The following is a 487,587-nucleotide window of genomic DNA, read 5'->3' as shown; positions in this document are numbered from 1 at the left end:
GTAAATTCTGTGGTGTATGAATTTTATTTCTAATAAAGCTACTTCAAAAAAAAAAACTCTTCCAAGGAGATGATCTTGGATACAAATTAGGGCCAGATCAAGAAGACATGAACCATTACTATTTTTTTATATCTTTTTTTAAAACCAATGTCCTAAACTACCTGAAATCCTCAATTTTACCCTTTGAGTTTTCTGCACAGTTATCATTATGTGATTGTGAAAATCAATCAGGGAAGCACTAGGAAAATGCTAGCTTTATCTTTCAAGGTTAGCAATAATTTGGAAACCTCAGGAATCTCATCTTTTAGTTGTGAACAATTTATTTTGAAGGGTGGGTCGCAATTATTCTTTTAACTCATGGGTGAAAAATATGTCATTACAGGTAATCTATTTTGATTTTACCAAGTGAAGAGCAGTAATTTGGGGACCCACCAATAGAGTTCTAAAATTTCATCACAGAGAGTAGCTCATAAAGGATTATGTAGGCTTTGCTTTTGTTGAGTGTTGGCCTTTGCTGATTACTTATTTATATAACTGAGTTTTTATAGGCACACTGGAGCTCTAAAAAATGGGACTCATTGCTTTTTGGTGCCAAAGACCTGTGATTCGGATGTGTGGGTCCGTCCCACAGTACCCTCTTCATATTTTGACGAAGACAGAGAACCAACTAAGGGACAGGTCCTAGGCCTAAGGTCCTGATTGACGGATCGCCATAGAAATTGTGTTCTCCAAACGTATGGACACCAAGGGGGAAAGCCGTGGGGGGGTGGTGGTGGTGTGATGAATTGGTCGATTGGGATTGACATGTATACGCTGATGTGTAGAAAATTGATGACTAATAAGAACCTGCTGTATAAAAAAATAAAATTCAAAAACTCAAAAAAAAAAAAATTGTGTTCTCAAAGTAGGGTTGAAATGATCCAAGGGGCAGGTTCGGCAGTTTTTCTGCTAAGCCACAGCAGCAACGCTCCAACGGCGTCTCTCACCTTCTTCGGAGCTTGAGAGCCGCCCTCCCTCCCTGCGCACGTGGCGAGGTGGGGACAGAGAGCCATGTGCGACCAACGTGAGCCACTTTCTGCTGCACGCTGTTTAAATTCCAGGTATTGGAAATGAATTCTCAGCTGCAAGATACCGCGGGGCAGACCAGAAGGACTACCAATCAGCGGTTTAGAAATAAAACCACAACGAACTGAAATGAGAGTCTTCGCCTCCTCTTCCGACACACACTTCCCTTTTCCTCTCTCACTCCGCCTCCTTCACCTTCGCTTACTCTCTGCCCACCGGCTCCGCCCCGTCCCGCGACCCGGCGGAGTCTAAGAGGCGGACGAGACCAGGGAAGAGCGAATCCATCCTGCTGCTTCGTCTGGGAGGGCAAAAGGGCGTGGCCTTATGACGACAGAGGGGGAGGGGCGAGGGGCCAACTCTGGAGCCCGGGACCTCCCGACAGAGGGGGCGGAGGGAGAATGGGTCGGCCCTTTCCACGCCCTATGGAAACTCCATACTGTACAAGAGGGGAGTGTCTATTCTCAAACTTCCCTTTGAGGCGGGAATGTTAACTAAGAAGCTTAAGCTCAAAGAGTCACTCTTTTAAAAGCTTGCTTACACCCTCTGCTCCAGCTCTTCTTTCCTCCCTCCTTTGACAACCATGTAAACCTTCCCCCTTCCAGTTTTTTCTCCTTCTTCGCTTCTGCGCAGATGGTGGCGGCCCGCGGGGTGCGCAGCCGCAGAGAGTTCGGGGCGGTGCCGGTGAGAGGCGGGTGACGCAGCGGCCGTCGCTGCCATTTTAAGTTGTTTGTTCTCGCTTCTCTTCTCAAACGCGACTCTGCCCCGGACCCGGGAGGCGCTGAAGTCGCTGCCGCCGCTTCCGCAGCCACCGGTGGGGGGGAACCGACCTGTGCCACCGCGGAAGCCCACCCTCCGCTTCAGCATCTCCCCCCTCCTGGTCTCCTCGACCTTCTTTCCGAGAGCCGGAACTCGACCCGTGCGGAGAAGAAAGACTCCAGAGCAGATGCTTGAACTGAAATAACTTTATTTTGGGGGGTTTACTTCGCTGACAGACCCCCCCCTTAGCGCAGGGCTCCCCTCCCCTTCCTCCCTTCCCCCTCCGCCGCCAGTACAAATCCGACCCCCCTCTTCCTCCTCGTTTCTCCTCCTCTCTTTCTCTCGCCGTCGCCGCCGTACCCGCGTCCTTCCAGTCCGCCGCCGCCCGGGGCGCCGAGCCAGACTATGGGTCCCAGGTGGGGGCTGAGCGGCGGCAGCAGCGCGGGCGGCCCGGTCACAGTGCGCACTGCAGTGGGGATGGAGGGGCTCAGTTGGCTGGTGGTTTTCTCTTGACATGGCTCCTGCCCGTGCTGCGAGCAGCGCCCCCGCCGCCGCCTCCTCTTCCGCCGCCGCCACCGCTCCGCCCGCGGGCTGCGGCTAGAGGGCCCGAACCCCGCCCGAGAGTCGGTCAGTGAGTCCCGGTCTCCGCGGGGACAGGGAGGGGACTTCCCCGTCACCCACCCCCGCCCCAGCTGCCTCGAGTCCACCCTCTACCCCTTTGGGAAACCAACTAACGACCCCGCCCTAAGCAATTCAAGCTCGGGAAACATGGTCTGTTCAACGTGAGAGCGGAATCCGGGAACTTAATTTTTTTTTTCTTGGGGGGGGTGGGGTGGGCATACTTTAAAAAGTAATTAATATTAACGCAACTATTTTCTTTTCTTCTCACTGATCCTTTCCATTTACCCTCTCCCGCCTCCTCTACCCGGGCGGGGATTGTTTCCACGATGAAATGAGTGAAAACCCGAGTGATCCAGTGTCTCCCGTGGTGCGAGTGAGTCGCTGCCGCTGAAGGCAAAGGGTGGGGGTGGGACCTGGGGGGTGGAAGGCCGGTGGTCCCCGGGCACTGCCTGGGATTTGGGAGAAGAGCCCGCCACCTTTGCCTCAGCAATGCTCACAAGAAGATAAGTCGCACTCCCCACGGTCTTGCACAGGGGCAGATTCATAGGGAAGGCTCCCTTGGGGAATGTAGGACTCATTGCAGGACTGGGGGTGTTGGGATCCCGGGCATTAATCAGGTCTAACCACAGAGCCGGAGTCATTACTGTATCGTATTCTGTACCCCCTTTCCCTGTGCCATCATGATTCTCCTTGGCAGCAGCATTAGCAGCCGCCTGAGGGTGAAAATGTGGGTGATGGGGAAGTTGGTAATGACTCCGCTGTTTTTTCTTATGGCTCCTTTGGGCAACAGCTGCCCGCCCCCGGTATACACTGTAGTTGATTGCAGGGAAACCCTGTACCTCTCCCCTTCCTTCTCTACCGATTTTGCACTTTTCTCTTTGCTCACCACCAAGTGTAATCAATAACACGCACTGACAATACATAGCAATAGTGAAATCTGAAATAACTAAGAATTAATTAGGTACTACAGCCATGGATCTGGCTGGGTAAAATCCAATTGGGTATTTCAGTTTCATTCACCTACCCTGTTTTGGGGGGGTTATTTTGGTGGCTTTGTTTTTTCCTTTCCTTTCCTTTTTTTTTTTTTTTTGACATTCAGAAAGCAAGGATCACAGTCCCCCTCCCCATTCCTTTTCATTATCCCTTCTCTGAAAAGAGGGAAAAAAATCCGGATGGATTTTAAGGATTGGACTGATGTCAGCTGTGTTTTATTGCACACCTAAATCCTATTAATAGGCTTTTCCGTTCCCCCACCTTTATTTTGGCAGTTAAGCCAAATGTGTTTTCCAAAAAGTTAGTTCAAGTATTTTCTCCTCTTTCTTTCCTTCCTTCCCTTCCTTTTTCCCATCTGACCCCAAACGTTATTGTCCAAACATGACTGGACAGCAGCTTTTGTTTCTTGACCCTGTAATATGACAGTCTGCTAATATTGCCAGAAGGTGCAGTTTTTGGGTTACAGTCGTGATTTTAGCTATTCAATCATATTAGCAGGAAAAAAATGACTTGTTTCTGTTGTACTTGAGTCTTAAGAAAAAGTGCCCATAGTTTAGTGACAATTTCCAAAGGCTTTGGTACCACCTGTATTTCAAAATGGGGGACCCAAACTCCCGGAAGAAACAAGCTCTGAACAGACTACGTGCTCAGCTTAGAAAGAAAAAAGAATCTCTAGCTGACCAGTTTGACTTCAAGATGTATATTGCCTTTGTATTCAAGGAGAAGGTAATTTAAAGTTCTTAATGTGAATTAGCACAAGTGATTTTTGTAAGTGTATATTAGGTTAAAGAGTGGTTGACCAAAGTCTACATTTGCGTGCTTTAACTTTGACCCTTGTGGGTAATTATCTCAATCAAAGGAGTTGCAGTATAACTATGAATGGAAGGCTTGAGTGCTCATTGGTTTGGTATTACTTAATTCTAAAGCTTCTTAGGATCCACTTTTAGTTAACACGGGGTGGGGTAGCATTGTAAAACTCATTTATGTTTTATAGTGAATTTCATTTATGTGGAGTTACATAGAGAACTTTGATAACTGAATTTAAAGATTGTTTAAAGTATACAGAATGTTTGAAAGTAGTAAATTAGAATCAGAATGTTTATATGCTGAAAGCGATGTGGTTCATCAACTGTTAACCTTTTCTCATGGTACATTTAATGAAATAGAATGCACTTTAATTCTTAGGAGCAATTGATTACTGTAAAGGTTTGATTTGTGTTTAGAAGTGCAGTTGATTAAAATTCAAAATGACCAAGTTTAAATTTTTTTTGTCTTAATCAGAATTAATTCCACAGTTAAATAGCAAATAATGAGTTGTGAGTAGTCAAGGAGAACATGATAAAAGCAGTATTTTTTTGCAACTTAAAATAATTGACAGTTTCTTAGATAATCGATCTCTCTTTGACATGAGGTCAGGTTATGAACATTAAGGAAATACTACTTTGATTTTGTGCTTAAATTATGAGGTAATTTCACCTCAGAAACATCATCTTAGCGTGGCAGCTCTTTAATATTTGAAAGTTTCCCACGTTTTTACCCCACTATTAAAGATTCAATATTTAAGAATGCTTTTAGCTGCTAGAGTATAGCATTTTAAAGTGGTTTCAAAAGTGGTTTGTTTTGAAATGATATCACGGATTTACTTCTTTTTTTTTCCTTTTTTTGTTAATTGCAGAATTGATAAGATGAGATTTTAGTTGAAGCCATTATAATGTAGGTTCACTAGAAATAAATACAAGATATAAGTAGTGAGACTAGATCTTTGAATTTAACGTGTGAGATGCCCCAGATTATACCATCTAGCTCTCCTAACACCTATGAAAACCTGCTTTCATTCTTTGAGTGGACAGTATCCAGGCAGTTTGTCTGAGCAGTTGATAAATTTTATAACCTAAATTGATGATGAGCCCTTGATCTTAACTACGTTTGAAGATTTGGTAGACATTTTTTTTACCTCCTCTTGAATGTTGATGCTTGTAGTTACGTAATATCCAGAAGGAGTAATGGAAATTGACCCTTTTAAGGAGTGAAGCAGTTAATTTGTCTGAAAAACTTTGATTTTAAACTGCTGAGATTTTAATTTGGCTGTATGTAGGACCAGTTAAGTGAATTTACATCAAGAGTAAATCACTGTTTTGTTTTTTTAACCTTAGGGGTATCTGGTGTTTGTTTCTCACAGCATTTAAGAAATATTTTCTAAAATAAGTACTTGCTGTGGTTACCATAATGCTATAAAACATGCAGTTAAACATTCTGCTAACAGCCTGTTTGTGTGTGGTAGAGGAGTAAGGGGGCTGGGGGAAGAACAGAAGGATCCACCTATTTGAAAATCTGTGTTTTCAGTACAAAAATTACATCAGTTAAGAATTTTGCTGAGTTAGAATAAAGGTACATGACATTGTAATATGAACTCTGGGTATTAAGACAGTGTGCTACCTGTGGGTTAATACACCTTTTTTTTTCTTTTAGAAGAAAAAATCAGCACTCTTTGAAGTGTCTGAGGTTATACCAGTCATGACAAATAATTATGAAGAAAATATCCTGAAAGGTGTGCGAGATTCCAGCTATTCCTTGGAAAGTTCCATAGAGCTTTTACAGAAGGATGTGGTACAGCTCCATGCTCCTCGATACCAGTCTATGAGAAGGGTAAATTCTGTTTTTGTCTTGGTTTTGGTAGGTTTTTGTGAGTTTAACTTGGGTTTTTCTTCCTCCTAAGAATGGGTAGTTAACTATGGTCATAAATCTCTTTAAAAGTGGAATTTAAATAAAGCATGGATAACTTATGTGTTATTATGTTGGTAATTGTGTTATGTTGTTGCTGTGATTCGTGGTTTATATTACTGTTCATTGGGATTTCCTTTTTCAGGGGAGAACATCATGCCCCTTATAAGTAAGGAATTTTGCTAAACTTCTGCAGCTCATTGAAAGAAAGTTAGTCTGGGCAAACTTGAACAAGAGGTCCCCAGGATTAGTGGGCTTGTTGGGGAGGCTGGAGATAACCATATACTGGTCTGGAAGAGGTTAGTTGGCCTCAATAATCAGCATACAACAAAAATAGCATTTCACCTGTGATTAGAAGATAGTGATTCATATTAGAAGTTCTGATTTTGAAGAGTGGAAATAATGGTACAAGGACTTAAAAAAAAAGAAAAGACAAAAAATTAGAGCTTCAGTTGGAGTTTTCACCGTGCACTGAGTTAAGATCTTAATGTGAAAAACATTGGATTGAGAGATTATATGTGGACTCTATAAGAAAAATTAGAATTACGTCATGAGCTGTTCAGATTGTATACAGACTTCTTTAAAGACATAAAATGATACATGGTTGACCCTTGAACAACACAGATTTGCACCGACTGCCAGGATCCACTTATAAGCAGATTTTTTCAATAAATACATATACAATACTACTCAATCCACAGTTGGTTGAATTCACAGATGCAGGACTGTAGATGTATGGGGGGCTGGCTATAAAGTTGTATGCTGAAATTTCGACTCTGGTCAGTGCCCTTCATGCCCAAGCTGTTCAAGGGTCAGCTGTATAGTGGACCTTTTGCACTTGTAAAATGTTTCTGTAGTCAAACCCTGTAAGTTGTGACATTGCTTGTTACGGCTTTGTTTCTTTGAAAGTAATTTTTTTTTTTTTTTTTTTTTGGCGTTTTATAGGATGTAATTGGCTGTACTCAGGAGATGGATTTCATTCTTTGGCCTCGGAATGATATTGAAAAAATTGTCTGTCTCCTGTTCTCTCGGTGGAAAGAATCTGATGAGCCTTTTAGGCCTGTTCAGGTATTTTATTCTAAAATAAGTGTGGTGAACATGTAAACAAGTTGAAAACTCAGAATAGGGTCCAATTTAAGAAATTCTTTGGGAATACGCTCTCTAATTTACTTCATGAGTCCCTCCTCGCCTTTTGACTGTTGTAATGCAAGAATAGAAAGCGTTTGGATTATAGAATCTCTTGAGAATGAGGTGGTTCTAACTATCTACTGTGTCCTTGAAATTATGGTCAGAGAAAATCTTTTAAGGTAGACATTTGTTTATTTATAGAGGAGCCCATAGATGAACTTCAGAAAATCTCTTCCCCTGCACCACACACTCTCCTAAAATACTTTATACTTAACCCTGGTTGTCAAAGGAATCTAAGAAATGAATTAAGAAACCCTTTTCTAGGAGTTGATTTGCATATAAAACTTTATAGGAGAAAAGTAAATGTAATAGTGGTTCTTAATTAACTTTCCTTGACATCTTGCTATGTTTTGACTTGTCGTTTGATGTGCTTGACAATTTCTAGTGCTTTATTTCAGGGCATTTACCTGGGTGTTGATGATTTTAATTTTATTTATAGTATATATATATATGAATGGAAGGAAATAGAACAAGATCCACCAAAGTGTTAATCATGGTTAGTTTTAGGTCAGATATAGCTAACTTTTCCTTTTTTACTTAAATATATGTATGTGTTTCAGTAAATTTCTATATGAGCATACTTATTTAACAATCAGAAAAACAAAGAAATAATTACATTTATTTAAAGACTCGACTTTATATACTAAGCTAAATATTAGAAGGCTTACTTTAAGCTAATTGCTTAGGAATATGAAAATTGTCATTGAAAAAATTTTGCATTTATCCATTACTATGAAGTATCTTTATAGTGCTTTCGGGTGTGATAGGCAAATTGGTATACTCCTCCTGTCCCCATGGTAATGTTGCTACACATTAGCTCAAATTAGCATTCCTTTTTCTAAGATTCATTTGACGGTAGTAAGTTTTAAAGATAATGCATAGGCGGCTAAATAGAGGTGAACGCATCATATATTTGTGTCTTTTTTTTTTTTTTTTTTTATTTGTGTCTTTTAATAGATGACATCTGACTAACATGAATGTACTGGAGAATTTAAGTTGAATATAAAAGGCAGGAAGACGGGAATGGAAAAGGCATGTTTACATTGCTATCAGGGCATGTCTTAACACCTGAACCGTAACTGCTCTCCAGAAGCACTACTAGGATTTTTTTTTTTTTTTTAGTTCAGAATTTCCCATTGGAAAAATTTAGGTCCATTTATCACAGTATATTTTTGAATTTCTAGTACCCTGTCTTTTCCTCTGAGACCTTTTTAAAAAAATCATTGTATGAAAATAGTCTTGTCTCAAGTAACTTTTCTTTAAAATCATGGCTGTTATATTGAGTGTTGACTGTGCTAGGCTGTCTCTTAAATATATACATTGAATCTTAGTGGTTACAATAAACTAGGTAGATAGGGACCTCCTTTTGCAAAGAAACGTGAGTCAGAGATAAGGTAAATAATCCAAGGTCATGCAGTTAAGTGGCAGTCAAGACCTTAAGTCTGGACTGACTATAAAGCTTACGCTCTTAATTTGCTACCCTGTACTGTGGAAAGCCCTCCGAATGATAAAACCTTAACTTACGGACTGAATATAAGCAGTAGGATATAGGTAATAGCTTTATAATTTTAGAATTCTACTGCAGTAAATAAGGTAACAATGTAAAAACAAATACACTTCTCTGAAGTAATTTAATATACATAAATATCCTGAATGAGAAGCTTTAAATAAAAATAACAGTTTTTTCTCTCAAGATACATGAGAAAAGGAAAAGTAAACTTTAACTCACACACTTTTTTTTTTTTTTTTTGACTCGAAACAGTTTAAAATCTGAATACTTCAGTCATGAGATTTAATAGGAACCAGAGTAAAGATTGTTTTAAAATATCCAGTTCTACTGTATTCATAGTGCTGTGAAGTACAGAGAAGTACTAGTGAAGTAGATCTCTGCTTTCCTCTTCATCCCTCATGCTGTTGCTTTAGGTTAGCTCTTCATCACACTATTAAAACATTCATTACTTTTCTTCCGGGAATTATTTCTTACATGGTACCTATGAGAGTTTTCTTTTGTGGACCATTTGGACCACAAATGGACCAAAAGTGTGGACCATTTCTTCCCAAATCTTTGGATATTCAAATAGGATAGAATTGAAGTGCCATAGAAATACAGGCAAGGCCTTTTCCAGTCTCACTCAAATCTCTCTTCAGTGTGATACTCTACTGGCCTCTTCCATCCACCCTGATATTTGCCATATTGAAACACTTGAGGCTTTCTTTCTTGAGCAGTGTCTTGATTTTGACACTTGTGTTTGTGTAGGTTCTGTTTCCTAAAACGGCATTTTCCAAATTACTTACCATTACTATTTTCCCCAAGGAAAATTACTGTCATCTTTCAAGGCCCAATCCAAAATCACCTCCTAATATTGCACTCATTGTCTACTCTGTTAATTATTTCTTCTTTCTTCCCATAGCACTTTAACAGTAAGAACCCATTTTAGGTTTTTTACAACTAACCACATCTTATTGTGGGAAAGGTTTGAAGCATGTTAGGTTTTATATTTGTATGTGCTTTTCCTCTTCAGCAGTATGTGAGTCCCTTAAGGTTGAGATAGTCTTATTCATATTTTTCAGTATCTAATAACATGCTTTTTGTATTCTGAGTTCAATAAATATTTGAATTGTGCAGAGGTACAACTCAGTATTATATTTTACATACAATAGTACATAGGGGATACCATATCATCTTTTGAGTTATGGTTTATGAGAAAAACTACTGGGTAGTAAAATCCTAGATAGCAGGAACTGATGTTTTTTCCACGTTAGTATTTTCTGCTGTCTTTGACATAATAGGATAAAGATTGTTTGAACTGAATGGACTAATAATCATTTTTACAGTTCACTATCTAAGTATCAGATTAAGGTTTCCAGGTTTCTTGAATTCCCCGTTAGCCTGGTGTTTTCACCTAGCATTTGGCCTCTTCACAGACATTTTGTGGGAGGATTGTGTTAATCTTCCTCATATTAAAAGATTAAAAAAAAAAAAAAATTAAAAGAATATTATGACTGACTTGATAACTGTTCTTCATAACATTAAAAAAAAGTCTTTTAATCATCTGAAAAAATACATGTAAAAACGTTTTTTAAAAATTTGAGGGGTTCCTGTATCCTCAGGTGCTCATCCTTGGGAGGATTGGAAGCATATTTCAGGTGTGGGCTTTACATTTCGTTTACTCCTCCTAACTGATGGGTTAGAGCCCTGTTTTAAGTCTAAAAAAGTTAAGGGATTTGCACAGGCTGTATAAGTAGTGAGATGTGCATCTGGGATTGGAATATAAACATTTCTTTCCAAGAACCATCTACAGTGTTCCTTATATGTTATAATAGGAAGAAGGGATGTGTCATTGGGCTTAAAATACTAAGGTAGGAGTCTTGAGCTGAGTGGGTTTGAAAATCTGATTTTATGATATTTGGCTTAAAATCGTTGAGTATTAGGATTTAGTCAGTTTGGTGTAGTTTTTCTTGAAGGTCAAATTATGAAGTGCTATCCAATAGAACTTTCTGTGATGAAGGAAATCTGTATCTCAAGAGACTAGAATGGAGGCCACAAGCCACATGTGACTATTGATCATATTGATATGTGGCTAGTACTAAAGAACTGAATTTTAAATTGCATTTAATTAATATAAATTTAAGTAGCCTCTGTTGGTTACCATACTGAACAGCACAACTCTGTGCATGAGTGCAGGTGATGTTTCAGGTGGTATAACATGTTTGTGGTTACACGTAAACATTTATATTTCTTAATTAGGCCAAATTTGAGTTTCATCACGGTGACTATGAAAAACAGTTTCTGCACGTACTGAGCCGAAAGGACAAGACTGGAATTGTTGTCAACAATCCTAACCAGTCAGTGTTTCTCTTCATTGACAGACAGCACTTGCAGGTAAGCTGTTTTTTACTTTTCCTTTTTTTTTAAAAACCACATAAGGGCTCATATTAAAAGCTTATTGGTTAGCAAACTGTTTTCTATATGTTACTTAATTCTGTTTTGCTCCTTCAACATGGCATTAATTTTGAAGTTACTTAAAAACCAAGAAACAGACGTCCTGACCTTAACCTAGAACAATGGTTCCCAAACTTTGCTGCATATTAGAACTACCTGGGGAGCTTTTTTTTTTTTTTAATAAATTTATTTATTTATTTTTGCTGTGTTGGGTCTTCGTTTCTGTGCAAGGGCTTTCTCTTCATCGCGGTGCGCGGGCCTCTCACTGTTGCGGCCTCTCTTGTTGCGGAGCACAGGCTCCAGATGCGCAGGCTCAGTAGTTGTGGCTCACGGGCCCAGTTGCTCCGCGGCACGTGGGATCTTCCCAGACCAGGGCTCAAACCCATGTCCCCTGCATTGGCAGGCAGATTCTCAACCACTGCGCCACCAGGGAAGTCCTGGGGAGCTTTTAAAAGTCATGATTCCAGTGTGCAATAATCAGAATCTTTACTTTGAATAAAATCCTCAAGTGATTGATAACACATTATGTTTTGAGAAGCACTGGCCTAGACCTTTTAAATAAATATCTGAAAGGATGAGGCACATCTGTTTTTAAAAGGTCCACAAGTGTTTTAAATAAGTACTTCCAATTTAAGTAGCAATCCAAGTATTCCAAATTGATTTTTATTCTCTAAAATGTGGTTTATTCTTACCAATCTAAGCCTAAATATCATTACTTAGAATTTATAGTAGATAATAGATACTTTGTTATTAACCTTTAAAAATGGCATCATTTTAATTTATTTAACATTCATTCAACAAATGAGCGCTAAGTGCCAGGCACTGTATGGCAATGAACAAGTTAGAAATTCCTTTTGGGTTGACATTCCATTGTGGGAGACCTAGAAGTAGATAAGTAAAATATATAGTTAGATAGTGATAAGTGCTAAGAGAAAAGGGGGAATTACATAAACTGTTGGGTGTGAATTGTTAGGTGCTGTCACCAGAGAAGGCCTCATTGAGAAGGTGATTTAAGACTTACTTTAAAAGTACACTATTAATTGCATTGTAGAACATTTTTGTTTTTATTTAAGAGCGAGTTTATGCAAGGTACTAGAAAAATACAAATGGGAATCATACTGCTACCTTCAAGGAGCTGATAGACTACTTGGGAAGATTGTACATCTTCCATCTTGTAAAAAGTTAAGTAATTATGGTGTAGGTACAAATAAAAAACCGGGAATTAAGAAGAAGATTAATTTCACTGGAAGCATCTGGTAAAACTGATAGAAGAACCATACAATTTAGGTGGGGTGTTTTTGGTTTTGGCCTTTTTTTTTTTGTTTGTTCTCAGTTTCTTTACCTCAGCTCTCCTTTGGTGAATACTTTGTAGTTGACTCGTTTTTCCTTTTTAATTGCCTGTAGTGTACTTTCATTTGAGTTACTTGTTGAGAAAATACTGTATAGCAGGGTATGTGGAATCCACAACAGAGATTTTTAGTCATAGAAGATTTAATAATAACATACACTAGTGTAGCAACTTCATTTTCACGTGAATATATATGAGGTCAGTGATACTGTATAGAAATGACTAGTGAATTGAAGGAGTTTCTTGGCTAAATTAGTTAACAAATCATCTCTTTTTATGTATCGAGGTCAGGTGTTCTTAATGCTTTATGAAGCAAACAGCTTGAATCCTTTTAATGAAAAGAAAATTATAAGCTCATAAGCTAAATTTGGGTTGTAGGTAGGGTGTGACCAGTAGTCTCAGTTTGTCTGGAATGTCCTGGTTTTAATACTGGAAAGTCCCAAGTCCTGGAAACCCCTCTGTCAGTCCTGGACACACTGGGATCACTGGTGCCCCCTAGTTGTAGATGAATTTGTTCTTCAGCGCTCTTAGTCCCCTTCTTCCACTCAGGCTCTGTTCTCAATCTTCATAAGCTGGAGGTGTGTTGCTGTATTTGCATTATATGGAAGAATCAACCTCCACTAGTTCATGAGGGAATTGATATTAATAGTGGTGGCCACCACCTGTAGTATACAGTTGATGCTTGAACAATTCGGGGGTTAAGGGTGCCAACCCCTGTACAGTTTGCATATGACTTTTGACTCCTCATAAACTTAACTAGTCTCCTGTTGACTGGAAGCCTTACTAATAATGTAAATGGTCGATTAACACGTATTTTGTATGTTATGTGTGTTATATAGTCTTACAATAAAGCTGAACAGAAGATGTTAAAATCATAAGAGAAAATACACTTACAGTACTGTACTGTATTTATTGATACCTAAGTTTATGTATTTTATTTACAAGATGAATTGTCAGTAACTACAATGTTCTTTTACACAATACAAAACACTAGGTGTTATATTAGTAACATCTACTAATTATATTAGTAACATTAGACATCAAAAAGGATAATGTGAAAAAAATTCATATTTATTTACAGGTATAATGATCCATATATTGATAATGAAGTGCAGTATGGTTGCTTTGTGGCAGCCTAGTGTAATCGATACGATTGCTTCTTGGTAGCCTAGCTGTCCACTAACGAATGCTAATGAATGAATCGTTATGAAAGTTTTATGGCATACAGTATTACAGTCATATTCATAATACAGTATTAGAAACATTGTAACATTTTTTTAAAAGCCACTTACCTGTGATGACAGGCTATGTCATTTCTCCAGTTGTGAGAGAGGCGTACTGTATGGTAATGTAATGCTTTGAAAAGCAAAGCAATAAAACAGGTAGAAAACTAACACATTAATTATATATTAAATGTCACTCACCTTATGCCTGTGTAAGGATAGACTAGGGTCTGCAGTTGACCCTTGAATGACACAGGTTAGAGCTGTGCTGGTCCACTTAATACACGAAATTTTTTCAATAAATACATACTACAGTACTGCACGATCCGCAGTTGGTTGAATTCGTGGTTGGTTGAATCTGCTGATCTGGAACCGTGTATATGGAGGGAAGACTGTAAACTATATGCAGATTTTTAACTGCAGGTAGGGTCGGTGCCCCAACCCCTGTGTTGTTCAAGGGTCATCTGTACATATATTTTACGCATTCATGACACACTTAACTTTTTTTGATATTTCTAGACTACATGGTCTATTTTTTCAAATTACCACAAATCTCCAAAATTTTTCCAATATATTTATTGGAAAAAATTTGCGTATAAGTGTACCTGAGCAGCCCAAACCCATGTTGTTCAAGAGTCAACTGTATTATGTACCAGACTCTATACTAAGAGCTTTTACGTGTATGAGCTCATTTAATCCTCACAACAGTCTTCTGAGGTGTAGATCTTACTACTCCCATTTTATAGCTAAGGAAATCAAGAAATTAAGAAATTTGGTAAAAATCATCTAGCAGAGATCTTCTGCCCTTTATATCCTAATATAATATATATGATAAGGGCTAGAGCAAAAAAGAATTTTGAATGCGCAGTGGTATAGAGGCACATGCCTAGATTCTGAATAGTCATAGGTAGCTAGTCTGCTTCAGACATTGGCAAAGGCAGTCTTTCGCCTTTTTTTTTTTTTTAAGAGGTGCTATAGTGAAAAGATGCAAAACTTTGAAGGCAGTTCTGGGTTCAGATTTCGTCTTCCACTTACTAGCAGTGGTTATTTGTGAAAGCACCTAGCACTTGTTTATCAAATGTTAGATGTTAAAATAGTAACTGCTTTTTAAAAAATACTTAGAGTTTGATTTAACTGTTAATACTTTGGCCTTCTAGTCCTTTCCCCCAGGATACGCTTAAATCTTTTTTACCTATTTCTAATCTCTCTACCGTCTACTCTCACCACATCTGCTGTCTTTCTGTATACAGATGTGATTGCAAACCTCTATTCAAATCTGTCTCCATGAAATGCCTTTAATTTCTTTTAGCAAGTAGACTGTGTTTGACTTTCCCAACTTTCAATTTTTTATTCTGCATAAACTCTGTAAACATTTAGTTTATAATCATGTTTACTCTGTTTTCTCTATATTTTGTATGGCAAGGTTCTGTCCTAACTAGGCTAAGGTCCCTATGGATGAGAACCATAATTTCTTCCCTTACTCTATATGCTTTGTTACTCTGTCCATAAGTGCTTAATAAATTGTGGGGGATGGACTTCATGTGATAATCGGTCATTTATGTTAAAGTCTTTATTAAGAATATTAAAAAATGTTTTCCCCTTCCAGACTCCAAAAAACAAAGCTACAATCTTCAAGTTATGCAGCATCTGCCTCTACCTGCCACAGGAGCAGCTTACCCACTGGGCAGTTGGCACCATAGAGGATCACCTCCATCCTTATATGCCAGAATAGAGTGCTGACCAGCAAAATGGAGAAGATCAGAGAGTGCAGCAGCAGTTTTTTTTCTTTTTTTCTTACCACTTTATTCTTTCAGAGTTTAAAGAAAATGGACTCATGCACAGAACACTATGCATTTTGAAACTTGTTCATCCTGGATTTTTTTTTTTTATCATTTGTTATCTCAGAACTTAAATTAGATGTCTTCTGCACAGACTGTGTGAAAGAAGATGCTTTGCATATTTGCTGCACTGCATCAACATCTTACTAAAAATGTGAAATGAAAGGACTATTGTACACTGAAATGCTTAAATGTATCTGAAAGCACAAGGTGATACTCATTTTTGATAGTCTTTCCATTTGTGCTGGTTTTTGCCTCTTTGACATCTGTCATCAGTATTTGGAGGGTGAGAAGTGAATGTAACAGGTATAAATAACATTTTAAAAGCTTACAGCTTTGCTATAATCACATTGTTCCAGAGCACTGTCAGATTCATTCTAATGACCAGAAGTGGTTGTTTAAAAACAAAAAAAGAAAAAGAAAATACAACCATGGGAAAGAAATCTTAAATGAAAAAAGCATCTCATTGTAGGCATTCTTGCCTCATATATTACTGGGCCATGTTTGTTTCCTGGTACTCATAAATATATGTATTTTGTTTCCAGATCTCTTTCCCCAAGTTGCTGTTACGAAAGAGCATTCTGCTGAGTGTGGATACAGTTATACACATTATTAAAGCAGATCTGGAGTCTGAAGTAGCTAAGCAGCTATAAAACTGAGAAATACATTCATAGCTGCAGAAACCATAATAGGTAGAGGACTTTCCTTTTGGTTTTGTTTTTGTTTTTTTGGTTTTAAAAAGAGATTTTTATTATAAAGGAAAAAATTCCAGTGAATTGTGCAGAAATACTGGTTTTTACACCACCCTAAAGGAAAACTTAGGGTTTTTTGAAGTAGAAAAGTTACTAAAGTTGGGATCTTAAATTGTGAAAACATACAAAAACACCATTGAGTGTCAAAGTTCTAAAAGGAGAACTCATTTTGTGCAATGAACATAAGGAAAGACTACTGTATAGTTTTGTTTTTTGGTTTTATTTTTCTTTTAAATGAAGAAAAGCTTTGCTTAAGGGTTGCATACTTTTATCGGAGTAAATCTGAATGATCCTACTCCTTTGGAGTAAAACTTAGTGCTTACCAGTTTCCAATTGTATTTAGCTTCTGGTTGGAATTTGAATAAATGAAAACCTAAATAAAATAGGTGAAAGTTCCCTGACTATTCAGGTGAATACACAAAACTCGAAGTGGTAACTTTTCTTCTAAGTCGCTTGGGTACCCGTTATTGATGACCTTAGGAAGGTTTATAAACATGGCTAAACAGTAAACTCAGAAGAGAAGTTGGGTTTATAATTTCAACAGGTATGGGAATCAAGGACATTTTGTCAGCTTTTTTTTTTTTTTTTTTAAATAATTTTTTGGGCTGTGTTGGGTCTTCGTTTCTGTGAGGGCTTTCTCCAGTTGCGGCAAGCGGTGGCCACTCTTCATCGCGGTGCGTGGGCCTCTCACTATCGCGGCCTCTCTTGTTGCGGAGCACAGGCTCCAGACGCGCAGGCTCAGCAGTTGTGGCTCACGGGCCCAGTTGCTCCGCGGCATGTGGGATCCTCCCAGACCAGGGCCCGAACCCGTGTGCCCTGCATTAGCAGGCAGATTCTCAACCACTGCGCCACCAGGGAAGCCCCATTTTGTCAGCTTTTAACAATTATCATCCTGGCCTTAGGCCTGGCTTCATGGAAAAGAAAAAAATATTCTTAATTTCAGAATAATTGTTCACATGTTTTCTGATCAGTTGAAAATTAGAATCTATTTGAAATTAACACTTTCTCATGGCTGGGTACTGTTCTAAGCTCTTATCTTAACCTAACAACCCTGAGGGGATCTAGATGCAGAGGTTTAGGAACTTGCCCACACTCATTGTGAGTAGGGGAGGATTTAAAACCTGGCTGTCTGGCTCTGTAGAGTTAAAAGTTTTTATTTTAGAATAATTTTAATTGGGAAAGTTCTAAGTAATACAGAAAGCTCCTGTATAAACTTCACCCACAAAATAACTCTTGACATTTTGACATTCTGTCTTTCTCCATATATTTATATATATTTTCTGAATCGTTTGGGAGTTTGATCCCTTCCCCCTCGGTATTCCATATATCCCAAGTACAAGGATATTCTTATTACCGCAGTAAAATTATCAAACTCAAATGTAACAATGATATACTTTAATTTACCATCCATATTTCAGTTTTGTTGATTGTCCTATCTTCGATTATGTGGTTTTTTTTTTAATCTCCCTATAGTTAGTACAGGATCATTGCATTCAGTTGTCATGTTTCTAGTCTCCTTTAATCTTGAACAGTTCCTCAGCTTTTGTTTAATGACCTTGACAGTTTTGAAGAGTACAGGCCAATTTTTTAAAACACAGAGTGTCCTTATTTTACATTTTCGTGATGTTCCTTCATGGTTAGATTTGGATTAGGTATCCTGGCCAATACCCAATGTAAGTACCTTATGCCCCCTAAAGTTAACATCCAGAAACACGCTGTCAGTGTACACTGTTGATTTTCATTTTAATTGGTCAACGTGATGTCCTATTTCCCTATTTTACAGTTATTATTTTATATCTACCCCTCCACATTTACCAGCGTTCTGTTACAAGGAAGAGCTCTCCTGTCTCTGCTGTTTATTCAATATTATTACCTAAACAGTATGGACTCCCTTCCTTTTCAATGCTGTATAATTATCATGCCTCTCGTCATTTTCCTGAGCACTTCTTTACTTTCAAAGCACAAGATATGTTCATCTTGTAATTTCCCTATCTCAGCCCCCAGCTCTGAAATCAGGTATTTCTCCAAGGAGCCCAAGTTACTTTTAGTGGGAAATACTAGATCTGGGTTTCCTGTGTGCTCACTGCTACTATCAAGTCTGCTTCTGTCCTTTCAGCAGACAGATCAGCATGTATTCTAATACAACCAAAGGATAATAAACCTTTAACTGTTGACTGTGTTTCCAGTTTCCAAAGTTGCTTTGGAACTTTATGATCTTCAGTCATGAAATGTTAACTAAGACCCCCTGATGGCAGAAACCAACTATTATGAATGCCATAGTCAGTAGAACTTCGAGAAATGGACTAAACAATTTGTGAACTTGGTCTTTCCAGTACTGCAGATTGGGAGATTCAAGATCTGCATGGTTTTATCCTAGGTACTAGAAAAGGGGCTAATAGTATGCTCCCCCCACCACTATAAAATATGCCAATCCTGTAATAAATTCTCAATCAGAGAAAAGCAGTGCACCCACTGGACTATTTATCACTAATGTGCTTTGCCTTAAACTTTGTTGAGGACTACAGTCTATTTTCCAATGTGGCCTATGGTTCACCTATTTTGAAGTTCCATAATCTTCAAATTGGGTTAAAAAAATGTAACATTTTAGAGCTGAGAAGGACCTACAATTTGTTAAGGATTAATCGTTAATTTGTATTTCTCCTTTATCTTAATATGAATTTTAGTTTCAAGGTAATCTTACCTCAAAATGGCCCTGCTAGCTTTGCTTTACCTGTTTTCAAAACAGTCTGAGCTAAGAATGTTTTCATCCAAGTATCATGTATGATTACAAACTAAAAGAGGCTTAGAATATATCCTATATTCCACTTGATCTCTATGGCATTTTCCCCAAAGAAAATATTTCTTAGCCACTTCTGGTTGTGCTAATTTATTTTGAAAATTATATTTGTTCAAGTCAGATTTACTCTGGACATTCATTGTTGAGTTTCTTTAGGTCACCCTGCTGTTCTCAGTTTCCCAGGTGTTTTGTGTGTCTGCCTTGTGCTATTAATTTTCCCGTGGCCTTGTTCATCAGATCCACAGAAACAAATGCAAGTGTTTTTCCTTGCTTCAGAACATGTGCTGTAATCACTATATCTTCTCCCATTTTAGCAGGTGACATGTACCTTGAAAAGAAACATTTAAATTTAGTTAACAGCAGATAGTTTTTAAAAGAGAAAGTTGTATGCATCTCATAACAGCCTTATGTTACTTATTTACTCCTAAATAGTTTAAGAATAATATCCTTTCTAATTTGAATGGCTGGTCCTGACCGAGTTATATCTTACTGATTCCTTATGCACACAAATTTCTTTTCCCAAAAATATAGGAAGGGGTTTTCAACTGCCCCCGCCCCCCCCACCGCCCTTTTTTTTTTTTTTTAGTTTCCCACTTCATATTTATTCGGGGCTAGAGATTTCCTTGAGCTTTCACTTAATTGGCTTAACTTCCTAGGTGAAGTAACACTTGGTGTTAATATCTTGTCATATCAATATGCAGAATTTACTCAACTCTAAAATGACTTAATAAGAACTATAAGGAATTAATATGAGGCCCTTTTGAATCTCAGGCAGCTCTTGATGGTGGCCAATACTTTGGCAACACATACTTTGAAAGGCCAAAATTACGTTTGGCTTATTAAAAATCCTTTAGGATTGTAGCAGCAGTATCTTAGAAGATCATGAAATGCAGTGCTAGGTTGGAAGATCTCTCTGCTCGTAATAGAGGGTCTTAAGGCAAAGCAGAGTCATCAAGTGGTCTTACCCTTATCATGTGGAATAAGGTAAGGACTGCTGAATAGGCTCACCAGTGCCTGAGCAGATCCTTCTTTTTGTATGTCTTAATTTCAAAACACCATTTGCATCTTGTCCTGTGATTTGCTTACTGCACTCTCAATTTATTTCCATAGTAGAGAGGGACTGAAAGTTAGCCTAAGAAAAGGTTTAGATTGTTTAAAAACCTGATAACTGACATTATTTCCATTGCCCTAGTGATATATCACATTGGCTTTCCCACCATAACCCCTGCCTCCCCTTCCAACAAAAATCTTTCTTCTCTTGCTTAGGTGGAAAAATCAATTGTCTTGAAACTAAATCCCCGGGCCCTGCACTCTTTAGTGAGCGGGACACTGGCAACAGTACTAGTTAATGTGGGAATTTAATTTTTTGCATCTGGAAGTGTTTGACCCCTGCGGGCATTTTCACAACAGTGAGTGACAAACCTGACATCTGGGGTTCTGCTTCCTTATCATGAGAGCATGTCTGTGCAGTTGCAGGAAAACATGAAGTATTGCAAAACTGGACATTTGTGTTCACCTTGTTACAAGGCAATGGCAATGTATACGTGAAGGTTTCCTCAACTTTTCTTTGATTTTTATTCTAGCTTTTCTCTATAGGTACTCAGTACAACCTTCATGAGACATTTGTACAAGTGGCACTTTTAAGGATTGTATGAAAAACAGTTACAAACCGTGAGTTTGTGATGATTGTTTTCCCTACCAGTATGCATATTAGAAGCTGAATGTTTGCCTTTTTGAGTGTTTAGATCATTCCCTATTTATTACTGGTTATATTACTGATTACTTATTATTACTGATATATATTGTACTTGGAAATTAATTCCTCTAGTTCTAGATTCTAAAACCATGGAATATTTTAAGGTAAATCTATAGCTGCATTTAAGGATGACCAGCTAAGGGCACCTCATGTTTTATTTATGTTACAAATGTGTTTAGTCTCGGTTGTTTGAAATGAGTTACCACATTGGAAAAAGTTATTTGGGGTACAGTTTGTATACATACGTTATGTTCATGTCGACACTGACTCCAGGTGCTCCCCTTTCTGTGCACAGCAGAGCATATGTTGATACGACATCCACTAAGGTGGCTGTCATGCCACCATGGAGGGTGCCCATTTTATTGGTATGCTGCTCTTCTACTTTCACTTCACAAATCACTTTCCCAGGGACAGCAGAAACAACGGTCACCTAAGTGTAAAAAAAAAAAGAATTTTGAATATTTGGTGGTATTAGAAAAGCCCAAACAGCCTAACAAGAACTATCATCGGATTAAACCAAGTCACCCCCAAAAAGTTGATTCAGAAATTGAAAATAAAGTTACCAATCTCTCTCTGATAGAAATTAACTCTGAGGTAAACTGTTTTGAAATAAAAAGGAATATTTAGGGAAAAACAGGAGTAGTTCTTCTTAATCTCCACTCCTCTGCAGAAATCAAACATTCTGTCTGAGCTTTTCAGCCTTATGTACAACAACCTGGCATCTCTTAATGTCTCCTTAGAAATTTTGCACCAACAAAGCCAGCTGGTCCTTGTGATCTGTTAACCCATTATAGTTTTAATTTGGATGTTCCCTAGTTTTTGCACAAAGTAATTTTTTAGAATGACTTCATAATGAATGGTTTAAAACCATTTACTGGAAGAAACTGAGTAATTCAATGCATTACTAGAATTAATAAGCTTATACCACAAACCTATTTTAATATAAAAAATGTTTGATAGAATCCAGCAAAGTTAAATTGCTGCTTTTAAGGTCCTGCCCCATTTATAGTATCATAATGAAAAAATTATATGAAAGATGAAATGTGGAACAATGAATTTAAAATGTTATATCAAACATCTTTAGAAAGGAAACTTAAAGAAAAATAATAGAAATATGTTTCTTATATCCTATCTAAATTACTAGGAAAAAACATCATAGATAACATTTAGAAGCTGGAACTAAACTGTGAATGGAATGTGCTGCATCCAGCAACGTAATTCTCACTGTCACTAGAAGTGTTCAGGCAGAATATGGATGAATATTTGATGTGTCTGTTTGTAGATACAGGAAAGCATGTCTCAAGCATTAAATGGTTTAATTCTAGATAACTACCATTTATTGAGCACTTTCATGTCAGGCACTGTGCCAAAGTCTTTCCATATACTATATAACAAGGAAGGGGTTATTTCCAGTTTGTGTTAACTTAAATTCAGAGTGGTTTACTCTCAAGGTCACCCAGGATGTGACAGAACTGAGATTCAGATCTAGGTCTGTCCACCTCCAAGTCTCCCTAGTTGCTAACTATAGAATCTCTAGGTATTCAGCGGCCTTTATGCTCCCACTAGGAAGACATTTCGGCATTTCACAAACTATGACTTTAGTTGTTTGCTGTTGTTTATCCCCTAGAAGGCCCTGATGTAAAACAGAAACAGAACTATAAAATATGAACCATCCTAAATAATATGTCATGTTTTGCTTAATGGGTAAATCAATGGAAAAGTAAACGTTAGAACAGGATCAAGTCTATTTATACAATAAATGACCTAGCCACAAGATGTCCTCATAAACTAATAATACACACCAAACAAGCCCAAGGTGTAAACTCACCTTATTGGGGGCATTTACCTGAGTCTATCAAGCACTGCAATCTAAATATGAACGAGATCAAATCCCTGCTTTTAAGGGGTTCCCAGTCTAAAGGAATAGACACACATGCACACTGCAGTAGAGCGAATTACTGCAGATAGGATAAATACAGGTTGCTGGAAGTAAGGATCTTACTTATCAAAGTATGTTTTCAGGGCAGAGACATTAGGAAAGGCATCCTGGGGAATTATTTGTGGATTGAAGGATGGGCAGGAGTTAGGCAAGTGAAGACAGGAAAAAGCCAGGCAGTTCAAGAAATAGAATCGAATAGGAAAGCATCATAGTCACCAAAGGTAGTTTAGTGTAATTTTAAGGTATGGTGTGTTTAGTAGAGGTCAGTTCTTAAAGTTCCATTTTATTATCTAACTTTGGCTGGGATGACAAAAGGTAAAGCAAATGTCAACTGGATTTTCTACTGCAGACTACTGATTTTGTTTTTTGTTTTGGCTGTATCAGGTCTTAATTGCCGCATGCGGGATCTTCGTTGCAGCGTGTGGGCTCAGTAGTTGCAGCACACGGGCTTAGGTGCCCCACAGCATGTGCGATCTTAGTTCCCTGACCAGGGATCAAACCCATGTCCCCTGCGTTGGAAGGCGGATTCTTAACCACTGGACCACCAAGGAAGTCCCCCAAAATATTGATTTTAATTTTTATCTTTTTCCACAACTTGAAAGGACAAAGGACATACTAAGATACAAAACATTGAAAATGTACATTGGAATAGAGATACTTTTGTACTGGTCAGCCAGATATGGCAGAGAAATGCTTTTATGTGTTGCCAATTCTTTTTGCTTTTTTTTGGCTGGGCTGCATGGCTTGTGGGATCCTAGATCCCTGACCAGGGACCGAACCTGGGGCCCTCAGCAGTGAAAGTGTGGAGTCCTAACCACTGGACTGCCAGGGAATTCCCTGTGTTGCCAATTCTTGTCTCCCTCAGTAAAAATACGTAAACCAGTGGAAGACAACAATGAAGGGATGTCCTACCCAACCTCCCAGAACTAAGAAACAGTCTTGGGGTGGAAGAAACCAATGGAGAGCTACCTGTCTGATGAAGAATGGGGCTGGGGGGAGGACACTATTTAAAAAAAAAAAAAATAGCTCTCAGTCAAGACATAGGCTGTAGACAGCACACGTGTTTATTTGGTTATTAACTATGGCTAACTTTGTGTGACAGACCGTGCTCAGAAATGTACATGCATTGTCTTACAGGCATTGAGACCCTGTCTCGATCCTCACAAATCTTTGAAGTAGATAGTGTTTTTATCTCCATTGGACCCAGGTGTCTCTGGCTTAACCACTATGCAAAACTGCCTCCCCTCACATCTCACCTGGACTGCTGCAGACAACTAGGACCTCATGCATCGGGAGGAAGATGGGTGTGTAGCCTTTTACGATGCCATGGGATCAGAAATATAGCTGCCATGGCCCCAGTAATCCTGCAGGTTGGATGACTGCAGTAGATCGGCAAGAACTTCTACGGCTCAGCCCGGTCTGACACAGCAGACTCCTCAGTTCAGCATAAAAATGGTCTTAAATGGACATGCGCTCATATAATCATCTGCCCCTTTTCTGTATGGCCTGCAGTGTACTGTCTCTGCCCTGCACCTCAGGCATTCACATGAGTTTATATGACTCATGCTACCACAGCATCCCCGCCCCCCGCACCCCCTGACCTAAAGGCTCAAATTCCATCACAGAGAGATATGCTTCAGGTGACAAACACAGTCTCTCCTTTCCTCACTTAGCTTTTCAGTACAGACATTGAGAAGGGATTCCCTAATAGTCAACAGCAATGAAGGAGACAGTCCCTAATAGGAAGCTCTGCCCAGAACCCAGAATTATTCTTAGGCCTTGAGGTTTCCAGTCTTTCTGGTCTTTAAGAGTCACTGCCTCACTGGGACTGCTGCTGATTGCTGAGCAGCACACACAGGGCCTCTGCTAATGGATAAAGAAACATATGTCTGGCTCTGTAAGGGTGTCTGCAACGGGCCTCAAGGAGTGTGGCACATGGCATGAGAAAACCTGCATGTATGTAAAAACGTGAGTCAACCAAGGAGACGGAATGCGAAAGACCGTATGTATGCACAAAAGCACAGAGAACATAATATTAGTGGATGAGAATTTTGTGTATTTGTAAAGGAGGCTGTTTTCAAAGCAATTTGCCCTTATGATGGACACAGCTGATTTCATATGTGGAACAGTGCAGATACCAGAGGAAGTGTGTCTGAGGATGATGTAAAAATGCACCTGCATATAAGCAGGAAAAGAGGTAAAGAGTAAGATAGAAGGTGGCAGTGTGATGGAGTGGCAACGGCAAGAAAAATAGTTGGAAATTATGTTAAGGGGCCATAAAAGGGCATAAGCTATTCAAGAATTGTGGTTCAGCCATGCTGCTGTATCAGCCCAACATTTCAGTTTTATAATAAATGTATGTTTTAGTAGCTTAATTACACAGGTGACTAGACCAATAGTTAAGAGTACTAGCTCTGGAGCCAGACTTAGGCAAGACTTTTTTTTTTTTTTTTTTAATTATTTTTGGCTGCATTGGGTCTTTGTTGCTGCGCGGGCTTTCTCTAGTTGCAGGGAGCGTGAGCTACTCTTCCTTTGAGGTGCGCGGGCTTCTCATAGCAGTGGCTTCTCTTGTTGCGGAGCACGGGCTGTAGATGTGTGGGCTCAGTAGTTGTGGCTCACGGGCTCTAGAGCACAGGCTCAGTAGTTGTGGCGCATGGGCTTAGTCACACGGGCTTAGTTGCTCCGTGGCATGTGGATCTTCCGGGACCAAGGCTCAAACCCGTGTCCCCGGCATTAGCAGACAGATTCTTAACCACTGCGGCCACCAGGGAAGCCCCTTAGGCAAGATCCTTAACTGAGGTTTCCTAAGCTGTAAAGTGGAGATGATAGCACTACCCTCCTAGAGTTTTATAAAGATTAAGATAAAACTCAAATTAAGTTAGAACGGGGCCTGGCATATCATAGGTGATTAAAACATTATAATTCTCATCCTTATCAAAGTTGTGACTCCAACACAACCATCAAACTGAAAGTTGGTTTGGATAGTTGCACACGGATTTGCTTAAAACTGCCCGGTTGGAACTGTTTCTGGTGCCAAGATCAAGGATGACTTAATTACTAAATTCAGTGGATGCTCTTCAGCCTGTCCCTCACTTGACCTCTCAGCATTCTGCAACATCCACACTGTTTTCTGGCCTTTCCTGAACTCCCACGTTCACACCTCCGGATTCTTTTCCTCCTCCACTAGCCACTCCACATCCCCTTTGCTGGCTCGTATTCTGCAATGCCCGCCAGGAGTCAGAGGGTCAACTAATCATTCAGACTCACAAGCCCACCAAAGGCTACGCTTGGTGCCAGTTTCACTCAGGATACAGGACAGTTTCTCTAAGGTTAGGTACTGTAATACAATGTTAACACACAGGCAGGGAGCGGACAGCTTGGGTTTAGATCCCCCTTACTAGCTGTGAGGCCTTAGAAAAGTTAAGCTTCTATTTTCCCATGTGTAACATGGGGATAATAATAGTACCTGCCTCATCGGGTTGTCGTGAGGATTAAGCGAAATAATGCAGGTAAAATGTTTAGTGCAGCATCTGGCTCACAGTGCTCAATAAATGTTAGTTATTACTGAAAATGCCAGAACTATGAAGATGACTCCAGCCCGCTTGCTTCTCAGAACTTTCACTCGGCTTATTTTTAGAGGCCTGAACAACCCTGAAGGTGCTTTTCTGAAGGTGAATATGATCCTATCAGATGCCCTGCCTTCTACTCTGCAGTTCAGTTCCTTTCTGAGCATGCCCCAATGGACCTGACTGACTGTAAAAGTCCCAGCTACCAGATAAACGGCAAAGTCCCCTGATATGAGTGCTCAAGATGTATGTAGCAACTCTACAGGAGGGGAACAGTGATAAATCTAATGAGTGATGTAAGCCATGACCAATTTAAGGTAGTTAGATAAAAGGCCTTCTCAGGGCAAATACCCCAGTATATAGAACTGCCCCAAACCCTGGAGTCATCACTCCTCTTTCCCTCCTATCTCACTATCCAACTCATCAGCAAAGCCTGTCAGCTCTAGCTTCAAACAAATCCAGAATGCCAAGCACCTTCCCAGCCCCCATCACCTACTCATACTTCCACTTGAATCCAAGCCGTCATTTCTCTCCAGTTGTTACAGAAGCCTCCCAAATGATCTCCCTACTCCTGCCCTCGCCCGCCTTTTGTCCAGTCTCAGTCTTAGCCACAGGAGTGCTCCTTGTAAAATGCAAGTCAGCTTATATGACTCTTCTGTTCAAAACTCTCTAATGGAACTCCATTCCACTCAGAGTAAAAACCAAAGTCCTTGCACAGTGAAGCCATACATGGTTAGCTCATCTCCAAATCGTCCCTTCCTAGTCTCCTTGGGAATCCTCTTGAAACACTGCAAGCAGACAGTGTGGTAAAGTCCCAGGGCCTTTATATCTGCTGTTCCCCTGCCTGGATCAATCTTCCCCTTGGAGTATCTATTACGTGCTCAGATCTTTACTATTTCAGTGACATCTTCCAAGATGACAGTATTTAAAACTGAACTTCCAAAAAAATAATTCCACAGGAATACATATTTCAGGGAAAAATACTCTCCTGTCCCAATATTGCCTATCATTGCTCTCTGCTTTATTTTCTTTTATAGCACTTATTACCATCTAACATACTATATGTTTTATTTACTTATTTTGTTCAGTGTTTGATTTACCACAATACAACATAAGTTTCACGAGTGGTAGGGTTTTTGTCAGTTTTGTTCACTGGTATATCCCTGGTGCCGAGAATGGTGCCTGGCTCATAGTAGATACTCAAATGTTTGTTGAATGAATCAATACATTCAAATCTGAAGGTCAACTAAGAGCATTCTACAACAATATGCCCAACATTTAGTAGCTTCAGCAACTGATTGAACAAACCATAGGGAGTATCTTCTATGTGAAAGACATTCTTACTAGGCACTGACAAATGCTTATTAAGCATCTGCTATGGACTTGCTCCCAAAGAGCTCTCAGTGAGGAGAGGGAAGACAGAAAAAGCAACAGATATTTTCAATAATGAATAGTAACTCCTATGATAAAAGTTATCATAGGAAGGTTCTGGAGATGGATGGTGGTGATGGTTGTAAACCATGTGAATGCAATAATTACTATTGAATTGAATACTTTAATATGGTTAAGATGGTGAACTTTATGTGTATTTTACTACAATTTTAAAAAGGGGGTATACAACATCAATGTTTTCTGAAATTATTTATTCATAGGACTCTTTTTTCTCAGGGCACATCTGATGGGGCTGTTCCTTGGAACCCACTTTTTCTCCTCTCCCAGATGATAAACTCCTAGAGGGGGAGGAATTGTGATTGGCATTTCTTTATAACCTAGAGTGCTTAGTTTGTTGACTGATTTAAAAGTGATCTTATAGCAAGAACAGGACACTTTCTTTTTTTGGCTTAAAACAAAGTCATTTATTAGATTTTGATTCTGTCAGTTGGCAATTTAGGCTGGGCTCAGCCAGCCAGTTCTCCTGTCGGGCTTGCCTGGACTCACTCTTGTTTCTACAGGCAGCTGGCAGATTGCTAGGAGCTGGTTGACTTAGATGGCGTAATTCACATGTATGGTGCTTGGTGCTGGCAGTTGGCTGGAGTGATGGGAGTGACAGACCACATGTAGGACATTTATTTTGCGTGTTGGTTTTTCTGTATCAGTGTTTTATAAAAGATAGGTTTTGTGGGTATTTATAAACACTGATAAAACAGAGGTTTTAAAAAAGAGAACAGGCTTAAATAAACAAGTTCTAATGTATGATCTCATGCACTGACTTGACATCTGTACCAGGACTAATTTTGCAATTTGCCTTTTTCAACAGATCATTTTTAGAGGAACAGAAAGTCACCATCATTTATCAGCTTCTATATGCCAGGTCAAAACATCTGTCCAAAAAACAAAATCCCCACTGGAATATTATCAGTCAAATTTTCAAGTGTTATTCTACTTGATTCATTGACTTTGTGGGAGTGGGTGATGGAGCAAACGTGACACAATAGTACTGTACATCTCACTTGCTTCTTACACCCAGAAACATTATTCCTTCTCACCTTTGCAAAAGCAATGAGGTATAGAGGACAAGTGTGTCTGAGAGGCCTTATACATCTTTACTCCAATTTAGTTTTAACAATATTCTTACATTTTAAAATCCTGCACTTAAAAGTGAGCATTTCTTGCCTTGAAAAATCTCTGGTGTCATATTTAAATCACCAAAGGGACAATTCTTTGACATAAAATAATTTTGTCAGTCAAGGTCCAGTGAGGCACAAAAACCATACTAGTTATATTAAGAGACTTTAAAGAATTGTTGGGACTTCCCTGGTGGCGCAGTGGTTAAGAATCCGCCTGCCAAAGCAGGGGACAAGGGTTCGAGCCCTGGTCCAGGAAGATCCCACATGCCGCGGAGCAACTAAGCCCATGCGCCACAATTACTGAGCCTGCGAGCCACAACTACTGAGCCCGCGTGCCACAACTACTGAAGCCCGCGCGCCTAGAGCCCGTGCTCTGCAACAAGAGAAGCCACTGCAATGAGAAACCCGTGCACCGCAAAACGAAGAGTAGCCCCCACTCGCCGCAACTAGAGACCCAGTGCAGCCAAAAAATAAACTAATTAAAAAAGAAGAATTATTAACCAGAGATTTAGAGAAAGACCACATTCTGTTCCATGCCAACACATGTAGAAATCGCATGATTTGAACAACCAGCTCAAACTTCAGTGCAAAGACATGGTTTATATATTCTTATAAAGAACAAGAAAGTAGCAATTTATCTAGTTTTGACCTAGGACAAAATGAATGATAAGAGGATGGTTTAAGTCAAGTGTTCAAAACCTCAGCACTGCTGACGTTTGGAGTGGGTGATTCGCTGTCTTGGGGACGAGGGAGGGAACCTGTGCAGTGTGGGATGTTCAGCAGCATCCCTGGCCTCTAGCCACTAGATGCCAGTCCCACCCCTCCCACCACACTCCAGCTGTGATGATCAAAAATGTCTCCAGACACTGTCAAATGTCCCATGGGAAGCAAAACCACCCTCAAATGAGAACCACTGGTCTAGATCACGTTACCTTAAAATTTACGGTAAAAGAAACGATGTTCACGACTGGATTTATAGATCACTAAGCATAAACCTGTACTTTAGCCTGAGCAACTCTTCCCACACGAAAAGTAGCCAACTACAAAATCCATTTTTGATAAAATTAACAAATACAGAGCACCTACTATGATACTGACCTGTGCAGTTAACATGGTAGCCACTAGTCACCTGTCAGTATTGAGCACTTGAAACATGGCTAGTATGAATTGAGATGTGCTGTAAGTGTAAAATTCACACGGGATTTCAAAGATTAAGTACAAAAAGTCAGTACTCTTTTCTACTGATTACATGTTAAATATTTTGGATATAATGAGTTACTTAAAATATTTTACTAAAATTTCACTTCTTTTTAAAATGTTTATAATATTGTAATAACAACTATATAATGTTACGATTATAAAATTATTATTATAAGATACCTCATTCAAAATGGAGTTGGGAAGCCCTGAAGGGGGAACTTTCCCCCACTTACCACTCCTCCTAGCTTACTTTATAAACCCCAGCGGGAAAAAGGAAGATTTTCTCCCCGTCCAGCAACAACCCAGCTGCTGAGAAACCTCCGCAACTCAACCAATGAGACGACCACAGCCCCGGCTCTCCTCTCCTCCAGCGAACTTGTTCAAGACGGCTCCTCTCCTCGCTATAAAAGAACAGTTGAGGACTTGCCTATGGTTGGCCACAGTTTGCATGTCCCAAAGTGCAATTCCTCTGCTATTTTTGCTGGCTAAGCCACTTACGTTTTCGTTTTAAAGACAGATCAATGTAGGCACACCTAGCACATAACTGTGCTCCATTAAAGTAGTAATTATTATTACTAAGGTGAATTTAGGGACGCAGTCCAACAGAATCTAGCCAGAGACAATTTATTCAGCGCTCACCACGAGCCAAGCATGGTGCTTTCTTTCCCCCCATTAGAAACCGCGCCTTCGCCTCTAATACCTTTTCCAAACTTCTGTCAAAACCGAGAGCCTTGCCTGAGAACTTTATCGCCTCCAGCAGGCTCTTTGCCTTATAGCTCATCGTGGACCGTTCGCCGGCTCCCAGGCCCCACTCAAGAATGATTCTTGGAAGAGCAGGGAAGCCCGGAAGTTCGCAAAAGAACAAGGACAGAAAGGGCGAACGGTTTGCAGCCTTCTGGGCCCGCGACGCGCTCCAAGTCCGCACTCGCGCGCACCCGCGGCCACGGTGCCACCGCAGCTCGCGCACTGACGTTCCGCGCCTCGTTGTGACCTCGCGCGCACGCGCTGTTTAGCCTTCGCCAGCCCGGGCCCGCTTTCCTGCTGCGCAGGCGCGCTATCGTCCTCCGAAAGCGGAGCGCGTTTCCGCAAGAGGCGGTTGATGCGCGAGCGCTGGGGCGCTGGGCGCCTGCGCAGAGCTCCAGGCGTCTCCCTGGAAGGCCCGGGTTAGAGGGAGGTGAGCTGGCGGCGGTCTCATGGAGCGGAAGGGTGGTCCGGACGGTGCCCCGGAGGCTGAGCGGGAGGAGGGAGAGCCCGAGGTGAAGAAGCGGAGACTTTTGTGTGTGGAGTTTGCCTCGGTCGCGAGTTGCGACGCCGCCGTGGCTCAGTGCTACCTGGCCGAGAACGACTGGGAGATAGAAGTACGCTTTCGCTGCTTCTCTCTTTCCCGCCCTTTACTTTGGTCCGTGCAGCGCACACGTTCCATCTCTGTGTCTTTGTTTTGCAGAGAGCGCTGGACTCCTACTTCGAGCCGGCCGTGGAGGAGAGCGCTTTAAAAAGCCATCTTGAGACCACCTGGGAGCCCGAGTTCTGGTGAGTGATGACGGGGCGGGGACCACTCCGGGCGGAGTCAGTTTGTACCGGGTTGCGTTGGGCATCCTGGGACCTGCAGTCGAGTTGGACGGGCGGGTTTGAGTAGAGGCAAGTCTCGCCTCTGAATAGCCGGAGGCGGAGGGTTTTTGTTGGTGCGTGGGATGGAGACGCGTCCCAGCAGCGGGGCTGACGCTTCTCTCCCGAAGTCCAGGCTGTCACTTCGAAGGTACTTTGGAGTCGGGGGGTGGGGGGTGGGGGAATATCTGAAATGTAATTTTTTAACTACAATTTTAGGCAATATGTAAGCAAGGGTTTCGAAACAAATGAATGAGGCAAAATCCTCTACTGAGGAATGGTAACTTGGAAGTCTTCTTGCTGCTTATATTGTTGTTGTTTATTCTCTGCCGCCCGGCCAGGATAATAGTTTTTATAAACTGCACATCCGCCCCTATTATTCCAGTGCTCCTTCCCCAATTCATGCACTTCTGCTCTTAAAGTCCAAGTGCCTTACAGGTCCCTCCACGGTTTGACCATATTTCTGGGTTCGTTTCTTTTCACACTCTCTTTCCTACCCTACAAAACTTCCAGGCATACCAAACTTTCCCTTTCTCCAGTGGGCCATTTTTTCTTGCCTTTCAACCTTTGTAAAGATATTTATCATCTCTGCCTAGAACCCTTTTCTTCCTCCTTCCTTGCTAAGTAACATTTATCTTAAAAGTCCAGCTTAGACATGACTTGTCTTCAAGAAGCTTTCCCTGATTTCCCAAGTCTGGGTAAGGTTTTCCTCTTGAGTAATTCTATATAGTAGCATCATGCATGACAACTTAGTTCATATTATAATCGCTATTTAGTATTTTATATCTCCCACTAGACTACTACATTTGGTGAAGACAGTGTCTGTTTCATACATTGTTGATTTCCCAAAGTCTCAAACAATATTTGGCATGTAATAAGCTCTCAATAAGTATGAATTGAATATATAAAGTTCTCCCAGCTGTATGGGCAGCCTCTACAGTTAACTGTTCATAGTAGATACTTCTTTCTCCCTGTGAACTTTTCAGCTGCACTGTCTTATAGATGTGATAAGATCATTTCATTAGGCTCCTTCCTCCGTCTGCCTGGCCTGTTGTTGAGGAATTGTCTACCCATCCACAGTGACATATCTCTAGCTCCCATGTTGTATTAGCTAGAGCCAGTTAGATTAGTAGGTGTTCATCTAGCCCGCGCTGGCCAGTCAGATCCTGTCTCCTGGGATTAGGACCATGAGTGTTTAGTGAATCTTCCTGTCAAGCTGGGACTGTACATGTTAACTCAGTACCTGTGGGGGACCTATAACCATACTCTTGTGCATGGGGAAGCTGAGAATGCTAGTCTGCAGAGAGACAGTGAAACCGAGGGAAGTTGAGTAAGATTGAGAGAGAGCCTTGATCGAACTTCCGTAGGCATAGCTGTGTTCCTGTAGTTGGCTCTGGGACATGATTCTGTTTCCTTGTGAATCCTTTTGTTTTACTCAGACTAGCCTGTGTTAGTGTCTGTTAGTTGTATCCTAAATTGTAGTCAGTAAAGAAGTTGGAACAAAGGAGGTGGAGTCCCTGAAATCGTCCCTCAAAAAAAATGTGGGTGGAGCTGAGTAATGGTGGGGTAGAGGACCATTAGGAGTCCCCTAGCCCAGAATCACAAATTGGCAGAAAACAAGCAAAGTGATTGATGAGGCTGTGGTCTGTTGTCTCTTGGAACTCAGATCAGATGCCAGTGAGAGTGAGGCTTTATCTATAGAATAGAATAAGAATCCACACTGATATAAATACATTTGTCCAGGAGTGAAGGGAACACTTTCCCTCACAGTAGAATTCCAACTACTAAATGTTGAAGGCATGTTAGAGTTAGAAAAAAAATCACCATTTGGGAACTATCTTGATAGTAATTATCTCAGACAGGAATCATCAATGGACACTAAAACTAAGGGACTTCCCTGGTGGCGCAGTGGTTAAGAATCCGCGTGCCAATGCAGGGGACACGGGTTTGATCCCTGGTCCGGGAAGATGCCACATCCCACCGAGCAACTAATCCCATGCGCCGCAACTACTGAACCTGCTTGCTGCAACTACTGAGCCCGTGTGCTGCAACTACTGAAGCCCGCACACCTAGAGCCCATGCTCCACAACAAGAGAAGCCATTGCAATGAGAAGCCTGCGCACCACAACAAAGAGTAGCCCCCGCTCGCTGCAACTAGAGAAAGCCTGCGCGCAGCAATGAAGACCCAACGCAGCCAAAAATAAAAATAAATTTTAAAAAAACCAAACTAATAGGTAAAAGTTGATGAGAAACAAGACATTTACATAGTCTCAAAGTACCTACCTGCAAAATACTTATTACTTGGGGGGAAATCATAACTGTGCAGTGCAGAAACCAAGGCATCAAAGTTAACGTGACCAGTACTGGGGACAAATCCAATACTGTTGGATCAGGCCTCCTGACGTGATGCACTGAGGAGGACACCCTATCACTTCTGTGTCATTCCTGCCAAAAAATACACATTCTCAGAAAACATCAGACAAACCCAACCTGAAGGACATTCTACAAAATAAATGGGCTGTATTCTTCAAAAACATCAAGGTCAGGAGAGACAAAGACTGAAGAACTATTCTGGATCAAAGGAGCTTGAAAGAGACATGCCACCTCAATGCAACATGTGATCCTGGATTAGGACATTACTGGCACAATTGGCAAAGTTTGAATAGATCTTTAAATTATATAATAACATTGTATCAATGATAATTTTCTGATTTTTGATAATTGTACTAAGGTATGTATGTCCTTATTTTTAGGAAATGCATTCAAAAGTATTTATGCAAATGTTTCAGAATAAAAAGAGTAAAGCAAGTAAATGTTAAATAAGTAAAATGTTAACATTTATCTGTATGAGTGGTGAGTAGAATTCTTTTTATTGTTTTTCGAGAGTCTGAAATTATTTCATAAGAAGTTTAAAAATTAACTAGACTTATCATGGTGATCATTTTGCAATGTATACAAATATTGAATCATTATATTGTGTACCTGAAACTAGTATAACATTATCTGTTAATTATACCTCAATAAAAAAAATTTTCCAGGAGTTCCCTGGCAGGCCAGTGGTTAGGACTTGGTGCTTTCACTGCTGTGGCCCAGGTTCATTTCCTGGTTAGGGAACTAAGATCCCAAAAGCTGCGTGGTGTGGCCAAAAAAAATTTTTTTAATTAAAAAAATTTTTTTAAAGAAGTTAAAATATTGGCATTACATTTATTAAAATTATAAATGTAAAATCCTAGTTCTTAAATTTATGTATATTTTATAAATGCTTAGCAGTTGCGTTTTAATAATGTTTGTCCCTCCACTCAGGTGTCTGGGCCTTGGTGGGAAAGGTGGGGTCAGGCAGACTTTTGGGCTGGAGCCCATACACATGGTCTCTCCAGCATGGCAGTCTCAGAGTAGTCAGATTTCTCATGTAGCAGCTCAGGGTTCTTGTTGGACAGAGTGTTCCAAAAGGCTTGAGTGAAAGCTACAAGGCTTCTTATGGCCAAGCCTCAGAAATCCCAGAATAATCCTTTTCACTATATTCTATTGGTCAAGCAAGTCACTAAGGTCCAGATTCAAGGGGAAGGGTATTAGTTGGACTTCACCTCTCAGTGAGGGGAATAACAAAGAATTGCAGCCATTATTTATGTGGCACAATGAGATCTTATTTCAAATGTGATTTAAAATGAATCCAGATAAATGTGGAAATCTTACATTACTCAGTCTGATTTGGGGTCATAGTTTATCAGATCATTTTAGTGACCTATGTCATTGAAGGATATTGAGTTGGTTCTAAGTAAGCAGACATTTGGATAACACAGTAAGAATCTATTTTTCCTCACTCATCAGACTTTTGCTGTTCTATAGGCAGATACTTTTAGGACTCTTAAAATTTATTTACCTGTAAAATGAGGGCTACAGAGACTCACAAAATAATTTTAAATTAATCAGTTTATAGATTATTTGCAAAGTTGTGTTTCATTCTTATCTTGCCAGTGTTGACCTAACCAAGGAAGAAACAAGTGATTCCATTAGTTCTAAAACCAGCACATCTGAAAATGTTCAGCAAGAAGATGGCAGCATGTTCTCTTTCATTACCTGGAATATTGATGGATTGGACGTAAACAGTCTGCCAGAGAGGGCTCGAGGGGTGTGTTCCTATTTAACTTTGTAAGTATTATTACATCTGTTTCATGGTAACGTGATAATGTGTCTTACCTGCCTACAAGGAGGGTAACAGTTCAAGGTTATGGGCTTTGGAATCGGTCCTGACTTCAGAGTCCAGCTCTCAGAGGAAACATGTGAAAGAATTGGGAGTGACTGGCTCTGGGAGCAGGATTGTGGCTTGGGGTGCAGAGGGAACACTAATTTTTGTTCACAGCCTTCTAGTACTATTTTATTTACTAAACTTTGTGTATAATTATTGCTATGAAAAGAAAATTACCAAAGTGATCCGTATCTGCCACACACTAGCTCTGTGACCTTGTGGAACCACTTGTAAGCCACTTCAGTTCTCCAGAGCTCAGTTTTCTTCATCATGGATAATAACTGTTTCAAGAGGATTGAAGAAGACAATAACACTTAAGGCATCCGTTAAGAGTGAGGACCATTGTAGGCTCTTAATATTATTGGTTTCTAGTGTCAGTGATTCCTGTTCTTCTAACTTTGAAAGGTTGTCATGTATATGTTTTTTTTTTTAATTTTATCTTTACAGTGTTATGTGTTAAATAGCACAGGTCTTTCTCATTTTATAGTTATCAAAGGTCAGCATAAATATTGAATATTAGGTGTCCTAGAGGACTATAATTTTGTGTTTCTTTTATGCTGTGGCATTTTCCTAATCTAGGTAGCTGCAAATGAAATGGTATACCTCATATTTTTCATAAATTGATGTGTTTAATTAGGTACAGCCCAGATGTGGTATTTCTACAGGAAGTTATTCCCCCATATTCTGCCTACCTAAAGAAGAAAGCAAGTAGTTACGAGATAATTACAGGTAACAGTTTTCCTGTTATTTAACTTGTCTTTTTCTTTGAAAAACAAGGTGAGAGATAAACCAAAGTTAGACAGTTGGAACATAGACAGGAAAAAGCACAAATAAAGTAAGTTTGAGAAAAAGAAGTCAGAGACAGGATGTGGTGGCCCCCAAGCTGTAGGCTTATTCAGCTTTCTGCTTTCCGGAGAACTGCTTGTCTCTTTCTTGGTATGCGCTCCTGACGCTGCGGTATTGAGTGTAAAAAAGGAAGATGGCTTGCGGCCAGTTTCGTTCTAGGTGCCTGCTCTGCATCTAAGAGCCCCTGGTTGTTCCCCAGAAGAAGGAAGTGCTGCCCTGAGGGGGAAGTCTGTATCTCCAAAGAATGGCCCATAAGGCATGCTGACGCATAGATAGTGGCGCATAGATAGTGGCGACAGAATTATGTGGAAATACAAGGTTTACTGATTTATTGTCTGATATTCATACAAGGTTTACTGATTTATTGTCTGATATTCGTTCCGTTCTAAACCTATATATACATTCATGCTCTTTGAATAAACTTGCCTTGCAACCATCAGTTGTCTTGGCCCTTCTGATCCCATACTGGTGCTTTTCAGTTCCTTACCCCTCACCGCCAGGAACTTCTAGCTTTCTGCAGCCGGTCTGCGGCAACAGGATACTAAAAAAATCATAGGAGAATATGTTACATATGTGGAAAAATGGTTGAAATGGATGATTTTTCAGGAAAATATAAATTGCCAAAATTTGAGGCACTAAGTAACTTTTTGGTGAAATCAAATTGTTAGAAAATGTTTAAGTGTGGTGATTGCATTGTGGTTATGCTTTTTCAAAAAGTCTTTATTTCTTTTTATTTATTTTGTTATTTTTCTACCTTTTTGCCCTGAATATTTTAGTTTTTGATTTTTCATCTATTTTGTTTTTACTAAGTGCATTTAATATACCACTTTGGCTTCATTTCATGACTTTTGGCTAAATCTCATGTTTTCTTTGACTTTCACTTTTACCTAGTGTATGATTTTAATTTTGATTTACTTTTTAATCCAAAATTGCTGAAGAGAGAGTTCTCTCTATCTGCCTTTCTCTCTCTCTCTCTCTCTGCGGGACAACTTTTCTGCATTCTCTTGGGGATTCCTTTTGCCTGTCTTCTGTTTTGGTTATCTTGTTTTCTGAATCCCATGCTTTCTTCCTTGGTTTACTTCCTCATTTTATTGGAGCACATTCTCTAGTCACTTTCTAAGAAGTAGCACATGGGGAGTGAAGTTTTTGAATCCCAGCCTATTTGGAAATGCCAATGTTTTATTCTCATAGTTCCTTGATAGTTTGGCTGGACAAAGATTTCTAGGTAGAAAGTCATTTTCCCACAGAATTTTGAAGGCATGATTTCAGTGTTTTCTAGTTTCCATTATTGATGATTAGAAGTCTGATGCCATTCTAATTCTTGATCTTTCTTCCCCCCCTTCCCCCTCTGAAAGCTTTGAGGCTCTTCTTTTTAACTCCAGTGTTTTGGGGGTCTTTTTTTCATTTATTATGCCAAACACTTGGTAGGACCTTTCAATCTGGAGGTTTGTGACCTTCAGTTCTGGAAAATTCTTTTTTCTGTCTCTCCTTTCCTCCCTCCCTCTCCGCCTCCTTTCCTCCTGCTGGACTCCCCACCTGCCATCTTTCTAGTCTGCTGCCCTCCTCCCTGCCCCTCCGTTTCTTCCTCCCTTCTCTTCCTGTTCCTCTTTTCCTGGTTCCCCTCCGTTCTGATAAACCAGTTACCACTTCTCCACCTACTTTGTTCTCTTAAAAACTTGGAAGCTTTCATTCATTGCCCCTCCATTTCTGTTCTCTTTTCTTCTTGCAAGTGTATACCTTTCTAAATTTTTTATTCACTTACTGTGATTTTTCTGGTGCTTCCCGAGTGAAAAGTAACTGCATGTCAAGTTGCCTCAGTTTAAGTCTCATCTACTCTGCCTTTCAGAAATTTTTCAAATTTTTATGTTTGGTATTAGCACTGTTAACTGTTTTGGGCACTTATGTAAATTCATTATTATTTTTGTATTTCTTCCATACTTCCAGTTACACTTTTATATTTCTTCCATGCTTACAGTTACAGAGGGACTTGGTTGACCATCTTGAACTATTTTGAAATAATAGTTTACTTTTAAGATTTATATCCATTTAAATATCTATACCTGCTTGTTATAAAATTTTCAGTAGGGGAGCTTGGGATAAACTGCAGATACCCCTGATCTCTCAGCCTAAATTCTTTTCCGCAAACATTTGAAGGTCATGAAAAAGGATATTTCACAGCTATAATGTTGAAGAAATCGAGATTGAAATTTAAAAGCCAAGAGATTATTCCTTTTCCAGATACAAAAATGATGAGAAACCTTTTGTGTGTGCATGTAAGTAATTTTTTTAAATTGTTTTTTTAAAAAAAAGAACTATTTTTTTCATAGTTCCATGATGGTGTCCTTTTTAAAAAAGCATTGTCTTTAGAAAAATATTTACTCGTCACTTATAGGTTCTTTTAAATAGTCTTAAAGAACTTTATAAATTAAATTTTTACATACATTTCAAATATAGACAAATTGTAAAAATAAAATCCTTGATTCATTAGATGTTTTCTTAATATATAAGAGTTTGCTAACATTCCACAGTTGCTTCCTAAAGTAGTTTTTTTTTTCTTATTAAATGCACTATACTTGGTACTTTATTGTACTCTGTGAGTCTTACAAAAATGAGTCGAATAGATCTTGGTCTCATAGAGCTCGTAGATTAGCAGGGGAGAGATTGTATGTATAGTACCTAAAATAAACGAAGGGCATAAATGCCATGGGAGAGGTATAATGATATGCCATGGAAGTTTAGAGAAAGGAAAGATGATTTTCAGCTACATTGTTTAGTGAAAGTTTCATGATGGAAGTTGTGTTTGAATTGGGCCCTGAAAAATATGCAAAATGTAGACATTAAGAACAGTGCAGGTGGCAGAACCACCCTGAGCAAACTTTTGCAAATTGCAAATAGCAGGGTATGTATATATGAAAGAGAGCATGTATAGCTATAAACGAGCCTTCTATTCAGTTGGATGTAGAGGGCACAAAGGGGGTAGTGTGACGACAGGTTTGGTAAAGTAGGTTGGATCCAGATTATAGGAGATCATGAATGCCCAATGTGAAAGAATTTGAACTGGACGCTGCAGGCAATTAGTTTAAATAATGACAGATCTTACATTGCTGGTATCTTAATTGCAAATGGTAAGTGATTCTCATTCATTCATTTAACTGACATTATTTTGAGTTACCTATGTGCCAGGCTCTCGGTAACAGTAATAAATAAAAGAGCCATCTTTGCTTTCAAATGACTCAGGGCTTTGTAGGAGAGAGATAATTGTGCTGCATTTCGATCTAGGGGACTTTATAAACAGTCTACACGGCGCTGTAGGAGGATAGGGGAGGGAGCCACTGATGCCTGGGATGCTGGGGAAGGGCTCACAGTGGAGTTGACATTCGAGGGAGGTTTTGAAGTATTAGTGGGTACTTGCTCAGTATTCTTTGGGAGTATTCTTTGACCTTTAAGGATAAGCACGGTGCTGATTATATAGTTTCACTTTAGTAAATATTGATATATACCCATCAGTTGAATAGTTACTGATTGTGTGAACAAAGTTCAGTGTTAATTGTTAGTGGATCATTTTAACAACTCTATTTATCTTGTTGCAGGTGAGTGTGTCAGGAAATGAACTTTGCCTTATGACTTCTCATTTGGAGAGCACCAGAGGGCATGCTAAGGAACGAATGAATCAGTTGAAAATAGTTTTAAAGAAAATGCAAGAGGTTCCAGAGTCAGCTACAGTTATATTTGCAGGAGATACAAATTTAAGGGATCAAGAAGTGAGTGATGAAGTCATTTCATTGTTTATGGGCAGATTAATGCTGTGGAAACTAATTTAGGTTTCTTTTGACTAAAGCTATTAAAACTAGGACTTTCATCTGTTCATAATGTATAAGTGACCTTGCACATGCAATTTAGCAAATGATTATTTAGCCTGTGCTACTTGCCTAGCACAGGGGAAACAGAGGCAGAAGGGGCTGTTACATTATTGGGTGAAAACATATATATGGTATATGAAACAGACAACACAAAACAATATATATTGATTAACAAGAGGGGTATAGAGAAAATAATGATTAGAAGAATTTAGAAAAGGTCGTTTATTTGCAGTTTCTTAGTTGTAAGGTAAGAAGAACAGAAAGATTTGACCAACATAGTTGTCCCTAACTCTTTTCCTTCTGGATTTTCTTTTTTCAACCTTTTTTACCTTCATGACATTGGTTTTGGCAGTGATTTCTTGGATATGACACCAAAAGCACAGACAACAAAAGAAAAAATAGATAAGGTAGACTGCATCAAAATTAAAAACTTGTGCATCAAAGGGTATTATCAATGGAGTGAAAAGGCAACCCATGGAATGGTAGAAAATATTCACAAATCATATATCTGATGAGATATTCAGAATATTCAAAATATACAAAGACCTCCTACAATTAAAAAAAAAAACACACAGAAAAAAAAAAAAACCTCATTAAAAACTGGGCACGGGACTTCCCTGGTGGTCCAGTGGTTAAGAATCTGCCTTCCAATGCAGGGGACACAGGTTCCATCCCTGGTCGGGGAACTAAGATCCCACATGCAGCAGGGCAACTAAGCCCACACGCCGCAACTACTGAGCCCACGTGCTGTGGAGCCCACACACCACAACTAGAGAGCCCGTACGCCACAACTAGAGTGCCCACGTGCCGCAGCTTTGGTGCCCACATGCTCTGGAGCCCATGCACCACAACTAGAGAGAAGCCAGCACACCGCAATGAAGGATCCCATGTGCCACAACTAAGACTCGACGCAGCCAAAAATAAATAAATACAATTAAAAAAAAATGGGCAAAAGATTTAGACATTTCTTGAAAGAAGATATACAAATGGCCAGTTAGTTCCTGAAAAGATGTTAAACATCATTGGTCATGAGAGAAATGCAAATCAAAACCATGATGAGATACCACTTCACATCCATTAGTATGACTATTACAAAAAAACAAAACAACAGAAAATAACAAGTGTTGCAAGGATATGGAGAAATTGGAACCCCTGTGCACTGCTTCTGGGAATGTAAAATGGTGCAGCTGCTGTGGAACATGGTGTAAGGATTCCTCCAGAAATTAAACAGACTTTCCATATGATCCAGCAAGTCCACTTCTGGGTGAATACAAGCAAGCAAAAGCAGAGCCTCAAAGAGATAGGTGTACACTTGGGTTGGTAGCATTATTCTCAGTAGCTAAAATATGGAAGCAACCTAAGTGTAAGTGTCCATTGACAGATGAATAAACAAAATGCATATATTGATACATGAAATGGAATTTTTTTTTTTTTTAACTTATGGCTGTGTTGGGTCTTCGTTTCTGTGCGAGGGCTTCCTCTAGTTGCGGCACGTGAGGGCCACTCTTCATCGCGATGCGCAGGCCTCTCACTATCGCGGCTTCTCTTGTTGCGGAGCACAGGCTCCAGACGCGCAGGCTCAGTAATTGTGGCTCACGGGCCTAGTTGCTCCAAGGCATGTGGGATCTTCCCAGACCAGGGCTCGTAACCCATGTTCCCTGCATTGGCAGGCAGACTCTCAACCACTGCGCCACCAGGGAAGCCCTGAAATAGAATATTATTCAGCCTTAAAAACGAAGGCAGTATTGACACATGCTATAACGTGAATGAACCCTGAAGACGTTATGATAAGTGAAATAAGCCAGTAACAAAACTGTTCATGATTCCTCTTACATGAGTTTCCTAAAGTAGTCAAATTCATACAGACAGGAAGGAGAGTGGTGGTTGCCAGGGGCTGGGGGGAGGGTGGAATGGGGAGTTCGTGTTTAATGGGTGGAGTTTCAGTTTGGGACATTGAAAAGGTTCTGGAGGTGGATGGTGGTGATGGTTGCACAATCATGTGAATGTACTTAATGCCACAGAACTGTAATGTTAAAGTCGAAGTTTTATGTGTACTTTACCACGATAAAAAAATTTTTTAATCCTAGAGTGTGAATGGGAGGAAAAGTTAATGTTGTTAGTAAATTTCAAATAAAACTGAAGGCATTTGACATTATTGGATCATATGAATGGTATACTTCTAAATTTATAGATTAGAGTAACAGTTTTGCCTCCTTTACACTTAATGTTCATTTTTTTAAACTACTAATAGCAATAACTGAGACCATGGATTTTCAGTCTTCTGAGTTTCATCTGACTCCCAAAGTTAGGAAGCTACTTGTGGCAGAAGCGAAGGGGCAAATTTCAGACCTCTCTGTCTCTCTTGATATTTTTATATTACCTACTTATTACCATGCAGTAAAATAATTTTATAATATATCTAATTGTATCTAGTTTTGCATTTGTGCATTAATAAATAATCTGTGGCATTCTGATTTGAAAAGTTGCACCTAGTTGTGGTAATGGTAAAGACCTTTTTAATAAAAGGGAAAAAAGACTGAAAAGAGTTTTCTTTCTTTTTCTTTGTAGGTTACCAAATGTGGTGGTTTACCCAACAACATTGTGGATGTCTGGGAGTTTTTGGGCAAACCTAAGCATTGCCAGTATACATGGGATACACAAGTGAATTCTAATCTTGGAATAGCTGCTATTTGTAAGCTTCGTTTTGATCGAATATTTTTTAGAGCAGCAGCAGAAGGCGGCCACATCGTTCCCCGAAGTTTGGACCTCCTTGGGTTGGAAAAGCTGCACTGTGGTAGATTTCCTAGTGATCACTGGGGGCTTCTGTGCAACTTAGATGTAATATTGTGAACTGCTTTTCAAATACGAGTTTTAAATGTTCGGAGCAATTTTGTTCTGTGTTTTTGCAAATGTAATTGCTACCTGTGTGGCAAGGTAGTTTAATATGGAGGAATTAATATACTGGATCATTGTAACAAAAGAAAAAACGCCTGTGATTTTATTTTGTGAATTGTGTCCTCAGATTTCAGAACTAAATCTTAATGTTTATTTCAATGAAAGCATACCTGTGTTCAGAACATGAGGCCTCTTAATGAAAGGTCACAAAGGCTATCAGCTATTACAAGCTCTGGTTCCTAAGAGTGCTCACAGCTGCTGGCTGGATCTGCATTTAAATAGATTGCAGCTGTCCTACATCAGACTTTTTGTCAGTTAACAGTGCCTAATTGGTAAGCTAGAAATGAACTCATGATTTAAAATCCCTTAATTTTTAAAAATTCATGTTTGTAGTTATGTCACCAACAGAGGCAAAGTTAGGCTTGATAATGATTAAAGTCACTTTTATAGAGGCATTGGGCTTTTTTTCTAAGAAAAGTAAATGTGTAAAAAGAATTAGCCTTTTAGTTTTGCTACTTGTAAAACTGAATTTTTTTCAAGACGTGAATGAGGAGCACTTCTACATGTGCTTTAAGGAAAGATTTTTTTCCCATAAGAGAATGTACTTTAAATAAAGAATTCTGCTTGCTCATAGTTTGTTTTAGTATGTTTTTGTGCTCATGATGGGATTGAAGTTTTTACCTGCTTCCTGTTTCTGGCTCCACTGCTACTGTTTCACCTTTGTGTGGAGAAAACAGCTTTCCACGTTGCTTCTCACTCTGCCAAGTATTGCCAAGAATATATTGACTTCCTCAGTATACAAAAATGAAAGCTGGCGGTAATAATTAGAATGAGAAGTGGCAGAAACTTATTTTCATCAGGGGTGTCAAAATTAACAACTAAAACACCTAAAAAAAGACAAGCTGTATTTATATATAACATATGCTTTGTCATAATGGAAAAGTTTTATATGTTAATCATAATTTTAATCATTAAAAATTAGTATTAATGCTAATATTTTAGCATGTATTACGGAAGCAATAGTTCATTTTTGTGGGAAAAGGATGTTTTCGGCATAAATTGCTTATTCACTTGGAAGCATAATTAAGTTAGAACTCTACCACACTTCAAATTACAAAAAAAAAAAAAATCTAGATGAGTAAAAGGCTAAATATAAAAAAATATGTAGTAGTGTGTATTAGATTAAATAATTATCAAATTGTTTTAAAACTGGAAGGAGTATCGTTTTCTTTTTATGACTCAGAGCATCCAAGTGAAATACCTTACCATTTACTCCTCATAGTGACAAAATCTAAGAAACAAGTTATAAGTGAAGTGAATAGGAACAAAACTACTTTTGGTCTGCTTTCGATGGGCAATAGTTCTCAAATAGTGCAAGAATTAAGAAACTACTAATATGCAGTATCTTGAACTTTTTACTTTGAATCTCAAGTTGTCTCAGTATAGTAGCTTTGTGTACCTTACCCCCCTTCTTGGTGAAATTCCAACTCAGAATGTTATATATCAATATGCTAAGTACCATCTTTGCCACTGATAGGGAATGTACTTGAATCTTGCTAGGCCTGTTTCTCCCACCTTCAAAAAAAAGATAGTTCCTTGTCTTTTATCGTGCGGTTTAGTAAGAACAAATGTCCCAACCAACAACATATAAAAAGCAGACGAGGGCTTCCCTGGTGGAGCAGTGGTTGAGAGTCTGCCTGCCAATGCAGGGGACACGGGTTCGAGCCCTGGTCTGGGAAGATCCCACATGCCACAGGGCAGCTAGGCCCGTGAGCCACAATTACTGAGCCTGTGCGTCTGGAGCTTGTGCTCCACAACAAGAGAGGCCGCGATAGTGAGAGGCCCACGCGCCGCGATGAAGAGTGGCCCCCGCTTGCCACAACTAGAGAAAGCCCTCGCACAGAAACAAAGACCCAACACACCCATAAATAAATAAATAAGTAAATAAATGGATCATCACGTTTTAAAAAAAAAACAGACGAAGTCAGAAAAGCTGTACTAAAAATACACCATTTTATCCTTAGTATTTACTATAGTGTCTGGCATGTAGCAGGAGCTCAATAAATGCTGAAATGAAATGAAAGACAGTGCCTTCACATTTGTGTCCTAGGGAGGCAGACTAACATTTTCATAAGTCAGTACTAAAATAGATATTATATGTATTATATATATCAAAATAGATATTCATTGTAATGGCTCTGAGTTTAGAAGTCTAGGCTAAGCTTATATATATGTAAGTATGTATATATGTAAAGACTTTAAGCCCATATATTAATGACTTAATTTTTATTTAAAGACTGCTGGGAATGGGCTTGTTGTCTGAGTACATCAGATTTATTGATGTGGTGAGAAAGGTCACTCTGGGGGTACAGTGGAATGCCACTGTGAGAAGAGAAAGGATGGAAGTGTCTTGTAAGGTTTGGGTTCCCTTTGAAGGAGGGTCTTGGAATCAGATTGGTACTGTTGCTTACTCTTTCAGAGGCAGGTTAGGAGAAGCAGGGACTAACTATGGACTGGGTGCTGTCATGAGGCAAGGAGAATTCAGCAATGGGGTATCACCAGTTACGGATGGAAATAGCAAAGCAAAGGGGGCGTCTGTGGTAGGAAAGCAGTAGTCATTCAAAGAGGGGGTTGTTACGTCATTTTACAGCAGCTGCATGACTTTGGGGGAAATATTTCCTGTTAATTTTGCTTCCGGCTTAATCTGTGCCTGTCCTCCCAGGCCGATAATTGGCAGGGTTGCCTTTTTCTTTTTAGTCCAAACTGATTTTGACTCTTTCAGTCCCAAGCAGTTTTTATTCTTTAAACGTGCATTTTCTTTTAATCCCCACAATCATCCTAAAGGAATGCTATTACCATCTCTATTTTATAACTGACAGAACAGGTTTAGCAAGTAACTCATCCAAGGCCCAGCCATAGCCAGGGAGTAGCCTAGTAGGGGCTTGTTCATCAGGTCTAAGCACCGTACTGTAGTCATGGGGATGTGCAAGGAATGCTTCAGGAATGCCCTGGCTTCCTTTTGTGCCCTATGTTACCATACCTAGATGCATGAATCGTTCTTACAAGAAAACAGTATAAATACAAGGAAGAGTCTTCCACAGGAGTTTTCTATTGTTCAGATGATCACCTTCCCATAGATGCAAATGTAATCTAAATACTTTGGACACCTGGTTAACCTATAAAGCGTGGGGTTGATCTGGGCCCCTCCTAATACCTGTTTTCACCCTCATTCAGAAAGCAACACGTGCTCAAAACATAGTAGGGCCTAAAGAGGCTCCCGCTGGAGGAGTGGGACTTGTGCATGTGGGGTGACTTTGCTTCGGGGGAGACATTTGCAAAGGGTTTTTGACCCAAGTAATGTGCTCGCGCCTCCCTAGAGCCACCCTGGCCCGCGGCATTTGGAAAAGGCTCTCATCCCCCAGGCCGTTTAGGACCACGGTGTCCGTCAAAGTGTTGGTGAAGGAAAGGAGGTGGGGCATGCAGGCCGCCCCGCTGCCCGAAAGCCTTCTGCTTGGTCGCCTGCGGGGTGGGAGTCCGTCGCCTGGGTACCCATCTTTAGAGCCCGAGCTGGGAGTTGGGAACTAGGCAAGGACTGCTGCCCGCCCATCCCTGGGGGCGCGTGTGCGCGTGCGCGCGCGTCGCCGTGGTAACGGCGCAGCGGAAAGGCGCTGAATCACGGGCGCGCGCTTTCCCAGCTCTAGAAGAAGCTGATGCGGGGGGCGGGCTGGGGTGCCCTCCTGGTTGCATCCTGACTAGACCGGGGCTGACCCCGGCGGGCCTGGCTGGCCTGGCGCAGAGGAGCGGTGGCCAGGATCTCTGTCACTATTGGAGGTAAGAGCGCAGCAGTAGCCTGCCTCATCCTGTCTCCGGTTTGGGCAAGAGTCTCTCCTCGGGGGCTATATCCTGGGGAAGAGAAAGCGAGGGTTTGGCTTGGATGGGGCGGTACCTCCTCCCTGACAACAGATGCGCGTGCCAGTGTGTAAAAGTGTGTGTGTGTGTGTAGGGCCGGGAGACGAAGAAGAAGAGGAGCAGGTGGGACGGCAGGTGATGCTCTTAGCCAGCTGCACCGAATAGGGCTAGCTTTAGTGCGGCCAGCAGCGCCTCGATGCAGTATCCCACTTCCCAAGCCGTCTGGCGATTGATGGGAAGGGAGGGCAGCAAGTAGGCAGGTTATGCCAAAGAAAAATAAAATCAAGAGGCCCTGAGTTAGGAGGTGACTTTCTTAAGGTTCTTCTGAACATCTAGGAAAGGGCTTTTCTTGATTGCTGCACCGATTGATTGTTTCTTAGTAGGGTGGAGTCGAGGAAATTTGCATCTTTTCCCAGTCTCATGAATTGCATTTCTTAGACCTGTAGAATCGGTTTTCTTTAAACTTCGTTTGGTAATAGATATGTGATCTTTGCTATTATTTGCTAAATTCATTTTGTCTCTGTATCTTACCATAATCTGAAGCTTGAAACCTTTGAATGGCTTTTTTTCTCTTTCCCTTTGAACTTCCTCCACAGAATGGATATGAATCACGATATTATTAATCAAGAGCATAAACCTAAGATTATGAAAGTCATCATTCTTTCGATCATTCATTCTCTTAAGTATATGGAGAGAAAAAAGAATATGATATACCCACTCATATCCATTTTTATTGTTAGATTTCTCATCTAAACATTTTTTGTTTATGGGTTAAATGTTAGTCGTTTTTCCAGTGCTTAAATAGAAAAATTGAATGATATTTTTGATGATAATAATAGAAAAAGTAAATTTTAGACAACCCCCCCAAAAAGAACAAGAATTTTTGTTAGTGTTTATTTCTTTATTCCTGAAATGCATGTTCAATGTCCATATGTTTCAAATTGTTTATTATAAGAAGACCACAATCATTGAGACTCCCGAGATTATGCCAAATGTAAAATTTTATTTTGTGCTTATCATTTTACATAACTTTTCGTACAGATGAGGAAATCTGGAAATATCAGTTCAGCTATAGACTTAGGCGTCATACAGAAAGCTGAATTCCTCTGTAATTTGAAAAAGAAAAATATAATTATATATCAAGACTTTTTAGAACCACAGGTGATAGAAAGGTTCATCACGCCTTTGCCATATAAAATGCCAAGTCAGGGAATTAATTTCCTTTCAGAATAACAAAAATAATTCAGCCAAACTCTTTATGTATTAAAAATATTCAAAAGAGAGCTTCAGTAATTTATCAATGTACAAGAATGGATTTGCTGTTAAATTTTCTTGACTTAATTTTTTTTCTAGCCAAACAGATAAGCAGCATTCTCTTTAAATAAATCTGTAGGACCAGGCATGACTGTTTCTGGGGCCGTGATGTATTAATAGATTGCCAGGTCAGATGGCCTGGGTTTGGTCATGGCTCTGCCACTTAGTGGCTGTGTCACATTTGGCAAATTCCTTAATTCCTCTTAGCCTCAGTTTTTTCATCTGTAAAATAGGGATAATAATAGGACCAACTTAATGAAATTCCTATAAGAACTGAATAAAATAATATGTATAAGAGCTCTTTACTCATTGCCTGGTATGCAACTAACTTCAATAAAAGTTAGTTGTTATTGTTACTCTTTTTTTAATAAATTTATTTATTTATTGGCTGCATTTGGTCTTCATTGCTGCAGGGGCTACTCTTCGTTCCCGTGGGCAGGCTTCTCATTGCAGTGGCTTCTCTTATTGAGGAGCACGGGCTCTAGGCGCGTGCACTTCAGTAGTTGTGGCACACGGGCTCAGTAGTTGTGTCTCGTGGGCTCTAGAGCACAGGCTCGGTAGTTGTGGTGCACGGGCTTAGTTGCTCCACAGCATGTGGGATCTTCCTTGACCAGGGATGGAACCCGTGTCCTCTGAATTGGCAGGCAGATTCTTAACCACTGTGCCACCAGATAAGTCCCATTATTGTTATTCTTGACATAAGTTTTCTTTTCAGGAAATATTTTCTATGTCTTCAAAATAATTTCTCACTAAAAATACAATTATTTTGATGTGACCAAAACTTGTTCTGGTTTATAATGTCAAATCATCATAAAATGCATAAATTTTTCCTTGCAGCACCTTTGCAACAACAATAATAAATATAATTACAATCTTAGAGGCACGTCAATTCCAGGTAATTATATTTGATACCCTAAGGAAGGAGCTTTGCTTTAGTAGGCCTGGAATAATTGCTGGGTTATATTGTTTCATTTGTTTTTTAAAATCTGTATTTTTAGATACTATTTATGTGAATTCCATAGTGAGAAACTTTCTTATTTATTAAGTGGTAAATATGGTTGGACCAAAATAACATCTATTTTTGCATCATTTGACAGAGTCTTTTAACCAGAGGTGTTTGAATTTTAAAGTAAGTCTTTTTTTTTTTTTTTTTAAAGGAATTCCTTTATTTTAAATTTATTTATTTATTTATTTTTATTTTTGGCCGCGTTGGGTTTTCGTTTCTGCGCAAGGGCTTTTCTCTAGTTGTGGCAAGCGGGGGCCACTCCTCATCGCGGTGCGCGGGCTTCTCACCATCGCGGCCTCTCTCGTTGAGGAGCACGAGCTCCAGACGCGCAGGCTCAGTAATTGTGGCTCACGGGCCTAGCCGTTCCGCGGCATGTGGGATCCTCCCAGACCAGGGCTTGAACCCGTGTGCCCTGCATCGGCAGGCGGACTCTCAACCACTGCGCCACTAGGGAAGCCCCAAAGTAAGTCTTCTTAAATGACGCACAGGTAGATAAAGATATGGTATTGGAGTTTTAACTCTAATCCCTTCCAAATAACCTTGGAAGAATATGTTACCTGTTGGAAAGTGTTACTATGTCCAACCTGCTGTGCATTCTTTTCCTTAAGTTCAAATAAGCAAGGGAGTCTAGTAAACATCTGTTTAAGCAATGTAGCTAGAGTAACAGGATAACTCCAACCTCAAAGTGAATTTTCAAAGTTGGTTTTATTGCATGCTATAATGTAAAGCACCAGAATTATTAAGTATCGAGGGCAAATTAACTCCAGTGTTGCCACCTACAAATTTTACCACTTTTTTTTTTTATATAAATTTATTTATTTATTTTTGGTTGTGTTGGGTCTTCATTGCTGTGTGCGGGCTTTCTCTAGTTGCGGCGAGCGGGGGCTACTCTTTGTTGTGGTGCACGGGCTTCTCATTGCGGTGGCTTCTCTTGTTGCGGAGCACGGGCTCTAGGCACACGGGCTTCAGTAGTTGTGGCGCACAGGCTCTCTAGAGCGCAGGCTCAGTAGTTGTGGCGCACGGGCTTAGTTGCTCCGCGGCATGTGGGATCTTCCCGGACCAGGGCTCGAGCCTGTGTCCCCTGCATTGGCAGGCAGATTCTCAACCACTGCGCCACCAGGGAAGTCCCGCCACATACAAATTTTAAATGTTACAGTGTGTAGAATGTTTTTTCATGTGGTAGTGGGGAAGTAGGGCTTGCTCCTCTCTAGGATAACAATCCTGTTATTCTAACATTGTGATTATCAGCATATCTTACCATTTTTTTTTTTCTATTCTCCTCATTAAAATGAAGTGTAGAATGTCTTCTGGTCAATATAACATAGTTGCCTGTCTTCAAAATTTTTTCAAAAGAATCTCTTAAGATGACTTATCTTCAATAAAATTATTGGCTTTACCATCTCTCTCGGTATATTTGTACTTATCAGGAGGTTGAAATATTTTATTAATTTAGTATCTTCAGCCTCCTTGTCTTAAAGCTTCAAGACATTCAAATTCTAGGTGCCAAATGCTCAACACTTTATTGTTGCGTGGGAAAAGCTTCTTTGCAGACACATATGTGTTTAGGAGTATGCTACTAGCAGCTAACTAGTCTTCACTCGTTTATATCAGGCTTTCCTAACTACTCCTATGCCGCAACTGCTCCTCCCCAAATCAGGAGAAACTTTTTCTGACCTCATTGTACTAGACCTCTTCCACCCAGTTGACCATTCTCACTTTCTTGAAACAAGAACCTCTCTTGGTTCACAAATTCCATCCTTCAGTCCCCTCCTAGGGTTACTCTCTAAAGCAGATATATGAACATGTCACACCTCTGCTTCAAAATCTTCAATGTCATGTCCATCAGTGGATGAATGGATAAACAAAATGTGGTCCTTACATGCAATGGAATATTATTCAGTCTGGAAAAGGAAGGACATTGTAACACATGCTACAACATGAATGAATCTTGAAGATGTTATGCTAAGTGACATAAGCCAAATACAAAAGGACAGTATTGTATGACTCCACTTATATGAAGCATCTATAATAGTCAAATTCATAAAGATAGAAAGTAGAATAGTGATTACCAGGAACTGCCAGAGCAGGTAATGTCATGGTTCAATGGGTACAGAGTTTCAGTTTGTAATGATGAAAAGTTCTGGAGATAAACAGTGGTGGTGATGGTTGCACAAGAATGAATGTACTGAATGCCACTGAATTATACCCTTAAACATGGTTAAAGTGGCAGATTTTATGTTATATATATTTTATCACAATAACAAAAAAAATTTTTTTAATCTTCAATGTCTCCCCACTGCCTACTAAATGAAGTGCCGACCTCTTAGTGTGACCTGGACAGTATTTACTTTTTCTTCTTGGTTTACGTTTTCATCCTCTTATCACATCATTTCCTGCACATATTCTACATTCCAGCCATATGGAGCCACTCAAAATATGCCATCCCTTGCAGGATCCCACGCTTTCTCTGTGTAGTCAGTCCCTACAGCCTAGAATGCCTTTCTTTCTTCGAGAAGCAACCACTCATCCCTCAGGATAGAGCTTACATGTAACGTTTCTGAAGTCTTCCCTCGAGTCCTCAGTTCCTCTTGCTTTGATGGTAGTCTAGCTCGTGGCTGTGCCTCCACAATGTCCCTTATCCCATTACTGTATCCTATGAGCTTCTATAGAGCAGGGACGTTTTATTTTAAAAATGCATATTTTCTTTAAAAAATAAAAAACTGAAGTTAATGTTTCCATTCTTCTCCAGAACTACATAAGACCCTAGTATACTTTAATCTGCCCCTCATCTTTCACTTCACTATTGTTTAGCACTTTTTTTGGATAATATTTTTATTATTATTTCCAACACTGTTAGTCAGTTTCTACCTTACTGATGCTTCTTCTGTCCATCTGTGCAGTTTTCCTTTCATAGCTCTTTTAGTGAGGGTCTATAGGTAGGTATACTCTGTGTTTATGTAAAAAACGAACAAACAAAGAAAAACCCTTATTTTATTGTTACTCTTGAATGACAGTTTAGTGAGTATAAAGTTCTAGGTTGGCAGTTTTTGTCCTTCAGGACTTTTGAAGATGCTATTTCTATTATCTTCTGGCATCTACTTTTTGCTGATAAATCATGTTGTCAGTCTAATTCTTGCCCCTGTTAAGATAATCTGTCTCTTGTCTCTGGTTCTTTATAAAATGTAATCTTTGTCTTTGGAATTCTGCAGTTTCATTTCAGTGAGAATAGGAATAGAATTATTTTAACCTCAGTACTTCTTGTACTTCCTGGATATGAAGATTTTTGTCTTTCATTGGTTCTGGAAATTTCTTGGCCATTATCTCTTTACATTTTGTCTCTTCCCAGTTCTTTTTATTCTTTCCTTTTGGAGGCATCAGAAGATGTATATTGGACCAGTTTTTAATTCAGGACTCTTATTCTTGCCTTTGTATTTTCAATTTTTTATTTCTTTGAATTGCATTTTGGGTTACTTCCTCATACAATATAGCTTTCATTTCAGTTCATTGAATTTTTTTTTTTCAAGTTCATTGAATTTTAAAATCCAGTGGCTTTATGTCTAACTACACAACTTCTGATTTGGATCTTTTAAACTATGCCCTTAAAAAAAAATCTTACTAGGGCTTCCCTGGTGGTGCAGTGGTTAAGGATCCACCTGCCAATGCAGGGGACACAGGTTCGAGCCCTGGTCCGGGAAGATCTCACATGCCGCAGAGCAACTAAGCCCATGAGCCACAACTGCTGAGCCTGCGCTCTAGAGCTTGCGAGCCACAACTACTGAGCCCACGTGCCACAACTACTGAAGCCCGTGCGCCTAGAGCCCGTGCTTCGCAACAAGAGCAGCCACCGCAATGAGAAGCCCACGCACTGCAACAAAGAGTAGCCCCTGCTCGCCGCAACTAGAGAAAGCCCGCATGCAGCAACGAAGACCCAACACAGCCATAAATAAATAAACAAACAAATAAATAAATAGCTTACTGTACTGTTACTTTATTATGATTTTTGTCTCCTCTCTTCACCTTAATGTGTTTCACCACTTCAAACATACTTATTTTGTAATGTCTCTTAGGTGTACTTTTACTTCTTTTTCTTGCTCCAATTTGTTACATCTGCCACCTCTCCTTTGTACTGGTTTGCTCCCTAGCTTGTATTACTTTTGTTTTTAGGGTGGTTCATCTTCAGTGGGGATTGTTTTTCTGATGGAGTTCTATGTGCTCTGTGTTGAGGACTGTTCTAGACAGATTTTGCATTGCTTCTGCATAGGAGCTTAGCTATGTGTTAATAAAAAAAAGTTTTGTTGTTGTTGTTATGTATACATATGCTCCATTTAGCCTGGAAATGAAAGTTATAAATTAGTTCTATAAGGGTTGTTAAAAGAAAGTCCCCGTAAAGAGGCACATCTTGGCAGTCCTTCCTCTTTTTGCTTTCAGTCTCATCATGACATGCCTCTGGTTTCTTCTAGCCCCTATCTAGGATGCGTTAGTCCTTCTAGGCTGCAGTGGTCTTTGTGAGGCTCCTCATAATATTTTATAATGTCAATAGATGTTCAGCTACTTTCCTGCTGCATTAGTCTTTGATAATATCTAATTCCTTAATTGACCCAAATTATTTTTGTCCCTGCGTTTGAAACTAATATTGTATTTTCCCTCCTTCTCTTTCTTTTTCATAACTATTCCCATTTGGTTTGTGTTTGTCTTTTGAACTTTCAAGTAGATTTTCCTTCTAGTTAGGAATATATAGTTATCATAGTGGCTTTTCTTAAAAAGTAATTCCCATCCCTTTGTTTTGTTACTCCTAGTTTGTTACAGAGTAAGTCCTAATAAAAAGTCAATTTGTTACCGAGTCCAAGCTCACTCTGCTGTTCGTGGCAAGACAGGCCAATAAATCGGAGACAAGATGCTGAAGCAAGGAATACGACTTTATTCGGAAAGTGGGCAGACCCAGAAATGGCTGACTAAAGTCTCAAAATAGCCATCTTATCGGGGTTTGGATGCCAGTTACTTTTATAGCACAGAGATGGGGAGGAGATGAGGAAGTAAAGTAAAAAGGCCGTGAGTTTTGCAGATACCTCCTGGAATGGCCAGGCTCCTGGAGGGGATGTGTTAATTTCTTCTTTCTTGTAGCCATCCACAGGTGGACAGGGTCCGGATATTTCCCTGAACAAAGGCACTTTGGTTTAACCTTCAGGCAGAGGGGCGGGGTTCCCCGAGGCAGGCCATTATGTACAGACAGTATGCTTTCAGTGAACAAAAGCAGCGGAAAGCAAGTTAAAGTAAAGAAACAGATCCAACATGTAGTCAGATTTAGTTCTTCCCTGTTACAATTTTAGTTTATATATTTTAGATGATTTTTGCTTTATAATGAGTATGAGAATCTACCATTGTCTTTTCTTCTCATTCCCCAATTATCCTTGCATATTTTTGCCTGTTTATTTTTTGCAAATGGATTTTGTTAAGTACTTTAAAGCATTCTGTTGAGTTTTAATTCATTTTGTTTCTTTGTTAACCTAATATATTGTGATCTTTAATACCTATTGTCTTTCCAGGTTTTACAAGGTTTCCCTCCCCAATTATTGATATCTCCCATTATCTCTCCCAGTACAGTTTTATTATTGTATTTAAAGATATTCTCTGTCACACTGTAAGTCTTTTTGCATTTTTGTAATGCTTCTGGCCATGCCTAGGAATGGGATCTCTCTCATTAGTGCTTTCTATCTGTATATTTGTTTTATACAGAAATGCTGTTGCTTCAAAGAACTTTGCTGATCTTCACCAGCCTGCTTGTATTAATCCTAGTGCTGATGTTTCTTTCATTAATTTGATGAGTTTAATGATAAGGAAACATCTTGTGTTACTCTTTCCACCATCTCCTTAATAATCTGATTATTTTATTTTATTTTATTTATTTTTTGGCTGCGCCATGCAACATGTGGGATCTTAGTTCCCTGACCAAGGATCGAACCCATGCTCCCTGCATTGGAAGCGCGGAGTCTTAACCACTGGACCGCAAGGGAAGTCCGATATAATCTGATTCTTAGAACATTATTAAAGGAGGGATTTGACACTTTTTTTTTTTCTTTTTTTTTTGGCTTGTATTTTCTCCTATTTGTTCCCTGGTCCGCCCTTTGGAGCTTCACAGAATCTGTTCACTCCCCATTCCATATGAATGCCCTTCCTGTGTTTAAAAACCAATGCTGGATCATGTTTCCCTTAATTCTGCTTGATCTCCTAATAGGAAGTCATCTTATACTGTAATTGTAAAGCATTATCTCTGTTGCCAGTAAATTCCTGGGTAATCCTCTGTGTTGATTAGCACAGGTTTTCTAGAACTTTATCAGCTTTCAGTGGAGAAATTCAGAGCACAGATTTCACTACTGAAAAATTGCCAAGTTTTTACCTTCTTGGCAAGGCACCTAACTACATGTATTGTCTGAGTTTCCTCTGCCTTACCTCCTTGTTTTGTTGGTGAGGATTTGGGGGCTTGAGAGCCCCTTGTAGATGCAGGAGCAGTGGGTCTACACCTCTCCTACAGGTACTTTCTGAGCTGCTTTCTTTTCAAGACTACTCTCCAGGCTCAGGCAGGTCAGGGGTGAAGGAGTGTGACTCAGGAAGAGTTTATCAATTGCCTTGGCAAGGGAAAGTGCTGAAAGTGAGAAAGATCAGGAGGAAGCAATCCTGACTCAGTTTCATCCTTTATATTCCTTACCCACTGAAACTTAGAGGCTTGTTTTGGAGAAACCGGAAACTAACTTCGGATTAGTGAGCCGCAGAATTTCAACTGATTCAACCAGAATATTCTATGTACCTGTTGGGGATGACACACATCTATCTTACCTATCTCAGATTCTTTTTTTTTTTTTTTTTTCATATAATGGATTCAATTAGCTTGTTTTTTTTGTTGTTGTTGTTTTTTATGAAAGCTTATTTATTTATTTATTTTTGGCTGTGTTGGGTCTCCATTTCTGTGCGAGGGCTTTCTCTAGCTGCGGCGAGCGGGGGCCACTCTTCATCGCGGTGCGCGGGCCTCTCACTGTCGCGGCCTCTCTTGTTGCGGAGCACAGGCTCCAGACGCGCAGGCTCAGTAGTTGTGGCTCACGGGCCTAGTGGGATCTTCCCAGACCAGGGCGCGAACCCGTGTCCCCTGCATTAGCAGGCAGATTCTCAACCACTGCGCCACCAGGGAAGCCCTCTCTCAGATTCTTAATGGGAGCTTCAGATAATATGAAGTATGTAAAATTGCCTTGTGAATAAAAGGACTATTATAAATGGCTATTATGTTGTTGATAGTGATGATGATTATTACAAAGCATTTTTAAAATGTTCTTGTTACTAATAGGATAGATTATTAACTGACAATATTTACCTTCTTTCGTTTTGTCCCTTTTCTTTCATAGGGAATAAGTGAATAATTATTTCCTTAATGCCAGAAAGTTAAATTCTAAAGGCGAACTTTTTTTTTTTAATTGAAGTATAGTTGATTTACAATATTGTGTTAGTTTAAGGTGTACAGCAAAGTGGTTCAGATCTTTTTTTTTTTCAGTTCTTTTCCATTATAGTTTAATACAAGATATTGAATATAGTTCTCTGTGCTATACAGTAAATCTTTGTTGTTTAAAGGAGAACTCTTTGACTAGCTAATCATAGGCCTGCTGATAAATGGAATTGAAAGACTGAACAGTCTCAGAATTGATGAACAGTTTGCCTGATTCAGAAGTTTGGTAATCACCAGCTGTCTTCAGAATTTGATGCAAAGCAGATTCACTGTCATTGACACACAGGACATCTGGCATCTGAACTTGGACATCACAGAGCACAAACTGGGTTTTCCCCCAAAGTCTCTGGCAGACGGTGTCTGCACTCTCTCTGGCCTTTCCCTGTGCATGTTTTCTAAAGGTGATGATTTAGTTATTAGAGCACAGGGCAAAGCATTTATTTAGGTAGCAGTGTTGACCCCATTAGTAAGAATTAAATTTAAGGAGAAGGATAAGTGCTGAGCCAATTGAAAGCTAAGCTATTCCCATAATTAGGGAGACTGTTTAAAACCCCATGATGTACACTTAGGTTTCACCTTCTGACATTTTTCCTCTTAGTTTAGGAACGGTATCTCCAGGAATATAAAACTCTGGTGTTATTTATAATACAAGGACCGTGAGACAGTGTGTTCATTTGCAGCAGTTTAGAAAAGATGGTAAAATGTATACCCTAGGAATCAGTACATAAAGAAAATAAATATAAATGTCTCTTAGCTTTTCTTCCTCCTCACATACGACCTTTCACTGAATGGTCCACCCGACCTTGAGTTGTTCTCTTACCTGTTTCATCCGGTTACTTCCAGGAAATCACCACTTCCTTTCTAACATTGCTTTGACTCTCGTTGAGTGCAGGATGCTCAGATGGTAACCCATGGCCTGCCGTCACCCCTGCGGTTAAAGGCTGCCTCGGCAAAGACAGTTTTTGTCACAGTGGTGGCTGATAAAGCAAGGAATGAAGAATAATAAAAGACAAGAGAACATCTCCGGCAGCCCCCAGGGGCTAAGCTGAAATAGCACGATACAGCTCACCTTGTTTGAGTTCACTGGCTCTGAAAAGCAGGAGTTTACCAACCAAGTTTTTTTAGCCAGTAAACCACAAACAGGACAAATTATAAACACAGTCTGTTCTGAGTAGCCTGCAGGAAAATGCTGTCCAGAAGATCCATTGGGATCTTTGAAATTAGGCCCCCTTTGAGCTGGTTTCATTTACCTCAGACAGGCAAGCTGCAACTTGCTTTTTTTTCTGAGCCTGTAGAAGCATTTCACTGCAGCATTATTGATAAAAGCCAAATATCAGAAACAACCTAACGGCCTAGCAATTAGGAAATGGTGCAGTCAGTTATAATAATCACCTCAATGGGATGTTGCAAAATAACAAGAAAGAATAATGAACAAGAAAGTATCAATAGCAATGAAGGATACTTTTGTGATAAAATGTTAAATGAAAATGAGACCGTGTCTCTCTAAGAGTGTAGCTTTGCTGAAGTATACTGGCTGGTTTACTGGCTAACAAAACTTGGTTGGTGAACTCCTGCTTTTCAGAGCCAGTGAACATGCTTTATAGCATGTTCCCACTAGCTATCGAGTATGATTTGATCATAATGTTTTTAGTGTACATTTTTGTCATTCTAGTTAAAGAACAAGTTATTTCATTCACTCAACCTCCATCCGGCCAGTGTGCCAGAGCTTGGGGCACAGACAGCAACCAATAAAAGGCAGTTCTTCTGGGGTTTTGCACTATATCATTTTAAAAATCATACTTTTCCCCTTGATCAGAAATGTTACCACAGAAATAATGCAGCACCTGAGGAACAGCAGAGTTTCACCACGAAGTTCATCTTTCATAGCTCATTCTGGCTTTTCATTTCAAAAACTAGCAGCAGCCACAATAAACCATCACCATTCAACGTCTATAACCTCTGGCTACAACGTACCTTGTTCTGGATTGGAGGTTTCAAATATTCTGAAGTCCTTTGTCACTAATTCTACCTTGGTTCTGGCTTGGCTGGTTTCCTTTGGACAGAGATGAAAGAAAATCCCCAGTGTCTGAAGACCTGAGTTATTCTTTCTTCTCACTGTAAAATGGTTGGCTTTTTTTTTTTTTTTTTTTTATCCTTAAACTTTGAGAATGCTCTCTGTTTTAGGTACTCCAAGGAGTCAATAATGGGACAAGGCGGGAAAATTTCAGAAAGCCCTTCTGTTGAAAAATATAAAGGATGGTGTTATTGGTTGCATGTGTCCTCCCCAAAAGATATGGTGAAGTCCTAGCTCCTGGTACCAGTGAATGGGACATTATTTGGAAATAGGGTCTTTGCAGGTGTAATTGAGTTAAGCTGAGGCCTTTAATCCGATATGACCAGTGTCCTCATAAGAAGAGGGAAATTCGGACACAGAGGCAGCCAGGGAGAATGTCATGTGACAACAGAGGCAGAGATCGGAGTGATGCAGCTGCAAGCCAAGGAATGCCAATGACCGAGGCAAAGAAGGATTCTACCCGGAGTTTCAAGGGGGAGCCTAGCCCTGCTGACACCTTGACTTCAGACATCTATCCTCTAGAACTGGGAGAGAATATATTTCTAATGTTTTAAGCCACCCAGTTTGTTGTGCTTTGTTATAGCAGCCCTAGGAAACTAACACAGATGGTAAAAGCAAGGATTATATTCCATATTTTTTTAAATTTATTTTTATTTTTTAAGCTATTTCTATTTATTTATTTGGCTGCATCGGGTCTTAGTTGCAGCATGCAGGCTCTTCGTTGTGGTGCACAGGCTTCTCTCTCGTCATGCGGCTCGGGCTCCAGAACGCGTGGGCTCTTTAGTTTGCAGCACACAGGCACAGTAGTTGTGGCGTGCGGGCTTAGTTGCCCAGCGGCATGTGGGATCTTAGTTCCCCGACCAGGGATCAAACCCACGTCCTCTGCATTGGAAGGCGGATTCTTCACCCCTGGACCACCAGGGAAGTCCCAGGATTATATTCAGTAGGAAAGCACTTTGATGAGCACCCGAGGGAGCGTAGAAATGGATACGGCATCGTGGACCTGTTCAGGCTTTTAAGACCCTAGAGGACAGTGATATTTCAGAGCTTTTGTATGAGTCAGACACAACATATTAAAATTAAAACAATTTAAAGAAGAGAACTTACAGGCTAGCACATAGGAACACATAAGGTTACTTAGAAAACTTTTTGCATTGAAAGCAAAAGAATTTAAAAGTGGGAAAATTCAGAAAAGATTTGATGATTAAGTATGTTTGTACATTTTTTTTAAAGTATTTGTTTATTTATTTATTTTTGGCTGTGTTGGGTCTTCGTTTCTGTGCGAGGGCTTTCTCTAGTTGCGGCGAGCGGGGGCCACTCTTCATCGCGGTGCGCGGGCCTCTCAGTATCGCGGCCTCTCTTGTTGCGGAGCACAGGCTCCAGACGCGCAGGCTCAGCAGTTGTGGCTCACGGGCCCAGCCGCTCCGCGGCATGCGGGATCTTCCCAGGCCAGGGCTCGAACCCGTGTCCCCTGCATTGGCAGGCAGATTCTCAACCACTGCGCCACCAGGGAAGTTCTGTTTGTACATTTTAAGTGCTAAGAACAACCTGGGCCTGGCACATAGGAAGCACTCAATATATATTACCTGCTAGTATCATCAGCTGTTATTTCACCTGTTCATTCAGTTTTTATTTTAGCAATCCTATCTGAACTTCCAAGAACTTTCTCTTTTCTGATTTTTTTTCTCCTCTTTTGTAGCAACTATTTTTATTTTATGGAGGATGTACTCTCTCAAATCTTTCTGAGGATATTACTTACCGTGTTTAAAGTTTTTCTTTGTCCTTTTCACTGACCTCCTGTTTGTTTATCATGGTCCTTCTCTTCAATGCATTGTTCTTCTGCTTCTCAAATGTAGGGCATTGTTTGATTGCCTGGTCTTGTTGATTTCTGAAGACTCTACTGGGGAGGATGTGGCTGCTCTCCTCCGCAGCTGTCCATTCACCGCCTGAGTGGGGGGTTAACTATGGTGTCCGAGTCTGTGTGTAGGCAGGGTCCGGGCAGGTTTCCCTCTGGTGTGGGTGGGTAGGGACGCCCCAGGTGGCCACAGGGAGGAGAGCTCTGCTCTAGAGGTGCAGTGCTTTGGAATGCAGTATGTTTCCTTCCAGGACAGTCTTCAGATGCTCCTGGCGCTCCTTTTTTTCAGAGGCCCGCTGCTGCCACTGAAGCCCCATGAGGACAAATCTCTATCTCTTGAGAGAGAAGTTGTCCGGCACAAGCTTGAGATCTGTCTTTTAGTGCATCACCCAAAGTGCTGTACGTTGGCCCCTCCTGTTTCTACATTCCTGGGCTGAGGGCTTAGAGCTTCTCCAGTGTCCCCTGAAGGTCCTGTGCTTTCTCAGTTTCTAGGGAGTGGGTTTCCTCTCTCTCCATCAGTTCCATGCCCTCTGTTTTCTATCTTCCAGGGAGATTTTTGGAATTTCTGGTCTCTCAGTAGTTTTCATTCTTATTTTTCTGCCGTTGTGTTGTATTTTCTTCCATCTGTTCATATGTCCTGCCTACCTTTCTCCTTTATTTATTTATTTAATTTATTTATTTTTAATATTTATTTATTTATTTATTCGGTTGCACCAGGTCTTAGTTGAGGCACGTGGGCTCTTTAGTTGTGGCAAGCAAACTCTTAGTTGCGGCATGCATGTGGGATCTAGTTCCCTGACCAGGGATCGAACCCAGGCCCCCTGAATTGGGAGCATGGAGTCTTATCCGCTGCACCAGCAGGAAAGTCCCTCCCCTTTATTTTTATTTTTTATTTTTCAGTGGGAACATAGGCAAAAGGGGAAATAGATATATGGATATGTCCAGTCTGTCATCTTGAACTAGAAAGTTTTCTTTTTATTCTCAGCTTGCCAAAGTCCTATTAATGAAGCTCATTTCCCCCCAGGAAGATTAATGTGAATATATTTGCTGTGCAGGCTGGGTCTCTGGACAGTCCTTGGAATAATGGTGACCCTTGTCTCCAGGATCTGCCTGATCAGAGAACTCAACCACTTCGAACAGCAAGGGTGGAACCATCCCTCTTTAAGGAACACCTAGGGACTTGGTCTATTACTATAGCATCCTGCTTGTCTCAGCTTTGAGGATAAAGTAGGTGTGTTAAGTAGCTATGATTAGAGAACCATAAGACAAGCACCTACCCCAAAATATCTCCTATACTGCCATCTGTCAAAAGTACCTAAAATAGCCTTTGGTCATCAGGAATCTCTGTGTGACAATGCTAGCATCCTCATAAAGAATACGAACTTAAGGCTTAAACAAGTAATAACAGCCAACATCTTTGCCTGGAAGCTTGGGTTTATAGAAACCTGAAGGGAGGGGACTGATGGACGGGAAGGGGAGAACCCAACCAAGACTCCCTAAAAGGGGAGAGAGGCATAATTATGTGCTTCTTCGTTGTCCTGTGTGCCCACGCTGGCTGATATCATGTTGCTTCTGTTTCTTGCTTTGAAATGAAATACTAAAGAGAATTGGCAGCAGGAAGGTAAGGCCTTTGCCTGCACAGGCACAAGGGATAGCAGTTCTTTAGGGATAGGTTGAGGATAGAAAAACACAATTATAGATTGTCAGCATTCCCTTCAGGGCAAAAACCGAAGAGGCCCTCATGTTTGGAATCTTCCTAGCTAAGATTAAAGCCAAGCTCTGAAGGGCTGCAAGCCTTGCTTACAAAAATTGACTTTTAAAAAATTTCTGAAGTAAAATTGCATATTTTTTCGTGTCTCCATGTCAAGTTCAAGAAGCCTGATTCTCCTACTCCCCTCCAATGTTGATAAAATATATTGAAAATAAATTTCTAATTTTTTCCCCCAGTGGTAAATTATTAACCAAGGATATACAGAACAGGATTTTAAATCAATTAATCTGGTAGTGTTCGAATTAGCAGCAATCAGAATCCACTTAATTACAGTTTTTGTCAGTTGAGCGTTTTAATCAGCCCAGAGCTATATTTGGTTTGCCCTGGCTGAAGCAGCCAGGGAGTTGCTACCTTGTGATTTGCACCCCTGCTGACAGCAAAATGTGGCACTGTCAAGATCAGAAGGCCTCCCTGTGGGTCCATCTGACTAGATGAGAGCTGTTGTTTATGGAACCGTTTGAAGATGGGCCAGTCCCTTCACATACACACGTCTCCCTTCTCCTACTCAAGTTCACCACTCAGGCAGTTCTTCCGCCTCTTCTCTTTCCTTTCCTTTCCTTTATACTTCCTCCCTTGGTGTTTAAGCAGTTCTGTGGCTTTCAATACCAACTCCATGGCTCCCCATTTATACCTCCAGCTCCTCTCTCCTCTGAACTCCAGACATGTTTATCTGGTGCCCTGTTCAACACTCCACTTGGATGTCTTGGGTTGGTGCCCATTTCAGGTCATGGCAACCCCATTCTTCCGGTTGCTCAGTCATCCTGATCACTTGTCTTTGTCTCATACCCTACATCCCATCCAACAGCAAATCCTCAGGCTCTCCCTGCAAAATAAATCAGGAATCTGACTCCTTCTCAAGACCCTCACTGTTACCACCTCGGGGCAAGACGCCATGCCCCCACCCAGATAACTGCACGGGCTTCTAACTTAGCTCTCTGCCTTCTACACGCTCTTCAACATAGAAGCCAGCAGCTGAGGGAGCTAATCCTGCAACACTTCCCATCTCAGAGGCAAAGCCAAAGATCCCTTGTATTGACCTACAAACCAGCGTGGCCTCCATTGCCTCCATTACATTGCCTCCTGGTGCCTTCCCATTTTCTAGCCATGCTAGTCTTGCTGTTACTGGAATACAGGGCACGTTCCCTCCTCCAAGCCTTTGCATTTTGTGTCCCCTCTGCCTGGAACTCTTCTTTCAGACATCCACATGTTTCATTCTCTCATCTCTTTTAAGACTTGGCTCAAACAGGACCTTCTAAGCTCATGAATTCTTCAGCAGTGTCTCATCTGCTCTTTAACACATCTGTTGAGCTTTTGATAAGCAAAAAATGTTATCTTGTTAGTTTTACACCTGTGCTTGGTTATTTTTCAAATCTGCCAGGGTCTTTGTGTGTGTGTGTGTGTGTGTGTGTGTGTGTGTGCAAATCTTATACATTACTTTTTCTTTTCTTTCTTTAAATATTTTAAGCATCTTATTTTATATTTGTATGCCATGATTTCATTATTTGAAAAGCTCGGGGACCTGATTCTCTTGTCTTTCTTTTCTATTACCTTTCTTCATGCTGCCTGTGTATTTTGTAATTTGGAATTCTAAGCTCATGTTTGTCTGGGTTCTCTCCAGGGGTTGAGGAGAGTTCTTCCAGAAAGGATTTATCATTGCCTCTGCCAGGTATGTGTGGGAATTACCAACCCAGGACCACTTAAAGGTAATTTCTCCCCTTGGGATTAATTGGACTAAACTTGTAATGAAAAATGGAGCAAATCTGTGGTTGTCAATTCTCAAAGGAGAATTATTTCTTTCCACAGAGCACAGTGGCCAGATTTTTTTTTTTTTCTAGTTCATCCTTTCACCCACAAGGACGCATCTCTTAAAGGTTCCTGGTTTTATGAGGCACCTTAGTTCCAACACCTCATCTCGAATGCACCCAAGGCTCTAACTTCTGTCTGTGTTGTAGCCATGAAACTCACGTCTCTAGGTTCTAGAGATCAGCAGATATCTCATGCAGCTGCTGCTTCAGCATCAGCTTTCCAGCTTTCTGTTTGTTTTCAGCCTTGGGGGATTTCGCTTATATTCTTGTGAATGCAGTTATATATTTATAAGGTGTTTGTTATATTTTCCCCAGTAATTTCAATATTTTGCTGTGTTGCCATTTTGCTAGACACAGAAATCCAGACTTTCCCCATGCATGTGTAATACTGTTTTCTTTTTAAAATCTGCATCTTTCATGTAGTACTGGACCATAGACTTCATAGTAATAATACATGGATGTTATACATCCACGGGATATACAATAATATTTAATTACACCCTAATATTGGATATTATTGCTTTTATAAATTAGAAGAAAACCCAATTAGCTTTTTTTTTTTTCTTTTAATGGAGAGAGACACATAAGGCAGTACAGAATAGTGGAAAGAACATGTTCTCTGGTGTCAGACGTACCTGGATTGGGTTCCAGTTCTTGGACATTTTAGCTTTTCTGAGCCTCAGTTTCATAATTTATAAAATGGGATAATAATATGCAATTGGAGGGGTTACAGAGGATTAAAATGAGTGCATGTAAAGTGCCAGGGACATTATGAAATAAATGGAATTTTTACAAATGTTAATGTACTTTTCATACAATGTTATATTTGTGGTGATAATGTAGCCTTGGGATGTGTCCCGAGGGGACGGAGCAATGACTGAAGCTTGGAGGTTATGTTCGGGAAGCTGAGGAAGGCTTCTTAGAACTGGCTTTTGAGCTGGCTATAGGCAGGGTAGGGGAGGCTGGTCGATGCTGGAAAGAAGACTGGGAAGAGGGGGACATGGAGAGTCGCGTGATGAGTTTGCTCTCCTTTCTCAAGGTGTCTGTTCTGGCATATTTCAGGGATTTGTAATACTGTCTCCAGTCGTCATCTGAACCGTCTGTGTAAGATGCACGCAGTCACCGTAGTCCCAGGAGGCCTGCCTGGGGCCACGGGATGCTTCCTACTTGGTTGACCTGAGTTTATTGGTCACAGCTACTACAGTGACTTTTTCTTTTTCTTTTTTTTTTAATAAATTTATTTTTTTATTTTTGGCTGCATTGGCTCTTTGTTGCTGTGCACGGGCTTTCTCTAGCTGCGGTGAGCAGGGGCTACTCTTCGTTGTGGTGCGCAGCTTTCTCATTGCGGTGGCTTCTCTTGTTGTGGAGCACGGGCTCTAGGCGCGCGGGCTCAGTAATTGTGGCTCACGGGCTCTAGAGCACAGGCTCAGCAGCTATGGCGCACAGGCTTAGTCGCTCCTCAGCATGTGGGATCTTCCCGAACTTAACCACATGACCCCACTATGCTGCAGGGGGTGTTGGGAAATGTAGTCTTTTAGCTAAGTACACTGGTGCCCCAAATAATTATCTGAATCTTATTACTAAGGAATAAGGGGAGGACACGCACTGAATAGACACCAGCAGTCTTTGAGCCTCACTTTTCCTGCATCCTTGACCCTCATCCCTTTCTTGTCCAGGACAAGATTTGCGCCATCATTCCTTGTTGAATACATTCTGTGCTTTGCTCTTCTCGGAGCTCAGCCCATTCTTAGGGCTCATTCGCTCTCTAACACCATCCCTGAGCCTTACGTCATCTCTGAGTCAGTGATGTCATCACCATCATCCAAAGAGAAAGACCAGTTGGGGTGAGGCTTCCAGGATGGTCACGGATGACAGGAAGCTCAGAGATGGGGTGATGTTCAAGAACAAGATTAGGCCAGAAATATCAGCAGTTTGGCTGTGTTGGGTCTTCGTTTCTGTGCGAGGGCTTTCTCTGGTTGCAGCGAGCGGGGGCCACCCTTCATCGCGGTGCACGGGCCTCTCACTGTCGCGGCCTCTCTCCAGACGCGCAGGCTCAGTAGTTGTGGCTCACGGGCCCAGTTGCTCCGCGGCATGTGGGATCTTCCCAGACCAGGGCTTGAACCCGTGTCCCCTGTATTGGCAGGCAGGTTCTCAACCACTGCGCCACCAGGGAAGCCCTAGTAATTTTTTTTTTTTTAAATGCTATGTTAGAACAACCATGGCAGAATACCTAAGCCTTCTTTAAAAATGAAAATATAATTGTATTTTATTAATACAAAGGTAAGATGTATTCATTGTATTAAAAAAATAGAAAATACAGATAAGAGAGGAAGGAAAAAAGGAAGAGAAAAAAAATCATCAGAAGGGAGAAAAAAATTACTTTCACCTTGGGAGGGGCATTTCTTTCAGATCTTCACGTGTATAAAGTTGATCCATGAAGAGTTTATGTAAGGATCTATGCATCTGTACTATTTATAACGTTTTGAACTTGTTAAGCCTTATTTTAAAAGCCCTATTTTACCGCTCAGATTCAGCTCTATCTTTGATTGAAATTTTTAGGAAGCTAGTGAGGCTTTCTATGTGAATTCTTTAATATTCTTCTTTCCCTTTAATGAGAACATGAAACAACGGGAAGGTGGGCAGAGGCAAGCAGCAGGAGAGGGCATGATTCTGTCAAGAGAATCAGGCAATTCAGAGATTGAATAATAAGGAAAGAGGGGAGGTCTTCTTAAGTAACCCAGAGCAGAATGCTCTTACTTCCAAGAACCATAGAGGAGGACTGGGGCAGCTACAGGGCAAGTCTGAGGTCCAGAGTCTCAAGACTGACTCTAAAACTCCGTTTCCTTTCGTGTAAAAGGGGAATAATAAGAACTCCTACCTCAGAGAGAGTTATTATCAGGATCAGAAGGGAAAATATATGTCAAAACGTGATTTAACTCATGAGGTACTCTATATCAGCGATCCCCAACCTTTTCGGCACCAGGGACTGGTTTTGTGGAAGGCGGTTTTTCCATGGATGGGGGGGAGGGTGGTGGATGGTTCAGGTGGTAATGTGAGCGATGGGGAGTGATGGGCAGTGGCAGATGAAGCTTCCCTCGCTCGCCCACCGCTCACCTCCTGCTGTGCGGCCTGGTACCTAACAGGCTGTGGACCTGTACCAGTCCACGGCCTGGGGTTTGGGGACCCCTGTTCTATATGTATTTAAAAAAAAACAAAACCTAGGGACTTCCCTGGCGGTCCTGTGGCTGGGACTTTGCCTTCCAATGCGGGGGGTGTGGGTTCGACCCCTGGTTGGGGAGCTGGAATCCCACATGCCTCACGGCCAAAGAGCCAAAACATAAAGCAGAGGCAATGTTGTGACAAATTCGATAAACACTCGAAACATAGTCCACATCAAAAAAATCTTTAAAAAAAAAAAGCCCCTGTAAACTTAGAGCTAAAAAGATTTTTGATAACATGAAGTCCGTACGCCTTTTAATGTTGAGGAAATGGAGATCCATTGTTTGCTTATATTAATGTACTGAATAAAGGAACCTTACAGATGATGTTGAGAATAGGAAATGCTTTTGTTGCTGAGCACTGTAAGTTTGCACTAAGATAACTGCTTTCCAGAGCTTTCCAGGTACAATATGTTTGTGAAGGTACATTGCACAAGGGCGTCTGCCAAAGGGTCAAGGGTTTGTAAACCTGGCCCACAGCCCATTTACCGGGCTGTGTGCCTTTGGAGCAGTGTCTGCCCAGAGGTGCACCTTTTCTTAATTCGGCTGAAGGTACCCTGTGGTATGGCATGGGCCCAGTCTTTATCCGTGGGGTTCCTGACCAACTGCCCCCGACTGACAGCACCTTTGCTACTGTGGGCAGTGTCTTGGCAGCTGGCTGAAAGCCATCACAGGAGGGCCAGTTGCTCTTCTCCTGCCTTTTAGGTAGGGCGTGGTCAATTACTGCAGACAGGAGATGGCCAATCTTTTCTTCTATCCACTTCCCATCCCAAACCACACTTCCTTGCTGCAGGGCAAGGAAGTTATTAGTGGCAAACTGTTTGCACCAGCAGGTGGTCCCTCTCTGGGTTGTTAGGCATGAAGCTTATGGGACGCTTACTGAACGTTCACATTCTCCCCTTTACCTTATTGGAAACTCATGTTCTGATGGCCCCTGTTATCCTGACACAGAGAAATGTTATACCCGCCTCCTGAATTTACCTTCGGTCACCTTCACTCTGGTTCCTTTCCAGTCTCTTGACCTAACTCGGCTCAATAACACAGACCCCCTGGAGGCCTCTTTTGACCTCCCCCCGGGCACTGATGCTTGCAGGCTGGGCGGCAACCTTGTTCCAAGTGGTCAGCCACAGAGCCACCAGTGCAGTTCAGTGGGAGGCCTTCTTGGGATTTGAGTTGTTTCTTGAGGAAGACTCAAAGCAAGGTCCAGCGGTTCCCAAGCCCTCCTCACAGGATGCTGGGTTTGACTGTTTTAATAGGCTCCTTGTTCTTTCTGGTTGCCTCTGATAAAGCTAATTCACCTATCAGGACCTACAAAGTGGAAGCTGCCCCCGTGACCCGGTCCACATCACACATCTAAACCACGGTCAGCCTGATCTCAGGCGGCCGTGGCCAGCAGCGGCTTGAAGCAGGATCTCAGTTCCCCGACCAGAGACTGAAGCCAGGCCACGGCAGTGAGAGCGCTGAATCCTCACCACTAGACCGTGAGGGCCAGTGACCAGTGACAAGGCCCTGGCTTGTCTACTTTGTAGAAATGAATTTCAACAAAGGGATGGAAAGTAGTGAAACAAGTAAAGTGTTTATTAGGAGGAAAAAAAAAAGTACATGTGAATAGACACACATGGGCGGGCTCAGAGAGACAGTTGTGCCTTCGTGGTAGTTTAAATCACTTATATAGGGCATTTCTTCTGGGTTTCCTCTGGCCAGTCATCTTGCTTTGCCTGGCTCTGAGTCCGTATTTGGTTATAACTCAGGGTCCTCCCCTGTGTGCGTCTGCATCTCTTAGCCAAGATGGATTCCAGCTCAGAGGCCTGTGGAAAGGTTGACATCACCTATTATGGGGTGGCGACCCCTCCCTTTTGGCCCCCCGAGGAGCCTTTCTGCACATGTGTAGTCAGGAAGGTCTCCTTGACCTCCAGAATGAGGAATATGTGGTCTCTTTATCTCTTATCTGGGCAGGACTCAGCTCCTCTTCCGATCCTGCTATCATCTCCAGCTGCTCAGCCTGGGGCCCATCTATCTCCTGCCTCAAGCTGCACTTATGGGAAACGCCTGTCAAGGAACCCTCAGATACACCAATCGCAATCCTGCAGCTCCGCTTAGCTAGCTCACCTTACCCTAGAAAGTAGGACCTGCTTGCCTTGTAAGGAAATCCCCGACCTCCTAGCCAGTCATGCCCTGTTTCCACGTTGCCACTTCTAATGTTCTGTAAAACTCACTCTTGCCCAAAATCCCTCAGGAGGAGTGGTCCACTGCTTATGACATCCTGTACTCTCCCAATCCGTGGATGGTTTTCCCTTGAATAAAGGACAGCCAACTCATCACTAAATTGTTTGTTTTGTCATTTGATACCCCTCACCTCCCCTAGATTACCACATCATTTCCCCCCCCCCCAATTTTGTGTACTTTAATAACATATATATGGAAAAATACACAATATATTGGTAAAGAGGAAAAAAAATCACCCGAACTTCAATGTATGAACCTAAGTACTGTTCAGTGTGTGAACCCAAGACTGAGTCCCTTCCAGTCTTTCTCCAGTGATCATAGTTTTTCTGGTTGTAACCATAGCAAAATGGAAATTTGTGTCTCTGGTGGATCTTTGTCATTGTGTTTGAACACAGGGTATCCAAAAAAAAAAAAAAAACTCTGGCTAATTTCTGCAATATAAGGAATTTATTTAAACAACATTAGTTTCTGGGGAACTGGGAAAACAAGGCTGGAAACTACACAGCCAGGAATGGGACAGACCTAGTCCAAGGAAGATGCTACGCTGTTGTCACTGGGCACCGACATCTCACCTGCAGGGCCGGCGGTGCTAATGCTGGGGTCTCAGCACAAGCCTGGAATCACTTCTGCTGCTCCTCTGGAAATTAAATGTTACTGTATGACACTTCCACCACCACGACACTGGGTGGAATCTTGCACTCCCTGTAACCTCAAGTCACCAGTTTCTGAGGGCGTCTGGTTGTTCCAGGACAGCACTTTGGGTGCAGAGGATGTCATGAAAGCGAGGATGTGGCATTTTCAGCTACTATAACGGGAGGAAGACCCTGTCTGTTAAGGAATTCTCCACGTCATTCTTAAATGACTAGCTGGGAGGCCTCTGCTGGGGTGTCCCACTCCTTGTCATCCCTAGTTCACGTGTGAATTCCTAAATGTACTGAGGTGCTTCTGGAAAGGGGGCGGGAAGAGGGAAGGTGATGAGTCTTGTTCTCTCCTAAAAGAACAAGTGTAAGCTGTGTGGGTGGGGAGGGAACAAGGAATGGGCGGGGAGAGAGTGGTGTGCACTGGGACTAAACTCTAGTTCACCGTAACATACCAACTTGTAACTCACAGCAAGGCTCTGGCACACTCACTAGGAAGCCCTTATCTAGGTGTGCTTACTCCTGGAAGCCTTGTTACGTATCTGAAATAACAAATACTTGGAGTCCAGACCTCCTCGTACTGGTTCTTCTTCAGCCTTGAGCAAATCAGTGAACTTTTTTGAGTGTCAATTTCATCATCTTCATGCTATCGAAAGCATAGATTATAATATTTTGCCTGGGTTGTTGTGAAGATCACATTGAAGAAGGTGCCAGGCAAAAATAAAATGCTAATATTACTCAAGTTCATTGAATCTAAGATGCTAATGATTGGAAGAGCCATCATTATTTTAAACACCATGAAGGAAGAAAGAAATCCTGTCAGTTATACCATAGCACATCACTTTCTTATCCTGTAAACTATTTCTACACATTGAAAGAGATTTTTGGGGGTTGCTTCGGCAGATTTTTATCCTGAGTCTTTCTTGTGCATATATAAAAAGGAAATATAAGTGAATATACATTAAGGTATGTTTAAATTTCCTGACAATATTTGTCCATTTCTGCTGAATCACTTGTCAAGACATTTAGTGAGGTCTGTGTATTTTCTGCACAATTTTGCCTCTGTGTCGTCATGAGCACTGGGGATGCAGCAGTTCTGAAAGGAGTGCTTCACATCGCCTTCTTTCAAGCCTCTGACACCAGTTCTGCATAGTCCACATGTGTGTACAAGCAATGGCATTATCTTCTGCCCAGTGTTTGGCCAACTTAAGACATCCCAATTTCAGAGATGGTAAAGCATGAAAATATTTACATGTTAGAATTGATGAAATATAGTAGTATGATTGATTCTATTTCATTCCCTAGGTTTGGCTTATAAAGGGAGAAAGCATGAGAAACCCTTTGCCCCTTCTTAGGAACTGTACTTGCTATTTGAACAAACTTCAGTGGATGGTTTGCCTGAGATATGGTTGTCAGGGTGGGGGAAATTTCCCCCTTCCCCTCTTGGTCCTTTTGGCTGGTCAAATAATTAAAATGACATAAGGCAGATTAACAAGAGAAAACCAAATTTAATTGCTTATGTACAAGAAATCCACATAATGTGAGAGATTCCAGGTAAAATGAGAGTCAGTAAAATGAGGTATATATGTCATCCTGGACCAAGGAGAAGGGGATAGGGGTCTGGGACTTCAAAGGGAAGGAAGGCAATTCATAGGAAGATGAAAAAGAGCACATGTTTGGTAAACAAATGTTTGCTGCATCATACAGAGACAGAAGAACGCAGAGAGGAATTTTAACAAACAGACTTTGCTAGGTTCCTCCCTGTCTACCACACCCAGTTCACATTATACTGTATTTATTTATGGTGAGAGGTCCCTTCCTGGAACAGGTCTTCTATCTAAATCCTTTTGGGCAGTTAGGGGGAAGGTCAAAGATTCTTCCTGAATCCTTTAGACCTTGACTGGTTCCAGCTTGAAATAATCCACATGCCAAAGTGGCACATCTTGGCGTGACCCGCCCTGAACCCCACTATGGCCCTGGGATGTAAACAAGACAGGCTTCCCATTGCCATGAATAGATAATAGAAATAACTTTGTATGTTTCTGCATTTACCTGTTCTTTTCTTCCTTCCTGTCTCTTTTCTGTTTTTCCTTTGAAGTTCTTGAGGCCGAATCTGGCTCCTAAGAAACATCAAAGGAAGCCTGCACCAAAGACCTCTCAGGGCCATCTCAGAAGCCTGCTTCTACCCACCGTGTGAGGCAAAATGGCTCCCCCCACAGGTGCGCTCTCTTCATTGCTGCTGCTGGTGACCCTTACAGGTAGGAAACCGTTACCCTGGAGACACCACCGGACATCACACTTGGACTTCCTCTCTTTGGCTTAAGTAACTCAGATCAACCTGAGGAGATGAAGGTGCTGTGTGCTTGCTTTCCAATAGACTTATTTCACGTATGAAAAGGCAGACCTCATGCATAAGTGGTTTCTGGAAACAGGCATTTAAATTTTTTATCATGACTATTTTGGGGAAAATAAAATCACATTTCATATATACTAGGAAAACTTCATGTATTTATTTAAAAGAATTGCATAGTAGATCTTTCTTGGAAAGCAAATGACAGACTTTTTTTCTTATCGTAAATCTTTATTTTCATATAGTCTGTTTGCTTATTGTGGACACACCATGGCATAAAATCATTGGTGAGCATCAATTCTGATGATTCATGCCCCAACTACGCCAGCCAAGCCAGCCAAGCCCCTTTGAACTTACCAAAGATTGAGGATGGCGATATGGCCAAGGAAACTGGTTTTATATCCGGGGTTTGTCCAAGTATGGTAAAACCATGCTGAGGCTTCCCTGAGAGTGACCCTTGTTAAAATGTGGTTTCCTGGGCCCCGTCCAGACCTACTGAATCAGAACTTCTAGTGCGTGTGACTCAGGAGTCTGAAGCATCTAAATTTTTATAAGCACAGTTTTAGATCATACAATGGCCACTTCAGGAAATAACTACAATCGGGAAAGCCCTATCATTTCCCGCAGATTACTCTCCCCACGCCATCCGTCCATCTATTAAACTCACCACTGCTTAGCATGCAAGGCAAGATGTTCCTTTATTCCACACTTAGTGTACTCTATACTCTGGAAACTGCTGTTGTTAATGTTTGAGCCCTCTTTTCTCTCTCTCTGTCTCTCAAATCCCCACTTTTTCACTGCTTTTTGTCTTTTTCTTATGAGGTGTTTTTCATTAATTCAAAGTTCCTGAGTTACTGAGCGCAAATAATGTTATTTAGGGTTTGTCTGTCTTTTCTCTCTATCCTCTTTACCTTTGACAAGATGCTAACCGATGATTTTATTGATTTGTCAACAATCATGGAGTGCCTACTGTGTTCATGGATTGGGCTGGCAATTTGTAGAGGGGACAAACATGTGAGTGTTTCCGGTCTCTTCAAGAACGTTCTTTAGTGAGTCTAATAGATTCTAAAGTAATTATGGCAACTTGGCCCAAAGGGAGAATGGTTTAGTTGTTGGGAAACCCACCTTTTCAAACTTCTTTATTTAGTGTTCAGATCTCTGCTTATGGTATGTATATCTAAACAGCCCATTCAGGTGATTTTTATTTTTTTAATAAATTTATTTATTTATTTATTTATTTATTTATTTTTGGCTGCGTTGGGTCTTTGTTGCTGTGTGCGGGCTTTTCTCTAGTTGCAGCGAGCGGGGGCTACTCATCGTTGCGGTGCACGGGCTTCTCGTTGCGGTGGCTTCTCTTGTTGCAGAGCACAGGCTCTAGGCACACGGGCTTCTGTAGTTGTGGCACATGTGCTCAGTAGTTGTGGCTCACAGGCTCTAGAGCACAGGCTCAGTAGTTGTGGCGCATGGGCTTAGTTGCTCCGCGGCATGTGGGATCTTCCCAGACCAGGGCTCGAACCCGTGTCCCCTGCATTGGCAGGCAGATTCTTAACCACTGCGCCACCAGGGAAGTCCTCAGGTGATTTTTTGCAGAACAAAATGATGATCTGTCCCAGAGGTATTGGGTTGGCCAAAAAGTTCCTTTGGGTTTTAAGTAAAAATAAAAGACACATTTTTCATTTTCACCAAGAACTTTATTGAACAACGTATTCACCATTTTGTTCCACTACCTTTTGCCATTTTTCAGGCAACTTCATAATTCCATCTTCCCAAAACTTTTTATTTTTTTGAGCAAAGAACTGTTCCAGGTGCCTTTTACAGTCTTCCAGGGAATTGAAATTTTTTCTGTTAAGAGAATTTTGTAAAGAATGAAATAAATGGAAATCCGAAGTTGCAATGTCTGGTGAATATGGTGGATGAATCAGAACTTCCCAGGTAAGCTGTAACAGTTTTTGCCTGGTCATCCAAGAAACATGCGGTCTTGCGTTATCCTCATGGAAGATTATGCGTTTTCTGTTGACTAATTCCAGACTCTTTCATGGAGTGCTGCTTTCAGTTGGTCTAATTGGGAGCAGTACTTGTTGGAATTAATCGTTTGGTTTTCTGGAAGGAGCTCATAATAGAGGACTCCCTTCCAATCCCACCATATACACAACATCACCTACTTTGGATGAAGACCAGCATTTGGTGGGGTTGGCGGTGGTTCATTTCGCTTGCCCCACGATCTCTTCTGTTCCACATTATTGTACAGTATCCACTTCTCATCGTCCGTCACAATTTGTTTTAAAAAATGGAATGTTTTCGTTACGTTTTAGTAGAGAATCACCTGCAGAAATACGGTCAAGAAGGTTTCTTTCACTTAACTTCTGTGGAACCCAAACATCAAAGCAATGAGCATAACCAAGCTGGTACAAATGATTTTCAACGCTTGATTTGGATATTTTGAGTATGTCAGCTATCTCCTGCGTGGTATAACATTGATTGTTCTCAATTAATGTCTTAATTTGACTGCTATCAACTTCAACTGGTCTACCCGACTGTGGAGCAACATCCAGTGAGAAATCTCCAGCACGAAACTTAGCAAACCACTTTTGACACGTTCAGTCAGTCACAGCACCTTCTCCATGCACTGCACAAATCTTTTTATGTGTTTCAGTTGCATTTTTACCTTTCTTGAAATAATAAAGCATAATATGCCAAAAATGTTGCTTTTTTCTTCCATCTTCAATATTAAAATGGCTACACAAAAATTCACCAATTTTGATAAGATTTTTTAAAATGCACGCTGATATGACAGCTGTCACAACTGAATCTAACAAAATTGTTTCAAATGAAGTTAAAGACAACTAAGTGCTACTACAGCCATCTTATGGAAAAAAACCAAACGAACTTTTTGGCCAACCCAATAAGTGGCGATCTCCACCTTCAACCTGATGGAAAACTGCTTTAAGCTTTGTGTTGAAGGTTCCTGCCATGCTTCTCACCCACATGTAACAATTTGCTTATTCCAGGATCACAGCCTTTTCCTTGTATAATGGTTTCTGTGACACAGTTTTATAAGTTGGCTTTTAAGCTTCTGGTGGCCAGAGCCAGAAATGAAACATGATAGTTCTTATGAATCATATTGCCCAAAAGGAGAGGACCCAACAGTTGTTCAAGGGAAATAAAATATATCCTGCCATTTGTGTTTGAAAGAAATTTCTAGTTTGAGTCTTCATTTAAAGTCCCCTTCATTTAAAGGAATGTAGTGATAGCTTTACAAATAAGGACACTATTTTTGAGAGTAGAGCTGGGAGTTGGAGATTACCTGCCTATTTTATACGCTTCATCGTCTCTTGGCCTCAATTAGAAATGCTATTTTGTTATGTTCAGCAGAATTATTTTTTTTCCCCCTCTCCGTATCTGAGACTAAGCGTTTCTTTAGAAAATAAAAGGCTAAAACTATTAAGGTGATTTTTTTAAAAAGTAGATTTGGTTTGAGAAAATGTCATTTCAATTGAATTAAAGTGGTTTGTTGCTAGCTTATTCATTGGGAAAGATGTATATTTATTATATCTAATTCTTATTGAATTGGACCAATTAGACTTTCCTGTAGAGTCAGTGTTAGTTATTGAATGATTCTTAAAAATTTATAACAATGATGATATGTATACAGGTAAAAAAAAAATAAGATGATTCTTATACTGTATTTAACCATTTCTCTTACCTCCAGTTAGAAGTAATCTCTGACTGTCATTATGAAAAATGTAACAGTTATTAAGAGAATGATCAGTGATGAGCCCTCACTAGAAAACAGATCCTTTGCTGTTCTGAGTTCTGCAGCACAACAGTGCTCATCAAACTATATGTGAAGAGGGACCGATTTGTTTTTATTTCCAGTCTACCACCGACAGATTCTTTGGTAAAAAATCAACAAACAATTTCTACTGAAAGCAAAATGCACAGTGTAAAAGTTGTGGGTTTCAGTTTTATTCAGGGACCTTCCTGAAGACTATAGCCCAGGAAACAGTCTCTCAGTAGCTCTAAGGGAACTGTTCTGAAGAGATAGGAGGAGAAGCCCATATATATATGATTTGGGGCTACAGAATACGTGCAGTCAAGCACACATTTTAGTAAACAATTACTGCTAGTCACAAGGAACAGATATCTCAGCTGATGATTTTAGTGTTTCTCTGTGTATGGGAAGATACAAGAATCTGGGCTCATTAAAATTCTTCCTAAGATATGCATCTAACTATCTATGGGGCCTGTCTTTCCAAAGCACAGAGCGCCTTATCCTGTTTCTCATCCTGCATTCATTTCTGGGTGTACTGTCAGTGACTGCGGGGGGGTAATGACTTCATCCTTGTAGAACTGGACGGTGGGCCGCATTCTTTGTTTTACAAAATAAACAAAAAAGCAGAAAAGTGATTTTTGTCCTTGGATGTCAGGGAGTGACACGTTGCTACAGAGGTTTCTAAGAGCCCCAGGTGCCCTTATTCTTTATGGACTGGTCCCAGAGTTTGCGGCCTGCTCCACTGTGTCTGCAGATCACACTTACGTAGCACTACTCTCCCGCCTGCTGTATTTGCCAATGGGCAACATTTGTAGTTCATGGTTCAGAATGTGCTTAAAGCTAGTTGTTATAGACCTATATTTAGGACAAGTTTTTCTCTCCTTTGATATGTCATCAGAATTGATCTATCATCAGAATAACCTAAGATGTTTAAAAATTCAATTAACAACAACATGACATTGTTCCTAAAGTAAACCTTTATAGCTGGGTTTTGGGTGAGGAGCAAAATATTATAGTGTAAAAGCAATACACACGTAGGAAAGAATGCCTCTCTTCGCTAAGTGGAGTAACATTATATAAAGAGAGAGGATGGACGGTTAGTTGGACGGGTGGAAGAATCTATGGATGGATGGATGGGGGTGAAAGGATGGGAGGACAGATGTATGGATGGGGCTGTTGATGGATGGGCTCTAAAGCAGTGGACTTTCTATAGGAGATGCTGGTGGTTTATTTGCTTGCCAGAAGTGATATGCCTCGCTTCCTCATTGGAGACTGCGTGTTTGTAGGTTGTGCCTGTACGCAGTGCAGTGAGGGGAGGACGTATTCCAATGCCATCATTTCTCCTAACTTGGAAACTAGCAAAATCATGCCAGTGCCTCAAACCACCCCCGTGGTAGACTGCACATCCGCCTGCTGTGACCTGTACAGCTGTGACCTGGCCTGGTGGTTTGAGGGCCGCTGCTACCTGGTGAGCTGCCCTCACAAAGAGAACTGCGAGCCCAAAAAGATGGGCTCCATCAGGTCTTACCTGACCTTTGTGCTCAGGCCTGCCCAGAGGCCCGCACAGCTGCTGGACTACGGGGAGGTGATGCTGAACAGGGGTTCCCCGTCAGGAATCTGGGGGGACTCACCCGAGGATATCAGAAAGGACTTGGCCTTCCTGGGCAAAGATCGGGGTCTGGAGGAGACGTCTGAGTACTCAGATGACTACAGAGAACTGGAGCAGAGCCTCTTGCAGCCCATCAGCAAGCAGGAGCCCCGAGGGAGCGCCGAGTACACGGATTGGGGCTTGCCGGCCGGTGGCAAGGGAGGTTTCAACTCCTCTGCTGGAGACAGCCCAGCAACACCAGCGGAGAAGCAGCAGGAGGGCCCAGAGCTCCACAGGCTGAATGAGTCGGCATGGACCCCGGCCCCCAAACCCTCCCCCGGGGGAAGGTTTTTGCTTCCCTTGGTCACTACTCCACCTTCAGGAAAGGAACTGGAGAAAGAGACTTTTCAGCTCCAGGAGCAATCCAGCAACAGCTCTGGAAAAGAGGTGGGTGTGGCTGGTGTGTGTAGGAGAGGGTGGGAGGGGCTGAGTTCACTTTCAGAGCCCGGCCCTCATTAGGACACACATCACACGAAGCTTCCTTTTGGGGGCACCTGTTAAGGTATCGTCTAAAAAGATGACTCTCAGAACCTTCCAAACCAAACACCCTCTTCCTCTGTTGTGCGCTCATGACCAGACTGTTTAAAAGAGCAACTATTTCTTCTGCCTTCGCAAGTCAGCCACCTAATGATGATTTAGTGCTTCTCCTTAGAGATGCCTCTACCGGTATCTCAGATGCATGAGGTTTTATAGAAGTTTCTGGAGCCAGCCCATATACACAGCGCGTGTAGCCAGAGGCTTTGCAAATCTCTCGTGGTAGGTTTTATAGGAGCAGAAAAAAATTTTCTCCTTTCCTTCTAAGTTTTTTGGTTGGGGTAATAACTAAATTGACCTAACATAGATTAACAGGAGAAAAACAAATTTACTTTTGTATGTATTGGAGACCCCATAAAAATATGAGAGGTGACCAAAGCAGGAAGGCTTTGTTATCTTTTAAACAAAGAAACAGTCTGTGAAGAATTGACAAGCCAAAGAGGATTAGGCTTGGGGTAATAAACTGGTGACAAAGTATCTGTTACAGATAAGTATCTGTTAAAGATAAGTATCTGTTAAAAAATAACTGAAGCATATTAACATTTTTAAGAGTTTGAGCAAAAAGGCATTCAAATCAGGCAGCATTCAATATCGCAGATATAAAGGAACTCCAAGGAGCTGTACAAAATGAAAAACCTTTTTAGGCAGGAGTGGAAACAAGGAATATAAGGCAAAAAAGTGGGTTGGTTATTACAAGGTTACTTTCCTTTAAGGAGTAGTAGGGGTTTATCAAGCAGATTACCTCAAATTTATTCCTGATTGACTGGTTTCAGATTCCATTTTTGGGAGAGCTGAAACTGTAATTAAGTCTTGGTTTGGGGGCTTAACATAAACGACTCTATTTGGGGCCTGTTGCTTTAACACGAGGTTTGTTTCGACAGCCTTCTCAGCCCTAAATTTCCTCTCTACGGTGATAAGGATACCTTCTATCCTCCTGGTACAGTGTTTTATTTTCCACGAAAGTACATATTTTCCCCTATAGTCACAATTAAATTTCTTTGAGTTGCATTAAGTTGTAGATAATCCTTGAAAGGAAGGGTACCTTTTGCATGGGAGATTTGTCTCTTGCTTTCAGGGGGGACAAAGGAGGGTCAGAGTGTCCTTCTTGCACTGGCTGTTTCTCAAGTACCTTTCATTCAGAATAATCAGCATGCCGAAGTGCTATATTTTAGAGTGACATTCTGACCCCCTACAGTTTCCTCAAGACCCAACAGTTTCTGAGGTTGCTAGAAAGTCACCAGTGATGAGAATCAGTTGGATAGGAGGAGCAAGATACTAAGAAGAGAACATAAGCTGTACAGAACTTTCCATGAAAAACACAGGTGAAAAGAATGGGCACCTTTGGGAGAGCAGACACACCCAAAACAGAGGGAAGGTTCAAGTGCTAACAGCAGAAGGTCAGGGAGATAGAGAAGGAGGCTGAGCTGTGGGGAGAGTAGTTGGGAGCTCAGGGACTGCTCATCTGGGAAACACCAGGACGAGGTGAGGATGTAGTGAGTGTGTTGATCAGGAGAAGCCGAATGCAGGTGGCAGTAAAGTGACAAAAGGACAGGTCATGGGAGAATTTAATGTATTTCAAGATACAAGAGAGCAAATCAGAATGTAAAGGGACATAAACCAATTAAGATTTTTTTTTAAAAAAAAGGAAAATATTATTAAAGATATCAGTGCTTAGGTTAGAATAAGTGAAGAAAGCGGGATTGAATTGACTAGACATTATAATCTCAACCATTAAAGCTTGCTAAACATTCTTTTAAGCAGTGAGATTATCAGCTTTTTTCCTGCTTTGATGTATTCTTCGTTTCAAAGTTTTCATATTTTTCTGTCCTTGTAATTGTCTTAAACATTTTTAAGACTTTCAATTAAAAAATAAAGTATCAAAGATTAACGGTGTTCTTTTCCCCCATCCCTGAGTATTAACACATTTTACCTTCTTTTATGTGGCTAAGTGAACTGCAAGAAAGAGTAGCTGTGTTTTCAGTAAATACCAACGCCCCCCTCTCTAGTTAACATTTGAGTTACAGCTTTTCTTTCTGTGGATTTCACACTTCAACTTCCCCTTTGGGTCTCCTATCTTCTTAGCCTGAGGTTTACTTATCTGGCTTCAACTCCAGTCACTGGCAGTTGAAGCTCAGAAGAGCATTTTATTATCATGTTGTGAGATTTCCCCCTGGCACATAATATTTAATTTAAAACTTTAAGTTGGATAACCCTATAACCATAATCTTAAATTATAAATTATATACAGTGGATAATATGAATAGAGATCATTTACTCTAGAAACCTGTTCATTGTTGAATTATCTGATTGTCTTCAATTATTGCTACTCTAAGTATTTTCTCTTTTTATCTTGAATGTTTTCTGTATGTGTATGTTTGCCTATAATGATTCTCCAACCCAGAGTTGCCTTACATTTTTAGCAGGTAGCAGAGAATATTTAAAAGAGATGGTCTAGAGTTCCAGTGGTTTGCAATGTTAGACATGGTATTTCAAATGCTACTGAATCTAATTTTTGAAAAAGTCAATGACATGGTGTTGTCTTGAAGAGTTCAACCTTTGTTTTTCCCCCATAACAACTTATCCTTGTAATTGATCTCCTAGGTCCTAATGCCTTCCCATAATCCTTCTGCAACCAGCCTGGAGTTCAGCCCAGCCACCGTGGAGAAAAGCCCAGCTCTCACAGTCACCCCATGGAGCACAGAGCATAGCATTTCAACCCTTCCCACTAGCACCCTCCCCACTGAGTCCACCCCATCTCAGCAACCGGTATCTGCGCCTACTCTTCCCAGGACAGGTAATTAAAAAAATATAACTGGAAGACATGTGCTGAAGACACGTCATAGAATATAGTAGTGACAACTTCGAAAGTTTACTCATTCCCTCCGGGCACTTTATTTTGTTTGTTTGTTTGTTTGTTTTAATTTATTTATTTTGGCTGTGTTGAGTCTTCGTTTCTGCGCGAGGGCTTTCTCTAGTTGTGGCAACCGGGGGCCACTCTTCATCGCAGTGCGCGGGCCTCTCACTATCGCGGCCTCTCTTGTTACGGAGCACAGGCTCCAGATGCGCAGGCTCAGTAGTTGTGGCTCACGGGCCTAGTTGCTCCGCGGCACGTGGGATCTTCCCAGACCAGGGCTCGAATCCGTGTCCCCTGCATTGGCAGGCAGATTCTCAACCACTGCGCCACCAGGGAAGCCCCGGGCACATTTTTGAGCATCTATCGTGTGCCAGAAATGATGCTAGGCGCTGGGAATAAAAAGATGAATAGATATTGTCTTTTCCCTCCTTGACTCTATAGTCTAGAGGATGAGGCTGACAGACAGATGGTTTGATACAGTACAGTAAGTGCTTTGAGAGGCTGCTATGGGAGCAGAAAAGGAGCAGCCCGGCTGACCGGCTCAGAGGGGCCACAGAAGCCTTTCCAGAGGTGGTAATGCTAGGACAGATGAGCCAGCAAAAATGGAGTCAGCATGCTGTTCGGGTTGAGGGAGCGACATGTGTAATAACAGTCATGAGAATTACATTTACTGAGCACTTACCCAGGGCCAGGCACCGCGCTCGGCACTTCCCGCCCGTCTTCTCATTCACTGCCAGTGCCGGGGAACAGAGGGACAAGAGCTCAAGTGGCATTTTGGGAAGAACGATAAGGAGTTCAGTATGGCTACCACTGATCATGTAAACGGAGTGGAAATGGCAAGGTCTGAGTCTAGAGTGGTGAGCAGGGCAGTATTTTGAAGGATCCTGAGTTCTGTGCTAAGGAATTTGTGCTTTACTGGATGAGTAGAGAGAATCCCTGAATGATTTGAAGCAGGAAAGTGAAATGATCAGATTGATATCAAGAAAATAGTATGGGGTTGACCTGAGGCAAGAGGATTCATTAAAACTGTAGTGAGTGGTTGCAGGGATGGAGGGAAGGAACCAGATTCAAGCGATATTAGAAGGGCAGAATTATTAGAATTTGGTAAGCGGTTGAAGGTCACGATGAAGGTAAAAGGACTCTAAGATATATGAACACATGGAACTGAAAATTAGATGAGTTGGGCTGAAGATAAAGGACTAGGTGTCATCGGTGTAGAGGTGATAGTTGAAGGCCCTCCAGGGAGAGCCGTGGGGTGGGCTGGGGAGAGGCCTGAGGGGTGGAACTTTGGAGCTGTCATTGTATTAGGAGCCAGGAGAGCTGAAGGAGCCTGTAGAGCTGACTGAGTGGCTGTGACAGAGAGGTAGAGAAGGAGGAGAGCGCGGACTGAGAGGAGGAGAGAGGAGAGGGTTCCACGTTGGAAGAAGTGATGAAGGGGCCGTGTGTTACAGGAGGATTGAAAAGCTCCCATTAGGTTTAATCCTAAAGAAGTTACTAGAGACTTTTGTCATGTTTCCTGAGCCTTTCTGTGGGTAATGTACTTTGAGGATTACCCTCTCTTCTTTGGTTATTTACTTTGATCCTGAGCCTCAGTAGAGAGAAGGACAATGGTGGAGGAGCTGTATAGTATATGGAAAAGGAAACTGGCCTGGGAATTAGCATCCTTGAGTTCTAGTAGCACCTATTGCATAAAGTAGTTAGAGGATGAAATGAATTGATAATCTTCAAGTCCTTGGAACAGAGCCTATCAGAGGTTAGTCTTGTAGATAAGTGGCTGTTGAAATAAATACATTTAAATTAGTTAGATATTGGTGGATCTATTACTAATGATCCACATAGCCTCAAGCAACTTATATTGCCTCTCCAGGGCTCAATTTCTTTATCTGTAAAATGATGGGTTTGGACCAATATCCCTTTTAGGTCCACAATTGCTGATTTTTCTTGAAAAGAGTCAGTGAAAGTGACAGGGAAGAAGAGCCAGAGAGGGCAGCCAAGCCTCTGCAGCCGGTCTAGGAAGGCACTCGAGGGACTGAGTACAGACTGAGAGAAGTAGATTTAAATGAGCCACATCTCCATCTAACATCTCCAAGCAGCTGGGACCTCTAGAGAGCACTCAGGTTTTTTTTAAATCTTTGCTTTTCTCTATGTGATATCTTGACGTATCTCAACTGTATTTTACAAGGGAGACTAACGTCCAGTTGAGTCAAGCCAGTTGAACGTATCAATATAATCCTGGTTATAGAGCAAGGAAGCAAGCATTGTTCTGAATGCTGATTTAGTGACTAGGTGCTTCTGATGAGACTGGATGTGCCTGCTGCTTGAGTTAAAATAGCCTTTTTATATTGAGGTTGACTGGCTTTTCTCTTGGAAAGGTTCCAAGAGCAAGACCATTGCAGTAATTCATGGGGTTACTATCAGAACTGAGTGGCGTGTGATTAATGATACAGAAACACTTATGATTACACTCCATCTTTTTAAGACTAAAAATAGCACATACCAGGGGGTCAAGCAAAGCTGGAAGCATGAGAGAAAATAGACCCAATCCGCAGTACACTACCTGTTTTCACGCAACTCTTGTCACCGACACCTTGCTCAGTGAAGCATTATTTTCTCCACAGTGCCTACTCACGTTGACAGTTTTAAATTTATGAAATCTACCCTGCAACATAATATAGGGCACAGTTCAGTTACTAGCCAGAGGGAAGAAAGTGTCTTAGATAAAACCGCATGAAGAACTATTACAAAAATATGTGTTATTTTATTTTATGGATACTAAAAACAAATCTATCATAGGGCAGTAACTTAACATCATTGAACTGTATGATGAAATGTACTATTTCTAATTAACTTTTAGTGAAAGAACTCATGGTGTCTGCTGGTGATAACCTAATAATAACTTTGCCGGAAAATGAAGTTGAACTGAAGGCATCTGTTGTGCCAGCGCCACCTGCAGGTGAGAGTTTGACTTTCCTCTGGGACCAGTAGGGGCCCATTAGCTGGTGTGTCCTTAAGATGTCTTTACTGGTTATTTACAACTTGGATTCATTTTCACAACATAGTGAATGTCGCTCTCGAGTGGATGACAGGGCTTTGATGATCATAAGCTTTAAAGTTTATTGAAATAGTTTAAAATGGAGTGAGAGGATAGGAATTAAATACAGAACATCTCCTTTAATTGGTCAGGATAAAAAGTCATACATTTCTGATGATGCAAAGCAGAGTGATATCTTAGAACAGGAGAGGTTTCCATATACCAGCTTTTGACTTGTAATAACCCACAGAGCCTGGGAAAATTCCACTGCCAGGTGAGGGAGGTGGCACGTGCACAAAGGTTTGTTTGCAGATATTGTGGTGGCAACACGTCTCTCGGGTTCTCAGGATTCTCACACCAGTTGTTCAAAAAATGTTGTTTCAAATGCTCTTTCTTCTGCTCATCCAGCGCTCTGCTCTTCAGCAAACATTTGACCTCTTCCTGTGACCTGTCAAATGCATTCTTTCTTAAAGTATATTCATTTTTAAGGTGTTTGAATATTTCTCATTCAGGTTAGTTCCTTTATTCATTTTTCCCTATCACACATGGATCAACATTTAAGCATAGATGATAATAATTGGCATTTGTCATTTACTCCTTTCAGCTGAGGTAACTCGTGCTTTAACTCTTACTAGACTCACAAGGTGGAAGACAGCTTCATCTTAATATAAAGAGACTTAATCCGTTCTTATGGGCTTATATAAACCCCTACGACAGATGGAATGAATTTAAATCTCCTTGCCTTTTATTAAAAGGAGAAAAGTACAGTGGATTATACTGTGTTAAAATTTATATGTATAGTCAGGTGTAGCAGTCTGGAAGGAAAGTCATCAAATGCTAACAATGAAATTAGGGCAATTTTTTTTAAACTTTCTATATTTTCTGAATTTTTATAAGTTGTATGTTCTTATAATAACAAAGAAATTTTACATTAAAAAGATATAGATACCTTATTGTTCCTTACTTGGATGATAGTTGAAAGTTGAGTGCAGTATATCTAAATTAATTTCTGCTAGTAGATTGAAGACTGTCATTTTCCTCCCTCTGCCCAGATTATAGGGACTACTAAGAGTTTATAACTACTCATATTTTTCTTTGCTCTCAGAAACAACCTACAACTATGAATGGAGTTTAATAAGCCACCCTGAAGACTACCAAGGTGAAATAAAACAAAGACACACACAAACTCTTAATGTCTCTCAGGTAAGTAACTGGTAACCGGTAGTAACTGACAGCATACCTTAGAATTCAGGTAACACCTTCTTAGCTGTTGAACCTAGAAGTCTCTCTTACGATTAAGATTAAAAGAAGAATATAAATGAATCAAGTTTCAAGCATGTAGGTAGACAGGTAGATTTAAATAAAGGGGCTTTCGGGATCTTTTCTTTATTTGACTTACTTGGCATAGCAGCCCAGGGAAGAGAGGCTGGCCCAGGCTGGTATGGGTCTCTGTAGTGAGGTTAAAGCCTGTGTTCCAACTCTTGCTCCCTTTGCAGTGTTAGAGACGTTCTGGTCATCTCTGATTCTTAGTCAGGCACATTTCTAGGATTGCCAAAAATTCCATTCCAGTTCACATACGGTTTGACTACCAAATATTGCTCCAAGATATAAGCCCTCACAAGAAGAAATGTTCCCTCTTCTTGGCCCATAGATGATTATGTTCTCTTCATTTCTGATACTGCACAGCTACTGGTGCAACATGAATTAGCATCACCCCTATGCCACTGAGCGCTGTTTCTCAAAGTCTGGTACCCAGACCATTGACAGCTGACCCACCAGAGCTACTTGGTAAAAATGCATGATTCCCATACACTCAAGTTTGAGAACTGCCGCCCTCGGTTGGTCCATGTCACATATGCCTCTGTAAGCCCCGTGAACATCTGTAACTAAGCTGAAGGCCTTCCTGGGTGATCTTCAGTGTTCCAGAGTATAGGCTTCAGACATGTGGCAGTGTGTCCACAGGTCCCGAGCCCCTTCTCTATGCTGATTCCAGGAGAACGGCTTCTGGAATATTTAAGGATTTTCTAGGCAGTGGACCCATCCTGTTGTTTGCATGTTTATCAGTATAACTTTTCTTTATCTTGCAGTTGTCAGTAGGACTTTATGCCTTCAAAGTAGCAGTTTCTAGTGAAAATGCCTTTGGAGAGGGATTTGTAAATGTCACCGTTAAGCCAGGTAAGCCTGTGTAAGAGGACAGCCTCCTGTTGTACAGGTTTATCTCAATTTTTGGTGCCTGAATAGCATGGTAATATATTTTTTTAGTTTTACATTAGGCTCCATTGTAGAGAAAACATGCAAAGAGTATATGGTTTTTGTCTTTCTTCTTTCTGTATAATTCTTAGTACTTGCGTGACACTGCTGTGTAAGGTTGCAAGGTTATTGCCTGCTGTCCTTAGGTGTGCCAGTGGCCTCCTCCGTCTGACATTTGCTGCGTTCACCCTGCCACCTCCATTCCCCGGACTCAGCTTGTCCTTAGGTGAAGGGAGCAACTCAGGGCTCAGGGGAAATGTATGCCATGGGCTTTCAAGCCCCCTGGTCCTTTCAGGCCACCGCCAGTCCACAGGTCGGTGCACTGGTGTGAATTAGAAATAGTGGCCCTTTGTCTGGGTGGGCACAGCCCTGGCTCAGTGCATGGAGCATGGGCCTTGAGCCTCTGCCACCCCCTCCTCTGGGCACAAGGGATGTGGGCCAGCTCAGTGCCAACCTCACCTCCAGCCTCTTCCCCAGGGGCTGACAGCTCCCCGTTTTGCACATTCTGCCTGGTTATTCTTAGAGCTAAACGTGGTTGGCGGGGGCGGGGCTTCAAAGAGTCAAGAGCCAGCTAATCGTAGGAGCTGGAACCATACTCCGTTGCTCCTCTTTCGCAGTTGCTGCTCAGGTTCTGGGACCAACCCCTTGCTTGTTATTACATGTGTTCATTGAGCCTGGTCTTTCATACAAAAATCTAAACCTGCAGACATGCTCCTAAAGTGTATAGGGAGGTTCCAAAACATTAAAAGTACTTTCCATAGTTGAGGCCTGCAGGATAAACACCTTCTGGACAGGATATTTATAACCAATTTTTGAAAATCAGATGGTTTATTTGGGTGGTGACAACTTGGGCTCAGCCCGTGTCCTTTTTTCTGTCACACAGCCGGAAGAGTCAACCTGCCTCCCGTGGCAGTTGTTTCTCCCGAGAGACAGGAGCTCACTCTGCCTCTGACGTCGGCCCTCATCGATGGCAGCCGTGGGTATCCTGCCATACTTCAGGGGGTTTTGCCCTCTGCACTATGAGACGTAATGGGAGGTCTCTATTGAGGCTGTGAGGACTTATGGGCTAACTCACCAATAGATGAGCATCTATCTGTATCTTCAAGTCCTTCAGCTCCTTTAGCACAACTTCTGTCTTAGGCTGAATTTCCCTTCAGTTATGTCTCATTTGTCTATGAAAAAATTCTTTAGGGTCTAGCTATTTGATCTGAATTAAAGCAATTATTAAAGAATCTCCTTTTGATGTAGTACATGTGATGAGCAGTTGGAAATCACTTTTTAAAAAAATTATTATTTATTTTATCTATTTATTTATTTTGGCTGGGTTGGGTCTTTGTTGCTGTGCATGGAGTTTCTCTAGTTGTGGCGAGCGGGGGCTACTCTTCGTTGCAGTGCGCGGGCTTCTCATTGAGTTGGCTTCTCTTGTTGTGGAGCCTGGGCTCCAGGCGCGCAGGCTTCAGTAGTTGTGGCATGAGGGCTCAGTAGTTGTGGCTCACAGGCTCTAGAGCGCAGGCTCAGTAGTTGTGGCGCACGGGCTTAGTTACTCTGCGGCATGTGGGATCTTCCTGGACCATGTCTCCTGCACTGACAGGCGGATTCTTAACCACTGCACCACCGGGAAAGTGCCTAAAGCATGTTTTAAATGAAAATATTTACATGAGAAAATACATTACATTTTGATTCCTCTAATTCAGTGTGGTTTAGTTACAGGAAACTGTTCAGGATTATTAATCTGTTGCATGAACTTTTCTTTCCTTAAATGAATTAGATGAAACTGGCTCCCTTCCAGGTCTAAACTTCTGTGATTCTACTTAGTACATTTCATTTGCTGTCTTTTAAAGTAGAAATAGGAGGTTTTCATGTAGGGTACTACCTTTCTCTGGATTTACACTTAACGATTAGGGTAGTAAAAGGTGTTTTGTAATTATATAGAAACATCTCAATTCTTTATGAATCTGTCAGTTCAGATACCTATTTGAATTATCAGTAAGATATCGTGTGCTATAGTTGAAGGGAGTTAAAAAAAAAAAAACAGTAGTGTCTGTCACTTTGCTTTTTAAATTCACAACTGAGTGGAAACACCCTCACTCAAATGGAAATCCAGGAGAAAAATCATGATGATAATTTAGAGAGAAGAAGTAATCCTCCTTCTAACACATAATATATGGCCATTGAAATCTGTGCAATTATATAATTTCATATAAAATCAAATGTAAACCCCAATAATATAAATTACAAAATTTATGTTTTAATATTCTTGTATTTGATTCTAGTTTTCATTTATTTGTCAATCTTTCTAGACAGTACAGATGATACTAAAATAGTGAGTTATCACTGGGAAGAAGTTAATGGGCCCTTCCAAGAAGAGAAGACCTCAGCTGATACCCCCATCTTACATCTGTCTAACCTTGTTCCTGGAAACTATACTTTCAGGCAAGTGGGTTCGCTTTCCAGCACTGATAATTTGACTATTTCCGATAGATGCCAATAGAGCATTGTGCTTCTTTTCATTTTGATCAGGAGGCAGATTTGGCTTCCTCTGGGGTTTTGGTTGTCAGCCACTTTATACTCTGATACCATCATCAATAATATAAATTACAAGTGTGTATTTATTGGAAACCTTTGGATTTGGTTGTCAGGAATAGTATGGGACGGCATCTATTTTGCTGTGTTGAGATATGTGAAAGAAAGTTTCTATCTTCAGAGTCAAAGTGAGGTAGATTTATATGATTTACCTGTTTATCTTTTTACAACTTTTAAAGATATAACTGAAATATAATAAACTGAACATATTTAAGGTATAAAATTTGATGAGTTTTGACATTTGCATACACCTGTCAGACCATTGTCACAATCAAGATAATAAACATTTCCATCATCCCCAAAAGTTTTCTCATGCCCCTTTGCAATCCATCCCTCTCTCCATTCCTGTCCTTGGGCAACCACTGACCTGCTTTCCGCCACTTTAAATTATCTTGCACTTTCTAGAATTTCATATAAATGGAATTGTACAGTATGTGCTCCTTCGTGCCTGGCTTCTTTCACTCAGCAAATGATTTTTGAGATTCATTCATGGTGTTGTCTCTGTTGATAGTGTGTTCCTTTTTGTTGCTGAGTACCATTCCAATGTATGGATATACCACAATTTATCCTTTCATCTAGTATGGACATTGGGTTGTTTACAACTTTGAACTATTACAAATAAAGCTGCCATGAACATTTGTGTACAAGTCTGTGTGGACATGTATTTTCATTTTTGTGGAGTAAATACCCAAGAGTGGAAAAGTCTAGGTTCTACGGTGAGCTTATGTTTAACATTTTAGGAAATTGCCAAACTCTTTCGCAAAGTGGGTGAATTATTTTATTTTCCCACCTGTAGTGGATGAGAGTTCCAGAATCCACATCCTCACCAACACTTGGTGTAATCAGTCTTTTTAATTGTATCTAATTTGATGGGTGGTTGTATCTCATTATGGTTTTAACTTGCATTTTTCTGTTGACTAATGATATTAAGCATATTTTAGGTGTTTACTGGCCATTCATATAACTTCTTTTGTGAAGTCTCCATTCAGATCTTTTTCCTGTTTTAAAAATTACGTCTTAGCTGTAAGATTTTTATACATTCTGAAACAAGTTCTTTATTTTATATATGTGTTGTGGATATTTCCCAGTGTATGACGTTTTGTTCTCTTAATGGTATCTTTTTTTTTAAAAGTATTTGTTTTATTTATTTATTTATGGCTGTGTTGGGTCTTTGTTTCTGTGTGAGGGCTTTCTCTAGCTGTGTAAAGAGCAGAAGGTTTACATTTTGATTGTCTAATTTATCAATTGTTTCTTTTATGTTTTATGCTTTTTGTGTTCTATCTAAGTAACCTTTGTTTAATCCCAAGATTGCAAAGATCCTGTTTTTTTCTCTAAGTTTTATAGGTCTAGGTTTTATTTTTAGATCTGTGATCTATTTTGAGTTATTTTTATGTATTGTGTGAGATTTTTGAACGTTAAATCAACCTTGCATTCATGGGATAAACCCTATTTGATCATGATATTCTTTTTATGTAGCATGGGATTCAACTTGATAATATTTTTGTAAGGATTTTTATGTCTGTCTTTATGAAAGAGTTGGCCTGTGCCTTCTTCTCTCTTTCTGTCTCTCTGTCTCTCTCTCTGCGTTGTCACAAGGTTTTGATATGAGGATTATACTGGCCTAATAAAACAAGTTGACCAGTGATCCATCCTCCTTTATTTTCTGAAATACTTATGAACAACTGGTGGTATTTCTTCCTTGAAAGTTTTATAGAATTCACCAGTAAAATCATCTGGGCCTGGAATTTTCTTTTGGGGAAAGTTTTGATAACAAATTCCATTTCTTTAATAGATGTAAGCCTATTTAGATTTTCTGGGTTTTTAAAAAATCTTTTCTTTTTTATTTTATTTTATTTTTTTTTATTTTTATTTTATATTGGAGTATAGTTGATTAACAATGATGTGTTATCTGTTTTTTTCTTGTGTCAGTTTTTAGTAAGTTGTATTTTTCAAGAAATTTCATCCATTCCTTCTAAATTATCATATTTTTTGGCATAAAGTTGTTCATAGTATTTTCATATTATCCTTTCATGTCTGTAGAATCTGTACTGATAACCTCTTTTTCATTTCCAATATTGGTGATTTGTGTTCTTTTTCTCTTGATAAGTATAATTAAGGGGTTTGTTAATTTTGTTTATCTTCTCAGGGAACACTAACTAGAACTGTTTTAATTATATTTGCCTGTTTTCTAATTTGTTCTTTTCTGCTCTTTACTATTTCCTTACTTCTGTTTGCTTTTGATTTACTTTGTTCTTTTTCTTCTAACTTCTTAGAGTAGCATCTTGGTTCATTCATATTAGAGCTTCCTTAAAAGCTTATAAATCTTTCACAGGTATAATTTTCCTCTAAGTGCTGCTTAGCTGCACCCCACACATTTTAGCTTATTATATTTTTAAGACCTCATATACTGCTTTAAGAATCTGATGATTTCAGAGAAGGAGCCCATACATATGTATTATGAATCCTCAGAAGTCTAGCCAGGTTAAGAAACTCAAGCATCTGACTGGATTCATCTTTGACTAAAAAGTCCACAGAGGTGCTCTAAAGTGCTTTAGATTTTACACATGTTGTAAAAACTCCTGTTTTGGTTTATTGGAAATCTCAGCTTAAGAAGCAGTTTACTCCATTAGGATAGTTATTTTAAAAATGGAAAATAACAAGTGTTGGTGAGGCTGTAGAGAAATGGGAATCCTTGTGCATTGCTGGTAGGGATGGAAAATGGTAGAGCTGCTGTGGAAAACAATTTGGCAATTCCTCAAAAAGTTAAACATAGAATTGCCGTATCTGCAATCTCACTTTAGATATATATACCTTAAAGAACTGAGAGCAGAGACTCAAATAGATGCTCGTACACTATCTTCATCCATTCAGGCTACTATAACAAAAATAACCATAGACTGGGTGGCTTTTAAATGACAGAAATTTATTTCTCATACTTCTGGAAGCTGGGAAGTCCAAGACCAAGGTGCTGGTCGATTTGGTGTCTGGTGAAGGCCCTCTTCACATGGTTTATAGACAGCCGTCTTTTCACTGTGTCCTCACATGGCAGAAGGGGTAAGGGAGCTCTCTGAGGTCTCTTTTGTAAGAGTACTAATCCCATTCAGGAGGCCTCTGCCCTCATGACCTAATCACCGGCGGAAGGCCCCACCTCCAAATACCAGTTGCATTAGGGATTAGGTTTCAACATATGAGTTTTGGGGGAACAGAAAACATTCAGTCTATAGCATACTCCAATGTTAATAGAACAACACAAATGTCCATCAACCGATGAATGAGTAAACAAAATGAGGTATGTACATACAGAGAAATATTATTCAGCCTTAAAAAAATGAACTTCTGAGGCATGCTACAGCATGGATGAACTTTGAAGACATTTGGTTAATTGAATGAAGCCACTCACAAAAGGTCAAATATTGTATGATTCCACTTCGTTAAGGTGCCTAGAGTAGTCAAATTCATAGAGATAGAAAGCAGAATAGTGATTGCCATGGGGTGGTGGTAGGGGAGAAATGGGGAGTTAGTGTTTAATGGGTACAAAGTTTCCGTTTGGGATGAAGAAAAAGTTCTGGAGATGGATAGTGGTAATGGTTATACAATAATGTGAATGTACTTAATGCCACTGAATTGTGCACTTAAAAATGGTTAAAATGGTAAGTTATATATACTTTACCCCAATAAAAAAAAAAGAAATTTACCCAGCTCTGAAAGCGTATTTTATTATTGAGTGGATTTCCGGGAATCGATAGGCCTTGTAGGGGTAGAGTGGTCAACCACATGGGGCATCCAGTGCTCGTGTGTGGGTTTTTCTTTCTAAACTTTATTTTTTTAAGAGCAGTTTTAGGTTTACAATAAAATTGAAAGATACAGAAATTTCCCATATATCCCCAGCTCTCCACGTGCTCAGCCTCCCTGTTATCAACATCACTCACCAGAAAGGTTCATTTTTTACCAAGGATTAACCTACCTTGACACATCATAACCACCAAAAGTCTATAGTTTACCTTAGGGTTCATTCTTGGTGTACATTCTATATGTTTGGGGAAATGTATCCCGGCAGATATCTATCATTATAGTATCATACAGAGTATTTTCACTGCCCTAAAAATCCTCTGTGCTCTGCCTATTCATTCTTCTCCTTTTCCCCCTCCTCTGGTAACAACTGACCTTTTTACTGTCTTCATAGTTTTGCCTCTTTCAGAGTATCATACAGTTGGAAGTATATAGTAAGTGGCCTTCTCAGATTGGCTTCTTTCATGTAGTAATATGCATTTAAGATTTTTCCGTGTCTTTTTATGGCTTGATAGCTCATTTCTTTATAGTGGTGAGTAATATTTCATTGTCTGGATGCACCACAGTTTATTTATTCATTCATCTACTGAGAGACATCTTGCTTGCTTCCAAGTTTTGGCAATTGTCAATAAAGCTGCCATAAACATTCATGTGCAGATTTTTGTGGGGACAGAAGTTTTCAACCCCTTTGGGTAAATACCAAGAAGCATGATTGTATGGTAAGAGTATGCTTGGTTTTGTTTTTTTTTTTGGTGGCCTGTTTTGTGGCTTAGTAAACATACATTGTACATTTGGTTTGGCCATTGAGGAGGAGAATGCATTTAAAAGTCAAAATAAAGTAGCTTTTGTTTGTTTATCCAAGGTAAAACTAGGTGGCCATTGTGGACGTGATTTCAGACATGTTTGTGTATTGCTGAGAACTTGAATTTTCTGAACTGTTTGGGATTTAAGGACACCACCAGTCATTCTCAAAACAATATCTGCTAGTAGCTTCCAGCTGCAACCTTATTGTCTGAAAATCACCTCTTATAGAGTATGTTTAGTTTTGTAAGAAATTGCCAAACTGTCTTCCAAAGTGGCTGTACCATTTTGCATTCCCACCAGTAATGAATGAGAGTTCCTGTTGTTCCACATCCTCACCAGCATTTGCTGTTGCCAGAGTTTCAGATTTTGGCCATAGTATAGGTGTGTAGTGGTATCTCATTGTTGTTTTTATTTGCATTTCCCTGATACTATATGATGTGGAGCATCTTTTCATATGCTTATCTGCCATATTCTTTGCTGAGTTGTCATGTATTTATTTTTAGTTTACCACACTGGCCGCCACAGCTTGATCCAGAAGAAATATAGGTTTCAAGAGACAAGTAACAATGCAGGTGTTTAAAAAAATGATATTTTCTTCTTATAATAAGAATAATGCATGTTTGCTATAAAAATAAAAAACAGAATGTATCTAGAAGCAGAAAGAAGGAAATTAAATACCTCCCATAATTCCACTACCTAGGAATAAACATCCTTAAGAGTATAGTACTTATATTTATGGTCCTTTTTCTATACACATAAACTTAAAACTTTTTTCTTACTTGGATCAAAATGTATAAGATGTTTTACAAGCTACCTTCTATATTTTCTTCTAAAATTTAAAAATTTTGTCTTTCATGTTTAAATTTTATCCATCTAGAATTGATTGCATGTCTACCGTGGTTAGATCCAATTTTATTTGTTCCCACATGGATAATCAGCCTATTGTCCCATTACTATTTATTGTCTAGTCTGTCCTTTCCCAATCTGCAAGACCACATCTCTTCTATATCAAATTGTCATGTATGAGTGGATCTGACTTTGGATTCCCATTAATTATGGATATCTGTGTCATTAAATATTCTTCAACATCATGTTTGATGCTGTGCTGATACATTTTAGAAAATTAATTTAGCCCCATTATTCAATGTTTGGGGGAACATTCTTATAGTTAAATTTTGGAGTGCAAGTAAAATTTCTGGGTCAGAGGCCTGTATGTTTTTAAGGAGTTTGATATATGTTGCCAAATTATTGTCTACTTCTTATCTGAGGGTTTTGCTAAGGTAAACTTGTGGAAACTTTATGACATAAAAGGAGACACAAGGAGACTTCAGAAAAGTTATTTTTAAAAGTCTTTCTATAGCACTTTACTTATTTATTGGAGTAAAATTTATATACAGTGAAATGCCACTTTATGAGATTCTTTTGATTAATTTTAACTTAATGACTCTTTACCCGTCTCATTGAGACAGGCCTACTTTGTTTTTTGTCATTGTTTGTTTGTTTTTTTAGTTCCCCTACCAGAGATCAAACCCGTGCCCCCTGCACTGAGAGCATGGAATCTTAACCACTGGACCGCCAGGGAAGTCCCAAGGCAGGCCTACTGCTAACCCCATTTTACTAGGAAGAAATTCCCTTGGAGGCCCAGAATGTGTCCTGACTCAGCCTCGTTGAGGAGGAAGGACCTTAGGTGTTTGGTTTGCTGTCACAGCGAGAACTGGAGTTTGGACCTTAGTTGTATGGAGTATGTGGGATAGAGGCCCAGAATACGGGGGTCCCCTGTACAGGTACCTTGCCTACAAATAAGGCCTGTGTTCTTTCCAGAGCTTCATTCTCATATTCCTATTTACACCTGTTACACATGCATTGCTGCTCCAAACTAAATCTTGGCCCCAGAAGAATGAAGTGACCTTATTTCACTGATCCAGTTGCCACATCACCAATGAGTTTACTACAGGAGGGTCAGTGCAGCTCTCTGTGTTGTTTGTGTAGGCAGAGTATCGTTTGTATTTCAAAGTGCTTAATCCTAAAATTGCTTTGCAAGGAGTGTCCTGAAAACACTTAACATTAAGTCCTCTAGAAAAGAATGAGAAAATTAAAAAGCTTTGTAGCTGAAAATTCAGGAGTGATTTGCTGTCTCTACATCCTCAGGCCTGAAGGCAGGACTTAAAGCTGATACATTTTGAGTCTCAGGTGGTAGAGAGAGGCTTCTGTGTTGGCTGAGGATGGTTTCTTCATCCAGCATCTCAAAGAATAATGAGAAACCCATATAAAATAAAACTCTATCATGTGCATATATTACTAGCTAAAAATAAAGAAAATCAACAGCAACAAAGAAAAAATATAGCCTCAGGTCTCTGTTCTTTCCTCAGCTTCATCCTCAAATTTCTATTTACACCTGCTCTCAGTTGTTCTGAGAGATGTACCATAGGCAGACTAAATTGACCACTTGCCTTGAGATTTGGCATATTCATGCAGTGTAATAGCTTCCTCTCCTTTTCATAGATTGACTGTTACAGACTCAGATGGAGCCATTAGCTCCACGACAGCAGCCCTAATAGTCAACAGTGCTGTGGACCATCCACCAGTTGCCAATGCGGGACCAAATCAGACCATAACTTTGCCCCAAAACTCCATCACTTTGAATGGAAACCAGAGCAGTGATGATCACCAGATTGTCCTCTATGAGTGGTCCCTGGGGCCCGGGAGTGAGAACAAAGAGGTGGCCATGCAGGTGAGTTCTCCATCCTGCCTTCAGACTTTTATTTGTCTATCTATGTGTTCATCTGTCCATCCATCCATCCAACTCTCTATCTATCTATCTATCTATCTATCTAAAATATTGGTACAAGGGGACAACTAAATTCAGAAAATATGTTTTATAAAGTTGTCTGATATATTACAACTATTAGAAGAACAGCTAAACTCACAAATCTTCCAAATTTATGTCACTTTCCTTCACCCACTCTATATAAGCCCAGGATAGCAACTAAGCAGCTCCTATACAGACAACTTGACCTTGAGGTTAGTTTGGGAAAAGTCTGACCCAACATTTGCTACAGAAATATTATTTTAGTATTAGGATAAACCTTAGGAATAATCTAATCTAAACCTCATTATCAGAAAATTCCTTTTTATTTTGTTTCTCCTATTTTTAGAAACTGCATGTTACCTTTTCTGGATCCAGTGGTCTCTTGTTAAGATCTTTTTGTATTTACCTTTTGATTTGTTCAGATTGCGAATATATTTGTCTAAAGGCATAATAACCTTGAAACATTGCTGTATTTGTATGCGTGAGTATCTGTGAGCTGTTTGCTTATTCTACTTCTGGTGATGGCCAGAACTAACCAGCTTGGTATTTTTGAAGTTATGTTATTATTTAAGAGTTGAATGGAAGAAAGATAGTACCTTACATTACCACCTTCCTCTTCTCCTTCAAACTCCGTCTCACCAGTCCAAGACAAATTTCTCATTAGTGTTTATGGTGAAGTCAGACATTCCATGAAAACTGACCTACTTTACTTTTCGATATTTCTGGAAAGTGCTTTGTGATTATGATGAATTAAAAATGACTGGTTGGATGCATGGGTCTTGAAAGAGCCGTGAGTCCCCTAGATACCCTTGGAGAGCACTTGGTATAGAGTTCATCTCTACTTAAGAGCTGTGGCAAATGCTATGTTTGCTTCTGTTGGGTTAAGAATTCGCATTTGGTGGGGTTTGGATACAAACAGGAAGATGGGTATTTTGTATTTTCTCAGTTAAAAAATATTCCAAATTTTCTTTCCCTAATTACTGGGAAGTATGTGCCCAGAGCTAATGCCCTAGTACATCCAAGTCTAATGGACATGTATCCAAAAGAAGTCACTAGTGCTGGGCTGCAGACCTAGCCTCGCTGCTCTGAACACCTGCCCATCTGCTGCAGACACTCTCAGATTATCCACAGTAACAATGTCCCTGCCTTGTGATTGATTGATAAGATGTCAAAAGGGGTGATGCTTTTTATGAATTGGGGCAATCGCAAAGATCAGCTCTTAAACCAGCCTCTCTTACACTAGTCTAAAAATCATCAAGACAAGCTGCAGAGGCTCTGCTCTGTGCTGGGGAGGTCACTGAAGGTCACTGAAGCCTGTGCAGCTACCTGAATCATATGGCTGCTTTGAGGCTGTCAGTGAATTAATCTGCTCAGTTCGCATTAGCCACAAGATTCCTTTTTATTGTGTGCATAAGCATTCATGTAACCATATTAATTTTGAGGCACATATTACTAGGAAATTATACTTTATAGAGCTCTTCAGAAAAAAAGTACTTTGCTCTATTGAGTCATAGTAGGGAAAAGCCCTTTTCTTAAGTTCTTAAAAGAATGCATTTCAAATTTCAGACGTTACCTTTGTGATAACACACTTGATTTTCTATCCATTTTTTTTTCAATTTTTCCACTAAAACTCTAAAACACACACCCACAGGGACTTCCCAGGTGACACAGTGGTTAAGAGTCCGCCTGCCGGGCTTCCCTGGTGGCGCAGTGGTTGAGAGTCTGCCTGCCAGTGCGGGGGACGCGGGTTCGAGCCCTGGTCTGGGAGGATCCCACATGCCGCAGAGCAACTAGGCCCGTGAGCCACAACTACTGAGCCTGTGCTCTGGAGCCCACATGCCACAGCTACTGAGCCCACATGCCACAACTAAGCCTGCGCGCCTAGAGCCCGTGCTCCGCAACAAGAGAAGCCACCGCAATGAGAAGCCCGCGCACGGCAACGAAGAGTAGCCCCCGCTCACCACAACTAGAGAAAGCCTGCACGTAGCAACGAAGACCCAACGCAGCCAAAAATAAATAAATAAATAAATAAAACACAGATACATTTATCTTTAGACAATCTTGGGATCTGTGAAAGTAAATAAATTATAATAGGACTTAAAGTTAAAAATCCTTTTCAGGATGCCATGAACTTCAAACATAAGCAATAACTGGAAATATTACCAACAACAGAGCAGCAACAAAATGAAAGGGTATTAACCTGTAGGCAATAAGTAGCTAACTACTATATACTCAACTGAAAAAATGCCTTATTGAAAAGTTTTGTTGTCCTAGCATTTAAAAAATTTATTTTTACAACAAGGACTTACTGTATAGCACAGGGAACTAGATTCAATATCTTGTAATAACCTATAATGGAAAAGAATCTGAAAAAGAAGATATATATATATATATATATATATATATATATATACACACACACGTATATATATAACTTAATCACTTTGCTATACACCTGAAACATTTTAAATCAACTATATTTCAGTAAAAATTTTAAAAAAAGAAATACATGCAAAAAATTCAATTCAAAAGATAACAATAAATGGAGAAAAATAACAAAATATATTTTTGATTATAAAAGTAATACATTAATTACTTCCTGTGGTTAAAAACAAACAAACTCAAATTCTGATAAAGTGAAAATACACCTTGACCTCATCCAAGTCCCTTTACTCAAGATAATTACTTTTCTGAGTTTAATGTGTGTGCATACAGAATCTCCTCTATGTGTTTGCATAAGTGTATATGTGCAGGTAGCAAATATCTATCATGCTGTATCCATTGTTTCACAGATTTCTTTTTTTGCTTCATAATATGTCTTTGACATCTTTCCACTTTATTCTTTATAAATCTACTTTATTCTTTTAAACTTCTTTTTTTTTCAGCTAGCATCCCACTGTGTATTGTGGTAGGTTTGGCCATTCCCCTGTTGATGATTGTTTAGATTGTTTCCATTTTTTTTTGGTGTCATAGGCAATGCCTCAGTCAGCACCTATGGGCGAATCTACACAATTACACACGTGGGCATTTCTCTAGTGTAGATACTCAATAGAAATGCTGGGTTGAAGAGCATGTTCTTTTAACATTTGAATGGATGCTGCCACATTGGCTTCCAAAAAGGCCATATTCATTTATATTCTTTCAAGAGCATCTGAGGATATACAATGGACTTTAGATCCCATTTTCCTGGGACATGCACATTTTTTTTTAAAGCAGGATCTCCACATTTAGTAAAATCACTGGTTTTTTGTTATGTCATGCTAATTACTTGTGCTTCTTTAATATTATTTTTTCTTTTTCATTTTTGTATTTGCTGTTACTTAGGGAGTAGAGACACCGTACCTTCATTTGTCTGCAATGAAGGAAGGAGATTATACATTTCAGCTGATGGTAACAGATTCTTCAAGGCAGCAATCCACAGCTGTGGTCACTGTGATTGTCCAGCCTGGTAGGTGAGATGGGAAAGGGATTTAGCCCCAGAGATTAAAACAGAAATGACATCTGGGCTTCTGGGCTTCAGGCCAGCCAAATTTGGTACAAATTCTCTAAATCTTTGAACTATCAAGAAATCAGGGCTGAAGGAGCTGAATCTTAATATCAAGGCAATTTGCTTTTGTGGTTCTGAATTATGTCCTGGCTGTGTCTCCAAACCATGGCATGAGGGACAAAATGAGAGCTATCTCCAGAGTCACTTTGGGCTCTGATGCCATGCCCCACTCTGCTGCAAAGCTCTAGGGCATTCTTGAAGAGGCTGATAGTTATGTGTGGCTTGATACTCAGATGGCTTGTGGCCAGACATTGGGGAATTAACTACAGTTCCACTCCATGACTTTTAAGGTCTTTTAAAGAAACCAAAGGTGTACATATTAGGGAATAGTATTTCTTGCTGCCTGTAACCCCCATCTCAAACTTAGAATTTTTAACTCCTGGGTCAGCCAGGAGACTGCAGCGTTTCACCCCAGGATTCCCAAAGGACAGGGCATGCTCTGGTAGCTGCCTGAGCTGAATATGAGTAATTGGCTTAAATCAAGAAATCAGGGGATGGCAGACTGAATGCAAAGAGATAATATTTCTTCACACCATTCTATAATTCTAGAAAACAACAGGCCTCCGATGGCTGTCGCCGGCCCGGATCAGGAGCTGGTCTTCCCAGTGGAAAGCACCACCCTGGATGGGAGCAGGAGCAGTGATGACCATGGCATTGTTTTCTACCACTGGGAGCATGTCAGGTAGTGAGCCCATCTCATCACTGAGTGCTGGGTTCACACCCTGGATGAGTGCTAGTATTACCCCTGCTCTGGAGGGTCTACAGTAAACAATCAGCTTGAGATTGTTGAGGAGTCAGTATTTAAGCACATCTCTAGAAGTGGCCAGGGAACTATTGATTGGATTCTGTATCAGGTGTGGATGGACAAGATGGATGTTTCTTGACAGTGGAGAGGGGTGGAGCTGGGGCAGGTGGGCAGGGCCGTCTTGGTGTGAGGTGAGCTTCATGACAGAAGAGGTGCAGGGGAACCTGGGTGGGGTCCTCACGAGGCCCCCCAGTCTACACTCACTCAAACCACGTGCAGTGACTGTAGACAACAGAAGTGCAGAGTTCAAGGGGATTCCTTTATCCTCCAACATTTTCTGTGCTATACATGCTTAATCTCATGGAATCCTAGGTCAGTTCTTAAGAGGTAAATGATAATATTATACCCATTTTAAAGGTGAAGAAACTGAGGCTTGCAGAGATGAGTGAGTCACAGGTGTCCGGTTGCCCAGAGCTGAGGCTCAATCCTGGGTCTTCCTGACTACAAAGCCCACGATCTTCACGACTCCGCTGTATTGAATAATTCCTCTTTTAGGAGATCAATTACCTGGCTCATTCTCTCCTCCTCCACACTCTCTCGAAAGATAACTAAAGATTTCAGTTGATTTTATTCAAAGGAGAAACAGGAATAGTTTATAAGGCTCCATTCTGATCATTTCACTGACAGTTCAATTTTAAAAAACCGAAGACTCCAAAATCCTCTTCCCAGGAATCCAGCAGCCTCTGTCTGAAATAGGCTTTAACTTGTGACTCTTACATAGAACTAGAGAATCTAAATGAATAAAAAATTATCTTAGAATTCTCTAGATGGTATATATTATTGCTGTGAAAAGAAGCATATATAAGGACACAAACAACATACCTGCCGTCGTCAGAATCCCATGCCCCCTGCCTTTTGTTAATGACTGTCCTGTTTCATAGAGGCCCCAGCGCAGTGGAGATGGAAAACATCGACAAAGCTATAGCCAAAGTAAGCGGTCTTCAGGTGGGTACCTACCACTTCCGTTTAGCGGTGAAAGACCAGCAGGGACTAAGCAGCACGACCACCCTCAGCGTGACCGTGAGGAAGGGTGAGTCAAGGCAGAGGACAGGTGGATCTGCCGGTGGAGGAGGTTGGGCCCCTTCTGCTTCTCAGTCTCAAACAGACCCTAAGCCAGGCCATGGTTATCCGGAAACGTTAGTGTTTGCTTATTGGCTATAGCAGAACTATACCGAACTCTGCTTGGCCAAGCAAAGGTCACTCTTCTTCCGTCCACGTCCATAGCATTTCCTTTCGTTTGTGGAGTGTGTGTCCTAATAGCTTCATTCTCCTTCTGCGACTACTGGCAACTAAAGCCCCATGTCCTAGTGACCACGTGATGCTTTGCTTTCTCTCTTCCTTGGAAATCTAAGAGCAGAGATGGTTTCAAATTCCATGCTGTTTCTTAATATGAAATGTGTGGTCCAGTCTTATGACATGCTGCTTTATGTACTTGTCTCTTTTTTCTTTTCCATTTGACCGTGAGCTGGTTAAAGACCTTTGTTTCAGATATTTCTGTCTCTTGCATTGGCACAGTGCTAGACTCATGGCAAATCAAAGATGTTGGTTACTTCAGTGAATGAATAAATGATTATGATACATTGAAGATCAGTGGTGTAAAAGAGCATGGCTGGATGGGAAAATCCATTCCTCAGTATTACGGACCAGCAGGAGTGTCAGTTCATTGGGGAGGGTGGCTGAGACAAAGGCAGAAGCTCAGCCTTGAGGGATTGTATGTGTCATGTGTCATGCCGAGGAGTTTGGACTTTATTTGCTGGGCAGTTGGGAAAGGATGAAACAATTTTATCAGCACAGTGACATCGATTTGAGTTTTTTTCAAACATTTTATTATGGAAGTTTTCAGCCATATATAATAGTAGAGAGAGTATGGGGACACGTGCATAAAAGGGGGTGGTTGTCGTAAGTTCCAGTTTTGAAGCTTGATAGGGTCTAGATATTGTTTTTTATAGAAGGATTTTTGGGCTTACTCAATTTACTGCCAGTCTATTTCTATTCTTTCTAGCCTTTCCCTGTATCGACAATGGAATTAAGCCTCCTCAGTGCCAGATTCTCCCCACTGCCCTGAATCTCCCTTCTTCAATTTACTTAGACAAGCAAGATTTGGCACTGTTAGAAACAAAAATATTTCTGTGGCCAGATAGTGTGGACCAGTACAAAATAATCCATAACATATTCTAAACCAAAATATTTTCATTTTCCAGACCCTGAACGTAAGTAAGATCATGATTTCTCTTTTTTAAAAAGAGAAAAAACTGTAATGATAATAGAAAACTGTCCAGCATATAGGCTGCCAAATTACAACTAGCTAAGTGCAAAAAGAACTTTAAGAAAGTCTGTATATTATCTAATGGGTATTTGGGGCAGGAAATGATGCTTTCTGGATATTTTAAATCTACATATCTGCAAGATGGAATAGTCATGGATAGTTTGTGATACACTTCTATAACAAGTGTTTTAAATCAATTTCTTTGCTTTCATTTCTGCTATATTTGACTTAGAAAATAATAGTCCTCCCAGAGCCAAGGCTGGTGGCAGACATGTTCTTGTGCTTCCCAATAACTCCATTACTTTGGATGGTTCAAGGTCTACTGATGACCAAGGAATTGTGTCCTATCTGTGGGTCCGGGATGGCCAGAGTCCAGCAGCTGGAGTGAGTACTTGAAGAGAATTGCCCCTGGACCACTAATCATTACATCTGTATTAGTTTGCTAGGGCTGCATAGCAAAATAGCATAGACAGGGTGGCTTAAACAACAGATATTTGTGTTCTTCCAGTTCTGGAGGCTGCGAAGTCCAAGATCAAGGTGCTAGCCAGTTTGGTTCCAGATGAGAGCTCTCTTCCTGGTTCTCAGACAGCTGCCTTCTTGCTGTGTCCTCACAGGGGTGGGGCAGAGAGAGAGAGGAGAGAGGGGAGGGGAGGGGAGGGGGAGAGAGAGGGCTCTTGAGTGTTTCTTCTTATAAGGACACTAATCCTATGGGATCAGGACCCCACCCTATGACCTCATTTAACCTTAATTACCTCTTTTTTTTTTTTTTTTAAATTACCTCTTAATAGACCTTATCTCAAATAGAGACACATTGGGGGATTAGGGCTTCAACAGGTGAGGGAACACAGCTAACTTCATAGCAATATCTCTGTTATGACCTCATCTCCCTTTCCATGGTCCCCACTAAGGTGTTTATGCTTCTAGGTTTCTTCTGAGGGCTGGAGGCAGCAGGCTGCTCTTCAGTTTAAACAAATCTGAAGTCCCTTCCGACTTTTTCCTTGCCCAGACTTTGCATAGGGTCAGAAACCATAGCCTGGAGGAACTTTGAAGCCACGTCTTCTCATGGGACTCATTCTGCTCCTTAGCTCCCCCGTTGTTCCTATTTTGGTCCAAATGGATTCTTTCCTTTTCCTCAACATTGTACCAGATAGGTCAATAGATCGAGGATTGCTCTTCCCATCTCCTAAGTACAGAGAATGAGATGCAGGGATGGAAAGTGACTTGGCCAAGGTCAACTAACTCATCCTTAGTCAAACCAGATAGACCTAGGTTTTTAGCTCCTGGCAGGCCTTTTTCCCCATTAGATCACTCTCCCTCTTAGGCTGTAAATTTAGGTACATCTTCATTCCTGCTGTTGCTAAGGACTTGAGAGATGCAAATTTACTCTTGGAGATGTACTGAAGGAGTGGTCCCAGGGAAAGAACTGAAAATGCTTTATAATTTCTAAAGTAACTCTGGAATGAATACTGTTCAGCCAGATGGTGGGTTAGCTTCTAAGTGTAATTATAACAGCTCTCTGATCAGAGCCCTTGTTATCATTTGTTACCACCCTCTTCTGTTAGCAAGTTCAGAGAGAGGGTCTGGGAGATTCTTCTCGAATTCTTTGAGCAGAGATGTTGCTACTCAGGCTCTTGGGTCATTTGAGAAGGTGAACCTGATACACCATGAGGAAACCCAAGATGAGAGCATTGTAAAACTATCTTTGAAAATAAGACCCAGAAAACTCTTCAAAGAGAGCTCTTCACCCTCCGGGTCTCTGCCCTAATTTCAGTGGTTTCCCCCTCTTGTCGGGTGGAATTTGGTAATTCCTAGAGAGCCCTTGGGAAGCAGCTCAGCTCACAAAGTCCTGTCTGAGGATTGTGCCTCCTGGTGCTTTAAAAGTGGAAGAGACGCTGAGGATTACCCGGACCTTCACTAACCCACCACCTTGCTTCCTCTTCAGCCTGCCCCTTAGAATCATGCATGTGTGACAAAGACGGGACCCCGAGGTTTGGGATCAACAGAGGCCCAGGTTGGGAGCTGACTACTGAATCATGAACTGGGTTATTTCTCAGGATGTCATGGATGGCTCTGACCACAGCACGGCCCTGCAGCTCACCAACCTGGTGGAAGGGGTCTACACTTTCCACCTGCGAGTCGCTGACAGTCAGGGCGCCTCGGACATGGACACTGCCACCGTGGAAGTGCGGCCAGGTGCGCTCACAGGCTTCCGGGCCTGGGTTTGTGGGGCTGGTCTCTGAGCGGGGGTGGGGGGGAGAGGTCAGCCTTTGGGGCTCCTTGCAGGTGACAGTGGAACCCGGTGTGGGAAGCCCACTTTGAGGTTTTCTCTGCCTGTGGTTATCGATCCCCAAACAGATCCAGCCTCCTAACTCATTAGGGAGAATTGGATCTGGCAGCAGGACTCCCTGGTCACTTTGGTTTTCCTGCCAGAAGACAAAGACCTAATGTGAGGTGGACACGAGGCCTTCATTCCTGGGAGCGCGAAGAGGGCAGCTCCAGCAAGGTGGCCACACCGACCCCCGGCATAAACTGGGCCGAGCCCGCAGCGCTCGGAGACTTAGTTCTCTTACCAGGCCCGAGGAGGTGTGTGAGGTTCCAGAATTTCACGTGAGCCCGGAGGCAGATTAGGCACACCTCCTTATCATCTGGAGAAAAATTAATAGACAGCAAGCTGATATAAAAGAAGGAAGAAGTACTCTCGGATAGTGGCCCCTGTGGTACTTGGAAGAATTGACCTGAGCCCTAGAACCTAAGCGTAGAAATTACACAGGGGTCATCTAAAGCTCTTTAACTATTGTGCAGGCCTTGCTCCTCCTATTATCAAGCCTGGGGTTTCCAGGTGGAAAGCCCATGTCTTCTCATTTCCCCAGACCCGAAGAAGAGCGGCCTGGTGGAGCTGATCCTGCAGGTTGGCGTTGGGCAGCTGACGGAACAGCAGAAGGACACCCTTGTGAGGCAGCTGGCGGTGCTGCTGAATGTGCTGGACTCCGACGTCAAGGTTCAGAAGATTCAGGCCCACTCGGATCTCAGGTAAGAACCGCACAGTCCAGCCTGAAGCTCGTCATTTCCTCTCTTGTTCTGTGTCTTTGCACGCATGTTTAGCCCATTCATATTCTTTTTTTTTCTCCAAGGGAAGCAGTAAGGACAACATCATTATAGGTCCTTCCCACACGTCTCGGTAAATGTTTGTTGATTGAGAATGTTCAGAATGAAGGCATAGGGCACATCAGAGAGAGCTGGGTTTTAGTTCTGGTATCATCAGAGGGCGTGCGCATGGTCTGGGGCACGCACGGGGGATGCCTCGCAGCCAGACTTCATCCCTGCCCCGTGTTTAGGGGCTGAGACTTCTCTCAGTGTGAGAGGATTATGGGTTACCATTGCTGTCTTCTGAGGGTCTATAAGGTTCAGCCTCTTCCTTGCTTTCTTATAAGGTTTACAATTTTAATTGAGTTTTTAAAAGACTCTCATCCAACCTATGAACAGTGAAGTGGGATGAGGAGAGAGAGAGAGACAGAGAGACAGAATATGGGAATAAAAACCTACTATTCACAGTAAATCCACCTGCCCCTTATTGTCAGCTATTCTGTTTAGGTTTGCTTTTCAGATAACTGAAATTTACTTAGAAAAATAATAAATTAAAAATACTAGTTATGTTTTTATGGAACTCTTTCTAAAATGGATCATACATTGCCCTTTCTTATATCAAACACTGAACCAAACACATCTGAAAATCAATAAAACCAAAAGTTGTTTCTTTGAAAGATCCACAAAATCGATAAAGCTTTAGCTAGAATGACCAAGAAAAAGAGAGAAGACTCAAACTGCTGACATCTGGAATGAAAAGGGATATCACTACCAGCCTTATAGAAATGAAAAGGCTTATACTATGAACAATTATATGTCAACAAATTAGTTAACCTAAATTAAGTGGACAAAGTTCTAGAAAGTCACAACTATAAAAACTGACTCAAGAAGAAATAATACATTTTAATAGACCTATATAATAAGTGAAGAGATTGAATCAAAAAACCTCCCACAAAAACTAGGACCAGATGACTTCACTAGTGAATTCTACAAAATGTTTAAAGATTTAGAACCACGGTCACAAACTCTTCCAAAACATAGAAGAGGAGGGAACACTTCCCAACTCATTCTATGAGGCCAGTTTTACTCTGATAGCAAAACTAGACAAAGATCTCTCTCTCACTCTCTCTCTCCCTCTCCCACACACACACACACACACACACACACACACACAATTACAGACCAATATGCCTTATGAATATAGAAGCAAAAAAATACAACAAAATATTATCTGCATCCAGCAACATATTATTTTATTTATTTATTTTACTGAGCTATAATTGACATATAACATTGTGTAAATTTAAGGTGTACAACATGTTGATTTTGTACATTTATATATTGCAATTGATTACCACCTAGAGTTAGCTAACACCTCATCATGTCACAAAATTATCATTTCTTTTTTGTGGTGGGATCTAGTGCGTGTGCAAGAGATCTAGTCTCTTAGCAACTTTGACTTTATAATACAGTATTGTTGTCTGTAATCACTATGCTGTGCATTAGATCTCCAGGACTTATTTATCTATTGGTTGCAAGTTTCTACCCTTAAACATCTCCCCAATTCCTCACCCCCTACCCTCAGCCCTGGTAACCACCATTCTACTCTCTGTTTTTATGAGCTCGGCTTATTTAGATTCCACATATAACTGATATATAGTGTTTGTCTTTCTCTGTCTGGCTTATCTCACTTAGCATAATGCCCTCAAGGTCCATTCATGTTGTTGCAAATGGCAGGATTTCCTTCTTTCTCATGGCTGAATGAATAATATTCCATTATGTATATATGCCACATTTTCCTTATCCATTCATCCACTGATGGACACTTAGGATATTTCCATATCTTGACTATTGTGAATAATGCTGCACTAAACATGGGAGTGCATATATCTCTTCGATATCCTGTTTTCATTTCCTTTGGACATATGCCCAGGAGTGGAATTGCTGGATCCATCCAGAAATATTTAAAAGGATTATACACTATGGCCAAGTGGGATTTATCCCAGCAATGCAAGGGTGAGTAAACACATGAAAATCAGTACATATAGTAAACCATATGGACAAAAACCGTATGATCATCCTAATACACATGAAAAAGCATTTGACAAATTCTTTTTTGATAAAAACCCTTGTAGGTTGAATGGTGTCTCCCCAAAAGATATGTTCTGCCCTAACCCCTAGGACCTGTGAATGTGTCCTTATTTGAAATAGTCGTTGCAGATGGAATTAGTTAAGATGAGGTCATACTGGAGTAGGGTGGACCCTTAATCCAACGTGACTGTGTCCTTATAAGAAAAGAGACACAGAGACAGACACACAGGGAGCCTGCCATGTGATACTGGAGGTAGAGATTGCAGTGATGTGTCTACAAGCCACAGAACGCCAAGGATTGCCGGCAACAGCAGAAGCTAAGAGAAAGGCATGGAGCAGATTCTCCCCTGGAGCCTTCAGAGAGGATGGTCCTACCAACCTTGATTTTGGAATTCTAGCCTCTAACACTGTGGGAGAATAAATTTCTGTTGTGTTAAGCCACCCAGTTTGTGGTACATTTTTATGGCAACATTTGGAAACTCATACAGATTTGGATAAAATCTCTCCAAAGAAAATATACAAATGCCAATAAGCACATGAAAAGATGCTCAGCATCACTAGCTATTAGGGAAATGCAAAATCACATTGAGATACCACTTCACACCCACCAGGATGGCTGTAATCCAGAAGACAGACCATAACAAATGTTGACAAGTATATGGAAAAACTGGAACACTCATACGTAGCTGGTGGGAATGTAAATGGTGTAGCCACTGGGGAAAACAGTTTGTCAGTTCCTCAAAATGCTAAACGTAGAGCTACCATACGACCCAGTAATTCTGCTCCTGGGTATATAACCAAGAGAAATGATAAACATATGTCCATACGAAATCTGGCACGTGGGAGACTCAAGAGGGAGGAGATATGGGGATATATGTATATGTATAGCTGATTCACTTTGGTATAAAGCAGAAACTAACACACCATTGTAAAGCAATTATACTCCAATAAAGATGTTAAAAAAAAAAAAAAAATCTGGCACGTGAACATTCACAGTGGCATTATTCATATAGCCAAAAAGTAGATACAATCCAAATGTCATCGACTGATGAGTGAATAAATAAAATGAGATATAGTCATACAATGGAATAATATTTGGCAATTCAAAGGAGGGGGAAATACTGATATATGCTACAACTTGGATGAGCTTTGAAAACATTATGCTAAGTGAAAGAAGCCAGATGCAAAATGCCTCGTATATATTCCATTTATATCAAAAGCCCAGAATAATTAAACCTACAGAGACAGAAAGTAGATTAGTGGTTGGCAGGAGCTGGGGGGCGGTATGGGGGTGACTGTTAATGGGTGTGGAGTTTCTGTGATGATGGAAATGTTCTGGAATTAGATGGTGGTGATGGTTGCACAAATTTGTGAATATACTAAAGGCCACTGAATTGTACACTACAGAAGGGTGACTTTTGGGAGTTCCCTGGTGGCCTAGTGGTTAGGATTCTGGGCTTTCACTGCCTTGGCCCCAGGTTCAATCACTGGTCTGGGAACTGAGATCCTGCAAGCTGCACAGCACTGCCAAAAAAAAAAAAAAAAAAAAAAAAAGGGTGACTTTTTATTGTAGGTGTATTATATCTCAACAAAAAGGTAAAAATGAAGATGTGTCTGAAAGTTCTCATTCTGTGTGTGGTTATGTCTGTTTGCGCACACATATACATTGCTCCTTTTATCCAAAGGTCTATCTATCATCCGCTGAACTCTGGGACCAAAGAGCCTTTATTTGTGAATGGAAACCGAGCAATCCCTTGGCCCTCAGAATACACCCCTATGTCCTTGCCAAGCGGCAGAGCTGTGGCCGTCTGTCTTCTCAGCCCCACAGGTCAGACGGCTGGAGTGGGTGTGTCACATTGGTCACTGAGTAACCGTGTGGCTGGCCTCTCTCTCTGTCTCCTCTGCAGCACCGTGATTGTGTTTTATGTACAGACTGGGCCACCTTTCAAGATCCTCAAAGCTGCGGAAGTGGCCCGAAATCTGCACAGGCGGCTCTCAAAGGAAAAGGCTGATTTCTTGCTTTTCAAAGTCTTGAGGATTGACACAGCAGGTATGTCCCCTATCAGAAATATTCTTTTTTATTTTTATTTTTAAAGTTCAAGTAATGTAAATACCTAATTGTTGTATATTCAGAATTGGATTCCACTGGACTAGACATCCCATCCCATTAAATGCAATGGGAGTCTTATAGAAACATAAGTAACTACCCAGGTTAAAGGAAAAGATTTTTCAGAGGAAGTGAAATATGATTTGGTTCCTATATGGCGGGACAGTAGCCAGGTCTCATAGTCTTTTTTGACTTAAGTAGGAATGACGTTCAATATTTCATTATCTTTCCAATTTCTCCATGTCAACCCCTACGGGAATATTCTAAAAGAATCAGATTTGCTGATCGTGGCTATGTTTTACTGGCACAGAAAGAGGACATGTGGACATCTTTGCTTTAGCATCCAGGGATTTGTTTTGCATTTATTTCTCCAGCTGGTTTCCTGCAACATATGCTTTGTCTTTGAGAGAAACTGGAGAAAAACAACAGTTATGGTCTGTTTTTAAAACCATATTCTTTCATACTGGTCATTGTCAGAGATTTCATACTTAGATGGTCAGAACAGTATTAAAAGATAAGTGTTATTGGTTGGAAAAGCCATGTTTATATAATTTATTGACCTGGGACATCGTGCCTTAGGTTGTGAACATGGTGTTATGTAGACTCTTGGAAATTTAAGATAGCTTTTAAGTGCCCTCCAGTGGCACCGCTTTTCTTAGTGGCTTGCCTGCCGCCTCTTCCTGGCACCAAACTCATTCATATGTGTGGAAGGAAATGTGGTCTTTATCCCAGGTCTCTGTCCCCACCTTCCAAGGAACATGAATCCCTTATTATGTTAAAGGGGTCATTTCAATAGACACTGGGGCCTGTGATACCATTTGGGGAGTAAAATTTAATTTGTTTCACATGTATACCTATCCACAATTGACTTTCTTTGTAATATGGAGTAAATTAATTTTTTAAGAACTCCTTCTTTTCTAGCTGCAAAAGTAATATTTATTTATTGTAGGAAATTTGGAATATCCAAGAAGACAAAAAAATTAGAATAATCCTTTAGATGCTAGAGTCTAGAATTCCCACCATCCGAAGATAACTTTTGTTAATATTTTGATGTTTTTCCTTCTAGTTCCCCCGTCTCTAGAAACACGTAATACAATCAGGATAATTTGATATATAATTTTTTAATCTGGTATTTAACTTCAAATCATATTATGATCATTTTCTCGAATCTTTTAAAATTCATCCCTCAATAACATATTCATGACCTCACAGTACTCCATCCTAGATATGTTCCACAACTCATACAACCAATCCTCTACTCACAGACCGTCAGGTTGATTTTAAATAATGCTGCAATGTAGATAAATCTTTGTGCGCATCCCCAGTCGTTTTCACTGGATAAATTCTTAGAATTTCTCTTTCTTAAGCCAAAGGGTGCTACGTTTCTGCTACATGATTAAGGCTTTTGTTTCACAGTGCAGGTGTTGGCATATTTCTGCCATTTGCTTCCAGATGAGATTGTCGATTCGAGAGACTTTCCCTGGGACCCCTGTTCATAGTGTAGGAGTCTCTTGATTCAACGAGATGCCTCTGTTCAGGGTCTATGCTATGAAAAGACACAGCTGAAGCCAGGGAGCCCCTTTTCTCCATGGTGACCTCTGCCCCACTCGCCTCCTTGCAGGGTGCCTCCTGAAGTGTTCTGGCCATGGTCACTGTGACCCCATCACAAAGCGCTGCATTTGCTCGCAGTTGTGGATGGAGAACCTGATCCAGCGTTATATCCAGGATGGGGAAAGCAACTGTGGTGAGTCCTGGTGTGGTGGTGGCTTTGGGTGAGGAGCCTTCAGACAAATCATTCTGAACTGTCAGAAAGATCTGCCTAGCTTTGCAGCTGTAAATTCAACCCTTTTCTCACCCGAAGGCAAGCGAACGAGCTCACGTGGTGATGGGTTAAGATCCCCCCACAGTTCACCGTGGTGGTGTGTTTAAGGCTTTTCGTAAAACTTCCCGATGAGGAGATTCACCTTGGCAGAGCAGATTTGGCTAACCATCGCTGGCATTGCTGAGAAGGTTGCTTTGGGCTACCTGGTCCCCATTTCCAGATTGCACCTGCCTTGGCTTGAGCTGAGTGTGACCTTCTGGTGAAGTGGTCCCTGGTGTGGACCTGGCTGGAATCAGATGAACAAGAAAACTGGCCCATTCTTCCAGGCTGTCTGCCCAAGCAGGCACCAGAAATTGGAACCACCTCCTCAGCTGGCCAAGCTGGTGCCCTTAAGTCTCTTCTGAGGAGGGAACTGTATTTCAATGCCAGTCTATTCCTAAGAGTAATTTTGTTTTCTTGGGGATGTAGATGGACATAATTGGCCGAAAAATTAGGACGAGCTGACTGCCAAATTATGTTCCCACTCTCTACTACATAAAAATTTGAAAATAGCCAGCCCTTGGATTGTTATTCCAAGGAGCATGTATAACATTTAATAGAGGTAAACCTTTTGTCTTTGCTCCATTGGTTTCTCTCTTCCTGAGTTGCTGGTGCAGAACTTTTTACCTTGGATTTCCACAAGGTGTGGGGGAAGTGAAGATCAGGTAGCTTCTGAGCGGCTGTCTGGCTCTGTGAAAAGCATCTTCATGTCATAGGCGACCATACAAATACTTTACTTGCTTTATTCAAACCAGGCCAGAGCTAGTTTTGAGGTTCTGTGATTCTGGAATGAATATTTTGATGTGACTTTCATGGGTGTTTAAGAGGCCTTACTTCTTAACTGATGAATTTATTTTTTCAGATTATTCTGTTCTCAGGTCAGTGTGAAATATGTGCTCCATGAGGTCCCTGAACCAGTTGGATGAAAGTCGGGTGGTTTTAAGTTGTTCTTGATTTATTTGTATTTCACCCTGCTTAAGCTCTCGACCAGCCTGGCGAGGTGGTAGCAGCATCACAGATGGCTTTGCTTGTAAGGACTCAGAAATATTCATTGTGAGTCATTGAAATAAAGCTGTTTTGCAAATGGTATGTAACATGTCCACTCTGGTTTTCTTGTTTTTCAGAGTGGAGTGTATTCTATGTGACAACATTGGCTCTAACTCTTGTCGTGCTAACAGGGGGTTTAACTTGGCTTTGCATCTGCTGCTGCAAGAGGTACCTGGCACACTTACTTATGTCTTTGAAATAAAGACGCAACATTGAAGGTGATATGACAGTTTTAGCGGCTTTTGCTCGGGTTTGTGAAGCTGCTGAACTGTTTGACAGTCACTCTTTTTATGAAGAGAAACTCGACTTTAAAAGTACTTTATCATGCATTCTCCCCCACGAGGCTTATGTGCCTAGTTAAATAGAATAATACTAGAGAGAGCTTTTTTTCATTGCAGCTCTCATATTTTCTAGAAAATTCAGTGATTCTGTATCAAATCTAATGCTCTTTTCTATCAGTGTCGCATTATGTTCACTAGAACAGTACCTAAGTGGCCTGACTAATCCGCCCTCGGTAGAGAAAGGAGTTGTAGAAGTAGACTGATCCAAATGGTAGATTTACATTATTTTACGTATGTGAAGCAACAATCTAATCTACCTGAATTCTATTTCATAAATGCAAAACTTTAAGCGAAGTGAATACTATCACCAAAGAGAGGTTTTGCTTTAGATTTTTCCTTCTTCTTTTTTCCCATGGAGCTGACTGCTGAGAAGCCCCAGAGCTGCCTAGTTGTCCGAACCTTCCATAACCACATGCTTGACCCTCTATAAGGAGATTTGTAGGAACAGTGATTACTCAAGTCCTTAGAAGACAGCATTGGGTCCACTTTTCCTATATGGAACTCTATAAATGCTCTCCAAAGAAGACATGATAAAAAGAAATAATGGTTATACCACAATAATAGTTATTTTTCAGAGATCACTTATCAGTTTTTTTAGTTTTATTTGCGGTTATTTTCCCAAAGGTAGGCCTGGTGAAAGAGAGCACAGACATTTAGAGGCCTCCATCCCATTAAGTTTTCCCAGAACCATCTGGGCTGATGGTCACCCTGCTGTGCTTGGCTTTAAAAATTCTGCAGCTTTGTGACATTTGTATCAAGTAGATGAGGATGATGATGATGAGAGTGATTGACTGTGAGCATTTATTAAGTATCTGCCATTGTGATGAATGGTTCTAAGTGCTTTCTGTGTATTATCTTATTTAGTCCTCCTATCTACCATATGAGAAAGGGACTGTTCTTACTCCCATTTTACAGGTGGGAACATGGAATCACAGAGGTAACAAAAAAATGATCTCAAAGTCACCCCGATAGTAAACCCAGGGTTAGAGGCCCATGCTGTTAATCACCAAGCTATCAGAAAATTGCCTTTGTTTGTTCTCTACATATCTTACCATAGTGTTGATATGTATTTTCAAATTATCCCCTGAAGCATAGGATGAGGTACATAGGATCAGCCCAGTTGTTTTTATGTGTTGACTGAGTTATTGCTTATTCCTTTGGGGGAATTTATTATAATTTCTGTTGGGTTTTTTTTCTGATTGCCAGTTACATCATCTTTTCATTCCTGCCTCTTTGGACATCTCAGGATAGTATAGGTTCAGGGGAAAACTTGCTAATCCAGGTTTTTATGAGGAAGGAATGACTCATGGAGAAAAGCTTGCTAGGCCAACACACAGGTATTGAGAGTTTCTGGGAAGGTCCCTGGCACCTCAGCCTGAGGATTAGGTGAGAGCCTGAAGTTAGGAGGGTGATAGCAGTAGGGCCGTTCTTACTCTGACATGTGTTTCTTCAAGATGCACGATGTACCCCAGACTCACCAAACTCAGATCTGGCTGTGTATGCATATCCTTAATAAAAGATGCCAATTAATAGAACGTAATAAATTCTAAAGGCAAAACATTTCCTTTGGTGTCCTCCACATGTTTTAAATCCTGGATCCTAGTTACCCTTTCTGAGAATCTGAGCTGACCTTTTCTTTGTTCTTTTCAGACGAAAAAGGACTAAAATAAGGAAAAAAACAAAGTACACAATCCTGGATAACATGGATGACCAGGAAAGAATGGAGCTGAGGCCCAAATATGGTAAGGCAGCCTCCAAGATGATTTCCTGGTGCCTTTCCATTATTTGATCCAGGTGTCTGAGAGTCACCGTAGGTGAAGGGAGAACAGCAGGCTGGAGTGGGCACTTTAACCGGGGAGGAAGAGCGAGGCTGGGATTCTGTGAAGAAAATCAACCTACTTCGATCCCGGGGATCTGCTACCTGGGAGGCGATAGTTGTATCATACATGCAATGAAATCTTGGCAAAGTGCTTTGAGGCATGAATGGGTGAGGGATAGGAAATGCCTATTATTGGTCAAACCAAATGACCCCAGGAATAAGACTGCTTTTCAAACAGGTGTCCCCAGTGCCTGGCTTTTCTCTACTCATGGTTGGAGGGTGGGGCCTGTGATGCTGTTTCACCCTGGCTCGTCTCTGACCGCTGTTCCCTTTAGGTCTGCCACACACAAAATGCCGCAAAATAACATTTGGACTTCAAAACCAAACATTTTTCAGCATCTGCATTAGCTAATCAGCCATGGGTATAGATGGACACAAAAGCTTTTACAAAAAATTGACTTTGTTCACAGCATGAATTGATCCCCATGCTGAGAGCTACCTCTTGCCCACCTCAGTTAACTCTCTGATTCTCACTTATTAACTCTTGGAGACTAAAGGAACCTTCTCTGGCCCTCTGAGGCTGCTTAGCACTGATTCTATGGGCTTGTCATAATTCTGGATTGATGACTAAACTGATTCTTACAGAGGGCCGTAACCACTTTCGAAGTTGTGAGATGCAGAACGTTGTCCACGGCAAATGTCACATATCTACCCTCTGCACAGACCCTGAGTTAGGCCCTGGAGATGGGGAGGAGAATGAAGCACAGGGCCTGCCTTGGGGCGCTCAGAGCCCAGGGGAGGATAATTACACCAGAGTCAGGGTCCTACAGAAGCCGGACGATGCCCTGTAGGAACATAGGGGCCAGAATGACTGAGCATGTATGGAGAGTGTGGTTCGGGCCTTTGGCAGGGGAAGCTTCTCAGGAAATCCACATAATAGCGTGCATTTATCAAGTGCTCACCATCTGTATTACATAATTAATATCAGAGGTGTTATAAAGAGACTTTGTACCTAAGAGCTCAAAGTGCTTTTGGGTGCATTGTCTCACCCACCTGCCTCCTAAAATACACTCCCCGCTTCTGACAGTCTTGTTTCTACTCACAGTGCCCCCGTGCTCCTCATTACCAGGCTCTAAACCTCAGACACTGGTGCTTGGTCCAGGATGCCTTGTCCCCACTCCAGCCACTCCGTCTTGCCTAATCTCTTGCCGTCTTTCCTCATCGTTCTCACCACCACCCTAGTTCAGACCCTTGTGATCTCACCTGTGGACTAATAGTAACAACAGTAATAGTTAGCAGGTACTTAATGTTTACTATGTAGGAGGTACCATTCTATGCACTTTACCACTGAATTCCGATCCTGCCAACAGCTCTATGATTATACCCATTTTACAGAAAGGGAAACTGAGGCACAGAAAAGTTTAGCAACTTGCCCAAGTAACAGAGCTAGTAGGCGCCAAAGGCAGGTGGGACAGGCCGTCTGCTCCAGAGCCTGGGCTCCCTTCCTCCGTGCTGTGCTGCTCCGTGTGTGGGGCTGGCTCTCCAGTTACTCCTCTTTCTTCCTTCTGTCCTGCCACTGGGTTTTAGTAATATCTTAAAACAACATTTTAATCGTGTCACTCTTTTGCTAGTAGGACAAAATCCAAACTTCATGGCTTCCCTTGGATTCATGTGCTTTTCTATGAGGTCCCAGCCTCTTTGGTTTTTTTTTGCATTTCCTACGTGAATCATTTGCTGCAGACTGCTTTCTGCAAATACTTCTGGATGCCTCCGCATACTCCATGCTCCTCCACTGTCCTCCTGTCCAAACCCTTCACTCTCTTCAAATCCCATCCTGTGTGAACCATCCCTGAAGCTTATAAGTATGCGCTTATCTCTTCTTGATTCATGTAAAATTTATTTTTAAAACTTTCTTGCCTGTCATGAACCCTCATCTCGTCTTTGTCTTACATCCTTAGCTAGACACTATAAATTCTTTGAGAGCAGGGGTCACATACCTATCTCTTCTCTTATTTTAACCCCCAGCAATCAAATATTCTACTAAAAATATTTGATGGGAACAAGTGGTAAAATCATAATGGTTTTCATTTACTGAGTGCTTACTAAGTGGTAAATGCCGGCAAGAGCTTTACATGCAGGAGTTCACTTAACCCTCACCATAAACCCGTGGAGTAGACGCTTTGTTATCTCCTAATTTAATAGATGAGGAGACTGAAAGCCCAGAGAGGTTAGGTACCTTGCCCAGGGTCACACAGCTGGTGAGTGACAAAGCTTGGGCTCAAGCTCAGCAGTGATTCCAAAGCCCCTGTTAATACTCACTAGGAAACCCCAACCGCCTGCTGCGTTGTGAGTGATCGTTTTGCATGTGCAGTGCGCATGGCTCCGTACATGGGACCAGAATGATGGACAGCTGAGAGGGAAAATGCCCTTCCCCCCAAGATGCGTCTGTCTGCTTCTCCCTAGGTATTAAGCACCGAAGCACAGAACACAACTCCAGCCTGATGGTGTCTGAGTCTGAGTTTGACAGTGATCAGGACACAATCTTCAGCCGCGAGAGGATGGAGCGAGGGAATCCAAAGGTTTGCATGAATGGATCCATCAGAAACGGAGCTTGCTTCAGCTATTGCTCGAAGGACAGATAATGGAGCGGTTGTGAAATGGAAGGACGCCCACAGGAATCCTTTAATCCAGGACAGTCAGTGGGAGTTAAAAACAAAACTAACTCTTGTTAGAATAGCGTGTTCCCATCCTTTCACACTGGGCTGGAGGTGTGTCCCCGTATTTTAAAAGACCTGTCTTCCTGGGGTTTTTGAGACACAAACCAAAACAAAAACATTGCTCTTTTAATTGAGATGCTTGTCAATGGGAATAAAGGTTGGGTAAGATGCTAAGGTATATACTTAAAAGAGTTTTGTGTTTTTGTAGCTGGCACAGTGTTATGTTCCTATGTTAAGAGAAGGATTAACCTGTTTCTGCAGACCCTTGTGGAGGATGAGTTCAACATGATGTAAAGAGGGCCAGTTTCTCTTAGGAGCTGTGATTGCCTTTAAAGACGACTTTCCAAGTGTGGTTTCTGTCGTAGGACCCTTGGAGTCCGAGGGCTGTGTGTCTATATATATATATATATATATATATATATATATATATATGAGATACTTTATCTGAGGAATGGCTTGTCCTCTGTCCAGCAAGTTTTCTGTGCTGAAGAGACACCCATACAGAGCCCAGCTCTCCTGTTTTCGCTCCTTCGCTACGGCCAGCCGCCATTTCTGTGCTCTCTCTAGAGAGCAGCTCTTGGAAGTTCGAGAGCTAAATAAGAATTGTATTCTGAGGACTGGAGGCAACAGAGAGGGAGGTGGGGTTTGCTGACTTGTAGGTTGAAGGTTGAAGGTAGCATTTTAGCATGTTTCACCTTTTCTTTCTCTGAGAAAAACGAGCCACACCGAGGCCTCTCTCAGCCCCAGTTTACATGAAACACAGGAAAAATGATTATTAGTTCCTTAGACATTTACTGAGTGTGTGCTATAGGCCATGCATTTGGACCTCTATCAGTAGGAATAAAGACTCAGCAACTTTGTAATATATACAGTCGGGCCTCCGTGTCCACGGATGCAGGACCCGTAGGGATGTGGGCCCCATGGATGCAGAGGTGGGAGGGTGGGGGAGGGCCGACTGTATTCCCAGACTCTGAAATACCATCAGTCTTAATGAGGATGGTGTGCTTATGATACTCGGCCCCTACAGGTACTTTCCCGAATAACTTGACATAGATATCCACTTCATCTGTTTAAAAATATATTTATTAAACCATTTTCTACTAAATATCTTATTTTAAATATGTGAAAAAAAAATTAAAGCATCCCCAACTACAGAGCAGCACCCCAGAGCAAGGACTTGGAGTTAATTGTAGCCTGACAAGTTGGTTAGCTGATGATCGTTCCCCAGACGCCCATGGTCCTGAGGCTGGGGGCCTGGGTGGTACCCTTGGCATTCTTTGTGGAGAGATTAGAATCAGAGGTGGGGCCCGTCACAGACAAGCGTGACCACACCTAAGCAATATTCTGTTGCACAAGCTTCTGTCACACGAGGGGAAAACTAGGATTGCTTTGCTATGACTAAGTGGAGAAGCAAAGTGATTAAACTGTCAGGTTTAAATCATCGGGACAGGACAATAGAGAAAACAGTTCCCATGGGCCTTTGAAAAAAATTAAGCTTTCCGGTGCTTTTGTTCTTGCTGCTAATATTCATCCTCATGAGACCGTCTTATTTTTAATTATTCTACTTTATAGGGAATGGCAAAAAAAAAGTAAAAAGCACAGGAGTGTGATTTTATTTTTAAAATAATTTCTCTGCTTATGTCTACACTATCTGTATAGCCAGCCGGTTCAATACTATCGATGGTGTTAGAAGGAAAATGTGATGCTTTTTACATGAATATTTAGCTTCATACACTTAAAATCTGCCCTACCCAGTGGCCAGGGTTATTTTATTTTTGTGCACAACTGGAAATTTCTGGCACAGAGGATGGCAGCCTCAATATGAGGTCAGTAGAGCACAGTGATGGAGAAGGGAGTGATCATCTGTTACGTGCTATGTACATTATACACGTTATTTTACATACTCCATTGATCCTTACAGTTATCCTGGAAAAGTAGATATTATTCTCATGTTGCACATAATGAAGGCCCAGAGAGTTCAGTAACTTGCTCAAGGTCACGGCCAATTAGTGGTGGATCTAGGAATCGGATGCAAATTTTGTAAGCTGCAAAGTCCGTGCTTTCCACCCTCCTCCCCTACACAAAGAACTCCCACCTCCAAGTGTTGGAGGGCAAATTCTGGTGGACCTTTTGGACCACTTGGAAGTTCTGTTCCTAGGACCAAGGATTCCCTTTGTGAAGAAAGCAAAAGACAAAGGGAGACAAGCCTGCCTCAACTCTTCTGTTGGATCACCTCCAGGGCCACCCCTCCAGGTCACTCCTCCTTTTCTGTCTCCAGCCCAGCTGGTCTGATCTTTCCACCACAGATGGATCTTGAATCTATGGTGGAGCAGAAATAAAGACCACACCAGTGATCAGAAAGTGGGTCCTCTCTTGTCATCAGAGGAGCAGAGCGCGAGGTGGAATGGCAGCCAACATTCTTCTCCTGTGCACTTTGCATTAAGGGCCTTGGGAAGATGAAGCTCACTAGGAGCTCAGGATAGATGAGAAAAGCGGGGCCCGAGAATGTGGGAGAGGGCGTTGGTAGGGCTCACAGGCTGACAAGATTCTTAGCTGCTTTGGCTGAAGTCTTGGTTTTAGTTTTTTTAATGTTATCTTTTCCCCATGTATTGACAACGTATCATTTCCAATATAACACTATTAAACATATATGCTAATCTGAACAAAGGTGTCTGTATTCTCTATAACGCCTCCTTGTTGTTGTGGAGGATGGGAATACTTATTCTTTACGCTTCTGTGTGGAGGGATTTCCCTGGAGTAGGAGGCAGCAGGCTGGCCCACGACCTGTTTTTGTGCAGCCGGTGAGCTAAGAATGGTGTTTACATTTTCAAATGGTTGAAAAAAAATATATTCTGTGACACGTGAAACTCACATGGAATTCAGATGTCAGTGTCCATAAATAAAGTCTTACTGGAACACAGGCACACTCATTCATTCCTTTGTGCTACAACAATAGAGGTGAGTAGTTTCAACAGAGACTGTGTCCCAAGCCTAAAATATCTACTCTCTGAACCCTTACAGAAAAAATTTGCTGGAGCCTAGAGTAGCACCCCTGGCTCCCTCCTCCCCATGGGGGGCAGGATTTGGGGAGGCACTGAGAGTGCTCAGTGCTGCCTGTCTTCGCTCCCCTGCTTAGATTCGGCTGCCTGCCGGCTGCCAAAACAGTACATTCCCCTGGTTTCTCTGACATTAATGGGTAGTCTACCCTTTGCTGGAAAATGCCTTCAGCTGGGGGAGGTGCAAGTTAGATTAAGGGGTGTGTGTGCTTAAACTACAGCCCCTGATCTAGTTTCCATCATCCGTGTGACTCTTGCATGGAAAAATTGGTGAAATTGGTATAAAGATCATATGAACGGTATGTACTTCCTGGTTTTGATATTGTGTTAGTTATGTAAGATGTTAAGCTCTGGGGGAAGCTAGGTGAAGGGTACACAGGAATCTATTACTTTTGCAACTTCCTGTGAACTTATAATTACACTGTGCCCTCTGTATCCGCAGATGCAGAACCGCAGATTCAAAGGGCCGACTGTACAGTGCTATTTTACATCAGGGACTTGAGCATGGGTGGATTTTGGGACCCATGGGGGTACTGGAACCAATCTCCCACGGATACTGAGGGACAACTGTATTTAAAAATAAAAAGTCAAAAGATTTTGAGGGGAAACATACAGATTCATGATTAATCGCGAAACACTAGAAGCGTTTCCATTAGTCAGGAACAAGTTTTTTAAAAAGGCAAAACCATCATTTCTCCCACTAAATGGTCCATAGAGCCTCCCTTTTTGAGATGAGCTTAGCGAACAGCCAAGCTTCCTTTATTTGAAGGCTACACGGTGAGAGTTACTACCTCTGTTCTGAAGATGAGCCCAGAGTTGCAGTGCTGAGTCTTAGCACAACAGGAAAAAGCACATAGCCTTATATAATCTGACAGAACATCTGAAAAACGTCCTTGTCCACTAAACCACCGGGACAGTGGTGTTGTCTGTGGTCTAAATTGTGGCTACTCCTTCCTGGTTAGCTGATAAAATGGATGGATTATAGGTAAATTTACAGACCACCAATTTCCAAATCCATTTCCACTCATTTATAAGTAGCGCACAAATAGAATATCCCTGTAGCCTTTCAACACTCAGACCATGCAGGACCTGTTCTTTTTCCAGACAGGTTTCCCACACTTGATTAATGAAAACCACACTAATTTGCTTTTTAAATTTGTTGCAAGCTAAATCAGAGATAAAGCAGCTGTAACAGGTGAAAATTTCCTGTTAGAAATAGTAGGAAGATGAAAATACACTTGCTTCTAAGCAGAGGCCTAGGCCAAGCACTGAACAAACCCACAAATTGAGAGTATAAAAAATGAACAGACTTCAATTAAATAGAGTCGGGCGACCAGAAGGGGGAGTTCTCACACCCTGTGATGATAGTAAAGCCCAACAGGAAGAAGGAAGACTTCTCTTTCCTGGTAAGGACTCAGCCAATGAAAAGTCACGAAGTTTTTAATTATAACCCTCCCAACTTCCCTTTCCTCCCTATAAAAGTCTTCTCCTTCCCTTGCTTGGGGGGGGGGCTTGCAAGTGGCTTGCCATGGCTGCAGGCACTGTTTTGCAGTTCTCTGCCGATACCAAATAAACCCATTTTGCTGGAGAAATATTTGGGAGTCTGTTTGTTTCAGGTCAACAAGAGGTAAGTGGATCGTTTCTCCTGGTAACAAAGTAATTTTAAAAATCAAAAGCAGGTTAAGAGAAATGCATGCAATAAGTGGAATGACAAAGGGAGATGTGTATTCTTTCTTCCAGAGAAAACCTTACCTTTGTTGAAGGCTTACTGATACAATTTGGATTCAATGAGGCCACGTGAAACTTCTTAGAATATAAATGAATACTGGATGAAAATATAAGATATGCTGTTTAAATAATTAACAGTGATTATATCTGAATGGCAGGGTTTCAGAAATGTCTTCCTCATACATTTCTGTATCCAAAAAAAGCCAGCCTTTGAAAAAAGTACATAATGGATAACAGTAGCACATGTAGAGGAGAGAAGCTGGTGAATTTGAGAAAGCTGGAGGCTACTCCTTTCTTAGGCAACCACACCTGCAAACCAGGTAAATTCTCAATTTAGTTCAGTAAACATTTAATGAGCGCGAACCATACGACAGGCCTGTTACCAAGTCTAAGCTTGTACTGCTCACTGCACAACAGGCCAATAATTAAGAGACAAGGAATAACGACTTTATTCGGAAAGCCAGCAAACCGAGAAGAACATGCCCCAAAGAACCATCTTGCCTGAGTTAGAATGCAGGCTTCTTTTATACTAAAAGGGGAGGGAGTAAAGTCAAACATTTCCTGGTTCGGGTCAGCCTCTGTAGGGGATATGTTAATTTCTTCCTCCTTGCAGTCATTCACAGGTGGGCCTGGTCAGGATGTTTCCTGTGAGCTAAACAAAGGTATTTTAGCTTAATGCTCATTACCTGGGAAGCAGGGTTCCCAGAGATGGGCCGTTATGTATAGTTTAAGCTCATAGGCAACATCCCTTTAGTGATTAACTTGTAATAGAATGCAAAACGTTCTTCCCTGTTACAGGCCGTCCTGTAGGAAGGTGCTAGGGTACCAAATTTCACAGGCAGGTTCCCTGCCCAAGAGATTCACAGACTAGTAAAGGGAGCACCATTTATACATGTAGGAGAGGAAAAATAATTTTCCCTCTACCTTTCTGAGTTCTTGGCTGAGACCACTGCAATGAAAGATTAACAAGAGAAAAACAAGTTTATTAACATGTATATCTCATGTAAACATGGGACACACTCAGGGAGAAATGAGTAACTCGAAGAGGTGGCTTAAAACTTCAGCTGACAGAGCATTTCAACAAAGAACAATAAATCTCTGGAGAAATGACAGGACAGAGGAAAGCAGCTGTAGGCTTTCAAGGGCGGAGATAAAGGCTAGTTAGTAAAATTTGTTATTTAGATTCCAGGCTGATTGGGCCTGAAGTTGTCTCTGGGAATTAACCTTTGTCCTTCCCTCCTGATGCGGGGAGGGGAGCACCTTTATAAATCTGTATCCTGCTTTTAGGCAAATGGAGGGGGAAGGAAAGAGAGAGGGCTTTTCTTGTATCTGCTTCTTAATTGCCTTCAGCTCACAAAAAACCTATGCCAAAGTGGCATCTTTTGGGGTGGCATGTCCTGAACTCCTACAGTCATATTTTGGGGTGGCATACATATCCAAACTGGTCTAATAATCTCCAAAGTAAACTCAAATGATGAACTGGCAAGAAAAACCCCCACAAACCAGAAACCTTGACATAAAAAGAGGAAATTCTGTTAATTCAACCTTTATTAATTACACACGCACAACTCTGCTGACAAGACATTGACACACACATGCAATTATCAAAAACTGGAAAAATGAATTATGTGCACGTTTAAAAAACAAAATATTTCCACACTTCCAACTACACTTATTCCCAAGTTTTATCCCATAAAATACAGCACGAAAAAAATCACAGCATAAATATCATTCAAGTAAAACGCTATCTACCATAGCTGCTCGAGAACAGTTAAAACCCTGGGCTCCAGCCTTCCGAGAAGGCAGTCATGTGGCACAGTTTAAAGTTAATGATACAAGTTTACAATAAAATAGAGTTATTTGCATCTGATCTTTACTTTCACTGAGTCTTTCCATAAAAATAAAGGTAGATGAACCAGCGCTTGACATAAAATTGTATTTAAAAGCTACTCAAATGGATAAAGATAATAGGTACAGAGGAGCTTTTTAAATGAGAATCCCTGCATAGCTGGGGAAAGTAAATTGAGAAGTGTTTTTTCAAGGCCAATAGACTCCCATTCTCTGGGTAATTTCATATGAGTTATGTGAAAATTGCTGGGAAGTTCTTGGTGAGAATTCACTGGAGCAAGGCCCAGAAAAGTACTTTTTACACAGTAGGTGTTCAGTAAAATGATATAATGCCTCATAAACAGGGGAAGGTCAATATCTCCCTCTTGGTTTAGATCAGGGGTTGGCAAATTATTTCTGTAAAAAGCCAAAGAGTAAATACTTTAGGCTTTGTGGGCAATACTGTCTGTGTTGCAGATACTCAACTTTGCCAAGAAAGTAGCCATAGATTATATGGTAAATGAATGGATGTGGCTGGGTTCCGATAAAATTTTATTTCTGGACACTGAAATCTGAATTTCACAAAATTTTCACGTGTCATGAAATACTATTCTTTTGATTTTTTTCCCCAACCACTCCTTTGGGAATATAAAAACCATACTTAGCTCTGGGTTGTACAGAAGCAGATGGCAGGCCAGATATGGGCTGTGAGCCAAACCCTGGTTTAATGGTCCTTTTCTATTTCATGTTATAACATACATTTTTTAAAAAATCCATCACATTTGGTTACCTTATTGAAAAATAACCCCCAAAATGTTCATTTAAAAATACTTCTCCGTTTTCCCCACAACCCAGAACAATTTTACTGAACAGTAAGCTATTTCCTTTTCAAATTATTTTAATTCCAAAATTAATCAAAGATATTGGAATGAGTGTCTGGCCCTCAATTTATGTACCTGGTGAGCCAAATATACTAGAAAACTCAAAATCTGTCACCCAGCCAAGACATTCACTGATTTACTAAGTTACAAATGTATTTGAATGTATTCCTCCAAACATTTCAAGCACCAGTATTCCAGACTTCTAAAAACTAGTGTTAGAGCATTTTTATCGTTAATAGAAAACAGATGGGCACACCCAAATATTAAGTAATTAGGGTGTTACATAAAACAACCCTAAAACTAAAAAGTAGAAATTCACTGTCAATACGATGCGTACGTGATTCTGGACAGGGTCTGAGCAATGCATGTTACCAGGAGGTGGATTTCAGCTCATTCCTTATTGGGCCTTAGGGGAGATGGCTGATGTAACCCAGGGCAAACACAAGGCAGCTCCAGGACTAGCCGTGGTACTTTTGTGCACAGGGACATCTCAGACCTTTAGCTATTCAGCTCCCCATGGCTCAGTGAGGGACGCTACATCCCAGCTGGGTCCAGGAGTGACTGCCTCTAGCACTACTTTCATTCATGTTTTCCTTCTCCTCCCCAGAATATCCACAGAATGTCAGTGGAGTGTGCACACAGAGAGAGTGGAAAAGGAGGTGCTTCATCCTTGTCTATTCCACCAGGAACAGCTTTTATTCCTTTTCCTTGTATATCAGGACAGACGGAGACATGATACAGAAAAGCCTAGTGTGTTTTTAATCAGAGTTTTCCTTTCAGAGTGACAGGAAACAGTGGTCATAGGGTTTTTTTGTTTTTGTTTTTTTTTCAATGATGAACTATAAAAACTCTTATTGGATAAAAGGTGCCTGAAGGGCAAAACCTCATGCGTCTTCCAATTGGCAATTATGGAAATTCTTTTTCCTTTTGGGATTACTGTCGTGAAAGTGCTTTCGCTCTTTTGCAGGTGAAGGAGCAGCACTTCCTAAGAACAGAAATAGCAGAGGCTGCAGGTGACAAGCCCTCACTCAGGCTCAGGTGCTGGGCAGGTGGGTACCAACCTCCGCTCACCTTGGCAAACACTGCCGGACACCCAAGCGGGGCTGGGAGGTGCCGCTCATAATAATGACGACTCCTGCACTTACACTGAATTTTTACTTTTTGGCAAAGACTTTCACTTTCTCTGAGGCTCACAATAGCCCATGGAGCTAAATAAAGAATGTATAGAATCTCCACTCTCCTGAGGGATGGGGGGGGGAGGTGTTGAATGGCACATCCATGGGGACAAAGCCAGGCCAGGCCATTACTTGTGGGCCATCCATCCCACCAAGCTGCTGCTGCTGTGCTTTACTTTATGCTTAGGCTCATTTCCTAACGGAAACAACATGACATGGAAAACAGCACAGAAATGAAAACAGAATCTTTAAGCAGTTAATTTAGGACAATGGAGACTTCAATTTAAAAAATGGTCGAAAAAGGGAGAGGGGTTCCTTCATGTCAAAGAAACACAGGCAATTCCGTGCTATTTCTGAAGTCTTAAAAAATGAATGGTTCAGCCTCTGCAGCAACACCTCGGAATACCCAGCAAGTGTCTTTAGTGCTGAGCTGGCAGGTTGCCAGGGGTGCTTCACCACCCCAACTGGCCCGTCAGTCACACTCAGGGGGCTCCCCTGCAGCCCTCCGGGTCTAAGCTCCGGAGCCATGTGGGTGCTGGCTGCGGCATCGCCCAGGCAGTGATCCAGCCGTGACCATGGGGCTGCGGGGGCCGGCTGGCCTCACGCTGCACTTTGCTCTGAGGCAGACGGGGTCGTGGTGGGGTCCAGGGCTTCATTCTATAAACACTACGCTGGTTCTCGGGGAGTCTGCGGCCTCAGGCGCATGGCATATACTGGTCCCTAGTCAGGTAAGGGGAGGGGTAGGATTTGCATCTGCTTAGGATTATGAGGATTGGATTAACTTTAAAAAATTCCTAAGTCAGATACCCTATGGGCTTATTTAAAATAATGGATGGCATGTCCCCATACATGTAGGGAAGCTTCCTTTTTTATTTTTTAAAGAACTAAAGGATCCTATAAGCCTCCAAAGCACACGTACTTGAGCTCCAGATACTCATCAATGCCATACTTGGAGCCCTCTCGCCCAAGGCCGGACTGCTTCACCCCACCGAAAGGGCACTCCACGGAGGAGATCAATCCTTCGTTAACGCCAACCATGCCGACTTCTAGCCGCTCCGCCACCCTCCAGATCTGGGCTGGGTCTTGAGAGTAAAAATAACCTGTCATGGGGATAAAGGACATGGATGTAGAACAGTCATTAAAGACAGCAGTCCCCAACCTTCTTGGCACCAGGGACTGGTTTCATGGAAGACAATTTCTCCATGGACAGCAGGGGGAGATGGTTCAGGCAGTAATGCAAGCGATGGGGAGCGACGGGAACCGGCAGATGAAGCTGCGCTCGCTTGCCCGCCGCTCACCTCCTGCTGTGTGGCCCGGTTCCTAATGGGCCGCGGACCGGTACCGGTCTGCGGCCCTAGGGGTTGGGGACCCCTGATTAAAGACATCATGTCCACAGCTGAAGATGCCATGGATGACCATCTGCCTAGTCATGCGGGCCTGGAACCCTCCCTGCTCCCACGCGGAGCCCCGAGTTGGTCCTGTGCATGTCTTCATCTCAAAACCTTTGGAAATCATCTTTCTGCTTCTATTCCACTGTCACTAATGCTCTCACCATCTCCTATCAGGACTGTTAACAATAATGAACGCCGCTCCTGTGGCCTCCTGTTCAATGCATCCTGCACACGTCTGTTAGATTATCCTTGTGATATTTTTACCCAAACTTTCCAGGGACTCCTTGTTACCTATAAATAAGGTTAAATTTCTGGTGGGTATGTGAACTCTCCCTAATGTGGTTTCAATCAACATTTTCAGCTTTATCTTCCATTATTCCAGCCATTGTCACCAAACTTGTCCACCCAATCCTCTCTGTCCTATCTTACTTCACTTCTTAACTCCCTTGGTCCCCCTCTGCCCAGAATCTCTCCCCTCCGATCTCTGCACGACCAGAATGCTGCCCATCTTTGATGACCTGGTTCGGAGCGTGGCTTCCTCCACCATCCATCCCATCGAGAAGGGACGAAAGGAATACCAAACTCGGCGTTATGGAGGCACTTGTGCACACCTTACTCCAGCTTTAGGCTCTTTGAGTAGGGGCAGACTCAGTCTCAGCAGCAGAGTAAGGGACCCTACGGTGTGGACGTCCTTCCTCTGGTTATCAACAGTTCTCCTCCACCCAGAGGGGAAGCTCCAGTAGAGCACAGCTGTATCTCGTATCTTCGTCAGCACTTCATTCACTCTGGACGCTAAATACAGATTGGTTGAGTGCATTTTTTTAATGCCTTATTTTTTTTAATAGTCATTTATTTATTTATTTATTTATTTATGGCTGTGTTGGGTCTTCATTGCTGCGCGTGGGCTTTCTCTAGTTGTGGCGAGCGGGGGCTACTCTTCGTTGCAGTGCGTGGGCTTCTCATTGCGGTGGCTTCTCGTTGCGGAGCACAGGCTCTAGGTGCGCGGGCTTCAGTAGTTGTGGCACACGGGCTCAGCAGTTGTGGCTCGCGGGCTCAGTAGTTGTGGCACACAGGCTTAGTTGCTCTGCAGCATGTGGGATCTTCCTGGACCAGGGCTCGAACCCGTGTCCCCTGCATTGGCAGGCGGACTCTTAACCAGTGTGCCACCAGGGAAGCCCTTGTTGAGTGCATTTATGCACATATAATTTTGTCAGGGTCACAGGGTACATTCTGTGGCCACCTTGTCCATGTCCAAACTGAAAGATACTCTGTGAGGCTTCCTTCATTGCCCCTGATGCTCTCTGTGAGGTCGGGCGCTATCTCTTTTGTTCAGGCTTCCAGGAGCCACACAAAATGGGAGGAAAAGCCCTTGGAATTTCCAGGCATCGAGTCTCTGGGAACATGGGACTTACAGGGTGCGTGTGATTCTCCACCTGAAACACGGCACTGCTTCTTCTCCCACCACCATACCCAGCTCCAACCAGGGAGCCCCCATCCTGCATCCGGGAATGAGGCGAACGAACACGGACTTACACAAGCCCATGCTCGCCCCTGGGAAAGCAACGAAACACATGCTCCAGTGAAGTTGCCTTCTCAAAACCCAGGGTGACGTTTAAAAGGCCACCCTGGCATCAGCTGGAGAAGTGATTATGACAGCTACCGAGCGAGGACGGACGCCTACCTGCCAGCCCGACGTCGGCCACGTTAGCGATCGCCACCGCCTCCTCCTCTGTATCAAACCTGCCAAGTCAAGATGGGTCATCAGCAAAATCCCTAAGGGGAGAGTAAGGAAAACCAGCTGATTTCCTCCTGATTTGTTTCCCAAATAAGGGCGAGGGGTTAATCAGAGCTTTGCAGAGAGTACAGAGGAAAACACCATCACTCACTGCAACCCAGCAGAGTTCAAGGCTAGCGAGCTCGGATCAACACCAGTTCATCTCCTCTAGGAGATCGGGAGACACACAGGGAACTGCGGAGTATTCAGAATGTCGAACAAAACGCCTTAAGAAAAGGATTACGGTTCTTGCTACCTACTAAGAAGAAGAATATGTACCGATTGGACCTCCCTCGTGGTCCAGTGGTTGGGACTCCACGCTTTCACTGCTGTGGCCCCGGGTTCAATCCCTGGTTGGGGAACTGGGATCCCGCTAGCCACAAGGTGGGGCCAAAAAAGAAAGAAAGAAAGAAATGTACCGATCATAACAACTACTTTAGAAGCAGCCATAATGTAGGAGAAGGAAAACATCTAGAGGCCACTGGGGCCCAGGGCTCTAGTGTCGGCCCCACCACTTATGCTCTGAACAGTGTGACGGTGCTGGGGTCTGTTCCCCTTGGAAATGAGACTGCTAGTGTGGAAGCCTTATGCAGCCTCTTCCAGCTTTATCATCGTATTTCTGGAACAACATTTCAGAGGCCTTTTTCTGTTGCCCCAGAACTGTAACTGGGGGCGAAACATTGTCCGCTTCACAGTTCCTCAATCCCGGGGTCCAGCAGCAGTGGCAGCCAGCCAGCCGGCCCTCTGAAGGCACCGGGCAGAGCTGGCGGACCCCAGTCAACGCAAGAGGACGACTGGGAGAGAAGAGAGCGCTCTGGGGGAGGGCAGGTCAAGGAGGGTGACCCCAGGAGAATTATTTGTTCCGAGGATGACCAGCTGTGTCTCCCAGGGCTTGGCTCTCCACCTGTAGAGAGCAAGCCATTCTACCCGCCAGAGAACAGAAAACAGGGCATCACCCATGTCCTCACTGCCCACCTGCCCCTCGAAAATGCAGTCATCGGGACTTCCCTGCTGGCACAGTGGATAAGACTCTGAGCTCCCAATGCAGGGGGCCCGGGTTCGAGCCCTGGTCAGGGAACAAGATCCCACATGCGTGCCACAACTAAGGAGCCTGCCTGCTGCAACTAAGGAGCCCACATGCCGCAACTAAGGAGCCCTGGAGCCACTAAGACCCAGTGCAACCAGATAAATAAATAAAAAGAAAATGCAGTCATCACATCATCAGTTGTGACATCCTTGAGGATTTTCACCTTTCTGTGCTAACGTGGGTGGTGCTCCCACCACCCTGTGTCCCAGAAGAAGTGTGAAACCAGAGACCCCTAGTAACAACTGTGTCCCCCTCCCTGACCTAATGCTTTATTTACACAAGAACAACCATAATGATATCAGGCAATGTGCTAAGTGCTTTACGTACATTATGTCATTTAAACCTTACAACTGTCCTGTGAGGCAGGTACTAGTTTTTACTCCTTTTCCCATCAAGGACCCTGAGGCTCAGAGAAGTTAACCTGTTCAAGGGGACACAGGTATGAAGTAGCAAAGCCTGAATCTACACCCAACTCAGCTCCAAAGCCTGCATTCCTAACCACTGCATCCTTTCGGAAAATGTCAAGTTCATACTCCAGGTTAAAAAAAAAATTATTAAAACAAAGAAGATGAAAGTTCTCCAAGTGGTTCATTTCCCCAATGTCAGATTAATCTATAAATTTCATTAGCAATAGAAGAGAGAGAAATATTTGGAGAAATAATGACCAAGAATTTCCCAGGTCTAAACAAACACTTTAGACATTAAAGAAAGACATTAGGACCTCAGACTGAAAAAGCTCACAGTGTGCCATACCCAAGCTACCATGGTAAAATTTAAGAACGTCAAAGGTCGTGAGAAATTTTAAAAGTCTCTCAAGAGAAAAAGCATATCCCTTCACAGGAGTAAGAACCAGGTATCAGCTTTCTCAGTGACAACCCTCGAAATAAGTAGACCAAGGTGTGACATCTTCAAAGTGTTGAAGCTAGAATTTTATGCAGGTAAATTATTATTTACTTGTGACTGTGAGATAAAAGGTCACATAAGAACACACAGTTCATTTCTCACAGACGCCCTTGAAAGAACTCTTAAAGGATGTACTTCGTTACAAAGAAAAATGAGTTCAGCAGAAAGCAAGAGAGCAAAGTAGAGAATTTGGTAAATTTTGTGGTCTAAAGAGGCAATAATAGAAAAAATTTTTTAAATGTTACATTGAACTTAGTGTTTCCACTGATACAACCCTGCTCTCTACTTCAGCCCATCCCCCACCCAGGCCTCAAACGACACATGAACTGGATTTCTCTCCAGGTTTCCTTTTCCTTTCCTACCCTTTCTCCTGTCTTCCAACCCGCTAGATGACCTTACTTGATAACGGGTGCCACAGGCCCAAAAGTCTCTTCCTGAGAGCAGAGCATGTCTCGGGTGACATTGCTGAGCAGGGTGGGCTCGAAGAAATTTTTTCCAACTTGATGTCGCTTCCCGCCTGTCACAACGGTGGCCCCTTTGGAAATGGCATCACTCACATGTTTCTCTACCTGTGTGAAGAGAAAAAGAAGAGCCCTTGGGAAAGGTGGTCGAGGATACTTGGGAAACGTTTAAACTGCAGAAAACTGTAACTGGGTTTCTTTCTTTTTCAAATAGGTTAATGTACCCTGGTCCCTTCTGGGTAGAAAGAACCAAATACACAGAGGTACAGAGGCAAGAGGGCACATGGTGTGTACCATGCTGTCTCCTCCCAGCTCTGTGATTTTCTGGCTGTTTGCTCTTACAGTTTGTCGAACGGTCCAATATACATATGCCCATGTCTCTGCAGGCCTGATGCTCAGCTGTCTCCCTGGGATTTGTTCTCATCTCCTTCCTGGGTTAGTTCCAGGCTCTTGGATCCCATGTTGTTCTCCTCCCTGGATTTCACTTTCATTTTGTTCTAATACATGCTCCTCGAGTAGTTGTTTCAAAAAAGGTGCACTGAAAATGGTTTACCTTCAGAGTTTTCTGACACTGCATGTCTGGTGTTTTACCTTGCATTGGTTGGTGATGGAATTTGGACCCAAAGTAATTTTCCTTCAGAACGCTGAGTGCAGGTTCGATCCCTGATCAGGGAACTAAGATCCCACATGCCAGCAGCGTAGCCAAAAAAAAAAAAAAAGTCCTCACTCCTTTGTGGGTTTGTGGGTAGCTTTTCCCGCCTCTGGAAGCTTCTTGAATATTCTGGTATGTTCCTGACATTCTAAAATTTTAATGAAACATATCTGGGTTTTTCTTTTTATTATTCTACTTGGCAATTGACGAAGTCTTTCAATTTTGAAGAATTGTTATTTTCCCCTAGCTCTGATAAGTTTTCCTCTAGTATTTGATAATCCTATTTCTTCCATCTCAGGTCTTTCTTTCTAGAGTTCCTATTACTAAAATGGATACACCCCTCACCTCAGATCGATTTCTTTGTGCATTCCTGCCATATTTTTCATTTCTTTGTCTTTTGCTTTAAATTCTAAGAGCTCTCCTCGATTTTGTCTTCCATCTTCATTACTGAGTTTTAAAAAGATTTTGACCACCATGTTTTTAATTTCTAAAAACATTCCTTCTAGGAGTTCCCTGGTTGCCTAGTGGTTAGGATTCCAGGCCTTCACTGCTGTGGCCCGGGTTCGATCCCTGGTCAGAGAACTGAGATCCCACAAGCTGCGCGGCACAGCCAAATAAATAAAAACGTTCTTTCTTGTTCTCATTGCTTCATTTTCATAGAACCTGCTTCTGTTTTATAGATGTACTATCTTCTCAGAACTCTTGGAGAATACTATTAGATTCCTAGAAAAAATCCTGTCTGTTCACAGAGTCATCTGCTTCCTTGAGGGCCAACTGTTCTGTTTGTTCTTCTTGACCCTCCTCTGATGTGCTATGGGTTTTCCTCTAGGGCTGTCGTGATTCTTGGTTGTTCATCTTTCTAATGAAGGATGGGGTTGGTTAATTTCAATGGGTGACATGGGTGACCTCTGCTGTTTCCAGTCTCTTCCCCGAATAAGAGGGACAACGCCAAGCTTGGGTTTATCTCACTGGGCAGGCTTCACTTTAGGGGTGGCCCCACCCGAGCAAAGGGCAAAGGCAGGGGAGCTCCCCTCTGGCGTGCCTACCCTCACTCTTCAAGCTGTACTCCTCCTAGGCTGGCTGCTCTATTTCTTCAGAGGCATTTTCCTGCCCAGAGCAAATGCCTCTGTTACGTTGTATGTATTGGTGGTGGGTGGAGGGAAATGACCCAGAAAACTGTGCAGAAGTAGAACCAATGAGCACTATTTCTCCCCTCCTCCCATTGCTACCCGCTACCCCAGCCACTTCTAGAAAAGCTCCATCCTAGAAATGACACCCATTTCCTCTGCAGGCTTCCCCTGGGCCTGCCTCATCTGCTTTGACTTTGTTAACACGATCCCTGCTGCCTTCCAGAAGTTCATCACAATCCATGGTCCACTGGAGCCTCGCCCCGCCTCCCATTCTCAGCGGAATATGCTGTAGGATTTCAGAAGAGAGAAGTACAGGCTTGGGCACGGTCTGCCGTCCAGATTCACCCTTTCGAAACCCTCACCCCTTCTAATGCTCTCATAGTCCGCTGTCCGCAGCAAATCGCCATTAGCCAGCCTGGCTTACTTTCTATGATTAATATCTCTAAAAGCACCTGTAGTTAACATACTTAACAAGGCCCCATTCTATTTGACCTCAAATAGAATATGCTCTGTCCTCCTCTTGTCACATTAAATGTGATGTGCACTTTTTTCCCCCAGGTATTTACCCTGTGACTGTATGTGCACTAAAGCCAGCAAAATGGATTGTTTTCAGACAAGATGTTTTCTACTAAACTCTCAGAGGAAAAAAAAACAAAACCAAAAAAACCCTTCAACTGTAGTTGCTTGATGTCCTAGGAAACAGCGTCCTCTAGAGAGCAATGTCTATACAATCACTTTGGCAAGAATAACAACAAAATCTCCAGACGGGTTTCCCAGTCTGTAAACTAGCAATAACTGGGGCACTAAATGCCTAGGCCCTACTCCAGACAAATTCACCCCCAATCTCCTCAAGTAGGACCGAGGCATCTGTAGTTGTTAAAGGTACTGGGTGGGTTAAGAACCACCCCTCTGGGACTTGAACCACAGCTGGTACAGAGCCAAATTTTCTTCACTGGCTGAGTGCCCAGGGTCCAAAGTCATCTCAAAAATGCAGGTGGTACTGATGTAAACTTTAATGTATGTTCTTTATCTAGAGATAGAGAATCCCAAGGCAATAACTAGAAATGTTATTAGAGCTCCACAAAACCCCAGTACTTCCTTGGTGTCTACTGGGGAAGGCACCAGGCATGATCTTCAGCCAACCAGACTGCCCACTGGGTCAGGGGAGCCATGCCAGCGCTTGGTCCTCAGGCCCTCAGGAGGCCGACGAACAGCGATTGGGCTGTGCTTCCCACCTGGGTGCTGACCTGGCTCTAACTTGATTTTGGTTCCTCAGCTGACCCAGGAGGCTGGCTGTGCCCCCTTTTTTCCCCACACACAACCTCCAGCCTCCATTTTCTACTAAAATTCTATTGAAATCCTTTCTACCAGTAAGGACTTATCTAGGGAGCATACCGGATGTTTGGTATTATAAGAAACCTCCTTGTAAACAACTCTAAAGAGGATTATTTTTTTAAAACAGTAGAACAAGAAGAGAAAACTCACCTCGCTAGTAGTCAAGATTGTGACATTATTTGAACAAACAAATCCTTGCTTAAGGAGTCTCCCTTTCTCGCCATCTCTAAATCTTAAACATGATTTCTGTGGCTCTACATCTCCTGCCAGGATGTTTTCGCCAAGGATTCTTCTGCAAGGGCATTTTGTTTTCAATGCCAGCCAGCAGTTCAGCTGAAACATAAATGATCTCAAAAACAAAGCCTTTTTCCTTTCCTTTTAGGTGTTCCAAAAATTAAAGAACTTTGTATTTCAGGATCTTAATTCCTGAGGCAGCAGGAGACAGAATTATCACCACTGTAAAAGAAAATTTAGGGAGGGCAGTAGGAGAACAGAAGTGACAGATGTCATGGGCACTCAGTGAAATGACGGAGCTGGAAAAGCTTATAACCACATGGTGCCACTCAGTTTATACAAATTGGCAGAAACTCAGTTGTTTTCCCGATTTCTCCATCGTTTCCAAAACCGCCTTGCTGGCCACCTTACCAGAGTGGTTTTGCTAGTTAAGCTTCTGATACTGAAACCATGACATTGAACAGATAATAAAACGAACTTACCTTTTCTACAGCTTTCTCATTAATTAACGGGCCTTGAGTAGTTCTCTCCTCAAATCCATTACCCACATGCAGGTTTGTTTTAATTGCCTCGGCAAATTTTTTCACAAAGGAATCATGGATACCCCTTTGCACCAAGAAACGGTTTGAGCAAACACAAGTCTAGACAAAAAGAAACAAACTCACACTGACAGTCTGTTGGAAGCTATTGACCCAACCAATAACCGTGTGACTGCTGCTACCTCTGAATGTGAATGCACTTTCCCAGGTGATTCCCGTCCTGTGTTCTACCTGCTATGTTCCTCCCCACGTGGGCTTGGCCCTAAAGACAAACGTGCTGAGCGCATGTACTTCTCCAAGCCCCTCTACAGCCACCACATCTCTGTGGTTAAACAGGTAAGCGAGGATAAATATCTGTGCACAAAAAACCAAAAAGCCACCTAACCCAAGTTTTTTTGAATGGCTCCTATTGGAAAGAATAAAACCAACACAAGAAACTGTAACTCCCTGAGACAGTGATGCTGCAGTGACAGCAGAGCTAGAAGGAAAGGGATTCAGAGGCTAACTTACATCCACTAGCTTATTAAACCTTTCAAGTGCTTGGCGGAATCCGAGATTTTTGAAAATGGACGCAAGACCATTCTTCCATGTCAGCCTAAATTATTGAAAAGCTCTTTGCTTATTATTTTTTATAATTAGACCTAATATTTAAAAATTATGTAATACAAACACATTACAGGAAATGTAGTTACCCTTGATACATTTTCTTCTTGGCTTTTTTCTTAATCATGTATTTTTCTAATAGAAACAAGCCTATAGATAATTTTGTATCCTATGCATCTTTATTGGCTTAAAGCAATACACCCCAAAGTTGTAGCTTTATAAGTGTAACTCTGAAGGTTACTCACCTTGACATTTTGTGTTTCTAAAAGGAAACATACCAGTTTCTGAAACAACCAAGCTTAATAGGTTATGTGAAAGGAGAAAAATTAATTACCAAAGGCCAAAACAAAGATGAAAACTATTTAATATGGAATATTATACAACATTTCACCTTTTTTTCCCCCAGATAACCTTTCAGGAGTTATCATTCCATTTCTGGAATGCATTTAAAACTGCTTAGTGATGGTACTCCAAGACAAAGTGCTTAAGAATATTGCATAAGAAGCCAGGATCCTGGCAACAGCTTGCATAGAAGTTGGGAGACCGGGCCCTAGGTTCACAGTCCCAGATCCTGAACCCAAGGATGTATGACTTCAAGTCAGTTAGTCTTTCTAGAGTTTCATGTCTTCAGCTGTAAAATGCAAGTTTTGTGTCAGATAACTGGGAAGGTCCCTGCTAGATCTAATGCTCCAGGATTCCCTACAAGGTGTGAGCTCAGGCCACCACTCTCCCAAGGACAACCTGGACCCTCCTTGGGCCACTGTAGTGTGTGCAGCCCTGTAGTGGGTGCCTGTCATGCCCCCTCCATCTCGGGAAAAATGAGATCCAGGCAGCAGGGCTTTGAGTTTTTCAAGGCACCATCTCAACATTTTCCTCCCTTCTTTTCCTTAAGACTGTAGGCCTCAGACCCTAGGTGTTCAGGCTATTTTGTGTCTGAGGAGATGTTTAAACCTGTTCAGCAGAGAAAAGCCCAGCGAGGTAAAACTATGAAAATAACCAGATTCAAAGAGGAGATGAAAGATGAGAAGAGAGAACAATTTGATTAAAAGGCATCTGCTGTTCAGGAAATGCCTTGAAGCCAGGGATGATGACTTATGTCTCTTTGGACCCTCTGAGCCTAGCAGAGTCCCAGGCAAAGAGAGGGCACTTACTAAACACCTGATGAAAGAGGACGTGGACAAAGAATGAGGGAAGTGTCCTCCCAGGAGGTGAGGAAGGGGGTAGGATCTGTAAAACAACCCAGAAAAATGCCCTGGGACTCACCTGTCCAGAGTTCCTAAATTTGGATGCCATGGCCCCAGCGACAGCCTGGTCAACATTGGCACTGTCGAACACGATGAATGGGGCATGGCCGCCCAGCTCCATGGACACCCTTTTCACAGAGTTTGCCGCATGGTGCAACAGGACCTGGGAGCAGATGAGAGGATGCTGTGGGCACCGAATCAACTATATGGACCGGTAAGCCTTTGTTTCAAAAAATTACCCAGTAGTGGAAAAAGCCAGGTGCACAGTAGTGTATACGAGATGACAGTTTGCATAAGAAAAGGGGAAAATAAGAATCTATATGTATTCATATTTGCTTGTATTTGGTAAAGAAACACGAGGAAGATAAAGTAAAAATTACTTATAAAAGGGAGGAAATCGGGGATGGGGGTGAGGGTGAACCTTCTGAATATAAACATGTTTATATTGTCCCGATTTTTGAACCATGTCAATGTATAACCTATTTAAAAATTATGATAAATTTATGATAAGCATAAAAAATTATGATAAAAATTATGATAAAATTATCATATTATAGAGATACGCTAATAAAATCACCCATAACCCCATAACCCATAGCTTACCACTGATAAAACCTTAAGGTATATCCATCCAGAATTTGGCCACACACACCAGGGACATGTGCCTTTTTTTTTTTTTTTTTTAAAGAAAACAGGATGGTAGAGTTACGCAGCTTTATAACCTGCTTTATCTTCCCAATTAGTCATATATCTGGAACATCGTAGCATGCTCACAACACTTTAAACACACCCATATCAGCGTGTGTTTCTAGAACATCCTTTAGCTGCTTGCCTAGTATTCCATTGCAGAGCTATTCATTCATTTATTTATTCAGCCCCCATCTGTTGTAAATTTAAGTTGCTTCCAATTCCTTGCTATTAAAACAACACTGCAATTATTCCCTCAGTATAAATATGTAGAAGTAGAATCACTATAACAACAACAACAAAAAGTATAATCACTAGCTCAATGCACAGCTGTAAGGCTTTTTGATACATATAACTATTAGGCTTTAAATATCCAGGAAGAGATTCTTATGGCCTAGGAAAGCTGCCCAGGGATGTTTGCTTTATTACACAATAGTAGGTCTTTGTCCAGTCACAGCTACGAGAACGATGGACCCGCTTGGATGGTTCAAGTGAAACGAACAGTGGTCAAAAGCCCAAGGTCACTCCAGGACTGGTCCCTGTGATACACAGCTGTGGGTTTTATGATAGGTCTCTTAGTCAAAATTCAGAAAAGCTGGAAAATTGCTTCAGTGCTGGTACTTCTCTATATGCCCAGATGTTAATATTCCAGCAATGAACTAGTAAAAACGGTCTTCTGAATGAAATGTTACTATTCAACAAAGTAGTATAAGTTTTAAGATTAAACCTATTTCTTTTTTTAAAATTTATTTTATTGATGTATAGTTGATTTACAGTGTTGTTAGTTTCTGCTGTACGGCAAAGTGATCCAGTTATATATACATATATATGTATATGTGTGTGTTTATACTTTTTCATATTCTTTTCCATCATGGTTTATCACAGGATACTGAATATAGTTCCCTGTGCTATGCAGTAGGACCTTGTTGTTTATCCAGTCTATATATAATAGTTTGCATCTGCTAATCCCAAACTCCCACTCCATCCCTCCCTCACCCCCCTCCCCCTTGGCAACCACAAGTCTGTTCTCTATGTCTGTGTGTCTGTTTCTGTTTCGTAGATAAGTTCATATTTTAGATTCCACATATAAGCAATATCATATGGTATTTGTCTTTCTCTTTCTGACTTCACTTAGTATGATGATCTCTAGGTCCAACCATATTGCTGCAAATGGCATTATTTCATTCTTTTTTATGGCTGAGTAGTATTCCACTGTATATACATACCACACCTTCTTTATCCATTTATCTGTTGATGGACATTTAGGTTACTTCCATGTCTTGGCTATTGTAAATAGTGCTGCTATGAACATAGGGGTGCATGTTATCTTTTCGAATTATAGTTTTGTCTGGATATATGCCCAGGAGTGAGATTGTTGGATCATATGGCAACTCTAGCATATGGCAACTCTATCGGATCATAGTTTTTTGAGGAACCTTCATACTGTTTTCCATAGTGGCTGCACCAATTTACACTCCTACCAACAGTGTAGGAGGGATCCCTTTTCTCCATACCCTTTTCAGCATTTATTTGTATACTTTTTAATGATGGCCATTCTGACTGGTGTGAGTAAACCTATTTCTTTATTTTCTTTTGAATTTTTAAGAAATGCTCTCTGCCAGGCCATTGATTTTTCTGATTCTGCTCACTCTTGGGTCGCTTGCCTCCACCTGTGTCCTCTGACTGCGTCTTCTTGCTACTCAGTGCCCATGATGAGGGCTTGAACCTGGCTCTGGCCTTCATGACCCCTGTGGCACTGCCTGCAGTCCTGCTACGTCTTAAGGAATCCTTTCTGCTCCAGTTCCCCCTGCTGACCTTCTCAGGATCTCAGCTTCCAAAGCCCTAGAAAGGGACCGTGAGTGCCCAGCTCATCTCTCTATGGCCAGGTCACTCGTCCGAGGTCACTGGCCAGCCTATGAATCTGTTTTCCTCGGGTCAAATGACCACTCTCTTTTGAACATTTTAATTCTCTGCGGGGGAACAGATGCGGTATTATGTGCTATAAAGCATGGCTGCTGTCCAGGCGGCAGACCCCGGGAGGGGTGGTCCCCCTGGAAGCAGTGAGGGCAGGGCAGCATCTCCAGAACAGGCTGACCGAATGGGGTTCAGTAGAGGCAAGATTCTACGGTCCAAGATCAGGAGCTCAGCCACTGATCCTCTGCAAAGATCAGCTCAGAAGAGGCCCTTGGCTATTCCTTTATCAGTGATTCCTATCACTCTTCCCTTTAAACCACTTGAAGTGAATCACTGTCCTGTGTAAATAATTTAAGAGGCACAGTTGGACTTGGCAGGAACATGGTCGACATTTTCCTTTGGGGTCTATCCAATGGGGATAGTTCGCTGAGCAAAGCGAGGTTGAGCAATGAGTGGCTGGCCTCTGCCCAGCATCTGAGAATTTCTCTGGCTTCAACGGCAAAGGTTTACAACCCTTTTTCCCAGGCCTCTCTCTTTTTCTCTAACTATTGGTATCTTGAAACCCTCTGAGAGTAAGTTTGCTCTGCAAGATCCATTGATCAGGGTGGTAGCAGTTTATGGATCTAAAAATTCCTGCTTCTGGAATGAACGGCAGGCTTCCCAAGTGTGAGTTTATGGCGTGACAAATGCGGTTATGGTTGGGAGCTACTAAAAGTGCTTTATTCTCTCCTGCTTCTCATGGTGTCAAAAAATGACCAGTTTCACCAAAACTTTCAGATTAGATTTATATTATTTTTATCTGATATATGTTTATGTACGTCTCTAGCATGAGTGTGTGTGTGTGTGTCTGTGTGTGTATATAAATACCAGCAGAAGAAAGTATACTATCTGGAGAGAAACACCATAAATAAGAACTTTTGTTCTCCTCTGCTTTTTTTCTCTTTTGAACATTTTAAAGGATAAGTAAAAATGCACTCACAGGCACACAAATGAAGTTTTCGGGAAAGAAGTTTTCAACATATGAGGGGGGAAAAAAAACGAAAAAAAAAAAAAGACCTTTCTGTTTCTGTTAGCACCTTTATACTAAACACAATTTTTGTTCAATTCTAAGACATCCATTTCTTTAATTCTAGATTATGAAAGAAACATGCATTCCAGAGTTATGGGAATTCCAAAGTTATGGACCACTTTCAGCTACTTCACATGCAACAAATAATGGGAACCTTGTCTACCCCTAAACTTTCAGTTTTGTCAAATAGAAACCTAGGTCATGTCACAATAAGGAACAGCATCCAAATATCTCCAGAAAATGATTGGTTGTTACGTTATGGGACAGAGCTTTTAACACTCTGCCAGAAATCTTCCTACAAATGGTGATCGAGATGAAATAGTATTTTGATACTCTATAAAGACAAGATATTAGAATGCCATTTGTTTTTTTGAGACTTGAGTCACATACCTTTCCGGTGGCTGTTGAACCAGTAAAGGAAATTTTAGACACTAGGGGATCCGTGCAAAGTGCTTCCCCTACTTCCTTGGCCTTCTTTTGAGAGCAGGGAATAACGTTGTATACACCCGGAGGAATTCCAGCCTGGTCTGCAAGCTGTAAAGAGAAACAACAAACATGTGCCAGCAAATGATCAAACTGGAAAAACAGAAAAGAGAAATAAATAGATGTTTTAATCTAAAAAGTAATGGCAAAAAAAAAAAACTAGGCTGACTTTAGGGACAGAATATATTTGGAAATGAAATAAGATTCTTAATAGTGCTAATGGGATATTAATATGAATGTGTTGTTGGAAGTTTCTGTATGAATTTAAGCACTACTTTATTGTGTGAGAGAATACATATATGTATATTTCCTAGCCCTGACACTAAAAGGCCTAGAAACAATGACCAACTAGTAGCAATGACCATCCCTAGTGCCCCAAATGTAGTCTTAAAATATAATTTCCTACCAGAAGAAATAAGGGCTTTCTGCAAAAATGGTTAATCCCAGGTCTGGGGCAAGAAATATATATAATAAGTCTAAAATATCTTGTCATACTAGCAAGGAAGGTCTCAAAAACTGTTAGAGTTATGTTAAAAGATAAAAAAGCCAACTCGAAGAGGCTGCCATTGGCCAAAAATGGGGGCAATCTGAGCTTCATCAAGGATAATAACCGCAGCAAACTGAAACTCATCAAATACGTTAAAATCTACTAGCACATAATGCTACTGACAAACTAATTGGGAACCTTAGGCAGATGACAGGAATAGATGCATTAATTTGAAAAACTGTAAATAAAAAGAAAGAATCAAACATACTGTCTTTCCTATGGGAATTTACCACTGGGTAACCACACAGGAGATGATGGGTAGCTTTGATTTATAGACGTGGTCTGGTGAATAAATGAAAGAAAAAGGAAAGAATTCAAATATCACCATTTTTGCACTCCTAATGAATTAACAGACTGAGCAGCATTGCACAGCAATGGCTGCAAATATGAAAACAGAGACACCCAGACATTACTCGCCTCCTGACAAAAGGACACAAAATGGGATCGAACCCAAGTCTGAGGAAGCGTCTGGATGCAGCTGCAATCTGTGGAAAGTGCAGCAGACAGGGGAACACGGTGCATGGTGTGCCGTCTGCAAAGCCCAGACTATGGGGAGTGCTACCGGTCAAATGTCTCGCTTCTTCAAAAGATAAATTGTAAGGGACAGAAAAGGATGAAGGGGAATGTGCAGAATAGAAGAAACTCATCAAACATTCCCAATTTTAAAAAAGTGAAGGCCACTGCAGGAAGCCTGAATCTTACTCTGAGAGACATGAGAAGCTATTAGAGGGTTTTAAACAGAAGAACAAGATCTGACTGATGCAGATTGAGCTGGAGAAGGGAACGGTAGATTAAGAGGTGCCCTGAATCTGAGAAATGCCCACATTTTAGTCACATTACTATGACTTAATAAAAATGATGGCTAGATATCATTTTTAGGGTAGCCTAAACAATACATTGCCTACAGATGACAGAAAACTCCCCCATCTGTTATTTTTTTCTAAAAAGAACATCATCTAGGTTAAAATAATGGCTAGTGAATTAAAACACAACACCATCAAACAGGAGACGCAGGCAAAGAAGGTTTCCAAAGTCTTTCCTTCTGTCCCAGGTAACATCCTTTTTTTGGACTCTGTGCAGAGAGGCTCACCGCGGCCAAGGCCAGGGCAGAGAAGGGCGTGTCCTCGGCAGGTTTCACCACCACCGTGCAGCCTGCTGCCAGGGCGGCCCCCACCTTCCTCGTGATCATGGCGCTGGGGAAATTCCACTGGATCAGAAGAGAGAGGAGGTAAGTGAGAGGAAGGACTGCCCCCTGGTCCAAAGGCAGGCAGGTTGGGAAGTCAGCAAGCAAATCCCAGTGCACAACTGCCTGGCAGAGCTCTTCTTGCACAGGTGAGCTCTTAGAACACCTGGTACCTGCTGACTGCAGGGACTGGGGAGACAAAGGCTCATAGAGACAGGAAACATCTTCAGAGTTTAAAACAGTACAAAATCATCTACGCTGGGGACAGCCAACTTTCTCTGTAAGGGGCCGCGTAGTAAAAATTTTAGGCGTTGTGCGATGTCCAGTTTCTGTCACGAGGACTCAAGATCACAGACAATACAGTATGTATATGAATGGGCGTGGCTCTGTCTCAATAAAACTTTATTTACAAACACAGGCAGCAGGCTGGATTTGGCCTGAGGGCCGTAGTTTGCTGACCCTGTGGGGGAAAATATTAGCAAAGGTGATTTTGAAAATGGTAGATGATATATTACTTTCCTCTCTCTATATATTTATAGATAGCTCTCTGTACACAACTGTGTATCTATAGTAACAATGTTTTATTTCAGCAAAAACTCATATAGTGCTTATTCTGTCCCAGGCACTGTTCTAAGCACTTTTAAACTATAATTAATTAAATCCTCATCACAACCCAATGAGGTTGGTATTTTTCTCCTCATTTGCAGGTTTGGACAAAGTGAGACAGAGCAGTTAAGTAATTTGCTCAAGGTCACACAGCTAGTGGAGAGTCGGTTCTGAGTCAAACCTGGTCAGTCTAGGCCTTGAGGGGGGCAGTTCTCTGTAACTATGGTGAGCAGGGAAAGATAAGCAGTCTTGAGACCAGCTGGCAGACACTGTAGAGAAGTTAATAGCGGATCTAGAAGGTGGACCCAAGAAAGGCAGTTCATGTAGAGAAAGCTGGGTGCCCCACAAGTATACTGCAGCCCTATCCAGGCAGACACAATATCTTATTTTTTAGCCTTTTTACTTTCAGAACCTGGCCCAGTGCCTGCTGGTAGATACATAAATACTTTGCTGTTGATGATAACCATAAATTAAGCATAAAATTTTCTCAAAACTGTAGCACATTTAAAATTTGTCAAATCTTAAGTCTTTTTAAAAAATGATAAATACCAGAAGATCTTTGCGGATGTACTAGGCAATGCCAAGAAGAAGCCTTTATGCGAAGTCAGAGGAGCCCCTAGGTCCTCCAGTGGGTCATCCCCCTTCTGCAGGCATTAGAAATGCCCCCTGGCCACCACCACACCTCTCACACCTATCACAGAGGACCAGGAAACACACCTCCACATGCAGCAATGGCATCAGGAAGCCAAGAACAGGTGACAGAGCTAACAGGATGAGCACACCTGCTCAAAGCCCACTCAACCTCCTCCCCTAGGATCTTGCAGATCCTGCCACATACTGGGGTGATGACTGCGGCCACACCGAGGGGCTGCTTGAGGACCAGGCCCCGTTTTTCTTTTGCTGGGGTGTAGATAATGTCTCCGTAAACGCGGCGGGCTTCCTCTGAAAACCACTCCAGGAAATTTGCAGAATAGAGAATTTCTCCCTGTGCCTCCTTTAGTGGCTTTCCCTAAATTAAATCGGAAAAGGACACACTCATTACCTTCTAATAACGAAAGCATGATTCTGAGTTTCTAAATTCTTCAAGGATGCAAGCACAGCAGAAAAGTCTCCCATTACAAAACCCACAGGGTAGTTGAGAAATTTCTAATGAGGAATGGAATATTTCCTGCCACATCAGTAAACAAAGGATGTCACAGTCATCAGCGATTTGCAGCCCTCCAATGTGAGCTGGTGGGCCCTGAGTGAACTCAGGATGTGAAAACACAGGATACTGGCCCCAAGAGAGCTGAGGTGCATATCAAAGAAATGATTTCAGTGAGCCCAGACTCTTGCATCTTCCCATACAAAGAAAAGCCCTAAATTCCTAACTTGGGATCTGGTTTTCTTTACAATAATCTTTTGACATTCAGACTACCTGCTGTTTGTTGCAAAACTTCTGTATAACCTGGCTCTGCACTTCACCTCCTCAGAGCAGTTCTCTCAGGGTTACTTGAGATGCTGCCTCCCGGGCTTGAAGTCCTAAAAATTCCCGCCAAATAAAACTCTCAACTTTTAGGTTGTGAATATATTTTAAGTCAACACTAACCTCAGTGTGTCTTAGAAAGCAGAATCACAAATGGTGATGGAAGGAAGCCTGCCAGGCTGATAGGCATTGAGTAGGATAATCAATAGTCAGCTTAGAAACCCCATTAGGGGACTGTAGATAGAGAGGGATTTTTAGGGGGCTTTGGGAGACCACAGTAAGGTTAATGATCACTCAAGAAAGTAATGGGAAAATCCTGAAACAATGTGGGCTTGCTTGACTCATAAAGCCGAACAAGTCGCTTAGCATTAAAGCCAGATTGGCTTGCTTAACAACAAAATCAAGCTAACTTGATTAGCAACAAAATTATACAACAGAAGCATGAGACATGCCCCAATACAATAAAACAGTGGTGGCATGAGACCTACAAGCTGCCCGGTGGTGTCATCAAGTTAATGACCCCCAGCACATGCTCTGTGCACACACAAAAATCATTTATGGAAAGGACATTTCAAAGTGAAAGACCCTCATTGTAGTGAGACCTGAAATAATTTTTCCAAAGTGCCATGACAGTCCTGGCCTGACCATGTAGGGACAAAAAGCCCAAAGTGGAGGCGGAGCCGATGACAGAAGCGTGATACCTACTCAAGAAAGACAAAGAAGGTCTTCTCCCCCTCCCCTCTCTTCCTTTGATTATAAAAATGTAATCCACTAAGTACTTGGGGCAGCGCAATGCTTGCCTGCCCGCTTGTAAGCCTCACAAGCAACCTATTCTAATAAATCACTTTAAAAAAGAAATAAATTTATATATTTATTTATTTATGGTTGTGTTGGGTCTTTGTTGCTGCACACGGGCTTTCTCTAGTTGAGGCGAGCGGGGGCTACTCTTCGTTGCAGTGCATGGGCTTCTCATTGTGGTGGCTTCTCTTGCTGCAGAGCACGGGCTCTAGGCACACGGGCTTCAGCAGTTGTGGCACGTGGGCTCAGTAGTTGTGGTTCGTGGGCTCTAGAGCGCAGGCTCAGTAGTTGTGGCACATGGGGTTAGTTGCTCCGTGGCATGTGGGATCTTCCCGGACCAGGGTTCGAACCCGTGTCCCCTGCATTGGCAGGCGGATTCTTAACCACTGCGCCACCAGGGAAGTCCTAAATCACTTCTCATCTATCACTTTGCCTCTCGTTGAATTGTTTCTGTGCTAAGACATAAAGGACCAGGCTTCTTGGAGCCCCCCGAAATGACACCTAACGATTTCAAGACCACCCTGAGCCACAATCCTCATTTGCATTCTCAGTATGTTTACAATTAGGAGGGGGCACCTAGAACTGCCTCTTCAATTTTTTTTCCTTCTAATATCTTCTAAATGTTGTGAACAGTGGAAAGTAATTTATTAGAGCAACCAAAAAACTGGTACCTTTGAAAATGTACAAAAACAACATGAAAAAATCAATCAAAGCAGTCACACGCTAAAAACCTGGATAGTGGAAAAGCAGTATTCACATAGTTCCACTCAAAATCTATTTCTTGCATATTATTAAATAGGCGTGCCTGACTTAATTTTGTGCCCAAAATAAGAATTAGCTGATATCTGATCATTAGGCAAAGAATTCACGTTTTCTTTAGCTACAGCACTGAAGTTAGAGGCTTCCCCATGCTTCAGTCTAAGAACTCCTGGACAATTTCTTCAGGTAGTAAGTTAGGGTCCTGAACTTACACTTTCAGCTGTGATTATCTTGGCAAGGTCATCCTTATTTTGTATCATTAAGTCGTACCATTTCCGAAGTAAAGAACTCCTCTCCTGAAAAAGAATTAAAAAATAAATAGCAAAATGCCAAGTGTAAGAGAGACTATTAAATAATCTTCAGTTTCCTAAAATATTTGCTGTGTGGTCTCATTCTTGGGGAGACATACATTGACCTTTCCTTTTTTCTTTAATTGAGGTATAATTGACATACATTATATTTGTTTCAGGTGTACAGATCTTTCTTTGATAAGTGATAACAAAGATCCAATTTCAAGTTGCATCTAACAAGGTGTGCGGAGTCATAAATTGTAAGAGAGAAAAAAGTTCTGTGGAACAGCTGTTATTATTTATGGTAAATATGAATAACTTGAATTTCACCACACTAAGGTATAGTTCCTTACTTTAAAAAAAAGTTATGTTCAATTGCAGTGAAATACACATAACATAAAATTTGCCATCTTAATCATTTTTAAGTATGCAGTTCAGTGGCATTAAGCACATTCACAGTGCTGTGCAACAATCACCACCATCCATCTCCAGAATGCTTTTCATCTTGCAGAACGGAGACTCTGTACCTGTTAAACAATAACTCTCCACTCCCCGCAGCCTCTGACAACCACCATTCTACTTTCTGTCTCTATGAATTTGACTACCCTAGGTATCTTATATAGGTAGAATCATACAGCCTTTGTCCCGTGACTGGCTTATTTCACTCAACACAATGTCCTCGAGTATAGTTCTTTATTTTAACGACTCACTGGCTAGTTAAATTTGTCCCACAGACTGGGGTGGAGGTTGCAGGGTGTGTAAGGCATCTGAAGGGGTTTTGCACACTTAAGAAGAGGGCCCAGGCACAACACCGTGGATGTACTTGATGCCACCGAATAGTACACTTGCAAATGGCTAAAATGGTAAATTTTATGTTATGTACATTTTATCACAATTTTTAAAAATTTCCAAAGATAAAAGGATGAACGAATACATTGGATTATTAAGTATATTATGGAAGAAATGGTTTCTTAAAAAAAATTTTTTAAAGGAACTCATGTAAAACCATAAAAAAAAGAGGGCCCAGAGAATCCAGGTCAACCAGGCCACACAGAGGTGCCCCGAACGAAGATGTGCCCCCGAGCTCTGGCTTCCAGCATCCGAACAGGTGTATCCGAAGCAAAGGAGAATCTTTGGTTTATTCCTACCTGCCTGAAAGGTTGCCCACAGCAACGAGCAAACCTGGTTTGTCATTCTGTCACCCCAATCCATCCAGCAGGTGTTAAGATTTAAATTATTTTCTCATTCCACTCATGAGCAGGGAGCCTGAGACTGTAAACACCACTAACCGTCTTTCTCTGGGTTCTTTCCCTTCCCTATTTTGGATAAGCTAATAAGCTTTGTTATCTTAGCTCTCAAGGGTGTTGTTGAGATGAAGTCTTCTGAATCTCAAACCCCCAGAGAACAGGCATTGACAGCTCTTAAAACAGTATTACTACAGTAATTTCACCCTCACTCTGTGCAATACTGGTTAAGAATCTGATGACTGTGGGCCTGTGTGCTGTGACTTATTCTGGGTAAGAAAGGAAAGACTAAAATCTAGGAGGCCCGGCTTAGAGAAAAAAATGAAATATGAGTAAATGGCCCGCAAGGAATAGAGCACCACACATAGTCTGAGAGAGAATGGGAGAAGAACATGGAACAGCATGAGAATGGTAAGAATAAAAAGCAGATTCTGCTTGCTGGCAGAAAACCCAAGGTCCAGCCTGAACACAGAAACCAGCAGAGGCCACAAACTGCCCTCAGCGTGCGTGGCCCGTGTTATGGGTTAGTTGCGCCTGCCCAAAAAAGGTGTGTTGGAGTCCCAATTCCCAGCACCTCAGAGATGGGGAGATGGGGGTCTTGACAGAGGTCATCAAGTTAAGACAAGGTCATCAGGATGGGCCCTAACGCACTATGACTGATGTCCTTATAAAAAGGGGAAATTTGGACAAGAGAGAAGCACGCACAGAGGGAAGATGTCACAGAGAGACACAGGGAGAAGACGGCCATCTATAAGCCAAGGAGAGAGGCCTGGAACCGTTCCTTCCCTCAGAGCCCTCAGAAGAAACCAACCCTGCCGACACCTTGATTTCAGGCTTCTTGCCTCCAGAACTGAGATGACACATTTCTGTGGTTTAAACCACCAAGTTTGTGGCACTCCGTGACGCCAGCCCCAGGAAACTACTCCAGCCTTTGTAAGGAGCTGAGTAAGTGTGCAAGACTCAGACAGGGGCCTGGGGAGGCTGGTGGTGGATGGAGTAACGTGGGGCTCAAATCCCAGACCCTCCACTTGAGCAAGAGTGAAGTTACAGAACTAGGAGCCTCTGTAAGCCAGTTTCCTCATGAACAGCATGGCTCAACTATCTACCTCACAGGGCCATTAAAAGGACTAAATAAAACACACGTGAAACACCAAGAACAGTACTCAGCTGTGTAAGGCACAATAACGGCCCTCAAAGAGGTCCTCATCCTAATCCCTGGAACCTGTGAACATATTACTTTACAAGGCAAAAGATTCTGCCGACGTGATTAAGGACCCTGTGGTAAGGAGATGATCCTGAATTACCCAGGTGGGCCCAATGTAACCACAAGGATGACTATAAGAGGGAGAGAGGCGGGTCAGAGGCAGAGTAGGAGATGTGATACAGAGGTGGAGGTTGGAGTGCTCTGGGGCCACAGACCACAGACTGCGGGCGGCTTCTAGAAGCTTGAAAAGGCAAGGAAAGCCCTAGAGTTCCTGAAGGAATGCAGGCCTGCAAACCCATTTTGGACTTCTGACCTCCAGAACTGTAAGAGTAAGTTTGTGTTGTTGTGTTTTGTTAAGTCCCTGAGTGTGGGGTGATTCGTTACAGCAGGCCACAAGAAAGTAATGCATCAGCTTATAAGGCGGTCAGTAAACGCGTCAGTAACCATCTTTCCCTGAACTCCTCCAGGAGTTCACAAGGTTGAGAAAGGAGGTCATAAAACGCGTGAAAAGAAAGACGTGAAGTAATGCAAAAGATGTCAAGGGGAAGGGTGAGACAAGGGTACGGGCCACGCTACAGGTTCAGGGGAGAGTGATGGAAGGCTGTGTGGTCCAACGGGTGCCGTGGCAGAAATAATACACGAGCCAGACCCCAGGAATGGCGGGACGTGAGTGGGCCTAGAGAGGGAAGCGGAAACTAGCTGGGGGCAGCGGGGCGAGCAGCAGAGGCCTCGGGGCAAGAAAGCTGCTTTACAAGCTGCGTTTGTGCCCCACTGTCCAAGCTGGAGGTGGACCCAGCTTCCTTAGAAAGCCGGTCCCACCACTTCCTTAGTAAGATGCTCCAAGGTCCTTTCAAGAAGCCCCAGGGAAGACCACCTGACTGCACCTGGAAGAGCTCCAGGGCGCATGTAACACCCCTGCACGGCAGGCTTGAGGCTGCGGGACCTGGTGGGACTCCAAAACAACGGCAGAGGGCCCAGGGCTCAGCCTCGATGCCCACCCTTCCTGTAAGCTCGCCGTTCCCACAGCTGTAAGTGCACATGTGTGTTGTATCTAGTTCAGGCCTCCCTCTCCTGACTCACGTAGCCAATCCTACTTAACACCCTCACTTGGTGACTAACGGACATCTCAGACTCAATGTGTCCAAAGCTGAGCTCCGATGTCTCGCCCCAATGCTGCTCCTCTCACCCCCTTCCTGTCTCAGTGGATAGTTACTCCTTCCTTCCAGTGGCTCTGGCCAAAAGCCCTGGGGTCATCATTTCATCCTGTCTTTCTCTCACACCTCGTCTGTAATCATCTGTCAGGGAATCCAGTTGCCTCTACCTTCAAAATATATCCTTTATCAGAACGCTCCTCACCGCCTGAACGGCTCCCACCCTAGTGCAGGCCCATCAGCATCTCCCACATGAATCACTGCCACAGCCTCCTAGCCCTCTGGGCTTCCACCATTGCCCCCCCACCTTCAGTCTATTCTCGGCACTGTGAATAGACTGAAACCCTTTGAAATGGAGCCCCGCCTCACACGCAGTAAAACCCCACTTAGTCCTTAAAATAGCTCCGTAGCCCACTGGATCCAGCACCCTCCTCCTAAGACTCTCAGCACACGGGCCTCCTTGCTGATCTACACCTGTGTCAGGCATGCCCCTGACTCAGGATTTTTGCTCCAGCTGAATTCCCTCGCCTCCTTTGGTCTTTGCATCTCATGTCCTCAATGAGGCCTACCCTGATGTTATAGGGTCCCCCCCCAATTCATATAACCCCCCCAGTACCCTAGAATGTGACTGCATTTGGAGATATGGTCCTGAAAGAGATTATTAAGGTTAAATGAGGTCATTAGGGTGGATCCTAACCCAATATAACTAGTGTCTTCACAAGAAGAGACTAGGACACTGACAAGTTCAGAGGGAGGAGCATGTGGAGATGGGGGAAGACGGCCATCTACAAGCCAGAGAGAGAGAGGCCTCAGAGGAAACCAACCCTGCCCACACCTGGATAGCAGATTTCTGGCTTCCAGAACTTTAAGACCAGAAATTCCTATTGTTTAAGCCACCTAGACCTCTGTGATACTCTCTTATGGCGGCCCTAGCAAACCAGTACACCGGCCCACACTACTTATTTTGCATCTTTGCCCCTTTTCTCTGGCCTCTGATCCTCTTAGCCTTCCTTCTCTACCTTTTTCTCCCTCATAGCATCCATCACTTCTAACATATTTGTTTAGCTATGTTTTGTTTACAGGTTAGAACTCCCCTCCCACCCCTCACCCCCAGGTGAACTCCAAGAGGGCAGGAATCTTTCTTTTGTTGATTTCTGTATCGCAAGCACCTCCCACAGTGCCTGGCATAGCAGTTGCCCAGACAATCTCTAATGGATGAGTGAAAGCTATGACTCCCTCGGGTACTTGGACCTTATTGCTGGATTTGTATCTTCCTTCAGAGGGAGGATGCCGAAGGACAGGGTGAAGAGTCACTTCACTGGGCTGACTCCAGGTGTCACATGATAAATGCTCTAACAGCCCCCATCCCGCACCCCCCATTCTCCACTGTTCTCTATGTCAGTTAATAGATGGAGCTCTCTAATCAGGCCCCAAACCTGGAGACTGGTCCTGGACTGGTCCCTTCCCCTGCCCGATTCTTCTCCCCAGTTCTCTCCACTGCCGAGTTCGTGACTCGAGCCCGGGGCGCTCACTACCAGCCTCCTCGTGGACCACGGAAGCAGCCGGGGAGGTGCTTCAGATGCTCTGAAGTCACTCGTGCTCTCACCTTCCCTGACCCTTCCCGCCCTCCACCCCCAACACACATACACGCACGCACCGGCCTGCTCGCTTGTAATTGCACGTTGGTGTTCTGCCTCACCTACTGGATACTTTATGAGGCTTGAGGCCGGGGCTATGCCCCCTCACGCCCGCACAGGGCTTGGCACAAAGCCGACGCTCCAAACCGACTTGTTGACCATCTCTTTTCTTGTTACCATGACTTTCCGCGTGGTGTTTCCCGGAGCACTGGGGAGGGGGAGGTGACACGGCTGGTTTCACTAGAGGGCAAAGCCCGATCGCCCCCTGGACCCGGCGCGCACTCACCTTGGCCGAGACGCCCCTCCAGCTGCAGAAGGCCTCGTAGGCGGCACGCACGGCGGCGCGGGCCTCGGGTACCCCGCAGTCGGCCACCAAGCCCAGCTCGGCGCCGCTGGCCGGGTCGTGCACGGGGAAGGTGGCGGCGGCCGAGAGCCAGCTGCCGCCCACGAAGCCGTCGGTGCGCAGCAGGGCCGAGGAAAGGCCCGCCGGGCCCCGGGCGTAGCCGCGAATCCGGGCCACCGGGTAGTCGGCGCGGGGGCGGAGGACCCGGCTGGGAGGCGTCCGCGGGAGGTGCAGGGCCAGGCAGCTCCGCAGCCGAAAACAAGTCGCCATGGCCCAGGCGGCGGCGGCGGCAGGAAGCAGGCAAGCGAGCGTGCGCACCCGAGTGCAGGGATCCAGGCGGCGGCGGCGGCGGGGACGCGCCGGGTGGCGGCGGACGCGGGCTGAGGGTGGCCGAGACGCGGAGCAGCGCCCTCTCCCCGCGCTCTTCGCTCTGCATCGCGCACTCGGGACCTTAACCCTGAGCGCCGGGCGGCTTGGCTTCCTGCGCGACCTGGGAAGGGTCGCTGGGAGAGGCACCTGAGGACCGCCTTTGTCACCTTTGGACCGTCACCTTTGTCCCTCTCGTTTGTCTGTAACTTTTCCTTAGCCCCTCAACCGCTGCAAGAGAACCGCTCCCTCTCCCCACCACTTCCCCAAACTGGCAGTCCCCCGCCACCGGAATTGGTGCTTGGCCCATGGATATGCTGGTATCTGCCCCAGCTTCTAAGGACATGATCACGATTCTTTATTGCCATAGCTCCTGTGCACTTAGGATTTGGGGCGAGGGTTCTCCGAGGGGGTGCAGTGTGGTCCACCGTTCTGCTGCCTGGATGGTTTTCTGGGTGTGTGTCTAAGTGTTCTCTCCATTAACTGGTAGCAGGGGTGCCCATGATATAAGCGCCTTTGGAGACGAACAGACTTGGATCTAAGCTCAGAATCTGTTGTTGGCAAGCTGTGTGACCTTCTACAAGTTATTTAACCTCCTTCCTTTCCTTTGTAGACTGGCACAATACCTACCCCATAGGTTTGTTGTGATTTAACGTATAATGCTCAGCACAGCATTACTCAGTACATTAAATTCAGCAGTGTTCAAAGCCATGCTAGCTGCCCTGGTTCAAACAACTAGTAAGACTAAAGTTAGGCCACCTACTAGTCAGTGGGACCATTTTGTCAAAATCAGTCAACCAAGGTGTAATCACAATTCGACTTGGCCTAAAACCCCAGAAGTAGCAAGGAAACCTCAACTACAATGAGGATAAAAATAAAAATAGCAGGCCTATACTCGGAATTTGTGGGTTCAAATGAAGCCTAACTCTGTGTTGATTGGCTCACTAGTCTCAAAAAACTCCCCTTCTGTATCTCTCCTGAGTGGAGAGTCTCTTGCTGGCTTTTGCAGAGCCTGTGGGCTCTTCACCTTTTCTAGATTTTTATTTGCAAAAGGCTGAGGCGGTACTTTATATTTTGACTTTGGTTTTTGCTGAGTCACTGTCACTCAGTCTTGAGTCAGTCACATTTGGCAGAAATGGGAGTAGCACTTAATTAAATAGAGTTTAATCTTTTGTGTGAGTGGGTTCACTTTTTGGTTCTGTATTCTATTGAAGGAATTGGGAGGTGAGAGGCAGTCCTGATGGAGACCACGGCTGGTTGGGTATCACATTCGGGACTGGGGAGCTGGTGTGCTTCCACCTACTGCCTGCAGAGGGAGCTCTACGGATAGTTGATTTCTAAGAGTTGGGGAAATCCATTCTGCTGAGCAAAAACTAAGTCCCAGAAAAGTGAAGTCCGCTGTGGCTGCCTCTCTCGATCCAAAATTACTCTGCTTATTTTTTCAAGGTTCCATTTCAAACGGTGCCCACTCTGCCTAGGGCCCATAGGACTTTTAGGGGAACACAAAAATGTTGACCTTCTTATAAAATCAGAATAAAAAAAGCTTTTACATTCAGTATTAATATAACACCTTTATACCAATGCAGATGTAAAATGTGATTTTTTAAAAATTTGTTTATTTTTATGAAGGAAGGGACCCTCCCCCCCACGCCAACCAAGGCAGAAGGGCCCAGGGCCTAGGAAATTCACCATGTCCCCTGCCCTTCTCCCCAACTCACTGTTCTGTGCTCTTTGCTAGTTCCCATTTAGAGTGGGAAAAATTCCCTCCTGGTTCCGGGCTTGCTTCTAGGCTGCCCTGATGCCTCCCCGCCCAGAGCTGGCCAGTTGCGTTCACCAGGGCTTAAAAGGATAAGACCACCAGCTGACAGGGACCCTTCTTCCTTTCCCCTTGGCTTTCCCCTGTCCTGAGCACCTCCACATCTAATTCTCACTTTCTCCATCCTCTCTCCCATTCACTATAAGGGCACTATGATGACAGCAACATATTAGACTGTGCAGAAGCGAGCTGAAATTGTCTGCTTTATCTCAAAAGTTTCTGGACCTCAAAATTGTATCTCATTTAACTGCACAAGGAGACCCACCTTCACTTCAAAAGCCCTACCCTGTGTTGGCTTCATACACAAATCTAAATTGTTATAAAAGGTATATTACTGTATATCTGAGTGTAAAGTTTTTATTTTTAAATTCAATATGGAATATAGTTACTCAATAGAAGTCTAAGGTGCATCTTTTAGAAAGGGAACATTTCTTTTGAATGATAATAGTTAACATTCATTAAACACTTACTGTATACCGGTCTCTTTTAAACATGTTACCTATATACTCATCTGATCTTCATGGCAACCCTATATGGTAGGCATTATTATTACCCCCATTTTTATGGATAATTTTATAAGTAAGGAAACTGAGGCAAAGAAACTTTTAGTAACTTGCCCAAGGTCACCCCAATAGAAGGTAGCAGAACAGGGACCCAAATGAAACCCAAGGCCTTGTGGCTCTCAAGCCTGTATCTCCCCACTCATTCCTTAATATACCTGCATGTTTACTTCTCAGCTTGTGTCTCTACTTCCAGAAAAGCTCTAAATGGTAGACTCATGATGTCTATTTTATAACAAAGCCACCTGTATTAGGAAAAGAGGGCGTGGGGTGGAAAGAAAAACAATTCCATACACCTTTGTCAGGTAGTTTTCTTAATATTGCCAGCTCTATTTTAACTTTCCTTTAAAAGTCATATCTTTGTTACAAGCAGCATTGTCCTACAAAGACCCTATCTCATAACCATCACACTGTACTGCCTAAGAAAATAATTCCCTCCCTTTCTATTACATACCTAAAATTAAGTCATTAATTTTAAACACAAAAAATATATGTAATGAGAAATTTGGCATTAATATGGCTTAGTTACTGAACCCTGAACCCATTTCTTTCTCTGGTGCTTTTTGGATAGGTTTGTTTTATTAAATCTGATTAGATATTGTCTTCAGGCAGTGTTACATTTTCCCTGTCGACCCTTTGCAACCTTTTACTGTTGTCATTCATTGAATACTCCTGGGTCTTCTGGGCTTACCAGAGCCCTAAGTTATAATTGCCTCCCCCTCACTTGCAGGCTTTGGAAAGCCCGGAGTGAGAGGGGAGCAAACTCCATGGCCTCTGATGGCCAGAGGGGCATGGCAACCTGTACACGTTGTGTGTGTGGTGAGGGCTGGAGGACGTGGGGAGGGCACCCTCTGTGTCTGTGGAGGGGAGACTGCTGGCTCTTCAGCTCCAGCTGATGGTCACATCACATGGGAATGTCAGTTCATGTAGACAGTTTTTTGTTTTGTTCTTTTAAAGAGAGGTAGAAATCTAGGTTTCTATGTGGATTTTCCCCATTAAAAAAAAGTTGGCCTAAATTTATAAAACACCCTATTTGCCAACCAAAACACATCAGCTTATGGCCTCTGACCTACAAACAGTCAGGAGCAGCGGGGCCTCATGCCGTCAGGGTTGAGGGAGAGCTCTAGGATTCCTTTCCTTGGGGCTTTGCAGATGCAGAGTTAGGGTTACAGACGAAACTTGGCAGACACCTAAGGGTCTCAAATCATCCCATCTTCTATTCTTCTCTTCTGTTTGGCTAACCTGAGAAGGAATACCGTGTCCTCTCACTCTTAAAATCTCCTTTCTTGTTTTTAAGGTATAATATGCATAATTCGAGCTTTAAGATCACCATCATTTCTGTGAAGAGTTAAACCTAATGTTTCCCATGGGTTAAGTGCTATAGATTGGATACTTTGTCAGGTGTATTCTGAACCTAGCATTTTCTGAATCCTTCTTTCTTGGTCCTAAATTTGTCTCTCCCCACTTGCTCCTCCACTCCCCACCCACCGACAGTGGTATCGGCATCTTTGTTTGGGCTGCAGGAATCTGACCAGGCAGCAGGCTCTGGATAAGCCCTATAAGAATAGCCAGAGATAAAAAGACCAGGAGTGGTTGCAGCTGTGTAATCTCACACAAGTGTCATAATTTGTCACCAGATACTGAAAGAGAAGCTGGTTCCAGCTGACCATCATAAAAGCTTCCCCAGCATTTGTGGCTTCAGAGGCTAAGGAAACAGGGTAACCAGATGTACGTGTGGAAAGATGCAAGAGAAATCAGCTCTTGTAAGGTGAGGTGGTCCAATATACTGATTATCAATAGAGACAGGTGAGTCTTTTTTTTTTTTTTTTTTAAAGAAAGCAAAGAATATTTGGAGACAACTTTGCTTGTGTCTCCGTCCAGATTTCATGTTAAAAAGAAATCCAGGGGAATCCGGGGTCAGAAGATGGGAATGCACCACCTGGAGGCATGTAGATTTCAGTTTATCGCTTTTTTCTTTCCCAGGTGGAGTTTGTTTGCTGTTCTGGTGAAGTTAAACAGTAGTTAAACAGTTGACTTCACTAGAAAATGATATTATTTTGAAATGAGGCTGGGTTTCCCGTGTCAGTGACCTGCTTAGCGGGAGAGCAGTGTGGGTCTGGGCCAGGATTTCAGACTCCGTGCTGCCGCAGCTCTGAGCATTTCTCGTCACCATAGGAGCAGGGAGTAATGAGAGCATGTCTACTTTCAGATTCTGGTCAGGAGTGCTGATTGCACTGGGCTCCCTCTGCCCTAGAAGTTCACCGTGTGGCATTTCAACACACATAGAAATAGGTAAGTGCCAACCCCTTGTCATGGTATTAAGGACAGTATATCTGTCAGAAATGTTAAGGAAGGGATTTAAAGTCTAACCCGTGTATTGATAATGAGTTTCCCTGCTGCACTGAGCCGTGGGGCAGTGAAGAAAAAGCCAGAGATGGAGTGATCCAGGATTGGGGACTGACTATTGGGGTGAGGTTCGTGGAGGAGCAGGAAGCCTCTTTGGTCACTTGGTCCCTGGCTGTTTCTCCGCGTGGGGAAATAGGAACTGGATAAACTCGGGGTTCCCATGAAGCAGAAGAACTGACAGTGGGAGAGGAGAAAGACGGGTAGAATATGGTAGGAGTGAGGAATTTATGCTTGTTTTTACGTTTCTAAGTATGTGTAAAGGACCATGTGTGGCCACGGGAGTGGGTCCCCTAAGTCAAGTGGCTTTAAAGATGGTTGGCTTTAGGGAGGGCAAGGAATGGTCCCTGGCACTAGAAATGCCCAGAATGATGGCAGGATTTGGGGAACACGGGTACAGCAAGCTAGTGCCTATGAGCTCAGGGGTGAAGGCTGAGTTACCTGGATATAGGTAAATGGTAACACAAAAAGTTGTTTCTTGGACAAAATGTATTTGTAATGTTTTTTAACTCTTTAGATAAAAACAGTAACAATATTTTATAGTTATGCTACTTCCAGAAGATTCAAAGCAGAACAAGATTACAAATAAAATATGAAAATTTATCAATGCAAAACAGACTTAGAATATTGAGCTCAGCTGGGCAAGAACTATATTATCACAGAATTCTATGATTTGAAAGGACACTAAAGGTCACTGAGTCCAGTTCCTTTATTTTACAGCAGAGGAAACTGATCCCAGGGAGTTTTCACAGCTCACTTGTTAGTGACCTGGTCAAGAATTACATATCCTGACAGCTGGTCCAGTGTTCTTTCCATTAAACATCTATTGCTGGGCTTCCCTGGTGGCGCAGTGGTTAAGAATCTGCCTGCCATTGCAGGGCACACAGGTTCGAGCCCTGGTCTGGGAAGATCTCACATGCCGCGGAGCAACTAAGCCTGTGCACCACAACTACTGAGCCTGCGCTCTAGAGCCCGCGAGCCACAACTACTGAAGCCCGCGCGCCTAGAGCCTGTGCTCCGCAACAAGAGAAGCCAACGCGATGAGAAGCCCGCGCACCGCAACGAAGAGTAGCCTCCGCTCACGGCAACTAGAGAAAAGCCCGTGCACAGCAACGAAGACCCAATGCAGCCAAAAATAAATAAACAAAATAAATTTATTTTAAAAAACAAACATCTATTGCTAAAAGGGAGTCAGGAGACAGTGGAAAAGGAAATTGGACCTAGGTTCTAGTACCAGCTCTAATGTAAACTACATGGGTGACTCTGAACAATTCACTTTCTCTCTCTCTTCCTCTTCTGCAAAATGAGGGGGCTGAACTTCTTAATGAATTCTAAACTATTTTGCACATCTAAGTTCTCTGAAAATGAAATTGTTGAAATTATAGCAGTGGGCTAAAGAGGAACAAATATAAGTGGGAATATTCAAGTTTTTAATCTTTATATTTTAAAAATTAGACATGAAATCTAAAAATTTTTAAAAATCAGATAATTCCTTATGTTTATTCAGTAGTTGCAAAACAAAGGTGCTAATAATATGTTAATATATATTAATCTAATTATGCTCAATATAAAACATGTAATAAAAAATAATAAACGTTTATGTGGACATAATTGAAGGCAACTCCTAATCTGCACACTGAATATTTTTATAGAAAAGGCGATTAAAACAACACTTATTTACTAATAGCTTAGATTTCATAAATATCTTGGTTCTTGTTTTCACCTCTTATGTAGGGCCTGTGTGGATGGTTGACATTTATGTGAGCTAATTTATTAGAATTGGCCTCACTCAGTGATTTGGGTTTATAAATCACTGGAATCCTATATACAGGTTATTTGTGTGGGCTGTGACCTTGTCTCTCTTATGGTATAAATGCTTATAATATGGTAGTGGCTATATTTTTGTAGTATGAATTAAAAAAAAATTGGATGTGACTTCCAGTAGAAATAAGGTATCACCTTTGAATGTCTCTTCATAATTAGTGTTCGTCTTCCTATTGATTCTAAGGGGATTCAGGGTGCGGGTGTGCGTATCTTATGGGTGTGGGCGTGTGGCTGGAGCAGGCGGCTTTTTGAGACTTTTTTTGTCCTTCTAAAGTAGTCCAGTGATGAGGAAACACTTGAGGGACACTGATTCAGTCCATGGTTTAGGCCCTGTGTTGTATTTCCTACTTGGGTTTATCTACCCCAGTGGGCTGTTGAAGCAAAATATGACGATGACAACTTCTGTTTATTGAGTTCCTGCCGTGTGTCCGCCATGAGCTCCTCACTTAGCATTTATTTTCTGCGATTCTCTTAACAAACCTGTAAGGTGGATGTTATTTACTTAATTTTACATAGGTGGGAACTGAGGCCTGGAGAGGTTAAGTAACTTACCCAAGGTCATACGAGCTAGTTAAGTAGAAACTTTAAATCATCATGCAATTTTGATTTGTATTATAACAATATTAATATTGTTTGAATCTAATTATAGCTAATGAAAATTACTAGTACAAAGTTAACTTTCATTTCCCACTTCCTTGACAGTTACAACCACAAAATTATATATTTTCCTTTTAAAATGATCTCTAGGAAGTTCTGTTTTCAGTTATAGTTGAATTTAATTGATTTATGTATTTATTTCTCTCAGGTCACAGAGCTCTGGAGTTTCTCCACCTTCAGGATAGGACTGTTAACTACAAAGAGGTAAGAAGTTAGATTTTTTTTTCTTCCTTGGGCATTAACTTTCTCTCGTAGGTGAAAAACAAAGGTCCTAACAGATATTGAAATAGTAATTTTAAGAGTCATTTATATGTCTTTATAAAACATTAATATTTGGGGTTAAATGTGTATGTCTCCTCTAGCACAACTTGAACATATATAATAATTTAAATAATATCATTGAAATATTTTAATTATATGAATGATAGTTTGAAAAATATTTGAGAGCATTTAAACTTAAATCTTATTTGTTCTTATAAAGAAAGGTTATACCTAAGATGAGCCATTTATTTTCCACTTCTTATCTCTGTGTGCTGTATAAAAATTGCATCACCGTGAGAAGAAGGAAGTATTTATTGAGAAGTATGCCTTGAGATAATCCTTCCAATTTTTCTGCCTACTGTATTCACGGTAGGACTAGCTGATGACTCACCTTTACCCATCCTCAAATTAGTTGAATCCATTCTGGCCCTATACACTATTTCTAGTTCCATAGCTAAATAAAACTTTGTGACAAAGATGATTCTTAAATATTACCTTTGAGAGAAGTGGTTAAATTCCCTCACGACATCAGAATTGGGACTTCCCTGGTGGTCCAGTGAGTAAGAATGCAAGCTCCCAGTGCAGGGGGCCTGGGTTCGATCCCTGGTCGGGGAACTAGATCCCGCATGCACGCCACAACTAAGACCTGGTGCAGCCTAAATAAATAAATAAATATTAAAAAAAAACAAAAACAAAAACAAAACCCAGAATTGGATCAAATTATTTACCCGTGAGTCTTGACAATCCAGTATGGAAATCAGTATGGTTAAAAACAACAACAGAACTGAAATCTAGCATCATCCATAAATCACTTTTAGTCATTAATTTCAACTTCCTTATTCACCAATTTAACAGGCCCTCTAGAAAAAAAAACAGCATTTATATTTGATTGTCATCTTCCTTGACCCCTGATAGAAAGTCGACAGGAAAGAGGAGAAACAAGAATCTAATTCATGTTGTGAACAATCAATCCTGAGCAGAGTGATTTTCTAGTAGAGGCATTCAAGCTCCTATCACTAACTTAAGCATGATAAATGGACACACATACTTCCCCTCAGCATTGGTCTTAATCCAAAGACTGATGTCATCGTTGGAAATGCCCTGAGGACACACACCTCCCCCTTTTAACTTTTTTTTTTTTTAAACATCTTTATTGGAGTATAATTGCTTTACAATGGTGTGTTAGTTTCTGCTTTATAACAAAGTGAATCAGTTATACATATACATATGTTCCCTCTTGCATCTCCCTCCCTCCCACCCTCCCTATCCCACCCCTCTAGGTGGTCACAAAGCACCGAGCTGATCTCCCTGTGCTATGCGGCTGCTTCCCACTAGCTATCTATTTTACATTTGGTAGTGTATATATGTCCATGACACTCTCTCACCCTGTCACATCTCACCCCTCCCCCTCCCCATATCCTCAAGTCCATTCTCTAGTAGGTCTGTGTCTTTATTCCCATCTTGCCACTAGGTTCTTCATGACCTTTTTTTTTTTTTTCTTAGATTCCATATATGTGTGTTAGCATACTGTATTTGTTTTTCTCTTTCTGACTTACTTCACTCTGTATGACACACTCTAACTCCATCCACCTCATTACAAATACCTCCATTTCATTTCTTTCTATGGCTGAGTAATATTCCATTGTATATATGTGCCACATCTTCTTTATCCATTCATCCGATGATGGACACTTAGGTTGGTTCCATGTCCTGGCTATTGTAAATAGAGCTGCAATGAACATTTTGGTACATGACTCTTTTTGAGCTATGGTTTTCTCAGGGTATATGCCCAGTAGTGGGATTGCTGGGTCATAGGGTAGTTCTATTTTTAGTTTTTTAAGGAACCTCCATACTGTTCTCCATAGTGGCTGTATCAATTTACATTCCCAGCAACAGTGCAAGAGTGTTCCCTTTTCTCCACACCCTCTCCAGCATTTATTGTTTCTAGATTTTTTGATGATGGCTCTTCTGACCGGTGTGAGATGATACCTCATTGTAGTTTTGATTTGCATTTCTCTAATGATTAATGATGTTGAGCATTCTTTCATGTGTCTGTTGGCCATCTGTATATCTTCTTTGGAGAAATGTCTATTAAGGTCTTCTGCCCATTTTTGGATTGGGTTGTTTGTTTTTTTGTTATTGAGCTGCATGAGCTGCTTGTAAATCTTGGAGATTAATCCTTTGTCAGTTGCTTCATTTGCAAATATTTTCTCCCATTCTGAGGGTTGTCTTTTGGTCTTGTTTATGGTTTCCTTTGCTGTGCAAAAGCTTTTAAGTTTCATTAGGTCCCATTTGTTTATTTGTGTTTTTATTTCCATTTCTCTAGGGGCTGGGTCAAAAAGGATCTTGCTGTGATTTATGTCATAGAGTGTTCTGCCTATGTTTTCCTCTAAGAGTTTGATAGTGTCTGGCCTTACACTTAGGTCTTTAATTCATTTTGAGTTTATTTTTGTGTATGGTGTCAGGGAGTGTTCTAATTTCATACTTTTACATGTACCTGTCCAATTTTCCCAGCACCACTTATTGAAGAGGCTGTCTTTTCTCCACTGTATATGCTTGCCTCCTTTATCGAAGATAAGGTGACCATATGTGCATGGGTTTATCTCTGGGCTTTCTATCCTGTTCCATTGATCTATATTTCTGTTTTTGTGCCGGTACCAAACTGTCTTGATTACTGTAGCTTTGTAATATAGTCTGAAGTCAGGGAGCCTGATTCCTCCAGCTCCATTTTTCGTTCTCAAGATTGCTTTGGCTATTCGGGGTCTTTTGTGTCTCCATACAAATTGTGAAATTTTTTGTTCTAGTTCTGTGAAAAATGCCAGTGGTAGTTTGATAGGGATTGCATTGAATCTGTAGATTGCTTTGGGTAGTATAGTCATTTTCACAATGTTGATTCTTCCAATCCAAGAACATGGTATATCTCTCCATCTATTTGTATCATCTTTAATTTCTTTCATCAGTGTCCTATAATTTTCTGCATACAGGTCTTTTGTCTCCTTAGGTAGGTTTATTCCTAGATATTTTATTCTTTTTGTTGCAATGGTAAACGGGAGTGTTTTCTTAATTTCACTTTCAGATTTTTCATCATTAGTGTATAGGAATGCAAGAGATTTCTGTGCATTAATTTTGTATCCTGCTACTTTACCAAATTCATTGATTAGTTCTAGTAGTTTTCTGGTAGCATCTTTAGGATTCTCTATGTATAGTATCATGTCATCTGCAGACAGTGACAGCTTTACTTCTTCTTTTCCGATTTGGATTCCTTTTATTTCTTTTTCTTCTCTGATTGCTGTGGCTAACACTTCCAAAGCTATGTTGAATAATAGTGGTGAGAGTGGGCAACCTTGTCTTGTTCCTGATCTTAGTGGAAATGTTTTCAGTTTTTCACCATTGAGGACAATGTTGGCTGTGGGTTTGTCGTATATGGCCTTTATTATGTTGAGGAAAGTTCCCTCTATGCCTACTTTCTGCAGGGCTTTTATCATAAATGGGTGTTGAATTTTGTCGAAAGCTTTCTCTGCGTCTATTGAGATGATCATATTTTTTTTTCCTTCAGTTTGTTAATATGATGTATCACGTTGATTGATTTGCATATATTGAAGAATCCTTGCATTCCTGGAATAAACCCCACTTGATCATGGTGTATAATCCTTTTAATGTGCTGTTGGATTCTGTTTGCTAGTATTTTGTTGAGGATTTTTGCATCTATGTTCATCAGTGATATTGGCCTGTAGTTTTCTTTCTTTGTGACATCTTTGTCTGGTTTTGGTATCAGGGTGATGGTGGCCTCGTAGAATGAGTTGGGGAGTGTTCCTCCCTCTGCAATATTTTGGAAGAGTTTGAGAAGGATAGGTGTTAGCTCTTCTCTAAATGTTTGATAGAATTCGCCTGTGAAGCCATCTGGTCCTGGGCTTTTGTTTGTTGGAAGATTTTTAATCACAGTTTCAATTTCAGTGCTTGTGATTGATCTGTTCATATTTTCTATTTCTTCCTGGTTCAGTCTCGGCAGGTTGTGCATTTCTAAGAATCTGTCCATTTCTTCCAGGTTGTCCATTTTATTGGCATAGAGTTGCTTGTAGTAATCTCTCATGATCGTTTGTATTTCTGCAGTGTCAGTGGTTACTTCTCCTTTTTCATTTCTAATTCTATTGATTTGAGTCTTCTCCCTTTTTCTCTTGATGAGTCTGGCTAATGGTTTATCAATTTTGTTTATCTTCTCGAAGAACCAGCTTTTAGTTTCATTGATTTTTGCTATTGTTTCCTTCATTTCTTTTTCATTTATTTCTGATCTGATCTTTATGATTTCTTTCCTTCTGCTAGCTTTGGGGTTTTTTTGCTCTTCTTTCTCTAATTGCTTTAGGTGCAAGGTTAGGTTGTTTATTCAAGATGTTTCCTTTTTCTTGATGTAGGCTTGTATTGCTATAAACTTCCCTCTTAGCACTGCTTTTGCTGCATCCCATAGGTTTTGGGTCGTCGTGTCTCCATTGTCATTTGTTTCTAGGTATTTTTTGATTTCCCCTTTGATTTCTTCAGTGATCACTTCGTTATTAAGTAGTGTATTGTGTAGCCTCCATGTGTTTGTATTTTTTACAGATCTTTTCCTGTAATTGATATCTAGTCTCATAGCGTTGTGGTCGGAAAAGATACTTGATACGATTTCAATTTTCTTAAATTTACCAAGGCTTGATTTGTGACCCAAGATATGATCTATCCTGGAGAATGTTCCATGAGCACTTGAGAAAAATGTGTATTCTGTTGTTTTTGGGTGGAATGTCCTATAAATATCAATTAAGTCCATATTGTTTAATGTATCATTTAAAGCTTGTGTTCCCTTATTTATTTTCATTTTGGATGATCTGTCCATTGGTGAAAGTGGGGTGTTAAAGTCCCTTACTATGATTGTGTTACTGTCGATTTCCCCTTTTATGGCTGTTAGTATTTGCCTTATGTATTGAGGTGCGCCTATGTTGGGTGCATAAATATTTACAATTGTTATACCTTCCTCTTGGATCGATCCCTTGATCATTATATAGTGTCCTTCTTTGTCTCTTGTAATAGTCTTTATTTTAAAGTCTATTTTGTCTGATATGAGAATTGCTACTCCAGCTTTCTTTTGATTTCCATTTGCATGGAATATCTTTTTCCATCCCCTCACTTTCAGTCTGTATGTGTCTCTAAGTCTGAAGTGGGTCTCTTGTACACAGCATATATATGGGTCTTGTTTTTGTATCCATTCAGCCAGTCTGTGTCTTTTGGTGGGAGCATTTAATCCATTTACATTTAAGGTAATTATCGATATGTATGTACCTATTCCCATTTTCTTAAATATTTTGGATTTGTTATTGTAGGTGTTTTCCTTCTCTTGTGTTTCTTGCCTAGAGAAGTTCCTTTAGCATTTGTTGTAAAGCTGGTTTGGTGGTGCTGAACTCTCTCAGCTTTTGCTTGTCTGTAAAGGTTTTAATTTCTCCATCAAATCTGAATGAGATCCTTGCTGGGTAGAGTAACCTTGGTTGTAGGTTTTTCTCCTTCATCACTTTAAGTATATCCTGCCACTCCCTTCTGGCTTGCAGAGTTTCTGCTGAAAGATCAGCTGTTAACCTTATGGGGATTCCCTTGTGTGTTATTTGTTGTTTTTCCCTTGCTGCTTTTAGTATGTTTTCTTTATATTTAATTTTTGATAGTTTGATTAGTATGTGTCTTGGCGTGTTTCTCCTTGGTTTTATCCTGTATGGGACTCTCTGTGCTTCCAGGACTTGATTAACTATTTCCTTTCCCATATTAGGGAAGTTTTCTACTATAATCTCTTCAAATATCTTCTCAGTCCCTTTCTTTTTCTCTTCTTCTTCTGGGACCCCTATAGTTCGAATATTGGTGCATTTAATGTTGTCCCAGAGGTCTCTGAGACTGTCCTCAGTTCTTTTCATTCTTTTTTCTTTATTCTGTTCTGTAGTAGTTATTTCCACTATTTTATCTTCCAGGTCACTTATCCGTTCTTCTGCCTCAGTTATTCTGCTATTGATCCCATCTAGAGCATTTTTAATTTCATTTATTGTGTTTTTCATCGTTGCTTGGTTCCTCTTTAGTTCTTCTACGTCCTTGTTAAATGTTTCTTGCATTTTGTCTATTCTATTTCCAAGATTTTGGATCATCTTTACTATCATTATTCTGAACTCTTTTTCAGGTAGACTGCCTATTTCCTCTTCATTTGTTAGGTCTGGTGTGTTTTGACCCTGCTCCTTCACCTGCTGTGTGTTTTTTTGTCTTCTCATTTTGCTTATCTTACTGTGTTTGGGGTCTCCTTTTCACAGGCTGCAGGTTCGTAGTTCCCGTTGTTTTTGGTATCTGTCCCCAGTGGCTAAGGTTGGTTCAGTGGGTTGTGTAGGCTTCCTCGTGGAGGGGACTAGTGCCTGTGTTCTGGTGGATGAGGTTGGATCTTGTCTTTCTGGTGGGCACGTCCACGTCTGGTGGTGTGTTTTGGGGTGTCTGTGGCCTTATTATGATTTTAGGCAGCCTCTCTGCTAATGGATGGGGCTGTGTTCCTGTCTTGCTAGTTGTTTGGCATAGGGTGTCTAGCACTGTAGTTTGCTGGTCGTTGAATGAAGCTGGGTCTTGATGTTGAGATGGAGATCTCTGAGAGATTTTCGCCGTTTGGTATTACGTGGGGCTGGGAGGTCTCTTGTGGACCAGTGTCCTGAAGTTGGCTCTCCTACCTCAGAGGCACAGCCCTGATGCCTGGCTGGAGCACCAAGAGCCTTTCATCCACATGGCTCAGAATAAAAGGGAGAAAAAAATAGAAAGAAAGAAAGAGGATAAAATAAAATAAAATAAAGCTTTTGGGAGGTCTGACGTCTTCTGCCAGCATTCAGTGGGTGTTCTGTAGGAGCAGTTCCACGTGTAGATGTATTTCTACTGTATCTGTGGGAAGGAAGGTGATCTCCACGTCTTACTCTTCCGCCATCTTGCCCCCCTCCCCCCTTTTAACTTATGAAGACAGATAGGGATTACTTTACTTTTTATCATGCTGTCAAAAAATCCATTTTCAAGGATTGGTGATCTATTTTATATCTCCATATGTGGGAATCTTAGGAGTTTCTCTTTCTCCCTACTAAAACCTGCTCTTTGGTGACTGCTGGATGCATCGGTCCAGTTTGGTGAAAGGATACAGAGGGAGGTTACCCGAAGGATGCTAGACAGACCCCCACAGGCTGGTGGTATCTCAGCAAGCCCTGCACACTCGGGGTCTGAGTTTTGTTGGTTCTGGGATTATCATTTGCTGATACATCCAGAGGTGACTACATTTTAATGACTTTGACCTACCCTAATCAAGTTAATAAGAGACTAATGCATAAAGCTGAGAAAGTTATAAGCTTATTAAGTTATAAGAACTGTAAGAACCAAGTGTACCTCACGTTGGTGGTCATTATGGCCCTGATTTTATTCTCTTTCTACAACAATAAACAGAATGTGGTACGTTAACCAGGAAATCAAAACAAGGGTATTTGGTTGGTTGCTGTCCTCTCTTTGCTCTGCTCCTCCCTCACTGCCCATAGACTAGATTTCGTCATTTCTGATTATAAAACTAATAGAAACTCATTGTAAAAACAAAAACAAAAACAAAAAAATCTTAGAAATAACCAACGTTAACATTTTGCTTTAAATCATGCCAGGCATTTTCTCTGCATTTATTAGCACTTTCTCTCTTTTTTTAAGTTACGTGTTATTTTGTAAACTTGCCTTTTTTGTCATTTACCATATCAGAGATATAGTCATATATCTGTTCATGTCCATATCAGTAGACATCTTCAGAATAATTTTAAACCATTACATACTTTTCTGTACCATAATTTATTTAACCAGTTCCTTATTTTAACTTTTTATTTTGAAACAATTTAAAACTGATAGAAAAGTTGAAAAAATTAGATAAATAATTCCTGTATGCCTTTTACCCTATTTCCCCAGTTGTCGATAACTTATCCTATTTGCCTTTTGAGCCTCTGTATACGTATTGATTTTCCCCTGAGCCATTTGAGAGTTAGTTGCTGACGTGGTAATCATTACCCTTCAACACACCCTTGTGTACAGTAGTTCCAAACCCTCATCCTTGGGGGATACATCCCAAGACTTTCAGTGGATGCCTGAAACCATGGATAGTACCGAACCTCATATATACTGTATTTTCCTATACATATGTTCATACTTATGATAAAGCTTAATTTATGAATTAGGCACAGTAAGAGAAACAACAATGACTAATAATAAAGTAGAACAATTATAACAATATACTGTAATAAAATGATGTGAATATGGTCTTTCTATCAAAATATTGTACAAATTTAATGTCTTTTCCATTTTATCTAAGCACTTAATCACACACTGTGGCTGTAGCTTTTACAGTTTGAGGTGCAGCAGCAAAATTAGCACAAATATCCTTTTCCTTCTTCACAATTTCATGACTAGAAGGTTTGTTCTTACTGTACAGTAGTTCTTACTGTATATCTTGCAAACTCATCATACACTTTCTTCCCTTATTAAGTCTACAGTGTTCACCTTTTCACTTAAAGGAAGCACTTTACAGCTTCTCTTCAGCATGTCCAAATTGCCAGCATCATTATTCTTGTGCTTTGGGACCATTATTGAGCAAGATAAGAGCTACTTTAACCCAAGCACTGTGCTACCTTGATAGTAGATCTAATAGTAGAGACTAATGGGCAGGATATACTGGACAAAGGGATGATTCATGTTCCAGGCAGACAGAGCAGGATGGCTCGAGATTTCATCATGATATTCAGAATAGCACCCAATTTAAAAACTATGAATTGTTTATTTCTGGAATTTTCCATTTAATATTTTTGAACCATGGGTAACTGAAACCAAGGAAAGCAAAACCATGGATAAGGAGGGATATATTTCCTAAAAACAAGGACACCATATATATACATATACATATATATAACTACTATATGTATCTATATAACTACAGTATAATAATCACAATCAGGAAATCAACATTGAAATAACACTATCACCCAATTCTCAGGCTCTTACAAATTTCACCAGTTGTCTCAATATACTTTATGGTTCCAGGAGCATGTGTTTAGTTGTCTGATCTCCTCCAACCTGTAACAGTTCCTCAGGCCTACCTTGTCTTTATTGTCCTCAATAGTTTGAAAAAGTACAGTCCAGTAACTCTGTAGAATGCAACTTCATTTGGTTTTGTCTGATGGCTCCTCATGATTAGATTCTCCTGCAGGTTATTTTTGGGCAAAAATATTATAGACCATTGAAGTGATGCTGTATTCTTCTCATTGCCTTTTACCAGAAGGCACATGATGTCAACTTGTACCATTTCTGAACTTTTATTTCAGCTATTGTATTTTTCAGTTCTGTAATTTCCATTCAGTTCTTCTTTATATCTTCTATTTCTTTGACTCTGTTTTTTGGTTTCAACTGTGTTCGTAATTGTTCACTGAAGCATTTTTATGATGGCTGCTTTAAAATATTTGTCAGATAATTCAAAAAATTCTGCCATCTCAATGCTGGCATCTACTGATTATCTCTTTTCATTCCTTTTGACATCTTTCTAGTTCTTGGTATGATGAGGGATCTTTGATTGAAACCTGGACATTTTAGGTATTAGGTTATGAGACTCTGGATCTTATTTAAACTTCCTGTTTTAGTTGTCTTCTTCTGATACCACTCAGGTCGGGGAAGGGGTCAGGGGACACTGCCTCCTAACTGCCAGCTGGGGTTAGAATTCAAGGTTCCCCACTGGGCGGCCTGCCCTGATGCCTCTCTGGCCAGGAGGGGTAGGAGTGCCTAATTGCTGCTCCTCACCATGGCCTCTACTGATGTCAGAAGGCAGAGGTGACCTCTTATTGCTGACTGGAGGTGGATGTCCTGACCTCCCCTGGGCTTCTTCTGACACTGCCCCCCTCCCCAGTGGGGATGGGGAGAGAGTCCTTGTTACTGCCAGTTGGGATTGGATGCCTAGGCTCTCTTCATGGTCTCACTGACATCAAAGGGTAGGGGTAGGGGGCAGGATGGCAGGGATGAAAGTCCTGGCTTCCTCCTTAGCCTTTTCTGATACCACTGTAGTTGGGGCGCTGGGGCACCTTACTGCAGCCTCATGAGGGGACAAGTCTAGGCTCCCCACTAGACCTTAGCTGGTGGTGAGGAACGGTGGGGCCACAGGTTTTTCTGTGTTTACCTGGAGTAGAGAGGTTATTGTGTAGAAGTCCTCTGTCTTGCTAGGCTGTCCGTTTCCTGGTTCTGTGGCTAGAGAGAGCAGGCTTTTGCTGTGGCATTGTTTTGTTTTGTCTATACCCATTGGAGTTTCTTGGTGGCTGGCTTTTCCATTATCCAGTTTGGGATACATGAAGTAAAAAGAAAATCCACAGAACTCACCACAGTGTTATTCTTCAGGTCCTGAGTTTCTTAGCCAATCTGCATACTTATCTCCACCTTTGAGTCATCTTATATTCGTTCTGTATACAATGCCCAGGGTTTCAGTTGTATTTAGCAAGAAGAATAGGGAAAAGTACACCCACTTCTGGAAGCAGAAGTCCTATTGATGTTAATTTTATCACTTGGTTAAGATGGTGTCTGCCACATTTTTATATTGGAAAGTTAATAAATATTTTCTACTTTTTAAATTAATTAGTAAGTAAATATTTTGTGAGGAGATATATTGAAGTAATGTAAATATCCTGTTTCTCATCAAACTTTTTAGCATCTATTGATTATTCTTGCCTGAAATAATTTTGATGGTTGCCAAATTGTTTATCTGATTCCATCATTCCTTCTACATTTATTAGTTAGCATTCTGCTGTAAGGTAGAGCTTTCCCTTATTCCCCATTTATCTCTTTCTTTATATTAGTATACAGTCATGGATTCCTATTTTATTCAGTGGTTTATATCACATTACTAACATTATTTATCTTGATGCTCAAACTGTTCCAGATTTCACTTGAAGTTGGCTTTTGTGTCTGTCTCTTTACCTATTTAAAACCCTGAGTTCACACAAAAACATCTCCAGTTCCAACCCATCAGCACAGGATTTATTCTAGCTTTCTCCATGTGTGTATCTGTAGCTCCTTTCTCCAACAGTGAGAAACCTGGCCTCCATCATCCTCAATATATATTCTTACATGCTAGATCTCCTTGTATGTGATCCATTACCTGGCAAATCCCTTCAGCCCTGGCCCTGCTAGTCAAATCCCCTTGGCCCAGAAACAAATAAAAAAAAAGAAAGAAAGAAAGAAAGAAAACACAGGGAAGACATACATGACCAAGAAAGGGTTAATATCCTTAATTGTTCATGTATTTCATTGAAACTTCTTTATGTTCAGATTTGGAAATGGATTCACTTTTATGGTCTATTTTTTTAAATTATTTTTTCATTTTTGCCAATTTTATATGTGAAAATGGTATTTTGTTACTGGTTTAACAGACATTTAAATTATTGATTTACTATTAATGAGGTTAAATATACTTCAAGTGTCTATTGACTATTTCTATTGCCTCTTCTGTGAATTGCCTATGTCTTTTTTTTTTTTTTATAAATTTATTTTATTTTTGGCTGCTTTGGGTCTTAGTTGCTGCACGCGAGCTTTCTCTAATTGGGGCGAGCGGGGGCTACTCTTCATGGCGGTGTGCGGGCTTCGCATCGCGGTGGCTTCTCTTTGTTTCGGAGCATGGGCTCTAGGCCTGTGGGCTTCAGTAGTTATGGCGCATGGGCTTAGTTTGCTCCACAGTATGTGGGATCTTCCTGGACTAGGGCTCGAACCCATGTCCCCTGCATTGGCAGGAGGATTCTTAACCACTGCGCCACCAGGGAAGCCCTTGCCTATGTCTTTTGCTCATTTTTCTATTACAATACTAATCTTGATGTGAAGAATGGCTTATTTATTGAAGATAGTAGCCTGTCATGTGTCAAGTGATTCTTGTGGTTATTTATTTTTCTCTTAAATTTGTTTCTGATGCTTTTAACCATGCAGAAACATTTAAATTTTTGTGTAGTTAAGTGCATCATCTATCATGGTTTCTGCCTGTATGTTTTCCTTAGAAATATCATTCCCACTCTGAGATTATACAATTATTCACTTAAAATGTGTCTTGTCAATTTCATGGATCTATTTTTGACATTTAACTCCCTAATTCATCTTGTATCATTTTGACATAAAGCATGATAGGGATCCAGTGACTTGTTATTGGTAATGTCAACTTCAAGTCAGCGTCACCTAGGCTAAGTATGGATTCCCTGCAAAAATGGAATACTCATTGCCGTGGGATTGTGCTAACACAATTGTTACTCCGTCCTTTATTCATTTCTATCATGCATTAAATTATTATCTATGCTTGAGTCTGTTTCTTTACTCTTTATTCTGTTTCATTGATCTGTCTCTTTTGGTTCTGATATCATACTGTTTTAATTTCTGTAGCTTAAAAATACATTTTTATATCTGAAGGATACCTCCTCCCTCTGTACTTTTTTTCCCCCTAGCAGTTTCTTGACTATTTTTCTGACACCTTTACTTTTAAAAATTTACTTTAGAATTATTTTTCCCTGTTAAATAACACTGCCTCACTAGGAGATGCAGATTCAACAAGTCTTAATGCATATACAGTGAAAAACAGTGGCTGGAAGGTAAATATTCAATAAGGTTAATTATTACTTTTAAGTGGCAAAAGTCCAACTCCAGCTATCTTTAGAAAAGAAGGAGACTTTATGGGTTCATGCAACTGATAGCCCTGGGAAAGAGCTGGACCAAGAGGTCTAGATGGTGCTCTCTCTCCCAGTGGAAGACACTGGCCGTCCAGGACTCAACCTCTAAGTTTAAAATCCCTGATGTGAGGAAGGCATCTTCCCCACAGCTCTAGCTGAGAAGTCTTGGGGAAAGTTCTAGCTGAACTAGCTTCCATCAAATGTGCAGCTCTGAGCCAAGCACTGTAGTGGGAGTGGATATGCTGGCCTTGTACCCCTATGGTCAGCCTCACCGATCAGTATGGAAGAGATACTGTCTTGGGAAGACTGGGGATGAGACACTGCTTGAAAAAGCAAAAACAAAAAGTAGATGATACTATATTTCCTTATGTTTTAAGTTCTTTGAGCTACTTCTTTGTTGCTTTCATATATAGCCTATGTTATTAGTAAGTCCCTACTGAAAAATTAAAAAGTTGGAGTGCCAGACTTCTACTTTGCCCATGGTGTCAGAGTTCATTTGCAGACCATGGAAACCCCTCTGGCTAGCATATGCTGAGAGGGGCATAAGACCATGTATTAGGGGATTCAGTGCTGATAAACTGTGAGAAATGGAGGAGCGAGCTCTAAGCTGAGTGTCCAGAATGGATTCCCAGGAAAACACGCAGAACTGGCCTGCCAGGGCCACCATGCAATCAGACAGCCACTGTCCCATTCACTAGCTCCACGTCCAGCTGTCTCCTGTGTGGTTTGGAAAGGAAGAAGCCGCCACCTTGACTGTTGGCTCTGGGGGCTCATCACCTCAGCCACCCTCCGTACGAGCAAAATAGATGCCCTGCACTCTGCCTGTGATCACCTGGGCCCCCTTCACCTTTGCTGCGGAAAGGCCAAGCACTTCCGTGCTGGCTGAAGGAGCAAAAGAGGGAGAAGTGGGCTCCTCGATAGAGGCTGGGAAATGTAGTCTTCATTTTCTAGATTCTGGCGTGCATCTGGGCACAGCCATAAGGAGGTCGGAATGGGATGGAGTGAGCCAGGCCACCAAGGAAGAATGCTGAAAAGAACACCTCTACCACTGACTTGTATGTCATTTTAAAGGGGGAAAGGATATTTTTTAACCCTCCAAAAGGTTGTAATCTTAACTTTTAACTTATAAAGGATATAATCTTACTCTAAAGCACAGGTAGCAACTCTAAACATATGTGTGTGTATATATATATACACACATATATATGTATATATGTCTGTATTTTTCTCATTTCACTGATTGTCACTAGATCATTGAAAATTTTACCACAAACCGGTTCTGGGTCAGTGAAATAGCCTTGGGGAAATCCTGCTCTACTGGGTGGACAGAAAAAGTGAAAGGAGATAAAATTCAAACAGGTGATTTTTGCTACTACCTAATCAGCCTGTCTGCTTTTGGTAGGAAAGAACTTGAAGTTATATGTGGTAGGGTGCTGTTTGGATTATACATGAATTTTTATAATTTCTTTTTTTACGCCTTCCTTCCTTCACTCCTTCCTTCCATCACCCCCCTCCCCGCCATCACATTGTTCTAACTTCCCATACCTGGAGATTGACTGGGCCTGCTTTTCCCAGACTGTTGACGCTTGCCCTCTAATCTCTATATTTTCCTGCTCCCCAGCTGTTACTTGAACACCAGGATGCATATCAGGCTGGAACCGTGTTTCCTGACGCCTTTTACCCCAGAATCTGCGAAAGAGGTAAGCTGAAGATTTATAGACCAAATGATGTCGCTTTTCCTTGGTTGATAGGAATAGCTAGGACTCAAGAAAATATAAAATAACACATTATATTTTCCACTATTGTTGATCAATGACTTAGGTGCATTTTCCATTTAACCAAAACTTACCTGCTTAAGCATAGAAATTCTGAAAGCTTTATTCTAAGCATCCTGACTTGCTTTCCTGCTTCATGGCAGTACGAGAAAACATTTTGAAAGAAATCAAAAGGTCTGAGTTTTTGTTCCTTCTATGTTGTCTGTTAGCATGTGACCTTGAAAAAGTCACTTCCATGCTGAGTCTCAGTTTCCACATCTATAACACAGTAATATCTAATTAATTACTATTTAATTAATAGTAATTAATGCCTGCTTTGCAGCTTTACTGAATTGCTGTTGGCATTAATGCATGTTATTTTGTCAAGTCTTATGCAAATCCAAGGTAGTGTTATTAGTGAACTGGGCTTATGAGTTGTTTCAGTCAAGGCCCCCGGAGGCATAGAAGATATACTCAAACTGAATAATTTGAGGGAAGGGGACAGTTTACAAAGGTGTGGACAGGATACAAGAAAATTGCAGGGCATAGTGCAGGGGAGGGGGCAGACAGAGCTGCGGGGAGAGGGTCGCTTGATGGGGCCAGACCTTGAGTCAGGGACGCAGCCAGCCCACTGTGACCCCACAGAAGGGGGAGCTGGGAGAGTGAATACCCCACCCTCTCTCTCCTCCTTTTCTCTGATCTCCTGTCAGTTCTCCCCATTGGCCAAACCCAGCCCACCCCAAGCCAGAGGACAAAGTATTCAGTTGAAGCCGGTCACCTCAGAGGAAACAGTGCAGGAGAGAGAAGGATGGAAAGTGAGTCTGGGGGGGACCAATGAAAGACATCCAGTACATAGGGTTGCCACATAAACCATTTTTGGAGTCTTAGGGTCATCAGCCATTATCTCATTTTTTTCCAATACAGTGATACCTTTAAAGTCAATGAAATGTTTAGAGCTACTCACGCCTTTAGTTACGATCCCAGATAACTCAGCTTTTGTGTTTCTCTGTTTGTACGGTCTTTTTTTCCTGTTTCCCTCTTAGTCTGTTCACTGTCCTTTCTCTATCCTATTATTATATTTTGCCTGCTTGTTGTAGTTCTTTCTAATAATAGAATAACCTATAACTTCTAATTTAGCATTTACCAAACTGTATTTAGGAGGCTTTAATGTCTCTTGATATTTTTAACGTCTCCTTGATATCTTACACAAAAAAAGAAAGAAGTAAAAATGATTTTTTTGTCAATTAAATTTGAGATACTTTTGCTTAACATATGCCCTTTTTAGAGACCAAAAAAACCCAACACAATAATAAAGGTTCTGAGAAGAGTGTAAGAGGAATGCAAACTCCAGCATTTTCTCTCTCTCTTTTTTTTTTTTTTAAATCATTTATTTATTTATTTATGGCTGTGTTGGGTCTTCGTTTCTGTGCGAGGGCTTTCTCTAGTTGTGGCAAGCGGGGGCCACTCTTCATCGCGGTGCGCGGGTCTCTCACTATCACGGACTCTCTCGTTGCGGAGCACAGGCTCCAGACGCGCAGGCTCAGTAATTGTGGCTCACGGGCTTAGTTGCTCCGTGGCATGTGGGATCTTCCCAGACCAGGGCTCGAACCCGTGTCCCCTGCATTGGCAGGCAGACCCTCAACCGCTGCGCCACCAGGGAAGTCCTTTTTTTTTTTTAAATACATCAGTAGATAAGATATACCCTCTTATCTCTTATAAAGATTGGGACCAGTATGTGACTGAAGTGAAAAGGTCAATTAGGATTATAAAACATGTACCAATTACATGGAATTTCACGCAGACTCCTGCTAGATTTTCCCAGTTTTTCTAAATCTTACCTTTCTCTCATACATATCTACTTCAACAGTTTTTTCTTCTTTGGTGATTCACTTTTATTGCATCTTTCGAGAGGACTTAAATTTCTTAGATACTTAGTTGCCAAAGAAGCCACTTTTTGAACTCATATTTCATCAGTTTACCTACTTAAATTCATTCATCACAGTAACAAGGACAATTGGCTTAATAAACAGGATTAGAAACAGACATGGCTGACCTACCATAAACTATAGCAGAGCCACGGGGACCGAGATGCTTGGGCCTGTGCACAGTGGCCCGCTAGTTGCCAACATCCAGCAGTCCTGGGATGTGGCTTTCTTTTGCTTTCAGTCCATACGATTTACAGAGGGAACAAGGAGCTTCAGTTAATCTGGCAATTTGGTTAAATGAAGTTTTGTCAAAAGAGCTACTGCTATACTTAATTCTGGATTTTTGCTGTATTCTGTAGAACAGGAATGGTAAAGTTTATCTCTAGGAAAACTGCTGGAGAAAATCAGATTGCTTAGTTACAACTTCTTGAAAATCATTTTCAGAGGAACCAATGACTTAAAACTGGTTAGTAGGTCCTTGTTGTTTATATTTATATATATATATATATATATATATATATATATATGTATGTATGTGTGTGTGTATATATATATATATATATATATATATATATATATATAAAATAGTGTATATCTGTTCATCCCAAACTCCTAAATTATCCCCCTCCCTCCCTTTTCCTTTTGTAACCATAAGTTTGTTTTCTATGTCTGTGGGTCTATTTCTGTTTTGTAAATAAGTTCATTTGTATCAAGCACAGGGAACTATATAACCTATAATGGAAAAGAATCTGAAAAAGATGTATATGTATAACTGAATTACTTTGCTGTATACCTGAAACTGACACAACATTGTAAATCAACTATACTTCAATTAAACAAAAACCGATTAGGTTATTTTTAGTTTAACAACAGTATAAAAAAGTTGACCTGAGAGATCTGACTCTGGAGTTTTGCTTTTGAGTGCCCCTGTGACATGTGACACTCTATGAAGAATCTGGCACTTGAAGGTTTTGAGTAGATGTCAGTTCCTGTCTTTTTCACCCCTCCTGCGGGAATAAAGAGGCATATGGGACACCCCATTTAAAAATATTATAAACTCAAATGCTTGAAAGCCTTTGGAGTATCTACTTTTGTCTTTTGTGCTGTTAGGGAGACTGACTGTGACGGAAAAGAAGATTGAAAAAGAAACCCCAAAACCAAAAAAAAAAAAAAAAAAAAAAGGACAACTTATCTCCTTAGCTTTAGGGCAGAGAACTTAAACACTTCCAGCTTCTCTTGCAGCCCAGCTGTTTCCAGATGCTATGAGCAGTTAAGGCTCCTTTTTCTTTTGACTGGCCCTTCTGTTCTAGAGGCTTCCTTGGAACACTGACTCAGGAAAATAAGAGGCTTGGAGGGAAGGCGAAGGGACGCAGCAACACATCAGGTGGTGGTGGAAGATTTGATTGAGAATGTCCAACTTTTTAAGGAGGAATTCTGAGGGTTGCTTTTGTTTTGTCAGGACAATTCCATGAAGTGTCAGAGAGCACTCACTGGACTCCATTTCTTAATGCAAGCGTTCATTATATCCGGGAGAACTATCCCCTTCCCTGGGATAAGGTAGGCACAGCCTCTAACCCTAAAGGTATTCAGTTCCTGCCAAGTACTCTTTCTGCTCCTACATTAACCCCATTTGTGACCCGCAGCCCCAGCCCAGACTCTGTGAGGGCTGCTCACCGTTGTGCCTGCGGTGCCAAACACAGCATGTGGGACATAGTAGATGGCTAGTTAATACCTGAATAAGTGACGGTTTTGTGTTTGTGTTTTGAAATTTACACCTTCAATTTTATCTGCAGTAAATGATGTTTTTTAAAGTTTGGGCTATGTCACTTGGTCGTTTTGTTCTAATAGTAAATGAATCTGAAAGCAGTTCCAAGGCACTCGAAAACATTTCAAAAAGTCCTTTGTGTTTTTTGGGAAACTACAATATACCTGTCTCCGATTTTTTTGTTAAGTCTCAATGATGGAAATGAATTCATCTGTATTAATCCTTTAATAAGATTGTTATAAAATAACACCCCCCCCACACACACACAACTCTAATTTGCTTATTTGGCAGGACACAGAGAAATTGGTAGCTTTCTTGTTTGGAATTACGTCTCACATGGTGGCAGATGTCAGCTGGCATAGCCTGGGTATTGAACAAGGATTCCTTAGGACAATGGGAGCCGTGAGTACATATCTTCAGGTTAATGGCTTTATGGGAGTGATACTGTCATACCCAAGATCCAAAACTGACCCTCTTAGGAAAAGGAAAACTTTAGGTTATTCAGATTCACATGGAAACAAGACTTTGCCCAACGCGGTATTTGTTAGATTTCCATCTTTCCTGTTCATTCCTCTTACTCTTCTTGCTTCCCGGGTAAATTCATCCACGTGGGCAGAATGACTAATGTGCACTGAAAACAGCGATGGATGTGATATTCTGTTTTAGTCACAAACAGTATTTGAGAAATTGTATGTTTTATTCAAGCTGTACCTCTTAACAAAGGTATAAATACCTACTACTTGGTTCTACCGTATTTAAAAGTAAGTTCACATGTTTTTGTTTTCTTTCCTTCTTACTTTTCTATATGAGGATGCCATATCACCACTAAAAATTGTGATCTTACCTGGTGACTTAGCTTCTGAAAGTCCCCTCTGGTCATTCATTGATATTAATACTGTTCTGTACCAACTTTAAACTTGCACTTTGTAGAGATTTTCCATGCATCCTGTTCGATGCAAATGTCTGCAGTAGCTTTATCGTAGATATTAAGTATACAACTCAGCTGCCAATATCATTAAGTATACAACTCAGCTGCCAATATCATTTTTTAACAAATAAAGCAATAAAATTAAATGTTTCTTTGAAAAGTGAGTCCATCCACTAGGCATTCCCAACAATCATTGGGTTAGGCTATCATCTCCTCACTACTCACTTCATTGTGGGCTTTAATTTGTGAGATATACCAGGTGGGTCTCTTTTTTTTTTCCTCAGATTGATTTTCACGGCTCCTATTCTGAGGCACATCCGGCTGGTGATTTCGGTACTGTTTATTTACATTTACCAGATTTTCTTTTGCGCTAGTTATATTTCACTTGCAGTCACTATTGTACCTTAAATGTGTATTTTTTTAATCTCTTGCCACTAGCTTTCTATTTTAATATTGCAGTTTGTTTGGAGTACGGGAGCACCTCATTTCACATAGAGATGTACTTCTGTAAAGTTGCATATGTTTTTTTTTTGGTAAAAAAACCCATTACATTTTATCATTTACTTGTGTCATTATTTTAGAAAAGCATTGCTTTTTAAATCAGATTTAAATTCATTGCCTAGTGTCTCCTAATACTTTAGCTTTAAATTGGTAAACTCCATCTTTTTTTTCTATAGTAAATTACCTTTAAATATACAAAGTATTGGTGAGTGGTGTTTATTTACAAGAACCCTTATGGTCCTTCTTAAAGTAAAAAACCTTTTGGTTATATGGGTGACTTTCTTAATTCATGTGTTTCACTAAAATTTTAAAAGATCACTTTTTCTTAAAGACGTGCTTATACCTAAAACAATGAATGGAAACCTATAACAATGTGAAGAACTAATAATCAGGATTGTGCAAATTTGTGTTCAAAGAAGCATGCTATGTATTGTCATTAACTCACCAGATGCAAATATTTTTCTCTTATCATAGGAGGAGACGTGTTGAGCCAGTTTGAGTTTAATTTTAATTACCTCTCACGGCACTGGTAAGAGCAATGTACCTTTAAATGTGGGATACCCAAATGGCAGTTAGGAGCTTGACTATTTTTTCCTTAGGAAATATAACTTGCAATGTAATTAGGAGCCTTCTGCATTCGTAAATTTTGAAAAGTAAAACTAAAGATTAGAATAGCCTAAGTAGATTCTTTTAAAAATTTGTGAATTATGCCAAACATATAAAATACTTTTTTATTTATAAAAATACATTAAGATGATGCACATTGCACGGCTGCCACCTAGCTTAGGAAGTAGAACATTGCTGGTACCGAGAAGCTCCAAGTCCTCCCTGCTCTATCACATCACCTTTTCTCCCACCTGATGTAATCACTACCCTAGGTTTTCTTAATCGTTTAGTTGCTTTTCTCTATAGTTTTACTCCATGTAGCTATATCCATATGCAAAATATTATATGGGTTTTCACTTTAGATAAATAGAATTACACAGCATGTATTTTGCTTAAAATTAACTTGAAATTAAATTAGAATTTAATTAAACTTAAATGTTTTTGCTTAAAATTATTTCTCTGACATTTAATCACATTGATATGTTCGGCTGTAGTTCCTTGATTTTCACCACTATATGGTCCTCCATTGAGTGGATATACCAAAATGACTTGACTTCATTCTAATATTGATGGATATGTAAGTAGTGTAAAGTGTTTTTGCTTTACACATAGTGTTGCTATGTACTTTTTTCCACATGTATTTTTGCACTAAAGGGGAATGTCTTTCAAGCAAGTGGCACCAAAAGTGGAATTGCTGGGCTGTAGGGCTTACGCATGTTTATCTTAAGTAAATAATCCCAGACTGTCATTCAAAATGGTCTTCCCAATTTGTACTCCCATCAGCTTTGTTCTGCTTCTTCTGTGTTCTCCAATACTTGGTATGGTCCAGCTTTAAAATTGTTCTAACCTATTTGGTGTGTAATGGTATCTCCTTAAAGTTTTAATTTGCATTTCCCAGACTACTAATGAAGTTGAATATTCTTTCGTATTTTATCGATTGTTTGTGTTTCATTTTAAGTGAAAACCTTTTGTTTGGTTTTTAGCCTATTTTTCTGTTGGGTTGTCCTTTTTATTTCTGAGTATTCTCTGTATATTCTGGCTTCTTATCTTTGTCCATTTATCATTTATTTGTTATAAATATCTTTTTATAGTTTGTGGCATGTCTTTTTACTTACGGTGTATCTTGATAAACAGAATTTGTTAATTTTAATGTAGTTGAATATATCAGTGCTTTCTTTTGTAATTTGTACTTTTGATGTCTAATTTAAGAAATCCTTCCCTACCTTGAGGGCATGAGGTTATTCTCCTACCTAGCCTTCTAAATCATTTATAGTTTCATTTCTTAACTTTATATCTTTAATTTACCTGGAGTTAATTTTTTGTAGATTCTGTGATAGAAATTTTACTTTTTTCCTGTAGAAATAACCGATTGTCTCAGAACCATTTATCAATAGTCTGCCCTTCCTCACTGATCCGTAATGCCCTCTGTGACATAAATTAAAATTCCGTACATATGCGAGTCAGTTTCTGGGCTTTCTATCATGTTCTGTTGGTCTAATTGACTTTCCCTGAGCAATAGTGATTTTTAAAATTACAACAGCTTTAATACATTTTGACATCTATTAGGGCTGATTTCTCAACCTGTCCTTTTTCTTCAAATGTACCTTGTCCATTCTCTTGCCTTGGCTCTTGGTAGGATCAAGCTGCCATGTTCCAAGAAAAATCTTGTTGGAATTTTGTTTAGAATTCTATTGACTCTAGAGATCAATCGGAAGAGAATTAACAATTTTGCAGTATTGAGTCTTCTTATCCAAAAATATGCTATATGTTTTATTTAAGTTGTCTTTAATGACTCTAAAATTTTATAAGTTTTTCCATTGAGGTCTTACACATTTTATTAGACTTAGTACCATAAATGGTAACTTTTGGAAACAATTATATTTTCTAATTGATTGCTGGTGTATAGAAATGTAAGTGACTTTCTAATTTTGATTTTTTTTTTTTTAAATTTATGGCTGTGTTGGATCTTCGTTTCTGTGTGAGGGCTTTCTCTAGTTGTGGCAAGTGGGGGCCACTCTTCATTGTGGTGCGCAGGCCTCTCACTGTCGCGGCCTCTCTTGTTGCGGAGCACAGGCTCCAGACACGCAGGCTCAGTAATTGTGGCTCACGGGCCCAGTTGCTCCGCGACATGTGGGATCTTCCCAGACCAGGGCTCGAACCTGTGTCCCCTGCATTGGCAGGCAGATTCTCAACCACTGCGCCACCAGGGAAGCCCCTCTAATTTTGAGTTTTTATCTAGCAACATTTCTTAGCTATCTTATTCTAATTATCAGGAGATTCTTTTGAATTGACTCACAATTCATAATCTACAAATTGTAACAATTTTTTGAAATTCATTTATTTATTTTTTGTTGTGTTGGGTCTTCATTGCTTTTGCTTTTCCTTTTCAGCCTTTATACCCATAATTTCCTTCTTGCTGTATCATATTGGCTAGTATTTCCAGTACAATAGAAGTGGTGATATTGAGCATGCTTTTCTTGTTCTTTATTGTAAAGAAAATGCTTTCAGTGTTTCATCAAGTTTGCTGTAGATATTTGGGAGTATCCTTTATCAAATTAAGGAAGTTTCCTTCTATTTCTAGTTTGTTAGTAGTTTTTATTATAAATTAATTTCATGTGTATTGAACTCTTATTCTTCATCTGTTGAGATAGTTATTTGTTTCTTAATCTGTTAATATAGTGAATTATACTAATCTATTTGCAAATATTAAATCAACTTTACCTCCTGGCACAAAGCCAATTTTGCAAAGCTATATCATCTTTTTTTATATTTGTTTCATCTCTTCTCGCTGTTTAGGGTTTTTTGCATCTATTTTTATGAGTTAGTTTGTACTGTAATTTTCCTTTCTTCTATCCATGTTTGGTTTTGGTATTAAAGTTATCCTGGCTTCATGAAATCAGGTGGGGAGTATGCCTTTCTTTGCTATTTTCTGGAAGTCTGTGTAAGATTATAACTTTGATTTCCTGAATGTTTGGTAGAACTTGTCTGTAAAGCTATCTAGGCCTGATGTTTTAAAAAGTAGGAACTTTTTAAAAACTTTTTAAATGGTTTTAGGACTGTACAGTTTTTCAGTTTCTTCTTAAAGAGTTTTATATTTTTCTAGGACTTTTCCATTTTGTCTAAGTGTTTAAACATTTTGGCATAAGGTAGTTCATAATGTCTTATGTTTTTTCTTGTTTTATTTGTACCTATGTTCCTTTGTTACCCATAATGTTTTTTATCCTGCCTTCTCTTATATTTTTAAACAATCATGTCTAATATTTTTCAGTTTTATTATTAAAAAGATAAACTTTTGGCTTTGTTGATACTCTTTACTATATGTTCTTTTTCTCTTTCATTATTTTTTCTCATATTTATTTTCTTCCTTCTACTTTTCTTCAGTTCCTGTGAAATTTGAGTCTTGATTTTAAGGTCTAGCATATGATTATTTTTATCAATTTTCTATCTGTACTTGAAAAGAATGTTAATCTCCAATTTTTGGTGTAATGTTATATATATACTTATTAGCTCAAGCTTATTAAATGTACTGCTCAAATCAGAAGATTTGTAAGCTATAAGTAAGATAGTCTTACTATTTTTATCCGGTTGGTCTAACAATTACTGAGAAATTTGTTTAAAAATCTCCCCCTGTGATGGTTGAATTTTTCAGTTTCTCCTTGTAGTTAGTTTGCCATAGATGTGTTTGAAGATATGTTGTTAAGTATATTTGAGTTTTAAAGTCTTATATTTTTCTAGTGAATTGAACTTTTTATCTGGTGACTCTTTATATCTCACAATGCTTATTGCCTTCAAGTCCGCTTTACCAGATATTACTGTAATTACTTTTTGTTGTTTGTTTTTTCTTCAAATGTTTACTAAGCAGTCAAGTGACATAACTCTATACCTCAGTCCCAGCCTCAGCCCCTGAGCATGGAGAGCTGAGAGTTGGGAGGAGTGCTTACAGAACAAAGAGGAAGTAGAGCTGGGGGCTTGGCAAGTTGCCCATTCCCATCCCTGGTCCATCTGCCTTAGAGCTAAGGGAGGCCCAGAACCAACAGGTCACTCCCAGATCAGATGAGGCCAGCTGGCCTTTGGATGTCCCAGGAAGAGGTGGTGGTAGCAGTGATATGAGGTTTCCCCCTAACTCTCCACACAAGGTCATCTGCATTGGATTAGACGTCCATTTCAAATTGTGCATCATTGGGGATCTTGTCTTCTTTTGGTTATATTCACTGGTGCTTGAATTACTCGAGGTTTGCATTAGAGTTGCATTTCTCCAGAGAAGGTTTGTCTTGCCTTCTGCATGCTACCTCAAGGCACAACCTGGGACCACATTAAGTTACTTTCAACCCTTGAAGTTGTTCTGACTACACAGCTGGCATGAATGAAAGACAAAACATTTGTGGGGCTGGGTAGTTGTTACCAGTTCTCAGGGGAGATATTTTTCCCTCTCTCTATCCTTTGCCAAGATGAAGACAGGCAGGATTCTTTGCTGTCCTTGTTGGTATGTTGAGTTTATTTCTAACTAATATTCATGCAGACGGTATAGCCTTTAATGAGGAGTTTCCTCTGAGATGGCCCACTTTTGGTATTTGGTGGTTCCTATACTTTATCTCCTGTCTCCTGCATACCACACAGCTATCAAACAAACAAACAAAACAAAACAAAACAAAAAACTCCTAGGTTCCCAGGTTTAGCAGATGTCTCCAGGGCAAAAGCTGGCTTTCTCACACACTTACCTCCCAAAGTTTCCAGTTTCAATTTGTTTTTGGCTTTTGGAAAAATTTCACTTTCTTGATAGCTTGGTGATTCATCTAAAAAAATATTTTTGTTATTTTGTCTAGCTATGTTTATGGGGAGGACCATTCTGGTGCACTTGTGAAGTAAAAAATGGACATCTCAATAGATTCCTTCTTATAAATATACTAAAATCAGGTTTTATTGGTTGTGATTTCTGTCTGTCTATTCTAAGGTTTTTTTAAGTAAAGATAAAAGATAACAGTATAAATCTAATTTTTAAAATGCTGCTCTTCTTCCAACTGAAATAACTAATATCTGTGAACCAAAAGATTGACTTAGAATTCTTTTTTACTACCTTCCACTATGTACTCTGAAAGTAGGATGTTGGGGTAAGGAGCCATTTTTGGTGTTTTTAAAACAATGATTTTTGAGAGTAATTCAACTCAAAAGAATAAAAATACTTTATATAGCTCCTTGAACTCTGAATTCACAAAACTAAACATTCTTTTTATATTTTATAGTTACTTATCTTTGTATAAATATTTGATTAGGGTACCAGTTTGCTCTTCAGCATTGGGCAAATTACTGAACTTTTCTGTGCCTTAGTTTCCTGTATGTGAAGTAGGACTATGATAGCACCAACCACTCGGGGTTGTTGGTAGGATTAAATAAATAATGAATGTAAAGCCCTTTGCATGGTGTCTGGCACATAATAATCCTGGAATAACTGGTAGCTGCTACTGCCGCTGTTATTATCTTCAACTTCAGAATCAAAACAACTCTTATTCTAATGCTTTTCTCAGGTATGTGCCTGTTGAAGATCTCCTGGAAATTTATAAGAAACTCTATGGCCGAGCAGTCATCACCAAAAATGCCATTGTTGACTGTTCATACCTTCAGTTCTTGGAAATGTAAGTGTAACTAGAGGAATATTTGCAGTCGATTTTATTGTGACTTCCTTAACACACTTTCCAATGTTTTAGTTTTCTGAGAGTGGGTATTGGATTTATGGATTTTGCTTGTTCAAAGGCAGTTGCTTGATAGTGGATACGTGTTGCTGGAATCTCTTCTTCATTAATTTGCCTCATTTCTTTGTGGAAACCACAGCTCACAGTCAAAATTATTGCTTATGTTGCAGGTATGGCGAGATGTTAGCTATTTCCAAGGTAAAGGCATTTATTCTTCAAAATCTTAAAGTGTTATAAAGATACCTTGAGAAGCACTTGATTCATTTATTTATTGACTTATTTTTCTTTCTCTTTGCCATAGCTTTATCCCACTTATTCTAGAAAGTCCCCGTTTTTGGTGGAACAATTTCAAGAATACTTTCTAGGAGGACTGGATGATATGGCATTTTGGTCCACTAATATTTACCGTCTAACAAGTTTCATGTTAAAGAATGGGACCAGGTGAATTCTTACTCTATTTCTCCTTCCAATCACTCCCTGCTTTGCTACCCTGTCCCCAACATAACTCTCAGGTTTTTCAATTGATCAAATGAAGAACAAGAAAGTCTCATGAAGTGCTATCCTATCCTAATCAAGAAGGAAAAGAATGGGACTTCCCTGGTGGTCCAGTGGTTAAGACTCTGTGCTTCCAATGCAGGGGGCATGGGTTCGATCCCTGGTTGGGGAAGTTCTGCATGCCACGTGGTGTGGCCAAAAAAAAAGAAGGAAAAGAATGCAAACTGTTTTCTCAAAACTCCAACTAGCTCCCATCTGTTTAGGTTTGCTGATGTCTCTCCTGTCTTAGGGATGAAGAGGTAGATATTGCAAGGTTTGTGGTCTGGTAGAAATGGCTCAGGTGGGAAGGAATCTGCTTCCACAGCTGCACTGCATCTGTTTCTTTTGGGAGACCCCATGCTGTGGGCTGGGGTGTCCGCCTCCCCAAGCTCCAGCAATGAATGTGGCCATCCTCCTCTCCACCCGATCGAGCTCTCAGGGCTCCAGGGTTTAAAAGGTTACTTCACCTAACCCCCGCACTCCAAAATGAAATCGGAAATGAATGCATTTGTAAAGCTCAGCCTTCTGTTGGAATTTGACATGTAGCGCAGATGGGACAGTTGCTCAACCTCCAGCTCCTTTTCTGTTCCTCCCCAGCACACCTAGGACGAGTGTCCATCAGAGACTCGGATGGCGTGTAGACCAGGGTAGACTGGTCTTGTCCCCAGTTCCAGCTGTAGTAGACATTTCGGCTCTCACAGAATCTGTTCATGGTCTGAGGGAGCCAAGGTTCTCTCAGAACCCATGTCCGACCATACCACTGAGGATGCAGCCCCTCCCTCCCACGCTGTTGAACTGAGCAGGGTAGGGATGGGTCTGGATAGGGACCCCTGGAGGCAGCACCTGCTGCAGGGAAAGAGCAGGGTGGGAAACTTAAGCAGCAGGGGGCAGGGAGAGGGTTCTGTGGCAGGAGCTGCACTGGGGTGGCTATTCTGGGGGAGGATCATAGGAGGGTTGGGCTTTATAAGTTCAGGGGCCTGTATAAGCACAGCTCCAGAATACTATACACTGGATGATGTTCCTTTGCCCTTAAAACATTTGCTAGTATTCAAAGAATGTTAACCATAATTATATATTATGTTTTATATTATATACACAACATATATATATATATGTGTATATGTATATACAACACATTTATATATATTGTGTTGATTTGAAACAAAATTCCCTTTGATAAATTCGACCTTAGCCTTGCTTTTAAGACTCGGCAAGTAACAGTGTGGCAGATGGAAACCATCCAATATAAATAGCATTTTTAATAGTGAAAATTAACCTTCATTAAAATCCCCAAGCTCTTTTATGGCTGTGGGTGTTTCAGTCCACGTGAGTTGTGGAGAGGATGAACTTTGGAATTTAAGAGACGTGTCACTCTCTATTGAGCTATCCCAAGCAAATTGTTAAATCTCCCTAAGTCTTAGTTTCCTCATGCATGACGGTAGGCAGTAATAATTCTATCTTTCTCATAGGGCTATTGTGAGGAGTAAATGAGATCACTCATGTAAAGGGTTTAGCCTACAGTAAGCACTTGAGAAATGTGGGCTACTAGTAGTAGTGTTAGAAAAAAGTTAAGTTTATATTTATAGGAGGGATTCATAACACATGGCCATGTTAGAGTGAATGACCTACATTTATTTGTTTTATAAAGTCCAAGTGTATTGATCCTTAAATTGGAAAAACAATTTTGGTGTTTGTCTTTGGCTCAGTTGTCCAACATAGCTAAGGAAAGTTATGTAGCTGGACCTTATTCTTTAATTAGGAGGAGATAACTGAGAAAGAACAGATTTCTTGTCTCTTGATCTGTCTTAATTTATCAAGGCAGAAAATTCCATGAATTGATTGTATCTTTACAGACATTTGCACAGAAAGATTCATCAGAATTTATGCAACTTTATGGGAAATTTGGAGAATGCTCCAAAGAAAGAACACAAACTCATGACAGAAAGAAAAGCATACGTATTTTCACATTATAACCATTTCTTAACTTACTAATACGTGATCTTCCAAAGCAAATTTGTGTTACTTGAAACGCATAGTATATTTTCCTAAAGAAACAGTGAAATAATGGTAGTTACGTTCCCAGCCAGAACTCTACTTAACTCAAAAAGTATTTGAAACTGTAGTGCTAATCTTGTAAGGCTGCCGTCTAAATCCCGGTGGTTCAGAAAAGAGAATTTGAGGGAAAACCTTTTCCTCAGCTTAAAGCTGGCCCTAAGAAAGATTTTGATGGGAAAAGTTTGCCTTCAGCTTCTTTCACCTCTTTTCTGAATTCCTTTTCTAGCAACCAGTCCTTTTGCCCCAGGTTCATACTTCCTTCATACTGCCCTGAAACTCCCTCAGTGACCTCCAAAGCTTCCTCTCCTTCAGAATAGTCTTCATTCTGGAAGAGACTCTTACAATGTAATACCCACTCCCTTAGTGCTTCTGTTCACTGTTAGGGAGAAAGTTCACCTCTTACATTCTATCAGCAGCCTTTTCACTTGTAGAAAGGGATACTTAGTTACCTATTTAATTATTAGTTTATAAATTTTTGTTTTTAAAGGAATGAGAATGAGAAATTAAAACATTGAGCATAGATGGGCAAAAGGTGGCAGAGTTGGGAATCAGTTTCTTTCAGTCTCTAACCCTGAGATGGTTCATGTCAGCAGGGAGAACTCAGCAGGTGGAATCGGGAGGGAAGGGGGAAGGCTGTGAGTCTAGGGTGACCAGCCGTGTGGTGCTGCCTGTGTTACTGTAATAGCACCTGCTTATCCACCCTCATCAAGTAGGACTCAGTCCCTTTACCAGTCCTGCCTGGCTAAGTCATAAAACCTCTGCATGAAGACTTTTGGAGGTGGTTTGAAATGTTACACTGATTCTCAGAAAATTTCATGCTTGAAAAGAAGGTAGAAAACTGCCTAACTCATTTGACTATTTCCCCAGTAACTGCAACCTACCTGAGAACCCTCTGTTTATCGCGTGTGGCAGCCAGCAAAACAATACCCACGGGTAAGTGGATTCCGAAATGGCTCATAGAAAAAGAACATCTCACTCACTCAGAGGGCTGCTCAGTAGACTCTGAAAGTGTGGGCTTTGTAGACAGAGGTTCAGATTTCCAGGTTCAAATTCCATTTACAGCTGTGTGATTTTTAAACAAGTTGCCTAATTATTTTTTGAGCTGCAGCTTTCTCCTTTGGCAAACTGGAATAAATACATATCCATACTCCCAGAATTATGGTATGGATTATGTGCAAGAATGGATGTAAAGCAATTAGCACATTAGTAAGTTGCTCATTAACTGGTAAATGATAGTTAATAGTATTATTATTGTTATTATTGTCACCACCATTATTGTTATTATTCATAAAGTTTGGCCAAATTCCACCCTGAAAAAGTAATTATCAACAAGACAGGGTGGGGAGAAGTCCTCTCGGTTAGTTTCTGAGGAAGAGGGCCAGAGGATCTACTTTGTATTCTAAGGAGTGGTATTCCCTGATGGACTCAGGTACCAACCACCAACCATTCATTCATGCATTTAATAACTATATTAATCCTAATAAATATTACTAATAATACAATTACAATAAAATAGTACAAATTATAAAATAATATTTCCTCATCATTATGTGCCAGGAACTAGTTCAGACATTTAGAGACCTCACTGGGAACAAGACAGAAACAGTTTCTGCTCTCAGAGGATGGCGGGTGGATGGGCGCTGAACAAGAACTTGTAAATACCCTCGAGTATTAGGAAGGACAAGTGTTGGGTGCTCAGGATGTACCACAGAGTGTCCTCAGTCACAGGAGACTTCCTGTGAGGAACTGATGCTTCAACCAAGATATTTAGGGTGAGCAAGTGTCTGATACTCAAAAAGAGGGCATTGCAATAAAAGATGCTAAGGTGAGAGAGAGTTCGGAGCTTCCAAAGGATTGAAAATGTGCAAAAAGTGTTCAGGTAAGCCCTCACTTTTTAATTTATGTGAATTAGGTAAGTTTTGTTTTGTTTTAATTAAATTGAACGCCTTTAGGTTGGGTTTGCAAGCTCTAGATTGTCAGGATCCCTATACTGGCTGGTATCTTATGCGGCCCCCCTTTGTTCATTTGTTGCCCAGCTTCCACTGTAAGCATTTCTGAAACCTGTCTGCCTTTTTTAGGCGTCTGATTGGTAGACTGGTTAAAACATATGAATTTGAAAGTGTATTTTTATTGTATAATTAATTCTTGCATGTCTTTAAGGATAAATCAGTCCACCTGCATACTGGTTTCCCGAACAGCTATGACCTTTTCTTGGCCATTTGTATGAAATGTTGACCTTTGATTTTTTTTTTTTTTTTTTTGTATCTGGAAGGAATTCAAACTTATACGCTTATAGATCTTATTTTTGTAAGGACAGGCTTTTTCAACCTTGGAAATGTGTTTATTAAAAGATGTTGTTGAATCTCCTATACAAGTTTTTCTAAAATTTTGTTTTTTGTGTTGCTGTTCCTTCAACTTGCAGATGTTAAAATTTTATGACCTTTTAACCTGTGATTAACTTGACTATAGTTTTCAACTCAGTTATTCAGGGGGAGTTGCTATTTCCTCAGTCTTAACCAGTTTATTCCTCTCTCTTTCCAGCAGCTCAAAAGTACAGAAAAATGATTTTCATAGAAACGTGACTGCAGCCCTAACTAAAGATATTGGAAAAAATATAAACTATACCAAACGAGGAGTGTTATTTAGTGTGGATTCCTGGACCATGGTAAGAATTTTCAGCTTTTAATGGAGAGACAGGCACCTGCCGCTTCCTGTGATACCGCGTTTTGTAGAGTCGCTGGCTGTTTAATCGTTCATTGAAAGTCACCTGGGCGTGAGCCAGGCTCGCAAGTATCCTTGGCCTCCAAGTCTGGCTTGTTCCGGAAACATCCTATGACGAGAGTCTGGACCCCAGTGGCCTTTGGCAAGCCAGGTGGAGCCCAAGGTGGCCGTGGGGCCAGTCCTGCTCTGTCCTTAGGCAAAGTGTGTCAGCAATATTGTAGGCTCACTGTGCAAGGCCCGACACCAGGGGGACACCACTGCATATGAAGTTCCTCCATGAGATCATCTTAAGTGTCATTCCACCAGGGAGATAGAAGATGAAAGGGAAATAGCCTCTGACATTTAGAAAATTTCAGTCTAATAGGGGTGATAAATACAAAAATAACCATTTGTGAGTAGGATGCAACAAATCCTATGGTTGGGGTTGGGGATGGGTACATAGCCTCTCATGAGGATAAAAAATTATATCCCTACTATCAGAGAAGGCTTCATGGAGGAGGTGGCATTTGAGTTAGGCCTTGAATACTAGATGGTTTTTCATCAGTGAGCATGTATTTCTGGTAGTGGGTTGGGAAAGTTTCACGATGTTTGGAAATCTGCGTAGTTTTGTTTGCCTGGAACACAAGACAAGGGATACAGGGTACTTGCGAGAGTTGGGGAGGGAGAAGGGTTTAGACAACATTGTGAGCTGGGCGAGGGCCCGGGCAGGGCCTGCTTCACAGGTCTGCAGCCTGCATGGTCACACAGAAGGCCGCCTCACTTGGTTTAATGCTCTGCTGTCATTGCCTTAAAACTCTTAATAACTTGGGAACAAAGAACTTTGCTGAGTTCTACAAATTATGTACCCACACCTACACCTGGGAAGCTCTGTCAAAGCAACTCTCATTTGGTCTTGCAATTATGTGGATCAGTCTCCTTTGCAAAGGGAAAACTGTGTAAGAGAAGGACTTTATATTCCCAAGGCCTGGGTGGTACCTGACATGCTTCTTCCTGCATGAATGAGGATGCCAGAGCTGGGCATCAGATGAGCAATCTGCGGATGGCAGTCCAGAGGTGTTAGACTGGAGAAACGGAAGGCACGGTCCCTTCCTGCAGCACCCTTATAACCTGCACTTCTCTGGAGCCTGAGCTGTCCAGGGCTGTCCCGTGGCTCTGAGCTGATTCTGCTCTGGGGCAGGCCCGGGAATTCTTGTTTGGTCTTATGTTACCCCTGGGTGGATTTCGGGTTGTGTTCCCTGAACTTGCATGGATCTAGTGCCTGGCCAGGTTGTTCAGGGCGACTGCAGTCTGTATTTGTGTCTCTGCAGTAACCACGCTAAGAACAATTCAGCATCCCAAGCTGAGGGGCTTGCTGTCCCCTCATTTCTCTCGCATACAGCTTCCAGCACTCCGCACGTGACCCCTCGTGCCTGCCCGGTTTCTTGGGACTCAGAGCAAATCCAGCAGCCTCTCAATTTGAGTGTGGTTGGGAGGGTTTCTAGCATTCCTGGTGGTATTTCAGTTCATTTGTTTTGGGGGGGGGGAAAGAAGGATATATATATATATATATATATATATATATATATATATATACAAATATAATTACAGTTCTAGATTTGAATGGACTTATCTTTAAAAAAAACTTTAGTTCGTAACAATTATTTTGTTCAGTTACATTCTGCAAATTAATAGACCATCCTGACTTGGTTTAGGTTAATCCCAGCTGACTCTTTCTTTCCGTGATGGCCCTGACCTCTAGGGCTATAACTGTCATCTGTGAGCACACACTGGGGGTGGATTTCACTCTCCTAATTGCCAGTCTTAAGTCGTCTTACTTGTTGATAGGAATCGATAAGTTATTTTTCAGCACTTGTAATAACTTGTTTCCTAAAGCCTAATGCTTTTGGCAGGAAACGGTAGCTTTGTTGATTATGCCATGTCTTTTTCTGTCTGTAATCATTTTATTTCAGGATTCCTTATCTTTCATGTACCAGTCTTTGGAGAGGAGCATACAGGAAATGTTTACTGGCAGCTCTCAGCCACAGAAGCATGTTTCTAGCCCCTCAGCATCTTACTACTTGTCATTTCCCTACACAAGGCTTGGTTGGTACGTATGAGTTTATCTAATTCCTGAACGTTTTCATCAGTATTAATTTCAAGCAGTCATTCACAAATGTTTAAAATGGTGCCTGTTAGCACTTTATTTTCCAATCAATTCATCATCAACAAAAACAGTAATTTTGTGGTTAAGTTCTGGTAAAGATAAAATTATCTCCTTAAAATTGGTCAAAAATATGTTTAAATACAAACAACTTTTACTTTATTAAATAACCACAACAATAAACTATTACTTTATAGAATATTTGTAAAGCTTCAACGTTTTCGGAGATAGATTATTACAGATATCTTGGCACCTAATGACATTAGAAGGATAAAAGCAGGTAGCTATTATGGTGACTGGACTATTTATAACTTCATAAGGCAAAAGCCTAGCACACCACAACAATTTTATAAAGAGAATGTTAGGGATTCCTCTGATTTTAAAGATCAACTGTTACCAAACTGAACTCGGGTCCCCTCGCCCAAGGCACAGCAAAGCCAATCTACTGATACCAAGCTGCGGTGAAGGAAAGTACAGCATTTATTGCAGGGCCCCAAGCAAGGGAGTTGGAGATAAGCCTCAGGTCCACTCCAATTCGGTCTTTGAGTTGAGGGTGTTTAAAGGGGGAGACCAATGAAGCTGGGATCAGTCATCGTCTTGTGACATTTCTGTGACATTTCTTAATCATACTCTCAGGGGTCAGGATGTTTCGGTTTATGATTCTCTGGCCAGGTGGTCCATGGCTCGGGGATCTGATAGCTCGTCTTGGCCTGGAGAAACAACCTGAGTTTGTACGTTAATGATATCTACAACAGCCATTTTAGTACATTAACGATGTTATCGACAACAGCAGTTTTAGTCATCTGACTCTGGTTGAGGTAGTGTTCAGTTAGCACAGGATTTGAGGTTGGAGGGGACAAGAAAGGGAATAAAGTTTTGGATAGAAAGATTAATCATAAACTCGGTAAGGGAACTTGGTTTTACAACCAAACTGAGCCCAAGGATATAAAAGTGACTATTTTTTGGAGGTTTTTGTAAAACCTCTTTTTTTAAACCACACTTTTTAAATCCAAATAACATTGTATTTCCCTTGGAACAATATACGACAGCCCTTCCTCTTCAGGCCGCTAATGCATTCAGCTCCAGCACAAGGAATGGGGGGCGAATGCTGTCTTTACTGGCCATTCATTTGTGAATAATGAATAGCTCTTCTTGGCTGCCTTCCTGAAAATCCAAATGAGGGCCTCCTGCTGGGCTCTCTGCCACATGGTGGGGGGAGTGGGGTGGGGGGCAGCACAGAGGTCCTTCCTGGGGGCCATTACTGGCCAGAGTCCAGCCTCGGGAGTGCAGAGACCAGCAGTGTCTCCACGGTGTGCATCTGACCCAGTTCACCAGGCATCACACCCGTTAGAAACTGCTCTTCTCTTTTCCTCTGTTCTGCTATTTATTCTTATGTGGTCATCAGAACCAGAATAAATAAATGACTTTTGGTCATTCCAGCCCCGCCAGAGACATTTGAACTATTGACTCAGTTTGTCCAGCTCTGTAACTGGTAGGTCATGGACTCTCATTTAGAAACATCCTCTAAACCTGTTAGGCATTGAATTTTTTCCGATATAAGCCACGCTATGTAGCTATGGTAGAAATAAAATGGTCTACTTACCACAAACTTGTCTTTGATCAGGTAACAAATTGAAATGAGTTGAGCCGATTGTAAAGTAACCTGTGCCATTGGCTGATGGCGAATTTCCTCTCTGTTCTCAGGTGGAGCCTGGGATTGTGCTTTGGCTGCTCTGGGTTTTGCATGTAGGACAAGGTGCTTTTGTGAGGATGCTTTTTATGTGTTCAGGTTATATGGTCCAGAAATGCCTGGAGGCCTTGATTTGTCCAGTTTTGTTGTTATTTTTTCTGCCGGAGAACAAGGCTGAATCACACAAACAATATAACCTCAGAGGTGAATATTCACAACAGTCATACAGGATGGAAAAATCCATGAGAAGGAAGTTAAATTCTAGAATCCAGAAAGGAATGGAGCAGGAGACAGTTTTACTCATAGCTCTCAGTTGACACTGCAGTGGGTTCCCTCTTCTTCCTTACAGGGCGATGACCTCGGCTGACCTCAACCAGGATGGGCACGGTGACCTGGTGATGGGCGCCCCGGGCTACAGCCGCCCCGGCCACATCCACGTGGGGCGCGTGTACCTCATCTATGGCAACGACCTGGGCTTGCCCCTCGTCGACCTGGACCTAGACAAGGAGGCCCATGGGATCCTGGAGGGTTTCCAGGTGAGGCCCCCATCTCATATTTTCCCTTTTAGTGTCAATAAGCCACTGCCCGCATTTCCCGGCAAACTCTTCCAGGATGAATGACTAATAGCAAGAATAATGATAGTAACAAACAGCTGGTGGCCAGCATTTGTATAGTACTTTTCATGTTTAAAAGCATGTTCACATCATTAATCTCATTCTATCATTAACTTTGAGTGTGTAGTCCAATACCTTCCAGAAACAGCCATACTATTTAGTGGCTTTGAGTAGCCAATCAGAATGTGATATCTTGATAATATAAAACCTCGTTTGGTGTGTTTCTTTTAATATAAATATTTTATCTTGTAAGAATTTTAGATTCACAGAAAAGTTGTAAAGACAGTACAGAGAGTTCCCATGTACCCTTGACCCAGTTTCCCCTATGTTAACATCTTACGTAATTATGGCATACTTGTCAAAGTTAAGAGACCGACACTGATAAATTGCTATTTTTTAAAAAACATTATTTATTTATTTTTGGCTGCATTGGGTCTTCACTGCTGCGCACGGGCTTTCTCTAGTTGCAGCGAGCAGGGGCTACTCTTTGTTGCGGTATGCAGGCTTCTCATTGCAGTGGCTTCTCTTGTTGCGGAGCACAGGCTCTAGTTGCGCGGGCTTCAGCAGTTGTGGTATGCGGGCTCAGTAGTCGTGGCACATGGGCTTAGTTGCTCCGCGGCATGTGGGATCTTCCCAGACCAGGGCTTGAACCCATGTCCTCTGCACTGGCAGGCGGATTCTTAACCACTCTGCCACCAGGGAAGCCCAACACTAGTAAACTGCTATTAACTAAACTCCAGACTGTTCAGGTTTCATTCTGTTGAGTGGTTATTCACCACCAGAGGAGTCCCGCAGTGACTGTACAGATGTTCCGCACGGAGGCAGCATGAATTCCTCGTGGGAGCACTAGAGACCGGGAGAGGGTTTTCCTCCCTGACGTCTTTGGTAATAGTCCTTACGTGAGCAATAAACAAGGAGGGGCCGACAGCGCCCTGCTACCAGCCACAGATGAGTATGCGGGCTTTGGTGGCACTGCAAGCTCCAAATATCAAGCACCAGGGGAATTTGGGGTCAGATGGTTTCTTGTCCCAGACATACCGTTAAAACGTTCGCTGTGGAGTTAATGCTGTGAAAAAAATAAGATGGCGCACCTGAACATACTTTAAATAATGAAAAGTCCAATGGTTTATAATCTAGGTTTTAAAAAAATAAATTTATTCTTGGCTGCGTTGGGTCTTTGTTGCTGCGAGCGGGCTTTCTCTAGTTGCGGCGAGCGGGGGCTACTCTTCGTTGCGGTGCGCGGGCTTCTCATTGCGGTGGTTTCTCTCGTTGCGGAGCACAGGCTCTAGGCACGTGGGCTTCAGTAGTTGTGGCACACGGGCTCAGTAGTTGTGGTGCACGGGCTTAGTTGCTCTGCGGCATGTGGGATCTTCCCGGACCAGGGCTCAAACCCATGTCCCCTGCATTGGCAGGCGGATTCTTAACCACTGCGCCACCAGGGAAGTCCATATAATCTAGTTTAAGCTCTGATGGAAGGAGCCTCTGAGTCCGAAAGGTGTTAAGTTGATGGCCAGTGTAGGAGGTCACACAGTCCCAGAGGCACAGCATTTTCTGGAACCTTCTGACACCACATGAGAAAGTTCCGAAATAAATCAACTCATTCTTGTTACTTCTTTCTTCACCAAGCCATTCCCCTGTCAGACTGTGGTGTAAAGTGTAATCCTTTGGTCTCCTGTAGACAAGGAATAAGAAAGGCAGCTGCTTCCTGTGGATGAGAAATTCTCTCAAAGACACTTGGGGTGAGGAAGGAGGTAGCTCCATGCTCTCTTGTCCCAGTGACCTTTGATAATTTGGAAGATGGCCAGATTAAGGCATGTGCTAGGGATGGGAATCCGGTACTCATCCCTGGTCTGCAGTTAACCTTTCTGGTCCTTGTCTATAAAGTGGAAGATTAGGATAGATAAGCATTTGCCTACTTTAGAATGCTGTGCTTTTCCTGGAATGATGGTTACCCTGCAGGAGGGCTTGATAGTAAAGCTGGTGGTGATGAAACAAACCCATCTTCAGTTGGCAGGGACCTCTGTTCATTGGTCCCCATCCTGCCCCAATGTGCTTGTGTCCCGGGGCAGTCCTCTCTCGTTTATCAAGTTCCTGCCTTGTAGAAAGGGGCTGTGTTCTCAAATGCCATTGCACACAGGTATAGAGAGATCAGTCAACAAATAACAGATGTGGGTTCTGGGGCATGTGTGTTATGTGGCAAGCATCACTTGTGCAAGACTTTTCATAATAGGAGAACCTCATGAGTTATTTTTAGGTCTAGGCTCATTCTAGACAGTAGGAGATGAAAGATCTAGAAAATCCACCTTGGAAGAAAATTGTCCCTGAATGGAGTGAATTTTCCAGCTGTAAACCACAAAAGTAGGAGTAATAAAAGTATGTACGTTAATCCATGTGAAATGCTTAGTGTCTACAGCACTGTCATCAATAGAACTTTCCGTGATGATGGAGATCCTTTAAAGCTGTGCTGTTCAGTGTGGGAGCTTCTAAGTGCTTTGGCTTTTGAGCATTTGAATGTGGCCAGTGCAACTGAAAAACTGTTTTGGTTTAATGTTAGGTAATTTAAATGTAAAAGTAATAGCCACATTTAGCTAGTGGCTACCGCACTGGACAGCATGGCTCTAGAACATCCTGAGTATTCGACAGATGTTAGCTACTGTTATGTGATTATTATCTTGGATACTTTCCAAGAGGAGTCTGGTCCTTAACGTGGGGCATGATACACACCAGACCATTTTCTGAAAACCTAGAACTTTTAAGAACCGACCTTCTTCTCTCCGGCACCTCATCTTCCCCTCGGGGCAGACAGATGAGCCAAACACATCCTTAGGGCAGAGCTACCCACCTGGCGGGTCATGGCTGTGTTACAGGCGGCTGCAGTTCTGTTCCTCAGTCCTGGCGTGCTGGGTGGGGTCCCCCAGGGAGTCAGGTGTGCTCTTCTGGAGGTTGTGGCTCAGCCAGGGGAAGTAACTGGTGCCTCTTCAGCCCTCAGGTCGGTTCGGCTCTGCCGTGGCCGTGCTGGACTTTAACAAGGACGGCGTGCCTGACCTGGCCGTGGGAGCCCCCTCAGTGGGCTCCGAGAAGCTCATGTACACGGTAAGGAGGCTGCGGGGGGTGATGGTGGCGGATGGGGCGGCAGGGGAGGAGACACTGAGCGGAGGCTCCGGAGGAAAGCAGGCAGCAGGGGCGCCGGGCAGAGCTTTTGTGGGGAGATGATCCCAGCCCCCCATTCAGGTGCTTGATGGGACTCCGGTTACCTGGCAGCTCCTGTTCCTGCCTCCCTGGCCTTAGCTGGGCTTCAAGGGTGGCACTCCACCAGGTACTGTACTCTTCCTCCCCCCTCCCCCGGATGCTGAATGATAGGGAACGCAGAAATTCCAGCTAATCCATAGCTTCCTGTCGTCACAGCAGGGAGGTGACTTCCTGGATCTTTCCTCTCATGCAAGGAACCCAACGGGTTCCCTCTTTCCTTACCGAGAGCAGAGATCCTGGGTCCTGGCCCACAGGGCTTTCCTCCCACAAGTCCTCCACACCGTAGCCCGGCACCGCGAGTGACAGTGGAGTCAAAGGGCCTTCGTCTCCCTCTCCCACTGCAGGCTCACCTCTTCCTCTCCCTCCTCACCCTGTTTCTAGTCCTGTGAACAATTTGTCATCCAGACGCATCAGGTGCCCTCACGTTAGGACTGGTGCTCATCCAGCTCCCTCCACCTGGAAAGCCCTTTCTCCCCTTTTTTCTGTAGGGGTGAAATGTCACTTCTTGCAGGAAGTGTGATCTAATCCCTGGCTCAGGAGACACTTTGTTGTCCTGTGCTCGCTGCAGCTTTGTAGCTCTCCACGCTGTGATGTCACAGTTGCCAATTGGCCAGCTTTTGGGGCGGAGAGAGGTTGGTCTTATCCATCACTGTGTACTCAGTCCTTGGCTCACTATGGAAAATAAATGCATGTAGAAGGAGTAGGGATGGAGACAGGCAAGTTATAAGATGAGAAGTGAGAACTAGTTCGTAACACAATAACAGCACAGCCTGCATCCCAAGGCAAGTAAGCAGTACTGACACGACGTGTTAGTGTTCAGAGAAATAATGGGCTGGGCTGGGGGAGGGCTTCGTTGAAAAGCCAGAAACTGAGCTCAGCCTTGAAGGGGTGGGGAGTTGAGCAGGTCATTCTGCAAATACACTGAACAGTTGTGGATGGCAGATCCGGAGCAAGACGCTGGGGAGGCAAAGATAAAAATGACAGTTTCTGCTTTGGGGCTCTAATACTCTGATGGAAGTGGCCAGCACACAGGACTGGACACTGACTTCTGGCAGTAACTAAGCTCCTGACCCTACAGGGCTCTGACGGTGATTTATTTCATCATCAGTCACCTTTGTCTTGCTATTATTTAAGGTTCTCGGGTCACCACCAAGTCTTAACGATCGCCCTGTGGTTTGCCCTTGTCTAGGGTGCAGTGTACATCTACTTCGGTTCCAAACAAGGAAGACTATCTTCTTCCCCCAACATCACCATCTCTTGCCCGGTATGTTGAGCACCTTTGAGAGGTACAGAAAACTAGAACTCGCCATATCCTACTTGCCTCAAGGGCTGAGTAAGACGTGTTTTCCTGTTTCCTCTTCAGGACACCTACTGTAACTTGGGCTGGACACTCTTGGCCGCAGATGTGAATGGAGACAGTGAACCTGACCTGGTGATTGGCTCCCCTTTTGCTCCAGGTGGAGGGAGACAGAAGGGAATTGTGGCTGCGTTTTATTCTGGCTCCAGCCACAGCGACAAAGGTAGTGCTTGCTGGGGCTGGGGGTGGAATGGGCGGAGACCTCCGCTGCTCTAGTCTGTGGTGCCTTCTCTTGCATATGGGTTTTTGTCCTATTTTCCTCATTGCATAGCATTTCACCTAAATTTTCTAACACTCTTATTCTTTTTTTTTTTTTTTTTTTTTTTTTTACATTTATTGTAAATTTTACTGATGTAAAGGATGTGTGACAATTTACAAATAATCACAAAATATCCATATTCATTAGTATAAATTCCATATAGCCAATATATAGCCAGCATGCGTTTGTTAATTTTTGCTGTGGTCAACCTATGCTTGATGATGTTTTTTTTTTTTTTTTTTTTTTTTTAATTTTTTTTTTTTTCGATTTGGGAAGTAGTGAAATTTTAATAAGATTATCTTCCAGTCCATGAATCCAGCATGTCTTTCTTTTTTTTTTTTTTTTTTTCACACACACACACTCTAACACTCTTATTCTTGCAGATGTTCTGGCAAATGATATGGATAGATTCACTGAATAAACAAAGAGGGATCCAGCGTGTAGATCCAGATCCAAAGGAGGGGGCGATAGTTATTCTTATAGTGTCTCAGTGGAATGGAAGAGTAGAAACACTCAGGCATCCCAGGGATGCTCTAACTGTCCAACAGGCCCTTTTTGCTGTGCGGCTTGTGGGATCTTAGTTCCCCGACCAGGGATTGAACTCGGGCCCTTGGCAGTGAGAGCACGGAGTCCTAACCACTGGACCACCAGGAAACTCCTAACAGGCCCTCTTTTTAAATAGCATCCTCCACTCCACAGAAGTGAGCCCTAGAAATGCATTGCTTATATGAAGCGTGAGTTCCATTTCTGACGTTGGGGCCCTGGGGACAGCGTGGGGGCACATAAGAGTTGTGGCAAAAACTCAGCCCAGTGAACCCATTTCTCATTGTCCTACAAAAGGGGCTCACTCTTTCCATTCTGGTAGTCTTTCCACATAAAGTAAAAGGCACTGGTTGTCTTGTGTAGAAGAGCTGAATGTGGAGGCGGCCAACTGGATGGTGAGAGGCGAGGAGGACTTCGCCTGGTTAGGATACTCCCTTCATGCTGTCAGTGTCAACAATAGGACTTTGCTGTTGGCTGGGAGCCCGACCTGGAAGAACGCCAGTAGGTGAGCACTGATGTTGGGGCCCAGGGACCAGTGAGCATGAGGGCAGGTGCCTGCAGCCGTGGGAGCCCACTGAGTGTGGGGTTCAGAGGAAGCAGCTAAGGAATTCTTACCCTTCAAGGAAATGCTAAGGCTCTGGGGCCAGGTTGCAAATGTTCCTTTTTAGACGTTTAAAAGAGAGATGGGTGTGTTAGTTTGCCAGGGCTGCCATACAAAGTACCATAGCCTGTGTGGTTTAAGCAGCACGAATTGATGGTCTCATAGTTTTGGAGGTTAGAGATCTGAGGTCAAGGTGTCAGCAGGGTTGGTTTCTTCTAGGGCGCCTCTCCTTCGCTTACAGACGACCACCTTCTCCCTGTGTGCACACAGCCTCTTTTCTGTGCACCCATCCCTGGTGTCTTTCCCTCTTCTTACAAGGACACTAGTCATATTGGTCAGGGCCCCACCCTAATGACCTCATTTTAGCATGATTACTTCTTTAAAAACCTTATCTCCAAATGCTGTCACATTCTGAGGTACTGGCAGTTAGGATTTCAACATATAAATTTTGGGGGAACACAATTCAGCCCATAACAGTAGGCATCCCTCTATTTTGTCAGTCGGGAAGTAGAATGGTCAACCTCACATCTGGAGAGCCTTGATATTGGGATTCATTCTGAAAGCACCCCACGCTCATGCCTAGGATCACAGGGACCAGGAGCATACAGGGAGGGGGGCATGGGTGGGGAAGATGTGGGTTGTCTTTCCTTGGACCTCAATACCTGGCCAGCATTGAATCCTGTGCCCCATCAGCTAAGACCAGTGTGCTTCATTCCAGTCTGGGCCATTTGTTCCGCACTCGTGATGAGAAACAGAGCCCTGGACGGGTATCTGGCTATTTCCCGCCAAATTGTCAAAGCTGGTTTACCATTTCTGGAGACAAGGTATGACAGCCCCTCCCTCCCCAGGAAAGTGGACACCACAGAGAAAGTTTTCTTAGCTGTACTATATTGACTTACTGCTATTTCACAGGCAATGGGGAAACTGGGTACCTCCCTGTCCAGCGGCCATGTGATGATGAATGGGACCCGTACACAAGTACTGCTGGTTGGGGCCCCGACTCAAGGTAGGTCGCCCGCCATGAAATTTGCTTCTTTTTAGTCATGTGGCTCCTTGACCAAGTCATATTGGGGGAAAGTTAGGAGATATGGGGGCAGACAGACCTGCGTTTGAATATTTCCTTTTCTCATTAATAGCAAGCTGGGTCACCTTGGGGAAGTTAAACTCCCTGAACGCAAAACACAGCTTATAATATCTGCTTCAAAGATTTGCTGAAAATCACATGTGAAAGTAACTTGATGTGTTTTTTTTTTTTTTTAAAAGGAAAGCCCTTTAATTAATTAATTAATTTATTTTATTTTTAGCTGTGTTGGGTCTTCGTTTCTGTGCGAGGGCTTTCTCTAGTTGCGGCAAGCGGGGGCCACTCTTCATCGCGGTGTGCGGGCCTCTCACTATCACGGCCACGCGCAGGCTCAGTAGTTGTGGCTCACGGGCCTAGTTGCTCCGCGGCATGTGGGATCTTCCCACACCAGGGCTCAAACCCGTGTCCCCTGCATTGGCAGGCAGATTCTCAACCACTGCACCACCAGGGAAGCCCCGACCTGGTGTGTTTTTAAAGCTCCTATCCCATTGAGCTTGGAGACGGAGCAAATTTTATAAACCAGTTCACCAGGAATAGGTCCACTCTGAGGGTATATGTTAATAAAACATTATTTTGTTTAATTTATGGGTGAGTTAAAAGAACAAAAATATCTACTCCCTCCAAGAGTATAAAAGTAAATTATGCTTATTGTAGAAATTTGTGAAAATATAAAGAAGTATATAGAAAAAAAACATCACCCCTTATCCAGATATTTTAAAGCTTAAACGCATACATGTTTTTTCACACCTAATATTTTATATCTTAAGCATGTTCTCATGTTAAATATTCTTCTAAAACATTACTTTTGATACCTGTATCACATTATTTCCATATGCACATGCCAACATTTACTACCATCATCCTACTGCTAGAGGGTCTAATCTTAAGACTCTTACTACATATTGTGAAATTATTTTTCAGAAAGATTTTCGTTTCATACGATATATTTGAATAATACGTAGAAGTGGATTGGGCAAAGGAACGGTTAAATCTTTCCTTGCATGAGTAAGGACACAGCATTACAATAGAAAGTTGCTGACTTAGCTTTGGAATCGTTTTTTTGTTTTTCTCCTTTACAGAGTCTAGGTAGTGATTTCTAAACTCTTGCAACACACATTACTAATTCTGTCTCACCACTCTTGCTCCCAGAGTGATGTGAATTAGAGCTTCCCAAATTTTCTCAGTTTTAGTCCCTTTACTGCCTTAATAATTTTCTCCATTATCAAATATTGTATAAAATACAGAATAAAAAGGTTAATTATATATATCATGATATATATGATATATAACTGATGCTTTTTGAGATAAATTCACATGCAGTTGTAAGAAATAATAGAGGTCATGTTACATTTTATCCAGTTTTCCCCAATGATGATAATCTGCACACCATAACCAGTGTCACAACTGGGTTATCAACAGATATAATCCACCACTCTTGCTCAGATTTTCCTATTTTTACTTGTATTTTGATTGTATTTCACCCACCTAATTTGAGGGGCCCAGACAAAATTAAAATTTGTTAAGAAAAATTATCCAGAATTTCAGGTAACAGGAGAGCATAAAGCCAAGCACAGGGCCTTTCTCAGTGTGGGGCCCCGTGTGACTCAATAGGTTGCGGACGCTGTGTTTATGTCCTAACAGCTTAGCTCCTTTGGGGTACTGTACCACTTCTCAAACCCTGGAATCAGATTAGACACCGCTATCCTCATTTTGATCCACACTGATTTTCTAGTGGTACCTGCATTTTACCGTAACAACCCATTATGATAAAATCCCAGTTTTGCAAAGATGTGACATCATTGAAAGGAACATAGGGATCTAATGTTGAAACTGTGACCCACCCCCAGCATGTAGCTCATGTGGCGTCAGACAGACGTCAGTTACCAGCAAAAATTCAAGACACCTGCAGTATCCCCGTGAGTTCGCCGAAGCGTTTCAGTGTATAGTTGGGGAATCGCAGCTCTATGGACAGATTAAGTTAAATGTGAAAAATCTGATCTACTTTCAGGGAAAGTTTGAGTAGGACAGTTAGGCTTGTTCCTCTCGCCCTGTCCCCTGCCTCGGCAGGATCTCTGGGTCAGACTGGCCACTATACACAAGTTTGAATATTCAGTGAGGAGTTTAGGGTGCTGATTAAAAACTAAGAAGCACTTTCAGTATGAAAAAGAATACTCAATGATGGCAAGGTTGAAGTGAGATGGGAACTCATAACACTGCTTGTGAAATGTAAATCGATATACCTTTTCTAGAAAGAGGTTTGGCAAAATGGCAAGAGCCATTCCCCAAATCCAGTGCTATATGGGCCCCTTCTAAGAATCTGTTCTCAGAAAATACTCAGAACTATAGGGAAGGCTATTTATCATAGTATTAATTATAAAAGCAAAAAGTTTAAAATGGCCTGAGCGTAAAAAAGAATTTTATAATCTGCAAAAACCCCCATTAAAATGTGTGTATGTATATATAAGTATATATCATCGTCCAGAAAGAAATATATGCTTTATATGTTTTCTTCTTTATACTTTTTTGGGGTGTTTCCCACACCTTTTGTAATGATCATATATAAAAAGAAACCTTGGCATTCACAAATTGAATAGTTTTGACTATCTCACAGTAATCCTGAAAGTCAATGACACAAAGTAACCTATAATTTCTATGTCCTATCTTCGTCCTTGTGATGGCAGCAGTTACCATACTGTGGTTTATTTCAGATGTCTTGGCTAAGATGGCATTCCTGACCACGACCTTGCACCAAGGTGGAAGCACTCGGATGTATGAACTGCCACCTGACTCGCAGCCTTCTCTGCTTAGCACCTTCAATGGAGACCGCCGCTTCTCCCGATTTGGTGGCGTTCTGCACTTGAGTGACCTGGATAACGATGGCTTAGGTAGGAAGGAACGGTGTCTCGGGCCAATAAGAAAGTCCTTTGCTTAATTGATGAGTCCCCCTAATTGGATCACCTAGGCTCTACCCTCATAATGAATCAAGACCAGAGCCGGATGTGCAAGAGTAGTACTTTTTGAACATGGTGACACGAGAGCCACCCCCATCAACTATTATTAATTATAACAGAAAACAAAAGCCTCTGACTACGTTGGAATGAAATCAGGACAGACCTAGTAAAAGATGTACTAATATTATTTGTGGAAGGTTGGGTCAGGATCCAGCAGTGGAACAATGAGAGCAAGGAGTAGATACTTCCTGCTGCTGGTTTTGTTTACAGATGAAATCATCATGGCAGCCCCACTAAGGATCACAGATGTAACCTCTGGACTGATGGGGGGAGAAGATGGCCGTGTCTATGTGTATAATGGCAAACAGATCACCTTGGGCGACATGACAGGCAAATGCAAATCATGGGTAGCTCCATGTCCAGAAGAAAAGGTAACTGTTCTTGTACACAATTCCATACCATCCTGGGAAAGGATGGCTACTTGCTGATGCCTTAGTAAATTATGTCCACTATAGAACTCTTACTAGAGTTTCTGCCTGAACTCAGGTAACCTGCCCCTTACCTGGGGTCAGGACACAATCCCTTGCTTGTGTTTGTAGGCCCAGGCTGCCTGCTTGCCAGCAGTTCTGCAGTGTTCACCCCCCACAGCTGCAGTTGGATGTGGTGTCATATTGGTTCTTGGTCATAGCCGGCCAGTGCTTGGTTAGGAGCCCAGGGCAGAAGAAAACAGGCCATGGCCATTGGAGTTTCATGAAGACTCCCAATCTTTTTATTTCATCTTTCATTGCTTTATTCCTTTTCTCAGGTGGGTTTCCTTAAGTTTCCTGGGTCTAAAACACTTGGCTGTTATTTTTAAACTTAGAAATTACTTTTTAAATGGCAAAAAATGAAAGTTTATTGTAAAAATATTAAAAAATACACAGTACAAAGAAGAAAATTAAAATCTACCTAGAATTCTACTCTACAGAGATAATGTCTATTAACCTTTTGGTGTATCCTTCTAGTTTTTTTTTTGCTATGAACTTAACTGCTACCATTTATTGTGCATTCACTCTGTGCCTAGCACTATGCTATACATAAAAAAATCTAATCCACATCAAAGCTATTAATTTGGTATTTAATACCCATAATAAAGAAATTGAAGATTGGAGAAGGAAGTTGTTACAGGTCACACTGCTAGGAAATAGCAGAACAGAGACTTGAACCAAGAGCTGATTCTCAAGTGCACTCTTAACCACTACACTGTGCGTGTGTATCTTATTAACGGTAGTGACCATATTGTACATGATTTTGTATACAACTTTGTTTTCTATGCCTTCCTATTGTCTTATACAATATATCTACCAGATACCTGTAGAGTGGAACTCCTGTAAGTGGAATTTCTGGTGACAAAGGGCTTCTCTAAAATGAAGAAATGTGAGTGTAAGGGTGTAATTAAAATTGGTTTAAAAAAACCCCCATGAACAGTAATAACATTAATAGTCTCCCTTTCTCCTCACTTTCTTTCAGGCCCAATACGTATTGATTTCTCCTGAAGTAAGTACCTTCTGAAAAAAATGAAACACTACCAAAAAAAAAAAAAGCAGCCCTTCCCCTTATTTCAAGTTGATAAAATAACATGGTGCTTTTCTTTATAAATTATTTTTATTTTTGGCTGTGTTGGGTCTTCGTTGCTGTGCGCGGGCTTTCTCTAGTTGCGGCGAGCGGGGGCTACTCTTCATTGCAGTGAGCGGGCTTCTCATCGCGGTGGCTTCTCTTGTTGCAGAGCACAAGCTCTAGGCACGCGGGGTCAGTAGTTATGGCTCACAGACTCTAGAGCACAGGCTTAGTTGCTCCGCGGCATGCGGGATCCTCCAGGGTCAGGGCTCGAACTTGTGTCCCCTGCATTGGCAGGCGGATTCTTAACCACTGCACCACCAGGGAAGCCCCATGGTGCGTTTTCAAAGGCTACTAACAGACAGTGTGTTTTCCAGGCAGGCTCAAGGTTTGGGAGCTCTGTGATCACTGTGAGGTCAAAGAAAAAGGTGAGTACCAAGACTGTACCACTTTGATATCTGCATTTGTTCTAAGGCTGGGATTTGGGGATGATCTCATTTTGTATGTAGATTTTTTTATTTGAAAAATAGAGGGACACACACAAAAAAACACTCACACGTAATCCCATCATTTTTTGGTGAAAAGATTCCCTCACTACCCCTCCAATTTCATCCTCTACAGCAGGGGTTAGCAAATTACAGCCTGTGGGCCAACTCTAGCTGGCTGCCTGTTTTTGTATAGCCCATGAACTAAAAATGATTGACATGTTTGCAGTGATCAAAAAATATATTTTGTGACACATGAAATTTACATGAAGTTCAACTTGCAGTGTCTCTAAAGTTTTAGTGGAATATAGCCACTCCTTTCTTTACAGCTGCTACTATACCATTGATCAGTTGCCTCAGACTGACGTCCCACAAAGCCTAACATATTATCCTGGCCCTTCACTGGAAAAGTCTGCCGACCCTTGCCATATTGGCTAAGCACTGTTAATATTTTGGTTCTTTTTCTACAAGACTGTTTTTGTATGACTTTAGAAACATACACATGCCAACTGTGTTTTAATGCCTCCTTCCAGACAAGTACATAGGGAACTGATTCTTTTCAATGACTGAATAGTAATTTATTGTCTGGATGCACCATATTTTATTTTCTCATAGACATTTAGTTATTTCTTGTAGTTATTTCCATTTTTTTCCCTATTACAGACAATGCTCTAGTGAGCATTCTTGTATCTGTAACTTTATATCTTTATAATTGTGCAAATTTCTCTGCTGATAAGATTCCTAGAAGACTGCTAGGTCAAGGGGTATGCACATTTTGAATTTGTAATAGATACAACAGATTAAATGGGTTTTATCTTAAAATATACAGCTAAACCACTGATTCCACTCATTTATTTTAGGATATGACACTGTATGGAATTATGCTAGGCTATGAGAGACAGAAAGAGAAGACCAAGTCCCTGCTCTTGAGGAAAATTATACACATGGGAAGTTAAATAAAATGCAAATCAGTATAGGATTAAATGGTAAAGAGTAAGTGAACTATGGGATGAAAGGCTAGGGAAGCCTTCAAAGATTTTCGAGTACAGAACCAGGTTTGTAGGGCCTGGTAGGTAGGTGCTGTGGCCCTGGCTTGTGAGAATTGTGGTGAAACTGCCCTCTACAGGCCAACAGTTCAAGTAGCCCTTGCTGTGACTCATTTATAGGCAAGCTCGAAAGCAAATACTCAACGATTATACCAACTGAAGGGGGGTGGTATAGATCATCTAAAAGTATATTTGATTCCTTTCTGTATAACAATGCAAATTCATCTTCCTAATTACATTTCACAAGTCAATAGTAAAATTACTCCACTTTCCCAACACATACCTGAGACTGGGGGCCCCTAAAGCACTCTGAGTGTAAAGATAAATCAAAGGTTATATTTTAAAAATGGACACAGACAATCTGAGGATGATCAGAGTGGGTGGCCTTTTACTTGAGTAAAAGTTATGACTTTGAAGACTCCTTTCTCTATGTGAGCGTTAAATATTGAACTAGTAACCAACTAGAACCAGGAGGACTCGGCCCTTACCTGAGTGGTACTGCCGAAACCTCCTGTGGGGCTGCCTTCAGTCAGCCTGAGGGCCCTGGCGGAGCAGTGTTACATTGGGTACCAGAGAGGCAGACAAACCTGAGACCTGGTCCCTGCCCCCAGGTTCTTAGAGTCTAAGTGGAAAAATAAAACAGCCGTAAGACCAGCAGGTCCATTTAGGACGACCAAAGGCAGTCAGAGATCAATGGAAGTCTATGCTGGTGGAGTCAGGGAAGGCCTTGCAGGGCCCCTCGGGCCTGAGTGGATCTGGAAATATAGGAGTAGGCTGACTGGGCAGAGAGGGCAAGAAGCAGGGGAAGACTTGATTTTAGGAATGAAGGTGGCTTAACCAGGAAATGGAGAGGAAACTTAGCTCACAGCCACACTACACACAAATCCAGTAAACGAGTAATTCCATAAATGAGAGTTGAGATTTTTTTCCCTCTTATCTGACACTAGTGTATTTAAAAAGATACAAGCAAAGGGTTAAGCATAGTATCTGACATATGGTAAAGGCTCAATATGTTAGCCTTTATTTCTGGATTCCATTGGTAGTTTTCAAAGTTAAGTCAATGAGCAACGTCACAGAAGGGTTGGTCATTTTATGGTCACACCCTGCTCTACCACAACCTTATCAGCCAGTTTGATCAGCCACATCTCATTTATCAGCCATGGTCCAGAAAAACTCTTAGTAGTTTCCAGAACTAAAATCCACCTCAAAAAATGTTTAAAAACTTGTACAAGCTTAGACAATTTTGAAAGACAGTTCCTAAAATATTTCAAGCAGCAGGGGCAGAGTAGATGGTGTGAACACACTGACAAAGGCCAGCCTGTTTGTGGAAGTCTTATTACTCCAGATATGCCGTCTACACTGCACCACAGCTCGGATGCTGAATAAACATGCGTGGACGCACTTTTCCTTTATGTACCAGAGAAGGGACTAGAGAGAACTTCCTCAGCTGTGGTTTTCTGAACCTACAGATCTGCCAAAGGGGTATTTCAGCTCAAGCCCTGGGGCCTGGCCAATGTCTTACTCATCTTTGTATTTCCAGAGCATAACACGATGCCTGGACTACAGCAGGAACTTACTTAATAGACGTTATGAACGGAAAATGAATTGTTTTGTGTCCCCTGCAGAACCAAGTTGTCATTGCTGCCGGAAAGAGTTCTCTGGGAGCCCGACTTTCTGGGGCGCTTCATATCTATAGCCTCGGCCAAGATTAAAGGTTTCACTCCACTTTCTTAACCTGCCCCTCCCTCTCATGCCAAGTCATCCAGGGTGAGCGTTCTGGTGGACAGAGGGGCACATTCAGTGGAGCCTTGTAGATCCTACCACAGGTGGGGCTCCTGGGGGTGGACACATACACACTAACAGCCAAACTATCTGGAAATATAGGATACAGTAAATGGGGACAACATCAGAAGCATGTGAAACAGCAAATACTCTGGTTATTCATGTCCCCTTCCAAAGTTTACTTGTTTCCTTTGTACCTAATAAACTTATTCCTAACTTGTTTCCTGTGCTCAGACCTGCTGTACAACCTATTTCCTTTTCCACATGAGTACCTGTGTCTTTCTGATGACTGGAAAGGCCTCTCTCTGGTTATCTCTTAGGAAAACCTCTGTAACACAATTCTTCCTAAAAATGTCCTTTTAAAGTTGGTGACCTATTCCAATCAAACTGAAATAGAAAGCACAGTATACAGGAAAAACGCACAAGGAGGAGAAACAGAGGCATAACCTCACAACTCCAAAATCATGTTGCAAATGATGTGGTCCTTTCTTATGAGGATGATTGTATTTTCAATGTTTCGTATAGTGAAAGACAAATATAAAAAGTAAAACATCATCTTACTGTGCCCTCAGATGCTTTCGGAGAAATGACTGTTCTAATAGCAGATGAGCCTAGTGAACTAGCCTGAAGTCATCCCACGAAGCCTTGGGTGCATTAGGCTGCCACAAGCTGTGCCAACAGAACTAGAGGAGAAAGAAGAGAGATCTGTCCTGAGCCGGAGGCTACTGCAAGGGACCAAGGGGAGTGAAGCAGGCCTTGGCCGCCCTTGTTTCTGGGCTGGTTTTAGCAGAGTAGATCTCATCTGCCAGTCCTGCAGGGTGGCATATTTAAGGGAAAAGAAACGTACCATAGCATTTCAGCTTCACTAAAAATCTGCAGGCATTGTTATCCATAAACAGTAACTAGTTGATTCTCTTATCAGTCAGGGTAGAACCTCTTTCTTCTGACACTAGTGAAATACTAAAAAGCAGGAGAAATTAAAAATGACCAGAGCCCTTCTCTTAGCTTCTCTAGAGGCAGTACAGAGACTGGTCAAAGGAGACAGGAATTCAGCTGAAGAGTAAGCTAAATCAGAAATCAAGGAGAAGCTAGTAGAATTACAACTGTGAGCATAAGGTGAGTATGTATATAGGAAAACAGCATAAACAGGCACATACCTAGATAGGACCTCTGGATCACTCCTGGGACTGTCTCATCTTTCTTAAAGAGGTATACTAGCTGCATGGTTCCCCTAAGGCACAGCAAAAAGCACATAGAAACACCATGTGGTTTTTGGTTAACAATTATTGGCAGCTCAACCTATCTGAAGAATTATTTTTAATTAAAAGGAAGTTTATTTTTAGGGGACCAGACATTAGTTGTAAGTATGAGTTTTTATGAATTGAGAAGTCTGAGTGTAGAACAAGCTAATGACACTGCATTTCAGTAAAGGCATGCTTTCACTATTGGATTAGAAGGATGCATACCTTCATATTGCCCTTATTATAGAAAGTGTTATGCTTTACCAAATGATAGGGCCTATGTTTAAACATGATTATTCTTTACCTGAGGATTTTTATTTTCTCAATGCCTAAACATACCACATAGCAAGCAGCAGGAGCAGAAGGTTAAAATTTACAAAGTTAGAAGCAGGTTTTCATATAGGACATTAAACCATACTAACCCCATATTCAAAATTATATAAATTGTACTTCTACTGTGTATATGGAAAATATGTGAAAACGCAGCATACAGGAAAAAAGTCTAATACCTGACAGTCTAATGTATTATCCTAATAGGTGGATTAAGTTTTCACTCTACTAAGTATTAACTGTAGTTCTAAGCATTGATTCTGAAATACTTAACAAAAATACCTTAGGGATTTAATCTCTCCTGAACACAAATCTGAACTTATACAATTTAACTCAAAATTACCTTTATTTTAAGATATCAGAACATATTTACATATTTGCAATTTTTATCTATTACCTGTATATGCAAAAACGTTCATCAAGGCTTCAAGATTGGAATTGTTCTATGCCTTTGTATCACAGACCTAAAGAGATTTGAAGTGAGTTTGGGAATAAACTCAGGTCTCTGAATTCCTTATTCCATGCTCCATCTGCATAGCTATTACTAAGGTAATGACAATAAATCCTGAATTTAAAGTGAGTTTAATATTGCAATTCCAAAACATAAAGCTTGTACAACTCTTGGAATAACTCACCAAAAATAAACGGCTTTTTAATATGACTATTTAGTGGTTATCAGTCTTTATCAAGGATGAAGCAAGTGTTAATAGCATCTTAAAATGACGTCTATTCTTGCCACACTTTCTTAAAGGCCTTACAAAGGCAATCTGTTAAGAATATCATTCCTTGTACTTATACATGTTAGAATACGGCTGCCTGCTTACTCATAACTGAATGTTTGGTATTCTTTCACCTTACTTACAAATAGTTTATGTACTCCGTCTATTTAAATTCAAAATTTAAAACTGCTGAACATTTTTTTTTTTTTTTTTAGCATAAGCTGTTATTATTTGAGGGCTCTTTAATATAAGAAGCATCCTGCTACCTATCACCAAAGCAGAGCTAGCTGACATCTGGAAATCATACTTGATTTAACCACCTTCAGGAAATTTATAAACCATTAGTACCTTCCCCTTTATCAGACTTATGAGGTAGGTGCATTTATTTTCCCATTTATTGATGCGACATGACTCATCAAAAATTATGTAAGCCCACAAACTAAGCAACATCAGAAAGAAAGAAAGACCAAAATTCTATGCTATGCCTGATCTTAACCAAATCAAATTTGCCCTCTGGACTTCCAATTCTTCATATGTCACAGTTAAGTGATATTTATTACCTTATTTTACAGTGATGACCTAAGATCAAAAATAGCAGCAGAGTGCTCTGAGGTGTACCAAAGAAGACTGCCCTGTGAAATCTAAACATTGTCAAAGATACTTTGTCTTGGAAATCATCAAACAGATGTATGATGCTATTCGCATTCCAACAACCACACCATAAATGTGCTCCAAGACAAGCCCAGCCTGTTTCATGCTATTCTAATGTCCTCTCATAACCAGACATGGGAGCAGGGAAAACTTAATACTTGTAACTTTGTTTTCTTTCAAATCAGCTACTAGAAGAGTATTTTTTCCTAGCACTAAACCACCTGGTAAATGGACCCCTAAACTCCTTCATATGACATATTAGGGTATCAGGTATCCTCCAACATCATCAGGGTATGCATATTTATAACTAAATTTGTAGTGCAAGAGCTGAATACTCTAGAATCTTCTATGCATCTTTTGGAGGCAAATGTAACTGTCATGTTCTATTGCATAACTGTACTTAACCTCCAGAAAATAATTTGGGTTGGCCAAAAAGTTTGCTCGGGTTTATAAACCCAATATTAAAAGAGGCAGAAGATGTTAAGTAGGATAGGAGCTTTGAGACATACAAATATCAGTCATTTGTTTTAAACCCAAATCTGATTGTGAAAACAAAAAGGTATCACAATTTTAAAGTTTATCTACCCTCTTGTTTTGGGAAGCGCATCTGTCAACCTCCCAGGTATAGGCAAATAGATTAACTAGGCTACATATATTTTCCTTTTTGGGGTGACACGTCTATCTGTTCTAAAAACAAGGCAATGACCAAAACAGCTATAAAGCAGTAATAGAATGGAAATTCTTTCTTTCAGCTCAATTTCCAAAGGCTTTAATTATAGTCAAGCAAAGAAAAATAGTTCCAATGGTTGAGGAAGTAAAATTCTGATTAACTGGAATCTATATAAAGCTGACATTAAACTCATTTCCTTTTTTTTTATTCCTCATATAAAAAGGGGGCAAATACAAGAAAATAAGGTTATGTCAAAGACTGGTTTAAAGCACAAACTCCCAGAGTTTGTTTTAAGGTTAATATATATTCTGCTAGCTTTTCAGTCACCTGAGAGTGAGAAATTCACAAGAATGTGATTCCTTGTACTAAGAACTATGGCTACCTGGTCTCATAACTGTGGGCTTGTCAAGTTTCCAGGCTTCATTTGGCATGAGGTTGCACTTTTGTTGACATGTATAAATTAAATAAAATTGATACCACAATCTATTCTTGTGTTAAGTTAATCTCTCTGTGCCTTACATGTCTATAAAAACAGCTTCTTAAGTTTGTAGGAAATAGAACTTTGGCCTTTTACAAAGCAAGTGCTTTGTTTCTTTACTCAGAATCCTGAAAATGCAATTAAGTTCTAGTATTGTGACTGCCATAATATTTTTAACATCAGACACTATAATTTAAATGTCAGTGATTTTTTTCCCCAAGTCTCTGACTCTTACAAACGAAAATAATAGAAGAATATCAGAATTTTCCTGTGACTACCATAAAAAAATAATTCAGTTTCCACCGGGTTGTGCCTAACGGTTTGTTAGGACACTCCTGCTTGATTCAAGTCCATCCGGCCTGAAGCTGTGTTTCATTTCCGTCCTTCTATCTGCCTGCAGTGTCTTTTTAGGTAAAGAGGCCACCTAAATGAAGCAGAAAAATTCGTAATTTTAGTTGTGTCTGTTTAAAAGAAAAGCTACCAGTAAAACGATACGTTAACCACTAAACGAGGAAAGGACTGCAAGCCATGTATCAGTGTCTTGAGTACTTGCTCCAGGGGTATAAACTATAAGTAGAAACGTAAGAAAAAGAGGTAACCTGTGTATCTTTTCCTATACACGATAAATGTTCTCTACATTTCAATTTTGGTTATGACAAAAGCTGCACCAGAAAGTTACTAACATCTGTCTAAATATACAATGCTTGTCACAGTGTCCCACACAGAATAAATTTCTAACTTATTTACTGTGCCAGGCCCTGTGCTCATAAGTGCATTACACACATTATCTAATTCTCCCTTTAACTACATGAAGCAGGTGGCAGATGGGGAAACTGAGCGAGGCTTAAGAGAAATTAAGTAACCTGCTCAGGGTCACAAAGCCTGTGACAGCTTAAGCCCAGGCCACAGGACTTCAGAGCCCAGGACTGTAGCCCCTCTGCGGTACTGCTGTGAACCAGACCCTTCATACCAGAGGAGGCAAAGGAGCTTCTAGCTGTCGTCCAAGGAATGACAGCAAGCGCCTCCAGATGAGGCCACTTCCCATAAACATAATTCCTGTGATCAGCCAAAACACTCTATGGTCCTAAAAGAGAACACACAGTTAATTTCAATCACAAAAGGTTAGTTTCCTTAGTGATAAAATTTCCTGAACTTATCGGTGCCCCAGAGTTTAAAAGAAACCTTCTGTTATTTGTACTGCTCTTTCCTATAGAAACTAAGAACAAATAGCACCCAGAGACCAAGCGTCAGAAAATAAATCAGAAGGAAAACATGATTTAAGACTATTTTATGATCATCAATGAACCCACATTAACTGCTTTTACTTTGTGTTTCCTTCCAGTCTGTTTACATTCACACAAATTTTAATAGTTATAATAGTTATAATCACATAGGACATACAACTTAATTTAAATTTTTTGCTTGTAGCCACATTTGCCAAACTGTGAGCTGAGGTGTCCTGGCATTACAGCACCGCAGAATACTTTAAATTCTGAAGGAAATCACAGTGCCATCTGTGGAATACCATGAGAACTGCTACTTTTAAATTGTTTTGACCTACCTTCTTCATAAAAGAAACTGTAAGGTAACATGACAGAAACTCTAACATAATAAAAGAAACTTTTGGTCTTAGGGATGCTGCAAAAAAATTACTAAGACACTAAAAGCATCATGAATCAAGAAAGTTTGGGAACTTCTGACTTACAGTGAACATTTTCCCTCACTGTCATTTTCTTTTCTTTCTTTTTTTTTGTGGCCACGCTGCGTGGCTTGCAGGATCTTAGTTCCCTGACCAGGGATCAAATCCAGGCCCCCAGAGTCCTAACCACTGGACCGCCAGGAAATTCCCCTGTCATTTTCAGAATTGTATTATTTTTTGCAGTGTGATGCTTCTGAGTGCATGTGTTAATGTACAGAATTCACAGAATTTATATTAATCTCCCACATGGAAGGAGTCTCAGCTACAGAAATGCCATTCGTTATTATCAACAACGGCTTGGTCTCCAGTGATTGGGAGCTCAATTTCCTCCAAAATGATCAGTAACCACTGATGGAAATTCAAGCTATGTATGAAAAAGAAATCTGCCTCCTTTTAAACATGAAGTTAGATGTTAGACATAATTTATCAAGAAGACAAGTGCTAATGTGAGTTAACGGTTTGGATGAACACATTTCCAGTTATCCTAAATGAAGGCCCTAATTTATTAAGTAAAAATTATGTTTAAATGAGATTTAGCATACCCAGATTACCGTTGTTTTTTGCTATAGACTGGTTCTGTAATGCCCTATAAATCAAAAGTCTGGGAATGCTAAAATGTGATAAACTTGAGAGGTAAGAAATCCAAAATTCTATGTGTCATTAAAATACACACACAGCACAGTGTGAGACCTCTAGGAGATTAAGGGAAGGGACAAGTGTCTAAGAGTTGGATTTTTAATGCCCCCTCTGCTCTGGGCGTGCCCTGCAGTACTGTATGTTTAAGTACCTACCTTTCAAACTCTTCATCTCTGCCACTGTTCAGTCTATCTACTCCTTAGAAATAAGATGCCTAGAACATCTTGATGTGCCAGAGGCTAAACAAGCACTAAAACTGATGGGGACATGTCAAAAGTACTCAGACGTCAGCATGAAAGGAACAATTTGAACACCAAGATAAATAATGACAGTAGTGACAGATTATAACTCATTGACTAAAGTAAGACCCCATGAGTCCATACTGATACAAATGAATAAATAACTGGGAGAGAAGGAAGGCTCTATTTTATAAAGAATAAAAGTAGGAGGAGTGATGGAATTAGAAATCACCATGTGATAATCATCACTGCAGTATTTGATTCAGGCATGAATCAGTTTTGGATCAATTAGTGGATGCTAAAACTAGAGGGTGCAAATTATTAGAGAAATGCAAATCAAAACTACAATGAGGTACCACCTCACACAGGTCAGAATGGCTATCATTAAAAAGTCTACAAATAACAAATGCTAGAAAGGGTGTGGAGAAAAGGGAACCCTCCTACACTGTTGGTGAGAAATGTAAGTTGGTGCAGCCACTATGAAAAACAGTACAGAGGTTCCTCAGAAAACTAAAAATAGAATTATCATATGATCCAGCTCTCCCACTCCTGGGCATATATCCAGACAAAACTATAATTCAAAAAGATATATGCACCCCTATGTTCACAGCAGCACTATTCACAACAGCCAAGACATGAAACAAACTAAATGTCCATCGAGAGAGGAATGGATAAAGAAGATGTGGTATATGTATATGATAGAATACTACTCAGCCATCAGAAGGAATGAAATAATGCCATTTGCAGCAACATGGATGAAACTAGAGATTATCATACTAAATGAGTCAGAATGAGAAAGACAAATAACATATGATATCACTTATATGTGGAATCTAAAATGCAGCACAAATGAACCTATCTACAAAACAGGAACAGACTCACAGACATAGAGGACAGACTTGTGGTTGCCAAGGGGACGGGGTTGGGGGAGGGATGGAGTGGGAGGTTGGGGTGAGCAGATGTCAGCTTTTATATATAGAATGGATAAACAACAAGGGCCTACTGTATAACACAGAGGACTATATTCAATATCTTATGATAAACCATAATGGAAAAGAATATTAAAAAATGTATGTATATGTATAACTGAATCACTTTGCTGTACAGCAGAAACTAACACAACATTGTAAATCAACTATACTTGAATTAAAAAAAAACAAAAAAAAACTAGAGGGAACAAATTTGATGAATAGCAGAGTTCTTACAAGATACTTAATTCCACAGAGAAAAAGAGTAACTTCACAGGACAGAAAGTTGGCAGATACCACCTTAACCAAATGATCATAGTTAGTATCACCAGTAATGAGACAAACTGACATCAAGGGTCTCCTGATGGGATTCAATGTGAGGAACACACTGACACAATGTGTAACCAGAATCTAATAATGAAGAAAGAGTATCAAGGGCCAAACAACTGACCTACATTCTTTGTGAATGTCAAGGCCATGAAAGACAAAGACCGAAAAACTCGCCTAGATTAAAGAAGCCTAAGGAGACATGACAACTATATAACAACACACGATCCAAGGTTTTCTATGAGGCAAAGGGCTCTACTGAGCTGAGTGGTGAAACCTGACCAGGGTCCACAGATTAGAAAATAGTGTTGTTTCAATGTTAATTTTCTGGAGCTGTGGTTATGTAAGAGAACACATGTTTTTAGGAAATATATACTGAAATATCTAGGTGTAAAGGAGCATCATTTTTTGTTTACTCTCAAATGATTTAGAAAAAAAGTATGTATATATTGATAGAATGATAGAGTAAATATGATAAAATGTTGCTGTTTGAAGAATCTGGGTAAAGGCTGTATGGGAATTCTTTGACTATTCTTGAGACAGTCTGGTATTATTTTAAAAAAGAAAAATGTTTTTCCTATCTTGGATTCACCGTTGTAAATATTAACCCCAACTATACAAGGACAGGGAAACCTCTGATATTCCTAGATTTAATGAACATCTTTCAACTCTTCTCCAGGAAACCTGGAGATGTCATTTGCGACTCTGGTGAGACACTGATCTGAATCTTGCTCTGGGGGCAAGCCTAGCTCACTACTTTCTACTCAGATCTCATTACAACCAGAATTATTGCATACGCTGAAACTATCAGAAAGGAATTTCTAAAAATTCTTTTTTTAAATAGGCATTTAGAGAAAAATATTAGAGTGAGCATTAAGATAGCTTGTAGAGTGAGTATATGTACATAAAAATAGTTCTTAACAAAAATAATTTGGGAGAATGACAGGAACTTAGAGTTCTGCAGTCACAAATCGGGGAATTTGCAAAGGTCTTTGGGAGTACCTTCTGAGAATGTCCAGGGTTGGTCTATGTCACACAAGATATTTTGGCGACTACTGGACTTTTTACTACATTTGGGCTCAAAAGCCTCCAAGAGATTCCTATCACACTTAGAATAAGCCCAAACGCTTAGCATGCTCCACAAAAGCAACATGCCCTCCCCCTCTGTCCTTCTGACATTCTCCCTGCCTCTCTCCACTTGACACACCTCCCCTACCACTCTGGCCTTCTTGCTGTTCCTTCAACAAGCTCAGTGCATCCCTGCCTCAGTCTCACATGCGTGGTTCCCTCTGCTTAGATCACCTTCCCCCCAGGCCTTCCCACTTTCTTTTCATTCAGGTCTCTGCTCTAGGGTCACCTCCTCAGAAAGACCTTCCTCGACCACCCTATCTCTAGGATGCCCCTCGTCTCACCTCCTAACAGTCTCTATCCCTTTACCTGGCTTTATTTTTCTTTATGGCACTTACCACCTAATATACCATGGATCTGTTTATTCTCTCCTACCTCACTGTAATGGAATCTCCACAAGGGCAGGGACTCACTGCTATATCCCCACGGCTAAAAGCAGTGTTTAGTGTGCAACAGGCACCAAAAACCGTATCTGTAAGATGAATGAATGAAGGGTGTTGCATTAATTTTTCTTTCACATCTTATAAGGAGCATTAAAATGACTAATGCTGACTTTGCTTCAGGGAGCTATGATCTTTTGCAGACTTTAAACAGCAACTGCAAATTTGAGGAACATGGCAAATGGGAAATGTGGGATTATTTGGGCACGTATAACCGGGGGAGTAATTTTACTTGGCTGGGTTGGGGGTGCAGTCAGGGGAGAGTCTCCTTGGAAGTAACACATAAGTTGAGACCTGAGAGAGAAACAGATGTTAACTAGGCAAAAACAGGTGGACGCCAAGGAGAGACGTGTGGAGGCCCCGTGAGTAAGAACAGTGATGGATCAACCGACGGTGATGGCAAGGTGTCTGGAGACAAGATGGGGATGTGGGTGCAGCAGACCGGGAAAAGCCCTACAGGCCGAGGAATCTGGATTTTTATCTTAATGACAATCAAAACCCCCTGAATAATTTTACACAGAAGAGTGACCATCAAATTTGCTTCTTTTAAAGACCACTTTTTAAAAGTGAATAGTGGTCCTGATGAGATGACGTGGGTTGGACTTCAGCGACAGCCAGAGACAGAGAATAGATCTGTTAACTAGGACACAGAATCCAGTGCCAGAGTGTGCCTGCCGAACGCGCATGCAGATTCATTTCTAGAAATCTCACAATAAGACATCTTCTGAAAGTAAAAGCCTACAATGATATGAAAAACCCTGCGAGGGACTTCCCTGGTGGTCCAGTGGTTAAGAATCTGCCTTCCAATACAGGGGACGCAGGTACCATCCCTGGGCAGGGAACTAAGATCCCACCTGCCACAGGGCAACTAAGCCTGCACACCGCAACTACTGAGGCCTTGCACTCTGGAGCCTGCATGCCTTAACTATTAAGCCTGTACCACAACTAGAGAGTCTGCACACCACAACTAGAGAAGACCACATGCTGCAACTAGAGAAGCCTGCATGCCACGACGAAAGATCCTGCATGCTGCAACAAAGATCCCATGTGCAGACAGTCAGCTCTACTCACCACCAGAGCCTCCCATCAAGCCTCTTAGATAGCCTCAACCACCAGAGGGCAGATAGCAAAAGCAAGAAAAACTACAATCTTGCAGCCTGTGGAACAAAAAACACATTCACAGAAAGATAGACAAGATGAAAAGGCAGGGGGCTATATACCAGATGAAGGACCAAGATAAAACCCCAGAAAAACAACTAAATGAAGTGGAGATAGGCAACCTTCCAGAAAAAGAATTCAGAATCATGATAGTGAAGATGATCCAGGACCTTGGAATAAGAACAGAGACAAAGATTGAGAAGATGCAAGAAATGTTTAACAAAGACCTAGAAGAATTAAAGAACAAACAGAGATGAACAATACAATAACTGAAACGAAAACTACACTAGAAGGAATCAATGGCAGAATAACTGAGGCAGAAGAACGGGTAAGTGACCTGGAAGACAGAATGGTGGAATTCACTGCTGCGGAACAGACTAAAGAAAAAAGAATGAAAAGAAATGAAGACAGCCTAAGAGACCTCTGGGACAACATTAAACGCAAAAACATTCGCATTATACGGGTCCCAGAAGGAGAAGAGAGAGAGAAAGGACCAGAGAAAATATATGAAGAGATTATAGTCGAAAACTTCCCTAACATGGGAAAGGAAATAGCCACCCAAGTCCAGGAAGCGCAGAGAATCCCATACAGGATAAACCCAAGGAGAAACACGCCAAGACACATAGTAATCAAATTGGTAAAAATTAAAGACAAAGAAAAATTATTGAAAGCAGCAAGGGAAAAATGACAAATAACACACAAGGGAACTCCCATAAGGTTAACAGCTGATTTCTCAACAGAAACTCTACAAGCCAGAAGGGAGTGGCATGATATACTTAAAGTGATGAAAGGGAAGAACCTACAACCAAGATTACTCTACCCAGCAAGGATCTCATTTAGATTTGAAGGAGAAATCAAAAGCTTTACAGACAAGCAAAAGCTAAGAGAATTCAGCGCCACCAAACCAGCTCTACAACAAATGCTAAAGGAACTTCTCTAAGTGGGAAACACAAGAGAAGAAAAGGACCTACAAAAACAAACCCAAAACAATTAAGAAAATGGTCAAAGGAACATACATATCGATAATTACCTTAAACGTGAATGGATTAAATGCTCCAACCAAAAGACACTGGCTTGCTGAACGGATACAAAAACAAGACCCATATATATGTTGTCTACAAGAGACCCACTTCAGACCTAGGGACACATACAGGCTGAAAGTGAGGGGATGGAAAAAGATATTCCATGCAAATGGAAATCAAAAGAAAGCTGGTGTAGCTATACTCATTCAGATAAAATAGACTTTAAAATAAAGAATGTTACAAGAGACAAGGAAGGACACTACATAATGATCAAGGGATCAATCCAAGAAGAAGATATAACAATTATAAATATATATGCACCCAACATAGGAGCACCTCAATACATAACGCAACTGCTAACAGCTATAAAAAAGGAAATCGACAGTAACACAATAATAGTGGGGGACTTTAACAACTCACTTACACCAATGGACAGATCATCCAAAATGAAAATAAATAAGGAAACAGAAGCTTTAAATGACACAATAGACCAGATAGATTTAACTGATATTTATAGGACATTCCATCCAAAAACAGCAGATTACACTTTCTTCTCAAGTGCGCACGGAACATTCTCCAGGATAGATCACATCTTGGGTCACAAATCAAGCCTCAGTAAATTTAAGAAAATTGAAATCATATCAAGCATCTTTTCTGACCACAATGCTATGAGATTAGAAATGAATTACAGGGAAAAAAACGTAAAAAAGACAAACACATGGAGGCTAAACAACACATTACTAAATAACCAAGAGATCACTGAAGAAATCAAAGAGGAAATCAAAAAATACCTAGAGACAAATGACAATGAAAACACGACGACCCAAAACCTATGGGATGCAGCAAAAGCAGTTCTAAGAGGGAAGTTTATAGCTATACAAGCCTACCTAAAGAAACAAGAAAAATCTCAAGTAACCAATCTAACCTTACACCTAAAGAAACTAGAGAAGGAACAAACAAAACCCAAGGTTAGCAGAAGGAAAGAAATAAAGATCAGAGCAGAAATAAATGAAAGAGAAAAAAAGAAAACAATAGCAAAGATCAATAAAACTAAAAGTTGGTTCTTTGAGGAGATAAATAAAATTGATAAGCCATTAGCCAGACTCATCAAGAAAAAGAGGGAGAGGACTCAAATCAATAAAATTAGAAATGAAAAAGAAGAAGTTACAACAGACACCGCAGAAATCAAAGCATTCTAAGAGACTACTACAAGCAACTCTATGCCAATAAAATGGACAACCTGGAAGAAATGGACAAATTCTTAGAAAGGTATAACCTTCCAAGACTGAACCAGGAAGAAATAGAAAATATGAACAGACCAATCACAAGTAATGAAATTGAAACTGTGATTAAAAATCTTCCAACAAACAGAAGTCCAGGACCAGATGGCTTCACAGGTGAATTCTATCAAACATTTAGAGAAGAGCTAACACCTATCCTTCTCAAACTCTTCCAAAAAATTGCAGAGGAAGGAACACTCCCAAACTCATTCTATGAGGCCACCATCACCCTGATACCAAAACCAGACAAAGATACTACAAAAAAAGAAAATTACAGACCAATATCACTGATGAATATAGATGCAAAAATCCTCAACAAAATACTAGCAAACAGAATCCAACAACACATTAAAAGGATCACACACCACGATCAAGTGGGATTTATCCCAGGGATGCAAGGATTCTTCAATATACGCAAATCAATCAATGTGATACACCATATTAACAAATTGAAGAATAAAAACCATATGATCATCTCAATAGATGCAGAAAAAGCTTTTGAAAAATTCAACACCCATTTATGATAAAAACTCTCCAGAAAGTGGGCATAGAGGGAACCTACCTCAACATAATAAAGGCCATATATGACACACCCACAGCAAACATCATTCTCAACGGTGAAAAACTGAAAGCATTTCCTCTAAGATCAGGAACAAGACAAGGATGTCCACTCTCACCACTATTATTCAACATAGTTTTGGAAGTCCTAGCCACGGCAATCAGAGAAGAAAAAGAAATAAAAGGAATACAAATTGGAAAAGAAGAAGTAAAACTGTCACTGTTTGCAGATGACATGATACTATGCATAGAGAATCCTAAAACTGCCACCAGAAAACTACTAGAGCTAATCAATGAATTTGGGAAAGTTGCAGGATACAAAATTAATGCACAGAAATCTCTTGCATTCCTATACACCAATGATGAAAAATCTGAAAGGGAAATTATGGAAACACTCCCATTTACCATTGCAACAAAAAGAATAAAATACCTAGGAATAAACCTACCTAGTGAGACAAAAGACCTGTATGCAGAAAACTATAAGACACTGATGAAAGGAATTAAAGATGATACCAACAGATGGCGAGATATACCATGTTCTTGGATTGGAAGAATCAATATTGTGAAAATGACTATACTACCCAAAGCAATCTACAGATTCAATGCAATCCCTTTCAAATTACCAATGGCATTTTTTTACAGAACTAGAACAAATCATCTTAAAATTTGTATGGAGACACAAAAGACCCCGAATAGCCAAAGCAGTCTTGAGGGAAAAAAACGGAGCTGGAGGAATCAGACTCCCTGACTTCAGACTATACTACAAAGCTACAGTAATCAAGACAATATGGTACTGGCACAAAAACAAAAATATAGATCAATGGAAAAAGATAGAAAGCCCAGAGATAAACCCATGCATCTATGGTCAACTAATCTATGACAAAGGAGGCAAAGATATAGAATGGAGAAAACACAGTCTCTTCAATAAGTGGTGCTGGGAAAACTGGACAGCTACATGTAAAAGAATGAAATTAGAATACTCCCTAACACCATACACAAAAATAAACTCAAAATGGATTTGAGACCTAAATGTAAGACCAGACACTGTAAAACTCTTAGAGGAAAACATAGGAAGAACACTCTTTGACATAAATCACAGCAAGATCTTTTTTGATCCACCTCCTAGAGTAATGGAAATAAAAACAAACATAAACAAATGGGACCTAATGAAACTTCAAAGCTTTTGCACAGCAAAGGAAATCATAAACAAGACGAAAAGACAACCCTCAGAATGGGAGAAAATATTTGCAAATGAATCAACGGACAAAGGATTAATCTCCAAAATATATAAACAGCTCATTCAGCTCAATATTAAAGAAACAAACAACCCAATCCAAAAATGGGCAGAAGACCTAAATAGACTTTCTCCAAAGAAGACATACAGATGGCCAAGAAGCACATGAAAAGATGCTCAACATCACTAATTATTAGAGAAATGCAAATCAAAACTACAATGAGGTATCACCTCACACCAGTTAGAATGGGCATCATCAGAAAATCTACAAACAACAAATGCTGGAGAGGGTATGGAGAAAAGGGAACCCTCTTGCACTGTTGGTGGGAATGTAAATTGATACAGCCACTATGGAGAACAATATGGAGGTTCCTTAAAAAACTAAAAACAGAATTAGCATATGATCCAGCAATCCCACTACTGGGCATATACCCAGAGAAAACCATAATTCAAAAAGACACGTGCAGAGGATTAACCAAGATGGCGGAGTAGAAGGACGTACTCTCACTCCCTCTTGCGAGAACACCAGAATCACAACTGGCTGCTGGACAATCATCGACAGGAAGACAGACCCTGGACTTCACCAAGGAGGATACCCCACGTCCAAGGACAGAGGAGAAGCCACAGTGAGACGGCAGGAGGGGCACAATCAGAGTAAAATCAAATCCCATAACTGCTGGGTGGGTGACTCACAGACTGGAGAACACTTATACCACAGAAGTCCACCCACTGGAGTGAAGGTTCAGAGCCCCACATCAGGCTTTCCAACCTGGGGGTCCGGCAATGCGAGGAGGAATTCCTAGAGAATCAGGCTTTGAAGCCTCGTGGGAATTGACTGCAGGACTTCTACAGGACTGGGGGAAACAGAGACCCCACTCTTGGAGGGCACACACAGTAGTGTGTACATCGGGACCCAGGGGAAGGAGCAGTGACCCTGGGGGAGACTGAACCAGACCTACCTGCTGGTGTTGGGGGGGTCTCCTGCAGAGGTGGGGGGTGGCTCTGTTTCACCATGGGGACAAGGACACTGGCAGCGGAGGTTCTGGAAAGTGCTCCTTGGCGTGAGCCCTCCCAGAGTCTGCCATTAGCCCCACCAAAGAGCCCAGGTAGGCTCCAGTGTTGGGTTGACTCAGGCAAAACAACCAACAGGGAGGGAACCCAGCCCCACCCATCAACAGTCAAGTGGATTAAAGTTTTACAGAGCTCTGACCACCACAGCAACAGTCAGCTCTACCCACCACCAGAGCCTCCCATCAAGCCTCTTAGATAGCCTCAATCACCAGAGGGCAGACAGCAGAAGCAAGAAAAACTACAATCCTGCAGCCTGTGGACCAAAAACCACAGAAAGATAGACAAGATGAAAAGGCAGAGGGCTATATACCAGATGAAGGAACAAGAAAAAACCCCAGAAAAACAACTAAATGAAGTGGAGATAGGCAACCTTCCAGAAAAAGAATTCAGAATAATGATAGTGAAGATGATCCAGGACCTCGGAAAAAGACACATGCGCCCCAATGTTCATTGCAGCACTATTTACAATAGCCAGGTCATGGAAGCAACCTAAATGCCCATCGACAGATGAGTGGATAAAGAAGTTGTGGTACATACATACAATGGAATATTACTCAGCCATAAAAAGAAACGAAATTGAGTCATTTGTTGAGACATGGATGGATCTAGAGACTGTCATACAGAGTGAAGTAAGTCAGAAAGAGAAAAACAAATATCGTATATTAATGCATGTATGTGGAACCTAGAAAAATGGTACAGATGAACCGGTTTGCAGGGCATAAGTTGAGACACAGATATAGAGAACAAATGTATGGACACCAAGGGGGGAAAACCGCGGTGGGGTGGGGATGGTGGTGTGCTGAATTGGGTGATTGGGATTGACATGTATACACTGAGGTGTATAAAACTGATGACTGATTAAAAAAAAAAAGATCCCACGTGCCACAACTAAGACCTGACACAGCCTAATAAATAAATAATTTAATTTAAAAAAAACCTCTGCGAGTTCAGTGTTGTATTAAAATGGAGCAAAGTGGGAAGTGCAAGTCTTGGGGACTAAATCTTAGTTCTGTTATTTCCTAGCTCTGTGCCCGTGGGCAAGTTACTAACATTTTCTGAGCCTCAGTTTTCCTACCTATAAAGCAGGGAAAATACATTCATTTTCAGAGTTTTGATAACTGAGTCAAATAAAGCATGCAACTGCCCAGAATACTGCCTGACACACAAGAATTTAAAAAAAAGAAAAAAAGAATCCCTCATTAACACTGCCTCACAGTGTACTACTGTTTTGTCAAACCTTTCCCATGTGTAATTACATGTTTTGGGAATCATAAGGTAACCTAGGCTATCTACGTTATAACAGAGTCTAACAATACGGCATGAATTTTAAATGACTTAGAGTATATATTTAATTTCACTAGGAGTGTATACATGTTAAAACTTTCTTTTTAAAATCCATTAAAGGGACTTCCCTGGTGGCACAGTGGTTAAGAATCCACCTGCCTACAAGCAGCTCATGCAGCTCGATATCAAAAAAACAAACAACCCAATCCAAAAATGGGCATAAGACCTCAATAGACGTTTCCCCTAAGAAGATATACAGATTGCCAACAAACACATGAAAGGATGCTCAACATCACTAATCATTAGAGAAATGCAAATCAAAACCACAATGAGGTATCACCTCACATCAGTCAGAATGGCCATTGTCAAAAAATCTACAAACAATAAATGCTGGAGAGGGTGTGGAGAAAAGGGAACCCTCTGGCACTGTTGGTGAGAATGTAAATTGATACAGACACTATGGAGAATAGTATGGAGGTTCCTTAAAAAACTAAAAATAGAACTACCATATGAACCAGCAATCCCACTACTGGGCATATACCCAGAGAAAACCATAATTCAAAAAGAGTCAAGTATCACAATGTTCACTGCAGCTCTATTTACAATAGCCAGGACATGGAAGCAACCTAAGTGTCCAGCGACAGATGAATGGATAAAGAAAATGTGACACATATATACAATGGAATATTACTCAGCCATAAAAAGAAACAAAACTGAGTTATCTGTAGTGAGGTGGATGGACCTAGAGTCTGTCATACAGAGTGAAGTAAGTCAGAAAGAGAAAAACAAACACTGTATGCTAACACATATATATGGAATCTTTAAAAAAAAAAAAAGGTTCTGAAGAACCTAGGGGCAGGACAGGAATAAAGATGCAGATGTAGAGAACGGACTTGAGGACACAGGGAGGGGGAAGGGTAAGCTGGGACGAAGTGAGAGAGTGGCATGGACATATATACACTACCAAATGTAAAACAGACAGCTAGTGGGAAGCAGCCGCATAGCACAGGGAGAACAGCTCGGTGCTTTGTGACCACCTAGAGGGGTGGGATAGGGAGGGTGGGAGGGAGACACAAGAGGGAGGAGATATGGGGATATATGTATACCTATAGCTTATTCACTGTTATACAGCAGAAACTAACACAACACTGTAAAGCAATTATACTCCAATAAAGATGTTAAAAAAAAAAGAATCCACCTGCCAATGCAGGGGACACGGGTTCGAGCCCTGGTCTGGGAAGATCCCACATGCCGCAGAGCAACTAAGCCCATGTACCACAACTACTGAGCCTGTGCTCTAGAGCCCACGAGCAACAACTACTGAAGCCTGCGCACCTAGAGCCCGTGTTCCGCAACAAGAGAAGCCACCGCAATGAGAAGCCCACACACCACAACGAAGAGTAGCCCCTGCTCGCCGCAACTAGAGAAAACCAGCGCACACATAGCAATGAAGACTCAACACAGCCAAAAATAAATAAAGTTCTCTTTTAAAAAAAATCCATTAAAAAAATTATCTTCAAAACATTATAAACAACCTCTAGATTACTGAAATAATACATTCTCACCTCCTCAAGGGAAGATTCCAAATTCATTCCAAAAGCAACTCCCATTAGTCCAAAGAGCGAAAGAGAGAAGGTTCCCATGGTCAACTGTAGGTTCAACCTCATCATCACATTACGGTGGCTGGGGAGGAGAACAACTGCTTAGTTCAGAAGATCTTACCAACTACACGCAGCAAATTCACTAAATAGTCTACTAAAGACTACATGGATTAAACATACACCTTAAAAAAAAGACACTTCCATGTAGTAATTACAAACGATAATGATGGTATAATTCTTTCCAAAATGGAAAAACAAAGCTATCCTTAAAAGCTTTATTACTGTGTATTATTTTATAAAGAAAATACTTACTGATTGTTTTATACGATGCCTTCTTACCTGTCCAAATTGATAAATATGATACTCTGTGAATCATCAATCAGTGCCCTAAGTTCCCGAGCTGCATTGGAAAGATCCTCAGCTAATCGGTAGTAGTTTTCCAACAGCAACTCCATCTCTTCTGCATGGTCAATCCCAGCACTGCTCTTTTCACTTTAATTAAAAGAGTTAACATAATTAATATGCCCCCAATACATGCATTATACATTTAGTACCATAGAACTTCCTGGATTAGTACAAAATATTCAGCTACCAGTGAAAAAACTTCCCTTTGCCTTTACTATTATTGTGATTGAGGCCAGTCTGGAGTGGCTTTGCCAACTGATCCTAAACATGACACAGGTAGTCGAGGACACGGGTTCCATCCCTACAGAGGCCTCACTGTATTCCATGGCCTTGATCCCAGGGACACTCATGCAATGCTACCAGTTACAGGAAAATGCAGACGTGTGAATGCTGATAAATTAGTGCAAATCCCAAATCACTATCAGGTAAAACAAAACCAAAAATTAAAAATGAACATAAAGAGCATTTCCTTTCCAAGGTAAATATATAACATCATTTTCATATATGAAGTAAACTGTTTTTAAAAAATGTCAGTACAGTCAGAGGGCTCAAGATGGCAGAGGAGTAGGACGGGGAGCTCACCTTCTCCCACAAGTACATCAACATGTGGAATGACTCTCACAGAACACCTACTGAACACTGGCAGAAGACCTCAGACTTCCAAAAGGGCAAGAAAATCTCCACATAACTGGGTAGGACAAAAGAAAAAAAAAAGAGAGAGAGAGAGAAAGGAATCAAGAAGGGACCTGCTCCCAGGAGGGAGCTGTGAAAGAGGAAAGGTGTCCGAACACTGGGAAGTCCCCTCACTGGTGGGGAGATCAGCTGGGACAAGGAGGGAGCTTCAGAGCCTCGGAGGAGAGCACAACCAACAGTTTGTGGAGGGCAAAGCGGAGAGAGCCCCGCAGAGTCAGTTGGTGCCGCTGCCTGGCACTCCCCAGCCTGAGACGGTCCTCCACTGGGGTGGGTGTGGGCTGGGTGCTGAGGCTCAGGCTTCGGAGGTCAGAACAGGGGAGAAGACTGGGGGTGGCTGCCTGAGGGGGCTAGGGTGTGGTGCGCCACCACTGAGGGAAGAAGCCTGGGACCCCCAGAGAGGTAGGGCACCACTGTTGGGGTGGGGGGGCATGAGGAGAGGGGTGGGACCTCCACAGGAGCTTATTTCTCAGGCAGCAGGGCACCGCTTCCATGAGCTTTGGGTGCGGGCACGAGCCACCACTGCCATCTCAGGCTCCAGAGGTGGGAGCAGCCTGCCAATGCCGAGGGTCTTGTGACCAGGCACCAACTGCTGCCCCTGACCTCCTGGGAGCTTGCGTGGGGCACGCACCTGCTCACCCTCTGACAAGGGGATAATGGCCAGCACACGCTGAGGAAACAGATGGCAAGCATCCAAACCAAAAACAGCCCTCAAGCCAAAAAAATATTAAACCCACAAAAGCTAAGCAGGAATGCTCCCGCATATAAATAGCCCTCCAAGCCTACAGTAGATAATTGTTTCTCCTAAACTCACAGAGTAAGAGACATATACGCAAAATGAAGAAGCAGAGGAACCACTCCCAGTTAATAGACCAAGAGAATTGCCCTGAAGGAGCAAACAATGAAACAGACCTCTTCAGTCTAAAGACACCGAGTTCAAAGAGGAGGTAATGAAAATACTGAAGGAATTAAGAAAGGCTATCAACAGAAATGCAGATTACTGTAAAAAGGAACTAGAAACTATAAGGAGGAGCCAAGAAAAATTAGAAAATTCATTTGCTGAAACGAAAGCTAAGCCAAAGGCAATGAATAATGCAGAAAAATAAGTGATCTGGAAGACAGAATAATGGAAATTACCCAATCAAAACAGTAGACAGAAAACCAAATGAAAAAAAATGAAAGCAATGTAAGAGACCTATGGGATAATATAAAGCGTGCCAATCTATGTATAATAGGGATTCCAGAAGGAGAAAAGGGGATTGAAAATGTATTCGAAGAAATTATGGCTGAAAACTTCCCACATCTAAAGAAGGAAACAGATATCCAGATACAAGAAGCACAGAGGGTCCCAAACAAAATGAACCCAAACAAACCTACACCAAGACATACTATAATAAAAATGGCAAAAGTTAAAGATAAAGAGAGGATTCCAAAGGCAGCAAGAGAAAAACAAAGAGTTAATTACAAGGGAATCCCCTTAAGGCTATCAGCTGATTTCTCCACAGAAACACTGCAAGCCAGAAGGGAGGGGCAAAATATATTCAGTTTTGAGAGGGAAAAATCTGCAAACTAAAATACTCTATCCAGCAAGATTATCATTTAGAATAGGAGGGGAAATAAAGAAGTTCTCAGACAAGCAAAAACTAAAAGAATACAGCAATACCAAACCTATCCTAAAAGAAATATTGAAAGGTCTTCTCTAAATACAAAAGAAGAAGATATAGGAAAGGGGAAATCACAGTTGAAAAGTAAATCACTGAAGTTAGCCAGTATACAGATCAAAAAGAAAAAAAACCCTACTGTGAAAGGATGATAAACACAAGAAACAGCAAAAGGATAAATACGAAGCTGTAAAAAAGGACATCAAAATCATAAAACGTGGGGAAGGAGAGTAAGAAAAGGTAGATTCCTGTTTTTTAGAATGTGTTTGAGCTTATATGACTATCAGTCTAAAGCAAGCAGATATAGGAAGGGGTTAACATACTTGAAAAACAGGGCAACCACAAATCAAAAACATACACTAGATCCACAAAAACCAAAAAGAAGAGAACACAAGCATAAAATAAAAGGAAATCATCAAACCACAAAAAAGAAAAGGAACAACAACAAAAATCCATAGAATCAACTGGAAAACAAGGTTTAAAATGGCAATGGATACATATGTATCAATAATTACCTTAAATGTCAGTGGACTGAATGCTCAAATCAAGACAGAGTGGCAGACTGGATAAAAAAACAAGAGCCTACAATATGCTGCTTACAAGAGACCCATCTTAGGGCAAAGGACACACACAGATTGAAAGTGAGGGGATGGAAAAAGATATCTCATGCAAATGGAAATGACAAGAAAGCAGGAGTTGCAAAACTCATATCAGACTATAAAATACACTTTAAAACAAAGGCCATAAAGGAAAAGAACACTATATAATGGTAAAAGGATCAGTACAGGAAGAGGATTTTACAATCGTCAACATATATGCACCTAACATAGGAGCACCAAATCCATAAAACACTAACAGACATAAAGGAAGAAATTGACTGGAATACAATAGGAGATTTTAACACCCCACTCACATCAATGGACAGATCTTCTAGATAATCAATAAGGCAAGAGAGATCCTAAATGATGGAATAGGACAGTTAGACTTAATTGATATTTTCAAGACATTACATCAAAAAAACCAAAAAACAAAAAACAGAATACACATCTTTTCAAGTGCACGTGGAACATTCTCTAGGATTGACCACATACTAGGGCACAAAACTAATAACCTCAACAAATTTAAGAGTATAGAAATCATTTCAAGCATCTTCTCTGACCACAACAGCATGAAACTAGAAATCAACCACAGGAAAAGAAATGAGAAAAAAATGATTATATGAAGACTAAACCATATGCTACTAAAAACTAATAGGTCAATGAGGAAATAAAAAAGAAAATTAAAAGGTACCTTGAGACAAACAACAATGAAAACACAACCACACAAAATCTATGGGATACAGCAAAAGCGCTTCTTAGAGGGAAGTTCATAGCGATACACGCCTTCCTCAAAAAAACAAGAAAACATCTCAACAACCTAACATACCACCTAACATACCAACCTAACATACCAGCTAAAGAATTAGAAAAAGAAGAAAAACCAAAACCTAAAGTCAGCAGAAGGAAGGAAATAATAAATATCAGGGAGGAAATAAACTGAGATTAAAAAAAAATAGAAAAAAAAATCAATAAAACCAAGAGCTGGTTCTTTGAAGGGGTAAACAAAATTGACAAACCTCTGGCCAGGCTCACCAAGAAAAAAGAGAGAACCCAAATAAGCAAATTAAGAAATGAAAAAGGAAAAATCTCAACCGATACCACAGAAATACAAAAACCCATAAGAGAATACTATGAACAATTATATGCAAACAAATTTGACAACTTAGAAGAAACGGACAACTTTCTAGAAACATATAGCCCACCAAAACTGAATCAAGAAGAACTAGATAATTTGAACAGACTGATTCACTAGAAGTGAAATAGAATCTGTAAAAAAACAAAACAAAACAAGACTCCCTACAAACAAAAGTCTAGGACCAGATGGCTTCACAGGTGAATTCTACAAAACATACAAAGAAGAACTTATACCCATCCTTCTCAAACTCTTCCAAAAGACTGAAGAGGAGGGAACACTCCCAAAGACATTCTATGAAGCCACCATCACCCTGATACCAAAGCCAAAGATACCACCAAAAAAGAAAATCACAGGCCAATATCTTTGATGAACATAGATGCAAAAATTCTCAACAAAACATTAGCAAACTGAATCCAACAACACATAAAAAAGATCATACTCCACAACCAAGCAGGATTCATCCCAAGTTCACAAGGATGGTTCAACATATGCACATCAATCAGTGTAATACACCACATAAAAGCAGAAAACCACATGATCATCAAAAGATGCAGAAAAAGCCTTTAACAAAATTCAAAATCCATTCATGATAAAAACATAGTAAAAGCCATTTATGACAAACCCAAAGACAGTATACTCAATGGTGAAAAGTTGAAAGCCTTTCCACTAAAATCTGGAACAAGACAAGGATGCCCACCCTCACCACTTCTATTCAACATAGTATTGGAAGTCCTAGCCACAGCCATCAGACAAGAAATAAAAGGTATTCAAATTGGAAGGGAAGAGGTAAAACTGTCACTATATGCAGATGACATGATACCATATACATAGAAAACCCTAAGGACTCCACACAAAAACTACTAGATCTAATAAGTGAATTCAGCAAAGTAGCAGGATATAAGATTAACATTCAGAAATTGGTTGCATTTCTTTACACTAACAATGAAATATCAGAAAGGGAATGTAAAAAACAATACCTTTTAAAATCACACCAACAAACAAAAAAACCCTAGGAATAAACCTGAGCAAGGAGGTGAAAGACTTACATGCTGAGAACTATAAAACATTAATAAAGGAAATTAAAGAGGATTCAAAGAAATGGAAAGATATCCCATGCTCTTGGATTAGAAGAATGTTGCTAAAATGGCAATACTACCCAAAGCAATCTACAAATTTAAAGAGATCCCTATCAAATTACCCATGACATTTTTCACAGAATTAGAAAAATAATCCAAAATTTATATGGAACCATAAAAGACCCAGAATTGCCAAAGCAATCCTGAGGAAACAAAAACAGAGCAGGAGGCATAACTCTTCCAGACTTCAGACAATACTACAAAGCTACAGTAAGCAAAACAATGGATCAATGGAACAGAATTGACAGCCCAGAAATAAACCCACACACCTACGGTCAGTTAATCGTCTACAAAGGAGGCAAGAATATAAACAGAAAAAAGTCTCTTCAGTAAGTAGTGCTGGGAAAGTTGGACAGCTGCATGGTAAGTCAATGAAGTTAGAACAAACCCTCACACCATGCAGAAAAATAAACTCAAAATGGCTTAAAGACTTAAACATAAGACACGACACCATAAAACTCCTAGAACAGAGCAGAGGCAAAACAGTATTTGACATAAATTGTACCAGTGTTTTCTTAGGTCAGTCTCCCAAGGTAATAGACATAAAACCAAGAATAAACAAATGGGACCTAATCAAACTTACAAGCTTTTTGCACAGCAAAAGGAAACCATAAAAAAAACAAAAAGACAACCTATGGACTGGGAGAAAGTATTTCCAAATGATGAGACTGACAAGGACCTAATTCCCCAAATAAACAAACTGCTCATGCAACTCAACAAAAACACAACCCAATCGAAAAATGCGCAGAAGACCTACATAGACATTTCTCCAAAGAAGACATACAGATGGCCAGTAGGCACATGAAAACCTGCTCAACATCACTAATCATTAGAGAAATGCAAATCAAAACTACAATGAGGTACCACCTCACATCAGTCAGAATGGCCATCATTAAAAACTTTACAAATAACAAATGCTGGAGAGGGTGTGGAGAAAAGGGAACCCTCCTACACTATTGGTGGGAATGTAAATTGGTGCAGCCACTATGGAAAACAGTACGGAGTTTCCTCAGAAAACTAAAAATAGAACTACCATACGATCCAGCAATCCCAGTCCTGGGCATATACACCTGGACAAAACTATAATTCAAGAAGATACATGCACCTCTATGTTCATAGCAGCACTATACACAATACCCAAGACATGGAAACAACCTAAATGTCCATCAACAGATGAATGGATAAAGATGTGGTGTGTCTGTGTGTGTATATATACATATACATATATATATATATATATATATGCGCGCACGCGTGCGCACACACACACAATGGACTACTACTCAGCCATAAAAAAGAATGAAATAATGCCATTTGCAGCAACATGGATGGACCTAAAGATTATACTAAGTGAAGTCAGAAAGAAAAAGACAAATACCATGATATCACTTATAAGTGGAATCTAAAATATGGCACAAATGAACCTATCTACAAAACAGAAACAGACTCACAGACATAGAGAACAGACTTGTAGTTGCCAAGGGGGAAGGGGGAAGGGGGGAGGGAGAGGGATGGACTGGGAATTTGGGGTTAGCAGATGCAAACTATTACATACAGAATGATAATAACAAGGTCCTACTGTATAGCACAGGGAACTATATCCATCCAATCTCCTGGGATAAACCACAATGGAAAAAAATATACAAAAAGAATGTATATATGTGTATAACTGAGTCACTTTGCTGTATAGCAGAAATAAGCACACATTGTAAATTATCCTCCTTACCAAGGAGGATAAGTGGGAATGAAGCACTCTGTAAAAGACACTTATAAAGCATATTAGAGATAAATTGGCCTAAGAAGCAAAGCAAGCAAGAGTTACAAGAGTGATCAAGTTTCTGCTACTATATCTAGCTGCTATAATATCAAGCGTTATACAGCCCTTTTTATCTTAATCGTTCATTAGAATATAGATAACTAATTTCTCAAAATGTTGAAAAATCTGTACACACTACAGAAACTATGCACATTACAAAGGTGTATTAATCTCTGATACTGATCTGCAAAGTACAACAATGAAATATTTGGGGTATTTAAAAAGTCAACATTTAAACTTGGGTGTGCACAAGAAGCGTAAATGATTCCTGAATTCATAAGAGATAAAAGGTTTGTAAGATGAGAGCGTTTTTATATTAACCAGACTTAAGAATCTGTGCCAGTGTCTCTACTCGCCTCCCTGCACCCCACCCTTTCCCTCCTCTCTCCCGCTGAACTCTCCAGGTAAGTTATCTGGGTAGATGTGTATGTCATTTTGGTGGCCAGTCCTCTGAAGATAAAGGTAATGGTGCGTGTATAGTCAAAGCCCAGCATATTGTTGTGTACACAGTGTGCACTTAATATCTCCTCATTAAATTCAATCAGATGCAATATGGTACAGGAAATAGTGAAACAACTGGGGATGCAAAGTGCCTACATCCTCTATCCCAGAAAAATGTTGTGTCCTCCCTAAAAAGTCATCCTGAAAAAGACAAACAACTGATCCTAAGAGAGAAACTAACAAAGCATGACTGTCTGCTTACAAGACTTGTGGGTCACTCCACTTTGTCAGACAGAGCTCTTCCAGCAACTCTTCTTCATCCAAGATCTCCAAAATGGACTCTTTGAAGATTTTAATATCTGTTTCTAACTCTGACAGGCTGTAAGAGTAGTTGCATAGAAATGATCAATAACATAAACCTATAAAAATATTTCCCTACAAGAATAGTGCCTTTTTAGTGTCTTATCAAGTAGATCCACTTACAAATTCATGGTAAACACTGATTTGTAAAAAAAATTTTTTTTATATTTATGCACTCTGAGAATCAATTCCCAATCCCAAAACTACATTAAGTGGTAAAATTAACCAATGATATAATTTTCAGCATGTATTATTTATCTCAGAAACATATAATCACTGTGATTTAAGCTCTGGGCTCAGAAATTTATCTTTACTCTTAATAAGTATGGCAGTGATGAACAGACTATTTACTTTTAATTCATAAAAACATCCTAATATTTTCAGACAAAGAACTACTGATTCAGGAATTTTAACTGTTAACTCCTGAATGGATTTTTAGGGGGTACAAATCCTAAGGGCATGTTCATTCAGTCTGTAATATAAATTAAAATATTATCCTTAAATTCTGGAATGCATTATGATAAACAAAAAAACCCATGGACCTTGGAGGCAAAGAAAATTGGATTTGAGTCTAGATTTGCTATTTAGTAGCTGTTAAAGTTTAGACAAGTTACTTAGACCTCAGTTTTCTTATCTTCAAAATGAGGACCATGTCAACAGGATTGCTGACAGGATGAGATGACATCACACACATAAAAGAGACTGATACAGCATTTCATGCAAAATAGCTTTTCAATAAACATTAGTTTGTGTGCCCCCTTTAGCTCAACTTCCCACCTAGGCTACTTTCTTACTTTAAAGTTATGAAAGACAGTGAAAACTAAATATGGAAATGAAGGTACTGAGAGTAAGTCACAAAGTAAAAAAATGTCATTACCACTAGCAAGACTAGTTGGTATTTTTAAAACAGCTAAGAATTACACTAATTTTGGACCTGAATTTACGTTAAACATTTCACTGTTAAGGCTACTGAAAGAGAAGTTTAAGACATTTGTGTCTAACTCCCAACTTGGTAAATCACCCTTATTTACCTTTTGCCATTTTGTAGTAAGATGTGCAGTTTGCTTCTGTCTATGGAAGAATGTTTGGGATCCACTAAAGCTTCCAATGTCTCAAGGATCAGTGGTTGCAAAATGCTAAGTTTCCCCTGAAGAGTGTTGATCTAGATAACAACATGACCTTTCATAAGAATTAAAACAATCTTTTTAGAATACTCAGGGTCAGTGAATCCTCTGATTAAATACAGAAATCTGTAATAGCTAGGAAGGCTGGTAACATTTCAGAACATGGTCACTGCTGGAATGCCCATCCCAGATGATTAAAAACTAGACGTCCTAGGTTAAAAGATAACCATGCATAATGTTGTTAGTAAGCTCCCATTTGGTTGCTAGGGAATTAAGTCCCATAAGACTCTTCCCCCTACAGACACCAGACACTTATTATGAAAGGAATGGAGGACTGATTAAAAGAAAAGCTGCCGTTCTTTGGTTAAAACATAAACTTTACATCTGGTAAACAATACATATGTTCTTTGTAAACAGGATACAGTTCAAAACTCCTATGAACAAGGCTCTTTTGAAAACCAAAACATACCTTAAACTTTACAAAATAAACTTGAAAAGTCAAAAGTGTATTTATTATTCGGGTTAATATAGGCACAGCAGGAATCAATCAGCAGGTATACATTGATACAGCTATACTAGTTCTTAAAATATTAAAAGTCTTCCATACCTGTTGGTAAACAGCATAAGAGCAGCTGAATTAAGCAGTAAGATTAATTAATAATGTAAATTCCAACATATACTATCCATCCCAGCATTAGCTCCTGAGAGCTTAGTCAGTCTGTGTAGCTTGCCACTGACCATTGTTTATACCTTCGTTTCTTTCCATTTTTTCCCTGCTTAGTAACTGGGCTTCAACTAGACACCATCTCATTGGCTGGCACTAGCTGGTGCTATTGCCTCATTAACCTGAGTAAGGAACAGAGCCATCTCCTACTCCCTCAGTAGAGCAAGGCAGACAAAGAAGGGTGCCAGGTTCCACCAACCCCCCCCCCCCGCCGCCACCTCATGTCCCCTTTACTCTCCCCTCTTCTTCTCCCACTCTGGCTAGCATGCTCATGGCACTGACTCTTGCATGTAGCCAGGTCCTGAACAGTACTATCCTGACTAATAGGGGGAAGAAAAGATGATGAAAGATTTGTTGGGGCCAGGAAAGCAGTGACCGTCCTTGTTCAGAGCCTGACAGGATCCTCAGACACTCAATGATGATCAACTTAAAGGAGGAATCGTAAGAATTGTACACGGTTTCTATGTCAAACTAGGTCTCAGACACAGGCGTCATTTAGCTAGCTCAAACAAAGGATTACACAAACAAATCAAAGAATGATCTGGAAACTATCAGAATGATTTGATGAAAGGTTCGTGCTATAATATTGTGCAAGCAGTTACACAACAAGTTAGAGAATAAAATGGAGTACAATTAAAACCTTTTGGTATGTTCATTTATATCATATTTAGGGTAAGTATTTTGAATTAGCATCCCTGAATACACTTATTAAAATTGAACAACGGATAGACAACCTGAAATGTGCTTCACCGAATGTCATACATGACTGTCAAAGAGACTCTATGTATACCGTACCTAGAGACTTTAGATCTATTTGTTTGGGTCATAAAGTTTAAGAATTAAGTACTTTCTGCATATAAGACCCTTAGAAATGTTTTTATTTGGGGGGAGGGTGTGGTTAGGGAAAGTGCTATTAAAACAATACCAATGTGTCTTCCTCCTCAATAGCACTGTAAAACCAGAAAACATTCAAGAAGCTAAATAAAAACAGGCTTACCCGATATTGCAGGAGTGCTTCTATAGCTCTAAATTCAAAAGGTAAAGGGTATGTGACAAGTTGACCCTCTCCAGCCAACTGTGAAGGGAGTTCCCGGAACAGCCACTGCTCTAAATTTAAATTACGATAATCTAGTATCAGAAGACACTCTGGAGTTATCACAGCTTTCAAATACTGGGGGGAGAAAAAACAAAAAACATATATATATACATATATATATATATATATACACACACACACACACACACATATATATATATGTACACACACACATGCACATGTAAGTTGTAGGGAAAAAATAACCTTCATAAAATAGGATTTAATACTCTATTAATTTTGGACTAAGCCTAAACCAAATCACTGTTCATTTGGTTTTTCAAAAAAAGTCAAGACTTTTTTTTTTAAAGAGAGGAAGCCTAAAATAAATCCAAGTCTTGATACCTCTAACTCAGTCTCAACAGAACTAGAATTAAACAAATTATGTATTTATTAGGACTTCCAGGGTGATCATGAGAAATATAGAGAACAAAGGAAACAAGATAAGGTCTTCTTAAAAGTCAGGTATTCAGCAGACTTTTAGAAAAGATTTAGCTTAATCATGATTAGTTTGGCTGAAATGGGAAAGTTTCCTTTTTAAAGTATCACCAAAACACATTAAGCTAATTCAAAATGATAAAGATAAAATGTATCCTTAGTGCTCTAATTTAGAACACTATGAAATTAAAAATTTATTCTGAAAAGAAAGACTGATGTCTTTTATGTTAGAAGAGTAACACAGAAGAGTAGTAGCCTGTGGCCACTGTATTAGTGACATAAAAATCACAAATTTTTCTTTCCCATTTTCCCCATTTTACAGCTGACCCTTGAACAACACTGGCGTGAACCATGCGGGTCCACTTACGTGCAGATTGTTTTCAGTAGTAAATACCGCAGTACTACACTACCTGTGGTTGATTGAATCTGAGGATGTGCAACAGCAGATATGGAGGAACCGTGACTATAAGTTACATGTGGATTTTTGACCGTGTGGAGGTTCAGCGCCCCCAACCCCCATGTGGCTCAAGGGTCAACTACAATATGAACATGTTTATTCAGAAAAGTTGAAAAATTACACAGTGAATACCTATACACATACCAATTCAATGATACGATTAACATTCTGCTGAATTTGCTTTATCACATACTTCTCTATCTCTTCATTAAAGAGGTACTGTTTTGAAGGGTGCTAGCTATTGATAATAAAAGTGAAGAATGTGTTTTGGAGAAAAATCACTTGGGAAAAGACTGCTTCCCTTTTTAATGTTTTAAAAAGTTAATTCTGGATAAATTGACAAAAACCTGCCATCAAAGACTTTTTGAAGAAAGCAAGTCTCATGTCCACTGCAGGGCCGATACCATTGACACCTGCGTCCCCTCATCTACGTCCAAACCTTAAACGTTAGCCCACCAAAATAACTTAAAGCTTTCCATAAAAATAAAAAATTAAATTAAGATGATAAACTTTAAAGGATATTCTTAGGCTATTCGGAAAACCAGAATATATTCTTAGTAGCTGAAGCTACGCTACAATTACACATAACTGTATACGACTGAAAATGTCTATTATAAATCAAGATTCTTTCTCTTATTTCAGAAACTAGAGACTAAATTCAAACAGTGAGAATGGAGACCGAAGTCAGATCTTTTCCATCATAAACAGAGCAGTGCTATGCCTGCTGAGCATATGTATATAATCCACGTAAAATGAGTTTTACTCTTAACAACATGTTACATTATAAAATATTCTATGTTTCACATAGCTATTTTTATTACGAAATTACTTTTAACCTAGTTATTGATCAAGATAGTTAGGAAGTAACTTTTATAAGACTGCAGTGGAGAAATGTATATGGAATAAAATCCTTTACCTCCATTCTCATGATAATCCTATTGTTTCTGGTTGTGATACTCATTAAATGCTGAAACCTCAAATCTCTGGCTTGAAGACCTAATTCTTGATATAAATCAGTTTTCTTCCTTTCTATAAAAGAAACATGTTCAATAAAAAGAGTGGGTAAACCAATATACCGAAAAGTTTAGATTTTTATATCAGAGTACCCCGCCCACCACCAAGATAATCTTCTATTACTACCAGAAACGAGAGCTAAAATGGGTCTTTTTAATACCCATTTCTACCTCAAAAACATACTCAGGCTAAATCTGGTCAAACTAATTTTTCTTTTCTCCTTTTAACCACACTTCATAAAATTTCTCTGTACTTAGAAAAGCCCTTTGGGACCAATATAAAAACCATAGCTATACATCATTGGAATTTACAGTATCAATCTCTAGCTCTAGATTCATGGATTTTTAAATATGAACTGTATAGAACTACAGTTCTATTTTCTATTTTTTCCTTACTACATTATCAACTTCAGCATTTTAAATCTATGAACAGACAAGTTCAATTTTCTTTGTTCTTGGACTAATACAAAACGAGAAAATAAAGTCAGTTCTCACACTAGATTCTCCTACCTGAAAACTAAATTTATTACCTAAGAGAAAGCAAAACAGATGAAGAAACTCAAGAAATGATGCTGGTAATACTAGCATCTATTCTTGTAATATCAAGCCACACCTGTGATAGAGCTCTAAGTAGAACCACCTTTTAAAGTAGATGCCGAGCCAAAAAACGCCCAAAATACTCCACTAGGATCTTAGCAACAGCAGGAACAGGACCACGGGGTGGGAAGGATATGGGAGACCTCAAACCTGCACCTGAAGTCAGATAGTAAAGTAATGCTTGGTTTCATTTAAAAAAGTAACCGTCCATGAGAGCCATCACTGGCAGAGTTCCATCTGACTGCCATCCAGTGCCCTGTCCCTTCTGTCTGCTGTCACCCACTGCTACTGCAATAACAGTGGTATTATGTGATTCTCTGCCTTCAACATGGTACAGGAGGAGAGGGACATGAGGACCGGGGCAGTGAAAGGGAGACTCAGGAAGAGAAACAAAAGGGAGAAGAGTGTTTCTCTCTGAGCTGCACACCAGCCTACGCTCTTCCTTTAACATCCTGTTAGAGTGAAAGTGGCTCCTGAAACAACAACACAGGTCAGGTGTTGCCAGTTCCAATTAGGACAGATGGGCAAGTGCTGAAAAAGATCTCCTTCAACACATCCATATATGCAAAGAATATTCTACTCAAAATATTATAATTTCTTGACTTCCAGTGGGTTCACTCATTCATTGATGAGTGATTTAAAAGAAAATTACAAATACTTACCAAAAGAAGTAACCTTTCCCCGTTTGTCAAATTTTGTCTGGAGAGAGATAATAAAATATTATTTTCTCCCAAATCAGTACATTATTTATGGTATCATATCATATGGTATTATAATCCTCCCAAATACTGAAATACAGACAAAAACTATAACTGCCCTTAAGTTAAATTCAGTTATGAGTTAAGGGTCAAAAAAAAAAAAATTCCCTTTCCCTTTGCTAGGACAAATCTGACCTTGGATTAACTTTCTAACTGGGTTCCCTGGGAGATCTGATAAAGGAGTGTCAGTTGTGTTAATAGGCAACAACGCTTATGGTAAAAGTGCCCAATGACTGGTAGACAGACTGCTCTGGACTGGAAAGACTAAGAACAGACTACAGACACCTGTTGGGAAGCCATGGTTCTGCCTTTCCCGAGTGTAGTGGTTCTTGTAACTGACTATGCTCCTTGTGGGAGCCCTGGATGTGTCTCTGGGATGGTTACAAGATACTGGCACTAGAGGGCCTTGGGATCCTAAGCCAAGGTGGATCTCACACCCACATTTGAGAATATCCTCTCCTCTTACCTGAGCTGTCACACAGGGGGCCACAGGAGCCCCTGAATGGCTGTAAGGACTTCTTTTGAAGAGAAAACACCTAATGCTGCCCTTCTGCACGTCCTATCCTTTATCCTTTTGAACAGACTGGGACCAAGTGTGGCTTATCTTGTGAATCTAAGTATCTATGGGAGGCTATGAAGTCTCTCTGGTGGGTGTTGCAGAATCAATAAATGTTTACAAAAAGACCTCTTCTGAGGTCTGAGAGTTTAAAAAGAGGACACAAGGCAGAAACTGTACTTATTTCCTATAAAGCAGAGGGAAGGTTTTCCTGTAATACTTGTCCATAGTCAAGTTTGAAGATGTCAAATAATATTTAATGAACCACTAGGTACTGGGCTGTATTAATTACTATTAAATATGCATTTTCAGGAAGACACACTCTAAGATACAGTTGTAGGTCCAAGTCCTGGGTTATTACCATGGAAAATACACATGCTGTGTTAATAATAACACAATAAAACCTCACAATATATATTTCAGCTTGCTTCTCATGAGCAAAGATAAGATCAACAGGATTACATGAGTATCATAAAACATCAGAGTTCAAGGGAAATTTACATCAAGGGAAGCTTTATGTTTTGTGTAATACACACTAGCTTTCCTCCTTACACTTATTTCACAAATATATACATCTGCTGCAGAAAATTTGAAAATAAAGATAAATAAAACTATTTGGTCACAAATTTTTAGAGAAAATCATGCTAATATTTTACTGAATGTCCTTCCAGACTTTTTCCTATTAAATATATTCATGTTACACACACTTCTTTGCAGTCTTCCCTCCACTTTCAACTTAACAATGTATGGTGAATATTTTTGCATCTCAGTATTTATATTTTTTCCTTAATGGGATTTTTTTGATTTAAAAAAAAAACATGAGATCATACAAACTGATTTTTTTAAAAAATGTTTACCTTGTAATGTAACTCACATTATTTCAAATAGCATCAACTGATTTTAAGTGCTCCTGGTAGACAATGATTTCACCTGCAAAGAACCTTCTTTCAATATTTAACATCTGATTTTGTACTGTTAATTAAACTGGCTAACTCTTCCAGAACAGTGAATAACAGTGATAACCCCCAGAACTACGTGTAAAAGTTATCTTGTTCTGTATAGTTGATAAAGAAAAGTTCTTATGTTAGTAAGCCTAAATAATAAGGATGATATATAATGGCTAATATACACTGAATGCTTACCATGCATGAGGTATTATTTTTAAGGGTTTTACATACGTGAGTTAATTTAAATCTCACAATTCTATAAGGTGGGTACTTTTACCCCCAAGTATACAGATGAGAAAACTAGGGCACAAAGATGTTATCATAACTTGTCCAAGTCCATCCAGTTAGTAAGAGACAGAGTTGAGATCTGAATTTAGAAACTCTGGCTCGGAGCAAGCACTTTATTTTTCTCTCTCTAAATATGTGTGTGTGAGAGACACACCATTTGTGTTATTTTATTCAGTTTTTTTTCCTGAAAAAAAGAGAAAGCTGCAGAGATCATGACCCTTCAAAGCATGCACTCTCAGCTAATACACTGTGCTGCCCTCAAAATGCTTCTGCATATATTACGTTGCATAGCACAGGTTCAAGCCATTTTATAATTAACAGCCTTCAAGGACTTCTAAATAGATTTCTGGAGAAATCTTGAGTATTCAAATAGGAATCTCTGAATTGTGATTTGAGCCACCTGTTCTAGTATTAAAAGATGAGCTCTACAGTCATTAGCAAAGTTTCAAGAGTGCTGTGAAGCAAACCTAGCTGGTACTCAGGTCACTGGCTAAGCAAAAGACAATGACTTATAAGTATAAGGATTCATTATAAAACAAAGTAAGTAATATCACCAAACGGACCACACATACTCACCACAGTAAACACCGGGGCTACACTGGCTAAAGTGGCTTGAGAGACATCAGAAGTTCTAAACCGGTGAATTTCACCTGAAAAACGAAGCAGAGAATTCCTTGTGATCATATGATTGATTTTCACATTCTCACAGTATGTGGAGGTCTTCAGACTATTTTACTATGTTTTGAATCTTTTTCCTAGAGGGAAAATAAGAAACACTCTTGTTAATATTTGTAGGTGATAATGTTAGGTTTGCCAATGAATGAGTAGCTTACTTAGGTGAGGCATTAGAATAATCTATGGAATCCAATCACCGCTTTTCCTAAGTATTATTGATATCTTATAGTTGGATGAACAAGTGTATAACAATGTTCTGAGATTAAAATAAAATGTCCATTCTTTTTTGCCTAGTTTAGAAAGGCTCTTCATGCAAGTTACATTGGTACAGTTTAGAAAACATACATTCCAAGAACCACCTGACCTTTCAGCATTCCAATATCAGGATTATTTGACCTATAAATTATGAAATCTATTGATTTTACTTCTATGTATTAACTTCTTTTTCACAGATACACTTTAGAGTGAACATACTTATGAAATAACCTACTGCACTGGACTGGAGACCCCAGTGAACTGGAATAAAGACAAATCTCTTTTTGAAAATAAACCTATTTAAAACATGTGATTTAAACTGAGCTAAAGTGAGCTCTCAAGTAGAACCAAGTAAATTTAATGCCTGATAAAGGACACTGTTCAAAATACTAAACATAAGACGAATGAACAGAATTCCTATCTACAGAACGTGTAGATATATTCTCATTTCTGATCTTATTCCTTCCTATTACATACATTTAAAGACATGTAATTTGTTACCACCTGAGGTTTGTTGGTTCCCTTCTACAAAATACAAACTATGTTATGAGGGTCAGCTGAATAAAGGTTAAAGAGCTACACATCAGCATTTGCTAATCAGTCACCAGTTAGATAAAATGTTACCATCTAATGTTTTGTCCTAAAACATTAGATGGGCTGAACCTGGGTTCCCAGGCATTTACCAAACAAAGAAGGGAATATGAAATGTAACCCAATTTGGAAAGAGTCTCCTAATGGGTATGGGGAAGAAGGTGGAGATGGTGAGTTACTTCGGGAGCATTTTGAGAGTACAACTGAGAAACTTGAGGACATTTTTTGCGAAGACATATATTTTAATGCCTTTTGTTTCTCAGCAGTATTAGCACCCACACTGTCACATTTGTGAAAACGTCAACGTATTACCGTCATGCTCCATCATTCAGGGGAAAAAAAAATAACTCAAATTTCAACCCCTCTCCCCCCCATCCCCTGACTCCTTCTGGCTGTCTGGTTACACAGTACTTGGAAAAAAAGTCAGATCTTTCTCAGAAGCAACTCTTCCCATTAAGTTTCAAAGTCTTCAGCCTCACTTCTAGGTGCATCCCCACCCCTTACCTGAGCAACTGGACAAAGGTATAAATGTGTCAGTCCATAAGGAAGAGACAGAAGACAGGGAAGATACTTAAAAAAATATTTCAGGTAGATAAGCCTAAACTTAGCTTCAGCACTATGATGACAGATAAGAGTGAAACTCTTTAAAAAGTCTTTTCACAAGCGCACTTAAGCCTGGAGATTTGCAGCTGGGGCGGTGGGAAAGACAGAGGCCTGTCGGGTCGGGCTCTAGCTGGTCACAAGGCGCAGTGCTCAGTCGCGTTCGGAGCTGGTGGGACGCAGCTCGGCCCACGGACCTGTGCAAGGGGACAAGAGCCGGGCGCCCAAGGGCGGACCTGGAGGCCGAGGCCAGAGAAGCCACAGCCACGTGGGCTCAGGCGGGCGGGTCGGGGCCCTGGGTTCACGGCAAGCCCGGCGTCCCGCGGCTGCGGGGCGGAGAGGGGAGTACCTGCCGTGGGGAGCCGGCGGGGCCCGTACAGCGGCGCGGCCCACCTCCTTCCGAGCAGTTCGGCGGCGCGGCCGCAGGCGGCAACGGAGCGAGTCCCGGGGGTCAAGCCCAAAGCCAGAGCGCACAGGGTGCGCCGGGGCAACCTCACCGCGCGGGGCAGGAGCTGGGCCAACCTCCGCAGGCATTCCATGGCGCTGGAGCGAGGAGGAAGCAGCTGCAAAACCCCAGCCCTTCATACCTGACGGCAGCGAAGCAGCCGGCTCTTCGCGACCTCGCGCGAGCGCCCAAGCTGCGGCCGCTGCCTACCGGGCATGCGCGGAGCGCGCCTGCGTCTAATTTCCCGCGCATGCTCGGAAGGTGCCTTTGGGTGGGCATCTCGTATCCCTCGGCCAATCGGAGTTTGTCTCCTACACCTGACTCTGTACCTGTAAAGCGTGTAGGGACCGGCTGGGGGGGGCGGGGCGCGTTTACCTGCGTGAGTCGAACTCTCTCACCTAGATTCGACCCATAGGACCTTGGAGCGGTCAGGTCGGCGCGTAGAGTGTCGATTATTTCTATTAACTAGTAATCGTTAAATGTGAAAAAATACCCAGCATGTATATAATGCTTTGCGGTCTCTGGAGCATTTTCATACGTATGATGCAGTCTGCAATCTGGAAGTGAAGAAATTATGCCCATTGCCAACTCAATTTATATTTAAGTTTAATGTAGCAAAAATAATTAAGCGTCATATGGAATGATATATTAAATTTTGCTAGTGAAGACTGAGGAACATAAACGCGTAGGATTTATAGCCCGTATTTAATCAAATGTAAGATAGTATCAATTTCAAGGTGCCATTTTATATACCACCAAGAAAGAAAAATCGCTGATAAACTTTGCTCTCTAATTATATAATTTAAGAGTCATCCCAATTTCAGTCTGTAAAATAAAAAAAAAGTGAGGCTTAGAATTGATGAAATATAGTATACATACATCTTTTTAAAGTGTGAGTTAATAGACTTGTCCCTTACAAGGTAGAAATGCAAGGCAGACACAAGTTTCACAGATTACCATTCAATCACTATGTATGAATACAGAGCTGAGGAAGCACGAGAGAACTTTTTCCCCCCCTGTAGGCTATTGAGACTGAGGATGGATTAGGAGGCAGTAGACAGAGAGAAGGCTTACAAAACAGGGGACATCTGACTTGAGCATTGAGGGCAAAGGAGGACTTCAAACAGTGCTTCCTTGGCAGTGGGATGGGGTGGGGTTTAGAAAGTCTGGAAAAGAGCCCTGGGTATATAGTACATGGCTGGTAGATTTTTCATGTAAGTAAGGGCAACAAGGATGATATACATCTTTCAAGAACATTGCGTGCCTTCAGAGACATTTCTTGGAAACAATATGTGATAACTTTTTAAAAACTTAGTCCCCAGCATGAAGAGACAACTCTGTTTAAGATGACCCTTACAGAGCCTTAGAAAAACTCTGGGACATGGCCAGACACATGGCCTTAAAACTCATGTCAAGGATTTAGAATTTCATCTGAGAAGGGTGGGAGCTATTGCGGGGACTTTGAGCAGAGAAGTAAATCTGATTTATGTTTAAATGGATTGTTCAGGCTGTGTGGGGGAGAGATTACAGAAAGGTAAGTGTGGAAGCAGAGAGATGGTGATGATGGTTTGGGTTAAGGTGGAAGTGGTGGAGAAGGGGAGACTGGATGGGTTTGGTGCTATAAACTGAAGGCTGAGTTGACAAGATTTGCAGATGGGATGTAAATAAAGAGGCATAGAAGCTGACTCCAAATTTTTTGGCCTAAACAACTGGGCAATCATGGTGCCATTTACTGAGCTAGGGAATTTTGGAGAGGAGCAAGTTTAGATGGAGAGCAGATGATGGCTTGGCGTTTGGTTCCGGGCATGTTAAATTTGAGAGCTCTACTAGACGGATATCTAAGCATAGATATCAAGTGAGCAGTGTGGAGTCTGGGGAGATTTTGGAGCTAGATATATACCTTTGGGACTATATAGAAATATTTAAAGCCATATGATTGGGTAAAATCTCTTAGGAGGTGAGACAGGAAAGAGAAAAGTTCCTGTGATTCAGCTCTAGGTCCTCCAACATTTAATGGTTAAGAATCGAAGATGGATCCAGCACAATATGAGAAGGCATGGCCAGGAAGGAGGAGTAAAATTAGAGAGGGTGGGATCCTTGAAGCTAAGTGGAGAAAGTGTGTCAGGAATGAGGAAGTGATCAGTTATGTCAAATACAACTGTTTGGTAAGTGAGAAATGAGACTTGTCTATAGTGGGTGTGATACTGTGGAGCTTACTGGTGATCTTGACAGGAACAGTTTTCAGAGAGTGGTAGGGAATGGGATCTGGATCATCACCTTCCTTTTTCTTAAATTTTTTTTTAATTGAGGTATAGTTGTGTTACAATGTTGTGTTAGTTTCTACTGTTCATCACCTTCTTTTTCATCTCAAGCCATGACAGAATCCCAAAAGATTCTGCACCTATAATAACAATTTGGCTTTAACATTCCTTAATCTCTTTCCTTACCTCTTGAGCTTCAAAGCACGTCGGTGACCTAATCCCCCAGGATCACACTCTGGATTGTGTTCTTACCCAGAATTGTTTCATCTCAGAAATGTTGCACCAGTTATGCACACCATAGCCTCCTGGAGGCTCTACACCCACAGTGATTATATTCTCCCATCAGACCCTTCCTGGATGCTCTTCCTTCTCTACCCAGCCCAGATTATGTAACTGATCACTGAAACCACTAAGACTTGTACCTGGAGCATGTTGCACTCATGGGATGTAATCATAGAAGCCACTTTATTTTTGTCTCTTTAATCCTGCTGAGTTGGGCTAGTCTTTCTCTTGCCTCTTGAAAACTTGAGCCGGTTCCATGACTTCTCTGGTCTTTCAGTCTTATGTTCATTTTAGTCTCAATTCAGCAATTTAAAATATCCACTCCCTATTATGTTTAGTGAAATAAGTCAGAAAAAGACAAATACTGCGTGTTATCACTTACATGTGGAATCTAAAAAATAAAACAAATGAATGACTATAACAAAACAGAAACAGACTCACAGATACAGAGAACAAATCAGTGGTTACCGGTGGGGAGAGGGATGTGGGGAGGGGCAAGATAGGGGTAGGGGATTAAGAGGTACAAACAACTATGTATAAAATAAATAAGCTACCCGGATACAGCACTGGGAATAGACCAAATATTTTATAATAACTATAAATGGAGTATAATCTATAAAAATTTTGAATCACTATGTTGTGCACCTGAAACTAATATACTGTAAATCCACTATACATCAATAAAATAAAACAACCACTCCGTATACTTCAATTCAGTAATTTGCAGTGTCAGACCCAGTATAATAATCGCTGTTTCAATCTTCATTCAAAGGAAAGACTTGGTTCCTCTTTCCTTGTTAGGCCTGGGGGCAAATAAGAATTTGGGGTGTGGGTAGAGATTCTGGGCAGCTCCTCCTACCCCTTTCCCACTGCCTTTCTTATTCCATGGCTGCTGTTTCTGACTTTGCTGGGGCAGTGAAGCAAAGTTAAGAGTGAACCAGGGCTTCCCTGGTGGTGCAGTGGTTAAGAATCTGCCTGCCAATGCAGGGAACACGGGTTCAAGCCCTGGTCCGGGAAGTTCCCACATGCTGTGGAGCAACTAAGCCCGTGTACCACAGCTACTGAGCCTGCGCTCTAGAGCCCATGCACCACAACTACTGAAGCCCACGTGCCTAGAGCCCGTGCTCCGCAACAAGAGAAGCCACCGCAATGAGAAGCACCACGACCAAGAGTAGCTCCTGCTCGCCGCAACTAGAGAAAGCCCGGGCACAGCAACGAATACCCAACGCAGCCAAAAATAAATTAAAAAAAAAAAAAGTTAAAAAGAAAGAAAGAAAGAATTAAAAAAAAAAAGTGAACCAAATGTGTTTATTGAAAGATGGCCCCGTGTTCTTTCCAGGCAGGGCAGATTTTAAGCTGAATTCATCATGGGCATATTCACGTGGTCTCCAGAGGACCACCTCCCTCCCTCTCCCACCCCACCCCCCAACCCAGGGCCATCTGATTGCCATTGCTTTGATGTGGGCAGTGACCGTCCTCATCACTTTCAGATTCTGCCCCTTCTTGCCTCAAATGACCAGGTTCCTCTCTTCCTGACATGCTGCTCTTTGGGGCAGGATCCTTTTAAAAACAACCCCAGATTGATATTCCTGTTGTCAGGTCTGCATCTAGGATTTCATGCACCTTTAGAGGGAGTGCAGTCACTTCCCTGCAGAGCTGGTCTCCCTTGCCCAGGTGTGAGTCTAGGATCTCTTCCAGCTCTTGGAGTGTTCTTAAGTTCCTCTCACTAGACTTGAAGTGAGTGGGCAACACTTCCCCTACCCCTTTCTCTTGATGGTCGTGGCAGGGGTGGGATTCCCAAGCACAGCTTTTTTCCCCAAATCTTCCATATAATATCTGCCCCTACGTCTTCAGGCTTTCAATCTTTCTATATTGTGAGAGGTGAGAGGTCGAAGAGCTCTGTGATGGCTGCTCAGATTGTTCCCTGGGGAATTTGCATCTGGCAATCCGTCTGGTAACTCACTTTGGTGCTGATACCCTATCTTGGCATCTCCGTGGAAGCACCTACATGCCTCAGCACCTCTGATTCTGTGGCACCTCCTTTATTTATTTATTTATGCAGTCATTTATTTCACAAATATTTATTGAGCATAAACTTCATGCCAAGTATTATTTTAAGTTCTAGGGGTAGAGGAGTGAATGAAACAAGTCCCTGTTTATACTGAGTTGAATAGCGGCCCCCCCAAATTTATGTTCACCCAGAACCTCAGGATGTGACCTTACTTGTTTTTTGTTTTGTTCTGTTTTGGCTGCGTGGCATGTGGGATCTTAGTTCCCCGGCCAGAGATATGGAACCCACACCCCCTGCAGTGGAAGCACAGAGTCTTAACCACTGGACCACCAGGGAAGTCCCAGGATGTGACCTTATTTGGAAGTAGAGTCTACAGATTTAATTAGTTAAGGATCTCAAGATGAAATCATCCTGGATTTAGCGTGTGCCCTACAATGACTAGTGTCTTTGTCAGAGAAAGGAGGGAGATTTGGACACACAGACCCAGATAGAAGACCACCATGTGAAGATGGAGGCAGAAACTGGAGTGATGCTGCCACAAGCCAAGGAACACCAGAAACTACCAGAAGCCAAAAGAGACAAGGAAGGATTCTTCCCTAGAGACCTCAGAGGGAACATGGTCTTGCTGACCCGATTTTGGTCATCTAGCCTCCAGAACTGTGAAAGACTAGTGTTCCGTTGTTTTAATCCACCTAGTTTGTGGTCCTTTGTTACGGCAGCCCTGGGAAATTCATAAGCTACATGTTTTCATGTAGCTTAAATTCTAGTTCATTGGGGCCCATAAAATTTGCAGTCCCAGCTCTGCCCTCAGTGCTGCCTGCCAATTATTTTGCCCTCTCTCAGTCCCTTCTCTTTTTCCCCTAACACATCCTTTGAATATTTACTGGTATCCTCAAACCTCTTATTCCAGCCAAGCTCTACTCTCTCTTAGCAGATGGAGTACTCTGCAGTCATTTAAGGTACAAAATAATTTTACAGTGTCAGGAAATACAGTGATATAGACCAAAAGCAAGTAAGACCTGTTATAATGTTATGTTTTCCTCTGGCTTAACTTGCCATAAGTTCTGGCTTTTATGGCTCTTTAATATTTGGCTTTGGAATTCAAATCAAAGCCTTCTCCCAAAATGTTTTGGGCCTTTAGGAGAAGTACATTCATTTCCTTTGGAGCCTCAGATGCATTTCTTGAAAGTAATTATATATTCTGGTCATTCTTCATCCCTTCAACCAATATTTCCAGGCGCTGTGTTTAGCTCTGGAAATATAAAAAAAGAGAGATGTGATACTTAGCCTCAAGGAGCTTACATATCAGAGACAGACATTAAACACATGATTTTACAGATAATTGTTTAATTTCACTTGTGAAGAGTACTATGAAAGAAGAGTACAGAGTTCTATGAGGACTTATAAGAGGTGGGCCAACATGCGAGGCCAAGGAAAGCCCTTCTTAGGAAGTGACAATTTGGCTGAGACCAGAAGGATGCATAAGCATTAGCCAAATGAAGAGGAGGGGCTAAGAAAAATTTCCAACAAGGGGAAAAATTGTGTGGGAAGATTAGTGTTCTTTGGCCATTGGAAGACCTATCAGAAGTGGCTGTGTCTGGAGCTCAAGTGATTCTAGATGAGGCCAGAGGGGAAGGCAGGGGCATATCATGCCAGGCTTTGCCAGCCAATTGAAAGAGTTTTGATTTCATTCTTTGAGAAACGGGGACACTATTGAAGGGTTTTAAACTAGGGGAATGGATTTGGTTTTCATTTCTATTTCTTAATTTTTTAAAATTGTTATTTTTTGGCCATGCCACACGGCATGTGGGATCTTAGTTCCCCAACAGGGACTGAACCCTTGCCCCCTGCAGTGGAAGCACGGAGTCTTAACCACTGGACCGCCAGGGAAGTCCCTCGATTTTCATTTTTAAATGGTCACTCTGGCTTCCCTTGGAGACTGGGTTATGGGGGCTGAGAGGGGAAGCAGGAAGAGCATTGGGAGGCTGCTGCAGGCATCCGTAAAAGATTTGATGGGGGCTTGGATGAGGACAGGTGAAACGGATATGGAGGGGATAGACTGAAGAGTTATTTAGGAAGTAGGGTGGGTAGGACTTGGTGACTGGGGAGAGGGAGAGGGCATGTTAGTTTGATCAGGCTGCCATAACAAAATTCCACAGACTGTATGGCTTAAACAACATAAATTTATTTTCTCACTATTTTGGAGGCTGGGAGCCCAAGATCAAGCTGTCGGCAGGTGTGGTTTCTCCTGAGGCCTCTTTCCTTGGCTTGCAGACGGCTGCCTACTTGCTGTGTCCTCACATGGTCTTTTTTCTGCACACACACATCCCTGGCGTTTCTCTGTAAGTCCTAATTTCCTCTTCTAATAAGGACATCTGTTAGATTGGAGTAGGGCCCACCCTAATGGCCTCATTTTAAACTTAATTACCTCTTTAAAGGCCTTATCTCCAAATATAGTCATATTCTGAGGTCCTGGGGGTTAGGGCTTCAAAATATGAATATGGGGACACAATTCATTCAATGATAGAAGGTAAAGGTGAAATCCATGACTCTGGGAGAAGTAAAATACTGAATTATGGTACTGTTGACTGAGTTAGGAAAACCTGGAGGAAAAGATAGTTCAGAGGAAAGATTGGGAATTCTATATTGGACCTGCTGTGTTTGAGACTGCCTAGTAAATAATCCAACTGAATAAACAGATCATTGGTCTGGAGCTAAGAATATGAGTTTATCTAGGCTAGATGGATAAATGTGGGGGGCTTGGCATGTAGATAATCAGTGAGGCTATAGACATGCAGGAGATTGCCTGGGGGCAGGGGGTGTATAATAAGGAGGGGAGAAAAGGCTCCAGATCACAGTCTCCAAGGCACACCAACCAAAACCAAAACCGGAGAGACAGAGGAAGAGCCAGCAAGGGAGACTGAGGAGTGTGGGTACTTTGTCTGTTGTTAGCATGTACTGGCCTAAACAGTAGTGACCCCCAAATAAAATAGTGGAGTTACCCTGAAAGAACACTGCTTTTGACTATGGTGGCAGAGTAGTTATGGTGAGGGCCTAGAAGTTACTATAGCTCTAAATTTCACTAAGATCCATAAGGAAACAACCCATGGGTCTCCTTGATAAAAACAAATGCAGATCCCCAGGGTTGATGTGAGAGGAGGGTTCTCTGTGATGGGTTTAGGAGTCTGGCCCATCGTCCCTCTATTGTTTCCCTTGTGGCTTTCTTACTGTCGTCACTACCATTCTGAAGTTGAGGCGGTTCTACTCCTTTTTAAAGTCCTGGGTTAAGCCAGAATATTTGAGTTTATCATTATATACCAAGCACTGTGCTTAAGCACTGCAAGTAGTAAACTAGAGGAAAAAAGTTGGCGCAATATTGTAGTATCATGATTACACTTTTCCACACTTATCTCAACTGCTAGGTTTCCTTAGGGCAGTAGTTTCTAACTTTTCATTTAATCACAAAAGACTCCTTGTATTATTTTGTCCCAAAGGATCTATAAATTCCTACAGTATTGCATCAGATGAAATGAACTTGTATGTAGTAAGTGTCTACACACCGAGATTTTTATTTTAGTTAGTCTAAGAAATTTTCTTGTAGATAAATGTACAGTTGTTATTGGAGCATTTTTAAAATGTTGAAAATAGCTTTCATACTCCTCTTATTTTCACAGAGCCTGAGGATTCAGAGATCCCAGGCTGGGGCTCCAGGTCCTAAAAGAATTGCTTTTCCTGGGTTGCCAGAGGGATGACTATGTCACAGTCAATCTTTTCTCTTTTCTCCCGCTCTCAATGCACCTGTCGCTAGCAGGCATGTTTTCCTAATGAAAACATTTCAGATCCACCTGGAGTTAATTTTAAAACTTCACTCTCCTAGTATTTCGCTAAGAGAGAAGAATAACTGAATCACGGTAGCTAGCAACCAAAACATCCAAATATATTTTCTATTTTGAAGAACAATGGTTAAACATTGTAAATATATTACTTTATAAGGCAAAATATATAATCCAAAAGTATGTAGTCAGACATGAGACTGAGTTCAAAAGAATCATCCTTCCTGAATTTTTAACTTTATTGCTGGAATTCTAACAGAATGTATTTGGCTTTGCAGTTAATAACTACTACTTTTTTTTTTTTGAAATTTTAACATTGAATGTTTATTTGAAGAGACTAAGAAATCTCCCTTGCATTTAAGGTGTGATAGAAGTATTGTGGTTAAGTCGAAAAATACACAAGAGATGAATAACTACTACTTGTAAGTTGAAGGTTTATATATTACAAATGAATGAAAAGGATTAAAGAATTCTTATATCAGGGTTTTTTTTAACCTCAGCTCTACTGACATTTTGAACCAGATAATCTGGGGGTGAGGGCTGTCCTGTATGTTGTAGGATGTTTAGCAGCAACCCTGTCCTCTGCCCCCTAGGTCCCAGTAGCACCCCTTCCCCGAGTTGTGACAATGTCTCCAGACATCACCACTGATCATTGATCACATCATCACAGATCACATCACCACAAAATCACTCCTGATTGAGAACTACTGTATTTTATAACAAGGAGAAGAATCCACAAAACCCCAAGACCATTTTTGCCTTTAGAAGATATATCCCTTTCGATGTTTCTAGACATATTCTTCACACGTGGTAGACATTAAAAAGTGAAACTCTAATGTTACCAGACTCCAGTAAAATATTATTTTTCCTGATTTTATGACTTAAATGTGTGTGCTTATTTATTTGTGTCTGTTATCCCAAACCCAAATGCCAGCTTTTAAAATCATGTTCCTGTTTACATACAGCACCTACAATGGTAAGTGGGCTTCTCTGGGGTCTGGGTCCATGACACACCTGGTGTCTGCAAGAGATAGGTTTCCCTTGTTGGAAATTTTTCAAGGAATTTGGCCACAAGAGGGAGCACTATTCCTATGCTTGCTTATTTATTTATTAACTATTTTAATACACGCTTGTCCCACAGAGTTCAATGATGCAGGGAATTCCTAATACAGAAATCAGAAACACTGCTAGTATACTAGTCAGGATTTTCCAGGGAACTCGAGCCAAGAGGATAAAAGGAGATTTATTACGAGGAATTGTTCCACATGATGAAGGCTGAGAAGTCTCATGATCTGCCATCTGCAAGCTGGAGGCCCAGCAAAGTGGGGGAGTAGTTCAGTCTGAGTCTGAGGCCTGAGAACCAAGGGAGCTAATGGTGTAAATGCCAGTCTGAGGGCAGAAGAAGATGAGGCATGCCCGCTCAAACAGGAAGGCAGGAAAAATAAAAAAGGTGGAGAATTCCTCTGCCTTTTTGTCTCATCAGGCCCTCAGTGGATTGGATGACACCCACCCACACTGGGGAGAACAATTTACTGAATTCATTGATTCAAATGCTAATTTCATCTGGAAGTACCTTCATGGACGCCCAGAAATAATGTTTAACCTGCGCTGCCCAGTCAAGTTGACACATAAAATCAACCATAACAACTAGTTTACACATCGAGAATCTAACCACATCTCCATTTTTATAATCTGAACACTTGCCACTACATTTATTTTTTTCAGTTACATTTTTTGAAACCAGTAGTGTAAGATAGCACCTTGTTGGGCTGTGCCCCATAGGCCTACAAGGCCTGTGCTTGCCCAGCTTCAAGATGGAAGAAAGAGCCTGGAGTGAGCAATCAGAAACATCAATGGCTTAATGGATAGGGGAGCTTACACTTCTGAAGCCAGGTCCTGGAGCGACATGCCACCAGGCGGGCAGGAGCTGGAGGTTGTCTTGCTCCTGGCGGGTGGGGGGGGGGGGGGCGTGGAGGGAAGGTTACCAGTTATAGGGGAACTGATGTCAGGTGGGCTCATTAGTTACCAGGGAAACCAGCAGAAGGGAACGCCCCTCACCGCCCCTTTGATAAGCTCTCAACAGCTGGGGCAAGTATGTAGGAAGGTCAGTCTTGTGAGTAGGGTGTAGGTGAAGCAGGCCCTGGTCGGGCAGGGGGGTTAGAGAGAGCAAGAAAGCAGCCATCTTGAGTGGCCTGACCATACATACCTGTAGATGAAAGATTGCTGCACCATATAGACGGTTTAAAGAATTTCTCAGAATAAAAGTATTAGAACTAATATCCTCTCCTTTGGAGAAAACACAGGGTATATGGTGACATCTGATAACTGGTGCAGTCTCCACCTTTATGTACCAAATACAGGTGTATTGAGAAGGTGTTTAATATAAAGCAGCATTTTAGAAATTTTTATAAAAATTTAGCAGCTGTCAAAATGTGTGTGTGAAGATTTTGGTGTGTGAAGATAATAGACCCTAATAGAAGTACATCTGTATGCTTTAAAAAATAAATGTACATGTACTTCATACTGTAATGTGCTTGAATTGGCTACAGGCAACAGCCAAGAATGATATGGCAAATTTGGTGAAAAATTACTTTCAAGAAATTTAGAGTGGGCGAGATAGAGTTAAATAAATAGAATAAAACCTTGTATGACATGGTGTGTAATTTATTAAATTTTACCATTTTACTCTTTTAAAAACCGAGCTTATCATATGGATATGCCACTGTACTTTTTACACCCTCTGCCAACACAAAGGGAAGCCGTATTCAGATATGATCATCTAGGAAGATGTTAGAAAAATTTAAGTTCACTTTTTCAGGAAGTTTGGAAATGTTCTAGACCTTCCCCAGTTTACCAGACCTGGAAGTGAAGTTTTGAAACTGATAGAGGTACATCAACACATGTTTTTTGTTTTTTTTTTTATCCATACTTTTTTTTTTTTAAACAACTAGGTGAGGCAAGTGTGACTATAGCCTCCACTTTTTTTTTTTTTCTTTTTTATTTCTTTTTATTTTTTGGCTGTGTTGGGTCTTCGTTTCTGTGCAAAGGGCTTTCTCTAGTTGTGGCGAGCGGGGGCCACTCTTCATCGCGGTGTGCGGGCCTCTCACTATCGCGGCCTCTCTTGTAGCGGAGCACAGGCTCCAGATGCGCAGGCTCAGTAGTTGTGGCTCACGGGCCTAGTTGCTCCGTGGCATGTGGGATCTTCCCAGACCAGGGCTCGAACCCGTGTCCCCTGCATTGGCAGGCAGATTCTCAACCACTGCACCACCAGGGAAGCCCCCATACATTTTTAATATAACCCTAATGCCTAAGGGAAGTTCTCATAGGATCCTGATTATAATACAGAATGGCATAATTTGACCAGAAAGTGAAGATTTAGCTGATGGTGAGTTAGCTAAACCTCATTTTTTTTTTTTTAATTTCTTAATGTAAATGGAAATGCCTTTTGCAAACTGATCTTCACCTGCACTTTTTTTAAAAAAATTAATTAATTAATTTAGTTTTGGCTGTGTTGGGTCTTCGTTTCTGTGCGAGGGCTTTCTCTAGTTGCGGCGAGCGGGGGCCACTTTTCATCGCGGTGCGTGGGCCTCTCACTATCGCGGCCTCTCTTGTAGCGGAGCACAGGCTCCAGACGCGCAGGCTCAGTAGTTGTGGCTCACGGGCCCAGTTGCTCTAGGGCATGTGGGATCTTCCCAGACCAGAGCTCTAACGCATGTGCCCTGAATTGGCAGGCAGATTCTTAACGACTGCGCCACCAGGGAAGTCCCTACATTAGCATTTTAATGACACACCTACTGGCAGCCAAGACAGGAAGGACCATAGAAGGAAGAAACAGAGGTGGCAGTCCAGTTCCAGGAAGAACCCCACCCATTCCCAGAAAACCAATACACAGGCCTCCGCCTCATTAACCTTACCTTTAAAAATCTTGCCCTGATCCTCCCCGAGGAGAAGTTGACTTGTGAACTAAGTTTCCACTTCCATTCTCAGCCATTGAACGGCCATTCAACAAAGCTTGTGCTGTTTCAGTCTCAGCATCAGTTTCATTATTGGCTGTGTGAATCTGAATAGGAAAAGAAACAGGAGGCCTTGGCTGGGCTAGGGCCCAAGTCAGGGTCCATAAGACCAATTCAGTAACATGATTGCAAGATGCACCGTTATTTTATGTACCCCTAACAAAGAAAAATATTAAATTCAGTTAAATGATGATACAATGCTTTCTTATAACATAGATTTAAAAAATTATATACTTATTGAAAGTCCTCTTTTAGACTTATTTAGACATAGCTCTTTATCACATGACATTCTTGTATATAAATGGGAAAATGTAAGCAAAATATTATGGCATTTCTAAAACTTTTTTGTTTCAATGCTAAATCATGGTATGATCTTAAAAAAAATTAATCTTAAAAAAATCTTTAAAAAATTCATTTTAAAAGTCAGTTAAACCTAACATATGAAGTACCAACCATGAACATATCTCAAGTGGTGACACTGTGAACAGTATGGCCAGGTTCTTACCTGCTCACACAATATACCACCTGGTCAAGGACAAGTGTAGGACTTTGTAAGGCACATCCCGATTTCAGAGATGTAAAGGTGGTGGGAAAAAATGTGCATCTTAAATAAATGTAATGTAGTTATTTGTTTCTTTTTTTCGTCTCTTCTTCCTTCTGGCTTGAGTAAGTTTCTGATATTGTTTTGTCATTTGTCGCTTTCAGATTAAATTTGAGTTAATCATGGGAAAAAGTCAGTTAGGCAGGGTTCAGGGTGTGCTGGGTTCTTTTCTTTTCTTTTTTTTTTTTTGGCTGCGCCACATGGCTTGTTGGATCTTAGTTCCCCGACCAGGGATTGAACCCGGGCCCTTAGCAGTAAGAGCGCAGAGTCCTAACCACTGGATCGCCAGGGAATTCCCTGGGTTCTTATCAGGAAAGGTTTTACTGCATTTTAACTTATATGGTATTTAAACCTTGTCATCCACTCACATAGATGTTTTAAGAAGTGCTTTTCAAATCTGCACTCAGTATGGTTTTGCTGCACTATCTGAACATGTCATTGGGAAGTGATCAAATAGGTCATAAAACAGAGGGTTGAAAAAATGTTATATTGTGCAATCACTGAAACTTCTGTAGTTTATAATTAAGTTAGAAATCAATATATGTGAGGAGCAAACATTAGGGTGTCTAGCCTTAATAATACTATCTCCTATGCTGGTCGTGGTCTTATTGACTGATAAAAATTTTTTAAATTAGAATTCCCAAACTTTAAATAACATCAGAACATCATAGTTCCCTAAAGCAGCTCCCTCCATTAATCCAGAAACTGGACTGCAGTTAACCAATAACTTCTGTATTAGTGACATAATTTCCTGCAAAATTGTTACTCTGTAATGGTTAACTTCTCTCTTGGTTTGTTCACAGCAGGGGGTAGTTTTCTTTCATGGAAGTCTTCTATTTATTATAAATTCACTGTGGCTTACCACATTGGACCCGAAAACAAAACCAAACCCTCCCAGGTCCTAAGAGATAATACTGTTTTACCTCAATAATTATCAGTGACCTAAAGAAAATCCTTTAAAACACTAACTCAAAAATTGTTAGTCCAAAGTGGACATCTAAGGTTTTCACAGAAGTAACCTTTTAATGACGGTAGAGGCAGAGAATTAGCCATCGAAGCATACTTGTTGGTGTTAAAGGATAGTGATTTTCATTCTGGAATTAAAAAAAGGAAAGAAAAGAAAAACTCTCTTCTGAGGTTGTGTAGAATTAAGGTCTGTGGAGAAATGTAGCCTGTTAGTAGTGTGAAAATATGAAAGAAGCCCCTGGAATGTTGGAGACAGGCCCAATCCACATTCATTGTGTGGTTCTATTGCTCCAAATCTGAATTACAAAAGGATTAGCACAGTTTACCAACAACAACAAAAAATCAACCTCAGATATGCATTACTCTAATTTTCACTTTAATGAAATCTGATAACAACCTGGAGAGGCAGCGAGCCCATCAGAGACCAGAGGACCTTAAATTCTTTGGGCTGTGGGGTCCGGGGGAAGGTATCAACTGACTACTAAGCTTTGGCTTTATTTCTTTTTAATTTATTTCCTTATATTTAAAGATAAGTATATTCATTTTATAAACATCACTCCTGACTTAACGTAAATAAGATAGTTATACCTACTTACTTAATGATTATGCATATAAACAGAGAACTGGGATGTAGAAAAACAGAACTTAGTTTGGCATAGTGAAGCCATTCCAAAAGTATTGGCCAGTTTGTAGAGTCAAGCTGAAGAAGATGAGTTAATTTTATTAACTCAGCATTGAAGAAAGTCTTGCTCCTGTTGAGGGTGACACAAATAATTTTTTTTTTGGCTAGGAAGGGACTTTTCTTTTTTTTAACATCTTTATTGGAGTATAATTGCTTTACAATGGTGTGTTAGCTTCTGCTTTATAACAAAGTGAATCAGCTATACATATACATATATCCCCATATCTCCTCCCTCTTGCATCTCCCTCCCTCCCACCCTCCCTATCCCACCCCTCTAGGTGGTCACAAAGCACCGAGCTGATCTCCCTGTGCTATGCGGCTGCTTCCCACTAGCTATCTATTTTACATTTGGTAGTGTATATATGTCCATGCCACTCTCTCACTTCGTCCCAGCTTACCCTTCCCCCTCCCTGTGTCCTTAAGTCCATTCTCTATGTCTGCGTCTTTATTCCTGTCCTGCCCCTAGGTTCTTCAGAACCATATATATATATATATTTTTAGATTCCATATATGTGTGTTAGCATACGGTATTTGTTTTTCTCTTTCTGACCTACTTCACTCTGTATGACAGACTCTAGGTCCATCCACCTCACTACAAATAACTCAATTTCATTTCTTTTTATGGCTGAGTAATATTCCATTGTATATATGTGCCACACCCTCTTTATCCATTCATCTGTTGATGGACACTTAGGTTGCTTCCATGTCCTGGCTATTGTAAATAGAGCTGCAATGAACATTGTGGTACATGACTCTTTTTGAATTATGGTTTTCTCAGGGTATATGCCCAGTAGTGGGATTGCTGGGTCATAGGGTAGTTCTATTTTTAGTTTTTTAAGGAACCTCCATACTGTTCTTCATAGTGGCTGTATCAATTTACATTCCCACCAAGGGTGCAAGAGGGTTCCCTTTTCTCCACACCCTCTCCAGCGTTTATTGTTTGTAGGTTTTTTGATGATGGCCACTCTGACTGATGTGAGGTGATACCTCATTGTGGTTTTGATTTGCATTTCTCTAATGATTAGTGATGTTGAGCATCCTTTTATGTGTTTGTTGGTAATCTGTATATCTTCTTTGGAGAAATGTCTACTTAGGTCTTCTGCCCATTTTTGGATTGGGTTGTTTGTTTTTTTGATATTGAGCTGCATGAGCTGCTTGTAAATTTTGGAGATTAATCCTTTGTCAGTTGCTTCATTTGCAAATATTTTCTCCCATTCTGAGGGTTGTCTTTTTGTCTTGTTTATGGTTTCATTTGCTGTGCAAAAGCTTTTAAGTTTCATTAGGTCCCATTTGTTTATTTTTGTTTTTATTTCCATTTCTGTAGGAGGTGGGTCAAAAAGGATTTTGCTGTGATTTATGTCATAGAGTGTTCTGCCTTTGTTTTCCTCTAAGAGTTTTATAGTGTCTGGCCTTTTATAGTGCCTAGTCTTTAATCCATTTTGAGTTTATTTTTGTGACACAAATAATTTAATTTAAGTGAAGGGAATGGAGAATTGCATGAAGTGTTGAAAGGATTTTGAGCTTAGGTTGCCTAGTTTTGTGAAAGTTTTTTTTTTTCCCCCTCCCTATAGTTGGACTGTTAAATCACCATGGAGGAGAAATTGCTTTGTTTAAATAGCTTTTCTGTTTAAAGAATCAAAGTGTCACAACAAACTCCTTGTAGGATAGAGTAAATTGTGTTGTAAGGGGAATTACTCAAAGAAAAGTATCAACATTACATCAGCTTCCAGCAGTCCTGCAGGCAAGCAAAGTCAGCCTAGCAGCTTCCTACACCTCCCAAACTGAGGCAGAAACCCTTTAAAAAGCGAAGCTCTTTGTTCTAGTCCTCAGTTGTCATAAATGATCAAGTCTCAAGGGGGTTCTGGTTTCCTGTAAAATAATGTAATACTTTGTTCTTCGGTTTCCGGAAACTATAGTGTATAAGAACAAAACAAATCGATGATACAAATGATGTATATTGCCAACAGATACATTGAAACAAATCAAAGAGTAAGTCAATTGGTAATGACTTGACTGAAAGAATTGAAAATCGCTATAGTCCCAGGTCTGCTGTATCCTTTACTGGTACCTCATGCCACTGAGCTAGCATTTATAGGTTCGTTGAGACATTTGATGGTTAGTGTTTTTCATTCACCACCAGCTTTAAACTCAGCTTGGGTTCACTCTAAGACCTATGGGTCTATCCACTTTCCCAAAAAGGAAGTAAATGGGTATAACTAACATATAAACTAGACGTTCTTTAGAACAAATAATATGTAAAATAAAGAGAGTGGTGATCTGATAGAATTGGCACTACTCGAATTACAAATAATGGATGTTATGAGGTGAATTGTGTACCCCTCAAAAATTCATATGCTGAAGTCCTAAGCCCCATTCCCTCAGAATGTGCCTGTATTTGGAGTTCTTTAAAGAGGTAATTATCATTAGGGTAAGTTCTAATACAATATGACAGGAATCCTTTTAAGAAGATGAAATTAGGGCACAGAAGGTGGAGAAAGGGCAGAATATTTACTATAGTCTATAAATGAGAAATAGTGCTTTGCCCAGAGTAGGTTCTGAGCTAGTATTTGGTAATGAATGAATGAATGAATGAATGAATGTGTGCATGCATTAGGTAGGCAGCTAAGGTCCAGGACTGGAGGTTAGAGAGTCAGAAGGGGTAGGGTCATAGGTTTGTATATAGTGACGTATTACGGAAGTGCATTTAAAGGAATTGGTAAGAAGCCAGGTTAGGGCGTGATTTCAGGCGATATCCCACTGAGGGCCACTTCAACGTGATTCCACAGGGGAGCTCTGAAGTATACTTTATGCCTTAGAATTAACCCAACCTAAAGCAAGGGAGGAGGGCTTTCAGACTCTTGCACTGGTTGGTCACAGGGTAAGGGACAGTGGGTAGGTGTGGGTGGAGGTAGGGGTGGGGAAAGATAAACTCTCCAGCACACTCTGCTCTCAGACAGTTCAGATGCTGCTGCTACAGTAGCCTGAGGCTGCCTGTGAAGAAGAGTCACAGGCATGGAACGTAGAAGCCAGAGGTGGGACACACAGGGTCTCAGGGATCTGAGAGGATCTGGGCTGAGCGCTGGCACTGCCCATCTTGGGGTAGTAAGGCAAGTGGCCTCAAGACTAAACCCCAAGCAGGATTGTTGCTCTCTGCTCTGTTATATTCTACTGAGCCTGGCCAAATGTCGTATATGTAATAACTAAAACTGACCACACTCATCTACACAAGAGAAGAAGAAAAAAAATTATCTCTTAAAAAATGAGATAATATTTATTTGGTGCATACTGTAAACACTATACATTTGTCATTATCTCTTTTAATCCTATATGGGTAGGGTTTTGTTGCTCATTTTATAGATGAGGAAACTAAGACTTAGAAAAGTGAAGCCACAGACCCCTGGTGACAGAGCTATTAAGTGATGGAGCCAAGATTCAAAACCAGGTTACAAGTATTATGTATAAATAAAACAACACAACCAATCTACTTTGAAGTACATTAACATTTTCAGTGAAGCAAGTTAGAATCAATTATGAGATCATCCCTGTGAAATAGATGCAAATCTTTCCTAAATTAAGAGATTTAAATGATTTGATGACCGCATTGCAATGTGTATGCCTTTTAAAACATAAAACATCCCTAGTTAGCAATTTTCTTCATTCTCTCTTATAATAAAATTCTATCATTACCAATACATTTTGAGGAGGTCAGTTACAGAGGTCAGACCCTCTGATATCTAGAATATATGACTTTTGGTCACATCTGTCTGCTTTCTAGTATAGAAAAAGAGCAATCTTTCAAGAGTAAAGTTTTGTGTGTAACCATCGTGTGGCAGCCACAGGGACCATCTGAAATGTTTATTGACTCCAGTGAATTTGACTGTGGTTGGAAACCTCAGGCAATTTTTTTCTTCCTTGCCGTGAAATAATTGTCTAGAGACAAGGGAATCCTTCAGGTGGCTAGTTAAATGCCTCCAGAAGGCATAGGGCATTGATGAATCCCTCTGAGGATTTCTGTAGTTTACAAGTGGCCTTATTGGCCGAAGAATCTCATTAATCATACCTCTTACAATGGGATCTACAGAAGTGGCATGTCTGTGAAGCAATCGTGAAGCAGATGTGATGCTGCATTTCAGAATCTCTGGATGAAACTCTCTAATACAGAGGCGTTTCTTATCTTTAAAAAACCCACACTGATATTTAAAATAGTTACTCTCTTGTCTTTTTCAACATCACTAGGTTCTATTAATTTTTTTGCGTATACCTCTCTCACTTTCAACATCTCAAACCCCTATATTTTCTCAGGTCGTATCAGGCCAGTGGGTAAAACTGGTCAAAATTATTAAGGCACAGCTTGGCAGGTTCTTGCTTCCTACGAAACATACATGTGCATCCCATAACTGTCCCCCTGAAACTTCCCCCAGTTACTTCGAAGAGTTCCCAGGGAGTGAGCTCTTAAGTCTGCCCAGCTTCTGCATGTTCCTCATTCCCTGCTCTAGCTCCTTTCGGTGCTATTTCCTACTGAGGCCTCTACTGCTTGTGAAGCCGGGTACTGCCCCCTGTGTACCGTTGCCTGTGAGGTGATGCTGGCTCTTGCCAGGTCCCAGCGCCACGGATGCTGCGTTACAGTCCACAGGGTCCAGGGAGGCACCGCCAAGGGGACTCTGCTCCCTGCGCCAGAAAGCCTCTCTTCTCCATCTCGCTTCCACATTACATTTTACACACAGTATAAAAGAAGAGCTGTTTGTGTTCAGTGCTTTATAGAATTTATAGTGAAATATTTACTTCACATTTTGCTGACAGCCACATCCAATTCCCCGTAATGAGTACATGGGGATTGAGTACCTGACAGGTGAGATGCTAAACTTCAGATTGCCCCTCTCCCATGATCTAGCCTTTGTTACTGGGTTTACTTCTCTTACAGCTTTTTACTTTAGGATGAATTTTTTTTTTTTCCAGTGATGCTTTAGTTTTTCATAAAAACACATTCCTGGTGGGTCTATCTAACAGTCTGGCAGACACGCTCAGACATACATGAATACTGTAGGGGACATAGTGGAGACCTGAGCTAGGACAGCTTCCTTCCTTTGCCCTTTTCCTCCTTCCCTCCCTCCCTTCCTTCCTTCCCTCCTTCTTCTCTCCTACTCCCTTTTCTCCCTTTTTACACACACACACAATATCCATTTGCTAGACTCTATGCCAAGCACTGTTCTAAGTACTTCATATAGAGCAGTGACAGATCAGACAATGTCCCACTCTCCTGGACATTCTACAGAGTGGCAAGTGCCACAAACAAGAAACGGAACAGGGCGTTGTGACCTACAGTGACTAGGGGACACTTTACATAAGGTTATTAGGGAAGGCCTTTCTGATGAGGTAAACATTCAGCTGAGAGCTGAATGACAAGAAAGACTCAACCGTACTTAAAAACCTGGTACTTAAGCATTCCATTCAGAGAAAATGGCAGTACTTACACCTTTGTTTATATTATATGTTATACTCTGCCTTAGAGAGCATTCATTCCTTGCCCCTAAAGATGTACGAAGTGGGATTTTACACTGAACCCACCCCTGGTTGACTTGTTCCACTTGCCCAGGTATCATGTTAGGGTCTGTCTTGATGTTGGGGTCACCCACATGAGTGGCCCTGTCTCACAGGGCCCTCAGCTGGAGGGATCCTCCGTAGATCCCTCTCGGGGTACAGCCATATTCCCAACTCACCACACACTCTAATGCGGCCTCTGGGCATATGGTTTTCAGGGTTTCTAACCTCATTCCACAGGGAGGGGACCTTCAGGGAAATCCCAGCCCAGGTGCAGGATCACAGTGAGGAGAAGGCAGTGGAAGCCCGCATCCTCCTTATTCTCAGGGAATTCCAGATTCCACATAGTTAAGCCCTAGAAGATGAAGAGTAGGGATTTCTCCAATCACCGTGGGGCATTTCTGATAAAACCTGGATTCCTCAAGATGGCTAAGCGACTCAGGAGGCTCTCGCATGCCCAAGGGGGTCAGGTTCTCCCTTTCAACTCCTCAGAGGGGAGGGACATTGGTCACCACAGGCTGGGCCTCCTCAGGCAGCCTCTGATTTTACCTGGCTTCCAGGGCCCTCTCTGCTGGGGCTCCGCCATCCAGCCTTCACTGTCCTTCACCACAGGCTCCCCCAGCAGACACAGGCCTCCCATCGTCTCCTGAGCCAGGCCTGGGTCAGAGACGACTATTTGCCTTTTGGGTTCTTCCCAGGCTTATTCCTCCATATTGTCTTTGCTCATCATCCTTCCCTCATGAAGCCTCCTTTAATTTCTCCTCCATCTCTTCACTGTATGACATCCAATCAATTCTACAAGGCCCACCTCAAGACTCACCTCTGGGTGGCCCTACCCCATTGCTATTGCTCCCATTAATCTCTTCTTTGCTGAATGCCTACAAGCATCCCAATTCTTCCTCTCCCTCCCTCCCCACTTCCTCTCCCTTCTCTTACTTCCCTCTCTCTCCCCTCTCCCTTTCTTCCTTCTCCTCCTTCCTTCTAAATAAGAATTAGCTTATTTATCCCAACTCTTTTTTGGGAAAAGAACCTAAATTTTGAATATATAACAAAATATTTATAAGGTATATGAGGGATAAAAAATATTAATAATAATACAAAGACATTTGTGCACCACACCCTCACCCCCACCAGTCCAAGAGTGAGATATTACCATTTTCCTACAATAGATCGTAATGCTCCTGCCAGATCCCATCCCCTATATTCCCCCCACCCCAGCCCCCATGCCAACAGGTAACCACTATCCTGAGTGTTGTGTCTATCACTCTCCCTTACTTTTCTTTATAGTTTTACCATCTTGGATCCTTCAACAGTGAATTCTTTAGTTCTGCATGCGTTTGAATTTTATACTAGTGAAATTATACTATATTTATTCTTCTGTGCCTTGCTTTTCTGACTCAGCATTATGTTTGTGGCTAGTCTTCCATGTTGGTTCATGTTGGTGTATGCTGTTGAGTTCATCTTCACTGCTGTATATGGTGTTCTATTGTCTGTTATCTATTTATTTATCCATTCTATTGTTCTTCCACATTTGGATTGTCTCTTTTCTTAATATGAGAAATACTTCTACACACTTTCTTGTAGATGTCTCCTGATGTACCATGTGCAGGAGTTTTTCTAGGGTATTTAGAAAGTAGAAGAAATGCTGGCTCTAAGTGATTGTTCTAGGTTATAGTCTCACCAGTGGTGGATGAGAGTTCCTGTTGCTTTCCATTCTCGATGACTTTGGTTTGTCATATCTTAATTTTTGCCAATCTGGGGGCAAAATATTGGAGGTTTTAATTAAAATTTCTCTGATTTCTAATGAAGCTAAACATCTTTTCATATGTTTATTGGTAATTTAGATTTCCTCCTTTGTTAAGAGGCTGTCTGAATCTTTTGCCCATTTAAAAAGTTGAGTTAGGGTTTTTTTCTTGATCTTTTTGGATACTGGATAGTTCATATATTCTCAGTAGTAGTCCTTTATTGGTTATATATTTTATAAATATCACCTCCTAGTTTGTGGCTTTTTTCTCTGTTTTTGGTTTCTTTCTTTGAACATAAATTCTTAATTTTAATCCATATTTATTTATTTATTTATGTTTTATTTTTGGCTGTGCTGTGCAGCATGCAGGATCTTAGTTCCCTGACCAGGGATCAAACCCACGCCCCCTGCAGTGGAAGCACAGAGTCTCAACCACTGAACGGCCAGGGAAGTCCCCTTAATCCACATTAAATCCAAAATCATAATCATCTGATTTTCTCCCTTAATCTATAACATGCAGAATTAAATTAATGGCTCTTTCTAATGTCAAACCAACTTTGCATTCCTGGCATAAACCCAATTTAGTTATGGTATATCTTCATGGTTATTGTTTCCTAGTATTTAGCTTAGAATTTTTGCCTTTATGTAATTTTCATTTTATATTGTTCTTGCAAGATTTTGGTATAAAAGTTATGCTAGCTTCTGAAAGATTTGGCATTAGACTGAAATTATAGTTCCTTAAATGTTTGGCTGAAGTCACCAGTGAAATTGCCAGTGAAGTCATTTGGGTCCTGTTAGTTGTTTTTGTTTTAATCAGATTTGGGAAGTTATTTATGTTTAAGACTATGTCCATTTCATTCTTTTTTAAGTTTATTGGCATAAAGTTGATCATGGTATCAATCTTATTATCTTTTAAAGGTCTGTGGCATATACAGTACGTCCCACCTTTTCCTTTTTTACCATTGTTCTTTATGCTATCATTCTTTTAATTAATCTCACCAGAGTTGTGTTGATTTTATAAATCTTTTCAAAGAACCAACATTTAGCTTTGTTGATCATCTTTTCTTAATCCAGCTGACTGTTGATGGACACTTGGGTTGCTTCTATAGCGTGGTTATTGTATACAATGCTGCTGTGAACATTGGGGTGCATGTATTTTTTCGAATTAGTGTTTTTTTTTAGTGTTTTGAGAAATCTCCATACTGTTTTCTCCAGTGGCTGCACCAATTTACTTTCCCACCAGCAATGCACAAGGGTTCCCTCTTCTCCACATCCTCACCAACATTTGTTATTTGTGGTCTTTTTGATGATAACCATGATCAGCGTTTATCTAACTTTTCTGGCTTCTGAAATCCTTCTCCCTTTGCTGTGTTGGGATTCTGTATAACAGAGAAGAACTCTAACACAAATTCAGCAAGCAAAAGGAGCAGAGAGAAAGACTGCAAATATATGACTATTTCTGTTGTTGTTTCTCCGCCATAGTTAAATATAGTTAAGCCTGGTGCGCGGGCTTCTCATTGTGGTGGCTTCTCTTGTGGAGCACAGGCTCTAGGTGCGAGGGTTTCAGTAGTTGTGGCACACAGGCTCAGTAGTTGTGGCTCGTGGGCTTAGCTGCTCCACGGCATGTGGGATCCTCCCAGACCAGGGCTTGAACCTTGTCCCCTGCATTGGCAGGCAGATTCTTAACCACTGCGCCACCAGAGAAGCCCCAACTCATTTGCTAAATTTCCAGGAATTTTAAACATGGTCATTGCATAAATATACAATTAAATAAATTACATTAAAAATAAAGATAGTAACTACTCAAAACTCATCACCACCTCCATTTTACTATTATCTCTCAGGTTATATGTCTATTGTATCAGAATGGTGGAAATACCATACATGCTACTGCACATCTCATGCTTTCAGTGATGTCAGATTGGAGCTGGAAATTGGCTTTGTTTGCACTATTTAAACTACAAAAGTTGGCAAGTGCTGTGAATCAAGGCTTTCCCCACCCTGCAAACCAGCAGTTAAACATTTATCACCATATCACTGTCTAAGAGGCAAATGGATAAATGAGTCTGAGCTCAGGAGACAAATCTGGACTGGAGATAGTGTTGGGGGAGGCATCAGAATACAGATGTGGGGCTGCTTCATGGGCTGATGACAAGGCTGCACACTCAGAAGACCCTCGAGCTTAGTTTATTGTTCTGTGGCCACCATCTTGAAATTCGTAATTTTTGAACAAGAGGCCACATGTTTTTATTTTGCTCTGGGCTGGTATGGGTATGGATGGTAGGGAGGTTTAGGTGGTCTGGGGGTGGCTTGATTTACTGCCTTTCGTCCCTCAAAACAGGTTTTCTCTCCTATTCACCTACCTGGTAGCACATCCCCACAGATATTTTCCCCATCCATTCCCTCGACCTGTGTATTCTTCACAACCAGCTCACAAAATTTCCTTCTTCTACCTTCCCTCTGTATTGTTCTCTTCTCTTTAGTCTTCTTTTGAAAACTGTTAACTTTCAAGGCATTGATGTATTAAGTAACTTTAATAATAACATTTCTGCCCCAGATTGCAATGTATATTCATCTCTCAGATTGGTATGACATGGTGGTTAAGGTGGTCCTGGAATCACAGAAAACTGGGTTTGAATTTTCCCACACGACCTGAGGTGAATTTCTTCTGTTTCTCTACGCCTCAGTTTCCTCATCTGAGGAGAGAATATTTACCTCTGAAGGCTGTGAACATTAAATTAGATAATCTAATTAAATTAGATAATCTAAAGTGCTTAACACAACGCACATGGTAAGTGTTCAATTAATGGTAGTTATTAACTACCATTATGGTAGTTAACTACCATAATGGTAGTTATTATTAACATTATTTTTATTCATAGATGAAGAATTAGGAACAGCCAGTAATGCAATTCGCACATGACACATAGTAGGGACGTCTTAGGAGGAACAAAGGGAACACTGGGAGAGATGAGCTGGAAGATTTCAACTTTTTAAAGAGAATTTTCCTGCTTCCACAATATGTGTCCCAGAGTAGCTTGGACAAAGCACCTCTTCACTGAAGTTCTCAAAGCTCCTCTCCCCCATCTTACGGTACACCGATCCAATCTATACAAACAGCATGGATGTGGGCTCTTGCTCACCGAGAGCCACTTAGCCTTCTTGAGGCAACCTTTTCTCGGCATAAAGCTACGCATATAGTAGGCACTTCAAAATATTAGATTTTTTTCTATGCCGCTGTGTCCCCCAACTTCTAACACAGCGCCTGGCACCCAGTAGGCGTCCATTTATAGAGTGACTGCATGATAATGACTCCCAGGCTTCCCCTTCTTACCCCCAAAACACTCACTTCTCGAGTCTCTGCCGGAGGCTGCGGGCAAAGCCCGAGGGATCCAGGAGCGCGCCAGGCCTAGTTCACTGATTCCGCTCCCTGCACGTGGCTGCAGTTGCTATGGAAACGGCGAGAAATAACAACTCCGTTCCCCCCCCCCATCCCCCGCGCCCCGGGTGAGGGAGGCCCGCAGAGGAAACGGCAGCTGGAGGAACAGCGGCAGCGACGCGCGGCCGCCGCCGAGTTTACCGCGGCATCCCTGCCCCCGACCCCGCCCTGCCCCGCCCGGCCCGAGCCGCCCCTCCCCCCACTGGGCCTCGGGTGTCGGTAGGTACTCCGGCCGCGGGCGCCTCCCGGGACCCCACCCACTACCCCCCGCCTTGGGACTCGATTGCCTGCCTCTGCCCTATGTGTTCAAACGATGCCCATAGGAGCTTCGCCGCGGGGCGGTGCAGGTCATCTGGGGAGGGGTGAGGGGTCTGGGAAACTCTCTCAGTGCACTTTAGGCATTTATTTCTCGGCAAAGAAAAATCTGGGCAATTCCAGCCAGAACCCTAATTACTTTGGGAACAAACAAAAGATTGAGAGGGGAGAGAGCCAGGCGAGGAAAGAAGTTTCATCACATTTATAATTTTATAATTCGTGTGTGTGTGTGTATGTGTGTGTGTGTGTGTGTGTGTGTGTGTGTATTCCCACCTCCCTCCCGGGGGCACGAAGTTTGCCTGTTTCAAGCCCCCCCGCGCGGCTCCTGTGCAGAGGTGGTTACGCCTTGATTCTGCCGGTAGCGAGTGAAACAGGTGTCGTGCGCGCAGCGCGATTGCTGATTGGCTGTGCAGACCCCGGTGAACTACTTGAACGTGTCCTGCAGCTGCAGGGTCTTCGCGGGGTGAACGCCGGACATACGCAGTTGCTTCGCCTTTACCCGTGAGCTTGTCTGTTGCCCATTCGTTTCAGGACGCGACCCCGCGCCGCGTGCGCCGTGAGGCCGCTGGGGCAGCGGAGGTGCCTCCCCGCTGAGAAGCGAGCCGGAGCGGCGTGCCGTGGGGAAGATGAGCGGCACCAGCGCCAGGTCCAGCCACCTGTCTCAGCCGGTCGTGAAGAGCGTGCTGGTGTACCGCAACGGGGACCCCTTCTTCGCGGGGCGCCGCTTCGTCTTCCACGAGAAGAAGGTGTCCAGCTTCGACGTCTTCCTCAAGGAGGTGACGGGCGGCGTTCAGGCGCCCTTTGGGGCCGTCAGGAACATCTACACCCCGCGGGCCGGGCACCGCATCCGGAAGCTAGACCAGATCCAGAGCGGGGGCAACTACGTGGCTGGGGGCCAGGAAGCCTTCAAGAAACTCAAGTGAGTCCTTCTATCCCCACCGCCCGTCATTTCGGAGGGTTCTAAGGTGGAATGGAATAACCCCCGCCTCACCCCACACCTCGGTGCGCTCAGGGGCTGTGACTGTGCGGGTTGATGCCACTCAAGGCTCCCGCTGCAGCTGGGGTCAGAGGTTGAAAGTGTGATTGGAAAAGAAAGTTCACGTACGGAGCAGTAGGAACAGACTTTAAATGTGTGTATAAGGAGTGGCAATCAAAAAAAAAAAAAGTATTCCGTGACTAGCTATTTGGAAAGAGTAACACAAACGTCATGTTAGATATTTGGCATTTTCTGTTCTGCTTTTTCTCTTTCCACTTTTGCTTGGAACCTATCATTTTAATTTTTGTTGGAGTATAGTTGATTTACAATGTTGGAACCTATCATTTTAGTTTAAATAAAGACTTCTTAAAAATCACTTGGAAGTATTGTCACCCGTGAAGAAAAGTGCTTTCAACCTTTCAATTCCAAGTAGAACTGACCACACCCCACTTTGTGACCCTCCTCCCACCTCCTGCACGTTTATGTTATTTCCTTAATGCTTGGAAAAGTTTACTGGCTTACTGTATTTGTCTACATGTCTGTCACCAGGTACTTGATGGTTAAACCTTCAAGGACAGGGGTCGTTAGTGGTGCTTATCCCCAGTTCCTGGCAGGGCGCTCACTTATTGTGGGCATTCAGTGAATCAGCAAACTGTGCTTAGTTCTCTGAAGGGAACAGAGATAAGACAGGACTCCTTGTCTTTTGGAGTTCACAATCTAACAGGAGACAGACTACATGCACACCAGTAATTTTAATGCAAAGTACAAAAGAATGAGTGCAATTAGAAAAATAAAGTTATATGGGAGTTGAGAGAAATTATTCCTCGTGGGGGTGGGTACTGTAGGACAGGTAGAATTTAATATTCCATAGGGTTTTTTTTTTTTATAGCTTTACTGAGATATATTTCACATAACATAAACCACAGTGGTTTTTAGTATATTCATAGAGTTTTGCCACCATCACCACAAACTAATATTAGAACATTTCCATCACTCCAAAAAGAAACCCTGTACCTTCCCAGTTTCCCCTTCTCCCCATCCTCTAGTAACCACTAATCAGTAGTGGTTAGTTTCTCTGTCTCTATGGATTTGTCTATTCTGGACATTTTATATACAGGCGTACCTCGGAGATATTGCAAGTTGTGTTCCAGACCAATGCAATAAAGTGAATATTGCAATAAAGCAAGTCACAGGAGTTTTTTGGTTTCCCAGTGTATATAAAAGTTATGTTTACACTATGCTGTAGTCTATTATGTGTGCAATAATAACATTATGTCTAAAAAAAGTACATGCCTTATTTAAAAAATACTTTATTGCTAAAAAATGCTAATCATCATTTGAACCCTTAGCAAGTCATAGTAGTAACATCAAAGATCACTGATCACAGATTACCATAACAAATATAATATAATGAACAAGTGTGAAATATTGCAAGAATTACCAAAATGTGACACAGAGACACGAAGTGAGCAAATGCCGTTGGAAAAAATGGCGCTGATAGATTTGCTCCATGCAGGGTGGCCACAAACCTGATTCAATTTGTAAAAAAATGCAATATCTCTTAAGTGCAATAAAATGAGGTATGCCTGTAAAAGGAACCATACAATATATGACCTTTTGTGTTTCTGTCTTCTTTCACTTAGCATAATGTTTTCAAGGCTTATCATGTTATAGTATGTATCAGTACTTCATTCTTTTTATTGTTGAATAATATTCCATGATATGGCTATACCACATTGTGTTTATCCGTTAATCAGTTGATGGATATTTGGATTGCTTCACTTTTGGCTAATATGAATAATGCTGCTATGAACATTTTCATTTCTCTTTGGGTATATACAAGTTTTCATTATTTGGGTATGTATAAGTTTTCATTTCTCTTTGGGTATATACCTAGGAGTGGAATTGCTGGATTGTATGGTAAGTCTATATTCCATAGGTTTTTTTCCCCCCATAGTTTTTAATATAATATTTTAATTAAAATTCAGCTTGGGCCTCAGGATGGCAAAAAACATACCTTTACCATAAAATCTATGCTTGTGAGTTCTGATTTTAACTGTGTAGAACTATTTTCCCAAGTATCACTAAAGTTATCTAATATCATCCTAGCTTGTGTAAGTTTGTTTAAATTGAGTTCTAGGTGTTCTGCTTTTTTGTTATGCCAGATGTTCTTTTTATGGGAGGTGAGGGATACATTTGGATTTAGTTTCCCTTCCCTGAAACCTCCTTTAGTATGCTTTGTCTAACTTCCTTAGAGAAGAGCCAAATGAAACTGTACTTCAAAATAACTTAGAACTTAAAGCTGAGAGTCAGGAGACTTGTGTTTGAGCTGTTTATTAGCTCTGCATCCTTGTGCAATTCACTTGACACAGCTAGTCAGTTTCCTAACGCAGAAAAGGAACATAACCATTCCTACCTCACAGTCTTGTTGTAGAAAGTAAATGGTATGGATGTGAATGTGTTTTGTAAACAACGAAGTGTTATAAATGCAAAGCATCTCTGTGTCCAGTTCCTTTCATCATATACTTTGTTAATTTTTTAAATTAAATAATTTTCATATGAAGCAATTTCATGGGAATGTAAATCTGCAATTCCAGACTCACTTTAATAATTTGTATTCTCTTTTGTTTATTTGTGCTACCAACTCAAAAGATAAAAACAGGTACAGTTCCAAACCAAATAGAAAGTGCACTTCAGATCACTCTTTATATATATATGTATATATAAGAGATTTGCATGGTTATTTTTGCTTTTAACTCACAAAAACCCTGAGTTTGTTATAACGTGTCCATGGTTAATTTTCCATGCTGACAGATGAATATTTATTTGTGTTAAAGTGGTAATATCTATGGTTATAATGATAGAAGCCAAGAAGATTTAAATGCTGAATATATTTGAAGCTTTGCAGTTTTAAATTTACATAACAAATGAAGAAACTGGCAGAACAAAAGAAAGCCCAAAAGATATTGAGGGTAATTCATGCCATGTAGACTCTAATTGATGTTGGGGAAGACAGCAATGGTGGAAAAATATTTTTCAAATGAAAATGATCAACTTTGTTCTTGCATATCTTTTACTCATATTTCTTCTAATATTTTTGAAATGGTGATTAAACTTCAGGTAGCTATTAAACCTTTATTTTATAGCAGAGAATTCTAGAGATTGTTATTTTCCCCAGAGTTTTCCTTATGCATTTTGGGACGTTGACTCTACTACATGTGGATCTGAAATCACTTTCCTGCACATGACAGTTAGAATGTTTTATTGTTATGTTGGAAATCAGTCCCTGAAGATTTCCGAAAGACCCATTTTATTGTTAAGCAGAGGGAGAATTTTCACTGTCTTGTATAATACTGTTTATGTAAGAGAAATACATGATAATTTCCAGAGGTATGGATTAACTAAAGCATTCTATCCAAAACACAACAAAATAAAACATAGCCAAAATTAATTCTAATATAAAATTTTTGGCAACTCAGCAGTTATGGTAGTTGAGGTAGAGAATGTATCTATCTTTCTATCTATGGTTATAAATTAAATCCTAGATTTATATTTATTTTTAATATTAAAACGTTTATTTAGCACCTTCTATGTATGAAGCACAGTGGAACGAGATCACAGTGATGGACAGATAGCTTGAAGTGGACAAAGGTATAAAGTTTTTAGGTTGTGCTTATGCTATAGCTAAAGAATGATCACTAGTTAATATATGTAGCAAATAGTAATGGAATAATAGGGGTCTCCAGAGGTTAACTAGTTTACCCATCTGTATTTTAGCTGAACCAATGCCTAAACCATCCCACATGGCTGAGCATTTCTGCATCATTAAAGTGCTCTCCTAGGAAAAAAGATTTCCCAGCTTTTCACAGTTGTTACTCTAATGCATGGGATCAGTACTACTTTCTTTGGCCTAAAGTCTGTGATTAATAGAACTAACTGTTAAGCAGCTTTACACACAAACCACTCTTTATATCAAAATTGATATAAAGATAAGAAATACCATATATATAGTAAGTAGCTGACCATTGTGGGGAAAAATGTTCCCCAATGGAAGTATGTATTTCTAAGACTTCAATTTCATTGAAGTTTAGCATGGACATGTGTCAGCCCTGAAAGCAGTTCCTGTTATTATAATGGCTTTTAATTAGTAGCCATTGATTTTTGCTTTAGGCTTAAGTATTTCCTATGGCTAGCTTTACTTTTCAATAATTTTTAAAAAGACATTTACATAGCTGATTCAAAAGTAATAAAAGAAGCCCTTATTGTTTTTTTTCCCCCCAGTTACTTGGACATAGGAGAAATCAAGAAAAGACCAATGGAAGTTGTGAATACAGAGGTAATGCAAATAATAGTAACAGTGCTACTTTGTGTTTCTTATGGTTTGTCTTAGAGATTTGGATGACATTCTAATCGAGATAAATTGTCTAATGTATATAAAGAGGACATTAGATGTTTTAAGGCAAAGATAACCCTTTCTGTGGATCATTATCAGAAACAAACAGACCGAGTAGGTGTCCTCAGATGTGTAGGACTAGACACAACATGCTCTTATTCTCCCATTTTCTAGCTGTGTGTTCTCTGGTTGAAACCCACAGGGATTTTCCCTGTCAGGTGAGAAGAGATTCTGAGCACCGTGATACCAACCTTTGCCAAAACTACATCCCCTGTCCTGACTTGCTTCTGACAGTCCAGTGTCTGAAATGGCCAGGATCACTCTGACTGGCCCTGAGGCTTTCAAAGGAGCCTGTTAAGACTTCCTGTGATATCAGGAAAACACCTCCATGTTAACTTGCATTAAAGTTCACTTGAGCGTGCTCACCAGAAGCTTGCATGAAGACTGGCAATGAGCCTTGTGACATAGATATTCATTCCACTGTGTTCCACATAGCATCTGGATCCCTAGTGGAATCATCTCTAGTGGGTATTCTGTAGGATGTATTCCTTAGTCTATGGATGAAAAAATAGATTAAAAACAAAATTAAGGCAACAGCCTTAAACGTCCCAGTGAGGCAGGGAAAATGATAGTTAAACCCAGATTGGGATTCTGTTCACCAGCCAGACTTGCCCTCCTCCCATTTGGACCCCACAGAGTCAAGTGCTCCCAGTGGGTGTGTCCTGCCAGTGAAGAAATGACTAACAGGAAAAGGAGTTTTTCCTCATTTGTAGTGCAGAGCCCCAGGGAGACTCCTCGGCTCTGGCCATTTCCTCCCATGCTGGGTTTATGCCCAACAGGACCAAATTTGTCCCTCTAGGAAAAAAAAAAAAAAAACTACGTAAGAAAAAATTTTAATTGTGCAGTATTTTTAATAACGCAGGATTAAATTCATGATTCAAATAATTTGTGGGAAAACGTGGTAATCCCAGACATTATTTAAAATAATATTGTTTGTATTTTTGATTTTCAATGTATGAAAAGTTGATTATTTATGAAAGTGATACGATTTATAGCTTAACGTAGACAAAAATATAAATTTTTCAGGTGGTGCTTATGTTACAGGTAAAGAATGACTGCTAGTTAATATCTGTAGCAAGTAGTAAGAAAAGACATTAGTGTATTAGTTCTGGATATAATATTGTTTGAAGGACACACAACCGCTTGAGGTAAGCTATCAATACCTTGCTTGAAGTTAGTGACTGAAGCCGAATTTCTGCAGTAGGATTTGTAATGTGTGAATTCCAAAAAAATTATGAGCGTATATTTACTCTGGATTCCAGTGTCTTTGATGAAGACATTGGGTCTGGCAAATTGCAAGAGGTGTGCAAAAAATTTTTGGAATATACTTAAAAAAAAAAAGATTATCCTTAACAAAAGAAGCATTCACAAGGACTCTAGTGAATTTAATTTGCTAATTGTTCTTCCGCTTTGGAGCAGTAACTATTGATTTCTCTTTACTTGGGGCCTGTGCACGGGCCACACAGACAAGGTTCTGATTTATGAATGCAAGTCTTACATGTGACAAATCCACCCCTTATCTCCAACTGGAAGACAGCATCTCTCCCTCTTCTAGAACACTGTATCTCTCCCACTTTTCTTCTTACTGGTGATTCCTGCCCCTTCTCATTTGCTCTAACTGCATGGATCCTGCTGTAGCCTTTCATTTCTTCTCAGTCCTTCCCCTCGCAGTCTTCCAGAGGGGGTCATTTTGGGGATGCAGAGCAGGTGGGAAGAGGTGGTGAGAAACTGTTCTGTTTGTCCGTGACCTTCAGCATTTTCCCTCACCCACCCAAGCCCCACTCTCCCACTTTTGTCCCCCTCAACCTTCCCTCCCAGTCTAGATAGCAGTGTATTTACTTCCCTCACTTTGCATTTCCAGTCTTTTTTTTTTTTGGCTGCCACGCGGCAGAATCTTAGTTCCCCCACCAGGCATCAAACCCGTGCCCCTTGCAGTGGAAGTGAGGAGTCCTAACCACTGGACCAGGGAAGTCCCTTGCATTTCCAGTCTTGATCTTCAACACAGACACCCTCCTCCCCAAAGTCCACACCATGACCACACACATAGCCTGCTTTGAGCAAGGGGACCCCTGTTTTCATTGCCAGAAAGGGAGAGTTCTGGGTTCCGGGCATCCAAAATAGGAACTCTGAATGCATTTTCCCATAGAGATATCACTTTCACTGTTGGTTCTGCAGTCTTATTGCTGCTGTTTTAGGTGGAGCACAAGTCAGAAAGGCTTTTGTAGGCTGAGCTGAGAACCTCACTTTTGTGTGTGTAATTCTTACTGGGCAGAAATACCTCTCTCTTTTTCACAAGTGATTAACCATCAGACTTTTAGAATTCCACAAGTTTATAAGTTAGAGGACAATCTATGTTCAAAATTTGAGAACAAACTTGACAGACACTGGCCTTTCACAATATTATAGATTCTATTTTCTTGATCTAAGGTGGTGATTTCCTTTCAACATTTGTGTCTACTGAGAAAAGAGTACACACCTGGTAAAATACTGTTGATGACTGCTATTCTTTGAGGAAGATAACATATCTTTCTCCCAATCACAGGGAGGGATTCACAGAAATAATTTTGAAGTGGGAACATGAATACATAGAATTGGAGAGTTTAGAGTTGTTTCAGAGAAGAAGTTTCAATGCAGTAGTAGCACAAACAATGTCTATTCAAAGACGTTTCAATATGAAGAGTTAGTAAAATTACCTATTCATCAAAACTGGGGACATTTCCCTCAAATCTGACGTATTTCATATTGTTTAAGTTTTCAGTGTTGGGGTTACCTAATAAAAGCCACCACATTGAGGTAGATGCTTCAATTTTTCTAATTGCTTGAAGCATATTAATTCTGATTATTCACAGTGCACGTTATAACAGAAGGACTTTTGCCGTTTGTTGGGGTTTTGTAGGACGTGTGGCGTTGGGTCCCACAGCTGTGGCTAGGTTTTCGCGTGTGGTAGGAAACCCAGCCAGTGGGTGCTGGGGTCAGCAGCATTCCTTTCCTCCTCCCGGAGCACCCCCTGCCCAAGTCCATAATACAGTTTGCTTGTTCTTTAGACAGTTAATAGTTTAGACACAGTGGTATCCACTTGCTGACTGCAGGTCATGTAATGAGAATGGGCATGTCATCTGGACGTTCCACGTTCTGCTGTGGTTTCTGTCATTGCCCTTCTGTGCCATGAAACTCATCTTTGAAGAGACACTGAAAGGACAGCTAGTCCTATTCCTCTTCTTCTTTGTAGCCATGTCATCAGGACAGACAAAGGCAGAACTCTAATGCACCTGTTCCACTAACCTGAAAGAAGTACGTGGTCTTATGTGGCCAACACTTTTTGCAGCAGGAGGAAGGGCGAGGGGAAGTGGAGGAAAGACAGCGAAGAAAAAGGAGATGGGAGAAAGAAAAGCAAAATGGTGACTGGTGGTTTGCACCTGCTCCAAAGTTGGGCTGCGCTGTGGGCTCTGAGCCCTCCCTTACCTCTTGACACCAGGTCTTGCTTTTAATAACATCCAGATAAAGAGACCTTCTAGGCCCCCCTTGGACTCCTGCGTCTATTCCCCAGTCATTGTGTTGAGCTATATTTTCATCTTTCTTTCCGCTTTGCCTGCATTGGTGGTGGTTTTAATAAAGACACTGTTCTCATCTTCTGACCTTGGTAGTTCATCTCCTTATTTATGTCTTCCCAGTCCTCTCTCTGCTTCTTTTCCCCCCTCCTCTCTGCCCAGTTTCAGATCTCGTTCTATGTTTCCATGTTCCAAGTCCACTCACCAGCTTCTTCCTTTCCTCTCTCAGGGAAGCCGTCTATGGAGCCCTCTGTCCTCATGCACTGGGAGCCTCTGATCCGCATGTGGGATACCTTTCCTCTTGCTTACCAGCCCGCATGGTGCTTTTACCCTTTCCCTTTAACTGAAGGAGGGTCTTCTTATTTTCCTGCTTTATCCACTTTGCTTTCACATGATTGAACACCCGTACTGTGCAGCATGGTAGGCAGAGAGCAGGGGAGCAAAATGAACAAGACACGTATAACCTCTCACCTCCAGGAATTTACAGTCTTGCTGAAAAGACAGATACACGAAAATCTCCAGTACTGCATAATAAGCGATTCAGTTTGGTAGGGGTTCAACTCCATTTGCGCTGAGCTGTGTATTTCAAGTGCTTTTGACTTTATCAGGCGGCAACAAGGCCATCGGTGAACTCTTCAAAGGGAAGCTTCCTTCTTCTTCAACCTAGAGTTGTAGATGTTGCTGATTGGCTGATCAGCTCTCCCCTGTCTCATCCATGTAGTGAATCCTTTAGATTATGACATTCTTTAATACTTATTTAGAGAGCAAAATCTGTTTCACTGTGTAAGAGGCGCTGGATAGGGCCATTCTGGACAGAGGAGACAAGCAGACAGCTTGGCTACATAGCACTTAGGATGCGCTGGGAGCTGTGAGTCACCAGGTATAAAATGAGTACTTCCCCGCTCTTCCTTTTTAGGAGTTTGGAGTCCAGGGGAGAAGACAACTATTATTATCCAGGGCACATGTGCTGGGCTAGAGGGATGCTTGGAGGACTGAAGAAGGGTAGATGGGATTAGGTTTATGGGTCAGCCAGTTTTGAAAAGATTTTAAATATAACAGAATCTCTTATTTTTGGCCCATTTCTCTTAGATTAAGGTTTTGAGAATGTCCCTTTCTACTCCTTGATTAAGGAGGATTATTTAATACTTGTATCTGTGTAAAGATCAAAGCCTGTCTCCGACAGAGTGAAAATCAGCTGGGTGGAGAAGCAACAAAGGCAGCCTTGCCACTAGTCAGGCTTGGAGGACAGACACATAGCAGGCCAGCTGCAAAGTTATCATAGAACACTGCTTCTCCCAGTTATGCAGCAACTGTAAGATGCCATAAGGGCCTCCCTTTCAGTGATTAATGCTTACTTGCGGCTGACACTCCAGACCTGCTTTGCTGTTCTCATATTTTATTGGTCATCTTTATTTTTTATTTTTATTTTTTGGCCGTGCCGCGCAGCTTGCGGGATCTTAGTTCCCCGACCAGGGATTGAACCCGGGCCACAGCAGTGAAAGCGTGGAATCCTAACCACTGGACCACCAGGGAATTCCCTACTGGGCATCTTTAGTTGCTAAATCGCCATCACCTCATAACAACCCCTAGTTAATCCCCACATCTAATTTCACCTCAAAACTGCAGTCACTCCAGAACTGAATCGGCTTCCCTTAGACCCTCCTTGGAATCCTTCAACGAGAACCCAAACCTTACAAAAGATGATTCCCTTCTCCGTCTTTCTCAGCGTCATTTTGTGCTTTCTCTGAGTGCCATCCCTCGCTGCACCAAATCAATAAATCTGATTTTGTCTGACTACAGATTTGTTCCTGTTGCTGGTAGTCATCAACTGATGAGGCTTTAACACATGTGTCAGAGCTGCCTGTTAGATTGTACGTCCCTAGGAGGTCTGCTAATTCTGTATAGTACCTAACATTAATAGGCTGGTAGTCGTTTTAATTCTCTATAGTGTTGAATGTTCCTTATCATAGTTAAGGGAGACATCTGTTTGCCTCAAGCATGCCTGGTGATTCTGCATTTCACATATGGGTGGGATGTCTCAAATAACTTAAAAGTCTTCATGGCCACTATCTATCTAGCTTTTGTTTCAGGGATAAAATTAGTTTAGTTAAACCTTTGTGTGATTCATTTATTGTCTCTAGTATAATTTGGAGCTATATTAAATGAATGTTATTCATTTAACATGGATTTATTGTGTGACTGCTATGTGCCAGGCATTGTGCTTGTCACCTGAGAACCAAATAACATGGCCCCTGTCCTCATGGAGTTGACTACTCTTTAGCCTTCCTTGCCTGCCATGCCTTAATTTTAACTCTACCAACATTGATCTTTGTTGTAGAACTTGTAGATTTCTTTGGCTCAAAAGCCCACATTTTAAGGGCTAAACAGTTTTCGAACTTTATCGATAATGGGTCAGGAAATAATGGGACTAATTTTTGAGGAGCAATAAACTCCTAATTTCTGGAAAATTTGTTCCATTTTCCTGGAGTTATAAACACCTAAGCTGCTAGTTGTAACCTGAATAATGGCTGGAGTTGTCCATCTCCTGTGGTCGAGATAAAATTGGCTTGAACCTCCATTACTTAGCCTTTGGAATGTCCTACATTCTTCCCAAGACTTCTGTGAATTCCTGCAGGGATTATTACCTCATGCTCACCTCTTTGCCTGAGCTTCTGCTTCCAAAGTATTAGCTGAGTTCATGGACTGTCTTGTTCCTCTACAGGTTGTATTTGTTTAAGGCCCCACCACCTCAGAGGTGAAATCCTCTCATTGATGTCCACACAAATACCCCGTTCCCACAAGTTTGTGTGTGGTGAAATTTACCAATGGTTTGTAGAAATGGAGTGGGTTTTATAGGTAATCTAGAAGTGCCAACAACTCAAAACTTAATATCAGACTTCCTCATTCTTAAAAATAGCTTGGTCTTATATGCCAGTTCAGGTTCTAGTCTTTGACCTTGCTTCTTGACCTCCTCTTTCTTTTTTTTCCCTCTGCCGTTCTCTTCTCTGTTCTACTCCCACTCCAGTTGCTTTTCTTTCTGTCTTTTTTTTTCCTTTTTCATAAATTTATTTATTTATTTATTTATGGCTGTGTTGGGTCTTCATTGCTGTGCGCAGGCTTTCTCTAGTTGTGGTGAGAGGGGGCTACTCTTCGTTACGGTGTGCGGGCTTCTCTTTGCAGTGGCTTCTCTTGTTGTGGAGCACAGGCTCTAGGCACACGGGCTTCAGTAGTTGTGGCACGCAGGCTCAGTAGTTGTTGTGCACGGGCTTAGTTGCTCCGCGGCATGTGGGATCTTCCTGGACCAGGGATTGAACCCATGTCCCCTGCATTGGCAGGCGGATTCTTAACCACTGCGCCACCAAGGAAGTCCCGAACTGCTGTCTTAAAAAGAAATCTTCAAATTAAAATCCAAAGACACCAGTGAATGTCTTCCCAAGAAGTGGAAGCTTCCTCGTTGGATAAACATCATATTGGATCCTCTTGAATACACCTCTCTCAGTTTAGATTTTCATTTATGGAGAATTTGGATAACCGTTGTTTCTTCTTAATGGGGTAGAGTATTGCAGGAGTACCTTGGAGAGGAGGAAAGAAAGGAAGTGAGTTTTTGAAACCTCAGAACTTGGCCTGGTCTGAAAAGGTTGTGGGAACATGGGTTGTACTTCTGGTCAGTCACTCCAGTGAATGTCTTTAAGATTTTGAATATCATTATCAAAACTTCACATTTCAGTTTAATTATTAGGCATCATCTCCAGTGAAACATACTATGAGATTTGCTACTTAAAGGCTTTGGGTTGGGAATGGATTTCTAGACATTAAATTGGGTGTAATTATTAACCTTACTGCAGGAAGGCATGGGGCTCTGTGGTTTCACTAACTAATCTTTAGCCTGGGAATTCTGAGTTCAAAGGGGGAACTACAAAATAGTTAAACTCCTAAATATTTCTTTCTTTAACTTGGGGAAAGATTTCCAGATTATGTTAGTCAAGTTTACTAATTTATCGAAGAATCAAAGAAAATGAAACCCACTTTTGTGAGTTCTTCCAACAATAACTGAAGCCCCTTTCCAATCTTTTATTTTACACCTTTCCCCCATCTCTCTAATGTATCTGCTAAGTGAGAAGCATTCTTTTAAGGACAGCCAGTTCACATCAGTGGTCAGGGTGATTCCAAGGTGTCTATGACCTTGCCAAGGCTCTAGGAAGACAGAGTTTTCTGTTGAAGAACAAAACTGACCATATTTCATTTCTCTTTCTTCTTTTTAAAGAATATTTATTTATTTATTTTTGGCTGTGTCGGGTCTTACTTGCAGCACATGGGATCTTCGTTGCGGCATGCAGGATCCTCTGCTGTGGTGCAAGGGCTTCTGTCTAGTTGTGGTGTGAGGGCTCTGTAGTTGCGGCACGCGGGCTTAGTTGCCCCGCGGCATGTGGGATCTTAGTTCCCTGACCAGGGATTGAACTCACGTCCCCTGCATTGGAAGGCGGATTCTTAACCACTGGACCACCAGGGAAGTCCCTCATTTTTCTTTCACACTTTCTTGTCTGTTCGCTTTTCTCAGTATTGAACTGTGTGTGTGTCTGGGTGCGTGTGTGTGTGTGTGTGTGTGTGTGTGTGTATGTGTGTGAACAAGAGGAAGAAAGAGAGAAGTGTTTATGTCAACCTGGAAAATATTGGTCTAATGAAAAATATCCATTAATAACCCTGTTCAGCTCTGATCAAAAGCTAAAAGACTGGTGATTTTAGTTTGTCCATTAACATGTGCCATGGCATTTGTTCCAGATATCTTGCATTTTCTTTGGCATTTAGACATGATTTTAGAATGTCTGTGAAATTGGAAGATGTGCAAATTAGAGTATGTATATCTTTTTTATTTATAGTAATAAGCTGTTCTAAGCAAAGACAGACATTTAATAAACAGTTATAAAATAATTATCAACCTTTTAAGAAAAAATAGAAAAAGTACCTAATAAAAGAAATGGCTAGCTAATTGTGTGTGTTTAAAAATATCACTTAATCTAAGTATTGAACTATTCTCAGTAGGACATTTCATTGGCCCCACTAAAACAAAGTCCTTTTGGCAACACCAACAGAACTTCGTGTTCTTATAGTGCATGAGATTTGGAAACACAGAAGATGAAATTTTAGGCATATTCAGTATGATTTGAAGTTCTGCTAAGGTATACCAAACTTTTCATTGATGGATACTGTGCATCTACTAGAAAGTCAATACTTAGGTTCACATTTTAGGATAATTTTTAGAATGAGCTTATTGCATTTTCTTGTGAGTCAAAGGGACAATTCATGATGGAAATATGATTATTTCCACATAGTAGGAATAATAGGAAAATGTGACCAAATAGCAAAGTATAGTCAAGGAAGACAAATTATGCTCAACCATTTATTGAATGCTGCTCATGTACGATTTCACAGTTTCTTGAGAATGTTTATCCAGAGCCTGCTGAATGCCAGGCAGTGGGCTAGATTCTAGCCACACAGATATAAAAAGACACTGAGTATGTGCCAATCAGAAATTACAACAAGGTAATTGTTGTCAGAGGACGCTGAAAAGAGTTTTCAAAGAAAAGCTGTGTGAAAAAGTATAAAAGATGGGAAAAATAATACCACAGATTGTTAATCCAAGGGGAGAGAATTTTTTATTTAGACCTAATTAATAATTGGCTTCAATGCTTATGAAGAATATGGTGACTAGGTCTTCTCCATCATAGCTGGGTACCGAAAAGGGGAAAAAAAATTAAGCTGTGGTGTGAAGTTTGAAGAATTTCAGTCAGATTGAAAGAAAGCTTTAAAAAACTTGGTTAAGACTACTAAGCATTTATTGAAAGAAAGTGTCATATCTTCTTTTCATCTGTTTTAAACTATAAATCCATTCCTTTGACTTGCATATTTCAGTTGCATACCAAAATGGCAGAGGTGAACTAAGGTCTCCCTCTAACCTAAGGTTTCGTGGGTTAAGTTGCTGTCAGAGTCTTCCTGGAAAAGCCCAGAAGGACCACTGCCCAGGCTGTCATCACGGTCCCTCATGGAGGCAGCAGTGTGTGGGAGGGACCTGCCCAGGTGACTGGCAGCGATCCGTGCTGGTACCTTCTGCTGTGATTTCTCAAGTTTCAGAGAGTTCTTCTGTGTAAATAAGCAGGCGGTGCTGTGATGTGCTGCTACTTCCAGTCAGAATTTTTCAAAAGCAACAAAATTTGAAGGCACACCATGAAAGTAAAGGGTTTGGAGAATATTCCTGTTTTGGAATGTGGTTTTTGTATTTGGAACTGTAGCATAGCCTCCTTGACAGATACAGCAACCATCTAAAGAGATGTTTCAGTTTTTCTTCCCCACACATTGTACATTCAGAAAAGAAAACCCAAGAGAGTGAGGTGTTAAAGGAATAAGGGAAGTGAAACTCAAAGGAGTCAGTAATAATAAACAAGCATATAAGGTCATCTATGATGATGCATTCATTTTTTATTAGGATATAGAAACAGTTTAAATTATGTTTCTCTTTAAGAACAGATTTGTGTGTGTGTGTGTGTGTGTGTGTGTGTGTGTGTGTGCGTGCACGCGTGGGGTAATCTTTTTTTTTTTCTGAAAAAAGGAAAGATATTTAATATATATTCAATATATATTGTTATAAAATGTAACATAATTATATATCACATAGCATACCAATTATATATTACATAATGTATGATGATGATATGAATTGCAATAATAATACATTATACTTTTATAACTCCTTACATTTAAAAATCTTTCACATATGCCATCTTTGAAATAATCACATGGGACGAGTAATTATTTATATTTTACAGATGAGAAAACTGAGGCACAAGCGTGTTAAGTCATTTGCCAGTGTTCACAGCCAGGTCCTGAACCCAGGTCTCAGATCCCAAGCTCCGGGGGCCACTGCTCAACTGTCACGACCTTTTAGGACCCTCCTCAAAGGTCTGGTGCCGCCCCCAGGCCAATGCCCTTGACATGCCAGCTGTTATTTTTGGCCAGGCGGCTCTCCCACCTCCATCCTAGGCGTGGGGTAATCTTAAATGCCTAACTTGTGGAAACTTTGTTTCAGAGATCCAGAGTAGCACAGAGCAGCAATAAACCCTTAGACTGTTCCTCATGGAACAGCATGGTGAGAACACCATGCTAATGAAGCCAGGGACTTGGGCTGGGACCCCATGGGACTCTCAGTTCTACTAGGTCCCTGGCCCCAGACTGTCCCCCAAACATCTAGCTGTCCTCTCAGGTGTGGCATTGTTTAAGGCATAGGTGAGAATGTATGTGAAATTCAGCTTACATCTATCACCATATTGGAGAACAACTAAAAAGGTCTGTGTCCCACAGGTAGTAGGCTAATAATCTTATCTTTGTGTACAAAATAAAACATATTTCTGTGTACTTCAAAATGGATGCATGGAGGCACTTTTTAAAGGTAGGGCGATTTATTTACATTTGGTTTATTTCAGCCTGAAGTATAAAGGTGGTGTGCTTTAGTATCTAGCTTGGTCAACAATGAAAATTCCCATTTATTATTGTGAAAGACTCCTTTTTAAGCAGCCAGCCAGATCAAGCTCAGATGTCATCCCATGATTACATAGTTTGGATGTTTGGTTTGTTGAAATAAGGTTGATTTCAGCCCACCTGTTAGCTGGGGACAAAACTAAGTGGTAAGGGACTGTGGGAGAGTGAAAACTAAATGGACTTGGTATATTTGCAATGTCTAATGTTTAACCTGGGACATTTCTCTCTAGGAAATTTCTAGTGGCAGTCAGTCCATGCTCCTTTGTGTTTTTTTCCTCACCTTCTGACAGTATTTTTGAGTTTCAAAGATTTATGAACCTCCGTGGCCATCTTGCTATTTCAAATTATACAACCTAATGTAACTGGGCTGCCGACTTCTGGCAATATTTATGAAAGAAGTCATCTGATATTACCCAGGTTCCGTTTTGTAACTTATATGGTGATTGATAAAACTCCGTAGTCACAGCTTGTTTTTCTAGAAGTGAACAGATAACTCAATTTCCAGTACTATGAGTTTTGCATTAGCTTGTGTGCTGTGGGATCTCCCACAGCTGGTTTTTAAAAGCTGGATTAAAGGGACTTCCCTGGTGGTGCAGTGGTTAAGAATCCGCCTGCCAATGCAGGGGACACGGGTTCGAGCCCTGGTCTGGGAAGATCCCACATGCCGCGGAGCAACTAGGCCCGTGAGCCACAACTACTGAGCCTGCGCGTCTGGAGCCTGTGCTACGCAACAAGAGAGGCCGCGACAGTGAGAGGTCCGCACACCGCGATGAAGAGTGGCCCCCACTCGCCGCAACTAGAGAAAGCCCACGCACAGAAACAAAGACCCAACACAGCCAAAAATAAATAAATAAATAAAGTGTAAAATTAAAAAAAAAAAAAAAAAAAAAAGCTGGATTAAAGGGACTTCCCTGGTGGCGCAGTGGTTAAGAATCCACCTGCCAATGCAGGGGACACGGGTTTGAGCCCTGGTCTGGGAGGATCCCACATGCTGCGGAGCAACTAAGCCTGTGCACCACAGCTGCTGAGCCTGTGCTCTAGAGCCTGTGAGCCACAACTACTGAGCCCACGTGCCACAGTCACTGAAGCTCACATGCCTAGAGCCTGTGCTCCGCAACAAGAGAAGCTACTGCAATGAGAAGCCCGCGCACCACAACAAGGAGTAGCCCCCGCTTGCTGCAACTAGAGAAAGCCCACACGCAGCAATGAAGACCCAATGCAGCCAAAAATAAATTAAAAAAAAAAAAAAGCTGGATTGAAAAAGTGATTTGAGGACTTCCCTGGTGGTCCAGTGGTTAGGACTCCACGCTTCCACTGCAGGGGCACGGGTTCGATCCCTGGTCCGGGAACTAAGATCCCATATGCTGCGAGGCGTGGCCAAAACAACAACAAAACCAAAAAAACCCCAAAGCAAAAACAACAACAAAAGATTTGAAATATCAATTAAAAAATTACAAATATATATATTTACTATAGCATAGAGATTCTTTTAGTATGGCTTTTGCAATGTAGCTGTTTCTCATGAACTCTCAATTGGCTAATATTTAAATTAGTCAAATAGTATATGGAAGTTGGATTGAATTAACTTTCCTCTAGCTGGTACTTCTTCTAATCAGGTTGCTATTCCCTTGTGTTATTCCTGTTTCAATTATTTTATCAATAATATTGATTAACTTTGTCTGACTCTTCTTACCTGTTATCTAAACATGTATACATGGATATGTATATAATGAAGTATAGGCATAGGCAATATGATTTGTCATTGGGATATTTCAGCATTTTTACTTAGTGACTCTTATTTATTCCTAAACTCTCTTCCTCTCTTCCACTTCCCTAATTCACTTGCTTATATAGAACCATATTCAAATTGTAATTCTCTGTTTATGAATTCCCTTTGCTCTAGCTTATGGTGTCAAGTTAGTGGAGTTGTGTGCATCAGATTTGGTGCCAAGAGAACCTGTCCAATGCTTATTATAAATGAAATTATCCTAGAAAGACAATCTTGATTAGATATCTGCATTTTAATCTGTAGCAATGTCAGTTTAGCTTGTGTCCCAGACACCATGGGATTACTCTGAGTATATAGGCAGAATTATAGAATCATAATGACAGTCTTCCAGGACTCCATCTAAGCGATCCTAAACGATTATAGAAGAAGGCTTTGTTGTGGAGTGTGGAGAAGGGGAGTCTGGCAGTGAGGTGCTCTGTGTTTCTGTTATTATTTTAGACCTTCTTGCGGGTGGGAGGGTTTGGAGCTTAACGGAATGGCACACACTAAACTTCCAGCGCTGTGCTGATAGTTAGAGCTCAATTAATGGAAAATATGCCACATTGCTGCTGATGTTAACAAGAGCCCTGTGGTAAGTGAAATAAGAGATGGATCACAGACATCGTATTGGCTGCATTTACTGGCTATGTCCAAAAGGAGAAAATGTAAATGTAAATGCTCGATGGAGTACAAAACCCTCTACGGATGCTAGGTGATACTTATCACTCCTTCTGACTGCGGTGACCATAGGTTAGATGTTTAATAAATGGTTAAGATTATTATTATATAAATACATGAAAGAGGAAATACATTAGTAAATCAAGTAGCATACAGTAAACTTGGGTGTGACACTGAATCTTGGAGTTGTTCTTCAAATATTGAGGCTTTACATAATTTCACAAAGACTGAGATATATAGAGAGTGAAAAATATACACTTGACTTAGTCAGGATATTGTCAGGAAGGAAAAGAAAATGTCTGTGTCTTATTTTAGTGGAAAAGGAGTTTAAAAAAATATACTGGATATCCTTTAAAACTTCTGATAGAGCTGCAGAACTGAGCTCAGAGAATGAGCAGTCACAAGGGAACTGAAGCAGCTAGAATCCAGACCACATTATGCCACAGGACCAGGCCATTAAGGATGATACTGCCACCACCATTGATCAATGGAGACATTCAGCTTCTCAGGCCACTGCCGCAAACTTTTCACAGTAGGTGTGGTAAACACTACCCCCAGAAACTGGGCTTCATTGCTACTGATGGTAGCACTTTTACCTTCTCTGCTTTGTTGTGTCACTGGAACTGGTGTTAAAGCCCTGGATGGGACTCCTGGGCCAAGCAAAGGTCATGTTCTGATGGTTTAGCTTACAGTAGGGCTGATAAAGTGGACATCGGCCTTTTTAACCTTCTGTGGCTAGTGGTAGGATCTGCTTCTCCCCAAGCTTCATGTGATGGGAACTCTATTCTTATGGAAGATGCATTCAGATGCTGGAAAGCCAAATCTGACAAATATTTATTACACATCTTTCTGCCCAAATCAATGCTAACGTTTCTGCTACCTCTGAAGTCATACTCATCCTCTTCCTCAGAAGGAGGTTACCCATTGTCACCTTAGTTATTGTATCTTGTTCCACGTCAGGATCTCTGGGTGAGGTCTATTCTTCTTCTAGTTCTGCTGCTATCCCAACTCAATATTTTGGTATAAATGTAATTATTATTACCTCATATAAGTCAATGAGATAAGGGAGGGGAAGGATATTAGTTATAGACAATATCCAAGATATACAAGACATCTCAAGAAAGGAAATAGGGTATTTCTTCAGAGAATCATGAGACTAGAGATAGTATTTATGATTTCCTTTTCTACCCTCCTTCCTACCTTTAATTAACCTTGGGCTGGCCAAAAAGTTCATTCAGGTTTTTCTGTAACATCTTATGGAAAAACCCGAACGAACTTTTTGACCAACCCATACTTCATCTACTTAGGATTCCTAATTGGTTGGGTGGCCCAAATGTTTGTTCTGGAGGGATCTGAGCTCTTGGTAGTGTTGTCTATATGGGGTTGCTGCTGTTTTCCATTAACATCATTGTTTTTAAGAAACTATGAATTATATATAACATACAAAAGAGAAACCATAGCTACAGTTTGTAGAACAATAAAATTAACATCTGTGTACCACATTCAGCTTATGAAACAGAGCAGAACAAGTATAGTTAAAGCTCCTTATGTCCCTCCTTAGTCCCATTTCTTGCTTCTTCCCAAAATGTAAACACTATCTTGAATTTTATACTTATCATCTCATTGCCTTTTGTTTTTCTTAATAGTTGTGCTACATATATATGTAATCCTAAACAATATGTAGTTAAGTTTGGAACTTATGTAAATGGAATCATACTCTATGCGTTCTTTTGCAACCTGCTTATTTTGCTCAACGTTATTTGTGGTATTCATCCATGTTGTGGGGAGTTGTATCTCTTTCATTCATCTTGCAGCACTGTATTCCATTTTATAAATATAATACTATTTATTCATTCTCCAATGGATAACATTTGGATTATTTCTAATCGTTCCTCCTTCTTTCTTTTTTATATTACTATTGAAAATATTTTGGGCATATCTCAGTTCATAAACACAAGAGTTTCTCCCTAAGAGATATATTGAGAGTTTGTGCCCAAGAGCCAATGTCTCTTCATTCCTCAATGGGCTGAGTATTTTACTGCCCCCCCAAGGCATACTTCTCTGGTGAATGGTTTCAGGTATCATTGAAAGGACTTTGAGGAAGACTCAAAAAGTTTTTATTTGTGATATTGTAGGATCGTTTGGCAAGGGCCAGGTCTCAGGTATCAGGATACCTTCAGGGGCTGTGAGATCTGATAATTGACTGTGGGCTATGACAACTGGAAGTTTGAGTCAGGCTTCTGTTTACAAGATCTGGAGATTTTTGTTATAGAAATCAAGTAGTGAGTCGCACAACTCTTTTAATCTTAGAAGTCCCAAGATCATTCAGGCTGCATTATAGGGCCTTACAGGTCAGTTTATTTTGGTTACAACATTGACTCTGCTGCCTCTTATGGTTACTCTGCCCGCTTTGTCTCTGGAGATGAAGTGCTGCTTTCTCCTTCTGCCACCCCACAATCCTGATACCCCGCTGGAACCAGAGAGCCCATTTCAAATGCAGCATCTTCCATGCATGCGTGGTCTAGAGAGAACAAGCACCAGCGCACTTTTAGAGTGGCTGGAGCAATGTTCCTCACCATGGGTTTCTCAAGGCCTTGTTGAAGGGAGGGTGTTTGGGATCCTTCTTTGAGTCACATAGGTAAGAGATTAGTGGCTGAAGCGCTCATGAAATTCTACTCCAAGATTTCTGTCTCCTGAAGTCTTTGGCTGCTCCCTTCCTTGGAGTCACTTAACTAATTTCTGTAAAGGGCAGGCAGTAAATATCGTAGGCTTTTGGGTCATATAGTCTCTGCTGTAAGTACTCAGCTCTGCTGTTGTAGAATGAAAGCAGCTCTTGGCGGCTCGTGAGTGGCGGCTGTGCCCCAGAGAACAAGCAGAATGTGACCCATGGGCAATAATTTGCCGACCTTGGCTCTGAATTATATGGAAGAAAATTTGGCATCTTAACTTCTTTATTGAGGACCACCACTAAGTCCCAGTTTTAATAAACTAGTTAAGCAAAAATTCAGGGCTATTTCTAGCTGCTCAAGATAGTATATTGTGTCCAGTCTTTGGCAAGTACACCCACGGTGATAAAAGGTGATACCTCATCCAGTGTTAGTCTCAACTATTCTTCAATGAACACATTATCTGGGACTGTGAAGTTATTTAAAATTTTTTTTTTCACTAAATGTGCTTCAAAATTACTGTACCCCAATGAGCAATCACCATAAACTAGAAGTCAGCTTTGTTTGCAAGAGCTGTCTTCCCTGCTCTATACTTGGTTTCTTCCTTTGTTTCTTCAGAGAATGGTACTACTTACCCATCTTGTTTTGAGAGTCGAAAACCTCACTCATCCTCAGTGTGTAGTTAATCACTCCCATCAGTTTTAACTCTCAAGTATCTGAAATTCATCCATTTCTCTCCACCTCTACCCCCACTATCATCATAATTCAAGCTACTATCATATCTTGCCCAGTTTTCCTTGGTAGTGTCCCACCTCGTCTTATACTCGTTCTGTTTCTTCTGCATTCTGTTTTCTCTTGTATTTCAACCAGAGTATGGAAACACAGATTTGATTATGTTACCATGGGGTTTAAAACTCTTCAGTGACTTCCCATTACTCCTAGCATAGAGATAAATTCCTTAACTTACCCTCTTAGGCCTTATGCCAGTGTGCTTTTCAAACTTCAGGTTGTGACCCTTTAGTACATTGAAAATCAATTTAGTTGTGACAAATACATACAAAGATAGAATAGACAATAGTAGATTGCATGATAAGTAGTGAAGGTAACTCCTGTTTTGTGAAACTGATTTTGATTGAGTGTGTGTGCATGTGAATTAAGTTGCAGTATAAGATGTATTCCTTTCTTTGAGTGGTGGTCAATAAAAGTCTGAAGGATATTGTCTTACGTGTTCTTGTACCTTCATATACTTCCAGATCCACTCTTTCCAACACTTTCTTTTGCTCTTTTCTCTTTACCTTGCCACTCTCCATCAAGAGGTAGAGTCTAATTTTTCTTCCCGTGAACCTGGATGGGACTTTGGCTTGCCTGGGAGAATAGGATGCAACAGAAGTGATGTTGCATGACTACTGGCCTTCCTTCAGTCCATGGTGTACCCATGCTACCTCTTGTCTCAGGACCTTTGCACATCGCTGTTCTCTGAGTCTGGAACATTCTCCCCTGTTCCTCTCTTTGCCTCTTTTGCTCATACTTACCCCAACTCAAGTGTCATTTTTTCAGGGAAGCCCTCTCTGACCTTCCTAACTAGATCAAAGTCCCCCACTATTGGTGCATATTGGGCCTTTCTCCTTGTTACAGTTGCATTTACCTTTGTGTAGCTGAATAGTTGATTGAAGTCCTTTCTCCCCCTAGATTATAAACTCCAAGAGGTTAGTCATTATATCTGTTTACACTCATCTTTGTACCACCCCAGCATTAAACACAGTATCTGGCACACAGAATTTTTTTTTTTTTGAATGAATAGTAATCATGCTACTTTCCTGGTATATGAAAATGGCTGTAATCAGTTTTTGCTTTAAATACTACTATTTCCTTCATATTTAAAAATTTTTAGATTTTTTTTGAAAATGAAGTGTTCCAGTTTTTAAGGCTGCGACATAAATTACCCCACAATTTAGAAGCATAAGACAATGATTTATTTTGCCTATGGGTCCTGTGTGTCAGGCATTCAGGGATGCACAGCAGAGATGGTTTTTCTCTGCTCCATGAAGTCTGGAGCCCTAGCTGAAGACTTGCAGGCTGACTGCTGGAATCATGGGAAGGCTGTTCACCCACATGAATGGTGGCGAATGTTGGCTGTCAGCTGGACCTTACTTCCTCTTCACCTGCCCGTTTCCACGTGGTATCTCCTTGTGGGCTAGATTGGGCTTCTTCACAGAATGGTGGGGTTCTAAGGGCAAGTGTTGAAAGAGAATCTGACAGACAGGCAGATAGACAGACTCAGAAGTCATGCAACATCACTTCCCTTACATTCTATTCTTGCAGGCAGTCCAAAGTCCTGTCCAGGTTTGCGGGGAGGGGAAACAGACTCCACCTCTTAGTGGGGAGTGGCAAGATCCTGGAAAAGGAAATGGGCCAGAAATATCACTGTGGCCATTTTTGGAACACACCCTCTGCCACACTGGGAATTTGTTTCTGTTACAGCATTTAGATACGGTCCTTGCATACCTTCAGATGTCAATATTTTGATGATTACTTTGTGAATTAGTACAAAGGCTCTCCACCTTTTCATATCTCTTATTTTTGAGTATCCTGAAACAAACTGATTTTTCACTTAATTGCTTATAGAATTAACTACACAGTATATATATGATTTATCCCAATATAAACAACTTCTCCTTAGTTTTCTGGTTGCTCAGGAAGCACCACTCTGTTCTGGGAAATTTTTCCTGTAGAGTATTGACAACACAGAAAACAGAACATGAAGGAGCCATTTAATTTGATCTTCTGAAATATAATTTGTCAGTAGAACTGAGTAGACACATTCTATTAACATGTAGAATTTAATCTGATAAATTTGAACATTCACATGCAGATAATCTAAAAAAGTGACTTCATGTAATTATGACGAAATATTTGAAAGAATTTAGATATTTCTAACTATATCAAATATTTTAATTGTAATCAAATATATATACTTAGATATAAGTAATAGAGAGAAGTTAATTCTAAATATAATTATTTAATAACTTTTGTGCTTAATTTTTAAAAATTAGGTCACATTTACGTTTTTTCCAAATATTTTTTTTTTCTCTTCTTTCTAAGTGACTTATATTTAGCATTTTGGATATCCTCATCCTTACTCTCTTAATTTTTTTCATTTCTTTATCTTCTTACTTTATTCACTATTCTTTAAACGCTTCCCACGTTCAGCTTCTAGCCTTTACTGTGCTTATTAAACATGATTAAAAAAAAACTTCAGCTGCCAGCTTCTCAGTTCATCTCTTGCCAGTGTGTTCATGTCTTATTTTCAAAGTTAAAAAGTATATATGCTGTGATGTCTTGATTAAGTGAAGATATTTTTGATCAAGTGCATGCATCGTTGGCTACCACCTCCCCTCCCCACACCAATTGACTTTTATTTCTTTCTTAAAAAATTTATTTATTTTATTTATTTATTTTTGGCTGTGTTGGGTCTTCCTTGCTGCGCATGGGCTTTCTCTAGTTGTGGCGAGCAGGGGCTACTCTTCATTGCGGTGCGCGGGCTTCTCATTGCAGTGGCTTCTCTTGTTGCGGAGCACGAGCTCTAGGTGTGCGGGCTTCAGTAGTTGTGGCTCGCGGGCTCTAGAGCACAGGCTCAGTAGTTGTGGCTCACAGGCTTAGTTGCTCCGTGGCATGTGGGGCATTCCAGGACCAGGGCTCGAACCCGTGTCCCCTGCATTGGCAGGCGGATTCTTAACCACTGCGCCACCAGGGCAGTCCCGACTTTTATTTCTTGATAACATTTTTATTAACATGTTAATTTTGGTGAAAAATACTCCAGATCATTTCTGCAATTGGTATTTGCGGTTGACTTGGCTTAATGATTAGCATAGGAGAGGGATTGAAATACCAGGGAGTCAAAGCTATAGGTAAGATAAAAACAAATTATGATTAGCAAAATTTAATAAATGAAAGAGCTGCTTAAGGAATGAGTGAATGAGTGATGAGGTAACTCCTTCTAATACCAGTCTGAGCTGTCATCTGAATGTCACTGAGTCTGCACCATGTTTAGATAATTTTAGTGACTGTTGTCAAATAAAGGATCGGGTTTAAAATATTACCATTTTATATATAATGTATCATCCATTCTCATTAGAGGAAATAGAGTTTTCTGTTGCGAAGTTTTGAAGACTGTTTTGCTAAAAATGTTTGAAGTCAGGTAGAATATGATACGGAATCTTTCCTGTCTAACCCGAAGACTTAGAGAATTTACTAGGAATTTGGCAAAAGTAATAACTGTTTCTTTCAGAGAGGATAAATGATGTATATGATTTAGAAGTTAATCAAAATTAAAGGGCCTCATGTATTTAGTAGAAGTGTAACTGCCAACAAGCATGTGTCAGTTTTGTTTGTTCTTTAAACCACATAAGGGTTTTTTTTCCTTAATTGATCTGAGGTACATTTTCTTTTTCAGAAGCAAATACCTGTCAACTTTGTGATTTCTTTGTTATTTAAAGAAATTTAAAAAGACTTCACATAGAATTAGAAAATAAAGCGGTTCATATTAAACTATTTGCACTGCATGAGGGTGAATCTGCTGCTTTCTTTTGATGTTACCAAGTCATCAAGCTACCGAGCCAGGCAGCTTACCAAAAAAGAGAGGGTGGCAGTCATTTAGGAGCTTGTAATACAAGACAGGTAGTGCTGACAAAGGTATAGGACAACTTAAGAAACATTGAACTAGGACTTAGATTGATTTATTAACACTGTGTATAAGCAATGGCTCAAGGCATATTATAGGACTGTGAGTGAAAGGAGAGCTGGGGGAAGTATATGTCACCAGGGAGAATTCTCTGCCCATCTCCAGTTAGATAGGAGAGATTTTATAGAACGGGTGAGGTTTCAGTAGCTGTTTGAGTGAAAGAAGGGAGACATCTGGAAGAGCTGGGGGTACAAGACGGCAAGCTGACGCATAACAGTGTGTGTCCTTGTCATGCCGGAAAGGACAAGGAAAAGGCGTTCAATTTTTGCCTTCCTTTTATTTCAGTCTTCCTTTTCTCCCCCAATGTTGTGTTTTTAGAGTAGAGAAAATGCTCCAGCTGCGTTTCATTCTAATTCATTTTAATGATGAAAATACTCAAGTTTTTAAAATTGCAATTCAAGCCTTTTGGGAGCACAAACAGGCACCCCTGTGTTAGGGAAAGATTCATCACAAAGTTGAAAAATATGATTAAACCACAGCCTAACCCCCTCTTATTCAGACAAATAGTGTCCATTTAAAACATCATTCCTCTGGGATCCTGTTTTCCTGCCCCTCAGTGGCTGTGGCTCTTTCCTCTCCAAATTCTCTCTGTCCTTCTTGAGTTGTGGGATCCTACCTGCCCCCAGCAATCTAGAAAGAGATGGACCAATGTTGAATCAAGAAGACAGCCTGCCTTACATGCCCACAAAGCAAATTTACAAGATAAAAATTCCTAAGTGTTCTTTGTGGTGGTCCCTTTTAAAAGGCCAAGTTCTCAGATAGTTTGGGAGGCTAAATTCCTCCTCTTTTGAAGCTAGACAGAATGACTTTACTGCAAGGTTGCCCAACCAATACTGTTTGTACAGGGTGACCCTTTACTTTGATTTATTATTCTACTCCCCGCGGGTGTGAAGATTGCAATTTATCTTTGAATGCATATGGCAGGTTTCAGAATCTCTGGAACAGTATGTCTAGAAGTTGCATTTAGTCCAGGGTTGTTTGGTAACTGGTAACCTGGAAACCTAATTGCAACAACAAGCCATCCAAACACAGTTATTCTTCTGAGTGCGCATAATGAAAGTAACACCGGGAGGGATCAGCCAGGAATGGACCAGACAGCCCTTGCAGACAAAACTGGCTTCTAGTTTATGGTTATTGCTAATTGGGGTACAGTAATTCTGAAGCATGTTTAGTGGAATTTAAAAAAAAGAAAAATTCCACAGTTCCTGGTAATGTGTTCACTGAAGACTTACTGGATGAAGTATCATTGTTTCTCATTTGCAGGTTAAAATAGCTGTCTTTTCCTCCATACCAAGCAAGTGTAAGAGATTTGCTTTCTTAAATAAATGTGCTTTTTTTTCCCCTTCAGTATTTCACATTATATAAACACTACAACAAAATGGAAAGGAACAAAGCGTGGAAATTTGAACACCCCTCTGACCATTTTATTCATTCACGCCTTCATTTTGACACTATAAATATAAACGCAGGTGGAATAGAAGATAGCCCAGGGAAGACTCAATGTTTCATGTGGAAATGATTTTGTGTCATCACTTGGATTTCTTGAGTTGTTTGTATTGAATGTAATTAGGCACAAAGTAAGCTAGGCCTCTTCTTGTAAAACCTAGATTAATCACAGAAATAGATTGGTTCCAATTTTGGGATGATAGAAGGAATCCCTCTCAGACTTCCCATTCTGTTTGGGACATTAGGTGGCTAATGTTGCTTGTCTGTCTCCACTGTATCCTTAGTTCCAAGCTATCACCATTCTCCCTTACCTTACCTTTATAATTTTGGGATTGCAGGGTAGAAATGAGGAGTTGAAGTGAAGCAAAAATGCAGTGATATTTTTTCAAACTAATCTTTCAACAAACCTGAGTTGATAAAAGATTTCATTGAACTTGTTTTTCTTCTTAATATGACAGTTTATGCTCAGGAAAACAAAGAAACAAACAAACAAACATGGTAAAGGCTTTCCAAGAAGTCTATCTTACATGGAAAGGGAATGAGGGTAAACACTTTCCTTCAGTTGTGTTATTTATTATTTTGTACATGTCTCCCTGCTCACTACACATCTACCTGCATTTTGGGTAACCAAACTTATTGAGCCTGAATTATCTCTCCAAACTTTAATTTATACGCTTCCGTCAGTAGGTGAGTGCCCATCCATTTTTATCTGAATGCTTCAGTTTAGCATCGTTTATCATTGAGAGAGGGCAGGGCTTAGTGGAAAGAGCATGGATTTTGGAACTAAATAGGCCTGAGTTTCAACCCTGATCCTGGGACCTAAAGTACTGTTTTCTCATTGGAAACTGGAAAAAGTTATCTCTGTCTTGAAGTTGTAGTTATCAAGAAATATTAAGTGTGCGCTTCCCTGGTGGCGCAGTGGTTAAGAATCCGCCTGCCAATGCAGGGGACACGGGTTCGAACCCTGGTCTGGGAAGATCCCACATGCTGCGGAGCAACTAAGCCCGTGCACCACAACTACTGAGCCTGCGCTCTAGAGCCCGTGAGCCACAACTAATGCAGCCCGCGTGCCACAACTACTGAAGCCTACGTGTCTAGAGCCCATGCTCCACAGCAAGAGAAGCCACCGCAATGAGAAGCCTGCGCACTGCAACAAAGAGTAGCCCCTGCTCGCTGCAACTAGAGAAAGCCTGCGCGCAGCAACGAAAACCCAATGCAGCCAAAAATAAATAAATAAAATAAATAAATTTATATTAAAAAAAAGAAATATTAAGTGAATATCTACCATGTGTCAGATGCTAAACCAGATGATTGGGGTGAAAAATGAGAAAACGTGACCCCTATTTTCCAGGGAAGAGCTTTTTGTCTCACAGGAATGATAGATGTGCAAGCAGATAACAGTAGTAAAGTGTGATAAATGCACACAGTGTGTAAGCCTGATGTGAATGAACATACCAAGGGGAATGCAATTTATATTGCGTGGCAAGTGGGGTCAGAGAAGGGACACTTCAGAGAGGAGCTGGGTCTTGAAAAATCAGTAGTTCAGTAGACATATTGAGGGTGAGGTAAGCAGGCCATGAGCAAGGACATAGACACATAAAATTTCGTAGCTGTGTTGGCCAATAGTTTGAGCAATGACCTCTGGGGTATGCTAGGCCATGGGCCTCACACTTGACAGAAATGTGCTTTGGCTATATCAAGTCCCCAAAGCAGTGATTCTCAACTCTTGGGTTATTCTAGCTATACAGGTTACCCCTCTGCCTGAAGATAATTCAGATACACAAGTTGTGGCCTCAATTAGTTGAATTCATAAGCATCACATATTCAGATGTCCAAAGCACAGCTAGTTTAATATCCCTGGTAGTGAACTTTACAGGAATCTAAACTCTTTATTACCTTGAGATCTAATAACTGTAAAGGTAAGTCTACACAGGGGAATCCACTTTAAAATCCTCAGTTGTCAACAACTCAGTGCCAATAGGCAGGGGATTTAGAATTACTCTGTGACTGAGCAGGAGAGCTTATCAAGTTTCTGTATATGTGGAGGAGATATATGCGCTTAGAGAAAGTATTCCTCTTTGCTTCCTAAACAAATACTATTTATTGACATCTTCTGATGTGCTAACTATTCTTGTTCATTGTCAGGGAATTTATACTACACTCAGAAGGCATTCTGTATTTTCTTCCTTGAAAATGGAGGGACGTTAATTTAGACCTCATTTCCTTGTGCTTGCCGTCTTAGCCATCTGTTGGAGAGTAACAAATGTGGGGCATTAAAGTGTAAATCAAGCTAAATATATATTAAGCAGAGACAAATAAATGCAAGGGGAAAGTCATATTAGTACATTCACTGGACTATAAAACTTTGTTGTTTAAAGAATATTCATTTTGTTTGCTTGTAACATCTCATGTCTTCATTATAAGTTTATAATGTTAAGAGATTGATTAAAAGTGGATCTCTGCAATGAAAACCAATGATATGTGTGAAATTCACACACATCACATGCTAAAAGACACTGAAGATATTAGAAGAGATTAGTTTTAAGTAAGTAGGGTTCACAGAGAAAGTGTCAATAGAAATGAAAACAAAATGCTTGTTATGTAAAACAGGGAGATCTCAGGAGTTAAGAGTTGAAAGTCCTGGCTCGGTTGCTTTATGGCCTCAGTTTCCTCAGCTGTGAGTTGTTGATGACAACAGTAACTGTTCTAACCTAGGTTTCCTTGTAATTCAATTCAACTCAACTCAACAAACACATACTGTCGCGTTAATGGTAAGCCCTGATAGTCTAGGAACCCTGACTGGCTGGTTCATGGTCACGTGGAGGGCTCCACAGATGTTTGCTGTTGTGCCAGGCCCTGGGCTGTGCTGGAGGAATTAGAAATATGAAAAAAACAGAGTCCCTGGGCTCACAGAGTGAACCATCTATCTGAGGAGACAGCAGGCAACAAATCCTGTAATCAGAACACAGGATGGGTTAAAGAAGAATGTAAGTGAAAGTTCTTCATACATTCATGTTTATTTTTAATAAATTTATTTTATTTTTGTCTGCGTTGGGTCTTCGTTGCTGCGTGTGGGCTTTCTCTAGTTTCGGCGAGTGGGGGCTACTCTTCGTTGCGGTGCATGGGCTTCTCATTGCGGTGGCTTCTCTTGTTGCTGAGCACGGGTTCTAGGCGCGCAGGCTTCAGTAGTTGTGGCTCACAGGCTCAGTAGTTGTGGCTTGCAGGCTCTAGAGCGCAGGCTCAGCAGTTGTGGCTTGAGGTCTCTAGAGCACAGGCTTAGCAGTTGTGGTGCATGGGCTTAGTTGCTCCGCAGCATGTGGGATCTTCCCAGACCAGGGCTCGAACCCGTGTCCCCTGCATTGGCAGGCAGATTCTCAACCACTGCACCACCAGGGAAGCCCCATTCTTGGTTTTTATTGATATGAATGATGGTGTTTTTTTCCCCTGGCTAAACTGGTTTTTTTTCTACATCTGTTCTCTTTATCGCTAAGATATGTGTCAGTCCTTTTAACAGCTCTTAATCTTTGTGTGATTTTTGATTTTATGGATCATCTACAGTAAATTTTAAAATTTGGACTGGTTTTTCTACTATCCGGGAGCTATGAGGGGATGTCTTTTTGCTGGTTGATGTGTTCTAAGAATAAAGATTCATTTAGACATTAGTTTGAGTCAGAAAAGGAGATAATTAATATATTGGCAAAATGAAAAAGGCTGATTGAATAAATTTTAATTTTAAATGACTCTTGGATTAGCTAGTGCTTTGATTATCTGTATCTCTTCTCTATCAACAGGGAGAATTGGAAGTTTTGTGTAGGTGTGCTTACTAACAAAATTGCAAATTATACACAGGTACATATTCTTCATCCATTACCTCAGTTGTTGACCAGAACAGAAATTTTCTCTTCTTTCTTTCCTTTTTTTTCCTTTTTTTTTGGCTTTGGAACTTTGCATGAAACTTGATCAACAATTCAAATTCCATATTCCCATGTATGATGGTAATAAAGAGAAATTATACTAGTTTGTGGCCTGGGATTCACCATGGCAGTGGGGAAGGGAGACCTGAAATAATAGCAAGTTAATATTATGGTATTAAGAATAGGGAGGTCAGAGCTTCCCTGGTGGTGCAGTGGTTGAGAATCTGCCTGCCAATGCAGGGGACACAGGTTCGAGCCCTGGTCTGGGAAGATCCCACATGCTGTGGAGCAACTAAGCCCGTGCGCCACAACTACTGAGCCTGCGCGTCTGGAGCCTGTGCTCCGCAACAAGAGAGGCCGCGATAGTGAGAGACCCGCGCACCGCGATGAAGAGTGGCCCCCGCTCGCCGCAACTAGAGAAAGCCCTCGCACAGAAACGAAGACCCAACACAGCCAAAAATTAAAAAAAAAAAAAAAAAAAAAAAGAATAGGGAGGTTGTGAGACTGACAGTTTTCAGTCTTTTAAATTTTATTATTTAAAAATCAGGGATGTGGTAAAATAAATGTGACTCATCTCCCGCTTACGTGTATAGTATTTGTTTTATGTAAACAGGCCTTGATATTATGCTAAGGACTAAGCCCTGCTGTAGGCTGAGACGTGAGTGTGGTGACAAAGAAGAGAGAGACATAGTGACAAAAATGTTTTGGATTTTCTCTAGTAACTTATTTTAAAAAATAATAAAAATCCACTCTATCTGCTAAATGTTACTTGGAATGATGGAAAATTTTGTGGAACACATTTGTTCAAAATTTCTGGACTAGAAGTGCTAATGTAACTGAAATCTTTGATTCATTCTTTGCGATTCCAGGACTCCTCTGTGATGTCTTCAGGATGTGAGGGACATCTAGCCTCTCAGGGTAGAGGACAAAACCCCCTCTGTCTTTGCAGGTGGGAGCCAAGGTCTAAGTTTTCCTTCCAAGGTGGATAGTTTGAGGCTTCAGTGCTTTCAGAGTTCCCCACAGGGCATAAGAACCTACATTCCATGCTGCTTTTCCAACCACCAGGAGGACTTTATGGTTTCTTATTTACAATAATGCAAAAGCTGTTCATGGAATAATTAAAGATGGTGGCCTGTGAGTGAATGCCTTTACCTGGGAAGGAAGGAGGCAGTAAATGAGGAAGTGGATGTCTTGTTCCCTTACTCTAAATGGAGTGTTTGAGTTTGAACCAGGTGGGTTCTCTGAAGATTTTGGTTTTGGATTATTCCAATTCAGTTCACTTCAAGGACCTCCTGATTCCAAGGCTTTCCCTGCAATAGTCAGACTGGGAGTAGAATGAACTTGGCCTTACTTAATTGCCTTGATGTGAAGCCCTTTCTTCTATCTCTTGTGTTGCAGCCCAAATAGTTTAGATACCAAAATGACCCAAATGCTCTTGAATGGGTGACCCTCATCCAAGCAATCCGGATAGAGAAGGAAATGAAGTATGGAAAAGATGGGACAAAGAGGGAATAGACTTTGATTTTCTTGCTAACAGTGATTTACACGCGAGATACAAAGTAATCATAAACTGTTGGTTTTTTTTGAAGGTCTTAGGTCCTAATGCAGGGTCTGGGCCAAATACAGATTTTACTTCTTTGTGTGTTTTACTTAAAAGAGTTGTGCTGTCATTCGTCTTTGGTTCTCAGGTGAAGGTATTTGTTTGCGGGGCTTGGGGGGGTGGGGTGGGAAGGGCTGGAGATAAGCTTACAGGAGGGAGAGCTACTTACAGAAGGGAGGGTCGCTGTGCCATAGAGAGTCTTGAACTGTTGCTTTTTGAGGAATAAAACCTCACTGAACCTTGAACATTCTTTTTTATCTACATCATGTGCTTTGACCTCCTGGATGGTGCAACTTTGATGTGGAGGTGAGTTTCTTTTGACCTAGTTCTCCCCTAAGGGATTGCAGATATTTTCCCAATTAAGCTAGGTTCACTGGTTAACAACAAATCATTGTTTCTTATTGTTCTGAGCTAGTAGGCCTGGTATGTGAAAAAAATCTCCCCCACCACTTTTTGTGTATTCGTGACAAAACTCATGACTGATCTTTGGGAGATAACTGTGCTTCTCTGTTTTAGCGGTGCAAGAAATTATTAATTTAGTGTCGAATTTAGGATGACTATTTTTTTGTTCTTTCCAAGTTGTCTCTCGGCTTAACAAAGTAATAGAAGGTCAAGTTTCTTTGAAACTACACCAAAACCCAAATGTAATCACATGACAGAAGTGCTTAAGTTTATTCTAGTTACAGGTGGAAACTATTGTTGGTTATCTCAGGAAGTTGTTGTTTTTTTTTTTTTAATTACATTTTAAGTGCAGAGTTGTGCATGATTATTGAGAGAAGAGGGTGAGGGAGGTGAAGACAGGGCAAGGGATGCCTCCTATGTATCAGATCTTTAGTTATGGTAAGGGGTGTTAAAGATTATATTTGTTTAGCTTTTTATTTTGAAATAACTTTAGACAAAAGTTGTCAAAGAGTACAGAGAATTTATGTACACCTTCCTTCGCCCAGCTTCCTCTTTTAACATCTTACATAACGTTAGTGTCATTACTGAAAGCCGGAAATTAAAACTGATACAATGACTTAATTTATAAATCTTATACAAATTTTGCCAGTTTTCATGCTCATGTCTTTTTTTCAGGTCCCGGGTTCAATCCAGAGTGCCACACTGCATTTAGTTTATCATGTTACCTTAGTTTCCACTAACCTGTTACTGCTCCTCAGTTTCTCATGACCTTCACAACTCTGAAGGTCAGTTATTTTGTAGGATGTCCTTTAGTTTGGGTTTGCCTGATGTTTTCTTGTGATTGGGTTTGAGGTTATTTTTTTTTTGGCAAGGATACCAGGAGATGATCTTGTGCCCTGTTCAATGCATCATGTCAGAAGGTACTGTTGGGGAAATATAATTAAAAACAAAATCCCTCAATCCAGAAATTTAAAACAAAATCTCTCAATCCTGAAATCCTCTCCTCAAAGGTAGTAGAGAAAGAAAGCACTTTTATTACTGAATATGCATTAAATCAGAATATGATGTGAATCACAGGCAATCTACTAAGAAATTGCAATGACAGAAAGAAATTTTACTCTTTTATATAGTCAAGCAGGTGCCACCCACAACATACATACATGTTTTCAAGATAAACAATAACTAGCCCTGAAGTGTGAGGACTTGAGGGTACCATTTGTCACACACAGTTCATCATCAGTTCACCTGGTAATTGGGGTGACCATCTGTGTTAGCTAGTTGGCTTTATCCAGAAGAGAAACAAACTATAGTATTCATATCTTTATGAAAGGAGGTAGTTTTGCCACTTGGAGCAAGGTGTCCATTGAAATTAGGCTTCTGTCCTCCAACAGAAAGTGGGAAATAGGGGTGCTATCTCCCTTGATGTTTACATCCTAGGTCTTTGAGAAAGACATTACCAGGTGATAAAGTTGACAAAGGCCTATCTTAATCTTCAAAGAGATTATACATGCCTTTCAAAGAGAGGAGAAAGTGCTTACAGTTGCAAGTTTTCTAAAGTAAATGCTCTGAGAAAAAGTTGGGAAGGGAAATCTCTTGATTTCATCAGGGAGAATTAATCCTCTTTCAATTGGTATTTGTCCTTGGAGTAAATAATGCTGATATGTCTTCTTCTTATGTCTTCTTCTGTCTTCTACTGGTGATACTAGCTAGCTTCGATCTCTTGGTTAAGGTGGAATCTAACAGCTTTCTCCACTGTAAAGTTACTGTGTTTCCTTTGTAATTAGCAAGTATCTTGAGGGGAGATACTTTGAACCTATGCAAATATACTTTTTCTCATCATTCAGGATATCACTCACACATTTTATTATCCATGGATGGTTCTTGCCTGCAACAGTTATTACAGTGGTGTTTACCTAATGATAGTTTCCTGTTTCCATTGTGCCTTCTACATTTATTAGTTGGAATTATACTGTATGGGAGAGTTGTCCTTTCTCTCACATTTATTTATTTGTTCATTCATTCATTCAGTTATTTCTTTATATCAGTATGGACTCATGGATATTTATTTTATTCTCTGGGTTAAAATCCAGTACCATCATTATTCATTTTGTTACTTAAATTATTCCTGCTTTGCCCATTGGGGACTCTTTGCAGATGGCTTCTGTGTCGTTTTGACATGGTCCTAACATTTTTTTGAGCACTTCATTACTTTCTAGCACTACAAGATGTTCCAGGCTCATTTTGTATTTTTCCTTCTCTGGCCCTTAGAGTCAACTGCTTCTCCAGAGAACACTAGTTCATTTTAGTGGAGAATGGTATTTAGAAACCAATATCTGACATTAGGAGTGCTCCTTGCTACTGAGATGTCATGGCTTTTAGGGCCTCTCAATAGACAGAGCTAGAAAATATATGTATATATGCAAATACACACATCTACATTTATTTCTGTATCTATCCATCTGTGTATATATGCAGGTATATATTTAAAAAACTGAGTTCATACTGATACCTCCAATTCCACATCAGCAGCACAGGGTTCATTCTGTCCTTTCCCATTCCTTATATGAAACTTACTTCTCTAAACTGGGAAACCCCACTCTCATTATCCACAATATATTCATGTATTTGTTCAGTTTTAATGTACCTACAAAATAGTTTTAAAATTGCTAACTCATACTCCTATGAGAAACATTTAATTGACTAGAGTCAGTATTTGTGTAGTTTTTTGTCTTTAGCTTTCCAGTATACAGTAAGGACACTATTGTCCCAAGTTACTTAAGTTAGTTTTTTTCTTCCTCATCCCTTTTGTTATGGAACCAGGTTCGTTTGCCCGATGCACAGCAAGCCAAACACTGAGACACTGAGGTCTGCAGCAGAGAAAAGTTTTACTCACAAGGCAGCCAAGGGGGGAGATCCAAGAACAAATCTCAAATCCACTTCCCTGAAGGCAAGGGGCTTGGGATATTGATGGGATAAGGGAGCAGGGTGGTCTGAGGTGTGGGGAAAGATGATTGGAGGAAAGAAAAAGGTGAAATAATCTGTGTTCTGCAGAGGCTGAGCATGCTTTTTCATGGGATGTATGTTCAGAAAATGGCAGTGTTAACATGATCTGAGGGTGGAGTTTTTGGCTCTCTGATGTCAAAAGGTCATCCATCGGACACTTGTACAGGCCCCATTGAATGGTCGGTGGTCTTGACAGGTTTGAGCTGGGCAAGACTAGCTCCATGTTCCTGAAAAACATTTTAAGCAATAGTTATTATATGTCAGAAGTATTATCTATAGGGGGAGGTCAAAGAAGTCTTGTGATGTATGTCTAAGCTATGCGAAACTTGGAAGGTATGCAGTTTGCAAGAACAATTATAGCAAGCTTGGTTAGTGAAGGCAGGTTACAGGATATTATTTATTAAGAAAGTTATAGTTTAAGGGATCTAACTGATGACTCCCCTCTTTTAACTTTCAGTGTGGTTGTGTTATTTATTATAATACAGTTAGGTTCATTTGTTACTGTTTATGTTCTATTTTGGGTATACAACATTGTGGTTGATTTTAATTATTTACCATGTCCTGAAAGTCATAAGCTGTACACACCCCCTGCCCGACTCCCATTCCTACTTAGTTCCTAGTCCTGCATTCTTTATACCTGGTTCTTGTCCATTCCTCATAAGAAACCATTCTCCTTAGTTTCTGGTGTATTTATCCTGTCTTTATCCTATCCTTTTCCACAAATGAGCAGATATGTATCTCTGCCTCTGTCTCTGTCTCTATATCTATATTCCTTTCTTTTCTATATGAAGGGTCCACGCTATAGATATCCTTTGGCACTTTGCTGTTTTTCACTTAACAATATATCCTGGGAATCTATGTATAGGTCATTCTCATTCTTAATTGCAACTTCAGAGCTCTTCATTGTATGGATGTACCATACTTTTCTCAACCATTCTCCTATGTGTGGGCATTTAGATTGTTTCTAATATTTTATAATTACAAAAAATATTCCTAACGATCTGATTCCAGTTACAACGTGTGGTTTTTTTTCCCCCCCACACCAAGCAGTTCTCTGACACCAGCTGAGTGTCCTACAATTCAACTCAATTCTGACACTATCTACCTGGAGATAGGTAGACCGTCCCTCTGCCCCCACTTGCTAATCTCAAATCCAGGTTGTTACCTGTGCTTCTGAAGACCCAGCTATAGATCAGAGGTTCCAGTGACCCCCTCTTTTTGTTTGCTACAGTGGCTTTCAGAACTCAGAGAGACATTTTACCTAGTAGATTACTGGTTTGTTATAAAAGGAGAACCAGATGGAAGAGATGCATAGGGCAAGATGCCTAGAGAAGGGCACCGAGTTTCCATGCCTCTGAGCTGGCCACTCTCCCGGAATCTCCATGTGTTCACCAATCCAGAAGCTCTCAGAACCCTGTCCTTTGGGTTTTTTTTTTTTTTTTTTTTTTTTTTAATTTTTGCTTGTGGCTTTTTTTCAAGTTTATTTATTTATTTATTTATTTTTGGCTGTGTTGTGTCTTCGTTTCTGTGCGAGGGCTTTCTCTAGTTGTGGCAATCGGGGGCCACTCTTCATCGCGGTGTGCGGGCCTCTCACTATCGCGGCCTCTCTTGATGCGGAGCACAGGCTCCAGACGCGCAGGCTCAGTAATTGTGGCTCACGGGCCTAGTTGCTCCGTGGCATGTGGGATCCTCCCAGACCAGGGCTTGAACCCGTGTGCCCTGCATTGGCAGGCAGACTCTCAACCACTGCGCCACCAGGGAAGCCCTGGTTTTTTTTTATTACATAGCCATGGTTGGTTATATCATTGGCCATTGGTGATTGATTCAACCTACAGTTCTTTTTCCCTTCCTATTGGTTCGGGAAGTAAGACTGAAAGTTCCAACCTTCTAATCACATGGTTCTCTCACTCCTGCATCCCACCCTATGCAGAAGCTCAGTCACTGAGAATGGAGGCACTCTCTGCCCTTCGTGCACAGTTCTGAATCCTCCACACAGAGCACTGAGTGCATTGTGGGTGAACCACTAATAGTTGCTAAATATGTTAGTGTACCTTCTCTTGCCATCCGTTGACATGTTAATAGCTTTCTTAGTATTTATGAAAGACAGCATTTAGATCCTGTACAGTTGGCACATTCTTCAGTGGGAATCCTGGGGACCAAATGACTTATTTAAATGCAGGTGGAGGCTGTACTCTGCCCCCGCATGCTCGGCATTGCTAACCTTTCATCTTGCATTGTTATGTACACACTTCCAGCTGCTCTGCATTCTTAGTGGAAATTTTACATTCCACTGCCTAGATTGGTTCGGTAACCAGAATCCCATTTGGGAAGACAAACCAAACAAATATGACAATGGTGAAATAGAAAGCAAGTTGTAGTAAGTGAAGAAGAATAATTAAAGAAAAGACAAACAATCCAAAAAATTTTTTTCTTTTCAATGCTTTGTTAGTAGTGGTTTCCGTAAATTACTCCTCAGAGTTCTCTTGGGTTAATTGGTTATTTTTTAACTTTATGAGGGTCATGGTATTCTCTTCAGCATAGCATTAGGGAAACCCATGCAGACTTACGAATGCCTTAAAAATGACTCAAGTCCTGTTTAGTTTTGCTATAAGATAGAGTGTCCATTGCAAATAATTATTTTAGAATAAAGTTAATAAATGTGAGGTTTAACATTATATATTCAGAATGCTTGGGATTATCTGATCTTTCAAAATATTCCACAAAGTGCAAGAGAGAGAAAATTAAACCAGAAAGCCAATAGTTTAAAAATTTGTGGTATGCTGGGAAATTGATTTGACAGTTCAAAATTTGATGAAAATTAGTGGGCATTTTGTTTTTTAAGACAAAAAGATTTAGCAGTATGGACACATTTAAATATATGCTTACACTTAAGAATTTTTCAAGGAAGGTATTACTAATGATGGGTATATTGTCTTTTGGGTTACTTTTTTAAAAGTTAAAAAATATTTTTTTAGACATTACGTTTTAAAGCTGTTTTAGGTTCACAGCAAAATTGAGGGGAAGGTACAGAGATCTCCCATATAGCCCTTGCCCCCAGACATGCATAGTCTCACAAGAGCGGTAAATTTGTTACAGTTAATGAACCTACACTGACACATCCTAATCACCCACAGTCCATAGTTTACATTAGGGTTCACTTGTGGTGTTATATATTCTATGGGTTTAGACAAATGTATAATGACATGTAACTTTTGGGTCACTTTTAAGCTAAAAAGAAATCTTTTACCTTGCTGTTTTGAATAGCCATGTCATTTTGTGAATTTGTTTTGACTTGTTTTCCTGCTTCAGTGAAGGGGGAGACATTCATTTAGAGAACAGTTCAAAAGCCAAATATGCAAACTGTTGCTAAGATATCCATTATTGTCAGAAAAATGACCCTCTGAATAAGAGATGATAATTCACACCTGATAGATGAATCCTAACCCTTACTTTGGGTATCAGCCCCTGGACTGGGTAGAACAACACAGGGACCTGTAGAGGACCCAGATAGAGATGAGTGGTTGCATCAGCTCATAGAAACTAACTGGACCCTTCTGGGAATGTTCTAAACAGCTGGTTCATTATAATTAGAGACATCTCCTATAACTAGGTTGTCGCTGAAGTTAGAGTGGTTGGAATTTTTTATTATTATATAACAATGCTGATGAAAATATTTCAGTGGCTGGGCTGATTTTGCCACCATGCCTTTCTGGAATTTCTAAAATTTCAGGGGGTTAACAGATTTCAATTTTCATTCCATAAATTATACTGATATGATCATGTAAAGAATAGTTGGCAGGTAGCAGTGAAGGGGAGAGAAACTTGGGTGGTCTTGAGAAGATACTGGAACCACTGAATAAGGGTGGTCTAGATATGCCAATATATATAAATGTTTACAGATATTCAGTTGTATATAATTCAAGAAAGCTCTTATTTAAATGGGTAGAAATACGTGTCTACTATTTCTGCTAGTGGCCAATTTCTGTCTTGGGCAACGTTAGCAGTAGGAATGAACCCTGCACTGGGAATCAGAAGTGGACCCATATGACTGCTTCTTTGCTTACTGTGTGACCTTGAGGGGTGAAGAGGCTCATCTTTTCCGTACAACTGGAATAATACTAACCTCATAATATTATTTTGAGGAATAAACATCACTATAAGTGTGAAAGCATTTTATAAATTCTGTTGTGTTTTACAATTGTAAACTTATTTGAAAATAACTAACATAAAGGTATTACAAAAAGTCAAGGTAACATGTGGAAAGTGTTTGATACAATTCTGGGCATGGTATGTGCTCCAAAAAATTGGTCCTGATTTTGTTTAATTAAAGTATTTACTGAAGATGTATACACACACACACATATACACACACAATGGAATATTACTCAGCCATAAAAAAGAATGAAATAATGCCATTTGCAGCAACATGGATGGACCTAGAGATTATCATATTAAGTGGTTATCATATTAAGTCAGAGAAAGATGAATATCATATGATATAACTTATATGTGAAATCTAAAAAAATGATACAAATGAACATATTTACAAAACAGAAATAGACTCACAGACATAGAAAACAAACTTATGGTTACCAAAGAGGAGAGGAGGGTAAACAAATTAGGAGTTTGGGATTAACATACACACACTACTATATGTCAAATAGATAAACAACAAGGACCTACTGTATAGCACAAGGAGCTATACTCAATATTTTATAATAACCTGTAATGGAAAGGAATCTGAAAAAGTATCTATCTATCTATCTATCTATGAATCACTTTGCTGTACACTTGAAACTAACACAGCATTGTAAATTAACTATACTTCAATTAAAAAAAAGTATTTACTGAGTGAATTCTATGTCCAAAGTGCCATGAATGGATCTTTGAGTTATAGATGAGGCTCGTTACTAAAAAAAATAAAAGAGAGATGCAGTCCATGAAAATATTGATAACATAAGGGGAATATGTTATACCTATGAAAAATGTTGTATGGAGATTCAGACAAAATGATATGGAATTTCTGAGGAGAGAATTATATCCACATGAGTGAAGGGTAGGCGGTAGAATAGTGAGAAATGAGGTTAGAGTGTGAAAAGATGGGGCCAGCTCAGATGTGATCTCAAATACCCAAGTCCAGGACATGTGGACTTCATCTGAAGGCAGTGAAGGAAAATAGAGTTGAAGCCTCTTTGTGTAGGTTGGGCTATATTTTGCAAATAAATAGCTTCAGTGTGTTTTTTTTCCTAAATGCCTAAGTCTATCATATGGACAGTTACAAAAACGTGATTTTTAAAAAAAAATTTATTTATTTTATTTATTTATTTTTGGCTGCATTGGGTCTTCATTGCTGCGTGCGGGCTTTCTCTAGTTGCGGCGAGCAGGGAGCTACTCTTTGCTGCGGTGTGCGGGTTTCTCATTGCGGTGGCTTCTCTTGTTGTGGAGCACGGGCTCTAGGCGCCCGGGCTTTGGTAGTTGTGGCTCGCGGGCTCAGTAGTTGTGACGCATGGGCTTAGTTGCTCCGCGGCATGTGGGATCTTCCCGGACCAGGGCTCAAACCCAAGTCCCCTGCATTGGCAGGCGGATTCTTAACCACTGCGCCACCAGGGAAGCCCATGTGATTTTTTTAAAAAAGCAATTTAAAATTGAATTTTAAAATTGTATCAGGAGTTTTTACAAGAGATCAGCGGTCATTAGATTTTCATGATGGTGTCGTTTAATGGCATCATTTCCTCAGGTCCTTAGACCGACTTTGGTTTACTTGGCCTAGGGTTTCAAGAGGTGGTGAGTGCTGAGATTTGAGGCAGGTGGATCTGAAGCATTCAACCTAGTGGCCCCAGGGAATGGTATTGCCACTTCATTAATTAGTTCATGGAGCATCCCTCTGGGCTTGTTTAGCAGGATTATCCCTATTTTTACGGAGCAAGAAAATGAGGTGTGAGGTGTTGAATTGGCAATCTGTCCTGGAGTTCAGAATTTCAGACCTTTAGTCAGTTCCTCAGTTTGTAGATCTTGTTCTTATTAATCCAAATATGCATGTTCACAACAATTTTAGTTTCATTGAGTTTATTTTTTTTTTAATAAAAATTCATATTTTTAAGTCATGCAGGTTTTAACTTGAATTTGACCAGTTGTGATATTGTCCAAGTGTCATGTGGAATTTGTGAGCTTGAGTTAAATTATATACTTAGACTTGTCAAATTCACATAATGTTTTTTTTCTGTTTGTTGTTGGGTTTTGTTTGTTTGTTTGTTTTTGGTACAGCCATCTGTGACATAAACACAATATAAATGAGATACCAGAGGCAGAGTGATATATTGAAAGGTGCATGTGATTTATATTCAAAGACCTGGCTCATCCCATTCTAGCAGAGTGAATGTGCTTAAGTCACTTTTGCCATCTTTGACTTTGAAATATTTCCAAGAAAAATGTTAGCCAAATATTTAATCTATCTATCCATCCATCCAACTATCTAATTTCTACTCAGGGAGTGACTCCTCTCTGATTCACCAGGCTAACCTACTTCTCAATATCCAAATAAACTGGGTTTTCCAAGACAACGTTGAACCCAGTTCAGAATCAAGGTAAGAGGTCAGCTATAAGCATGTTCTGCTCTTGCCTGGTGGTGGTTCCCTCACTAACTGACAAAGCCAACCGGGAGTATGATCTCTGCTGAGTCCAAAATGAATGTCCGAGTTTTGCATTGATGCCTTTTCAGTTGATTTGGTTCCATAGTCACAGATTACACCTAACACTGGTCAGGATGCCCACCAGCAAGACATTCCTGGTACACGGGGGTCTCAGTGGGAGTACTTCGTACTCAATCCTTTGGGGTCCATCCCTCCATAACCAGGTGTGTTGATACTTAACATTATTCTCATATTTCAAACATTATTTATTTTCAAAGGGCAAGGGAAAGTGTACAGCCTAATAAGAAAATGTTCGTGTTTTAAAAATATATTCTAATTGATTATTATATTTCCCATATCTAAGCCACGGTGTCTTTAGGTTAGCACCAAGTGACCAAGTGACCAACACTTAATCTCTGATAAGGGCTTTGGGAAAGCTCCCCTTATATGTAGTTGATTTGCTTAATTCTTTTGTGATTTAAGTTATTATTTAAAATGCCAATTAGAAAAATGCATTTTTAATGAAAAATGGTATTTTTTCCCCTCAAAAGTCCTAATTGTTTTATACAATGGTCTTACATTTTTTTTTCAATTCAAACATATTACTTGGATTATTTTTTCAAATTCTTTTATTAGTATATCTGGAAACAGACTGATTTAGTTATTTTAACTAAAATGACTCAAAGAAATATATATTTAAGATTAATCTTCAGTTCAGCTGGTTAAATCATGAACATTTGGAGAGTATTTTTGTCATACTGAATGAGGAAAACAACTTATTCAAGACAGATGGTTTAATTTAATTCAAGCAACAACTTACAGACTCAGAATAAAGTTGTATAATTATTTAAAAAATCATCTATTTGTGAATTTCTGTATATAATAACTATAGACATGTATGCGCTAAAGAAAAATAGCATATATCAGGCAGCTCAACAGGAGTTTCCAAGTTATTTGTTTATCTAATGTATTCACCTTCATCTTTAATTCAACAGTCTAACAGGGTATTAAGCAATCAAGTTTGGACGGAAAGACATTTGAAAAAATAACAATTGGTATGACGTATGTGCTCAGTACATTACTAGTTAATATTGAGGGTAACTACAAAGTAACAGTAGGGACAATAAATTAAAAACCAGGTAAATAAAATGTACAGTATGTTAGATGATGGTAAGTGCTATTAAAAAAAACAAAAAGGCAGGGAAGGGCAATAGAGAACCAGGGATGTGGCAGAAGCTTTAAGTTCAGTGGCCAGGGAGTCAGTATTAAGAGGTGGGGAGGATTTCACGAGGCAGGTACTATCAGCATAGACGCAGAATGAGAAAGGCCTGTCCTTCACACAGGCAAAGACTCATTTGCAGTTAAACAAGCTAAGCCTTAAGAGGAAGCAAATCTGCTGGGAGAGGGATTTGTAGTCATCCAAGGTGCTGTAAACTACAACCCTGGCCAAAGAACTTTATTCCTTGTAAATCAAATCTATTTTCTTATGCTATAGTATGAACTAAATAAATCAAGGGACCCTTGGGATCAATCAAGAGTAAGCTTGCAATACATTCCATTAAACTGAAAAAACTGCCTCTTCTTTATTTCAGCAAATTCTCAATTCTAATAATTTATTCTACAGAAATGCTTACATATTTATGCAGATAAATATTTATGAGGAAATCTATCATGGCATTATTTGCAACAGCAAAATTTAGAAACAACCAACAGGATTGTCATTGAGGGACAGGTTAAATAAATTATGGCACATCCATGGTGTGGAATATACACAGCTATTACAAAGAATGAAGCAACCCTTACTGTAACTACCAGTATGGAACAACCGCCATGGTAATTGTTAAATGAAAAAAGCAAGGTGCAGAAGAATGGGTTATAGCAAGTTATCCCTAGGTTTAAAAATTACATGTATAAAATGTCCACGTAAGACAATATATATATGTAGGTATAGGCTGCCTTTGAATGAATATTGCTAATTCTGGTTGCAACTTTGTGGTTGGGGGACAGGAATGGGAAAGATTCTTCCTTTTCACTGTATGCCCCATTTTACCACTTGAATTTTGGTCAGGTGCATACATTATCTGTTAAACTTTTTTTAAAAAAAGTCGACATCACTGCAAATATTAGCTTAGGGCCAAGAATCTCTGGGTTTAAAATGCAAAATAAAATTATTGTGATTGATTAAAAATTTTTTACTCTAAATTAGAGTCTCTTTTAATTAAATTTCAATAAACATTTATTGTTCAACTAGCAGGCATTGCCAAGTGTTGTTTTAGGCACTGGAGAGTCAAGAAGAATTCTACCCCTTGTTCTTCTCAAAATGGCATAATTTGACTGAAGAGACAGTCCCATAAATTATTTAGGGTTAATACTTATCTCTAAAATAACTACCAAAGTGCAAAGCAAATAGTGGTTCACTTGTATGGACAGACCTGCCCCTTAGTATGTGTGATTTTAGGCAAATTAATTAATTAAGCTCCAGTTTCTTCGTTTGTAAAATGGAGTTAAATAGTAAGTACTTATTCAGGGCATAGTTTTGATGATTAAATGATATATAAGGCATTTAAATTGCTCAGTACAGTGCTTGTCATTAAATATAGTGAAATAAATGTTGGCTGTTTTTATTAATCAGTTCCCTTTGCTATTTTTATTAATCAGCTCCGTTTCAAATCAGGAAGGAAAAAAAAAAGCCCTAAAAACAAAAGTGGGATCATCAATACTATAGTAGCCGTAGCAGTTTGAGACAGAAAAGTAAAGAAGGGTGAACAGGGAAGGACTGGTGATGACTGGGCTGGGCGTTGATTAGCAAATGGAATTTCAGCAGGTGGAGGAAGGGGGAGGGCGTTTTGGGCAGAGGGGCTTGATGAGCAAAGGCCTGGAAGAGGATTCAGGGTGTGTTTTGGGAAGGGAAGAGGGTAGGCTGGTTTGACCTAAGTCACAACTAGAGGCTGGGGAGGAAGGAGTGTTGGTGGGAGATGAGGGAACCAAGGAAGCAGTGGTTGGTCATGGGGGTCCTTGTAGGCCAAGCTTAAGAGTTGGGATATATCTTTCTTTCAGTGGAAACCAGATAGCAGAGGACTGAGGAGAGGATAGGGTGGGAGGAATTAGGGAGAGGAATGATGAAGAGGAGAGAGAGGGCCAAAGGGTCAAGGGAGAAATTGAAGACACCAGATGGGGGTGAAGGGTCCTAGCTATTTAATGGAACAAGCAGAGGCAGCAGGAGATAAAATCAAGATGGGGGCTTAGCTTTGTAAAGGGGTAAGGATGCTTCTCCTGAGACAGGCAGCAAAGGAGAAAAGTGGTGAAGATGTAGAAGAAGTGGGTTATGGAGGGAAGGGAGGTTGAAAGCCTTCATGCCTGTTGGCCTTTATTTTCTTGAAGTTTGGAGGGAAATGATGTGCTGAGAGTGAGTGTGCCTGGAGTGTGATTTTAGGATTTAGGATGAAAGGTAGGGATTTGGACAGTTCACTGTGGGAAATGTAAGAAGTAGTTGATTTGGGAGGAGAACAGGGTTGGCCGATGCCAAAGCCTTGTCTCAGGCCAAGGTGCCCGAGGAGCCATGTGGTTCTCGGTACAGTAGCCTGGACCCTGGAAGCAAAAGGAGTGGGAAAGATGACCAGACCTACCCAGATGCAAGGGATTCGGGAATGGAGGGTGGTGATCAGTGTCTGGCTGGTGGATAGAGGAAGAAGTGAAGTCGAGAAAAGCTGATGAAGTCAGTCTCAAGAGAATAGGATGGGGTCAAGTGCCTGGTGGGGACCCAGAAACTCTAGGCAGCAGGCGGGTGAGGAGAGATGACCAAACACTATGTTGTGGCTGGAGGGGGAGGACACTTGGGAGTCCAAGATTTTATAGGATTATTTTATTTTATTATTTTATTTTTGTTTTACAGAAAGTAATTGCTTAAAAAAGTTGCCTTAAAATTCTCATAATAGCTCAACAGTTTCTGTTGTTGGCACAGATCATGAGCAGTATGCCCAGCGCTTAAGTGAAATTTTTCTTGAGAGCTCTGTTAAGGCAACATACCATCGATAGAGGGTGAGCCCAGAGTGTTTATGTAAGTGGAGAAAAAAGCAAGGTTTTAACAAAGGCAACACAGGTCTCAGCCAGTTCCCTGGAAACCTGTAATTTTTCCTCATAGGGGGAAAAAAAAAGCACTCGGTGCTTTGTATTTCATAAGCTCGGTGATTTGTATTTCTTTGCTTTTGAAGGTAAAACCAGTAATCCACAGCAGGATCAATGTGTCAGCTCGCTTTAGAAAACCGCTTCTGGAACCCTGCGCTATCTTGTAAGTTGGAGCCCTTTACATTTTGAGTTAAAATTGATGTGGTGGTTTCCTTTTGGGTTGGGATTTATTTTGTAGTTTTAAAGGCATAACTGTGTCAAATGGTTTGGCTCACTGGCTTTGCTTTTTTTCCAGCTTGATTGCAAATGGAGACCTTATAAACCCAGCTTCTCGACTCCTCATCCCTAGAAAAGCCTTGAATCAGTGGGATCATGTACTACAAATGGTCACGGAAAAAATAACTCTGAGGAGTGGGGCTGTCCACAGGTATGTCAAAGTAATCTTGCAAGTGGATGGGTTTCAGAATTGCTGAGGATATTCCCAAGAGGCTCTGTAGTCACTGGTCCCTAGATTTGAATTTCATCTCACCAGTTAGGCTCTATATGCCTCAGTTTCTCTATCTGTAAAATGGGTATATAATTGTTCGTACCTTGTAGGGTTGTTTTAGGAAGGAGTTAATCCACATAAAGAGCTTAGAACAGTACTTGGCACATAGTAACTTCTCAACAAATATTAACTGTTTATATTCTTTGGCACATAGAGCACATCAACAAATATTAACTATTTTTTTCTTTTGATTTACAGCAAATAGGCAAGCATCAGCATTGTTTTATTTGAGGAGGACTTTTTTTTTTTTTTTTTTGAGTGAGTCAGCTTCTTGACTCTTAATTAACTGTCCTTTTCTTTAGGAGATATTTATAATTATCTGATGGTCCAAATTATTTGCCTCAGGAAAAAAAATCAGACATCAGGAGGTATTAGTGGGTTTAGGAAGGAGGCAAGTTAGAGAGGATAATTAAGTGGGGTTGCCTAAACTTGAGAAATCACAAACATTTTTCTCAAATTCTAATATTTAAGTGAAGATTAAAATCATGGCTTTTAAGTTGTGAAGCCTATGAAACTATACCTTGATGGAGTCTCACTTATTTATTATCTCATAGGTGGGAGGGTTACAAATAATATAGACATATACAGAGATTATATATAATATGTGACACACAAATATTTGAAATCCAATAAAGAGTTTTCTGGTAGTTATTCTTGAATATTATCCTCACCCAGTCTCTCTAACATACTCCACTGGTAGAGAACATTATAGACATAGAGGGTAAAATAAGCTCTCAGATGGTTGTATGTTTTTCAGTTAAATGTGGGTACAGATTAATGTATGCATATTTACATATATTAGTATATATAGTTTCACAACCATTGTGATTTTAAATATAATTGTTTTAATTGAAAATATAATACTTCACATGCAGTAAAAAATGCAAATAGGACAAAAATATAAATAAAAACTATTTCTCCCACCTCAGGTTCCCCAGTCTTTCTTTCCAGTACTTTTCTGCATCATTGCAGGATGGAAACTGGAATTCATAGAAACACAAGTGGGAACACACACACATGAATAAATATGTAAATACACCTTACTTTTTTCCCTGTAACAACAAATCTTGGACAGTTTTCTTATCAGCACAAATTGCTCTATCTTATCATGTTTAACGACTACAAAATATTCCATTTTATGGGTGTACCTTAATCTACTTAACAGTCTCCTCTTGATGGAAATTTCGGTCATTTTCAACCTTTTGCTATTACAGTACGTGTTTTTGTATCTAAGCAGAGTTTATTAAGAGATGAAAGTGTAGAAGTTGAATTGCTGTATCAAGTGGTGAATGCTATTAAATTTTGATAGATACTGCCAACTGTCTTCCAAAGAGTCTGTACCAATTTACCAAAAGTGCATGAGAGGGCCTGTTTTTCATGCTCTCATCTATACTATAAAACTAACAAACATCTTGTCTTGGTAAAAGTAGTATTTCATTGTTTCTTGAATTTTATTTATTTAATATACTACAACAACAACATCACTGATCATTTCTTGTGTGCGAGTCATTATTCCAAGTGTTTTACATTTTTAACTTAATTAACTCAGCAACCCTATGAGGTGACTAATTCTATTAGTCTCTTTTAATAGACATGAAACATGAGACATAGAGGGGGTAATTTACTTGCCCAAGATTATTCAGGTAATGAGTAGAAGGGCTGGAATTCAAACCTAGTAGGCAGTCTGCTCCAGAGCCTGTGCTGTTAACTGCCAAGCTAGTCTGTAAATAAATGCCATACATTTATCTCCCATTATATATGAATGAACATATTCATTACATATGAATATGAATATATATCTCTCATGGCCTTTGCACATTTATTTTATTAATTTATAGGGACTCTTTATATATTACAGGAATTAGCCCTTTCTCATATATGAGTTTTAAATATGTTTCCATATTTAAATATGTTTATGTTTCCAATTTGTATTTTTATAACTCTTTATGTTTCTTTTTGCACGCAGATATGATGAATTTTGATGCAGTCAAATTTTCAATCTTTCATTATGATCATTAGGTTCTATGATTAGCTTAGGTCTTCTTCACTCTGAGATTATAAAAATATTCTCCCATGTTTTCGTCTTTCAACTTTTAAATTTCATTTAAATCTTTGATCCTTTTGGATTTCATTTTGGCATCAGGAGTAAAGGCAGATCTCAACAGTTATACACTGATTTTTTTTTAAAAGATATATAGTTTTGTCTTTTGACACATACATAGATGTAAACCCACTCAATAAATAATATGAAGCACACAAAGATACATACACACAATTGCATGCCCAGATATACCTATTCATACATATATTGATATGAACAAATTAATACATAGAAATAAAATATATTCCAGAACAAATACAGAAATGAGAATATAGTTATATGTCCCCTGAACACCTGAATACTTGGAGAGGCTTAATTCTTACTGTAATGCCAGACATGAATGAGGTTTGGTTGCTGCTCACTTGGGACACACCTACCCTCCCTTAACAGAACAGAACAGGGAGGGTTCCCTGTGCATCAGTATATATATCAAAAGCATCCCACACAAATTGGTTCAACTCCTTGTTTTTTTTTTGTTTTTTTTTGTTTTTTTTTGTTTTTTCAACTCCTTGTTTATGATTCTTGCGTTTTGTAGCAAAGTAAGAAAGCAGGTCAACAAGAGTCATATAAAAGAAGGCTAAAATCACAGGCTAGAATTTATTCAGTATCTTTTACCTACCTGTAGAGGAAACCAGTCAAATTTTGGCTGTTTCCAGAGTCACAGCTTTGCTGCCTTTTAATTTCTAGCTATAAAAGTTAACTACTGATTCAGATCTTCCCATTTTGAAGGAAAATGAAAGAAGAAGAATATCTGGATCTAGGCCAGTGGTTCTCAACCAGGGCAATTTTGCCACTAGGGGATGCTTGCACTAGGGGATGTCCGGAGTCACAGGGAATAGGGGCAGCTACCATCTGCCATCTAGTAGGTAGAGGCCAAAGGTGCTGTTGACATCTTACAATTCCCAGGACAGCCTCCCCACCTCTCCTACAATTATCAGGTCCAAAATGTCAATAATGTTCAGCAACCCTGGTGTAGGTCAAGGCAGAAAATCCAGATATCTGGGTTAAGTGTTGGTATTTAGACTTTGAGGGATAGAATTACATTATAAAGAAAGACTTTAGCATCTTTATACTAACTCAGTACTAACACATTTTAGGGGGTTTGGTGGCTGTTTTTGTTTTACTTCTTGACTCCATATGATATGGCCATTTACATAATCAGTAAACAAGTAGACAGGTCAATGGCAACTATCACTGCCCTTAATTATATAATATAAGAAGTCTGAGAATCTTAAAAGTTATTATCTTAAAACCCTTCCAGTTACTAACTCTTTTGTTTATCACCTTCAAAAACATGCATTGTCTTTGTGGTGTAGTTTTCTAATAGTCTGTTTTTTCTTGTTCTTTAAACAAGTTCTGTGGACACTTTAAATCGTCTAGCAAAGTTATCACTGTTCTTTTAATAAGTAACATATTGTGGTTTGCAGCAGCAGTTTTACAGTAAAGGGAAGTTCTTGTGAAATCCCTTGATTCTGGGAAGATGAGGGAAGGCAAAAGAAAAAAGAAAGGAAGCATGAACGCTATGCAGTTCTGCATCATTAATACTAGCAATGGGTTCTTTTACCTCCTGCCCTCTCACCTCTTGTTTTCTGACCCAGTTCTGTGTGCTTGGATGTAAAATTTTGGCTGAGGGCTGCTCTTGCATGGAATGCAGTAAGTGGCTTGTCAACCTGACCAATGCATTAAGAAAATGAATTTTAAAGGTGCTCACAGAATATAAGTAGAAGAATCAAACTTCAGTGGAAGCCGAGCTTCATTTAAAGCACGACGTTCTCTACAAGTTAATTCTTTCCCTCTAAAATATAAATAGGGCAGCAATAGGGGATCATTATGTTAGATTGTCAGGTTCCTTGGGATGAAACACTGTACAGCTAGAGAGTAACTGCATCTGCATTATAGCAATGGCATTTAGCTGAGTCTAATGACTTTGAAGCATTTATAATTCAGTAATTAGCATCGTAACGAATGAGCCAACTTAAGAACAGAGTTTTTAATTGACTCTGTGATTTTAAGCAGTTCTTGCAATGCTTGTTAAAATTTTAATCGCTGGCATTCATATTTTGGCAGACTTTATACTTTAGAAGGAAAACTGGTTGAGAGTGGGGCAGAGTTGGAGAATGGGCAGTTTTACGTGGCTGTCGGCAGAGATAAGTTTAAGAAATTGCCTTACAGTGAATTACTTTTTGACAAGTCAACGATGAGAAGGTCTTACGGGTAAGTTTGCATCCTCATTCACTTCTCACATTTTAATTATCACTTGAAATAGCATTGAGTCTTATGCTGACCACTGGTCTATTTTATAGAATCTTGTTTATCAGTTAAAATGGAAAGCATGCATGAAATAAATTGATCGGTGTTTATTTTGCCGTGATTGGAGATTGAGAACTATTGCATGAAAATATAATTTTGAGGAATCCATGATAGACTATATAGTATTTTTGTTACCATTCACTTACGAATTTATAATAAAGACTTATTCTTGTGAAAAAGATACAGGGCGGGCAGTGAGCTTCTATACAGCATACGTTATTAGAAGTTTTAATAGCATCTTAACTGGTTAGCTAGACCGAATAACTTTTCAGTCGATGCACAGAGAAACTTCTAAAGGTGATTAAAAATGAATATTTTCTACTTTAAAAAATAAAAACAGTAAAATATAAAAATGATATAGTTCCTTTTGTACAAAGAAGTAGAGTGGCTGGGTGTGTAGTTATTACATGCAGAATTTTAAAGATTACACTTTTAACTACACATAGTACACAGTGGACCATTTTCCTGTATGAGATGTCATATATTTGTGAAGAATGACTTATTTCAGCCCAGTGGATGGATGCCGAGGCATGCGTTTTCATGAAGAGCCCCAGCCCTGGATGCAGGGACCCTTTGGCTTGCTCATGGTGCCCTGCAATCCATCTCTGCTGCTTTTCTGTGTCCACTTTGCTAGAAAACTGACTTTTTGTAGTTGTCCTCTGCTAGGGTGGGTGATTTGTGGCAGAGATAGAGCAGAATGTCACCAATTTGTTTTCCATTAATTTGCAATCTGTGTAGCTGGATGGAGAGGCTAGCCAAGGGTTTCATAAGTAATAGATGAAATGGAATTTCAGGGGTGGTGTTTGAAGTATGCAAGCAGACTTACTGCTAACCATCCTTACCCATCCATGAAATCAAATCCTTCACAACCTTTGCTAAACAATACTGGGTTAGGCTGCTGGGCGTTGCAGTACACACTGCAGTAAGAGCTTGTACTTGATGGCAGTGAGAAAACTAGCTCATGGTGGCCTTTCTCAGACAGATTAGTAAGATTTACCCTTATCTCTGTGGCCTCCTTATTGTCAGAGAGGATTAGGTTTCAAGGTGGGTTGGGTTTCAAGATAGATCTTTTCCTATAATAGAAACATCTGGGAAATAACTTACTCTTAGAGCTGAAGAGAATTTTTTACTTTTTGGTGAGAATGACTGGTTTAGAAACTCCCTGAATAGACATGCCAGTGTTTTACTATTCTATGCTTCTATCAGAGGTAGACATTATAGACATGATAAAAACTGTGGAAATTTATAGTTTTAAATGCCATCTGGCAAAATCATCACTCGGCTTGGGAAATGATTTTTTGAAATGCAAATAGAAAATTTAGAGATCTGATTTAAAATGCTATGAAAAAATTTAAGACAGTACTAAATTTATTTGTAAGCATCAATTAAAATACTATACAAGAGGGACTTCCCTGGTGGTGCAGTGGTTAAGAATCCGCCTGCCAAGACAGGGGACACGGGTTCAAGCCCTCGTCCGGGAAGATCCCACATGCCTTGGAGCAACTAAGCCCGTGTACCACAACTACTGAGTCTGCACTCTAGAGCCCGCGAGCCACAATTACTGAGCCCATGTGCCACAACTACTGAAGCCCGTGTGCCTAGAGCCGGTGCTCTGCAACAAGAGAAGCCACCACAATGAGAGGCCCTCGCACCGCAACAAAGAGTAGCCCCTGCTCACTGCAGCTAGAGAAAACCCGTGCGCAGCAACGAAGACCCAACACAGCCAAAAATAAATAAATTTATATGAAAAAATACTCTACAAAAAAACATTAAAGGTCTTTTGGAATGGAATTTGGAAATGTTATGGTGGTCTTTGTGAAATTGGGAAAGTCTATGGGACTTTTTGTGAAATACTGATGTCAGTAAGTAGTTGAGTTCCGTGTCAGGATGACAAATTGAGATGACAATTATCTTGCCTTATATATTATTTGTGAATAATGCTCAGATTTCTAAATTGCGATTTGTTTCCGCAGTCAGAAAGCCTCTTCACTACCTCCTATTGTAGGATCCAGAAAGTCTAAAGGGAGTGTAAGTATCAGATGCTTTACTCATTAATGTTCTATATTTCTGTATGATACAGAGAGACTGTCCTTTGGGTTTCAATTAAATTAGAAGAAATGAAACTTAGCCACCTTGTGGTATATAAGCAATTATGTGAAACAACACTAGAACATTAATGTTACAACTAAGTTTCTAAAGGAGAGCTAACATTTTAAAAATATGGATTTCAAAATATCTTTTTCCTAATATACAGACCTGATAAAGTTTATACCATGGTTGAAATCTAGGCAGTGGTACACAAATGAGAAGAAATGCTGTATTAGGTCACACCAGTGGTCTGCCCAGTCTTGTTTTCTGTCACTGACCAAGACTGAAAAGAAAGTTTTTGTAACAGAATAGTAATCCTCAGTTATGTTCCTTTATAAGATTGAGAATCATTCCAAATATTTAGCTCCTTATCAGAATCTTTTCCATCCATCATTCATTCATTTGTTAATTCAGCAAATGTCTACTAAATACCCATTATATGGGAACTGTGACAAGTATTTAGTAGGTAACTTCTTAACCTATTTGTATTTTTTGTCTGTACCCCCTTATGGAGATGAGTTTCATGTCATGCTGGAGTATTGCTTTGACAGGTCTTCTTGGCTGAAACTTCTCTTTCTACTCTTTTGGTTGAACTTCCTGACCTGTAGTGGTCAGAATTGATCTGACATTTCCCCTTTCTGAATTAAATAAGCAAAATGCTTATACTGGTGTTTTGTAAAATAAGTGGCTGCTGGGCAATGATACTGTCTCCTAATGATGATTTAGATATTTCTTCCCCTCCCCACTTTCTGTAATATCATGTGAAATTCTTGAAAAAGAAAAATAATTTTGTGTGAAGAAATAGTGCTGATCTCAGTATAACAAACAACAGACATACCCACTCATTCGCTGTAACTATTGTACTATTTATGACAAAGCTCTTGCCCTCAAGAAACTTACAGTCTAATTGAAATAGAGAAAATAGTTTGAAAAGGTAACTAACAAGCTAAAGCTAAATATAAAAAATGTGCTGAGATAGCTATACAGAGGGAATGAGACAAAAGGAATCAATGTGCATTGGCCAAAGTACATGGAGGACGTTGAATTTGAGCTGTGCCTTTGAGGACTGTTTAAGATTCAGGTGAAGGTTAGTGAGAGGAAAGGGAGATAGAAAGGACAGTGTGAAGAAAGGAGCAGAGATGAGCACACGGAGAAACAGTAATTTTGGCTGATATTCAGTGAACACTCGAGGGTTCAACACCATGCCAAGGTCTTTACAGATGTGATTTATTTAACCCCAACCCCATGAGGCAGGTACTGTTGTTATTGCATTTAAAAATGAGAAAAGGAAAGACAGAGAGTAGAAGTAGCATATCCAAAGGCTCCATTGAGTAAATGGAGGGGAAGGATTGAGTCTAGATGGCCCGCTTGGAGGGAGCTAATGCTTCTGACCCCAGGCGGACAATGAGTCCCTCAGGCCAACTGGAACAGAGGGTCCCTCATGGTGCGGAGGCTGACGTGCCTCACTTGGCAGGTGGTGGCAGTTTTAGATGACCTCGAATGTCAGAATGTAGAGTTTAGTCTTTAGCCTTGAGTTAAGGGAAGCTCATGAAGGCTTCAGAGAAGTGAGAATGTTGATCCAAGTCCAGTCTAGAAAGGCCAGATCTTTTATGTGGAGAAAACCTTAACATGGTGAGAGGCCATAGATGAGGTGTCAGTTACAAAGCAAGTTCCATAACCTTGGTATAAAGTTGTAAGAGCCTAGACTAGGTAGGTGGTGAGGGAGCAGCGGTAGGTGATTATTGCTCATGAAGAAACAAAGGACTTGCTAGGTGATTGGATACAGGGGATTAATGGAGCAGTTGGAGCCAAAGATAACTGCAAGCTTCTGAGCTTGGATGCCTGAGAAAATGGTGGTACTATGGCTAAGAAGAGGGCAACTAGAGGAAAGAGTGACCTGCTTACTTTCCAATGCATTGAGTTGTGTCATCACGGAATCTAGTTGAAAAATGTTCAGCTAGTAGTTGTAAATGGCAGAGGCTGAGGACATCAGATGTTGATTTGCAAGTTCATCCACATGATGGTCATCGTCGAAGAGCAGAGACGTGTCATGGTGGTGTTCTTTCCTCACACCCAGCACAGCCTGGCAGGGAGCAGGGTTCTTCACGCTGTTGAGTGAGAGGATGGGGGAGTGGGAGCCGAGAGAGAGAGAGAGAGAGACAGACAGACAGACAGACAGAGAGACAGACAGACAGAGCAGTGAGAACCACAGAGGACCCAAAACTTCATGCGTATGGAGAGCAAGGGGAGAGAGAGAATTCTAGTAACTGAAAAATATATTTTAGCCACTATAAAGCTAAATAAAAACCAGGAACTTAGGGTTTGGAAATTTTGTCCTCTTGCTCTTCTTCAGGACTTTGGAGTGGAATCTCTTCCACGTACCATGCACATATGAGCTCATTAACTCTCACAGTACAGCTGGAAAGGTGATGGTTAAACAGAGACCAAGTGTAGGTGAATAACCGACCTAGGTCATAGGGAAAGTTCATGTCAGAACCAAGATCAAGACTCAGCTCCTTACATTCACAATTACTGAACTTCGGGATTAGGTGCTTACTCTTCTGAAATTTAGAATGTCTGATTTTTTAAAAAAAATGTGTAATGTGTTTCCCGTTTTAAAATTCATACACAGGAGGCACATACATGCCTCTTTCTTGCCCATTTGTTTGGAAGATCTGTGCTGTGAATACTGGGTCATCTAATGATGATTGGTGAAGTCTTCTGTGTGTCTGGCATGGAACTAAGCACCAGGGAGATGGTATTGAGCAAAAAGACACAACACTCTCTCTTAGCCCTGGCCTACTCAGGGAGACAAGGGTTACGTAGGCGATGCCACAAAGCAATATGTAATTACAAAGTGTGACTAAAATGAAGGAAAAGTATAAAACAATATGCAAGAAGATAAAAGGAGAACTTAGGTATGTGTGTCAGGAAAAGACCTCTTTGAGGAAGTGGCCTTTGAAGACTCCAAGTTATATTTTGAGATGAATTTCCATCTCATACACAGCAATGACTCAAAATTATATTGCCATACTATGACTTAGAAAAATACATTGACAGCAGAGTCTACCTCTCTTTCCATAATGCTCCCTAAGCATTCTATAGATTCATCCATCCATTCATCTGCTCATCTAGCCATCCATCCAACGTGTGTTTAGTGAGCACTTACTGAGTGCCAGGAATTGCTCCAAGCAACTGGCATAGATTAATGAACAGACAGACAAGGTTTCAGACCTCAAGGAACTTTTGTTCTAGTGCCTGTATCTGTGTGGGAGTAGGGAGGGTGGAAGAATGGGGGTAGACAGACTATCAATCTCTAAACAAATATAGGGACTTCCCTGGTGGTCCAGTGGTAAAGAATCCGCCTTCCAATGCAGGGGACGTGGGTTCGATCCCTGATCAGGGAACTAGGATCCCGCATGCCGTGGGGCAACCAAGACGGCGCGCCACAACTACTGAGCTCGCGTGCCTCAACTAGAGCCCGTGTGCCACAAACTATGTGCCCTGGGGCCCGGGCGCCACAACTAGAGAAGAGAAAACCCGCATGCCACAACTAGAGAGAAGCCTGCAGGCCGCAACAAAGAACCCATGCGCCTCAACAAAAGATCCCACGTGCCTCAACGAAGATCCTGTGAGCTGCAACTAAGACCCGACACAGCCAAAAATAAATAAAATAAATAAATAATAAATATATAAACAATTTCAGATGGTGATAAGTGCTATGAGGACAATAAAATGTGGGCACTAATTAGGACACTAATTGATATAAGATTCTCTGAGAGTGGGACCTTAATGATGTAGAGGAGCCAGTCATACGAGGTGGGCGCAGGAGAAACAGTCACAGGGGCCCTTGGTAAAGAGCTTGGCGTAAAGGAGTGGGGCAGAAAGAAGGCTGGAGTGGTCTGCGATTAAATTGGAGGGGCGGGCAGGGCCCGATCGTGTAGGCCATGCATGGAGTTTGGATTTTATCCCTTACCAGGACACCGTTTGAGGGATACAAGTAGAGAGTGGTATCATTTGATTTGCAGTTTTAAGGGATCATTCTGGCTGTGTTGTCTACAGAGAAGGGGGGCGGGGCAAGAACAGAAGCAGGAGGCAGTGGGAAGGCTGGCGTCCAGGTGAGTGATGCAGGTGACTTAGACAGGAGGCAGCAGGGCAGATGGACATCTCTCCTACTTCTTCTTGGAGCATATTGTAACTGCTGTCACTGATTGACCCGTTCATCCAATAGCCGTTTATTGAGTTCATATTATGTCCCGAGCACTGTTTTAGCGCTTGTGGGGAAGGGGAGGCAGAGATTCCAGAGAGAACTAAATGTATGAAGCTTCCATTCTGGAGGAGGAAAAAGACAAACAAATACACGTGTGATATTAATCAGGGATAAGCTTGAAGAGAAATGCGTGAGGATATGGAAAGAGAAAGTGAGAGAGGGTGCAGTATCCTTTGGGTGGCCAGGGTGGGCCTCCTTTAGGAGGTTATATTCAGCTGAGGGGAGTAACCCGCGGGGCACACAGTAGATTCTCAGGAAACCCGTCTAGTGGATGTGTGAGTGAGTGCTGTGAGCCGCACAGAGAGAATATTCTATGCCAGGAGTTCTAAAAGCACAAACTTGTTTTTTAATAGAAGGATCAGTTTGCTCCTTTCCTTTAATTAATTGGTTCCCTGGAGAATGCATGTGTTTTTAAGATCGTTAACCGCTTGGCACTGAGTGGGGCTGTGAGTGAATGGGACTATGGGCGAGCAGGCTTCAGACTTTCGGAACTACTGTCCAATCAAAGGGAAGGCATCCCCGAATTCGTGATGCAAATCAAAGGGGACACAGAGCTGGATTTTTAGGAAATCATTTCTCCACACTGCCTTCTAGGAATGGCTGTATTGCAGCATGAAGGAGAGTGTGGGTGGGGGCCTGACAGAACTTCAAAAAAAAAAAGAGAGAGAGAGAAAGCTGCCATATTGCATAGAGGACCCTGCTGTGCAGGGGTGACGTGTCCGCGAGGCCCCACCCTTGTGGTAGGGAGTGTGGGTAACGGGGGCTGGGGGTTCTGGGGGTCCACCAGACCCTTTCAAAACAGCCAGGGAATGCCAGAAGTTACCCCTGTTCAGACTGGGGAGTCACAGAAATGAGCACCTTGAGAATAATTTTACCTTGTGATTCTAGCCTTGAAAACAAAAGGAAGATATAAGGGAATCCTCTGAAGTCCTGTTAAGTTTGAAAAATTAACCCACTGGCGGGAGGCTGTTCTCTAGCTGCGAGGTCTCACCACACGGAATCCAAGCACCCTCTAGTGGAAGAGATGTAAAATCAGGGACGTAGTTGAAAGAGCCAAAGACGACGTTAAGTTGTCTTTAGTTGTCCTTATTACCATGTGGCTGATGTATCTTGTGATCAGCAATTTACAGGTTCAAATATTGTAATTGCTAAGGTTTTGGTAAGAAAATGGCATGATCAAAGTCACGGTGAAGCAAGGTCAATTCCAAATGCTTCCCAAATTCCATTTTGCCTTTTGGGAAATGGAGTCCAATTTGGATAAAAGGGTTTCTCACACTTCCCATCACTAGATGCACAGTGAGAGAAATGCCAGCCTAAGTCTGGGTCTGGTCCCCTGCTCAGAAGGTCTCCTGGGTGCATCGCTGAAATACACACACTGTGAAGGCTGCTGTGTGCGGCAAATCTCTAACAAAATTATTTTAAACTTGATGCCTTATGGCCCGTATGTCTTTGACACATGTTCATGGGGGCTGAAAATGAGTCTACCTTGTTAATGAAAGAAACCTGAGTTGATTGGATCTTGTTGGAAAGAGCCTAGGGAATTACTGAAAAAAATCCCAGTTTCAGTAGAGTGAGGGGTGATTGAAGGGCTCTTTTCAGTGTTTTGTTTGTTTGGGCCAGAGGTTTGCTATTCCTATCAGATATTTTGGTATGTGTGTGAGGCAAAGGCAGGACAGTGGTTGAAGTGTCACATGGGGTCTAGTTTTTGCATGGGACACGCTGTAAAATTTGGCTGCTTCTTGATTTCTTCCACTTCGGGAAAAAGCCGTAATCTATTACTTCCAGGTAGTTTTTTAAGGGAACCATTCTATATAATAGCTGTTTCTAGTGTCTTGGGTATTAGGAAGGTTCAGTGTAGCAGAAAAATCAGACCTGGGTAACCCTGAGAAAGTTAATTCCTTTATCTGTAAAATAGTGATAATAATACCTATCTATACATTTGGTAAATATTTGTGGTTATGAGTATTTAGCACACAAGAGGTACTTAGTAATACTGTTTTATCAACTAGCATAGCTCTTATGAGATGGCAAAACTCCCCTATTCCCTATGCCCCACAAATAGCAATGACTATCGATGTATCCAAGTTATGAGTCACATGCAGAAGTCTCAGAAAAGAAAGGAAAATCCATCTCTCCATTCCTTTGCCCTTCCCTTTCTCTATAATTTATTTACATATTATCTATAATTTATATAATTAACTATGTAAATAAATGAGTATATATAATTTATATTATATAATTTATTTATATCTTTGTATTTATTATATATCTATTTTTTTAGATGAATCAATATTTTCTTTTTCTAATTTTTATTTTATATTGCAGTATAGTTGATTTATAATGTTGTATTAGCTTCACGTGTACAGCAAAGTGATTCAGTTATACATATACATATGTCTATTCTTTTTCAGATTCTTTTCCCATTTAGGTTATTACAGAATATTGAGTAGAGTTCCCTGTGCTATACGACATGTTTTCTTTTTTAAAAAGAAAAGCATTTAAATTCTTTCCCATCTTCTAATTACAAAACAGTTCTTCCTTTTTTCTCAGTTTAATTTAGTTCTTACTCACCAAGTGCCTGGCGGTTAGTCATTAATCAATATTTGAACGCATGAGTGTCAATTACCAAAGCCATGCCTCATATAGTTATTGGAATCAACTAGTCTTTCTTGATGCTTCCAAATTGCCCTTTTGAGTGTCCCTGACAGAGGTGTAGTAAATCAGAACTTCCTGTATATTCAACAACAGAGTTGATTTTTAAAATTATATGAATCCCCAGACACTCCAGGATGGGGCATCTGCTTCTCCCTTGTTTTACCCCTTTGTGAATAAGAGTTTTCCCAGAGAGCGGTAAAAAACTATTATGATGAGATCCAGAGTTTCTCATTCTTTAAGTTTCATTTCAGTCCTTGAAAGTTCAACAGCATCTCTGAACATTCCAGTAGGCTTACTAGAAGGGTTACTCCTCTCATTCAAGGCTTTTAAAGTTTTAGAATCTTGGGACGAATAGACTTGTTTGAAAATAGACTAGAATGTGAGACCTGGCGGATGGTTTCTTCTCACATGATGGTTTTGGAATCTCTACTATAATCACATTAGCCATTTTTCCTGCCTGGCAGTTTACGGCCTTGTGAGGAAGAATCATTAAAGAAAAGGAAAGAAAAAAACCCAACTCTGGTTGCAGTTAATGCAATAATTAAATGGAAACTGTATGTTTAAATTGCAGTTGGAATAGGAAATTAAATTATGCAAAAAAGTGTTATAGGTTTGGACAAGTTTTCATAATGTTAATAAATTTATGCATAATTCATTTTCTTGTAGGCTATGACAAAATAGCATAAATAACTTCATTTGTAAGGCTGTGAATTTTTCTATTCTTAATTGGGTGATAGCTAAATCTATTTAAATGCTTCTGGTTGACTGAATATATAAATGTTTAAAATGGGCAGTTATAGTAGGTTTCTAGGCAGATTTGTTTGTTTAATATTACTACACTTATTTTCAGATACTAGCATAGTACAGATGTTGCATAAAGATTGCACCCAATATGATATGAGTTTGGTGTGGTTTTTAAGAAAAAGATATTAACTCTCTGCTCTTGAAGGAAGCACTCGGATAGTCTTTGAACAAAACTACATGCCAGGCACTGTACTCATTACTTTATAAACGTTACCATTTCATCCTAATGATAGACGTAATGGCAGGCACATCAACCCCATTCAATTGATAAGGATCCAGGCTCAAAGAAGGTAGCAGTTAGTTACCCCAAGGTCCCATAGGTGGTTAGTGGCAGTGCAGTGGCTCTGAGACAGGTATTTTGGGTCTCTAAAACGTGCATTCTTTCTACTACCTGCAGCCTCACACCTTACACACTCAGGTAAGTGTAGCACCTGAGCGTCTGAAGGCCAAGGCTGTCTTGTTAAGAGGGTGTTTCTCGCAATGGCCAAGCAGTGGCTGAGTATCGGCACAGCTGTTCCTTGGGTACAGTAGCCACCACTGTAGGGATTCTTATGCGGCTCCCCAGGAGCTGTATGTGGGCCAGTGACAGGAGCCACTGAACTCAACCTCACCTTCATGCTGAGAAGCTCACTTCGCAGATGCAAGGTCTTCGTTTCGAGAGGCACATGGGAATCAGAGGCAACCACCAAAGGTGTGATCATTGGGGGCTGCCTTGCAGGAATGAAGGACATGTGGTCTTGAGCTGCTTGTGTCTGTGTTGCTCTGGATTTGTGATTCATAGAGACCATGGCAGTCACCAACAGATGAGTCAATATCAGGGGATTTCTACAAGCACAGTGCTTGTATGATGATACCGATACACTCACAGTGACGACCAGTTAAGAAGATATTTCTAGATTAACTGATCAAACGGGTTTGTCATTATTCCTGATCCAATAGCTGGCTGCTGATTCTTCTGAAGGGTGCAGGAGGGAGAGGAAGGTTAAGACAGCGGACCCACTCTGCTCCTTGCTGGCTGTCTGGCCTTGGGCAGGCTTAACCACTAAGCCTCATTTGCTTGTCTATATAATGGGGTGATAACAGTACCTGTCTCTCAGGTTATGAGGATTGAGTGAGACAATTTCATAGAACACCTGGTACAGTTAAGTACTCAACAATTGTCAAGTGCTGTTATTTTTATTCTCCTTCCTCTGGTAGACCCTTCCTGTGTCACCAAGAAGAGTTAATGTAGGTAGTGGACAGCAGCAGAATCAGTACAATACCCCCATCTCCCGCCCTTGCCCTTTTTACCACTAGTGAGTGACTTGTACTGAGTAGTAATCGCTTAGGGAGTTCATCAGCTGATAGTAAGGGTCTAATCTTTTGCCACGTAGGGAAATGATCGCCAATCTAAGTCAACAGTCGGATCCAGCGACAACTCATCTCCTCAGCCCCCAAAGAGGAAAGGGAAAAAAGAAGATGTGAATTCAGAAAAACCCACGAAAGGGAAACAGAATGTAAAGTTAAAGAGTTCGCCGCAGACAATTCCAAACAGTGGTAAGTTTGTTGTTATTATATTGTTATTATTGATTATCCTTATCTTAAGGCTGTGATACAATTTTAATTTGTAAATAGATCCATTTGTTTTCCTGGGCCTACAGAAAAGACTCCTTATTGTCCTATATGAGAGTTTGCAAAGAAGACTTTCTGTGTGTGAGAGATCCTGCTGTTTTTCATGCTTAATTTCTATTTGTAATTAGAGATTCTGCTACGAGGACACGTGTTTTTTAAATTTTTTATCAAAAAATATATTTTTTGGCTACTTTGTGTCTTTGTTGCTGCGCATGGACTTTCTCTAGTTGTGGCGAGCGGGGGCTACTCTTCATTGTGGTGCGTGGGCTTCTCATTGCAGTGGCTTCTCTTGTTGTAGAGCGTGGGCTCTAGGTGCGCAGGCTTCAGTAGTCGTGGCACACGGGCTCAGTAGTTGTGGCTTGTGGGCTCTAGAACGCAGGCTCAGTAGTTGTGGCGCATGGGTTTAGTTGCTCCGGGGCATGTGGGATCTTCCTGGATCAGGGATCGAACCCGAGTCCCCTGCATTGGCAGGCGGATTCTTAACCACTGCGCCACCAGGGAAGTCCCAAGGACATGTGTTTTGAGGTAAAATATGTCTTGAGTGGTCGTATTGGAAAAGGTAACTTTTACCATCCTGTGTTCCAGCTAAAAGGGCTCGATTAACATTTTTGCCAACCGCTGTTGATCTCTCTTATTTGTGTGTCTACAACCCTTGTTCACATTCATTACGAATTGCTTTTAGTCACAGATCACTTTTTCCAAAAAGATGTTTCACCGATTTTACTGATACCCAAGAGAACACACACACACACAACTTTACCAATAAACAATATGTACCAAGTTAGTTATGTGTCTTGCATGACCAGGCGAGAGACGGTATAAAATAATTTAAAACATTTTGCATTAGTACAAGATTTCAAGATAAAAGTGATAAACTAAGGATGAGTGCCGTCAGAATTGTGAATTTTTCATGTTAGTTTTTTGTGAAGACAAGCTCTTTTTGGCTTCACTCGGAGCGTGGTCTCAGTGGGGCGAGCGCACGAGGGTGGAGTGATGCTGTGGGCGGGGGGGGGCTGGCTGGGACAAGGCTGGAGGAGTGACGGCTTCTCCCTCCCCCTGGGATCCACTTACCCCCACTGGAAGACATGCCAGGCTGCCCTGGAAAAGGATGAATGGGATCAAGTTTCAGATTCATGGCCAGAGCTTGGCTTCCAGCTGGGAGCTCCAGCTCACTTCAAAGTCCATATGAAGTGTCACATTAGAATTACAGCTCAAGTGGGCTTCACAGCTGAGGAGACAGCATGAACTTGTGTGAGTGTTTAGAAGACGCTGCTCAGATGATTAAAGTTTCAGAAGAAAGATGTGTGAGACTAAGTTAAAAGAACAGGTGAAATGAAAGGAGCCAATTCCATAGAGAAGAAAGTGGAGGGGTTTTAAAATCTTCAGAGATTTAAATGGTGGAGATTAGCTGGAAGTTGAGAGTCCTAGATTCTTGTCCCAGTTCTGCTCTTGACTTCCGGCAAGTCACTTAACTTCTTTTAGCCCCATTAACATTCTGCAACATGTGGGCTCATATTAAGATTTATCTTCAAAGTTTTGCTTTTATCTTTAAGTTTGTGCAATCCTTTCCGGTGACTCTGAAACAGGGAGGCCAGTAAAGTGCAGTCAAAGGATGTTTATTGAATGCTTGTTGTATGGTAGGCACCAAAGGAAAAAGCTAGCCTGGAAAAGCATGCCATGCCATGAACATTAAAAATAATAGAGGGTTGGGACTAACCTGGTGGTCCAGTGGTTAAGACTCAGCGTTCCCAATGCAGGAGACCTGGGTTTGATCCCTGGTCAGGGAACTAGGTCCTGCATGCCACAACGAAGACCCAGTGCAGCCAAATAAATAAATAAATATTAAAAAAAAATAATAGAGGGTTTATTTTAATCAGTATATACTAGATTCTGAAATTCCCAAGGCCGTGAGCTATGTCTTACTGGGTTTTTTTTTTCAGTCCCCAACAATTAGCACAGGTCTGACAGATGAGACGCTTAATAAATATTGATGGATGAATGATGGAAGTTACAAAATAGATAAGTCTCTGTAATACTTTAAAACCCACTAAGAAACAGGACTCATGTTAAACTCTTCCTGAATTATTTTTGATTAAAGGCTTTTATAAAATGCTACTTTTTTATTTTCTGCGAGGCTCTTATTAGCTTATGAAAATACCAGCTCCTACTTCCAATATTTTTTTTTTTAAATTAATTTATTTATTTGTTTATTTATTTTTGGCTGTGTTGGGTCTTCATTTCTGTGCGAGGGCTTTCTCTAGTTGTGGCAAGTGGGGGCCACTCTTCATCGCGGTGCACAGGCCTCTCACTGTCGCGGCCTCTCTTGTTGTGGAGCTCAGGCTCCAGATGTGCAGGCTCAGTAATTGGGGCTCACGGGCCCAGTTGCTCCGCAGCATGTGGGATCTTCCCAGACCAGGGCTCGAACCCGTGTCCTCTGCATTAGCAGGCAGATTCTCAACCACTGCGTCACCAGGGAAGCCCCCAATATATTTTTTGAAAGTCTTTAGATTCAGTAGTTGTTCCTCAAAAGAAAGGGGACCATCATCTCTTCAGGTTATTTCATTCGTGGAAACTTGGGAACACAAGAGGCTGAATCAGCATTTCCATGTTTCACAGGAAAGTAAACTTTATTAAAAAGTCGAATTATCAGTGTTTTTTAAAAAATTTTTATTAGAGTATAGTTGATTTACAATGTTGCATTAGTTTCTGCTGTACAGCAAAGTTTATCAGTTATACATATACATATATCCACTCTTTTTACTTACTTTTTTTTTTCTCTCTTTTTGAATTTTATTTTATTTTATTTTTTATACAGCAGGTTCTTATTGGTTATCTATATTATACATATTAGTGTATGTATGTCAATCCCAATCTCCCAATTCATCCCACCACCACCCCCCCATCAGCGTTTTTGTTTTTATAGAAATTCACAAATAATTTTCAACAATAGTTGTATCTGTGGGGGTCAAAGTAACAAGAACATGTTGACCACGGAAACAAGTCACATTTTTAAAGTGCTAAGAAAAGGTAGAAGCCCTCAGCTGTTCTTACTGTGTCTTTAGAGAATCCTGCAGTTTTAATTGCCCATGTTAAGTGTACATTTTGCAATCTGGTTTTATAATGTGCAGATGATAGGTTTTTCACTGCTGTATCTCAGTGTTAACATAGAACTACGGCTGCTGTCTTTCACATGAAGGTTTAGGGAATTTTTTTTTTTTCCCAATAAGAGGCTTATACCACAGATCTAGAAGCATATATGAGTTTAGACGAAGCATTTTGTATCTTTTCATCTTGATGGAGAGAACATATGACCTGGAAAATGAATCTTGGCTTCCAAAAACAATTTTCCCAGGGAAAATGAAAAAAAGATTTTGTGTAGTTTATGAGATTAAATCATCACTTGATAAGTTTAAGGATATTAGCTTAAATCCCTACTTTTGAAAATTGAGCTATTTCTCCTTATCAGATCTGCCTCCAGATGTCTTTGGCTATAGAAATTTTCTATGTTATGTTATCAAAGGTATCTGTCTTTATCTCTCTCTCTTTTTTATTACTCCTTTAGCCTCCATATTCATTTATTATTGCAGTTGCTTTTTGCTTTAATGACATCTGTTTTAGTAATTAGAACCAAGTGCGCGATTTTGGACATTCATGCCTCCAGAGGGCTCTTATTCCTTAGAAAGGGAAAAGCAATAAGGACTTGAAGCAAAATGAAAGGGAAGGTGTTGGTGAGTCAGTGAGTCAAAAGTGCAAGAATTTAATACTGTATTGCACATTTGAAAGTTGTTGAGAGTAGAGCTTAAAAGTTATTACAAGAAAAAGCTTTTTGTAACCATGTGTGGGGACAGATGTTGACTAGACTTACTGTGGTGATCATTTCTCAGTATATACAAATATGGCATAAAAAATGCAAGAATTTGATTATAGAGATGAAACAATTTTTGCTGCTTAAATATATTTTAAATTTGGCATTAAGTAATCTATTCAATTTTATTTCTAAGTTAAATTTTAAGAGTTAGGATGCATATCGCTGATTTCTTTCTAGCATATGTTAAATTATGCAAATTTTTGATCAGTGTTCTTTAGTGTTCTCATGTTAAGTAGGAAAAAGGAGACTTTGTAGGCTGTCTTGATTTTTATCATTACGATTGTAGTCATACATTTATCCTTTTATTTTACTGCTGATATTTACTGATACTCTGATGTCTAATGCTTCATGAGGGAGCAGTGCTGATAACAGTCTGTAGATGGCAACCTGGGTCTAATTTTATTTCTTTTTCTTGTTTCTTCTTTTTTTCCGACTCAGTTTCTCTCTGTAATAATAAAGCTTAATAATTCAAGCAGAGCAGTGACATATTTCTTCAGGGAAACAAATCCCATTTTCTTTTGGTAGCCAAGATGCAAAGTAAGATTGGTTGGTGATTGATGAAGTTGGGCGTGAAATGCATTTTTAGTGCTGCATTTAAATGCCAGCTTAACTGACCAGCGTATGTTTTCCGTGCACTTTCGACCTGAGTGGTGCCTTGAGATAGGTTTTAGAGGCTGTTACCTAGCTATTCTCTCCTCTCTGAGCAAAGTTGTAATGATGATTGCTTTGAAATATTGTATAGTATTTTGGGATTGATTGTATTTGTTGATATTTTTAATAATATTTTACATGAAAAAAAATTAGTGTTTTTTAGACCCCTTGGAACACAGGAAGTATAGTGGGTTTAGGGCTCCTTAGAATATTGGGAAAACTGTAGAGAAAATATCCTGGTCTGTTATCGCTATGGTTTATGTGGTATTGATCATTAAAAATACTTTTTAAAAGCAGAGTATTAAAATGTAAGCAAAAACAAGACCTGTTTTCTTTTCAAACCCGTGCCCCCTGCAGTGAAAGGGCAGAGTCCTAACCACTGGACCGCCAGTGAATTCCCAAGACTTGTTTTATTTTGAAGGATGTGATTCTCTTTCTGTTTCCACGTGTGGGCGTGCACGTGTGCACACACGGATTAGTACCCTTGATGCAGTTCCTAGCTTGCTCCCAGTATCGTTCACTGATTGTTTCCAAGGAACGTGTGATGTTTAGACTCCTGATGAATGGTACAGAGCAGGTGCAGTGCCGGGAAAGGCTGTCTGAATAATATGACCTTGCTGGGTGACTTGAATTTTTTTCTTGAATTTTTCTAATAGCTACAAACTGCACATGGTTTGCTGCGTCGCCCCAAGCATGAAGCATTACTGCGGCCCATCCTCAGAGTCAGATCAGGGGACATGGAAACTTGAGCTTCTTTGGTTCAGCTGATGAACCAGCTCAGGCACTTGCATGGTTCGCAGTCACAAGAGACTCAAGATAAAAACAGGAAGCATGTTTTCCAAATGTGCTCTCCCAAGTCTCACCCACTAAGGATGTCATGTACCGGAGGAAAGTATGTAAGAAGGCACCAAGATGACTTCACAAAGCAGGGCACTGGGTTTTTTTGATAAGCTGAGGAAAGATTTATGATTCCTTGGTGTCTGTTTCCGCCATACTCACCACATAACGGGGAAATACAGGTTTTCTATTCCTTCCTTGATCTTAACTTCCCATCTCAGTGGCTATGTGTATTGTGGAATATGGGTCCAATTTGACTATGACGAGTACCAGTATGATAAAAATTTGCAAAATAAGCACTTTCCCATGCCTCAATAACCCTTTTTATTTTTTAATTTTTTTTTTTAATTTTTTTAAATTTTATTTATTTATTTATTTATGGCTGTGTTGGGTCTTCGTTTCTGTGCGAGGGCTTTCTCTAGTTGCGGCAAGTGGGGGCCACTCTTCATCGCGGTTCGTGGGCCTCTCACTATTGAGGCCTCTCTTGTTGCGGAGTACAGGCTCCAGACACGCAGGCTCAGTAGTTATGGCTCACGTGCCTAGTTGCTCCGCGGCATGTGGGATCTTCCCAGACCAGGGCTCGAACCCGTGTCCCCTGCATTGGCAGGCAGATTCTCAACCACTGCGCCACCAGGGAAGCCCAATAACCCTTTTTAGAATGACATATTATACACAAAATCTAGTACAGCAAGGGGTCTTAGTAATCCCTTGAAGTTTTATTGTGCTATTAAAATTCTAGTAATACAAATTAGTTTAGGAATACAGGCATACTTTGGAGCAATTGTGGGTTTTGTTCCAGACTACCACAGTGAAGCAAATAACACAATAAAGCAAGTCACACAAATATTTTGATTTCTCAGTGCATATAAAAGTTATGTTTACATTATACTGTAGTCTACTAAAGGTGCAATACCATTATGTCTAAAAAAATCCAATGTATATGCCTTAATTAAAAAATACTTTATTGTCGAAAAAATGCTAACCATCATCTGACAACGCAGGGTTGCCACTAACCTTCAGTTTGTAAAAAGTGCAATATCTGCAAAGCGCAATAAAATGAGGTATGCCTGTATATACTCTCACTTTCAGCTGAGATATTGAAAAATTAGAGGCTGGCTGAATACCAGTAAGATGTTTATCTCAGTCTGAGAGGAGTAAGATCCTAGCCCTTTTTAGAAAAGATTCTTTTCATATCCTGCCCTCTTACACACTTTGTACATTGGATGGAGCAGCATTGTGAGAAAGGCATTCTTTCCCAGCTGATGTCAGGTTGAGCCCGTAAACTTCTTTTGGGGGCTATTTTTCATTTGGCTGAGGGTTGGGATGTGAAGATACTCTGTTTTCAAAAGGAGAAGTTTGTGAGCTGTTGAATTGTGTAGATATTTCCAAACCTTTGGAAGATTTTATTGCAGAAATTTGTTTTAAGTAGGTATTTCGGTAATTGCATCACATTTTCCGTACAAGTAGCCCGTACAGTTCTATGTAAGCCATAATGCGTCTTAATTCTCACATTGTACTCGTGGTGCCATGGAGGTAGCTGCAGCGTACCGTAATGTTTCTGGTGGGAAAAGAAATAGAAGTTCCATATTGAATGCCAGGAACTCGAGTTACCCTGCTGCCCAGGGATGCAGAACTGCCCCAGGTCAAATTCTTGGTGTCGGCCAGAGCCTTGAGGTTGGGGATCCCATGGGGTTTGGGTCTGAGGAGAAAGGCAGAGGTTGAGGGTCGGACCTGGAATTATAGGGGTGGGGACACTGAGCTCCAGACTGAGGTTCTTGTAGCAGTTGATCCTCTGGAAGAGGGTGATGTGTGGAGTGTCTCATCTTGATTTTTCTCCCTGGCTTCAGTCTTTGGCTTGACAGACTCCCTTTTCATAGATGCCACCTATTACTTCTAAGTAGGTCCTCTCTCCTTCCGTGCCCATCAAGGACCCAGACAAATTTCACAGCATTCCCTTGATTCCGCTGCCTCTGAAGTTAGCTCTGAACTTCTCTATACCTTATCATAGAGGAATGTAGATCCATACCAATGGTGGGTTTCTGAAGTGTAGCTCTTCTACTTTTCAGGAAGAAACTAAAATTGGGTTACCCCGGCCGGGTGTTTCATCATGGGTTCTGAAGTAGGGCCCAGACCTAGGCTTGGTTCGGGAGGGGTCTGATATCAGGAATGTCTGTGAGATGCTGATGGTGGGAGGTGACAGTGTGACAGGAAGAAGTAGCCGTGGAATTTATTACCCTTCCCCCCTCCCCAACTTCCTCTTCCTATTGCCAGCCCTGTGGTGAAATAAAACCAGGATGGGGACTTGGTCCATTAGACTATCAGCAGCTCCTCGGCCATTATTCACATGTGATACACAGATAAGCACCCAGCAGAGTAGCCTGCTCAGAGTAGCACTCAGTGTTGAGTGTGTGTGTGTGTGTGTGTGTGTGTGTGTGTGTGTATGTGTAGGTCCATTATGCCTACATTTGTGGTGACAACTGAAATTAAGGGTGACAAATTCCAAACACTGAGTAATGGTACGATTCTGATACCCATGCTTTAGAACATCTCAACTGTGGATTTTAATCTGATATTTTATAAGCTTCATCTACAAATCCTCAGAATTAGGTAAACAGCATTTCCCTAGTTTTACAAAAGGGGGGAAAAGAGGAGAAACCAGTTTTCCCAGAGTCAAAGGGTATATCAATGGCTAATGATTTCTAGAAATTGCCATGCTGACCTACACTGGCTAAGAGGTGACACCCTCATGCGATTGTTTGTAGGGCACTGATGCCAGGAGTCCAGGGGGAGGGAGGCTTTCGTGTGTAAGTGCTTCGACCTGTCTTCCTTTAGTGAAGGGTGTTGACATATCACAGTCAACGCTGAAGCTTATCTGAGAGATTTTGAGGAGTTCCGTTTTTCCCTCTTCCATTTTTCAGGATTTCATATTCTCTTTGTAAATGAGAATGGTTGATTTGAGCTCTTTTTGTTTTGTAGGTGGTAGGAGTTATTATTACTAGCAAGGAGATTTTCCTCTTCCGCAATGTGGTATAATAATGAGTCTTTAGTATATACCAGGCTGGGATGAGTCTTCAGCAACCAAACCTACTTTTTTCAGGGTTTGGGAACCTTGAAGAAGGTGGATATTTTTGAGGTTGACCTTTAGTTTATTTATCAAATGGCCAAATCCCATTTTTTAATAGTTATTTGAATATCCTAGGACTTAAGCTCTTGCATCCCAAGCCCGTCACTGCGTCTGAATTTCCTTCCCCAAGTTTCATGAATCCTTAGACTTATGAACCCACCCCCTTTTCTAGAACACCACTTTCATTTCTTCAATGAACATTTACTGAGCACTTACTATGTACCACACTTTGCTAATCGGTGGGGCAACTCCATTTTCTCTCTTGTATACTAATAGCTTAGCACTTACACATTTTCTTCGGGTAATTGTAATTATATCTTTATCAAGGCATTTTCCTCGAGGAAGCAGAAAAATTTACTTCTCCATTTCCATGACCAAACTCTGTTTACTGCACATAAATGCCAAATGTGTTTATGTTGTGAGCATTGACAATTTGTTCCGCCTTGGTACTAAGTCATCTCCCAGGGCTCCGTGTCAATTTTGCTGATTTAGAAAGTAGCAGCACAGTAGCCGAGAACAAGGCCATTTCTGCTTAAATGTGTTTAATACGGTGTCTGGAAGAATTACTAATACTACTTGGTACTACCAGACAGGGGAGAGATATTTCTCCACTCATATAATATGCTGTGACTCCTTTGTACACTGTGGCTATTTTCTATATGAACTCTAATTTTATTCTTCTCAGTTATCCTAGTTGTTCTTGAAAGAAGATATCATCTTTATTGCAAATCACCATGCATCATGCTATCACAATGGGGATAACGGTAAAGAGAAAACATGTATAGAGTACTTTTGAGCTTTGTTGGTTTAAAGCTGTCCATTTATTCTTAATTTATACAAGTAGATGATAATACCAAATTGTTTCTGTGAAGTTGGGCAAGGTTTCATTTCCTTTAAAATGCCATAATAAAAACCACTTTTCACTGAGTACTCTGGCCTGTCCCACACTCAGGCTGAACAAGCTTCTGTGGCCAGAGAAAGGCCTAGGGCAGAGACTCAGGAACTTGAGGCAGGAAGGCCTGGGAGTGTATGGGAGCTGTCCAGCGAAGCCGCCCTAGGCCTCTGGGTTGGGCTACAAGGTTATGGGCAGGACATCAGAGGAGGATTTCTTGGAAGTAGAGGAATCTAGAAGGTCTGCTGTAGACAAGGAGAGAAATGATGGTGGATTTGGTAGCCTTTGGCAGTGGGATAGAGAGGAGAGGACAAATTTGAGAACTACGTAGGAGATAGGCAATATGACCTGAGACTATCTGGGAAGGTGGGAGAGAGTCAGTGGGATCCAAGGGGACACTGAGTATTTGGCCTGGGTAACAAGGGGGATGGTTGGTGTCAGTAACTCTCAGGGAATGTGCTCAGGAGGAGAGAAAGGCTGTACCCGGTGAGTTAGAGGGACCTACCTGGCATTTGGTGGAGGTGTGTATGGATCAGCTGGAAAGGGAAAGACTCCCCTTGCAGATGGAGATCCGGGGGTCATCAGCCAATAGGTGAGAGCTGAAGCCAAGGTAAAGGAGAAGATGCCCAGGGAGGACCCACAGATTGAGAAGAGAAGGGCCAAACCTGACTCTTAAGGAGCAAGTACAGGAAGAGGACATGAAGAAGTAGAAATGAGAAACCTTTGGTTAGCACCTGTACCTCTAATTTCCTCACTTGTTTCATGGAACAAACACTGAGGAGTAGGTATTATTTGTAAGTGGAAATCATATTATTCATAAATGGAAATCATAATTTCCATTTTACAGAGCCAAAGACCAAAGTGCAGAAAGGTTTAGTGTCTTGCAGTCTTCAGCAAGCCAGAAGGCATTTAATAAATGACAGCGATTTCTTTCCAAGGTATCACAGCCTGTGAACAAGGTCCTTTGCCCCCAAGTTTAGAGTCTTCCCCATGATTATAGTTTTCCCTAATCAGACTTTACAGTTGCCTACAGCCTAAATGTGTTGGAGTGATTCTGTGTCTATTTTATATAAACCTAAGGCCATATTAACACATATATGTGGAATCTAGAAAAATGGTACAGACGAACCAGTTTGTGAGGCGGAAATAGAGACACAGATGTAGAGAACAAACATATGGACACCACGGGGGGAAAGCAGGGGAGGGGGTGGTGGTGGTGGTGGGATGAATTGGGAGATTGGGATTGACATGTATACACTAATATGTATAAAATAGATAACTAATAAGAAAAAAAAGCTACCTACAGGGCCGCAATGTTATATAAATTTAAGAAATAAATTCATTTATAAAACAAAAAAGCCACCACCACCAACAACAAAAAGCTAAGGCCAAACGCAAGGCACTGAACTCACATCAGCGCGATGATCTTCCCCCAGACGTTGTCCCTAGCGCAGTGTTATAAACCTTGTGTGCACAGCAGCAGGAAAGGTAAAAATGCATTAACATCTCAGATCAAAAACAGAGGCAGAGTCATTCTGTAGAGAAATTGAACACCAAAAAATCATAGCAAGAAAATTGATTTAAACTGTACTTAGTGAGGGATTCGAAGGAAATGATAGTTCAGAATTCTAAAATTGTTTTTCGTATGAGGTGAAAATTTTGCAGTCTGAAAATGAATGACTATTCCTCTGTAACTGTAAAACTACCAAAAAGATCCAATTGAATGCATAGACAGTTCCCATGTCAGACTAGCCCAGGAATGTATTAGGAGCAAAAGGGAACAATGACTGTTTTTCTTAATTAAATAAAAGAATACCATCTTTTACCCCTCACTGGCACCAAAGTTCTCATCTATGAGAATGATTTAAATGATTTTAAATGATTTAAATGAAATTAAATGATTTCATCTAATTTGGGAATGAATGGGGTAGGCTGTCATTGTTCTAGGAGACAAGAAGATTAGCCACCCAGGACAAAAACTTAAAAGGAACCAATAAGCACCATTACTAACAAACGGTCTCCATGTTTTCTCTGGTGCTTTCCATCCTCGCATGTTTGAGATTTATTACATTTTCAATTTGGTAACGTTTGCTAACTAAAACAGAGTTCCAGATCTAATTACGACAGCACTCGATAGCATTTAGATGGATGAGTTCACCCCTCAGGAGTTTTTATTTTCTGAGCAAGCCTCAGACAGAAGGGACAAAGGAATAAAAAGTTTCTGTAGTAGGTAGCTGGATGTAAGGCAATTTTTCATTTGTGAGGCAGGTTGGCTGTTTAATTTTTAGAAATTAGTTGAGAGAATCATCAAATTCTCTTTAGACTTTATTCCCAGGTTCACCCTTAGGTTATAATTTAAAAGCACGATTATGGTTGTTTAGCATTTTCATCATAATGGAACATTAATGAAAATGAATGTGAAAACACTTTTATAAAGTACAAAGTGCCTGAAGAGGCTGGTGGTTAATAGCAATATCTATGTAAGGAGATAGGAATTAGTTTGAGACGATCTCCAAGTCAGAAATGAGGAACTTTATTTAGTACCTGGAATTAGGGAGCCTGGAGGTGGGGAAGTGAGGAGGGTACCCATTATTTTTAAAAATTTTAAAATTTTATTGAAGTATAGTTGATTTACAATGTTGTGTTAATTTCTGCTGTACAGCAAAGTGATTCAGTTATACAAATATATATATTCTTTTTCATATTCTTTTCCATTTTGGTTTATCACAGGATATTGACTATAGTTCCCTGTGCTATACAGTAGGGCCTTTTTGTTTATCCATCCCATATATTGAATATAATAGTTTGTATCTGCTAATCCCAAACTCCCAATCCTTCCCTCCTCCACACCCCTCCCCCTTGGCAACCACAAGTCTGTTCTCTATATCTGTGAGTTTGTTTCTGTTTTGTACATATGTTCATTTGCATCCTACTTTAGATTCCACATATAAGTGATATATGGTATTTGTCTTTCTCTTTCTGACTTACTTTGCTTAGTATGATAACCTCTAGGTCCATCCATGTTGCTGCACATGGCGTTATTTCATTCCTTTTTATGGCTGAGTAATATTCCATTATATATACATAATACCACATCTTCTTTATCCATTCATCTGTCAATGGACATTTACATTGTTTCCATGCCTTCGCTATTGTGAATAGCACTGCTATGAACCTAGGGGTACATGTATCTTTTCGATTATAGTTTGGTCTGGATATATGCCCAGGAGTGGGATTGCTGGATCATATGGCAACTCTATTTTTAGTTTTTTGAGGAGCCTCCATATGTTTTCCATAGTGGCTGCACCAATTTGCATTCGGGAGGGTTCCATGATTAATTCATGTTGCCCCAGGTAGCTGCCTTCTTTCTGCTGCCCTTCTTCTCCCTTCCAAGACTCAGTTGCCACCCTAGTCTGAAGCTCAAAGCTGACAAAGTCTTTGCAGAATGACAAAAAAGTTAAAGAAAGTCAGTAGAAGGAAGGAGTAGAAGGAAAGAGAAGAAGAAAAAGGTCAGCTGGGTGGACAAAATCTTTCCTTCTAAAAACATTTAAAGAAACTAAAAATAACCTTACACAGTCATTCTCTTTCACTCCAGTTAGTTTCTAGGTTAATCTCCTTACTCTACCTTGCTCCATTGCACTTTATTGTCTGCATGGTGAGTCCTCTCCTTGGAGGAGAGGCATAAAAATGGGCAAAAGACATGGTTTTCTTCTCATGAAGATTAAAATTGAGTTGGAGACTCAAAAGCACCTCTAGGTCAAGGTCGGATATGGCAAGTAGCAGAATAGAGTTCATGGAAAAGGCTTTGAGAGCAGGGGAGGGAGGTTAAATCTGACTGCTGAGATTGGGAATTGATATCTATTTGCGAGAGAAAGTTCTGGGCATAGAATTGTTGTGTGTTGGGGGGGCAGGGCGGAAGGAAAACCAGGACTGAGCTCAGCATTTAGATCTTGGATGCGTTTTAAACCCAGAGTAGTTAAATGTTAATTAATCCTCCAAATTAGAATAGATGGTTTAATCTTATAGTGTTATTTTTATATCCTTTCTCAGATTAACTCAGAAGTTCCTGTGTACTCTTCTTAAAAATCATAATGGTGACAGTGACCATCACAGTTTACACGAAAGGCCATTGCCCATAAAAACAACAAAAATTGTGATTTTTCCTTAAAGTGACCGAAGGACTTTCATTTTTCATTATTATGCTAGGAAATGCCCTTAACGCATCCTTACAGACAGGACATTGGAATGTGTTTCCAGGTTCAACCACTTTTCTTAGACTAAGGGTCCTATTTCTGACTACTTGCAATTTCTACCTTGATTTCTCACAGGCACCCTACATGCACATGTTAAAAAAAATTCCCCAAACTCTGAATTGCCTCTGTATACTTAGTTTTCCTCCCTCCTTTCTTGTGTCAGTGTCCCATGGAGCCAGGAACCCAGGAGTGGTGCGTGATGGTGGTTGGGGGTCAGAGGAGGAGTCTGAGGCTTCTGCCAGCTGGCGGGGAAGTTCGGGACGCGACCCGTCCCTGCCCCATTCCTTTCTAATCTCCTCCACATTACCTCTTCCATCATTTTAATCCTGTTAACATTAGAGTCAGCCTAGACTTTTCCATGTCCCTCATTCTCCACACTCAATCAGGGCTAATTTGCACAGATTTGACCTTCTTAGAGTCTCTTGAATCTGGTCCTCCTCGCCTGGTCATTCCTGATTTAAGCTCCATATGTTTCACGCAGAGACCCCTGCAGCCTTCTAGATTAGGTCTCCTGAGCGCCCTCCCAGTCTGCCCTTCGTAACTCTGCCAGCAATGTCCTGAAACCGCAAAACTGTTTCTAATGAAATTCCCTCAGGAGTGTCTCACTTTCATGGCCTTTCTTTCCAACTTCATCTTCCACCAGCCTCCTGCATGCATGTCGGGCGTACAGAACTTTTTAGAGATTTTTTGATGGCATGAGCTGTTGCCACGTCATTTGTATGTGCCTAGAATACCCTCCCGGCTCCCATCAACTTTATTCTCTTTAAGACTCACAGTGGCATCATCCCTTCTGTCAAATTGGTCCTGACACTCTCAGCGTTGAGCCTTCCCTCTCTCGGGCTGCAATAGCAGTACGTGACTTTGCCATAGTGCGTGTTACATCACGCTTCTCCGCTGGTCCCTGAACAATTTGCGAGCCAGGCCTCCTCCTTATCATTGCCTTATTCATCTTCATGACTCCGGCATGTGGCTCAGTTTCTTACACGTAGTTAGCTCCCTGTAAAGTGTGATGAGAGAATGACGGAATTTTTCCAATCACTGTACGACTCTTTTTTTTTTTTTTTGCTGTGCTTTTATTTGAATTTAGGCATTGCAATTATTTATGATGATATTTCTTAATCAAAGTTAGCTTGATGAAAACAGATTTTCTAACCAAACATCTCCCAGTGGCATAGAGATTAACAAGGTCTCTGCCTGCTACAGTGCCCAGGCAAAGGAGATATACATCCATGTAAATGGAGACATTTTGTTTAAATTCAAGGAGAGGTAATAGGTTAGGGAAAAGACTGCTTACTTGACTTAAGAAATCAGTATTAAAGCCAAGGTGCAATATATGGCTCTATGTGGGGAAAACTGAAAAATTAATCTTGTTATAATTTAATTAAAAAATTCAGCGTGGTCGGATGGCCCCTGAATTGGTGCACTGTGCTGCTAAGATAACAGCCTTACGAAGATACCACTAAAAAATGGAGGCTCTTAAAACCAAACTGAGTTGATGAATTTTCCTCAGTTTATAATGCGAAATTATTCTTTGTGTAGTGCTGTCTGCATGATATTGGATTTTCCATTAATAGAGGATTTAAAAGACACTCTGGATTAGAGATTATTTACATTTCTAATTTCTCACGTTAAATGGTGGGGCATAACTCTCAGTTGAGTCCCCCCTTACCCTCCCACCAAACGAAATTTTACAAAGGCTCAGTCAGCCTCCTGACGAATCCCTCTCTTGTTCATACACAGACCCAGGCTACTCATTCTATTCTCTTAAGCTCCAAGCAGCAGAAATGTCTGAATTTTTGGAAATCCTTTTCTTCCCTTGAGCATCCCAGTGTCTCCCAGAAGAGTGAGTGGCTACATAGACACACACACTGGTATACACTGGGCACATTTAAAAAAAACTTTTTATGGACACATAGCATATATATTAGAAGAGTGCTCAAATCATAAGTTGACATCTTGATGAATCTTACAAATTGAGTAGACCCACGTAATCAGCAGCCAGATCGAGAAATAGAACATTATCTGTGGGAGGTTTTTTGTTTTTTGTTTTTTCCCCTGACACCAAATACGTGGTGTCTCTTCCACACCATCTCTCCAACTCACCAACACCAACTAGGTGCCCTACGGTTCAATTCAGTTCTGACCCTGAGTGCCTGCAGTCAGCATCAGACTCCATAGGTTTAAGGGATAAGTCCCGCAAGGCAGATCTTATTTCAGGTGACAACTGCAAGTATCAGGTCCCCAGGTTACCCTCACTTCTGTCTGACCTTGCTACAAAGTCGGGGATTTCTACACCACACCCCTACACCCCCTTCCAGAACTCAGGAAAGTGCTTTTACTTACTATTACTGGTTTATTATAAAGGATGTAACTCAAGAATAATCAGGTGGAAGAGACGCACAGGGCAAGGTAGAGGGGGAGGAGCACGGAGCCTCCATGCCTTCTCCAAGTGCGCCACCCTCCCAGCATCATGATGTGTCCACCATCCCTGAGGCTCTCCATACCTGGTCATTTAGGGTTGCGTTATGTAGGTATGATTGATGAAATCACTGGCCATTCATGATAAACTCAGTTTTCAGCCCCTCTCCCCTCCCTGGAGGCTGGAAGGAGGGGAGCTTAAAGTTCCAAATTTTTAATCGAGGTTTGGTTTTTCTGTCACCCAGCTCCTTCAGGTTGGAGCTATCCAGGTGCCCGCCAAGAGTCACCTCATTAGAACAAAAGACCCTCCTGTCACCCTCGTCACTCAGGAAATTCCAAGGGTTTTAGGAGGAGCTCTGTGTCAGGAACCTAGGACCTGGGGACAAAGACCTAGTGTAGATTATACCATGACCAGCAACTCAGAAGACCCGCCCCCTCTACTTCCAGATATCACCCCCTGAAGAAAACCATTGTCCTGACTTCTATCATCATAGATTAGTTTTTCTTAGTTTTGAACTTTTAAAAATAGAATTATACACTATATTGCAACCTATTTATGTTTGGCTTTCATTGAAAATTATGTTCGTGGGATTCATTCATTCTGTTGCACATAACAGTAGTTTGTTATTCTCACTGCAGTATAGTATTCCATTGTGTTACTCTAGCATTATTTATGCATTCCACGGTTGGTGGACTTTTGTGTTGTTCCCAGTTTGGGGCTTTAGTGAGTAGTGCTGCTACAAACATTTTGCTATGTATCTGTTGGTGAACATGTGCAAGTACTTCAGTTGAATTGTTGGGTCATATGAGATATGTATTTCATCTTTAATAGATATTGCCAAATAATGTTCCAAAATGGTTGTGCCACTTCACATTCTCACCAATGATGTATGAAAATTCCAGTTGCTACAAGCCTCCCCAACATGCATTCTTGTCAGTTTAAAGAATTTTAGCCATTCCAGTAGGTAATGGTATTTCACTGCAATTTTAATTTGCATTTTCCTGATGACTGATGAAGTTGAGTGCCTTTTCTTATGTCTTTCAGCCATTTTGATATGTTTTTTAGTAAAGTTCCTATTGCAAGTCTTGTGTCCATTTTTCTGTTGGATTGTCTGCCTTTTTTCATATGGATTTGTAGTTCTTTATAAATGACTCATTTGTTGAATATCAGAATATCTTCTCTTATTTTGTGGCTTGTCTTGTCACTCTCTTAAAGATTTCTTTTGAATTATAGAAGTCTGTAATCTTCAAGTCCAATTTATTAACTTTTTTCTTTAGCGTTAGTATTTTCTGTGTCCTGTTTAAAAAATATCTTTGTCTCTCCCGAGGACTCATGTTTTCTTTTGGAAGCTTCGTTGTTTTATTTTCTGCTATTAAAGCTACAATCTGTCTGTAATTGATTTTTGTGTATGGTATGAGGTAGGAGTCAAGATTAGTTTTTCTCCATGTGGGTATCTAGTTGATGCTGTATCATTTCTTGAAAATTTCATCATTTTCCTCTGTCTTAAATTTGATGTTTATCTATGTGTGAATCCAGTTAATGCCTGCTCTATTCTGTTCCATTGGTCTATTATCCTTGTGAAACACTGTATTTTAGTTTTATCATAAGTCTTGACATCAGTTAAGATAAAGCTTTCAGCTTATTTTGTTCTTCTTTAAGACTGTCTGTACATTTTAGAATCCACTTCCCTATTTCCACAAAAACACCTGCTGGGATTTTAATTGGGATCGAATTGAATCAATAGACCAATCTTTAAAATATTGAGTCAAGTACATAAGCATGGTATGTCCCTCCATTTATTTGTCTTTCTTAATTTTTCTCACTTATGTTTTATATATATTATGTTTTGCATATCTCTTATTAGATTTATTCATAGGTATTCTATGCTTTTTTGGTGATGTTATAAATACTGTTGTTTTCAATTTAAATTTTATAATTATTTGTTGCTGATTTATTAGAAATACAATTGATTTTTATATATTTGACATTGTTTTCTGTAACATTATCAAATTTAACTGTTACTTATGTTGCAGGAAGGGGGATCCCTTCCAGGGCCTGAGAGTGGGCTCTTGTCTAACACTTGGAAATGAATTGTCTGAGGAGACATATGTGCTTACAAAGCAAGAGTCTTTATTAGGAAGGGGCACCCGGGTGGAGAGCAGGAGGGTAAGGGAACCCAGGAGGACTGCTCTGCCACGTGGCTCGCAGTCTCAAGTTTTATGGTGATGGGATTAGTTTCCGGGTTGTCTCTGGCCAATCATTCTGACTCAGGGTCCTTTCTGGTGGCGAGCGGAACCGCTCAGCCAAGATGGATTCCAGCAAGGAGGATTCTGGGAGTTTGGTAGGACATGTGGACTGGTGTCTCCTCTCTTCTTTTGACCTTTCCCATATTCTTCCGCTCTACGGTGGCTTGTTAGTTCCATGTTCTTTACCAGGATCTCCTGTCATAAAATAACTCATGCAAATTGTTACTGTCTTTGCCTGGCCAGGGTGGGTGGTTTTGGTCAGTGGTTCCCCTACCACTTAAAATAGTTTTTGTGATTTCTTTTGGATTTTCTAAATACAGTGTCATTTTGCTTGCAAATAATGACAGTTTTCTTTCTTTCTTTTCACTCTTACAGCCCTTTTCCTTACTTTTTTGTACTTCTGGTACAAAATAGAATAGAATTAGTGATAGCAGACAACTTTATTCCATTCTTAATCCCAAGGGGAATGCCTTCAGCATTTCACCATTAAGAATGATGTTTAGTCTAAGTTTTCATACATTTTATCAGATTTAGGAGGTTCTATTTATTAGAGAAGTTTCCTTTTTTGTTTGCTGAGATTTTTTAAAAATTGGAATGGGTTTTGAATCATATTAAGTGCTTTTCTGTTGAAATGATATTTATGCTTTTTTCCCCCTTTATTCTTCTAATGTGGTGAATTATATTGATTTTTGGATATCAAACTAACTGTATTTTTGGAATAAAAAAATTGTCTATGATGTTTTGTCCTTTTTATATCTCGTTGCTATAATTACTTAGACCTGGAATTTTCTTTATGTGAATTTTAAAATTCTTTAATAGCTATAGGGATATTTATGCTTCTTAACCTTTTCTAGTATTAGTTTTGGTAAGTTACATTTTAAAAGTTAATTTCACTTAAATTTTAAAATTTATTGGTATAAAGTTATTTCTTATATCGTCTTTAAAAAATGTCTATAGGATCTGCAGTCATGTACTATTTATCACTCCCCCATGTTGGTAAATTTTGTTCATAATCAATCTTGCTAATGGTCCTTCATGTTTACTATTCTTTTAAAATAACTAATTTTGACTCTGTTGATTTTTCTCTATTATATATTGTTTATTTTTCATTTAATTTCTGCCCTCATATTTGTTATTTCCTTTCTTCACCTTTCTTTGAGTTTAACTTACTCTTTTACTAAGTTCTTGAGATGACTATTTAGAACATTTATTTTCAGTCCTTTTTCTAATATATACATGTAAAATCATAAATTTCCCTCTAAGCAGAGCTTTAGCTGTATCCAACATGTTTTACTTTGTCTTATTTTCATTATTTATAGAAAATATTAAAAATTTCCATGGTCATTTTGTCTTTGACCCAGGGTTATTTAAAATGGTATTACTTAATTTCAAAACAGTAAATTTTTGGATTTTCTAGTATCTTTTTTGATTTCTAGCTTAATTCCACTATGGTCAAAGAACATACTTAAATAATTTCAATCTCTTTAAATTGTTGAGACTTAGTGACTCAGCATAGGACCAAACTTGGTAACAATTCCCGAGGTCCTTGAAAAATGTTTCTGTGCTGTCACTGCTGAGAGCCATGTCCTGTATTTGTCAGGTAGGTGACGTTTCTTAATTTTGTACTTTGGCTTTGGAATGGCTCCAGGTTCATCCTACTCTTACCATCTGCTTTCTATTTTCTTGCTCATTAAATTTTTTTTTTATTGAGATATAATTGACAGTTAATATTGTATCAGTTTCAGGTGTACAATATACTGATTCAGTGCTTGTATACACTGCAAAATGGTCACCGCTCTACTACTTTCTTGCCCATTAAACCCTCTTGCTCTCTTGTTTGCTTTTACCATGGCTTCCTCTTTTGGTCTAGCTGTGTTTGAATTTGTATATGTTTCCACGTGGTTTCATTCCGCTCTGTCTTATCCTCCACTTAAAATTCTGGTTCCACTCCTTGTCCCTTATCCCTTTGGTTCTGTGGCTTTGCTCCGTAGGCCAACATGGCATTCTCCCTTTCCTTTGGATTCTACTTGTTAAAGAAGTTGATCAGACAGCTCTTGCCAGCAGGCATTCATTGAGCATAGGTTATGGGATTCTGGAAACATTTGATATAGTCCATGCCCTTGGGGGCTTGTGATCTGGTTGGAATCAGGACGCCCCACTTACAGAGACTGGACAGTATAAGGAAGGATATAATACAAACTGCATGAGTGCAGTAGGGAGAAGAAGACAGTCATTATGGGCTGGGATGGTTTTGCAGAGAACCTGGAATTTGATCTGAAATTTTAAAAAATGGGAAACAAGGATGTGAGTTCACAGGGAACTTGCCTGAGTGAAAATCCAGAGACAAGAAAGCTTAACTACTCTGTGTTTGTATTTCACAGATCACACTAGCTAGAGGGAACAATATTAGTTAGCAAAGTGATGGTAGCCTGGTCCATAGAGGTAGGCTGAGGTCAGATCGTAAAGGGCCTTACATGTCAAGCTAATGCATTTAGAAATTATTCTGCAGCTACAGAGGCAAAGCATTGGAGAGTATCAGTATGCACACAGTGTTCCAATGTGGTGAAAGTAGTGTTTTAGGGAGAATGATCTGATGTCTGTGTACAGGATGGGATTGGAAGGAGTCTGGAAAGGCCCTGGAAAAAATTACGTGATTTGAGATGATAATGTGCATAGCAAGGTGGTAACAGATTAATCAGGAGTCTTAGAGGATGGGTTAAGGTGGATTCAATGATAATTCAACAAATCCAGCCTAGCTTTTTAAGAGACTAGCGGTGCTATTGACAGAAATAGAGATGTAAGGATGTGGGGCAGAATTTAGACACAAGGTGTCAGAATGGTGCCCAAGGCCAGAGAGTTGGAAGCAATGCTGTACAGGTGTGGATTAGATTAGACAGACTCTAATAGTGAAAAGGGTGTGGGTGTTGACATAGGTTTTGGGAGGCAATGGAGTTGGTGGACCGAAGGAGCTCACGTAGAATTCTCTTGAAGATAGCAGAGTTTCATGAGATTTCTGATGACTTCTGTTTGCCACACAAGCTATGGAAGCCAGCATAACCTAACATTGCTGCCCCAATTCCATAATCTCTAAAGTAACAGACTGAAATCAATGAACAGTAATAGTAGCCCTAGTAGTAACAAGGGAAAAGCACGGCCCTGCTAAACCACAAGTGAAATTCATTTGTGACCATTTCGGTTTCAGTTTTAAAGGAATAATCTGTTCTGTACATACGCTCCTGTTCGTTCTGAAAGTTCCCCTGCAACCATCCAGTTTCGCCTTAACAAAGACAATTTGCTGAGGAAACAGGGCAAAATCCTAAACCCCAATTAGCCAGTGCTATATCAGAGATTAATAACACTTTAGACCTGCTGGAAGCGGCTTCTCATTTGAGCCTCTTCCTACTGTGTCATGGCAACGACTTACAAATTTTAATAATAGATGTCCTCTTTGAGAGATTGCCTTTCCTTATGCTATGGGAGTTTTTATGATTAGAACTATGCCTCTTCCCTTGCCGTTGTTTTTGAGGCATTTATGTTACCATTTTTGCTTATCAGTAATGGTTCAAACATTTTCTAACACAGAGCAATTAATATCTGTCAGTAGAAATAAATTACATTTTTCATCACTTGTGACACACTCTCAAATGCTGTTTGAAAGTGCCATAATTATGCATCATCATGCTGTGTAATTTTGATGTCTGGTATAGTAGGACTTTAAGGGTATGATTTATATTTTCTGTTTTTTTTTTTTTTAGTGCTGAATTAATAGGATAGGTGTAAGGATTGGAATGTAAGTTGGAAAATGACATTTTGCAGAATAACTTGTATTATTTCCATTCTAAAGCAGTCTTTTTAAAGAATTGTTCACATATTTTATATATATCTGTGTCTGCATATTGTGTATGTTATAATTGTACCACCAATAACTTTTGCCTTGTAGCACTAGAAGGCACAACATGCCTTTAAAAATTTAATGCATAGAATATATGTATATTCAGAACATATTTTTTGTTGCCATAAGGAGGGAGTGTATAATATTTGCAAACCTGTTACCTCTGTGGGGTTCATTTGGTCTTTGTCTTTTAAGCACAGTGGGGCCACTTATACCTTAGTCAGCCATCCATACTGGCAGCAGACAAGGGCCTGTGATTCAGTCTACCCTATGTTGACCTTTGGCCTTGTTCTCTTTTCCTTTGGCCCTGTAACCTGGACTTGACAATCTGATATTTGCCTCTTTCCTCTTGGTTACCTGTTTACACTCACCTCTAGCTCAGTGGATTCCAACTTGCCTGGAGGTTCTTTTTGCCAGTTGGTATCTTTCACCACTCATCGCACCCCCCCACCCCTTACTCCCTCAGGTGAGACATTATCAGATGAAGTCAAGAGGATGGGAGAGGGAGGCTGCCAGGAACTGGGGTCAAAACCTAGCGAATCACAAAGGACTTGATCCTACTACTTAAGCCTCCCAAATGACACTTGTGCTTAAAGCACAGACCAGTGGCTAATGAATGAACCCACTACTATCTTCACTTATTGCTACACGGTTGTTCTGAAAGTGAGTGTGCTGCCCCAATATATGCCATTTTGGCATAAGACTTATTTTGAGCTGAAGACCATCGGGAAACAGCAGACATCGGAGGAACTCTCCTTCCTCTCCTTTTCTGCCTAAAAGCAGAGCATAAATTTTCATTTATAAAGTTGTCTCCCCCTCCCATACCAGGAAGAGAACAACTCTTAATCACCGGGGGAGGCTCTTACCCCTGGAGATGGCACTGACTTAAGACTGTATAAACAAACCTCACCAAAATAACCCTTATCTTCCATTAGTTTCGCCCACATATTTACCATCCAGCAATTTACCACCCCTAGAAGCCCCAACTCCTCCCCTTAGTCTACTCACTTTTCTACAGTTTATCACCCTTTGTTAAAATGGTATATAAGCCCCCAGTCCTAGCCACTTTTTTGGGTTTTCGCTTCTTTTCTGTGAAGCCTCCATGTGCATGTGAATAAACCTTTTCCCCTGTTAATTTTTTGTCAGTTTAATTCACAAACCCCAGTCACTAAACATGAGAGGTGTTGACTGAAATAAAAAAAGCACAGTGTGAGAGTTGTGAGTTAAGTTTTTTTGGGGGCAAAATGAGGACTGTAGCCTGGGAGATGGCCTCCCAGATAGCTCTGAGGAACTGTTCTGAAGAGGTAGGGGGGAAGGTCAGTATTCCATCGATTTTAGTGAAGGGAGTACGTGTAGTCAAGCACACATTTTGGCAGAGGCTTGCACCTAGTCCCAAGGAGCAGATGTCTCTGTTAATGATTTTAGTGCTTTTCTAGATATAAGGAGATGCAAGAAATTGGGCTCATAAGTCTTCTCCTGAAAATATCTAACTATCTGAAGGCCTCTTGTGCCAGTTTTTCCCAGAGCACAGAGTGCCTTATTCCTCATCTCCACCCTGAACTCCTTTCAGGGTGTGTTGAAGGTCGGTGACTGCAGTGGCTAGTGACTTCATTCCTCTGGAACCAGATGGCAAGTGACAATTTTTTAGTTGGCAGAGGGCAGAGTAAAAGTAATTTTTCCTCCCTATGTAACATATTTCATCCTGTTAGACCATTATTAGTGATCTCATTCAGAAACAGAAAAAAAAAAGAGCTTTAACTCTTAAAATTACAATTCAAATAATATTGCAGCTTAAATGTAATATTGAGGGGAAACGGGATCAGGGAGGGACCAGAATCACTCACTCAGCAAGTCTAAGTCTATCTCCAAGCACTGGGCTAAGTGCGCAATATTCCTGAGGAATGTGGTTCTCCAAATAACTGGCAGTCCTTTCAATGAAGTCTCTCCTCACTCTCCATCCCTTAACATTTTTGTTTTTTAATTGAACACTTTTGGTTGGGTTTATTTAGGTTTGGATAAAATACGCACAGGGTAATGGAGACGGATACCTAAAATACAGGCATTTTGCAACTCACACATCCACTCCTTATCTTGAAACTTCTGAACTTATTCATTCAGGAAAGACTCTATTACTGTATATCATAGCAGCACAGCTGTGAGCAAAGCTAGGGCTTTACTAGTTGAAAATTTTAGAAGAGAAGCTGTATTGAACTTCTCAATGGAATAAATTTTAAAAAAGGTACCGTAGTGAATAGAGAATTGTCTTCCTCCACGGAACTCAAACCATAAGATCCCTAAGGAGAATTTTAGTAATTTATAGTAGTTAAATAGGTTTCAGCAAGTCTAACCCATCTCCAAGAAGCTATGATTGTAGTATATTTTTAATTACGGAGGCATTGAAAGCAATCAGCTCACATTAACCTTCTTTTAAATAGAATCATAAAGCAGAGCCTTTCACTCTGCTAATTCCTTTGTTTAGGGAATCACCCAGTATTCTTAAGTGAGTCACTTCAGAATGAATGGTCTATTGTAGGATTGAGTTTTAATATATTGAATGAGAATAACAGAAATCAAAGTAGAAGGAACCTTCGAGATTACGGTCACCTCATTTTACACCTTTCTATTTAATTTCTGAAAACAAATACCTAAAATGATTAAACGCAAAAAAGAAACTAAAGCTTTTCACTGGATGGCACATTGGTCATTGGCAGTTACAGTTTTAAAGGAGTAAGGGCATTAGGTTAATTGGCATAATGTGAAGACAGATGCTTTATATTTTCAAACATCTTACTAGCTATTCCCTATTGAGCTCCCATTTTAATTTAACACCTATGCAGAGGTTCATATTTTGAAAATGTTTATAGTCTTTTAATTTGTTGTGTTTTTTACGTGAGGTGGATGAGCACATCTTGTTGTATGGGCTAGCCATCAATATGTGGAGTATCAGGCATATAGTAGACAGATGTTTCTGCCCTCAAGGGAATTACAGATTAAAATTTGCCTCTTACTGTCTTAATATTCCAAAGGTCATATAGTGACCTTTGCTTAATCACACATCCCCTGCCACTTAAACTGGTTTTAGCAAATTGTGCCTACCACTGATTAAGGACTTGTATGTGCCAGGCACTATGCTAAATTCTCTATGCATGCGGTATAATTTAATTTTCGTAACAGTGCCACAAGGCAGCGACTATCTCAGTTTTATGGATAAGGAACCCGAGACTTGAAGAGGTTCAAACCATGTAACTTGTGTGTGAAGTCCTGGATCTGGTAAGTGAAGGGGTCCAGGTTTGCATCCAAAGCCCGGCTCCCTGGAACTACATCATGCCATGTCTTGCAGTAACAAGGATGGCTAAATTTTTTGAGCAGCTACTTAGTGCTGGTGTTCTACTAAGTGCTTTTCAACACATTTTCATGGAATACCCACAACAACTGTGAAGGCATTTCATTTCCAACTTGCCAGTGCAGAAACTCAGCTGAAGAAAGGTTGAAGAACAGACTGAAGATCGCACAGCTATTAAGGGACATAGCTGAGTTTCAAAACAGGTCACTCTGGCTTCAGAGCCCATTGCTGTACCTACGTCCCAAACAGCACTCCTTTAAACCACTTTCCTTTTGTGTGTGATAATGATCTATAACCAGTCCTTACTTGAATTAAAGAGAGCCCAGCGTGTATTTAGAGAGACTGAATGGAGCTTTATTTGGAAAGTTTGGAGCGTTCTCCTTCCTCTCTTTCAGTATCTGTTTCCCTTCTTTAGCACATCCATCTTTAGTTTAGAGTACCTCATCTTTAGATGACTAGAGCCCTCCAGCCATCTCTTGTTTCTCCCCCTTCCCAATAAAATTACCTGTTGAAAAGACTACAAGAAGCTCAGTTGCACCAAGTTAAAAATAATAATGTCTTGTTGTTTGGCATTTGCCGAGATTATTTTAGTGGAATCCCAGGTAGTAGGTACTGGCTGGAAAAGATTTTTCTTGGGATTCTTCAAAACATGACTGTAGTTGACTCCCTTTATGTATATTAAGACCAACCTGATCCTCAATAAGCTGTTTTACAGGATGTTTTAATCTCTTTTGGGGTTCCCTTTTCCTACAGATATACACTTCTGATTTTATAATGAAAATTAGTGAGAAAGTGGGACTCATTTCACAACAATTTCTCTTCATTATATGTGCTCTATGAAGCAAAGCAACAGGAAGCATATATATGCATATAGGAAAGACAAGAGTTACTTAAAAACAAACCAACCAACCAAAAAACCAAAAACTGGCTCTCTTCCATTTACCAACTTGAAACTTTTCATCATTAACTAAGACATCTTACACTAAGGTTCATCAAGTAAATACCTGTGAGATGGCACATAATTGGTTAGGGAATTAATATTCTCTAAATTTTTACTGCTAAAAATCTAGTCAGTTGGAACAATAAATTTTTAAAAGAAATATAAATAATCCTTTGAGAGTAAACATTACATAATTTCATGATTTATAACCATTTTATGGAAAAATATTCAACTTGCTTTGTTAGAATTTGGTTAGATGGAATTTGATCTCTCATGATTTTTACTCTTTGTGTTGCATTGTGGTGATTTCCTTAGCTCTATCTGCCAGATCACAAATACTCTCTTCAACTGGGATAATCTGTTTAATCTATTTGGTATTTAATCTTGTCCATTGAGTTTTGAACTTAAATGACAATGTTTTTCATTGCTAGAAGTTTTACTTGACCCTTTTCCAAACCTGCTAGTTTTTATTTGTACTGTTCCTTTCCTTCAGCGTTGTTTCTATTCTCTTTTATTTCTCTAATCATTTGAATGCACTTTTCAGTGATCACTTTTAAAATTGTTCTATTATCTCCTGCCCTTGGGAGTGCTAATTCTCTTTGTTGTGTTGACTGACTCTCCCTCATGGTGGTTACTCTCTGCACTTCATCTGCAAATTTTGACAGTGAGCTAATCTTCCACAGGAAGCTTGTTTGTTTTGCTGAGACAGTCCTGTGTGCCTAGGATTGAGGCAGCATCCCTTCAGAGTGCATGTGCTTCTGCTAAGACCATGGGAATTTTCCTGATTTTGGACTAGTTTTATGGTTAGTTTCTTGGCTGGAGGTTTCTTCAGTACTTGGATAGTACAACTTTAGATCTTAACAGCCTTTTGCATAGTATGTGGTTGGAATTTTGATTTCTCAAGGACCCCAGGGAGATGCCAAGCTTTCTTGCTGCTTTCTAGTCTAGTGCCTGGTTTTAAAGTCCACTTGTCAGAGATTTGGAACCCCTGAAATGGTTCCAGGTTTATGCTGTGGTCTTGGTTCCAGCCCTCCACCATGTGGACACTACCAAATATAAAGCCGATAGCTAGTGGGAAGCAGCCGCATAGCACAGGGAGATCAGCTCGGTGCTTTGTGACCACCTAGAGGGGTGGGATAGGGAGGGTGGGAGGGAGGCGCTAGAGGGAGGACATATGGGGATATATGTATATGTATAGCTGATTCACTTTGTTATAAAGCAGAAACTAACACACCATTGTAAAGCAATTATACTCCAATAAAGATGTTAAAAAAAAAAAAAAATCCTAGCTCCCAGACCCTAGAGCCTAAATCCTCTCCATCTCCCCTTGAATCCCTGAGGCACCCTTCTTTATGTACAGTAGCTGGGGACTGCCCTTTCTTTAGAGCTCAGCAATGAATGAAACTTTTGTGTTCACATTTTATCTGTCATTTTATGTATTTGTAGCAGGAGAGAACCTGGGTCACCTCAGTCCATCATGTTGCTTTAAGTTTCTGGTACATGAGTTTGCCTTGAGGGGTTTTGCTGGGGTTTGCAGGTGGAGGAAAGAATGATTTGGGACACAGAGCATTGCCAAGAAAGGTCGGGCTTTGAGCACCCTGAGGGGACTAACAGGAGCCAGAGAAGGAGGACACGGAGCATTGGTCTCCAGGTAGAGACTAGACCGGAAGTGTAGGCAAGGACACAGAACGGGAGACGGGCAGGTGAGGAGACCAGCTTCATACTCTGCTTAAGGGTGATTCTGCCCTTGAGATAAAGAATTTGTTGCTCTCATTGAACTTGGTGACATTTACTTGGCCAGATCAAACGAAGGAGAGTCTAAGGTGTCAGAGGCATCCATGTGATGAAAGGTCAGGGTGATTACAACTCATCTCATGTAACTTTACAGTGGGTAAGTTTTCTGTCTTTTCCCCACCACCCTTGATTTACTCTTAAGCCCATCTCACATACTTACTTTTAAGGAAAATCTTTTGATTAGGCTTCTTGGTTCCAAATCATTTTGCAGTTACTTGTATTTTTATCTGGACTGTTAGAAGCAAACACAGACGGTCACCATTTCTGGATTTTCCTTTAGGGATTCTAGGAACAGAATTAAATTTTCATTGTTAGCAGCAACACGATCCCTTTTGAAGTCTTCTGGATTTTACTTTCTAGGTTGAAAATGCTCTGTTTATGGCAACTATTTGCTTCTAAAGCAGAAACTTTGGTTGTCTGTTCAGAGGTCTTTTGGATGATACTTATATATGTTGATGAGAAGATGAGTTCTCCTTAGCAGGAAGCTGCATTATAAGCCTTATTAGTGATTCTTATAGGTGTAAGTTCTGAAATGAAGAACAGGCATTGCGATAGGAAGTAAATATTAACTCAAATTGTGAAACAGGTGGTGAGGACATACTGAGTTTTATCTCTAGACCTTTGTCTGTCTCTCTGCTCTGTCTCTCTCCTGACCTCTCTTCACTCCCACTCTACTCCCACTCCCACTCCTCAGTTTTTTGGGATGCCTCTATCTGCTTTCAGGAGTCTAGGCTTCCTGCCCCGTAAGGTCTCCAACTCATGGCAGAATCAGTCATGGATCCAGTGACAACTCGGTCCAGCTTCTGGCCGCAGGCCATGCCTGCATCTTCTTACAAACTAGTCCTCAGCCCCACATAAGCTGTAGCAATAGGCAAGTGGAATTTGTCATTCTCTTGACAATGATAATGATAATAATAAAAATAATAGTAGTACTAATAATATTCAATACTTGTAAAGTGCCAGGTATTGTTCTGAGCACTTTAAACACATTAACTTATTTAGTCCTAATAGCCCCATGAGGTAGGACTCTTATTAGCCTCATCTTACAAATAAGGAAAGTGAGGTACAGGTAGGTTTGGTAACTTGCCCAGAGTAACACAGCTAGCAGGTGGAAGAGCCTGGATTAAATGTAGTCTGTCTGAGTCTGCAGAGGTGGGTAGCCTCTCACCAGGCCTAGCTTTGGTTCCTATCACAAGTGGGATCAGACTTGGTTACCCTGCAGGTGTGGAGTTTCCCGCACTAATTCTTTTTTCTAGAAGAGGAATTCATAAGCCCAGGGTTTCGGCCCTACTTACCAGTTTAATTCTCTGTTCTGTTTTTGATTACCAAGAGCCTTTGCTTATTTCTGAGTCTGGCAATCTTTAAAATTTTTCTCCTCTATTTTCTCTTTCATTGCTATGTGTTTAGACAAAGGAGATAACTCAGAGGATAGACTCCAAGGCTGTCTTGACTGGAAATCTCCAGTCCCTTCTCAATGGAATACATTTATTCATTCAGTCATTCACTCACTCATTCATTCATCTCGTGATTGCCTGCCTCATCATGCTCTGTGCTGGGTGGACAAAGGGCAGTGTCTGTCCTCAGGGAGCTGAGGGTCCCCTAGGAGGAATCAGCTGTGGCTTCTGTACTGTGGTCAGTGCTGTCACAGAGGCTTGGCTCTGACTGGGGGATGGGTGAGGACGAGGATAGGTCAGGGAAGACTCTAGAACTGAGGCTGGTAGAAAAACAGAAGGAAGATATTCCAGGCAGAGAACCAGCATGTGCCCAGGCTCTGCGACGCAGGTGAATACAGTGGGTTAGGGGCTGATCAGTAGAGTGATGGGAGGGGGTGGAAGGACGTGAAGCTGGAAAAGGAGACCACGCGTAGAACTCAAAGGGCCCTGGGGACCTGGATAAGGAGTTGGGATTTTATTTTGCAGGTGATACAGGAGCCATTAAATAATAACAAAATATTAATTCACAAAATTGGGCCTTTTTTTGGAGAAAATTGTATTTTCCATTTGTAAAGCCAGTGAAATACAAAGCATACGCATATCCAACGATCTTTTAGGAATAAGGCATTAAAATATAGAAAGACATACAGTAAATAATCACAGGTTGGAAGAACTTCGGGGAGGGTGGACTATTTAAATATGCTCTCTTGAGATTATGCTCTGAGTGCTTTGTAAGTCTTTAGAAACACTGCCAAAAGATATTTAAATATTCTCCCTAGTGAACTTTTCATGAATATGGAAAAGTAGTGGGTTTTTTTGTTTTTGCCGTAGAGTTTTTGTAGTTAGGGCATATTTTAGAAATTATTTTAAAATTCCAGAGGACATATGGTATTTAAAAATATGATTCACTGCATACTTTTTCTGCAGATCTTTTAATTTTCACTTCTTCATTGAAACCTTCCCATCAAAATATGAAGAAAGCTGGTGATTGTACCTTTTATTGTGACCTGTGAGACGTGATTTGAGATACAGTCAAGCTTTAGTGTAAAATGACATGAAATATATTTTAAGTAAAATGTCCTGCCATCCTGGAAGCTCCATGTAGAAAATGCTAGCATTGTACAAGCTTAAGACTCAGTTCTTTCTATCATTTTTGGTCATAGTCTTGGAAAGGCCTCCTGTACGAGAACTACAAAGTAAAATACAAGAGCAATTTTTTTCCCCCTTTAAATGTTTATGTTCCCTATGCATAGCTATCATGGGTCATCAAACTGCTTCCTGTCCAACCCCAGCTGGCTGAAGGTCACAGGTCTTCTAAACTGATGGTGAAACTTCAGCCTGTATTCTGTTACTGAGATTGAAAAGTACTTGCATCCCACAACTAGGGAAAAAGAATTTCACCTGAGGAAGCGTGTACAAATGACGTTCATTGTTCCTGGTTGTCTCGATACCAGTAACAAGCACTTTGTCAGCAGACATTCTGACTTCATACATGTAGTTCTGCACAAGCAGGAGCCCATTATCTTGTTATAATATTCAATTTCCTTCCCATTCTCTTAATGGAAATGAAGTTGCCCCTGCTGCTTTTGGGTAGTGGAAGCTTTATGAATATCCTAAACTCTCAGCTGCTAAGGGATTGGTTCTTTGTCTTCCCATCTTTATCACGTACTTCCCTGTGTGGGCTATCTCTTACTTCTGCCCCCAGCGTGATGCTATTAAACATGTTCTATCAATCCAGCCCATATGTGATGGCAGAGTGCTGATTAGCCTCTTTGGATTACTTTGATTTTGAAATTGACTAGGCCTCTAGTCTTTAAGTCATTTATTTCAAAATACCTAGTAATCAGAATAATAACATTAATGATTTTCCACCACCGAGGCCCACAGTGTAAATTAGCTCATGGAAAGAGCTTGAAAAGCATACAACTGAACAGGCCTTTTCTTATCTTGTTGACCAAAGGAGTTTATAAAAGTCCACCCATTTCAAATGTAGCCCAAAACCCCCATGGAAAAACCTTTACAGTTCAATTAGCAGGAGATAAATTGCATGATGCCTGTAATCAGAAAAACTGGCATGAACTCAATGTTCAGTTACTACCTCTAACCTCTTCCTACTTTCTGATGTATCCCCTTAAAGCCACTGAGGAGTTATGGAGGATAATTAATTTTTAGGGTGAATTAAAAGAAGTAATCTGACGATAATAAGAGCTGATTTTCAGCTTGTACTTGTTACTATGGCCAATAGCCACACTAGTTGTTTATGATTTCTAACTGGTCAGTGCTGCTGTTCATTGGTTCTCAAATATTTTGACTTTTTAACCTGCGAATTATGCCATGTATGATCTTTATGCATATTTTAACTATTACATTACATCTACACCCAAATCTGTATGCACTTACATTGTCCATACCTGTACCGACTGGTTTGCATATCTGTTTTCTCTGTCTCCAGCACCTACACATCACCTGCCACATTGTTAGTGCTCAGAAATGTTCTTGTTGAAAAATGGAAATACATATTGTTTCTATTTTTGTGCATCTCACACCCGTTTGGGTTGGTGTGTTATTCCCTAAGTTTTGTTTTATAGAATAATCTCATTACATGTAATTTTTATTGAAAGTGACTTTGAATACTGAAATAGATAATTTGCAGAATTGAAAAAAGAATTTTAAAGTCCAGGGCAAAGCCAGGGACCTCAGAACCTGGAACCAGGGATACAAAAATCCACAATATTCTCTCTGTATCTTTCAGCTCTGATTCTTCTAGCCCCTCGGCTTCATTCTCCCGTACTGCACACAAACTTTCCTCCTGTGAGGGGAATGTGGCTGTAGACAGCTCCTGGATTATATCCTTTTAACCCAGGAACATGAGAGTAAAGAGAACTTTCAACTTCAGATTGGGGGGAAAAAAAAAAATCACAGGGAAGGATTCTGATTGGCCCAGCTTACAAGCATGTGTCCACCCCTGGGGCCTATCAGGGCTGGGGAATAATGATTTATGATGAGCTGGGTCACATGACCACCTCAGTGTTTAGAGGAGTAGTGCTGTTATAAGAAAGAAAAAGGGTTGTCTGTGAACCAGGCGGTCATCCCAATTGGTGCCTACAATAGTTGGGTGAAGCAGACTTACCAAATAAAGTGAGAAAAGACTTTGCATGAGGTGGTCCACCTGTTATTGAAAATAAGATAGTGGTGCTGGGGAGAAATGTGTTTCTAAAAGGGACTTGAGTCTAGCAGGAGGCTAGTATCCTGTCCTTTCGTTTGACGTGAAGGGAATGCCATTCATGTTACTCCTTCTCCAGGTGGGTTTCATAGCTTTTCCTTACCGCAGTTGTACTTACCACAGGCACCTGCAATAATTTCTTGACAAATCTGCCTCTTGCACTGGACTGTGAGCTACTTGTGGGCCGGGATCACATCTAATTCATGTTTGAAAATATTCGTGTTTCCAGTGAATGCTTGGTACTGGCAGAAAGAATGAATATGGGAAGTATAGCAGTCTACTGCAGAGTTGAGGCATCGAATGAAAATATAGTTGGATTACACATGTCTTTTATTCTAGAATTGCAAGACAGTAGCTGTTAAAGCTAATAATGGTTCCTCCAGCCGATAGCATTGCCTGCATATATTCAGGGAGCTCTTGTCCTCACAGGGCAACCGTTTCTCTTACTCTAAATGTAAATCCTTTTCTGTGTTGGCCCATAATCTACTTGCTTGTAATCTCCACTCTGCTCCCGGCGAAGCCATCAGAAGGACGGCGTGGAGAATATGACTCTTCCAGTTGGTAGCCCTTTAGAAATTTGGAGACAGGTGCTGATGTTCATTTCAGTCTTTCTCCAGACGTTTCTCTAAAACATCCCGAATTCTTTCAGCCACTCCTCAGTGAGAAGGATTGCTTCATCTTCCCATCCCGGTTACGTTCTACCTGCAAACTTTGGAGTGTTTCAGTGACCACCTTAATATGAGATACCTGGAACCGAACACAAACATCCAAGATGTGGTCTGACTTGTGCAGAATTTACTATGGGTTGATTACACCCTAGGATCACAGTCAGTGGTTTGGGAAGTGGAACCCTTTCGTTAGAGGAAATTTTACAAAAAGTCCCCTTTGTGTAATACATAAACGGAGATCTTTTCTGGTTGCAGGGAGTTTTCTGGATAGTTTGGGAGGCCCACCTGCTCATGATTTTCCTTCTCATGTACTGTGGTGGCCGCTGAAACATTTTTATGGCACTCAGGATTTTGTGACCCACCTCAATCTGAAAAATGTATTATTAAAATGTATTACATATTTCTATGAATGGAGTCCAAGTTTTCAGACTCAGTATAGGTTATATTAAGTTTAAGTGCTACTAAAATTTCCATTTATACTCACACGGAGAGCTGTCAAGTTACATCCTCCCATCCTATAATGCAGGATTTTTCATGTTTTCTTATTAAATTTAATCTTGTTGGTATATATTTCAGCCTGTTCACCTAATTTTGGGTCTTGATTTTGTAACTTGTTATCTTTTCCATCTTACCATAATCTGTATATTTGGCAGTGTGCTATCTACATGGTATCCAACTATTTTTATAAGTTTTTTGAAGCAAATAGGGTCCATGAGAGAGACTCTTCTTCAGATTGACACCTGGATGCTGATGAGCATTTTTCGTCGTTCAAAGACTTTGTACCCAACATTCCTAAAATTACACTAACCATCTCCCACCGCAACACCTTCTATCTCGATCAATGTCATCACTATTTATTTGTGCCTAAAATTTATGTACAATCTGGACTTCTTTCTTCTCCTTACCTCATATTCCCAACTGTTCACCACATCCTGCTGACTTTACTTGCTAAATATTAGGACAGTTTCCCAATTTTCATCTCTCTACCACAGCCCTTGTTTAGGCTCGCCTTTGCTCTCAACAGGCAACAGTAACTTCCTAACAGGTGTCCTTTTCTTCTGGTCTTTCCCCCTGAGTTTTGTTCTGTCCTCATTTCCAATGTCACCTGTCTGGACCAAAATTTGGCTATGTGTGGTTCACGTGCTTAAAACCCTCCAGTTGCTCCCCATCACCCACAGAAAAAGCTGAAAGTCTTCAAGTTCATGGCTGTTTCGCATCGTATTCCTATACCCCCTAAACTGGGCTTGATGCTCTTACAACATTAAATGGCTTGGGATTTCCTCCATGCCCTATACTCCTTCTTGGTTTTTACTGGCTTCTTTATCTGAAATTCTCCCCATTCATACTGCTACCCAAACTTTTTTTGGTCAAAACTTACTTGTTTTTAAGATTCAGCCTAGGTGTGCTCCTTCGTGAGTTCTGCATCCGCGTATTCAACCAACTGTGGATCGAAAATATGTGAAAAAAATTTTCCAGAAAGTTCCATAAAGCAAAATTTGAATTTGTGCACACTGGCAACTATTTACATAGCATTTACATTGTATTAGGTACTGTAAGTAATCTAGGGTAAGTTATATGCAAATACTATGTCATTTTATATAAGGGATGTGAGATTTACAGGGGTCTTGGAGGTATTCCCCTGTGGATACTGAAGGAAGGGTGACCATAATTTGCATTTAATCTGGTCTTTAGTAGATACTTAGTAAATATTTGTTAAGTAAAATAATGGATGAATCAACCCACTTACATACACATACTCATGTTATTTTCCAACTCAAATTTTACCATCATATACACAAAGATATGTGGACTAGTGAGTCCATTAACTGTTATGTTGAAATACAAATATTCTATGTTTGATGCTTTCTTCATCTATCAAACTAGCAGCCCTGTAAAAAAGAAAGAAGGAAATTTCCTCATTAATGACATGCTAAGTGAACTTATTTTGGACTTCTTTCCATTATTGCCTCCTTTCCTAAATGCACACAAACAGTTCTGGAAGGAGTAGATTTCTAATTAAACTGCCTGATTGGAGATCACTTTTTACATGGTTCTTTCTTTCCAGTAGCTTCAAACAATTAACCTGCAGGTGAAATAACACGAATTTATTGACTATTCCCTGTGATATTGTAAATGTGCCTTTTGACACTAAGCAGTTTATAATTTCATTGGCAGAAGGAGACATACGCATGAAATAGGTAACAGTGAATTCAGCAAGTGGTCCAGTCTCAAAAAGAATGGCACCGATGATAAGTGTTTGGCATTTTTGGAAACAGTGGCGATTTAAACAAACAAAAAGCAAACAACCAGCTGCACCACATTTGAATGGGAAGAGACTTAATTTACAAAAAATATAAATTATTTAGGAAGGGAATCAGGTGAAGGTCCGGGAAACAGGACCTCCTGTGATTTTATGTTGAGCGAATGTGAGGCTACTAGGGTTATTCTAGAAATGAGCACGTTAGTACACCTAAATTGAAAAATTGTGTAATGTTTGGAATAGGGGCTGTTTTATCAGAACTTTCTTATGAAGTCTGATACCACTGTAATCAGATAAGAACCTCTTGCCTACTGAGCTTACATCCACTTGAAAACACATTAGAAACAGGAAAAAAAATGAATTAAACATAGAGAAAACCATCAATTGCTACCTGGGATAGTCATGCTCTAATGTCTTCAGACTGGGGAAAGCTGTTTCCCAGGCTGCTTCTAGGCAAATGCAGAAAGGAAAGTTTGCCAGGTTTTCCCGTGGCCAGAAGGAAGTATACTTTGAAGCAAATATACTTTTTCCAAGAACTCCATCCATTCATTCACATTTAGCAACTATTTACTGACTCTCCAAAAGGCACTGTGTTAAGCTCTAGAGAGAATTCCATGGTTGCTAGAGCAACACCATGAATTGATTTCCCATGTTTAACACCCTTCTCCCCCGCAATAATATTTTGTCTATCAACCAGATATAGCCTCCTGTAAATTAAAGAGCATTGCCTGTGTTAAGTGAGAAATATAGGTCTAGTCATGCCTTGGGCAAATTATCCAACAATTCTGTTCTCAATTGGAAAATGAAAGGGTTGAACCATTTGCTTTCTTGAGTCCTTTGGGGCTCTAAAATATAATGATCTAATTAATTTTGATGGCCTTCTGGCTTACACTTTAGTATTTGTGAGTGTGTTTAGTACCTGAACATGCTGATTGAGTTAACTTTGTGAACTTGCACAGAAGACAAAGTTCTGAAATACAACGGCAACGGTGTGTTCATTTAAACGGGAAAACATCCTTCCGTTCGCAGGGCAGGTATAAACTTCCATTGCTTAGGTATTTGAAAACTTAATGAGTTAATATTTATTATGCTATATGAGAATAGTTAAAATATTTCTGTGCCTGGTTAACTGAGATGTGGTGCTTTGATTTTATGGCATTTTATATGAACAAATTTTTAAATGCACTGCTTGACTTTATGGATATTACTGATGTTTCAGACGTGGCAGAGACATAGATCTTTTTATGTCTGTTACAGTGGATGAAATTGCTGTATAAAGTTTAAACTGCTCCATCAACAAAATTGAGCATTTTAGTAAAAGAAACTTATACGTGTGTGGTGTGTATAAAATTACCAAAGTCACATAGCAAATATTATCTTGAAGTCATTTCTGAAAGGGAGTATTTTCATGTTCTCAGTGAATAATTTCTTTCTGCCTGAGAGCTACTGTTGTACCCTGGGAAATATTCAGAGGAGAAGATAAAATTATTTAGATTTGCAGCTTCTTGTCGTGGGAGATGAAGACCTTTTTATTATTATTATAAATGTGATGGGAATATTTCCATCACATGGTGTCTCTGTACAGCACAACCTTTTCATCACGTAAATAATTACAGTTCTGATTGTTTTAATGCCTCCTGCCATTACTTGCTTCCCCATCTCAGTTGCTTTCCATCTGAGCAAGGAGAATGTGTCTCTTCTCAGATAAAGGTCTCGCCAAGTACTGACACTTGGTGGGAGTGGTAGGGGTGAGGAGAAGGGTCGTTTCTCTGCCTCAACACGACCCAGGTCTGAGCTGGCTGGAAGGGAGTGTACCAGGAAACAGGAGCTTGTTCTTTTCAAACTAAACTTTTCTTGCATGTAGTAATTGCAGTATTTTTCCAGAGGAAGATTCAGCTTCCGGCCTGGTATCTTTTCCTTTCACTCGGGGCTGCTTCCATAACCAGGGCTCCTGGCCTGGTCTCAGAATGGACAGCCCACGTATCCTGCTACTGAGGGCTAGACTGGGCCAGAGTCCCCTTGGTGATCAAGGGTGTCAGGCACCATCCCTGCTCTTGGGCAGCGAATATTCTCACCTTCTCATGAGGGAGAGAGACGACGAACCAGGAAACAGAGAAGTAAAGCAGGTCCGAGAGCAGGGATGCTGTCGAGGTCATGGGGGTGGAGGTGCCCTGAGCGCACATCTCCTCACGGCTCCATTTCTGCATCTGCAGAGCAAGTCGCAGGTCAGGCAAGTGTGTCTTCCACAAACCCCCCTTTTCTGTATCATTTTTGCCCCTCAGCGATGACTTCTTCCAGTTTCTCTTAGGTCCTTGGTTGGGCCCTGCCATTACTGAATGGAAAATGGGAAAATATTTGGTGGTTAAAAGAATAGACAGTCTTCAGATAAAAAAATTGAAGACAGTTGTAGAGGAGAATTTTTAAAAAAATCGGATCTAGTCTTTTTGCATTCAAATGAACTTTAGCTTTTGTTGTGAAAAATCTATACCCTCCTAATACTTGGTGATCTCAGGACCTTTGACCCAGCCATTCCCTCTCCCTGGAGCATTCCCCCTCAGATATCCATTCCTCATGCTTTTAAAGTCTTTGTTTATATGGTGTTTTTAAAATGAGGCCTGCCCTTACTGCTTGAACATTGCTCCCTCTCTCTAGCACTCCATAGCACTTACATGACGTAATATTCATGATTATTGTGTCTATTGAATCTCCACTGTCCCTCCTGCTCCCAGCCTCCACAAGGCCATTAGATTTCTGCTTATGTGAATTCCTAGTTCTTAGAACAAGGCCTGGCACATAGTAGGTGCTCAATAAATATTGTTGAATTACAAAAGTTTTTTTTTTTAACAACTTATAATCAACTTTCAAAAGTTTGATTTAAGCATCTGCAATGGTGACTTCAGCCTCCACCGGGGCTCCATGCTGATAGAAGTCACCTTAACAGTCTCGGAAGGACCATGTGTGTCAGTGAGTCACTGGTGGGTCCTCCTCTGAAAATGACCCCAAGGCTTAGAACCTTCACTACAAGGATTTTTTTTGAGTAGCGATTCTCAGAGTCTTGGTAGGCATCCGAACTGGTCCTTTCACTTTGAGATTCTTTCCCTTCACGCCTTTGATCAAATCATCACACACTTTCTCCAAAGATTTTATGTTGCTGCTGTAATTCGGTGAATTGCCACCTCTGGTTCCACACGTGTCCTTCCGGTATCTTTCAAAGACATGCGATGAGGCAGGGGCAGGTGCAGGCAGACCTGCGCTCCGCTACACCTCTTCCTCAAAGAGACGAAAGATTAAAAAACCCAAAACACGACAACAACAACAGCAACCTGTAAAATCCCTTAGGAAAATCTCACAAGGTCTGTCTGTTTGTTTTGGGGACTTAGGGGTTGGAAGCAAGTGCTAACCCTGTTCTGGCCCAGGTAGGAGAGGGGTCATTATCCAAGCAGGGGGTGGGGTATGGGTGGAGGTAGGGGGGCAGGGACGCCAGCAGCCCAACCCCAGGCATCTCAAAGGGAAAATGGCAGGAGTGGGAGCTGGCCATTTGCTGGGCTTGCGACCCTCTGACTTCTCCTCCCATCCTGAGAGTACTCAGGTCTAAGTGCGGACAGAGGGACTCATCCCTCTGTAGTTTGGTTCTGAAGGACATGAGTGTAAAATAGTGGAACTGAGACACATTAACAATTTACCTTCATTTAACAAGTTGTATGAAGACATGGTCATAAGTGTTTGGGTTTTTTTTTTTTTTTTTTATCATATTAGAATGTGTTCTGAAGAGACTGCTCCCACAGACTAAACCAACCTTTCTATTTGACCAGCTGACTTTCTTTAAAAGTGTCTTGAAAACCTTTTGTGCTCCTTTGCTGAAAGATTTAGTGAGAATGTGATAGGCAGAATAATGGCCCTCCAAAACCCATGTCCTAATCCCTGGCATCTGTGAATACGTTATGTTCCAGGGCAACAGGGGAGTTAAGGTTGCTAATGAGCTGACCTTAAAACAGGGAGATGGTCCTCACTTACCTTGGTGGGTCCAATGGACTCCAAAGGGTCCTTTAAATGTGGAAGAGGGAGGCAGAAGAGTCAAAACCAGAGAGTTGATGCCTTAAGAAGGACTCAATGATGGGCCATTGCTGGCTTTGAAGATGGAAGGAGGCCACGAGCCAAGGAATGAAGGTGGCTCCAGGAAGCTGGAAATGGCAAAAAGATGGATTCTCCCCTAGAGCCTGCAGAAAGGAACACAGCCCTGCTAACACCTTGATTTTTTAGCGTGGTGAGACACATTTCAGACTCTGACCTCCAGAACTGTAGGATAACAAACTTGTGTAGTTTTTTTTTTTTTTTAAATTATTTATTTATTTATTTATGGCAGTGTTGGGTCTTCGTTTCTGTGCGAGGGCTTTCTCTAGTTGTGGCAAGTGGGGGCCACTCTTCATCGCGGTGCGCGGGCCTCTCATTATCGCGGCCTCTCTTATTGCGAAGCACAGGCTCCAGACGCGCAGGCTCAGTAATTGTGGCTCACGGGCCTAGTTGCTCCGCGGCATGTGGGATCCTCCCAGACCAGGGCTCGAACCCGTGTCCCCTGCATTGGCAGGCAGATTCTCAACCACTGCGCCACCAGGGAAGCCCCAAACTTGTGTAGTTTTAAGCCATCAAGTTTGTGGTAATTTGTTACAGCAGCAATTGGAAACCAATACAGAAAGAGTAAGGGGAAACCTGTCTTTGTGTTTTTGCCACATGCCTCCTTCCCAATGCTATGGTATTTTCAGTATTCTTCCGGGGAAAATTAAAAGACAGAGACAGAACCACAAAGCACTTTAGGAGACTGTGATGGCCAAACCTGGCAGTGGCCACTATGAACCTCCCTCAGGGGACTGGAGTCACACCCTCGCTTCAGGACAGTGAGCAGAAGCTCACAAAAAGAGACCCACGCTGGCAAGGCCTCAAGCCATGATTCCTCCACATGGCCCGGGTTAGGGAAGGAGATGTATATGGGGAAATATTGAAAGTTAGTGCACAGTGCTACTCTTGGAATTCTTCATTGGCAGATGTTTAAAAGTCAGCTCTCTTGGGCTTCCCTGGTGGCGCAGTGGTTGAGAATCTGCCTGCCAATGCAGGGGACACGGGTTCGAGCCCTGGTCTGGGAAGATCCCACATGCCACGGAGCAACTAGGCCCGTGAGCCACAACTACTGAGCCTGCGCTTCTGGAGCCTGTGCTCCGCAACAAGAGAGGCCGCGATGGTGAGAGGCCCGCGCACCGTGATGAAGAGTGGCCCCCGCTCGCCGCAACTAGAGAAAGCCCTCGCACAGAAACGAAGACCCAACACAGTCAAAAAAAAAAAAAAAGCGCTCTAAAATTACTTGCAGAAGCTTATAAATATGAATTTCCTGTAATTCACATTTTATAAGAACTCCTATCAGCTGTATCACAGCTTGAAAAATACCAAAAATGCATTAGAAAAACCTTTGTGTTTAAAACTCTATTGATCTCATGTTTACATGGCAAAAGAAGGCCATTACGCGGCAGGCAGTAAAAGCTTCATTTCAGAGAGCTTGAGAAAAAACTCAAAATAATTCACTGTTAGACTTTTCCTTACAAAATAAAATGAAATACCACCACCTGCTGCTTAAAATCTCCAATTAATGCTATAAAAAGTGCCTTCATTTAAAAAGCCAATGTGTAAATTTCTCCAAGCTGGGTGCAGACATTTCTTCAAATTTACTGTAACCTTTTGCTCCTGTCTGCAGTAGAAAGAGGCTTCCAGATTCCAAAGAGAAGCCAGACCTGATTTTCACCTAATTACTTAAGAGTGTAACCCCTTTCTGTTCATCGGGTTCAGTTATTTAAGATACTGATAATTCACATATAATCTGCTGCTATGTGTGTTTAGTAGAAATTGTGAAAGAAGATTATCGAAGCTTGCCAACATTCCACCTAGGAATTAAAATAAGGGTGTTTTTGCACGAACCACAGAAGAGAAGGAAGAGGCTGGAAAAAAAAATGAACAGTGATCTTCCTCGTCTCACAAGGCTCTTTAAAGACCAAATCAGCAGGTGTGAAAATCACCACCTTTGAGCAGTTTTTAAGCAATGAGAAAGTGCAGGCCTTTTATCTCTCTCTCCCACCCTGATAGTCAGGCTAATGAGAATTTCCGAGGGGTGAGCCACTGGACATCTTTGAAATGCCCCCTTCTGTTTACCAGATGAATCAAGGGACAGTCAGCTGTGAACACTGGGCAGGCAGGGTCAGCTGAAAAATGGGCAGGAGGGGTCATTTGCAGCCTGTGAGCAAAACCAGCAGGCCGTTTCTGTCATTCTGTTTTCTTGCCCAGCCAGTTATCAGGGCAGAAGCTAGTATGGAAAGAGTTGCCAAAAATCATTCGGGGCTGTTGTGGTCAGTTACTAGTACAGAGCAGGGAGTTCCTGGCAGACAAGACTGAAGACAGATCTATGGCTTAACCTAGGATGGCCCAGCGTCTCTGCTTGCCCCTCAAGGCTCTCCACGATAGCCCACTCGACTGGTACCACTCATCTCCCACCGCCCCTCACCATGAATCCAGGAGGACTGGTCTCTTTAATTAGGTCCCTTGATGATCCCTGCCCCTCCAATGCTCTGTTCTTATTTTTAATTCTTGCCTGGTGTGTCCTGCCCCACCATATCTCTTTTGCATAGCCTACATTCTCTGAAAGTCCAGAAGAAGTGGTACAGCTCCCCCCAGGGAAGACTTTATAATCCTCGCTCACACTGATCTTAACCTTTCACGTCTGTGACCTTACTGAGTCACAAAACTGGCATCTTAGACAGAGGTTTGTTCGCTAAAAGGTATCCGTGTTATTTATCGCTTAATTAAATCAGTAGATCAAGCTGATGTTTTGTGGGCACCCTGCTATCTTCTCCACTGCTCTTCCCTTGGTTTTGTGAAAATCCTGTCTGTTGCTTTTCCCTTTCCCTTTCTGTTCCTTCTCAGTCCGAGAAGAAAGGTAACCCCTTTGTCTACCTATCTATTTTCAAGTGTAGTGTCCCTCAGAGTTAGGTCACAGGCTCTCTCTTCTTCTGTATCCACATCTCCCTGGAACACGAGTCCTGCATCCCAGCTACCTCCTGCATGCCTTCACTGATATTACAGAATTTTCAAACTTAAATTAGATTCTAAATTAAACCCGTTCTTCGTGGATCCCCTCCAGTTATGTCTTCCTCATGTATTCTCCTCAGATGCCTAAGTGAGAAACCTCAGAGTCATCTGTCAGCTGTGTTCCTCCCTTGCTGCATCCCACAGGCTGCTGTTTGGTCTATTTCTGACATCTCTGGAATGAGTTTTTGCCTTTAGACCCCACTGCCGTTCCCTGGGTCATATCCTCTCTACCTATGAGCAGTCCGACCTGAGCAGAACCTGAGGGGTTCTCAGACTCCAGTCTTGTTCATTTTTAATCTATTCTTGACAGTCACAAGTTATCATCTGAAATGCAGACAGGATCAGGACTCTATCTTAGAAACTTTGGTGGCTTCTTGCTCACCAGAGCCCAGCCTGTCTCTTTCACATGCTTGTAAGTCCTGTCGAGTCTGCTCTAGTCTTCATGGCTCGTGCTCAGACAGGGATGGTCCAGCCACTGGGCTCCTGAAAGCCTTGCGAGAGTCTGCTCAGATTTCATCGTCTCTGTCAAACTGTCACTGAGCCCTCAGTCAAAAATAAGCACTCTTTTTTTTTAGGGTACCATTTGCCCTTTGCACAGACCTTCATTAGGGTACCTATTATATAAAATGTTATTTATCGTGAACATGATCTATTCTAGGGCAAGGACCGTGCCTTTGTTCATCCTTGTATCCTGAATGCTGGCATAATACCTGGATCATAGGGGGTGGGGGGCAGGTATCAACGAAAGTTTGTCAATCAATGGATGTTCACTTCCAATTAGAATACAAATCCACTACTGGGCAAATATTATGTGTTAAACTTTTTTTATCCTTATACAGTTATGAACACACAGGTGACAAAGAATAAATACTTGTTGGCTAATTTGTGATTAAAGCTGTAAGCAAGTGAAAGTGGAACTGTAGGACCTAGGCATGTGGCTGAAATATTGGATATAAATGTTTCACAGTGATGTGTGAGAGTGTATGGAGATTTGCTGCATTATGCTTTAGTGTGATGTACTGTTTTACTGCTCTGGTATGAATGGGAGCACATGATCTTAAAGCAAGAGACCAGTTGCCAGGATTTAGGGGGAATATTTATTTAGGTGAAATTAGTCAAAAAAGAAAAGGGAGTTTCAGACCCACCAAAGAGCTGTAGTCTCAGAATATGCATATTAGTGTGTGTATGTGTGTAATGGTATAGGCAAAACTTCCTGTTTAAGGCTCTCTTTATGTAATGTGTCAAATATAAGTAAATCAAAGGCTTGCTAACATTAGAAGTTCTATATCATTTACATAAAGAAGTAAGCAATGACTGAATGACTGGAGTTGCGGACTGGTTGTGAAGGGAAGCAGGCTAGAATATTCATTGTGGTTGACTGATTTCATAGTCAGGTTACTACTTCATTTTTTCATGTTCCTTTGTGAACTTTCCATCCATCTTCCTATGAATATGTCTATATACATATGTATATATGTGTATATATTATAATGTATATATGCACACTCATTTGTGTGTGTGTGTATGTCTATCCAGTTAAGCTTCATGCTTGTCCAGGTCAGGGACAAACTTGCTCATTTACTTGTCTACTGCCTACTCTAGATTGATTACACCTAATAAGTTGTCCAACATGTAGCAGATACTCAACAGTTACTTACTGACAACCTAATTTTCTTTGTATATCTAACAGAAATGATGCAAACATTTAGTTCCATTTCAAAATTTTTGAAAAGCACGCAGAGTCCCACAGCAGCTCTGCATTTCCAAATTTTTGTTGGAGCACGGACACAGCAACCATTTATAAAAATCCCCCCTCCCTTGCCCCGCCAAATTGGAGGAGACCTAAGAGCAGAGAAGGTGTTTAAAAGAAATGTCTTCACTCCGATGTTCTCTATGCCATCATCTACATGGCTCCAAGAGGAATATTTCAAAGCACATAATCTGGCAGAAACACTTATCCACACATTTCTTTTTTTATTGATCGATGTCATAACTCTGTTAGAGGCTAAGGATACGAAGATGAACAAGACATGGGCCCCTCCCTTGAGGCATTCACAGTCAGATGAGTTCGTCTTCACAGTCCAGGAGTGGAGGTGGGTGCCACCCATGACAGGAGCAGGGCCAGGGTACTGGGGGATCACAGAAGAGGGACAGCCAAAACCGGACTGAGAGGCCAGGGCGAGCTTCCTGGAGGTGGAAGTCTTCGGGAAGGATGCGGGTCAGGTCATTGTCAGCAGCCCCCTGTCATCCTCAGGACGACACTCCTGAGAGGGTCTCATAAGCTCTTTCACCTTCTGGTTTCTATCACCTCCTCATTTTCAAGCATCAATATACAACACATGTGTGTGTACACATGTGTACCTGTGCTTACACACACACACACACACATACACACACACTCACCGAATGCTCTGGCTAATAAGAACTGAGCAGATCATATTAGTCAAGACTCAGATCTCATTGGCTTCTGTAAAAGAATACTTCACCCTTGATATCTCTGACTGTTCACCTACAATTCATGCTTCAGCCTATTGGAATCATTTTTCAGTTCTCAACCTTCTAATGAAAACACACTGGCCAAGGTTGTCCTTGACCTCTGGAAGGTTAAATCCAATGACCTTTTTACAGCTTCCTTTTACTTGGCCTCTTTGCCCCGTGTGGGTGACCTTGTCACTTAGAACTGTGTCATCTTGGACAAGTTCATTAAATGATCTCTGTCTCAATTTCCTCAAATATAAAATGAGATAATAATACGATTATTATTATCACAGCCCTATGAGTATTGATTGAGTTGATATATGCAAAGTGCCTGGTATAAAGCAAGCATAGTTAACTGCTACTGTTATTTAACTCTCCTGATCAGTCTCTCAAAAACTCTAAAAAAAAAATCTCTATGCTGGTAACTTTGACAGCACTCTTTGGTTGTCCCCCCACTTCTTTGTGTCCTTCAGCCTTCTTCATTGACCTCTCTTATTTATTCTGCCTCCCCTTAAATGTTAAGGTCTCAGGGTTTGTCCCGACATCCCAGGCTAACACACTGGTCCACCCCCAGGGCTCTCCTGCCTCCCACTTGCCCCTACGACAGCTCAAATCTAACCACTTCCTGAGTGGTCTGTGTAAAACTCAAATCTCAGCATGTTCTTCCGCTGCAGAGGCTCCCCTATGCAGGACCAAACCCCTTTACTTGGCTTACAAAGCTCTTTCCACCAGCTGGCCTCAGCCCACCCTGCAGATCTTACCTCTCACCACCCTGACCCCTCACTTCCAGTGCCTCTAGGCAGTTCCTCATATGTACTGGCCAAGTGGGCTCTGGAACTTGCATGGCCTTGCTCATGCTATTCCTTCTTTCACACCAGCTTAGGCATGATTTCCTTGGGTATTCTTCTCCCTGGATATTCAACGACTCTCTCCTCTGTGCACCACCGTACCCCAAGCTGATGCCCATCAGACCTCTAGGACAGCTGCTGTGCTGATTTGCAGTCATTGCCATTTCCCTCAAGGGCAAGGGCTGTCTTATTCTTTGTATCCTCAGCACCTAAAGGGCAGCTGCTATGGTTGGTACAGAGTTGGTGCTCAGACGATGAACAAATGGATGGGACGAACAAATGGATGGGACAAACAAATGGAAGGGCCAATAAACTGTAAAGCTGGACCCAGAGCCCATTCCCAGTGGACTCTGGGGATGCCAGTTCCCTGCTGCCTCTGCCTGTCAGGGAGAGACCTTCCCGAACTCTTTCTTTTTCTCTTTCCTGATAGGGTTGGTGGGAATCTGAGTGCCTGGTGGGCATCTGCAGATGATCCAGATTGTCTCAATCCTCTGTGTTAAAAGGAAGGTCAAGGGTGAGGTCAAGGTCATTAATGCATTAGGAAAAGCAACTTTTTCCCTTTCTTTCCCACTGGTGGGAAAGCTCAGTACAGTGACATTTAAGAACAGTCTCTACTCTTAACCTCTTTCAAATGAATAGTAGTCTTAACCATTTTCTCTCTGTCAGTTTTCCTTTTCTTTGTAAGTGCCAGTTTGGTGGCTACATAGGCAAGGATGGCAACTGTTGGCTGCATATCCCCAGACACAGGATAATTTATAATAAGCCTGGTTGGCATGATCCCTATGCAGTGCAACTTACAGCTTCTTTTTGCAGGCTAATCAATTCAAGGAAGTATGTCAGGTGTGCAGCACATTTACAGGGATTGTTTAGTTAATGTAAAAATTTCTTTCTTTATGCATTTATTTCTTTAGTTGTTAATTTGCCAATGTGTACCATCTCTAACAATTCAAAGGCCTTTCCAAAGTTAAGGTAAAATTGTTGCAAACGGCATGAATTTTGTAAAACAGATGAATTGAGAAAGTGAGAGGGGATGCTTGATACACAAAAGGTAGTTTTGCGGTTGCTGAGTTAGCAGGAACAGCGAAGAACTGTCTGCGTTGGGGTAGAGTTAGCCCAACTCGCGCAAGGTTGGTATGTACAGAAATATCAACCTTGTCTCTGCTTCCTTTGTGACCACTCAAGACCATTGCATATGGTTTTATCATCTGGTTTAAAAATGTGCAGCTTAAAATATATTTAAGAACAACGTGTAACACATTTAAATGTAAAATTGGACTGTGTGAAAATTCTTAGAATAGCATTCATAAAGAAGTCAATTCACTTAGACACAGTTGCAATGAAATTATGAACTCCCTCTTTGCTTAAAAGCTTTTTCCAAAAGTTTTCGGATAGAGGATTGCCAGATTACATTTATACCCAGGGGTGGAATTCATTAATCTGTGCTCAGTTCATTTGGCCACGGACTTTTTGAAAAGGAACATAACAATTTTTTTTATCCACACATCCCCATATGAAAATATACATTTTAGTCAGTCCTTTTTTTCATGAAAGTTCAGCTTTTGCCCCCCGCAAAAGAAAATATATTCAAATAAGCAAATGTGATTGGAAATAAAAATAACTTTATGATGAAACTTAGTGACTTCACTGTTTAAACAGTTATTCAATTTTTTGATTATTTTTATTTTGCATTCTAGTCTGTTCCACTGCCTTATGGATGTACTATTGTTATACCTGTAGCTCAACGCATTATTCTCTCCCTATTTTTAGCTCTTCTTTCAATGAAAAAAAATATACGTAAGCTTTAGGAACATCTAAAGAAAACAGATGGCTTTTCAGAATTTCTTTAACCCTGAAATTAAATCTCTTGCTTTTCACTTTTGAGCTAAGAATAAAATTGTTATGGATGTCCTCAGACTGCGTATTAATGCCTGTTCCACTCATATTCCACATTAACATTTTTATTTCCACTGGGATTTCTGATATAATCAGGTATTAAACCTGTGGTTATTTTGGCAATTATGCCTTTTATGGAAGGATTCTAACAGTTAAACCCTAAGTCAGGAAAAAATATTGTTTTTACCTCATCTGGAAGAAGAGTTATCCTAAAAGATGGTTAGAAGATTCAAACGGAGGTTAAAATTTTTAAAGAAAAGCTCACAGATAGAGTCCTCCACTTTCCATTCATTAAACAAAACACACAGGAAACGTTTTTCTTCCTCCCGCTCTGTCCAAAACACATGCCAGACTCAAGCTCATGCCTTGAGCTCTATGCCCGAGCCATCAATTTTTAAAAATTGACAGTTCTCCATTATTCCTACAGAGTTTAATTTCTCACACTGTCCTACAATTTTTACTTATTTTAAAGGGTATTGTCTCCCCTTTTCTCATTTGTTTTCCCAAAATAATCTCAAAACTACTCACCCTCCCTCACATGTCCCTCCACTCAGACCTGCTATTTCCATTTTCAATTTTTGAATTTGCTTCTTCTCATCCATAACTTAGAAGGCAGCCTGAATGTTCAAAAGTAAAATTGCTCTCCCCTGTGACTCTTACAGCACTGGCTCAGGTTTGGTCTAATTAGCATGTAGTTCATTACCTTAATGTTGGTGATGCTTCTTCCAAGGTATCGTTTAAAAGGCAGAAGCTTGGGAGAAGCTGAGGCCTTGGTCCTGGCTCTGTGCAGCCTTAGACAAGTTATTTAATCCTCAGATCCTTTATGAAGTAGGATAAAAGCACCTACTTCACAGGGTAATCGTGAGGAATGTGCTTAGCATACATAGTAGGCGTTCAAATAAACTAGGTCCCTTCTCCCTCTCCTGGCTCCATATTGAGTGCTACGTGTAGCCCAGCCAGGTTGCATGTCATGGGCTTCGGGAGAAATGAGTATGAGACAGTCTCAATATCCTTTCTCTGGCAATATCTAAATTGCCTATAATGTGGTACCATTACAGTACAGAGAGTAAGTATAAAAATTTCAGAGACTTGAAAGACATTGGGGGAAGGGGCCCTTGAGTTGTGTCCTGAAGGGAAGGATGGACAAGCGCTGTGGCCGGGAGGAGATTGCTTGAGGAGAGGCCAGGAGGTGAGGAGGACAGGGAAGCGAGAGCCATCACATTCCCCTGGGGGTGAGGGGTCTAGTTGCAGAGCTGTGGGGCGTGTTGGAAAGTCAGTCCAAAGTATGATGGTCTTTAGGAATTGAACAGAGGACTTTAGACTTGAAATAGAACATAACAGGGAGCTGGAGTTCAAGTAATTGCATTGCCCTCGTTAAGTGGATTATCTTCCAGGGTGGCAAGAAGAGAGGGTTTTTATGCCTTTTATTTTCTCCAATGTAGTGAAGTGATTTTTAAACTCTCTGTGACTCACCACACAAAAATATTTACATCATGATACAGGACACCTGCATATGCTTATGTATATTTGTGTCATGAAATAAAAGTTTTGTGAAACAGTTGTTACCCTGGTTATGTGTACTGCACAGGGCTGACTATGTAATTTGCAGGGTCTTGTGCAAAATGGAGATGTGGGACCTTTTGTTCAAAATGCAGGTAAAAAGTGCTGTTAAAAGTACTTAAATATATACTTTTTCCTTTCTTCTGTGGTCTCTTTCTTTCTCAGCTTGTCATGGTGTCTTTTTATTTTGCTTTTATTGTCATTCTCAGTAAAGAAAATTTAAATTGGAAGTTTAAATTATTAAGATTTAGAAATGAAAAAGGAGAAATCACAACTGACACTGCAGAAATGCAAAGGATTATAAGAGACTACTACAAACAACTATATGCCAATAAAATGGACAACCACGAAGAAATGGACAAATTCTTGGAAAGGTACAGTTTTCCAAGACTGAACCAGGAGAATTAGAAAATATAAACAGACCTATCACAAGTAATGAAATTGAAACTGTAATTAAAAATCTTCCAACAAACGAAAGTCCAGGGCCAGATGGTTTCACAGGTGAATTCTACCAAACATTTAGAGAAGAGCTAACACCAATCCTTCTCAAACTCCTCCAAAAAATTGCAGAGCGAGAAACACTCCCAAATTCATTCTCTGGAGCCACCATCACCCTGATACCAAAACTGAAAAAAGATATAACAAAAAAAGAAAATTATAGACCAATATCACTGATGAACATAGATGCAAAAATCCTGAACAAAATACTAGCAAACAGAATCCAACAACACATTAAAAGGATCATACACCATGATCAAGTGGAATTTATCCCAGGGATGCAGGGATTCTTCAACATATGCAAATCAATCAATGTGATACACCACATTAACAAATTAAGGAATAAAAACCATATGATCATTTCAATAGAGGCAGAAAAAGCTTTTGACAAAATTCAACACCCATTTATGACAAAAAACTCTCCAGAAAATGGGCGTAGAGGGAACCTACCTCAACATAATAAAGGCCATATATGACAAACCCACAGCAAACATCATACTCAGTGGTGAAAAACTGAAAGCATTTCCACTAAGATCAGGAACAAGACAAGGATGTCCACTCTCACCACCATTATTCAACATAGTTTTGGAAGTCCTAGCCATGGCAATCAGAGAAGAAAAAGACATAAAAGGAATACAAATTGGAAAAGAAGAAGTAAAAGTGTCACTGCAGATGACATGGTACTATACATAGAGAATCCTAAAGATACCACCAGAAAACTACTATAACTAATCAATGAATTTGGTAAGGTTGCAGGATACGAAATTAATGCACAGAAATCTCTGGCATTCCTATATACCAGCAATGAAAAATCAGAAAGAGAAATTAAGGCAACAATCCCATTTACCATTGCAACAAAAAGAATAAAATACCTAGGAATAAACCTGCCTAAGGAGGCAAAAGACTCAGAAAACTATAAAACACTGATGAAAGAAATCAAAGGTGACGTAAACAGGTGGAGAGATATACCATGTTCTTGGATTGGAAGAATCAATATTGTGAAAATGACTGTACCACCCAAAGCAATCTGCAGATTCAATGCAATGCTGATCAAACTACCAATGGCATTGTTCACAGAATTAGAACAAAAAATTTTACAATTCGTATGGAAACACAAAAGACCCTGAATAGCCAAGGCAATCTTGAGAAAGAAAAATGGTGTTGGAGGAATCAGGCTCCCCAACTTCATACTATACTGCAAAGCTACAGTAATCAAGACAGTATGGTACTGGCACAAAAACAGAAATACAGATCAATGGTACAGCATAGAATGCCCAGAGATAAACCCATGCACATATGGTCACCTAAGTGATGACAAAGGAGGCAAGAACGTATAATGGAGAAAAGACAGCCTCCTCAGTAGATGGTGCTGGGAAAATTGGACAGTTACATGTAAAAGAATGAAATTAGAACACTCCCTAACACCATACACAAAAATAAACTCAAAATGGATTAAAGACCTAAATGTAAGGCCAGACACTATCAAACTCTTAGAGGAAAACATAGGCAGAACACTCTATGACATACATCACAGCAAGATCCTTTTTGACCCACCTCCTAGAGAAACGGAAATAAAAAACAAAAATAAACAAATGGGACCTAATGAAACTTAAAAGTTTTTGCACAGCAAAGGAAACCATAAACAAGACGAAAAGACAACCCTCAGAATGGGAGAAAATATTTGCAAATGAAACAAAAGACAAAGGATTAATCTCCAAAATATACAAACAGCTCATGGAGCTCAATATCAAAAAAACCAAATAATCCAAGTAAAAAATGGTTGGAAGACCTAAATAGACATTTCACCAAGGAAGACATACAGATGGCCAAGAGGCACATGAAAAGATGCTCAACATCACTAATTATTAGAGAAATGCAAATCAAAGCTACAATGAGGTATCGCCTCATGCCGGTCAGCGTGGCCACTATCAAAAAATCTAAAAACATTAAATGCTGGAAAGGGTGTGGTGAAAAGGGAACCCTCCTGCACTGTTGGTGAGAATGTAAATTGATGCAACCACTATGGAAAACAGTATGGAAGTTCCTTAAAAAACTAAAAATAGAACTACCATATGAACCAGCAATCCCACTACTGGGCATATACCCTGAGAAAACCATAATTCAAAAAGAGACATGTACCACAATGCTCATTGCAGCACTATTTACAGTAGTCAGGACATGGAAGCAACCTAAGTGTCCATCGACAGATGAATGGATAAAGAAGATGTGGCACATACATACAATGGAATATTACTCAGCCATAAAAAGGAATGAAACTGAGTTATCTGTAGTGAGGTGGATGGACCTAGAGTTTGTCATACAGAGTGAAGTAAGTCAGAAAGAGAAAAACAAGTACCGTATGCTAACGCATATATATGGAATCTAAAAAAAAAATTAAAAAATGGTACTGATGAACCTAGTTGCAGGGCAGGAATAAAGATGTAGACACAGAGAACGGACTTGAGGAAACGGGGTGGGAGGAGGAAGCTGGGGCGAAGTGAGAGTAACATCGACATATATACACTACCAAATGTAAAATAGTCAGCTAGTGGGAAGCAGCAGCATAGCACAGGGAGATCAGCTCGGTGCTTTGTGACCACCTAGAGGGGTGGGATAGGGAGGATGGGAGGGAGGCTCAAGAGGGAAGGGATATGGGGACATATGTATGCCTATGGCTGATTCTCTTTGGTGTATAACAGAAACTAACACAGTATTGTGAAGCAATTATACTCCAATAAAGATCTATTAAAAGAAAAAGAAAGCAAACTTTCCTTTTCACTAAAAAAAAAAATTACTAAGATGAATCATACAATTTGTCTTTATAACATGCAATGCCATAATGTTATAGTATAAGACCACTTAACTCATGTATAGAATCACCAAAATTGCACAATTTGTATTTCTTAGCTCATATTTGCATATGCATTTTGTTCTTATCAGAATAGTGGAAATACTGTATATAAAACTAGCTCAGCTATTTATTTCACTTTTAATATGCACATTCTATCAACACTCTCTACCTTAGGTGTACTGATGAGTAAGGAAGGACTGAAAAGAAAAGGGACCATGGGTTGCCTTATGTTTCCTTTTCCTTCTATGTCATCATTTTCAGTAGAAGTGATTGACTGCTACAGAGAAGTAACATGAGTAGGAAAGAGTAGGCTAGGGTTATCCTTGGTCTTTTTTATTTCTTACAATGCCATTGCCTTCTTTCTTCCTTGGAAGCAAGTTCTGGTTTTATTGGAAAGTGTGGCCCCACCACGCCTTTCTCAGATGCAGACGTAACATGCTTATCCTATACTCATTTGAGTCTTGACAGTCACCCATGCGATTGATGGGTCCACCCATTGATGAGTCCACCTGAGTTCTGTACTCACCAGCCATCACAAACCCTAAGGCAAGGAACCATGGGCACACATATTATGCATATATCCTCCCCTCATGAATGTGCTCCATTGTCTCATTGGACTTCACTTACGAAACACAAGTTCAAAGGTAAAATTATTAGGAACTTCATGATGGTGGCAGCAGATCATTAAGCCAAGTTGGGGGCTTTTCATAGAAAGGGGCCCTATGAGACTGTATAGGTCACATGCCCATGAAGCTGACCCTGGGGTAACAATCAATATTTTGTTTTCTTCTGTCTTATTAAAAAAAAACAACATAGTTGCAACCCATTAAATTGATGTCACAATCCACTAATGGGTCATGACTGGCAGATTAGGAAACCCACCATTAAAAACGTAGACTTTAGTGTCAGATTGCTAGGTCTGAATCCTGCTTCACCACTCGCTACTTACGACCTTTAGGGGACCTCCGTTTTTCATATATAAAATGCAGGAAATATTATTAATTACTTCATAAAGCTGTTATGGTATTAAATGAGTTAATACATGTAATATGCTTAGAATGATGTATGTCGTATAATAAGCATCCAATAAGTATTAGATGATCATCATCGTTAATATTGTTACCATTGTTATTAATTTACATCTTGCTCTAGGTAAATGCTGAAGAAAAAAGTGTTTCTTTACTGAACAGTAAGCATCTCCACTTATTCTAAAATAGATATTGGTAAATAGGTTTACCAATACTTGTGTTTTATCGTGACTGCAAGTATGGGAAATATTATAATATTCAAATGAAAGTTAATTCTTACCACCCTTAATGCAATGAAAATACTTAAAAATTACAGTTTAATGAAAAATTCAATGAAAGTTGCTTTATTTCTGTTCCTCCTCTCCAAGATTAAAACAGATAGATTACTGGTATTTGTCAATTATCAGTTAAAAAAGAAGCAAGGATATCTGAAAGATACCATTCCTTAGCTTAAGGAACCAGAATTATTCCTTTTGTAATGAAATTCTTAGATGATGAACTTCAGTCATAGGTTAAAATGCTAGAGGAGAATGTTTTCTATCTTTGCAAACATACAGGAAACATCAATTTTTGTTATAGACCTAAACTAAATCCCTAAGTCATAACATTAAATGAAAAGAGTGCAGAATCTGGTGGATATCCCGTCAATACCTGTTGTTGGAACAACATTAAATCAAAGTGAGCAAAATGCTGACTGATTTGCTTTGATCTGTTTTGACTCCTTGATAGTTTCATAATAAATAGTACTATTTTGTAGCTAATTTGCATATTTCCCATTATCATCTGAAGCTGTTGAGATCTCTTCCCATTGATGCCTGGACATTTTATGTTTACTTGATTCTCTCAAATTTGGTACTAAGTTTATATCTGTATAAAGTGACAGTCACTTTATATCTGATTGTCTATCAATTGCTGATACATGGACATAAATATATGGACATATTTATGATTAGATAATCGTCTTAACATGGAGTTCAATAGACTCATTTAAATGGATTTATTTCAGGCTATTTTAAATAAAATTTGGGACATAGCAGATACTGCAGAGCAAAATATCTTATGAAAAAATTTGTTTTTATCTATTTATTGACAGCAGTTTCTTGAATTGTAGACTTTATGTGTCTTTAAAGATATGCTAAATTGAGCATATTTTAACTTCCCATTTTATGTTAAGATGGAAGATTAACTACCAATCAAAGCTAAGTTATGTCTTTAGCAAGGCATCAGCTCTGATAGCAATTTAGCATCCTCTTCAAAAATTGCTGTGGAGCAGATTAAAACACCTGAAATGCTAAGCATTTAAAGAGATCTCACTTTGACTGTCTAAAGCAAATAGAAGCATACAAAACTGTAAAATGCTGAGTTAAATTGAAAACACCCTCACTCAGATTTAAAGAATAATTCAGGTCTATTACCTGTGCCAATTAGGTTTGATGAAAAATTATCCAGTTCCTTTATTCAGGATGACTGATTTGTACTGATTTGCACATTTGCACTACCTGTCACTTTACCCTGAGTCAGGACCACAGTTCACAGAATCATTAGCACCTGTCTCAGGATTAGATTAGCTTTGAAAGCGGTGATACTTGTTTTATACTTCTAGTAGGATTAGCATTGTTAAACATATTATTTTAAAACATATTATTCTAGTAAGTTGAAAGAATGTTGGAGCCTTAGATGATGAAAGAGTAATTTAGTAATAATTGGGATTAATAACCAACTTTTAAAAAATGTGCATTCAGTTCATTTTTGTTTTTATATTTGAGTAGGTATTTAATCCCTTAAGTATATGCTGTGTATGTAATTTGGAAACAATTTTTAGAGAAGTATCTCAGTCTTCCATCTCAAGTTGATCAACTGCAGATAGATTTTGAAAATTTACAATCCTGGTTTCTCTTTTAGCCTTTGGTTTTTAGGTTCCTTGCATGAATTCTTAGTAGTCTTCTGAAGCCAAGGCGTCTTTTATTTCTTTGTCTGAAATGATTGTGAATGACCATGCTAATAGAATGCTTTAACTCAGGTGTGCAAGTTGAAGGTGCCTTGTTTCCTGGAATGGGTGCTGCCCATAGGCTTCTCTCCTTCTTGCTCTATCTCCCCACATCCCCCTACACCCTGCAGCCACACTACCATGTTGTAATCCATTTAGGATTTTTGGCTAAGGTTCAAACTCCGATAAATGTCTGTGTAGTAAGGATAATATTTTCATGAAATACAATTCCAGCTGCATGTATATTATCAAGATGAAGATGATCCGTTTTGGTTTAACTTGGCCATGCATGAACGGGGATTGTTTGAGTTTGCAAGAGTGCTTGGATTTCATTAGACATGCTTGTGCGTTAGGGACATAAGTTTAGCAACAGCTTTATGTGCTGACATCTGTGACAAATTCTTTGGAAGGCAGGAGTCAGAAGTGGTGGGATTTAACCCTGTTCAGCCCTACTACCTCTATGGCATCAGGCCTCTGAGTTAGGTTTTACAGGACTATGGTCTCTCTTCTCCACTTCACAGCCAATCATCTTGAAAGAGTGGTCCATATTGCCAGTGTTCTGTGATAGGCACCACCCTTTTATACTGCACCCCAATATAATCTGATATTTTATGCTCTGCTAAAATTACTCTCACCTAGTTGACCAGATCATCAGGGTGCTAAAGCCAGAGGACACTTTTTAATACTGATTATTCCTTTGCACTTGACTTTTGCTTTTCCCATGGCTTCCGTAACATCTCACTCTTATTTTTTCTTGTTCTTTCCTTATTTCTTTTCAGTCTTTGTGAGTTCCTCTTCTTCCCATCCCTTCAATTTTTTTTTCTAGAATTCTGCCCCCAGCCATCTTCTATTCTCATTCCAAGTTCTCTCCCAGACCCTTGGCTTTATTTACCAACTGTACTCTGACAGTGTCCAACTCTGTATCCTTAACCTAGAACTTCATCCTGGTTAACAGATTTATATTTCCAACCACTTAATTGACATGTCTTTCAAGATGCCTAACAGGGGACTCAAAGCAGCATACGAAAATCAGAACTCATACTCTCCCTTCTTAACCACGCCCCCCCTTCCTTTTCCGTCCCTTGTCTTGATAAATAGCTCTCCTAACCACTGAGACACCCAAGCCATAAACCTTAGATTCCCCCTTTGACTCTTTCGTCTCTCTCACCTCCCACATCCAGGCAGTCACGGAGTCCTGTCAGTACCTTTACGTGTCCCTCGTGTCCCCTCCTGTCCGTCCTGCTGCCAATGCCTTCATTCAGGACCTGCAACGTCTAGTGTGTCTCCACAGCCCCACAGACCAGTGCCTGTCCCACTACCCCAATGGGGGCTGTGGGTTCTGTGCTTCAGAACCTCATGACCCATCATTCCATACTTTATTTCCCATTCCATTTCTTTGAACTCTCCAGGATACCAGCCTTCTGTCACTTCAGTCTGACCCACATTACAGGCTTTCCTTTCTACAATCCTGGCTAATCTTCTCACTCTGACCCATTATCTCTACATCAACAATATCATCCTAGAGACCCTTGAGTAATACCTTCCTTCCTTAGCTTCCCCTCCACACCCACCCTGCCATGAATCCGCACTCCCTCCTAGGCAGCCCTCTTTCCCGGGCACAACCCCAGCCCGATGCTCCCTGCATCAAGTCCTTCAGTTGCTCTTCGTCATCTTCAGGCTCAAGTTCAAATTCTTGGTTTTATCAGTCAAGGTTTTCGGAATCATCCCTGCCTGCTTGCTGCAGCCATGCTCATCTGACTGCAGTCTCTGGAACAGACCATGCATTCCAGTGCCTCTGAGTCTTTGCATATACTGATCTTACTGTCTAGAATGCCCTTCCTCTGCTCCTCAATAACTAATTCTACTTGTCTTTTGATTTGTAGCTTCTGTCTCTCAGAAGCCTTCTTTGACTGACCACGATGCCCACCTGTCACCCTTACCTACCTCTCTGCACTCTTGACAGCCTGTGTAGCACTAGTTACATTTATCATTCCGTTCTACTGATTTTTCCATTTAAATTTCCTAGTAGACAGTAAGCATCTTGAGACCAGTGCCTTGTTCATCTCTTCCATGGCTGGTATCCAGCACATGCCTGGGCATGAGGAGGTTTGGTAAATATTGGCACAGTAAATGAATGAATGAATGAATGAACAAAAAATTGAGGAATTTAAGAGTACTGTGTATTTCTGTTACATGCAAGTACGCCATTTGTTACCCTGATACATTTTCTACAGTAGAGAAGTAATTCGAGTATGGCTAGCTCTTTTACAGACTGAAATACACAAGGTCATTTGGAGGTAGTTGGACCAGCCAGAATTAAGAATAGGAATCATGATTTTTTGGCCACTTATTAAGTAACTTCAAGTCACTGGGGTCCAATGAGGAACAATTCAATTATTCTGATAAACTAAAACTAATTTGCAGTGTAATTTTTATAAGGTTATAAAATTAGAAATGAAAAGAAAAATAAAGCTATATATACTTGTTGGCTTAGGTAAACCAACTCAGAAGTATTTTATTTTTCTCAGATCCATGTATCTGTTTCAGACTTTATAAAGTAAATCAAAATTTATATAGATTATAAAATAATTTTGTCATGAATTCTACATATTATATATATATATATATGTGTTTTAGTCTTTGTACTTTGAATATTTCTGATTTTGATGAAAATCTAAAACATCTGTATCTGAAAAGAATAAACTAGAAATGAAGGGATAAGAACAAAATTACCTTTGATCTGGGGAAATCAATGATAATAATCCTACTTTTACTTTCTGTCTACTCTTAGAAAATTTTGTTACACCCATTTAAAGTCAAGGTGAACTAACCATGGTTGTTAAGATCAAGTCTATGCAAAGAGTTAATAGTCAAATTTAAACATCAATTGCATAACAGATGATATTTAATACCTGGAGTGGGAGTCAGGAAATAGACAGAAGCCAGATACACTTCAAACTGCAGTTAAGTAAACTCAGCCTATCTAAGTGGATGGATAAAGTTATTTTCATGTAATATTCTAAATTGCCAAAGAAAAATATCACTTGCGATATTCTTGTTCCCGTAAAGAGTTTCCATTTGAGTTTATGGGTCAGAATGAAACATATGGAGACAATTAGTGATTAAAAAGCATTCGGGTAATATGGCTGTACTAAGTTAGATACACTCAGAATATTAGCTGTTATTTGATTAGTTTTTCATTCTGCCTAATGATAATATTCTTTAGTTCAGGTGAGTGGTGTGAGGAAGATATTGTGCAAGTTGTTATAAGGATCGGAGGAGGGCTGGCCAGCATCCTTTCATCAGGAAGTGTTGTCACATGGGAATCCCTCTTCCTCTCCACCTCCCTACTTGCTAAACTTCACATAGGGTTACCTTTCTGGAAGTGCTTTCTTTCAATTTCATTAAGATGTTGTGATGACAACAGTCTGTATCTAAGAAGAGTTTTATTGGAAATTCAATATATTTCACATATGAATATATGTTTCATTAGCATTAGCTAATGAAAATAATTTGTATGTCACTTTCTTACCAATTTTACTTCGAATTCTGCCTCTGGTAACTGATGTGACACAGATAAAGACAGCATAATCTTCCTTTTAAACAGATCTGTATACTTTTTTCTTCTTAGAATATTATCTTATATACTGAAAGCCATGAGCTCCTTGTTGCTCACATTTTTTTCTCAGTAATCTACTGGATTTAATGAGCTGCTTTTTAAAATTAATATTTTGTTTTTAATTTAACATTTTTATGAGAAAGTCTCAGTAGTAAATCATAGTAAAATGTTTATAGTCACACTAAACTTTCCTGCTTACAAATAGAGAGCCTCCACATAATAGATATCTAGTATTTCCATAAAGTATTTAAAACTGGGTGTTAACTCTGTTATTCTTCTTTTTATTTATCCTGATAAGTTCCAATCAGTTTCAAACACTGAACACATTCAAATATGGTTTATAATATTATTTTAAAAGAATTTTTAATAATTCTGGTGAGAAAGTATCCTTTAAACAAGATCGTTGGGCTTAAATACTGATTATCAGCAATTACATGAATGTATCATTCATTAGTTATTTGGTAACTTTTCTTACTTAACATTAAAATTTTAACATATTAAAATATTAAAATATTTTAATGTTACTAAACTAACACACTGATATACTGAAACTAGGAAATGCTTTCATTTCAGCCGTTCTAGTTGCAGAAAGGCTAAAAATGCACAAGCACTAGTTTGCCATTCCTGTAAGGGAAACAGATTCTTATTTATTACGAGCTACACACTTATGACATGACTGCCCTACCTCAGCAGCTCTGCTTTCATTTTTTAGGCAATAAAATTCATAAGGGATAAGTGAAAAATAATTGAGGAGCATTTTTATTTTTACTAGAGTGTTTGTTATTGCTTTGCTGTGTAATATACACTAAAATGTCTATTCATGATTCAAAGAAAAAAGATTAGAGCTGAATTGCAGTGTCGTGTGCATCCAAGCATTGAATTTGATCCTCAGTGTAGTAATTGAATGAGAGCAGTATTGTGTATCAAATTTATCCTCGCTCTTTAGTTTGTTAGCAAATGGCTTTTATTACGAAGGTTTTAGGGTAGGGGAGGACTTAAAAAAATGGAATCCCTTTTCTTCTTTCTGGCAGATGTGGGTATCTGGAGGGGTGTTTTTTGTACATTGCAGGGGAGGGAGAGAGAGAGAGGTAATAACATTTAGAGACGGAAAACAGAAGGCAGAGGATTTGCAGGAGGGTTTTGGACCACTGCCTTCATAGCAGGAGGAACAGGGGTGTCTCAGCTGCCTGCCCTCACCCAGCAAGTACCTGGAGGAGTCAGAAAGGGGATTTGCAGGGGCTACTGCCCCAGTATTCTTTCTAGACCATAGTTTTTGGACACATGGTGTATTAGTTGCCTATTGCTGCTGTAACAAATTACCACAAACATGGTGCCTTAAAACAGCACATGCTTATTATCTTAGTGTTCTGGAGGTCAGAATTCCAAAATGGTCCTCACTGGGCTGTAATCACAGTGTTGGTGAGGCTTTATTCCTTCTAGAATCTCTAAGAGGAAAGTTTCTATTCTTGCCTTTTTCCAGTTTTTAGAGGTTGTCTGCAATTCCCTTGTTTATGGCCCCCTTCCATCTTCAAAGCCATCAATGGCCAGTCAAGTCCTTCTCACAGCACATCACCCTGACACTGATTCCCCCGCCCCTCTCTTTCACTTACAAGGACCTTTGTGGTTGCATTGGGTCCACCTGAATAATCCGGGATAATCTCCCCATCTGAAGGTCAGCTGATTAGCAATTCCATCTGCAACCTTAATTCACCTCTGCCATGCGATGTAACATGTTCAGTTTCTGAGGATTAGGATGGAGACCTCTTGCGGGGGAGGGGGCGGGTATTATCTCACTTACCACACATAGCCTAATTTATTGATCCCTGTGTAGGTGTACTCCAGTCTTCTTTCTCTTCACCCCTCTTTATCCTCCTCCTCCTCATCAAAATGCTGTACTGCCAAGTGTGGCCAGGTTGGGGCAACACAGAGACTTAATGGACTGGGCTAGTGGCTTTTAACTTGTACTCTCCTTACATTCTATCTCAATGCAGCAAATAATTTTGAGTGCCTGCTGTTTATTCTTTCAACAGACACCTTTTGAACACCTGTGTGCTGAGCTCTATTACATGCGAGCTACAGAGCAGTGAACAATATGGGCGTGGTGCCTGCTCTCTTGGAGCCTACACTTTGGTGGAGACTGACAAACACTAAAACACCAAATAAACAAGAAAAATATCAGCTAGTAATAAATGCTAGTGAGAGAATTAAAACAGAGCAATGTGAATGACTGGGTGACTGCTTGAACTGGAGGAGGGTTTCCTGAGATCTGAATGAGAAAGAGCAGCTTACCTTGGGAAAAGGGAGGAAAGAACATTCCAGGTAGAAAGTGTAAAAAGGACAAAGCCGTAAGATAGCGATGAGTTTTCTGTTGGAGAAACAAAATGTACCTGGAGTTTAATGGCAAAGGGAAATTGGTATGAAATGTGGTCTAAGAGGGAGTTCAGGACCAGAACACATTTCTCTAAGCCATGGTAAGGAACTTGGATTCTATGTATGTTGGAAAGTGTTAGAGTTTCCAAGTAATTTTTATAATCTATTAATATAACTTGGCTTTTGTGTGATGAATGACTCAGAGGAAAGCAAGAGTAGAAGAGGAACACTAATTTGTAAGCTGTTGTAATAGCCCATCCAACAGATAGTGATGATTAAACCAAGCTAATAGTGGAGCTGGAAATAATATTCACATATTCGGGATTTAAAAAAAAAAATTTATTGTATTTATTTTTGGCTGCATTGCTGTGAGTGGGCTTTCTCTAGTTGCGGCGAGTGGGGGCTACTCTTTGTTGCGGTGCGTGGGCTTCTCATTGAGGTGGCTTCTCTTGTTGCGGAGCACAGGCTCTAGGTGCGCGGGCTTCAGTAGTTGTGGTATGCAGGCTCAGTAGCTGTGGCTCGCGGGCTCTAGAGCACAGGCTCAGTAGTTGTGGCGCACGGGCTTAGCTGCTCCGTGGCATGTAGGATCTTCCCAGACCAGGGATCGAACCTGTGTCCCCTGCATTGGCAGGTGGATTCTTAACCACTGCGCCACCAGGGAAGCCCCCGGGATATATTTAAAAGGAGATTGAATTGACAGGCCAAGAATGGAATGGATATAGGGAGTGAGAACAAGATGGAAATAAGGATAATTTCCAGATTTGGGGGTTGAGTGGAGGTGCCATGTTATGGGATGAGGAATATAGAGGATGAACAGTTTACGGTGGGGACCTGGAGTTCTCTTATGACCATGTTAAGTTTGAGATGCCCATTAGACATCCAAGGCAAGTTGTCAAGTTAGGCAATACGATATATGAGCTTGGGGACCTACAAAGAGGCTGGTATATTGAATAGATTAGAGAGTCGTTGACATATTTATGGTATTCAAGCCATGATCAGGATGAGATTATCTAAGAAGCGTGTGTAAATAGAGAAGTAGACTCACGATGTAGCTCTGGGGGTACTGCGACACTTAGAAGTTGAACAGAGGAGGATAGGTTGATCAAGAAGACTGAAGAGAAGCATCTGTTGATTCTGCTGAAACCAGAGTGAAATGGAGAAATAGACAGATAAATAGATAGGTAGACAGAAAGAGAGAGAGAGATCGCCTGTATTAAAAGCTGCTAAGAGATCAAGTAAGATGAGAACATAAAGGTGACCATTATGGTCACTGATTTTGACAAGAGCATTCTTTATGAGATGCTGCTACAGAGGTTGGACTAGGTGTGGGGCTAAGTATGTGGGTAAGGGATGGAGGCAGTGATTTTAGACAGCTTAGCATGAGGTGCTCAGCTAGGGCAGGGCATTTTGAGATGAGAAATCATTGCATTATCACTTTTTTCCAAAAACCTACTTTTTCCTACCTATAGAAGAAAAGTTTATTTTTATATGATACACAGGCATTCTATTATTACATTTACAATGTACAATTAAATTTAGAGGAAGCAAAATTGCTAAGACTCAAACAAGAAATAATTTCATGAGCAGTTGAAAATTATGTTAAAGCTTATTATAAGGGGATTAGAAGAAATCTTGAATGTGTGCCAGACGATTATTGGCACACCAAAATTTCACAGATGGGCGGTATATGGCAAAAAGGGGCACTTACCTGTTGACATTGGGATCGAGTAAGACTAAATTTCTGTTTTTACGAAAATCCTGAGTGATGCTAAAACTAATCCTGTGTGCCATTAGAGGCTAAACCCCCACCCTAGGTGGCATCTACCCTTAGTGAGTTGTGGTTAGGACATCTGAGCTATTTATAGCAATAACTATACAACCATTGCGCATAACGATTGCTGTTATGATCTAAATTTACTGTGCAAGTTTAAATGAGCAGTCATAATAAAGGGAAAGTGTAAGGTTTTGAAGTGCTTGCATAATATTGCCCTTGATGAAAAACTGAATATTTTTGTAAAAACTTAAATTTCTTGCGGAATCTATCCTTGCAAGAATGTGCTTTAATGTTTCATCTTTACCTTCTTCCATGGAGTGTGTCTTTAGTTGCTTTTTTGTGTGTGATTTTCTTTTTTTAAGTTAATTTTTAGTGGAGTATAGTTGATTTACAATGCTGTGTTAGTTTCAGGTGTACAGCAAAGTGAATCAGTTATACATATACATATACCCACTCTTTTTTAGATTCTTTTCCCATATAGGTCATTCCAGAGTATTGAAGAGTTCCCTGTGCTATACAGCAGGTTCTTATTAGTTACCTATTTTATATTTAGTAGTGTGTATATGTCAATCCCAATCTCCCAATTTATCCGCCCCCTCCCCGTTTTAGTTGCTTTTTACTGTGGCACTGACAGAAGGGGAACATATTGTATCGTTCAAATTCTTTACCATTGTATTTTGGCCTTGCTGGCAATTCTTTGGTGTTAATTTTAATTTTCTGGTTTTCAGGCCTGCTTTTGAACCTTCACCTTGAGCATTCACATAACTTTGAACACTCATCATGAATGTTCATCATATTTTTGAACATTCACATTGGCTCACTGATCTTGGCCCTGGATGAAGTACAGTAGTACCCCCTTACCTGTGGTTTTGCTTTCTGCAGTCAACCGTGGTTTGAAAATAGTAAATGGAAAATTCCAGAAACAACAGTTTATAAGTTTTATTTTATTTTACTTCTTCAATTTATACATTTTTAGTTTAGTTTTGTTTTTTTACATCTTTATTGGAGTATAATTGCTACACAATGGTGTGTTAGCGAGAGTGCAAGAGGGTTCCCTTTTCTCCACACTCTCTCCAGAATTTATTGTTTATAGACTTTTTGATGATGGCCATTCTGACCGGTGTGAGGTGATACCTCACTGTAGTTTTGATTTGCATTTCTCTAACGATGAGTGATGTTGAGCATCCTTTCATGTGTTTGTTGGCAATTTGTATATCTTCTTTGGAGAAATGTCTATTTAGGTCTTCTGCCCATTTTTGGATTGGGTTGTTTGTTTTTTTGATATTGAGCTGCATGAGTTGCTTGTATGTTTTGGAGATTAATCCTTTGTCAGTTGCTTCGTTTGCAAATATTTTCTCCCATTCTGAGGGTTGTCTTTTCGTCTTGTTTATGATTTCCTTTGCTGTGCAAAAACTTTTAAGTTTCATTAGGTCCCATTTGTTTATTTTTCTTTTTATTTCCGTTTCTCTAGGAGGTGGGTCAAAAAGGATCTTGCTGTGATTTATGTCATAGAGTGTTCTGCCTATGTTTTCCTCTAAGAGTTTGATAGTGTCTGGCCTTACATTTAGGTCTTTAATCCATTTTGAGTTTATTTTTGTGTATGGTGTTAGGGAGTGTTCTAATTTCTTTCTTTTACATGTAGCTGTCCAGTTTTCCCAGCACCACTTATTGAAGAGGCTGTCTTTTCTCCATTGTATATTCTTGCCTCCTTTATCAAAAATAAGGTGACCGTATGTGTGTGGGTTTATCTCTGGGCTTTCTATGCTGTTCCATTGATCTATATTTCTGTTTTTGTGCCAGTACCAAACTGTCTTGATTACTGTAGCTTTGTAGTATAGTTTGAAGTCAGGGAGCCTGGTTCCTCCAGTTCTGTTTTTCTTTCTCAAGATTGCTTTGGCTATTCGGGGTCTTTTGTGTTTCCATACAAATTGTGAAATTTTTTGTTCTAGTTCTGTGAAAAATGCCAGTGGTAGTTTGATAGGGATTGCACTGAATCTGTAGATTGCTTTGGGTAGTACAGTCATTTTCACAATGTTGATTCTTCCAATCCAAGAACATGGTATATCTGTCCATCTGTTTGTATCATCCTTAATTTCTTTCATCAGTGTTTTATAGTTTTCTGCATACAGGTCTTTTGTCTCCTTAGGTAGGTTTATTCCTAGGTATTTTATTCTTTTTGTTGCAGTGGTAAATGGGAGTGTTTCCTTAATTTCTTGTTCAGATTTTTCATCATTAGTGTATAGGAATGCAAGAGATTTCTGTGCATTAATTTTGTATCCTGCTACTTTACCAGATTCATTGATTAGCTCGAGTAGTTTTCTGGTAACATCTTTAGGATTCTCTATGTATAGTATCATGTCATCTGCAAACAGTGACAGTTTTACTTCTTCTTTTCCGATTTGGATTCCTTTTATTTCTTTTTCTTCTCTGATTGCAGTGGCTAAAACTTCCAAAACTATGTTGAATAATAGTGGTGAGAGTGGGCACCCTTCTCTTGTTCCTGATGTTAGAAGAAGTGGTTTCAGTTTTTCACCATTGAGAACGATGTTGGCTGTGGGTTTGTCATACATAGCCTTTATTATGTTGACATAAGTTTTAAACTTCAGTCTGTTCTGAGAGGCGCCATGAAATCTTGTGCTCTCCCACCTCTTCCTGCCTGGGAGGTGAATCATCCCTTAGTCTGGTGTAGCCCGCTCTTTAGACACTTTAGTCACCCTCTTGGTTATTAGATCAACTGTAGAGGTATCACAGTGCTTGTGTTCGAAGTAACCCTTATTTTACTTAATAATGGCCCCAAAGTGCAAGAGTATTGATGCTGGCAATTCGGATATTCTCTTACTGTGCCTAATTTAGAAATTAAACTTTATCGTAGTATGTTTGTATAGGAAAAAAGATATTAGTTTCAGTGGAAAAAATAAGTCAATAGTCAATCTAAGAAAGAAATGTAGAATTTTATTCGAGCCAATCTGTGGATTATAACCTGGAAGACAGTCTCTGAGAGCTCTGAGAACTGTTCGAAGAGTTAAAGGGGGGAGGCCAGTACATATGTGATTTTGACAAAGGGGTACATGCAATCAAGCGCTCATCTTTTTTTTTTTAATTTTTGAATTTTATTTTATTTACTTTTTATACAGTAGGTTCTTATTAGTCATCAATTTTATACACATCAGTGTATACATGTCAATCCCAATCGCCCAGTTCAAGTGCTCATCTTGACAGAAGGTTATTGCTAGTTGCGACATCTTAGTTAATGGTTTTAGTGCTTTTCTAAGTATGGGAAGATGCAAGAATCCAGGTTCATTGTCCACTAATTACAGCATGGTACCACCAATTTATTATGTGTTCAGATAACATTTAATGATGTGGGAAATTCTCATGATATGATTTCAAAGTTAAAAAATCTCTTGAAATTATATATACATTAGGATCTCAGTTTTATGAGTGTGTGAGAGAGAGAGAGAGAAACTCTGGATCATGAGATTAGGATGTTTATTTTCTTCATCTTCCAAGTTTTCTAAAATGCATGCATGTGTATTAAATAATCTATAATCAGAAAATGCTATTTAAAAATATTTCCCCTAGAAATTCATATTCCCCTATTTTAAATTTTATATAACATTTTTAATAAAAATTCAAGTCCTTTTTCGTATCACAAAGTAACTTTCTTGCTTTTCTTTTTTCCATCACTGTTTATTTCTGTGAATTCCTTTCCAACCTTACTTTCTTGCTCTGTGCTGCTGAAGGAGTTGGCTTACACATCTCCATTCAGTGGTGAACAAATCCTACGCCATGCCTCAACCAAACACTTCTATCTTTGTATTTTCTCTTTTTGTCACTATACTCAATGTTGAGTTTTGTTGATTGGTCTCCTTGCTGTTTATATCATTATGGTTGCCATTTTCCATCTCAGTGCCCTTTCCATTTTGTTTGTTATTATTGATCTCATTCTTCTTTTCTTGTGAAATGTTTATCCTAAAACACATCTGCAAGCCATTCAGAGCTCTGCTTGGATACAGTTAAACATTTCATTGAATGTGAGCATTAACAATATATTTCTTTGGTATCTGTAGGTTTCTGTTTGTGGTTCCCTTGAAAGCAGGTGCCATACTTGGATGAAAAAATGTTGTCCAAAAAAGTCATGGACATAGGTCATAGTCTACTGAGACCAGCATCTATCTCTAAAGGTTGACTCCGGGGACATTTTGTGGATGAGTATGATTGTTGTCTCCTAAGGTATTTCAGAAGGTAGAAATGAATGTCAAACACACCTTAACTTTCCTTTTTAAACCATTTTGGAGATAACATTTGATAAAATGTGCAACCCTATTTGAAATTAGTTTATTCTGCCTCTATACATTCTCAGAATTGTGGACTCCACATGTGAATAAAGTGGAATTTATTTTTCTATCATTTAATTAATATTTTCTACCATCAATGTAATGTTTATTATTTCCTTGAGTTCTGTGTTCCAGAATTTGATGGAGAGACAAATATCAGCTTGCCCTATCCTTGTTGACTCCAATTTTATAGACTTGGATTTCTCCCTTTCACTTCTTTTAGGACAGAATAATTGTAAGCTATTTTCCTTGCCCTTTGAAGTGTCCTTCCCTGTACTTTTCTTAGCTCAAGGATTGCTTTGTTGAGCTTGTGACCATAACTTTGCATTTACTCCAGGCCAAATACATGAGAACATCATCACATATTCTGTTTTGTTTTCTATATTCTTTTTTCTGATATTGCTGAACTGCACTTTCATTTGGATCCATGCTCTGAGTTATAAGGTGCTATGGAGTTAGGACAGAATCATTAGACTTGCTAGGTGAGCCGTGTCCTTGGGGAGATGGGTTGCAGAGATAACCCAAAATAGCTGCCTACGCAGAAATCATCATTTTGGTGATGATTGTGTAGTGATTCCTGTATATATATATATTTTTTTCAATTAATATATACACAGGATGATTTAACTGAGAAAACTCTAGTGAATGAAAAATTACCTTGGATTGCTTATGCACACATGAGCTGGTGGAAGGAAAGGATCATCAGGTGACAAGGTTGTTGGCTGAGAGGAAAAACCAGTCTGGGATTAAATTATTGCTGCAGGTAATCCTCAAAATGACAGATGAATGGATAAAGAAGATGTGGTATATATACACAATGGAATGTTAGCCATAAAAAAGAATAATGCCAGTTGTAGCAACATTGATGGACCTAGATAGAGATTATCATATTAAGTGAAGTAAGTTAGAGAAAGACAAATATCATATGATATCATTTATATGTGGAATCTAAAATATGACACAAATGAACTTATTTATGAAACAGAAAGACTCACAGACATAGAAAACAAACTTATGGTTACCAAAGGGGGTAGTGGCAGGAGGGGGCAGGGAGATAAATTAGGAGTTTGGGATTAACATATACACACTACTATATATAAAATAGTTAAACAATAAGGACCTACTGTATAGCACAGGGAACTATATTCAATATCTTGTAATAACCTATAATAGAAAAGAATATGAAAAATGGTATATATGTATAACTGAATCACTTTGCTGTACACTTGAAACTAACACAACATTGTAAATTATACTTCAATAAAAAATGGAATTAATCCATGTAAATTAATCTAACATGTCTAATCAGCTTTGGGGATAGCTCTGTTGTTCCTGGTTTTTAAAAAGGATAGTAGAGAAGTAATTAAAAAGTAATTAAAAAGGAAAATTGTTTCTCTAGGAGAAACAAAAAGGGCTTGAGTTTGGTTATATTTCCTCTCTCTCTTCCTTCCTTCCTTTTTCACTTGGCTGTACCTTCTAAGCTTCCACTAGGGCTCTGCCATAGCCCTTATGCCTCTTACCTCAGGGCACCTTATTAGTGGTGTGTATGTATTTCTGTCTACTCATTGGTCTGTAAGCAACTGGAAAAAATCTACATCTCATTTATATCCTAGGTGGTCACATCGGCTCATATTGTGCCTTACATATAATTGATCCTCAGCGAAGGTAAAGATATATGTTATGCTTAATTAAGAGTGAGTTCATAACTTTAACAATATGAAGTATTATCATGTGAAATGTGTTAACTATTTGTGCTCTGGGAAACAAGCTTCCATTTGAGAAATAGAAGGGGTTTTAAGACAAAAGATGAAAACATTTTCTAGACTGTAAGGGTAATCAAATACTGGAATAGATGATCAGAGAAGGAGGTGAAATCTCCATCCCCACAGATTTTAAATGATTGGACAGAGAAAACATCCATGCGAATGACTGAAGCATTAGACCTGCCTTGAGGCAAATAGATGGACAGAATGACAAATGGTCCTGTGATTCTTTGATTACTTGGCCTGGAGAAGAGAAGACGGAGGGAAGACATTAAAACTACTTCAAATATGGAAAACAGCTCTTAATGCTTCCCGTGGGAGAACAAGTCGAAGGAGCTTAACCTAAAGTCTTAGAAATTTGGGTTACATTTTATAGTTAAGGATTTTAAGACATAGGTTGTGAAAATACTGTGGACACCTTCAAAGTAAAAGATTGATTTGTGTGAGATGTGGAGTCAGCTCTATGATCCTGTTAGAGTAAAAAATAATTTTTTATGTTACTCTGAATGGAGAGAATTATTCCGATACATTATTTCAGCGTATAGCATTCTTTTGGGAAAGGCAAACTTCTAAAAGGGGTATTTTCAAGCACCAAGCATCATCACTGTTTCAGGGCTAGGAGGAGAGAGCAGAGATAATAGGTAGGAAATCCTTCCCATCTAAGTACTTGTACAAGGCTGTGTTATTTTTATTTTTATTTTTTCCCAACACTGGCTTATTTTTTTTCAATCCAATTCTCTTTTATTTATTTATTTATTTAATTAATTTATTTATTTAAATTTTTAACATCTTTATTAGAGTATAATTGCTTTACAATGGTGTGTCAGTTTCTGCTTTATAACAAAGTGAATCAGTTATACATATACATATGTCCCCATATCTCTTCCCTCTTGCATCTCCCTCCCTCCCACCCTCCCTATCCCACCCCTCTAGGTGGTCACAAAGCACCGAGCTGATCTCCCTGTGCTATGTGGCTGCTTCCCACTAGCTATCTATTTTACGTTTGGTAGTGTATATATGTCCATGCCACTCTCTCACTTTGTCCCAGCTTACCCTTCCCCCTCCCCGTATCCTCAAGTCCATTCTCTAGTAGGTCTGCATCTTTATTCCTGTCTTGCCCCTAGGTTCTTCTGACCATTTTCTTTTTCTTTTTTTTAGATTCCATATGTATGTGTTAGCATACGGTATTTGTTTTTCTCTTTCTGACTTACTTCACTCTGTATGACAGTCTCTAGGTCCATCCACCTCACTACAAATAACTGTTTCGTTCCTTTTTATGGCTGAGTAATATTCCATGGTATATATGTGCCACATCTTCTTTATCCATTCATCTGTCGATGGACACTTAGGTTGCTTTCATGTCCTGGCTATTGTAAAGGGTGCTGCAATGAATATTGTGGTACATGACTCTTTTTGAATTATGGTTTTTCAGGGTATATGCCCAGTAGTGGGATTGCTGGGTTGTATGGTAGTTCTATTTTTAGTTTTTTAAGGAACCTCCATACTGTTCTCCATAGTGGCTGTATCAATTTACATTCCCACCAACAGTGCAAGAGGGTTCCCTTTTCTCCACACCCTCTCCAGCATTTATTGTTTGTAGATTTTTTGATGATGGCCCTTCTGACCGGTGTGAGATGATATCTCATTGTAGTCTTGATTTGCATTTCTCTAATGATTAATGATGTTGAGCATTCTTTCATGTGTTTGTTGGCAATCTGTATATCTTCTTTGGAGAAATGTCTATTTAGATCTTCTGCCCATTTTTGGGTTGGATTGTTTGTTTTCTTGATATTGAGCTGCGTGAGTTGCTTGTATGTTTTGGAGATTAATCCTTTGTCAGTTGCTTCATTTGCAAATATTTTCTCCCATTCTGAGGGTTGTCTTTTCGTCTTGTGTATGGTTTCCTTTGCTGTGCAAAAAAGCTTTTAAGTTTCATTAGGTCCCATTTGTTTATTTTTGTTTTTATTTCCATTTCTGTAGGAGGCGGGTCAAAAAGGATTTTGCTGTGATATATGTCATAGAGTGTTCTGCCTGTGTTTTCCTCTAAGAGTTTGATGGTGTCTGGCCTTACATTTAGGTCTTTAATCCATTTTGAGTTTATTTTTGTGTATGGTGTTAGGGAGTGTTCTAACTTCATTCTTTTACACGTAGCTGTCCAGTGTTCCCAAGGGCTGTGTTATTAAATCAGTAGCCAGGGGGTGAGGAGAGGCTGGGACATAGCCCTGCTCTTCTGGGTCAGCCTTGCTTTGGTCACTGAACCTTTTCCCAATGAAAATATAGAAGAATTGGGGGCTACAAAAATCTTGTCAATACAAGGGGAACCAGAATACCTATGAAAAATAATCATTAGGTATTTGACTGTAATTTCAACATTCAGCCACACGATGTCACAATTGGATTTTGATTCTCACTGTGTATTTGTCTCAAATAATAGATGAAGGCGTTTTCAAAGCTGGAGAGGAAAGATCAGAAACGCGGGGGGCTGCAGAAGTCCAAGAAGATGAAGATACTCAAGTTGAGATTCCAGTTGACCAGGTAGTCTCCATGCCTTAAAAATATGTGTAAACCAAATACTATTTTTCTTTCAAGTTTTGTGTTACCCGCCCTGTGCTGTTCTTATGCAGATGCGAGTTAAACACTCTCAGGTGCTAGCTATGTGGCTGAACGACCTTAAAAATAAAACAAAACACCTTCAGTTCTTCCTCGTATTCCCACAAAGAGGAGCCATTTGGACAGAGTCTTTATTGTTACAGAAAATGGTATATCTTTAATAAACAGCATTGAAGAATGAGGTGGGTTGGAGTTAGGTATGAGATACAGAGGGCGAAAGTTTGATACAAAAAAGAGTATTGGCTTGGGCATTTTTAATCTAGAAAAAAAGTCCTCCATTTAGAGAAGCAGTTTAAAAGTGCCGTTATTTTCTCTCCTTTAGGGTCCTTGAAATGGCGATGGTTGGAATTTGTTTTTCGTAAAGGAATTGCTCATATAAATGCAGCTCAAATATTTGCTAAGTGTGTATTGATTTTCTTTTTAGGCCAATGGGACACTGTACTTTTAGGAGTGTGTGTGTGTACACACATGTGCTTATAGAAGGAACTAAGTAGTGTTCATTCTGGCTAAATGGTACAAGAAATAAAAGTTGTTTAGGCTTTTTAATAGAATTCAATCAAGTTTCTTACACTTCTAAGCGGAGGATTGGAATTTAGGTGAGGAGGGGGAATTCATAATCCCAGGCTCAAGGGAATACAAAGTCACCAGGAATTGCCACTTGTTTCCTGACTATTATGTGATATTTCCTTTTCAAAGAGCAAATCTCACAATCCAACAAATTCCATAGATGATATTCTCAGTTGTATTTGTCTTAACATTGCAGCAGTGAAATTGCTTCCTGATTATTCCACAGGCATTTTCTGTAAGCATCACCTTCCTGATGAAAAGTTTAATGTGTTAAAAATCACACAGATTTCAAAAATCCAATTTATTATCCAGGATTAGCTGCAACTAACAATTTTTCATAAGCTCCAGTTATAGGTATTTTTTTTTCCCTGAGGGAAATTGGAATTTTAAGTTTTCGGTGAAGCTATAATTAAATATTATATTTTAAGACAAAGAAGAGAAATCATCACATATGTACAACACCTAATAGCAGCAGAAACCAAGACTAATTTATATTCCAAAGTCAAAACTGCCAAATATCAAGAGAAAGTCATAGCATTATTACCAAAAAGGAGATCTCTTTGTTAATCACTTAGTTTTGAAATCTGTGATAGGTATTTATTTCTTTACTTGTGAGTTTGATGATCACCAGGAAGGGGAGGGCACGAGAGGAATTGATCTCTGATAATACTTGAACAGCCATGAAAAGTGTCTGCAGAGCTTGATTTCTTATTTGACACAAGAGTGCTAGCTTATTAAAATACAAGTATGCAGGAGAGACAGATTAAACAGATTGGTAAAAGCTGGGCAGTATCAACAAATTGAGGTCAGTTTGAAGAAAAGAAAACCAGGTAACAAAAGGTCAGAATTGCTTTCTTCTTTGACCCTGTTAGTAATAGAGTTAGGATGGTTTATCTCATGGGGTTGGCGTGAGATGCTTATGAAGTCAGGTCTTAGAGTCATTCTCTCTGTGGCCTGGTGGTCTTTTGCTCCATATCCTAAGCAGCTATGTTATAAATATTGTGAAAAACCAAGTGAGAGTGTGGAGAAATTAGTGTAAAGCTCCATTATAGTAAGAACAACTCTGAGGGCCTGTAATAGTAGCAGTAGCTACTCTTTATTCAGTACCTACTGAGTGCCAGGCACTGTACTAGGCACTTTTATCTCATATAATTGTTATGACACCCCTGTAAGATAGGTCTTATCACCTTCACTTTATGTATGGAAATAAAGTAAGCCCCCGTAGGTGGAATTACATGTCCAGGTTTGTACTGTTAAGTAGAGGAATTGGGATTTGAATGCAGGTCTGTCTAACTTCAAAGCACAGGAGTGATCTGGGGAAGAGTATTAAATGCCCTTCTCCCCCACAAAAGCCAGTTATTAACCCAAGGAGGGGAAAAATTCCTGCATAAGAAGAGAACTGTCTATTATATACTACTTGGCTCAGCTGTAAAAGATACATACATTTCCTTTCGGGCCATACCTACTTAACTTCTTTGAACTTGTTTCCCATCATCTAAATGGTTCATGTTGTAACTTTAGTCAAAGTAACACGAAGAAGGGTGTGTGTGCGTGTAATATCATGTGCAAATTGGCCAAGTACTTTATCTATGCCTGAAAAGCAGATCAAGTTTCAGAAGTAAATATTAAGGCCTCTGTTGAGAGGCAGTTCTCCATGGATCTCTTGTGTTTTTGCATGTCTTGTGAGTAGAGGCACAGATTGCCTTTGTTCTGGACTGTTTTTTCAAGGATGTTTGTGTAGTGAATAGCCTCAAAAGACAGAGATAGTGACTTCCTCTGGAGCAGTCATTCTCAGCTGGAGGTGATTTGCCTCCGAGGGGATATTTGGCAATTTCTGGAGACATTTTTGATGGTTATAAGTGAGGGAGTGCTACTGACATCTAGTGGGTAGTGGCCAGGGAATCTGCTAAATGTCTTGTAATGCACACGGCTGTCTTCACAGCAAAAAATTATCCAGTGCAAAATGTCAATAGTGCTGAGACTGAGAAATCCTGGTGTGGAGCAAAGGCTAGGTTTGTTGATGGTCCAGTATAATAAAGATAATGTCTCCCTGTGGTGCAAAGGTCAGGCACGTTTACTATCTATTATAAAAGATGTGCCATTGACTTGTATACTTAAAACTAGTTAAAATGGTAACATTTTTTGCTATGTTTATTTTATCACAATGAAAATATTTGGAGAAAAAAGATTTGGGTTCTCTAAGCATGGGGTCCTTCCCCTGTCATGTAAGCCAGCATGTGTATCACCCCCTTCACATTGCCCTGTGGGAATGGGGCCTCAGGGAGTGGGTGCAAATGCTGACCCTCTGGCCACTGCTATTGCTGTGAGCAGTAAAGTCCTTTGTCTCTGACCCAGTAGTCTCTTGTCTTCTGCCGGCATCCATGAAAAGATGGCAGGCTGATGTGTTAGCTTGTTAAGTATGGAAAAATTTCAGATCTTCCATAGTCTTTCATAGCCTCTACTGATCCCATCTGGCATTGTGTTTACGTGTTTAAGTGTGTGTAATGGGGCACTGTGGACTAATTTCAGCTAAAAACATGTTTGAGCTCTGTCCCAAGGTCTAGACTCTTAATTTTTTAGAGACAAATTAATGATCCTGGATCTAATACTACTTCCAAACCCATGGGAAACTGAAGAATGTCACATTCTTTTATAGATTTGGGGAGGCCAGAACAAATACCTTTTCTCAGGGGAGAGTTTAGGTCTCATAAGAATAAAGTACTCTTTTAAAAATTATTTTTTTTGCATGCACATGCTAAATCAATCTGGTTTCCCATAAGCAGTGAAGCAAGTGCCTGATTAACCAATATCTGTGGCTATACCTGGCACCGATCACTTGTGTCATTATGCTCCGTTTATAAACTGATGCTTTTCAAGCTAAGGAGGCAAGAAATGAGACTGTTCCATTATAGTTAAGTAAACTGCCTCTAGTAAGTAAAGATCAGGTAGGAGAAGCCACCATCTCAAAGACACAGGCAAATACATACCTATAGAATAGGCAAAGACGCAATTATATTTTGGATTTTGTTTCATTTGAGAGAAGAGAGCAGAAGATGTGGATTGTAACTTCAGCGTGGTTTTGGATTGTTTTATAGCTTTTTGCATCCATTTGTAGTTGATTTTGAGTAGTAATAAAATGAGAATTGCAAGATGTTTTTATGCTAAGTAGTTTCATTAAATAGCATTTAAACCAGCATCGTGAACACAGGAGCAGTGAGAGCTTTCTTTTTTTTTTTTAAATTGGAGGTTGTTATATATATTATTTTCTTAGTTGTTGATTGATTTAAAACTTAATAAATCCTTAATAACAAAATTACACATGTACTCTTTTTAAAAGTCAACCAATCCAACAAAATTATGACAAAAATAGCAACCACTTGCCCCAGCTTTCCCCACCTGGATTCTTCCTGCTCTATAGACCTAACCGATTTGAGCTATTAGCTGTTTCTCATGGAATAGAGAAATATTCTTGTGTAATATTTTTTCCTCCTCCCTATTTTAGTAATTGCCTATGTTTTTTTCATTTGCTTAGTTTTCTAAGTTTTCATTTGATTAGTTTTCTATTCTCTGTAGTCATTACCAAGCCATCTCCAAACTCTGCCAGAACTGTTGATCTCCTCTTGATGTACTCAGATGTACACGGTGATAATAAATCTCAATTTCATCTTTTTCTCAAGCCTTTCGATCATCTGCCTCAGGCTGGTTAGTTGTTCTTTGGATCTACTTTGCAGAGTCATCCTGGTATTTTTCTTCACCATTATTTTGGGAATTTCTTTTGCTTCTCCCGTGGATGGATTCCCTATTTCCTGGGTTCTACATCTTCCTCTTTCTTGGTTATACCTTCGTTGTTTTTGTGGAGCTCACCTCTAGCAGCTGCCTCGGAAAAGCTTCATGGGAGGAGCTTTTATTTTTTGAGACTCTGCGTGTCTGAAAATGTCTTTTTTTTTTTTTTTTCTCTACCAAACTTGACTGTAAGCATGACTAGATATAAAATTCTAGGTTAGATATAATTTCTCTCAGAATTCTGAATGTGTTGCTCAGTTGGCCTTCCCATCCAGATTTGCAGTTGGGAAGTTTGATGTCATTCTGTTTCCTGATCCTTTGTAAATAATCCTTTTTCTCTCTCTGGAAGCTTTTAGGCTTTTTCCTTTGTTCCTGGTGTTCTGAAAATTTCCAGTTATGTGACTTGGTGCAGGTCTTTTTACTTATTCGACTGGGTACTCAATGGGCTTTTTGTGTTTTTTTAAAAGATTTATTTATTATTTATTTATTTAATTTATTTTTGGCTGCGTCAGGTCTTAGTTGCAGCACATGGGATCTTCGTTGAGGCATGTGGGATCTTTTGTTGCAGCGCGTGGGCTTCTCTCTAGTTGTGGTGTGCGGGTTTTCTCTTCTCTAGTTGTGATGCACAGGCTCCAGGGCACATGGGCTCTGTAGTTTGTGGCATGCGGCCTCTCTAGTTGAGGCGTGAGCTCAGTAGTTGTGGCTCGTGGGCTTAGTTGCCCTGCAGCATGTGGGATCTTAGTTCCCTGACGAGGAATCGAACCCACGTCCCCTGCATTGTAAGGCAGATTCTTTACCACTGGACTACCAGGGAAGTCCCTCAATGGGCTTTTTTATTCTGAAAATGTTTGTTTTTCAGTTCTGGAAAAAATTGTTGAATTATGTCTTAGATAATTTTCTTCTCTCTATTTCTCTACTTTCCTTCTGGAACTCCAAGTATTCAGATATAGGACCTCCTAGACTGATCCTCTACTTATCTCTCCTACTTTCCACCTCTATGGATTTTTTTCTACTTTCTCAACTTCAAAAAAAATCAACAAGCTTCAGCGTTTATTTTCCATCTATTGATTTTTTTCTAGCCATCGTGGTTTTAATTTTTAAGAGCCCTTTCATATTCTCTGAATGTTCCTTTTTATAGCATCCTATTCTTATTTTATGTATGTGGTCTCTTCCCTTCTCTCTCCAAGGATTAACCTATTATTTTAAACTTTCTTTTCCAGAACTATGTTTGTTTCTTCTGTTTCTTTTTTCTTTCTATCTTTCTATCTCCGTGATCTGTGTCTCCATGTTAGAGGCTCTCCTTGGTTGTCTGGTTAGATTTTTTTTTTAATTGCAATATATTTGACATGTAACATTGTATAAATTTAAGGTGTATGTCTGGTTAGATTTTAGAGGGAAGCATTAAGGAAACTCTGTGTGCCCAGGCAGAGCTCATCAGGCTGGGGATGTTTCACTGTAGAGTGATTGGTTTTGCCATTTCATTGGCGTACCTCCAATTTTCAGTATCTGTGTTGTTCCTTTGGGTTGGTCTATTTCTTTTGAGTGGAGTCTTTCAACCTCTTGCCTTAATGGTGTAAGCCTGGCTGTGAGCACTTTGGGATCTGACTGTGGGAAGGTGGCTTGGGGACCTTAAGTAAAAGACTTTAAGTAGAGAGATGTATCCTTCTGGGTTTCAGTATGGTGCCCTTGTTCTCACTGTGCTTGAGTCCAGCTTCCTTATAGTTCAATATCTTTAAAGAATAAACCTCATTTATTTCTCCAAGGTCAGCAAGGGGATCTTGGGAGTCTACCTCCTTCATTTAAAGACTCTAAGCCAATCCACCTGTTTTTAGTTATATCAATACCTATGCCCCTTCTTCCAGAGACAGATGGTGCCTCCAATCCCCAAGCCTTCTATAGGTTTTTTCAACGTGCAAAGTTTGCTTCTTGGCTTCCCCTCCCTACAGACTCAAATTTTAGCTTACTTGGTTCTGCTGTTATCGGCCCCACGTCCAATGGCTTTACAGTTTCCCAAATTCTGTGGCTGTTTCCCAAATTCCGGGCTTCTGTGTCTCTATAGCTTCATCCCTTTTAAAGTAGCCCTTACCTAAAATTTAGAGGGGAATTGGAAGGAAGCTACAAACCACCCCCCCCCACACACACATTTGTTCAATCTGCTGTGTTTAACCGGAAATCTCTTTCACACTAATTCATCACTGTGAAAATAAACTGTCTTCATAGAATCTGCAGTAGGGATGACAAACTGGCAGCCTGTGACCAAATCTCCTATGAGAGAATCTTTTTGGCTGGCCCAGGGCTTACAATATGGAATCTCTTTAGTGGGCATGTACTCTTCAGTTTACTGCAGACCTCAGCACTCCCTATTACCTCACACCTGTCCTGAATTACACATTTATGTAATTTGCCCAGCCCCTGGGGGCATTTAAGTTTGTGATGATTGATCTACACATATAGAACACAATGCCATTTTAAAGAATCTGCAGCCTAGAGGCTATAACCAGAAACAGCAGGTTTGAAGTCCAAATATGCCCATTGACCTATTTTGTCCCTTCTGGAGAATCAGCAGTCACTGACAGCTTCTCTTATGAAGGGTAAGCTCAATGGAGAGCTTGTTTGTGTTACTTGTTCATGTTCATGTGTAAAATACACAGAAACATAAAGGAGGCTGCTTCTTTTGACCAGACCCCTAAATCTATTTCAGTGAAATGTTATTTATTAAAATAAGAATTAGGAAATGTTCAGAACCAGAAAGGAGGCTGGAATAAACTCCTTGCTTTGTTATTGAAGAAACAAAGCCCCATACTGTAGTGGGGAAAGCCATTCTCCCACAAACACACAGCCTGCTGGGGGCTGGGGAGTCTACACAGGCGCCCAGGGCTCCTGGCTTCCAGTTTGGTGCTCTGTCTCAACACTTCAAGGAATGGAAGTGGGGAGATTAGGGGCTTCTAATTATCTCACAAACAGAAGCAGATTCCATCTGTGTGGAGGGCTACTCGGCCTTCACTGCCTTCCCTGAAATGAAAGGAATTGCGTGCAAACGGTATTTTCACCATTCTCTACCTTCAGGTCACCTCCTCTTAGTGAATCATATTTATGGTTGGTGCTATAAGCATCACACACAGTGGGAAGAGTTAAGATGAGGACGCTCTGGCTTCTTAACTTCCCTGTGCATCATCAGCAAGGCCTTCTGTGACATCACCTTTGTTGATTTGTGTTTGATTGATGGAAATGGTGTTAAACATTAAAACATAGCCTTCAGCGAATTCTGATGTAAGCGAAAGAAAATCAACATTTACTTCTAAAGTGAGAAAACTTAATGGGGAAGGTTTTTTTCTAAGATGACTAAATAGCTATATAAATATAAGTTTTCAAGGTATTATATCTTATCCTATGAGTGTCGTGGGAACTTGTGGAGTTCAGCAGGCCTGGGTGAGCCAGCTCTCAGCAGGTGGCTGGCCAAAGCTTCACTCTCCCTGTGTCCTTCGAGTGTCACGTCTGTAAATAGAACCACCCTTTTTTGTAGGTCATTGTACTTCAAACCACATTGAAACCATTTTTTCCGTTCTGTGAAAGTAAGCCTCTGAAAGCTGAAAACGGGAAGCGGTACTTTGCTGTCATGAAAAATTGAAACTGATTATTTCCAAACACCTCATTCAGCTTGGGTAGGAGATGATTTTAGTCTCTATGGGAACAGAAATAAAAACAAGTGTCGTAACTTCTTTACTTTCAACATCTCTGCCTGAATTCTGCCATCAAATCCACAGAAACACCTTCTATCCAAAGCCTGTAACAAATCCTACTCCTAAATTTCAAAGGTAGCAAATGCTGCATGGAGAAATGGACATTTAAGGTAGTATTTTCATTTGGTTGGGGGGGTGTTCTGAGCTCCAGTTTCTAGGTCCAGGGTATTTCAGGGAGGGAGACCTGACAGGTAAGAATGAGGAGGACAGCTGGATGGTTAGGTAGGCTCTCTTGCCTAGAAAGTTGTAGCGTGTGCTGTTATCTCGGATAGCGAGGGTTTTAAAAATTCAAATATACTCCTCAGGGAATTCTGATATAAATATAAGAAAAAGCAACATTTACTTTTTTTAAATTTATTTTTTAATATTTTATTTATTTATTTTTGGCTGTGTTGGGTCTTTGTTGCTGCACGTGGGCTTTCTCTAGTTGCTGCGAGCAGGGGCTACTCATTGCGGTGGCTTCTCTTGTTGTGGAGCACGGGCTCCAGGCGCATGGGCTTCAGTGGTTGTGGCGCGTGGGCATAGTTGCTCCACGTCATGTGGGATCTTCCCAGACCAGGGATCGAACCCGTGTCCCCTGCATTGGCAGGTGGATTCTTAACCACTGCACCACCAGGGAAGTCCCAACATTTACTTCTAAAGTGGGTGGGACATCAGCTGTAGTGTCTGTTTAGATGCCTTTTCCCATTTCTAATTTTTGGTGCCGCTGTTATGGTCAAAGGTGTGATGTGAGTTTAAAGTGTAAGTCACTTGAGCAGCCTCATCTGTCTGTGAAAATACCTTCCAAGTAATTGATGCTTCTGATATTTTGTGGCTCATTTCCATATGATTTCCATATTCCATCTTCTTTCCTCTTACCACTCAGGAATCCTGAGTTAACCTTTGTAACTGCATGCATATTCTCTAGAAAACCTGAATACTTATGGTTTCCCCTGAGCCGTCCCTGCTAGGATGCAGACAGCAATAATAACTACCAGACCTTTTCTGTCTTGCCATACAAATCAACCATTTTCCCAGGATGTCCCTTACAAAATAAATAGTAAGATATGCATGTAGGCAAATGCAGGCAAAAAGGCGCTTGGAATATCAATGCTGGTGTCATGTTAAGGAGAAAATCTGGTGTCACTTTTCTAGTAACAATATTAAGAGCAATTGCTTATGATAAATAAAGTGCTTATTAAAAGGTAAAAGTCTCACCTTTCTTTTTTTTTTTTTTTTTTTTAAATAGTTTTTTATTTATTTATGGCTGTGTTGGGTCTTCATTTCTGTGCGAGGGCTTTCTCTAGTTGCGGCGAGCGGGGGCCACTCTTCATTGCGGTGCGCGGGGCTCTCACTATCGCGGCCTCACTTGTTGCAGAGCACAGGCTCCAGACGCGCAGGCTCAGTAATTGTGGCTCACGGGCCCAGTTGCTCCGCAGCATGTGGGATCTTCCCAGGCCAGGGCTCGAACCTGTGTCCCCTGCATTGGCAGGCAGATTCTCAACCACTGCGCCACCAGGGAAGCCCTCACCTTTCTTATAAAAACTTCTATGTTTAAGGGTACGTATTATCTGTAATTGTACATATATGTGTAATATGTCTTAATCTAGCTGCACTCTGGATGTTCTTGATGTCAGTGAGGCTTTGAGACTGGAACCATCTAAATGATTTGTGCAATCATTATATACATCAGTTTTGTGAGTATATAGGGGAGGGTATAATGAATACCCTTTCTTGACTCCAGTGAAATGTAAGAATTGTGCTTTATACAGAATATAGTATTACACAATTACTCACAGAAATGAGCTAGTCCTGAAAATTCAGGATGGAGAAACAGTATCTACCTGAAAACTGGTTCTCTTAAAATTTTAGTCACAAATTGACTGAATTCAACATAAACACCAGGGGAGAAGACCTTTAAGCACAGGTAAAAATATCTTCCTGGTTTATCGCCTTGGCAATGATGTGTTTCTTTTTTATAAAGTGACTCCTGAGAAAGAGTGGCAGGGTGATGTAATTAGAATAAATCTTGTAGAACTGTCTTTATGGCTAAATATCATTCTGTCCACATTCAGTACTACTTTCTCCCAGTTTTCAATAAAATTCATATTTTTTAAGTTAAAATATGATCTTCATCTAACGAGGCATAATTACAACTAGAAACTTTAACCAAAGATGTCTTTTGGGGGTGGTGGTGTATTTATGACCATACCTGTGTTACCTGTGGTTTAGAGCCTCACCAAGTGTCACCTGGGGGCCAGCGGCATCAGCAGCACCTGAGCTGCTGGAAATGCAGAGGCTCAGAACTGCTGACTCAGAATCTGCATTTAACAAGATGCCCGGTGATGGAGAGGCATTGGCTTAGAAGACACGAGGCTGGGAGTAACTATTTAACATCGTGTTGAGTTTGGGATGTTGCTCTGTACATTATCTTGGGGAAATAGTACAGTCCTGTGGTCAAAAAAGCATTCATATCCCTCTGTCACTACTAGTGGGCTTTTGGACAAGTTTACCTAACTCTTTATGCTTCAGTTTGTTTATCTGCAAGTTGGGATGAGAACAGTATTTTCCTCAAATGGTGGTGAGGTTAGTTTAAATACGATTAGGCATATGAGGTGCATGGAACATAGGACCAGGTCCCTGGAGAGCGCCCAACAGACGTGAGCCTTGTCACCATCATCTGTCCTTTCCTGAAGGCACATACTCTGTTGGCTTTTATCTGTGGGAGGCACATTTGGGTGTAATTCAAGACAATGAATTACAATCCTGTGGAAAATGTGGTGATGGACACAAAGATGAAGAAGAAAGAGCCCTTGCTTCTAGAAACTTCCAGAAGGCCTCCCTAGAGCCGAGGTTATTTCCCCATTATTCCACAATCATTCCAAACATCGTTTGAGGCATCTACGTACTCGATAGCAATTAACGTTCACAATTTTCCTTTTTTTTTCTTTTTAAAGATTTTTTTGACATGAACCATTTCTAAAGTCTTTATTGAATTTGTTCCAATTTTGCTTCTGTTTTATGTTTTGGTTTTTTGGCCGAGAGGCATGTGGGATATTAGCTCCCTGACCAGGGATCAAACCCGCACCCGCTGCATTGGAAGGTGAAGCCTTAACCACTGGACTGCCAGGGAAGTGCCCCACGTTCACTGTTTTCATATCAAACATAAGTAGGGGATAATGGCACACTGTGATTAGAGTTTGACAGGTGTTCTGAGGGCGCAAATCAGGGGTGACAACTGCCTGAGGGGTCCAGGAAGGCTTCGAGAGAAGGTGGGTCTAACAAAGGGAAGGAAGAGCCTTCGGGGTAAAGGTAGGAGGAACAGGATGAATAACTGGCTACTGCCAACCTGTCGTTACAACTGAAGACAAAGTCGTGCATTACCTAAATGCACATACTAATTTATGGAGGTCATCCTTTTTTGGTATTTACTGCTGGCACATTTGTGTTACTTTTAAGAGTGAATAGAGTTCAGAAAAAATAAAAGCTATTGGATGGTAAATTTGTTGTGAAAAGTGCATACCAGGGAACTCAGAAGCAAAGAATAAACGTAAGTAACTAAAAGCAAGAGTGATTAGTTTATGAAAATCACACCTAACCGTCTCATTGGACCAGAAGTTGAACATCAGCCTGCATATTAACTGTATTAACTAAAAAGGGTAAGATAATTGCTAAGTGTCTTGATATATTTTGTTTGTTTGTTTTCATGTGAATGAGATTTAGAAGGGAGACTGCTCTAAGTGGCCCATTAGAATACGATTTCATTACTGTAGTGCAAATCCTGTATTATACTATTTCATCAGACAACCTCTCAACTCTTTCCATCCAAGGGCAAGAAAAATGGAGTGGTAACAATAATAAACATATACACACACACACACACACACACACACACATATGTATATATATATATTTGTAGCTTTTTCAGTTTATAGTGGTCTTTCATGTGCATGATCTCATTTGGTCCTTACTGCAATTCTGTGAGGTCATTATTATCCTCAGTTTCCAAAGGGTGAGGTGGATTCACTAGCCTGAAGCTGCAGAGTGACCTCTGCCTTCCCAACAGACCACAGCTGCTTCATTTCGCGCAGTTGACATCACCATTGTAGAAACATCAGCAGACAGAAATTTTGTCCAGGAACCCCCACCCCTGCCTGGTGAGCTTCTTCAGTTATGAACACAGTCTCTTGGGAATCACATGAGAACTGGCTTCTGCAGGAAGGAGAGGCAGCGTCACATGTGGGAGCTCTGCTTCCCTTCAGTGTAAAAGGGACAGTGTGATTGGACCTGGGAAAGAGGGTTCTTCCCTTCCTGCTTCTCTTCCTCCTTCCTCACTCTCTCAAGTTGAACTTGCGACGTCTAACTCTTACCTTTTCCATCCGTGTCCCTGTCCCTTTCTCCCCACACCCTCCACCCTCGCCCTTTTGCCTCCTGTGTCCACTTTTCTCTGTCAAAATTGTAAACATCATCGGAATCTTGTAAGGTTCTTTGAGGTGTGGGTGGAATGTGGGTTCCATGTACATGTCACCTCTGGCTCACTGCGCTGACACTGGCGTCTGGCTGGCTGTGATTGTCCCTGCTTAGCTGGGCAATCAGGCAGGGCCAGCTAAACGGGCAGAAACTGAGAACTACTTGGGAATTTTGAAGAAATTAAATAGTTGCAAAGTTTTGTTTTGTTTTGTTTTTTGGTGGGGTGGAGTAGGAACACATTATTCAAATATAGTGTGGCTATCTAAGAATGGACACCCACTCTCTTATAGAAGGAGTGCTGTTTTATTGTTTTTACTTCTTTGTAGGCCCTTACCACAGTATAGATTTTATCTGTGTGAGTGTGTATGGGTGTAAAACTCAATGTTCCTTCTGGGGATGATTTGATTGATGTATACACTAGAAACATCTTTAATAATTTAATGCTTGCTTCAAAGGAGATTACACCAAAAAGCGCATTGCTTTTCATTTATTCATTACAGATCTGTCATAGAAGCATTTTTTTCTTTCTTTCTTTTTTTTTTTTTGTCCTGAGTTGTGTTGTGGTAATAATAAATTTTGTATTACACTCAGGATATTTTAAAGGATTATAAGCCTTTTAACTAATGTTACCATCTTATTTAAATTGATCAGATTGGTATTTCAGCTCCATAATCCAGCATTTCTTAAAGTTGAGCTAACCAGATATGGCTTCGTTTGATGACTACTAAAATAGCTGTGCTGGGAAAGTCTAATAGAAATAATGGGATGAAAGCATAATACTGCTTGTTACTAGTGGTGGTAATAACAGCGAAGAGAACAGAGCTGAATTTAGGGCTAGGTGTCTCCGTCCTTAAAAAGAGATTAGGGTATATCCCAGCCCAGCTCTTTTCATTAAAGGGAAAAAAATGTATATGCGTTTGGGGATTGGGAGCAAAGAAAGGGGTAGGATGAGAGGCTTAAAACTAAAAACTAGAAACCAGCACTCTATCATTCTGTAACTTTTAGGTATAAATCCAGATATCAGTAAAGGAAAACAGACTTTTTCCCATTTAGACAGCCGTAGTCACCTTAGCTTTAGGTGACTTTAGCAAGCTCTTGTAATAGATTCTCAGAGGCAAGGGACATATCTAGATTCCTGAATGGTTACACTAAAATTTGAGTTTTCTGGTATCATTATTAAAGATTTTGTATTAAAAATGCTGTATAACTCCTCTTTAAAACCAAAACCCAAAGTTGCTTTGAATAAGGCAACTTCAGGCACAGTGAGGATTACAATTTCTAGAAGTGCGATACACGATCATCCAATTTTCAGAGGTAACTTGCACAGAAATCTTTTTACTCTCATTGGCCATTAGTGCTGTAGTATTTCTGGATTTTCATTATGTCCTGCTTCAAGTACTCTGCCTAACAATGTTTATAATGTTCCTTCCCTAGATCTACCAGTCTTTAATAGAAATCCAGAAATGTTTTGTTCTCAGGTCAGTAATTCTTTAAACAATAAAAGTAATGTTGCCTACTGCAGACGTCAGATTTTCTGGCCATTGAAAGTACACTTGAGTGTGCTTGCAGCAGTGCTAGGCACATTAGCAACTGCTTGTGTTATTACTTTGAGAAAGAATATAGGACTTTGGGACAAGACCACCTTGGGTTCCATCTTAGCCCTGTTTGTTCACCTGCGGTGTGATGCAGGCAGTGTTGAGGGATTTCTCATTTTCCTCATTCGTATAATGGGCATCAGGAGCCTGTTTCGTAGGGTTCTTGTGAGGGTTTTAGGAAATGATGAATGTATGAATGCTGAGAGTGACATTCGGCACATACGGTGACGGGTGCTTGGTGTATTTGCTGCCTGTCCTTTGCTCTCCACCTATGAACGCCGTTCACGCAGTGCTGTAGAAACCTCAGTGCCCAGACTGTGTGGGATGTGGCCCCAGGCTGCCACAGCCCACCCTGAGTTACTGCTCTTTCCTCCTGCCCCACGATTACGTGATGTGCTACCGCACCGCTCTGGGCTCTTTGATATCACAGTCGTTATTTGTCTCTGAATGCCTGGCATCTAGCCCAGCACAAACAGCTGCTCCAGGCCCATTAGCTCGAGTCATGGTGACTGAGAGTCCTCCAGTGTCTCTTAGAGTCCCCCTGTGAGTATCCCCTAAAAAATCCCTCAGAGTCACCAGCAAGGGAACTTGCTGTCTCTTGGTCAAAGACCCCTGAGCCTTTTCATGGCCTCTTCTGATAGGTTACTGGGGAGCCACCCGCCATGTTTCTCTGAGTTGGCTCTTTTTTCTTTTTTTCCTCTGTAAACTTTTTTTTAACATCTTTATTGGAGTATAATTGCTTTACAATGGTGTGTTAGTTTCCGCTGTATAACAAAGTGAATCAGCTATACATAAACATATATCCCCATATCTCCTCCCTCTTGCGTCTACCTCCCACCCTCCCTATCCCACCCCACTAGGTGGTCACAAAGCACCGAGCTGATCTCCCTGTGCTATGTGGCTGCTTCCCACTAGCTATCTGTTTTACATTTGGCCCTTTATTCTAACTCTCTCCCGCCCAGAGTCCCCTCCCTGTCCCAGTGTCTTATTGAGGAAGCCTCTGGACCTCCTGGTGCTGACGGTTCCTTCCCTGGGTCCCTCAGAAGCCCTTTCTCCTCAGTGACATAAATGTCATCTTTGGCCCCAGACATTTCCTCTGCTCTGTTTTCACAATGACAGTGCCCACCCTGTTCCTCGCCACACTCTCCTGTCATCACTTCTAGTGCGTCTGCGTCAATGCTCTGCCGTGTTTGTTCTCTGCATTGAGAGAGGGTGGGACAAGCGTGTGGAGATGGGAACATAGTGTTTTCTCCTTTGGAAATTGAAAATTTTTCTCACCTTCATTCATTGAGGTCTTATGCATAAAAACCAGAAATCCTTACCAAGCGCTGTGGGTTTCATTTTATAAATCTCTTGCCTTTTCTTTCCACATCATCTGGCAGATCCATCCCCTCCCACCTTTAGTTTCTGTCCGGCATTTGGCCTTCCTAAGGGCCTCCCCCTGGGCAGCATGCTTAGGGATCACTAGGGCTCTACGCAGTTTGACATTAAGCAACTGAATGGAAATTTGAAAGACGCAGAAGCACTGTACTATTATTTAATTTGTATGATGACAAAGACGATGGTTATTGGAATATTTTAAGAATTCATTTTTTTAACCTTCATTTTTTTAAAGGGCATCTTTGACATCATGTAATCAAATCTGAGACTTTATTTTGGACAGAGTATAAGAATTCATGGTTCTGCCTCTTTCCTCTTCGAAATAACGTTGTGTTGAATTTTATCCTGAGCTTTTAGTCTACTCTGCTCCATTTCCTTCCTTCTTTACTTCCTAAACTGAGAGCATTATGATAACTTTTATAAGAAGACCATTAATAGTCCCATAATAAGAATTTGGGTAGTTAGAGGAGAATGGACTTCCAGAGTTGGAAGGGAGGTCAGAGTTAATTGCATCTCAAAACTTTGTTTTACAGATACCAGGGGATTAACTGATCTGTCCAGTGTCAGATGACTAGAAAGAGGCAGGCGTGGGGTCCTAACATAAAACAAATTCTGTTTCTACCCTATCCTTTAAAAAACTCTTATTTTATTAAGGCCAATGAAGAAATATGGTAGGTTCAGGAAAGAATGTATCATAACAAATGGGAAGATATTTTAATTTTTTTTTTTTTTTTTTAGGATCATGATGTGCCAGGTGCTTTGCTAGGCACTGTATGTAACTTATTTAATCTCCGTGGAACTTTTATTATATTCTCATTTTACCAGTGGGGAATATGAAGTTCAAAGAAGTTAGGTAACAGCCAGTAAGTGCCTGGCCAGGACTTGAACCTGGGTCTTTCTCTCTCCAAAGTCTTGGCTCTGGAACTTGGCCTCCTGTTCTGTTTTAAAACAGACTTACATGTATCCAAATAACAGTAAAAATGCCTAGTTTATAAAATACTTGAGCGTTTATTATTTTTATAGAAAGAATATATAGTTTCTTGGCCTTGGATCTGCACGACAATCACTTTTTGTATTTAGAGATATACAGTCAACTCTCTTAGGCATTGTGTGGAAAGCTGTCCACGTTTATTTTTAGAAAACCAGGGTTCACATCCTGGCCATCGCCATTGCCCTTTTTCATACTTAGAGATTTAAATACATACCAGACACTAGTGGTGGGGATGATAATCTCTCCACAAAGAATTTTTTTTTACCTCCTCCTCTGGGCCACTAGACATTGGCCAAGTATCCTGCAGTTTAGTTTTCTCTTTGCCATGGGGATTAAGAACATTGATTTTGCAGTCACATGCTTCATTCTCATTCTGGCTGTTCCACTTACAAACAGTGGAATCTTGGGCTAGATACTTGGTCTCCCTGGACCTTAGTTTTCTCACCTGTAAAACGGGAATAATACCAACCTCACAGGATCACTGTGAGAATTAAATGAGAAAACATTTGTGAAGAGTGGAATATTTGTAAAGGTTAACACAAGATATACTGTATATATGCAAATGTAAGGAAGTTTTACTTGACAGTAATATTATAATTATTACATTATTATAATGTGCCACGGAAAATCTCTGTTATACTTCCTATTTTTATCCATTATTCCTTTTGATCCATCAGAGGCCAGCAGAAATAGTAGATGAGGAAGACAGAGAGAAAGAAGATAAGGAAGTGGGACAGAAGGAAGACTTTTCAGGAATGAATGGTGGAGTTGAAGAGGAAGGAGGCAGGGAGGCTCCTGAAGCTCCAGAGCAAGCAGAGGAGATCCTGGATCACAGGGAGGAGCAGGCAGGTCCTGCTCATGTGAACAGAGGCACCAATGAAGAAAATGGCGAGGAACTGGACCAGGTTAATAATGAGCTTCAAGAAGCAGTGGAAGAGGAAATAAAGTCTCAAGGAGCTGGCAGTGGATGTGAAGAGGTATTTTTATTGCTTTTGCTCACTTGTGTGCATGCATGAAATGTGTGTGTGTGCATGAGTGTGCATCTGTGCTCACACTTAGGGAATTATTCAAGCACTTAGGACTTGAAAGCTATGGCACTTCCAGGATTCCACGGAGCAGAGTTTGAAAACCAGCTAATTCTAATCTTACCCCCTTAGTTTTCAGTCCAGTGGGTAAAAGACAAACTGTAATGAGATATCATTAACATATGAGAAATCCAAGGGGCAGGGATGCTGTTCCAGAAGCTGCCTTTATGTTTTCATTTTCTGTCCTGCTCTTATCTACTTGATGGTGCTTGGTACCATAGTCACAAAGAATTTGAAATTAGAAAACTAATAAAACTAATAAACTAGAATTAGAAAACTAATAAAAGACATCTGGTATGGGGCTGGATTATTAATGTGACACGAGAGGAGAACTGCTGCATTTTACTCTTCCCTTTTCTCTGAAAATGCTAAAATGAAAAGTATAGGTATGTTGTTTTAAAGAAAAGCTCAAAAGGAAATAAAGAAAAAAATTGAGGGCTTCCCTGGTGGTGCAGTGGTTGAGAGTCTGCCTGCCAATGCAGGGGACACCAGGTTCGAGCCCTGGTCTGGGAAGATCCCACATGCCGCGGAGCAACTAGGCCCGTGAGCCACAATTACTGAGCCTGCGCGTCTGGAGCCTGTGCTCCGCAACAAGAGAGGCCGCAATAGTGAGAGGCCCGTGCACCGCGATGAAGAGTGGCCCCCGCTTGCCGCAACTAGAGAAAGCCCTCGCACAGAAACGAAGACCCAACACAGCCAAAGATAAATAAATAAATAAAATTAAAAAAAAATTGAGATAAATAACACCTAAAGCTCAAGAGGTGAGTCTGTGCCCTTTAAGCACATGGTGGATTATGGTCCCAGAAAGGGCTTCTGAACAAGTAAAGTTTGAGATTGTCGTGTCCACTGGGTGATGATAGACTAAACAACATAGGGAACCCAAGGAACTATTTTTAGTTGAATAAGATTAAAGGCAATATTGAGTCATTTTTCCTTTGTAAATTTTATTGTCTCTGTAACTAAAGAGCTAAATATCTTTGTTTTCATCTGTTTTCCTCCAGGCTGACTTGGACCCTCAAAGACCGCCAAAGCCAGAAGTAAAAATCACCAGCTCACAAGAAAATGATAACAACGAACAAAACAAGGATAATCTGTCATAGCATGGATGATTTTTAAAAAGAGAGTATATTGAGTATTAGAAAAATTAAGGGTTATAATACTCGAATAATAAGCATATAGTTATTGCTAAACATAATGTGACAATATGGTTGAATACTACCTACTGAAATTTAAAATTAGAGGCCAAACTAATGGGAAAGACTAGATAACTTTGAATAGCTACTAAAGCAGAGTGACTTTTTATGAGATGTGTTTTAAAAAGTCATTTAGAAAAATTAAACAAGAGTAATAGAGGGGAATTTGCACTGGAAGACAATTGGCCACTTGTCTTTGTAAAGATGAAAAAGAACAAGATCATTCCTGTTCTTGGTAAGTGAGATTATTAGATGGCAGCTTATGCTAAAGCACTTATCTAAGAAGGCACAGAATTTAAAAAAAATGATAATAGGAAAGCATGTACTATTTTTTTTAAAGCAATAAACTCTTGAATAAACAAATTGCAATTTAGTTTCAGAGATAATTTGAAGATGGCAATAGATTGAAATGTTTCTGTGTCTTGTTGACACTCCTTTCTTTCTTCCTCCTTAGCCAAAATCCACCTTAAGAGAACAAAAAGGAAAATGCAAGGTATTCATTTTGGAAGGAGGAAGTATTCATTCAGTGTATTCCTGACAAATATTGTCATGCCCCTCCCTTAACTGCTGCAGGTTTTAATCCTTATGGCTTTAATGACACATACTCAGGAAGGAATTATAAAGGAACACCCAATTATATCACTGAGCCTGGCTGGGTGTTTTGCAAATTCTGGTATCCTGTGGATTTTCGTTGATCCAGTCTACCGTTACCAATAGTACTCCTCTCTTCTCCTTTGCATTATTATTCAATATTAGAAAACACAATATTGGCTATTCCAAAGATTGAATTTTCTCCAGTTTTTTAACAAAAAGAACAAGATAGCATAGTAGAAAAAAAGTAGGCTATATGAAGAGTTTGTTACTCCTCAATTTCTCTTGCTTTTTGCCTTATTTCTATTAGGACCGCCTTGTCATATTTTTTCCCCTAGGAGTATCAGCAAATATTTATTTTCATGGTCAGTTATATTTAGACTTTCAAGCAGATTCCTTTCTATATAATTAGAAGCTATAGGATAGAAATTGTTGAAAAAAGTTTAAAAATTGTCATAATGAAACCAGTTCCTGATTACAGTTTTAGGGGTTAATTAAATTAACTCAAATTGCCTTGTTAGGTATATATGGAGAAAAAAAATAATCATATTAGTTTTTTGAATTCTTAAGAGATGATGCAGTTCTTCCTTAAATATAGAAATGTTTTTCTCATATTAAAGAATATTTTTGTTAATTACGTAGAAGGTATAAATTTGAAATTTTAACTTCTTGTGCTTTCATAGAATTCATTATTAATGATGTTTAAAAGATTTTTTTCCCCTCCAGGTTTCATAACCAATCACTTGGAATCAAAGTAGTTACATAAAGCACTTAATAATACTATAGAAAACTGATGTATTTTTCCTAGAAGCTATTTTAATATTTTCCACAAATAGGAAGTATATGCAGAGACTATAATGTAACAGTATTGGAAAGAGATACTGATATAAGGGTATATTAATCTGGGAGGATGATTATAATTGGGGTCCTATATTTCTAATATAAGCTCTAGATTGTGCTTTCTACTAATAGGCTTATTTTTTCAAATGGGACAATATAAAGCATTGCAGACTATAAGCAACAATCTTAATAATCCTTGTTGCTAGGGAAGTAGACTACCTGGTCTTTTAATGTTAAATTCCCACACTATTACTGGGCCTGGGGTTAATGATTTCAAATAGTTTATAAAAATATGGGATTACATATAAGAAATTATAACTGATTATCAAGGTGATTCTTTTTTCTTTCTTTAATGAGGATTTTCTCTCTCTCTCTCTCTTCCTTCTTCAATAAAGATATTCTGTCTCTTTTTTTTTTTCCCTGTTCTTTGCTTCATCATACTTAGTATTCAGGTTTTCAGGAACTTTTTAAGTCATCTTAGTGAAGCACAATGTTACTTTAAATGAAAAACAAAGTTTGGTATTTTAAGTATACTTCAAGAAGGTGACAGGCTACAATACCTGTAGCAAAAAATTTAAAAATTGGGACATAATACTTATCTTTTATGTGCATATTTCACCACCTGTCTGTCTGTAGGATATAATTGTGACTTAACTTGAGGGATGAACAGTCACTAATAACTTTAAAACACTTTGCAAGCATAAGTTACTAAAAAAAAAAAAAGAACTATGTCGTCCAACCAAGGAAGAAATCACTGACAGATGATTAAAATTGTAAATGTCATTGTGGAGATGACTTTAACACACATGATGAAAGTTAATTCACCTTCCAAATGTGGACATTTTCCTTGTGGGAACGGTGGCCTCCGTGGCAGAGTAGCTCCACAAATTAAGTGAGACTCACTGACAGATTTGGAGAACATTTATGTGAGTGAGCAGAAGAGATCTTGGTTAGGCTTCAGGTATTGTTTTATAGAGGGTGTTAATAAGAAAAACTCATGGAGCTTTTATGTGGTAACCAATCACAGAATGCTTTCATCTGTTCTTTCTTTGTGATAGATTTTCATAGTTTTAATTTTAATGAAATGCTTTTCTTAAATTTAATTGGGTTTTAACACATTTGTCAGCAACTGATTTGTTAGTTGAAATGGAACATTAGGAGTTTTGCAGCGCAAATAAATAAGATTTTTAACTGAAGTCATTTTCATGCAAAGGACGTATTACCTGGTTTAGCTTCTGTTAAAATTGCATTTGAGCATCCATGGATTTCTAATTATAAAACAAGATACTCTGGCCATAAGATAACTTTTTACTCATTATATTTCTCTATGGACATAGGATGACTTTTTGTTTATTAAGACATTTTGGGGGGGAATATTAGAAAGCCAGACTCATAGGAAGAGTATGATACCCTCTCGTGCCTCCCGTTTTATTATGAGAGTTAATTCCTGCTGTCGTCTGTAAGCACAGACCCATCCTATATATATGTGGCTCAGAGTCACTCAGATCTCTCTGTAGGCTCACGATCGTGAAACCGTATTAGTGTGAGCTTATTCATGTTAACTCTTCCAGTTATACCTCAAACACCAACATCCTTGAAAATTTCACTAAATAACTTACCTTCTACGCAAAGGATAAAGCTAATTCACCTAGTTAAAATTGTGGCCACAGAACAACAGGAAGGCTTCTTTATCTTGTTAACTGACTCTCCTAAAGAATTAGCTCTATCCTTTCATTTTCTGCTCAACAAGGAGCCAAGGCAAAAGTTTATAAAGTAGATTAATTGCTAAGCAGAAAGCATCACATCTGAACTGTTGGCAATCTGAACAGAAATCGACTATGTAGATATACACAGACACATAACAAACACTCACACAGATGCGCTCACACACTTTAAAATGTTGAAAAGCCTTCCTCAGGCACAGCATTATTAATGGAATAAGGCTCTTTTGAGAGAAGCAATGGACAAAAACTGTTGGTAAGGAAACGCTAAGAAATGATGTATATCAATGGTACTTTAAAACTTGGTTCCTGAAGACTTTAAGAGGTTTAAAATTCTTCTCAAAATAAAAAAGCTACCAGCATTTTAATGGAAAATTTATCCTAGGGAGGGGTGAGATATATATTAATATATAAAATCTTTTTTTTCTGAAGTAACTACAGAATACAGTTCTTTAGTCCTTTGTCATCAGTCTTAAGTACCATATACTTTAGGCGCAGAATATTTTGTACCAACCAAACACAGGCTCTGTCAAAAGGTCATTACTGCTTGTGAATGTGTGTGTGATTTCCATGAACATGTAGAGAGGACTCTTTTCGGTACCAAGTAGCCAAGTTCACCACAAACAGAATAAAAGTATGACTTATTAGTCTATTTATCTAATGTTCAAGTTCAGTGCAGAAGCTTTTTAGCTTCCTTGTATGAGTGTAATATCCTGGAATGGAAGGATTTTTTTTTTTTAAGGTTAGTCTGTTTTTCTAAGGTGATGAGCACATACAGTTCTTCATTATTAAATATCATTTTTATAAATAGTGTACGATTTTTGCTTTTCAGAAACTATACTGGTATTTAGATGGGTCTGAGTTTTGTTCTTACCACATGAAATTTGTATATTTCCTACCATGAAGTCTAAGTGACTTGGATGGAGAATGAATGTGTGCCCCTACATGTTGATGAGGAAGAAAAATATTATTTTTGAAGAGGCATAGCATGCTGTAGGAGATGGGGAATTAAAAAATGTCTGGATAACAATAAAGCATTTATAAAATCAGGAGGTAACTAATGGAGCTCCGCTGACTTAAGCCAACAACGACTTAGCTTTAATCTATGAATGGAACCAAATGTGTTCTCTGTTGCTTAATCCACTTAAACCACATAGTTAATTGAGGGGTTGAGTTACTGTCACAAATGTAATGGCATATGGGAAGAAGGAATGACAGTAGTCAATTTTAGAAGAAGATTGAAGAAAACCTATTCTTTTTTTTGCTTCAGTGTTTTTCTTGTGTCTTAAATCCTTAATATGTACAATGATAATGGGTGATTATTGAAGTTGTAGGTAAAGATTAAGTTGAGCTCATCATGTTTGTATGATTTATGTTTAGAACTTTTCTTTGTAAGGACAATTATTTATGTTTTGATCAAATTACGAGCTTTTAGGTTTTTACTTCTGTGTCAGTGCTCACTCTGTAAGTTTGCTGTAACTTTTTTAGCAAATAGATCTGTGTTTTATATAATTAAAACGTGTTTGGATAGTTTATTGTTTGTTTATGATGTTGTGTTGCTAATAGTTCATGTATTAATTGTTTTTATGACATTTTTTCACAAGCATAATAGATACTTTTGATTTAAACCATGTGGAAATTCAGCACATTAAAAGATATTTCTGTTTCTATTCGGCATAGATATTAAACTTCATTATGTAAAGAAATTTTTTTTTACAGCTTCATACACATGTTGTTTAGTTGATAAAAATTTTTTAAAAACTGAGTTTTTTCTTTTATGAAATGGTATTAGAGAAACACAGGTTCAGAATTTTTGTTATGATAAAGGTAAAAACAGAACAAGTTATGCACACTTAGTGTAGATATAGCTATAGGAATAAATTCAGTTTTACAAAGAGATTGGTTAAAATTCTGCTTCAGTTTGTGAGATATTCACTGCCTTCATTCTATTGAATTAAAATAGTTTTGTGTTTTCCTTTCATGTTTGAGAAGCAAAAACAGTTAAGGAAGAGCATTTTGCCTTCTTAATATGTAATAACGAAATATGTGTGATTCAGGTACCGTCACTGAGAACTCATTAATGCATCTCTTGTGCAGCTGACCCCTGTTATCTTTGTTATTCCATAAGCAAACCTGGGCAACTGAGGAGGCATCTAGATGGCCAAAGTCAAATCTCTTTAGACCACGTGGCTAACTGACATTAGAAACTTCCCATAACCAACAAGGGCTGTAATTTCTACAAGGTGCTGTAAAATGGCTAGAATGCATTGGTTATCAAACTCTTATGAGACTAAACATACAGCTTTTCTGCAGGTTTCTAAGTGTTTTTTCTCCCCGGAATGTGACCTTAATCTATTAAATCATCGTACAGGTCTCTCAAATGCCCTCACAAACTCAATCTTCCATTAAAGAGACAATGATGCAGGGATGTCCCGCAGTTCTCTTTTCGTTTATTATGGCTTTAGTAATAACAAAAATGATTTTAAATTGCAAAACTACCCACAGAGTTTAAAATTCAATGAGATACTCCCCTTGGTTTCACTGTATTTGTTCCTCAGGCCGCCGGGTCCCGCGAACTTCGACCCGTGGAGACCGCGGCTGCCAACAGGTCGCGGAGGCGGGGATGCGGGAGAGGTTTGCCGCCGCCTCAAGGCCTGGGCCCTGGCCAGAGGGTGGCCGTGGCGAGGGCTCTGGAGCTCTGCAGGAACACAGCTCCCAGTCTGTCCCCGGGTCCCCCAGCTCACCCGCCAGCCCGAGGAGAGAGGGCCTGGAGAACTCCGGGGAAAACGCCACGCTCCTCCTCTCACCGGGAGGACCCCTACCCCGCTGACCACTGGCGGAGCGGAACCTCGACCCGCCTTGCTCCCGGTCTCGCGCGACAGTCTCGCGGTATCCAGGTTTCCGGCTGACGGTCGAGCGCTAAAGGCTGCGCGCCAGCCCGCCCCATCCGCCATTACACTAGCACCATTTATTGAACACGCCGTTTTCCCCCATTAGTTTGTGGTGGGAACTATACCAAATTCTCATGTGTTTTAGGGAAATTCTTGGCCCAAGATTGGAGGACAATTTTATTATGGACTGAATCACATTCCTCCAAATTTGTAGGTTGAAGCTCCCAACCCACAGTGTGACTGTATTTGGAGACAGGGCCTTTATGGAGGCAATTCAGGTTACATGCCGTCATGAGCGTGGGGTTCTATTATGTAAGAATATGCTTATAAGGATGTCCTTATAAGAAGAGGAAGAGACACCGGAGGAGCTCGCTCTCTCTCTGGACAGGCGCAAAGGAAAGGCTCTGGGAGGACACAGCAAGAAGGTAGGCATCTGTAAACCAAGAAGAGAGGCCTCACCTGAAACGAAATCTGCCAGCACCTTGATTATGGACTTCTAGCTCCAGAACTGTGAGAAAAATAATTGCCTGTTGTTTAAGCCACTCAGTCTGTGGTATTTTGTTATGGCGGCTGGGCCGACTAATACAAATTCCTTCTCTTTGCCGAGTCCTAAATTATGTAATGGGATTTTTTTTAAATTAATTAATTAATTTATTTATTTTTGGCTGTGTTGGGTCTTCGTTTCTGTGCGAGGGCTTTCTCTAGTTGCGGCGAGCGGGGGCCACTCTTCATCGCGGTGCGCGGGCCTCTCACTATCGCAGCCTCTCTTGTTGCGGAGCACAGGCTCCAGACGCGCAGGCTCAGTAGTTGTGGCTCACGGGCCCAGTTGCTCCGCGGCACGTGGGATCTTCCCAGACCAGGGCTCGAACCCGTGTCCCCTGCATTGGCAGGCAGACTCTCAACCACTGCGCCACCAGGGAAGCCCGGATTTTTTTTTTTTTGGTCAGTGAATATACAGGAGAAGATATTAGTTTAGAAGTGTTTTTTTTTTTTTCTTTTCTTTTTTTTACAAATTCTGTTTATTTTATACTCAAGATAACATTAAGTTTTTATCTTCTGCTAATGAGTGCCTTTCCTTAGAAGGAAGAATCTTTTAAAATTGCCTCAGCCTGGTGTTGTGTTTGTATGTTTGAAGTAGTTTTTTAGAAGATTCGATTTCTTTTAAGGTTATATGTCTGTTCAGGTTTTCTGTTTATCGAATCAAATTGGCAACTTTTATTTATCTAGAAAGTTGTTCATTTCTTTTAGGTTTTCAAATTTATTTGCCATAATTATTTATAGTATTCTTTCAGAACTTTAAAAAACTCTTGCTAAATCTAGTCATAGTCTCTCTTTTTTCATTTCTAACATGGCTTATATGTGTTTTTCTTTTTTGTTCAATATTGCCAGATATTTGTTTTTATTAATGTTTTAAAAATACTCAATTTCTTTGATCCTCTGCATAATTTTTCTATTTCATTATTGCTCTCTCTTATTATCACTAATATTTCTTTCCTTCTACTTTCTGTGTGTTTTCTGTAACTCCTTAAGTTGAATGCCTTGCTAATATATTTTGGCTTTATTCATTTCTAACATGTGCGTTTGAGGCTATAAATTTACCACTATGTATCACATTAGCTATAACCACAAGTTTTGAGACGTATTGTTTCTTTTCGTCATTTGGCTTGTAATTTTCTCTGTTTCTTCATTGACTCTTGGGTAAATGGGTGATGCTGTTGGTGCCCCATCCAGATCCCATTTTACTTGGCCAGGGCACCCTTCCACCAAATGCTGTGAGTGCTGACTTCCTTCAGAGAATTCCCCTCAGCCAAACAGAAGCTGCATTTCCCAGGAGGTTACATTCTCACGCTGGTAGCTTACAGTCAATGACTGACTGACATGGGAGGAAAAAATGTCCACCTTCTTTTTCAAGGTAGGGCTAACTCCGTGGTGCAATTTGTGCTCCAGGACTCCCTGTGGGATCAGCCTACTTTTTAGCTGAGATACATCCTTGCTCTCCTTTCCCCTCTGCCCTCTCCTGTTTTCCCCATTCCTCTTATTCTAAGAACCCTCCCTCAATAAATCATATAAAAATCCCCATTTCAGGTCCTGTATCTAGGGGACATAACCCAAGACAGGGGTACTATAATAGCATAGGCTTTGGAAATAGATTTTTAGAATGGAATTCTGGAGGTGGATAACTCATCAGCCAGATAGCAATACCCCATCACTGGGGTAGGTGGAGTTTTGATGGTCTCTGGCATATTATGTCACTTGTGGTAAATTGGGACAGTATATAAATGGAAGGGGATGCAATAAATGCAGTGTCTCTGGGATTTGAGAGGTATGTGGGGAAATAGTTACCCTAAGGAGGGCTATGGAATTAGGTTGCTCTCGCTAAGTATCCTTTAAACATTGAAGAAAGAAAATGACAAGTTCAGGTCTATTAATCAAGAATTTAAAGCTGAGTGTGAAATTCAGAGGGCCTCATTGGCAGCATTTAAAAGAATTACTTTTTCTTACATTCAAAGGCAGATAGAGCTGAAGGCCAAACCTAGGTCGAAGAACTCAAAGAAGGCTGAATTCTCAGCCTAGGCAAGTCCCCTGTGGCAATGTCAGGTCCTCAGTGGGGAAGAACTGGGACCCCAAGACTTGGTGTAGGACTGTCTCTGGCTTCTTTACTTTGTATGAGACACAGATGCCATGAGCAGACAAGTATGAGCTTGGCTTTTTACATGCTGTCCTGAGCCATAATCCCTCATCCGTGGAGGTGCTGGATGACCAGGGCTTGTCCCCCTCCTGCTGCCTCCTCTACTCCCTTCCTCTTGGGTCACTTCCATTGTCCCTCGTGCTTAAATACCCAGGCTTCAGCACCAGGCAGACCTGGTTTGAGTTTTGTCTTTCAACACTTACTGTGTGACTTAGGCAACTTTTTCAACCTCTCTGAGCCTCAGTTTGCTTATTTATGCAAAAGAGAAAATAATAGTAGCTACCTTGTTGACCCGGGAGGCCATAAAGAGAGAACGCATGTACAGTAGTCAGCACAGAGGAAGCATTCCGCAGCTGTTAGATATTAGGATTATTAGCTTTCTGACTTGGTTTTTGGCATCTTCTTTAGAGACTCCTGCCAACTTTCCCTGGCTTCTTACTGCCTCTTTCCTATCCACCTTTGAGCCAGAATTGATTCTTTATTGGTGTTTTTCCATTATTCACAAAAATACTCTCCAAAGCTCATACTTTCGGTCTTGCTGTACCTATATTAGCTTGGACTGGCTAGGTTCACAACTTTTGTCTGTTACTGAAGTTGCTGATTAATCTTAAGGGGGAGATGGTGTTGACGGTGATGCTGGTGTGTGAGTATGCGTATGGATGAGAGTGGGGTGGATCAAACCCATACTGCCTGACGTTTTATCATCTTGGCATTAGTTTTGGTAAGTTTTACATTGATCACACAAGCTGTTTACATGTAAAATTCAGGGATTTCATCTTTGTATTTACCTTAGAGCCTTAATTACTGTTAATCCCAACCCACGCAGCCCAAGTGAAAAGCCACAGATAATCTGGATGCATATTGGAAAGTTTCTGTTATGTGAATGTGAAATGACCAAAGTGGTAGACTTTCTATGAAATACTAGTAGGTAACCAGATACTGGTTTGGACATCACGTTAGTGTGAAAAAATTATCATCTTCATCATTAATGAAATGTTTATTTTTATTTATCCTTTTCAATGTGTTTACCATATGCAAATACAGGTATAGATATAAATTATGATGTTGCTCAAGGAGTTTTGTTTTAATGGTGTAAGGATTAATCACAAGGTTAATATTTAAATGAAATGTTTATTGAACAGTGGAATACAAAGTAACTATAAGGGACAAAAATAATGCAGACATGCACATGCACCGTTGGGGCAAATTATGAACAATAAGATACAAAAAGGCCAAAAACCAACTGCCACTTCTGAGGTGTCGGGAGCGAAAAACAGGGTCCTGTGCATGATCCCTGTGCACAGCAGCACCAAGGGGGTGGGCAGACTGCCTATGCCACCCCTGCAGCCCGACCCACCTATCTGCCCCCACCCTCACCCCATTTGAGGGACCAGCTCGCCCTCCTTGGGGAGTGAGCAAGCGCACCTGTCTGTTACTTGTTTCCACTCCCACATCCTGCAGCATGAGTCCCAATAAAGCCTTTCCTGAATTTGTCTGGCTTCTTACCAATTTCTGCTGATTAAAGTGTCCAAGGACCCTACGTTGGTAACACCTGCACTTTTAGCACCGTGCCTCCAGGCTCTGCATCCTGGCCCCTCTGCTCCTGTACACGTAAGTGACCCTGACACGGTGAGGGTGTCGCCAGGGGGCCACCCACTTTCCAACTTGCAGCATCAGATCCTTCTTTGCGTTTATGAAAGGCAATCTCCAGTTAGAAAATTAACCATAATTGTGATGACAATTTGGGCTATTCAGATGAAGTGGAACTTTGCCCTTCATTTCTAGGAGTGAAACTTTTAAGTCCACTGAGATTATTTCAAGGTCCATGTTCATTATATCCATTTTCTGAAGGAAATGTCCTAGGAAGAGTGTCTGGTTACTTTTGCCACGGAAATTGCTTTACTTTCCTTGGCTGGAGACCATCGTCCTCAAACTAATTTCCTGTTTAGTGTTCAATATTTGAAAGCAGGAAATTGTCGTAATAAATAGGAAGCTTGAGAAGATGGTGGAAACGCATTCAGAAATTTGGTTGCTAGGGAAATCATTTTTGCCTACTTTATTAAAAACCCAGACCTTATTTGGCATTTTCTCCCCTCATTCTTATCCTCATCAATAGCCATTATCAAAAGAAGTTTATTAAATATCTATCTCTGCTTGGCACTATGACTGGGTGATCCGACCCCTGCCCACTAGCAGCTTGTAACAATAATAACAACAGCAACAAAACTGCAACGACAAAAATGATAGTATTAATTTGATACATAACTGTTGATAAACACTCTTCTGAGCACCTTATTTGGTTTTTAAAAAATTTAATACAACAGCCGTATGAGGAAGGTACTATTATGACTTTCATGCTGTTGACAAAGTGTGTGAGACATGAATTAAATAATTTGCTCAAAGTCACACAACTAGTAAAAAGAAGTGTCTGGATTCCTCCCTTCTTAGCTCACATTATTAACCACTATGTTTTACTGCTCTAATCTAACCAGAAAACACTAGAAAGAGCAGAGAGGAAGCATATATCCACGAACAATGTAAGCGGGGATTTATTATTGTCCACTTGAGTTAAGCACATTTTGTGGGATGGAGGTGAGAAAGAAATTTTGGGAGTTGTGTATTGAAGAGAATTTCTGCTCTCTTCAAAAAAAAAAACAGGAGACATCTGCAACTTGACAGAAGAGGTAGGGTGAGGCAGCTGGGGCAGCAGCTGGGGTGGTTTTATTGTAGAAATGGACACAGTCTGATGGGCTAAATGGAGAGTGGGGTGAATTAGCTTGAGTTTGATGGGCTCAGATAGTTGGTCTTCAGGAAGCAAGGTCAGCACATCACAGAGACCCCGCTCCCTAGAACCAGGTTCCTCTGGCCAGTGCAACACTCCATAGCAAGGAGAAGCAGGAGAAGGTTCTAGCCTGACGTGGCCTCACCATGACACATCCACAGCCTTCTGCATGTTACCAGAGGCAGGTGAGTTTTAATCAAGCACCACACTTGTTTAAGCTTTTGATACTAATGTTGGAGAAACATGGTCTAGTGACGCAAATGCTAGCCTAGGAAGTCAGCATGGTCGGAATCTATTCTTGGTCTTTCCTGGGAGAAGTCGCTGGCTGGAAAGAGCAGTCATTTTGAGCAGCTGAAAATAACTAACAAGACGTTTTAATGAGTTAATAAATCTTTCTCACTGAACTACATGGAAAGACATGAAACATTTCATGTTAGCTCCTCACCAACCTTAATTAAACTTGATGTTGAAAAGGTCAGTGCCCTGTCTGGCGTGTTCCAAATCACTTCAGACCGACAGTAGGGGTGATTGTAGGGGTGTCTGCAAATGTGTGCAGGAGACACCTGCCTTCTGTTGTAGCCTTAAGTGGTGCCTTTTAAATGAGCCACACCCTGTGAATAACAACTAGCTTTTATTAAGTGCCAGCTCTATGTAAGTCACTGCTCCGAATTGCTTTAGCTGCATTAACTCATTTAATCCTCAACAACAACCCTTGTGGATGCATGCTGTTATCATTCTTGATAGTGGAGGAAACTGAGGCACAGAGATTTGTAGTGATTGGCCAAAGTTCTGTAGTCTGCAAAGTGACAGGGCTAAGATTTGACAAGGTCTGACTCCAGAGCCTGTGTCAAGAACCTTCAGAACCTGTAGGCTCTGTTGCCTCCCTCAATTAGGGGTTGGGCTGTGCTCACATAGTTAAAAATGCACAAGCCTCCTGTGAGTTTTGAGGCACTGATACCTTCTGGGAGTTCCAGCAAATGCATTTTAGGACAGATCAAACAATGCGAGGCACTTGGGTGCTGCAGGGGAAACATGATTCTTACCAATGCCATCTGGAGTGGTAGAGGTCACCAGGAGGTTGGGTTGGAGAGAACAATTTTTGCAGTTTTTTTGAACTAAAACACATAGCTTCAGCAAACATTTATTGAGTTTCTACTGGGAACCAGATACTGTGCTAGGTGTTGGGGAGAAATACAAGTAAGACAAGGTGTTGACCTCAAGGAGCTCACAGATTAGCAGATTTGCCCTTTATCAAATTTCTGGGAAAACTGAAATTAGCAATCTGGCCTGATTTTTTTATAAACTTTGCACTTGAGTTCAGAGGGAGTCTTGCCTTGCACTGGTTTAGACTGAATTCCCATGTAGTGGTAACATACATGTGTAATATTTCCTGCCCATTTTTTAATGCTCCATAGAAGTGCAGAGCTCTGTGATAAAGGACATGTTTAATCTGGGACATTTTGAACAGAGACGAGATGCACCTACTTTCTCATCCTTTCCAGAAGAATCTGTTCATAGGGAGGGAGATCATTGAGGCGCTACCTGAGAGTAAATGCTGGTTTGATCACTTTCTGGCTGCATGTTCTTGGGTGAATTATCAATGCTTCATCTTTCTCAGCCTGGACTTTCTCATCTGTAAAATGGAGGAATTAGTAGTAGTCAGCCTTAGGATTCTTTCAAGAATAGATTAAATAAAATGCAAAAATGCATAAGAATTTTGTCACATCGCATGCAACAGAAAAAGCTCTCGATGAGCATAAGCTGTTTTGATTATTTTCTGGGCGTTGTTTCATTTCTGAGTTCCATGGCATCATGCAGTACTCTGGAAGAGGCTGTCTAGCAAAACAAAGATGATAGATTCTTTCTTCTGTTTTTACCCCCTAGAGCAGATAGTAAATTTATCCAGGGGCAAGATATGGGAGTGAGAAGCTCAGAGTTTCTTGCTGGCGTTTTTCATTTCTCAGAAGGCAAAGGAAGTGACAAGGGAGTGAGTCCTCTGGACTAGCCTCTGAGGTTGGGGATGTGCTGGAGGCAGGGACCTGGAGAGGAAGCCAGAGCACTCAAGCACTGGGGCACCGGGCGTCTCCTCTCCTCCATCAGCTCTGTATTCACTTCTGATCAACTCCCAGCTGCTGTCCCCACAGTGGCTGCTCTCAGCGGTCCTCTGCTATCCTCAAGTTTCTCTTGTCTCCTCTGGCCTAATCTATGTCTTCTGTAGAAAACCTTACCCTGCACTATTGCTCACCCTGATCGTTCATGCAGCCTGTTGTACAACTCTAGGGGGTGTTGTTCATGTTGGAGGTTGGGGTCGTGCGGCTGGGTGGCCTTGGCATCCCAGACGCTCATCCCAGACGCCTTGGAATCCCAGATGCTCTTCCCAGGGCATGTGGTCACTTCATCTAGAAGGTACTAAGTACAGTTCCTTCACCGTGCCATGCTCACTCTTGGCTCTGTGAGTTTGTAGGTGCTGTTGCCTCTGCCTTGAAAGCTCATCTCTCTTCTCATAGTCCACTGCCCCCGCCCCCCAACACCAGAAGAACAAATTTCTCCTTAGGCCAGGATCACTCTGGTTAACTTCTACTCATATTTCAAGACACAGATTAACATCATTACTTCAGAGAGTCCTTCCCAGAACCTTAATCTAGGAAAAATCCCTTTGTTTAAGCAAGATCCCTTGATACTCCTTTCTGTAGCTTAATACAACAGTAATTTGCTTACAGTCTATATAAAGACCACAGGGGCAGGAACTGCATCTGTCTTGTCTTCATTATGTGAATAAATACAGTCTGACCTTACCCCTGGCCTCCCCTAGCCTTTCTCAGGGCAACCTCTTTTAATGTTTCCTGTTTGAAATTCTTCTAGTGACTTCTTGCATGACCCTAAATAATGTATTTATTTATAATATCTTGATTTATTAACTGACACAGTAATGATTGATTTCCTGTAATGAAAGATGAGGGATTAATTGACTTTCTCTACATCTCATGTTCTTTCATCTCTCCTTTCCAATGTTTATGTTTCATTTTTAGTTCTTAGTTGGGTTATCTTTATAATTGCAAATTATAAACTTAGGCCATTATTTCTTTCCATAAACATTCAACAGCTAGTCTTGACTTCTCACTAGATTAGGTGAGGACATTAGTATTCCTACCATTATCTCCTATTATCTTTTCCCTTCTGCTTACAGATTTTTGCTAGCTTTACCTTTATTCTAACATCATTAGATTTATCACATATGCAGTCAGTTTCATAATCATAATTTAGACTTTTGTCTATAGTTTGATTCTGAAAGTTGAAAACAAGTAAACAGTTTGCATTATTTTGGCTTCGTAAATTTCTGAATTTTCCTTTTGGAGTTTCTATTGCTTTTTTCCCCCCTTGTTGATAAGAGTAAATGTATTTTCCATAGACTAAAAGTTACCTTACCATCTGTTGCATGAAATCACAGCCCTTCTCTTTTCCCAGTCTGATTTTTTTTTTTTTTATAGATGTTGGTTGTTTTCTCTGGAAGCTTCCTGGATCCTTTTTATCTTTTCTGTCCTAAAATTTCACAAAAACATGGGACCTTTTTTAACCGTTCACATTGCTGAATCTTCAGCAGGTACTTCCAATCTGAAGATTTTTGTATTCTATAGCCTTGAGAAATTTTCTGCTGTTAATTCATTTAAAACTTCTAATCTTTTTTCCTATATTTTTCTCTTTGATTAAGTTTCTATGTCTTTTACCTTTTGTCTCATTTTTTAAAAAAAAATTTAAATGGGTGAGGGAGATTTTACGTTCTGAAAAACTTCTTCAACTTATTCTTTTATTCATTAGTTATTTTAAAACTATATGATGTTCCCTTTCATAGTATTCTATTTTTATCTTACAGATGCAATTTCTTCCTGAAGACTAATTGGATTTTTTTTTAGAGTTCTCCTGTGATTTCTGAAATACTTATGTTTCCTATGAAGTCTATGATACGTATATACTCTTTCAAGGTGCTGGTTTTCCCTCAGATGTCTGATGATTCTGATTTTACTTTCATATTTAAGGATGAAGATCTGGTTGTTTATTTAGGACTGCTGGAGACAACTTACTTTGCTCATGACTAGGCAGGTCTATCTCTTCCATCAGTTTCTTCCAGGACTGGGAAGTACAGCTGGTAGCTCTGCGCCCCAGAGCAGGGCTGCTTGGCTGGAGAATTTTGCTTTTACGTATAGTAATGGCCAGCTAGCCATTAGACCAGGCTCCCCCAACCCCAAATGTTAGATTGAGGAGAGCTTTGCTCAGGGGTACCCAAATCTATACTCTCAGTCTTTAGTTCTCTCCAAAAATCCATTTTTTTACCCCTACACACACACACACACACACACACACACACACACACACATACATACACATACACACACACGTTAGATATGAAAAAACTTTAGTGTTCCTGTTAATCATCTCTTTGTTTTCTGTAGTGCCAGCACAATGCCTGGCTCTAGGTAAAAATGCAATAATTGTTTTAAATGACCATATAATAGCACATAGCTTTTTATATATTCGTTTCTGAGGGTTCACCACTCATTAAGATACACTCCCTGTACCCAAGCAGCTAATAGTCTAGCTTCTAATGGAAGAAACAGATATGGAAACAAATCACTATAATAAGTGCAATAGAATATGTTTGTACAACATGCTGGCACTTGAGGAAGAGACATTAAGTCTGAACCATGGAGAGAGTAAGAGAGAGAGAGAGAATGAGAGCCAGAGAGAGAGAGAGAGAGAGAGAGAGCGAGCGCGAGAGCGAGAGCTGCAGACAGAAGGTGACTTTCTAGAGGCAGAAGAGAATATTGGATGAAAGTGTAGCCTGCAGCCTCTGGAGCCAGGCTGCCTAGATTTGAATCCTGCTTCTGTCACTTACTAGTTCTCCTTGGACAAGTTATCCTCTCTTTGCCTGTTTTTTTCCCTGTATAATGGGCATATGATAATAGCCCCAACCTCATAGGGTTTTTGTGAGTGTTGCAGGAAGGGGGACCCCTTCCAGGGCCCGAGAGTGGGCTCTTGTCTAACACTTGGAAATGAATTGTCTGAGGAGACACACGTGCTGAAAAGCAAGAGACTTTATTGGGAAGGGGCAGCCAGGTGGAGAGCAGGAGGGTAAGGGAACCCAGGAGGACTGCTCTGCCACGTGGCTCGCAGTCTCGGGTTTTATGGTGATGGGATTAGTTTCCGGGTTGTCTCTGGCCAGTCATTCTGACTCAGAGTCCTTTCGGGTGGCGAGCGGAACCGCACAGCCAAGATGGATTCCAGCAAGGAGGATTCTGGGAGGTTGGTAGGACATGTGGACTGGTGTCTCCTCTCTCCTGTTGCCCTTTCCCGTATTCTTCCGCTTGATGGTGGCTTGTTCCATGTTCTTTACCAGGATCTCCTGTCATAGAATAACTCATGCATATTGTTACTGTCTTTGCCTGGCCAGGGCGGGCCGTTTCAGTCAGTGTTTCCCCTAATGTGAGGGTTGAATGAATTACTATACACAAAATGCTTCAGGGGTGCTTCCCGTTCAGTACATATTAGTTCTTCCCGTTATTGCTATCGTATCTTGACGTGGCCTTGAATGAAGAGTTCAACAGGCAGAGAATGGGCAGATGGTTATTGCTGGTAAAATAAGCATGGTGAGTGAAGGCGCAGTGGCATGAAAGTGCAGGCACGTTTAGAGAGGAGAGTGGTTGAGTACAAGTAGGATGCAGGGTTCCGGGGCATGTGTCAGAATAAAACTAGAAAGGAGCTGGACCAGATGACAGGAGGCCTTGGAAGCACACGGAGTTGCTGCTTACACAATCAGTTTTCTGGCTTGAGGTACTGTGTACATAGTAAGCAAGGCAATTAATGAAGTCAGGGAATCTACAACCTATGTCAAATTGAAAATTTCTAGGGACTCCATTTAATAGGTGGCATGTGAAGCTGAATCCGGCCTCTGTACCCTGACACTGAATTAAATCTCAGTTTTGGGTGAGGTGGAAATGAATAGCTTTATTGCTTTGCCAGGCAAAGGGGGCCACAGTGGGCTAATGCTCTCAAAACTGTGTGTCCCAACTTGGAAGGGGTAGTGAGAAGTTTTATGGCAAGGGTTCAAAGAGGGTGTGATCAGCTCATGGATATTCTTCTGACTGGCTGGTGGTGAGGTAAGTGGGAGTCAGCATCATCAACCTTCTGGTTCCAACTGGTCTGGGGTCTACCTGCTAGTGGGTGGCATACCGTTAACTTCTCCCACCTGGTGGGGGCTTCAGTATCTGCAAAACAGTTCTAAGATGTTGTGATGTGTATCCCTTGAAGGGGAACCAGGACCCTGCCCCCAAGGCTATGCTATTGTTTTTTGAATGTTCCTCCCTTGTCTCGACATTTCCTCCTTTCCCTGATTACAGCTGTTTGAAACTGCCCTTTGGAACTCAGGGAAGGGGACACAGGAAGGCTCTTGTGTCCAGCAGCCCCACAGGGTCCTGCTCAGTTTCACATGGACAAACGGGGAACATTGAGATTTTATAGAAATGTCTCCCTGAAGAAGATAATCAAAGAGGTGACAGGACTGAAAATAAGTGAATGGAAACGTTTGTAGCCTGGGGTGGTGGTGATGGACTGGGGGTTAGGTGGTCCTTTGTAAGAGGGGTTAGGCTTGGAGGTAACCTTGAATTCGAGAATTTGGCCCAAGACGTGGAAGGGTGAGAAAGCAGATGTTGGGAAGATGTGAAGATAAGCTTTCTAACCATCTAGAGCCATCAGAAGATGTAGTGGCTTGTCCTGTGAGGAAGGAGGGCTTCAGTCACTGGAAGTGCCTGAGCAAATGGAGGTTGCTAGATCAGAGCTGATGTGGGGTGGGTGTGGGGTTTTCTGCCTGGGTTGGTCCTACATCATTTGAGGTTTTACTGACTGCATGTGCCTCAGCTTACGTGATCTCTAGGCCAGAACTCATTTCTGAGTTTCTTCTGTTGCAGTCCCAGCATCTTCTGTCCACCTCTTTCCCCAACTATAGGGGTGTGGTTTTACTTTGCTTTAGAAGTTTCAGTACTGAAGGGATGGATTGGTTCAGTGCCAGCAAGCAGGCTGAGACCAAGGCTCTGGGACTGTTGCAGTTTGCCATACCCCTGACATCTGCCCAAACAGGCCTGAAAATGGCTTTGTGAAGTCTTTAGTTGGCTGCTCCCCACCCTCTGATTACACAGGCCTGTACTCTTCCCAAAGGTCAAGCTGTATTTCCTAATACCAGTCAGCCTCCTTCCTCTGCTTTCCTCCAATATCCCTCAATCCCTGCTCCACAGACTGGGAGGGTCCTTACAAGTACCTGTTTCCACAAAGCTTAGGCAGGACAGGAAAGACAGGGCATGCTGAATCCCTCTTTCAGACTCAGCTCCTACTTCCTCCATCTCTGTTCCTTTGAGGCCTTTGTCTGAGGCACAGAGCTGATTTTTTTTTTTGGCTGCTCTCATGCCTGCACCTAAAAATTCCCAAGCCCTACAGTCATTTTTCATTCTGGAGGCTTTTAAAAGTCGTCTCATCCTCAAAGATTTCTTGGTACACAATACAAGCCAACATGGAAAGCCTCACGATGTTGCCTTGAACAGGTGCCTGGGGACTTGAATAAGGCTTCAAAGAACAAAAGTAAAATGGCATTGCCACAGGAAGGTAAGAACCTGAGGAAACTTGAACAATTTCTCCCAAACCTAGCTAATGATTCTGGTTAAGGATGCGGATTTGCCCCGTGTTTTATGCTGGACGATGCAAAACAAACCATGTGCACAAAAGCACTAATTGCTTCATTTATTCTTCCATTTCGCCAGGGGACCAGCAGAGCTCACTCAGCCTCAGAATGGAAAATTACATGTTGGAGAGAAAACAGCCACACCAAATGAATGACCATGCAATTCAAGTTCTGCTTGTTCACATATTTTATTTATCCAGTGAAGGAAAGGAAAAAAAAAAAAAAAAAGACAGACTTTGAAGGTGGCACAGATTCTGAGAGGATACCAAGGTCATGTGTTCCATTTCCCTCAGGCTAGTTTAAATCCACAGATTAAATAAAAGTGTAAAGGGATGAGATGAACATTTTACTGGAGAGGAAAATGTCTTCTTTGAGAAAGAAAACCCTCTTTAAGGTTAATATCTACTCAGGGGTTTCTTATTGGAGGATGGCTTACTTTTGTTTCTATAAAAAATATGACTGCATTGTATAAACTGCTGGAGTTGAATATTTAGAAGTAGGTAGCATGGAGGCTGCTGATTTGGTGACTTTCTGGGAGTCCAGGTCTGGAAGAATCCCACTGTGGTGAGAGCCACAAGAACACTGTAAACATCCTTGGTCGTGGACACACAATGACGCACGGCAAAAACGGAATCTCAGACATCACAGACCAGGATGCCCGTTCTACACATGGGGAAACTGAGGCCTGGGAGGTTAAGTGCTTTCCCCAAGATCACACAGCTAGTTAGTAATAGGAACTCAGATTTCTTGGCTTCTAATTCACTGCCTTTGTACACTGCATAAATAGATTCTCCTAATATTAATTTCTTTCCCAAGATTCTAAAGTTGGCAATTTGAGCTCTTTAAGTGGGAAAAAAATAGAGAAAACAAAAAAAGACTTATGGAGAATTCTGATACGTTTGCGTCTGATTTCAAGAACCTCATGTTAAGTTAGAGTTAAAAGACCAAAGTTTGGGTCAAAATCAGGGAACTTGATTTTTCTGTGAACACACGACAATATCTTACATGTAGTGAGACAGGAATAGAAGGCAGCACCACACAGGAAAGATTAGAAAAACCAATACTAGAAAGTAAAACAGACCACGTCAGCCATTGGTAGGCTGGGCTAAACTGTTCAGCGCTTTCCAAGAACACAGAAAACGACACAAAGTCACACTATATGAGAGGGGAGTTCCAGAGAGCTCCTGGTGGGCACCCAGCAGCACCTCTTTAAGCAGCCGGGTGCATGTGCCTAGGCTGACCCATGGCATCAACGGTCCCCAGGGCCACTGAACGGAATGAGTGTGAGCTCACACACCACACTGCGCACAGCCCAGCACAGCCCTGGGGCAGGTCAATGCCAAATCCTTATTTCCCAAACTGGCCTCCTCCCTTGTAACACTGGGCGTAAATTACAGAGGGGAGGACCGGGCTGGAAAACGTTTCAGGTTGCTGCTATGGGCTGGACATTTTGAACCCTGGACAAAGTGACTGGTATCTTTGTTTCTCCCGGGCCTGGAGCTCTTGTAATGGGCTGGGTGTGGGCCTTGATGTCTGCGATTCGCTCTTTAAACTTTTGCTGAAGGAATTTCTCTTCTTTGGAGTAGCTTTTTGCGAACACCGACATCAGCAGGCACCCTGCCATGGATGTGCCCCCGATGCAGAAGAGCACGGCGCCCGCCAGCTTGCACATGTCAAGGGCTCCATTAAACTGGACAGCGTGTGTGTCCACCATCACGAAATTGGCCTCACCAAAGGCTTCGATTTTGGGGGGCACAAGAAAGCCCACTGCCAGGACAGTCAATCCGAGAATCACGAAGACTGTGCCCGAGATGAGTCCAACCTAGCGAAAGACACAATGAAATAAGACAGAGTAAACCTGGTACTTCAGGTCTCCAGGGCAGGACTGGCCTTGTTTTCTGAGAGAAGAGACTTTCCCCAGTCACCTCTAATTTGTATGAGAAGCCTGCATAATTTTGTAGTTAAAAAAGAAAGTGAAGGAGGACTTTTCTGATTTTGATGCCAACCCGGAACTGCAGCACTGCCTTGATTTTTCCTTTGACCTTCCCGTTTGTCCAATGCTTTGCAATCAACAGAGCCCCCTTTGGCTTATGTTGTCTTGTTTGGTCTTGAGCAAGAGAAAAGCAGCCCGGATACCCAGGAGCTGGCCTTACTCTATCCACTAGGCTTTGATGTTCTTAGAAGCTGGCCTGGGGCCCCCATTGATAGCATGTTGTTTTGTGGGCACAATCAATCGTGGAGAACCTCAACATCAGACAGGCTCATTCTGCACCCATGATGAAGTGTGACAAACCAAGACCACTTCATAATTTTGTCTAAGCGCAGACAAAAACAAGGTCATTGTGCAAACCACAAGATTCTGCGCACCTCCCACCCCACGCAATATAAATGACTGCTGCTTCTTTACAGTTACAGTCTTAGTCTCACTCTAGTCTGCCCTCTGTATAGATAAGATTTATTAAGTTACCCAATCATAGGATTATTCCTGATAATCCAGAGTGAACTCTGGCTCCTGTAGACTTCCCAAACCCCTGCAACCCCAAGTCACCCAACTAAAGCCCACATCCTATAATACATCCTTTCTTACACTCTCTTACTGAAATGCCCAGGAGCCCCTATGGTGTCATTCTCTCTCACTGTGATGAGTAATATACTCAACTTGTTCAACATAGAGGTGATTTCGGCAGGTGGCCATCCACAATCTGTGTAACTACTCACCCCTTCCCCAAGCAAGTGAAGAAGGAACCATCATTACCAGTTTATAGGCAAGGAAATGTAGCCTCGTGGAGGGTAGGTCACTGCCCCAAAGATAGACAACTGGCAAGTAGCAGAGGATGGGCTAGAAGCCACAGATCTGACCTGCAGGCCAGTGCTCTTTCTCTTCTAACATATAGCTGTTTGGGCTTTACTTGTGCAGATGTTGAGAAATGTGAAGAGCAGCAGATGGAGATGAAACTGCATTAGCTCAAGTTCTAATAAAATGTAACCCACTGAAAATGGAAAGTAATATACCATTTGGTGGTTGAAGCTCAGAGGTTTGGAATTAACAGACTCAGGCTTGGATTCTAGCACTGCCAACTAGTACTTGAATCATAGAAGGAAAGTTACTTAAATACTCTCGTTAATTTTCCCATTTATAAAATGATAAATGATAATAGTACCTACCTCATAAAGCTGTGAGGACAAAACGAGACCATGCATGAGAGCACTCAGCCCTGTGCCTGCCTAAGTCATACATTGTAATAAGTAGATATTATTATTATTATTTGAAAATGTGCCTCTTGTAAAATTATGCTACATTGGCAAGAGCATTGCAACAGTCACTCAGTACTTGGAATAAAGAACAACTAATACAGCTTATTTTTTAAACACATTTTTCATTTCCTCCTGTTCCTAATTGCTTTTAGTTAAAATAACAAGGTTGGAAAAATAACCAAACGTATAACACCATTTAATCTTGAACATCTAAAGTATATTTATCTAACTTATTTACTATGTTTCAGGGTAATACACTTTATTAGATACTTCTTTAGTAGAAGGTTTGGATAATAGAAAACATTCGCAAATCTATCACTGTAACAAAGGGGGAAGAGACCTGGTATTATTGAGCATCGATTATGACCTAGGCACTGTGCTTTTCACTTAATCCTCACCAGCATCTTATGAGATGTAGATATTTTTATCCCCATTTCACCTATAAGAAACTGAGGTTTATTGGGTTGAAGAAACATAGTTCAAAGTCCACTCTTTAAGCACGTGGTCTCTAACCCAAGTCTGCATGACTTCTAAGCCCCACTCCCCACTTTCATTCTCCCATGATACTTCACCAATTACTATTTTGTACATTACTTCTATAATTTTTAAAAAATTACAATAAAGTTTTAGTCACCATATACGAACAAATTTCCATTATGTAATAGTGTAAAGAAACTGAAAAACCAACAAAAAGAGTCAGTGTAATGTCTTCTGAAAAAAAAAAAAAAACTATTGTACATAAGATATAAGTACTGCAGAAAAAATTGGGTTGTAAAATATCACAGTTTGGATGGCTTTCTACATTTTTTGAAGAATGGTGTCAAGTTCACTTTCAAAGACTAACCATTATTTATAATATTTAAAAGATGACTCATGTTGGAATATTCTGAATGCACAAACTAAATTAACTTAAATATCCATGGTGACATGCTTCATGTGTCACTAAATTACCTCCCTCCTCAAGAACTGGTACAGATTCTAAAAAATTGAGGGCAGCAAAAATGTATCCATCTTCGTTTCTAAGGTTCTTAAGAGCAAGGGAGGCCAGGGTGCTCCATGTTCTATTTCTGTCTTTCTCTCCACAGCAGTCAGTTCAGCCTGTGTCCAATATATATTCCTGACTGACTAGCTTAAACCACCAGACTGCTGAATCCGGAGCCAGGTGACTGATTCTCAGAGCAGTCTGTTCCTCAGTTGAGCAGTGCTTTATAGATTAAAATCCACTTTTGGAATATCACTCAGAAGCTAAAAGGCAAACCCTGCCTTGCAGATGGCAGAACTCCTGCTTATTTCAAGAACTGGAAAGTGGCTGGCCTCCCCAAGCCTTCTCCCTTTTCCCTGTTAAATCAGAGGATCAGAGAGAGGCCCGCCATCTGTGGAGGGGAGCATGACGTAATGAATAGTATGTAATGCCCAGGATTCTGAGGGTGCCATCAATGCAAGTCTAATGAGGATCTCCAAAAGATGTGCCCAGAGAGGGACTCCAAACCTGTTCAAACATGTCAGGGAGAGCGTGGGGTGGTAGGCATGGAGGGAAAATGCTGGGAATACTTCCCTGAGAGTGTAGTAGTGGTGAAGAGGGATGCTGGGATATATCAGCTTAATCCTGGTACCATCTTGGAGTACTGAATGGAATAAAAATTTTGGGAGTGATGCCATATGGTATCATAAACTTTGTCTCTGGACACAGCTCTAAGTTAAAGTGGTCCCAGGTCTAAGAGAAAAGGGGTTCTATTAAATAGTTTAAGAAATGCAACACAGAGTTTTTTTAAAGGTTCTAAGAGAGCAAACCAGCTCTGTTTGGAGCCATGCAAAGAGTTGCAGTGCTGCTGGGTGAGGGGCTTCCCAGAGTAGCCTGGTGGTGTGGGATGTTAGATCAACATCCAATAGGGAGAGAGAAGGGCCTCTCCAGGTGATGAAAAGCAAACTTTAAAGACAGCAGCAAGAGCAGTTTTTGTGCTGTGACTTCTGATGACTCTCTTGACTGTGTGAAGGATGGGTGAAAACCCAGTCCCTGCTGTTGGAAAGGAGGATTGGACAGGGGGGAGAGCTTGGATTCCAGAAATTCTGCTGTTGGGGGCCACAAGCCAGAAGCTGCTGTTGTTTTGACCAGCATCCCCTTCGTGGTCTGTCTGTGAGCTGATGAGATCTGAAAATGCAGTTCACTCCAATAAGCAGAGCTGGCAGCAGGAGCAACGCAGCTGTTCTGGCAGAGAGGAGGCGGTAATGACTGGTGGAAGCAAGAACCAGCATGGCAGGGAAGAGCGGCGTGTGGGGGGAGATTGCTGGATGGAGCTAAATGGGAAAGAAGCCTTCTGGGTTAGAGGTAAAATTCAGAAGAAGCGCAGCAAGAGTGAAGACTGGCTTTTCTTCTTCTCCATCAGCCCTGAGGGCTGCTGCCCACCGTTCCTTAGCAGGACCTGAGCTCGGAGTGCTGTCACCTGCCAGAGTGACGGCAGATTCTAACTCGTCTGTCCTGACCCTCTTGCCTGACCTGCTTGTAGGGACACTGAGCTTTGCAAAGCAATGACCAGTGCCGGGCTGGGATCAGGTCCTTCCACATACGCGTCACCTGGTACAGTCTCCACAGCCCTCCTTCACCTGGGTAGCAGGATCCCGCATTGGCTCCGCTGCCTTACAGAGGCTCTGTCCCTCCAGCCTGTCAGCACATTCAGTCGCTTCCATCTTCAAAACCTATTCTAGAGCCCTGTGTCCCCCACTAGCTACTGCTTGAACTCATTCCTACCCTTGGTAGCCAAGCCTAGTCCTCCACCATTTCACTGAAACCCCTCTCTCTGAGGTCACTGATCACCTCCTAATTGTCAAATCCAATTTTTCTTTTCTTCATTTGCATATTCTGCAGTCATTGATTTTAAGTACTTAGGCTTTCTTAAAACCCTCACCAATGGTTATCCCTGACACAACTCTCTTCTGCTTCTGTCTTTAACAACTCACTCTTAACCTGCTTTGCCAGACACTCTTAAATTATTGGTGTCCCCCAGGGTTCCAGCCCTGACTCACATCTCTTACTCAATATGTTCTCTCTACGGTTTAATTTGTGGCCGCAGTTTCAACTCCCACCTATATACCAGTGACTTCCAAATGTCCAACTCCAGCCTAGATTTCTCTCCTGGGCTGTAGCCCTACATTTATGACAGCCAGTGGGAGGATCTACACAAAAATGTCCCAAAGGCTCTGCAAAACCCAAATATTCAAAATGGTGTTCCTTTCTTCTTTCCTTCCCAGTTTTTCTGCATTCCTGCCACCTGCCCATTCACTGAGTCCTTCCTCACATTCGTAGTCAATGGATAATTAAATCTTATTGATTCTGTCTCATAGAATTCTCTTGAATCTTGTCTCTCCATCACTACAGCTACTCTAATGGTAACAGAGCATTATTAACTCTTGCCCAGATCATTGCAACAGCATTCTGATGGTCTCCATGGCTAGTCTCATCCTTTGTCCATTTTTCAAGAGTCATCTGAGAAATTTTTTTTTTTTTTAAATAATACCACATGGTTTCTCCTCTTAAGGGACTTCCTTATTCATTTCTAGAATACAACCATCTCCTTAATATCCAGCAAGACTTTGAAGAGAAATCCAAGATGTAAGTTTAAACTCTGACTTAGCTTAAGGGGGAAACTGGAGAGATTGGGACAGGTAGGAGGAGGGTCTTGAGAGAAAGGACAGGTACCAGCATCATTTTCACTTTTAGTTAAGTCTGTGGAGGAAGCAGTCTTGCCTTGTACCTGCCCATTGCTATTTAACACCCTTTGGGAGATTTCTAATATTGGTTGAGGGAAAGGTAAGGAGGAGGAGGACCCTGGGGTGAGGAAAGAATGATTGGGGTAAGAAAACTGCTCCCATTAGTTCATTACCTGCAGTACTTCAGCTATCTGCTGCACAATCAAGTAGCAACAGTCTTAGTCAAGGTCAAGTGCAAGGATGAGAAAGAAAAATTCCACCACAGCCTGTTAGGTCCTTGGGCAGAGGCAGTGGGTGGCAGGGGGTAGGTGGGACCGTGTCACATAGATTTTTGCAAATGGCAGCAGTTGCAGGTAAATTAGCAGTGGCAGAGGCCACCATGCAGTAATCCAGAAGCTATGAGGCACAGAGAATGTGTATAATACTGTATATGTGTGTGTGTGTGTGTGTGTGTGTGTGTGTGTAGGGGCTGTTTACACCTGATTGTGAGACAACCTTCCCAAGAAAGCCTAGCTTTATTATCTTACCTTCTCACTGTACTCAATCAAGCAGGAAGGTTCTGGAGAAATTTCTACTTCACAGCCTTGCTGAGTCTCTGTGATCTGGCTCTTGTATACATTACCGTGTTCATCTCTTGGCCTTTGTCCTCCACCCCTAACTCTTACCCCAGCCACAGTGAACTGTTGGCATCTCCTGAGCATGCCATCTTCTCTCATGATGCAGCTTCTGTGATGCTCTTTTTTCTATAGTGCTTTTCTGTTCCTGTGAACTCTTCTGTGGAGTCACTTCCTCCCCAGGCTGCATCAGGTCTGTCCAGTAAGTACTGCAACAACTGGCGCGGTGGATTGTAACAATCTCTGTACACATCTACCTTCCTTATTTGACTGTGAACTCCGTCAGGTGAAGAACAGTGTTGTGTTCACAACTGAATCCGGAGCTCACCACAGAGGCTTGTGCACAGGGGACATATAAACATGTGTAGAAAGAACAGCATTGTGAGAGCGAGGTTACATCGGTCCATGTGGTAGAGCAAAGTTTCTAGCTCAGGCCCATCTGATTCCAATCCCTGTTCTCATTAAGCCCTTCCTTGCTGCCCGCTGCTAAGGAGCTGGCTCCGCGGCAGAGTCCTCCTGAGGCTCTGTGAGCGTGGCCCCCAGTGAGAGACCCATGTGGCCTCAGCAGTGCTATAGTGGAAGAGGGGGAAGGGGGAGCCCACATCTTGAACCACTTACAGGATGAAGATTGAAATGAAAGAAAGAACATAAAAAAGTATCATAATAGAAACACGTGCATAGTCAGTGCTTTTCTCTGTGTTGATTCAAAGCACTTCATACACTCACTGGCATGAGTTCCCTTATATTCCCTAGGAGGAAACCCAAGAATGATTGGTTTATTCCCTTGGTAGAGGTGAGGTCTCTAAGACAGTGAATTCTTTGGTTTTTCAGGTTGACTGTAGGCTTCTGAGTGCCCGGTCTAGTGTTTTATGGTTAGGATGTGAGTCTAAGGTTTGGATTTTGCTGGAATATAATCTCTATGAGGCCATGGACTTTTGCCCGGTTTTATTCTCTGAAGTAGGTCCAGCACAACAGGGAACAAGTACTTTTGGATCTTGTTTGCATAAAACAGAAGAGAGAAAATACTGAAATCTGAATTCTAGGCTTGGTAATTTACTGAGAGTTCTTTATTGTAAATCCGTACCCATGTATTATTTGATGGATTTATAGCTTCACAACTCATATCACCACTAGTGCTTTGGAACCACTAGCATTTGCAATATTCTCTATGTCAGTGGCATTTTAGGCTCTTGGCACAATAGACCTGTGAGGCAAATATTTGTTTTTTTGACATATAGAGAAGCAACCACCCACTTACCTGGGTAAATACAAGATGTGCCAAGCTTGGCTATGTATTTCATTGGTCCAGGCCAGTACGGAGTCATCAGAGGTGACACTTGTACAGAATAAGAAGGCTGGCTTGACCAATTCTAATACAGAGTGCCTGACACTAGTAAGATTTTGAATCAACACAGGTCTTGGGTAATCCATAGTAACAACTGTATTACCAATATTTTATTTATTAACTAGATTTCCAGTTTTATTTCTGTTTCAGAACTCAGTGTTCCATATGACATCTGGTACTAGGAGCTAATATATTAAGTGCTTATTGAGTGCCTACCAGACATTGTTCTTAGCTCTTTGCATCTATTATCTTATTTAATTCTCACAACTTATGTGGTAGGTACTATAAGTATCACTGTTAGACGCTCATTTAAGGTCAATTAAATTGCCCAAAGTTACAGAGCTGAGATTTGAACCCATGTAATCTGAGGACAGAGTCCATGCTCATAATCATCACTATGTTACATTGCCTCTTGTTAAACTCTATTGCCAGTACATTGTAAATGTATGTCAGTATCAATGTCAAAGTTTCTGGGATCTTTTGGGAGAAAGTTGGGGATGATCAGAAACCTCCAAAACACAGAATATTAAACCTGGAGGGAATCCGAGGCATCATCTAAAGCTGTGCCTTCTCAGTAGCCCTTCCTACATCCTTGTCCTTTTCTTGATTTCTAAATGTTGGAACATCCGATGCCCTCTTCTCTCTTATGTCTATACTCTCTTCCTAGGTGATCTTATCTAGTCTGGTACCTTATATACACTGTATATATCTGCGACTCCCAATTCATGAGCTGAAGATGGGTATATTTAAATTGCTACTAGAGATCTCCACTTGCATGTTTAATAGGCAACTCCAGTGTAGCAATGCCAAAATCAAACTCTTGACTCTCCACCCATCCCACTGCCCTCCTGGTGTTCTCCGTCCCAGTGAATTATAACATCATCCACTAAAGAGCTCAGGCTGCAAGTCTCTAAGTCATGCTTGACTCTTCTTTCTTTCGTTTCTAATTTGCCAACATGTCCTGACAGCTTGGCCTTCAAACTTTATGCTAAATCTGACTACTTCTCGCCATCTCCATTAACACCACCGTAATCTAAGCCACGATTATTCTTGCCTGGATACTTTAACAGCCTCTTAAATAATCTAGCTGCTTCTATCCTTGCCTTCCTGTAATTTATTTTCCATACTGTAGCAAGAATGATCTTGTTAAAATACTGGTCGGGTCATGTCACTCATCTGCTTGAAATGTTCAGGTGGCTTCCCATGGATCTCAAGGTAAAAGCCAAAGTCCTCACTGTCACCTACAAGGCTCCATACAAATCATCTGTGCCCTGTTATTTTTCTGAATCCATCACCTGTTCTTTCCCCTCTCTCATTCCTCTCCAACCAGATTGGACCTCTTGCTATTTTTCAAACATACCAGTGTTCCCATTTCAGAGCTTTTGGACTTGCTATTTTCCTAGCCTACAGTGACCTTCAGCCAGGTAATTTTATGGTATACTCCCTGGTATTTGCTCAAAGGTCATCTCCTCTGAAAGGCTTTCTGTGATCAGCATAACTAAATACCAGTTCTCCATCCTTCCCTGTCCTCTTATTCTGATTTATTTCTCTTCATAGCACTTGCCACTACCATTCTGTTGTGTGGTTTATTTGTTTATGGTCTGTTTCCCACGATAGATTGTAAGTTCCTTGAGGGCAGGGACTTTTTCTTCTCCCATTTACCACTTTAATTTCTGGTACTTTGCAACTTCTTGGCACAGAGTAGGTGCTCACTAATTATATGCTGAATGACTGAACTTATTGTCTAGTGAGGCTCCTTCCACTTGAGGAAGCTGAAGCTCATAAAGCCTCATGACCACATATCCAGGAGAGGCAGAGCTGGCAGACTGACCACTGTATTATGTCTCAGTATTAAGTCTCTCTAGTATCCAACTATTTCTTTTAATAATTGTTGTAATTTGTCAAATGATACTTAACAAACCTTAAGGGAGGCTTAAAGCATGTTTTGCCTTTGGACGGCTGTCATAGTTGGTGAATTTAGTGGCACATTAATAACAATAGCAAAAATAATAATTAACGATGGCAATTATATCTATTTATGTTTAACCTGCAAATCAACAGTTGTGCTGTGTGTAGAGGCTTTCTTCAGCCCAAGGGTTATAGTCTCCTTTCCTAAGGAAGAAAACTGCACTTAGTGTCACTGAGAGGGATGCACACACAGAGTCCCAGACTTCTCAGTTCTCTATAGCTGAATTATTTCCTGTATCAAATGACTTCTCCACTTCCTGAGTTAAACACATGCTCTTTACTTACCTTCCAGAATACTGAGCTCCACCTGTTAGGTGATCTCTGGATCTGGAAATCATCCTCATACTCCCAGATCGAGGTGGTACAGTCCTCATAAAACTGGTGCAGGTAGGACCGGACTCCATAGCGCTGGTACCCGCCCTCGGTAGCAGCCTGTGCCTGCTTGGACCCACAAACGTTGCTGCAAGAACTCATCCTTCCCAGCTGGAATGACAGCACCCACAGGCATCAACCACATGAGCTCTGGCCTCAGGATCAAAAGGCAAATTAAAGGTAAGAACCAGGCTGAATAATGTCAGCCTGTTTGAACAATGCTCTCTTCTGGCAAGAAAAGACACGTTTAAAGACCTGCCTTTTTTACCCAAGCTGCTCTTCTCTACTGAACGCAAAATTATCCCAAACACTCAATGACTAGAACTGGTTCTCCATAAATGAAACGAGACATAACAGCACAGCTCACTTAGATGATGCAAAAATTTAAGCAGGAAGCACATGAGAAATGGCAACAAAGAAGCTGAGATTTTCAGTGTCTTGACAAGAAATCTTTAATCTCTTAGAATCCAGTAGTCTTTACACTTCCATGTTAAAGGATTAGGAAGGCACTCTCACTTGCTACAGATGGAATTTGTCCTGGACTGTCCTCTTCAATGCTTAACCATGTTCTCTGTGGGAACTACATGGTGTTAGGTAGCTATTTGAAATTTTGCCTTCGGATCTCATGTATCTTGCTCTAACAATTGTCAAGTTGTACAGAAGCTTTATCAAAAAGTTGCTGAGCAACTTACACTTCATGCTTTATCACAAATGGCTTGGCCAATAATTGATACCTCACTGACTCTAACTCCAGATATTTCAGGCATTATTTGTGGATACATCTGTCCACGTGGGATGCTAGAGCATAATGTAGAGGGTAGACCTACCTTTTACTATTTTCCATTAAGTGTTTACTATAAATAAAAAATGCAGAGAATTGTTTAATGAAACTAAGCTCTGGGTGGGTTGTTTGGGACTCTGCCTTCTTCAGATAGAAATTTCAACTTGATCTGATCTAATTTGACCTTAGAGAGAGGCATGTGGTTAATAATTCATGGTAAAAAAAAAAAAGGAATTACTGAAGGGCAGAAATTTTGGTGAGTAAGAGAATTCTCAGTTATTCTGTTTGTTCTATGGTTTTCTGATCTCCGTATAAGCAGATAAATAGGTAGCTAGAAATGTGAAATACTTTTTTAGATTGTTCAATTATCCTCTAGATGGTTTTCCCTGTGTGGACATAGTTTTAAACTCTAGACAGTTTTCCCTGTCTCAACATGACAAAGCAAGGAACAATATAGAAGGAGAATAAGTTTCCCACTGACCCAGGTTCTCAGGACCTGTGCTATAATCCAGGCAATAAGAAGACATATTAAATGTTTCCAATTACTTGCCAAGAAACCAAGTAGTAATGTTTACCTGCAAGAAAAACTTAATCTAAAATTCTAGCAGGTGTTCCTGTGTGGCCACTTAGTTTGGTTGTATAGAATCATGGGGCTAAAGTCAAAGTTGAACCCAGGGACCCACTGTCCCATGGCCACAAAGTGAACCCTTAAGAATATCTTGTAAATGTGTGCCCTCAGCCACAAGTGGGTTTTGGTTAGAACATGTGGTCAAATTCAGGAAAATATGGCCCTGATCTTAGAAAAATGATACAAACAGGTATAACTGATGGTGACTGATAACCTCATCTTTTAAAGTGTTGGTCAGTGTTACATTTAGTGCCTACCTCCTAGTGACTTCTTCCTGTCTCAGGTCCAGCTACCATCTAAAGAAATCACCCAGGAGGAGAGATCAGGGAAGGAAATTTTTTTTTTTTTTTTTGCTTTTTAACATTTCAGAAGGATATTATTTCATAAAAAAATCAAGATTTCAGAAGGGACTTTGTCTGATTAGAGCCGCAGTGTCCAATGGACCAAATTCTTTTGTTAACCTAGTTTTCATATTTTAAATGCTAGGATGATCTCTTCAGTACCTTTTATTTAATGCTTACACAATGAAGATGATTAATAAGGGCCCATTACTAGTGATATCCAAGTAGAATAATTTTAAAGGCACTTTCTTTTAAGACATTCTAATAAACTTTCAGTCAAGGGGAAATGGGATTAGTATTACTAAGTCTGCTTTGTCACTGAAGAAACTGAGGCATAGAAAAATCATCTGCTAAAGGTTATATCATGAGTCAGGGAGCAGATGAAAGATGACAATACTGTAAACAGGAGTATAGATTGAATCATATATTTGCATAATCAGAACCAACTCATACAAATATATATGTTCAGGTTTTCAATAAAGCATTGGAGAGGACTTTAACATGAAAAAAGGACAAAAATAGATATGATAGGAATAAAAACAATCCCTCATAGCAACAGTAAGAGTTATCTTCCTTAGATGCTAAAATCATTCTTTCTCAGGATTTAGCTTTGGTGCAGAGCAGGACCTTGTGACATATTGTAGTCATTCCCTGCACTGCTTGTTTCCAGCACACTAGGTTAAATGTTTCTGCTTTATAGGATGAGACTCAGTAGTCCAACTTGGTTAAACACAATATAGGTAAAATCATAAAAGAGATAGAAAATGTCATAAAACAAATGCTTTTGAGCCTGAGTGATAGATGGCTCTACTCTAAGTCAGAATGGATTTTTAGTGATGTTAGATACGTTCCAGAAGAGAAATCCCAACAAGTCTTATTCTCTCCTCCAGGCACACAAAGTACAAGAACACGGCCTGCGCTGTGATAACCACACAGAGCAGAGAATGGGCTCTAATGCTAGTTCTTGATCTGCAACTTACTGGTTTTGACATCTCAGGTAAGCTCAGTAACCTCTCTGGGCTGTGGTTGCATCATCCTTAAAATAAGATGGCTGGACCAGATAACCTCTAATTCCTTCTAGACATAGATTTTTCAAGAGTCTTTGGCCATGAATTTACAGAATGAGTCGATTATTTTTGTTCGATAAACTACTGGGTTTAGGGATTTCCCATCTCCTCCCATGCTCTCAGTGATTGATTGTCAGATTGCTTTATTATAGTGTGCATGAAGCTTTAGTTTAAAAGAGTATAGAAGCTACTAGTTAGGTTATTTACTTGGTATTCAGTAGACTGAATGGTTGTGTATTGTTTATTTGTTCAATAAGTTATTTCAGTATAGTGTATGTTGCCTAAAATAGTAGTCCCTGGGGGGTCTTAGAGGTTTCATACATCTTTCCAAACATATAATTTGTTGGAATTCACTGTTAGAGGAGAGGATCACTTGGTAGAACATGTATTTTAAAATATAACATTTTAGAGTAGAAATTTTGCACTTGCAAAATCTCAACAGAGAGTTACATTCCTCATAGGTAACTTTTTGTCCCAATATAGAAAATGTTACAGTTATTTGGAATCTACTTGGTTGATTGACACCTCCAGTATCATAAAGAGGATACATGAGGTCATTTCATAAAGTCACTTTAAAAGCTGGGCAATGAGTATACGATAAACTAGGGTTGAGAAGAAAGGGAAGGTATGTGCAAAGGCGTTTCAGCTCGCCTCAGCATTTATTTAATGAGTAAGGTTTCATGAGAATTGTGGTGTTTGTGTTTCAATAGGTGTAGTAGTGGCAGCAAAAACAGTGATGTTAAATCTGTGGCTGCTGTTAGTGACGGATCCTGAAGGGGCTCCTTTCTTGAGAGAAAGACTTAACATCCTAGCAAGTACATGCATAGGGGGAGGTGAGTGAAAATATTCTCCAGTATTGTATTTAAGTGAGCCCTTGTGAGTCTTCATTTTATAAACACTCTGGTGGAGCCTGTTGCGTCTTCACCGCCAGCATGGCCATCGTGGTGGAGCACAGGCGGCATTGGTGTCTGGTTACTTGGTCATCTGTGAAGGGGGAATTGTTTTCATTGTTCCTGAAGGGCCTTATGGGTGCTGAGAAGTGAGGATCCATCCATGGTTTTCTTCTTTCTCTTATTTGTTTATGGTATCTATCTCAGCCGCATGCACAGTTATACGGTAAATGGATATTCAAACCCCCAAACTCTTCTGAGAGGCTTTCTACAGTGAGCATAATAAATATCAGCCCTCTGTCACCCTCTATCCCCTTGTCTAGATTTGTTCCCCTTCATAGAACTTGTTATTACCTGATCCTCTGTTATGTGGTTTATTTGATGGTCTGATAGGCCTTGTACATGATAAAATGTAAACTTCACCAGGGCAGGGACATTTTCTGTCCTGTTTACCACTTTGAAATTTCCTGGCACAGAGTTCCAGATGGGTTGGTGTGGATGATGGCCTGAGTGGTGCTTGATTTTTCATTCCTCCCTTCCTTCAGTGTTTTTAAACCACTGGTTATATGCCAGATTACGTGAGACGGTGCTTACAAAGATGAGTGGGGCACACATTTTGCTCTCAGTTGACTCTTGGGTTAGAAGAAGAAACACTTCTGAGGCAGTAAGTGCAACAAAATGGGCACCAAAATGAGGTATTTGCAGCAGGAAGAAGTATAAATGCTGAGAATCCCTTGAATGATTACTCTATTCAGCAAACAAACCCATGTATGTGTTACCATGATCTATATGTGTACTACTACACTACAGTATCAGTTTGTTGGAAATTTGAATTTCAGTCTAATAGAAGCAGTTACTCTTTATTTTACTTGAAAAATGTTCATAGCCATGGAAATAGAAATAAGGCTTTATGCCTCATGAAACCTTAAGAATACCAGAGATTTTACAGTATTTGTCTTCATGGTCTCCTTGAGAGAAGAGAGGCAGAAAACTGAGGCACAAAAAGGATGAGTGTTTTCCCATGGCTGTATGTGTGAGTCAGTTGTGAAGCCAGGCACAGGCCCTGTTCTATTTATTCTCTTTGAAAGATCACTCAAGTTTTCATACTGCTTTTCTCTCCCATAAAATCATTCTGAGATAATGAGAGTGAAGTTCCCATTAGAGACACTTTTCCACAGGGCCAGTGCTGCAAGGTATAGGCGCATAGCTGATTTAGACCATTTATCCAACACTACACCAAAAGGTCAATTCGCTTAAAAGAATCAGTTAGACTCAAGAGTGGATGCAGGAAGGCATGAAAGCCTGCTAACAGCTTTTTCATATTTAAATCAGGCATTCTGGAATTATATAAGCATAACCTTAAAACTTGAAAATGTATTTCTACCAATGAACCATTTCAGAGATATTTTATTGTCCTGGAATAGTGGTAGAGATTGTTGCTCTGCACTGTGAGTTTTTATTTCCTCTAAGTCAGTGGCTATGCAGCCACTTTTATAATTTTTAAAAAAGGGGGTAATGATACGCAATTATCTTATTACTTTGCCCCTTTGAGATGTACTTTTAAGTAAGGTAAAATAAAGTCCAAAACCGCAATGAGAAGAGAAAAAGAACCCATATTCTCTTTAAACCTCTTCTTTATCGATGTGCAGACCAGAAGGTGCTTACGAATTTACACGTGACAAGGTTTGAGTCTTACCTTTGAAATTCTCCTCTTCCTCTTCTTGTTGTTTGCTCTTTGACCTCTCCTTTTAATGGCTCATTCTTCAGACCTATTTAAGAACAAAAATCTCTGCAGAATGTGATCCAGATAAAAGTCTAAACTTCATAAGTCATTTTTATAACTTGTGAAGAGTCATTTAGTATTGACAAAAACATTGACAAAGGACTTCCTGTTCAAGAGCAAAGATAGTTTTTTCTTTTTTACAAAAGTATAACATATGTTATAACTTTTTAATGGGCTCTCATGAGAGTTTATAGAGTCAATGAGACAATATAAATGAAAAGGGCTATGTAAACTATAACACATTATACAAATATATTCTCATTTTTGATATAATTCTATTCCATGTAGTCAATAATACCAACTAGACTGACCAATTTGTGTTTTACAAATTGTAAAGAAAAAGATAACTTGCTTCCCAGATACTCCAGACTTGATCTCTTTGGTGCCTGTCCCATTATAGTGTAAAATAATCTTATAGCCATTGTATTTTCTGATCCATTTACATGCATTTTAGACTTACTAAGGCTCTTTGGATGATTTACTCATTAGGTTGATTTTTACTCCTATATCCATTTTCTTCCTATCATGATCATTTTACTTTCCATCTGCCTAAGAAAAGCAGGTGCCCATGCAAGATTTAATTAAAAAGCCATTGCCAGCTATAGAGCTATTGGTTTCCTACATTACTGTAGTCATGTGAAATAAAATAACTGGGGCTATATTTTTCAAGAGGCATTAAGAATTCTTTCTGATGAACAGTTCCCCATCCATATGCAGGAGAATCTCAAAGACTTGAGGTGTGTAAGCCTAGTTGAGCCCTGAAAAACTGTTTTCAGTATTTTCCAGGTTCAGTCTGTATGTACCATGGCCAAGCCAACCTTCTTCAAGACTCATTTATTTGTCCTGAAATTTTATTTTGTGGGTGGTATGTGAGCAGATTTGGGCAAAGAAGCAAATTATATTAGGATTCTGGGTTTGGATAAGTAAAAGAAAACAAGTCTGTTTGTCTGTCTCTCATCTGTGCCTGTCTCTCTCATTAAATGTCCCTTCTTTTTATCTGTAGCCTTCCCCCTTTTCTGTGAGGGAATTGACTCCACATATGCCCTTCACCAAAGGTTGGCCTGGTCTGGAGCCAAAGGAGCTCTTCAAGGTGCTGAAAACATTTCTGCTACAGAGCCAGGAACCAATTAAGTAAACATAAGCTGTTCAACTCCAGCTCTGTTTTCTTTGAGGTCATCAGCTTTGGTAGGACCCCCACCCAAGCCCCCTTTCTAACAACACAAAGAAGTAGGTGCTGAGATCATATCAAAACCTCAAACGTCTTTAGATACGGCAGAGGAGTGGGGAAGGCAAGGAGGGGGTAAATTCAGCCTGGAAAAGAAATCAAATCAGCTTTGCAAACTCCAAATACATACATGTTTACTCTTATCTAATATTACAACTTTTCTTGTCTCACAGGGAAGAAACTCCTGAGTTTTCCCTGTATACCTCCCAAATTCTTACATAACACAAACCACAAACCGCCAAAGCATGGAGTTGGCTACTCCTAATTTGTACGTGTTCGTGGATTTTAATACGCGTGGGTTTTGTAGAGATTTGTGTCCATATAATAAACGTGAACGAGTTAGGGGTGTGGTGTGTGTGTGTGTGTGAGTGAGAGAGAGAGAGAGAAAATATGAATATTTGTGCGTGTGGAGAGAGGAAGGAAAGAAAAAGGAGGAGCGGGAGAAGGACACATCGAGCCTAGAAAACCTCACCCCTGGGCTCCGCAAGGCTTTACCTGCCCCCTGCGATCCCCTGACCCGTGGAGCAAATGCAGCCTGCTAGCCGCAGATCTCTCGCTGGGGTCCCATCGCCGCCACCGCCGCCGCCGCCGCCGCCACCGCCGCCGCCGCCGCTCCAGCCTAGCTGAGCTCAACCTGCGCGTGATTGACAGCTGGGCGTCCCGCGTGCCCGCGCATCCGAGGCCCGCGCAGCCGCCGCCGAAGGGGCCGGGTCGGCGCTGCGCGGACGTGAGGCGAGTGGGCGGGGCCCGGATTGGCCAGCCCCGCTTCCGGCGCCCCGAGTCTGGTTGTCCGCACAGGAGGGTGGCTGGCCTTCTGGGAGGCTGGTTACCTTTGCTCTGCGGAAGCTCCACGGGGACGGGCATCTTCTCCGCGTTCTGCCTTCTCCAGTTTTCTTCTCCTGCCCAGCACAATATCTGGCCGTAGCAGGCTCCATACACGTATTTTTTAGATGGATGGGGAAGGCAGACGGACCTGCTGTGTGTTTCTTCCACACCCCTCCCTCGCCCCAGCCCCCCATTTGTAAAGGCTTATCCGGACCCTGTTTTTTGTCCTTGACGAGACCCGAGGTGAGGAACTTTGGCTGGCAGAGCGGTGCCCAACTGAAAGAACCTTCTCACTTCTGTCAGCGTTGGGCACTTTCAGTGTCTCCCCTCGCCCCCGATCCCAAGGTCATTTAGCCTTACATGGGTGAGATGGAAGAATGATGGAGAAAATGAATTAAATGATGATATTCAAGAAAAACACACAAATGCACGAAGGCAAGAACATACTAGAAAATTACCTGTGAACACCTCAGAAAAATGTGTGTAGGTGTGGGCAGGTTAGCATATAAATACAACGACCCCTGCTTCAGGAGACTTTCTGCAGACCCCTGGTAAGTGGCATAATGCTGAAAATGATGACTAAAATAGTTAATATTTGCACAGCCATTCTACACATAATAACATCCAATATTTACATGGTGTTTACTATGTCCCAGGCGTTGCTTTCAGTATCGTACATATATATATTCATTATATGCATATTAAATCATTAACCTCTCACATCAGCTCTATGTGTGGGGGTTATTCTTTATTATTCCAATTTTACAAATGAGGGGGCTGAGGCATAGAGAGAAGTGACCTGCCCCCATGGTGATACAGGCTCACAATTGCTCGTCACGGGTCACACAGCTGCTAAATGGTGGAGGGGCACTGGAATCTACAAGGTTATCTCCTGGAGAGGATTTAGGGTATAGGTGATATTTTGCTTAAAAAAACTAAGAAACAACTCTGTTTTTATTAAACAGTGGCTATATCAAAGCAAATGTCGAGCAGATGCTTCGAGGAGAACCAAAAGATGGCTGTGTCTTCCATGTTCTTTTGGTTCGCAACTCATGTCCCAGTTTCAACACCACTTAAGCCTGTAGGTGCCACTTCTTTCTCCCTTCCCAGTCTTCATGAAAGTGCATCTTTCAGGAGTTTTGACTTGTGGCTTGTTAACTTGCTTTTTTCCATATTCAGTGTGTGGATCTGGTGAAGATTTATTTATTCTTAGATTGTGACGTGGTTACTGTGTTTTCCTATCCTTGAAAGTCCAAAAGAATCAGCACATGTGGAAAAATTCAGGGGCTCAGAGTTGTACATCTCTCAGAGGTTAGTCTTTGGGAAGGGCGTGGCTGACTTCTTGTTGGTTTCTGCTAAGTGTGATGGTCTCTTTTGACAATGCACGAAGAATCTATCATCCATTAATCCAGAGAGTTAGTCTAAATAGGGCTTGGAATCAGACAGACCTGGGTTTAATCCTGGCTTCTATAACCTCCTGCTGTTTAACCAGGTCAAGTTGCTTCACCACTGTAGACCCCATTTTCTCCATCTAAAAAATGGTTATAGTAATACCTACTTCATATGGTAGTTATGAGAATTAAATAAAATTATATTTATAAAGCATTTATCACAATGCTTGGTTCTTAGAAATTACTCAATAAATGATAGCCATGGTGGTGATGATGATGACGTGATGATGATGATGTTGATGATTTAGTTAAACCTTTTGGGAGCCTATGAATATTTTCAGCTTGGAGTCTCAAGCCTTCTAAGTTTCCTAGGCACTATCCACTTGCTTCATCTCCTTTTACCAGATCTGTTTCCAACCTGTGCCATCTCTGGCCTTTCTGGAAGTTTCTGATGAAGTAACACAGGGATGGACATACCTATCCAGGAACCTGGGGGCAATACGGGTCTTCCAGATTCACTAGTGCATCTGCCTTTGGTTTTCTTTCTATCTGAAGTAACATGAATTAGTGAGATAAAGTAAGATATCAGTTAAACACCCCAAGATGCCCTTAAAATGTGAGTTATCACCATTATCTTGCATTTTACAAACCATAGTTTTTATTAATGAGTTTTGCAAACATTAGGGAACAGAGAAGATCACTTTGAAGCAGTTAAGTTTTCACTTCAAACACACTGCACATTTTGCCTGAGTTATATTACATAGAAATATTTACCAGCGAATGTCTTATTAATTCATTATTCAACACACATTTATTTAGTGTCTGCCATTTAGAGCACAAAGGGTGAGATACAAGCAGAAGCATTTTGGAAAGTCACAGAGAAGAGAGAGGTCAGGAGAGACTGCCAATTCCTGAGTTGTTTTCCAGAGGGGTGCTGTTCCCCTTCCAAGTTCATTTCTCATCGCACTGAACATATTCGGTGTTTTTCAAACACAGCTTGTACTTTCTTCCTTCCATTTATTTCAGTGGTTCTCTATGGTTCTTCCCTCATATCTGTGTCTCCAAGTGCTGGCCATTTGGTCCTAGCATGGCGAGTATCTTTTCCATAAAGCCTTCTTTGATAGGCTTGAATATGATTCATTGTTCTTTTTTTTTTTTTTTATGGCTGTGTTGGGTCTTCGTTTCTGTGCGAGGGCTTTCTCTAGTTGTGGCAAGTGGGGGCCACTCTTCATCGCGGTGCGTGGGCCTCTCACTATCGCGGCCTCTCTTGTTGCGGAGCACAGGCTCCAGACGCGCAGGCTCAGCAATTGTGGCTCACGGGCCTAGTCGCTCCACGGCATGTGGGATCTTCCCAGACCAGGACTTGAACCTGTGTCCCCTGCATTGGCAGGCAGATTCTCAACCACTGCGCCACCAGGGAAGCCCTGATTCATTGTTCTTTATTTTGAATATATGTATGTACATATACATATATATAAACATATCTATCCTTACCTGTCTTGTACTGCCACTTTTATTTTTGCCTTGTATTGGCATTATTTATATATCTATTTACTCTCCCTTGTTAGGCTTGTAAACATCATGAAGGAAGGATTTACCTACAATTCACTGTGTAATCTATACAATGACTAGTACATCACTTTGTAAAAATTAAGCGCTCATTTATGGTAAATGAATAAATTAGTAAATGAATGATGGCATCTGGAGAGACAGGTGGATAAGTTTTGGATAAAAGGAAGAGAGAAGAGAGTATTATGACAGGCTTAGGGAATAAAAAAGCGCAAGATTCAGCTTGCAGGCTCAGTTCTCAGATTTGTTCCTCGAATTTAGGGTCCCTAAGAGGAGGATGGAGAAGGGACTCCATGTTATTCATTTACTCACTGTTGAGAGGCAGAGCCTTCAGCCACTGGACACTTTGGTGGTGGCCTCGATTGCTCCAGGGATTACTGCAGCCTGGTCAGCCTCTGCCTGCCTGGCTGTGAGCTTGCCATGCCAAGGCCACAGTGTTCTGTACCAGGCAGTAGCTTGTGATTAGTATGCTCTCTGTGTTCCTGGACAGAACAGATGTCTGTCTGCTTTTTTCTGCTTCATGATGGTGGCAGGTTCCCAATGATCAAGATCCAATTTCACATTTTCTGAAATCCTGGGCTGAGAAATTCTGTTTGGTCAGTTCTGAGGCCCAGCCTCCCTCTTTGCAGGAAATCTTCGCTTTGCAGATTAGTGTGGTCAGAGGGTGCAGTGGGCAGGAGCGACAGCGGCACTTAGCCTTGATGGGGTGGAGCAGGTGACTGGAGGGAGTACTTTTTTCTCTTTCAGGTATTGCACTGTTAGCATACAGTCACACTGTGGAGATACTGTGGATTTGGTTCCAGCCTACCACAACAAAGCGAATATTGCAATGATGGGAATCCTATGAATTCTTCGGTTTCTCAGTGCATATAAAAGTTACTGTAATTTATTAAGTACATTATACTGTAATGTATTAAGTGTGCAATATCATTATATCTAAAAAATGTACATACCTTAATTTAAAAATGCTTTATTGCTGAAAAATTCTAACCATCATTTGAGCCTTCAGCAAGTTATAAGCTTTTTGTAATGGTAACATCAAAGATCACTGATAACAAATCACCATAACACATATAATGATAATGAAAAAGTTTGAAATATTGCAAGAATTACCAAAATGTGACACAGAGACACCAAGTGAGCAAATGTTGTTGGAAAATGGTGCTGATAGACTTGCTTGATGCAGGGTGGCCACAGACCTTCAGTTTGTAAAAAATGTAATGTCTGTGAAGAGCAATAAAGCAAAGTACAACAAAATGAGAGGTATACCTATATACAAACACAACTAACTTTTGTGTGTTAATTTTGTCTCCTAAAACTTTACTGAATTTACTGATTAGTTCTAACTTTATTTTTTTTTTGATGGACTATTTAGGACTTTATATAAGATCATATCTTTCAGAAACAAAGACAACTTTACTTCTTCCTTTCTAATTTGGATACCCTTTCTCCCTCCCTCCCTCCCTTCCTCCCTTCCTCCCTTCCTTCCTTCCTTCCCCGATTATTTTGGCTAAGACTTCCAGTACTACGTAGATTAGAAGTGGTGAGTGGGCACCCTTGTCTTATTCCTGATATCAGAGGAAAAGCTTTCAACCTTTCACCATTGAGTATGATGTTAGCTTTGGGCTTGTCATGTATGGCCTTTATCATGCTGAGGTACATTCCTTCTGTACCTAATTTGTTGAAATTTTTATCATGAAATGATGTTGAATTTTGTCAAAAGCTTTTTCTACATCTATTGAGATGATCATATGATTTTTGTCTTTTATTCTATTGATGTTGTACATCACATTTATTGATTTGCATTTGTTGAACCATTCTTGAGTCCCAGTGCTAACAATCCCACTTGATCAATTTGTATGATCCTTTTAATGTGCTGTTGAATTTAGTTTGGTAATATTTTATTGAGAAGTTTTGCATCTCTATGCATCAGAGATATTGGTCTGTAATTTTTTTCTTGTGCTTTGGAATCAGGGTAACGCTGGCCTCATAGAATGAGTTTGGGAGTGTTCTCTTCAATTTTTTGAACTGTTTGAGAAGGACTGGTGTTAATTCTTTAAAAGTTTGGTAGAATTCACCAGTGAAACCATCTGGTCATGGACTTTTCTTTGTTGGGAAGTTTTTGAACACTAATTCAATCTTACTCATGTTGGTCTGTTCAGGTTTTCTATTTCTTCATGATTCAGTCTTGGTAAGTTTTATGTTTCTAGGAATTTATCCTTTTATTCTGGGTTGTGCAATTTGTTGGCTTATAATTGTTCACAGTAGTCTCTTAAGATCCTTTGTATTTCTGCTGTATTAGTTGTAATGTCTCCTCTAACTTTTGATCTTACTTATTTGAGTCTTCTCTTTTTTTTTCTTGATTATTCTAGGTAAAGCTTTGTCAATTTTGTTTATCTTTTCAAAAACCAGCTCTTAGTTTTGTTGATCTTTTCTGTTTTTTTTGTTGTTGTTGTTTCTATTTTATTTATTCTGCCATGATCTTTATTTCCTTCCTTCTGCTAACTTCGGTCTTATTTTGTCATTCTTTTTCTATTCTTTGAGATAATTAAGTTGTTTATATGAGATCTTTCTTTTTTCTTAATGTAAGCATTTATCACTATAACCTTCTTTTTTAGAACTGCTTTTGCTGCATTCCACAGTTTTTGTTATGTTGTGTTTCCATTTTTGTTTCAAGGTATTTTTTGATTTTCCTTTTTGTTTTCTTCTTTGACTCATATCTTCAGAAGTGTGATACTTAATTTCCATATATTTGTACATTTTCAAGCTTTTCTCTTGATTTCTAGTTTCATTTATTATTATTATTAATAATTTAATAATAATATTAAATTATTGATTTCTAGTTTTATACCATTTCAGTCAGAAAACATACTTGGTATGATTTCAGTCTTCCTAAATTTCCAAGACTCTTTTTGTGGTCTAACATATGATCTATCCTGGAGAATGTTCCATGTGTGCTTGAAAAGAATGTGTAGTCTGCTGTTGTTGGGTAGAATGTTCTGTACATGTCTGTTAGGTTTATCTGGTCTAAAGTATAGTTTAAGTCTATTGTTTCCTTATTGCTTTTGCTCTGGATGATCTATCCGTTGATGAAAGTGGGGTATTGAAGTCCCCTACTATTATTGTATTGTTGTTTGTACTCCTTTCAGATCTGTTACCATTTGCTTAAAATATTTAGGTGCTCTGATGTTGGGTGCAGGTATACTTAAGATTGTTGTATCTTTTTTATGAATTGATCCCTTGTGAACGTATAATGACCTTCTTTGTCTCTTGTTACAGTTCTTGACTTAACAGCTATTTAGTCTAATAAAAGTATAGCTACTCCTGCTTTCTTTTGGTTTCCACTTGTATGGAATATCTTTTACCATCCCTTCACTTTGAGCCTATGTGTGTCCTTAAAGCTGAAGTGAGTCTCTTGTAGGCATCATAGAGTTGGATCTTGTTTTTGAATGCATCCAGCCACTTGCTGTCTTTCGAGAGACAGTTTAATCTGTTTACATTTAGAGTAGTTATTGGAAAGTAAGGACTAACTAACACCATCTTGTTATTTTCTGGCTGTTTTGTATTCCCTCATTCAGTTCTTTTTTTTTTTTTTTTTTTAAACATCTTTATTGAAGTATAATTGCTTTACAATGGTGTGTTAGTTTCTGCTTTATAACAAAGTGAATCAGTTATACATATACATATGTTCCCATATCTCTTCCCTCTTGCATCTCCCTCCCTCCCACCCTCCCTATCCCACCCCTCTTGGTGGTCACAAAGCACTGAGCTGATCTCCCTGTGCTAGGCGGCTGCTTCCCACTAGCTATCTATTTTACATTTGGTAGTGTATATATGTCCATGACATTCTCTCACCCTGTCACGTCTCACCCCTCCCCCTCTCCATATCCTCATATCCTCAAGTCCATTCTCTAGTAGGTCTGTGTCTTTATTCCTGTCCTGCCACTAGGTTCTTCATGACCTTTTTTTTTTTTTCCTTAGATTCCATATATATGTGTTAGCATGCTGTATTTGTTTTTCTCTTTCTGACTTACTTCACTCTGTATGACAGACTCTAACTCCATCCACCTCATTACAAATACCTCCATTTCATTTCTTTTTCCTCATTCACTTCTTGCTTTCATGCTGCATTCCTTTGTGAATTGATAATTTTCTAGAGTGGTATGCTTTGATTCCCTTCTCTTTATTTTTGTGAATCTACTATACGTTTTTGCTTTGTGGTTGTCATGAGGCTTACATAAAACATTTTATAGATATAATAGTCTATTACGTGCTGATAACTTAATTCTGATTGCACACGAACTCTATCCTTTGCCTCCTCTCCTTGTATGTCCTATTTCCCCTCCTATTTCATGTCACAATTTACCTCTTTTTTTGCATTGTGTATTCATTAACAACTTAGTATAGCTATAGTTATTTGTAACACTTTTGTCTGTTAACCTTTGTACTGGAGTTAAGTGGTTAACACTCCACCATACTACATTATTACAGTTTTCTGACTATATACTTACCTTTACCAGTGTGGTTTATATTTTCATGTTATCAATTAGTGCCCTTCCATTTCAGCTTGAAGAGCTCCTTCAGCATTTCTTGTAAAGTAGGTCTGCGGGTGACAAATTTTCCCAGGTTTTGTTTGTCTGGGAATGTTTTTAATCTCTTTAATCGCTTTAATGTTTCTGAAGGACAGCTTTGCCAGGTAAGGTATTCTTGGTTGGCAATTTCTTTCAACACTTTGCCTATATTATCCCATCTCTCTTGTCCTGTAAGATTTCTGCTGAAAAATTTCCTGATAGCCTTATGGGGGTTCCCCTGTAAGCTTTATTTCTCTTGCTTCTTTTAAGATTCTCTCTTTGTCTTTGATTTTTGATAGTTCTATTATAATGTGTCTTGGAGAGGATCTCTGTAAGTTGATTTTATTTGGTAAGCTTTGAGCTTCATGAATTTGGATATCCAAATCTGTCCCCAGATTTGGGAGGTTCTCAGCTATTATTTCTTCAAGTGTGCTTTCTGCCCCCTCCTTCCTCTCCTCTCCTCTCCTTCTAGACTACCTTTTTTAGTGTTTTGGAGAAGCAAGTCAAGGGGAGGGTCTTAAAGGGGTAGCCAGAAACTTTGTTATTGCTTAATTTTATTTGGGTCCCCAAAGTAACTGATTTGTGGGACATAGAAATTAAGCTGTGTGTTGCAATGCGTGGCTTCTGGGCTTTCGCTACAGATTACACCTCTCCTGCCCCACCTCATCCTACTCCTCCCCTACACTGACCCCACACTCCCACCTAACTCTGTTGTTTGCTGCTTTCTGGACACATACAGCTCCACTTTCATGGGCATGCAGCCAGTGCAATTACACAGGGCTCTGTGCTTGAAAGCTGCTCTGTGGTTGCCATCTTGAACTTCTTAATAATTTTATATTTTAATTTGTGTTTTGTAAGTGAAGTCTCATGGGAAAATGGAGCATGTGCTCGGGGTTTGGAGCCTTGGTTTACATGTGGTCCCACCTTCTGCTGCTTCCCCACCCACCTTCCCAGGACAGATTCCCAGCCACTCATTCAGCTCTCTCTGGCCTGGGCTTGGTGGGGACACTGGGAGAATTGAGGTCATATGTATATAACTGGGGCGCTGGACTCCTATCAGGGTATGTACTTGCTCTGTGATTATCTTGTGCTCAAGGGAGCACAACATTAAGTAGCAAATAAAGAACACATGACAGGTTGGGAGAGAGATCCCACAAGAAAGGAAAAAGACTTTTTCCTGCTTTTTGGACCAGAGGCTCTTCACTTTTATTTTATACCAGGTTCTGCAAATTATGTAGCCAACACAGAACATACCAAAGATCTGCTCCTAAGCCATTCTGTGATTTCATTTTCATGCTCAGAGTGACCTCCCAAAACTCTGCTTATTCAGCTCCTTCTTATTTTTTCAACATTGAGGTCTGGTTCAACTTCTTTTAAAAAGTCCAGTCACTGAGAACTCATTGCTGTGAATTCTGTTCTGTAGAACTCAGTTTATCATATGCTAAATTAGCATCAGTGTATTGGGGAGAGCAGTAAGACATTTGTTTCTTGTCAGAGCCCTGTAAGTCACTATTTTATGCTCGTGGTGATATTCAAAACATTAATAACTGGTTCAGCAGGAGCATGGAACAATCCAGGTGGATGTCAGCGGCAGAGCTAGCAGTGTCTTGGAAGTCCCCTGCTCTGCTGGTTATCACTTTTGTAGATGCTGGATGAGGGACCCAAGAGATTCCAAGGGATATTCTGGAACAGCTGGAACAGCAGGAGGCCACTTGGGATCAGTAGCTACTTACGAACTGACACAGATGTGTTTCAATATTCTGGCATCCTGTAAGGTCGTACTGGAGCTTCCCAGTTGAACATCAGCCCTGATAGTGTGACCCTGGACAAGATATTTAATAGTTTCTCTAGTTCTTACTTCTTTAAACTGTCAAATGATCAGGTTACAATGAATGATTCACTCCTCAAATATATATTACCTATTATGGCCAGTGCTCTGTACTAGGTTGTGTTGAGATTCACAGATATATAAGATTCTGTCTCTCAGAAGTTTCTAATCTAATCAGGCCCTGGAAATAAGACATGTACATAAATAATTATGATGCAAGGTAGAAGGTACCCTAGGAGAGAAATAGATAAGCTGCTGTTGGAGTTAAAAGAGCTGAGAAATTACTTCTGATATGTGGATAAATGGGATAGATCTGGGAAGCCTTTGAGAAACGTATGGTCAATAACCTGGATCTTTTTTTTTTTTTAACATGGAGTATAATTGCTTTACAATGGTGTGATAATTTCTGCTTTATAACAAAGTGAATCAACTATACATATACATATATCCCCATATCTCCTCCCTCTTGCGTCTCCCTCCCACCCTCCCTATCCCACCCATCTAGGTGGTCACAAAGCACCGAGCTGATCTCCCTGTGCTATGCGGCTGCTTCCCACTAGCTATCTGTTTTACATTTGATAGTGTATATATGTCCATGCCACTCTCTCACTTCATCCCAGCTTACCCTTCCCCGTCCCCGTGTCCTCCAGTCCATTCTATACGTCTATGAATGGCGTGGATCTTGAAACATAAGTAAGATTTTTAAACTCGTGACTATAGGGAGGAAATTCAGAGATGGAACTGGTGAAATGCCTGTGGACCCTCATAGCTCTAGAAATCGAAGTGTTTTTACTTCTGGGTTCTTTTTTTTTTTTTTCTTTTTCTGCGTATGTCCTACCTCTTCCAATTCGATTTGAAGCTTCTCAAATTTTTATAATTCCTGTTCCTAGCACATGCTCAATAAATGCTTGGCAATCATGATGATAGCTGCCTTCTGAAGTTTTATGTTCTCTAGGTTAAAGCTGGATGACTTCCCTCTTTGTTGTCATGGCAAATATAAATACCATCAGTAACAATATTAGTGTATTTATACTATTTTGTAAGATGAATGGAGTAGATCAAAGAATTTGATGATGTCCCTGCCTCTTGTGGAGTAAGTGACTACGGATTTCTTCCATTCTGGGTTCTGTCTAATAGTATAACCTGATAGTCTAATGAATGCTTTGAATTCTTGAAGAAATGGAAGCATGATTTTATAATGTAAAATGACTAAGTGTGTGCAATAGCTTCTTTCTCCTAGCTTACCTTGGCTCCAGCTTTGCTGGTTGCATGCACAAGCCCTAAAAAGTTCCATCTAACTAAATGGCAGACCTCGTATGAAGTAGCTTCTCTAAGTTCCAGAGGAGTCAGTGCCGCAGGCTTTCTCTGTTTTAAATTGCTGTCATGGAGACAAAGAAGCATAAGCTGGGTTTTTCTCAGCAGGTATCCAAATACCTGGGTAGAGTACTTTGTTCTCCAAAATATTCAGACAATGAAAATATAAAACCTATTTCACAATAAATAGCAATTCAATTAGATTGGGGGGACTAGTCAAGAGTCAGTAATATTAAAGTTTAATGGGGACACATTTTAAAGAGGAGGTCATCAATGATGCCAAGAGGGACTTTTGTAAGAGTTCATCACTAGCTAGAGACAAAACTTTAAGACCCACGCCTCCTGATTCATAGTCTTCTTCTATTTCCATTGCTTCCTGGTGTGGTGTCTGATTCATTTATGCCACACTGAAGGAGGAGGGGGTGTCATTAGTCATCTTTTGCCCAAGGTCCCCTTGAACCTGATGTAATAACAACAGTACAGGAGAGTTATGTGTCACTATTATGATGCCCATATGCCCACCAAGACCATAATGGAGAGATAGGACTTTGGAGGAATGTTTCTTCTATCAGGAAGCAGCAAATTTGAAGAGCAGTGTGATTCGCACAAGGTAGAAACAGTGTTGTTAACTTGGCCTGTCAGAAATAATGCATGTGGATACATAATGCAATCCAGACAGGGTCCTCTGATTTCACAGGCTCAGAACTTGAACACTCTAGTTTTGAAATAACGAAGAAAGAGTATTGTGATTTTTAAAAAACACTTTGAAATTCTATCGACCTAATTTTCCCAGTACTGAGGAGTTACTTCAGCTGCTGTAACTACCATTCCACCTTTTGCCAGATGGCTCAGAATGTGGGCATAAGGGCCACATCTTTGGGAGGGGTATTTAAATAGTCTTACAGTTGCCTAGTCAAATATGAGTCAAAGTAATATTGCTGTATGCTGCCTAGAACCTTGACATTAGAGTGAATGTTAGAGGCCTGTTTATCCTTCTACAAAATTTAGGTATCCTTAAGTGGTGGCTTCTAGAAATCCATCTAAACCTCAGATTCATCCCTTTTAGACCTAAGATTCTATGCTCTTTAACATCTTTTAATTAATTCTCCTTTATTCTCAGTTCTAATTTTCCTTCCTTGCACTAATATTTTCCTTTCTAGGTCTTCCTTTTCATATTTATTCTTTCTGCCTATTAACCCTCTTCCTTCTACTATCCTTCCACTCGAGGTTAGCTTAACTCAGTTCAAAAGCATTTATTAAACAACAGTGTCTATAAATCGTTTATGCAGATTGTGTGGAAAGATATTAAGGAATTAAAGATGCAATCTCTAGCTTATCCTGTAAGATCAGAGCTAAGGCAAACTACATTAAACATCCATATAACATTTCTGAAGCAATGGATGATCTACTGTAGGGGTGGGATTAACGCAGATACTGAATCTTAACAAAGTGCCCCAAATTCTGTAGATACTCAGTGTGCTTGCTGAATGAGAGAAAGACTGGTTGGATTGAAAGTAAGGAAGAAACCACAGTACAATGATTGTGCTCATTATTGGTGAAGGGCTAATTTGGAAAAACGCTTCGCAACTTTTTGCAAGTTTCCGTTGGGTCCTCTCTCCATCTTATGCTCCAGCCATACCAGGCTAATTACAGTTTTCCAAAGACTTGCTTGTACACCATCTTGTGCTGGTTCCTGAATCATTTCCCCTTCCCATTTGATGAAATTATAGTCACCTTTCAAGGCTCAATTAAAAGGTCACCTCATACGAGAGACCTTGTCTAAACTGCTCCAATTACTACTCCATAAGGGTATCCTGATTATTTCTGTACCTCTCTCTACATGTCCCTCCATCCTGTGCCAGTTTGGGGCTGAAGATGTTCAGATTAAGCTTTTGACAATCTTTCAAAAACAAAAACAAAAAAAAACATTGACTATATTGAGCATGTACTATGCAAGGTACAAGCTAGGAAGATACACAATTAAATAAATCATGACCCTGAACTTAAGAGCTCATAGTCTGGTATGGAAACCCATACATGTACATAAAACCATGCTTGTACATAAAACAACACATAAAGGCTATAAGAGAATCAGGGTTTATACTCGATAGCTACTTTGAGTAGTCCCAATTTGAGACTCATTATTTTGGGATTAAAAAAGGTAATAGGTTACTTGTGAAAAATTTTACAGTAATGACTGCAGATTATATTTAGAAATCTCTACATATTAGCAAGGTGAATAGTTTGAAGCTACTCAGTAAGCAACTGATGCCATAAAGTGTGTCCTGTAAAATGATCATGCCCTGCCCCCCTATCAACAGCCTTTCCCTGTGACCAGCTTCCTCTGGAGAGGGAGAGAGTCTGAGGCTTGCTGTAGATGGGGAGGGGCATGGAGGGAGGAGGGCAAGTCTGCAGATTCTCATGCCTGTGAATTCCCACCTCACAGTGCTGGGTTTTGAGAGTGGAGGGCTTGGGTGAGGAAGGAAAGGGACAGGAGGGAATATGCATCTTGCCCAGTTGGACCCATCTTAAATTCCAAGGGAGGTCAGCCAAAAGCTTGACAACAGTGAGTCCCATCAGGCAATTTATGCACTGTTTAATGTTCCTAAGCTATTGTACTTGTACTAATTCTGTAGTCCTGGAACAGGAAATGTGTTTGAAACACTGGGAGTAATTGAAGCTAAATAATTTTGCATTAAATCTGTTCTGTGCCAAAGAAGAAGCTCAGGTCAGTGGCCAGACCAACTGTTGGAAGGGAACTAAGGGGCAATGGAGGGGAGATTTTTAACCCTCAGAACATTGAGTTCCTGCTCTGAGTAGAGCAAAGGAGACTCAAGGGGACTGGCCAAGGGGTCAGTCCTGGAGCACCCAGAGCTGACTAATTCTCAACCTCAAGAATTACCTTTCCTGGAAGTGTGTGAACAGATAAGTCACATAAGAAACTAAGAGGGCCAGTAAACATATAGTGAAAAATACTAACTCACTAGTTAGCGAATAAAAGTTTTGTGTTTTCTATTTTTTTGTTTCATTTAACAGTATTTGATGAGTTTATTAGTTTCCTAGGGCTGCTGTAACAAAGTACCATAAACTGGGTAGCATAAAGCAATAGAAATTTATTCTTTTACAGTTTTGTAGGCTGTAAATCCAAAATCAAGGTGTCATGTCAGCAGGGCCGTGCTCCCTCTGTGACTCTGGATAGAATCCTTCCTTGGCTCTTCCTAGTTTCTGGTGATGGCTGGCAATCCTTGGCTTGCAGCTATATCACTCTGATCTCTGCCTCTCTCATCATATAACATTGTCCCTGTGTGTCTGTGTCTTCACTGGTATTTTCCTCTTCTTATAAAGACACTTATAATGACTGGAGCCCACCTTAATTGATCTCTGATCTCAACTTGATTACATCTGCAGTGACCTTATTTCCACACAAGGTCACATTCACAGGTACTGGGGGCTTAGAACATATCTTTTTCTGGAACACAGTTCAAGCTGTAACAGTATCATATTCTCGCATTGTTTTTTTAAAATCTGAGCAACAGGTAAGCAGGTGGACCTTCTTTTTTTTTTTTTGGCCGTGCCACACGGCATGCGGGATCTTAGTTCCCCGACCACCAGCGGGGATCAGACCTGTGCCCCCTGTGGTGGAAGTGTGGAGTCCTAACCACTGGACTGCCAGGGAATTCCGAGGACCTTTTAATATTAGCTTGCAAGTTCCTCAAGGGCCAGACCTGTGCTATGCTCATTTTTATATACTCAGCATTAGGATAATGATCTACACGTGTTGGTGTCCCAAAACAGCAACTTCTGTGTTGGCCTTTTTAGGAATATTACTTGGAGACTCTAGCAGACAGCTCATGTAAAGACTACTGGAAGGGGCCACCGGTTTCCTTTTACCTTAGCAATACTCAGCCAGCTCTCCCTCCCTCCTCACTGCCCCCTGCAACCCTATGGCTTTCTGCATTACTATGTATCTAAGTGCCATGGGCGGCCTCCACCAGTCCTTGCAGGCTATCCCCATGTGAGCTCATTAGAATTCTGGCAGGCTGGTGAGGAGTATACCACAGCTGCCCTTTTTTACTTTTTTGGAAAGAAACAGAAAGCAGAGGCAGTTTTGCTAGGGAGGTGCTCAGTTTTTGAGCAGGGGCTGGTGTGGTGTGGGGAGCCACATGATTGTTCTGAAAAGTCTTCCCTTCCTCTGCTGCCTGTGCCACTCCATGACATTTCTTAAGATCTTGTATTAGAGGGTTTTAGTGAGAGAGACAGCCCAGCCCAGGCTCTGCCCCTCCGGTGCAGCCTGCTCAGAGTATCGTGGCGACATTGCCAGTGGGAAAAACACAGCTGAGTCCCTGTGATTGGCACTGCTCTATTAATAACGGGAGTGTGAAGAATCTCCGGTGGGAGATGAGAGTGATAACAGAAAAGCTATTTCTTTTCATTTCCCCAGTGTTTATAGACTCTGAAAAAAATTGCTAATGGAGGCATCTCCAGTTTGAAGGACTAACACTTTGGTACCATGTTGGAATAGAGACTCTTGATTAACAAATGCGATTGGATCACAAAAGCTCAGCAAATTGTGGCATCACTTTCATTCTTTACAATAATCAGATAACGAAACATTACTACTTGGGGGGCTGAATGATGGAACAGCAAGCTTCCAATTAGAATGCCTTCTTTATACAGGAGCCCCGATTGTACCCATGTGTGTGAAAGGATGTTAGAGAGGCCACTCAGGCAGGGGAGAGATGCCTGGGGTGACTCCAACCTTTAGTCTGGGCCTGAGAACTGTCTTAATGGTTTTCCAAAAGGGCATTAACACAGTTTGAGAACCTCACTCTTCAGAGAGCTTATTCTAAATAGCCCTTTCTCTGTTATCAAAACACTAAACCACCTCTGCTCAGGACCCAGACTCCTCGCTCTCCTTAAACACACACATACACACACGAATGTATACACATGCACACACACATTTGTACACATAAATCTTGGCTTCCTGTGTTCTCTGCAGATCTTCTGTGGCCATACTTTTGATGTTTTTCCTACCATGTCATAATTAGAAACTAATAGCAAACTATTGAGTGTTTGCCAGGTATCAGATGCTGTTCATGATCCCATTAATCCTTCATATACCTGCTGGGTAGCAACTATTAGCATCTCTCTTTTGCAGATGAACAAACAGGCTCCGAGAAGTTACACGATTTGCCTCAGTCCATGAAGGTAGTGAGGGGCAGAGCAGAGATGTGAAGTCAGGTCTCTACCGCACTCCACCACGTTTTGATGCAAGAGACATCAGGGAGTTTGTGGGAGCTAGAACTCACAGTAATGGGAGGGCCCCAGAGACTGCCCTGCTGGCATCTGTTGGCATTGCTAAGTCTGTGCCGCAGAGGCGCTCAGAACTAGGTGCCATTGCTTCTGCCCTAGAGAGTTTGGCTCTCACTGCTATAGGAGATGGGGATGAGGCTGCTGGACATTTTGGTTTCTGTTCTTGAGACCTTCTTGTCTCATATTGATCACCTCCTGCCTGCCTACCTCCTGGCCGTGGTAGCATCGAGTGGAAATGAGATAGTCCGGGACCTGGGACCCTTTACTGGAGCACTTATACCTAGACAAGCGTTCCCTCGAGCAACAGAATACAAAGAAACTACAAGGGACTAAAAATAATTGCATGCAAATTATGAACAATAAGATACAAAAAGGCCGAAACCTAACAGCCACTTTTGAGGTGCTGGGAGCAAAAGCAGGGTACTGCACGTGATCCCCACACACAGCACCACCAAAGGGGTCAGCAGGGCACCTAAGCCATCCCATCCCACCTGCCCAACCCATCGATCTGCCCCCATCCTCACCCCATTAAAGGGACTAGGTCGCGCTCTTCGGGGAGCGAGCAAGGGCACCTGTTACTTGTTTTCGCTCCTTTGTGCTGCAGCATGAGTCCCAGTAAAGCCTTGCCTGAATTCCTCTTCTGGCCTCTGCTCAATTTCTATTGGTTAAAGAGTCCAAGGACCTGAGTCGGTAACAGAAAGAGGTTCAATCAACAAACTGAAGACCTGGGGGCAAATTTGCTCACTTTCACTCACTCATTCACACATTCATCAAATAAATTTTTGAGTGCCCCCTCACCCTTCTTGTGATGTACTGTGATAGGAGCCTGGGATCCTGTGGGGGAATTGATCAGATTTGATCTCTGGCTTTCTAGAGTTGGCATGTGTTATTCATTTAACCTACTGGAAGATTTCCTTGTCACAGCATGAGGATGACAATGCCAACCTCAAGAAATTGATGAGGGTATTAAATTAAATGAGAGAATACACGTGAAAGTACTTCATAAACTCTGATGTACTGAAGAAACAAAAAACACTGCTGTCATTTATATTTTAGTGGATTATCAAGATGGGACCTTGCCTCAACTCCTAGGATTCCTGCCAAGAATCAGCATCTGTCCTCTTTGCTGGTTACTTAAATTAGCATTCTTGAAATTAAATTTCAAATCGTATTTGAGTTCCTACTATGCTCAAATACATAATCTTATTCAATACCTGAAAGTCTAGTGAATGAGGAATCATTGCTCAGGGCATAGTTTAGCTCCTGCCTACTTTGCTCTAAAATAAAAATGGCAACATTTTACTTATATTCTGCGCAGCTTGCTTTTTCCATTAGGTATTTATCATAGACAACTTTGCAAGTATAACCCTTTCTTTGCTACTTTAAGACCACTTGATTCTTTTTAACAGTTGCATAGTATTTTACTGTGGTTTAGTGTCATATATTTAATCAGTTCCTTCTTCATGGGCATTTATATTGCTTCTAGTTATTCTCATTGCAAACAATGCTTTAATGAAAATCCTTGGACATATGTCTGTGGATTTGTGTTGGTATTTCTGTACAATGAAAGTGGGATTGTGAGTTGGGGTGAATTTATGTTTTATATTTTGATAGATACTGCCAAGTTGTCTTCCCAGAAGGCTGTACCAATTTAACTCTCTTACATTACATATATGAATACTCCAAATTCTTGCCAACATAGGATGTTATCAATGATTAAAAACATTTGACAGACTTATGGACAAAATTCATATTTCATTATTTACCTTGTGGTTCTTTAATTGTTAAAAAGATTGAGCATGTTTTTTGGCTTTTTTATTTCTTCTGTAAATTGCTATTTCAGATCTTTCAGCCATTCTTCAATGGCTTTTCTTCACTGAGTTGTAGGAGGTCTTTATGTCTTTTGGAGGTTAAGATTTGTTTGTTAGATACATTGCAAGGGTTTGCTTTTCCTTGTTCTTGAGTAAATCTCCTCTTACTCCTTGTTAATGGGTATTAATCTCCTCTTCCCTGAGAAACTCCGTGGGTCATAAAATTTCCTCCTTCTTTTGGAACACCAGATGCAGAATCTTGGTACTGAATTTTT

General features: G+C 40.6%; 9 protein-coding genes and 1 pseudogene across 32 annotated transcripts; 5 read left to right on the top strand and 5 right to left on the bottom strand.

Annotated features, from left to right (window-relative positions):
* The first annotated feature begins 1,771 nt into the window (after positions 1–1,771).
* On the top strand, positions 1,772–16,871 carry LOC309638354 (uncharacterized protein C6orf62 homolog). Of its 2 annotated transcripts, none has more exons than XM_082414192.1 (5): positions 1,772–2,815; positions 5,905–6,081; positions 7,102–7,224; positions 11,093–11,227; positions 15,465–16,871. In XM_082414192.1, the coding sequence occupies exons 1-5, from the start codon at positions 2,774–2,776 to the stop codon at positions 15,588–15,590; spliced, it is 603 nt and encodes a 200-aa protein (XP_082270318.1). In that variant the 5' UTR covers positions 1,772–2,773; the 3' UTR covers positions 15,591–16,871. The 2 variants fall into 2 exon arrangements, with proteins under 2 accessions (XP_082270318.1, XP_082270317.1); XM_082414191.1 differs by having other exon boundaries at positions 1,775–4,161.
* Positions 16,872–19,319: 2,448 nt separating this feature from the next.
* Positions 19,320–31,251, bottom strand: ACOT13 (acyl-CoA thioesterase 13). Its single transcript, XM_082415294.1, has 3 exons — positions 30,974–31,251; positions 21,247–21,431; positions 19,320–19,573 (listed from the first exon to the last, which is right to left on the bottom strand). The coding sequence occupies exons 1-3, from the start codon at positions 31,052–31,054 to the stop codon at positions 19,417–19,419; spliced, it is 423 nt and encodes a 140-aa protein (XP_082271420.1). The 5' UTR covers positions 31,055–31,251; the 3' UTR covers positions 19,320–19,416.
* Positions 31,252–31,329: 78 nt separating this feature from the next.
* On the top strand, positions 31,330–44,358 carry TDP2 (tyrosyl-DNA phosphodiesterase 2). 3 transcript variants are annotated; one of them, XM_082415234.1, is made up of 7 exons: positions 31,330–31,529; positions 31,718–31,803; positions 35,854–36,027; positions 36,762–36,853; positions 39,125–39,243; positions 40,561–40,731; positions 43,399–44,358. In XM_082415234.1, exons 1-7 carry the CDS (start codon positions 31,467–31,469, stop codon positions 43,678–43,680), a joined length of 987 nt encoding a protein of 328 aa, XP_082271360.1. In that variant the 5' UTR covers positions 31,330–31,466; the 3' UTR covers positions 43,681–44,358. The 3 variants fall into 3 exon arrangements, with proteins under 3 accessions (XP_082271360.1, XP_082271359.1, XP_082271361.1); XM_082415233.1 differs by having other exon boundaries at positions 31,330–31,631; XM_082415235.1 differs by lacking the exons at positions 31,330–31,529; positions 31,718–31,803 and adding an exon at positions 31,875–32,029.
* Positions 44,359–44,501: 143 nt separating this feature from the next.
* KIAA0319 lies at positions 44,502–137,236 on the top strand. 5 transcript variants are annotated; one of them, XR_014251302.1, is made up of 22 exons: positions 73,328–79,187; positions 81,936–82,128; positions 85,043–85,141; positions 86,325–86,422; positions 87,307–87,394; positions 88,353–88,445; positions 89,770–89,902; positions 97,148–97,376; positions 100,779–100,902; positions 101,551–101,683; positions 102,688–102,836; positions 104,305–104,456; positions 106,127–106,265; positions 106,943–107,102; positions 111,155–111,297; positions 112,976–113,098; positions 114,340–114,430; positions 116,254–116,345; positions 118,886–123,822; positions 127,599–127,680; positions 132,455–132,596; positions 134,581–137,236. XR_014251302.1 is itself a non-coding variant. In XM_082415158.1 (21 exons), exons 2-21 carry the CDS (start codon positions 73,234–73,236, stop codon positions 119,062–119,064), a joined length of 3,222 nt encoding a protein of 1,073 aa, XP_082271284.1. In that variant the 5' UTR covers positions 44,502–47,556; positions 73,129–73,233; the 3' UTR covers positions 119,065–122,060. The 5 variants fall into 5 exon arrangements, 4 of the variants coding, with proteins under 4 accessions (XP_082271284.1, XP_082271286.1, XP_082271285.1 ...); XM_082415158.1 differs by lacking the exons at positions 127,599–127,680; positions 132,455–132,596; positions 134,581–137,236 and adding exons at positions 44,502–47,556; positions 73,129–73,288 and having other exon boundaries at positions 78,439–79,187; positions 118,886–122,060; XM_082415160.1 differs by lacking the exons at positions 88,353–88,445; positions 127,599–127,680; positions 132,455–132,596; positions 134,581–137,236 and adding exons at positions 44,502–47,556; positions 73,129–73,288 and having other exon boundaries at positions 78,439–79,187; positions 118,886–122,060.
* Positions 125,454–154,955, bottom strand: ALDH5A1 (aldehyde dehydrogenase 5 family member A1). 4 transcript variants are annotated; one of them, XM_082415183.1, is made up of 10 exons: positions 154,483–154,955; positions 148,883–148,966; positions 146,487–146,657; positions 144,950–145,066; positions 143,220–143,363; positions 139,179–139,322; positions 137,256–137,414; positions 133,361–133,530; positions 130,879–130,937; positions 125,454–128,906 (listed from the first exon to the last, which is right to left on the bottom strand). In XM_082415183.1, exons 1-10 carry the CDS (start codon positions 154,807–154,809, stop codon positions 128,701–128,703), a joined length of 1,581 nt encoding a protein of 526 aa, XP_082271309.1. In that variant the 5' UTR covers positions 154,810–154,955; the 3' UTR covers positions 125,454–128,700. The 4 variants fall into 4 exon arrangements, with proteins under 4 accessions (XP_082271309.1, XP_082271310.1, XP_082271312.1 ...); XM_082415184.1 differs by lacking the exon at positions 146,487–146,657; XM_082415185.1 differs by lacking the exon at positions 125,454–128,906 and having other exon boundaries at positions 130,879–130,970.
* GPLD1 (glycosylphosphatidylinositol specific phospholipase D1) lies at positions 144,967–213,242 on the top strand. 4 transcript variants are annotated; one of them, XM_082415170.1, is made up of 27 exons: positions 144,967–145,087; positions 158,919–159,049; positions 159,491–159,573; positions 162,314–162,369; positions 176,773–176,851; positions 180,290–180,387; positions 180,887–180,997; positions 181,808–181,856; positions 182,499–182,553; positions 188,153–188,260; positions 188,488–188,515; positions 188,619–188,758; positions 191,774–191,839; positions 193,448–193,571; positions 195,577–195,713; positions 197,807–197,993; positions 201,054–201,164; positions 202,510–202,584; positions 202,684–202,840; positions 203,843–203,984; positions 204,799–204,904; positions 204,993–205,086; positions 207,870–208,046; positions 208,383–208,543; positions 209,622–209,648; positions 210,086–210,136; positions 212,865–213,242. In XM_082415170.1, the coding sequence occupies exons 2-27, from the start codon at positions 159,024–159,026 to the stop codon at positions 212,949–212,951; spliced, it is 2,535 nt and encodes an 844-aa protein (XP_082271296.1). In that variant the 5' UTR covers positions 144,967–145,087; positions 158,919–159,023; the 3' UTR covers positions 212,952–213,242. The 4 variants fall into 4 exon arrangements, with proteins under 4 accessions (XP_082271296.1, XP_082271297.1, XP_082271295.1 ...); XM_082415171.1 differs by lacking the exon at positions 144,967–145,087 and having other exon boundaries at positions 155,075–159,049; positions 193,451–193,571; XM_082415169.1 differs by lacking the exon at positions 144,967–145,087 and having other exon boundaries at positions 155,075–159,049.
* Positions 209,993–250,804, bottom strand: MRS2 (magnesium transporter MRS2). 9 transcript variants are annotated; one of them, XR_014251308.1, is made up of 15 exons: positions 250,464–250,802; positions 250,184–250,311; positions 248,570–248,643; positions 246,107–246,143; positions 244,751–244,863; positions 242,844–243,017; positions 241,030–241,160; positions 239,901–240,017; positions 232,095–232,247; positions 231,720–231,837; positions 218,081–218,194; positions 217,389–217,534; positions 214,179–214,252; positions 211,728–211,861; positions 209,995–210,116 (listed from the first exon to the last, which is right to left on the bottom strand). XR_014251308.1 is itself a non-coding variant. In XM_082415188.1 (13 exons), the coding sequence occupies exons 1-12, from the start codon at positions 250,697–250,699 to the stop codon at positions 217,424–217,426; spliced, it is 1,506 nt and encodes a 501-aa protein (XP_082271314.1). In that variant the 5' UTR covers positions 250,700–250,802; the 3' UTR covers positions 213,583–214,252; positions 217,389–217,423. The 9 variants fall into 9 exon arrangements, 6 of the variants coding, with proteins under 6 accessions (XP_082271314.1, XP_082271315.1, XP_082271313.1 ...); XR_014251307.1 differs by lacking the exon at positions 211,728–211,861 and having other exon boundaries at positions 209,993–210,116; XR_014251309.1 differs by lacking the exons at positions 209,995–210,116; positions 211,728–211,861 and adding an exon at positions 214,990–215,056 and having other exon boundaries at positions 213,583–214,252.
* Positions 250,805–276,088: 25,284 nt separating this feature from the next.
* Positions 276,089–433,633, top strand: DCDC2 (doublecortin domain containing 2). Of its 2 annotated transcripts, none has more exons than XM_082415202.1 (11): positions 276,089–276,148; positions 276,776–277,163; positions 281,502–281,556; positions 323,810–323,886; positions 324,019–324,150; positions 328,439–328,585; positions 330,655–330,709; positions 339,872–340,034; positions 412,518–412,618; positions 429,876–430,175; positions 431,285–433,633. In XM_082415202.1, the coding sequence occupies exons 2-11, from the start codon at positions 276,871–276,873 to the stop codon at positions 431,381–431,383; spliced, it is 1,422 nt and encodes a 473-aa protein (XP_082271328.1). In that variant the 5' UTR covers positions 276,089–276,148; positions 276,776–276,870; the 3' UTR covers positions 431,384–433,633. The 2 variants fall into 2 exon arrangements, with proteins under 2 accessions (XP_082271328.1, XP_082271327.1); XM_082415201.1 differs by lacking the exon at positions 276,089–276,148 and adding an exon at positions 276,200–276,276.
* LOC309638842 (small ribosomal subunit protein uS10 pseudogene) lies at positions 378,466–380,272 on the bottom strand (annotated as a pseudogene). The gene has a single exon. The product of its transcript is annotated as a small ribosomal subunit protein uS10 pseudogene (transcript).
* Positions 433,634–435,909: 2,276 nt separating the features above from the next.
* NRSN1 (neurensin 1) lies at positions 435,910–469,314 on the bottom strand. The gene is made up of 4 exons (XM_082415291.1): positions 469,183–469,314; positions 467,376–467,448; positions 461,886–462,083; positions 435,910–452,535 (listed from the first exon to the last, which is right to left on the bottom strand). Exons 3-4 carry the CDS (start codon positions 462,072–462,074, stop codon positions 452,137–452,139), a joined length of 588 nt encoding a protein of 195 aa, XP_082271417.1. The 5' UTR covers positions 462,075–462,083; positions 467,376–467,448; positions 469,183–469,314; the 3' UTR covers positions 435,910–452,136.
* Between the last annotated feature and the right edge of the window lie 18,273 nt (positions 469,315–487,587).

This window comes from Balaenoptera physalus (assembly GCF_965194825.1).
Source record: "Balaenoptera physalus genome assembly, chromosome: 11".
NCBI lineage: Eukaryota > Metazoa > Chordata > Mammalia > Artiodactyla > Balaenopteridae > Balaenoptera > Balaenoptera physalus.
This window is presented reverse-complemented; position numbering and strand designations above follow the sequence as displayed.

What these genes read in the sequence shown, in the direction of transcription:
- LOC309638354 (XM_082414191.1), top strand. Translation starts at nt 4,033, where the DNA reads ATGGGGGACCCAAACTCCCGGAAGAAACAAGCTCTGAACAGACTACGT. An exon ending in CCTTTGTATTCAAGGAGAAG is followed by an intron (nt 4,162 to 5,904) that starts GTAATTTAAAGT and finishes TTTTTCTTTTAG; the next exon opens with AAGAAAAAATCAGCACTCTT. An exon ending in AGCCTTTTAGGCCTGTTCAG is followed by an intron (nt 7,225 to 11,092) that starts GTATTTTATTCT and finishes TTTCTTAATTAG; the next exon opens with GCCAAATTTGAGTTTCATCA.
- ACOT13 (XM_082415294.1), bottom strand. Translation starts at nt 31,054, where the DNA reads ATGAGCTATAAGGCAAAGAGCCTGCTGGAGGCGATAAAGTTCTCAGGC. An exon ending in TTGACAGAAGTTTGGAAAAG is followed by an intron (nt 21,432 to 30,973) that starts GTATTAGAGGCG and finishes TTTTACACTTAG; the next exon opens with GTGACCGTTGTTTCTGCTGT. An exon ending in AGTGTCGACATGAACATAAC is followed by an intron (nt 19,574 to 21,246) that starts GTATGTATACAA and finishes TTTCTTTTCAAG; the next exon opens with GTACATGTCACCTGCTAAAA.
- TDP2 (XM_082415233.1), top strand. Translation starts at nt 31,467, where the DNA reads ATGGAGCGGAAGGGTGGTCCGGACGGTGCCCCGGAGGCTGAGCGGGAG. An exon ending in AGAACGACTGGGAGATAGAA is followed by an intron (nt 31,632 to 31,717) that starts GTACGCTTTCGC and finishes TTTGTTTTGCAG; the next exon opens with AGAGCGCTGGACTCCTACTT. An exon ending in CAAATTTAAGGGATCAAGAA is followed by an intron (nt 40,732 to 43,398) that starts GTGAGTGATGAA and finishes TTTTCTTTGTAG; the next exon opens with GTTACCAAATGTGGTGGTTT.
- KIAA0319 (XM_082415158.1), top strand. Translation starts at nt 73,234, where the DNA reads ATGGCTCCCCCCACAGGTGCGCTCTCTTCATTGCTGCTGCTGGTGACC. An exon ending in AAATGTCACCGTTAAGCCAG is followed by an intron (nt 87,395 to 88,352) that starts GTAAGCCTGTGT and finishes TCTGTCACACAG; the next exon opens with CCGGAAGAGTCAACCTGCCT. An exon ending in GGAGCTGAGGCCCAAATATG is followed by an intron (nt 116,346 to 118,885) that starts GTAAGGCAGCCT and finishes GCTTCTCCCTAG; the next exon opens with GTATTAAGCACCGAAGCACA.
- ALDH5A1 (XM_082415183.1), bottom strand. Translation starts at nt 154,809, where the DNA reads ATGGCGACTTGTTTTCGGCTGCGGAGCTGCCTGGCCCTGCACCTCCCG. An exon ending in GTTCAACAGCCACCGGAAAG is followed by an intron (nt 139,323 to 143,219) that starts GTATGTGACTCA and finishes ATCTGCTCCCAG; the next exon opens with GTCCTGTTGCACCATGCGGC. An exon ending in CCTGTGGCACCCGTTATCAA is followed by an intron (nt 130,938 to 133,360) that starts GTAAGGTCATCT and finishes TTGACTTGGCAG; the next exon opens with GTTTGATACAGAGGAGGAGG.
- GPLD1 (XM_082415170.1), top strand. Translation starts at nt 159,024, where the DNA reads ATGCAAGAGAAATCAGCTCTTGTAAG. An exon ending in CTCCATGTCCAGAAGAAAAG is followed by an intron (nt 208,544 to 209,621) that starts GTAACTGTTCTT and finishes ACTTTCTTTCAG; the next exon opens with GCCCAATACGTATTGATTTC. An exon ending in ACGTATTGATTTCTCCTGAA is followed by an intron (nt 209,649 to 210,085) that starts GTAAGTACCTTC and finishes TGTGTTTTCCAG; the next exon opens with GCAGGCTCAAGGTTTGGGAG.
- MRS2 (XM_082415188.1), bottom strand. Translation starts at nt 250,699, where the DNA reads ATGAAGGGCTGGGGTTTTGCAGCTGCTTCCTCCTCGCTCCAGCGCCAT. An exon ending in CTGCAAATCTCCAGGCTTAA is followed by an intron (nt 248,644 to 250,183) that starts GTGCGCTTGTGA and finishes TTCGTTTTTCAG; the next exon opens with GTGAAATTCACCGGTTTAGA. An exon ending in TGGAATCTTCCCTTGAGGAG is followed by an intron (nt 218,195 to 231,719) that starts GTGAGAATGTAT and finishes GTTCTCTTTTAG; the next exon opens with GACCATAGAGTGTTTTGGCT.
- DCDC2 (XM_082415202.1), top strand. Translation starts at nt 276,871, where the DNA reads ATGAGCGGCACCAGCGCCAGGTCCAGCCACCTGTCTCAGCCGGTCGTG. An exon ending in CCAGAAAGTCTAAAGGGAGT is followed by an intron (nt 330,710 to 339,871) that starts GTAAGTATCAGA and finishes TTTGCCACGTAG; the next exon opens with GGAAATGATCGCCAATCTAA. An exon ending in GCAGACAATTCCAAACAGTG is followed by an intron (nt 340,035 to 412,517) that starts GTAAGTTTGTTG and finishes CTCAAATAATAG; the next exon opens with ATGAAGGCGTTTTCAAAGCT.
- NRSN1 (XM_082415291.1), bottom strand. Translation starts at nt 462,074, where the DNA reads ATGAGTTCTTGCAGCAACGTTTGTGGGTCCAAGCAGGCACAGGCTGCT. An exon ending in GGAGCTCAGTATTCTGGAAG is followed by an intron (nt 452,536 to 461,885) that starts GTAAGTAAAGAG and finishes GTCTTTCGCTAG; the next exon opens with GTTGGACTCATCTCGGGCAC.